Source organism: Homo sapiens, chromosome 5, assembly GCF_000001405.40.
Source record: "Homo sapiens chromosome 5, GRCh38.p14 Primary Assembly".
Taxonomy (NCBI): domain Eukaryota; kingdom Metazoa; phylum Chordata; class Mammalia; order Primates; family Hominidae; genus Homo; species Homo sapiens.
The window spans coordinates 77,879,755-78,355,212 of record NC_000005.10 but is presented as its reverse complement, the minus strand read 5'-3'; the positions used below and the strand labels follow the sequence as shown (position 1 = coordinate 78,355,212).

Genomic DNA, 475,458 nt, shown 5'->3' with positions numbered 1-475,458 from the left:
GAACCAAGGGAAAAATGCAAAGGGTGTTAATGAAAAGAAAGTGAATGTCATTTGACTTGTCCTGAGTGAAGACCCTCAGTTACGGCCAACTTTAACTATGTAAATAGCATGGAAACAGTATTCTTTTTAAAAAGGAATATACAAACCAACTGTATTTGGCTTCGAATTCAAAGTTTACTATTAATAAAGGGAAAAAGCAGATTTTCCACTCTTGCTCTTCCACAAATTCTGCAATACTCTCAGAATGTGTATTACTCTGTCATATAATTGATGTCATCATCATATATATTCCAATTGGCCATAGCACCTTGAAGGCAGGGTTTGTATGTTTTTCAACATTGTCACTCCAGCATCTGACATGGTGCGGCAAATAATTAGTGGATGAATGAATAAATGCCGCAGCTTCCATTTGAGGCTTAACATCATCTTTGCTTCCATTACTAAAATACTATTTGAATGACTCTTCCCTCATTGCAAATGCTGTCTTCTTAAACGTTTTTATTAAGTACTCCTTTGCCTAAAAACCTTTATGATCTCCTTGTCAGCTATAGGAGAAACACTAAATTCAGTATCATATCACTCACGGTCCTTCCTCACATGGCCTCAGTCTATGCTTTCAGCCATACCTTTCCCCCACTGGCTCTCTACATGCATTTATTTATGTATCTGCTTCCCCTTCTCCTTTTTTTTCAAATTTTAGGACTTGTAGTGCAACCCACTAGTCAGTCATAAACTCAATTTAGAAGGCTATGACCAGCACATTTTAAAAGAGAACAGAAAATATCCAAGTACGTGGCACACAATAAACAGAAGCTGCACAAAACCTTTGTTTCAGTTGTGTGTACATGCGTGTCACACTTAAAATTTATTTATTGTGGTCATGGCTCTAAACTGAGAATTCCTCAAGGACAGATTATGTTTTATTTTATTATGATTGTTGGCTTTTATTATTCCCAGTACTTATCACAGTGGCTGGTAAAACAATTATAACTTGTTTATTTGTTGAATGAACCAGACTGAACTAAGGGTATTTTGGAGTTAAAGACTGTAGAGCTACACCAACAGCACAAAGTCAAGTAGTGTGGGTTTCCTCGAGGGATCAAGGCAGTCTGCCTGTCTCCACAGGATGCCCTCAGTTCTCCCACATTATCACAGCATATGTACTTGGGTCCCAACGGCAACTCCACTGCTGCCTCCCAATCAATTCACAAATTGCTATGGAACATCTCTGGGGTAGGGTTCTGACCTAGAAGAAACCTGAAATATAGAGGTTTAGTCCTGGGACCAGGATGAGGGTGAGGCCACAGAGGCTTCTAGGGCACCAATTTTAAGGAGACATTCACCCTCAGGGTCGAGCAAGTAGCAACCCTGCATTCAGTCCTTTCCCTGTCTTCTAACCAAGTTGATGAAATCACACAAGCACAAAGAAGCACCAGGGGCTTTGCAAGAAGGCCAGCCTGGGTTCAGATTCCTGATCTGCTGCGTTCTGGGTTGTGCAACTCTTCAGGCAAATTGCTTATCCTCCCTAATCCTCACGTTCCTCTCACCTCCTTCATTACCACGCTAATTCAAGCCATCAACATCTCTCACCTGGATCACTGCCATAGTCTCTTAACTAGCCTCCCTGCCTCCACCCTTGTCCTCCTACAATTTATTCTCCACACAGTGCCAAACTAATTCTTTTAAAATGTAAGTGAGGCCAGGCATGGTGGCTCACGTCTGTAATCCCAGTACTTTGGGAGGCTGAGGTGGGCAGATCACCTGAGGTCGGGAGTTCGAGACCAGCCTGACCAACATGGAGAAACCCCATCTCTACTAAAAATACAAAATTAGCCAAGTGTGGTGATGCCTGACTGTAATCCCAACTACTTGGGAGGCTGAGGCAGGAGAATCACTTGAACCCGGGAGGCAGAGGTTGTGGTGAGCCGAGATCATGCCATTGCGCTCCAGCCTGGGCAACAAGAGCAAAACTCTGTCCCCTCAAAAAAAAAAAAAAAAAAAAAAGTAAATGAGAACATGGCCCTCATCCACTCAAAGCCCTCTAATAGTTTCCCAGCTGTATCAGGATAAAAGCTTGGGCCTTGCAAGTCCCTATGGATTCCAGCCCCTATTGCCACTCTAACTTTATTTCCTATTCCTCTCCTTCGCATTATCTTGTTTCAGGCCCCCGGCCTCCTCACCACTTCACGTGTCCCCCAGGCGTGCTCCCACCACAGAGCTTTTTTCCTTTTGTTTCCTCTGCCTGGGTGCAGTTCCCGCCTCTTGACTGCATGGCTCACACATTCACTCATCTCCTGCAAGTCTTTGCTCAATTGTTACTTTCTCAGTAAGGCCCTTCCTAACCTCCCGTTAAAAAATGTTAGCCCTCTACTCTCTAGCACTTCCTCCTTCCCTGCTGTATTTTTCTCTAAAATGCCTTGCACCATTTGACATACTCTGCTCCCAGTAGAATATAAGCTCCTTGAGGATAAGAACTTTTGTCAGTTTTGATCACAGAGATCTCAATGGCTAAGACATAAGAATAGGGGCTCAAAACTGTTGAATGAATGAATGAAAGAATAAATGAATCAAATAGGGATAATAATAGCCCCTCCTAGAATTATGAGACTTAGATTAGAGGATGCTCAATAAATGGTAACTATTACGATTAAGGGACAATTAAGAACTCAAGAAATTAGTTAAAGAATAACTTAAAAAAGGTTAAGAAGTACAAAAAAGGCCATTTAAGATGAGCAAAGGCGGTAGGCACAGTAGAGGCATTCAGAGGGGAGTGAGGTGGTTGTGGCTGGAGTGGGCTGTGGAAACTTCAGAGAAAAAGAAGGATTTGACTCGGGCCTTGAAGGCCTGATGATACTGCTATCAGCATGAAGCATGGAAAGGACAAAAGAGCATACCCATTGGGGCAAAAAGCTTGCGCACAAGCACATATATGAGAGAGCACAAGATAGAAGCGCTTTCACCATCTCACATTTACTGTGGGAGAGACGTCAGGAGAAAAGGTAGCAAGAGAAGAGGTGCTCTCCTTTCTCCGCAGGTGCTTTGGTATATTTATCGGTTATCTTCGACTCAATGAGTTGACCACTAGCAAGCCGTAGATTCACACCACCACCCATTATCCAGCTGGCTGCCTTCCAAGCTCATCGCCTAAGCCAAGCCCAGTCCAACCAGCTGTATACAGTAACCCACCCTTTCCCATGTGATTATATGTTGTTCAAGAGACTGAGTGGTCTGAGTATCCCCCAAATAATTAGAACACAGTGGCATTCCTTTATTATTCATTGTATTAAAGTATTCTATATCACAGGAACACAATAGATATAACAAAATAAATATATTTTTGAGTCTCCGTTTACCTATACATGCATATAGTCTCCTCTACCAAGAATGCCCTTCTGTCCCTCAATTTCCACGTCAAAGTCCCATCAATGCCTGGTGGCCAATTTCAAATGATACATCCTATAGAAATTCTTACTAGATATCCATAACCCAAATTTGTCTCTCCTGTCCCTATAGTATGTAAAACAATTTGTTATAGAATTCATAATAGACCCATCTCCTATGAATATAAAGTTATTACTACATGCCAGTGATTATGGTGAGCTCTCCATAAATATTTGTGAATGAATGAATGAATGTATCTGTCTCTCTGTCTCCATTATATGAGCTTCTGAAGGCAGGAAGAAATTTCATTTTTTTAGCATAGCTTCTGTATTCCTTTGTTCTCACATTGCTATAAAGAACTACCTGAGACTGGATAACTTATAAGGAAAAGAGATTTAATTGGCCCATGATTTGGGAGGCCTCATGAAACGTACAATCATGATGAAAGGTGAAAGGGAAGCAGGCATGTCCTACATGGCTGGAGCAGGAGGCAGAGCAAGAAGGGGAGGTGCTACACACTTTTAAACAAGCAGGACTCGTGAGAACTCACTCACTATCACAAGAACAGAAAGAGGGAAGTCAGCCCCCATGATCCAATTACCTATCACCAGGCCTCCTCCAACAGTACGGATTACAATTCAACATGAGATTTGGGCAGGGACACAAATTCAAACCATATCAGCATCCTACTCATATTAGGTGCTGAATAAATAATTGCATCTTCACTTATAAAAGAGATTGCCACTTAAAATCTTCAGCCAGAATAAGCTTAAAGATAAGATTAAGAGCAACTATTTTATTTATTTTTTAGAGACAGGGTCTCAGTCTCTTGCCCAGCCTGGAGTGCAGTGGCACAATCATAGCTCACTGTGGCCTCAAACTCCTGGACTCAATTAATCCTTCTGTCTCAGTCTCCCAAGTAGCTAGGACTACAGGCACCCACCACCATGCTTGGCTAACTTTTTAAAATAATTTTGTAGAGATAGGGTCTTTCTATGTTGCCCTGGCTGGTCTGGAGCTCTCAGCCTCAAGCAATGCTCCCACCTGGGCCTCTCGAAGCATGGGATTACAGGTATGAGACACTGTGCCTGGCCAAGAGCAACCATTGTGGTAATCAACACAAACAGAATTGTGCAGTTATGATAATAACTCTAGGACAGAAATTCTGAATTCTAAATGATGATTTCATAGAAACACCGTGGAAGCATTTCAAATGGTATGGGTCAATGAAATGCAAAAACTAACTCTCTTGGCACATTCAGGCTGCTATTAAAAAATACCTTAGACTGGGTAGTTCATAAGCATAAATGCATTTCTCACAGTTCTGGAGAGTGCGAAGTTCAAGATCAAGGCACTAACCCACTTAGCATCTGGTGAGGGCTTGCTCTCTGCTTCATAGATGGCACTTTCTTGCTGCATTCTTATATGGTGGAAGGGGTGAACAAGCTCCTTTAGGCCTCTTTTCTAAGGCCACTAATTGCATTCATGAGACCTCCGCCCTCATGACCTCATTGCCTCTTAAAGTCCTCTTGAAGTCCACATCTCTTTTATTGATTGATTGATTGATTGAGATGGAGTCTCGCTCTGTCACCCTGGCTGGAGTGCAATGGCACCATCTCAGCTCACTGCAATCTCCGCCTTCCGGGTTCAAGCTATTCTCCTGCCTCAGTCTCCCAAGTAGCTGGAACTATAAGCGCACGCCACCACGCCTGGCTAATTTTTGGTATTTTAGTAGAGACAGGGTTTCACCATGTTGCCCAGGCTGGTCGAGAACTCCTAAACTTAGGCAATCTGCCCACCTTGGCCTCCCAAAGTGCTGGGATTACAGGAATGAGCCACTGTGTCCGGCCAAATCGACGTCTCTTAAAACTATTGCATTGGAAATTGGGTTTCAGCATATGTGTTTGGAAGGGACACAAATATTCACAAAATAGCACTAACTGTAAAGCTCTTTTTACTTCCTAGAATGATCTGCATAACAATTTTATGGTGAAATTATTCTCATTTTACAAGATAGACATTATTACATATATGTGTGTATATATGATTGTATACGTACACGCCTAAATATTAAGGAGGCATTTACCAGTGATCATATTTAAGACACTGTAAATTTAAATAAGTATGACAGTCCTGTGACTACTTTGAATACTCAATTTTATATGTATGTGAAGACTAAGAAAGAGGACTACTTTTATTTTTATCTGGGTACATTTTAAGAAAACTGAACTTTATTTTGTTCATGAACCTTAAATTTTATAATCATACTTGCTATTCCTAAAGTCTATGCAACTTCACAAAAGTCCTCATAAAAGTAAAGACAGTTTACAATTCTTAAATTGCCTATTAGCCATAAATCTTCAAGGGACTCCTGTAAGGCAGAAAGTAATCATGGTAATCTAAACCCACTTTCTGATCTCCCCAAAGAAATACCCCCAAATCTGATTATGAAGCGTTTAAGGAAAGAAATGTTACTTCCTGGTTCTCCCTTTCTACTTTAAAACTGAGAGTTTTCAAAAAAAGAAATTAGGTTTATTTACAATGCTATTATCTTCCCTGCCTTATGTGAACAGAGAGTAGAAACAGCTGAAATTTCTTGAACACCCTGGCGTATGTCAGGCACCGAAATGCTGGAGGTGAAACAGATATTTTCTTGTATAACAACATAATTTTGGGAGGTTAAGTATCTTTATCTTCGTTTTACAAATATGAACAATGGGAATTTGGAAAAGTGAAGTAAATATGAGGGTTATTTTAAGAATTATTATGCAAAATAGAGGCCTCATATTTGGGGTTTTATGTTGTTTGTCTTTGTATTCTATAGTAGGCTTTTATTATTCTGCCCAAGTAGAGAATTCCATGTTTTTGTTGTTTTTAGAGAAGCGACACAATTTTGTTTGCTTATTAAGCACACCACTGTAACTCATGCTTCCCCAATGTGCAACTACAAGATGACTGGGGAGAAACAGTGACAGAGATGTGAATAATTATATTCACAATCTCCAGTTCTCTCGCCCACCTCCACTGCATCACCTCCCTTCATCTGACCAGTCCCTGGGGTTTCACAGTTGGTTTCCCTCCATTTGTGGCCTCAGGAACCTTGATGGTTCTGCCTGCCACTTGGCATGGTTTTAGGATCTGGACCTGAGAGCAGACATGGTTCCCTCCATTAACACCAGTGTGGATCTGTTCACACCTCATATTCTCCAGGGGTTTTAGCCAAGGCATTGGGCTCTGCTAGAAAATTGGTCTTCTACAAGGAGGTCTTTATTATTTTAGTTTTTTACAATGCTTTGATGAATGATAACTTTCCCTTTTGATGTTCCCTTTAAATTTTCAGTCCTTCTCTCATGTAATTTGGCACAAGTTCCCTTGGAAGCTTGGTTAGAAGACAGTAAAAAACCACCATGCTGTGTCACAAGCAAACTGTCCTTTCATCCCTCATCACAACCATTATCACTAAGCCAAGCCGGGGCACCTTGACATTCTCCCGCTTAAAAGCATCCTCCCTGATCAAGAAATGGTTTCAGAAGTGAAAGCATAGACCTGTTCCTATTTTTTGTTTTAAAAATTGCTTAGTCCTAGGACTGGGCATTAACTCCAACTTGTCACTGACTCTTCTAGAAGGCCCAGAAGGCCTCAGGCAGATATAACTAATCCGAATAACATGAGATATGCAAATTAGCCTCCTCTATATTATCCCATGGCTATATATATCTCATCTTGAGCTAAAGTTAAATAAATTGGAGGAGCTTATTTTTCAATGATCAATTTCAAATTTCTCCCTTTCTTTGGCTCCTGCAATTGGCCTATGGTCTTTCCTGGCAACTCTTACCCCAAAAATTAATTATCAGAGAACTCTGCTTATATCTTTATCATCTATAGAGATTATTTTCCAGCCTGGGCAACATGGTGAAACCCCATCGCTATAAAAAAAAATACAAACATTAGCTGTGCGTGATGGCTTGTGCCTATATTCCCAGCTACTTGTGAGGCTGAGGTGGGAGGATTGCTTGCATCCTGGAGGTGGAGGTTGCAGTGAGCTGTGTTTGCTCCACTGTACTCCAGCCTTGGCGATGAGACCCTGTCTCAAAAAAAAAAAAAAAGGCCGGACACAGTGGCTCACTCCTGTAATCCCAGCACTTGGGGAGGCCAAGGCGGGCAGATCACAAGGTCAGGAGATCGAGACCATCCTGGCTAACACAGTGAAACCCCGTCTCTACTAAAAAATAGAAAAAAATTAGCCAGGTGTGGTGGCAGGTGCCTGTAGTCCCAGCTACTCAGGAGGCTGAGGCAGGAGAATGGCGTGAACCTGGGAGGCAGTGAGCCGAGATCGTGCCACTGCACTCCAGCCTGGGTGACAGAGCGAGACTCTGCCTCCAAAAAAAAAAAATTTCTTGTAGTAGTAATCCTGTAAGTGGGTTCTGCCCAAAAGAAGGACCTTAGGTGCAAGGGACAAGAGATTTGGGTACAAATCATTAATTTGGATGATGTTCCCAGGAAGCCAGAGTGAGAGAGAGTGGAGAATGAGACAGGTAACAGGGAAAGACGATAAAAGCAGAATTGTTAAGCGGGTTACAACTGCGGGGTGAGGGAGGCTCAGTCCCAGGGGGATCTGCTGAGGAACCATGTAGAGTGTTTCTTAGAATTGGCCTTTGAAACATGAGGAACCAGGGGCATTTATCCACCAACTCTTGTCCTCATTGGTTCAGATTCCCCCCACCCTGCAATGTAAATTAAACACACACACACACACACACACACACACACACACACACACACACACACGGCAGTCAAGTAGCTTCAGGGAAAGCCATCACTATGCACTATTACTGTCTACTGCAGCTGTGGCCCAAGTCAGAGGTTACCAAAGGAATGTGATGTGGGGCACAAATGGTGTTTCTACAACACCTCTTGACACATCTCTGTCCCCCTTTAGATGATATATATCTCTGGAGCGCACACCACACCTGAATCATTTTCATATCCTTGACACCTAGCACAGCATCTGACAGAAGGTAGAAGCTGAATGACTGCAGGGGTGGATGGATGAAAGGATGGAATTAAAACTAAATAAATTTGGAGGGGCGTGGTGGCTCACTCCTGCAATCCCAACAGTTTGGGAAGCCGAGGTGGGCGGATCTCTTGAGGTCAGGAATTCGAGACCAGCCTGGCCAACATGCTGAAACCCCATCTCTACTAAAAATACAAAAATTAGTTGGGTGTGGTGGCACATGCCTGTAATCCCAGCTACTCAGGAGGCTGAGGTACAAGAATCGCTTGAACTCCAGAGGTGGAGGTTGCAGTGAGCCGAGATTGCGCCACTGCACTCCAGCCTGGGCAACAGAGCGAGATTCCATCTAAAAATAAAAATTAAAAATAATTAAAAAATGAATAAAACTAAATTTTTTCACATCAGATTTGCACTCACTTAACAGCATTTTTTCTAAACTCTTTTTATGATTTGCTCTGTTAACACAGTTTTTATCATATGCTCTAAATTTTTGCCATAATCCTATATTTTATCATAGTACATAAAAGTTTAAGATATTTCTTAAGAAAAATAAAACTTGTGTATACAAAGATACAACTACAAAAGAATTGTTTTCCCTTTGCCTACTTTGTGACGGCCTTTTCACCATAAAGGACACCAGAAGATCAGAGATTACAAAATAAGAGCAGAAAACATTTATTTTGTCTGGCAAGGTTCTGAAGAAATTAATCACATTAAATCACTCAATGGAGATTTAACGATGTGAAATTTTAAAAATTAATATTAACACAAAAATAATCAAGTTCAGTAATTTCCAAATAAATGGAGTGAGAGTCCCAGAACATTAGCTCAAGCTGAGAAGTTGAGAACTGAGACAAGTCTAAACATGTCAAGGTAGCCTGTAGACAGCCTCACCAGAGTGCAACTTTTAGACGGCCAACGACCACCATCTCAGGAGGGACAGTGAGAGATGTTGTCAGCCAGCCTCTAGGAAGGCTGTAGCCCTGAAGCCACTGGGGAACAGAAACTCACCCCTCATCCCCTCACAGGCAGTGTGCCTAATAGAGAAAGAGTTCAGCCCCAGAGGAGAGGATGGAGAGTCAGACTTGGTGTGTGGACAGAGGCTGAGATCTGAGAGGGAGGGCAGTTCTGAATGCAGAGTGATAATGCATCACTCAGATTGCCTTCCTGTCCAGCCCTCAGAAACTCGAGCCAAATTCCTAGGGAGAGAAAAGCCCTAATAGAGAGGAAGCTAAATAAAGAGCTATCATCACTAGAAGCCCGTGAAAAACTGAGAAGAAATAGCTCTGCCCCATGTGGGCGAAGAAATACCTCACTTGAGAATAAATAACTCTCAATGTTGGGAGAACAGAGAGAAGGGGTTAGGCTGAGCAGCAATAAGAGCAACATTAAGCACTTCTAGGTGGAAGAAGAGGGTGGTCAAGAAGGATTCTACAGAGAAAAGTAGTAACATCAAGAGGAGAAGGTGGAGGGGTACAGGCCACCAGCTAGGAAGCAAAGCTGAGATTAAAATAGCACAGTGCGGTAGCTCATGCCTGTAATCCCAGCACTTTGGGAGGCTGAGGCAGGTGGATTACCTGAGGTCAGGAGTTTGAGACCAGTCTGGCCAACTTGGTGAAACCCCGTCTCTACTAAAAATACAAAAATTAGCCAAGTATGGTGGCAGATGCCTGTAATTCCACTACTTGGGACGCTGAGGCAGGAGAATTGCTTGAACCTCGGAGGTGGAGGTTGCCGTGAGCCGAGATTGTACTACTGCACTCCAGCCTGGGTGACAAGAGTGAAACTCCGTCTCAAAAATAAAAATAAAAATAAAATAGCACAGTAGAGTGACTATCGTTAATAATAATTTATTGTATATTTCAAAATAACTTTGTGCTGTTCCCAGCACAAAGAAATGATGCATGTTTAAGGTGATGGGTAGATGGGTACCTTAGTTACCCTGATTTGATCATTATACATTATATGCATGTATCAAAATATCACATGTACCCCATAACTATGTACAATTATTATGTATCAATTTTTTTTTTAAATTTAGAGACAGAGTCTCACTGTGTTGCCCAGGCTGGAGTGCAGTGGCACGATCTTGGCTCACTGCAACCTCCACCTCCCAAGTTCAAGTGATTCTTGTGCCTCAGCCTCCTGAGTAGCTGGGATTACAGGTGTGCACCACCACGCCTGAGTAATTTTTCATATTTTCTGTACAGAGAGGATTTCACCATGTTGTCCAGGCTGGTCTCGCACTCCTGGCTCAGGCAATCTGCCTGCCCCTCGGCCTCCCAAAGTGTGTATCAATTTTTTAAAACATGAAAAAGAAGGAAAAAAACATACTTCATACTTTCTGGGTAGCAGACTCATAGAGGGCACCCTCTAATTCTCTAACCATGTGACTGCCCACCACAAGCCACATCATACTGACTAAGACAAGTTTCACTGACCCTAGACAACACAGATTTTTTGTTTCTTTCACAAGTGCAATGTTTCTGGAAAGTTGGTTCCATTAAACATACACAGGAGACTATTAGTTAAGGTTCTCCAGAGAGACAGAACCAAAAGGAATATAAATAGATAGATAGATAGATGATAGATAGATAGATAGATAGATAGATAGATAGATAGATAGATGATAGATAGTTGAGAGGGTTTATTACAAGAATTGGCTCACACAATTATGGTGGCTTAGACATCTCACAATAGTCCATCTGCAAGCTGGAGAACCAGAGAAACCAGTAGCATGGCTCAGTCCAAATCAGAAGACCTGAGAACTGAGGAACCTGAAGGAATAACTCTCAGTCCAAGGCCAAAGGCCCAAAAGCCCTGGGAAGCCACTGGTGCAAGTCCCAGCATCCAAAGGCTGAGGAACCTAGAGTTCTGATGTCCAAGGGCAGGAGAAGTGTATTGCCACACCACAAGAGAGAAAGAGAGAGAATGAGAGAATTTGCCTTTCACCTTTTTGTTCCATCTGGGCCTCTAGCTCATATTAAGGGTGAATCTTCCCCACTCAGTTCACCAACTCACATGCCAATCTCTTACCAAAAAAAATCCCTATAGACATACCCAGAAAGAATGCTTCATCGGCCATCCAGGCATCCCTCAATCCAGTCAAGTTGACATCTAAAATTAACCATCACAGAGGTGTAGTATTAAATATTTCTTAGTATTTGTCAAGATAAAGAAAACTATAAATAAAAAAGCTTATTTGACTTGATAATTAAATTTCATTTATATGTAAATGCATGTGTTTTGTCATATAAGCAACTGACATCTGTTAGACGATAGGTTCTGGATTACCTTACCAGCTTGCATCAATTTGAGAAAAAGATTTTGGAATGACATTCTGATGTATTACCCCAACAAAAAACAAAAAGCATTATTTCAGAAAAACAGAAAACTAAAGTCAAATGGTTAAATCAATAATGCAATATTCATATATGGACTATCACATAACCATTTAAATGATATTTTAAAAGAATCTGTAATAACATGAAAAAACAAATATGATAATGAATGGAAAAAGGTGCAATAAATAGTGTAAAGAGTAGAGATATGGCTTCATTTTAAAAAGCTAAAATTAAAAGATAAATGAGACAATGGGCTGGGTTCTTGTTTTTTTTGTTGTTTTTGTTTTTTTGTTTTTGCTCTAATTTCCACTATTTGCTAACCATTCATTACTTTCATGGCTAAAAAATAAGTTTAGGAGAAAGAATATGGCTTAGTTTTGACTTAATTGGTATGTAAAGAAAACAATTTTCATGGGGCTTAGAGTTGAAAAACTTGGCTTTATGGATCTAGAATAAACTGTTTTGACTGAAATAATTTTGTGCCTTGGCTTGTAAATCACCTTTTTCCTCCCTTGTGGTCTGAAACAGATATAAGAAAGATTGGAGAACTGTGTGCCTGGCAATTGCCTTGCTGAAAGGAAGCCCTCAGAAAAAGTTGTTTGATGGTATGCTAAGCCCATTACTACTGGCTCTTTTCCCAAAATAAAACAAAACAAACAAAATTAGAGGTTTAAATTCAACCCTACCAAGGACAGTCTCTAAATATCATCCTTGTTCTTACCAGTAGTATTTGCTCTTGAATGTCATAGGGCTAAACATTGGTAGTGGCATTAATTATATTAAATCTGTGATTAATTTATTTTTAATCAATGGATACAAAATGCTTCTGGAAGGTCATCTATGTCATAACTAATAGGATTGTCTTTGTTTAAGGTGAGAGCTGGCCAAGCCAGAAAGACAAACCAAGCGACTTTGAGTGGGGGCTTTGTGTCACAAGGCATCAGTAGACCTGGAGACTGAGTTCAGGCAATCAATCAATCAATCAATCAATCAGGCCTACAGAATGAAACTCCAACTAAAAACTGTGGACACCAAAGCTCAGCTGATTTCCTGGTTGGCAATACTCCATGCATATTGTCACACATCAATGCCAGCTGGTCAGTGGTAGAGGACAATAAAAGTTTTCACACTTGGAACCTTCTCAGACTGTGTCCTTTTTGTCTCTTCCTTTGGCTAATTTTCATTCACATTATTTCCCTGTGATAAACTGTAACCATAAGTATAATAGCTTTCAGCGACTTCTATGAATCCTTCTAGCAAACTATCAAACCTGAAGGTGGTTTTGGAACCTCCCGAACTTTCAGTTAACTTTGGAAGTGGGAGCACTCTTGGGGACTGTGTCCTCAAACTTTGTAGTTTGACTAACTCCAGGCACATAGATAATTTAAATGTGGCCAAATTTGGTCCTCAGGCCATAGTTTGCTAACCCTGTTCTAGCTCATTAAAATAGCCATACAGCATCAATTTACATATAATTTGTTGTGACTCATGTAAAATTCATAATTGCGTGCAAACAAGCAGTAATATTCTACCACTCTGCAATTGTCAAAATGTGCAGATATTGTATGTATACAAAGAGTAATTGAACTGCAACATTTTTGTGACAAAGCTGATGCTGAACAATATATATAATATCATATTTTAATATTATATAATTTATTTTACATATTATATACGTTTTATGTGTATATATAATATATATAGTATCTGCACTCCCCTCTTTGCTGCCCATCTCTAATTAGGTTTCTAAAACATGCCTTTGAAGAACTACAGTACTTTGTAAATCAAATTGTTTCCCACAGTGCTATTGTAGTAAGCAAATAATCCGCTCAGCATGTGTTTAGGAGTATTAAGCAACATAATAGGAATCCTGACATGCCAAAAAAATCACAGAAAGCCCTGGATTATTAACAATCTTGAGTGTTCTAGAATTTTCCTAGGAAACAGGAGGAATTTGTACCTTTGATCCATAAACGGAGACTCCAAACAACATCTGCTTTTGACATTTAAACATTAGTCTACATGTCTTGATGGCCAGCAAGTCCCTCCAATCTTGTCAAAGACATTATAGGAAAAAGTCATATGGGCAGCAGGCTGCATTCATTTTAATTGTGGTTTTCTTTTGGTGTAGCAAAAGTCAATGTTCTGTTCTTGTCATATTCTTTCTCAATATTAGACATTTTCAAAAAGGTAATGATCTTGTAATTTTATTATAGTTATCAACCATGGGTAATTTATTCCTTCAAATGAATTTTCTATGGCATTAATAAGTCTAAAGTACTGCAAGCTACTACCATTTAATTGCCAAGTTATTCTAGCTGGCATGAGTGACTCTTTCTACGTGACTGACTTACTCTAACTAAAATATCTACTGGACAGATAGCCAATCCCTCCTATAATATTAGAATATCTGCCCATCCCTTAACCAATTTCCTCCCCTTGGAATATTATGGAGAGGCTGTTTCACATCGGCAATAACATCCACTTGCACTTTAGCTATTGCCTGGCATATGACAAATACTCTCCACTTAGCCATGATGCCCACTCAATTTTCTGACAACTACTATTAAGTTGACTTCAGGGGAGAGGGAAGAATGGGGGAAACTCACACTCCTACGTGATTCTGTTTTAGCTATGAAAACAGGCCCATTCCTTAGAGCTACACAACTTAGATAACAATCGACAGCAGGACTTAAAATTTTACTTGAAAATATTAAAGGGGAATTAAAAGATACAAAAGAAAAAATATAAAATGGAAATTTAGATATTTGTCCTAGAGTCGATTAGCCATTGCCTTGCACTGAGATCCCCTCAACCATTTCTCTTTTTTGCCTTTAGTATGTCACAAGTGACCAATGCCATCTTATCTTTCACAGTCATGAATCTTTATCATGTTCTTCTTACCCGGTCAGGGCCCACTACCACCAACCAAGAGAGAGGATGAAGTCCTCTCTTCTCCTAGTTCAAGGCCTTCTTTATTTCTTCCTCCAAAAAATTGACAATGGGTCTACCATTTTCTTTGAGATTTCCCCACCTTCATTCCCAGGGATCCTTTGTTCTCCATAACCTATACAAAGTAAACCCAGTAGTTGACAGTACATTTCCCAAACTTGGGCTCATTCAATTATAAATGGCATCATATGTGAGACATTAACCATCCAGCCTGTGGTAAGCAGCCATGGTCCAGGGCAGTTTCATTTCAGTCTTTCTTTCAGTATGCAGTGAGGAGGAAATTAGACCTACGTGTTCCCTCTGGCCTGGTCCTAGTCTCATGATTTCCTGTGAGGAAATAACTGAATAAAAAGGGACTCATCTCTCAGAAACAATTATTTTTGAATTAGTAGAATGATTTTTTTCCCATTAACTCTGTAGTGCCTTCATTCTAGAAAGACATAATGCAATTTATTTGTCAAACAAAATTTAATAACTCAATCACAAACATCTGCTTTCCATTTGGTGTGTCCATAAGAAAAATGGCAAGGTACTTGCTTAAAGCAATATGATTTTAAAAGTTCACCAAAGTACCCAGACTCAGGAAAAAGAGGAAGGTGACTCCAGATTCAAGCACAAATTTCAAATTCTATGCATGCAAAAGCTGCTTACCGCCTTCCCACACGGTTTTCAAGTTTCAACAGTTTCCCTGAGGCACCAGTTGCACTGGTGTGTGATTATGTCCCTGCTGAGCCTCGGTTGGCTGAATTCTCTAGTGGCTTGGTTGTCCAGAAGGTCAGTTAGTGCTACGGAGAATCCAAAGTCCAGAAACCCTGGTTATAGTAAGGAACATGTTTATGTTTTCTATTTCAAATAGTACATACTTCTTTCCTAACAATATTCTATTTAATTTATTCTGCTTAAAAATGCTCATAACACACTTTCACCATAGAGATGGCTGAAAATACAGCCACATTGATATTGTACAGATTAGTAAAACGACATATGTGTAAATGAAGCAGACATATTATTAAGTGGAAACTATTGAAAATTAAGCACTATTATATTTGGAGAGCAATTATAGTAGTGTAGACTATGTAAGGCCCTCAATGTGGTCCAGTTTGTCTATGAAAGAGCTTCTTGGACCATAATATGTCTATTTTTTTAGTCATTATAAAGAAACATTGTCAAGACCAACACCATAAAATATAATTTTTTAAAAAGCACTTTTGGGGGTTTATAGATTAGTTTTCTCTTTTGTAATTCATTTAGGTCTACAACTTTTATTACTTAAAGTTTTTCTTTTTTGAGACAGGGTCTCACTCCTTTGGCCAGGCTGGAGTGCAATGGTATGATCACAGCTCACTGCAGCCTCAACTTTCAAGATTGAGGTGATTCTCCCACCTCAGCCTGCCAGGTAGTTGGGACTACAGGTGTGTGCCACCATGCCTGGCTAATTTTCTGTATTTTTTGTAGAGATGGGGTTTTACCATACTGTCCAGGCTGGGCTTGAACTCCTGGGCTCAAAGTGCTGGGATTACAGGCATAAGCCACCCTGTCTGGCCTAATTTTTTTAATTTTGCAATTTTTTTCACATTCTTAAGACGATGCTTAGATTTTAATTTTTTAAATAATAAAAGCATTTGCATCTATAAATTGGCCTCTAAACATAGGAACAGTTTCATGTGTTTTATTATCATTAATGTTCAGATGATCCGTAATTTCCAGTTTAATCTTCTTTTTTTCTGACCCAATAGTTATTTAAAAGAGTGTTTTTTTATTTTAAAGTGGTAAATTTAGTGCATTTTGAGATCTGAAAATGTAGCTGATATAAATTAGACCTTCTACAATATTTTGTTTTTGGCTTACAATATAATTTTTTTGGAAACCTTCGTGTCAGTGTGAAAAAGATAATTATTCACTGTTTACATGGTACATATATGATTTTTAAATAACATACCATGTATTACTCATGCTCAATGGGCTCAACACAGATTTGAATTGGTAGAGGAATGAAGAATTAATCAGTGAATTGAAGAAATGAATCGATTGAGATTACCCAGTCTAAGGAATGAAAAAGAGAGAGAGAGAAGGAAGTAAAATGAATAGATCCTGAGATACCTATGGACACCATCAAACATACCAACTTACACTTAATGAGAGTCTTTAAAAGATAGAAAAAAAGAAATACAAAAAATAACAAAAACCTAACCAAATTTGTTGAAAAACGTTAATCTACACACCCAAGAAGTGCAATAAAATCCAAGTAGAATAAGCTCAAAGAGATCTAAACCTAGACACATCATAGGCAAATTGTCAAAAGACAAAGAGAGAAACTAGAAAGCAGCAAGGGAAAAAGTGACTCATCAAGTACAAGGAATACTCAATATAATGTACAGTTTACTTCTCATCAGAAACTATGGATGCCAGAAGGCAGTGGGATGACAGATTCAAGATGCTGAAAGACAGACTGTCAAACAAGAATTCCAGTGGCTCACGCCTGTAATCCCAGCACTTAGGGAGGCCAAGGGTGGGTGGATCACTAGAGGTCAGGAGTTCAAGGCCAGCCTGGCCAACATGGTGAAACCCCATCTCTAATTAGCTGGGCATGGTTGCGGGTACCTGTAATCCCAGCTACCCGAGAGGCTGAGGCACAAGAATCACTTGAACCTGGGAGGTAGAGGTTGCAGTGAGCCAAGATCGCACCATTGCACTCCAGCACCACTGCACTCCAACCTGCATGATAGTGCAAGACTCCATTTCAAAAAAAAAAAAAAAAAAAGACTGTTGACTAAGAATTCTATGTCCAGCAAAACTATTCTTTAAAAATGAGGGCCAGGCGTGGTGGCTCATGCCTGTAATCCCAGCACTTTGGGAGGCTGAGGTGGGTGAATCATGAGGTCAAGAGATTGAAACCATCCTGGCCAACATGGTGAAACTCTGTCTCTACTAAAAATACAAAAATTACCTAGGCGTGATGGTGCATGCCTGTAGTCCCAGCTAGTCAGAGACTGAGGCAGGAGAATCGCTTGAACCTGGGAGGTGGAGCTTGCAGTGAGCCAAGATCGTGCCACTGCACTCCAGCCTGGTGACAGAGTGAGACTCCATCTCAAAAAAAGAGGAATATTTCTATATACAAAAAGGGAAAACAGAATGAAAAGGATGAAATTAACCTGCTCAATGGCTATATGGCTGTTTTTCTCCAAGTTACTCCATCACTGGTATTAACTTATGTAAGACACACTTTCAGACTTTTTGTTTTCTTAAGACATTTAGCTCTCTGTGGTAGATACGAAGATTCCCTGCACAGATGCCTCTTCAAGGACTTGATGCCCGGCAATGGGCAGGCAGTCAGCAGATGTCTTTAGTGATGAGCTTTTTCCAGAGAACTGCTTTGCCCAAAACCTTCCTCTTCCTACGGCTGTGTGCATCTGATGACTATGTGAGGGTGTAATAAAGCCTTGGCCACTTGATACTATTCTCTCAACATTCTGTGCCAGATCAGATGAGGCTTTTCGAATCTGCATAGCAGCTCTACTTCTCCTTTCACCCAGTCCCACATCCTTCCCTTCCCTTTCTCTTCTTTCTTTTTCTTTCTTTCTTCCTTTCTTTCTTCTTTCTTTCTCTTTCTTTCTTTCCTTTCTTTCTTTCTCTTTTTCTTTCTTTCTTTCTCTCTCTCTGTCTTCTTTCCTTCTTTCTTTCTTTCTCTTCTTTTTTTTTTTTTTGACACCGTCTTGCTCTGTCACCCAAGATGAAGTGCAGTGGCACAATCTCAGTTCACTGCAACCTCTGCCTCCCAGGTTCAAGTGATCCTCCTACCTCAGGCTGTCAAATAGCTGGGACTACAGGTGCCCACTACCACACATGGCTAATTTTTGTTGTTGTTTTTTTTTGTAGAGACAGGGTTTCATCATGTTGCCCAGGCTGGTCTCGAACTCCTGGACTCAGGCAATCAGCCCACCTTGGCTTCCCAAAGTGCTAGGATTACAGGTGTGAGCCACCACACCTGGTCCCTTCCCTTACTTTTCGTAAGTGTTGATTCCTAATAAAACATCTAGCTTCCAAAGCTCTGCCTTGCTCTTTGCTTCTAGAGAACTAAACCTGTAACACAATCGTTGTCTTTTACCTTCAGGCACAAGGGAAAGACAGAAGGCCAATAATCTTGTTCTGTTCAACAAAGATAATTTATAAGTATTTATGTCTTCTAGAAAACAGGGATGTCAATTTAAGTTTTTATTACCAGGGGAACACATTATTATTATAAACACCAGTTTACAACCTGTTAAGGACTAGGAATTGCTTTCACAGGCCATAGCAACAATCTCTGATCTCCAGATGTCTAACAGGGAGTGTAGCCAACCAGAGTCAGCAACCGACTGCCCAGCCCAGCCTCTTGTTTTATAAATACAGCTTTATTGGAACACAGCTATCCACATTGGTACACATATCGTCTATGTCTGCTTTCACACTACAACACCAGAGCTGAGTAGTCTCAGTAGAGACCATACAGCCTGCAAGCCAAAAATATTTACTATCTGATCTTTTAAGAAAAAAGTTGCATTATGTCTTTCTAGAATGAGGGCACTACGGAGTTAAAGGGAAAAAAAATCTACTAATTCAAAAATAATTTATTCATTAATTTCTTCGACTAATAGTTACTATAGGTAAATCACAGCTTGACATTTGGCACAAGACTTTTGAAATGTTTAAAAATAATACACATAATTGTTTTTAACAGTTTTTCTGTACCTACTAGTAGTGACTGAGCTTTTAGTCTGGGCAAAGCAGGTTGCCATATACCATTCTCAAGAGTGTGTGTGCCTTCCATGAAACAGGGTTAGAAAATATGTGAAGTTGTTGATTTGATGTGTGACCACGCTGCTTCAGTCCTATGTCACATCTCTCTGGCATTGTTATCTTTGGATCTTTGGGAAAGTGCTAATCCACCATGTATAATGATCATACTTTTTCTTTTCCTTTCTTTTCCCTTTTTTTTTTTTTTTTTGAGACAGAGTATCACTCTGTCACCCAGGCTGGAGTGCAGTGATGCAATCCCAGCTCACCACAACCTCCGCCTCCCCAGATCAAGCAATTCTCCTGCCTCGGCCTCCCAAGTAGCTGGAGCCACTGGCGCCCACCACCACACCTGGGTAATTTTTGTATTTTTAGTAGAGACGGGATTTTACCATGTTGGCCAGGCTGATCTTGAACGCCTGACCTCAAGTGATCCACCCACCTCAGCCTCCCACAGTGCTGGGATTACAGGCATAAGTCACCACACCCAGCCAATGATCATACTTTTTCATGTTATACCTTCTTTTCCCAAAACCTATTTATATACCAGTAAATCAAACTGTGCTACGACAGTGCTTTTACATTTGATTCTGATTCCACATAATAATTTCCCATTTGAAACAACAATTATTTTATCAAGAAGAAACAGCTGCAAACACAGCAATTCCTCTGAACTACCATTAACTGAATGTTCCCTGCTGTCAAGCCAGATGCTTAGCAGTGAGTACTGAGCTTTCTCTTTAAACGTGCAGGAAGCAGGGAGATGAGTTGGCTGGCTGCACGGCCCTGTGGTGGGAGTCCTGGGCCCAGCCCCTCTGCTGTGCACTGCAGAACTAGAGACAGAATGCCCTTCTCATCACTCCCTGCCTTTGACCCTATTCTTCCTGGACCTCCTGCCCCAACTTCTTCAGTAAGTTCTCTGAAGCCAGTTGCATCATTTGAGTTCTATTGTCCATATCTAGTATTCCAGAAAATTGTACTGTTATAAAAATTTAACAGGGTCAAAATTATTAATGCCTGTGTGTTCACAGCTTCTTTCCCTCTCCCTTCAAGCTAAGTGAAATTATGGAGTTGCTCATCCTCTAGGTATTTTTCCATTTACCTTTCTCATGGGCCTTATTAGAGAGACAGGGGCGGGGGAAGAAAGTCTTGAGCAGCCAACACTGGGTTGTGGTGGCAGTTTTAGGTTAGTAGTTGACAGTGAGGAGAGGGACTTTTCAGGAGTAACTACATCCATATAAAAAATAATTGAGAATGCAGAGGTAGTAGGCAGAAGATTTTTCAATATGTTAGCTGTGCCTGCAGAAAATAATGAGATTTATGAAGATAAAAATAACAGGTAAATGTTTTGAGCTAGGGGAGGAAGGGGATGGAGAGATGAGTAGGAGTGCGAGGATGTTAATGCTTTTATCTTTCAAAGTAAGGAGTCACTGATGATACATACAATCAAAACGTGGCTTTATAAAAAGTGCAACAATGCAGTCTTTTCATATTTTGGAGTATTTAGAATTCTTCAGGAAATAATGTATCTTGTGGTGATAGAGGAATATTTATTTGAAATTCAGCCATTCCTTCAATTTCTCTTCTATTAAATTCAAGTAAGTTTAATTTTAAGATGTTTATATAAATGGCATGACCCCATGCTTATAAAGGTATTCTTTCTATCTGTATGTATGCTTAGAAGAATGTGTATATATACACAGTATAAAGCTAATGTATATTATTCTAAAGCTAATCATGGTCATTTCTGGGTGGTAGATTTGAGGTGATTTTCAAACTTTTATTTTTGTGCAGTTCTGTTGTTTGAATTCCTGTAAGTCATTCAATAAACTAATTTTTCTTTTAAAAATGTGAAAAATATGCCAATATAATAGTGGTTTGTTTGAGATGGTGTGAATATGGATGATAATGACGATGATATTGATGATTTTTGAGACAGGGTCTCACTATGTTGCCCAGACTGGAGTGCAGTGGCTAATCACAAGCTTTACCATGGCACACTACAGCCTGAAATTCCTTGGCTCAAGTGAGCCTCCTGCCTCTTCTTCCTGAATAGCTGGGACTACAGGCACATGGCAATTATTATTTTTCTTTGTGCTTTTCTGTATTTTCTAACTTTCTAACAATAAAAATTATAAAATAAAATAATACAAATATACAACATCGCTATTATGCTTTCCATGTTAATATTTTTTTATTCCATGGCAGCTTTATGAAGATATTAATAGTAAAGCATGTTTTTTCATAGGATGTTTCAACCAAAACTCTTTTTTACAGACATGCATAAAAAGTACCATGGACCAAGATAAATCATTATTTGTCTAAAGATTAGCATAGGCAGACTTAAATAGCAGCAATAATTCCTGTGTCTAAGAAAAAAACTCCAAGGAGGGCACACTTGGTCCAGTTAGGGCCAAGTTAGGGGATTTCAGAACGCCCATGAAAATTACCAGCAATCAAAGAAAGGATGAATAATAAGTGACTAACAGAATCAAATATCTAACGTGTAATACGTACAAGTAACCATTTTCAAGCCTCAGGACTCTATTCTATAAAATAGACATAATGATTTCTTTCTAGATTAAGTAACATTAGGAGGTTGAGAGCATGCTGCATGGTTAAATTCAGGTTCTCAAGATAGGTGTGTTATTATTCAAGAACAGTACTCTTATGAGCAGTAGACACTTCGAGATCTTTATCAAACATGGTTCAGGATCTACTGTCTTCCATGAATTAACATTCTGTATTGTCAATATATTATTTCCAAAACATAATGTAAATGTATGCAAAAGGAAATATAAATACATAAATAGAAAAAAACCCTCAGTTTTCTTTATATTCTCCTCTACTCTTTTCTTTCTTTACTCATTAAAAAATCTTTCTCAGGCCAGGCATGGCGGCTCACGCCTGTAATCCTAGCACTTTGGGAGGCCAAGGCGGGCAGATCACAAGGTCAGGAGCTCGAGACCAGCCTGGCCAACGTGGTGAAACCCCGTCTCTGCTAAGGATAAAAAAAAATTAGCCGGGCATGGTGGTGCACGCCTATAATCCCAGCTACTCAGGAGGCTGAGGCAAGAGAATCACTTGAACCCAGGAGGCAGAGGTTGCAGTGAGCTGAGATCATGCCATTGCACTCCAGCCTGGGTGACAGGGCAAGACTCCATCTCAAAAAATAAATAAATAAATAAATAAAAATCTTTCTCTTTTCTCATTTTTCCATTATTTTTTCCTTGCAGATTCATTTATTTCTAGCTTTTTTTTTTCTTTTTTTTTTAGATGGAGTCTTGCTCTGTCACCCAGGCTGGAGTGTAATGGCATGATCTCCACTCACCACAACCTCCACTTTCTGGGTTCGAGTGATTCTCCTGCCTCAGCTTCCCGAGTAGCTGGGATTACAGGCATGTGCCACCACATCTGCCTAATTTTTTTAGTAGAGAGGGGTTTCCCCATGTTGGCCAGGCTGGTTTCAAACTCCTGACCTTCGTGATCCACCCTCTTTGGCCTCCCAAAGTGCTGGTATTACAGGCGTGAGCCACCATGCCCGGCCTTATTTCTAGCTATTTTTAACCAGTATCTTTCTCTTAAGTAAATGTGCACTTTTTTCTGATTTTCTTTTAAATATTCATCTCTGTAGAAACCTCACTAAAATTAAACATAATTAGTTTAAATGCAACCTCTGTGTAACATTATTTGCTAGAGTGAGAGATTCCTGGAGAACCATCCACTCCAATACTGTCTAGATGGAAAACTGACTCTCAGATTGGCTTTCTATCCTCCACTCCTCACAGACATTCTACAAGCAGTGCTGTGGCTTCTGTCTCCCTCCCCTCTCTCATAGCCTCCCCCTTACACACCCAGTACCACTGCCCTCCTTCAGTGAACTGCCATTCTTGCAAATGTGCTCTCCTCTTGTCCAGTCTCTGTGCTCTCTCACAGCTGCAAGATGAAGTTTTTCAAAAGCTAATCTGGCCTTTTTGCAGCCTTGTTTTAAAATCCTTGAATAGCTCTCCATTATCTACAGGGTAAAGTCCAAGCAACTGGTACAATAAGTCCTTTATTATGGGACACCTATCTATTTCTCTAATCCCCATTAGTCTTGAAATCACCCTCTCATCCCCTGTATTCAGCAATTTCAGTCCCCCTATAACACACTGGCACTGTGCAATTAACAGATCTAGGTCTTTGCTTGTATTTTTCCCTCTGCCAACCACCAATCAATTCATATTTTAAGTTTAGTTTTAGGCTGGGCGTGGTGGCTTATGCCTGTAATCCCAGCCCTTTGGGAGCTCAAGGCAGGCAGATCACCTAAGGGCCAGGAGTTGGGGACCAGGCTGGCCAACACGGTTAAACCCCGTCTCTACTAAAAATACAAAAATTAGCCAGGTGTGGTGGCACACACCTGTAATCCCAGCTACTTGGGAGACTGAGGCAGGAGAATCACTTGAACCCAGGAGGTGGAGGTTGCAGTGAGCCAAGATCGTGCCACTGCACTCCAGCCTGGGTGACAGAGTAAGACCGTTTCTCAAAAAAAAAAAAAAAAGATAGTTTCAAACGAATGTATGAAGGATGTTTCATCTCACCAGAAGTAAGGGAAGTAGAAACTAAAACAATACATTTTCCACTATCTGACCATCAAAATGTTCAACAATTGACAACATTCTCACCGGGTAAAAGTGTAGAGAAACAGGCACTCTTCTACCAAATTGGTGGAAGTACATATCGCTACATGGGTTTTGGAGGACAGTGTGACAGCATTTATCATAATTTTAATTTAATAATTCCACTCAGGTATATAGTCTACAGACATACACATGTACATAAATATGTCTGTAGGTATTCATTTCAGTATTTATAATAGTGCAAATTTGGGAGAAAATTCTAAATTTTTATCCATAGGGAATTGGCTAAAAAAAAAAAAAGATATTTCCAACTCCTGGATTTTGATATAGAAGAACTGTAATGAAACAATCCCTATGATAAACTGTGAAGTGAAATAAAAAACTGAAAACAGTATTTATTTTATGGTTTGTATATAATTAATATGAATATATATACATAAATACACAAAGGCATATATATATGAACACAGGTAGATATACAGAAAAAGTTCTGCACACATACAAAGTGTTAAAAGTACTACCTCGAAGTAGAAGAATAACGGGAGCAGGGTAAAGAAAGACTTCCACTATTTATATACTTCTGTATTTCAATATTTTACATAATTAAGATGCATTCATACATAACTGGTTAAGAAAATATGTACACCTTTTATTATTATTATTATTATGTTTGAGACGGAGTCTCGCTCTGTCACCCAGGCTGGAGTGCAATGGTGTGATCTCAGCTCACTGCAATCTCCGCCTCCTGGGTTCAAGTGATTCTCCTGCCTCAGCCTCCTGAGTAGCTGGGATTACAGGCACGCACCACCACACCCAGCTAATTTTTGTATTTTTAGTAGAGACAGGGTTTCACCACGTTGGCCAGGCTGGTCTCGAACTCCTGACCTCAAGTGATCTGCCCGCCTCAGCCTCCCAAAGTGCAGGGGTTACAGGCTATACACCACTTTTTAAAGTTTTGAGCAAGGTTTAGCCCAATCAGAAGTGAGAGAAGGGTGTTGTAGGAAGCGGGAACAGAATGAATAAAGGAGACAAAAGAACAAAGCTCCAGCACTTCCTCCTCTGCAGAGCTTCCTCCCCATGCTCGTCCATTCGTCCATTCCTCCATTCACTGCTACTGCCCTGGGCCCCACCAAATCCTGTAGGTACTCCTAACGCAGAAGCTATAACAATTAATGGCACTTATCTATTTACAAATATGACTCCTCCAACCAGACTGTAAGCTACTTGTAACCCTAGCTCCTAGGACACTGCCATGGAAAGAAAAGGCGGGCATCCGGGAAATTGATAAATGAGCAAATAAATTAATGGATGTATAGTAGATGGATGGATATAGAGTCTTCATTAGAAAAGTTTGGTTGTTAAAGTGCAAAATAATTCCAATATACAGCACTTTTCCCCCCTTGTGTTGGGGGTAACGATAAATAGCACAGTTTTCAATGACTTGGTGGTCAAAAATATTCTGGGCTAACACCAGCCTAAACCTCTGTAATATTTAGTCACATGAATTCAAAAGGAGCGACACTCTAATGAAGACTCAAATATGACATTAAACACAAGCACTGATGACATACTAAAACAAAGTATGGACTTGTGAATTCATGTAGCCTTTAATGTGCTTTTTACATCATTTATTGCTGCTTCCACCACTCCATTATACGGAGAACGACTCTCTAAATTGCACTTACATGTTCTCAAAGCTATACTGAAATTGTAGTACAAATGCTTTAATATTAAACATCTGAAATTTTATTTTCCGAAAGTGTTTTTTGCTCACTTAATTAGTTTAACCAATGAGGCTAATTACCACTTGGTTTTCATTATAATTTTGATAATTATTGTCCTGAAGTTTTCCTCCCAGGCACATAGTATGTGCTGGTTTCATTATTCATTTCCTAATACCCCTTGAGATAAATTTACAAATGATTTACATCTGGAAATCCTTTATGTACTTTTTAACAAGTGATAGTTTTTTAACCCCTAAACCTCAAGAAAACCACCTCAGAAAGATCTTTACTGGCTACACGCTGTGCTTCTCTAAGAGCTATTGTCACCACAATAGGGTAAGTATTTCACATGCTATTAAGTGAAAAAACAGACATAGGATTTGTATGTTAAAATAGTCCCACCTCTCTTCTAATTGTGAAAACTTTGTTGTGTGGGAAGATGGTATTTTAAGGAGTTATGTTGTAGTCAAGATGAGTCAGCATGTTTTGGTTGTTACCATTTATGGGGCAACTGTGAGTCCAGGCAGTGGCTTGTCGCCTCGCTTGGTGCTTTCTCTGGGAGTATTCAGGCAACTGGGAAGATTAAATTCAAATACTACTTTGTTCACAAGAGAATTACCTCCATTTGAAAGCTGTTCACTGATTTTGAATGTTAGGTATTTGTGTTAGGAGTGATTTTGGGGAAATTTCCCCCTAGTGTGAGCTCCAGGGTGGACACGGCGGGTGGAATGGGTTAGGAACAGTTTGGTCAGCTCAAGGGCCAGTCTCAAAGGGGCTCAGGACCCAACTATATTGTGTATGTATACAAATTCTTTGTAAAGATTTTAATTTTGTTGGCCCTTTGGAGAAAGGGGAGGCCGGAAAAAGTGTTTTCACTCTAGGCAGTAGGAACTGGCTCTTGGCAACACTGTGCAGTTCAAATCTTTCTTCTTCAGTAAGGTCTATCCCAATTATACTCCATCTTCATTACTTGATGATGCACTCTTGTGACATTTGAGACACGGGTGAAGGTGATAGCTTTGAATAAGAGGGAAGAAAGGAAAGATGAGTAAAAATATAGGTGACTTTGTTGTAGTCAAGATGAGTCAGCATGTTTTGGTTGTTACCATTTATGGGGCAACTGTGAGTCCAGGCAGTGGCTTGTCGCCTCGCTTGGTGCTTTCTCTGGGAGTATTCAGGCAACTGGGAAGACTAAATTCACCTATATTTTTACTCATCTTTCCTTTCTTCCCTCTTATTCAAAGCTATCACCTTCACCCATGTCTCAATTTTAGGAGGAAAGGTAGAAAGAGGGAGACTAGTTACGGGGCGGTGCAGTCATCCAGGTCAGGAGTTGGCAAACTATGGCCTGCTGGCCAAATCTGGCCCAATGCCTGTTTTTGTAAATCAAGATTTACTGGAACACAGCCACACCTATTCATTTAAGTAATGTCTGTGGCTGCTTCAGGCCTGCAAGAACAGAGTTGAGTGGTTGCAACAGAGACTCTATAGTCTGCAAAGCCTAAAATATTTACTATCTGGCCCTTTACAGATAAAACTTGCTCATCCAGATGAGTAACCCAGGTGAGAGAGGATGGCAAATTGTATTTGATTAGTAGTGGCAGTGGGGCGAGGAGTGATCAAATTCCAGACAAATGTTGTAAGTAAGGTCTACTGGATTTGCTAATGGATTGGACATGAAACACAAAGGAAGGAGAAGACACAAGAATGACTGAGGTTTTGGCCTGAGCAACTGGGAAGAATAGATTTTGTCATTTGCTACCATGGGAAAAGGCTGTGGAAAAAAGTTGGTTGAGGTAGTAGATAATAAAGTGTTTAGTTTTGTAAATGTTTGGGCATAAATTTGAGATGCCTATTTAGACACTTACATGGAGATATCAAATAGGTAGCTGGATATATAAGAGAAGATTTCAAGGGAGGTGTCAGGGCTAGAAATATCAATTTGAAAGTTGTCAGTTTATAGATGTTATTTAAAACCATGTGATGGAATGAGATAATTTAGTAATGGACTGCAATGACAGAAGAAGACTGAAGACTGAGCCTGAGGTACTTGGGAATTCAGATGTTGGGGATATAAGGAGGAACTAGGAAAGGAGACCAAGTAAGTAAGTGAGTCAGGTGAAAAACCAAGAGAGAGTGGTGAGCCAGATGCCAAGTGAAGAAAGCGTCAAAGAGGAAAGAGTGGTGAACTCTCTAAGTTGATCAGGGGGCTTATGGGTACAATAAAGATTTCATGGCCACTCTCAGGAGGATGGAGAAGGGGAAAGTCTAACACAGTCCTTGAAGTGGTCTTGGGACAGTGAGTCAGGCAATGCCAATGAAAGGTCGGGTAACCAAAGTGAGGTGAAGGGAGGTGACAGGTTTCAGGTGGGCATATCGCTTTGTCCTGCCAAAAGTGGTACAACCAGAGGAAGACCAGAGTGTGACCTTTTTCTCCAACTAAGGACAATACTCTGTTTTCATATATATTGGGGCTTATTTCCAGGCTTTCTGGTTTACTTTACTCATATTTTTCTTTTCATATTCTAGAACTATATTATTTTGGTTACTGTAACTATAAAATGTTTCAATATTTGGTAGAGCTAGACTCCCCTCACTACTCTTTCTTCTTCAGAGCAATGACCTCTTAATTTTAAAGATACTTTTAACATAATTAACATGTATTCTTAGCAGCTATGTAATTATTTCATTTGACTTTCACAGTAATTCTGGATGATAGGTATTATTACAATTCTTATGATGAAAAAACTGAACCTCAAAAAAGTTAAAAATTGTGTTCAGGCTGGGCATAGTGGCTCACGCTTGTTATCCCAAGCACTTTGGGGTACTGAGGCAGGCAGATTGCTTGAGCCCAGAAGTTCAAGACCAGCCTGGGCAATATGGTGAAACCCCGACTCTACAAAAAATACAAAAATTAGCCAGGAGCGCTGGTGCACGCCTGTAGTCCCAGCTATTAGGGATGCTGAAGTGGGAGGATCACTTGAGCCTCACTCAAGGCTGCAGTAAGCTTTGAGTGTGTCACTGTGCTTCAGCCTGGGTGACAGAGTGAGACCCTGTCTCAAAAACCAACAAAAAAAATTGTTTTCAGTCACCCTTCTAGTAAATGGCACATCTGACATTTCAACTAAAATCTGACTCCAAAGTCTACATGTTATAGTGATCTTCATAACTCAATTAGACGTCCCTTATTCCACTTCAGCATCTGTCATATTAGAAGTCTAGGGTTAGGAAATGTTTATAAAGGATATTATAAAGGACATGGGGTTCATGAACCCAAGAACAGTAAGGTATATTGTTCTGATAGTGTGAGTGAGAAGGAGCTGAGGGACATAATAAGTTCAAGTATATCCAGCAGAATATAAACTCCATGACGGTAAGATGTTGCCTGTCTTATTTACAATACTATCCCTGGTATCTCTACTAGAGCTCCACACATTTTTGGCATTCAGTAAATATTTGGAACAGAGAAAATTATGAGGTCTTATCCCTGTTATCCAGGAATTTATCATCTAGATGGGAGGCAAGATACAGACACCTACAAATTTAATTTATAATACAAGATAAAAATTTTTGTTCAAGGAACAAGAGAAAAATAGAATATGATAATGTTATAAATAAAAACATTAACTTGATAATTTACTGATATAGATTAAAAAAATGGTCCTTTGGGAGTTTTGTGTGTGTGTGTGTGTGTGTGTGTATTTTTTTTTTTTTTTTTGGAGACAAAGTCTCACTTTGTCACCAGGCTGGAGTGCAGTGGTGCAATCTCAGCTCACAGCAACCTCTGCCTCCCGGGTTCAAGTGATTCTCCTGCCTCAGCTTCTGGAGTAACTGGGACTACAGGCACACGCACTATGCCCAGCTAATTTTTGTACTATTAGTAGAGACAGGGTTTCATCATTTTGGCCAGGATGGTCTTGCTCTCTTGACCTCGTGCTCCGCCCGCCTCGGCCTCCCAAAGTGCTGGGATTACAGGCTTGAGCCACTGCGCACGGCCCCTTTGGGAGTTTTATGGAGGTGATGATTACTTCTGTTTGGGAAAATCATGGAAGATTGAATGGGGAAGTTGGGATTTGATCCAGGTATGAGAGGTCAGTAGGTTGGTATAAGTAGAGACATAGATCAATTGTATTTTAGCCAGGGTGAATGGCATACAACAAAGCATGAGGGTTAGGAAGGCCCAATGTATTCTGGAGAAAGTTACTAAATCAAAGTATTTTTTATCTTCAAGGGACTAAAAGGTTTGGAAAAAATGTTTAGTGTAGATAATTAAGAAGGTAGATTGGAGGCAAGATCAGCAATGATTCGCTTTGTGTGTAGTAGCTTATATATCCAATTTATCAAATATTATTAAGCTCCTACACTGTGCCCAGTGGGTAAGTTTCACCTTCATTTCATGTTTCACTTGACTTCTATAGTATTTGTTACTACTGATCTCTCTCCTTCTCTCTTGAACACTACCCTGGTAACTCCGTTGGTCTTGCTCTCCTTATTCTCCTCTTCCCTGCTGACAAGTTGGTTGTAGCTCCTTTCCTCGTCCCTCTGCCGACTCCTTAAGCCTCTTCTCTCTTTATTCTATCCTTCTTTGTGGTTGATCTCATCAGCGTGGATGACCTCACATTTTTTGCCAATGATTTCCAAATTTCTATCCCTATCTCAGACTTCAGTTCTGATCCTCAGATTATTATATCCTGCTGCCTCGGCGACATTTTATCTGAATGTCCCAATGGTGCCTCTAACTTAACATAATTAAAGTTTAACTCTTTCTCTCACCAACCTTTCTCTGCTTTGTGAATAACCTACTCTAGTTAAGGGTCACTCTCTATTCTGTTTCCCAAGTCAGAGGCAGGTGATTTATTCTCTGTGACTTCTTCACTCTCACCTTGGAATTGGTCATTAAATCCTATAACCTCCATATCCTATATATCTCACTAGTCTGACATCTTTTTTTTTAATCCTCATTACCACTGCCTTAATTCAAGATCTTATTTCCTCAGATCTGGATGTCATATTCCTCATTCTGGTTTCTCTGCTTCAAGTCTAACTTTTCCAAGTCACCTATAGTTTCAAATATCTTTTAAAAATAAATTCTGAGGCCCATCTCTGTGGCTCATGCCTGTAATCCCAGCACTTTGGGAGGCCAAGACAAGAGAATCACTTGAGCCCAGGAGTTCAAAACCAGCCTGGGCAACATAACAAGACCTCATCTCTACAAAATTAAGAAAAAAAATTAGCCAGGCATAGTGGCTCATGCCTGTGGTCCCAGCTACTCAGCTACTCAGGAGGCTGAGGTGGGAGGATTGCTTGAGCCCCAGAGGTCAAGACCGCAGTGAGCCATGATTGCACCACTGCATGGTAGCCTGGGTGACAGTGAGACCCTGTCCCACCTAAAAAAAGAGAACCCTAATCATATTATCCTCTTTTTTAAAGTCTTTGCTGACTCTCCATCCTCTGCGGCAGTGGTTTTCAAAATTTATAAACATAATATACTCTTTTTTTAGTTGAAATGTTAAATTTGAATTCTCTTCAATGGGCATCTAACAAAGCGGAGACAAATAATAAATCTATATTCCTTTAAAAGTCATTTAAAGTGTATTGGTTTCTATTATATAACAGTTACTGTACTGAACACAGTGGATATAAACAAAAATAGCAACTGCTACATATTTACTGATTACCCTTTGCCAAGTACCATTCTAAGTTTCTTTGGCATGCATCAACCCATTTAATCTTTACAATCCTGCAAACATGAATAAGGCATGGTTCCTTCTCTTAAGGAAATTTCATTGTGTGTGTGTGCTTGGGTGTGTGTATGTGTGTGTATTTTACCCTGAAGATTAACATTTTATTTCATTGATGGCTCCTCTAAGGAATCATCAAATCTTTGTTGGCCATTGATCTAAGCTGGCTAGCAAGTTCCCAGGAGCCTCACCAAATGGATTAGTCTGTATCCTGGGAGCTTGGAGCCAATGTTAATCATCCCAAGGGCAATTAAGGCAAGAGGCCCAGCAAAGTCATCTTAGTTACAAAATAAGAAGATAGCATTAGTCTCTATACCTCAACCTCTGCCTTGCCAAGAGAGCATTCTCAACTCCTTTTCTGCAAAATACTGCTTGTCAGTCAGACTTGTCTAATATCTTAGCAACACAGACAAAACCCAAGGAAAGCCAAGCATTGCAGTTTTGTTGTTCATGATTTGGTTGGTACCATGATTTAGTAAATTACTTTTTCTGAGGGTTCTTTTTTGGCTTGTTTAAAGCCAAGGACCAAATGTAGCAATAAAAATCTAAATTACCTTGGCTCTTTGCTGAAATGCTCAATATTCCAATCTTTGTGCTTTGCTGTAGTGCCAGGAAGAAGAGAAAAAACAGGTGACAATGATACTGCATTACTGATTCACTCTACTCATTAGATTATATTGAAATGTTATGACTTGCTGGGCTCAGAGAGTTATTCAGTTTTTGCCTCCAGCCATTTCAAAATAATTTTTTGTTCCTACATAGCACACTACAACATTATTTGGAGTAAGACTTTCTAATTGGAAATAATAATTTTTAGATAGCAAATTAAGCCCTTTACCAAATAATGTTAAATTATCATCAAGATTACATTTTCATGAATAATTAATCAATACCACTTCAGCTGTTTAGCTCTTTAGTATTGTTGAACTAATAGCAATTGTTAGGTTTAATTGTATTCTCTTGAGTTCAACAGCAAAAATAAAATCAGGTCATACATTTGCACTATCTTGTCAGACAAAAAAAAATTCACTGAATAAAAATGACCCAGAAGGCATGTTTTTGGTAAGCCTATTCCAAAATGTTATAGTTATGTTAGCACTTGCTACTTCAATTTTGGTAGAAGTCTTTTACTTTAATCAAGGTAAAACATAGGCTTTCTTCAATATAGCTTTTGTGTTGTAATTCCAGAGATTTTTCTATATTAATTTTTAACCGAGTGCAGGATCAGTATAACAGAAACACTTTTTGGTTCAATTATTTATTTGGTCCCTCTATTTAAAGAGGGTAAAAACAATGGACTATTCTTACTGATTTGCCTAGGGTTTCAAACATATGAAGACAGCACGTACTCATATCTACTTCAGTGAAGTAAAAATGTTACAGTTCATCATGGATATGATAAAAACAATCAATGGCCTAGTTTAATAGGATCCTATCACCATCTCGTGCCTCTTCAGCAATGTCTTAAAATGATTTTTACCATAATTAAAGTACTTGAAATCACTTGTTCTCTCATAAAAATCAGATTATACTTTTATAATCTGATTTAAAAGTCAGATTATATTTTTAGTAGAATTTTATTCTAATGAGTGTAGGCCCTTTCTATTAACCTTAACAGTCAAGAAACATGAAACAATGGGAGAATATATCATTTGAGACTTCAAACTAACTGTTCATGCTAATATGACAGGAATGACTGCTTGAGGACAATTTTATCATATCAATTGCAATTTTTACATAGGAGAAAAATGAAATATGTTAAATAGCTATTGTCATTTCTGCCTTTACTCTCAGGGTATCAGCTAAATTATTCCTTTATCAACATTTGTGTGCTTTGCTATGTGATAGCTCCAACTATTTTTTAGCAGCTGAACTTGATGAAAGTAGGGTACTCGATGGGAAATGAACCTTGGGGTGTTAGGATTCTCAGAGTGGCAGTAGGGGTTGAGGAGCAGATCGGGGGAAGGGATATAAGTTAAATAGAAAAACATTATCTCACAGATAAGCTTTGAAGTCAGCAAAGTAGCAGCCACAATGATCATTGGCATCAGCCTAGTACTATCACTTCTGTTTGCTATACCCCCTTGTGAAGTCTGGATATTCCTAGAATGTCTAGATATTTCAGTTAGTAGATGTGCTGCTGGGAGATGCTCAGAAAAAGGAAAAGAACACATACTTATTTATCACCTATAAATGCCAGGCACAGTAGCGATACTTTCATGTTCTAGATCTCATTGGGTCACCACGCTAATCCTCCAAAACTCATATGATTATTTTCATTTTTCTTTACTACTGGAGACATTAAGGGTGAGAGTGGTTAAGCAGTTCACCCCGAGTCCCACTGTTTATGCAATAAACAGCTAATTGGTCTAGCAGCCATGTTAGTTGGGAGAAGAAAGGGACCAAATAGGTCAACATGGATATTTGGTGCTTGTCCTTTTGAACATGAACACTAAAGATTAATCTCAGAACACCATGGCACTAAGATAGTCACATGAAAGGATTTGGAATTAAATAGTTTTAAGAGGTGAATGTTTTGAATTCTTTATCTACAAGCTCTTGGTTTAAACCTCTTATCCTGGGGTAAACATGTGTTCATCTTTATTTTTCCCATACCACCCTCCCACAGTGCTTTCTACATCATGATTATTCAACATTCAATTTGTAATCTTCTTACAGGAGCAAGAAGAAACCGTCATTTTATAAAGTGGTATAATTGTAATAGTGTCCACCCCGGGATATTTATGCTTGTCATAGTAATTGGGGACTCGATTGGAGAGTTAAAAAGTGAGTAAACAAAAAGTAATTAACAGTGTTGACCTGTATAGCAAAACATAATTTGTTAAAGGAAGGGCAAAAGGAGAGAGAGAGAGAAAGGAATTGTAATACAAAAGATCAGTAATATAAAAGACTTTAACATTTGAAATTAAAATTAGGAGAGAAACTCACATGAATAATTAGTATCTCATGTTTTCTGTGAAAACAACTACCTCTGCTGCCTACAGCTGGAATTACCACGTATAGCAGACAAGAGCTTCTTTCACTAATTGGGTCAGATTACATTTTTAGTACAATGTTATTCTAATGAATGTAGGCCCTTTCTATTAACCTTAACAGTCAAGAAACATGAGACAATGGGGGAATATATCATTTGAGACTTCAAACTAACTGTTTATGTTAATGTGACAGGAATGACTGCTTGAGGACAATTTTATCATATCGATTGCAATTATGAAGGGAAAATAAAATCTTCTCAAGTATTCTTCACTCTTTCTGAGTTAATTAAATTTTATAACCTTTGCTAAACTCTTCAAACAATAGACTCTTGAGGAATTTTTTTTTAAACTATAAAAAAAAAAAACTATTGTCTTCCCAAGATTCTGTTGGGTTGCTAGATTTAGCAGTTCTCTTTATTTCCATTGCAGGAAGTGATTATCAACATTATCATTATTTTAAACATCATTAGTAATCTCTTTTATCAAATCTGTAGGGTACTGTGCTGGAAGGAGAGACATCAAGAGGTGTAAGATATAGTCCCTGCCCTTGAGAAATATGTAATCTAAGTGAAGACATTTACTACCTTTGTTAAAATTGGTCCAGAATAATTTGTTTAACCCTATGATTTATTAGAATCATTCAGTGGGAACACATATGGGAATGATATTGGAGTTAGATATTTTAAAATAAAGCCTATCTCCTACCTTTGCTAAGAGATACACATTATGGTTTAAAAGATGATGCAGATGGCATTTGTTTCCTTTCTGCAGGCAGAAGGAAATGCATTGATTCCTAGAGGATAAAACACGTATTCTCTGAGCACTTTTATTTGAGTGACTTGAGAAAACAGTTCAAGTCCCACCTCTGCAACTAATTGGCAGTGTGACTACTGCCTGTTGTAGTATTATACATTTTTGTTCCAGCTGCTATCCTGAAGTAGGAGCTCTCAGTGCCTTAGACTTAAGAGAAATCCTATATAATTGGCTAGGATGGCATATCTGCACCAGTCAAGCATAGTGTCTTGCCTTTCTCCTTCATAACTCAACTGGTTGACAAATAATGATGAAATTGTAATGAACTCTATGCCTCTGATGTACTTACAAATTAGTCTTATATGTGAAAACCTATTTAACATTTCCAAGATGTAGACATCATGTACAAAAATGTTTTATCATACACTATACAATAATGCTCATCACATGTTAAAATATCATGACATCTTTTACACTGATTTTCAGTGCTTGAATTTGGGAGAAGCGAAGGGAGATAATTTTTTCTACTGAAACTGGAGATATGAAAATAAGTCATGGGGATAATTGGGCAAGTGCATTTCCTGAAAATATCCTGTATTTTTCTGGTTTATTTTGTTTGCTTGATAATCAGTGTTTACATGATTACCAAATTTCCTTTATTATCACATTTAATTGAAAGTTAATAATCTATTTCCTTCATCAGTGAATGTTTTGTTTTTACAAAATAATGTGCAGCAGTCGCACAGATCAGTTGATGTGGGTGAATGAGGTCATCTGAGGCTTTCCACTTTCATACTACAGTCTATTCTTCATTAGAAACATTGAAGAAGTTGTTTAGAACTTCAAGAGACTTTACAACCCTGAGATTACAGGTGTGTTTTCTTTTTGGTTGGTTTCAAAAGTAAATTTTCAAACCCATAGAAAAGTTGAAAGAAGAAAACAATGAATACATGTATACTCTTCACCTAGATCCATCAAATATTTATATGCTCCATCAATTTTTCTACTTGATAAACTTTTTTGTATTTTAATTTTTTCATTTATCGTTTATCTATTTTTAACTTTTACTTTAGGTTTGGAGATATATGTGCAGGTTTGTTATAAAGGTAAACTTGTGTCATGGGGGTTTGTTGTACAGATTATTTCACTACCCAGGTATTAAGCTTCGTACCCATTAGTTATTTTTTCTACTCTTCTCCCTCCTCCCACCCTCCACCCTCAAGGAGGCCTCAGTGTCTATTGTTCCCTTCTTTGTATTCATAAGTTCTCATCATTTAGCTAGCGCTTCTAAGTGAGAACATATGGTATTTGGTTTTCTGTTACTGCGTTAGCTTGCTAAGGATAATGGCTTCTAGCTCTATCCATGTTCCCACAAAAGAAATTATATCATTCCTTTTTATGGCTGCGTAGTATTCCATGGTGGATACACATAATTTTAAGGAGAGTTTAAATTCAATATCATCTAATATATAGTCTATATTCACATTTCCCTAATTGTCACAAGTTACTTCTTTTCTTGCTTTTTAAAAACATTTTCTTATTAGAAATTAATATATGTGCATGTTAGAAATGCAAAAAGTAAAAAAGGGTATCTCATGGAGCTTAGACTATATTCTATCTCTGACCCCATTGTGCAAATACTGTGAATCATTTCACAGGTATGGTTTTAGAAATTTTCTACAAATATACACTACATGTTTTTAGATGGATGGAAACATTCTATAAGATAATAGAAGGTATTTTCATATAAACACACATAAATATCTTGTTTTCATATGAGCACATATAAGTCCTACTCACTGATGTTTTCTTAATTTAATAATCTTTATTTTTAGAGCAGTTTTAGGTTCATAGCAAAATTGAGTGGAAAGTATAGAGAGCATATATGCTCCCCATCCCCACAGACACACAACCTCCCCTACTATGGACATCCGGCACCACAGTGGTGCATTTGTTACAACTGATGAATCTACATTGACACATCATTACTACCTGAAGTCCATAGTTTACATTGGGGTGCTCACCCCCAGTGCCTGGGTTATCAGGGGCTGGAGTCTGCTAGGGTCGGCTTGTATCCTGGGTTTGCTGGAGCATGAAGTTACGGGGGCTAGCCTGGAGTCTGGGGCAGCAGGGACTGGCCTGGTTCTGGGTGACTTGGAGCCTATATCTGTGGGGACTGGCCTGGAGCCTGGAGTTGTGGGGTTTAGTGTGCCACTGGGCAGGCCTGGAGGCTTAGTCTGCAGGTACCAGCTTGGAGCCTAGGGCTATGCGAACCAGCCCGGCACTGAGTTTCACTGGAGCAACACTGGTGCCAGGCCTGTGGCAAAGTCTGGGACTCACTTTACTTTCCTTCCCCCACTTGGAGGATATCTCTCTCCATGTCGTGTTGCCTGGCTTGGAGGGGTGATGTGATGCAGAAAATGTGAACCTGTTCTTCCTACTTTCTTCAGTAGGTCCTTTTGTAATTCTCTGCTACACACAAGTGCCATAATCTCTCAACTGAATTCCTTAGCTCTTATGAAGATATTTTCATGCATGGAGAGTTGTTCAAATAGATGTTTCTATGAGGGGATAAGTGCTGGAAAGTTCTATTCCACCATCTTGCTGATGTCACGATCCAAGATCCACACTTCCTCTTTCTTTCTTTCTTCTTTCTTTTTCTTTCTTTTTCTTTCTTTCTTTCTTTCTTTCTTTCTTTCTTTCTTTCTTTCTTTCTTTCTTTCTTTCTTTCTGTCTCCTTCTTTCTCTCTTTCTTTCTTTCTCTCTCCTTTCTTTCTTTCAAAGCTAGTCAAGTGAAGCAATGGAAGTAGAGAGAGAACAAATAAATCTGTAACCAGTTATGATCAATTAATTGTAAATAGCACTGCACTCCAACCAGCCCTTACTATCTTTTGATTAGTGTTAGCATAGTATATCTTTCTCCATCCCTTTACTTTTAATCTATATGTGTCTATGTCTTAAAAGAGTTTCTTGTAGACAATATATAGCTGGGTCTTATTTTTTGATCCACTCTGGCAATCTGTCTTTTAATTGGAGTATTTAGACAGCTGACTCTTAAATATAATTATTAATATAATTGGATTAATATCTGTGATATTTGTGACTATTTTCTATTTGTTGCCCTTGCTATTTGTTCCTATTTTTGTCTTCCATACTTCTTCTGACTTTTGAGGTATTAATGGAGCATTTTATTATGATATAGTTATATAATGATATGTATGATATATATATCATATATTATAGAATGATATTATAATATATGATTCCATTTAGTCTTCTTTCTTAGTATATCAATTATGCCACTTCATTTTTTTTTTAAGGTGGAGTTTCACTCTGTAGCCCAGGCTGGAGTGCCGTGGTGTGATCATGGCTCAATTCAGCCTCAAACTCCTGGGCTCAAGTAATTCTCCTGCTCCAGCCTCCCAAATGGCTGAGATTATAGGTGCATGCCACTGTGCCTGGCTAATTTTTAAATTTTTTGTAGAGACAGGGTTTCGCTATGTTGCCCAGACTGGTCTTGAACTCCTGGGCTCAAGCAGTCCTCCTCCCTCCACTTCTTAAAGTGTCAGGATTACAGGCGTGATTCAGTGCACCTGGTCACTTATGCGTCTTCTTAAAATCTTTAAAGTGGTTGCCCTAAAATTTGCAATATACACTTACAATGAATTCAAGTCCACTTTTGAATACAGGCATACCTTGCTTAATTGCACTCTGTGAATACTGTGCTTTTTACAAATTGGAGGTTTGTGGCAACCCTGCATCAGGTAAATTTATTGGTACCATTTTTCCAAAAGCATTTGCTCACTTTGTGTCTCTGTGTCACATTTTGGTAATTCTCACAATATATGTGTGTATATATATATGTGTGTGTGTATATATATACATACATATGTATATATATACACACACACATATATATATACACACATATATATATGTATATATATATACACACATATATATATGTATATATATATATATATATATATATATATTTTTTTTTTTTTTAGATAGAGTCTTGCTCTGTCACCCAGGCTGGAGTGCAGTGGTGTGATCTCAGCTCACTGCAAGCTCTGCCTCCCAGGTTCCAGAGATTATCCTGCCTCAGCCTCCCAGGTAGCTGGGACTACAGACACGTGTGACCACATCGGCTAATTTTTCTATTTTTAGTAGAGATGGGATTTCGCCATGTTGGCCAGGCTGGTCTCGAATTCCTGACCTCAGGTGATCTGCCCACCTCAGCCTCCCAAAGTACTGGGATTACAGGCATGAACCACCACACCCAGCCTCTCACTTTAAATCAAATGCCAGAAATAATTATGGTTAACGAGGAAGGCGTTTTGAAAAGTCTGTATAGACGGAAAGCTAGTTGTCTTGCGGCAAACCATTAGCCAAGTTGTGAATGCAAAGGAAGAGTTCTTGGAGGAAATTAAAAGTGTACTCCAGTGAATGCACAATGCTAAGAAAGCAACACAACTTTATTGCTGATATGGAGTTAAGTTTTACTGGTCTGGGTAGAAGATCAAACCAGCCGCAACATTCCTTTATCCAAAGCCTAATCCAAGCAAAGGCCCTAACTGTTCAAGTCTATGAAGGCTGAGATAGGTAAGAAAGCTGCAGAAGAAAAGTTAGAAGCTAGCAGAGGCTGATTCATTACGTTTAAGAAAAGAAGCCTTCTCCACAACATAAAAGTGTGAGGGGAAGCAGCAAGTGCTGATGTAGAAGCTGCAGCAAGTTTTCCAGATCTACTTAAGATAATTGATGAAATGTGGCTATCCTTAAAACAGATTTTCAGTGGGGGGAAAGAAATGTTGTATTGGAAGAAGATGTTATCTAGGAACTTTACAGCTAGAGAGAAAAAGACAGTGCCTGGCTTCGAAACTTCAAAGGGTGCTGGCTTTGGCAGCACATATACTAAAAAAACTGGGATGATACAGAGAAGATTAGCATGGCCCCTGCACAAGGATGACGTGCAAATTAGTGAAGCATTCCATAAAACAAATAAACAAGCAAACACTTCAAAGGACAGGTTGATTCTCTTGTTAGGGGCTAAGGCAGCTGGTGATTTTAAGTTGAAGCCAATGTTCATGTACCACTCCAAAATCCTAGGGCCCTTAAGAATTATGTTAAATCTACTTTGCCTGTGCTCTAGAAATGGAACTACAAAGCTTGGACGACAGCACATCCGTTTGCAGCATGGTATACTGAATATTTTAAGCCCATTGTTGAGACCTACAGCTCAAAAAAAAGGATTCCTTTCAAATTATTACTGCTCAATGACAAGGCACCTGGACACCCAAGAGTACTGATGGAGATGTACAAGGAGATTAATATTGTTTTCAGGCATGCTAACACAACATCCATTCCGCAACCCACGGATCAAGGAGTCATTCCAACTTTCAAGTATTAGTATTTAAGAAATATATTTCATAAGGCTATGGCTGTCACAAATAGTGATTCCTCAGATGGATCTGGAAAAATTTATTGAAAATCTGGAAAACATTCACTATTCTAGATGCCATTAAGAACATTCATGATTCATGAGAGGAGGTCAAAATATGAACATTAACGGGAGTTTGAAAGAAGTTGATGCTAACCCTTTCACAGATGACTTGAAGGGGTTCAAGAGTTCTGTGGAAGAAGTAACTGCAGTTGTAGTGGAAATAGCAAGATAACTACAAGTGGAACCTGAAGATGGGATTGAATTGCTGCAATCTCACGATCAAACTTGATGAGATGAGGAGTTGCTTCTTATGGATGAGCAAAGAAAGTGGTTTCTTGATAAGGAAACTTCTCCTGGGGAAGATATTGTGAACATTGTTGAGATGACAACAATTGATATAGAGCATTACAGAAACTTAGTCAATAAAACAGTGATATGTTTTGAGAGGATTGGCTCCAGTTTTGAAAGAAATTCTACTGTAGGTCAAATGCTATCAAATGGTATTGCATGCTACAGATAAATCTTCCATCAAACAAAGAGTCCATTGATGCAGCAAACTTCACTGTTGTCTTATTTTAAGAAATTGCCACAGCCACCCCAACCTTCAGCAACCACTACCCTGATCAGTCAGCAGCCATCAACAATGAGGCAAGAGCCTCCACCAGAAAAAAGATTATAATTTGCTGAAGGATCTGATGATCATTAGCATTTTCTAGCATTAAAGTATTTTTAAATTAAGGTAGGTACTTTTTTTTTTTTTTTGAGACGGAGTTTAGCTCTTGTTGTCCAGGCTGGAGTGCAATGGCGCAATCTTGGCTCACTGCAACCTCCGCCTCCCAGGTTCAAGCTATTCTCCTGCCTCAGCCTCCCGAGTAGCTGGGATTACAGGCATGCGCCACCACGCCCAGCTAATTTTTGTATTTTTAGTAGATACGGGGTTTCTCCATGTTGGTCAGGCTGGTCTCAAACTCCCGACCTCAGGTGATCTGCTTGCCTCGGCCTCCCAAAGTGCTGGGATTACAGGTGTGAGCCAACGCACCCAGACTTTTTTTTTTTTTTTTGTGGTGGAGTTTCGCTCTTGTTGTTCAGGCTGGAGTGCAATGGGTCAATCTCTGCTCTTTGCAACCTCCACCTCCCGGTTTCAAGTGATTCTCCTGCCTCAGCCTCCCAAGTAGCTGGGATTACAGGTGCCCACCACCATACCTGGCTAATTTTTTTTTATTTCTAGTAGAGATAGATTTCACCATGTTGGCCAGGCTGGTCTTGAACTCCTGATCTCAGGTGATCCACTTGCCTCAGCCTCCCAGAGTGCTGGGATTAGAGGCGTGAGCCACTACACCTGGCTGGTACATAATTTATGACATAATGTAACTGCACACTTAATGGACTACAGTATAGGGTAAATATAGCTTTTGTATGCACTGGGAGACAAAAAATTCACATAACTCAATTTATTGCAATATTTGCTTTATTGCAGTGGTCTGGAGCCAACCCACAACATCCCCCTGGTATCCTTGTAATGCTATACTGCTCTGCAAGGAGTGCAAGTGTCTTACAATTACAAAACATTCCTAATTCCTTCCTCCCATCCCTTGTATCATTACTGTCATTTCTTTCATTTACACATGAGCACATTGTTACATTACTATTTTGAACAAACTTCAAATACATCGTTGCTGTTGCTATTACTATTTTGAACAAACTGTCTACTGTCAGACCAATTAAAAATAAGAAAAATAAAAGTTTTTATTTTACCTTTACTTATTCCTTCTCTGATGTTTTTCTTTTTCTTCATGTAGATCCATGTCTCTGACCTAGATTATTTTCCTTCTCTCTGAAAAACTTATTTTTACATTTCTTGCAAGGCAGATCTACTGGCAAAAAATTTGCTCAATTTTTACATGAGAAAGTCTTCATTTTTCCTTACTTTTCAAAGATAATTTCACAGGGTGCAGAGTTCTAGGCTGGTGTTTTTTTTCTGTCATCATTGTAACTATTTTACTCTACTGTCTTCTTGCTTACACAGTTTCTGAGATGTCAAATGTAATTCTTACTTTGCTCCTCTGTATTTCTTCTGGCTTCCTTCAGGATTTTTCCTTTATCTTTAGTTTTCTGGCATTTGAATACGATGTGCCTAGGTGTCATTTTTCCTGCTTTGATCCTGCTCAGTGTTCTCTGAGCTTTCTGGATCTGTTGTTTGGTGTCTGACATTAATTTGGGGAAAATTCTCAGTTATTATTGCTTAAAATACTGCTCCTCTTCCTTCTGTTTCTTTTCCTTCTAGTATTCCCATTATTGTATGTTACACATACAGTGGCTGTCTCCTGGTTCTTACATATTCTCTTCTGTTTTTTTTTCTTCCAGTCTTTTCTGTCTTTGCTTTTCAGTTTGGGAGGTTTCTATTTCATATCCTCAAGCTCAGAGATTCCTTCCTCAGGCACATCCAGTCTGCTAAGAAGTCCATCAAAGGCATTCTTCTTTTCTGTTACAGTATTTTGATCTCTAGCATTGTCCATGATTGTATCTTAGAATTTCCATCATTCTGCTCACATTATCCACCTGCTCTTGCATGTTTTCCCTTTAAAGTCCTTAGCATAGTAATCATAGTTCTTAAAAATTCCTGGTTTAGTAATTCTAACGTTCCTACATATCAGAATCTGGTTTTGATGTTTATTTTAGTCTTTTCAAATTGTAGGGGTTTTTTTTTCTCCTTTCAGTATTTTTTATAAATTGTTGTTGAAAGGTGGACATGCTGTACTAGATACAAGAAACTGCCTTAGTAATGGAGTGGTGAAATGTGGGGGGACAGGAAGTGTCTATCATCCTGCGATTAGGTGTCCATCTTTTGGTAGTCTGCGCCTCTGGTCTGTGAGCTGTCCCGTTGCTGTTTCAGGGTTTTTTTCCCCTTAGGTGGGACAGGATGGATACAGTAGGCTGGAGTTACATATTTTCCTTTCCTCCAGTAGGTTAGGTTTTGATAAAACCCCAGCTGGGCAGACTCTGAAAAATAGTTTCTCCTGAGAGCAGACCTTGTTCAGAACAGAGTGCTCTGGTTTGTTTCAAAACGGTTCCTTTCCTCCTCCCGCTGCAGGAAGCGTGAAGGGATTTTTCTCCAAAATTCACCCTAAGAACCAGGTCAGGCACCTGGAAGTAAAGCTTCCCAAAGAGTGGGGGCCCCAAAGACTGGGTCCCCCTGGAGATTTAAACTCACGTTTGTCTATACCTAGTTTCCAGCAGTTTGTGAAGTACAGTTCCACTTTTCCTACTCCAGCACTAGTTCCTGGGGTGGTTTCTGCTCTGCTAAGTTGCGATTCTCTGCATTTATCTGTCTGTCTCGTCAGTTTTGGGGGCAGCACTTAGCCCTTTGACTTCACCTCTGTAATAGATCTAAAAATATTGTTGATTTTTTATCAGTTTGTTTAGCCTTTTACTCGTTAGGACAGAGTAGCAACTTCTAAGCTCCTTATGTGCTAGACTGGAGAGTCAGTTTTTTTTTATGTCTTTTAATTTGCTTTATTCCAAGCCAGTTTCCCTGCCCATTTATACCCATAACAGATAATTTTTAAGAGAGTTCAGATCTATGTATTCTTTCTTAATTTAAAAAAATTGAAATTTTGACAGAAGAGCACTGAAAAATGGACAATATTACTTTTTTCTGTTGTCAATGCCTCACAAAAAGTCTGACAACTGGGCCTGAATTTTTTAAACTGGCACTGTGACTTATGCCAAAAACGTTGATAAAAACAGAAACCCTATACTGTGTCCATGATAGCACAGAATGCCACGACTTAAAACCAGCCATGAGGGCCGGTTGTGGTGGCTCACGCCTGTAATCCCAGCACTCTGGGAGGCCAAGAAGAGAGGATTGCTTGAGTTGAGGAGTTCAAGACTAGCCTGCACAAAACAGTGAGACCCGGTCTCTATGTTAAAAGAAAGATAGCTATGAGCACATACAGCATTAAAACTTAATTTTTTCCTAAGTCTGTTTGACTATCCAAGATAATGTCATAGAAATTTTGAACTGAAAGAACCTCAGAAGCAGGCTAACTAGCTCCATTCCCTATATTACCAGTGAGGAAACTGACTCCCAAAGAATCTGTGGCTTGTCGAGGTCACACTGGCAGTCAATTGTAGAGATGGGAGTAGAAATAAGGTATCTTTACTTTCAATTATCTTTATGTCTGATTTTTTATCATCTTCTCTCCCATAGCCTTCTATCCCTTTATTTCCTTTCTTTTCCATTTCTTCCTTCCCTTCCTTTCCTCCTTTCCTTCTAATGAGCAGATGAGCAGACTACAGACTTTTTTTTTTAATTTGTAATTTAAGACATGGTCTTGCTCTGTTGCCCAGGCTGAAGTGCAGTGGTGTGATCACAGCTCACTACAGCCTCAAACTCCTGGGCTCAAACAATCCTTATGCCTAGTCCTGAGCAGGTAGGACTACAGGTGTGCACCACCATGCCCAGCCAACATCAGACCTTTTTTAACGAAAACAAATCACCCTGTTACCCTTCTGCCAAGGTTTGTCAATAGTGGCATTATTAACATTAGGGCTAGATAATTCTTTTTTCCTGGGGGCTCTCCTGTGCATTGTAAGGTGTTTAGCAGCATCACTGCATCCTAGCCGTTAGATTCAAGTAGTCAACATGAATTCAACATTTTATGTAGCTCAGGTGAAAGTAGATGGTGGTACCAGAAGAAGTCAAGAATTGGGGTGATAACAAGGCCTCTCAAGGTAGAGGTCTGCTTCATGGTGACTCAGCAGGAGACTCCATGACTTGACTGCTGGGAAACCTTTTGGGAGACCTAACCTGGGGCCAAAGTAAAGTTATCCTGAGTCATGAACCTATGCTATTTAAGGACAAAAAAAAAAAAAACAAACCCAAGAACACAAACAAACAAAAAAGCAACAAAATTTTATGTAGTTGTAGTAATAGCCTACATAAAATTTCTTTTCTTTTCTTTTTTTTCTTTTGAGACAGAGTCTCATTCTGTCACCCAGGCTAGAGTGCAGTGGCACGATCTCGGGTCACTGCAACCTCTGCATCCTGGGTTGAAGCAATTCTCCTGCCTCAGCCTCCCAAGTAGCTGGGACTATAGGCGCGTGCCACCACACATGGCTAATTTTTGTATTTCTAGTGGAGATGGGGTTTCACCATGTTGGCTAGGCTGGTCTCAAACTCTTGACCTCAGGTGATCCACCTACCTTCGCCTCCCAAAGTGCTGGAATTACATAAAAAGGATGCCTCAAACCCTAACTTAACAAAAAATAAATGAAAAAAAAAAGGGTGTGGAGAAGGGATGTATTGACTTTCTTAACTCTAAAGACAAGGGTTGTTGTACCGCTCTGAGATGAATAGGTCTAGGAAGTCAAATGATACCACCAGGATTTTCTCTCTTTCTCTCAGATCTGCTTTCTGCTATGTTGGCTTCATTTTCAAGAACTGCAGACAAACTGAGGATATAGCTGAAGGGAGTTTCAACCTTATAATACCACAGTTTACCAACCCAAATGAAATAGAGGCTTTCTTCTAGCAATTTCCCAGGAAAACGCTCTGATTGGCCCAACTTGAGTCATGTGACTAACACTCAGCCTAATCACTGTGGCTGTGGAGACAGATTATTATGAGTGGTCAGGCCTGGGTCACTTGCCCACACCTTTGACAGAGGAAAGTACCCTAGAAATTAAATGATTAGGGTAAAGGAGACACAGTTCCACAATAGACAAAGGGATGCTGTCACTGGAAAGGAAAGCAGGGATGCTAGGTAGACAAAAATACCAGATGTCCATGTCATCTGTTTACAATATTCAGTGACTTGTTTCCTCAAGTTGTAGTGCTATGATTTCCTTAAGTGTTCTGCTACCATTGAACTTTAAGGTGATTTGAAATATTTTTCCATTTTAAAAGCAGTGTTCTTTTTCAGTGCCTTCTGAATGACGTCTACTAAATTTCCCATTGGTTTTCTCAAACAGGGGCCCTTGGTTTGAATTCCGAACTACAAGATTTAAAATGGAATGATTTACCACCTAATTTAAGGCCATTCAGTTTTGCTTTATCCCCTTTTGCTTTTATACTTCCATTATAATCCTTCCATCTGTGATTATACCAACTGTTGTGGCAGTATCTGCTCCAGCTGCATGGGCACATTTGAATACATTAGTGTGCTATGTCAGTGGTTTAGGAAATTTTTTATGGTCGCATGAAGATTTATTTCTAACTCTTGTAGGACCTGCTTTATTATTTCTTTTAACTATTAACCTCAAAAACAATATTGTTCAATTTTAAGCCTTTAGACCTGTACATGCACTTAAAATACAGGATCACTCTAGTATCCTAATATCTGTGAAATATGCCTCTGGTTGTTTTATTACTATGAAATCTATCTACCTCATTTACCTGTATAAATTTACTTCTCCATATTTTGAGGCCTAGCTCAAGTGTTATTCTCTTTTACATGATTTAGTCAGACAATATTAATCAAGTGAATGTTAAATAGTAAAAGTGAAATTACATGAAAAGCCCCACATTTTGCACATTTAAACTGTTTTTCATTGTCTTGTACGGTGTTGAAGGTGGGACCTACTCTTGAATCTTCTTTTAGTGGTGGAATGAGGTACACATTGTTCATGAGTGTCACTCATATTGAATTTATGATTTGCCCAGGTGAATTTACGATCAGTAGGTAGTTCTGTTGCTGGAGGGTCATCTGTGAATGAAGCCAATTATACCATTCGAGGGGCTCCGTGTCTCCATCCACATCCCATAATGTGGATTTTTGCCACTTATTTCAGCGGTATGTACAAAAACTGCTTGTTGCCTTCAAAATATTTGTTTCCATATTTGTCTTTCCCTCCTGTGAGCCCCCAAAATCTAAGATAGGTCTCAGTCAATTTAGGAAGTTTATCTTGCCAAAGTTAAGGATGTGCACGTGTGACACAGCCTCAGGAGGTCCTAAGGACCTATGCCCAAGGTGGTCCGAGCACAGCTTGGTTTTACACATTTTAGGGAGACATGAGACATCAATCAATACATATAAGATGAACATTGATTCGGTCCGGAAAGGCAGGACATCTTGAAGTGGCGAGGGGGCTTCCAGGTCACAGGTAGATAAGAGACAAACGGTTGCATTCTTTTGAGTTTCTGATTAGCCTCTCCAAAGGAGGCAATCAAATATGCATTTATCTCAATGAGCAGAGGGATGACTTTGAATAGAATGGGAGGCAGGTTTGCCCAAGCAGTTCCCAGCTTGACTTTTCGCTTGGCTTAGTGATTTTGGAGCCCCAGGATTTATTTTCCTTTCATATAACATACCAACTTTCACATTTTCCCTGAAGAAAATCTGTAGAGAGGCCAGGCGGGGTGGTTCACGCCTACAATCCCAGCACTTTGGGAGGCCAAGGCGGGCGGATCATGAGGTCAGGAGTTCGAGACCAGCCTGGCCAAGATAGTGAAACCCCATCTCCACTAAAAATACAAAAATTAGCTGGGCCTGGTGGCAGTCGCCTGTAATCCCAGCTACTCAGGAGGCTGAGGCAGGAGAATAGCTTGAACCCGGGAGGCAGAGGTTGTGGTGAGCCGAGATGGCGCCACTGCACTCCAGCCTGGGCAACAGAGTGAGACTCCATCTCAAAAAATAAATAAATAAATAAATAAAATCTATGGAGAGCCGCAGAGGCTACTGTGGCCATAATCTGTTGTAGTCCATGCTTCAGGACCTGCAAGAACTTCATCTTGCCCCAAAAGATGCGATTTCTTTTTTTTTTTTCTTTTTTCTTTCTTTCTTTTTTTTTTTTAAGACAGAGTTTCACTCTTGTCGCCCAGGCTGTAGTGCAGTGGTGCGCTCTCGGCTCACTGCAACATTTGCCTCCCGGATTCAAGCAATTCTCCTGCCTCAGCCTCCTGAGTAGCTGGGATTACAGGCGCCTGCCACCATGCCCGGCTAATTTTTTGTATTTTTAGTAGAGATGGGGTTTCGCCATGTTGGGCAGGTTGGTCTCAAACTCCTGACCTCAGGTGATCCGCCCACCTCAGCCTCCCAAAGTGCTGGGATTACAGGCATCAGCCAACGCACCCGGCCAAAGATGTGATTTCTTTTGTCGCTTTGTTCAGTTTGTTTTTGCCCTTCTTATTGCACTTAGAAAATCTGCTTTGTATCCATGAGATGTAATGAAACAAGTGGTGTGGTACCACTACTTTAAGGTTCTGCAATGATCATGGACTTGTCTCTCAGAGAATCATAGACAGTGATAGCCTACAAAATATATAGTCATTAAGTTATTTATGGAAGTGTCAGAGGCGTTTGAACCAGAGCAACTCCATCTTAAATAGTCTCATGTGATGGCTGTAAGCATGCACCACCACACCCGGCTAATATTTGTATTTTTTGTAGAGATGAGGTTTCACCATGTAGCCCAGGCTGGTCTTGAACTCCTGGGCTCAAGCAATCCACCCACCTCAGTCTCCCAAAGTGCTGTGACTATAGGCATGAGTCACTGTGCCTGGCCATTTTGTATAACTTCAGCCTTTGCCTCTGAGATTAAGGTCACCTAAAATTCTTAAGTAAAATAATGATACTATAAATGGCCTAAAATGTTTCCTTTGAGATATTTAGTGATACGGTTTCTCTACATTCCTAAATCATTTCAAATAAATGTCAGTCATTATCTCATGTAGGGTTGATCGCATTGCCTTTTCCCAGAGTAATTTTATTATAAAATATAATAATGAAAATGAAGCATTTTCTTTTTCTCTTTTTCTTTTTTTTTTTTTGAGATGGAGTTTTGCACTTTCACCCAGGCTGGAGTGTAATGGCGTGATCTTGGCTCACTGCAACCTCTACCTCCCAGGTTCAAGCGGTTCTCCTGCCTCAGCCTCCTGAGTAGCTGGGATTACAGGAATCTGCCACCATGCCCGATTGATTTTTGTATTTTTAGTAGAGACAGGGTTTCACCATGTTGACCAGGCTGGTCTCAAACTCTTGACCTCAGGTGATCCACCCACCTTGGCCTCCCAAAGCGCTAGGATTATAGGCATGAGCCATCACGCCTTGCCAGTCATAGCATTTTCAAGGCACAAGTTTATAGGTGTGTACTGTTTTGGAAAGCCTTAAGTATGAAAATCCCCAAATGCTTAGTAAATTGGAGGATTGCATATATTCAATTAGAGAAGATTTCTTCATGTTCCAAAATAATAAATCATGGAATTTCTCTAAACAGGAGGGCATGACAACTCACGTGCATTTGGTAAGAGAAACTTTACAGTCTACCTGGGAAAATTGCACTATGTAACCCAGTGCAAAGCTTCCAGAGTGATATGTATCAGAGAGCGATGCATGGCTAGCTAAACAGATCAGCTGTCCAAATCAATTATGTAACCAGGGATTTGGGGATCAGATGGAAGAACCACATTAGACTGGATGGTCAGAGAAGATCTCTCTGAAGAGGTGATATTTGAGCTAAAACCTGAATAGAATAAAGCCTGAACAAAGCTGAAGGAGCCAGCCTTTTGGAGACCCACCAATAGGTCTTCAAAAGGCTGGGTCCTTCAGAAGAGCCCAGCCAGTAAGGTCTCTCAGGTCAGAACAAGCTTGGTGGATCAAAGAACAGAAAAGCCAGACTGCCTGGAGTATAAGGGGTGTGTAAGCTAGGAAGAGTGCTTCTACAATTAAGTTAAGAGATATAAACAAGGACCAGATTGAGTGGAACCATGGTAAGTGCATGTAAATTACCTCACTTGGAGTTTGAAAAATTTTAAAAATGCAATAAGTGGAAACTCTTCTTTATTAGAGGTCATGTTACTCTTTTCTTCATAATCCTAATTTAATTTTTTTTTAAATAGGGGTAACTTTATTCCTTATTACACATTCAAATGAACACCTAGAAATTACTTGTGAAATTTGAACCTCATGTCTTCACTAACCTTGTTAAATTTAAATTCTATTAAAAAACATAAGAAGTCTGGGAGTGGTGGCTCACACCTGTAATCCCAGCACTTTGGGAGGCTGAGGTGGGAGAATCACTTGAGCCCAGGAATTTGAGACCAGCCCAGCCAACAGAGTGAAACATTTTCTCTACCAAAAAATTTTTAAAAAATAGCCAGACATGGTGGTGTGCACCTGTGGTCCCAGCTATTCAGGAGGCTGAGATGGGAGGATTGCTTGAGCCCAGGAGTTAGAGGCTTCAGTGAGCTGTGATCATGCCACTGCACTCCAGCCTGGGTGACAGAATGAGACCCTGTCTCAAATAAATAAATAAATAAAATAAATGAAAAACATAAGATGAATTTCCTAATCTAAAGGCAATAAAACTGCGTATTCATATAATACTTACTGTTTTACAAATTTTAAAAATTGTTTCTTGCCTAGATTTATGCAGAAAGTCTCTCTCACTCCATTTCTCAACCATGAGACCCCTCAGTCAGGAAAATATTTTCCTAAAATTCAATCAGTTTTTTTGAGAACACATGGACACATAAAGGGGAACAACACACACTGGGGCCTTTTGGAGGATGGAGGGTGGGAAGAGGGAGAGGATCAGGAAAAATAGCTAAATAACTAATAGATACTAGGCTTAATACCTGAGTGATGAAATAATCTGTACAACAAACTCCCATGACATAAGTTAACCTGTGTAACAAACCTGCACTTGCACTACTGAACTTAAAATAAAAATTAAAAAAAATTAGTTTTTGTAGTTTATCTTTAATCAATCTGGGGTTTATTTTAGGCATTGTGTGGGTTAGAGATTACAGTAGGCTGAATAACAGCTCCCAAATATGTCCAAATTCTAATCCCTGAAAAATGTGAATGTTACTTTATATGGCAAAAGTGACTTTATAGATACAATTAAGTTAAGGGTGCTGAGATGGGGAGATTATCCTGGATTAACTTGGTGGGCCTTAAATGTCATCACAAGTGTCCTTAAAAGAGGAAGGCAGAAGGAAATTTGACAAAGAAGAGGAAGAGGCCATGTGAAGACGGAGCAGAGAGAGAGACTTGAAGATGTTATGCTGCTGCCCTGGAGATGGAGGAAGGGGCCTGGAGCCAAGGAGTACAAGGAATGCAGCCCTAAAAGCTAGAAAAGGCAAGGAAGAATTTCCCCCTAGAGCTTCTGGAGGGAGGGTCCTGCCCATACCTTAGACTGTGTTCCTTGATTTTGAGCCTCTGGACTCCAGAACTGTAGGAATAAACTTATGTTGTTTCAAACTATCTAGTTTGTGGTAATTTGTAACAGCAGTAATAGGAAATTAACACAGGGATGGAGCCTAATTTTTGCCACATAGTTAACTAATTGTCCCAGTAGCATTTATTGTATACTACATTATTTCCTAACAGGTCAGGAATATTAACTTTTTCATAATGTCAATGCCAGCATATAACTGAGTCTGTTTCTATTCTATGCTGCCAATCAATTTATTTGCTCTTGGGTCATTACCAGACTTTTGCATTACAACAATTTTATAGTACATTTAAATGAGTGGTAGGGTGAGTCCAATATTCTTTTTTTTCTTTCCAAAAAATGTCTTGCTTTCAGCTGCATTTATTCTTCTAGATGAACTTTAGCATCAATTGGCCTAGTAAAACATTTTCAATTTTGATTGAAACTGCATTAAATATCTAAATTCATTCAAATATTTTTATTCAGAAACATAGACTCCTTTTTAGGTCTCTACCCCAACCCCTAACCCTTCGGTAAAATTTTATATTTTCGTCACTTAGGACTTGTACATTTTTTAAGGTTGATTTCTTAAGGCTTACTTCTTTGTTGCTACGTGGAACAGGCTCTTTTTGAAGTTACATTCCTTTTTTTTTTTTTTTTGAGACAGGGTTTCACTCTGTCTCTCAGACTGGAGCACGGTGGGGCGATCTTGGCTCACCGCAGCCTCCGTCTCCCAGGCTCAAGCGATTCTCCTGCCTCAGCCTCTGGAGCTGGGATTACAGGCATGTGCCACAACCGCCCAGCTAATTTTTGTACTTTTAGTAGAGATGGGGTTTTACCACGTTGGCCAGGCTGGTCTTGAACTCCTGACCTCAAGTGATCCACCTGCCTTGGCCTCCCAAAGTGCTGGGATTACAGGCATGAGCCACTGCACCTGGCAGAAGTTATATTTCTAATTAGATGCTATTGGCATGTAGGAATGCTATTGGATTTTGAATTTGGCCACTCTGCTGAATCCACTTAACATCTCTGAGACTTTCTAGTGAGACAATATCATTTATAAATGTTATAATCTTTTCTCCTTTATACTGTTTATTTTTCTTATTTGTTTTTCTTGTTTTATTGCATTAGTTAGAATCTATAGAACAGTGTTAAATGATGATGGTGTTAATAGGCATATTTACCTTTTTTCTGACTTTAGTTGGAATGCCTTTGATGTTTCACTATGAAACATGATGTGTGTTTTACTTTGTATATTTTGTGGAGGTATTTTAACGTAATCTGTCTATTTATCTATATCTGTATTAGTCCATTTTCACACTGCTACAAAGATACTACCTGAGACTGGGTAATTAATAAAGAAAAGAGGTTTAAATGACTCACAGTTTTGTATGGGTGGTGAGGCCTCAGGAAGCTTACAATCATGGCTGAAGGGGAAGCAGGCACCTTATTTCACAAGGTGGCAGGAGAGAGAGAGAGAGAGAGAGAGCGAGAGGTAGTGAAGGAGGAAGAGCCCCTTATAAAACCATCAGATCTTGTGAGAACTCACTCACTATCATGAGAACAGCATGGGGGAAACCACCCCGATGATCCAATCACCTCTAACCAGGTCCCTCTCTCGACACATGGAGATTATGGAGATTGCAATTCAAGATGAGATTTGGGTGGGGACACAGAGCCAAACCATATCATTGCAGCCCTGCTCCTTCCCAAATCTTATGTCTTTTTAACATTTCAACCCAATCATGCCTTCCCAACAGTCCACCAAAGTCTTAACTCATTTCAGCATTAACTCAAAAGTCCAAGTCCAAAGTCTTATCTGACACAAGGCAAGTTCTTTCTGCCTATGAGCCTGTAAAATCAAAAACAAAGGGAGTGGAGGCCCCATGCAAGTTCGACATTCAGTGGGGCAGCCATTAAATCTTAAAGCGCTAAAATAATCTCCTTTGACTCCAAGTCTCACATCCAGGACATGCTGATGCAAGGGGTGGGCTCCCATGGCCTTGGGAAGCTCCTTCATCAGCTGGCATTGAGTGCCTGCAGCTCTTCCAGGTGCATGGTGCAAGCTGTAGGTGGATCTATCATTCTGGGGTCTGGAGGGTGATGGCTTTCTTCTCACAGCTCCACTAGGCAATGCCCCAGTGGGTACTCTGTGTGTAGGCTCCAACCCCACATTTCCTTTCTGTACTGCCCTAGCAGAAATTCTCCATGAGGGCTCTGCCTCTGCAGCAGACTTCTGTATAGACATCCAGGCATTTCCATACATCCTCTGAAATCTAGGCAGAGGTTCCAAGGCCTCAATTCTTGACTTCTATGCACCCACAAGCCCAACACCACACGGAAGCTGCCAAGGCTTGGGGCTTACTTCCTTTGAAGAAACAGCCTGAACTGTTCCTTGGCTCCTTTTAGCCATGGCTAGAGCTAGAGTGGCTGGGAAGCAGGGCACTAAGTCCTGAAGCTGCACAGAGCAGTGGGGCCATTTTTTCCTCCTGGGCCTCAGAGCCTGTGATGGGAGGAGCTGCTGTGAAGACCTCTGACATGCCCTGGAAACATTTTCCCCAGTGTCTTAACAATTAACATTTTGGCCCCTCATTACTTATGCAAATTTCTGCAGCAGCTTGAATTATTCCCCAGAAAATGAGTAAATGGGTTTTTCTTTTTTACCACATGGTGTCGCTGCAAATTTTCCAAACTTTTATGTTCTGTCACTTCTTGAACACTTTGCTGCTTAGAAATTTCTTCTGTCAGACACCCTAATCATCTCTGTCAAGTTCAAAGTTTCACACATCTCTATGGCAGGGGCAAAATGCCACTGGTCTCTTTGCTAAAGCATAGTAAGAGTGATTTTGCTCCAGTTTCCAATAAATTCCTGATATGGTTTGGCTCTGTGTCTCCACCCAAATCTCATCTTGAATTATAATAATCCCCATGTGTTGTGGGAGGGACCCAGTGGGAGGTAATTGAATCATGGGGGCAGGTTTTTCCTGTGCTGTTGTGGTGATAGTGAATAAATCTCAAGAGATCTGATGGTTTTATAAAGGGGAGTTTCCCTGCAGGAGCTTTCTTTTGTCTGCCACCACGTAAGATGTCCTTTTGCTCTTCCTTCGTCTTCTGCCATGAATGACGCCTCCTGAGCTATGAGGAATTGTGAGTTCATTAAACATCTTTACTTTATAAATTGCCCAGTCTCAGGTATGTCTTTATTAGCAGCATGAGAACAGACTAATATAGTTCCTCATCTCCATCTGAGACCACTTCACCCTGGACTTCATTGTCCACATCACTATCGGCATTTTGGTCAAAACCATTCAACAAATCTCTAGGAAGTTCCAAACTTTCCCATATCTTCCTGTCTTCTTCTGAGCCCTCCAAACTGCTCCAACCTCTGCCTGTTACCTAGTTTCAAAGTCACTTCCACATTTTCAGTTTGTCTTTATAGCAGTACCCCACTCTACTGGTACCAATTTACTGTATTATTTTGTTTTCACACTGCTACAAAGATACTACCCTAGATTGGGTAATTTGTAAAGAAAAGAGATTTAATTGACTCACAGTTCTGCATGGCTGGGGAGGCCTCAGGGAACTTACAATCATGGTGGAGGGGAAAGAAGGCACCTGCTTCACAAGGTGGCAGGAGAGAGAGAGAATGAAGGGGTAAGAGCCCCTTATAAAACCATCAGATCTCATGAGAACTCACTCACTGTCATGAGAACAGCATGGGGGAAACCACCTCCATGATCCAGTGACCTCCTACCAGATCCCTCCCAAGACACTTGGAGATTGTGGGGTTTATGGGGTTTAAAATTTCAGATGAGATTTGGGTGGGGACACAGAGCCAAACCATATTGATACCTATTTACATATATATAATAATAATAAGAAAATTTACTTTTATTTCTGGATTATTAATTTTTTCTTTAAATCAGAAGAGCTGATAAAATATTATGAAATGATTTCCAATATCTATCATTATGTTTCTTAATGTTCAAAGATTCTTTTATCATATAACAAAACGTATTGGATTATTTTGTTTTTCATTTAGCATTTGTTTAGTATTGAGATAGTTTATTGTTCTTTTTTGTATTTAATAAAATCAGTCCTACAAAATGAATTTGGAAGTGCTTTGTCTTTTTCTTTGCTAAGTTTAATAATAGTTTAAAATAACAGAAATAGTAAACTCCTTATAGGCCCAATAGAACTATATTAGTGTAGTCCTTTTTTGGTGGTAGACTTTTGGCAACGTTTCCAATTCTCTTCTATAGTTATTTAGTTTATTCAGGTTTCCTGCAACTTTTTGAATCAAAATTTTTTTTTTTTTTTTTGAGACAGAGTCTCGCTTCTTCGCCCAGGCTGGAGTGCAATGCACCATCTCAGCTCACTGCATCCTCTGCCTCCCGGGTTTGAGCAATTCTCCTGCCTCAGCCTCCCCAGTAGCTGGGATTACAGGCATGTACCACTACACCAGGCTAATTTTTGTATTTTTAGTAGAGATGGGGTTTCACCATGTTGACCAGGCTGGTCTCGAACTCCTGACCTCAAGTGATCCGCCTGCCTTGGCCTCCCAAAGTGCTGGGATTACAGGTGTCAGCCACTGTGCCCGGCCTTGAATCAATTTTTATAACATATTCTAGATAATAATGAGAAAATGTTAACATTCAGTATCTATAAAGTATGCCTACAAATCAATAAAAGATCCACTTAAAACTAAGCAAGTGACAAATGTGCATAATTAATAGAAGAAAAATTCAAATAGCCGTTTGATGTGTGCTTTAAATCTGTTATATTTAGGGTAACCATATATGCCTATTTCCCTGGCAGAGTCCTGGTTTACATGTATTTGTCCAGTAAAATTATGACTAGTATCACTTTTTGTCTCGAAAACTTCCTATTTGGGGCTGGGCGCTGTGGCTTACGTCTGTAATCCCAGCACTTTGGGAGGCCGAGGCGAGTGGATCGCTTGAGGTCAGAAGTTCGAGACCAGCCTGACTAACATGGTGAAACTCCATCTCTACTAAAAATATAAAATTAGCTGGGCATAGTAGCGCATGCCTGTAATCCCAGCTACTCGGGAGGCTGAGGCAGGAGAATCACTTGATCCCAGGAGACAGAGGTTTCAGTGAGCTGAGATCGCGCCATTATTCTCCAGCCTGGGCAACAAGAGCAAAACTCATCTCAAAAAACAAACGAACAAACAAACAAAAAAAGAAAACTTCCTATTTGGACAATACATTTTAATGTCTCTTTACTTAGAATAAATGAGATGCAAGTTTAAATGATAGTAGAGATTTTATTATTATTATTACCAATCAGATTAGCAAACATTAAAAAGATTTATGATGTACATTGCTGGAAAGGGTGTGTTGAGATGGAAGAATATTGGTGAAAGTGTTGGTATTCTCTTTTTATGTTAGAAATTTGGCAATATCTATTAAAATTTTAATTGCACATATCATCTGTTCTAGCTATTGGACTTTTGGAATCTTAACTAATGGGAATAGTGGTGGCGTGGTGCAAAGACATGCATTGACAAAGTTGTTATAATAGTCCAAAACTGGAAACAATTTACATGTGTATCAATAGGCTATTGATTAAATAAATAAAGATGCACCTATGAAATGAAATACTATGTAGATCTTTAAAACAGTGAGATGCAGTAAGATGCAGAATGGTATTATGGTTTTAACTGGTATTTGCAGAAACATGCCATATATCATTTATTTTTCTATGCTTAGAGAAAAAAGCTTGAATATATATACACACTTAACACCTATATCATGAGGGTTAGATGAACAGAAATGGAAACAGAAAATTTGATAAAGGTTTTGTTAAGTGTTAGGGGGAAAATAGTTTTTGGAAAAAAAAAAACAGCTTATTTGGCAGTAATACCAGACACTACGTATACTGGCAGGAAACAGAAAAATCTGGTTTGGTTTGGCAACAGGTGTCAAAGAGTAATCTTTTAGTTTTATTAATGTTTCTTCCAGTTGGAAGTGTGACTTTTTTTCCTCTGTCAGAAAACTTCATGGCTATATAAAAGATTTTTCAGTTCTGGAGATATGGGAAAGCTGGATCACAGCCCATGGAGTTATTACTTTTTATCTTTCTGTAAGAATATACAGTGTTAGAATTCTAAGGCAGTAAGGGCCTCAAGTCCCTTCTTGTCAATGCTCTCATTTTTTTATTTTTTTTTTAGTGATAAAAATAAAGTTTTACCTATTTCATCCAGGAATATATGCTTTGTATCTTATACGTAATATTCCAGAGAAAAAGAAAGTTACCTATACCTCTTTTTTGAAGAATAGATATTCTTAATATCCACACCATTCAAAGACAATGTAAAAACAAAACAAACAAAACCCCAAAAAACAAACCCCCAAAACCCAAAACCCCAATATTGTAGGTCAGTCTCCTACCTGAGTCTGTATGAAAAAATAAAAATATTACAAAATAAAATCAAGCAGTTAATTAAAAATAACAGACTCAATGATAAAGAACTCTTCAAGTCCATCAGAAAAACTACTCAGTGTAAAAGTGGATAAATAGGTTCATGTGCAATTCCCAGGAAATAAAATGCAAATGGAGTAACAATCACATAAAATATTCTCAAGTTCATTATGGCCATGAGAATGAAAATTAATTACAATACAAATAATATTCATTTGTATCATATTGATGACAATTAAACATTTTTAGAAAGCTAAACGTTTGTGAGAATGTGAAGAAAGAAGATTATCCACTGCTAAAAGTATGCTGGAAAAAAATTTAGGATATCTGGTAAAAGTGTACATGCTCTAAAACCAAGAAATTCTGTAATCAGGTATGTGTCCGAGATTTTCCAGGCTATGTGTATATCAATGTTCTCATTTTACAAATAAAGTAATCAAAGCCTAGCTCTTTTTACTATTAATATATATAAAACTACTTAGAACTTTTAATATATATTAAAAGTTAACTATTTTAACTTAAAAGTATTTATTTTAACTTAAAATAAATTTTTTTATATTAAAAGTTAACTACTTTAACTATTTATATATATAAAACTACTTAGAAGTTTTAATATATATAAAACTACTTATATCCTGGTATATATTAAGGATTATATAATAATATATAGTTATCTATGATCATCCTCATCCTCATCATCAATAGTCAGTTGTAGGTGAAATTCTATTAATTAATACTGACAAATAACACATTTTAGGTGCTCATCATTGGCTCTCCGGAGGAGTATTCTAACAGCTGAATTAAAAACCTGCCAATATTTGACCAGACGATCAAGTTTGGAGGACGTCCCTTCCTCTCCCACCCAGAGCCACGCTCTTGCGTGCTTCCACAGTGACAGTGTGACCTTTTGAAATTTGGAGATCATACTCTCATCCTTGAAAACGCCCCACCGCCTTCCCTGGGGCGGCCGGCCTCCAGGTTCGCGTTCTACCTGGTAGAATCCCTTGACAGTTTCAGTACCTGGCCGCCAGGGCTTTGGGTGTTAATGCCTTCCTTGGACGGGAGGCACTGGGGAGAAGAGAGGGAAGGCGCTGAAACCCACCTGAGAAGGCGGGCTGGGGGAAGGCACCCCGGGAAAGAGGTTTTCTCGGGTGCCAGCACCCGGAGAGAGCTACTCTGGGGCCAGGCAAGCATCCCGCCTAGGCTCCCTAGTGCATATTAGTGAGTAACACGACTGGCGCGCGAGGTGGTCCATTTTATTTTTGGTAGCTAGACGCCAATAGGACGCACCACTTCAGCTCCAAACGGGAACTGGTGGCCCCAAGATGTTTTCTTTTCTTTTTCATTTTTTTGAGACAGGGTCTCGCTCTGTCGCCCAGGCTGGAATGCAGTGGAGAGATCTCAACTCATCGCTACCCCCTCCTTCTGGGTTCGAGTGATCCTCCCACCTCAGCCTCAGTAGCTGGGACCACAGACACGCGCCACCACGCCGGCTAATTTTTATATTTTTTGCAGAGAAAGGGTCTCGCTATGTTGCCTAGGCTGGTCTCGAACTCCTGGCCTCAAGTGATCCACCCGCCTCGGCCTCCCAAAGTGCTGGAATTACTGGCGTGAGCCACCGCGCCCGGTCTGCCCCCAAGACTTTCATTGAAAAGATGGAATGGTCGCTTCTGTGCGGATCCTCCAAACCATCGTTGGGAGAGGCCTCCTTAAAGTCTAGGAGAAAAGTTGTTTGGGACCGATATGAAAGTAAGGCAAAGCCGGATGGAAGAGAGTAGCCGAAACAAGCAAGAAAAGGAAAAGCGATCGTGATGGGTTTAGGAAAGGTGATCTGGCGTGCTAAATGGCATTTCCGGAGAAATCTGAAAACTATTGCTTTACTGAAGTATAGCAAAGAGCTGTCCGGGCTCTGGAAACTCCTTAACGGATCAAAACGGATGCAATGGGTATCCTTCTCCAAAGACACACCTCAAACGGGCCGGGAGCCGGGCAGTTAGCCACCCGCTGCCTCCCCTTCCGCAGTCCGGCTCGCAGCCGCTCAGCTACCTCTAAAGCCCGGAGCAGGAAAGTCCGCGCAGGCCTGGATGGCCCGGGTGGTAATCTAGCAGGCCTGCACACTGCGCATGCGCAGGGGGTGGACTGCCAGGTCGGCTCAGGGAGCCGTGACGAGTCCGGAAGCGCCTGCGCGCGCTCCTCCGTACGAGAACTAGTTTTGTTCCGTGCCCTCTGGACTGGAACCTTTTGGAGAGAACCCCCGGCAGGACCAACCCCGCACCCGCCAGCACCGCGGCAATGTCCAGCAATAGTTTTCCTTACAATGAGCAGTCCGGAGGAGGGGAGGCGACGGAGCTGGGTCAGGAGGCGACCTCAACCATTTCCCCCTCGGGGGCCTTCGGCCTCTTTAGCAGCGATTTGAAGAAGTGAGGAGAAAGGTTTGGGTTGCGGGGATGGGAGGGAGGAGCTGCGGACTCGGAGGAGTGGGCGCCAGGGTGGGCTTCCTGGAGAGGAGCGGGGTCGCCCTGAGGTCTGAGCAGGGCAGGGCGGTAACGTGTCCCGCGGGTGGGTAGGTGGGGTTGGTTGGCGGTGGTGGGAGTTGTGGGAGTTTGGGGCGAATGTGTGTAGGGGTCTCTAGTAGTTTTCAAACTTTAGTGAAAAGGAAACCACTTGGTGAGCTTAGATCCCACCCCTGAAGACACTGATTGAATTGGACTTGGGCTGGGCTCAGGAGTCTGAATTTTGAGCATCGTCTTCTAGTTTATTTACCGTTCGCCGGATCAGACTTTAATACATTCCCTGATTAGGGTGAAAGGAGTGTTTTGGTGAAGGTGAGAGTGCGAGTGTTGCTTGTGGGAAGTTATTTTGTGACCCCGGAGTGTAGGAGCAGAGAGGTGGATTTAGGCTGTTTGAATGGACAAACTGGTTTACACCAGTATTAATGTTCTTGGATTATGTCCTTTGCACTACAGACAAAAACACCAATCCAAAATAAGCATATGAATAGAAAATATTTTAAAAGAGTGTTACTGTGAACAAATCCAAAACTTTTACAGATTAATAATGTGAATTTTAAAAACGAATGTTAAACAAGGTACACTTAGTTTTGTAAAAAGTATCACCGAGAAATGGAAAGAAATCCCAAGTTGTTTGTTTTGGGGGGTGGGTTGGTGGTAGTGGTTACATTTACCAGAATTATCATTTTTACATTTCTCTTATTTTAAATCTTTCATTACTAAGCAATAGGGTCACATAATAGTCTGTCACTAAATTCATGCTAAATTAAGGTAGAATAGCTGTGCTAGTAGCTTTGCAGATCTGTTAGAGGGTATAATTAAAATTTAAATTAAACGTTACTAACAATATTGGGTAGTCTAGAAAGTGCTACTACTTCAAATTGGGATTACATTTTGGCTGTATTGAGGATCAAAATCATATATATAGCATGTAAGATACAATCTTTTCCTTTTTCCCAAGGTTAGAAAAGTTTAAAAGTAAGGTAACTGATTTCATTTTTCATTATATGCATTTGATGATCCATTGTTCTAGAACAAGTACGGAGCTTGTTGCCTCTACTATTAGCAAAATGTTTAGACTGAATTAACCTGTATATCGGCATCAATCTGTTTCGCAAATTAATTTACTTTTATGGTTTGTGAACATCTACGATGTTTTCTCTTAGATTTTTGTCAGATTTGGGGCCAGGCACTGCGGCTCACGCCTGTAATCCCAGCACTTTGGGAGGGTGAGGTGGGCGGATCGCTTGAGGCCAGGAGTTCGAGACCAGCCTGGCCAACATGGTGAAACCCCGTCTCTACTAAAAATACAAAAATTAGCCGGGCGTGGTGGCTCGTGCCTGTAATCCCAGCTACTCGGGAGGCTGAGGCAGGAGAATCGCTTGAACCCGGGAGGCGGAAGCTGCAGTGAGCCGAGATCGCGCCACAGCACTCAAACGTGGGCGACAGAGTGAGACTCCGTCTCAAAAAAAGAAAAAAAAGAAAAAGATTTTTGTCAAATTTGGACCTGATTTGGAAAAAAAAAACAAAAAAAACTTACGGCTTTGACTCTGTGACCAGTGCTCTTGAGGTGACCTAACAGGTTGGATTTAAAATAAAAGTAGCTAATTGATTAGAGGTGATATGTAATATATGCAAATAACCATGGTTGAATTGTGTTCCCCGAAAGATATTTATTGAGTATTTGTGCACACCACTTTACATTTATTATCTCATTCAGTTTTCCTAAACAACCCTGCAGGTTATTACCAGGTACTTCTCTGCTCCCACTTTACACGTGAGGAAATTGGAGCAAGGTTGTTAACTTGGAAAAGGCCACAAAGGTAGAACATTGCACTGCCTGAATTTGAACTCAGGGGCTCTAATATTAGAGCCCATTCTCTCAAAAGTTTAGATGTGCTACTTACTACTTGATGAAATGTATGGTATTTTTATTAGTGAGTGCATACAACTCACAAAAAGTTTAAAACTTTAAATAGTAGCTCCAAGTAGTACCACCAGAGAAGCTTCCAGGGATTAGAAACATTTGGCTATTGACCTGCAGTCTAATGGAATTGTACAGAAACAAGGAGACCCCTGTTCTGGAAGTGGTCATTAAATCTCTCTTGAGTCCACATTTTCTCATTTATAAAACCGTAATATTACTTGCCTTTTAAAAAATCGAATGACAAAGTTTATATAAAAAACTTAAAGCTTACCCTATTCCTCACCTCTGGTTTTTAATGGTTTACTCTGATGAAATAGTTTCAAGTTTACAAAAAAGTTGCAACAATGACACAGAGAGCTACCCTTTTGCAGATTTACCAATTAAAAAAAAAATGCTACATTGCTTGCTTACTCTCTCTGCCACTCACTCTCCCCATGCATATTCAGGCACATATACGTATTCATGTTATTATGTCTTCTGAACCATTGGAGACTCAGTTGTACACATCATGTTCTTTTACAATGAAAATCTTAATGTGTAATTTTTAAGAACAAAGATATTCTCTTACGCAACTACAGTGTTGATGTATTCAGGAAATTAATCTAATTTTATCCTTTGTTCCAATAAAGTGTTTTTTTTCCCAAGCATTTTTTTCCTCAAGTACAGTTTCCAGTCCAAGATAATATATTTAATTTAGTTGCCATGTCTCTTTAATCTTCTTTAATCTGGGATAGTTCCTTAGCCTTTTTTGTCTTTCATGAATTTGACATATCTAAGGATTGCAAAGCCTATTATTTTATTTTATGTTAATCAGTTTTTGGGTTTGCTGGTGTTTCCTCATGTTTAGATTCAGGTTATGTATCCTTGGCTGGGATACTACCATAGGTGATGCATGCTTCTTGAACTATTACATTTGGAGGCATAGGTTGTCCATCTTCATGATGTTAATTTTCCTAGTCACAGGGTTGTCCAGTTTCTCTGTGGTGTCATTTCTGTTTTTTTTTTTTTTTTTTTCAAATTATCTGTGGGGAGACACTGAGACCATGCAGATGTCTTGCTCTTTTTTAAATGGACCACTTCTACATTTAACAACCATTGATCAATCTCCTGAACCTGTCTTTTCCACAATGGCTGCAAAATGGTAATGTTTCAGCTGCAACTCCCTCTGCTGTTCTGCTCTTTGGCTTCTTGGCCTAGAGCTCTGTGTTCACTGATCCTTCACTAACCATCTCAATGATGCCTAGGTACTTCCTAGTCATAGTATTATCGGCAATTTTTGTTTTCTGAATTTAATCTTATTTATCAATATTATTTATCTTCTCCTCTCTTCAAACAGAAGCAGAATTAGATGGCTTTATGAAAGTAGATCCTATACCTAATTTATTGGCTAAAAAGGCCTGTGTATTAGATTATTGGCTTCAAGATTTTCAATTTCTTTATTTAAAATGTAAAGAACTTATTTTTGTACTCTTATTTTTTATTTTTTGAGACATGTCTTACTCTGTTGCCTAGGCTGGAGTGCAGTGGTGTGATCATGGCTCACTGCAGCCTCAACCATCTGGGCTCAAGTGATCCTTCCCACCTCAGGCTTCCGAGTAGCTGGGACTACAGGTGCATGCTACCATGCCCAGCTAATTTTTGTATTTATTGTAGAGATGGGGTCTTGCCATGTTGCCCAGGCTAGTCTTGAACTCCTAGGCTCAAGCAATCCGCCTGCCTCATCCTCCCAAGGTGCTGGAATTGGAGGCGTGTACCACTGTGCTTGGCCCCTTCCTTCTTTTTAAAATATTCTCAACTTTTATTTTCTGTTTTTTTCTAAGTTGTTTTTCTTCATTTAAAAAAAAACTTCTTTTAACCAATTTGGGTATGTGTGCCTATAATTAAAAATAATTTTAATAATTCTGTTACTGGATTAAACATTTAATTAGGAATTAATTTCTAGAAACAGACAAGACTAATTAATTTTTCTTAATTACAATAGTAAAGCTACTAAATTTGTAAATCTCTTTTCCTTTGAGAGCATCTTGGTGTATTAGAAGGAAGACTGAGGCTGGGAATGGTGGCCCCTGCCTGTAATCTTAGCATTTTGGGAGGCCCAGGCAGGAGGATTGCTTGAACCCAGGAGTTCCAGACCAGCCTGGGCAACATAGTGAGACCTTGTCTCTATAAATGAAAATGGGAAGAAAAAACAAAAAACACTGGGCCCAGAGTTAGAAGACCTGGATTTAAGTTGATGTTTTCCATTTGTAGTAGTGCTTCCTTGTTCAAGTTGCTGATCTCTTCAAACCTCAGTTTCCTCATTTCTAGACGGGATGTGATAATACTTGCCTCTTTTGTGAGGATCTCATGAGATGGTGTACTTCAAAGTGATTTCTAAACTAGGATATTAACTAACGCTATTTGGGAAAGTTGGTGAAGACTTCACTGAGGTAGTGACACTTTAGATCTTAAAGCCTGAGGTTTTTGCCAGGGGGAGGAAAGATGGATTCTTTAGGCAGAGTATGTAGAAACCAGAAGATTTGCAAAAGAAAAAGCATGTTCAAATGAGATGGATATTTAGACATCACAATTATGAATAGTAGGTAGTAAAGTATGGGAATGGATGAAATCACCCAGGGAAGACTTTTCTTGTTAGACGAGAAGGCAGTTTGGACAAAACCCAGGGGACAACAGGATATAAAGTATGAATGGAAGAACTAGAAAAAGAGACTGAGCTCAGAAGGGTGGGAAAACACAGGAAGGTTTAAAAAAGAAGATGCTAACAGGAAAATTAAAAGAAGGAAATGTTCAGCTATGTCAGGAGTTGTAGAGTAAGGGCAAATAGAATGAAGGCTGAAAAGAGGCCCTTGGGTTTAACAACTGAAAGGTGACTTTAGCAGCCAGTAACTTAGCAATGCAGTACCTCCTGCACACGTTGAAAGGTAGCATTTTTACTCTGTTTAAATCGGGGTGGGCTTTTCATTTGTTTAGATTCAAAGAGCTAATTTAGATCCAAGCAAAGTACTGCATGCTTTCCTGTAGTCAGTAATACAACCCAGTGTATTTGGATTGCATCAATAAAGCCTGACTTATTTTTTAACTTAAATCTTATTCATTGTCAACTTTACAATATCAAACATGAAAATTCTATTACATTCATTCTTAACCTTTAATATCAGTGATTCTCAGGAGAGTCCAGTAGGAAGATTACATGTGTCTGTGGTTTGTACGCAATTATAGCAACTCTGACTTTATCTCCACTACTTTTTGTATCTTTCTGAAAGGCATATAGAAATGCAGCTGAGTGAGATTCATTTACTTAGAGGGATGTTATTGAATATACTTTCTTAAAAATACAATTTTATTAATAGTAACGCATTATATTTGACCTACCTCAAAGAGTCATTGTGTCTCACTATGGGTTCTAAACTTGTTTGTGTTTAAGTCCATTTTTTATTAATACTTAATTTTATCTAGTGTCTGTACCATATTTTTGGGTGTTTTTTTTTTTCATTTAACATTTTTTCATGGTCTAGTTGTTTAGAGCTTGCTCTACTTTCTTTTTGCTTATCCTAGTATTTCTCATTTAAACTTTATCTCATTGTGTATTTTCAGTTTATGTAGTTGCTCAGTGAATATTTCTTAAATATTTATATAGATAAATCGTTCACACATTCTGCTCATATTAAAGACTGTGATTTGTGTGAAGGTGCCTAGCAAAGTGTTTGGCTCATAATTTTGCTTAATAAAATATTTTCAGATCCTTTTACTCAATTCAGTGATTTAGATTCCATTAACATTTGCTCTCTCATTAGCCAATGTTGTTAAAAAATGAAGCATGACTGATTCCGTGGACCCTATACAGAAGGAAACCCTCATCTGGTATCTCCATTGTATTGTAGTACAGCATCACCCTGAAGCTAATTTTGTGTAGTTCACTTGGGTCTTTGCTGTGGTTAGGATTAACTGACTCGGAATTGTCATGTAGGTATGGAATGAACTTTACAATCAGGATTTTTAGTCTTTATCCCAGTCTTCAAAGGCATCTTTACCTCCCAGTCTTGGATTATTCCATATGTATGGTTCATTCCTCTGTGTTTTCACCATAAAAATGCATAACAATTATAGTGTCTTTATCTTGTTTTTAAGAAACTCAGACTTTATTTGGAGAGATTAGGCTAATGTGAACTAACCGTCAGTAATTCAAGTATACAATTAGTGTTAAATTGTGTAATTCAACTTTTCAGTGTGGCATACCTATTGAAAATTATTTGTTATAAGCCTTTGTTTGTGTAAACAGTGATTTACTGAAGAAAATGGAAATGCTGGAATTTTGAAATGTTAAGGACATTTTAGTTTGAGACGTTGAAGTGTTGGTGCCCTGAGTCATAAGCATGACATGAAGAGGCACGGGCTCCTTCCTCATTGTGAATTCCTTTCTCTTGTGCTCAGGAGTTCAGGGTTGCTGCTATGAAAATATGCTTCAGTCATGATTTTGTCAGCATACTGTTATACATCTGATCATCTTTAGTTATGAAGATTTAAATCTCTTGTGTTCTAATAATTCCAGGTTTGATAACTGATCTGTCTTGTTTATTATGTTTAGCTAATTGAAATTTATGGTCATTAGATCTGGTACTAGAGCTGTTAACATATTTGCTTGCTACATATGTAAACTGGATCCTACTTTTTTTTTTTTTTTTTTACAAGGGGTACATTAAGTTATTAGGAAATTTTAGTATTTTATTGATTTTTCACTAAATTTCAGCATTTGTTCCAAGGTGACTAAAAATAAAAGAAGAAACTGTATACTAGCATCTGCAGTGCATTCCTAGCAGCTGAACTAGTTGTTTTTGTCTTCATAAAAATAAGATCGTAAGTTTTACAAAGGGCCAACTATTCAAATTAAGGATTGTCATTTCAGTGGTGCAGTAGGGTTCCATTTATGATTTAATTCTTGAAATATATTTCAAATTAAATAAGATTTTACTACATTGAATAGAAATTTGATGAAATACTGCCTGTAAACAGAGTCTTACTTTCCAACAGATTATAAAACCTTTTATCTTATTTTGCTTTGCTTGCATATCTCCTTGAAGGAGAGTTGGTTCTGACTTCTACATTTTGTCTTAATAAATATTCAAGAAAATATTCTTTCTTGACAGTAGGATATGTTATTTTTAAAATCACTGATCTGGTAAAATTTGAGGAGAAAAATCTGAAAATTAAATTTCAAGCCTTACCATTAAATCATAAGATGTGAGATTTTATGTTATTTAAAAAAAATTTAGTATTTGGAGCAACATTACCAGAGCTGAATGATTAAAGCACATGAAAAAGGCAGACAGATGGTTGGTTGAAATGTTCTTTTTTGCTGCATGAAAAGTTATAAATGCTCATAGAATGACAAATGTATTACAGTGAAATAATTTGACAGTATTTCACTTGTGTATATAAATGAACTACTGACAAAAACAAATTGCCTGCAGTCCAAATTCAAAATTTAAAATGAAGAGCTTAAAGTAGAATAATCAAGAAGGAAATGATTTTCCTCTATTTCATATTATTATGAATAACGTTGGTTCGTGTATTTAGAGAAGGCTTATTTAGCCTATCAGCTGGAAAGACTTAATAGATCTACAAAAGTGAACAGTTTATAGCCAATATCTGTTTATTGATGGACTGATTATTTATATTGCTGATAGGAACCAGCCTAATTAGAAGTCCACTGTCTTTAATTCAGCTGAGTGAGTTGGCATGGTAGCTGGACAAATGAGAGAAGAATGAATAAGGCCCTGTCTCAGTTTGTTTTATGCTGCTATAACAAAAAACCTGAGACTGGGTAATTTCTAAAGAATATAATTTTATTTCTCACATTTTTGGAGGCCAGGAAGTCCAAGATTGAGTCACAGGCAGGTTTAGTTTCCTGGTGAGGGCTGCTCTTTGCTTCTAAGATGGTCTGTTGTTGCCGCATCCTCTGGAGGGGAGTAATGCTGTGTCCTTACTGGGCAGAAGGTGGAAGGGCAAGAGAATGGAAGACTGTGAAGCCTCTTTTGCAAGGGCCTTAATCTCATTCATGAAGGGAGGAGCCCTCATGACTAAATCTTAAAGGCCCCACCTCTTAATGCTATCATATTGGCCATTAAGTTTGAACATCTGAATTTTGGAGAGGACACATTGAAACCATAGTAGGGTGGTTCCAAAATCATAGGTTGGCAGAGCTAGGCATCACCCAACTTTATTCTTGGAATGGGTTTTCTGCAAGTTTTTAAAGCCTAGGTTGAGAATGTGGTCAAGAAGGATGTGGGGGAAATTAATTAGTAAAATATGAGGGCAGAGAGATAAGGGGCAGAGTGGAAGGCGGAGACCTGATTGTGTAGGGCCTTGTAAAATCATTGTTAAGGTCTTTGATTTTACTCTGAGTGAGAAGGGATGCCATTTGGAGAGTTTTGAGCAGAGGGGTGAAATGATTGTTTACCCTTTAAAGGGACATTTTGCCTCTTGAACTAGGAGTGGACTGCAGATTTGAGGCAAGGACCAGCAAGGAGACTATTACAGTAATTCAGGCAAGAGAAGGTGATCCGATTGGTGGTAGTGGAGAGAAGTGGGTGAGTTATGGATATATTTGAAAGGTAGAGCCAATGAGATTTGCTGATAGTTTGGATGTGATATGTGTGTGGGAGAAAAGATATCAAGGGTGGATACAAAGTTTTTTGCCTACACAGCTCGAAGTTTGGAATAGCTGTCAACTAAAATGAAGAATATTGTGCAAAGAGGAATTTTTTTTTAAAGGGGGAAAGGGACCAAGAGCTTGTGCATGTTAAGTTTGAGATGCGATTAGGCATCCATGTGGAGATACTAAATAGGCAGTTGGATATCAGAGTGTGGAGCTTAGAGGAGGAGTCAGGCTAGAAGTATAAATTTGGGAGTCATCAGGTATCATGGGATTGGATGAGACACTGAGGAAGTGAGTGTAGAAAAAGGTCAGAGTCAGTCAGTCCTGGGACATTCCTGGAGTAATTGTGTCAAATAATACAAATAGGTCAAGTAAGATGATTACTGAGAAGGGAGTTTTGGATTTGTCACTGGGTGGACTTTGGTGACCGTGACAAGCAGTTTAGGTGCACTGGTGGGGCTGAAAGCCTCATGAGTGGGCTCAAGAGAGAAGGAAGAAGAAGAATTGTGGTTAGTATTTTTTTTTTTTTTTGAGACAGAGTCTTGCTCTGTCGCCCAGGCTGGAGTGCAGTGGCGTGATCTCGACTCACTGCAAGCTCCGCCTCCCGGGTTCACGCCATTCTCCTGCCTCAGCCTCCCGAGTAGCTGGGACTACAGGCGCCCTCCACCACGCCCAGCTAATTTTTTTTGTATTTTTAGTAGAGACGGGGTTTCACCGTGTTAGCCGGGATGGTCTCCATCTCCTGACCTCATGATCTGCCCACCTCGGCCTCCCAAAATGCTGGGATTTACAGGCGTGGGCCACCGCGCCTGGCCATTAGTATATTTTTAAGTATAGAAGAGCAGAGAAATGGAGCAGCACTTGGAGAGGAATGTTATGTCAAGGAATTTTTCCTTAAGGTAGGAGAAACTGTATTATCTTGTTTGCTGATGGAACCAACTGATGTAGAGGAGAGAAAATAGATGATGCATTAGAGAGAAGGAAAATTGCTGGAGAATTGCTGATATCCCCTTTTTCTTCTAGAAAACTTACAGATACAGGTTAGCTGAAAAATAACAACCCTAATTTCAATATCCAGAAGAAATCGGTTAATGTAGTATATATCTTTTAGCCTTTTTTCTTTTGCATATATATTTATATGTATGTATGTGTATATCATGTGTTTTTAGAGCAAAGCTATATGCTTTTATAATATGACATTATAATTTGCTTGTTTCATTTACCAATGCATGGAGCCTGCTCATTTCTTAAAATGATAGTCCTTTTAGGACAAATTGTAGTTAAATTACTATCTATTAGCTATTAGGAAAGTAAACAACTAAGGTATACAAATGAGGTTATGTAGCTAGCTCCACTAGAGGATTTAAATAGTATCTTATGTAGAATGGACCTTATTAATTACTACCTACATAAATAGAATAACCTTGCAAAAGAATGAATACTAATGATGTTAGATAGTAGCACTGATGAGGACTTTCCACACATACCTGTGTATACCAGGCAGACAGAATAGCATATACCTAGGTTTAGAGCTGTAATGTTCAATATAGTAGCAACTAGCCAAATGTAGCTATTTAAATTTAATTTAATTAAATTTAATTTCTCCACCACTCTAGTCACATTTCATGTATGTGATGTAGCTAGCAGTTACTATAATGGATAATGCAGATAAGTGATTATTTCTATTATCACAGAACATTCTATTGGATACTGCTGGTTTAGAGGCAAGGATTTATGGCTTACATAGGGAACAGGAAACAATTCAGTGTGGCGAGAGCACATAGTTAGGAGGAAATGAGGGACTGACTGGTGAAAGATGGTTAGGAGGTAATCAGTCTGTATTATGAAGAGTTTTGCATACCATGCTCAGAAATTAGGATTTTATCATGAAGGTTTGCACAGTAAGGAGTGCTAAAGTATAGGAGCAACATAAAATGATTTATTTTTTAAAAAGATCACCTTGGCTACACCAGTGTTTTTGGATTGGACAAGTATGTGAATGATGCTAGAATTCTGTGATACTGGAAACACAGATGGATAGAGTAAGTTTGGAGTGAGGAGGGTAAGTGTTGAGGTCCGTTTTGGATCTGCTGAATTTGAATTGATAGTTAGGCATTCGTTGAGCAGTTAGATAGATAGATAAGGTATTCAGGACAGCTACCTGGGCTGGTGATGTAGATTTGGGAGTCATTAATTGATGACATTGTAGTTGGAGCCATTGAGTGGAAAGTGTGTGTGCGGCATGTGAAGAGAAGGCCAGTGAGGAATCTTAGTAAAGTCTACATTGAAGAGAGTAGGAGAATTGGAACTTACTTAGAAAACTAAGAAGGGAGAATTCAGTTTGGGGAAACCATGAAAGTTGATTGTACAAGTTTTTGAATTGTGTTTAAGGTATAAGGAAAGGGCGAAACTTAATTCCTACTTCCGTAGGAGGAAGACAGCCGATAAATGGTTTATTGTGTGGTTTGTTGAGACAGTGTGGTATGACGGTTAGACACACCCACTCTGGAACTATTCCTGGGTGTCAAAATGTGGCACAGAGTTAATAAATGGTACTTGGACAGATTATTTTACAACTCTCTGCCCTTGGTTTTCTTATGTGTAAAATGGGGATGAGGATGATAATGTACCTACACTCATTGACTAGTTGTGAGGATTAAAAGATTTAACATATGTAAATAGTGCCTGGTACATAATAAACATAGTAATTATGATTACCATTATAACACCATTAAAGTCATTTAAAGTTTTGTTTTCATTTTTCTTTTTTGGTTTTAAGAGACACAATCTCTTTCTGTGCCCCAGGCTGGGGTGCAGTGGCCCTATCATGGCTTACTCCTGGGCTCTAGTGATCCTTCTGCCTCAGCCTCCTGAGTAGCTGGGACTGCAGACATGTATCACCATGCCTAGCTATTTTTTTTTTTTTTTTTTGGTAGAGACAAGTCTTACTATGTTGTCCACGCTGGTCTTGAACTCCTGGGCTCAAGCCGTCCTCCTGCCTTGGCCTCCCAAAGTGCTAGGAGTACAGGCATGAGCCACCATGCCTGGCCTGTTTTATTTTTAATATGATGTACTTTTTAAGCTATTATAATTTTAGAATTATTGTTAATTTTAACATTAACCATTGCTTTATGTTTTTAATTTTCAAATTTTCATCAAACTTCAGTTTTTCTGAATTATATTTCACAAGTGTTTGAAACAACTAAATATATTTACTTTTAATGGCAAAAACTGCAGTTACTTTTGCACCAGCTTAATACAAAGTACCTTTAATGTGCACCACATAAAAATAAATGAAATTAATAAGCCCTGATTCTTCTGTGTGATTATCAAGGATTTGGGAACAATGATTATAGTACAAAGGAGTAAAAAGTGTATTTGTTTTAAACTTTTTTTTTTTTTCAATTTTCAGTCTTCTTTTGTATCCTATGGCTTTGAAGCTGTTCTTGAAGAAGCAGCCTATTTCTCATTTTTCCTAAAAGAAGGCAGGCTTATGTATGTTTTGCTTTAACAGAAATAAAAAGAGGAGGGGCTAAATGGTCAGCAGTGCCAGCTGCTGGTGTGGAATCAAGCAAAATGGTAAGGCAGTTTGGTGATAAGGCAGTTGTTGGTGACCTTGGTGGTGGTGACAGCAGTGTCAAGGGATGTTGAGTGTGGAAATCGATGGCAGTCCATTGGTGGATGGGTGAGAAGTGAGTAAAAGAAGATCACTTCTCCGAAGAACTTTGGCTTTCAGGTAGAGGACGAAGGATGGTTATTGCAGGGAGACATGGAGTCTAACGAGCTTTTTTTTCTTTTAGAGTAGTTTCTCTTTTATTTTTAATTATGGTAAAATACACCTGAATAACTTTATCATCCTAACCATTTTTTCCCCTATTTGACAAGGTATCAAGCAACCTAACCATTGTTAAGTGTGCAGTTCAGTGGCATTAAATATAGTCATATTGTTAGGCAATCGTTACCACCATCCCTCTCCAGAACTCTTTTTATATGCACCACTGAAACTCTGCACCCATTAAATAAATCCCTATTTTCTCCTCTCTCCTATTCCTACATACACACAGAGTCCCATCTATTTTGATACTTTGTATATTACTTAAATAATTTTGGATGATAGTGACTGCAAATGATTTTTTTCTTAGCATTCTTAGTATTGTAAAACGGTTTTTCATTCATGTAGCAAAACTATAAAAAAAGTTTCAATATAGTTTGGTCAATAGGATATGTTTATGTTTCAAAAATGTAAAACTACACATGGAAATAAGTTAGTCAGTCTTTTAAAAATAAATTATAATGGGATAATTAACTATAGATGAGAACTGTTTTTTTTTTTTTTTTTTTTTTTGAGGCAGAGTTTTGGTCTTGTTGCCCAGGCTGGAGTGCAGTGGCACGATCTTGGCTCACTGCAATCTCTGCTTCCTAGGTTCAAGCGATTCTCCTGCCTCAGCTTCTTGAGTGGCTGGGATTACAGGTATGCACCACCATGCCCGGCTAATTTTGTGCTTTTAGTAGAGATAGGGTTTTGCCATGTTGGTCAGGATGGTCTCGAGCTGCTGACCTCAGGTGATCCACCTGCCTTGGCCTCCCAAAGTGCTGGAATTACAGGCGCGAGCCACTGCGCCCGGCCGAGAATTGTTTTTAAGTGATAGCATACTTTAAAATAATCACATAAAACTTAAGTGATTTGCACTTTTAGATTCTATTCCTGTCAAGTACAAATTTGTAGGACTTTTTTTCTGTTTCTGGTTCTACATAGCCTTCATCAGGAAACTTGGTGGGACCATGTGACTTTAAAAAATTGTGGTAAAAAACACATAACATTAAATTTACTATCTTAACCATTTTTGAGTGTACAATTCAGTAGTGTTAACTATATTCACATTGTTGTGCTACAGATGTCTAGAACTGTTTCATCTGCAATACTGCCCTGTGACTTTTTAAAAACTAATTTTTTTATTGAGATTTCCAAGTGCATCAGGGACAAAGGCAGACATTGCATATTGGTTTCCTGAATTCCCTTTACAGAATGCTGATCCAAACTCATCAGATGGAAAACTTGCCTTCTGTGGCCTTGGAAAGTTGTTGTTGTTGTTGTTTTTTTAAAGAATTTAAAAATTAATCTAGCTTTGAGTTGGCATATCTTATTAACACAGTTGTAGAAAACTTATATTTCCTCTACTATAGTTTATGAATTTCTTGGAGAAAAATCTAATACTAATACTCAAACTTGATGCACAAACGGATTCTTTGGCATGTTTGTGTGTATGCCCATCTGTTACTGTGGCACCATGCCTATTATTACTGTGGCATGCCAATAGCAGTGAGCCATGTGAGCCAACAAAGATGAATTGTTTGGACGGAATACACTATTCTGTAATACTAATTAATTTTGAGCTGATGAATCTACATGAGATAATGTTAACCAAATACAGTCAAAGTAATGTCAGTGAAAATAAAATTTATTTTGACTTATACAGAAGTGTATCACAGATGTTTTAGACTACCATTGAGAATAATTAGAATCAGTGTTTACTATGATTCTAGTGATCAGTTTTCTTTTCATGAAAATTTTGAGTTTAAAAGAAAAGTTCTTCTTGTGATTATAGATTAAGTAGGGAGGGGGATGACACTCCAGGTTATGGATTTTATACCTTTTATAAGGTATTACTTTATAGTTCTTGAAATATATTCTTTTTTTTTTTTTTTTGAGACAGAGTCTCACCCTGTCGCCCAGGCTGGAGTGCAGTGGCACGATCTCGGCTCACTGCAGCCTCAACCTCCTGGTCTGATCCTCCCACTTCAGCCTCCTGAGTAGCTGGGCCCACAGGTGTACACCACCATGCCTGGCTAATATATATATATATATATATATTTAAGTCATATATATATATTTAAGTCATATATATATATATTTAAGTCCTATATATATTTAAGTCCTATATATATATACACACCTATATATACATATATAGGACTTAATATATAATATATATAAATTTTATATAATATGTTAAAAAATATATATTTTTCTTTTGTAGAGATTAGGTCTCCCTATGTTGCCCAGGCTGTTCTTGAACTCCTGGGCTGAAGCGATCTTCCTGCCTCCGCATCCCAAAGTCTTGGGATTGCAGGCATGAGTCACAGTGCCCGGCCATTGAAATATATTCTTAATATAGTCAGCTTTATAGCAGAAATTGACAGCGTAGTATGGTGAATAGGAAGAATGTTGAATTTCAAAACAAGATTGAAATTTAATTCCTTGCTTTGCCATTCCCTGGTTTTATGATGATATACATAAAAGGCATGTGATTTTAGAATTTCTCACATGCTATGTAATCTTATGTTACCTTTATATATTCTGAGACTTGGTTTACTCATCTATTAAATGGGAACAATAATAGCTACACACGCTTCATAGAGACTTTGTGATACTAAAATAAGACAGTGTTATAAGCTTCAGAAAATAAAACCACTACCACGTGGCTAAATAAGTTAATAATATGTTATAAACACGACATGTTAGCGGTGAGTTAGTCAATGATGTGGAAAGGATATAACTTCCAATCCCATATCTCATAACTCCCATTCATGTGTAACTACAAAGAACAAGTTCTTATGTATCCTTTCAGAAATTTTTTAAAAAAATTAAACGATCATATATATACTATTCTCTATGTATCTTGCTTTCCACCTGGTATATTTTAAAAGATCTTTCCATATGTTGATATGTCTTTCCATATCAACATATGATACCATTTTAATCTTTTAAACCAGCAATCGCCAAACCAGCAGTACCCAGGGACCTGTTTCATGGAAGACAGTTTTTCCATGGAAGGGGGTGGGGGTTGGCTTGGGGATGAGACTATTCCACCTCAGATCAGGCATTAGATTCTCATAAGGAGCGTGCAGCCTAGATCCCTCGCATGCACAGTTTACAAGAGGGTTTGCACTCCTCTGATAATCTAATGCCGCTACTGATCTGACAGGAGGCGGAGCTCAGGCAGTAATACTCCTCATCTGCCACTTGCCTGCTGTGTGGCATCCTGGTTTCTAACAAGCCACAGATGGGTAATGTTCTGTGGCCTGGGGGTTGAGGACCCCTGTTTTAAACCACTGTGTAATAGTTCCTCATAATTAATTAGTCCCCCCCCCCCTTTTTTTTTTTTTTTTTTTTTTTTTTTGAGACGGAGTCTCGCTCTGTCGCCCAGGCTGGAGTGCAGTGGCGGGATCTCGGCTCACTGCAAGCTCCGCCTCCCGGGTTCACGCCATTCTCCTGCCTCAGCCTCCCAAGTAGCTGGGACTACAGGCGCCCGCCACTACGCCCGGCTAATTTTTTGTATTTTTAGTAGAGACGGGGTTTCACCGTTTTAGCCGGGATGGTCTCGATCTCCTGACCTCGTGATCCGCCCGCCTCGGCCTCCCAAAGAATTAGTCCCCTTTTGGAGGGGCATTTGATTGATTTCACTTTTCATCACATAAAAACAATATTTCAACATAAGTTTTTGCATACCTGTGTGAATTTATCTATTTGTAGGAAAAAAGTTTTACAGGAAATCTCATAGAGCCACTGACATAGTTTAGTTTATATATGGTGATGCATAAAATTTGTAACAGGCAAAAAGTTCCTTTTCACTGTTTAAAAACACTGTAAACCAAAAATGCCACTTTGTATAGAAGATTAAGATTGGGGGAGTCTCAGAAGCAATAAAAGGAAACATTAACAAATATACTACTGAATAGTCACATTCTAGAAGACATTCCTAATCTCCTGAGCAAAGGTAAAACATACTTCCTGCTGCCTACCAAGAGGCCAAGTAGCTGAGGGCATTGATAAAGATCATGGCAAATATGAAGATGTCCTGTGATGTCTGTATGACATCATGGCTTTTAATACGCATATGAATGATATGAAGACATGGAAGATATATGCTTGGTTTTTAACTTTTATTGGGATCATGGATCCTTTTGAGACTTTACAGTGAAAGGGTTCTTCTGTGTCTTTCTAAGAAACAAGTTTAGTATATAGCCTGCTTTCATTTGTTTTTTCAACTAATGTTTATTGTGTATCTGTTATGGACCGGTAAGGAATGTAACCTGCTTCAGCCTACCTTTAGAGGCCCTTCATAGATCTTCTTTTGGATTCTTTATAGCCAAGCTTGTTCTTGCTCTGTTATCTTGTATGATTTCTTTGGTTGTCTCCTTGTACTTCGAGACCTCAGATCACTTATCCGTGGAGGTCTTTTGTGATCACCCAGTCTTACTTTATTGCATTCCTTATTTTAATTGTTTGTGTACTACTTATCTGATCTTTCTTTATGTTTTTGTTCCTCCCTGCTTTCTTCCTTCTCTGCCTTGCTCTCTCCCTCTTTACTTCCCTCCCTTCTCCTTTTTTTCCTGTCATTCCCCTTAAACTCCCTCCCACCAATTCCTTGTTTGTTAAAATTTAGGTCCTAGAATATTCAGGGACTTCAATACTTAGAGCAGCTTCTGGCATATAATGGATGTTGAATAAATAAATGTGCTAGGCCCAGTGATAAGTGCTTTATGATTTTATTAAGTCTTCATGACAACCTATTTGAAATAGACATCAGCTTTTAGTTCTGTTGATTTTTCTCTATTGTAGTTTTGTTTCATAGAGGCTTTGTGATACTAAAATAAGATACAAGCTTCAGAAAATAATACCAGGTAGCTAAATAAGTTAATAATATACTATAAATGCAAAACATGTTAGTCTGTTTTATTAAATTCTTCTTGTATCTTTATTATTTTATTACTTGTACTTTGAGTTCAATTTGCTGTTTTTTTTTCCTAGCATTCTGAGATGGAAACTTAGATCATTGATTTTTAATCTTTCTGATTTTGTATTGTAATTAGAAATATAAATTTGCTTCTTCTTCTTTTTTTTTTTTTAGGGACAGGGTCTTGCTCTGTCACTCATGTTGAAGTGAAATGGTGCGATCTTGGCTCACTGCCGCCTCAGCTTCCCAGACTCAAGTGGTCCTCCTACCTCAGCCTCCTGAGTAGCTGGGACTAAAGGTGCATGCCACCATGCCTGACTAATTTTTTGTTTTTTTTGTGGTGAAAGGGTCTTGCCGTGTTGCCCAGGCTGGTCTTGAACTCCTGGGCTCAAGCAATCCTCCCACCTCAGCCTCTTGAGTAACTAGGACTGTAGGTGTATGCCACCAAGTCCAACTAATTTTTGGATTTTTTGTGGAGATAGTGTCTTTGTTATGTTGTCTAGGCTGGTCTTGAACTGCTGAGCTCAAGTGATCCTCCTGCCTTGGTCTACCAAAATGCTGGGATTACAGGCATGAGTCACCTCCCCCAGCCTAAATTTGCTTCTAAATATTGCTTTAGCTGCATCCCACAAGTTATGAAATGTTGCACTTTGTCAAATCACAAAGTATGTTGCAGGCTGGCATGGTGGCTCACACTTGCAATCCTAGCATTTTTGGAGACTGAGGTGGGAGGATTGCTTGAGTTCAAAAGTTCAAGATCAGCCTGGACAACATAGGGAGACCCTATCTCTACAAAAAATAAAAAAACATTAGCCAGGCAAGGTAGCACATGCCTGTAGCCCCAGCTACTTGGGAGGCTGAGGTGGGAGGATCTCATGAGCTTAGGAGTTTGAGGCTGCAGTGAGCTGTGATCATACTACTGCACTCCAGCCTGGGCAATAGAGCAAGACCCTATCTCAAAAAAAAAAATTACCATTATGTGAGCACTTTTTAGTTTTTATTTTATTTTTTAAGTATTGGTTTCTATTTAGATTCCACATACTCTGATTCTTATACCTTTCAAATTTGTTGAAACCTTATATAGTCTATTTTGGTAAATGTCCTATGTACAATTGAAAAGAATGTTTATTCTGCAGTTGTTGGATATATTGTTCTATGCTTGTAAGTTTAAGTTGTTTAATTATGTTGTTCGAATTTTTTACACCTTTATTGAATTTTTCGTTTCCTGGTTCTGCCAGTTACTGAGAGGTGTGTTAAAATTGCCAATCATGGCCGGGGGCAGTGGCTCATGCCTGTTATCCAGTACTTTGGGAGGCCGAGGTGGGTGGATCACGAGGTCAGGAGATCGAGACCATCTTAGCCAACATGGTGAAAACTGTCCCTACTAAAATACAAAAAATTAGCTGGGTGTGGTGGCGCGTGCCTATAATCCCAGCTACTTGGGAGGCTGAGGCAGGGAAATTGCTTGAACCCGGGAGGCGGAGGTTGCAGTGAGCTGAGATTGCGCCACTGCACTCCAACCTGGTGACAGAGCAAGACTGTCCCCCAAAAAAAAAAATTGCCTATCATGATTATGGATGTGTGTTTTTCTTCCATGAGTCTGTCAGCATTTGCTTTACACATGGAAACTGTAAATTTAGAATCTGTATAAATTGCATATAAATGTAAAATTATTTTCCTTTTGAAATGATACCCTATGTCCAGGCAGCAGATCTTCAGCTTTTATTTGTTTGAAAACCACTTTATTTCACCTTTAGTGAAATAAAGAATATTTTTAATATCCTGGGTATGGAATTCTATGTTGGCATTCTTTTCTCTTTCAGCCCTTTAAATATGTCATTCCGATATCTTTTGGCCTTTATAATGTCTGTTGAAATGTTATTCCTTTTAAGGTAGGGACCAGCAAACCACCCATCTGTTTATGTACATAAAGTTTTATTAGAACACAACCATGCCCATTTGTTTTTGTATTATCTATAGATGCTTTCATTGTGCAATAGCAGAGTTGACTAGTTACATCAGAGATGGTATGGCTGGTAAAACTTAAAATATTTACTTTCTGGCCCTTTACGTTTGTTGACTCCTGTCTCAAGGTAATTTTCTGGATGCCTTTTTTTTTAAAAAAAAGATAGGGTCTCACCCAGGCTGAGTGCAGTGGTGTAATCATAGCTCACTGCAGCCTTGAACTCCTGGGCTCAAACAATCCTCTTGCCTCAGCCTTCTGAGTAGCTAGGATTATAGGTGCACACTATCATGCCCAGCTAATTTTTTAAAAATATTTTTTGTAGAGACTGGGCCTCACTATGTTGTGCCCAGGCTGGTCTTGAACTCCTGGCCTTAAGCAATCCTCTTGCATTGGCCTCCCAAAGTGCTTGATTATAGGCATGATTCACCATGCTCAGCCTCTGGATGCTTTTAAGATTTTTCTCATTGTTTCTTGTTTTCAGCAGTTTGACTATGCTGTACCTGGTGTAGTTTTATGTTTGTCCTTTTTTTCTAAGATTTTTAAATATGTGGGTTTATGTTTTTCATAGGTTCAGAACAATTCTTAACCATTATCTCTTCAAATACTGCTTTTGTTTCATACTCTCTTTTCTCTTTGGAACTCTAATTAGAGGTATGTTAGAAATTTTACCTTTATCTCATATGCCTCTGATGCTCTGTTCTATTTTTTCCATTCTTTTATTTCTCTGTGCTTCAATTTGTATATTTTCTCTTGACCTGCCTTCAAGTTCGATAATCCTTTTTTTCTCCCATTTCCAGTCTGCCATTAAACCTATCTAATGAGTTCTTAATTTCATATACTATACTTTTCAGTTCTGAATGTCCATTTGGTTGTTTTGTATGGATTCTACTAATTGTTGATTTCTGTGTTGTTTCATCTGTTTTGTCCATCTCTTCTACATTTTCCTGACCATGTTAATTGTAATTATTTTAAAATCCCTGTGTGATAACTCTGGTATCTGAGTCACTCATGGATCTGCTCCTGGTTTTTTTTTTTTTTTTTTTCCTTTTTTTCTTTTTTGGGCGGGGGTAATTTCATCCTGTTTTTAGTATGTCTCGTAAGTTTTGATCAGATGCTAGGTATTTAGGATAAAAATGATTGATGAAGCTTTGGGTGATAGCTTCTTCCATACAGGGCTGGGTTTTTGTTTTTGTTTTTTTTTCCAGCCAAGCAAATAGAATGTAAGCAGATCATTCTGATCTTGTCAAAGCTCAGTTTTAGACTTTTTAAGGTCTTGTTTATGGAACTTTTTCTTATACTCCTCGGGCATCTTCCTTAGCACTCTGTGTGGCTCTTCAGTAATCTTAATGGAAAGTCCAGGGCATTCACCAAAGCCTCTCTTCTGAGGACAGACTTGACAGCTGCTGTTTTTTGTTGTGTTTCCTGGAGTCTTGCCTTAGGAATTGCAGCCAACATTTTGCACACAGATTTTTGTGTACCTTGTCTCTGGTTCCCTCCTCTGTAATTTTGTCCTTCAAGTCTCAGTCACTGTGGCAGCCCTGGAATTCAACATTTGTCTCCTCAAGTTATTAAGACTGTGACTTCTCCTTGGGTTCTGTTCTCCCACATGGCAATTTGGGAAATGTACTGAGGGAAAAAGCTGGTGTGAATGAGGAGCTCTTTTTTTCCCTTGAGAGAGATAGGTTCTTACTCTGTCACCCAGGCCACAGTGCAGTGGCATCATCATGGTTCATTGCAGTCTTACCCTCTTGTGCTCAAGATTCTCCCACCGTGTCTCTGAGCAGCTGGGATTACAGGCGCATGTCACCACACCTGGCTACTTTTTGTATTTTTAGTAAAGATGGAGTCTCACCATGTTGCCCAGGCTGGTCTCAAACTCCTGAGGTCAAGCTATCCACTAGCCTCGGCCTCCCAAACTGCTGGGATTATATTAATAGGTGTGAGCCACTGTCCTGGCCTAGGGGCTCACTTTTTGTGCTTCTCTTCTTTCAAGGATCATGGCCCCTTAAGAGTACTTGTGTGTGTGTATATGTATATGCATACATATATGTGTGTATATGTATGTATTTCAGCTTTTATAGTTATTTTCTATGGCAGGTTTAGTTTTTTGTAAGCTACAGTGTCATGGACAGATATGGAAGTCCCTACAGTATATTCTGAATGTAGCAGCCAGAATGATCCTGTTAAATAGATCATGACTCTCCTGTGTTCAAAACCTGCAGTTCTTTATTTATTCAGAGTTAACACCAAAAACTTTTAGAGTTATTTGACCTGCTTATCCTCCCTGTCCCCCTTTGCTCCCCATGATATCTGCATAACTAACTCTCTTATTTGAAAATCTTTGTTCAGATGTCACTTTTAAAATTTACTCAAACTGTGCTATTAAAATTGCCTCCTTCTTTCCTTTCTGTATCCTTTTCCTCTGTTTTTTTCCCCCATATCACCTTACGACTTAAAAATGTCTTATTTATTATGTTTGTTGTTTCTTTTACTTAATAGAATGAAATCCCTATGAGGGCAAGGGTTTTTCCTATCACTTTTGTTCATTGCTGTGTCACAGATGCGAATGGAGAACCAGATGAGAATAGAGCTTCAGAATCTAAAGGAGGAGGGAATTTCAAGATGGAAGAGTAATGGTCATATGTATCAGATGTCAACAGAAAGAGCCAAACTTTGTAAAATAATTGAAGAGGTTTATTCTGAGCCACATATGAGTGACCATGACCTCAAGAGATCCTGAGAACCTGTGCCCAAGGTGGTTGGGTTACAACTTGATTTTATATTTTTAAGGAGCGTAAGACATCAGTTAGTACATGTGAGGTATACATTGGCTCAGTTGGGAAAGGCATGACAGCTTGAAGCAGGGGGCTTACAGGTTACAGGTGGATTTAAAGATTTTCTGATTGGCAATTACTTGAAAGAGTTAAGTTGTTATTGAAAAACCTGGGATCAAGAGAAAGGTGTGGCTGGGTTAGGATAAAGGGCTGTAGAAACCAAGATTCTTATGAAGTCTCTTAGGTGGCTGCCTTTAGAGACAATAGATGGCAAATGTTTCCTATTCAAATCTTTAAAAGTGCTGGACTCTCAGTTAATCTCTTTAGAATTGTTAGAGCCTGGAAGGGGAAACTCTGTAGAGATCCTTTACAGATGCAGATTTTCTTCCACAAAAGGCTGCTTTGCAGGGCCGGTTCAAAAATATGGCAAAGAAGCATATTTTGGGGTAAAATATTTTGATTGCCTTCTTTATATGTCATGTGACGTTATGCTATAGTCAGGTTGGAAAGTAAGCCACGTTACGTAGGGTTAAATTAAAATCCATCTGATGAGAATTTATGGTTTGTAGGGCAGGACTCCTCAGGCCCCTTAGGAATTTGGGCAAGAGAGAGAAAAGTCAGAGTTTAGTCCTCACAAGTACAGAGGAATAATCTGAAACTATTCATGAGATTTTACCTTGGATTTTTAAATTAAGACGTTGTTTGTTACCCTGTGTGAGAGACATTTTAAATTAAAGGTAAATGAGATTACCAAGAGTTGAGGAAGGGTCTGTAGGCTTTTTTCTTTTTAATCTTGTGAACAGTATAGGAGGAATATTCATATTTATTTGGATAATTTATGATTCTGACTTTTAGAAAGTTTGTTTGTTTTTTGTTTTTTGAGATGGAGTTTCACTCTTGTTGCCCAGGCTGGAGTGCAATGGTGCCATCTCGGCTCACTGCAACCTCCACCTCCCAGATTCAAGCAATTATCCTGCCTCAGCCTCCTGAATAGCTGGGATTACAGGCATGTGCCACCATGCCAGGCTAATTTTGTATTTTTAGTAGAGATGGGGTTTCTTCGTGTTGGTCAGGCTGGTCTCAAACTCCCGACCTCAGGTGATCCTCTCGCCTCAGCCTCCCAAAGTGCTGGGATTACAGGCTTGAGCCACTGTGCCCTGCCTAGAAAGTTAATAGATGGGTGAGCAGGTAAAGACACTAGCAATGGAGTTTTTTGTTTCTATTCACTGTTGCATTTATTAAGTGGAGGCTTTGTGCCAAAAGTTTTTCCCCTATATTACCTCATGACTTAAAAATTTCTTACTTATTATGTTTGTTGTTTCTTTTACTTAATAGAATGAAATCCCTATGAGGGCAAGGGTTTTTCTGTCATTTTTGTTCATTGCTGTGTCACAAATGCGAATGGAGAACCAGATGAGAATAGAGCTACAGAATCAAAAGGAGGAGGGAATTTCAAGATGAAAGAGTAGTGGTCATGGGTATCAGATGTCAACAGAAAGAGCCAAAGTTCTGAGCACTCTGCAAGGGAAGCTTAGATCCTAAGTGAACTGAAAATGTTCCTAAGCCTTAATGTTTTGCACAAAAACATTATTATTATGAGGGCCACTCCCTTTGGCTACATAGCACTGGGAAATGGTAAGTTCTGACTCTGTTTCCAGCGTTTTTTCTGCATATCCATTCATATTTGCAGCGCACCACTTGGATAGTAGCATCTTTTATTGGAGTGGTTCTCTATGCCTAAAGAGGTGCCTGTGTTTTGGAATTTTTTGGTAGGGCTCCATAAAGGTCCAGCCTTCCCTTCGTTGAATATTTTTATACATCCTTTTTTGGGCATGTATCTCTGATTGGAAATTGCTATTCCTTATCACTTTTCCAGTCCATGATTTCCTGGATGTAAGTTTTAGGTGTTGCTTTCTATGGTATATAAATTTTGGTGTACCATAATTTTGAGGAAAAAGAAGGTAACTTTGTAGTGTGGGGCTCTCAAATGGTAAAAGTCCTTTCTTTTTTCTTTTTAAAATTTCCAGTCCAATATTGATGGATACTTCTACAAAATACAATAAAAAATAAATTACTAGAAAAATAAAATGGGCCAGGCGTGGTGGCTCATTTCTGTAATCATAGCACTTTGGGAGGCCGAGGTTGGTGGATCACCTGAGGTCAGGAGTTCGAGACCAGCCTGGCCAACATGATGAAACCCCATCTCTACTTAAAATACAAAATTAGCTGGGTGTGGTGATGCACTCCTGTAATCCCAGCTACTCAGGAGGCTGAGGCAGGAGAATCACTTGAATCCAGGAGGCGGAGGTTGCGTGAGCGGAGATCACACTACTGCATTCCAGCCTGGGTGACAGAGTGAGACTCTGTCTCAAAAGAAAGAACAAACAAACAAAAACATAATAAAATTAAAGAAAAATAAAATGAAAAAGGCACACAAAATAAAATACAAGCCCCACTTTTTAAATTAGACTCAATAAACATAAAATTACATTGTCAAATTGTTCCGTCACGGTTCTCAATGTGCTTATTCTGAATTTTGGTACCTATCTCCTCATGGGTTGGTAACAAAAATTTGTGAATTAGTCATGATTCTTGGACCAGACTTTCTCAGATCATACTTTAAGTAGCACTGATATAGTGTACAGTACTACATAGTCTTAATTTTCCCCTTAATTTATGTTGTCTTTAGAAGGAGTAGAAGGTTTTAATGAGTTATGGATTATAGATTGATTAAAAAGAGAGGTAATTTACACTACATAATAGCCCTAACACATCCCTAGTTCTTATATATAACTGGTAAACTTTATTTTTCAGTTATAGTTACTAGTTCATTCTGGGGCTAAAATAAGAATGACTTTCCTGGTAATAGTAAGATTTGCCTTAAATGTTCAGTTATATATTCTTCTCTGTCCTTTGAAACTTAAAACTGGCCTATTTTGAACATGAAAGGAAAAGTTATACCATTTAACACCACAAGATGTCACTTATGTAAAAATAAAGTTGGTATCCTAATACTCAAAGCTAGAAAGCTACAGGTAACTAGGTAAATGAAGACACAGGTAAATTAAAAATGAATATATTTGAAACAACTATTGTTTTCAGCAAAGAGTTGAGGAAAATATTGCTAATTCAGCATTATTTTGACTCAAATATTGATATTTAACAAAATAGTATCTAAGATTTATGCAGTAATACATGTTAACTGATCATATTTGAATCTACGTAATGAAGAAGGTAGACCTAAAAGAACTTAATAAAAGTTAATGTATTTTGAGGGTAAAGTAGGTGTTATGGTATTAACTTTCCTAAATCTTTACTGTTTTGGTGACAGGCAAAGAAGAATTTGGGAAGAAACATGTAATTTATATCAGAATTTTAAATAGATCCTTATGACATACGTGAGAAGCTGCATATTACATCAGGTTGAAACAGTGCCTAGGATTTTTCTTGTCTCTTCCCTGAACCTCAGAATTATTAGTTTCTCTTCCTATATTAATGCAGTATTTGTTGTTGAAGACTAGCTTTTCTGTTAACCATGAAGAGCAAAACCTTTATCTTTAATATTGAGATTCTGTTTTCTTGTTTTTAGTTTCAGAGAGCAGGTGCTTGTTCTGGGCACTCTGGGAATTTGGGCTTTAGATGAGCAAACCAAGTTTCCATTAGTTTACGAGTAAGACTATGCCTGGAATTAGAGGTTGGGCTGTTCTAAAAATTGACACTTCATTCCTCTTCATTGCTCACTTCTCTCTCCAGATAAAACTGGTAGAGGAGAATAATGGGACACTTTGGGGAACAGAAAAGGGGAACAAGCAGGAGAAAATTGTTTTCTTTTTTGGCATGTGTGTATGTGTGACCACATTTCCTTTCTATTTAGTTCCTATCGAATTCTTTTTTTTTCTTACCTAACTTCAGTAAGATTTTTTTAAGGTTTCTTTTAGGGTTTAGGTTTTTCATTATAAAAGTATACATAGTCATTAAGTAAATAGGAAAATACAGCAAAAAGTAGAAGAACAAAATACAGTTACATATATAGTTCCATTAATTTCTCTCCCTTTTCTGTTACCTGTGAAATCTGAAAGAGCCTGAAAAGTTTTATGCAGGGATCCTAAATTCCTTAAGGTGAACATTTATAGTATGTGTAGTAGTTGTATGTTCTCAGAGACAGTTTTTATTTATTACTACCTCTACTGTTTAAATATTTTCAAGCTGTATTTTTAATTAGGAAGAAGTAGGTGTTTTAATTATTTAATTGTATTTTGTCTTCTCTACTGGTCACCATTGCATTTAATTTTATGAGCTGTTTGGAAAGTAAGGCTCATTTTTTTCATAATAAATTTCATTGCATTTATTCCTTTTGAAAAAAATGTGCTTAGCTTTTACTTATTTTTTTCTTGCAATGACAGTTTGTAACATTTAACCCTTGTATTAGTTTGCTAGAGCTGCCATAACAAAATGCCACAGACTGGGTGGCTTAATCAGCAGAAATTAATTTTTTCACAATTAATGCCTGGGAGTACAAGATCAAGGTGTTGGCGGGTTTGGTTTCTGCTGAGGCCTTTCTCTCTGGCCTGCAGATGGCCACCTTCTTGCTGCAGTTATTTAACATTGCCCATGATATTACTTCTAATTCTTATGAAAATGATATATTTTAAGCTATCTAATATAAAAATCAAAGTATGGATTTTTTTTCTTCTCTTTTGTAATAGGAATGAAGATCTAAAGCAAATGTTAGAGAGCAACAAAGATTCTGCTAAACTGGATGCTATGAAGCGGATTGTTGGGGTAGGTAAAATACTCATTTACTTCAATTTTGGAAAAATGGACAAGCAGTGATCATATTATTATATATATATATAAAAATACGTTAAATACCAAGTCTAATATTCTGTTTGCCCTTAATATTAACTTAGAATTTCCTGTCCAAAAATGTTAAAGAAAAAAGTACATTATTGAAGTGTCAAAAATCAAGAAACTTAGGTTTTAATTTTATCTTTTCTCTGTTTTAATTTCCCTGTATCTAATTTCAAGGTATTTCTACTATGAGAATGAGGTAGTTAGTCATTTTGAAGACAAAATAAGATGATATACAAGCTATTTTGACTTCCTACACAGAGGGATACTAAAGAATGATTTTTTTTGTCCTTTCACAGCCTAAATGTTCTGAGCATACTTTCATCTGTTTTTTAAATTCTCTTACTACCAATAGAAACACTTTATTCAGTTTAGAAGCCTAGAACTTCTAATAAATATTATTAAATATAAGAGCATTCACCAGTGTTCAGCTGTAAAGCAAAACATAAACAATTGATTAATAAGTTATGAGGATTCTATTGCCAGAGAATTAAAGATATAATATAGTTCCTTAATTATTTTTAATGTTTTAATTTTAATTTTTTATTTTTCCAGGGTTCTAGTTGTATATACCATCTTTAGTAAAATAGTTTTGCAATTTATGTTGCACTCTCTGTACGTACTCATTTGATTTTCCACATTCACAGAGAAAAAACTTGCTTAATTCCACTGACTATCTGATGCTCAGGAGTTTTGCTTTTGTTTCACTGGAATCAAATTCATAAAACTGATTTTTCTTATTAACACTATCCTTTTTATCACCACCATTGCTGATTCTATTTTCCACTTAATTTTATATAATAAGGTCAAAATTGAATACATTTGCATAATTGCTTAAATAAACTACTGTAATAAGGCGATGACACAACTAAAACAATACTGTTTTCCAGCAGGCAGTGCCATCGTATGAGAGCTTCAGATCTCTTTTCCTTTCTTGATATATTAAAGTCCAAATAACAGGTATCAGCATGCTCTGTTAAAAAGTGAGGTGGTATGAAAATCAAATATATTAAAGTCAAGTACTAATTGTATCTGTAGGACATCTGTAAGTGACTTGATCCTTGCTTTCATGTTTATGTCATTTGGCAGTATAGGGGCAATTTTGAGGATTCCATTGTAAATTTTTGATTTGTTAATGTTATGCTCTATACATAGGAGTATTTATGGGCAGGCAGTTCTTGCTTTGCATGGCTTTTATACATATGAATTTCAGTTACTACAGTTTAGTTAAGTGACACCAATCCCCTAACAATATGGTTCAAATTTCATTTACCATGGTGTATTAATTGTGTACTTGGATAATGTACAAACTTGACTGCTAGCTCTTCATTCTACAAATAACTTGTAAATTACAAACATGTATCATGATCCATGATCAATCATGTCACTTCTTTCAAAATCTGTCAGTGATTGGTCACTGTGCATCTGTTACTCAGTTTATGCACAGACAACAAAGCATGTAGTTGTGTTGCCTCTTTGTCTCCCAGTAAGAAACACATGTGACATTTTACAGAAATGAATAATTGAAAGAGGCATTTGCCCAACAAAGTGAAAATACAGCAAAGAAATGAAAAGTGATAACATGTAATGAAAATCAGGTAGAATATAAATGAAGTTATACAGAAGTAGCTGGCTGTGGAACTACTGACATTACACGTTTTTAAGAGACTGAATTTATAGCTGGAGGAACTTGGTAAGGTGAGATTTTCAACCAACATAAATGATGAAAGTGATTTTGTTGAAGAGCATGAAGCTGTCTCAGAGGAAGTGATGCTGTCAGAAGACCTCACATTCATTAAAGGAACTCTAGGAGATAGTTGAGAACATTGAAAATGCAAAGGGTAAAATGTTGGAAGCTGATCCAGACTTAGAAAGGAGCATGATAATTTACTGAGGAATACGAAAGATTCTTCCTCAGTATCATGAGTTAAACACTGATAAGAGAACAAGTTCTGTTCAAACCACTCTTGATAAGTTCATTTTCTTTGCCTTTTTTTTTGTTTTTTTAGAGACAGGGTCTTGCTCTGTTGTCCAGGCTGGAGTACAGTTGTGCAGTTGTAACACATTGCAGCTTTGAACTCCTGAGCCCAAGCGATCCTCCCACCTCAGCCTTCTGAGTAGCAGGGACTACAGATGTGTACCACTATGCCCAGCTAATTTTTTTATTTTTATTTTTTGTAGAGACAGGGTCTTGCTATATTGCCCAGGCTGGTGTAGAACTCTTGGTTTTACTTGATCTTCCCACCTCAGCCTTTCAAAGTGCTGGGATTATAGGTGTGAGCCAATGTGCCTGGCCAAGTTAATTTTCAATTTTTCCAACGTTTTAAGTTATAGTATACTAAATATTGATTTTTATTATTTTTTCACTTTCCTATAAATTTATAACTGACAGTAAAAGAGTTATTAATGCTTTGACAGAAATTTTAAATAGTATCCAGGGATTTAGTGAAATAAATTACCTTAATGGGATGTAAGAGCCATAGTTTAAAGAAATAAATAAGGGCAGTCCCTACTTTGCATGGTAGTGCAGGTCTATGCCCTGCAGGAATGCAAGCAGAAACCATGGAAAGAAATTTTAATAAGCCAACTGGAAAAATTACAATTGATCTATGATGCTTAAAATTTTTGTCAAAACAGGAAAATTAGCTGAGTCAGGTGGTATACTGTTTTGAGTTAATGACTGTAATAAATAGTTTTGTATAAATCTTTCCAGACGGACTGTTTATCCCTTGTTCTTTCCCTTTCTTCCTTCAATAACAATGCTTTGGTTCTATGTATGCTTTAAAGGATTCAACTTGGGGCTGTTGCTTGCATCTTTTAAAAAATTATTGGGTTGGAAATTGTTTAAAAGACCAAGATTTTTCTGCAGTATTAGTGTGCATCAGGATGAATTCCTGGTTATCAGGCCTGAGGTTTTACTGGTGATGTGACACCTATAGAACTTTAGTGGGTTTTCTATCAGCTTTGCTCCAATGTAGTCTCTGGAATACAAAATAAGGGTCAGTTAACTTTCTGTATCTCCATTTATTCTTGACTGTTGATTCTTAAGAGTTACTGTTGGGTCTGAAACCCTTTGAAACCTTTTCTCTCTGTTTTTGTTACCTGTGAATTAACTAGCAGTTTTCTGTAAATTCAAAATTCTGAACTTTTATCTCATCTTTATTGCTTTGAAGAATGACCAGTGGAAATTAAAAATTAAACATAATTTCATCCTTTTTCAAAAAACTGGGTTTAAAAATTATGTGAATTTTTGGATCTAGATTATTATTCAATACAGTCATGCATCACTTAGAGTCATGCATCGCTGAATGACAGGGATGCTTTCTGAGAAATGCATCCTTAGGCAGTTTGTTGGTGTGAACCTCATAGAGTACTTACACAACCTAGTATACTTACACAAGCTTACTACACACTTAGGCTATATGGCATAGTCTATTCTTCCTAGGCTATAAATCTGTACAGCATGTTACTGTACTGAATACTGTAGGCAGTTGTAACACAATGGTAAGTATTTGTGTATCTAAACGTATCTAAACATAGAAAGTTACAGTAAAGATACAGTATTATAATCTTACAATAAGATTATATATGTGGTCCCTCCTTGACCAAAACGTGGCACGACTGTAATTTAAAAATAACACAAAATTCAGTCATTGTAATATACCACATTAACAGAAGGAAAGGGAAAAATCCCTCACAATCATCTCAATTTATTCGGAGAAAGATTTGACAAAATTTAATACACTTTGATGATAAAAGTACTCAACAAACTAGGAATAGGAGGAAACTACCTCAACCTATCTGTTAAAGAGCAGGTGTGGAAAACCCAAAACTAGCATCACACTCAGTAGTGAAAGACTGAAATCTTTTACTCCAAGGTCAGAAACAAGGATGCTTGCTTTTACCACTTCTGTGCAACACAGTATTGGAAATTTTAGCCAGAACAATCATGCAAGAAAAAGAAATAAAAGACATCCAAATGGAAAAGGAAGAAGTAAAATTATTTTTATTCACATCATCTTATATGTAGAAAACCCTAAAGATTCCACAAAAAACTGTTAGAACCAATACGCAAGTTTACCAAAGTTGCAGGATAGAAAAGCAACACACCAAAATGACTTGCATTTCTACACATTAACAATGAACAATTTGAAAATAAAATTAAACAAATATTCATTTATAATAGCATCAAAAAGAATAAAATATTCAGGAATAAGCTTAACCAAGGAGATGAAAGACTTGTACACTGAAACATTACTGAGAAAAATTAAAGAAGACACAAATAAATGGAAAGACATCTATGTTTCTGGGTTGGAAGACTAATATTGTTAAGATGTCAAAATGATCTGTATATTCAATGCAATTCCTATCAAAATGCCAATGATGTGCATGGCAAAAATAGAAAAAAATTCATCCTAAAATTTATATAGAATCCCATGAGTCCCTGAATAGCCAAAACAACCTTGAAAAAGAGCAAAATTGGCTGGGCACAGTGGCTCACGCTTGTAATCCCAGCACTTTGGGAAGCTGAGGCAGGAGGATCATTTGAGCCCAGGAGTTTTAGACCAGCCTAGACTACATGGCAAGACCTTGTCTCCACAAAACTAATAATAAGAAAAAAATTACTACCTGTGCCTGTGGTCCCAGCTGCTTGGGAGGCTGAGGTTGTGGTATCGCTTGGAGTGAGCTGTGTTCATGCCACTGCACTCCAGCCTGGGCAACAGAGCGAGACCCCATCTCAAAACCCTGTCTCAAAAAAAAAAAAAAGAACAAAATTGAATGTCTCATACTTCCTGATTTCAAAACCTATGACAAAGCATAGTAGTGAAGACATTGTGGTACTGGAATAAAGACGGACAACGTATAGACCAATGGAACACAATAGGGAGCTCAGAAATCAACCCTGACGTAAATGGTCAAATGATTTTTGGTAATGGTGCCAGATCAATCAATTGGGAAAGGACAGTCTTTTCAACAAATAATGTTGGGGAAACTGGATTATATATATATGCAAGAAAATGGTGTTGGATTTCTTTCTGTATCACACCATAAATAAAAATAAACCAAAATGGATCAAAGACCTAAATGTAAGAGCTAAAACTATAAAACTCTTAGAAGAAAGCATAGAGAAAAAGCTTCATGACATTGGATTTGGCATAGGATTCTTAGATACAACACTAAAACAAGAACAGTAAAAAAAAAGTAGATTATTTGGATTTTATCAAAATTAAAACTTGTGTGCATCATAGGACTCTGTCAACAAAGTGAAAAGGCAACCCATAGAATACAAGAAAATATTTGCAAATCATATATCTGATAAAGGATTGATATCCAGAATATATAAAGAACTCCCACAACTCAACCATTAAAAACCTACCAAATGGCTGGGTGTGGTGGCTCACGCCTGTAATCCCAGCACTTTGGGAGGTCGAGGTGGGCGGATTACTTGAGGTCAGGAGTTTGAGACAAGCCTGGCCAACACGGTGGTCTCTACTAAAAAGACAAATCTCGTCTCTACTAAAAATACAAAAATTAGCCAGGTGTGGTGGTGGGTGCCTGTAATCCCAGCTGCTCGGGAGGCTGAGGCAGGAGAATTGCTTGAACCCAGGAGGCAGAGGTTGCAGCGAGCCAAGATCATGCCACTGCACTCCAGCTTGGGTGGCAGAGTGAGACCGCGTCTCAAAAAACAACAACCGGTGGCTCATGCCTGTAATCCCAGCACTTTGGGAGGCCGAGGTGGGCAGATCACGTGAGGTCAGGAGTTCGAGACCAGCCTGGTCAACACAGTGAAACCTCGTCTCTTCTAAAAATACAAAAATTAGCCAGGCGTGGTGGCGGGCGCCTGTAATCCCAGCTACTTGAGAGACTGAGGAAGGAGAATTGCTTGAACCCGAAAGGCAGAGATTGCAGTGAGCCGAGGTCGTGCCATTGCACTGCAGCCTGGGTGACAAGAGTGAAACTCTGTCTCAAAAACAAAACAAAACAACAACAACAAAAACCGACCAAATGAAAAAATGGGTAGAAGACTGGAATAGACATTTCTCCAGAGAAGATATATAGATGGCAAATAATTACAGAGAAAGATGTGCAGCATCACTAATTATTAGGAAAATGGAAATCAAAACCATAGTAAGATCACTTTACACCATTAGGATGGTTATTATCAAGAAAACAAAATTGTAAGTGTTGGTGAGGGTAGAGAAATAAGAACTCTTATGCATTGCTGGTGGGAATGTAAAATGGTACAGTTACTGTGGAAAACAGTATGGTGGTTCCTTAAAAAACTAAAAATGGAATTATCACATAATCCACCATTCTCCTTTTGGGTATATACAGACAACAGTTGAAAGGAGATACTTGAACAGATATTTCTACATCAGTGTTCGTAGCAGCATTATTTATAGAAGCCAATAGGTGGAAACAACCCATGTGCTCATCAGTGGATGAATAAACGAATGTGGTACATCTGTGCAATGGAATGTTATTCAGCTTTAAGAAGGAATGGAATTCTGATGCATGCTACAACATGGATGAACCTTACTTAAGTCATTATGCTGAGTCAAATAAGCCAGACACACACACACAAAAAATTGTATGATTCCACTTTTATCAGGTACCTAGAATAATCAAACTCATAGAGACAAAAAGTGGAATGGTGGTTGCCAGCAGCTAGGGGGAAAGCGAGAAATTGGGAGCTTGTCTTTCAAAAATCATTTTGGACATTTATTTTAAATATTATGAACCCTATTAAAAATAGTTGTGTAGGCATGAGCGCTGTCCCACTCATTATGCTTTCACTTTTTTTTTTAAACTTACATTCCTCCTCATTCTTTTTTTATTTTCTATTTTTTATTTTTGAGATGGAGTCTCGCTCCGTGGCCCAGGCTGGAGTGCAGTGGTGTGATCTCAGCTCACTGCAACCTCCGCCTTCTGGGTTCAAGCAATTCTTCTGCCTCAGCCTCCCAAGTAGCTGGGATTACAGGCATGTGTCACCATGCCCCGCTAATTTTTGTACTTTTAGTCGAGACGGGGGTTTCATCATGCTAGTCTTGAACTCCTGACCTCTGGTGATCTGACCTCTGGTGATCTGCCCTCCTCGGCCTCCCAAAGTGATGGAAATACAGGCATGAGCCACCACGCCCGGCCCCTCCTCATTCTTTAGAGTTTTGGTTTATTTTCAGGTGATGGGGGCATTTCATTTAGGAAGAGAATGTAGATGGCATTCTTTCAAAGTCCTTGCCTGTCGGAACAGGTTTCTATTTTTTTTTCCATGGGAAAATAGATTACTTAAGAATAGTATTGTTGGGTTGCAATGTTTTCTTTTCCTTAGATTTTTGTAGATTTCATTCTTGATTTTGTCTGGCTTTAGCTGTACAGAGCAGAAATGTGATGTGATGACAATGAGATTGCTTTTTTAAAAAACATTTAATTTTTATTTCTTTTAATTTTATTATTAATTTTTTTTTGTTTTTTGTTTTTTTGAGATGGAGTCTTGCTCTGTTGCCCAGGCTGGAGTGCAATGGCACAATCTCAGTTCACTGCAACCTCTGCCTCCCGGGTCCAAGTGATCCTCCTGCCTCAGCCTCCTGAATAGCTGGGATTACAGGCGCCCACCACCACACCCAGCCAATTTATTTGTATTTTTAGTAGAGTTGGGGTTTCACCATTTTGGCCAGGCTGGTCTCCAACTCCTACCGTCAAGTAATCCGCCCACCTTGGCCTCCCAAAGTGCTGGGATTACAGGCGTGAGCCACTGCACCCGGCCATATATATGTATTTTTAATTTTAGTGGGCACATAGTAGGTGTATGTATTTTGGGGGTACATGAGATGTTTTAATACAGGTGTGCATGTGAAATAAGCACATCATGGGGAATGGGATATCCATCTCCTTATACCTTTTTCCTTCTGAGTTACAAACAATTCAATTACACTCTTTAAGTTATTTTAAAATGTACAATTACATTATTGTTGATTGTGGTCACCCTATTTTCCTGTCAAATAGAAGGTCTTATTCATTCATTCTGTTATGTTTGTACCCATTAACCACTCCACCTCCCCTGTATCCCCCACTTCCCTTCTCAGCCTCTGGTAACCATCCTTCTACTCTCTATGTCCATAAGTTCAGTTGTTTTGATTTTTAGACCCCACAAGTAAGTGAGAACATGAAATGTTTGTCTTTCTTTCTTTCTTTTTTTTTTTTTTGAGATGGAGTCTTGCTCTGTCACCAGTCTGGAGTGCAGTGGCACGATCTCAGCTCACTGCAAGCTCCACCTCCTGGGTTCACACCATTCTCCTGCCTCAGCCTCCCAAGTAGCTGGGACTACAGGCACCTGCCATCATGCCTGGCTAATTTTTTTGTATTTTTTTGTATTTTTAATAGAGATGGGGTTTCACCGTGTTAGCCAGGATGGTCTCGATCTCCTGATCTCATGATCCGTCCGCCTTGGCCTCTCAAAGTGCTGGGATTACAGGCATGAGCCACCGTGCCCGGCCAGATGTTTGTCTTTCTGTGCCTGGTTTATTTCACTTAACAAGATCTTCATTTCCACCCATGTTGTTGCAAATGACTGGATCCCATTGTTTTTTATGACTGAATAGTACTCCATTGTGTATTTGCCCCACATTTTCTTTATCCATTTGTCTGTTGGTGGACACTTAGGTTGCTTCCAAATCTTAGCTTTTGGCAACAGTGCTGCAGCGAGCATTGGAGTGCGGATGTCTCTTTGCACTCCTGATTTTCTTTCTTTTGGGTTGTACCCAGCAGTGGGATTGCTGGGTCATGTGGTAGCTCAATTACTAGTTTCTTTTTGAGGAACCTCTAAACTGTTTTCCATAGTGGTTGTACTAATTTATATTCCCACCAACAGTGTGCAGGGGTTCCCTTTTCTCCACATCCTCACCAGCATTTGTTGTTGCCTGTCTTTCTTTTGGGTATAAGCCATTTTAACTGGGGTGAGATGATAACTCATTATAGTTTAGATTTGCATTTCTTTGATGATCAGTGATGTTCAGCATCTTTTAATATGCCTGTTTGCCAATTGCATGTCTTCTTTTGAGTAACGTCTTTTCAAATCTTTTGCCCCCTTTTTATCATTTGATCAAATCTTGCCCATTTTTAGATTATTAGACTTTTTCCTATAGAATTGTTTGAGTTCCTGATATATTCTGGTTTTAAATCTCTTGTGAGATGGATAGTTTGCAAATATTTTCTCCCATTCTATGAGTTGTCTCTTCACTTTGTTGATCGTGTCCTTTGCTGTGTAGAAGCTTTTTAACTTGATGTGATCCGATTTGTCTGTTTGTGCTTTGGTTGCCTGTGCTTGTGGGGTATTACTCAAGAAATCTTTGCCCAGACCAATGTCCTGGAGATTTTCCCCAATGTTTTGTTGTAGTAGTTTCATGGTTGGAGGTCTTAGATTTAAGTCTTTAATCCATTTTGATTTTATATTTGTATATGCTGAGAGATAGGGATCTAATTTTGTTTTCCTGCATATGGATATCCAGTTTTCCTAGCACCATTTATTAGAGACTGTCTTTTCCTCAGTGTATGCTCTTCGCATCTTTCTCAGTTCTCTGTAGGTGTGTGGATTTGTTTCTGGGTTCTCTATTCTGTTCCATTCCTCTGTGTGTCTGTTTTTATGCCAGTACATGCTGTTTGGTTACTATAGCTTTGTAGTATAATTTGAAGTCAGGTAATGTGATTCCTCCAGTTTTGTTCTTTTTGCTTAATATAACTTTGGCTATTCTGGATCTTTTGTGGTTCCATATAAATTTTAGGATTTCTTTTTCTATTTCTATGAAGAATGTCTTTGGTATTTTGATAGGCATTGCATTGAATCTGTAGATTGTTTTGGGTAGTAGGGACATTTTAACAATATTGAGCCTTCCAGGCCATGAACACAGAATATTTTTCCATTTTTTGGTGTCCTTTTCAATTTCCTTCTTCAGTGTTTTATAGTTTTCACTATAGAGATAGTTCACTTCTTTGGTTAAGTTAATTCCTGGGTATTTAATTTTGTGTGTGGCTAGTGTAAATGGGATTACTTTTAAAATTTCTTTTTCACCTTGTTCACTGTTGGCATATAGAAATGCTCCTGATTTTGGTATGTTGATTTTGTATCCTGCAACTTTACTTAATTTGTTTATCAGTTCTAATAGTTTTGTGGTGGAGTCTTTAGGTTTTCCCCAATATAAGATTGTATCATCTGCAAACAAGGATACTTTAATTTCTTCCTTTCCAGTTGGAGACCCTTTATGTCTTTCTCTTGTCTGATTGCTCTAGCTAGGACTTCCAGTGGTATGTTGAATAACAGAGATGACAGTGGGCAACCTTGTCGTGTTCCAGAGCTTATAGGAAAGACTTTCAGTTTTTTCCCATTCAGAATGATACTAGCTGTGAGGTTTGTCATATATAGTTTTTATTATGTTGATGTATGTTCCTTCTATTCCCAGTTTTTTGAGGGTTTTTATCATGAAAGGATGTTGGATTTTATCAAACGGTTCTTCAGCATCAATTGAAATGATCATATGGTTTTTATTGCCCATTTTGTTGACATGATGTATCACATTGATTGATTTGTGTATGTTGAAGCATCCTTGCATCCCAGGGATAAATCCCACTTGGTCATGATGAGTGATCTTTCTGATGTATTGTTGAACTCAGCTTTCTAGCATTTTGTTGAGGATTTTTGCATCAATATTCATTAGAGATATTGGGGTGTCATTTTCTTTTTCCTTGATGTGTCTTTGTCTGGTTTTGGTATCAGGGTAATACTGGCCTTGTAGAATGAGTTTGGAAGTATTCCCTGCTCTGTTTTTCAGAACAGTTTGAGTAGGATTGATATTAATTCTTCTTTAAATGTTTGGTAGAATTTAGCAGTTAAGCTATCGGGTCCTGGGCTTTTCTTCAGTGGGAGACTTTTTATTACAGCTTTCATCTTGTGATTTGATATTGGGGTCTGTTCAAGTTTTGGATTTCTTCCTGATTCAATCTTGATAGGTTGTATGTATCTAGGAATTTGTCCATTTCTTCTAGATTTTCCAATTTATTGGCATATATGGGTGCTCATAGTAGCCACTAATGATCCTTTGAATTTCTGTAGCATCAGTTGTAATATCTTCTTTTTCATTTCTGATTTTATTTATTTGGATTTTTCTCTTTTTTTTCTTAGTCTGGCTGATGGTTTGTCAATTTTGTTTAACTTTTCAAAAAAAGCTTTTTGTTTCATTGATCTTTTGTATTTTTTCATTTCAATTTCATTTATTTCTTCTCTGGTCTCTATTATTTCTTTTCTTCTACTAATTTTGTGTTTTGTTCACTCCTGCTTTTCTAGTTCCTTAAGATGCATCGTTAGATTGTGCTTTTGAAGTTTTTCTTCTTTTTTGATGTAGACACTTATAGCTATGAAATTCCCTCTTAGATTTTTCAGTTTCTTTCTTAATTACTTCATTGACCCACTGGTCATTCAGGAGCATATTGTTTAATTTCCATGTGTTTGTATAGTTTCCAAAATTCCTTTTGTTATTAATTTCTAGTTTTATTCTATTGTGATTAGAGAAGATGCAATTATTTCAATTTTTTGAACGCTTTTAAGACTTGTTTTGTGACCTAACATATGGTCCATCCTTGAGAAAGATTTATGTGTTGAGGAAAAGAATGTATATTTTGCAGCTCTTGGATAAAAGGTTCTGTAAATATGTATTAGATTCATTTTTGTCTATAGTGCAGATTAAGTGTGGTGTTTCTTGATTTTCTGTTGGAAGATCTGTCTGATGCTGAAAGTGGAATGTTGAAGTCTCCTAGCTGTTATTGCATTTGGGCCTGTCTCTCTCTTTAGCTCTAATAATATTTGCTTTATATATCTGGGTGCTCCAGTGTAGGGTACATATATATTTAAAATTGTTATATCCTCTTGCTGAATTGACTCCTTTATCATATAGTGACCTTCTTTGTCTCTTCTTATAGTTTTTGTCTTGAAGTCTTATTTTGTTTGGTATTGTATAGCAACTCCTGCTCTTTTTTCATTTCCATTGGGATGGAATGTCATTTTCCATACCTTTGTTTTCAGCTGATATATGTTTTTATGGGTACAGTGTGTTTTTTTGTGGGCAACAGATCAATGGGTTTTGTTTTTTCATCCATTCGGCCACTCTGTTTTTCTGATTGGCGAGTTTAGTCCATTTATGTTAAATGTTATTATTGATAAGTAAGGACTTACTCCTGCTATTTTGTTATTTGTTTTCTAGTTATTTTATGGTTTTCTCTTCCTTCTTTCTTTCCTTCCTGTCTTCTAGTGAAGGGATTTTCTCTGGTAATATGATTTAGTTTTTTGTTTTTTACTTTTTCTATATATCTTGTATGTTTTTGGTTTGAGGTTACCATGAGGCTTGCAAATACTATCTTATAATCCATTATTTTAACCTGATAGTAATTTAACACTATTTGCATAAACAAACAAGCAAAAAGAAAACTAATAAAAACTCCGTGCTTTAACTTCGTCTCCTCACTTTTTAACCTTTTGTTGTTTCTGTTTATATCTTATTGTACCATGTCCTGAAAACTTGTAGTTACCATTTTTGATTGGTTCATCATTTAGTTTTTCTACTCAGGATAAGAATAGTTTATACATCACAGCTACAGTTTTATAATATTCTATGTTTTTCTGTGTACTTACTATTACCAGTTAGTTTTGTACCTTCAGGTGATTATTTATTGCTCATTAATGTCATTTTCTTTCTGATTGAAGTACTCCCTTTAGCATTTCTTGTAGGACAGGTCTGGCATTGATGAAATCCCTCAGCTTTTGTTTGGGAAAGTTTATTTCTTCATGTTTGAAGGATATTTTCACTGGATATACTATTCTGAGGTGAAAGTTACTTTTCTTCAGCACTTTTAAATATGTTAGGAAACCTTACCTGTTTCCACTGAAAAGTCTACTGCCACCATATTGGAGCTCCGTTGTATGTTATTTGTTCTTTTTCTCTTGCTGCTTTTAGGATCCTTTCTCTATCCTTGACCTTTGGGAGTCTGATTATTAAATGTCTCGAGGTAGGCTTCTTTAGCTTAAATCTGCTTGATGTTCTATAACCTTCTTGTACTTGAATGTTGATATCTTTCTCTAGGTTTGGGAAGTTCTCTGATATTATCCCTTTGAATAAACTTTCTACCGCCATCGATTTCTCTACCTTCCCTTTAAGGACAATAACTCTTAAATTTGCCCTTTTGAGGCTGTTTTCTAGATCTTTTAGGCATGCTTCATTCTTCTTTATTCTTTTTTCTTTGGTCTCCTCTGACCGTGTATTTCCAAAGAGCCTGTCTTCAAGCTCATGAATTCTTTCTTCTGCTTGATCAATTCTGCTGATAAGAGACTCTGATGCATTCTTCAGTATATCAACTGCATTTTTTAACTCTAGAATTTCTGATTGATTCTTTTTAACTGTTTCAATCTCTTTGTTAAATTTATCTGATAGAATTCTTTTTTTTTTTTTTTTGAGGTGGAGTCTTGCTCTGTCGCCCAGGCTGGAGTGCAGTGGCATGATCTGCAAGCTCCGCCTCCCGGGTTCATGCCATTCTCCTGCCTCACCCTCCCAAGTAGTTGGGACTACAGGTGCCCACCACCATGCCCGGCTAATTTTTTATATTTTTTAGTAGAGATGGGGTTTCACTGTGTTAGCTAGGATGGTCTCGATCTCCTGACTTCATGATCCGTCTACCTCAGCCTCCCAAAGTGCTGGGATTACAGGCGTGAGCCACCGCGCCTGGCCTATCTGATAGAATTCTTAATTCCTTCTCTGATCTTGAATTTCTTTGAGTTTTCTCAAGACAGCTATTTTGAATTCTGTATCTGAAAGGTCACATATTTCTCTTTTTCCAGAATTGGTGCTTGGTGCCTTATTTAGTTTGATTGGTGAGGTCGTATTTTCCTGGATGGTCTTGATGTTTGTAGATGTTCATCAGTTTTTGGGCATTGGAGCGTTAGGTATTTATTGTAGTCATCACTGCCTGGGCTTGTTTATGCTTATCTTTCTTGGGAAGGCTTTCTAGTATTCATAGGAACTTGGGCCCCAAGCCCAATAATGCTGTGGTTTTTGCAGCCTCATAGAGGTTGGTGCAAGTAGATGTTCTTTGGTGTCTGGGCATTGAAGAGTTAGGTATTTATTGTAGTCTTCACTGCCTTGGCATATTTTTGGCCATCCTTCTTGGGAAGTCTTTCCAGATATTTGAAAGAACGTGGGTGTTGTGATCTAAGCTATATTGGCTTTAGGGGGCACCCCAAGCTCAGTAACACTGTGGTTCTTGCAGACTCATAGAGGTACTGCCTAGATGGTCTTAGAACAGATCTAGGAGAATTATCTGGATTACCGGGCAGAGACTCTTGTTCTCTTTCCTTACTTTCTTCCAAACATACAGAGTCTCTCTCTTCTCTGTTTTGAGCCAGATAAAGCTGAGAATGGTGACACAAGCACCCGTGTGGCCACTGGTACTATGTGCTGGGTCAGACCTGAAGCCAGCACAGGACTGGGTCTTGCACAAGGCCTGCTGTAACCGCTTCTTGGCTATTGCCATGTTTGCTCAAGGCCCTGGGGCTCTACAGTCAGCAGGTAGCAAAGCCAACCAGGCCTGTGTCCTTCCCTTAAGGGTGGCGAGCTCCCCCAGGCCCCGGATGGGTCAAGAAGTTCTGTCTAGGAGCCCTGGGAGTCAGGGACTAGAGTCAGAAACCTTAGAAGTCTACCTAGTGTTCTGTTGTATTGCAGCCGAGCTGGCACTCAAACCACAAGGTGCAATGCTTCCCACTCTTCCTCCCCTTTCTGAAGGCAGAGGAGCCTCAACCTGTAGCCACCACCACCCCAGGCCACAAAGAGTACTGCCAGAGTACCCCCATAGTCCCTTAACGCCCAAGGTCTCTTAAGTCAGCATTCATGAAAAGCTATCGGGGGAACTCTGGCAGTACTTTTCATGAATGCTGCTTGGCCTGGGACTCACCCTTCAGGACAGTGGGCTCCCTTCTGGCCCAGGACATGTCCAGAAATGCTGTCCAAGAGCCAAGTCCTAGAATTGAAGACGCTAAGAGCCCACTTGGTGCTCTACCCTGCTGTGGCTGTACTGGTACCTAGGGGGCAAGGCAGAGCCCCTTTTACTTTCCCCCCTGCTGTTCTCAAGCAGGAGTTTTGCCCCATAGCCACCACAGCTGGGAATGTGCTGAGTCTCACCTGAAGCCAACAAGTCTCAGTGGTTCACCAAGGCCCTCAATGTAGTACCTGGATATTGCTGCTGGTTATTCAGGGCCCAAGGGCTCTTCAGTTAGCAGATTATGAATGCTGCCAAGCCTCAGACCTTTCCTTCAAGGCAGCAAGTTCCCTTCTGGACGAGGGTGTGTCTAGGAATGTCGTCTGGGAGTAGTTAGGTCCTGGAATGGGGGCCTCATGACTCTGACCGGTGCCCTATCCTGCTGTGGCTGAGCTGGTATCCAAGATGCAAGACAAAGTCCTCCCCACTCTTCCCTCTCCTCTCCTCAAGTGGAAGGGAGGGGTCTCTTTTGGAGCCACCAGCTGTGCAACCTGGGGTTAGGAGAGATAATGTCAGCACTCCCTTGGCTGCCCCAGGTGGTATCTCAGTATGTTGCGTGCTCCCTCCATTGTCTCTAGGCCTAGTTCAGCCGTAGGACTTGCCAAAGAGTTGCAGTTCTTATGGCCTAGACTGTCTTTCAAGTTTACTTGGAGACACACAGTGCTGTAGCCCTCGGTGGCGAGGTTTTCCAGGGACTCAAGTTTGGACCTCTGGGATTCCTTTCTGGCTAGGGCTGGTTTAAATGCTCCCCCTGTGGGTGGGCATCAGCTGAGTTCGGTCCGGTTTTCCTTTCTGCTCTAACAGGACAGCACAGAGTTCAGTGCCTCACAATTGCAGTGTTCTCCCTTCCCCAGTGCCCAGAGATACCCTCCATACCATGCACTGCTGCTGGAAGAGGAGTCACCACTCTGAGGAAAAGGGTGGCATTGGTGATTCAGGACTGTTACTTTTAATCTCTTCTGTGCTTCTTTCAGTGATATGAAGTTCAAACCAAGTCCTGTGAGTGCTCCCCTGATTTTTGGTTCTTATGAAGGTGTTTTTTTCTGTGTAGATAGTTGTTAACTTTTTTGTCCTCGGGGGGACGATTGGTGGAGCTTTCTATTGCACCATCTTGCTCTGCCTCTGAGATTGCTTTTTCTCTTTCTCTTTTAGAGAATCTGTTTCAACTGTCTGGATATGTAGATGTTTTTAATATTTTGAGGAAAAAGAAAATATTCAAGATACGGTCTGTGTTTTTTCTTTACTGATTTGTTATGTTACTAATGAACCCTTTGATTCTAAAATTTTAAATCTGTTTTACTTAGAGAATGTTTGTCTGCTATTTATTTTCTCCCTTTTCTGTCAGTCTGCCAGTTCTCTCTTAGCCTTCCTATTATGTGTGTATTATATTTTTTGGATCCATCCTCTGTTTGCCTCTGTCTTCTCCCCTGTCAAATTGACCTCTCTAACCTTTCCTGTCATTTTTAGGATTTTTTTTGAGCTGGCATTGAAGTCAGTTTAGAATTTTTGACATTATCCTTTCTTCTCTCATTATATTTTAAAATTTGGTAATTATATCTTTATCTGAAAATTTTCTTTGCTATTCCAAAGTCATTCTTTTTTAAAAAAATGCCACATCCCCTCAAATCTCACTAAGAATATGAGTTAGATATATTTCCCATGGTTTTTCTCTTTTATATCCAACTTTTTCCCCATATAATTTATTCATACTTCTCCAGTGGGTCCATTTCTTTTGAACTGTGGAATGTTTTTATATGCCCTGTTATTTTTTTCCTCCTTAAGTCATCCTCAGAAAGCATTAGAGTTATTTATCTTTATTTTTCCAGAATTTCTGTTTGAAATTGGTTCTGTTGTAGGCTCTAAATTCATAAGATCAATAATTTCAGGCTCCATTGTGGGTTGAAGAGAGTAGTATTCGTATTAATAAATTAAGTATTAGAAGACCAAATGTCTATTTAGAATAGAGTGGGACAAACAGATAGCTGAGGGTAAGGAGCCTGAGAGCACTCTTCCCTCTGTCTTTAATTGGTACGTCTTCATTAAGTTCTTCACTGTTTTTCTGTTTTTTCCTTTATTTTTCTTTTTTGGGTTTAAGTATTCTTTGGGAATAGGTACTAAGATTCTTTGGGAATAGGTACTATATATTCTGCTGTTTGGTATGTTGTCCTCAGGGTACTTCCCTGAAGATTATTAGAAAGACCAATATATTGGAGCCAAGGGCCTGTCTGATAGTTAAGTAGTAGGTAAAATTAGGTCCACTTTTGATTAAGTAGTAAGTTCATCCACTTATTTCTTAGGTTGTAACTAGATTGGTAGATGCTTGTTTCCTAAAATGTTATCTTATGTGAACCATACCCCTGCAGAAATTTGTTGAAATTTCTGTTATGTGGATAGTACTTTATCTAAAATAGAAAATATCCTGGATTGATGCAATAGCAGAATGGTGATAACAGAAGAAAGAGCCAGAAGTTGAAGACAGATCATTAGAAATTATTCAGTTTGTGGCCGGACACGGTGGCTCATGCCTGTAATCCCAGCACTTCAGGAGGCTGAGGATTGCTTGAGCCAAGGAGTTCCGAGACCAGCCTGGGCAACAAAGTGAGACCCTGTCTCTACAGAAATACCAAAAAATCAGCCAGGTATGGTGGAGGGTGCCTGTGGTCCCAGCTACACAGAAGGCTGAGGCAGAAAGCCCACTCGAGCCCAAGAGGTTGAGGCTGCAGTGAGCCAACATGGCACCATTGCCGTCTAGCCTGTGCCACACAGCAAGACTCTGTCTCAAAAAAAAAAAAAAAAAAAAAAGAAAAAGAAAAAAATCATTCTGAAGAATAGAGATTGAAAAGAACAGAGCCTTGGAGTTTTGTTGGTTCATTCTAAAGGTCTAACGTATGCATCATTAGAACAGCAGAAGGAGAGGAGAAAGAGATTGGAGTAGGAAAAAATATTTGAAGAAATAATGGTAGAAAACTTCCCAAATTTGATGAAAGATACAATTTTTATTTTTATTTTTATTTTTTGAGACGGAGTCTCACTCTTGTCGCCCAGGCTGGAGTGCATTGTGCAATCTCGGCTTACTGCAACCTCTGCCCCTGGGGTTCAAGCTTCTCCTGCTTCAGTCTCCTGAGTAGCTGGGATTACAGGTGCCCCCGCTCCCCAGCCCCACCATGCCCAGCTAGTTTTTGTATTTTTAATAGAGATGGGGTTTCACCATGTTGGTCAGGCTGGTCTCGAACTCCTGATCTCAGGTGATCCGCCCTCCTCAGCCTCCCAAAGTGCTGGGATTACAGACATGAGCCACCGTGCCCAGCCAAGATACAAATTTATAGATGAAAGAAGCTCAGCAAATGCCAGTTAGGATAAACTAAAAGAAAACCACGCATAAACACAGTAATCAAATGGTTGAAAACCAAAAATAAAGTCTTGAAAGTAGCGGGAAAAAATGGTACATAGAGGGGAACAATAATTTGAATAAATGCAGATTTCTCATCAGAAATCATGGCAGCCAGAAGAGAGTGGAACAATATGTTTCAAGTACTGAAAGAAGAGAACTGTTAACCCAGAACTCTATATCCATTGAAAATATCCTTCAAGAACGAAGATGAAATAAAGACTAAGAGTATCCATTTCTAACATGTTTACTTTAATGAAATGTTAATAGACGTTGTGTAGGCTGAAGGGAAATGATACCAGATGGATATTTAGGCGGACCAATCAAAATGGTAAATACGTATAAAGGACTAATTTTATTCTTAAGTTATCCCACTATCTGAGAGGTTTTTAATATGGGTGGCTAAACATAAAAGCTAGTGGGGAGGTGGAAATAAAAGAGTCTATATGGTTGCAATGTTTCTGCATTTTTCTTTTCTTTTTTTTTTTTTTTTTTTTTTTTGAGACAGAGTCTCGCTCTGTTGCCCAGGCTGGAGTGTAGTGGTGTGATCTCGGCTCACTGCAACCTCTGCCTCCTGGGTTCAAGTGATTCTTCTGCCTCAGCCTCCTGAGTAGCTGGGACTACTACAGGTGCACGCCACCACACCTGGCTAATTTTTGTATTTTTAGTAGAGATGGGGTTTCACCATATTGGCCAGGCTGGTCTTGAACTCCTGACCTTGTGATCTGCCTGCCTCAGCCTCCCAAAGTGCTGGGATTACAGGCGTGAGCCACTGTGCCCTGCCTGTTTCTGCATTTTTCTTGATCTGGTACAGTGTTAACTGTAAGTAGACTGTGTAAGGTTTGCTGTTTCTGTATTTATATATTTATATGTCTGTTTATCTACCTATGTATCTGATAATCCGATAAGTTAAAGATATGCTGTTTGAGCACAAAGGAGATTCATTTAAACCGCTATTGCTATAGATTATGCCTATGATGCATTTTTACGAGGAACCAGTAAATTATATAAAAAGATATAGGCAGAAAGTTAATATAAAAATATGAAATACTAAAAATTTTCTAAGGAAAAGAGAAAAGAGGAAGTAGGAGAACAGAAAATACAGGGAATAAACAGGAAACGGATACTAAAATGGTAGACCTGAATCTAACCATGTTAATAATTCTATTACATGTAAGTGGTCTGACATTACCAATAAAAAGAGATCTTCATATTGGATGAAAATGTGAAGATACAACTGTGCTCTTTGTAAGAAACCTACTTTTAATATAAAGACATAAGTTATAAGGAAGGAAAAATGCATACCATACAAACACTAACCAAAAAAAGTTCAGATGAATCTATTTATATCAGAGAGAGTAAACTTTTGAACAAATAGTATGGTTAGGATAAAGAACATAACAATAAGAGTCATTTTCCCAAAAAGACATAATAATCTTACATGTGTCTAACAACAGAGCTTCAAAAACGGAGTAAAAAAAAAAACCTGTTAGAACTGACAGGAAAGATTGACAAATTCACAATTATAGAGACGTCAGTGCTTTTTTCTTAAAAATCAATAGAATAGGGAGATAGAAAACCAATAAGGAAATTTAAGACTAGAATAATATCAACTTATATGACCTAACTGACATTTATAGAGCAGTCTACTCAACAGTAGCGAAATATACATTCTTTTTATTATTATTATCTATATTATTATCTATATTATCTATATATTATAATTATTATCTATATTAGCAAGATAGACTACATTCTGGGCCATAAAACACAATCTTAACAAACTTAAAAGAATTAAAATTATGCAAGTGTGTTATCTGACCATATAGAATTAAACTAAACACAGTCATTGGAAGAGATCAAAATTTTTTTAAAATATTTGAAAATTATACATCAAACTTATACATTTAGAAATGATGACATGATCCATGAGTCAAAGTCAAAGTAAAAGTCACAAGGAAATTAGGATGAAATTGAAAAACCACATATCAAAGTTTGGAGGATTTAGGTAAAACAGTACTTACAAGGAAATTTATAGTAATAAAAGCTTATGTTTGAAAAGAAGTATTTCCAATCAGTGCTCTGAGCAGCTACCTTAACATAGCAGAAATAGAAGAGCAAATTAAACTCAAATTAAAACTAAAGAAAGAAATAATAAGGTAGAGTAGAAATCAATGAAATTGAGTAGAGAAAAACAGTAGAGTAAAATCAGTGAAATGAAAAACTAGTCCTTGGAAAAGATAGATAAAATTGATAAACCTGTAGACAGAGTGACCAAGAAAAAACAGGACAAATTATCAATATCAGAAATGCAAGACCCTGTTGACATTTAAGGGATAATTAGGGAATATTTTAGGCATCATTAGCCCCATAAATTTGACTACTTTGTTGAAATGAGCAAAATCCTTCAAAGATAAGCTATGATGTTTACTCAAGAAGAACTAGATTATCTGAATAGTCCTATATCTAATAAAGTAATTGAATTTTTCATTAAAAAAATTTCTACAGGGAACGTTCAGTTCTACATAAGCTCTTCCAGAATATAGAATATGAGAAAATACCTCTGAATTCAATTTCTGAGTTCAGTGCTATCCTGGTCTGAAAACTAGACAAAGACATTATGAAAAAATTAAATTATGTCCATCTCCCTCATGAACATAGAGGATTGGATGGAGAGTAAATCAGTCAAATTTCCCAAAATACAGTGCTGTTAGGCTATACCCATTGTAAGTAAAAACATTGATGTTGGGGCTGAGGCCACCAAAGGTTGAAGGATGAAAAAAAATAAAAGTCAAATGTGTGAAGTTAGAGAACAGGTATCAGAAACTGATGATCACTCTTTTAATCAGATGCCTGCAACCAGTGAATGTTCTTTGGGGCACTCTGGAATTCCATCTCTACCTTGGGTAGAAGCTATCTAAGAGCTTAGCAGAGGGCATGATTAGAACCTAGGAGAGTTTAGAGCTACAAATGACCTTATGTTATCTCCTCAACTTTTGCCCAGCTGCTCCCTAAACATGACTCTCACTTTTTACCTGAAAACTTGTCTTCCTTTCTCACCTTTTATCTAGAGAGTCACCTTCAAAGGGCAGAATCGCTGGTACTGCAGCTTTTTCAAATATCAGGAACTTCAACCAAATAAAATGAAAAAGGACATATTCTCCTATGCTTTCCACCTATGAACCTTACTTTTCCCTCAGGGCCCAAATGTGGCTCCCCTCAATTCCTATGCTCCTTGTTCTGGGTAAAAGAGTACAAGGGGACCAGGAACAGGGTTTTTACCTAAAGCAGAAGGGAGAGAGGGTGGGAGAAGTATGTTATTTGAGTGGATAAGGAGGAATACTGAGAAGGACTGCCCGCTTTCAAACTGAGGTTCAAGGAGTCTAAGAGCTTCTTTGCTGGTTTCTTCCTTTCTTCATGTTGGGAAAAGGGCTTGTGGGGTGTCTGTATAAACTGGCCATAAAAATATGGGACAATAAGTTGTGGAAGCCACAAGAGGCCTCTGAGGAGGAAAGTCTCCTAATTGCCATCATGTTCCCATGCTCAGAGGGAGACCCGCTTTCTTATCTGTAAACACTGTGTTCAAGGAGAAAGACACTCCTTTGAAACACTGGAATGTGAACAGGCGTGCAGGCTCCTAGTTAAGCCCGCTCCTACTAGCTGCTCTCTGATAAGTTAAAGATAGGCTGTTTGAGCACAAAGGAGATTCATTTAAACCACTATCGCTGTAGATTACGCCTATTACGCATTGCCTCCCTTTCACTGTTTCGCCCTGAACGTCTGCTTCTCAGATCTAAGTGATTGTACTCAATAAATAGTGTGGAGACCAGAGCTCTGAGCCTTTTGCAGCCTCCAAAAGTACAACTGGCCCCCTGGCTCCCCACCTTTACTCTTAACTTGTCTCTTCTCAATCCTTTGTTGCCACCGGACTTTGGGTACCCTATGGGTGGTTTTGAGGCTGGTCCCCAACACTCCACAATTTCTACTTTGTTTTTTTTTTGAGACAGAGTCTTGCTCTGTCACCACGCTGGAGTGCAGGGGTGCGATCTTGGCTCACTATAACCTTCGCCTCCTGGGTTCAAGCGATTCTCGTGCCTCAGCCTCCTGAGTAGCTGGGATTACAGGCACGTACCACCACACCCAGCTAATTTTTGTATTTTTAGTAGAGACAGGATTTCAGCATGTTGGCCAGGATGGTCTCGATCTCCAGACCTTGTGATCCACGCTCCTCGGCCTCCCAAAGTGCTGGGATGACAGGCGTGAGCCACCGCACCTGGCCACAATTTCTACTTTTAGGATTGTACTATGTCTTGTCACTCAGTCTACTTCTCTGTCTGTATGCCCTCCTGTAGTGATCTCATCCCTTTCCAAATGCATATTGCTAACCAGTGCTGTCTCCTGTATTCTGTAGCCTTTATTCCCATATATTCAGCTGGCTTCTCAGCATATCTGAAACCAAACTCTGGATTGCTCATCTCCCCAAATACCTGCTTCTTCCCTAGTCTTTCTCATCATAGTAAATGGCAATTCCATTTCTCCAGTTAGTCATTTGTAGTCCTTCTTCTTTTTTTTTTCTTTTGAGTTGGAGTCTCAAACTCTGTCACACAGGCTGGAGTGCAGTGGCGTGATCTCGGCTCACTGCAATCCCCGGCTCCCAGGTTCAAGTGATTCTCCTGCCTCAGCCTCCCAAGTAACTGGGATTACAGGCATCTGCCACCATGCCTGGCTAATTTTGTGTTTGTGTGTGTATGTGTGTGTTTTTAGTAGAGACAGGGTTTCAGCATGTTGGCCGGGCTGGTCACAAACTCCTGGCCTCAAGTAATCTGCCAGCCTTGGCCTCCCAAAGTGCCGGGATTACAGGCAGTAGTTCTTCTTAATTCATGTCCCTTCTTTCTTATATCATATATAATCTATTTTCAGAATAAATCCCAAATCTAGCCCATTCTCACTGTGCTCACTATCTTTCCTCTGCATAATTGCTGTAGCCTTCTGTTTTCCATGGTATCATATCTTCTGGTCTATTTTTCACATTGCAGCCAGAAAGATCCTTTTAAAATATGAGTCATTGCTAAATATTTAATGATGTCTTTCCTCTGCTCACAACTCTCCATTGGTCTCCTGCTTCACTCATAGTAAAAGCCAACTCATTTTACAGTGGTTTATACATTTCTGACCTTATCTCTCACCATTCTTCCCCTCACTTACTCCAGTCTGGCTCTCCTGGCCTCCTATTCCTGGCACATGCCATGCCTAAACCATTGTTTCCCTAGCTAGTCACATGGGTCCCTTCCTCTCTTCCTTTGCATCCCTGCCAAAAGGAAGGCCTTTTCTGACCACCTTATCTAAAAGAGCAACTCCCACCTCCACCTCAGCACTTCTCATCCCCCGATACTACTTTATTTTTCTCCACAGTAGTCTATTGCCACCTCACTATTATTGTTTATTGACCCTTGCCCCATTAGAAGGTAAGCAGCACATGGGCAAGGACTTTGTATTGGTTATGGTTGGATCCCTAAGGCCTAGGATGGTCCCTGCTAGAAAGTATCTTCTCAGCAAATATTTGTTGAGTGAATTTGATTGTGGTGTTTTTTTCCTTCCCCATATTTGAATAACGTTCTGCGGAATAAAGTTAGATAGTCATGGAGTAGGATACCATAGGACAGGATGTCTGACTTTAGGTAATCATTGAATGAATGAATGAATGAATGAATGAATGAATGGCAGGGGTCCTACAGAACATTTAATCCCTCTCTTTTCTTATTTCAAAGATGAGAAAATGGAGAGAGGTGTACAAATCATAGAAAGATGTCTTAGCTTCAGTATTTTGTAAACCCTCCATAGTGCTCAGCAGGTTTCACAAAATACTCAAAAGAATGTCACAGGTAAGGAAATAGAATATAAAAAGACTAGCTTGTATTCAAGAATATTTTAAGGCTATCATATAGAAAGTTCTTATAAGAAATTGGTAACGGGGATTCTAATGCTTCAAGTATCACATATTTATATAACATTTGTTGTAAATTAATAAAGCTAATATCTTTTTAAAGGCAGTTTATTAGATATGGTATGTAATTCATAAGGAATCCCTTTTCCCCAAATTACCCTATAGTTTGAACTTTATTTTGTGGTTACCAAAGTCTGGACTTTTAAAAGATATAAAGTTATAATCTGAGAATGAGAAAGACAAAATGGGAATACAGATAGATATAAAACTAAAATAAATAGAAATGTAAAATAGTGCACAGGAAATTCTAAATGATAAGTGTAGATTAAAATATTCTAGAGGAGGCTGCACATGGTGGCACGTGCCTGTAATCCCAGCAGTTTGGGAGGCCGAGGGGGGTGGATCACTTGAGGTCAGGAGTTCAAGGCCAGCCTGGTCAACATGGCGAAACCTCGTCTCTACTAAAAATACAAAAATTAGCCAGTGGTGGCATCAGGTGCCTGTAATCCCAGCTACTCGGGAGACTGAAGCAGGAGAATCGCTCGAACCCGGGAGGCGGAGGTTGCAGTGAGCCAAGATTGTGCCACTGCGTTCCAGGCTGGGCGACAGAGTGAGATACTGTCTTAAAAAAAAAAATTCTGAAAGAAATTAGGATTGGGTGACACAGTGGCCCAGGTGTTAGGAGATGGCTGTAGCAAGGGAGAAGGAGTAAAATTTGATGATGCTTTAGATAGAAGGGGAGAACTTAGAAAGCTGGGGCCATGATCTGAGCAGAGGCATAGTGGGGCAGCCAGAGAATATTCTAGTAGTGAGTAAGGTCATTTTAATAGAACCTTAGGTCAGAGAGTTTAAGAACAGATGTTAGTGCACATTGTGAGAATATTTGAATGTTACATAAAATCATTTGGACTCCAGACAGTCAGAAGCTTTTGAAATCTTTTACGGGGGCTGACATGTGCAAAGTAGTGTTTTAAGCATATTAAACTGTCAGTGATATACATTATGGATAGGAAGAGGAGACTGAAAAGTTCTCTGTGAGGTGATACTGACCCATGCTAGGATAATAGCAGTGGAAGGGATTAACATGTGTTCTGAGAAGTATTAGCAGGACTTAGTTACTCTTCTGTGAGAAGAGACCAGGGTAATTTTGTGGTTTTTGGTATCTAGGAGAACTGTGGAAATAGGAAATTCTATCATGAATGTCATTTTATCATGAATGCCATTTTGTCATGAAAGATGAGTTTGGCTTTAGACATAGCAAGTTTGGGATGAGAGCAATCTAATGATGTCTAGTTAGAGATGTGGAACTCAGGCTGGATTTGGGCTACAGTTAGTCCTAACGGTGAATGAAATCTTAGGAGTTTCAGAGATTGTAGAACAGTGTAGGCTGAAAAGATGGTGGTGCGCAGAACTTTAGTGGGCAGAGGAAGAATGTTTAGTGAAGGCAACTTTGAAAAGCAATGGTTGCAGAAGTAGGGTAACCTATGAAAAGAAAGCAAAGGTTCACATAATTAGTTGGTTCAAAGTAACATTCATCCCTCTCTCAATTCCCCCATTGCAAATGCAGTACATCTTTAATGTCAGATCCTGGAAAATAGAAAATAGCAAAAATATTTTTAAATATTTTTAAAAAGTTTTTACCCAGCCTGGGCAACATAGTGGTACCCTGTCTCTACAAAAAAATTCGAAAATTAGCCAGGCATGATGACATACGCCTGTAGCCTCAGCTGAAGCTGAGGTGGGGGATCACTTAAACCTGGGAGGTCGAAGCTGCCGTGAGCTATGATTGAGCCACTGGACTCTAGCCTGGGAGACAGAGTAGGATCTGTCTAAAAAAAAAAAAAATTACTTATAACCCAGTTAGCCAGAGAAAACTAGTAAAATATTTAAATATATATCTTAAGTTACTAAATATTTCTTGTTTATTGTGTCTATGTATTTGTGTATTTATATTGCTGTACAAGATAGTGTTTATTATTTGCTGTAAATAGTTGAGGTAAGATGATTCAAAAAGAGTTCAGCGGTTAATTACGTAGCTTATTTGTTGACCTAATCTTCTAAATATTTAATATATATAGAATTTCCCATATTGTCTGTTTTGTTTATTCTTCAGATGATTGCAAAAGGGAAAAATGCATCTGAACTGTTTCCTGCTGTTGTGAAGAATGTGGCCAGTAAAAATATTGAGGTACTGTTTTGATCTATAATTTTTATGATTCCTTTTGTTTTCATGGGACCGTACACTTTTTATGTAGTATAATGCAACATAAGATACTTAAGTATCACTAGATTTTTGTTATGATTAAAATGTCCTTAATTTTAAATGTAGGTAAGATCAAATAAAAAGTAGGCACAATCCTAGCTTTGGATTTTTGGTAGAAAATATGAAAAGCAAAACAGATTGATTCCCCTGAGTGAATGATGGTAAGTTGTCGAGTTTTCACCTGTTCCTAGAGGCCCGTTTAGTTTAAATTTTGTTCCAGGGACTTAATTTTAAGATAGCATATGTCCAGTGAAAAAGACCTATTTGGGTATATCCAGACCTTGATGATTTGGGGCTTTTTGGGATTTCTAGGACTGAGCCCAAGAATATTTCCCAAGTTTCTCAGACTACTCATGACATGTACTAAGCACTCAGTACATATATGTGGATTTATTGAATGAACACGTCCCAGTAAAATACTGTTTTCTGTAAGCTACACTAATATAGTCTAGTATTAAGGTTACATTCTCCTCTCCACCCTGGTTAATTGATAAATTAATTGAAAAAGCCTGGTTAATTGATAAATTTTTCTCAGTTTAAAGCTTTAAAGCCTTTCCCTCACCATAAAATTAAAGATGTGTTACTGCTACTATTTGTTTGCCATTTTATTGGCAGATGATGAAGCTCATTAACAAATAACAGAAACATTCTAATCCAGGGAACATGGTTATGGTGACAGAGAAAGTGCACAAGCATTCTTGCACGGGCAAGTGTGAGAGCGTAAGGAGGATGGGTGTGTGATTTCAGAGGGTTCGCTAATTTTGTAGTTATGATTTTATTTTCCATGCATAGTATGGTCATTTTTTGGTAGTGAAGTTTTTTCTATTTTGCGTGATGATTTTAAATGTTCAAAGTATTCTTGCCAGCAAAACCAACCAGAGAAAAAGAAAACATTTTTGAGCTAATGTTCTTTAAATATTACTTAACTAAATGTGATTGATAGTGTTGGTGAGAGAGGAATTTTTAATCTCCCAATCATGATTTTGATTTTTTTTTTTTTTTTTTTTTGAGACAGAGTCTCACTTCGTCACTCAGGCTGGAGTGCAGTGGTGTGATCTTGGCTCACTACAGCCTCGACCTCCTGGGCTCAAGCGATCCTCCCGCCTCAGCCCCACAAGTAGCTGGGACTACAGGCGCTTACAACCATGCTTGGCTAGTTTTTTATATTTTTTTTTTGTAGAGACAGGGTTTCGCCATGTGGCCCAGGCTGGTCTTGAACTCCTGAGCTCAAGCAATCTACCTGCCTCAGCCTCCCAAAGTGCTAGGATTACAGGCGTGACCAACCGTGCCTGGCTTTTTTTTTTTTTTTTTTTTCTGAGACAGGGTTCCTCTCTATCTCCCAGGCTGGAGTGCAGTGGCATGATCGTGGCTTACTGTAGCCTTGACCTCTTGGGTTTAGGTGATCCTCCTTCCTCAGCCTCCTGAGTGGCTGGGACTACAGGTGCATGCCACCATGTCCAGCTAATTTTCATATTTTGAACAGAGACAGGGCTTCACCATGTTGCCCAGGCTGGTTTCGAACTCCCAGGCTCAAGCAATCTGCCAACCTTGGCCTCCCAAAGTGCTGGGATTATAGGCATGAGCCATCGTGCCTGGGCTGATTCTGGAATGTTTTATTTTTCCCCTTAATTTAGTATTTTTTGCTTATTTTTAAAAGTACTCCTATTAGGCATAACTCTTTGGGTTTTCCTGATGAATTGACCTTTTTATTATAAAAAAATCCTTTATTTTTGTTAATATGTTTTGTCTTAAAGCATATTTGATTTGTTATTAGTATTGCCACTCCAACCTTCTCATTTCTTTTTATTATCATTTTTATTCATTTGCTTTCAGCTTGTCTGTTTATATCTAGTGTGCACCTGTTGTTGACAGCGTATAGTTGCAGCCTTCCCTACATCCCGTGTGTCAATCTCTGCCTTTTAATTGGAGTGTCTATTTTGCTAACACTTAATATAATTATTGATCTGCTTAGATTTGAGTCTACTATTATTCTTTTTCTTTTCTCTTTGTCTCTTTTATTTTTGTCTTCTATTCTTCCTATTCCTTTTTTGGGTTAACTAGAAACATTTTAAAATTTCATTTTAGTTTTTTTCCAACTTGCATTTCTTGGCATATATGACAGTGGTCCCATATGATTATAATACTGTATTTTTACTGTACTTTTTCTATGTTTAGATACACAAATACTTACCATTGTGTGATAGTTATCTACAGTATTGAGTACAGTAACATGCTGTACAGATTTGTAGCCTAGGAGCAATAGGCTATATCAGTAGTCCCCAACGTTTTTGGCACCAGGGACCAGTACTGTGGAAGACAATTTTTCTCTGGACCCAGGGTGGGTAGGATGGCTTCAGGATGATTCAAAAGCATTACATTTATGGTGCACTTTATTTCTATTATTATTACATTGTAATATATGATGAAATAATTATATAACTCACCATAATGTAGAATCAGTGGGAGCCCTGAGCTTGTTTTCTTACAACTAGATGGTCCCATCTGGGGTGTGATGGGAGACAGTGACAGATCATCAGGCGTTAGATTCTCATAAGGAGCACGCAGCCTAGATCCCTCTTGTGTGCAGTTTACAATAGGGTTTGTGCTCCTATGAGAATCTAATGCTGCTGTTGATCTTACAGTAGGCAGAGCTCAGGAGGTAATGCGAGCAATGAAGAGCAGCTGTAAATACAGATGAAGCTTCACTTGCTTGCCCACTGCTCACTGCCTGCTGTGTGGCCTGGTTCCAACCCCTGGGCTATGTCATATATCCTAGGTGTGTAGACCCCTGGTCTGTATCATATATCCTAGGTGTGTAGTAGTCTATACCATGTAGGTTTGTGTAAGTTGCACTCTGTGGTGTTTGCACAACAATGAAATTGTCCAACGACGCATTTCTCAGAACATTGTTAAGCAATGCATCACTGGATTATAGCATTTTAAGGATAGGTACTTTAAACCTACTTTTTTTTTGGAGACAGGGTCTCGCTGTGTTGCCCAGGTTGGAGTGCAGTGGCACGATCTTGGCTCACTACAACCTCTGCCTGCCGGGTTCAGGTGATTCTCCTGCCTCAGCCTCCCGAGCAGCTGGGATTACAGGCTTGTGTCACCATGCCCATCTAATTTATTTTTCGTATTTTTAGTAGAGCCGGGGTTTTGTCATGTTGCCCAGGCTGGTGTGGAACTCCTGAGCTCAAGTAATCTGCCCACCTTGGCCTCCCAAAGTGCTGGGATTATGGGTGTGAGCCACCATGTTCAGCCTAAACCTACTTTTAAAAAAAGATTTAATATTTTAAAGTATGCTTCTTGCTTTTTTTGGGGGGGAACTGTAGTGGCATGAACACAACACACTGTAGCCTTCACTTCCTGGGCTCAAGTGATCCTCCTGACTCAGCCTTCTGAGTAGCTGGGACCACAGGTGCGTGCCACTACTCCTGGCTATTTAAAAAATATTTTGTAGAGACGAGGTCTCCATGTTGCCCAGGCTGGTGTTGAACTCTTGGGCTCAGGTGATCCTCCTGCCTTGGCCTCCCAAAGTGCTGGGATTATAGATGTGAGCCACTGTGCCCAGCTCTTAATTTTTTTCATTAGATAGGAAGTGCATTCTGTATTTCAGATAGATGAATTTTTCTATCAAAATGAAATAGTTCTTATAAACTCAATTAGACTAAGTTGGATAAGCCAAAATCAAAACAGTTGTATTCTTGTGGCCAGTTTATGAATTAGATTAAATTAGTACTGGATTTAAATGACTTGATAAACCATACTTTCTTTGTAGATTTCTTGAGTAAAATCAATTTTACTTATGATTAATTTAGTAGATATTTATTAAACACTATGTGCTTGTTATATATAATTCTGAATTGATAATTTTCAACTACTCTCCCTTTGACACCTTATGGCCATGATATCTGAGCTTCTAATTTGATATGTTTATTAGTTTTATGGCCTGTGGTATAAGAAAGTCCAAATATCTGGAAAAAATAAACATTTAACTTAGAAAAATTATGAGGCATAGGTGAAGCTTGTCTTAGTATTATCAGGAATAGAGTCTCTTAGTAGCAATAGGAATAATTGCTAACATTAAAAAAACCTGTCTGACCAAGGTTATTAGTGCCTTGCATAGATCTACTCCGTTTTATCCTCACAAATAACCCTGTGGGGCTGTTTCTGTCATTACTTGTATTTTATATATGAGGACAAGATGGCAGAAAGGTTAAATTAGCTGATCAAGGTCACACAGCCAGTGTGTAGCAGTCAGAATCCAAAGCTAGGTTGCTTGACTTCAGAACCCATCTTAGCCCATTCAGCGCCATCTTTCCTGTTTGATGATTCCTCCCTCTGTTTTGTCTCTTAATATTTTTGACTCCTTATCAACATCTGGCATTAGCCATCCTTTGGGAGGTACCTAGTATTGGCATATTTTTTTTCTTTTATGTTTTAGTTATGGGTAGAAATGACGAAGTCCTTAGAAATTGGTGGTAAAGTAGCTAGTTCCCTGAGGACTTCTAGTTCTTGTTGTAAACAGAAAATTCCATACCAATTATTGTTCCTTCAGAACTGTTTTACTATTCAAATAGTTATCAGTAGGAGAACTTTTCCATTTGCTCATATTTTCCCTTTACAATTAGATTCTGGTAGCTGCCTAATGTTCTGTTACAAAAATGTCAATATAAACATAATTATTGGTCTATTTGTTTTGGATTTCTTTCGTTCTTTAAATACCTTGTTTATTTTATTTTTTTGAAACATGGTTAAGCCTTTAATGTTTTGGGAAAACTGACATAAGTTTCTTAAAACTTATGTTCAGAAATTGAATGTTTCACTCCTCTCAAGTGCAAAATTTCATTTTTACAAGTACATGCTGCTTTAGACACACAGGTGAGCTGTACGTCATCTACCATTAAATGTCAAATGATACCAAAAGTGACCTAGTAAGCAATCAGTGGTTATAGTACAAAAATAATCAAAGGTTTAGTCAATAACTCATGAAGTTTGATGTACTAGTATTGATAAGCTAATTAAACAGATCTGTCTGTGTTCTTCCAGCCTACTGGGGCTCTGCTATGATTAGCTTTACAGCAAGGAGTGTTATAACATTGAATGAAAGTAACCGATCAGAGAATGATGTAGTCACGGAGCTTTAACTACTCCCATTTCTGGTCACAGAATGGTTTCAGGGAAGGTAGGCTTTCTTTGCACACCTGCAGCCTGTCAGTGCATAGGCCTCTTGTGGTCAATATTGATTGATTCTTATAACAGAAGTAGAACAAATTTAGTGTTTCGCAACCTTCTGTGATTTAATATTGTTATGCTTTTTGCCATAACAGTCACAGAAATCCTTCTCCAATAGTGAGTAATTATTGCAATGCCTGCTAGCTCAGCTGTGGTTCTGAATGTTTCAGTGTTGCCAATATAAACTCTGTGATATATTCTAGAGTTCATAATCCAGTTTTAAAAGCTGGCTGTACTTGGTGAATAAAGGTATTGCTGAGAAATAAATTGTAAGGGGATAAGGGAGAACTGGACCCATTCTTTCTCAAAACTTTCCAGAGAACTGTAGAGTGAGATCTGAATATAATTAGTAAAGAGAAAGAATATTTTAAAAGAATATTTTAAAAAACCAAACCAGCTGTGTTGGTGTGCACCTAGAGTCCTAATTACCAGGGAGGCTGAGGCAGGAGTCTCTCTTGAGCCCAGGAGTTTGAGGCCAGCCTGGGCAACAGAGCGAGACCCTATCTCTCTTTAAACATACACCCACACCTCCACCCCCACTCACTGACACACACACACCCCTCCCCACACACCCACATACACCAAAAAAACAACCAGACTAACAAGTTAAAGACTTTGGAGGCAGTCTTTCCAAAACCTGTTGTTTTCTTCATAGTATGTTGGTGTCTTTCTAGACTTTGCTGTTCAATGAATTATACCCACTGGTGTGAGAAGTTAGATCCTAGATGTAGCACTCTAATGGGAAATGTCTTAATTTTTTTCAGTCTACAGTTGGTCTGGAATGTGATCCAGCTGATAAATATTGAGCTTTTACTATATGCCAAGCAATGTAATAAGTCCTTGCAATATACAGATGAATAAGAAATGGTTGTTGTACTAAATAGCCTCAAGTTCACTTCCAGGCAGATGGGATAAATTACTTAGTTAAATACATATTATGTGTTGATTTGATATATTGAAACTGTTGTTAATCAACTGCTGATATATTGATATATATTTGATATATTGACTGCTGTTAATCAGTCAACCACGTGTTAATTGCTTTCTACCATTGCTGTATTCTTAGGAACTTTAAATCTAGTTGAGGAAAAAGTCATCTATCCTCAAATAGTTAGAGAAGCGCTTCTAAAACTGATCTAAGAATTTGAAAAACTTATATTTACACTTAAATATAATCTGAAACATTAAGTATAGTTTGAATCATTTGGTTTCCATCTTATACCTATATTTGTATTCTTGTGTAACATCACTTGGTTCCAAGTGATCATTTAAAGGAACAGTGTTTCACAAATATGTGTATTTTGGGTTTGAAAAATTCTGAAGGTTGAGAAGCACTAATTTAAACCAAGAAAGTGTAAAGAGTCTAATCGTGAATATAGATGGAAAGTACATTGATAATAGAGATGGGGTTCTATGGAATGAAGTCATTACTACCTTTTACTACAGTTGTAAATTTCTTGTTGGATTTTTAATAATAATACTGCAATGATGTCATTTTCAAATGAGAAGATGTGCAATTGGGGTTAAAAAACAGTGATTTAAAGCATTCTTCTTTTATAAATGTATATATTATAAATAAAATATAATTTTTTTCCTAGGTTTTCAGATGCTCTTAGGGGAAGAGTTGTCTCCTCTTTTGTTAGGGGTACCTTAATAGAAATATCTGCGGACTGCCATCATAGGCCACAACATGTAGTAGTTAGGAACATGCCCCTGTTTGCATCCTGATTCTGCACTTGCTAGCTCTGTGACTTTGGGCAAGTTATATAAACCTCTGAGCCTTACTTTCCTTATCTTTGAGAGGGAGATAATTGTACCTAGGATAGATATGAGAATTAAACGAGTAATATAATGTAGATGTAGGGCCTTACACATTTAAATTCTAGCTGGAAAGTTATAGCAGATTGAGGTGAAGAACAAAAGCTGTCGCAGGCAGTTTTCCTTTCATATTCTGTATTTCCTAATTAATTTTAATACTAGCCAGAATGACAAGGGTACTTTTAGAAAAGAAAGGCTGGGCTGGGCGTGGTGGCTCACGCCTGTAATCCCAGCACTTTGGGAGGCCGGGGTGGGCGGATCACCTGAGGTCAGGAGTTCAAGACCAGCCTGAACAATATGATGAAACCCCGTTCTCTACTAAAAATAGAAAAATTAGCTGGGCGTGGTGGCATGCGCCTGTAATCCCAGCTACTCTGGAGGTTGAGACAGGACAATCGCTTGAACCCAGGAGGCGGAGGTTGCGGTGAGCTGAGATCATGCCATTGCACTCCAGCCTGGGCAACAAGAGCAAAACGCCGTCTCAAAAAAAAAAAAAGAAAAAAGAAAAACAAAGGCTGAGGAACTTCTCCAGATGAAAGAAGACCAAGGAGACATGAAAACTTAAATATGATGCATGATCCCAGATCAGAAAAAATACTATAAATATAGGATGTTATTGAGAATTTCTAAATATGGATTATTTATTAGATAATAAATAATGCACTGATGTTATGTTTCCTGAATTTTATAATTGTAGTGTTAGCAATTGAAAAACATAGATGAAGGCGGCCGGGTGTGGTGGCTCACGCCAGTAATCCTAGCACTTTGGGAGGCCGAGGTGGGTGGATCACTTGACGTCAGGAGTTCATGACTAGTCTGGCCAGCATGGCAAAACCCTGTCTCTACTAAAAATACAAAAATTAGCTGGGCGTGGTGGTGTGCACCTGTGGTCCCAACTTTTCGGGAGGCTGAGGCAGGAAAATCATTTGAACCCAGGAGGCAGAGGCTGCAGTGAGCCGAGATTGTGCCACTGCACTCCAGCCTGGGAGACAGAACAAGACTCTGTCTAAAAAAAAAAGAAAGAAAGAATAAAACATAAATGAAGCCTATATGAGGCTTCAGTGAACTAGTCTTGGAACTTTTCAGTAGGTTGTATTGAAGGATGATATCTGAAATAAGACAATTTATTGCTTACTATAGCAAGGGACAACTGTGCTTTTTAGGCACAGCTTCTCTGGGCATAGAGATTGCTGATATTATTGTGGATTATTGGGAAGGGCAGTCTTCAGGGATTGATGGACTTTCAGGGTCCTAAGTGGGTTGATATCATCTGTAGATGCATGGTCATGTGGGTGAGACTGCTCTTGATTGATTGGCACTCAGAGGTGGGTGTATGGGAGTGCAGTTGTTCCTGACTGGCTAACTTTCACAAGCAAGAGGCTGAGCAAGAAAACTTGTTCATTCAGGTGCCTTTTTATTGTTCTGTAGAACAGGTTTAAAACAGTTCTGGTGGCTACATGTTGCCAAGGCTTTAGAAAAACCTGTCTCTCCGAGGAATGTGGGAACTTAAAAACATTACCAATTTGAAATCTTTTTATAATTAAAGAATTTAAAGTATTAGAAGAATCACAGCACTATTATTTTGTTTTGAGGGCCATCTGGAAAGATGAGATTCACCCCTATCGTGAAATATCTTTATTGTTTTATCTGACCCCAAAGTAATTAATATTCCTTTAAAGATAATATAGAAGGATGTAAAGAGTGAAAGTCACTGGTTAATACCATCACACAGAGATAGTTACTATTAACATTTTATTGTATAGATTTCTCAATTTTGTGCTTACTTGACTTGAATCTTAGTTCTTCTATTTAATAGATACGGTACTTTAGTCAAGTTACTTACCCTGTCTGTGTTTCATTTTCTTATCTGTAAAGTAAGAATAAATACTTGTTTATTGAGTTGTGAGGATAAAATGAGTTAATTTATGTAAGACATTTAGAACAGTGTCTGACATGTAGTTAATGCTACCTATAAGGATTTGCTATTATTACCATATTATGTCCATTCTAAGACATATGTTTGCTATTTTAAAGTTTCTGCAGTTGGGATTTAACTTAACAACTGGTGGTGATTACGATGGGTAGTGTTTTCTGTTTGTTTGTTGTTGTTCTTTCCTTTGTGGTCCATAATATAATGGTATGTTTTACAATTGGTGGTCTATTTAGATTGCATAAAATACAGTATGTGGGCATCTATTTTTTTTTTATACAGAAGTGAGATCATACAATGCATACTCTTTTACACCTTTAAAAAATTTTAGGCCAGGTATGGTGGCTCACACCTATAATCCCAGCACTTTGGGAGGCCGAGGCGGGCAGATCACCTGAGGTCAGGTGTTCAAGACCAGCCTGGCCAACTTGGTGAAACCCCATCTCTACTAAGAATACAAAAGTTAGCTGGGCGTGGTGGTGCGTGCCTGTAATCCCAGCTACTTGGGAAGCTGAGGCAGGAGAATCGCTTGAACCTGGGTGGCGGAGGTTGCAGTAAGTCGCGAGATCGCCCCACTGCACTCCAGCCTTGGTGACAGAGTGAGACTTTGTCTTAAAAACAAAAAACAAACAAACAAAAAACCTTTTTCAAGGACATATTTTCTTTTCTTTCTTTTCTTTTTTTCAGATGGTGTCTTGCTTTGTCACCCAGGCTGGGGTGCAGTGGTGCGATCTTGGCTTGCTGCAACCTCTGCCTCCCGGGTTCCAGCAATTCTCTTGCCTCAGCCTTCCCAGTAGCTGGGATTACAGGCATGGGCCAATACACCTGGCTAATTTTTTTGTATTTTTAGTAGAGATGGAGTTTCACCATGTTGGCCATACTGGTCTCCAACTCCGGACCTCAGGTGATCCGCTCGTCTCAGCCTCCCAAAGTGCTGGGATTACAGGTGTGAGCCACCGTGCCTGGCCACAAGGATATATTTTCAATGTCATACAGATTTATTTAATTTTGTATAGTGGCTGAATAGTATAGTGTTATATGGAGGAACTGTCATTTGTTTACTGTTTATCTACTAGGACTCTTTATTGTTTAATTTTTGCTCTTGTGGAAGATTTTAATAAGTGGAACTTGGGGAAGTGGAACTTGGTGAAGCGGGATAACTTGGGATAACCTGAGTGGAGATTGAGATAAAGAGTGCAAGTTATATTTGGGGACTATTTCTGTTTGACTAGGAAAGGAGGTTTCGAACAGATTATAAACTGTATTGAGTACTAGGTTAAGAGCTTTAGATTTTGTTTTTAAGGTTTTGTGGAGCCATTCAACATTGAAGAGTAATTGGAAAAAGGTTTTTTCATTTCATTTATAACTCTACCCGTATAGTATAGATGGATTGATATCAACTTAAAATGGTTGTGTTTAACATATTTATCAATGATGAAGATGTACAAAGTTTGTTTGCTCATTAAGTTTTCATTTGTACTTATGAATTGAGAAATAGTTTGGATTATAAAATTATCATCTCAAATTATCTTAACAGGGTGCCAAGATGTGTTGAATCTAAATTGTTGACAATTTCTGTAGATAAATGGAAGATTTTGCCTTTCATTTAAAATAATTTTAAAAAAATTCCGTGAGGACAGTTGGATTTTGATTTGGTCAGCAGTACATTTGGAAAAGGTGTATGGTTTTAATCAAGAATTAGTCATATCTGTGGAAGTACCTCATCTGGAGCAAGTTCTTATCTAGTTTGTTCTGTTTAGACTTTATTTGTAGTTTGTAGTGTCACGCTGAAAAAAATTGGAGTGAGTTTAGGAAGGAGCAAACAGGATGGTAGAGGAACTAAAGCTGTTATGTTTCACGAGAAATTAGGGTACAAGGAAGGAAGGTCATGACAGTTGTCTCTAAAGTAGTCCAGATTGGTTAGTATGACTGGAAATATGATCCAGTATAGTACTGTTTTTATATTTCCAGCACCAATTCCAGCTATCTCCAACTTTTTCCCCTCATTTCTTGTGTTCTTTGAGTATATAACTTTTTTTTTAATTTTAAATTTTTTAAATTTTTGAGACAGAGTCTCTTTCCAGTTGCCCAGGCTGGAGTGCAGTGGCACAATCCTGCCTCACTGCAGCTTCGACCTCCCAGGCTCAGGTGACTCTCCCATCTCAGCCTCCCAGGTAGCTGGGACTACAGGTGCATGCCACTGTGCCTGGCTAATTTTTTTTTTTTTTGTTTTACTAGAAATGGGATTTCACCATGTTGCCCAGGCTGGTCCTGAACTCCTGAACTCAGGCAATCTGCCTGCCTCAGCCTCCCAAAGTGCTGGGATTACAGGCGTGAGCCACTGTGCCTGGCTGAGTACATAACTTTTAGGTATATACTGTGTTGGTATCTTAGAAGGGTAATCAGGAATGTGAAGATATTTGAGAAGGTAGATACAGGCTATAAATAGTGCTAGAAGGAAGCAATGGATAAATTTCAACTCAAATTCTAGTTTTTGTTTATTTCTTTTTCTGTTCATAATTTTGTTGTAAACTTAGTGATTAAATTACCTTTAAAACTTGTTTTCAAGGCTGGGCATAATGGCTCATGCCTGTAACCCCTGTGCTTTGGGAGGCTGAGGTGGGAGGACCAGTTAAGCCCAGGAGTTTGAGACCAGCCTGGGTAGGCAACATAGGAAGACCCCGTCTCTATAAAATCCTAAAAAAAAGCCGGGTGTGGTGGTGCATACCTGTAGTTCCAGCCACTGGAGAGGCTGAGGTGGGAGGATGGCATGAGGCCAGGAGGTTGAGGCTGCAGTGAGCCGTGATTGTGCTATTGCACTGCACCCTGTGCGACAAAGCAAGACTGTGTCTCAGAAAAAAAATCGAAAACCAAAAAAAACTGTTTCCAGAACACACATCCAATCTTCTTGAATTTTTATTACGTTAAATTGGTATTCATAGTCACACATTATTCTTACTGGACTGAAAATATCATGTAATGCGTGTTGAAATGTGAGTATTACCATAAAAATCAGAGTTAGGGCTCTGGACTCTTTTAACAGATGAGGAAACAAGTTCCCATAACATATAGTTAGTGGCCTGGGCCCAAATTCTTTCTCTTATTATTTTTTAAAGAGGTAGGGTCTCTCTGTGTTGCCCAGGATAGCCTCTAACTCCTGGGCTCAAGTGATCCTCCTGCCTCAGCCTCCTGTGTAGCTGGGACTACAAGCATGTACGCCATGCCTGGCTTCTTTCTTTTATTTTTATCCCTCATTTTGAAAATATTTTTACAATTTAGTTAATATTCTTATATGAGATCTGCTCAGGGATTTTTTATTCCCTTCAAGAGGAAGGGACACTTTGATAGGCTATTGCTATTGTGAACTGGACTATTAAAATGCTTACTTTAAAAGCTTTTCCTGTTGTACTTATTATCCCACAAAATATTATTTTTATTTTACAATCTAACATGTGACCAGATTCAGTTATTTACTTGAGAAGAATTGAGCATGGATTTTGGTATAGCAAATACTGAGTTTTAAATTTTCACTCTGGTTATGAATAAATGATTTTTTTTTAACAGATCAAGAAGTTGGTATATGTTTACCTGGTTCGATATGCTGAAGAACAGCAGGATCTTGCACTCCTGTCCATAAGCACTTTTCAGCGAGCTCTGAAGGTAAATAATGGAGTGAGTAGGCAAATAGCTACAAGGTTTCTGCAGAGTTGAAAGTGTGTCAGTTAAAGAAGTGGAGCGATAATCCACTAAATAGCACAGTAGTGTCTTGAAAGAGTTAAAAGCCTCCTATAGTGCCTACTCAGTACACTTAGAAAATAATTTATACAACCAACTGAAACCTTGCTGTATATGTTACAGCTTCTGTATGTTTGTTTATATTCAATATAATTATTTTCATGCTTCAAAGAGCTGTTTATCATTATACTAGTTGTTGAAAGTACGCAAAAGGGGTTATAAGACATTTTTAAACATGAAATTGATGACCTGCAGCATTTTATTATTATGAAAGTATAAAAACCCAGCATATTTAGTAATAAATGACCAACTAGAATTATAACTATTACTTTTCTTTAAAACATTATTAAAGAAGTAAACATTTATGTCTGTCTTTTTTTCCCATTCCTATATACTAATTGTTCATTTTAAATTAAGTAGCTTTCTTTTGCTATTGTCATATTACACCCTTTAAGCACCTATTAACTGTGTCTGAAAGATATGTTTAAAATATTGTAAAGTTGAAATTTTGGTGAATATTTTTGCACTATTTTTAGGACCCAAACCAACTAATTCGTGCAAGCGCTTTGAGAGTTCTGTCAAGTATTAGAGTGCCAATTATTGTACCTATCATGATGCTTGCTATTAAGGAAGCTTCTGCTGACTTATCACCATATGTTAGGAAGAATGCAGCCCATGCAATACAAAAATTATACAGGTAGGTGCATTGTTAACAATATACCAAAGATCTCTGATGTTACATGGAATGTTATAGACCACAGAGGCTTGTTTTATTCGCTCTTTTAGGTAGGCTGCTCTTACACTAAGTAAATCCAGTGACTGTATGATGGTATTTCCCCCTGCTGCAAATGTTCCTTACACATCTTTAATTTCGTTTTGGCTATAGAGACCCTATGCAGGTTTTTATTTGTGAGGCTGTTAGAGCCTGTGATAATTTATAGATTTTATAACTTAAGAATAATCAGAATTTGAATTCTCATTTATATAGTCTATCTCATGTACACATATGCTTGTATTATTAGAAAATTGAGATTTTTTTTTCCTGTTTAGGGTAGAATCTTAAGTGTCTGATCCTCTCAACTCACTTATATGTGTTTTCCTTTCTTCCATCTTTGTTCCTGCTGCTCCCTTCGTTGTCTAATTCTTTTCCAGAGCTATTTTATTAAGTAATTTTAAAAAGTGTAGTGATTTGAAATATAGTGTGCTATACCATATCTGTGTGATATTTTAGAAATGTTATGCAATATTATACAATGCCCTGATCTCTGTGGAAAATTTACTGTCCAAATAGAATTGTCTACAACAATTTGGTATTATTTTCAGCTATCATTTATTCCTCAAGCTTTTTGAGACTCTCTTCTGTTTCTGGTGTTGTATTCACAGTATTGTGCTATGTGTATTTAGATGTATGAAAACAGTAGAGGATGTGGCACTTAATTATGAATAGCATATCATGTATTTGAGGAAGAAGATCAAAGACATACCAAATAATTAAAGGCAATCTATAATGAATAAGATATTAGCACTTGATATATATGTATATACAAAGGTACACTAGCAATGTCTTTGATAGGACAGGGACCAGAGATGATCATATTTTGTTACCGGAAAGTAAAGATGTAATGAGATGGGATTGGTAGTGAAATACTGCTTTGAGAAGGAAGACTTAAGCTGAAATTTGAAAGAATTAAAAAGTTTGTCCAGATAATTATAATGTTTAGTAATAAATGTGTATGTTTGTAGAAAGTGAAACCTCATATTCCTATGTTAACTGCCAGACAAGGTTTTATCATGCTTCTCACTCACCTTTTCTCCTTAGAAACTTATGGGATAAGATCCATGCTCACTCTAACGGCTTAAAAGTCCTTCTATCATTGGGCACCAGTATATTCCAGCCTCAATGCTTGCCTCTCCTTGCCTTGAGCTTATAGTCTGTTAGTATTCTATCTCAAATGTTTTAAGCTTATTACTACCTCTTATTTTTCCTAGTTTTAGTTGGCAGATTTTATAATGCATGTCTCTATCAGTGAACTAGTATGATATAAAATTCTTATTTGGAAATTCTCCATATTTGTTTTTGGGAAGTATGTATGCATAGTAAAATAATGACTGCTATCTAGTTATTTTTTTCCTCCCAGTTGAAAAGAGTTTGTGGTTTATCTACTTACAGTCGCTTTCTTGAAGTTTTCCAACTCTTTTAGAAGTGAACTTGTTCTTTCAGTACTATCTTAACTAAACCATTGATATCTGGTTTAGTTAATATGAACAATATTAGAGGGAAAGATGAGGACACATTCATGAGAAAAACCATCCCATTTTATTTGTTTTTCTTTATTTCTAACTTATAATTCTTGCTCTCCTTTCCCTCTTTAAAAATTTCTCAACATCCTTGAATTGGTGAGCATCATGTAAAGCTAGAATTAAAGGGAAAAATTAATATGTTATTTTTGTATTTTTTAGCCTTGATCCAGAGCAGAAGGAAATGTTAATTGAAGTAATTGAAAAACTTCTGAAAGATAAAAGCACAGTAAGTAATGTCTTTTTACGTCTTTGACATAAAAATGTACTTTATTTACATAGTATCATTTACCATTATATATTTTATATAGTTGTATTTATTGATTTCAAAATGGTATAAATATTAATGGCACACAGGACTATTTTTAAAGAACAAAAATTTTCATGTAATGAGAAAGACTGCATTTGGAGTTTTAGATCGTTATGTGTTTCTTCATCAGAATCTGAAAAAAGGCAAGTTGAGAAAAAAATCTTTAACCTGTGGCTAAGTGGTTAACATGGTAAGATCAAGGAATAGAGGTGACCTATGGGGGATGTGAGTTACTAGTGTACTAGTATCTTAGATGGGGCTTTTGTACCCACTTTATATTTCTCAAAACTACTGAGGAAAAGGATTCCAGCTCATCTTAGGATGCTATCATCAGGGAGTATGTACTATCTATGCATGGCAGCTATCTAATACAGTAGGCAGTAGCCCTGTGTAGCTGTAACTATTGGTTTATGGCTTAGCATTTGATCTATCCTGGATAATGTTCAATAAACATTTGATTAGAATGTGTATTCTGCTGTTGTTGAGTGGAGTGTTCTATAGATATCTGTTTTTTAGTGTTGTTCAAATCTTCTACTTTGCTGATCTTATGCCTACTTGTTCTATTCATTATTGAAAACAGGGTATTGAAGTCTCTTTAATTCTGTTAGTGTTTGCTTCATCTATTTAGGAGATTGGATGTTTGGTGCATGTATGTTTATAATTTTTTTAATCTTCCTTTTGTCATTGTAAAATGTTCCTCTTTATCTCTAGTAACATTTTTTTGTTTTAATGTCTGTTTTGCCTGTTATAAATACTACTATTCTAGCTTTTTTATGGTTGCTGTTTCCATTATATATCTTTTTCCATCCTTTTACTTTCAGCCTGTTTATATTTTTGCATCTATTGTATGTCTCCATAGACAGCATATAGTTGGCTCTTGTCTTTTTATCCAGTTTGCCAATGTGTGCCTTTAATTGGAATGTTTAATCCATTCACACTTATTGTTGTTATTAATATAGTTGGATTTTAAGCTGTCATTTTACTTGCTTTTATATGTTTCATGCCTTTTTTGTTCCTTATTTCTCCTTTATTGCTTTTTCTTAGATTAAGTGAATATGTTCTAGTGAACATTTTAATTCTTTTCATGGTTTTTTTACTATATATTTTTGAAAATATTGTCTTATACATGGAGATTATACTTGTAGTTTCATTCCTAGACCATTTAGTAAATTTCTGTTAGTCTGTAGTGTACCAGAAATCATTATTGCATTTCTTCTATGCATAGTTGGTATAACGTAGGAGGTAACTAAATATAGATTGATTATAAATGAAGATAGAGAAAAGAAATTTGATTCCTTTTTGTCTTCTGTATGACAGGCATGCTATCTGCCAGATATGAAGTCAATATTATTAATATTATGGTTAACTTGATTTTAATAATTTAAAAAAATACTTAGTGCTTTTCTATTATAAGTGCAAGAGATTGGCTAAGTACCATGGAGAGTAGTAAGATCTACAAGAAGCAGATCTGTCATTTTAATGAGTTTTACCATCATTTCTGCTACATTATAGACTAAGAGAAATTCTTTGGATGGCCTGGGAATGAACTCTCTCTGTATAATATGTGCATGTCTTCCCAGACAGGATACAGCATATCATAGGTAAAAACAATAGCGTTTGAATCAGATAGAACTGGCTTAATGTCTGAGCGTCTGCCACATAGTATATGTACCAATTCTTTATGAGTTTTAGGCTCCAGATTTGTAGGGTTTATAATATCTAATTTATAAATTTGCTGTTTGTGTCGAGAGAAAGAACTATTGTATATAAAACCCTCAGCACAGTGCCTAACACCACATGGGATGTGATTAAAAATTCCAAATAAGAAATAAGTACTCAAAAAGATGTAAAGATACAATATCTGTGTAAAATTGGAATGTCTGTTTCCAAAATACACCAGAAAGTAAAAAATATTGAATACTTGTTCATCACAGGTATTTAATATTTGTTGAATGACTGTTGAATTAATTTGTTACATTCTTGGTGATAGTAATTAAGTGTGTAGTATCGTTTTTAATGTCTCCCTCACCCCCCTGCAGTGGTTTCATGCTCAGTGTTCATAGGTAGATTCTTTGGGGGCTTTGGTGGCCTACCCTTTGTGAGGCACTCATTTTTCCTAAAGTGTTATATACTATATGTTTATTTTTTTTAATTAAGAATACATATTTCTTTTTCTGTCTATAGTAAAAAACAAAGTTTTTACTGACACCTGTAATTCTGGTGGTATAGCACAGAGTTCCTTCCAGCCTCCTTCCTTTTTATATTTGAAACTGCCTATTCAACATTAAGAAATGTGGCTCTGGCCACGCACCATTGTTCATGCCTGTAATCCTAGCACTTTGGGAGGCCAAGGTGGATGGATTGCTTGAGTCCAGGAGTTCGAGACCATCCTGGGCAACATGGTGAAACCTTGTCTCTACAAAAAAAAAAAAAGAAACAAACAAACAAACAAAAAAACAAGAAACAGGGCTCCTATTTCCACAATCTGTTTACATTTTTGCTGAGTCTCAGAATGCAGAGAAACTATTGCTTCAGAATTGCTAGCACTGTACCTCTGTGGGGTATACAGTAGCATGGGGCCTAATAATTAGAGTTAAATATTTAATTAGAGTTAAATATTAGTTTAGAGTTGTTTTTGTCTTTAATCTTTTTTTTAATGTATGGTAAATCAAAATTGCTTCAACTATTTATATCTTTGAACTCGTTGTGTTGGTATGTAAGAAAGCTATTGATTTTTTTTGAGTGATAAATTTTATATTCTGCTTTTTTACTGAATTCTTCTATTGTTTGAGTTAATTTTCTCATTCATCCTCCTTGGGTTTTTTTTTGCATGACAAAGAGTCTTTACTTTTAAATGATTATCAGTACACCAAGTAGTAACATGTAACAAGTTCTTGAATTCTGTCCTCTTTGATTAAGTAACTAAAACTGGCCCAAACAATTATACTAGTGTTCATTGTTCTAACCACTAGCAGGAATGGACTACCAGATATTGCAGAAAAAGGCCAAGACTTCACCCCTCTTCTGCCTAAACTGCTTCCAGATGGTTCTCTTCTCCTGGGTCTCCTCTACTTTAATGCTGCAGCTGCCTTGGGATCGCAGGGCAGCAGCCTCCTTGGCCTTGAACTCTTTCTCCCTCTGCAGGCAATATTGTTCAATTTCACCTTGAACTGCTGCTTTGGCCTGCTTCTCCCTCCGGTTCTTTCACTGCAGGTCTCAGACACCCTTTTCAGCAACCTGCAGCAGCTACTGGATCCCCTGAGACTGACTGGCCATGACAGCACCAACTCTGAGGCAGAAGCAAGCAGCCTAAATCTCTCTCTCTTTTTTTTTTTAGAGAATGAATCATATCTGCAAATAGAGATGTTTTACTTCCTCTTTTTCAGTTCCTAGAACTCTAATTTCTCTTGCCTAATTATATTGTTTAGTGCCATCACTACAGTTGTGTTCAATAGTAGTGGAGATGGTGGGCATTCTTGCCTTGTTTCAGTCTAAAGGAAATGCTTACATTGTGTTTGCATTAAGAAAGATGCTGGCCCTGAAGATTTTATCTTTGAAATATAGTACTTTTGCAAGGTACTTCAGGATTACTTGATATGGGTCAATTGTTTTGCCTTGGTACTCAGTGAGTCCTTTCAAAATGTAGATTCAGAATTTTTATTATCTCTGGCAAAGTGTTTTTTTTTAAGATTATAATTTTAAATATTAATTCTGTTATTTTTTTTCTTTTTCAGGGATTCCTATTTTATGCACATTGGATCTTCTTTGCCTGTTTTACATTCCAATCATTGTGTCTCTAAACCTCTTCTTTCTTTATCTCATTTTTATTCTTTTGGTTCTTTTTCTACCTTTCTTTAATACCCCTTTTAAAATTTTCATTCAGTAATTTTATTCGAAGGGCACCTTGCAATTTAGTCTTCACATCTGATTATTTTTGCTCTCTTGATTTCTTTCCTGTTGTCAATCAATCCTGATTTCTTTTGTTAATTTATAACTTTAAAAAATTTATAATTTATATTTATATTTCCTATCTTCAAATGCTTCTCTTGAGGGTATTTAATTCATTTTGAAGTGTCGTGTTGTTTCCTTTTGCTTCATCATTTATATTTCTTTGTCGGTAATTTTTGCCAGTTGAATTGTTTTGATTTTCATTTTCTGTTTTTAGTACTTACAGATTACTTGCATCTTCTTATTTCTTTGGACAGGATTGGTGATTTGATTTTGAGGTAGCTTGCAAGATTCCTAGTACAAGAGTACCCTCTCTGTTAGAATTACAAAGTATGTTTTCTTAGTAGATGGCCTTTTGGTGGGAGGGCGTGCATGCATAGGACCAGTATATGTCCCCAAACTATTTCGAGATATGTTTTGTAGCAGCCTAAATTTTTCTCTCTTCTTTTCTTTTCTGCCTAAAAAAGAAGGGTCTTACTCTGTCACCCAGGGCTGGAGTGCAGTGGTGTGATCATGGCTCACTGCAGCCTCGACCTCCCCAGCACAAGCAATCCTCCTGTCCCAGCCTCCTGAGTAAATGGGACTATAGACATGCACCACCATGCCCAGCTAATTAAAAAAAATTTTTTGTAAAGATGGGGTCCCACTGTGTTGCCCAGGCTGGTCATGAACTCCTGGGCTCAAGTGATCTCGCTTTGGTCTTGCAAAGTATTGGGATTACAGGCGTGAGCCACTGCACCCAGCCCCTCTTATTTCTTTTTTTCTGTTATTTCACAGTTTCCAAAGGACTGCTCTCCCCTTACTTTTTTTTTTTTTTAAGCTAATTTTCTCCGTGAAACTTTCCCTTTCTACACTACCTCATTGAATCATCCTCTCTTTCAAGTCTTTCCCTTATAGGCTGCTCTGATCTACCAAGAATCTTTTCCAGTATTTTCACACTTAGGGTGTTCTTTCTCTTTCTGTTGTTGATTTTCGTTTACTTTTAGGCCTGCCATTAACTTCTGCTTGCTTTGTTCCAGGCAGTTTTTTTTCTATACTGTTGGAGGTCTTTGTGAAGTTTTGTGATACAAGCATGAAAATAGTTATCTGGAATTTAGGGTTTATATTTCTACTTATATATAATTTGAGGTTTAGAGATTCTCTGTTTTGAAGTTAGGCTTAAAGCATGGGTTTTGGTCCCTTGTTGTTTTTTTTTTTGGATTTGGGTTGGGAGATTCAGACTTACTTAGGCATCATCAACTTCTCTACCCAGTATTTAAATTGGCTGTATTTTGTGAATGTTTTCTGGTAATTTTTTCTTTTGTGTGATTATAATCCATTGTAGAAAGGTTAAAAATATTCTACACAGATATTTGTGGATCATATCTTAATTATTACCTTTTTTTGGTCACATGTAATTCTTCATTGAAGGAAGACAGGTACATTTCTCCCCTGCCCCCCACCACCAAATTTTTAATGTCAGCATTGGCATTTAAAATCAATAGAGGATCAAAAATCACTTTCATTTAAAAAATCTCCCAGTTAAATGTACCAGGTCTAATTTATTTCCACATTTTGAAAAGGAATTTATTTGTTGCCAGCAGCAGTTTTTTGGGATCATTATTACGATGATGACATTGGTGTTGCTGCTGATACATATACATTTGAAAGATGTTGATCTATTAAACTTTCTTCATTTAACCTCTGTTGATTTTGAGGCATACCATCTGTTGCTTCTTTTAGGCTAGAGGATATTTTCTTTCAATTGAGATCTCAAAGAAAATTAGTTCCATAATTCTCATTTTAAGGAAAGGTGGAATTATAAATATATTAAAATATAATAGAATGGCTTTTCTCTTTTACTAAAGACCAGTATGTGTCATATGAATAGTTTTTTCCTAAAAATAGAACATTTTAGTGTTATTTAGGTAAAAGATATTACAGAAACCTTACAACTGTAGTCAGTGAACTTAAAAGGGGGCATCTAATCTATATTCTGTCATCTCCAATCAACTGTTACCATTTTTCTTTATATGAATTTTTATTGTTTATTCTTAAATTTTATACCATTTTCATCTACCTTCTCAACATGTCCTAAACACTTTCCTACTTTACTACAAGCCTTTTCTAATGTTCACGTATGAATTTATTTTTAAAATTAATAAGTTTCTCTTGTTTTTCTTTAAAATGTAGCAATCCATATTTGTTGACATTCTTTTCTTTAGAACACTTTAGAAGCAGAGTGGTATTTATTTCCTTTTCCTTTCAAGTTAATCCTAAATAAATCTTTTTGATAACATCGAACTTTCTGATAGAAAACAGAGTTTCTTAGGAAAACAAATTAGGTCAGTGCCTGCTGAAAAACTGATTTATGTATATATTTTTGATGACATAAAATTTCCTCTTTTTGATTTTTGCTATAAAATTATGTTTAATGAATAGATTGGTAGTGTATAGCTAAACCGTAGGGATAAGACACAAATTTTAAGTTATTGATTTAATGTTGATAAAAGCCCCACCGTTATGTGCAAAAAACACACCCCTGAGTTTGTACAGATGTTTTATTGTGATAGATCTATTATCCAGCTATTAGAAGATAAATGACTGATCTTTCCCATTTTCCATGCCTCAAGAAAATTGAAATAAGAAGGGGAATATCATTTGGGCTGTATGATTAGGGAAGGTTGGATGGCCATTAATTTAAGGGAAGAAAATCTTGGCAGCATTGGCCAACTTATACCATATTATCAATCAAACCTTGATGCACTTCTTGTGATGACCCAGCACTCTCAGGTTTTTGCAATGTTAATTAGAATTCATGACAAAATAGATGCAAGGAAACGTTTTGTACCCTTCATAATTTTATAGAAAATTTATTGTTATTAGAGGAACCATTTGCTTAGTGTGATTTTTTTCATTACCAGCTTGTCAACTAGCATAGATAATCTAGAGAAAATATGAACTCCATAGATGGGGTGTCACTTTTGTTGATGGTTCATGTAGTTTACCTTGGAGCACAGCTAATGGCTGAAGTTCATAGCAACAGCACAGAAAAACGTGGCAACCAAGGGAAGATAAATGAACCATGTTTATTGCTTTAATATAAAAAATACATAAATGGAAAACTGCATTTGAATTTGATGAGCTCATTGCTGGTTTTGTTGGAGTGATTTATTTTTTCCCTGATATGAAAAGCTACTATTGACACAGTGAGATGGAAGTTAACTGTCTGTTTTTTGGAAACCAGTATTTTTGGTTTTAAAATCTGAGTAGATCATTTAATTTTAATTCTGAATATTTTATAGAATATTGAACATTTAATAAACCAAAATTATTAATTTTCCTTGTAGTGTTTAGCCCAGGGTCAGATTGTTAAAACTATATGATTAAGTATCTAAAATGATCAGTTTTATTTTGTAAAAGTACTCTCTTTATATGCTTTTTAATTATTTTGATGTTTTCTTAAACTTTATTTGGTTCTATTTAATTAATGATATTTGTTAGTACCTTAGAAGGTGTTAGTACTTTAGAATTATTGTGTACATGTAGCTCTTGGTTTAATGAATTTAATATTATATGGTAGCTGATTTTCCATTTAATTGTTTAGTATCAAAACACATTTGGAAGAAAATAATTGCTAAGACAGAATAACTTGATTTTACATAGTATTTTAAAAATTGAAACTGTGAATTACCTGTTCAATTTCATGGATCATTTTATCCTAGATACTATCCTTTATTTTTGCACTTTAACACCCTTTACCAATTGATGTTGATATTAATATAAGGTTGATAATACATATATATAGATGTTTATATCTCACAATGAGTTATTCTAGAGTTTAATGTCATAAACTTAGTTGTAAGATATTTTAAAATGATACTAATTGTCACTTTATAGAAATGTAATTATCACAAAATGTAATTTCTAAAGAAATTATGTCTTTTGCAGAAGACATCAAAATGTGATTGAAAGCATGAGCTTAACTTCCTTGCCATATCTATAACAAATAGAAAATTATATATATAATACATTTTTATATAGTTCACACAAATAATCAATTCTGTGCTTTTTCGATTGAGGTGCATACATGCTGGGACCAGCAGGCACCAGTACATGGTTAGGGCTGGAGTCAATAAATGCAGCTTCACGTTTATACTGATTGGTAATTCATAAAATCCCCACAGGACTTGAAACTTGTTTAGCATAATAGCGAGTCTATATTCTGAGCTGTTTTCTTTCAATTGTATTGTTGGTTGCATATTAATAAACTAAATGTCAGCCAACTAGAGGGACAAACACTCAAAATATGAATATCATTGTATCTAATATTTTTCAAAAAGTACCATTTCAGTAAGTTATATTTCTATTTAATTGCTTATTTTAAGTCATTGGGGAAATTTTAGACACTAAAGTGAAGATCCCTAGTGTTCAGATAGAATATGGTATTAATTTGTTTTTCAAAACTGTATTATATTGTGGGCTAACTGCACATATATCATTTGTACGTATAGAGAAGTATTTGTATAATATATATTCTGCTTAGTTTGTGTCTTTAGAGTAAAGGAATCTCAATGTTACCACTTTGTAAAAGCATCACAGTTCAGAAACTAACATTATGATTCATTAACTGGTGTTGGAAGAGCCCCCTTTTGTTAGTAATATATTATTCCAACTTATACACATTGTTATGAAAGTGATAAGAGCCCAGGTGATGTTCTAAAATTTCAGCCAGTGTGTTTTCTTTGTAAATAAATTATATTGGGTAAAAACCGGTGGATTAAGATGTATATGATTTGAAAGTGTTCTTCTATTAAAATTTATGAATTTCTCATATACTTTTTAACATAAGTTCATTTTAGAATGATTGTCGTTCTCATTTTAAACTGACACAATGTGAGCTTTGTTATTGTCTTGATTCTTTTTCTGAATATTATGAACAAAGTACTGAATTTTTAGATTAGAATTTAGGTTAGCTTTAAACATGAAAAATGTGCGTGATTAATGTTTAATCCACATATGAACAATGTGTTGAAATTTAACCTGGTGAAATAAACACATCAGAATTTACTTCTCTTCAGAATAGTATTTTCTAGACATATTAGAACTATTAAAATTATTCTTTGACGAATAGTCACCATAAAGTTTGTTATTCAAACATGAACATTCATTTTAATTGAATGACTGAATACTTTAATACTGATTGGCATGAAACTGATTACTATAATGCCTGAGTAAGACCTTTGATGTAGGGGAGAAACATTTTTTAATAAGTTACTATTTCTTTCTTTTCTAGTTGGTAGCTGGCAGTGTTGTGATGGCTTTTGAAGAAGTATGCCCGGACAGAATAGATCTGATTCATAAAAATTACCGCAAGCTATGTAACTTACTAGTGGATGTTGAAGAGTGGGGGCAGGTTGTCATAATCCACATGCTAACTCGATATGCTCGGACACAGTTTGTCAGCCCTTGGAAAGAGGTAAGTGTTGAACAGTCTTCCACTTTCAAGTATACTAAGAGAATGGATGAGCTTTTTAAAACTTGGGCAAAAAATTAGGAGTAGTAAACTAGAGAAATCTGCATATTTAAGGAAGACTCATTTGTCTCTTGTTCTTTTACTAAAGCAGGCAACCAATATAAATGCAAGCATAATTATCCATTATTTTGGCACTGATTGATACATATTTATTGGTGTAAGTATATACACTTTTAGTTTGATACTGGCAAGAGGCCCTTGTTAGGAGGAGCAGCATGACACAGTGTTTACAGTGACATTGCCAAACCATGGATTTTTTTGGTTACTAGTTACTTTCACGTCTTTGAGCCCCAGCTATTCCAGGTACTCATTTGTAAAAAAAGTAGGTGATGTGCTCCTATAGCATGTGAATTTATACCTAAAGTAATTAATTTCTTGCCTCTATAGATAAATATTGTTGAACTTTTAAACTACTTTTTCCTAGTTTTGTATTTATAAAATGTTTGTGTTCTTCTCTTCACTTTAGCTGGTAGCATTTAGTAAAATTAATAATTTAAGTGAAGCTATTTGTTTTCTTTGTGCAGATTAACATTAGAAGTACGCCTTATTCTTTTTTTTAAGTATGCCTTATTCTTTTCATCATATTGACAATTTAGAAAATTTTATCATATAACTTGTAATTAAGATCCTTAGGATGTATACATTTAAGATTTAAGGTAATTTTAAACCAGTTTAAATAAATCCTTAAATGTTGTAAGAATAGCACATTCATTCTAGTCTTTTGATGTCTTATCTTTTTAAAATACAGTATTATAGATTTTAAAAACCAATTTGTGTAAAAAAAAAAAAGATTTTTAAAAAGCTCCTGTTATATCAAAGTGGTCTGTATACATACTTATGACAGGCCTTGAGTGCTCAGTACATCTTGCTTTTGTTAATTAGAAAAATGTAAATAACATGGAAAAATGTATGATACATGCTTTAAATGACACATCAAGCTTGCAAATTATTATAAAATGTTGATCACTATTTTCTATATTGATTTAGTATTAGCATTAAAAACTGTTTAGAAATTTTAATACTTCTTTATCCACAAGACAGTAATACTGATTTTCATCTCACTTTTAATATTAACAAAATGATGATTATGTTATCCATCTTAAAAATTGAAGTATGTTTTGAATTATTAATATGTAAGTCTTATGTTACATAATGCTCTTAAATTGATGAAATTTTACTATCCTTGTCAACTTTAATTTTATAAAGTTAATTTTATTTATCATTGAGCAAAGTACAGTTTTGATGGCACTTTTGCTAGATTAAGGAACATCTCTATGATGAAAATGTCCTGGCCCTTTTATGATAACTTTGATGAGAGATTTTTGTTGCCAAACAGCTTATTTGTTTGATTTCAGCCAATTCCTTTCAAAACTTCTGCTCAGATTTTTTTTCTATTGTATAAAGTTATAGGCAATTTTGCCTTAGCTAATCACTGTCACCATTTAAATTTTTAAATTTTACTTTCCTATCATTTTCAGTAACTATATGCAAATGATCCTTTGCTTGTAATTATATAGAAACTGGAGTTAAAATATATAGTGTACTTACCATACCTGCTAAAAATATGTAACCCGTAGTAAAATCTCTGCTTTTGTATATTTGTCTGTTTATTTGTTTTTCTGTTCCTTGAATTTTATCTTATTTTAGATAAAATTTATTTTTAAAGCCATTGCAAAGGAAAGTTAAGTTTTACACCATCATATACATTTGTTTTTTGACAGATAATTTGAAAAATTGGGACTGTATTCATTCTTGGTGTTTTCACATGTTAACTCCATGAACATGAATTAGGACAAACATGAGGTGAAGTCTGGTCATTGTCCCTGGCATACTGGAATGGGCTAAGTCATTTCTTTTCTTTGCCACTTACTTGCAATCCAACCTTGGAATTATTCGAAATGCTGTGCTCATTAGACTAATTTAGTGGTTTTCCAGTGTGCACATCAGCCCTCAGGATGTGCTAGCACTGCCACAGGAACGAGCCAAGCAGGGCAGGGGTGCTCTAGACTGTGCAGCTTTTTGGGCTTTTGCCACTGTTTCAAACACAGAAGCCTTTTTTGCCTTCCTTTCTTATGCAGCGTTGAATTTGATTTCCTTTGAGAAAGATCCATTGGCTTAAAAGACAGATAGAAAGAAAACCACTTTAAATAGAAGATTTATAAGTTTAGCTAATTTGATTCCTATTATTGTTGTTGTTGTTTTTTAATTATAGAAGCAATTCAAGTACATGTTCCCTTCTCGTAACCTCTTGGTTGACGCCTTAGAGGCAATTATTGGTAACTGTTTAATTTCAGTTACTCTGGTGGTTATAAATTTTACTTTGGATAAAACATTTTGCTTTATTTATTAATTTAAGTTGATATCAGTTGACCTCAATTCAAGGAAAAATTATTCATCGATTGTGTAAGTGCTATTTGAGGGTCTCGTTTAGCCCAGAATAATCAGTATAACAGGCTTTTGTCTACATACGTACATATGTTCAGTTCAGAAGCAGTGTGAAAGATTTGAAAGGCTCAGCCCTTATTGCAGTATTAGAATCAAGGATTGTACAATATGTTAGACTCTTGTTATAAATATATTTTATAAAATTAAGATTCAAATGAGTGGTCAACACTAGGACCATGTCTGTGCTCTCACTCTTCCAGTTAACCCATCTCAGGCTTCCTCTGTGCTAATTATGATTTTGTTTTACTGAGAAACTTTGGAGTGAGCAGTGTAGCCATTTATAGTCTTCAGTGCTTTCTGATCTAGGCTTGATGTTGCTTCCAACTTTTTAGCGACTACACATGGTAGTTTTAGCTTTAGAAGTTGGCAGACGAGGCCGGGCGCGGTGGCTCACGCCTGTAATCCCAGCACTTTGGGAGGCTGAGGCGGGCTTATCACGAGGTCAGGAGATCAAGACCATCCTGGCTAACACGGTGAAACCCCATCTCTACTAAAAATACAAAAAAAATTAGCCGGGCACGGTGGCGGGCACCTGTAGTCCCAGCTACTTGGGAGGCTGAGGCAGGAGAATGGCATGAACCCAGGAGGCAGAGCTTGCAGTGAGCCGAGATCGCACCACTGCACTCCAGCCTGGGTGTCTCAAAAAAATAAATAAATAAATAAATAAAAATAAAAGAAGTTGGCAGACTAAATCTCAAAGCAGAGTTTGACCATAGCTAGAAGAAACTGAGAAGTATTTGGCATTTATATTTGCTTGCTCTTTCTTATGTGATGTTGTAAAAGGAACACCATGTAGTAAAGAAAGGTTAAGATGATTATAGAATAAAAAGACAAGGTGAAACAGTACTCTAGCAGAGGCATTCCTGAGAGTTTACCTCTCTTTTTTATCCTTTTACCATCAACACTTGAATGTGTTGTTTCATGGAATCATCCAAGTAGAAATGTCTTCACTCTAGCCCTCCATTCCCTTTTACCTACAGGCAGAAGTCACTTACATAAATGCTATATAAGCACCATTTTATGATGAATTAAGGGCCATTTTACCTTGAAGTAAAGAATTTGCCAGTAGGAAAAAGTGTCACTAAAACAATGTATCGACATAAAAGTTAAATTTATAATTAAAAAAACCTGCCTGTAATACCGAATTCATTTAAATCCAGCAGTTTTCTCTCAGATACTAAGAGAAAATGTGAAAAATAATACTGTGATGCTTTATACTTAATGGCTTATCATTTTTGCTGTACTTTCTTTTCTTCTTTGTTTTCCTTTTTTGGGATAGAGTCTGTCTCTGTCACCCAGGCTGGGGTGCAGTGGTGCGTTCTTGGCTCACTGCAACCTCTTGCCTCCTGGGTTGAAGCGATTCGTCTGCCTCAACCTCCCAAGTAGGTGGAATTACAGACATGTGCCACCACACCCAGCTAACTTTTGTATTTTTAGTAGAGATGGGGTTTCGGCATGTTGGCCAGGCTGGTGTTGAACTCCTGACCTCAAGTGATCTGCCCTCGGCAGCCTCCCAAAGTGCTGGGATTACAGGCGTGAGCCACCATGCCTGGCCTGTACTTTCTTACATAGTATTCCATTTGCCATAGGGCAATCAGAATTATTATACCCATTTTATATATGAAGAAATTGATATATACAGATTTTAGCAAGTCACTTAAGACAATATTAATTATAAAAGGTGGAGCAGAAATATAAACAGAATTATCTGATGCCCAGGCCAGCATTATTGCCTTTATATTTTGTTACCCTGTGACTTGTAAATTAAAATAATTTCTTAGTTACCTTAATAAGTTTTCTGTGTTTGTTTATTGTGTTCCGGTCAAAACCAGCTTTGAGGCTCCCAATCCATAGTGCTCAGACATGCAATTAGCTAACAACCATAATTAAATTTGCTCTCAAAGAGAAAAATCATGTTTCCTATTGAATTTTTGCAAACATTTGTTTACGTTAATATGCTTGAAGTGTGGCAAAATTGTTTTTTGTTGAGGAATCGAAAATTCGTAGATACACTTTTTGAGATGAGCTGATGTACATGCTTTTGTCAATAAGTTCTCAAATGAACACATCATATACAAACAAGCTTCTTCAGGGGCAGAAGAGATTTTTAATTTAGTTTATTTGCATCATTATAGATCAGTATTTAGGCTGTTTATATGTAAATGTATGATTTGAGGAACAATTAAGTGTTGACAAAGTAGATTGCAGTCATATCAATTGCAGTGCATTTTCCATAATTTTTCTAACTGACATCTTTGATGATAAATAGTGGATGTCAAGTCAAAGCTGATTATACAGTGCACTAGGAATTCATGGGGCTGTCAGGGAGAAGACCGATTGACTTTAAATTTACATATTAATGAGAAGATTTGTTAAGAGGGTGCTTGACTATAGAAAATAACGGCGTATTTATAGGGCACGACATTTTATAAATAAAGCTGATGCAGGAAAATGGAAATTAAACCTTTTAGGTTAATAAATTCAAGAGACTGCTAAAATGCACATTTGCATTTTTATTTTCTTAAATTTACCTTACTCTTTGCAGTCCATGTGGGTTGTTTTTTATTCTAGGTCAAGTTTGTATAATTTTCAAGGATATAAAATTGTTTAAGTATTTTATTTGTCATTCAAGCCTATTATGGGAGATTTCTTGAAGCATAAACCTAGATCTCTAAGACTAAAGTTGCTTTTGTAAAATTAATCGATTTAAAAAAATAAATATTATAAAACACAGAGTAAATTTTAAGAGTGATTTAAAATAAAAACCAACATCTGTTAGTGGCATCAATTGTAAACTGAAAGGAAACTCTGACACTGGGGCCTGCTAGGAATGTTTTTAATTGCATGAATCTAGCTTTTTACAACTGAACTTTCTCTGGGAGATGAGAGGTTTTCAAGAATTATCAAAATATTTTACTTCAGTGATTTGGAAGTTAAAACTCTAAATATTTACCATTATTTTTTAGAATATGAATCCGGGTTATGTAATTCTGGTGGCAGTATTTATGCCAGTTTAAAATTTGGAGTAATTAATTTTGTCTCTCTCTGTATATCTGTACATCAATTATAAAACCTTACATAAGTTTAACAAAGTCCAAATTTAGAATTTTGTTTAAAGTATTTTTAAGGTAAGTTCTTAAGTTTTTCAGTGGTAGCCATAAAATAACTTATCAAAATCCAAAATTTATAAATGTAGTTTTTTGATGAGCAATTTTCTGTAGGTACAGAGGTACTTCAGGGAAGTACTTCATGAACTCCACATCCAGATCCTGTCTTAACGGACCAAAATGTTAGAGATTATTGAGTTTTAATTTTCTTTACTGATTAATTTTCTTTGTTAAAACAAATTTTGTCATGTGTCTTACCAATGGACTATAGATCCACGATTCTGTGGAATTTATTAAAAAAACAAAATACTGAGAAGTTGTGGTAGAATACATTCTTTACAATGCAATAAGAGCAGTTTTTTGTGCACTGTTTTAAGTAACTGTTGACAAAGGGTTCAACATATAATTTAAGGTGAAACTAAGGACCATGATCTAATATTGAAATAATGTCTCCTCTCTTCCCATTGGTTATGAAGCATTTATCGTAAAGATTCCGTATTCTTTTTGTTGTTTATAATTTATTCCTATTGATTGGAATTTTTTTTAACTCATGAAGTTTTCTTTTTTAAAAAAGAAAACTTTAAATTTTACCAAGGAACATATGCATGGTTTAAAAGAAAGAAAATGAATAGTACTACAAGGCTTATGAGAAACATTTTTCTGAGTGACCCTTCTCAATGTCTGAATTAGCTTCCTCAGTTCTTTTCCCTTCTGTGTGTGAGCTCAAAAGTATCTGAGCCAGGTCTCAATCAATTTAGAAAGTTTATTTTGCCAGAGTTAGGGATGCACCTGTGACATGTGCAGCCTCAGGTGGTCCTGATGACATGTGCCCATGGTTGCTATAGCTTGCTTTTATACATTTTAGGGAGGCATAATACATTAGTCAATACCTGTAAGATGCACATTGGTTCAATCTGGAAAGGCAGGACAACTTGAAGACGGGGCTTCTAGGTCATAGATGGATTTAAAGATTTCTGATTGGCAATTAATTGAAAGTTAAGTTGTTATCTGAAGACCTGGAATCAATAGAACGGAAATGTCTGGATTATGATAAGGGGTTGTGGTGACTAAAGTTTTATCTTGCAGATAAAGCCTCCAGGTAGTAGGCTTCAGACAGAATAGATTATAAATGTTTATCAGACTTAAGGTCTATGTTGATGTTAATGCTGGTTGGCTTTTCCTGAATTCCAAAAGGGAGGAGGGTGTAATGAGGCATGTCTGACCCACCCTTCCTATCATGGTCTGAACTAGTTTTTCAGGTTAACTTTGGAATGCCCTTGGTCGTGAGAAGGGGTCCCTTCAGGTGGTTGTGGGGTAAGAATTTTATTTTTGGTGTGTGTGTGTGTGTGTATTTACCTTTCTCCATTTCTAGGTAATAGACATATATTGCTATTTCTTGATTTATCAATTTTAGGCATTATGTATTGACTTCCTATTATAGAAATGGAGAATTTGTCATTCTTCTATTACCTTATGCTTCTGCTTACCTCTTTCATCTTTGGAATATATATATTAGAATTTTTTCAATCCATAGGTGTTCATTTTCCTATGATTTATGAATATTATTCAGCTGTATAATAGCATTTCATCTCTTGTGGAACTTTTGGTTCTTTTTGGAATCAAAAATTGCTTCATTTTAAATTTGCTTACTTTATCATGTCACTATATGAAGCATTCCAAGTTCTCCATTGGAATATTAAATATTCTCCAAATATTATTTTATGTGCAGTTGTTGTGATACTTCTTGTCTACCCAATGTCAGTTCTACCCCTCCCACTTATTTAAATAACAGGATCCTGATTTTGTTCAGAGTAGTTATATGCCTAATGAAAAATAATCAACATACTAAATTCCTTTAGAGTCAGAAATGGGTCCACATCTGGAAATTGGGATTCTGGGGAAGCTATTGTTTTTCTGACAGACTTATTTGACATATGTATATTTTACCCTTTGCCCTTTCTCATGATTCCTTCCCAGAATGCATGTGTGATGATTAGAGGTGCAGTAGTCATGTTACAAGCATAAGGATAAAACTATATTCTGGGGGTGGGCAGAGCTGAAAAACAAAGTGTTTGGGGCAACTTTTCATTTTATGGAGCTACCTAACTAGATATTTCTGTTATATATAGCTGAACACAGTTCTGACTAGTACAGTTGTCAAGTATATCAAGTATTTCAACAGCTTCATTTTCTTCCCAGGAGATATGTTCCTGGAGTCTTCACCCTCTGTTCTAATCTGATTGCTTACTAGGCCTGCACAGTTCCAATCTGTTTTTCTAGAACTTAATTTCATGTCTCTTCTGTGTTGAATCCTATTTCTTAGGCTTTCTTCTTCTCTCTCTCTTTCTCTCTCTGTCTCTCTGTCTCTGTCTCTGTCTGTCTCTCTCCTTTCTTTTGGTTTTCCTGGCTTTGGAGCATATCCTCCAATGTTTTCTTAAGAGTGGGTAGATGGGAGATAAAATTTTGAGACTTTCAGTGTCACTCTCACACTTGATTGATATTTTACCTGGGCTCTTGGATTAGTATTCTCTTAGGCCTTGTGCATTTGAAAATGGTTTATTGTTTCTTGTATATTTGACATCTTGCTGGTTATGGTACTGTTGGGACACACCCTTTTCTTCTTTTGAGAACTCTGTAGACATTACTTAATTTTCTTCTGCAATGAATTTTGCTGTGAAGAAATCTGAAGATAGCCAAAGATTTTTCTCCTTTGCAGGTGACTTGATTTTTTTTTTCTGCATGCTAAAAAAACCTGTTTAAAAAGTCTTTGAGAATTAATCAGGTTACATCTCAACGTGAGTTATTCCATATGATCTCCAGGTTCACTTCTTCCTTTTATTTTAGGGAATTTTCTTTTCTTTTTGTAATTTTAAAAATTCGATGTTTACATTTTTTTTCTGCTTCATTTGTAAGTTATATACTTGAGGAATACCCGTTATTCTGTTTTATAATCTTTGTCTACCATGTCCATCATATTTTTAGAAAATTTCTTTAATGTTTGTCCTTTTTTCTTTTTTTTGAGACAGGATCTCACTCTGTCACCCAGGCTTGAGTACACTGGTGTGATTACAGTTCATTGCAGCTTCGCCCTTCCAGGCTCAAGTGATTTTCCTGCCTGAGCCTCCTGAGTAGCTGGGACCACAGGTGTGTGCCATCATACTTGATAATTTTTTTTTTTTTTTTTTTTTGACACTGAGTCTCGTTCTGTCACCCAAGGTGGAGTACAGTGGCACGATCTTGGCTCACTGCAATCTCCGCCTCCCGGATGCAAATGATTCTCCTGCCTCAGCCTCCCAAGTAGCTGGGATTACAGGTGCCTGCCACCACACCTGCCTAATTTTTGTGTTTCTGGTAGAGACGGGGTTTCACCATGTTGGCCAGGTTGGTTTCGAACTCCTGACTTCATGTGATCCACCCGCCTCAGCCTCCCAAAGTGCTGGGATTACACATGTGAGCCACCGTGCCTGGCCTAATTTTTGTATTTTTTATAAACACAGGATTTCGCCATGTTGGCTAGGCTGATCTTGAACTCTGGGGCTCATGTGATCCTCCTGCCTTGACCTCCCAAAGTGCTGGGATTACAGGCGTGAGCCACTATGCTAGGCCACATTTTTGTCTTTTTGATTGCATTTATATTATTTCAAGTTGTTTCATTGTCAGTAATTTGATTTTCAATGGTCTAATCTTTTTTTTCAGTTTTTATTTTTAATTCCGTAAATGTAGTAACACCATTGCTTTGATCTGTTGTTTACTTACTCAGTTTGAATTTCATATTTCCTTTATTCTATAGTTTATCATCTTATCTTTGAACTTCTGTTTGATTGATTTCGTGTTCTTAGTAACGTGTTGAGTGATATGCTTTTGACACTTACATATAGTCCGTTATATATGTGAGGAGTGTGGTCAGGGAGAAAGATCCTTCTTCCTCCTTGCCCTACTGGCTGTTGGAGGTAATCAACAGTCTCTACCACATTCTCCATAATAACCTAAAAAATTTTTGAAGACACTATGATTTGGAAAGAATAATTGTTTCATCTGTTAAGATATATACTATTCATGTATATATATGTGGTATAAATATTAGATTAAAATGAAGTGTTCTGACAAAATTTTTTTATCTCAGGAGTACACCTCCTGTTCCCTCTAGATTTTGAAATGGTCTATTTTAGTTTGATCACAATGTAGTATATTTTAATTCATTAAAATAGATGTCTGGTAGGTGAGGAAGGCCTGATACATTGTAGGTTGGAAGCTCTTAATTAATTTATAAGTGAAATAATGGACCTTTTCTCATTCTCATTTATTAGGAAATACTTCAGGCTGTGTCATCTAAGTTGCTGATTCATTCCAATTTTTAAAATTTGTTGTGGAAATGTTCACATTAAAAAAAATCAGCTCATACTGACCTTTGTGAAACGCTTTAAAGAACTCTGTTAAAAAATGTTAGTTAAAAATAAGTTTTCTTGGGTTGATGTCCTTCAGAAACACCAATTTTTCTTAGATAAGTAACTTCATACATTTTCATATAAAGTACATAGAAAAACCATTCCTAGTATAGTAGAGCTATATTCTGAAAAAAAAAAATTTTTTTAGACAAAATAAATCCCCTTTCCTCTTCACCCTCCATCCCCATGATTCTGTGTATGTCCTGCTGAAAATTCATGTACTTGTCTAGCATGGGGCTTATAGTATGCTGTATGTAAGCACTAGGTAATGGTGCTGGTTAGTTATCCATTTGACATGCTGACCATTTTCTAATTTGAACAGTTCTAGCCATGTTGTTGGAATTAAAAATTTAGGGCCAGACATTGACCTTTGCTTTTTTAACATTTCCTTTAGTGGTTAGCTACTGCCTTCCTCAACCCAGTGGAGACCTTGACAGATTCCCTATTACAAATAATTGCTTCCAGAGCTAGTTGTTATTCCTGTTAATTTATTTAGGGGCCAGTAAAGTTTAGTGCCTATATATATAAAAATATATATTTGTGTGCGTGTGTGTGTGTATATATATATGTATATATATATGATTCCATCTTTAAAATAATGTATTTATTGATTTAATGATTTAGTTTTTATTTTTATACATTCAGCTTACTTAGTAAAAGGCAAAAGATTTATACAGTCTGAAGAGAAACCAGAGCATGAGCTTACTTAGAATATAAAATCTCTTTAGTGAGTTTATATTAGCACTTTCTCTCACTTTCTGTTTCCTAAACATCCTTTTTGTGTGACTAGCCTTATTTTTGCATTTCTTATAATTTTAAAAATTGTATCTTTATGTCGTATATTGTTAGTGAACTTTTATTACTGTTTTATGTCATTTTGGGTTTCCTAAATTTTCAAGTTTTTCACTGTAAGTCACAGTTCCAAGAGAAACAGATAAGTTGTTTCTAATCCATATTTTCCCCAACATTTTATTTTAAGAATTTTGCAAATGGAAAGTGATATCAGTAAAAATGGCAGAGTAGAGAACTCCCAAGAGCTTGTTGCTCCACAGAGATACAAGAAAATCTGTAAAAACAGTCCAATCAGCTTTTTGAATTCAGAAAATAGTCAAAGGTTTACAGCAACCATTCAAACATTTAAGAAAATGGGGCCTGAAACTCAGGAGAAAAGATTTGTGGCATTTAAACTTACCCTCACTCTATCCTCCCTTCTCTGCCTCAGTGACAGGGGCTGGATGGAACAGAGTAGATTCTGTTCGCAAAGAGGTGTGATTATTTGTTTTGACCTGCCTGGAGGATCCCTAATGCAAGGGACATGCCTTTATTTTGCTGAAATCATAACTCCCTCAGAACAAATTATCTACTAATGCCCCTTGGGGCAATAGATATCAATGGGAGTAAACAATGGACATGCCAAGAAGCCTGGAACAAAAGGCTGGAGGATGGAATGCTTTGGGGAATAAGGGAGTTGAGAAGCTCCTGTGGATAATATGGGATCTAGAAAGTCCATTTCATGCGTAGGGTTAGACACCTACTCAGAAAAGATCTGATAAGAACCTAAGCTTTTATGTCAGACTGACCTTCAAGCTCTGCAGAAGAGGAAGTGATGGCTAAGGCAAATTTTTAAATGGCCCAGCTAAGTTTTAGGCAAACTGCAAGCTAACAAAACAGTAAACACTTCCATGACCACATGCAACAAAGAATGTACTCTTTTCAGAAATAGCTTAGAAACGACTGTAAACAAACAAACAAAAACCTGATAGGCAGCAACAATAATCCCTGGGGAGGAGTTAGAATCTGAGTTAGTTACCACATTATAATATTCAAAATGTCTAGTTTTTAGCAGAAAACGATGAGGAATGTAAAGAAACCCATAAATTTGTTCCATCCACAAGAAAAAAAGAAAGTAATGGAAACTGTACTCAAGGAAGTCCAGACATTGGATTTGCTAGCCCAAGGGTTTTAAATCACCATGTTAAATATGCTGAAACAGCTAAATGAAACCAGGAAAACAATGACTCTCCAAGTAGAGAGTATCAGTATGTATAGAGAAATGATGCAAAGAAACCAACTAGAAATACTAGAGGGAAAACGTATAATAACTTAAATGAAGTATTCACAAGTAGCAATCAACAGCAGATTTGAACAGGCAGAAAATGAATGGGTGAACTTAAGTCAATTGAGATTATCTAGTCTAGGGAGTAGAAAGTCAAAAAGCATGAAGATGAACAGAGCTCAAGAGACTTAAGAGGCCTGTGTGATGACATCAAGTGCACCAACACACATAATACATATTCCAGGAGGAAAGGAGAGAGAGAAAGGGGCAAATAGAATGGCTGAAGAAAAAAATGGCTGAAAACTTCCCAATTTGATGACACACTAATCAACACATTCAGGAAGCTCATCAGAATCTAAGTAGGAGAAATTCTGAATGCACACCAAGACACATGATATGGTTTGGGTCTGTGTCCCCCCCATATCTCACCTTGAACTGTAATAATCCCCACATGTCAAGAGTGGGACCAGGTGGAGATAATTGAATCATGGGGGGCAGTTTTCCCCCTACTGTTCTCATGATAGTGAGTGAGTTTCACAAGATCTGATGGTTTTATAAGGGGCTTTCCCCTTCACTCTATTCTCATTCTCTCTCCTGCTACCCTGTTAAGAGGTGCCTTCCTCCATGATTGTAAGTTTCCTGAGGCCTCCCCAGCTATGCTGAACCGTGAGTCAATTAAACCTCTTTTCTTTATAAATTATCCAGTCTTGGGTATTTCTTAATAGTAGTGTGAGAATGGACTAATACAGCACATAAAGATCACATTTTCAAAAGCTAAGGACAAAAAGAGAATCTTGAGAGCAGCAAGAGAAGTGACTCATTATTTACAAGGTTTCCTCAATAAGATCAACAGCTAGTTTCTCATTAGAAACCATGGGGCCAGAAGGTAGTTGAAGAACCATGTTTGAAGTGTTGAAAGAAACAAAAAAGTCAACAAGTAAGTTCTTCTTTGGCAAAACTTTCCTTCAAAAATGGAGAAATCGGTACATGCCTGTATTGGTATAAACAGTCCAATGTTTTAGATGCATTTCAAAGTAAGATGCAGACATCAGTACACATTACACCTAAACACTTCAGTATGTATATCATTAATTAGAATTCAATATTTGTTTATGATTATTTTCCTTTTGTTGACATAAAATTTTCACAGTGAAATGCACAAATTTTAGAGTTTTGATAATTGCATGTATGTTAGTAACACACACAAACCCTTTTCATTATATGAAGTATTACTGTTGTGCTTCCAAGTTAGTTGTTTGCCCTCAGATGCAAGTATTGTTTTAATTTTTTTCATTATAGTGTTGTATTCAAAAAGTAAAGGATTTGAGGTATTACCATACTCCTGCATTTATACACACACACACACACACACACACACACACACACACACACTGAATATATGGCATATGTTTAGTGTATGTACACACACAAAAGCAGAAACACTGATGTGTGGATCAGAGAAGAGACTTTTTATTTACTCATGGTTATCTTAGTGTCACTTTCCTGCACTTCAGTTCCCCATGAGGGTGATGTTATGAGGGTTAGTGCCATCTGTATATCTTGGGGGATGGGGAGTTGTAATACAGGAGAGGAGCTCCTCCTAAATAAATGAATCTCAGAATTTATATAGGATTGTGTATTAGTCCATTTTCATGCTGCCAATAAAGACATCCCTGAGACTGGGCAATTTACAAAAGAAAAAGGTTTATTGGACTTACAGTTCTACGTGGCTGGGGAGGCCTTACAATCATGGTGGAAGGTGAAAGGCACGTCTCACATGGTGGCAGACAAGAGAAGAGAGAGCTTGTGCAGGGAAACTCCCCTTTTTAGAACCATCAGATCTTATAAGACTTATTCACGAACATAGCACGGGAAAGACTTACCCCCATGATTCAATTACCTCCCACTGGGTTCCTCCCACGACACATGGCAATTGTGGGAGTTAACAGTTGAAGATGAGATTTGGGTGGGGGCACAGCCAAACCATATCAGACTGTATACATCTCAGAGCTTATATAGGACTGCTTTTGCATCGCTCCTCCTCCCCTGTGTAGAGAGAGGGATAGTTACCTTATCTTTCTAATGTAAACACATTTTTTCTGGGGAGAGGAGGACAACGTCTCTTTTTCCATTACCCTGTGGAATTTAAATGATGGAAGATAAACCCATACATCTCCTTGGATGTCTCTCTGTCTGTCTTTAACTTCCAAGACTCATTTGCCATTTACTCGTCTGTTAATCCAGGTTGCCAGCACTCTTTGCTCAGGAAGTCCTGATCATGCAAAAACATGAATATAATCATGGAACATTGTTTACTGATAACAAAGATTAATTTAACTTGTTGTAGAGCTTAATATAATTAGAGTCATATTGTATTCTTTTTGGTACATCTTCCTTTACTCAGCATAATATTTTGGAGATTGATCCACATTGTATTAGTAGTTCATTTTTAGCATCTTCAAAATAATATTTTCAGTGTTATTTTGCTGAATAATAGTCTATTGTATGAATATTCCATAGTTTATCCATTCTCATATTAATAAATACTGGGCTATTTCCAGTGTTTTGCCTATTGTAATAAATCTGTTAGGAACATTCTTGCACAAATCTTTTTATGTTTTTGTATATGTTGGGTCAATACCTAGATATAGAATTATTGGATCATAAGGTGGATATATTTTGGTTCCGCAAGAACCTGTCAGTCTTTTTCCCAAAGTAGTTGTATTATTGTTTTAGTTTGCTACAGTTGCCATGACAAAATACCACAGATTGGGTGGCTTAAACAACAGAAATTTATTTTCTCACAGTTCTGATATCTAGAAGTGCAAGATCTCAAGGTGTTGGCAGGTTTGGTTTCTCTTGAGGCCTCTGTCCTTTGCTTACAGGTGGCCATCTTCTCACTGTGTCCGCATATTCCTAGGGTTTTCCTGAGTATCCAGATTTCCTTCTTTTATTAGGACACTAGTCACATTGTATTAGGGCCCACCCTAATGGCCTCATTTTAATGTAAACACCTCTTTAAAGGCCCTGTCTCCAAATATAGTCATATTTGGAGGTTAAGGCTTCAACATAAGAATTTAGGGTTGGGGGGCACAGTTTGGCCCATAACAACCAAGCTGTAAACCTTACAGTGACATATGGAGATTTTGTTTGCTCCACATCCTCACCAACATTTGGTAACGTTAATGTTATTCATTTTGGCCATTCTGTTGGGTTTTCTGATATTTTAAAATGAGTTCTCTTAGTGGTATTCTAATAAAGAATTATTCAATACTTTTTTGTTGTTGTTTTTAATGAGGCAGGGTCTCTGTTGCCCAGGTTGGGGTGCAGTAATGCCATCTCACTGCTGCCTCAACCTCCCAGGACCAAGTGATCCTCCTATCTCAGTCTCCCAAGTAGCTAGGACTACAGGCACACACTGCCATGCCTGGCTAATTTTTTGTCTTTTTAGTAGAGATGGGGTTTCACCATGTTGCTCAGGCTGGTCTTGAACTCCAGAGCTCAAGTGATTCGCCTGCCTCAGCCTCCCAAAGTGCTGGGATTACAGAATAACTATTTAATTCTGAGATGGTTTGAGGTTAGAAAACTTAGTCCTTTTATCCTCAAAAACCATAACTAGATAATTGAAGGGTTAGAAAAAAATCAAAAATCAAGGTTGGAGCCTCCTTGAACCCTTCTGTTACACACCCATTCCCCTTGTCCCCCCTCCCCCTGCTTGGCAGTCACAGATTGCACCCATTTATGTTTGAATGATGACTCCTGTACACCCATGGAGCTGTCATCTTTGCCTCCAGTGCCACAGGTGTTTGTGTAAGCATATGTTTTCATTTCTGTAGGGTTCTATAGTAAGCATGTTCCCTTCCCCGTCTTACCTCCAGTGGTTACTCTCCAAAGGCAAACAGATCTCTTTTGGCTTTGTCTTCTACTGGTTATCTTCATATTTTAAAAAATAACTTGTTTATATGATTTTTTTCCCCAGTGACTCAGTGTATCCTATAATTTAGATACAAGAATATTTTGGAAATAATGAAGAATAAATAGTCCCTTTTTGAAACTTTATATAAAAACCTTTTATATTCCAATTATTTCTGTTTTTTCTTTTTTAAAATGTTAAGTTGGTGTTTTGTGGAGATCTAGTTTTCTACCCTCCCTTTACCTAGAATATAAGTTTTTTTCCTGTTTTATGTATTAAGAGTTCTTCATAGTATTAAACAAAAGGAACTTTTAATTAATCGCCCTCCTTCTTAGGTTGTCCACAAATATTGTAAAACCTCTGCTTTAACCCATTTGTTTTTATGCCCTAGAGGAGAATTAAACATCAGTTTCAATTCAACACACATTTACTTTCCTGTCTCTAATATAAACTTTTTATTTTAGAGATTAAGGTATGGAGAGAATGAATACATGAGGAATCATGATTAGTTCTACTTAGGATCATTGTAATTTTGTTTCATAATTTATGATCAAATGAAAACTACTCTAAAATGAATTTTGCTTAACAAAAAATGTTTCTATTTTCTTCCCCATCACTGGATCTACATTATTTAGTTTTTAAATAAGTAGGACCCTTATTTCTCATGTCTTGAAACCCTTAGACCTAAGTTCAACATGTTTCATGAGCATATTTTATTTCAGAAAATTTGAAAAATGCTTTATTATAGATCCTCTAGATTTCTCAGTACAAAGTTTGGAAACTGCTGCATTCAGAAAGCTTGTTTCTTACATACTAGAGCTGAATCTAGTCATAAGAAATGAGATGTGTTGTGGGCAATTGAACACTGAAGTTTCATAGTGGCTCAACACAAAGTTACTGTGCACAGGTGTTTCTATAATTGTGATGTATTGGGGGAGATTCAGTGTTCAATGGTCCTCAAACCCACACTTCCACCTGTGTAGTATAGTGGTCACTGGGCTGTGATATAAAACATGTAAAGTGTATAGCATAGCAGTTTCTTCACAGAAGGAAAAAAAATCTCAAACCAGTATGCATATCCTTTGTTGTTTTACATAGACACAAATTTTGGGGAAGGAGACTTTTTCTTCTTTGTGAAAAATACTAAATTAAAAGTTTTATTAAACGTGAATTTTTTTCCAGTGAATTATCTCTAATAATGTATTCTCTTCCTGCTTAGTAACTAATTTGACTGAGTGATTATTATATTAGTTACCACCTACCCACCCTGGTCTTGTCAGGTACATCTAACCTAATGTCAGAGAGATGTAACACAATATACTGCTGTGGTATGTGCTATGGACTGAATGTTTGCATCCCCTCTGAGTGCATATTTGAAGACTTAGCCCCAGGGTGATGATATTTAGAGATGGATAAAAGTTGGTATTCTTAAAGGCAATGCCTCAGGTTACTTTAGCTTTTGGGAGGTAATGAAGTTTAGAGGAAGTCATGAGAGTGGGGACCTCATAATGGGATTAGTGCCCTTCTAAGAAGCTTGCTTCCTCTCTTCCACCATATGAGGTAGCTGTCCACACACCAGGAGGAGGGCCTTCACCATGAATTGAATCACCTGCCCCTTGATCTTGGACTTTTCAGCCCCGAGAACTGTGAGAAATAAATGTCTCTTGTTTCAGGCACCTACCCTGTGGTATTTTGTTATAACAGCCTGAGTTGACTAGTGCAGTGTCTTAGATTATGTGGGAATGTCATGATGTGTTAAAGTCACTTTTAAACATTTTGCAAGAGTCTCAGGCCACAGCAGGTTGCAGAGATTGTTTCATCCTGGTGTAAATCTTGAGATGGCACTAGCACCCTTCAGGCTGCCTTGGAATTCAGAAGGCAAGTGGGTATATTCAGTGTCTTTTATGTGACTACTCTAAATGCCAAGGTAATAAAGGTGAGAGGTGACAGGATAAAGAATAATAATTCCCGAGTTCAAATCCTGGCTCTACCATTTTTAATCTCTGTGACTATTGATAATTTATGTAAATTGTGTGCACCTCAGTTCTTTCATCTGTGAAAAAGATAGTAAATACCTGCTTTGTTTACCACATGGGGTGGTTCTCAGGTTTCAAAGAGGTATTTGTGCAAGTGTTTTATTAATACTAGAAGTTTCTTAAGCTGAAGTTGTTTTTTATTTCTACTAAGTCCATTGTTACTGCTCACATGATACAAAAGTAGATATTTTTCAGGAATGTTTGATTCCTTTATCAATTTTTATACATAAAAATATTTTGCTGTAGGCAGTTTTAACTGTCATTAATTTCATTTTTTATTTTTCTATTATTCCTTATGAACTGACAAAAGATCATAGTTTGTGTTTATTTCTTAGGAAATCCATTCAGATAAAATAAGTCTCCCTGTATCTTAAGATCTCTTTGAAAAGTAAATATTACCCTCAGCACCCAAAATTGTGGGTTCAGTTACTGACTTATTACTATTTTTGTGAACATTTATGTTTAGAGCTTCAGATACAAAATATGTAGAAAGTACTACTACTTAAGTATAATTTCACACTTTTCTTTATTCCATGAGCCTGTGGAATAGTACCTTAAGAGTATATAAACCATGCCTTTTCCAAAATATACTTCATGGAGTTATTTTTTGCCTTCATAAAGCTTATATGTAATGTAACAACGTTTGTCTCTTCTGAAAGTGAATGTTTTAGAGCAAAGTGAAAAGCTATATTTTATTCTGATTTTTTTTTTCACTAGCATTAGGGTGGTTGGTAAACATAGCAGAGAGAGACCTATTTTTATATAAGATAGGTTCAGATATATTAAACTCACTGCTTTCTTAAAAATAAAAATAAGCTTTATTTTTTGGAGCAGTTATAAGTTTACGGTAAAACTTAGTTGAAGGTGCAGGGATTTCTTATATATCCTCTACCTCCACACATGCAAAACATCCCCCACCATCAACATTTTACATTACGATCAATGAATTTACATTAATATTGTTGTCACCCAAAGTCCACAGTTTACATTAGGGTTCATCCTTGGTGTTGTACATTCTTCGGATTTTGTCTGATATATGATAACATGAATACACCATTGTGTTTTATCATACACAATAGTTTTGCTGCCCTAAAAATTCTCTATGCTCTACTTGTTCATCCCTCCCTCCCCACCAGCTCCTGGCAGTCACTAGTCTTTTTAATGTCTACATAGTTTGCCTTTTCCAAAATATCATATAGCTGGAATCATACAATATGTAACCTATTCAGATTGGATTCTCTCACTTATATTGTAATATGCATTTAAGTTGTCTCCATGTCTTTTCATAGCTTGTTAGCTCATTTATTTTTAGCACTGAATACTAGTCCTTTGTCTGGATATACCACAGTTTATTTATCCACTCACCTACTGAAAGACATTTTGAGCACTTTCTAGTTTTGGCAATGAGGAATAAAGCTGCTGTATCCATGTGCAGGCTTTTGTGTGGACATCTTTTCAGCTTTTTTGGGTAGATATCAAGGAGTGTGATTGCTGGATTGTTTGGTAAGAGTATGTTTACTTTGGTAAGAAACTGCAAAGTTGCCTTTCAGAGTGGCTGTACCATTTTGCATTCCCATCGGCAATGAATGAGAGTTCCTGTCACTTTATATCCTTGTCTGTATACGGAGTTATCAAGTTTCTGGATTTTGTCCATTCTAATAAATGTGTTATAGTATATCATTGGTTTTAGTTAGCAATTCCCTAATGACATGGTTTTGAACATGTTTTTATATGTTTATTTGCCATTTGTGTATGTTTTTTGGTGAGGTATCTCTTCAGGTCTTCAGCCCATTTTTAAAAAATTGGGCTGTTATTGTTGAATTTTAGGAACTCTTTGTATATTTTGGATAACAGTCCTTTATCAGATATGTCTTTGGCAAATATTTTCTCCCAGTCTGTGGCTTGTCTTCAAATTCTTTTGACCTTGTCTTTTGCATAGCAAAAGTTTTAAATTTTAATGAAGTCCAGCCTATCAATTATTTCTTCCACAGATCCATGTCTTTTGTATTGTATCTAAAAGTTGCCATACCCAAGGTCATCTAGATTCCTATGTTAACCTCTAAAAGTTTTATAGTTTTGTGTTTTACATTTAGGTCTGTGACCCATTTTGAGTTAATTTTTGTGAAGATTGTAAGGTCTGTGTCTAGATTTATTTTTATTTTTATTTTTATTTTTTGAGATGGAGTCTTGCTTTGTCGCCCAGGCTGGAGTGCAGTGGCATGATCTCAGCTCAGTGCAGCCTCCACCTCCCGGGTTCAAGCAATTCTCCTGCCTCAGCCTCCTGAGTAGCTGGGATAACAGGTGTGCATCACCACACCCAGCTAATTTTTTTGTATTTTTATTAGAGACAGGGTTTTACCATGTTGGTCAGGCTGGTCTCTAATTCCTGACCTCGTGATCTGCCCTCCTCAGCTTCCCAAAGTTCTGGGATTACAGGCGTGAGCCGCTGCGCCTGGCCTGTGACTCTTCGTTTGTTCCAGCATCATTTGTTGAACGACTATCTTTTCTCCATCGTATTGTCTTGGCTCTTTTGTGAAAGCAGTTGGCTGTATTTATGAGAGTCTGTTTCTAGGCTTTCTCTTCTGTTCCACTGATGTTTTTCTCTGTTATTTCACAAATACCACACTGTCTTGATATGTGTAGCTTTACAGTAAGTCTTGATTATGGGAAACTTTAAACATACATAAAAGTATGGCTGACAGTTCAACGAATCCCTATGTATACATCACGTAGCTGCACTGTTCATCAGCTCATGGCTGCTCTCGTTTTGCTACCTTACCCCATTCCAAGATTTCATGTAAAATTTTAGATATCATATAATTTCATTTCTATTGAGAGTGTATTTATAAAACATTATCTTTGCTTTAAAGAAACTGCAAAGCCTTCTCCAGTATAAATTGGTCCCCATTTTTTTAAATTTTTTTTTTTTTTGGTTTGGTCCAGCTTAAATGTATATTTTTAAAGAAACTAAAAAAAGTATTCTATGGTAGTATTTCATTTCATACATGTACATATTTTAAACATGGAAAAATAAAACATTCATTTATAAATAGAACATTTTATACTCATTTTATGAAATAGTTTTATCACATATATTTTAGAGACATTTTGAGGACTCCTTTTTGAGTCATTTTCATTTAATAGTTTTCCATTGGAAAGCATCTTTACTTCTGTCTGGATTTTTGGAGATACACATTACCTTGGAATATGGATACAATGCTGTCATAGAAATATGTTTCAGACTTTGAGTACTCATTCACATGATTTAGCATAGTCACTTAGAATTATTTTGTAAGGAAGATCTGTCATTTCTCCCTCATTTATTTATTTATTAGTTGTTTTAACTGCCTTAGCTCTAGAACCAGTCATGTTTCCATGTAAAAGAGCAGGTTTTATGGCCTTAGAAGTAATGTTTTCTGTCTTAGATTTCAGTCAGATGGTTCTGTCTTTTTGTAATAGTAATAGTATTATATTGGAGCAAAGTTGGCATTACTTAATGGTTGTATAGAAAAACTGAAACCACAATATAAAACATTTTAATTAGTACGAATTAGAAATCCCATGTATGATAATGCCTCATTTCTGTAGGCTCAATAGAAACAACATGTATAATAATTGATTTTTTTAAACCTTTTCATGCATTTGTAAAACACATTTTTCTTGTCCCTTGGCAATGGAAAATATAATTTTTACTGTTTTCTTTTAAAATTGTGTCTTTTATTATCTGTATAACAAGAAATCAGAATATCAAGATGGTTGAAATGATATGCATAATATACTAAAAATAAGGGCTTCATACATAAAATAATATTTAAAGGCTTCATAACAGCCATGCTAGCTACATAAGGGGTTTTTCTACTTTGTTTCAAATTCATAGATGTATTAATTGAGACTGCCTAATATCAATGTCTAGTTAAGAAATATATTTGGGCCAGGAGTGGTGGCTCACGCCTGTAATCCAGGCACTTTGGGAGGCTGAGGTGGGCGGATTATGAGGTCAGGAGATTGAGACCATCCTGGCTAACACGGTGAAACCCCGTCTCTACTAAAAATACAAAAAATTAGCTGAAAAAATTAGCCGGGTGTGGTGGCAGGTGCCTGTAGTCCCAGCTACTCGGGAGGCTGAGGCAGGAGAATGGCGTGAACCCGGGAGCTTGCAGTGAGCGAGATCACGCCACTGCACTCCAGCCAGGGTGACAGAGCGAGACTCTGTCTAAAAAAAAAATATATATATATATATATATATATATAAAAAAATATATACAAATATTTAAAAATATGTAAATATATAAATATTTAAAAATATATATGTAAATATATAAATATATATAAATATGTATATATTTGAGGATATAGAATAAGCTCAGAAGATTAAGCAGTTCTACTAAAAACAGAATATTTCTAAAAACTTTCAAATACAAATGGAGGGAATATTAAAATTAGATATTAGAATTCTCTTTTGTGTATATGAAGTATGGTTAGTATACCAAGTGGAATAAGTGGAAACTTACTATAAAGTAGATTTCAAAGTCTTTCAAATTCATTTATTTTTACTCTTAAGCAGACTAAACATTTTCCTTAATATATCTTGTTTGTCTTATTTAACTATTCTGTTTCTGGACAAGGAGAAAGTAAAATTCATTTCATCATATAGTTAACATGTTAAATAAGAATGATTACTTTTAAAACCATTCAGAGTCCTCTCAGATATAAACTTTGATTCCTCTACTTAACTTACTTAAGTATCTAGGCTATTATCTCTAACAGACCACAAATCTTTATCTGATATGTCAAAAGTATCACAAAGGTAAAATCAGTTAAATTGAAATTTTTAAAATATTACTGAATTTAAAGAACTCTGTAAGTGGTCACTGAAAGTCTAGCACTTTATTTAAACACAATATAAAAATATATCTGAGTTTTCTGAAAAATTGTGTTATGTTGCATTATCTGCCGTAAAGCTCGATCCTACCACTTAATTCCTTGAACATATTAATCATAGTTGTTTTATAGTCTGTCTTAGTTTGGGCTACTGTAACAAAAATGTCCTAGATTGGATGAGTTAAACAACAAACATTTATTTCTCACAGTTCTGGAGACTGGGAGTACGGGATCAAGGCTCTGACAGATTTGGTATCTGGTGAGGGTCTACTTCTTGGTTCATAGATAGATGACTGTCTTCTTCACATGATGGAAAAAAGGCCAGAAAGCTCTCTGAGGTTCATTTTGTAATGCCACTAATTCCATTTATGAGAGTTCCGTCTTCATGACCTAATCACCTTTCAAAGGCCCCATCTCCTATCCTAATACCATCACACTGGGGATTAGGATTTCTTTCTTTCTTTCTTTTTTTGGAGATAGTGTCTTGCTCTGCCGCCCAGGCTGGAGTGCAGTGGCGCAATTTTGGCTCACTGCAACCTCCGCCTCCCAGGTTCAAGTGATTCTTCTACCTCAGCCTCTGGAGTAGCTGGGATTACAGGTGTGTGCCACCATGTGTGGCTAATTTTTGTATTTTTAGTAGAGACAGGGTTTCACCATGTTGGCCAGGCTTGTCTCGAACTCCTGACCTCGGGTGATCCACTCGCCTTGGCTCCCAAAGTGCTGGGATTACAGGTGTGAGCCACTGCGCCTGGCCTAGGATTTCATTATATGAATTTGTGGGAGGGCAGAATCATTCAGTTCATAATATAGTTCACTTAAAATTACATCTGCCAAATTCATTTTCTAGATTCCCTATTTTTGCTTTTTTTTCTCTTGGTTTATATTTACATTTTTGTCTTTTTTTCTTGTATGCTTATTTTAAAGACATTTTGTTGAAGTAGAAATATATACTGCAGACTGGGTGCAGTGGCTCACACCTGTAATCCCAGCACTTTGGGAAGCCGAGGCGGGCGGATCACCTGAGGTTGGGAGTTCGAGACCAGCCTGACCAACGTGGAGAAACCCTGTCTCTACTAAAAATACAAAATTAGCCGGGTGTGGTGGTGCATGCCTGTAACCCTAGCTACTCAGGAGGCTGAGGCAGGAGAATTGCTTGAACCCAGGAGGCGGAGGTTGCAGTGAGCCGAGATCGCGCCATTGCACTCCAGCCTGGGCAATAAGAGCGAAACATATACTGCAAATGACTATATATTTTCACAAACTGAATACACCTATGTATCAAATACCTAGATTGAGAAACAGTAATTATCAGTATACTTCATAAGCCCCCTTCTTGATACCCTTCACTTAATAATCTGCTTTTCCTTACAGAAGGAAACAGTATCCTTACCCTTAGTGATACCAGCATTTCCTTTCTGATAAGTTGTTGGACTAGTTTGAAGCTTTGGATGATGGATTTTGTTCTACTTGTGGTTCTAGGGAATGGATTCAACAATCTTGAGTTCACTTATCACCTCAATTATGGATTGAGATGATTTAAGCTGGGCTTTTATCTGACCATCGTTACTCCCCAAGACATAGATTTTATATTTTAAACCAAAGACTAGGAGAGTTAGCAGGATTGTAATTTTTGGCGGATCCTGGCCTCACCTTTTGTTACTGCATTTTTGTTAACCTGCTGAAAGCTCTACTGAGCTTTTAGGCCTCTCAGCTTCCTCTTGTCTAATTAACACATCCTTTTTTTTTTTTTTTTTTTTTTTGGGGAAAAGCAATTCCAAAAGCCAATCAGAATTCTAGGTTTCTAGATTTACTACTTCTTCTGGGTCTTGTCTGCATAATTCATCACTGTTTTTTTAGCCCTCCAGTGCCTTCTAACAGGTTTCTTAACTTTTCCCCAGCTTTTCTAGTTCTCACTGACAGGCGGTTGTTCTAAGTTGTCTGTTTAGCCATTCTTAGAAATAGAACTATATAATCTTATATTATGTGTTTTTAAAAAGTGTTCTCTAAAGGCTTAGTTAAAAATGACATCTTTTATCACTGTGATTTGTGACTCCTTTTAAGCATCCATAACTAGCATTGATTGAAGTTGTTTCAGTGTAATGAGTTCCCCAAACAATACATTATGGTTCAAAATGAAGCAGTTGTGTAAGAGCCTCATAATACATTTATAAATCCTCAAGTATGAGGCAACTTCTTTCTGAGGGATAATTTTAGGGGGGAAACTTTTTTTCATATTTGGCATCTAGGGATATTGAATTTGAGGCATAGTAATAGTTTCAATTACATGGCTTCTAGAAAGAAAGTTTCTTAATAATAGAAGCAGTGGCAATAGCTACTGTTTGTGTACTTTAATTTGTATCAGGCACTAAGTGCTTGTATAATGTTCAATAAACTGATTCAATCTTTATAAACACTATAATGATATAGTTACTGCTTTTATAGATGAGTAAACCAAGACAAGGAAAAAAATCAAGACAAGGAAAGGTTGAGTGATTTGTCATGGTCATAGAGCCAGCACTTATATTGAACTGGTGTGTCCAGATACACCCATATGCTGTGTACGTATCCATTCTGTTTGGACTAATGCCTGTTCTGATTCATTAAAAACCTGAGAAACATAGTCCACAGTAGTACAGATTCAAATATGTTGTTGGAGATTCATTCTTGTCCTCCAAGAAAGCCTCATCTCCTTCATTTCATTAACCTCATAAAAACGTCCACCCTTCACTTGTCAATTTTTTCTCTGCTTGGTTCCAACTTAGAGAATTATGCAGTTGGTACATGCCTATAGCTAGTAACTGGGAGAGCCGGATCTAAGAAGCTGTGTCATGATGTTCTCATGGCAGTAGAACCAAACTGAAATTTCATAAAAAGTATAAGAGAATTTCTTCTGAGGGGAATGTTTTTAAATGATAATTAACATGAACTATTTTAGCTATAAGCAACATGTTCTTCATGTTTGTTAGCTCATAATCCCATTATAAAAACTTTGTTATTTCAAATAATCCCTTTTATTTTAGGAAATTACAATTTCTGTAATATTATATGTTAATTTGTAGAAGTTTTATTAGTAGCAATATAAGATCATTGAATCATGTGGAAAAGATACTAATGAAAGAAAATTACTCTTTTGAAATCTTTTTATTATTAATATTTTATTAGTTTGCATAATTTTTATTTTATTTTATTTTATTTTATTTTATTTTATTTTATTTTATTTTATTTTATTTTATTTTATTTTATTTGAGATGGAGTCTTGCTCTGTCATCCAGTCTGGAGTGCAGTGGCGTGATCTTGGCTCACTGCAACCTCTGTGTCCCAGGTTCAAGCGATTCTCCTGCCTCAGCCTCCCAAGTAGCTTGGACTATAGGCATGTGCCACTATGCCTGGCTAATTTTTGTATTTTCAGTAGAGATGGGGTTTCACCATGTTGGGCAGGTTGGTCTTGAACTCGTGACCTCAGGTGATCCGCCTGCCTTGGCCTCCCAGAGTGCTGGGATTATAGGTGTGAGCCACCATGCCTGGCCGCATAATTTTTTAAAACTGTAAAAAAATTCATCAATAGGAAGCAGTTGCATCAATTGTGAACCATGTATGTTATGAAATATTACTAAATTTTAATAAGATAGTGATTCATCGACCTTTAATTATAGTCATTAAAAATGCCATCCTTTCAATTAAATACATATTGAAGAAATACAGTAGTGCAAGTAATCCTCTGTAAAGTGTTCATATTTTTGTAAATGCATATTAAAATCAAACCATATAAAAATGTTTCTTATGGAAGTGAACTCAAAAACCTATATGATGGTATGTTCATAGAGGACACTATAGAAACATTTACATAAGTTTAAAAATTTTTTTTTAAATAATTTTATTATTATTTTTTAAGTTCCAGGGTACATGTGCAGGATGTGCAGGTTTGTTACATAGGTAAACGTGTGCCATGGTGGTTTGCTGCACCTATCAATCCATCACCCAGGTATTAAGCCCAGCATCCATTAGCTCTTTTCCCTAATGCTCTCCCCACTAACCCTGCCCTGACAGGCCCCAGTAAGTGTTGTTCCCTCGCTGTGTCCATGTGTTCACATTGTTCAGTTCTCACTTATAAGTGAGAACGTGGTGTTTGGTTTTTTGTTCCTGCATTAGTTTGCTGAGAATGATGGCTTCCAGCTTCATCCATGTCCCTGCAAAGGACATTATCTCGTTCCTTTTTATGGCTGCATAGTATTCCATGGTGTATATGCACCACATTTTCTTTATGTAGTCTGTCATTGATGGGCATTTGGGTAGATTCTGTGTCTTTGCTATTGTGAATAGTGCTGCAGTGAACATTTGCGTGCATATATCTTTATAATGGAATGATTTATACTCTTTTGGGTATATACCCAGTAATGGGATTGCTGGGTCACATGGTATTTCTGGTTCTAAATCTTTGAGGAATCAGCACATTGTCTTCAACAATGATTGTACTAATTTATGTACCCACCAACAGTGTAAAAGCATTCCTATTTCTCCGCAGCCTGGCCAGCGTCTGTTTTTTGAGTGTTTAATAATTGCCATTCTGAGTGGTATGAAATGATATCTAATTGTGGTTTTGATTTGCATTTCTCTAATGATCAGAGATGTTGAGCTATTTTTCATATGTTTCTTGGCTGCATGTATATCTTTTTTTGAGAAGTGTCTGTTCATACCATTTGCCCACTTTTTAATGGGGTTGTTAGTTTCTTGTAAATTTGCTTAAGTTTCTTGTAGGTTCTGGATATTAGCCCTTTGTCAGATGGACAGATTACAAAAATGTTCTCCCATTCTGTAGGTTGTCTGTTTGCTCTGATGATAGTTTTGTTTGCGGTGCAGAAGCTCTTTAGTTTAATTAGATCCCATTTGTCAATTTTTGCTTTTGTTGCAGTTGCTTTTGGCAATTTCATCATAAAGTCTTTGTCCATGCTGATGTCCTGAACGGTATTGCCTAGATTTTCTTCTAGGGTTTTTATAGTTTTGGGTTTTACATTTAAGTCTTTAATGCATCTTGAGTTAATTTTTGTATAAGATGTAAGGAAGGGATCCAGTTTCAGTTTTTCACATATGGCTAGCCAGTTCTCCCAGCACCACTTGTTAAATAGGGAATCCTTTCCCCATTGCTTGTTTTTGTCAGATTTGTTGAAGATCAGATGGTTGTAGATGTGTGGTTTTATTTCTGAGTTCTTTATTCTGTTCCATTGGTCTATGTGACTGTTTTTGTACCAGTACCATGCTGTTTTGGTTACTGTGGCCTTGTAGTATAGTCTGAAGTCAGGTAGCATGATGCCTCCAGCTTTGTTCTTTTTGCTTAGCATTGTCTTGGCTACATGAGCTGCTTTTGGTTTCATATGAATTTTAAAATAGTTTTTTCTAGTTCTGTGAAGAATGTCAATGGTAGTTTAATGGGAATAGCATTGAATCTATAAATTGCTTTGGGCAGGATGGCCATTTTCATGATATTGATACTTCCTATCCATGAGCATGGAATATTTTTCCATCTGCTTTTGTCCTCTTTGATTTCCTTGAGCAGTGGTTTGTAGTTTTACTGTTATAATATACTGCCATAATCTTAAACATTTGTACAGCAAAATAAGCAATACATATGTGTCTTTCATTAAAATAATGTAATTGAACTCAGTATGTTAATTAACAATGAGGAAGAAATGGAATGAGTAGATGGTTATAAAAAGCAGTTTTTTATGTACATTTTGATGATTTTGTTAGTAATAGTGCTATGTCTGTTAATACAGCACTTTCATTATGTATCACTTTCAGGTAGAGTTTGAACATTTGTTTAATTAACCATGACTTAAGATTGTAAGTGAGTGCTTATGCTTAGAGCATTTAATTATTTGTGTTTTATTGGTTTATTAATGTACTTAACAGAACTACTTTAGCCTGGAGCTCCATAAAGGAATAGTCACTCAAGTCCAGCTTTGATATAAAAGTATATCTCACTTATAGTCTTTTTATTAAGCACTAAAAGACAAGTAGTGTGTTTGTTTTGAATTCTGTATTCAAAGGAAGGTGATAATGTTATGATTTCTAGTTTAATTTTGAAGATGAGTATTAGTAGAAATACTTTTGTTTTCAAAGAGTATAAATTTTGTGAGTTTTCTCTGAATAATTTTATAAGATTTTTTTGCCTGTGGATTTAAAAAGCACTGAGCTAATATTATTCCTATTCTGAGAGACCTAAAAGTTGTACTTTTGATGAAAGGTGTTTTCCAGTGATATTTATGTCAAGATTTAAGGAAAGATTGTGTAAAATCTGTAGGCACCTAGCAAGGGAAAAATACTTAAGTGATATTAACCTAAAACATTTTAGATAATTTTCTTTATTGTTATGTATAACAATGCATAAATACAACAAATTGCTTTTAAGTGACTTACTGATTTTTATCTCCTTAGTTTTATTCAATTAAATGGTTTTTAAAAGATAATTTAGATTCACATGAAATTTTAAGAAATAATTGAGAGAGATCTGGCATAACCTTTACTCAATTTTCCCCAATGGTAATGTCTTGCAAAACTCTAATACAGTATTACAACCAGGATATTGACATTGATACAGTCAAAACTGAGAACATTTCCATCACAGGGAATCTTCATGTTGCCGTTTCATAGCCAAACCGACTTTATTCCACATGTTTAACCTTACTCCCAACCCTTAACCCCTGGCAACTGCTAATCTTTCTGTTTCCATAGTTTTGTTATTTCAAGAATGTTATATAAATGGAATTATATGGTATATAACCTTCATTGTAGATTATCCATTTTGTCATTCTATAATGTCCTTCTCTGTTGTAATTTTCTTTGCTCTGAAGTGTACTTTATCTCATATTAATATAGTTATTGTGCTTTCCCTTGATTAATATTAGCATGCTATGTATTTTTCCATCTTTTTACTTTTAACCTGCCTTTATCTTTATGTTTATGGTGAATTTCTTATAGGCAGCACATAGTTGAGTCATGGGTTTTAATCTACTTTGCCAGCCTTTGTCTTTTAATCAGCATACTGATTTACATTTAATCTAATTATTTATTTTTAAGGCTTAAGCGTCCCATTTAGTTTTTTGTTTTTTGTTTGTTCTCTCTAGTCTTCATTTCTCTTAACTGTGGGTTATTTCAACATTTTTTAGAATTCCATCTTTGCTTATCTGCAGTTAATTTGAATATATCTCTTTTTTTATTAATTAAAACCTATTTTTTTGAAATTTTTTAGAGATAGGGTCTCACTCTGTCACCCAGGCTGGAGCACAGTGGCTTGATCATAGCTCATTGAAGCCTCAAAGTATTGGGCTCCAGTGATCCTCCCACCTCAGCCTCCTGAGCAGCTAAGACTATGGGTACATACCCCCATGAATGGCTGAGTTTTGTTTTATTTTTTTACTTGTAGTAGAGGCAAGGTTTTGCTCTGTTGCCCAGGCTGGTCTAGAACTCCTGGCCTTAAGTAATCTTTCTACCTTGGCCTTAAGTAATCTTTCTACCAAAGCACGAATATATCTCTTTGTGCAGCTTCTTTAGTGGATGCTGTAGGTATTACATTTTACATGCATAACTTATCATCTTACCATCACAGTCTACTGATGTCCTCATGTTACACTTCAAGGGGCAAACTTTTTAACCACTTAGCTCCCTTTGATCTCTTTTTTCTCTCCACTTTATAAATAGTTTTCTTAGGTATGTCCTTTACATGCATTTAGAACCGTATCAATGTTATAACTTTTCTTCAACCATCTAATATAATTTAAAAGACTCAGAGGAGAAGGAAAAACTATTATATGTACTCATATTTTTCCTTGCCATATTCTTTCTTCCTTCCAGATGTTTGAAGATTCCATCTTTTATCATTTCCTTTCTGTCTAAAGAGCTTCCTTTAGCCATTCTTTCAGGATAGGTCTGCTTATAACAAATACTCTAGTTCCCCTTTATCTGAAAATGTCTTGATTTTCTCCCCCTTCATTCCTGAAATATATTTTTGCTAGATATAAGATTCTCTTTTGATAGTTCCTCTCCATCAGTTGGTCTACTGTGTTCTGTCCTCCATGGTTTTTGATGAGAAATCTGCTGTCATTAGACTTGTTTTTCTGTTATTGGTAAAGTGTCATTTCTCCTTTCCTGCTTTCAAGATTTGTTTTTCTTTGTCTTTAGTTTTCAGAGGTTTTACTATAATGTGTGCTGTTTTGGATTTCTTTGGGTTTAATCCTGTTTAGGGTTTACTCAGCTTCCTCAATTTGTAGTTTTATTTGCCAAATTTAAAAAGTTTGCAGTCATTATTTCTTTGAGTTCTCTTTCAACTCTTGCCTCTGTCTCTTCTCCTTCCAGGATTGATTAATAGATGAAAGGAATGTTAGGTCTTTTGTTGCATTTTCACTGGTCCCTGAGACTCTGTTTTTTTTTTTTTGAGACAGTGTCTCGCTGTGTCACCCAGGCTGGAGTGCAGTGGCCAATCTCGGCTTACTGCAATCTCTGCCTCCCAGGTTCACGCCATTCTCCTGCCTCAGCCTCCCGAGTAGCTGGGACTACAGGCACCCACCACCATGCCTGGCTACTTTTTTGTATTTTTTTAGTAGAGGCGGGGTTTCACCGTGTTAGCCAGGATGGTCTCAATCTCCTGACCTCGTGATCCACCCGCCTCGCCTCCCAAAGTGCTGGGATTACAGGCATGAGCCACCGCACCCGGCCTGTTTTTTAGTTTTGATTTTTTTTGTCCCTAGTCTATTTTATCTTTGTTCAGATTGGGTAAATCTTGTTGTTCTGTGTTCCAGTTTACTGATTATTTCTTTTGTCCCCCTCCTCTGCTTTTGATCCCATTCATTAGGTTTTTAGTTTTGGTTCTTGTATTTGCCAGTCGTTAACAGTTTTTATTTGGTCTTTATATCTTCTATTTCTTTCTTTAAACTTTATAATTTTTTTTTTTTTGAGATGGAGTCTCACTCTGTCACCCAGGCTGGAGTGCAGTGGCGCAATCTCCACTCACTGCAACCTCCGCCTCCCAGGGTTCAAGTGAGTCTCCTGCCTCAGCTTCCTGAGTAGCTGGGATTACAGGCGTCCACCACCATGCCTGGCTAATTTTTGTATTTTTAGTAGAGATGGAGTTTCACCATGTTGGCCAGGCTGGTCTCTAACTCCTGATCTCGTGATCCACCCACCTCGGCTTCCCAAAATGCTGGGATTACAGGCGTGAGCCACTGTGCCTGGCCTTTTTTTTTTTTTTTTTTTTAAGATGGAATTTTGCTCTTGTTGCCCAGGCTGGAGGGCAATGGCGCGATCTTGGCTCACTGCAACCTCCGCCTCATGAGCTCAAGCAATTCTCCTGCCTCAGCCTCTCGAGTAGCTGGGATTACAGGTGTGCCCCACCAGCCAGGCTAATTTTGTATTTTTAGTGAGACAGGGTTTCGCCATGTTGGCCAGGCTGGTCTTGAACTCCTGACCTCAGGTGATCTGCCCACCTCGGCCTCCCAGAGTGCTGGGATGACAGGCATGGGTCACTGCACCCAGTCTAGACTTTATAATTCTTTGCTAAAACCTTCTATTTCTGTATTTTTTACCAGGATGTTCTCAATTGCTCATCGAAGCATTTTTTAATGATTTTTAAAAAATAATCAGATCATTCCAATATCTCTATTATCTTGGTATTGGCATCTGCTAGTTATCTATTTTTATTCAGTTTGAGATCTTCCTTTCTCTTGGAATGATGAGTGATTTTTTAATTGAAACTTGGACATTTTGGATACTTTGAGACTGGATATTTTTAAACCTTCAGGTTAACTGGCTTTGTTTGATACCACTCTAGCAGGGAAGGGTGGTGGAAAGAGAGAGGGGTGCTGTCTCATCACTGCCAGGTCATAGCAGGAGTCCGGATTCCCTGCTTATCCTCCACTGACACTTCAGAGGGATTTTACTCATTGTTACCATAGGTGAATGTGGGATTTCTGGCTCCCCAACCGTCTTTCTCTGATAGCTGTCTGCTAGGAGGGATACAAGGTACTGTTCTATGTGTGTCCTTCCCTGACAACCACCAGGGTGTGGGCGGGGCTGACTTTGGTTACTACTAGGTGTGGTGCTGCAAGTCCTGACTATGCACTAGGCCTCCTCTGACATCATCACAGTGAGGAGGAATAAGGTCACCTTGACACTAATGGATGGGCTTAGAAGTCCAAGCTCCTCACTTGGTCTTCACTGACAATATCAGAATGCCTTGTTACCTCTTGGTAGAGATGAAACTCTCAATCCCATCTTGGCCTTTTCTGAAACCACCTAGTGAGGTGGTTGGGGCATCTCATTACAGCCTAATAAGGGTAGAAGTCTAGGATCACCATCTCAGCCTCTACTGGTGGGGATGGGGGTAGGGCCATAATTTTTTATCTGGTGTTGGGCTGCACTTGAGTAGTTACTTCTAAAAGTTTTATATCTTGCTAGACTGCCCCTTTCCTGGTCCTTTGGCTAGAGAGAGCGGTTCTGGTGGTTTCTTTCATCTGCATTTGTTGCCAGCTTCTGCACCGAGTTGTGGATATATGAAATAAAAAGAAAACCCAGGGAACTCACTGGTCTGTCTTTCTTTGGATCTTGAGGTTCCTATCCAGTGCTCCTCCTTTTTGCCTTTCAAAGTCTTCTTATGTTTGTTTTATATATGTTTTACATGTAGTGTTCTGCTTTTCTAGATCTCTACTTAGTGAGAGAGATGGGGAAAAGTACATCTACTCCATCTTCCTGGAAGCAGAAAGTATGTTTCAGATACTTGGTAACGGAAGTTACCTCTAAACAGAAGTTGAATTGGATGTATGTGGCTATTACTGTGTTTGTTTGGTTTTTTGTTTGTTTGTTTTGAGCACTAAATGCCTGTAGGCATATTTTATTGGCAGAGATAAAGAATTCAAAACAAAAACCTAGAATCAGCTCCTCTGGATATTTATAAATCTCAAACTGAGACGTTTTCTTGACAACTCAGGGACCTACTTAACAACACTAGTTTTTTCGTGTCACACTTTACTGTGATTTCTTTTATGTTACTATTCAAACAATGCTCCTCTTTTTTTGACTCTTTGATCTAGTTACAGAGTGGCTGACAATTTATGGAAATAGTTTTCAGGTTTTAGGTAGTATTATAGGCCTTGTTAAAATCTAACGGTCATGTGTTCCTTTTGAAGGACTATAGGTATTTCTATGGGGATTTAATAGTCAAAAATTTACTTTGTAATACAATAGAAGCACATCATCTATAGCACAGTAACTTGTTATAAAATATGAGAAAAATCAATAGACCTTTATTCGATATAGGTTGTGTAATATTTTTAAATTGCCCAAACAGAAGTATTCTACGGTAAAATGTTGTTATAGATGTTTAAAGGAAAGTTTTCTTTGACTATATAATATGCAGATTGCTCAAGGTCTAAAGTAATCTTGGGTTGGATTTCTTTCATTGTAGGGTGATGAATTAGAAGACAATGGAAAGAATTTCTACGAATCTGATGATGATCAGAAGGAAAAGACTGACAAAAAGAAGAAGCCGTATACTATGGATCCAGATCATAGACTCTTAATTAGAAATACAAAGCCTTTGCTTCAGAGCAGGAATGCTGCGGTATGTTAAAATCCTTATAAGAAATAATTCACTGGTTTTTAAAAAACAGCAATTAAAAATATCTCAATTTAGTAAGTGAGTCTGTGTGTGCTAATGGAGCATTTGTTTGTTTACACACCAAATGACATGTAATGGATAGTTGGAAGTACAGTGTGGAATGTAAGCTATAGATTTAGAGACCTAATGTCTGAGAAGTAATACCTAAATATATTTCAGCCTTCCATGTTTCCAGGTATACAGAGTTAGGTTTTGATGACAATACCTGGTTTGGCCTATTGGACTTCATTTACGTTTTAATGGTTTTGTTAATTGGCTTTTCTTAAGATATTTCTAAGTTGTTTCTCAATTGGTTGGATTATATTAGCTCTTATATAAGAACTATGTATATTTATCAGTTATTCCATTGTGATTGGGGGTACTTGATCTGGTATTAGTCCATACTGTTTGTATCTGTCTGATAGAATTTTTAAGAGACTAACAAAGGTAATGCCTCACATATTATAAATGTAAATTGGCAGTAATAGTAATTAAAAATCATCTTTATTTGGGTCATAAGGTTTTTTTTGTTTGTTCGACACCTTTTTGTTTATATAACCATTTATATTTTAGAAGAATACATGTGCACAATACAAAATTAGAAATTACAGGCTAGCAAAACTAAAAAGAAAATTAAAACATCACATTCTCAACACTCAGAAATCACTTATGTCTTAGTGTATTTTCTTCCAGATCTTTCTAATCTGCATAAGTGTACATATATTCATGGTTACACATACATATATATATATTTTTTAACCAAGATAAAAATCATACTGTACATAGCATTTTCTAACCTTTTTTTCTCTAGTCAGTCCTCTCTACTTTTTATTTTAATAAAATTTCATTTCATTTAATACCAATTGATCTTAAATTATTCTTTTTGGATGATTTATCCAAACCATTATCTAATGCATTGCATCTTTTAAAGCCTGTCAAGTCTTGCAGAATGTCCTTCTGGGTTTGTCTGATTGCTGCTGCTTCTTTTTATTTTGTTATTTTGTTTGCTATACCTACTGGAATGGGATGGTTGCATCTTTTATAGTGTCATTTAATTCTTTTATATTCTGTGTTTCCTGTTAACTGGCAGTTATATCCAAAGGCTTGACGGATTTAGGTTAAACATGTTCTTAAAGATTTTAATTGAGAAAGTATTCTTAATGAATTGTTCTGTTCAGAACAATTCTTAATGAATTGATTCTTGAGAATTTAGAGCTTACAGCTTTGTATATCCAAGTTATCAACAACAATTTTTGTCTAATACCTAATGGTTTAGTTTCCAAATCATTATTCAGTAATCATGCCTAGTCATAATGAAAATATTATTTCATGGCTGTTGTAAAATATGCTTATATTTTAATGTACTCAGCTTAGCCAGATGCTAGTTAGGTAGCTGTAATTTGCCATCTTAAGCTGTACTTTATGAGTGACTCACTGTTCATTTAACTAGGTCTTAGAAATTGATTTTATAGTTCAAATACTTATGGATCAAAAACGTTTTCAAATAGTGAAACAAATAGTGGCAGTTTGTACTTCTGGTCCCATTTTGTTTGGGTTCCCTGCTTACTTGATGCTGTAATAGAGGTGGTTTACTTTTTGTGTCAGTGTATTTTGGTACCTTGTTTTGGGATGCTGCTAAATATGAGTAAAGGCTAACTTTTGAAGAATTGTGGATAGATTTTTTTTTAACCTCGTACTTAAGTTTATGGAGAGACTTTGAGAATTTCTTTCAGGAAACATAATACATCATTGCTATGTAGTTTGTACTGGAGATAGATACTGAAAGCGGAATGTTAGGAGGCTATTCTAACAGTCTAAATAAGGTGACAGCGGCATGAATGGTTAAGAGTAGAAAAGTGTTTATAGGATGCGCTTTATTATGAACAGGCATGATGTAACTGTAGAAGGTCTATAAGGTTGTATATTTTTAGTCTTTTTGGATTTTGAAGTTTTGGGAACTTTTTTCATGGCGTTTACAAATTAGCCTATACATTTCAAATCTGGGTATCAAAGCGACTTTCAACTGTTGGATTTCTAAATACCGAGGAAAAAGAGGCTCATTTAGTCCTTTTGGATTTTGGAGTACCCTAATATATTAGAACAGATGGCATGCCAAATGGCAGCTAGAATTTTAAAGACATTGACATGTATAGGAAGTACAGTTTGCTTTCTTGCCAGTAGGATTGGACTTTTATTTGTAAGGGAAAAGGATTTACTATCTGTAAGATAGATTAAAATTAAGATTCAGCTTTCTTTTCTATCATTTACTAATACTTATTAGCCAGGTATATGCGTTAATATTTTTTTAAATGACTGATCTTGGATTAGGTCAATCATTAATTGAGATTCTTTTATTTTATAAGATTTAAAATTCAGGAGAGTTTATTTTGTAACCAACTTATATTTGCAGTTCACAAGTGAAGAAATGAGATATTCTTGCATTTTTTAAATTCTCAACTAATATCTTAAAGCTATAAATCAAACTTGTAAGAAAGTACAAGAAATGGCAAACAGTAAATTTAGGACCCTGTATACTGTATTTTTAAAAACGGTTCTTTAGTTTCAGAAGAAACTTTTTTTTTTAACCTCAAACATTCTTCTGTGCTGTATACTATTTAGGCATATATATTAATAGAATTTTTGCTATATATTTGTTCAAACTTCATAGACCAGGCAGAATTAAATTAATATTAGTGTGTCCTTTGAGCCAAAGGCAGCATTGGTAACATCTGTAGCTATGTCTCTGCAGTTGTCACTCTGAATCTGAGTGTAGAGGCACTTAGGGGAAACAGTACTCTTCTGTTTTGAGACAAAGAAATTCCAGTCACCCTTTGTTTGTTTTGTTTTGTTGAGACAGAGTCTCACTCCATTGCACAGGCTGGAGTGCAGTGGCATGATCTCGGCTCACTGCAACCTCTACCTCCTGGGTTCAATGATTCTCGTGTCCCAACCTCCCAAGTAGCTGAGATTACAGGTGTGCACCACCACGCTTAACCTAATTTTTGTATTTTTAGTAGAGATGGGGTTTTACCATGTTGGCCAGGATGCTCTCACACCTGACTGCAAGTGACCCACCTGCCTCGGCCTCCCAAAGGGGTGGGAGTACAGGCGTGAGCCACTGTGCCCAGTCTTTGAATCACCCTTATAATGGCTTTGAACCAGAAGCCATTTTTAAGGTTCTGTGTTTTTAAAAACAAGATTATTTTAAATGCTACTGCTGTAGATGTATTTGTTTTAATGGAGTTTCTTTAATTGTAACTTAAATGTGCTGAGTTTTCTTTATTTCAGCCTACTAGTTACTGTTATCCTGGCTTCATTTAGAAAGGCATGCTTATAATTCTTAAAAAGCCCCAGTCTCAGAGCAGCAGCTGAGGAGCATGGAATTTCGAGTGTCTTGAGCTTTGCCACGTACTAGCTGTTACACCTTGAGCAGTTCATTCAGTGTCTCTTTTTTTTTCTGAGGATGTATTCTTTTCATAGCACTGCCATACATATTGCCACAAACTGAGTGGATTAAAACAACAGAAATTTATTCTGTCACATTTCAGGAAGCCAGAAGTCTGAAATCAAGGTATAATCAGTATTGGTTACTTCTGTACGCTCTGAGGGAGAAACCTTCTCTTTCCTGGCTTCTGGTGATTGCCAGCAATCCGTGGCATTGCTTGGCTTATGGGTGTATCACACTAATTATCTCCATCTTCACATGGCCTTCACGGTGTCTCTTTTTGTCCTTTTTTTTTCTCTTATAAGGACACGTTCATTCGATTTAGGGCTCTTAACCAGCATGATGTCATTTCAATTCTTATATTAATAATTTCTGCAGAGATCCCACTTCCAAATAAGATCAGATTCTGAGGATAGTATTGGGCACTGGGAGTGGGGGACACTTCTTCAACTCACTACGAAGAGTAACATTCCATTTTACGTCACAGGAATTTGTAGGACTTAGAGGAAATAATGTGTAGGAATGGATTTTGAGGTTGTAGAGTGCTCTAGTGTTCATAGTTCTGTTATTTTTATGCTTTATCTTGTAGGTGGTTATGGCAGTTGCTCAGCTGTATTGGCACATATCACCAAAATCTGAAGCTGGCATAATTTCTAAATCACTAGTGCGTTTACTTCGTAGCAATAGGTAGGTCATGATTTTATATATATTTTTTCTTTTGTATTCCTTCAAAAGTAATGTTTGAACAAATGTAATCTTTCAGGCATTTAATATATAACTCTGACTATATTTTAATCAATCGATCAGTAAGATTTCATACTTAAGGGGATTATTATAAAAGTCTTTATGCATTTATCTCAAACTTAATGATAAATACTGAAACTTTTTAACCTCAAGCCCAAAGATATTGAAAATATTTTGTGGCATAACACTAGAGTGTCACTAGTAGCCTAGTATTAGTGTTTGAAATTTTTAGGTATGGCAATAATGATGTTTGGGAGTTTTGGTAAATCTGGAATCACTGAAAAACTATACTGAAGTACTATCAGATTGACTTACTCAATGTATTAATACATGGTTTTATATAGAGCAATGTGTATGCTAAGTAATGTAGTTTATGCCAGAATTGTGCTTCCTATAAAGCTGGAATATTTAATTACTATGCTTTGCTCCACTCTAAAAAGAGAGCTGTGTTTTTAATAGCTACTCATTTTAAAGATTGCATACTCTTAGTTTCAGATAGACAGACAGAAAGAGCATGCCACCTTCTTTGATTTTACCTCTTTATAATTTAGTGGTTTAGGTTAACGATTCAAAACAATTTATTGAGTTTCCATGACATATAACATGAGAATCATGATTTCAGGTTTAATTCAGACATTTGTTTCTGTGTTTAAGAATACCTTCATTTCAGCTATTTGACATACCTTAGCTATTTTTCAGTAATTAGTTGTTTTAATTTGAAACAATGTTTTTCATTGAGTGCTTGTTTCCACTAATTGCGTTGGAAGGAAAAAACTATGTATTTATTTTTGCCCTTAACTGGAACTTAGTCCACAATTGTAGCTCTTGACTGGCTTAGTAACAAATGAGATGCCATTTCCTTTGTGTTCCTATTCTCCCTATCTGTATATCCAGCTATTATTTTTCTCTTTTGCTAGTTCAATACTTTTTTTTTTTTTCCTATGGCTAGTTCAAAAGATATCAGAAAGACCTGGAATTGGTCTTTCACATGAAGCCTTATACCAGATTCAGTTCATTTATTAGATATTTGGGTCTAAAAATAACATGACTACTTTTAAAATCTGGCCTTTGCCCTGGGAAGAATGAGTTATTTAATGAGTTTATAATAACAGTGTGGTCCTATCTACCCCTATTAACCCTAAGAATACCTTCCTTGGATGTGTTCAAAGCAGGTACAATGTTAACTTCATATTTTAGGAGCACTTTATTATAAAATTTGTTTTAACTATTCTTCATGATGAATCACGTCTAATTTATTGGTATTTTATAGGAAAAGTGCGTTAAAAAGACACACATCTAAGATTTACTAAAAACTTTTCATTATTACATTTAAGAGTCTCATTCACTTGAAATTATTGCTAATTCTTTGTCATTATTGTAGTGCTTACTCAAAGATGTTTCATTGGAACATATACCCAGTAAAAATTATCTTTTGATTTCTAGGGAGGTGCAGTATATTGTCCTACAAAATATAGCAACTATGTCAATTCAAAGAAAGGTATGTATGTTCTGAACACGTAATTTAAGAGACACATGAACACATTAGTACCATAATGTATTTTTGTATTTATTTTTGTAATCCAGGGGATGTTTGAACCTTATCTGAAGAGTTTCTATGTTAGGTCAACTGATCCAACTATGATCAAGACACTGAAGGTATGTATGCTTTCATTTTTCAGAGGCTTTTAACACATTTGTTTTGAAGAGATATTTCTATAGCTTTTAGCACCTGTGGGATGCAGTCCTGCTTTTCAAAACACATTGATAAAGTTAATGGTTTTTCTTTATACTTTTCAATCTATATTATTATATACTAATTACTGTACTACATTCTGATAATGTAAAGTTAAGCCATGCTACCTACAACTTGAATAACTCACAGATTACTGAAGGAGACAGGCATTTAAATAAATAACTTTGGAGATTTGTTCCAAGATGGCCAAATAGGAACAGCTCCAGTCTGCAGCTCCCACCATGATTGACACAGAAGATGGGTGATTTCTGCATTTCCAACTGAGATACCTGGTTCATCTCACTGGGACTGGTTGGACAGTGGGTGCAGCCCCAGAGGGTGAGCTAAAGCAGAGTGGGGCGTTGCCTCACCCAGGAAGCACAAGAGGTCGGGTGATTTCCCTTTCCTAGCCACGGGAAGCCGGGACAGACTGTACCTGGAAAAACGGGACACTCTCACCCAAAAACTGCGCTTTCCCAAGGTCTTAGCAACCGGCAGACAAGGGGATTCTCTCCCATGCCTGGCTCAGCAGGTCCAACGCCCACAGAGCCTTGCTCACTGCTAGCGCAGCAGCCTTAGATTGAATTGCGAGGCAGCAGCCTGGCTTGGGGAGGGGCATCCACCATTGCTGAGGCTTGAGTAGGTAAACAAAGCGGCTGGGAAGCTTGAATTGGGCGGAGCCCACCACAGCTCAGCAAGGCCTACTGCCTCTATAGACTCCACTCTGGGCAAGGCATAGCTGAACACAAGGCAGCAGACAACTGCAGACATCAGTGTACCTGTCTGACAGCTCTGAAGAGAGCAGTGGTTCTCCCAGCTTGGTGTTTGAGCTCTGAGAACAGACAGATGGCCTCCTCAAGTGAGTCCCTGACCCCCGTGTAGCCTAACTGGGAGACACCTCCCACTAGGGGCCGACAGACACCTCATATAGGTGGTTGCCCCTCTGGGACGAAGCTTCCAGAGGAAGGACCAGGCAGCAATATTTGCTGTTCTACAGTATTTGCTGTGCTGCAGCATTTGCTGTGCTGCAGCCTCCGCTGGTGATAACCAGGCAAACAGGGTCTGGAGTGGACCTCCAGCAAACTCCAACAGACCTGCAGCTGACGAACCTGACTGTTACAAGGAAAACTAACAAACAGAAAGGAATAGCATCAACATCAACTAAAAGGATATCCACACCAAAACCCCATCTCTAGGTCACCAACATCAAAGACCAAAGGTAGTATAAAACCACAAAGATAGGGAGAAACCAGAGCAGAAAAGCTGAAAATTCTAAAGACCAGAGGACCTCTTCTCCTACAAAGGATTGCAGCTCCTCACCAGCAACAGAACAACGCTGGATGGAGAATGACTTTGATGAGTTGACGGAAGTAGGCTTCAGAAGGTCGGTAGTAACAAACTTCTCCGAGCGAAAGGAGCATGTTCAAACCCATCTCAAGGAAGGTAAAAACCTTGAAAAAAGGTTAGACAAATGGCTAACTAGAATAAACAGTGTAGAGAACACCTTAAATGACCTGTTGGAACTGAAAACTGTGGCACGAGAGCTTTGTGACACATGCACAAGCTTCAATAGCCGATTCGATCAAGTGGAAGAAAGTGTATCCATGATTGAAGATCAAATTAATGAAAAAAGTGAGAAGACGAGGTTATAGAAAAAAGACTTAAAAGAAATGAACAAAGCCTCCAAGAAATAACAGACTGTGGGAAAAGACCAAATCTGCATTTGATTGGTGTACCTGAAAGTGACGGGGAGAATGGAACCAAGTTGGAAAACACTCTGCAGGATATCATCCAGGAGAACTTCCCCAACCTACCAAGGCAGGCCAACATTCAAATTCAAGAAATACAGAGAACACCCCAAAGATACTCCTCGAGAAGAGCAACCCCAAGACACATCTCACCTGCAGGGACACACATAGGCTCAAAATAAAGGGATGGAGGAAGATGTACCAAACAAATGCAAAGCAAAAAAAAAGCAGGAGTTGCAATCCTAGTCTCTGATAAAATAGACTTCAAACCAACAAAGATCAGAAGGCCATTACATAATGGTAAAGGGATCAATTCAACAAGAAGAGCTAACTATCCTAAATATATATGCACCCAATCCAGGAGCACCCAGATTCATAAAGCAAGCCCTTAGAGACCTACAAAGAGACTTAGACTCCCACACAAAAATAATGGGAGACTTTAACACCCCACTGTCAATATTAGACAAATCAACGAGACAGAAGGTTAACAAGGATATCCAGGCCTTGAACTCAGCTCTGCACCAAGCAGACCTAATAGACATCTACAGAACCCTCCATCCCAAATCAACAGAATATACATTCTTCTCAGGACCACATCACACTTATTCTAAAATTGACCACATAGTTGGAAGTAAAGCACTCCTCAGCAAATGTAAAAGAACAGAAATCACAACAAACTCTCACAGCACAGTGCAATCAAATTTAGAACTCAGGCTAAGAAACTCACTCAAAACTGCACAACTGCGTGGAAACTGAACAACCTGTTCCTGAATGACTACTGGGTAAATAACGAAATGAAGGCAGAAATAAAGCTGTTCTTTGAAACCAATGAGAACAAAGACACAACATACCAGAATCTCTGGGACACATTTAAAGCAGTGTGTAGAGGGAAATTTATAGCACTAAATGCTCACAAGAGAAAGCAGTAAAGATCTAAAATCGACACCCTAACATCACAGTTAAAAGAACTAGAGAAATGAGAGCAAACACATTCAACAGCTAGCAGAAGGCAAGAAATAATTAAGATAACGAAATACCCTTCAATAATAACGAAATACCCTTCAAAAACGAAATACCCAATAACGAAAAACCCTTCGAAAAATCAATGAATCCAGGAGCTGGTTTTTTGAAAAGATCAACAGAATTGATAGACTGCTAGCAAGACTAATGGAGAAAAGAGAGAAGAATCAAATAGATGCATTAAAAAATGATAAAGGAGATATCACCACCAATCCCACAGAAATATAAACTACCATCAGAGAATACTATAAATACCTCTATGCAAATCAACTAGAAAATCTAGAAGAAATGGATAAATTCCTGGACACGTACACACTCCCAAGACTAAACGAGGAAGAAGTTGAATCTCTGAAGAGACCAATAACAGGCTCTGAAATTGAGATAATAATAGCCTACCAACCAATAAAGTCCAGGACCAGACGGATTCACTGCCGAATTCTACCAGAGGTACAAAGAGGAGCTGGTGCCATTCCTTCTGAAACTATTCCAATCAATAGAAAAAGAGAGAATCCTCCCTAACTCATTTTATGAGGCCAGCATCATCCTGATACTAAAGCCTGGCAGAGACACACACAAAAAAAGAGGATTTTAGACCAGTATCCTTGATGAACATAGATGCGAAAATCCTCAATAAAATAATGGCAAACCGAATTCAGCAGCACATCAAACAGCTTATCCACCACAGTCAAGATGGATTCTTCCCTGGGATGCAAGGCTGGTTCAACATATGCAAATCAATAAATGTAATCTATCACATAAACAGAACCAACGACAAAAACCACATGATTATCTCAATAGATGCAGAAAAGGCCTTTGGCAAAATTCAACAGCCCTTCATGCTAAAAACACGCAATAAACTAGGTATTGATGGAATGTATCTCAAAATAATAAGAGCTATTTATGACAAACCCACTGCCAATATCATACTGAATGGGCAAAAACTGGAAACATTCCCTTTGAAAACTGGCACAAGACAATTATGCCCTCTCTCACCACTCCTACTCAACGTGGTGTTGGCAGTTCTGGCCAGGGCAATCAGGCAAGAGAAAGAAATAACGGGTATTCAATTAGGAAAAGAGGAAGTCAAATTGTCCCTGTTTGCAGATGACATGATTGTACATTTAGAAAACCCCATCGTCTCAGCCCAAAATCTCCTTAAGTTGATAAACAACTTCAGCAAAGTGTCTCAGGATAAAAACTCAATGTGCAAAAATCAGAAGCATTCCTATAGACCAAGAACAGACAAACAGAAAGCCAAATTAATGAGTGAACTCCCATTCACAATTGCTATGAAGAGAATAAAATACCTAGGAATCCAACTTACAAGGGATGTAAAGGACCTCTTCAAGGAGAACTACAAACCACTGCTCAGTGAAATAAAAAAAGGACACAAACAAGTGGAAGAACATTTCACGCTCATGGATAGGAAGAATTAGTATAGTGGTAATGGCCATACTGCCCAAGGTAATTTATATATTCAATGCCCTCCCCATCAAGCTACCAATGACTTCCTTCACAGAATTGGAAAAAACTACTTTAAAGTTCATATGGAACCAAAAAAAAGCTCACATTGCCAAGACAATCCTAAGCAAAAAGAACAAAGCTGGAGGCATCACGCTGCCTGACTTCAAACTATACTACGAGGCTACAGTAACCAAAACAGCATGGTACTGGTACCAAAACAGATATATAGACCAATGGAACAGAACAGAAGTCTCAGAAATAACACCACATATCTACAACTATCTGATCTTTGACAAACCTGATAAAAGCAAGCAATAGGGAAAGGATTCCCTATTTAATAAATGGTGCTGGGAAAACTGGCTAGCCATATATAAAAAGCTGAAACTGGATCCCTTCCTTACACTTTATACAAAAAATTAATTCAAGATGGATTAAAGACTTAAATGTTAGAGCTAAAACCATAAAAACCCTAGAAGAAAATCTAGAGAATACCATTGAGGACATAGGCATGGGCAAGGACTTCATGACTAAAACACCAAAAGCAATGGTAACAAAAGCCAAAATAGACAAATGGGATCTAATTAAACTAAAGAGCTTCTGCATGGCAAAAGAAACTTCCTTCAGAGTGAACAGGCCACCTACAGAATGGGAGAAAAATTTTGCAATCTACCCATCTGACAAAGGGCTAATATCCAGAAAAAACAAGAAAAGAGCAACCCCATCAGAAAATGGGCAAAGTATATGAACAGACACTTCTCAAAAGAAGACATCTGTGCAGTCAACAGACACATGAAAAAATGCTCATCCTCATTGGTCATCAGAGAAATGCAAATCAAAACCACAATGAAATACCATCTCACACCAGTTAGTATGGCGATCATTAAAAAGTCAGGAAACAACAGATGCTGGAGAGGATGTGGAGAAATAGAAACACTTTTACACTGTTGGTGGGACTGTAAACTAGTTCAACCATTGTGGAAGACAGTGTGGTGATTCCTCAAGAATCTAGAACTAAAAATATCATTTGACCCAGTGATCCCATTACTGAGTATATACCCAAAGGATTATAAATCATGCTACTATAAAGACACATGCACACGTATGTTTATTGCGGCACTATTCACAATAGCAAAGACTTGGAAGCAACCCAGATGTCCATCAATGATAGACTGAATTAAGAAAATGTGGCACATATACACCATGGAATACTATGCAGCCATTAGAAAGGATGAGTTCATGTCTTTTGCAGGGACATGGATGAAGCTGGCAACCGTCATTCTCAGCAAACTGTCACAAGGACAGAAAACCAAATATTGCATGTTTTCACTCATAGGTGGGAAGTGAACAATGAGAACACTTGGACACAGGGCCGGGAACATCACACACCGGGGCCTGTCAGGGGTTTGTGGGCTGTGGGAGGGATAACATGAGGAGAAATATCTAAAGTAAATGACGAGTTGTTGGGTGCAGCAAACCAACATGGCACATGTATACCTATGTATCAAACCTGCACGTTGTGCACATATACCCTAAAACTTAATGTATAATAATATAAATAAATAAATAAATAAATAAATAAATAAACTTCAGGGCTTGGCACAGTGGCTCATGCCTGTATTGCTAGCACTTTGGGAGGCTAAGGTGGGAGGATTGCTTGAGGCCAGGAGTTCGACACCAGCTTCGGCAACATAGTGAGACTCTGTCTCTTTAAAAAAATCAAAATTAGCCAGGCGTGGTGGCCGATGTCTGTAATCTTAGCTACTTGGGAGGCTGAGGTGGGCAGATTGCTTGATCCCAGAAAGTTGAGGCTGCAGTGAGCCATTGATCATGCCACTGCACTCCAGCCTGAGACCCTGTCTCTAACTAACTTATTTTAGTACTGTGTGTTTTAAGTAATACAGATATTTGAATTGAGTGTTGTGAAGAACAGAAAGGTGGAGCTAATTCTATGAGAGGTTTAGAAAAGATGATGTTTGGGTGGATCTTAAAAGAATAATATTGTGAATTTTTTTCTTGGTTGGCAGGTTGATTGGGAGGTCGAAGGGTTAGAGTAGGTGAAAAACATAATTCATGCTAACACAAGGGATTATGAAAGAGCATTGTTTTCAGGAAGTAATAAGTATGGCATAGAGTGCAGTTAGGAATATAAATCTATAGTGATTAAAATAGTGTGATATTTAGACAGAAAAGTAAGTGGAAAGAGTAGAAAGCCTAGAAATGTGCCCATACACGCAAAAATGTACCATATAGTAGAGGAGATATTACAAACCAATGAGGAAAGGATGGACTATGGACTATTCAAGACTGTTCAATATTAGAATGATGTATTATTCATATGAAAACTGAGTTTAATAATAAAATCTAAATTATACCCAAATTCAAGGATATTTTATCAAAAAAACCTGGTTTATAATTAGCGAAAATGTCAAGGTCATATAAGTTAAAAGAAAGACTAAGAAACTGTTTCAGACCAAAGGAGACAACTTAATACAGTATGTGATATTGAACTGGATCCTTTTATTATACATCATTGAGACAGTTATTGAAACTTACGTGCATAGTGACAATTGTGTGAAAGTAATGCATCAGTTTAATGACCTGATTTTCTTCGTTGTACTGTAGTCTGTGGAACATGTCCTTGTTTATAGGAAATATACATAGAAGTTTTTGGGGATAATGTAGCATCAGATTGGCATCTATCGTCTCAAATCGTTCAGAAAAACAACAGCAACAGTTCTTTGTACTATACGTGTAGCTTTTTCCTATGTTTGAGATTGTTTTTTAGAAGTTGTCCAGCTGGATGCAGTGGTTCATGCCTATAATCCTAGGACTTTGGGAGGCTGAGGCAGGAGGATCGCTTGAGCCTAGGAGTTTGAGACCAGCCTGAGCAACACAACGAGACTCCGTCCCTACAAAAAAATTTAAAATAAGCTGAGCTTGGTGGTATGCACCTGTAGTCCCAGCTACTTGGGAGGCTGAGGTGGGAGGATTGTTTGAGCCCCAGAGGTTGAGGCTGCAGTGAGCCATGATCATACCACTGCACTCCACCCTCGGTGACAGAGTAAGACCTTGTCTCAAAAAAAAAAAAAAAGAAAAAAGAAAAAAGTTGTCTAAAAGTTAAAATATAGTTATCAAAATAAAATTAAAAATTAAAAGATTATCTGGGAAAAATATTTCTAATACATGTGTCTGAATAAATGATTTGTACTCAGAATATGTAAAGAACTCCTCCTACAGTCTTTGCCTTCTAATTGGAGCGTTTAGATCATTTGCTGTTTTATTTTTTTTGTTTTTTTTTTTTTTTCAGTAGGTTTTTGGTGAACAGGTGGTGTTTGGTTACATGCATAAGTTCTTTAGTGGTGATTTCTGAGATTTCGGTGCACCCGTCACCCAAGCAGTGTACACTGTACCCAATGTGTAGTCTTTTATTCCTCACCACCCCCCACCCTTTCCCCTGAGCCCCCAAAGTCCAGTGTATTATTCTTATGTCTGTGCATCCTCATAGCTTAGCTCCCACTTATGAGTGAGAACATACGATGTTTGGTTTTCCATTCCTGAGTTACTTCACTTAGAATAATAGTCTCCAATTCTATCTAGTTTCTGTGAATGCCATTATTTTGTTCCTTTTTTATAGCTGAGCAGTATTCCATGGTGTGTATGTGTGTGTGTGTGTGTGTGTGTGTGTATATATATAACATGTTCTTTATCCACATGTTGATTGATGGGCATTTGGGCTGGTTCCATATTTTTGCCATTGCAAATTGTGCTGCTATAAACGTGTGTGCAAGTATCTTTTTTGTATAATGTCTTCTTTTCCTCTGGGTAGATACCTACTGGTGGGATTGCTGGATCAAACAGTAGTTCTACTTTTACTTTTTTAAGGAATCTCCACACTGTTTTCTTTAGTGGTTGTACTAGTTTACGTTCCCACCAACAGTGTAAAAGTGTTCCCTTTCACCACATCCATGCTAACATCTATTATTTTTTGATTTTTTGATTATGACCATTCTTGGTGGAGTGAGGTGGTTTCACACTGTGGTTTTGATTTGCATTTCCCTAATAAGTAGTGATGTTGAGCATTTTTCCATGTGCTTCTTGGCCGTTTGTGTATCTTTGAGAATTGTCTATTCATATCCTTTGCCCACTTTTTGGTGGGATTGTTTTTTTCTTGCTGATTTGTTTGTGTTCTTTGTAGATTCTGGATATTAGTCCTTTGTCAGATGTATAGACTGTGAAGATTTTCTCCCACTCTGTGGGTTGTCTGTTAACTCTGCTGATTATTTCTTATGCTGTGCAGAAGCTTTCTAGTTTAATTAAGTCCCATCTATTTATCTTTGTTTTTGTTGCATTTGTTATTGGGTTTGGGTCATGAAGTCTTTGCCTAAGCCAGCGTCTAGAAGGGTTTTTCCGATGTTATCTTCTAGAATCTTTATGGTTTCAGGTCTTAGATTTAAGTCTTTGATCCATCTTGAGTTGAATTTTGTGTAAGATGAGAGATGAGGATCCAGTTTCATTCTACTACATGTGGCTTGCCAATTATCCTGGCACCATTTGTTGAATAGGGTATCCTTTCCCTATTTTGTGTTTCTGTTTGCCTTGTCAAAGATCAGTTGGCTCTAAGTATTTGGCTTTATTTAATGTAGTTTATTGATATGAATGTATTTATGTTCACATCTTGATTTGCTTCTGTTTGTCTCTTCTATTTTTTTGTGATTTTCTTAAGACTAAATATTTTTTATTAGTAAAAATTTTTTTTCACAAGCCCATTGGAGATTACACATTGTTTATATCTATAAATCCAGAAGAGAGAATTAAAATGTCTGAGTATTTGGGATGGTAGACTATAGGAGAACAAATCAAAAGAATTAATTGGTATCTGGAAAGCAGATGTATTAACATGGAGGGCAAATTGTTTTCTAACTTTACTAAAAGACAAAAAGCCAAACTAGCAGAATTGTTTAGGTTAATTAGATATAAATTATAAGTTTGTATTGGGCAGACAATTAGTGAAGATGTAGAATTCTCCTTTTCCGAATTGTTTTCAAAGAACTAGTAATTGTCTAATATCTGTTTGTGGACATAAGAAGGTAGACTAAGTTGACCTGAAGGGTATAATGCCTTACCACATTGGCGACAATATGATTTGTGTGTGTGTGTGTGTGTGTGTGTGTGTGTGTGTGTGTGTGTGTGTGTGTGTGTGACAGAGTTTCAGTCTTGTTTCCCAGGCTGGAGTGCAATGGCGCGATCTCGGCTCACTGCAACCTCTGCCTCCTGGGTTCCAGCAATTCTCCTGCTCACTGCAACCTCTGCCTCCTGGGTTCCAGCAATTCTCCTGCCTCAGCCTCCCAAGTAGCTGGAATTACAGGCATGCACCACCATGCACCACCATGCCCGGCTAATTTTGTATTTTTAGTAGAGACAGGGTTTCTCCATGTTGGTCAGGCTGGTCTTGCACTCCCAGCCTCAGGTGATCCGCCCGCCTCGGCTTCCCAAAGTGCTGGGATTACAGGCATGAGCCACTGTGCCCGGCTGACAATGTGATTTTTAAAAGTAGAAATAAACTTTCAATTAAATGTCTGTACTCTATTAAATTCATCTTGCTACCTTTGTTTTAAAATGTTTACTTTCTCTTTTCTCTACTATAGCTTGAAATTTTGACAAACTTGGCAAATGAAGCCAACATATCAACTCTTCTTCGAGAATTTCAGGTTTGTGTACAGTGCTAATTATAAAAAACTTCTAAAACATATGTTCAGTCTTAAATATGCATCTTTTTCTATCTAGAAATATGTAATTATGTACATAAAATAGTGATTGGGACAAGACTGACAACTAAGAAATTCATAAATTTGCAAGAATAAACTAATTACAATTTATAATTTAAGGAAAACATAGTATTCTCTTTCATATTTTCATAGACTTTGAAGGACTTTGGTTTATAACTCTGTCTTTGTTTGAAATTGTATTTCTGGTAAGAATTTCATCTTTTTGTGCTGCCAGCATCAATAGTCCTTTCTATATTCTGTGGTCATGAAAACGGTTTCATTTCTTACCTGGTTGTTCCCATTTTATTGACCTATGACTATTTTTGACACTGCCCCCTTAGCCTCATATATAGCTCAAAAAAATTTGTTTCATAATTGCCCCACTACGATTTTTTAAATTGCTGTTTTTTATTTTGATTTGTTTAGTTGTATTTTTATGCCTTATGAGACTCTTCCTAGCTGCATTTCCCCCCAAAATATTATTCAAAAATTACTTCATGGACATGATACCCTTTATGATGGAAAGGTCATCTCTGAAGCCTTAGTTGTAGAGCACAGCAATAGAAAACTTTACATCAGTATTATGACTTTTATATTCCACTATCTGTTTTCTTAACAAAAATATACCACATACTATGCACTAATCACAGAGTTTTTCTTTTATCAGCTTCCAACTTTTAGAGATGTATTTTTTGCCATAGTTCTCCTATATGCCAATATTAAATTTCTTCTTGGTTATAAGACACTGTATACACGATTTCTTTTTAGCTATGTGATTTTTAAACTTTTTACAGGAATAGTAGAATAATATGGCATGTCCATAATTTATATTTTCATACCTGGATTACTCCACTTTTATGTTGTGTATCTTTCTAGACAAATTTCTTAAAAAATTAAGATGTTCTAGAAAATATACTATTTTATGTTATTATTCAGTAATCTTATAGCTGCAGATCATTGCTTGAATCTGATTTTCACTTCATTCCTATAATTTTATTTATTTAAAGTATTGGTCTTTGTGTTTTTTCTTGTTCCTTTCCTGTTGTCCTATCTAGTCTCTTTGGGTGTCCTCTCACTGTCCAGTTTTTGCTTATATCAAGTCTCCTGGGATTGTAGGAAAGGAGACTTAGGTAATGTTATGGAATGGGTTGTATAGAGGGCACATACTAGACCTGTTTCAAAATATTGGTCATCTAGTCTTTTCATTTAATATCAGGATGTTTAATAAGGTCCATTTTTCAGTCAAACTTTTAAGTATTTTTTTCATGTATTCATTTTTATCACTGTCTAAATTTGTACCTTCTGTCTATGTTTGTGTTATGCTCATAGTTACGCTTTTAGTAACTTTTTGGGTAAAATAGGGAATGTTTCTAAAGACTCATAAGTTCATATTTTTCTTTAAGGAAATTAAATAATTTATTTGGGAACACTTTTAAATATAATTGGTCTTGCCTTCATGGAACTAGGAGAGTTTAATTAATTTAATTTATTTGTTCAATGTTTAATCACCTGGTTGGTACCATTTTTAGCAAATTTGTATTTTTTTAGACATCTTTAGGTTTTCTCCTCCATTTGTCATTTAGACACCACTTAAATGTATTGCATTTTTCATAGTGTTAAGTCTACATTGTATACTTCTTATTTGAGGTTGGGAATCTTTCTTAAAAATTTCGATTGTAAATGACCTTTCAAATTTCATGTATATGATACAAAGTGTGTATATTTCTGTAAACAATAGAAGCTTTCCTCATTTAAAAATTAGGAAGGTTCTAAGCAAAGTGAAATTCTCTAGGGCCATTATAAAATTTATAAAGATATTTTAACTTCCTGTTGTTAAATCAGTGATTTATTTCTTTATTTTTAAATTTGTGTGTGTGTATATATATATGTGTGTGTGTGTATATATATATATGTATACTATATATATACTATATATACACACACACACATATATATATATACACACACACACATATACCCTTTACAGTATATTTTTAAAGCATACTTTTAAAGAAAATCTATTTCAAAAGTATGGTATTTTATTTTATTATAAACTGAGTATTTGAAGTATTTATTGAAATACTGTTCACCGTAACTATTATTCTTTTACAACCATTGTGATAGATTTTGAAATTAAAATGTTTGTAAATAGCCTACTGGTCCCTTTCTTCCTTTTCTCCCAGTTTTTAGATTTAGTGTCTCTGAAAAAGTGACCCTTTTTTTCATAGATTCACAGATGCTGCTGGTAAATGAACTGAAACCTCCAAAGAGAGAGCTCTCATCATCTCTTTCAACCTTGCACTTAAACTAATTGCTGTCTTTGGGTGACTGCTCCTACTATCTGTTTTGGAGTCTCAAGCCACTATGGCCACAGGTGAATGAGCCTGGCTTGAAAATGTGCTTCGTCCATAGGCACATTCTTTAAGTAAAAAAATCAAAACAAAATGAAATTAATCTACATCATCACTTGGTCCTCATATTGTGCTTATGAGAAGTTTATGTATTCTGGAATTCTTATATATTGACAAAGTTTAATATAATCGGAGTTTTGGTTAACTCAATAATACCAGTGTGTAAACTAATTGAAATAATATCTTTTAGACCTATGTGAAAAGCCAGGATAAACAATTTGCAGCAGCCACTATTCAGACTATAGGCAGATGTGCAACCAACATCTTGGAAGTCACTGACACGTGCCTCAATGGCTTGGTCTGTCTGCTGTCCAACAGGGATGGTAAGTTTACAGTTTCATTTTATTTTCAGGTGATTTAAATTTGAATATTCTTGGTATTATTTCCAAGTTGTAACCTTTTCTAACTTTGCATTTTAGCTTTTCCAGTTATATCAGTAGTATGGTCACAATAAGTAGCATTTTATCCTTGAATGCACATAAATATGCATATTCTGGGTTCTTTTTTTTTTAGTAAAATAGGCCATTAACTAGCAGGTAGTATTTGTTTTACCGCAACAGATCTAAGAAAATTTGTTTTACTTCTTTACAATTTAATCACCTTGATTGTATCTTTTCCACCTTTTTACTGCATTTTAATGGCATGTAAGTCATGCATAATATTGGTTCACCTGCAGAGGGTGCTAAAAGCAGGCAAATGACTATAACATGGAGAAGTGGCTAGATCAAAAAATATGTTAACTGTATACCTTCAACATTCTTTTTCCTCAGAAATTCACCTAATTATATTCAAAATTAACTAGATTTAAAAGCCATAAACTTGGAGCAGCTTTGTGTTTTTAAGCCAAACAATATCTAAGTGTTCGGTAAAACTGGATAGGTAATATCCAGTAAAATATGTAAGCTAGATCCCATATTGTTCTGTGGCAAAGCGTCAGTTATTTCTATGGGTAAGGCTTTGAAATAAATGGAGCCATTTAGAGAAAGAAAGAAAAGCCAACTTTACCTTTAAAATAATTTTGTTTAAAGAACTTTTATTATAATTATGTATTAAAATGAGACTTTTTTAAGAAAAGCATAATTTTCTTTGTAAAATCATTGAAATTATTTTGTGGAATTTAAAATATACTAATGTCTATGTCATGTCTAGATATGGGCATATATGATATAGCAGCCCATGAGGTAAAACAACAAAATTGATTACATTTTATTTGAAAAATAACTTTTTAGTACAAGAATCCTATAATCTCTAATTATTTTTTCCCACATGTAGATATCTTTAGAAAACTGTAACATTGTTGAGAGTATTTCTGATGAAAAAAATTGGAACAAAATTTATTCCCAGATAACATTGATTTTTGTTGTGAGCATAAAATTTTAAACTTGTACCTGTAAACTCAAGATACTATGACTGAAGATTTTTCTACATGTAGTATTAAAACTCCAAATAAATGCCAACCAAAATTATCAAGACGATAGGTTTAAAATTTTTTTTTATCTCTACAAAGTAGCTAGTGGAGATAGGATGATAAACGTCATCCATTCTATCTCTTTCTACTTTTAATAATAACTAATCCTTTTATCTCTGTTTCTATGTCACATTTTAAAATGTGACATTAAAAATGTGTTTTAAAGAAATTTTCCTGTGCCTTTAATAATGACTTTCTATTCAACCAAATAAAATACACACCTTGGGAAAATAACTTTGTACCATTAAAGATTATGAACCAAGGCTTACCAGGGCAATTGTTCTTTTACATTTTAGTTACATACAGAAAGCACCGGAAATTAGTTAGAACACTGATTAGTTCATTCAAATACAAAATATATTCAAATTTTCTCAATTTTATTTTTTGACTTTTTTTTTCTAATGGAAAATTTCAAGCTTTGGATTTTAAAGCAGTTATTTCTGCTTCAGATTTAATTTCTCAAAAAATATTTTTATTGACTTTAAAAGATAAATATTCTACCCCTACATCACTTTTAAGGGAAGACTAGATTGTTTTACAATTAGAAAATGAAAGACTAATACATACTTCCTCTCTAAAAGTAGAAGGATTTAGTTTAACTACTTTAAATTTTGATATTTTAATGGTTAGGCTTTTGTTTTTTGATACAACTCTTAATCATGGTTTTTTTTTTCCTGCAGTGTGAATATTAACAAACTTAAATTGTATTGTCAGATTATATTTGCATAATCATCATTAGCCCATAATACCTGATTAATTATGTCTGTATCACATATGCTACACTATTTTTTGTAGTTTGGAAGTCTGGCTCAGTAAAAGTGAGAGGTAAAACAAATAAGGAGAATATTTATATCAAAATTAGTAACATAAAAGAAAGTCATAGTATTTTTAACTTTAACATAGCCACCCTGACAATAGAGCCCCTTCCTCTTTGTATTAAAAGATCTACTTTTAGGAATAAATACTGTGAATGAAGACTCAGTTTCTTTAAAATCTGTTAAGATCTTTTAAGGCTCTAGGAATCTGTAATTATTTGATTTTATATTGAAATGAATACCTCATCATCTGTTCAAATAATGAATCTTTAAACCTCAGGGACATTTAGGCTCAATTGTTTTTAAATATGTTTAATATATTTCTCTTGGACCTCTAGTTTTGTGTGTGTGTTGTTAAGAGCCTTTCTAAGCAGACTTGAAGCTTGCCCTAAAACAGCCTATTATTACTCTCTAAGATTAATTTGATAAGCCAATTTCTTATAGACCTTTAGTAAGAGAAATCTACATTTCAGTTGACTTAGGTAATTTATTTTAGGTAACATATTAGCGAAATTTACTTTTTTGAATAACCTTATTGCCATCTACTCTAAACTAAAAGGATTGGGGCAGAAGACTTTGTTTTGTTTAGTTTTAAACAATTCAGTAAGCATTTATTGAAGACTTAAATCAGTTGAGATGTTTAATAAATGTTGAATATATTAATAGGATATTTATTTAACTTATAAAAGGTTCCTATCTTTATAGAGCTAATAGTCCATTGGAGGGAGATAGTAATATAAGACAAATATATTATAGTCTTCCCATATAGTGACCACTTACTCTCTTGCCAGCTATTTGCTTACATGTAGGACTATACCACCTATGTAGAATGTTACAGCTATCCTGAGTAAATTACCCAGTCTACCTGTGCACCAGATTCTTCATTTGTAAAATGAGTATGATAGTAGACTGTACTTTTTAAAGTTAGGTCCATTAAGATTTGTTGAGGACAAGGAGGAAGTTAGGAAATATCTAGAACATAGGATCATTTTGTGCTTCTGATAGAGTAGCACCAAAGTGCTGAGGTCTTTGGAAACCAAGAGGTACCATAAAGGAGAAGTAGAGTGGAATTACCTGAGGGGAATGAGAAGGCACTTGTGGTAGGCAGAATTATTGCGTTCCAAAGATGCCCAGAACCTGTGAATATGTTACCTTACGTGGAAAAAGAGACTTCGCAGATTGATTAAGTCAAGTTTCTATAGATGGGGAGATTATGTGGTTAGACCTAATGTTATCATGTGGGTCTTTATAAGGGAAAGAGAGACGCAGGTCAGTCAGAAGATGTCAGAAGGTCAGGGTGATGTGATTGTTGGAAGAGGTCTTTGAACCAAGGAATGTGGGCATGCTTGAGAAGTTGGGAGGGGGAAGGAAAAGATTTCCCCTAGAACTTCCAGAGGGAACGCAGCCCTGTTGAGAGCTTGATGTTAGTCCCATAAGACCTATGTTAGACTTCTGACTTTAGAACTGTACAATGATAAATTTGCATTGTTTTAAGCCACTATGTTTTTAGTAATCTGTGACAGCAACAATAGGAAACTAATGTAGTTCCTAAAGATAAATGATGCCAAACGCATATTTCAACTGTAGCCAATCCTGCGTCTGCTTGTAGATAATTAAATTATGCAACATTTTTTTCTCTTACTTAGGCTAGTTTTGCAATAATGTATTTTAAAAATATAAATTTGTTATACTATGCATTCTTTAAAACCACACTTACCAAATTTTGCTTTGCATAGTAATCACATAACCATTTATTTTTCTGCTAGAGTGTAAGTTTGATGAGGGCAGAATCTCATTCTGATTTACCTTTGCTTTCCTCATAGCACCAAGAGGTAGTCTTTATAGAAGTAATACTTGCCTATGGGTGGGCGCGGTGGCTCACGCCTGTAGTCCCAGCATTTGGGAGGCCAAGGCGGGTGGATCACCTGAGGTCAGGAGTTCAAGACCAGCCTGCCCAACATGGCGAAACCCCATCTCTACTAAAAATACAAAAAATTAGCTGGGCGTGGTGGCGGGCACCTGTAATCCCAGCTGCTTGGGAGGCTGAGGCAGGAGAATCGCTTGAACCCCGGAAGTGGAGGTTGCAGTGAGCCGAGATTGCGCCACTGCACTCCAGCCTCAGCGACAAGAGCAAAACATCTCAAAAAAAAAAAAAGAAGTAATACCTGCCTATCGTAACATAGAACGTATATAGATAGAATGTACATCCTAGTTCTGAGTTTGAATTCTGGGTAAAGTTATACAATTCCAGTGCATCTCCCTTTCTTCATCTTTAAAATAATAATAATAAGGTACCTACTTTACATTATTGTGAGAAGGAAATGAAATGTGATGTTGTTTTGTAAACTGAAGCATTAATATTAGTTAGCTTTTAGTTAAATCATACTAGGTTTTTTTTTGTTTTTTCTTTTCTCACTCTGTCACCCAGGCTGGAGTATAGTGTTGTGATCACGGCTCACTGAAGCCTCAACCTTCCTTGGCCCAGGTGATTCTCCTGCTTCAGCCTCCTGAATAGCTGGTACTATAGGCACGTGCCACAACTCCTGGCTAATTTTTGGATTTTTTGTAGACCTGGGGTTTTCCATGTTGCCCAGGCTGGTCTCAAACTCCTGGGATCAAGCCATCCTCCTGCCTCGGCCTCCGAAAGTGCTGAGCCACTGTGCCCAGTCAATATTAGTTAATTTCTTATTCTTATGGATAAGCAGGTAAACAGTTTGAAATACATATATTTACTAATGATTAGAATGATGAATTTTGTTTATATTCTTAAACGGAGCTTTATAAAAAATACATTTCAGTGAAAAAGAGTAGGCCGGGCATGGTGGCTCACACCGGTAATCCCAGCACTTTGGGAGGCCAAGGCGGGTGGATCATGAGGTTAGGAGTTTGAGACCAGCCTGACCAATATGGTCAAACCCCGTCTCTACTAAAAATACAAAAATTAGCCAGGCGTGGTGGCGCGCGCCTGTAAATCCCAGCTACTCAGGAGGCTGTGGCAGGAGAACTGCTTGAATCTGGGAGGTGGAAGTTGCAGTGAGCTGAGATTGCGCCATGGTACTCCAGCCTGGGCCACAGAACAAGACTCTGTCTCAAAAAAAAAGAGTAATAGGACACAAATTATGGTATTTCTAATATAATATTAAAATAAACCTTTGTAGTGTATGCCAGGGGAATTCCTAATAGCCATGAAGCCCTATTAATAAAAATATCAAAATAATAAGTAAAGGCAATGTTGATTTATTTCTTTGGCATCATTAGCATTAATAACACATTATATAAGATTCATTTCATAAGGTCAGGTTCTCAGGTGAGTTATGTTACGTTTCTTTACCAGTACCACCAAAAAGAGACTGGACCAGTGATTGGCCAGTTTAGTATGATAACTAAATCCCGTAATCCCAGTTTGAGGATCTACTTCCTATCCACCTCCAGTAGTAGTTACTGTATTAGTTAAGGCTCTGGCAAGAAACAGATGGCACACTTAAAAGGGATGATTGAAGTGAATTAAGTGAATGAACTGTTTGTAAACTGTGGTCAGGATTAAGGGAAACCAACAAGATATGATGTAACACCCTGGAGCTAACAGGCTATCAACAGTGGGAGGCCTTTACCATGCCTCAGATTGAAGGGAAGGGGTGTGAGGAGCAGGAGCAGTTACCAGACCCTGCAGGAGTGAGCCACTTGCAGTACCTTCAGTAGGGGATTGCATGTAATACCAGGGAGAGGAGGCTGGCAGAGTAGGGATCCAGGATAACAAATATCCCCGCCCTCCCCCCACCATCTCCTGCTGAAGCTTTCTATTGACTAAACACAGCTATAAGCCAGGACCAAGGGAGTCTGGTTGAGGCAGACTACAGGTGGGCCTCTTAGGGCACAGTGCTGGGGAGAGAAAGGTAGAGTGGACTTTATAGAACAAATAGAGAAAATCCATCTCACTCTCACAATCCCATTCTTTCCGGCTTTGCACTCCATGCTATTTCTACAGTGACTTCTTTACTACTACCACTCATCTTTACTACTCACTTTTCTGGGCATTTCACTTAAGGAAAAATTTTTTTTTTAGTTTGCTGTTTTCTGCAGAATAGGGAAAATGTTGTTTAGATTGTAGATAATTGATTTCCACTATATAATTTATAGGAATCAAAGAGCAATATTTGAGGACTCTGGTTAAAAGCCAAAGACATAGAACACTATGGTGAGCAGCATAATCCAACGTCTTTTGCTTTCTTAATCTAAAGATGCAGAGATAAGAAAGGAACTACAGAAGCTAGGAGACAGCAACAGAGGTTAGAAATTAAAGTTAACTCTCCTAGTTAAGACAGTTGTTCACACCTCAAATTTGGAAGCGCACTCATGGTTATGCTTTCACATAGTCTTTTAAGGCTTGTATTAAATAGAATGTTTTTCTAATTTAAGTTTACATTTTACGAAGCATATTGCATTTGAATTGAATTATACATATTTAGTATGAATAATTTCTATCTTTTTCAGAAATAGTTGTTGCTGAAAGTGTGGTTGTTATAAAGAAATTACTGCAAATGCAACCTGCACAACATGGTGAAATTATTAAACATATGGCCAAACTCCTGGACAGTATCACTGTGAGTATCAATTAAGAGATGTTTGCTGAATTTTATTCAGTAAGTTGTAATTTTGTTAAAATAAATGGTCAGCCTAAAGGGTAATGGTTAGGAGAGCTGAAGTGTCTGGATTCCAATTCTGAGATTCTAAGATTTCTTGCTGTTATAGGAGGGAATTACAAATCTGAATAGGGGAAAGGATAGAATGAGCCTCGTGGTATTAGATTGGAATTGGAGATAGCAGTGTGAGTTTTATATATCAACAGCTAGATGTTGGGTGAGTATATATGCATGTTCATGTGTCATACATGAAATGAATATACAAACATCTGTTTCCCAGAGCTGTCCTTTGAGAGGAGTTAGAAACAATACCATTGAGCACACTTTGTGCACAGATTTTGTTTTTTTAATTGAGATATTATTTTATACTATAAAATTTACTCTTTTGAAGTGTATCATTGGTTTTTGATCACTTATAAGTTGTGCAATCACCAGTATGTAATTGCAGGACATTTTCATCACCCCTTAAAAAAAAATCCATAACTGAGACTGCCCAGTCTCCCTTCACTCTATACCCTGGCCACTACTAATCTACTTTTTTTTATCTTTATGGATTTGCCTTTTCTGGACAATATGTAGCCTTTTGTTTCTGGCATCTTTCACTTAGCATGTTTTCAAGGTTTGTGTATGTTTTCGAATATAGTACTTCATTCCTTTATATGGTAGATCTTAGTTTTTAAACACAAATCTTGAAGAGTGGAGCAAGATGGCCAAATAGAGGGCTGCAATGATTGTCACCCCTGCAAGAACACGAAATTTTAGCAACTAATTACACACAAAAAAGCACCATCATAACCAAAAATCAGGTGGGCACTCACAGTATCTGGTTTTAACTTCATATTGCTGAAAGAGGCACTGAAGAGGGTAGGAAAGACAGTCTTGAATTGCCGGTGTCACCGCTTTCTCATCCCCTGGCAGCAGCAGTGTGGCATGGAGAATCTCTGCACTAGGGGGAGGGAGAGCACAGGGATTGGGAAGAGAACAAGAGAACAAGAGTCTCTGCCTGGTAATCTAGAGAGTTCTCCCAGATTTATCCAAGGCAGTACCTCTACCAGTCTGCAAGAACCACATCATTATTGGGCTTGAGGCCCAAGTCCCTTTGAATAACCTGGAAAGCCTTCCCAAATACAATAAGCACAAACAAGCCCAGACTGTGAAGACTACAATAAATACCTAACTTCAATGCCCAGAGACTGATGAACATCTGTAAGCATCAAGACCATCCAGGAAAATATGGCCTCACCAAACAAACTACATAAGGCGTCAGGGGCCAATACTAGAGAAACAGAGAGATACGTGACCCTTCAGACAGAGAATTCAAAATAGCTGTCTTGAGAAAACTCAAAGAAATTCAAGATAACACAGAGAAGGAATTTAGAATTCTATCTGATAAATTTAACAGATATTGAAATAGTAAAAAAGAATCAAGCAGAAATTCTAGAGTTGAAAAATGCAATTGATATACTGAAGATTGCATCAGAGTCTCTTAGTGGCAGAATTGATCAAGAAGAAGAATTAGTGAGCTTGAAGACAGGCTCTTTGAAAATACACAGTCAGAGGAGACAAAAGAAAAAAGAATATAAAAGAATGAAGCACAGCTATAAGATCTAGAAAATAGTCTCAAAAGGGCAAATCTAAGAGATATTGGTGTTACAGAGGAAGTAGAGAAAGGGGCAGGGATGGAAAGTTTATTCAGAGAAATAATATCAGAGAACTCCCAAACCTAGAGAAAGATGTCAGCATTGAAGTACAAGAAGGTTATAGAACTTCAAGCAGATTTAACCCAAAGAAGCCTACCTCGAGACATTTAATAATCAGACTCCCAAAGGTCAAGGATGGGAAAGGATCCTAAAAGCGGCAAGAGAAAAGAAACAACATGCAATTGAAGTCTGATACCTGTGGCAGCAGACTTTTCAGTGGAAACTTTACAGGCCAGGGGAGAGTGGCATGACATAAAGTGCCAAAAGAAAACAACTTTTACCCTAGAATAGTATATCCAGTGAAAATATCCTTCAAATATGAAGGAGAAATAAAGACTTTCCCAGACAAACAAAAGCTGAGGGAGGGATTTTGTCAGCAACAGACCTGTCTTTTCTTGTAAGAAATGCTAAAAGGAGCTCTTCAATCTGAAAGAAAAGGATGGTAGTAAGCAGGAAGAAATCATTCAAAGGCACAAAATTCACTGGTAATAGTATGTACACAGAAAAGCAGAATATTGTAACACTAGAATTGTGGTGTATGAAGTACTCATGTCTTGAATAGAAAGACTAAAACGTGAACTGATTAAACATAACTATGACAACTTTTCAAGACATGGACAGTACAATATGATATAAGTAGAAACAACAAAAAGTGAAAAAGCAGGGTAGAACTTTTATTAGTTTCCTTTTTGCTTGATTGTGTATGCAATCAGTGTTGTCATCAGTTTAAAATAATGGATTATATTAATAAGATAGTATTTGCAAGCTTCATTGTAACCTCTAATCTAAAAACGTAAAGTGGATACACAAAATATAAAAAACAAGAAATTAAATCCTACCACTAGAGAAAACCACCTGCATTAAAAGGAAAACAGGAAGAAAGGATGGAAGGAAGAGAAGAATGTGAAACAACCAGAAAACAAATAACAAAATGGCAGGAGTGAGTCCTTACTTATCAATAATAACATTGAATGTAAATGGACTAAACTCTCCAATCAAAAGACAGAGTTACTGCATGTATAAAAAATCAAGACCTAATGATCTGGTGCCTACAAGAAGCACACTTCACCTATAATGATAGACATAGACTGAAAAAAAAAAGGGATGGAAAAAGACATTCCATGCTGGTAGAAACCAAAAAAGAGCAGGTGTTGCTATACTTACATCAGACAAAATGTCTGTCTCTTCCTACACTTATAAAAGACAAAAAGTGTAGGAAGAGACAAGGTCATTATTTAATGATAAAGAGTCAATTCAGCAAGAGGATATAATGACTTTAAATATATATGCACTCAACACTGGAGCACCCAGATATATAAAGCAAATGTTACTAGAGCTAAAGACAAAGGTAGACCTCAATACAATAATAGCTGGAGATTTCAACACTCCACTTTCAGCATTGGACAGATCTTCCAGACAGAATACCAACAAAGAAACATTGGACTTAATTTGTGCTATGCACCAAATGGATCTAATAGATATATACAGAAAATGTCATCCAAGAGCTGCAGAATACACATTCTTTTTATCAGCACATGGATCATTCTTAAGGATAGAGCATATGTTAGGTCACAAAACAAGTCTTAAAACATTGAAAAAAATAATACCAAGTATCTTCTCTGACCAGAGTGGAATAAAACTAGAAATCTAAAACAAGAGGAATTTTCAAACAATATAAACATATGGAAATTAAACAATATGCTCCTGAATGACCAATGGGTCAATGAAGAAATTAAGAAGGACATTGAAAAATTTCTTGAAACATGTGATGATGGAAACACAACATACTAAAACCTAAGGGATATAACAAAAGCAGTACTCAAGGGGAGGTTTATAGCTTTAAGAGCCTACATCAAAAAAGAAGAAAAACTTCAAATAAATAATAAATAACTTAATGATGTATCTTAACTAGAAAAGCAAGAACAAACCAAACCCATAATTAGTAGAAGAAATAAAAATCAGAGCAGAAATGAAATCAGAGATGAAAAAGGAGATATTATAACTGATACTGCAGAAATTCAAAGGATCATTAGTGGCTACTATAAGCAACTATATGCCAGTAAGTTGGATAATCTAGAGGAAATGGAAAACTTCCTAGACACACACAACCTCCCAAGATTGAACTGTGAAGAAATCCAGTATCTGAACAGACCAAAAACAAGTAACAAGATTGAAACCATAATAAAAGTTCTCCCAGTGAAGAAAAGCCCAGGATCCGATGGCTTCACTGCTGAATTCTACCAAACATTTAAAGAAGAACTAATACCAAGTCTACTGAAACTATTCCAAAAAACAGAAGAAGGAATACTTCCAAATTCATTCTACAAGGTCATTGTTACCCTGATACCGAAACCAAACAAAGACACATCAAAAAGAAAGGAAGGGAAGGGAGAGGGAGAAGGAGAGGGAAGGGAAAGGAGAGGGAAGGGAAAGGAAGGGAGAGGGAAGGGAAGGAAAAGGGAAGGGAAGGGGAAGGGGGAGGGAAGAGAAGGGGGAGGGGAGGGAAGGGGCAGGAGAAGGGAGGGAAGGGGGAGGGGATGGGAGGGGGAGGGGGAGGGAAGGGATGGGGAGGGGAGGGGGAGGGGAAGGGGGAGAGGAGGGATGGGGACGGGAGGGGGAGGGGAAGGGGGAGAGGAGGGATGGGGAGAGGAGGGGGAGGGGAAGGGGGAGGGGAAGGGGGAGGGGAGGGAAGGAAGGAAGGAAGGAAATAAAACTAGAGTCTAGCATCTGTTGAATATCAATGTAAAAATCCTCAACAAAATACTGCTAAACTGAATTCAACAACATTTAAAAAATCATTCGTCATGACCAATGGGATTTATCCCAGGGTTACCAGGATGGTTCAACATTCATAAATCAATCAGTGTGATTCATCATATCAACAGAATGAGGGACAAAAAACATATGATGATTTCAATTGATGCTGAAATAGCATTTGATAAAATTCAGCGTCCTTTCCTGATAAAAACCCTCAAAACTGGGGATAGAAGGAACATACCTCAATATAATAAAAGCCATATGTGACAGACCCACAGTTAGTATCATACTGAATGGGGAAAATCTTAGCCTTTCATCCAAGCTCTGAAACATAACAAGGATGTCCACTGTTATTCAACACAGTACTGGAAGTCCTACCTCAAGCGTTCAGACAAGAGAAAGTTATAAAGGCATCCACATTGGAAAGGAAGAAGTCAAATTATCCTTGTTTGCAGATGATATTATCTTATATTTGGAGGTATTTTGGGGTATAAGAGCATTCCTACAACTTACCTTTATTGGTTAAGAAAACAAAATGTGACCAGGTGTGGTGGCTCACGCCTGTAATCCTAACTAACACTTTGGGAGGCCAAGGCGGGTGGATCACCTGAGGTCAGGAGTTTGAGACCAGCCTGGCCAACATGGTAAAACCTCGTTTCTTCTAAAAATACAAAAATTAGCTGGGCGTGGTGGTGTGTGCCTGTAATCCCAGCTACCTGGGAGGCTGAAGCAGGAGAATCGGTGGAACATGGGAGGTGGAGGCTACAGTGAACTGAGATTGTGCCACTGCACTCCAGTCTGGGTGACAGAGCGAGACTCTGTCTCAAAAAAATAAATAAATAAAAATAAAAAATAAAATTATATGTTTACCTGGAGAGATAGCTAACACAAATGCAGTAAAATGTTAACATTTGGGGAATCTAAGTGCAGGGTATCCAGAATTTTTTTTACTCTTCTTGTAAGTCTGAAATTATGTAAAAAAAAAATAAATAAATAAAGCAATAAATATTAGTTCCAACTCCATCACTTACCAGCTCCGTCCTTATGTTAAAGTCTTTATGCCTCACTTTTCCCATGTGTCAAATGATGATCGTAAAAGGACCTACAATATAGTATTATTATAGGTATTAGCTTAGTTAATATGGTAATGCCCTTGGAACGCTGGCTGGCACATAGTAGTGCTGCATTATGTGTTTGTCATTCTATCTTCATGCTCTTCTTCCCTTTAAAACCAAAGTTTTTGAAAGAACTATCTGCAACAAGTTTTATTCCTTTACGTCAAACTCCCTCCCCGTCACAGTTGGATTTTGGTTCTCCAGCACTTCATTAACTATGCCTTTTCCAAGGTTACTATCTCCTTTCTAAATCCAGTGGATACTTTTCTGTCCCTATCTTCCTTGATCTTTTCTTAGCATTGGACTACGCTAACTACTTCGTCCTTTTTGAAATAGTCTCCTCATGGCTTCTGTGATTTTTCTCTTCTGGTTTTTCTTCAAACTCTTCAGCTATTTCTTCTCCATTGTGTTTGCTTTTTACTATGCCTTTTTCTTGAGTGCTGGTTAATGTTTTGCCAAGTGATGTTCTATAATAAATGCAGATGTAGTTTAGGGAGGAGTATATTATTTCCTTTTTTGAAGATGGGTTAATCTGTATTCTCATTCTCTTCAGAGGGATCATTTTTGTGTAGTCAAGGGTAATGGATCACAAGATTTAGAACCTGCCAGTCAAGACCAATTTTAAATATCTCTGGTGGCAAAATTGTCTTTCCCTTAGGGTGTTAGTAAAGCTTGCAAGGCAGTTACACATTTATCTTAAAGCTAAAAAAAAAAAAAAGTATGGCTTACAGGAGTCATTTAGCATCTGAACTTCCACCCCATCTCTCAGCGGAGAGTTACTTTGTATTCATATCTGTTCTTACTGTTGATTCTAATGATCAAAGCCAAGACTTCTCATAGAGATTGTGTATGAGAGATGTAGGGGTTAAGAGAGTAATTTGAAAACCGGATGACTTGGATTCACAGTTGGTCTGTACCTTTTACTAGCTTCATGAACTTAAGCAAGTTACTTGACTTCACTATGCTCCAGTTTTCTCATCTGTACAATGGGGATCATAGTACTGACAACCTTAGAGCTCTGTTGGGTGGAATGAATGAGTCAATGCATGTGAAGCACTTAGAACAGTGCTCGGTGTAAGCTGTTATTAAGGGAATATTGAGTGTTTTTTGAAGAAGACAGACTATGGTAAGGTTTTAATTTTGTAAGCTTTCTTATTGCCTCTTTTATATTTTACTTATTTAAAATAACTCCTATAGAGCATATCATTTGCCAGGCACTATTCTAAGTACCTTAAAAATATAAATTATTAATTTTTAATAGCAACACTTCAAGGAAAGTTCTCTTAATATTCCTATTTTATATTTGAGAAAACTGAGGCACAAAGAGGTTATGTAACTTGCCCAAGGTCACATAGCAGCAGGTCTGCTTTCTTAACCAGTGCATTATGTTGTATCTCACTTCCATTTATAATCTATCTGTTTAAAAATTTCACTTTATTTAACAAATATTTAAATTGTCACCGGTCCTTTTTCTGTATTCAGTTCACATACCTACTCAGTGACCTAGCCAAGGTTTTTTTTATTATTTCCTTTTGCTTCCCTCAAGTCATTGACAAATTGGGAATTAGAGTGACATGATCAATGTCTACCGCAGTGTAGAACAGATGTTTGACATTACTTTGATGGGAAATGAGAGGTTAAGCTTTTTTTCTCAAAGCCGCCGAAATGGACATCTAGCATTCCTATCCACCAAGCATCAAAATTCAGTCGTGTCTCTAGTCATTGTAACACTGCTCATATTTAGTTACTTCCTACGAAGTGATACAGCCCCCAGGAAGAACCACTTGTCTAACCAATAGCTAATGAACTAGCACAGAGAACTCTAGATGGAAGAAGACAAAGAAGAGAGATATATAGGTGACTGTATATTTACACATGATTATGAGGTTGGTGCAAAAATAATTGTGGTTTTTACCACAATGGCAAAAACCTCAATTCCTTTGCACCAACCTAATAAATGTATAGCAATAGACTAGGAATGTCTAACCAAAGTGCTAAATTTGAACTCTTGATAAAGAAGGGGGCATAATATAAGGAAAATTCTATTAACCTAGAACTAAAAACATTGAATATTCAGGAAAACTGAGGAATGAGATTAAATGGAGGTCAGAATAAAAGAATGTTAAAGGTTTTGTGGGAGGAAGAGAGTGGAGAGAAGTGAAATTATTATGGTAGTCTCATCTGGTGTTCAAAAAGTAGTAAGGTAAAAATAATTATCTTGAGGTGAAAACCATGGGTTTTAGTGAGGGAAATAGTTAATACCTTGTTTACAGGTAATGGTAGAGAAGTATGTATCTGATTATGAGAAGGAACTAGGAGTTCTGTATCTCCCCAGACTTCTTGTGCAAAATTTAGTTAAAACTTGTGCTAGTAAACTCGTTCTGGTCCTGTTTAGAAAGGAAGAGGCAATTATAAGTACTAGGGCTTCAGGAGAGTGCAGCTGCTATACATAAAACCTGTAACAGTGTATGAGGCCTGTATCTGGCAAACCCTAGGCTTTCTTGGAAGAAAACTTTCTTCTATTTGAGTATATTCATGTCCAGGGATACAGAAGATACTTTTGATGTGTAAACTTTCTTTTTCTCGCTCATTCTCTCTCTTTCCCTTTTTTTTTTTAATGGAGTCTTGCTCTGTCACCCTGGCTGGAGTGCAGTGGCGCAATCTCATCTCACTGCAACCTCCACCTCCCAGGTTCAAGTGATTCTCCTGCCTCAGCCTCTGAGTAGTTGGGATTACAGGCATGCGCCACCGTGCCTGGATAATTTTTGTGTTTTTAGTAGAGATGGGGTTTCCCCATGTTGACCACGCTGGTCTCAAACTCCTGACCTCAGGTGATCTCACCCCAGCCTCCCGAAGTGCTGGGATTACAGGCGTGAGCCATGGCACCTGGCTGATGCATCAACTTTCTCAACAGTTGCTGGACTATAAGCCAAATAAGTACAGTCTTACAGCTCTATATAGCAAAGCTTATTTTTTTCAGCTTTTGTTTTTCTCAGAAGATAACCATTAATAGATACAAAAATATGGTGAGAATTCAGTATTCACAAAGGAAAATAAAGGAACAAATAGCAGTTTTACAAAGCCAGAAAAAAAATAAGAAAGAAAGAAAACAAATGTAAAATAAATAATAAGTATTTAAAAGTAATAAAGATGGAAGAAATAAAATCAAATATTTCTCATCTTGAATATGAATGGACTGAATTTTCTCATCAAAAGACAGACTTACAAATTGGAATAAAAACAAAAACTAGCTACAGGCCATTTATAGTTAAAGCACCTTAATCAAGTGATAAAAGTTGAAAATAAGAAGGTAAGGAAAGAGATATTAAGCAAATATGAACAAGAAAGTGAGATTTACAGTTAATTAAAAGCATTTAACAAGATAAAAAGGAACATTATAAAATGAAAAAAGGGTAATTTGTAAAGAAAGTAATAAGCACAAACCTATTTGCACAAAAAATATGGCAACCAAATAAATATGTAAAGGAAAAATCTATTCAAAATGTGAGGAGAAATTGATAAAATAGTTACAATGTGTGACTGTAATGTATTTCTCTCATATTAGATATTTCTAGTAGACAGATATAAGTAAGAAAATTAAGTAATCAAAAACTTATTTAGTAAATATAGCTAAAACCTTATATCTCTTGAACAGATAATACCCACTTTTAGGAGTATATCCAGTGAATATTTTCAAAAAATCAAGAATGTATTTAGGCATAAAGGAAGCTTAAAGATTTTGCATTCTTTGACCTTAAGCAATGAAATGAGACTTAAATAATTTAAAAGGGTACCAGACCAGTTGTAAAGTAAGAAATGTACTTTCAGATTAAAGAATGCATTTAAAGAAGAAATGCAAACTTTTTTCTAAAACCCAGGAAATAAAATGCTTTATTTCAAAACATGTAGGACATGGCTAAAGTTATAAAGATCACCATTTTTAAAGTATAGGGATATAAAATAAAAGAAAAACGAATCAAAACAGAAGAGGGATCAATGCTGATTTTGTAAAATAGAATACAAAAAATATATATGAGTTGAAAAGTACATGTTAAATCTGGTCTTTTGGAAAGAAAATAAAACAAAATTCCCTTCTAATTATTATGAAGCAGAGAGAGGTAACAAAAGTAGACAAATCTGGAATATGATAATAAAAGAAATTAAAATACAAGAAAGCTGTATGGAATTCTACAGCACACATTTGAACTTAAGGAGAATGAAAAGCTGATAATTAGTTGTTACTGCTCATCTAACGTATCTGAGGAAACTGAAGTGCTTGAAGGTGGGACAAGCAAGGAAGAATCAAAACAATTTGTTGTGCAGAACCCTCAAAATGGTCAACCACAAGTTACCCCAGGAGAAGGTGATGAGGGATGTAGCAGACATAACTTCAAAGTCAGGAAAGAAGAATGATTGAATCCCCAGAATCTCTCTGTTCCAGTCAGGAGAGCTGTTTATACAAGAACAATGGCCATGTGGAAATAAAAGCAGTGTTTTATTAATCCGACCAAGTACCTGATAACTCCTAAACGTAGGCAAGTGATTTTAAAATGTGAGCCTTAAAATAAGAGCCTTAAATGAGACTTCTGTCCTCCTGAATCTCTACCTATTTCACCATCAAACCCAGGAGTGTCATTCTAAAACACTGCAATTTTAGGAAAAGCCAGTCTGTCCAATATCTAAGGACAATGGGTCAATATTGAGCATGTTTTCCTTCAGTGCCTGAGCCACTTTATTAGGGCAGAATCCTGGGTCCATCTTTCTTCTGGAAGGAGAGAGAACAGAAGTGATAGCAAGACCTCTTCCCACCTGGCCACCTTACCTATCCTTAAAAGAAGAGGTGAAAGAAGTGGGAAAATGTCCCACTATACACGGGTGTGGGAACAGGCAAGAGGATGGCCTGGGTCTGCCCTGAAAATCTGGCTCTTGGGGAAATGGCAGGAGGCACTAAGGGAGCCATTGCACAATGTGGCAGACAAACAGAGGATGAAGGAATAATCCTTCATCTGATTAATAAGTAAATATGACCCCAGTGAGGTGAAGTTAATTGCCTCCTTGATGTAACACCATCAGTGTGGGATCAGAACCGGTCTCAACAGCTTGCTGACCAGTATTCTTCCTAGTTTACCACACTCATTTTGTCGCTACCCAGTGATCCAGTATGAATTTTGGATTCAGATTTGGAGTTCTGATCCTAGTTCCACCACTAACCAGCTGTGAGATGTGGGCAAGTTTCTTAACTCATTTGTTACCTAGTTTCCTCATATGTCTAGTGCAGATCATAGTAGAGCATACTTCATAGGGCTTTGGCGATGAATGACTGAGAAAATACGTAAAGCTCTCAAAAACAGTGCATGGCACATGGTAAGAGCTCAATAGATATTAGCTATGTAATTTGTTTTAAAAAGAGAACATAGATTTTATCATATTGAGGGCTTTGTTTTAATTGGTTATTTAGTAATAATTGAAAATATAAAAACTAAAGTTTAAATGTATTTTACATTTTGAATTCGGTCAAATCAAATAGATTTATGTCTGTAATACAGTCAACTTACATGTTCTGATTGTGAGTATTCTGTCCTTTGGCGTATCCTTCATTTATGATAAATACTGGTTTTGGAGTTCTTCTAGAATAAAATGCATACTATCAGCTGGCATGGTGGCTCATGCCTGTAATCCCAGAACTTTGGGAGGCTGAGGCGGGAGGATTGCTTGAGCCCAGGAGTTTGAGGTTGTAGTGAGCAATGATTGCACCACCGCACTCCAGCCTGGATGACAGAGTAAGACCCTGTCTTTAAAAAACAACAACAACAACAAAACAACCCATACTACCTGTGGATTGCTCTGACAGGATTTCACATAATGTTTAATGGGACAGATGGGATTTCATATCTTAACAACTGAAAGATGTTATTCTGTAAAAACTGAGTAATATTGAAATAGCACTTTGTATCCTTGTTGCCCAGATGCCTCACAGGATGCCTGCCATTTCACAAGTTACCCACCCTTTCTCTGGCACCCCATTGTAATTCAGGCTTAGGCTTTAATGCATATTGAGTCCAGATACAGAGTATTAGATCTGATTTGCTGTTGGTATGCAGTTTGCTTAGATGTCTACTGATTTTGCCTTTGACAAATTTAAATAAATGAAATTGATGTTTTTGTAGGGTTTACTTTGGACTGTTGCACTGTGCAGTGGGCTGGTGTTGAAACACAATAGCTTTTAAATTGAACTGCTTACAGAGTGATCTGCAAAATCTTTCTAGATGTCTTTCTATAGCTGCTGTGGTGAGCTAGGAATCATTATTTGTTTTTGCTGGCAAATTAATGGGTTGTGGTGGCCGTGGAAACTGCCTTCTAGTACAAGGTTTGAAAAGTGCATTTAATCACTTTCTCAGGGCATTTAGAATAAAGAATCAGGCAAAGTCATTTACAATCCAATTTGTCTTTGAGAATATTGAAAAGCAGAGCTTCATAATGAAAGTATTATATCATATGTATGACTCTGTGTGTGTGTCTGTACCTGTGTCTGTGTCTGTGTGTGTATTATTAGTTTGGTTTTATTTCAGTGTTCCTATTTATTTTGTGGTTAAAAAGACCATGGGGAACAAAAAGTGACTAATTTACTTTTCTTTTTTTTTTGAGACAGAGTCTCGCTCTGTCACCCAGGCTGGAGTGCAGTGGCACAATCTTAGCTCACTGCAACCTCTGCCTCCTGAGTTCAAGTGATTCTTTTACCTTAGCCTCCCAAGTAGCTGGAATTACAGGAGTGTGCCAGGCTAATTTTGTATATTTAGTAGAGACAGGGTATCACCATGTTGGCCAGGCTGGTCTCAAACTCCTGTCCTCAAGTGATCCACCCGCCTCAGCCTCCCAAAGTGCTGGGATTTTAGGCATGAGCCACTGTGCCTGGCCTCTAAAAAGTGACTAATTTTCTTACTTGCCTTTTTTTCAGGTGCTTCAAATCTTTGAAAGTAGTGGCTGTGAATTCATAGTGTCAATGGTGTATAAATGAGAGTCCTGTTGCTTAATGGGAAGAGAAAGGGAAAGCTGGAATCCAAAAATCTTAGTATTCTGATCCCATCCACCTGCTCAAAAATGTTGTCTTTGTCAGTTTCCTAAGCTTTGTAATACAATGCCATCACCAAAAGTTTGGTATATTTATATTGATATTATTTCTTGTGGTGAAGTTTTCTAAGTTTTAAAAATTCTTGGGGATTTTATTAGCTCAGTTCTAGAAAACTACAAATCTTATTCTCACCACCATCTTGAGATTTTTATTGTGAGCATTGTGATTTATTGATTTTTAATTTTTTCAAAGAGTTGTATTTTAAATATATGTATCGTGAGTGTTTACAGTATTCCAATATTTTAATTTTAATTTTAGTATATTCATGAATATAAACAATCTCTTTAAACATTACTTGTTTTTGGGATCGTCTTTTTAATTGCAAAAGATTGTTACCAGAAGAAAATTACTTAAAATGGGATAATAGATTATGGTATGTCATAGAATTCTGATTTTTATACTAGCAATATATAATAAAATATTTAAGAAAAATAAATCTAGCATAACTGAAATTTGAAGTTGCACATATATTCTTATTTAGAACTACCTTTCATTATGGCAGGCAACTTGAATTCCTCTATACTGGAAAATTTAATGTACCACTCAATTACTATTCTTTAGCCCAATTTAAAATAATAGATTGGGAGTAAGGTCTTAATGCAGTGTAACCTTTGGAACGTTAGAAATAACCTCTTTTCTTTCCAGAAATCAGTATGCAGTAAGGGCATCAGTTTTATCACACTGCATGAATAGATTTTTAATAGCACTTAGACCTTTTTCTAATTGCACAAGTATATGGATTTCTTGTGTCTCACCAAACATGCTAAATAATAATTTAAAGACATGCTGTTACACTGTTTTAAAATATATACCTTTTTATTTAAAAGCTTTTTTGATCATCTCATTCTGATTCTAGTGAAGGACTCAATATTGTAACTTAATATTTTTATATAATTTCATAATGTGGGTGTTTTGAAAGATTTTGCAATGGTAGATATTGTGATAAAATTTTAGCTATGGAAAGGTCCTTATTCTCACTTTTTTCTTTAACAATCCTACTATGTATAGCCATGAAACTACAGAAAATATTAGGACTTTGAGAAATTGTAAAAGGACTTCATAAAAAGAACATTATCTTTCCTCGTGATGCCACCTTTTAATGATAGCTGTCAGCCTTTTCACTTATTATAAAAAACAAATTTTCTGTGCGAGGTGAAAATGTTCACTGAAATGAATTTACACACCCTCTCAAATTCCTTTTGGAATAGGGGAGGATGCAAATAAGCAAATAGTAATAAAACTAATTTGCATACTCTAAATTGTTGGTCTTAATGGTACTGATGGAAGGTTTCCAATTTGTCACAAAGCAGTGACTTTTAAGAACATAAATTATATTGAAATGCAGTTTATTTAAAAATATAGTGCCAAAATGCAATATTGGACAAATTTATCCCTGTTTCTTTTGTTGACCAAATAATAGACTGGGATTCATGATTTTATAAGCAGACCTTGATGATCTTATCAGTTTGATATATTTCCAGTGTTGTAGATGCTAATACATAAAGAGCAAAAACAGTTTTGATTTGGAATCATAGTACCTAATTGATCTGTTTCTTTTTCTGTATTATCTGTGGGTTCTCAAATGGGCTTTGTGGACCACCTGTCTCAGGAGTCATCTGTGATGCTTTTTAAATTAAAACATAGATTTCTGGGCCCCACCACAGAAATACTATTTTGGAGCTGATCCCAGGACCTGTCTTTTTAGTAAGAACCCTGGATGATTTTTGTGGGCATTGAGGTTTGGGAACTGCTGTTCTAGAGCAGGGGTCAGCAAACCATTTCTATAAATTGCTAGACAGTCAATATTTTTGGCTTTGAGGACCATATGGTCTTCACTGTAACTATTTCTGCCATTATAGCACAAAAGCAGCAACAGATAATGGAGAAACAAATAGGTATGGGCAGCTAGACTGGCTTCTAGAATTTGTTCGTCTCTGATAGAATCTAGATTCTAGACCATCGGTTTTTGCTGTATGAATATTTTCTAAGATATTCTCTTCGAAATCAATTTTAATGAGATTTCCTATGTGTTTATTTTTTGATAACTGACGAAAATTCATAAATACAGGATTAATTCCTAGATATACATTAAATTAATTAATAGCTGTAAAACTTTTGTAATAGTTAAAACCTTTTCTATGTTAATATTAGAGTATGATTAACTTACTTCTAACTATGTAATCTGCTTCTCATATTAGGTTCCTGTTGCTAGAGCAAGTATTCTTTGGCTAATTGGAGAAAACTGTGAACGAGTTCCTAAAATTGCCCCTGATGTTTTGAGGAAGATGGCTAAAAGCTTCACTAGTGAAGATGATCTGGTAAAACTGCAGATATTAAATCTGGGAGCAAAATTGTATTTAACCAACTCCAAACAGGTGAGAGGCAAATGTTAGTCAACCTATCTAATACGTACTTTCCTCTTCACTCTGATCAAACAGCGGGGGTCTGTGCCTTCATTAGTCTGACCATTCAACAATTTCTAGGTGCCTGTTTGTTTCAGGTTCTATGTTAGATGATACTAGTGCAAACAGATGACATTCTAGTCTAGTAAGAGAGAAAACAGATTAAAAAATGAAATAGTGTGTGTTAATGCTGTAGCAGAAGTATTGACATACAGTGGAATTCTAGACGAATTATAAAGTCTGAAGTCGATGTGAGGTCAGAGAAAATTTTATAAAGGATGAAACTCTTGACTAAGGGCTTGTAAGAGTGGTTTACTGTACAGAAAGAGGAAAGCACAGGGTCAGAGTCAAGAAACAGCTTGGTGTTTCTGGGAAACTTTTTGAAGGTGAGTCCAGAATGGCAGGTACAATGGTCTGAAAGTTTATATCCCCCAAAGTTCATGTGGTGAAACCTGATCACCCATGTGATGGTATTAGGAGGTAGGACCTTTGGGAGGTGATTAGGTCATAAGGGTGGAGCCTTTATAAATGAACTTTATGCTCTTAGAAAAGAGATCCCTGAGAGCTAGCTTGCTGCTTCTGCCATGTGAGGACACAGTGAGAAGGTGCTATCTGTAAATTAGAAAATGGGTGCTCACTAGACACCAGAACTGTGGGTACCTTGATCTTGGATTTCCCAGCCTCCAGAACTGTGAGAAATAAATTTTTATTATTAATTATATTATTAATAGGCTTCCCAGTTTATGGTATTTTCTAACAGTAGCCCAAATGGACTAAGACATTTTGCAGTTTGAACGCATGGAGTGGCTTGTATGCTCTGCTAAGTAGTATGGACCTTGTCCTGCAGAGGAAAGGGAAACCACTTTTAATAGTAGTATAATTTACCAGATTTGCAGTTTAGAATATTCATTTTTTAAGTCCATTGACTTTTTGAGCAGCTGTTAATAAGAGGAATCATTTTTGCTTCCATGTACGAAATAGGGACTTTTCCTATATCTGAATTGCTATTCTCTGTGAGTGGACTTACCTGTTTAGTAAATTGGAAAAAGATTCTTGCTCATTTGCAGCTAGGCTTCTTGGGAAGCTTTATGCTCTGTGTCCTATCTATTTTTCTCTAATTTTCACTTTTCCTCTGACTCTTACTTTTGCCTTTGTGATTTTTTTTCTCCACCTCCCCTCTCTTTGTTTTTGTCCCCTTCCCCAAAACTCTTTCTGCCTAGATATCTCTCTGACATCCTTCATCCCTTCGTGCCCCGCCCCCGTACTACAGTCCAGTGTGTTTGTCATTGTCTCCTTTCTCTTCCATCCCTGTTTGTTTCTCTCTTTTTGTATTTGCTGTGTATCTCTCTATATGTGTCTCCCTCTCTGTCTGCCTTTCCTGCTTCCCCATAGACCACACTTATTTTCTAGTAAACTAATGTTTGCCTTTCAGAATCCTTAGGTCGATTCCTCAAATTCATTTCTATATGCTTTGGGATTATCTTCATCCCTAATCGTGATATGAGTTATCTTATTATAGCTTTTGCTGATTCATCTACAAGATTTGTAACCAGATAATTGCAAATAATGGAGCATATTTCCATTATTTAGATTTTGTCTTTACATTTTAAGTCATCTTTAAAAGGAATCAGTTAATCCTTTCCAAGTGTCTGTAGATTTCTTCATACATTGAGATGCTTTCTAAAAACTGAGTAAAGAAAGACCTATGTTTGCTGTTGAGTTTCATGTTTCTTGATAAAATAGAGGGAGTTTTAGCCTGAAACTCCATGGTGTTCACTAAATCCCTGTGGTATGGCAAAAGTCAATATGATACCTAGACTCTTAGGATTTTTTTCTGTCTGGTTTGGCCACTCTAAATATATCTAGCTTATGGATTATTGTTAAAGTAATACCAAAATCAAATGTCAATCAAGACTTAATCAAACTAAGTAAAGCTTCTTTCTTTGGCTCTTTTCTTTGTAGCTGTGAATAACCAATAATGAAATGTAGTACTGTTTATTGTAGAGCATGTTTCATGTCTTTTTACCCAGTGAATTTGAAGACAACTAGTTTGCACTCAGGTTTTTTTTTTTTTTTTCTTGATCTCTATTATTAATGGCAGTTTTGGAGCTCAGTTTCTGAAGTGTTTTTTTTTTTTTTTTTTTTTGAGACAGAGTTTCCCTCTGTCACACAGTCTAGAGTTCAGTGGCATGATCTTGGCTCACTGCAACCTCTACCTCCCAGGTTCAAGCAATTCTCATGCCTCAGCCCACTGAGTAGCTGGGATTACAGGCATGTGCCACCATGCCTGGCTAATTCTGTATTTTTAGTAGAGACAGGTTTCACCGTGTTGGCCAGGCTGATCTCGAACTTCTGACCTCAAGTGATCTGCTCACCTCGGCCTCCCAAAGTGCTGGGATTACAGACGTGATATTTTATATTTTAGAATGATACTTCTAGGAAACTACAATAGGCCTCACCACCTAATGGTGAAAACACAGTGATTTTTTTTAATCACAAATTTTTATGTAGCTCATTGTTTTTAAGTGATTAAATATGAAAATAGATTAATAGTGTCTTGAAGAGTTGTTCTCTGTTTTTGAATATTTCTCAAGAAGAGGAGATTGAGAGAATTAGCAACTGAAAATTAGTTGTTTTTTGTTTTGTTTTGGAGCAGAGTCTCCCTCTATCGCCCAGGCTGGAGTACAGTGGCGTGATCTCGACTCACTGCAACCTCTGCCTCCCGTGTTCAAGCAATTCTCCTGCCTCAGCCCCCTGAGTAGCTTATTATGGGTGTCTGCCACCACACCTGGCTAATTTTTTTTTGTATTTTAGTAGAGATGGGGTTTCACCATGTTGGCCAGGCTGGTCTTGAACTCATGACCTCAAGTGATCCGCTTGCCTCAGCCTCCCAAAGTGCTGGGATTACAGGCGTGAGCCACTGCACCCAGCCTGAAAATTAGTTTTAAAGAATGGTTTTAAGCACTATCAACTTGATAGAATTTTTAAAATTTGTGTAATCCATTAGATATAAGACAGACTAAAATAATTGTTTTGACTGAAATACTAAGAATTGTTTTCTCTACTTATTTATTTTAGCCATCTTTAAAACTAAGCTAGGGAGAGTCGATTACAGTGATGAGTAGCTGGTTTGCCGTGAAGTCTTGATATTTATTTGTAGATCTGAATTCCCGGTGGCCTAAATACCTCAGTGAGCATTTCTATAATTTTTATTGAATTATTTAGGGTTATAGAGAATGTCTAAATTGATTTTTATAAGATTTAGCATATTGTATTTATTTGTATGTTTGAAGAATAATCAAATAGTAAATTTCTTTATCTGCCTCAAACTATTTTTGACCTAATATAAAAAATAATTTAAAAATTAGTTAGCAGTCTGTTTTGAGTATATCCTAGACTGACCCTACCATAGAAAACAGCTGTAAACTCCAGAAAAATACAAGAAACAAACGACTTTCTGAAGACACAGAATAGTAAAGAAAAGCAAGAGAATCTGGAGGGAAATTCATACTTAGAAGAAGGAAATGGCACAGAGTTATTTTCCCTGTTTTTATGGCTTTTATCCTGAGGACAGTTTGCAGTTGGCACTGTGCACAGTGGCTAGACCTCCAAAAGGAAATTCAAAGTCCTTCTGGCTTGAGGAAGTAGAGAAGAGAGTTCAGGAAAGCTACAGACATTGGAAAGTTAAGGAAAAATAGTAGAAAGGAGAGAGTCAGTGTGGGAGAATCTCAAAATCTGGGAGTAATTGTACCTAAGTTTTTGGCTGGCATCTGAACCATACTTATGCAGGGTGGATTCAGAGAAACACAGCTAGGAATTAAAGAACCAAGCTGAAATTTGAGGTGTACCCAAGAGACTGAGTTTGTACCTTGAACCCCAACAAAGTTAATTACCTGCTAAAACAAATGAAAATCCTGTACTCATTCAAAGAGTTTAACTATGTCCAGAGTCTCTAAAATACATGGCATTCTTAATGTCCAAATGTATCTTGTATATCCAAAATTACTCAACATAAGAAGAACCAGGATGGGGAGTTATTGTTTAATGAGTACAGAGTTTCTATTTGGGAAGATGAAAAATTCTAGAGATGGATGGTGGTAGTGGTTGCATAATATGGTAAATAGACTGCCTGGCTTCAAATCATGTTGTGCCACTTACATGATTTTGGACAAATCATATAACCTATCCAAGATTTCATTTTCTCATCTGTAAAATGGGAATTATTATAATATAGTCAATTTTGCTATATTGCAACATGTATGCTTCTAAAATCATTGTGCTATACAAAATCACACAATAAAAACCATAGGGATTATTAGAAAAATGCAGTTAGAGTGGCAACACTCAAAAACTATATTGGTGACATATTTTTTAAAAAGGAACCTAAAAAAAAAAACCAGAAGTACAATTTTACACGTGTTAAATGGTTAACAAATAAATACTACAATGATACTGCTCTTTATATTGAAAAAGACTTGAGGTTTGCTTATGGAAGAAAGGCTATACTTGTTCAGCGGTAGAAAGAGGGTTAATCTGAAATTGGATGGAAAGTTGTGCCTCCTAATGAGCATGAATATGGCGCATAACACATGTAGATGTTAACCTCTGAAGTACATGTTTGAGGTATGTATGTTTTGTGTATTCCTACACATCTCTGTTTAGCTGGGTGCATTTTTATGCCTTCACCTAGTATTTCTTGCAGAAGAAATCACCACAAAATTCATGTTATGCCCAAATTGTTCCCTAATATGCCAACTGAGTTGGAACAAATGCACATTTTCAAAACAAGCATTAGAGCAGAACTGACTGTACCTACCTCACAAAGTTATTATGAGGATAACATGAAACAGTTCATGTAAAATGCTTAGATTTCCTTGCACATAATAGTGCCTAGTTCATTTTAGTTATCCTTCTTTTGTAACCCTAGCGAGCAACTGCTGTATTCTTCTTAGGGAATATGATGATTTACAGTAAAGAAACTAGTCTAGTTACTGACAAAAAGTGTATTCTTATTAGGAAAAAAAACTACTGATTTGGGTTTATCCTACTGAGATTTTCTAAGTAGGATGCTGAAATCTCCCCGCCCCTCTTTTTTTTCAGTCTGTGAAGAAAAAAATGGTTAGAAATAAGTATCAAGAGTAGAAAACACTCTTAGAATACTCTCACACAGGAGTAATTTCACTTTTATGTGGGGAAAAAGTTGAAAGACTGAAACCAGTTGAAGTTGCTGAAATCTAGAACTGTTAAGGCAGTATAAAGATTTAGCATGAGTTCGTTGAAATAGTCTACTGAAGTTTGAGGAAGAAAGGATTTAATTAAACAAATTAATAACAATTTAAAAGTTAATGAATAAAAGATGCTTTTGATTTTAAACTCTAATAGTATGTCATCTTTTAAATGTAGTGATAAGTGCTATAAGTTAATGTTTTTCTTAGCTCATTTTGATTTTTAGTTATGAAATATTGCAAACCTATGGAAAAGTACATAATAGCATAAATACATATGTGTATATCTACCACTAGGATTAAGTTGATATTCACATTTGCCTTTATTTATTTATTTATTTATTTATTTAATGTAAGATGTATAGAACTAGAACCTCAAGCTTCTGTTCACACGTTCGTTTCTTCCCCATTGGTAACCACTGCCACCTTGTTGGTGTGTTTCATTCAATCATCCCTGTTTTATATTTTTATTATATGAATATGCATCCATAAGCAATGTATGGTTGTTTTTGTGAGTTTTCAAATTTTACATAAGTAGATATTCTACTTTATGTATATGTTTGCAACTTTTTTTGCTTAATATCATGTTTTTGAAATATGGATATGTGTAGATATAATTTAATTACTATCTCTGTCAGACATTTAAGTTTCTACTTTTCTGCTATTAAAAAAGAAAGTGCTTCCTTGAGTTCTTTTTTACTCTTAGTGAGAGATTTTGTAAATCACACTGATGTTTTAGGGATTCCTCCTAAAGTTAAAAGCAGATTCTCTCTTGCCCGTGATTCAGGTCTTTGGAGAAATCTCCTTCCCCCAAAGCCTCTTTAATGTGATTTAACAAAAGGAGACTTGGACACTCTGAAGTGACATCTCTATCCTTTCTTTGATATGTTTTCCTGGCATTGAAAAACTCAAGTAAATATAATACAGAAAGGAAGACCTTACAGAAAACTTTTCAAGTTGACAAAAAGGTAGATACTATTAAATTCAGAAATTACATCTAAGTCACATAAAGAATCCTGTTTAGTCATGAAATTAAGAAACTAATTAGGGCTGGGCACAGTGGCTCACGCCTGTAATCCCAGCACTTTGGGAGGCCGAGACGGGCAGATCACCTGAGGTCAGGAGTTTGAGACCAGCCTGACCAACGTGGTTAAACCCCGTCTCTACTAAAAATACAAAAAAATTAGCCGGGTGTGGTGGCACATGCCTGTAATCCTAGCTACTTGGGAGGCTGAGGCAGGAGAATCACTTGAACCTGGTTGGCAGAGGTTGCAGTGAGCTGAGATCGCGCCATTGCACTCCAGCCTGGGCAACCAGAGCGAAACTCCATCTCAAAAGAAAGAAAGAAAGAAAGAAACTAATTAGATGGAACAACGGTACTGCTTAGGTTTGCCTCTGGTGTAAGTTAAGAATTCTATGTAGAGTTTACTTCATTTACCAAACATATTTGTTTGTATCATCCTGTTAAAAAATAACAGCAATGTAGAACCAATATAAATCTTTACTATGCCGAATGCAGACTTCTGTGTCCTTTTTATGTAATAGTAAAGATATTATTAGAACTATAGTATTAATAGTAAAATATATATTAGGACTATATTTTAAGAGACCTTTTTAGTTATTTGTACTGACTTATAATCTATTAGAAGAAAGCTATTGTTTGAATAAATATTTCCCAGTTTATTGTCAGAGTATTTTGAGAAGTCTTTTAAATAATGTATTTCTTTTTTTTTTTTTTTTTGAGGCGAGTCTTGCTGTGTCGCCCGGGCTGCAGTGCAGTGGCGCGATCTCGGCTCACTGCAAGCTCCGCCTCCCAGGTTCACGCCATTCTCCTGCCTGAGCCTCCTGAGTAGCTGGGACTACGGGTGCCCGCCACCATGCCCGGCTAATTTTTTGTATTTTTAGTAGAGATGGGGTTTCACTGTGTAATAATGAATTTCTTAATTTTTATGTAACAGTTCTTCAAATTCATTTTTCCTGTGTCACAGTGACTTAGAGTCAATCTGAAGAAAATGTAATTGATATAATTAGTGTCTGGATAGCATTAGCCATTAGTTGGTACCAATAATGGTTCCTTAAATCTAAGCAGGAAAATTAGTCTGAAAACAAAATTTAATAAATAGCTGTATATATGATATTGAATATTTTTGTTAATGATAATACATTATACTGTCATTGCTTATCTTGTGTAATTTGTGAATAAAACAAATTTAAAAGTACTATTTAATTAATATCCCATCTGGTTTTGGATTGAGCCTCTGGTGATATTAAAATGTCATGATTGTACTTAAATGTTGTCTGTTTTCTTCCTAACAGCTTCCCTGGACAGATCTAATTTATGCCTGTTGTCTCCATGCCATCTAGTTTAGGATTTGTCCCAAATTTTTAATGAAGTAATATCACTAATATTTGCCTTAAAATAGCACAGTTAATTTGTAGACCTCCGCTTTGAGGTCTTCTATCTTCTGCCATAATTTTGTCTAGTGGCATGTTAAGACACAAGTGCAGTGAACAGAGATTTCATTTTAATATGTGAGCCATTTAAATCTGAAAGACTGTATCTTTTTCCCACCCTTTCTAGATGTAACATAACTAACTTCTTCCTTTTAGAACAGCAGGCAGGATTTGTGCTGATAAATGAAGTATACTCTGACAAAGCAGGTGGGAAAAGCTGTCTTTTGCTTTGCTGGAGGTGGAGAGATGAGTATTTAACAATGCTTCATTTGCCAGCAACTTGATATACCAGCAAGTGTTGCCATGGCCTATGAGATGCATGAAGCTCCAGGCTGCCAGTGGGTGGAATTAAAGGAAAACATGGGAAGTTAGAGGTTGGTTATAGGTGAAATATGTGCAGGAGTAAAGACTGAATAGTCCTGTCCTAGGTCATTAAAGAGAGTGGTGAAAGCACTCTTGCTACAGTAGTTTTGTCATTTATTGTATAGTGTAAGTCTAAAGTTTGTTTTATTATTTGGCAGTTCTTTTTTTATCTTGTTATAAAATCATCAGCAATATATTTTTTAAAGTGGAAGTGTACATTTAACAAACAATAAAGTGCTAAATTTCCACTTAGTACTTAACATGCATAAAATATTTGTCGACATTTACCAACCATCATGAGAGTGCTGGTGATCTCATTGACCACACAACAACCAGAAGACACAACAATCTGCTACAAAAAGATCAACATCCATTTAAAAAGCTAGTAGTTATTTTAAGATTATGCATTAAGGTAATTTAATACGTACAGGTGCAGAAGATGTTTATATAATTCTGTGTGAAACATGACCTCATTTAGATCAAATAACTTTTTGAAAATTAGTTTTTTACTTTTATTCTATGTTTTCTTATGCACATATGAAAAATGAAACAATAGCTGTTAATGTGGTGGCTCCATTAGTAGAAAAAAGGCCCAACACTGCTGGTTTTCAAACAGAAAATCAGTTAATTCCAAAAATAGACTTTTTTCATTCAATGTATTTGTATATTTGTTTGGTCAGGGCTGCAAATGGGAACAAAGTAAAGCTTTTGGAAGTTTATTCTGTCAAAAATATTGCAAATGCTGTTGTAAATTAAAAAGCTCAACTTTGAAGATAAAACTGTTTTTGATGAAAGGACGTTGTCATGGTAAAAATCAATGTTCTTATTTAATTAAGAAAACTATGGAAGAGAAATGTTTTAGGAATTGGTTGTTGTGCATGCGAACAAACTGCTTATTCAGCCAGTTGAAATAAAACCGTAGTTGTCACATTTACTGATATTAGTATACACAGTTTGACCGAACTATAAAATTCTTGTGATGAAACTGATGTTGAAAAACCATTCTATAGCATAACAGTACACACTGTCTTTAATGCATATTAGCAACAGAATTTTAGATACATGATTTTGTGAAGAACTGCTTTGTAAATTAAGTTTCTTATATTGGCTTAAACATTTTTTATTGATAATTGAGTCTTCTGTATATTGGTTAAGTTTTGGTTCACAAATTGTTTGGATTATTTAAAGTGTCACTAGTAAATGCCAAAAAATTTTACCTTTTGAAAAATTTTAGCAAATAGCAATCATTAGAAACAAGTCTTGCAAACAGAAAGACTTTGAAAGTTTTCCCTGTACAGGCAAGGGAAGAACTGAACAGGTTAAATGGTGAGAGCTCAAGATTTAATCAAGAGGTTGTCATTTGCACTATCTCACCTATCGTGAAGACTCTTTTGATGGAGCACCTGTTTTTAATTAGAAAAATTTATATTGTGTAGAATGAAATGAAATTGAGAAGGCAGTTGGTTTTGTAGTATCTAAATTGATGACATATTTTTAAAAGGATAAATAAAATAATTATTTGAAAATGTTGTCAATATTGTAAAAACTTTTTATTGACTACATGGGGGAAAAGCTAAATATTTGGGTTTGAAATATTGACAGTTTTTAACATAAAAGCAAGGATTGGTACTATTCTTCATTCAGTAGGATTTTCTCTGAGATTACATGATTGTCCAGAAATACTGTAAAGAGGGTATTTTCTCCATTATACCCAAATATGGTCTACAGAGAAGAAAGTTGAAAATGTCAACAATTTTATAATTACTCACTGCAGAATTTAATTTGGAAAAAGATTGCAATTTTATTTTTTTAAAAAAACTTAGGCCATATAAAAATGTATTCTCCAGAGAAATACTAATGCCTTGTTACTAGATACATACACTGAAGAAACTGATTAATGTATGTAAATGTGTGGTGAATAACTATTCTGCTTATGGTTTTAGTGCATCATTGTACACAAATTTGTTTTTATCTTTTAGAAAGAATGTTATTTTTGAAAATACATTTTAATAAAACTTATTTATAAGCTTATAATATAATACATTTTACAGTCAATAAAAATTTTTAAATTATATAATTTTAATTACTTTAAATGCCCTACCTAACTTTCAAAATTGTTAACATATTGAAAATGTTTAATTTCCTAAAAATTAATTTTGGGCTAAGAAATATAAGCCAAATGTATCATTCTGCTAGCTCAAAAAAATCATTGCAATTAAGAGACTCTTTCTTTATTTTAGTTGCAGATTTAAAATCTCAGCACTCAAATGGACTTTAGAGTTAACCAAGTTGTAAATTCTAACTCCACATTTGAGAAAACTAATGATTAAGTGGATTTCCCAGGTTTTTCCAGCAAATTAATTACATGGTTTAGTGTACCACATTTTCTTTTAAGTTGGTTTTGAATTGTATTCCTCATTTGGTGAATACTTTGCAAATTGTCTTAAAAAATGAATCATAGAAATTTTCTTACCTGTACTTGAACCAGCATGGTCTAGCAATTAGTGAATAGCAATTGTTGGTAACCAAATTCAGAATAGCTCTATTAACATTTTCACTTGTATTTTTTATAATTCTACTTTAATAAAACTGGGTTAATCCTTTTTAACTACTCTGCTACTGAAATAAGGTTGCTTTCTATCAAATCAATTATCTTAAGCAATTATTGTAAAAGAGTTTACCACACCATTTCTGTACTTTGACTTATTGTTCTAGAATTGTCTTTAGCTCTGCCTAACTTGATTGATTTTATTTTTTATCTGCTTCTAATGTGCATAAAATCTTCTAATCTAAAGTAAATGATTTAGTGTTTCTCGGTTTATTTTTCCCATATATTATGAATTCTATTTGGCTTATAGTTAAAATTGTACACATGTAGCCTTCTTGTTAAAACTATGCTTTTTCAATAAAATAACTGTAGTTTAAAATACAAACCTGTTTTGTTAACATTTCAATTTTGGTTTAATTATTAAAATTATTTCAATATATGTTAATGTAGTACATTCAAAAATTGACTTAGGAAGTCTTATTATGGTGTAAAAGCTACTATAATAAGTTGTTCCCTTACATAAATAAATAAATGACCAATATTACTAGAGGCTATAAGCAGCTTGGGGGAAAAATGGAAGAAGTCTTTTATCCTAGTTTTCAGAGGGCATCAGCAGCTTGCTTTTATGAAAAAGTAACAGCTAAATGCACTGCAAATAATTTGCAGTAATCCAGTTCAGTGATTCATGTGTCTGCTTTAATGGGTCATAATTCAGGGTAAAGTAACTGAGTGCAGTCAGAGTGCAGACACTGCTTATGCCAGGGACAGTATCTCTTCATAAAACACACCTCAGGAGAAGCAGTTTGCCAGCCCCCTAATACTTTCTGATGTTTTGATGTCCTGCATATTTTTCCGATTAAGTTTTGAGTGCCATGTTTTTAGTTGTATTTCCACATTCATTATTCTCACGTAGACCCCTTCAGCGGGTTTGCCATATATGATTATTTTTTTAATGATGCCTTTCTTTCCACTTCAGCAGTTTAATAATCTAGCACATGGCTGCTTCTCAATACTCAGCATTCACCTACCCAGTACAGAAGAGGACATGTGCTTTGGCTTCAAAATTCCATTTGCAGCATTAGAAATGTGTATTCCCTATGGAACAACATTTGTTTGACATAACCATTCATTTTTATTACCTCTTTAAATATGTTTATCCAGAGTTATCGATAATCATAAATAACTGTATTCTCATCTTGATCTGTTTTTTTCCAACAGACAAAATTGCTTACCCAGTACATATTAAATCTCGGCAAGTATGATCAAAACTACGACATCAGAGACCGTACAAGATTTATTAGGCAGCTTATTGTTCCGAATGTAAAGAGTGGAGCTTTAAGTAAATATGCCAAAAAAATATTCCTAGCACAAAAGCCTGCACCACTGCTTGAGTCTCCTTTTAAAGGTATTATCAGAATATAACTCCAAAATATATGTTATCTAAAAAATTATGACAAGATGTTGCCATTTCTAATGTGCTTAAAATTTATCTCTTAGGAAATATAAATGATTCGCATATATAAATATATAAGAACAGCATGCTTTCTACTCATTCATCTGCTCTCAAAAGCAAGTTTTATATTAAAGTTTATATTTTTGTAGACCTTATTTACTAAATAATTTTAAGCGTTCTGACTTTATTCTAACATTTAAACTGGGCAATAGATGAAAACTGTCTTATTCTTATAAATAATGACTTCATTTCTCTTTTAAATAGTTTTATAAGAAATATAATTCCTTTTAATAGTGAGTTATTAAGTAAATATTCTGTGTACACTAATATCAGTTTTTCTAGGAGGAATTATTTTATAAAAAGTATCCCTCTATATTTAAACTGGTTTTTCAAAGAGGGAAGTTGACTTACGTGTCCCAGCTTTTTAAAAGGAGTAATTAAGTATTTTACCACCTTACAAGTAGCCATTCCAGTTGGAATCAAATAGTTACATACCTTGGTTTTCATATTGTTTCTTATTTAATGTTCTTATTTTAAAGCGATAAAAAGCAATTCAGTTTTGTAGAAAAACTATTAAAATTCTGGATGTGTTTGTGCCAAGACATGTATATGGATTGTTTAACTGTGCTGTCATTCTTAATATTCACAGTAAAGTAATTTTTAGAGAAGCTACATTTCAGAGCAACACCTCTAAACACACTGACTGATTAGCTTTTTTATTGACCATTATGGGGGAGATTATTGTAATCTATGGACTGAAATCAGTTTTTTGACCTATGAAGAGCTTCCTAGTCTATATTTATTCCTTGACATTTGAGGTAATATGCCAATTACCTTGAGCTCTGATTATGATTGTTCTCTGTTATATACAGCTCATATTGTTTATTTTATATTTTTCCCTATTTTTAATAGATAGAGATCATTTCCAGCTTGGCACCTTATCTCATACTCTCAACATTAAAGCTACTGGGTACCTGGAATTATCTAATTGGCCAGAGGTGGCGCCCGACCCATCAGTTCGAAATGTAGAAGTAATAGAGTTGGTAAGTTGACCTTTCTGAAATTAATTTTGCCAAAGCAGTGGAAGACTCTAGGATAGCTATTGTTTTATATAAAAGCTTTTTTGGAGAGTTGAAAATTGAAAATTGTTCTAGTATTTCTAAATGTAATGTGTTAGATATACCTTGCCTTTATAGCAACTAAATATTATAGTATTCCTATGCCATTGTACATGTACTGTTCCTTTTCTTCAAGGAAATAGAGAACTGAATTCTCTGCATCAGTGCCACCCACATTTGTGCTATTGCATTTGTAGCCGCGTAGATTCAATTTCTAAGGTATTTAGTTTCATTGGATGAAGTTTTTTCTACTTTGTTTAGAGATTTGTAAGCTTCCTGACAATATCCTTCTGAATAATTTCTGCTGTTCTCTTTCAGAAAAACCACACAAAGTGTTCTAGATTTTTTGATGAACCATTTTTAAGTGAAGCCTGAACATAAATAGGGAGCATTGTGTACCAAAAATGTCCTTTGACAAGGTCACAAAGTGAATAATATGGTGCTTTCTCATCAAAAACAAATTTGCTATATAAATACTCTTTTTCTCAATCTTTAAAAAAAATGCTGGCCATTGAGATAAAAGAATTAACATTCTTTTCTAATATTATCTGTTTCTTTCTCATATATACAAGAAAAAGTGAGAGAGGCCTTCTAATTGTATTTAGCAATTATGCAAAATATATTTAATACTTTAAAATGTGGAGTTAACAAAAAAAGCAGTTAAGAATTGTATTCTGGATACTTTTCTGGTGGAAAAGATACATTGAATTAGGATTCAGATAACTGGGGTTCTTTACTAATTCCTGTGGGAAAGTGAGTTAACCTCCTTGCTCTCAATTTTTCTGTATACAGTGGAAGAAAACCTTTATTACTTTAATAAATAGAATTTCTATAATGATCATGGCCATGTAATTTGATTCCTCTGAGAAATTATTAAATGTTTCTCTTAACCACTCCAACTTATCCTGGCTTTGAAGCATGGCCGGAATTAATAATAGCACTATTTAGGAACCCCTGACAGTGTACGATGATAATGTTTTATAAAAACTATCTTGTTTAAACCTAATAATGATTGTAAGGGATGGTTATTGTTATTCCCACATTGCAGATGAGGAAGCCAAGTCTTAGATAACTTAAAGTAAATCGCCTAAGTTCACATGGCAAGTAAGTGATAGAACCATATTCCAACCCAGGTCTGAGTTCACTGTCCATGCTGTTACTGTATTTTATTATGTAATATGAGAAGAGGAACCTTGAGCTTGTTCACAAATCTGTATTATCCTTAGTACTTAGCACCATTATCTTTATGTTTTGACAAATGATCTGTACTTAGAGACAGCCAAAAATTTGTAACAGTAGTAATATGTAAAAATATGAGAAGCAATTACATGTCTATCCCTCCTTGCAGCTGAGTTTGTTGATTTTTACTCAAATCTGCATACTCTTAAGTACTCTTCAAAAGAGTTGCCTTATTTGTGCAATTTTTTTTTTTTTTTTTTTTTTTTTTTTTGAGACAGAGTCTTGCTCTGTCACCCAGGCTGCAGTGCAGGGGCATGATCTTGGCTCATTGCAAGCTCTGCCTCCCAGGTTCAAGCGATTCTCCTGCGTTAGCTTCCCAAGTAGCTGGGATTACAGCCACATGCCACCATGCTTGGCTAATTTTTGTATTTTTAGTAGAGATGGGGTTTCGCCATGTTGGCCAGGCTGGTCTCAAACTCGTGACCTCAAGTGATCTGCCCGCCTCAGCCTACCAAAGTGCTGGGATTACAGGTGTGAGTCACCGTGCCCAGCCTATTTGTGCAACTTTTGATCAGATACTAGAATATAAAGAGAGTGTTCTTTGTTATGGTTCCTCCTACGGACATACTTTCTCTCCTAATTTCTTATTATGCTTGTTTGTTGTTTTTATGGTTCGTTTTTTTTTTTCATTATGGGGTACATGATGTTTTAGCCCAAGTAGAACCATCCTTTTAACCTTCCCCTGCTTCCGCCTTATCTCTCCCTCCTTGCTGCCCCCACCCACCAAAAAGCATTATCTTCTCAGAGTTGATAGCAATGCTATGCAATTTAATTTGGTCTCAGCAGTATTCTTTATTGGCTGATAGATTGGTTTGTTGGCTGGCTTCTTCCATTTTCATGTGCTCTTCTAAGCATTAACTACCTTATAGGGACAGTACTTAAATATAACATATTATGTTCGTTTCACCTGTCCAATTCAACAGAGACAAATTAATTTCTTTTTCATTTTGCTGATTATATTTATGAAATTAATAATTGGTAACTTAGAGAGAATCATTATAACTGATTGAACATGGTTTGATAAAACTGTCACTGTCTGTTGATGCCATGCAGAAAACAGCTTCAGTCTATTGGACTCTGAGACAATTGGCTTAAAATTATACTATGAGGGACACAATTAAATATAAAAATAACGTAGATAGTTTTCTTTTTAAATGCAGCTACAATACAAAAAATAATGTCCGTATTATCTTTCTTGTCTCTCACTCTACTTCATCTCCCTTCCAAGTCATGTCACTGTATTTCATGCATATAATATACTATGTTATTCTAGTTTTCCTGTAAAGTGATCTTACATGGTCAAGTCCTGTAACTGTGAAATATAACTTAGTAAGAAAAATGACCTAGGTTTAGATAATCTGATATTTTAATCAAAATGACTGGGAACCTAGTCAGATTGACAGTAGAAGTCACTTTGAATTACACACCACCATTTCTAGGATATAGGATATAATATATATTTATATTATGATCCCAGTAAGTTTTGAAGATCCTTAGTTAATAATTTATTTGCTTAGTTCTAGAAAGTCCTTTCTTCTCTACTGACAGAAAGACCGCCTTCTGCATATGAAGGGTATTTTGCTTCATAAACACATCTGTCAATATTTTATCCTTTACAGAAACTTTCAAATTAGCGTCTATGTTCTCTTCTTTTCTTTTCTTTTCTTTTCCCTATTATTCCTTTTCCTTACAATGATAATGTGGTCTTTTAGTCATAAAGGACCACAATACAAATTAAGATACTTTTATTGTTCGTCTTTGGCCTTTTAAAACCTGAAACTCCATAGAATTCATGGCCATGTCAAGAAAAAATGCACGTTTGAGCATAGAAGTCTGGTTTTCCGAAATTGTTGATTTAGTGTTATTAAATTAATCCAACAAACGTTTTATCAGACCTCAGAGAAATATGTTTGGATTTAAGAAAAATATGGACTTCAGAGTTTACCAAATATAAGAGAGCTTTGTTTATAGAATACTATCTTTGTAGACAGAAGCATTTTAAATAAATATAAAAGAAAGCCATACTGCTGATCTTATATAAGCATCTTATTCAAATATATTCAAGCTTCTCTTTTTAAGCAACATACCTTAAACCCTCTAGATCAGTGGTTTTATTTTTATTTGCTTTTATTTATTTTTTTGAGACATGATTTTGCTCTGTCACCCAGGCTGGAGTGCAGTGGTGCGATCATAGCTCACTGCAGCCTCAAACTCCTGGGCTCAAGCCATCCTCCTGCCTCAGCTCCCAAAGTGCTGAGAGTACAGGTATGAGCTACATCACCCAGCCTTAGACTAGTGGTTTTTAAATGTAGCTGCGCATTATAATCATATGGAGATTTTGTGTGTGTGTGTGTGTTTAATTTTTATTTTATTATTATACTTTTAGGGTACATGTGCACAATGTGCAGGTTTGTTACATATGTATACATGTGCCATGTTGGTGTGCTGCACCCATTAACTCGTCATTTAGCATTAGGTATATCTCCAAATGCTATCCCTCCCCACTCGCCCCACCCCACAACAGTCCCTGGAGTGTGATGTTCCCCTTCCTGTGTCCATGTGTTCTCATTGTTCATTTCCCACCTATGAGTGAGAACATGTGGTGTTTGGTTTTTTGTCCTTGTGATAGTTTGCTGAGAATGATGGTTTCCAGTTTCATCCATGTCCCTACAAAGGACATGAACTCATCATTTTTTATGGCTGCATAGTATTCTATGGTGTATATGTACCACATTTTCTTAATCCAGTCTGTCGTTGTTGGACATTTGTGTTGGTTCCAAGTCTTTGCTATTGTGAATAGTGCCGCAATAAACATACATGTGCCTGTGTCTTTATAGCAGCATGATTTATAATCCTTTGGGTATATACCCAGTAATGGGATGGCTGGGTCAAATGGTATTTCTAGTTCTAGATCCCTGAGGAATCGCCACACTGACTTCCACAATGGTTGAACTAGTTTACAGTCCCACCAACAGTGTAAAAGTGTTCCTATTTCTCCACATCCTCTCCAGCACCTGTTGTTTCCTGACTTTTTAATGATTGCCATTCTAACTGGTGTGAGATGGTATCTCATTGTGGTTTTGATTTGCATTTCTCTGATGGTCAGTGATGACGAGCATTTTTTCATGTGTTTTTTGGCTGCATAAATGTCTTCTTTTGAGAAGTGTCTGTTCACATCCTTCGCCCACTTTTTGATGGGGTTGTTTGTTTTTTTCTTGTAAATTTGTTTGAGTTCATTGTAGATTCTGGATATTAGCCCTTTGTCAGATGAGTAGGTTGCAAAAATTTTCTCCCATTCTGTAGATTGCCTGTTCACTCTGATGGTAGTTTCTTTTGCTGTGCAGAAGCTCTTTAGTTTAATTACGTCCCATTTGTCAATTTTGGCTTTTGTTACCATTGCTTTTGGTGTTTTAGACATGAAGTCCTTGCCCATGCCTCTGTCCTGAATGGTATTGCCTAGGTTTTCTTCTAGGGTTTTTATGGTTTTAGATCTAACATTTAAGTCTTTAATCCATCTTGAATTAATTTTTGTATAAGGTGTAAGGAAGGGATCCAGTTTCAGCTTTCTACATCTGGCTAGCCAGTTTTCCCAGCACCATTTATTAAATAGGGAATCCTTTCCCCGTTGCTTGTTTTTCTCAGGTTTGTCAAAGATCAGATGGTTGTAGATATGCGGCATTATTTCTGAGGGCTCTGTTCTGTTCCATTGATCTATATCTCTGTTTTGGTACCAGTACCATGCTGTTTTGGTTACTGTAGACTTGTAGTATAGTTTGAAGTCAGATGGCATGATGCCTCCAGCTTTGTTCTTTTGGCTTAGGATTGACTTGGCGATGCGGACTCTTTCTTGGTTCCATATGAACTTTAAAGTAGTTTTTTCCAATTCTGTGAAGAAAGTCATTGGTAGCTTGATGGGGATGGCATTGAATCTATAAATTACCTTGGGCAGTATGGCCATTTTCACGGTATTGATTCTTCCTACCCATGAGCATGGAATGTTCCTCCATTTGTTTGTATCCTCTTTTATTTCATTGAGCAGTGGTTTGTAGTTCTCCTTGAAGAGGTCCTTCCCATCCCTTGTAAGTTGGATTCCTAGGTATTTTATTCTCTTTGAAGCAATTGTGAATGGGAGTTCACTCATGATTTGGCTCTCTGTTTGTCCGTTATTGGTGTATAAGAATGCTTGTGATTTTTGCACATTGATTTTGTATCCTGAGACTTTGCTGAAGTTGCTTATCAGCTTAAGGAGATTTTGGGCTGAGACGATGGGTTTTCTAGATAAACAATCATGTCATGTGCAAACAGGGACAATTTGACTTCATCTTTTCCTAATTGAATGCCCTTTATTTCCTTCTCCTGCCTAACTGCCCTGGCCAGAACTTCCAACCCTATGTTGAATAGGAGTGGTGAGAGAGGGCATCCCTGTCTTGTGCCAGTTTTCAAAGGGAATGCTTCCAGTTTTTGCCCATGCTGTATGATATTGGCTGTGGGTTTGTCATAGATAGCTCTTATTATTTTGAGATACATCCCATCAATACCTAATTTATTGAGAGTTTTTAGCATGAAGGGTTGTTGAATTTTGTCAAAGGCCGTTTCTGCATCTATTGAGATAATCATGTGGTTTTTGTCTTTGGTTCTGTTTATATGCTGGATTACATTTATTGATTTGTGTATGTTGAACCAGCCTTGCATCCCAGGGATGAAGCCCACTTGATCATGGTGGATAAGCTTTTTGATGTGCTGCTGGATTCGGTTTGCCAGTATTTTATTGAGTATTTTTGCATCAATGTTCATCAAGGATATTGGTCTAAAATTCTCTTTTTTGGTTTGTGTCTCTGCCAGGCTTTGGTATCAGGATGATGCTGGCCTCCTAAAATGAGTTAGGGAGGCTTCCCTCTTTTTCTATTGATTGGAATAGTTTCAGAAGGAATGGTACCAGCTCCTCCTTGTACCTCTGGTAGAATTCGGCTGTGAATCCATCTGGTCCTGGACTTTTTTTGGTTGGTAAGCTACTGATTATTGTCACAATTTCAGAGCCTGTTATCGGTCTATTCAGAGATTCAACTTCTTCCTGGTTTAGTCTTGGGAGGGTGTATGTATCAAGGAATTTATCCATTTCTTCTAGATTTTCTAGTTTATTTGCGTAGAGATGTTTGTAGTGTTCTCTGATGGTAGTTTGTATTTCTGTGGGATCAGTGGTGATATCCCTTTTATCATTTTTTATTGCATCTATTTGATTCTTCTCTCTTTTCTTCTTTATTAGTCTTGCTAGCAGTCTATCAATTTTGTTGATCTTTTCAAAAAAGCAGCTCCTGGATTCATTGATTTTTTTGAAGGGTTTTTTCTGTCTCTATTTCCTTCAGTTCTGCTCTGATTTTAGTTATTTCTTGCCTTCTGCTAGCTTTTGAATGTGTTTGCTCTTGCTTTTCTAGTTCTTTTAATTGTGATGTTAGGGTGTCAATTTTGGATCTTTCCTGCTTTCTCTTGTGGGCATTCAGTGCTATAAATTTCCCTCTACACACTGCTTTGAATGTGTCCCAGAGATTCTGGTATGTGGTGTCTTTGTTCTCGTTGGTTTCAAAGAACATCTTTATTTCTGCCCTCATTTTGTTATGTACCCAGTAGTCATTCAGGAGCAGGTTGTTCAGTTTCCATGCAGTTGAGCGGTTTTGAGTGAGTTTCTTAATCCTGAGTTCTAGTTTGATTGCACTGTGGTCTGAGAGACAGTTCGTTATAATTTCTGTTCTATTACATTTGCTGAGGAGTGCTTTACTTCCAACTATGTGGTCAATTTTGGAATAGGTGTGGTGTGGTGCTGAGAAGAATGTATATTCTGTTGATTTGGGGTGGAGAGTTCTGTAGATGTCTATTAGGTCTGCTTGGTGCAGAGCTGAGTTCAATTACTGGGTATCCTTGTTAAATTTCTGTCTCGTTGATCTGTTTAATGTTGACAGTAGGGTGTTAAAGTCTCCCATTATTAATGTGTGGGAGTCTAAGTCTCTTTGTAGGTCACTCAGGACTTGCTTTATGAATCTGGGTGCTCCTGTATTGGGTGCATATATATTTAGGATAGTTAGCTCTTCTTGTTGAATTGATCCCTTTACCATTATGTAATGGCCTTCTTTGTCTCTTTTGATCTTTGTTGGTTTAAAGTCTGTTTTATCTGAGACTAGGATTGCAACCCCTGCCTTTTTTTGTTTTCCATTTGCTTGGTAGATCTTCCTCCATCCCTTTATTTTGAGTTTATGTGTGACTCTCCACGTGAGATGGGTTTCCTGAATACAACACACTGATGGGTCTTGACTCTTTATCCAATTTGCCAGTCTGTGTCTTTTAATTGGAGCATTTAGCCCATTTACATTTAAAGTTAATATTGTTATGTGTGAATTTGGTCCTGTCATTATGATGTTAGCTGGTTATTTTGCTCGTTAGTTGATGCAGTTTCTTCCTAGCCTTGATGGTCTTTACATTTTGGCATGTTTTTTGCAGTGGCTGGTACTGGTTGTTCTTTTCCATATTTAGTGCTTCCTTTAGGAGCTCTTTTAGGGCAGGCCGGGTGGTGACAAAACTCTCTCAGCATTTGCTTGTCTGTAAAGTATTTTATTTCTCCTTCACTTAGGAAGCTTAGTTTGGCTGGATATGAAATTCTGGGTTGAAAATTCTTTTCTTTAAGCATGTGGAATATTGGCCCCCACTCTCCTCTGGCTTGTAGAGTTTCTGCCAAGAGATCAGCTGTTAGTCTGATGGGCTTCCCTTTGTAGGTAACCCGACCTTTCTCTCTGGCTGCCCTTAACGTTTTTTCCTTCATTTCAAGTTTGGTGAATCTGACAATTATGTGTCTTGGAGTTGCTCTTCTCAAGGAGTATCTTTGTGGCGTTCTCTGTATTTCCTGAATCCGAATGTTGGCCTTTCTTGCTAGATTGGGGAAGTTCTCCTGGATAATATCCTGCAGAGTGTTTTCCCACTTGGTTCCATTCTACCCGTCACTTTCAGGTACACCAATGAGACGTAGATTTGGTCTTTTCACATAGTCCCACATTTCTTGGAGGCTTTGTTCGTTTCTTTTTGTTCTTTTTTCTCTAAACTTCCCTTCTCACTTCATTTCATTCATTTCGTCTTCCATCACTGATACCCTTTCTTCCAGTTGATCGCGTCGGCTCCTGAGGCTTCTGCGTTCTTCACATAGTTCTCGAGCCTTGGCTTTCAGCTCCATCAGCTCCTTTAAGGACTTCTCTGCATTGGTTATTCTAGGTATCCATTCGTCTAATTTTTTTTTAAAGTTTTTAACTTATTTGCCATTGGTTTGTATTTCCTCCTGTAGCTTGGAGTAGTTTGATCATCTGAAGCCTTCTTCTCTCAGCTCGTCAACGTCATTCTCCGTCCAGCTTTGTTCTGTTGCTGGTGAGGAGCTGCGTTCCTTTGGAGGAGGAGAGGCACTCTGCTTTTTAGAGTTTCCAGTTTCTCTGCTCTGTTTTTTCCCCATCTTTGTGGTTTTATCTACTTTTGATCTTTGATGATGGTGATGTACAGATGGGTTTTTGGTGTGGATGTCCTTTCTGTTTGTTAGTTTTCCTTCTAACAGACAGGACCCTCAGCTGAAGGTCTGTTGGAGTTTGCTAGAGGTCAACTCCAGACCCTGTTGCCTGGGTATCAGCAGCGGTGGGTGCAGAACAGCAGTGGCTATAGAACAGCGGATATTGGTGAACTGCAAATGCTGCTGCCTGATCGTTCCTCTGGAAGTTTTGTCTCAGGGGAGTACCCGGCCGTGTGAGGTGTCAGTCTACCCCTACTGGGGGGTGCCTCCCAGTTAGGCTGCTTGGGGGTCAGGGACCCACTTGAGGAGGCAGTCTGCCCGTTCTCAGATCTCCAGCTGCGTGCTGGGAAAACCACTCCTCTCTTCAAAGCTGTCAGACAGGGACATTTAAGTCTGCAGAGGTTACTGCTGTCTTTTTGTTTGTCTGTGCCCTGGCCCCAGAGGTGGAGCCTACAGAGGCAGGCAGGCCTCCTTGAGCTGTGGTGGGCTCCATCCAGTTCGAGCTTCCTGGCTGCTTTGTTTACCTAATCAAGCCTGGGCAATGGCAGGCGCCCCTCCCCCAGCCTCACTGCCGCCTTGCAGTTTGGTCTCAGACTGCTGTGCTAGCAATCAGCAAGACTCCGTGGGTGTAGGACCCTCTGAGCCAGGTGTGGGATATAATCTCCTGGTGTGCCGTTTTTGAAGCCCGTTGGAAAAGCGCAGTATTAGGGTGGGAGTGACCCGATTTTCCAGGTGCCGTCTGTCACCCCTTTCTTTGACTAGGAAAGGGAACTCCCTGACCCCTTGCGCTTCCTGAGTGAGGCAATGCCTCATCCTGCTCCGGCTTGCGCACAGTGCGCTGCACCCACTGTCTGGCACTCTCTAGTGAGATGAACCTGGTGGTACCTCAGATGGAAATGCAGAAATCACCCGTCTTCTGCGTCGCTCACGCTGGGAGCTGTAGACCGGAGCTGTTCCTATTCGGCCATCTTGGCTCCACCCTCCTGGAGATTTTTTAAATAAAACAAAACTAGGTCAAATGTGCACCAGACTAATTAAATCAGAATTTTAGGAGGTGAATCTAGGTATTTGTTTTTTTAGTATTAATATTTGTATTGTTTATATTAGCGTTTAAAAACTATTCTCAGGTGATTCTATTGTACATTCAGTGCTGAGAAACATTCTTGAATAAGAAATTCTGTCATGCTGTAGACTCCTTTACAATAAAATAGGTACTCTAGCAAAGACTTGCACATAGGAAAAACTCAAAGGTACAATCAATAAATGAGTCTCAACTATTTTATCTTTTCAGAAGTATACATTTCCCTGCTTTTTAAAAAATCATATATGAAGCATGATTTAATTTCTTCTTGACAAATCAAGGCCATGACTATAAAAGCAAACTAATACTCTGTATTAAAGTGGTTAAAGGGGCTCATATTAGTAAATGCTGTTACTAATACAATATTTAGTAAACACTAAAGTCAGTATTTTTCTTAAGCATGTTTCTGAATTTAATATTGAAGTCTTTAAGAGGCTAATAAATATAATTAGTATTTATTGTGTCAGCCACACTTAAAATTGAACAAAATAGGCTGGACGTGGTGGCTCACACCTGTAATCCCAGCACTTTGGGAGGTCGAGGCAGGTGGATCACCTGAGGTCAGGAGTTAGAGACCAGCCTGGGCAACATAGTGAAATCCTGTCTCTACTAAAAATACAAAAATTAGCTGGGCGTGGTGGTGGGTGCCTGTGATCCCAGCTACTTGGGAGGATGAGGCAGGACAATCGCTTGAACCTAGGAGGCAGAGTTTGCAGTGAGCCGAGATCCTGTCACCATACTCCAGCCTGGGCGACGGAGCGAGACTCCGTCTCAAAAAAAAAAAAAAATTGCACAAAATATTTTAAATTCCCTGCTCTCCAGAAACTTACATTCTACCAGGGATAGACCAACAGTTAAAAAAACAAGTAGATTGTATAGTATGTTAACAAGTAATACATGCTGTGATTAAAAAAAAAAAAAAAAAAAAGGTGGTGGGGAATGGTGTTGGAAGTGCCAAGAGCTAGGGTGAAGGCCCTAAACTGGGAGCATGCCTGGGACGTTTGGAGGAACAGTAAGGCATGGCCAGAGCAGATCAGGCAAGAGGGTGAGCAGCAAGAGGTGAGAGAGGCAGGCGACGGGGACAGTTGTGGAGGGGCAGTCATGAAAGGATGGTTGTATTGGGCTGTGCAGACTGTTGTAGGGACTTCGGCTTTTTCTCTGAGTAAAATGGGGAGCCACTGCAGGGTTTCAGGCCAAAAAGGAGCTTGCTCTCATTTAGGTTTTAATATAATCATTCTAGATGCTGTGTTTTGCAAAGTTTGTTTGCTGGGGGCAGGGTGGAGGGGCAGTAGAAGCAAGGTAACGAGTAGTCCAGGAGAGAAGGGTGGGTCAGACCAGGGTAGCTACAGGATTTCTTGATGGCTTAGATGTTTAGGATATGAGAAAAAAAGAGAAGTCAAGGATTACTCCAGGATTTAGGCTGTTGAGATGGTTAGGGCAATTTATTGCCTACACTAAATATTTTCTTTTCTTTCTTTTTTTTTTTCTCTCTTTTCCCTCAGTGTCAAGCTATCAACTTGTGTTTGTTATTGCTGTTATTGTATCTGCTTCTAGTTTCGCTCACCTATTTTAGGATATATTACTTTTGTTTAAATCTTCTGTGGGCCAAAAAACACAAAAGTTTTAAAAATTGTATATTTAAAATAAGATTGTTGGTTTAACATAGGGCCTCTGAGTGAGAGTTTGTGTTGTTGTATTTAGGAGTAAAGTGAATCAGCCTTAATGCCAGGACTTCTAACAGTTGCATTCCCTGTGGAGGCCTTAAGCTTGCTTTTGAATTCAGTTATGTTGTTAATGATTAAGTTTGCCAGAACTCTAAATCTCTGAATGAGAATTCATTTATATTTACTTTATTTGTTTAAACAGGCAAAAGAATGGACCCCAGCAGGAAAAGCAAAGCAAGAGAATTCTGCTAAGAAGTTTTATTCTGAATCTGAGGAAGAGGAGGACTCTTCTGATAGTAGCAGTGACAGTGGTGGGTTTTATAATTTATTGGCATATATTATTTACATAGTAGATTACATTCTATATCTCAGAAACAAGGCCTAATCCATAATATTCAGCAGGTAGTTTTAAGTGAAGTTTGTATTATCAAAATAATCCCTTTCATTTATATATCACTCTTTAGTTTTCAAAGTAATTTTTAATTACTAAATTCTCTTTTTACTTTACAATATCTCTTGGATAGTAGCTGATACATTGGTATAGCTGAAACAGGAACTCATACTTTTCTGAATTCTAAACCACAATGCCTAATATATCTATTGAAAAACATAATTTTACACTTGATGAACTTTTAGTGGGGTCTTTAAAAGTAACTTTCTTTTACAAAAACGTAAAGTTTATTTTATACCTTGAAGAGTCTTTTTCTCTTTCATTTTATACTTATCTCTTTCTGTGAACCTCTATAGAGATAAAGCTAAAATTATTAAGTCTCTATATACTATAAAAAAATCAAACTAAAGGTTGAGGGTAACTATATGCAGTGAAAAGAATGCTTAATAGGAAGGATTTAGAGGCCCTGGCTTTTACCTATGCAAATTGAATAAGGCACCTACTTTTCTCTATATCAGATAAATGAAGGGGTACAGTTAAATATTTCTTAAAGTCCCTTCATTGCTAAAATTCTGTGAGTGATTTGCATAATGAAAAATAGATTGTAGTCACTTTCTGATGCTCTTATTAACACTTAAGCTAATAGGCAAATCTGACCCAAGACCAAACGACACCCAACTTTCTCTAAAATCTTTATTCCTTGGAGAACCAGGGCCTGTCACTCTTACATGGTTATCTGCTACCCTACTGTAAGGTAATTCACTCTTCTTTTCTCTGTCTTCCTTATCAAAAATCTTTGTTTTTAGTATCTGATAAATTAATCTGTGATACATTACCTGTAATTTCTTTCATTGTTTATAGCATAAGCCAGTTATCTGACTTAATATGTATGTGCGTGTAACTTGGATATTACCACAAATCTAAAATGTCCTTATTTAGTAGCTTTATTTTAGTAAAATAAACTTTCCTGTTTGTAAATGATGATAATGATGAGTGCCTTACCCTGTGGCAGACCCTGTTGTGTTCTAATCTCCTTTGTATGTTTCAAATCATTTAATCTTCACAACAGCTCTGAAAAGTAACTAGTGTTATCCCCATTTGCTGAAAAGGAAACCAAAACCCAGAGAAGTTGAATAACTTGTTCAGTTTTACAACTGGCAAGTAGAAGAGCCAGGATCTGAATCCGAACACTAACTTGAGAACCCATGCTTGTACCCCTTGTAAGCCGTCTTAAAACAATACAGGCAGTCCTAGGTTTTCACTGTGATGGACCTTCCTGATGTTGGTATTATTTAACCATTAGAATGTTTAATTAAAGGTTATGTTCCTGCCTAAGAGGGCTTCGTTACATAGATCACAGGCAGGGCAACAGTTTGTCCTTTTGTCTGGGACACAACTCTGTAGTTATAGTCATTTTAAATAGTAAAAATTATGCTTCACTTAAAAAATACACATATATTCTTCATGTATTCTCTTCTGCGAACAGTCCTAGCATACCATAATTTACACATAAAACATTTAAAAGTATAATTCCTCAGTGTAACTTGATCATCTCTTTGACCTATGGAAAACTCGTTTACTAGCTCGAATAAGTAATAACTCTTTAATTAGTCATTTTGCCTATTGTCTTTGAATTTGGAGGTCTTTCCAAGTGATTTGAATGGCTCATTTTCCTCTCAAAATTTGTTCCTAAGAAGATTCAACTGTTGCCTTCTTTTACTCTAAATAGAATTTCCCATTACAAGCAGAAGAATTCAAAATTATTTCTTTAGCCTTACATCAATCCTTACGTAATTCTTTAAAAGAAAGTTTTTGACATAGCTATATACTTTGGGGTTTGAAGTGAGATTCCCTCAAATTTGGTTTACTTGGTTCACCTTTGCTTAGCTTTTCTCTCCTCGTTGTCAGAGCATCCTCTGTCTGCCTCCCTCCAAGCTCACAGTGCTAAAGGAATCCATAGAGCTGAAAGAATGGGGTGTGGGAATAAAATGTTAAACAAGTGGTGTCCACTGAACTAAAATTCAACATCTGGTTTCATTTGTGATGAATATTGACAGTTACAGGTGTCCGTGTGTCTAATTAAATGACTATAAATCTAAGAACATCTGGTTCTGTTTTTCAGAGAGTGAATCTGGAAGTGAAAGTGGAGAACAAGGCGAAAGTGGGGAGGAAGGAGACAGCAATGAGGACAGCAGTGAGGACTCCTCCAGTGAGCAGGACAGTGAGAGTGGACGGGAGTCAGGCCTAGAAAACAAAAGAACAGCCAAGAGGAACTCAAAAGCCAAAGGAAAAAGGTAACTTATTTTGTCAGAATTTCCTTCAAAAAATATTCTGTGAAAGTTTGCCCCAGGCAGAGATGTTTCTTATTAATCAAAAAATGGTGAGAGAAAAAAAGTGTGTATTTTTTTCCAGATATTAAATCTTTTTAAAATTAAAGTGCTAGTTGTTCACATTATTTTCCTACTTGTAATGCTTAGCTTTCATTTTGAACTTGAACATATCTTGGGGTTACATTTTGAAAATTGGTATAACCTTGGAAGGCTGAGTTAAGTGATCAAGCAATAGGTATGAAACACTTAATTACCTTTTGTAGCGATTTTGCTGAGGGCTAAAATTAAATCCTTCAACACTTTGCCATTATGTAACCAAGACAATTGATTTTTCTAAATAATGTTATATTAAAAAGATTATGATCCAAATATTAGAGTCAAGGGCTGTGAAGGAAGACGGTCATAAGATCTTTAAGTGTTAGCACTTTTTAAGATCTCCCATTATCAATAACATTATCATGTATTAAAGTGTCATTAAAATTTTGAGTAATTGGGTCTAATATCTTGGATTGTGCAACTCTGTTTTCCCCGCTGCTGTCAGCGAGTGGCCTCTGCCGACATGATGGTCCTTTCCCCGGGAGCCTGCTGCCCGCTCACTTGATGAGCTTGCAGCCCGGCTCAGTCGTGGCTGACAGCACTGATTGGGGCGCAGTACGCTCTCTGCTCCTTTTATTACAGACAGTAATTAAAGCAGCTCTCCCTGCCACTTCCATAACAAACACAGCATAATGCCCTAATTATGACTTTATTAATTTAAGTCAGGATTTAATGATTTTAAAAGTGATTTATATTGTTTTTCCTGTTCAGAACAAATGAAATCTGTAGGTTAAATTAATACAGGCTTTTCATCATTGCAAAGTTAAAAACCTAGTTACCAGTAAATTCTTTTCATTAGATTAACATCTGAAACTCTAAGCAGTAAGGTAAACAATAATTACCATCAAAATTGAGTGATGCATAATAAAATAACACTTTTACTTTTAAAATCTTATCTTAAAAGCTAGAAGTTGAATATATTTAGAATCATTCACTTGTTGCAGCAAAGGAGCTACTTGGTTTATAATAGCCTTGTCTTTGAGAGAAATCCTGTACTTCTGCTTTAATATCAGCATGTCTATGATGATACGAGTTATAAAACATGTCCTGTTTCTAGAAAGGGAAAGTTTTGTTCAGTGCATGAAATGTCCTTTCAGATGGCAAAAGTCAGTATACTCAAAATTTGTAGTCATGTATTAGGTTTATTATTCTTTTCTTCAGAAATGGATTTTTCTCTTTACCCATGTTTGAATTTAAAAGAATTGTTTATTACAAAGAGAACCACAAATACATTCTAAACCTTATATTTTTAAGTACACATTTTAACCAGTGAATTGGGGATAATAAATTGCCATTTTTTTGCCAGGGAAAAACAACAACATATTTTTCAGTCTTCAAATATAATTACATGTGCTCTGAGATGTTACCATGGCTCCATTTTTAATAAATAGCAATCATATTTCCTCCACAAAAATCAATTCTAGGAAATATTGATTCTTTCCTTGTCTCACTCCTCTCCCTCCCCCTGTATTTTTCTGTCTCAGAATTTTTTTTAACTTTGCCAGTATGATAATTTTTTAAAGCTCCTAATAAGCTTTAAACATCTTCAAAAACCACCCTTTAGTAATCATAAATATTTATGACCAAATTTAAATTTTACACTCCAAGGTATTTTCATTTGAAGGGAGATAGTATGACATAGTGGAAAAAATACGGACTTTGGAATGAGACAGGCTTGAGTTCAGATTCTAGTTCTGCCCCTCTTGTTATGTGCCCTTGAGCAGGTTATTTAACCTTTCTAAATATTAATTTCATTATTGTAAATGGGATAATAATGTACCCAGGAAGAGTGCATTTAAATTAGATAATTAGTATGATTGGTATGAAGTGCCTAGCCCTTTCTGGCCCACAGTAGATTCTTAAAAAAATACACACACATGTGGTAGAGAGAACTAGACCTTTAGTTTCCAGGAAAATATAAAGCACCACAAGGCATTTGTCATCCCCTGAGAGAAGGGTGTTTGGTCATCTCACATGTTATTCCTTCTCCTTGGAGAACTGTTTCCCTGCCCATCTGCCAGCCTTACTCCTATATCTTGGCTTATATGTCTCTTTCTCCAGGAAGCATTCCTAATTGGATCAAGTTTTTTTAGGTGTCTCTCCACATGTTCTCCTGACACGCTATAATTTATTACTTATTACTTATTATACTGTATTATCACTGCAACCTTATCTGTATCCTCCAGTGGACCGTAGACCCTGTAGGGTAGACACACAGAGATCCTCTGTGTCTTACTAACCATCGTTATCCTTAGCACCTAGCATAATGCCAACATGTAGTCAATAATTAATAAATATTTGTTGAGCAGGTGAACAAATGAATGGTGTTAAGCACTTAGGTATGATCATTTGATATTTTAAAAGTTTATATTTGATTAGCTTAAATTTTTAGCAAGATAGTACTTTAGAAGAATTTCCTTTGAACTGGTTAACATTTTCTCATAGAATGTGTTTAAGGTCACATTTGGGAACTTGTGTAAGTAATTTTCTTGGGTAGAAAATGTATAAAATACAAGTCTATTTTAGCAGAAGTAGATATATAAATATTTAAATATATTACTAAACCAGGTGTGGTGGCTCAAGCCTATAATCCCAATATTTTGGGAGGTCAAGTTGGGAGGACTACTCGAGCCCAGAAGTTCCAGACCAGCCTAGGCAACCTAGTGAGACCCTGTCTCTACAAAAAATATAAAATTAGCTGGATGTGGTGGTGCATGCCTGTAGTCCCAACTACTTGGGAGGCTGAAATGGGAGCATCGCTTGAGCCCGGGAGGTCAAGGCTGCAGTGAGCCGTGATTGCACCACTGTACAATGAGACCCTGTCTCATATACGTATATATATACGTATATATACATGAATATATATGTATATACGTATATATATACATGTATGTATACATACATACACACACACACACACACACACACACACACAGGCACAGTATTTTGAGATAGCGTTTTAAAAAATCAGCCTAAATATCTTTAACGTTGTTACTGGTAGTACTTAATTCTTGGTAAATCAAACATTTAATGTTTTCTACATTGCTTTTGATTATATTGTTTAGTGTCATTTTATGACTTTTTGCATTTGAAATTTGTATGACAGGATAGAATTGAATTTGAATGGGTTCTAATTTATTTGGTTATGGGTAATACCTTTTTTATTACCTCATTAATGTATTCTGGAATTTAAAAACAATTTTTTTATAAACTGCTTATATAAAGGAGTTAAAGTTCATATTTCAAAATTTACTATTATGTGTAGTGATTCTGAAGATGGGGAGAAGGAAAATGAAAAATCTAAAACTTCAGATTCTTCAAATGACGAATCTAGTTCAATAGAAGACAGTTCTTCCGATTCTGAATCAGAGTCAGAACCTGAAAGTGAATCTGAATCCAGAAGAGTCACTAAGGTAAGAGATTATACATTTGTTGTAATTGAAGGTAAATATTCTTATAGCAACTAAAATAGACAACACCATCCTCATCTACTCCTGTGATTTTATTTTTTCTAGATAAGCCTTTCCCTTATAACCCAACTCTGCAGAAATGCTAGAAACTTTAAAAAATCTCATCCCTTGCCACTGAAATCAAGGAACTCTTACGCATATGACCTTTTTTGTTCTTGGCTAGGTTGTGACAAGGGGGGGGTTTTGCTGAAGGGGAAGTGAAAGGAAGTCACAAAAATAGTATTGAGCAAAGAATTATAAGTGTACATACATCATAAGAAATTGAGACTATTCACTTTTTAAAAATATTGGGCATTTTGCATAATAGAGTGTGTTTTAAGGCTTCAATTAAAGAGTATACATTCTTTAGTTAGTAAGAATTTGCGTAGCCATTTATTTAAAAACAAATGGAACCACTTATATAATAAAATAATAATGCTTTTTGGTAATAACATTTTTAACACTGAATTTTGCCTGCTTAGCAGGAAAAAAATAAAGTATAAATTGCAAAAATATAGTTATTAATATAAAATGTATTCTATCTGATTTCAAGTCTAGTTAAAAGAATAAAAATATAGAATTCAGACCTAACGATAATTATCTTTTTGGTCTTTAATAATCACCCCCTTCCTATAACTGGACCATGTTCATGCTAGACTTCAAGTATAGTATTTTTATATACAACTGTGTTATTCTGTTTGTTGAAAATATGGCCAAACTCTGCCTTTGATTCAGTTCAATTTCTTCTTAATCCAATATTGTTTTCGTTTATTTGTTCTGTTAACTGGAATCTCTTCAATATGTTATCTGAGTAGGCAAGGATGAAAATTAATTTATTGAAGTAGACAATTGCCCTCCCCCATCCAGAGATTTATTGTTAAAGAATGTTTTAAAAATTGGCTAGTATTTGTCTTGCCTTATTTCACATTTTCTTGCATATATTAAAACCTATCTTAAACTTGAATTTATATTTAAAACTTGTGTCTGTATATAAAATAACCTGAGATTTTTATTTTTAAAAAATTCACATAAAATCTTAAGAGATTTTATGGTTTATTAATCTGGCCTCATATAAAAACTTATCACTTAGTGAGTCTGATGTACTCTCATTTCATACTTACATCAAATTACCAGAAAGTTTAAAATGTTATTGAAAATAAAGAGAGTTACAAATCGACAGTAAATACAACCCAGAGTAAGAAGTATTTTTTAAAAATGACAGAACAAGAAATCAGTGAGTGTCAAGTGGTAGAAGTTATTCTTAGGAAATTTTGTAACAGTTGAAAAATTATAGACTTCAGTGCCTCTGTAGTATTAGAAGCAGAGCTTTAGGATCCCATTAAAAAGCCACAGTGGTTGAACATCATGTTGTGTTGTACCCCTTCCTCCCCCTGAAAAAAACAAAAGAAGATAAAAACCACAGGGGCACTCCAGGTCAGTGATTCTGTTTGTTTCTTCTTTGTCAAAGACTTTCAGTGATCAGATTAAATCTCTTGATAGTTAAAAATATTTTCCTATAGAACGTCAGTATAAAAAACCTCAAACTATTGCAGTGAACCAAGGCCTTTGAGAAATTCGGGTTTCGCTCACATTGTTGATAGTTTTGTGTTCATGTGTTTCCCTTAGGTGGCTTATTTTCTTTATATTAGAATGCCTTTTCCCATCTATAATAGGCATACAGGACTGTGGAGTTTTTTGCTTTAGTTTAGCAACTGGAATAAGTACTCTCCACCTTGGAGCTACCATAACTACTTATTTATTTCTGTTTCTTTCTGAATGATTTGGTGTATACCATGCAATTACAGAATATACCTATTTTCTAATAATAGGTGACTATAATTGTGGAAAAGTCCTCCTTGCACCAAGTGTTGTGGCTTCTGCCCTAAATTATGAGTAATGAAGGCAGATGGTGGGTACTTTACTTTAATTTAGCATGACAATATGTTAGTGCTGAAAATTCATATGCCTTATATCTGCAGCCTAACTAAATCTATATTTTTACTCTTTCTTTTCTTTTTTTTCATCCAGACAATGTGTTTTGAGGGCACTGAGCATGAAAATGCGACCTAGGAGTTACCTTGAATATATGGCTTTCAAAACAGTTAATTTTTATGGTAGTCCTATGAGATAAGCATAGTGTTCTACTTGTTGGGAGAGAATATCTTTGTTTCAGTTTCCTCATCTGTAAAGCAGACATGCTAGTACCTACCTTACTTCTTTCAAGTGTTATGTTAAAAATAAAATATGAAAGATCAATGTAACACACTATGTAACTATAAAACAACAGTTTTAACATTTTTAAAAATTCCATAAAAGATCAACAGTATTGGAGAACATCAAATGCTAAAAGTAACCTAAATTTTTTGGTAACTCTTAAGTATCCTGCTCTTTTTTTTTCACTCTTTTTACACTATTCAAGTTGTAAGGCAACATTTAATTCTGTTCCCTTACCTACAGCCTCTGAGCTTAGCCACTTTCCTTAGAAGACAGCTGCCATCCACGGTCAGTGTTTCTGCTCTCTAACTCACAATCTCCATTTACCCTACTTTTCCTTTGAACGCAGCTCTGTGTAAGACTCGCATCCACTTCCCCAAGGGTAACTCCTACTTCCTTTTGGTCTTGTTTTGTTAATAATCATCTGTCTCCTTTGCACCTTTAATCTCTTTCTCCATTCATTCCTTTTCTGCCAACTGTGGCATTCAGGTTTTTTCAGCATTTAAAGAGAGAGAGAGGGAGCATGGAGTGAAAAAAACAGAGTGTGTGTACATGAGTGAGAGTGAGTTTAGAAAAATATTCTACATATCCTCCATCTTGTACTTCTTAACCCAGTTATTTCCAACTCTATCCTACACATACTGCTCTCTGAAAAGGCAGCTATGATCCTTCCCCAAACCCAGTAGCCTTCTCTTAATCTTGATCTTTTTTTATGACTATTCCCCTACTACTTAAAAGTCTCTGCATCCCTTTTGTTCTTACTTTTTTGACCTTTCATTCTTTTGGTTGCTTCACTTTTTACACGCCTCTGACACCCAAGTGTGAATGTTGACCCCAAATTAGTACTTAGTACACATTAGTCTTTTGAGATATTAATTGATGTGAATGAATTTTTCTTTAATCTTCTTTTTTCCCTCTAAATTTTTCCTGTTGTGAGACCTCATTCACTCCTATAGCTTCAGCTAAAACATTTATATTAATTACTTCCATGGTAACATCTTTCAGTCTTTACATTAAGTTTCAGCTTTTCTTCCCAAATTCATACCAAATTTTTAGACCTCTCTGAGGCTACTGGTTTTCCAAACCTAATACAATCAAAAGACATGCTCTACCATTTGTCACCAGCATTCTTTTCATTCTCCCAGATCTGAAGCCCCAGAATTATCTCTGACTACTCTGTCATTCTGTATGTTTAGATAGTTACCAACTCCTATATGTTCTGTGCGTTATTTCTCATGTCTGTTTCTTCTTTCCCTACTGCCACTATTCTAGATTAGCTCTTCATTACCTGCATAGACCATTGCCATTGGTCATCCTCTGACCAATGCTTTCCCAACCCCAAGTCCTTCTATACAACTGCCAGATGGATATTAAATTCACCTGTCCTGATGGCCCACTGCCATTTGAGTTCAGTAAACTCAGGCTAGCTTGCCCAAACCTACCTTGTCTTAACCCTACCCACCTTGTGTTCTTTCTTTCTTTCTTTCTTTCTTTTTTTTGAGACAGAGTCTTGCTCTGTCACCCAAGCTGGAATGCAGTGGCATGATCCCAGCTCTCTGCAGCTTCGACCTCCAAGTCTCAGGTGATCCTCCCACCTCAGCCTCCTGGGTAGCTGGGACTATAGGCATGCACTACCATGCTTGGCTAATTTTTTGTATTTTTAATAGAGAGGGGTTTCTCCATGTTGCCCAGGCTGGTCTCGACCTCCTGGGCTCAAGCGATCCACCCACCTCAGCCTCCCAAAGTGCTGGGATTACAGGCATGGGCAACCGTGCCCAGCCACACACACTAAATTCTAATCCCAGTGGAATATTTGTGGTTCTATTAACACTCTGTATTCTTTCCTATTTCTATGCCTTTGTTCTTTCTTTTTGCATCATTTACTACACAAAATAAAAGCTAGGGAGAAAGTGGCCTCATATCACTGTGACCCTCCACTTCTCCTAGTTGGGAATGGCTGCAGGGAATGAAAAATGTTACTGATGATGGGGTATCACTCATGTGAATGGGATAGTCAAAAGGGTGAGAACCACAGGTGGATTATTTATGTTCTTAAAATGCCCCAGCATATTCACGAGGCACAAAACTATAGTCACACATTCAGGTGCCATGTTTGTTTGTTTGTGTTATTGATTGGAATATGTCCTCATTTGAGGTCAGATGTTGTTAGTAATGACCATAGAAAATTTCCTTGTTTTAGTTATAATTATGTTGATTGATAAGCGTATTTTATGTGTAGGTGTTATTTTCTGAGATATATTTAATTGAGAAATATTTTTAGTATAGTCCTTTCAATGAAGTAATTCTTTTGTTCCAAATAACACCTATAACAAAATTACTTTTAGTAATTCCTTATTTTAAGTGATTTCACATACTTTACACAATGTAAAGGGGAAATTTTTTTTTATATGAAACAGTGGAGAGAAAATTCAGTGATGTAGACCACATTGTGTCAGGAAGAGATTCACATTTATATCACTTTATCCTGTTTTTGACCAATATAATTAAGTTATATTCTGCTTGTAGTTAAAATTATGTGAACAGATGGTGAAAAAATTTATTTAAAATAATGCTTTTAAAGTTTCCAGGATTTTTATCCTTCATGAAACCTAGGCTTCAGTGTTCTTACAACTACCCAGTATATTAGAGTGCTCCTCCACACCATAGTTATTTCAGCTACGTTGTTAGTCCACTATTCGCACCTTATTCATGATGCAATATTCTAGTTATATCTGTAGTGTCTGTGTACTAATGGCTGAAGATTTAGATACTCTATGATTAAAATGATAAAAACTTTAAATTATGATTGTAATTTATTGTGAGTAAATTTTATGTATTTTCCTTATATGAACATTTTAATTACATAAACTATATAAAGCATAATAATCTACCAATGTGAAATAAATATTAAGTATTTAATGTACTTGCACTTAATAATACTTAATATTAAAAGCATTTCAGTATTTGAATTAAAACTAAGATTAAGGTACATACTAGCTATGAAGAAAATAGTACCAACTGTATATACGTAGCAGTGTTTGAGTTGCTCTTGTCAGTTGTTTTTATCTCAGGTTATATTTGTGTCTCAAAACTTTGCTAATTCCTTTTGGGAGGTGCAAAGAAACTGAGTGAATCTCTTAGGTGCTCTAACGATCAGTCACTAGGATTTGACTGGTGTCTGAATGTCAGTAAATGTTAAGATTTGCCTTAATAAAAGATTTTGGCAATAAAGATCTTTTATTTGAAAGATTCTTGGGGATAAAGTAAATTTGGCATGTGGTGTGAAATAAATCATGGATAAGAGTGAAAGGAACAATTTTTTGATTGGTTTTATGTTCTATTTGAAAAGTAAGCAAGTTTTAGTTATGTTTTTACAACTATTTTTGTATGTTGCAATTATATAACTTTTATAAATATTGAAGAATATTGGGTTTTACTGTTATAATGCAAAGCCTTGCCTCTCAGTTTATGTCTTTCCTGATTTCATTTATATTTTAAGTTCTCTAAAATAAAAATATTATTCAATTGCAGTTGAGACCTTTGAAAGGAAGTGAATGCCATTAAGCAGGCTTTCTTATTGAAGTAGGCGTACTCTAATAGGAAAAGATCTGTTTTAGTGGGTTAGACTTCTTTTTAACTTATAAAGAAGTCTCAATTTACTAGCAGTGTACTTTTGTTTTAAAGCACAAGTTTAAGTGTTAGCCTCAGATTTTTAAAATCATATTTGTCAGTTAACTTGAAGGAAAAAAGTCATTAAATTATCTTTGGTTGATAATTCTAATTGAAAATATTTCATGCAAATATCTTGTCCTGTGAGGCTAGAAATTAGCTTTGACTTCTTGTTGATTTCAAAGCACAGTATGGCTTTGACAGACTTTACATACTGCTTATCCTATTTTATAGTTTCAAATTTCAAACCTCTTTACAATGGTTTCCTCTTAGAATGCATATTTGATGCTTGTCATGTCAGATCTTTTTTGCTATTTGCCTTTTTTTTAATCAGCATGAAAATGAACATGCATAATACATTAACAAATCTTTTCAGGTGTATTGTAACATATTTTTGTTTGTATTATTTGGAGGTTAATAAGTATTTCCAGGATCTTTTATTTATTATTTGAAGTGAAATACATTAAATAGAAATCAGTTTTTTTGACCCTGTGACTTTGTATTGCATTTTGAAAATGTTGATGTGTTGAGGTGTATAATTGAATACCATAGAAACAAAATGGAGATTTGAGGATGATGAATTGATAACTAGGTATTTTTTGTGGTGAGATTCTAAGATCAGTTACTGTTGTCCTTATAAAAGTCTAATACAGTCACTCAGCTGTTAAAAGCCTAATCCTCTATTTAAAAAAATATACAAAAACAAATTGTCTATCTTTCTGCCTGATCTCTTCTCAAGTACTAACACAATGGAAACAGTGGGTGATCTGTCAATGTGTTTGGTTTGTCGATGATGGTTTTGTATAAATATTGGGAGGGTAAGAAATAAAATCGCACAGTAAAATATGATTTCATCTGCCTTTTCTCTGCAGCTCCATGGCTCATGCTGCGGTGTGAAATTCTCATTTTACACACTTTGCAGGCGGAGCACATGAATTATGCATTGAGCAAGAAAAATCTCCTGCCTCAAGTCCTATATGCATTTACCCAGGTTCTGTCTCTATTACCAAGATGAATTGCAAATGGAGAAATGTTTGATGGAATAGAGCTCTTAACTTCTTCGTTTAGAATTCAGAATTTTATTTTTATAGTAGATCCTTTAAGTATGAAAATGTTTTGAACTTACTATGGATTTTTTAAAATGAAAAATGAAATATAAGAGGAATACCAAACACATCATGAAGCATTTTATAGCGTTGATTCAGAATGCAAGGGTTTTCCAATTCAGTAGAAATGACCATTATCTATTGCTAATGTTATATTTCAGTCACTGGTTATTTGCTGTTCTCAGAAAGTCAATGAAATTCTGTCCTTTTGAAAGCCTTTTTTCTCTCTGTTCTAGGCTTCTAATAAGAGATTATGCCAATTTCACATGCAGCTCTGTTCTGTGTTATATGTGACCTGATATGTATTTAATAGATATTGTTACACACTCTTGGCTGTGAAGTAGAAATTAAGGTATAGACTTGCCTTCAGCTTTAACTTTATCTTGATTTGATAGGTTTCTAATTTTTCAGGTGGGGAGGTTACAGTTCCATAAAGACAGTCATGCACCATTGTAGCTTATAGGAAGCTACACCCATTGTGCTCAGCATAGCATTTTGATAAGTCACATGATGGTATGCTCTTTTTGTTATATGTTCTTTCTTCACAGGAATGATATTCTAGTTGAGACAGCATTTTCATTCTGCACTTGTTTTCATTTACTTGCAACTTTTAAATTTTAGCTTCAAAACTAATGTTTCTTCTATTTTTTTCACCATCTTAGACATTGTTTACTCATTTGAGAAATGGAGAGAGGGACAAATACTGTTTCGTTCATTTTTAAATAAGGAATGAAAATTAAAACAACTAGATGATGTGGAGTGTTCAGTGATAAAAATAATTACTTTGAAGAATAAAATTAGTGCCTTTTTAAGTGTATTAATAATGTATATTATTATGTGGTCCTTGAAGTTTCTGAGTATCAGGACAAGGGAAAAAACAAGTGAAATTTAAATTATTTTAAAATGTTACCTATGTATAATTTTACGTAATGCTTTTGTTCATGTATGTGCACTGTTGTAGGAGCTCTAACACTGTGTAAACTTTAAATAGTGATAAAATATATTTTGCTTTAGTGGTACCGTCTCGTGGCTAGAGGAATACTTCAAAAATATTTATTAGCACATTAGCAATAAGCTATAGACTTTTGGTAAATTATAAGTTATTTGAAGGCAGGACTATATCTATCTTGGCTGTTATTTCCATTGCTTGGCACAGAATCTAATATATATTTAAAATTCTATACATACCTATTGAATGAATGAATGATTAAATAAACAAAAACATTTTAGTAGAAACTTTAGTTTTGGTCTGTGATTGAGAAAATTTAATGTAAAAAATAGTATAGATTAGAAAGATAAACTTTGACTCAATTATATTTAACGCCCTACTCTTTGTTGGCCTTTAGTTGTTTGTAATGCACTTAATACTGTTTTCTTTTTAAAAGATTTACAAATTTTTTCTGAATATCTAACCAAACTGTGAACAGTTCAGGCTTAGGGGCACTGTATTCTAGTTCATGGATATATACATTTTGTAAGTACAGTAGACCGAATAAGCAAATCTCTGCTGGGGGAAGCCCTAGTTATATGCAGATATGTTTTTGAAATATTTATTTTCTCAACAAAACAGTAGATCAAGTGAGTGAGTCCTTTCAACTCTAAAAAGAAAGAGCCTGGGAATGTCATTTATAGATTTTAATGAATATCTTTGGCAAAGAAGTTTGATACAACCCAGTATAGAAACATAAAATATCTAGTACAATGCCTGTCACAAACTATATCAGAAAAGGCTGACCTATCACAAGCCCATCAAAAATATCTGAGCTATGCATATGTTATTTCTTTTTCTTAAGTAAACCTGTTTAAAAGTTATTTTCAAGAATATTTGTGGACTTTCTACCAAAGAGCCACTTTACGTTTTTATGTTAGCAAGAAGTTGTCCGATTGTAGAATAATTACATACCTTTAAATTTTGTTCTGACATTTATAATTTTTAAACACAAAATAGTTTAAGAGTTTGCATAGTGGGTAAGAAATACTATATGCTAATTGAGACAAATGTTGATTCAGGAAAACATTTTATATAACCATACAGAAGTTTAATTTGTTGGTACCACTAAGCAGAGGAAAAAAAAGTTTGTTTTGGAATATTAAGGACTACTCCACAGATTTTTAAAACAGAACGTGTGATAAATGAAATATTTGTTATTTTATAGGAGAAAGAAAAGAAAACAAAGCAAGATAGAACTCCTCTTACCAAAGATGTTTCACTTCTAGATCTGGATGATTGTAAGTATTGTAATTTAAAATATTTCTTCTGTGTTTAGTAAGAGTATTTTTTATTTTTATAGTACCTTTCATTTACATGTCCCAAAATATATCAATATTTATTGTGAAAGACTTATAGATGAATAAGGCAAGAAAGTTTTGGAAATCAGTGGTATTTGTTTCTTTCATCTATTCAGCATATCACTTCATTATCACATGAACAAATATAGATGGCCAAATACAAGTACACAAAATTCATTTTAAAATCTTTTGCTTTAGTAATTTATACTTGTTTGCTAAATAGTCATCCATACCTTATAACTTCTACATTGTGAAATGTGGATTATGGGGATTGACACATGTAACTTAAGGAGGTAGAGGATTAAGGAATGTAAATAAAAATGGAAAGGACATCACCATCTTCCACTTGGCACAATTTCAGTAGGAATGGAAATGGGTTACAAAGCCTTTGGAGGCCAGTTTGGCTATACCTCTCAGTCTTTTAACTGCAAAAAATCTTTGTCCCAGCAAATCTAAGAATTCAGAATCCTACAAATATATTCACCCAAGTGTACAAAGATATATGTATTTACCACCTCCCCTTAAATCCTCCTGCATAGTGAGAGAGAGATAGTGGTACTTTGTTGCACTAGGAGAAGAGTAACAAGAAGTGAGATTTCATGAATATTAAACTACTATCATTTTTGATAGAGTTTTTCTATGCTGAGAGTGAGTTATGTTTTAGGTTATCTCATTCTGTCATAGATCTGTTCTGTTTATACTGTTACCTGCCCTGTCCCCAGTAGCCATGGCATATACTTAATATAGAGAAATTAAAATATATAATAGAGAGAAATAACAGAGAAACTAAAAATAAAATTGGAGTTAAATTTGAATCATGTTTTACACATTGGCTAAGATTTTGAGGTTTGGTATCATCCAGTGTTGCTAAGATTTGGAGAAACAGAAGTACATGTTTTTGATAGGAATATAAATAGGTACAGCTCTTTGGAGTCATTTTAGCAATATCTATCAAAACTTAAATTGCACATACCCTTTCACCTAGCAGTTCTTCCCCGCCCCCCGAGACGGAATCTCACTTTGTTGCCCAGGCTGGAGTGTAGTGGCACTACCTCGGCTCACTGCAACCTCCACCTTCTGGGTTCGAGCAGTTCTCCTGCCTCAGCCTCCTGAGTAGCTGGGACTACCATCACGCCCAGCTAATTTTTTGTATTTTTTTTTAGTAGAGGCGGGTTTCACTGTGTTAGCCAGGATGATCTTGATTTCCTGACCTCGTGATCCACCCACCTCGGCTTCCCAACGTGCTGGGATTACAGGTGTGAGCCACCACGCCCCACTGACCTAGCAGTTCTTTTCCAGAAATTTATCCTACTGATAAACTACTGATAAAATCAGATCTTATTTCTTTCTTGTTTTAAACCCTTGAATTTAATGGCTTAATTTTGCATTTAGATGAAAGCCCATACTCCTTTCCCAGGTTTCTCAGACTGTAGATGATCTGACCCCTGTCTTCTTGTTATCCACATTTCATCCTACTCTGTTTTTATGCATTTGTCACACATACCAGGCTCATTTCTGCCAAGGGCCTTTCTACTGCTGTTCCCCTGCTGAGAACAATTGACTGATCCTTACTTCCCCAACTCAGAAGTCACCTACTCTTACACACTGTCCTAGTCCCTTTGAGCTGGCATAACAGAATACGTTAGACTGGGTAATTTATAAACAGCAGAAATTAGTTGTTCGTAGTTCTGGAGGCTGGGAAGTCCAAGATCAAGGTGCCAGCGTATTTGATGATAGGTGAGGGCTAGCTCTGCTTCAGAGATAGTGACTTCTGTTTCCTCATGTGACAGAAGGAGGAAACACCATCCCTCATACCACTTTTATAAGGGCAATAATCCCATTCATGAGGGTAGAACCCCTATAACCTAATTACCTACTAAAGGCCCCACCATAGTCTGGATTAGGTTTCAACACGAATTTTGGAGGGACATAAATGTTCAGACCATAGCACAAACCTTCTTGTTATTCTTGTTATTCTTGTCATTCTTGTCTTCATGGCATTTTTCACTATCTGAAATTACCTTAAAATTTTGGTACTTGATTATTGTCTCTTTCTCCCAACTAAGATGTAAGTTCCATGAGGACAGGGTCTCTGTGTTGCTCACTGCTATTCCTAGTGTACAGAGTGGCTCCTGGCAGTTAGTGGGCACCCAGTAAATATTGCTTGAATTAATAAAACATATAAGGGCATATACAAAAATTTCATTGCAGCATTGTTCAGTGGTTAGCTCTGGCCTCCTTGTGATGTAGGACTAACCTGGGAACAGACAAGAATAAGACTTTCATTTTATATTTTGTATCTTTCTGTGACATTTGAATATCTTACATATGTATGTTTGTAACCTTCATAATTTACAAAGTTTAAAATTGTAAAAGAATAACAGTAAAGTACATTTAAAAGGGAACTAAGAGTAAATGTTACAAGGTACTAGAGTGTACTAATTACAACTTTTTCTTCTTATATTCAACTCTGGATTTCCTGGCAACTACGGTAAAAAAAGAAAAACCTATAAAATGACATAATTGTTATAGTTCCATTCTATAAAAAAGTATATTTTTATATGTTGAGATACAAGCTTTTTTTTTTTATTTTTTATTTATTTATTTTTATTTTTATTGATCATTCTTGGGTGTTTCTCACAGAGGGGGATTTGGCAGGGTCATAGGACAATAGTGGAGGGAAGGTCAGCAGATAAACAAGTGAACAAAGGTCTCTGGTTTTCCTAGGCAGAGGACCCTGCGGCCTTCCGCAGTGTTTGTGTCCCCGGGTACTTGAGATTAGGGAGTGGTGATGACTCTTAACGAGCATGCTGCCTTCAAGCATCTGTTTAACAAAGCACATCTTGCACCGCCCTTAATCCATTTAACCCTGAGTGGACACAGCACATGTTTCAGAGAGCACAGGGTTGGGGGGTAAGGTCACAGGATCAACAGGATCCCAAGGCAGAAGAATTTTTCTTAGTACAGAACAAAATGAAAAGTCTCCCATGTCTACCTCTTTCTACACAGACACCGCAACCATCCGATTTCTCAATCTTTTCCCCACCTTTCCCCGCTTTCTATTCCACAAAACCACCATTGTCATCATGGCCCGTTCTCAATGAGCTGTTGGGCACACCTCCCAGACGGGGTGGTGGCCGGGCAGAGGGGCTCCTCACTTCCCAGTAGGGGCGGCCTGGCAGAGGCGCCCCTCACCTCCTGGACGAGGCGGCTGGCCGGGCGGGGGGCTGACCCCCCCACCTCCCTCCCGGACGGGGCGGCTGGCCGGGCAGGGGGCTGACCCCCCCACCTCCCTCCCGGACGGGGCGGCTGGCCGGGCGGGGGGCTGACCCCCTACCTCCCTCCCGGACGGGGCGGCTGGCCGGGCGGGGGGCTGACCCCCCCACCTCCCTCCCGGACGGGGCGGCTGGCCGGGCAGAGGGGCTCCTCACTTCCCAGTAGGGGCGGCCGGGCAGAGGCACCCCTCACCTCCCGGACGAGGCGGCTGGCCGGGCGGGGGGCTGACCCCCTACCTCCCTCCCGGACAGGGCGGCTGGCCGGGCAGGGGGCTGACCCCCCCACCTCCCTCCCGGACGGGGCTGCTGGCCGGGCGGGGGGCTGACCCCCCCACCTCCCTCCCGGACGGGGTGGCTGGCCGGGCGGGGGGCTGACCCCCCCACCTCCCTCCCGGACGGGGTGGCTGGCCGGGCAGAGGGGCTCCTCACTTCCCAGTAGGGGCAGCTGGGCAGAGGCGCCCCTCACCTCCCGGACGGGGCGGCTGGCCGGGTGGGGGGCTGACCCCCTACCTCCCTCCCGGACGGGGCGGCTGGCCGGGCGGGGGGCTGACCCCCCAACCTCCCTCCCGGACGGGGCGGCTGGCCGGGCGGGGGGCTGACCCCCCCACCTCCCTCCCGGACAGGGCGGCTGGCCGGGCAGAGGGACTCCTCACTTCCCAGTAGGGGCGGCTGGGCAGAGGCGCCCCTCACCTCCCGGACAGGGCGGCTGGCCGGGCGGGGGGCTGACCCCCTACCTCCCTCCCGGACGGGGCGGCTGGCCTGGCGGGGGCTGAGCCCCCCCTCCCTCCCGGACGGGGCGGCTGCCGGGCGGAGACGCTCCTCACTTCCCAGACGGGGCGGCTGCCGGGCGGAGGGGCTCCTCACTTCTCAGACGGGGCAGTTGCCGGGTGGAGGGTCTCCTCCCTTCTCAGATGGGGCGGCTGGGCAGAGACGCTCCTCACCTCCCAGACGGAGTCGCGGCCGGGCAGAGGCGCTCCTCACATCCCAGATGGGGCGGCGGGGCAAAGGCGCTCCCCACATCTCAGACGATGGGCGGCCGGGCAGAGACGCTCCTCACTTCCTAGATGGGATGGTGGCCGGGCAGAGACGCTCCTCACTTTCCAGACTGGGCAGCCAGGCAGAGGGGCTCCTCACATCCCAGACGATGGGCGGCCAGGCAGAGACGCTCCTCACTTCCTAGACGGGGTGGCGGCCGGGCAGAGGCTGCACTCTGGACGCTTTGGGAGGCCAAGGCAGGTGGCTGGGAGGTGGAGGTTGTAGCGAGCCAAGATCATGCCACTGCACTCCAGCCTGGGCACCATTGAGCACTAAGTGAACCAGACACTGTCTGCAATCCCGGCACCTCTGGAGGCCAAGGCTGGCGGATCACTCGCGGTTAGGAGCTGGAGATCAGCCCGGCCAACACAGCGAAACCCCGTCTCCACCAAAAAAATACGAAAACCAGCCAGGCATGGCGGCGCGCGCCTGCCATCGCAGGCACTCGGCAGGCTGAGGCAGGAGAATCAGGCAGGGAGGTTGCAGTGAGCCGAGATGGCAGCAGTACAGTCCAGCTTCAGCTCGGCATCAGAGGGAGACCGTGGGGAGAGGGAGAGGGAAAGGGAGAGGGACAGGGACACAAGCTTTTTAAAAAAATCAAGTTTTTAAGAATTGAAATGAAAGTTTTTTTGAATTTTAAGGGAACTTTGATCCCAACCTACATTTTTTAACTCAATATAGGATATAGTGTTTCTCTTTGTTTTTAATACCCAAGTGCTATTTCTTTAAAAATCTTTCATAGTCCTGCTTTTGTCAGAAACGACACTTGAAACTCTCTTGTTAACAAGTCAGTTCAGCCTGTGTTTTCTGGATTGTCTGCTAAGTGCAAGGTACTTTAGTAGGTGCTGTAATAGATAAATAGAATTTAGTCATTCCCTTCCAAAAACTAAAATCTAGTCAGAGACACAGATAACAGGACAAATAACTATTGCATACGAGAGAAAATAGAGATGCAAAGTATAGTGAAGAAACAGAGAGGGAGATGAAAACCCCTCTTCAGGGTTTTCATTAACCCCAAATTAAAAAACTACAAAAACCTTGTGAAGGAACCATGATCTGAGCTTAGAGATAAAGACAAGCAGAGTGCCAACTTCACTGTATGCCTCCTATTAGCCTGCAATGGTTCTCCATTGCCCATGGCATGCAGTTTGTTGCTCAGATACTAAAATGTTACTCTCCAGTGGCTTTAGTTCTCAACTGTGAGAATTAGATTAATCTTGAAAGAAGGCCAGACACATTCCCTGTGGTTTATCTAAGAGGCACATCATAATCCACACAGGTTGTTTGCTAGGTACACAGTGCATACCAGGAAGACTGCAAGTACTGAATTTCTTCATTTCTTCATTCAGGAAATGTTAATTTAATACTTGCTGTGATCTTTGTAATCTGCTACATACTGGAGATTCTAAATGAATAAAATATTGTCCCTACCCAAGGAACTCTCAAAGTGTAATGGGAAAAACAGATAAACTGGCAATTAGATTGCCGCATTATAGATGAAATGAGGAGAAATGCACAAAATACTGTTCAGTATCAAGGTTCCTAATCCACCTAGCGGTATCAAAATTTAACTTTTGAGTTGAGTTTAAGAAAGCATCAGTTGGCCAGGCCTGGTGGCTCACACTTGTAATACCAGCACTTTGGGAGGCCGAGGCGGGCAGATCACCTGAGGCCAAGAGATTGATACCAGCCTGGCCAACATGGTGAAACCCTGTCTCTACTAAAAATAGAAAAATTAGCCAGGCGTGGTGGTGCACACCTGTAATCCCAGTTACTCGGGAGGCTGCAGCAGGAGAATTGCTTAAACCTGGGAGGCGGAGGTTCCAGTGAGCCAAGATCACACCACTGCACTCCAGCCTGGGTGACAGAGTGATATTCCACTACAAAAAAAGAAAAAAGAAAGAAAAAAAGAGTCAGTCAAGCTGTTAGAGGCATGAGGGGAGGGTATACTAGGCAGAATAAAGTTATGGAGGAGGGAAAGAGCTTGCTACTACCAGAAATAATGATTGTCTGTCTCTAAGGCAGCAACCCTAGCAATAGACTGACTCTACTACAAAACAATTTGGTTATTTCTCTTACTATTTCTCTATTATATCTGTTGAGGGAATGTTATCATGAGCACAGGTATTAGTCCTATGCTTTTAATCGGTTTAGTGGTTTCTTTGTGTCTCATTTTATTCATTTGTAATTTTTTTAAAGACTATAAAACTTCCACAGTTTCTTTAGATCATTAAGTTATATGACTCTTTTTCATGGGGGTCAGTTAACAATACATAAGAAAACATTTGTTCTAGGATAATATATGACCTAACAGTCTTTTGTTAGACTTAGAGATATCAATATGCTTTCTATGTTTCAGGCATATTTTATATTCCTGGAAATTAAACAATATATTTTAGGACCCCATACCATGTGCTCTCAGTAGGACGATCACAAATCAGTGATCATATTCTAGTGTTCTTTTATAGGAAATGTAAACCTATGTCATTACATTGTTAGTACAACTGACAGTGAAATATTTAAAAAATCTCTGTCAGCCAACAATAATCATACTTCAAATAAGCCTTATGATATGTGATATCACATTGTTGAGTGAATTTTGGTCAAGGCAGTAGAGTGGAGTCACTAAGAGGACAGTGGAGCAAGCTGTCTGAGTTTCAATCCCAGCTCTGTTACTCACTAGTTGTGACATCTTGGGCAATTTACTTAATCTCTCCATGCTTTAGCTGCTTTGTCTATAAAATTGGGATGGTACAAATACTTTTGGGAGTCATTTAATTCTCAAAGGATGAAATGACTTGATATACGTAAAAGCATTTAGAACTGTGCCTAACACATGATAGGCATTACTGGGTTTAGTGATGATGCTGGTGCTGATGATGCCAATGATGCAGATGATGCAGCAAATTACAAATTAAATAACAACATATTAAGCCATTATGTATTCAGTTTTTCTTATTCTTAAATCTTAAGGCAAAGCTTTGATCAGAAGAATAATTGAATAATTACTGTATTAGATCTACTTTTAGAAAAGAAAAAAGTTTTATAGAAAGTTTTTAAAATAAAAAGAAGAAAATAAAATTAACCTGTAATCCAAACACCCCAGGTTAACATTCTGACATATCAGTTTAGATTCTCTTCATATGCAAATCCCCCCTTCCAAATTGGATTCTACTGAGAAACTGTTTTATCACTTGCTTTCTCCTCTGTTTAAAGTACATGTTCTTAGTTGGTGTGGTGGCTCATGTCTATAATCTAGCACTTTGGAGGCCAAGGCGGGAGGATTGCTTAAGCCCCAGGAGGTCAAGGCTGTAGTGAGCTGCAATTGTGCCATTGCACTCCAGCCTGAGTGACAGAGCAAGACCCTATTTCCAAAAACAAAACAAAACCTACGTTCTTTATAACTGTATGGTTGTCCTTTATCCTGTTAGAACAAATTCTGTTTAACAGATTTACTGTTGTTGGGAATTTAGCTGTTTTCCATTTTTTGCTATCATAATTAGTGAAGTAACATTCATCATTGTAAATATATTTTTCAATATCTCTGTAACTGTTTCCTTAAGATAAATTTCCAGAAGTAGTATTGCTGGAACAAAGACTTTGAAGAATTTGTTTGTCCAAAATTGCCTTTTAGGCTTGGCATGGTGGCTCATGCCTGTAATCCCAGCTACTTGGGAGGCTGAGACAGGAGGACTGCTTGAAGTTGGGAGTTCGAGACCAGCCTGGACAACAAAGTGAGACTCCTGTCTCTACAAAAAGATAGAAAAATTAGCGGGGCATGGTGGCATACACCTGTAATACTAGCTACTCAGGAGGCTGAGGCGGGAGGATTGCTTGAGTCCAGAAATTCAAGGCTGCACTGAGCTGTGATTATGCCACTCCACTCCAGCCTGAGTGACAGAGAAACTCCTCAAAAATAAGTAAATAAAATTGCCTTTCAGAAAGCTTGTACCAGCTTACACAGTATTAATATGAGGGTGCTATATTCCTTGTACCTTCACCAATGCTAGATTTTGTATTTTAAAATTACCTTTTCTAATTTGCCAGGTGGGCATGATATTTCATTTTAACTTGTATACTATGACATTTTTTTTAAAAACCCCATAGAGTCACTTTGTTTTTACACATTACTAATTAAATACTTCAGCACAGTCACCTAGCCTCAGAATTCACTTTAGGGTAAGCTTTCAATGCCAACTTTCATCTTGCCATACCTGCAAACAGATGCATAATCATCTCTTTAATACCAGAGCACACATCTTCTGAAATTATATTAAAACCCATCCTTTTTTAAAAAACAGCAGAACTTGCTTGTGGTGTGAAGTTTCTTCTCTTGTCTCTTGATGGTATTTAGCCAAGCCACAGTTGAAATCAGAGGCTGTTTCTTATTCAGTTTTTTATTCGTTACATGGGCATTCTAATATTTTGAAAGGACAGATGGTGGACGGGTGGGTAGATAGATGTACAAAGGAATGAATAAACATGCATTTAGAACTTACCTGAAAAGTTACGTGTTGCATGGGAAGGCAACATATTATGATCCAAGTTAGAAGAAGCAGTTTCTAATTCTATAGTGGTTCTACCATTCACTTTTTATGACCTTGTCAATATTAATCTCCCTGTGGCTCAGTTTCCAGTGTCTTCAATATTAAATGCTCTTTTTAAGCCTTCTCATTGCCATTGGCTTACTTTAGTCTTTTTCACTTCATTCCTAAACTATTGTAAATTCTTCCCTACTCCCAACCCTGCCTTCAGTCTGTGCATTGTACTGCCATCTGATTAACCATCCTGCAGGACCATATTCATTGTCATTCCTCTGTTTGATCGATTTTTGACTGTTCCCCTTGGTCTATAGGATAAATCCAGTCCCCTTAGTTTTTCAATTTCCTACCTCTCAGCCTTTGTTTATAGCATTCTGTTATCCAACAATTAACTGGCTTCTTTCTTTCCTCTTATTCAAATCTCACTCTTACTTAAAAATTGGACTTCATTCCCTCCTGTTCATGAAGCCTCCTCTTCCACTCCTTCTCCAGTGATCCTTGTTTTGCCCCTGACTCTGTGACACTTGCTAAACTGTACCGGGGTTTTCAGTGTGGGTCTAAGGAAGCCTGGGGGTTTGAAGCTGTGCTTCAGCCGTACTAAGTGAGCGTAGGGAAGACCAAGAGCTCCACTCCCTCCCCATCCAACCTCCAGGCTGCTTTCTCTATTATATATGTTGAGATTTTGTTTAGTGTTTCCTTTGAAATTTTTCTTCTTTGGCCGTATCATTTATGGACTGTATTGTTACTTTTTTTTTTTTTTTTTTGTCAAATACATGTATCTCTTTTTCTTAATTAGGTTTTGTTACTTGAGGATCTTGAACTTTTTTGTCTCTCACTTGCTACCTTTCAGAATAAATATTTGTTGTTAACTTTACGGATTAATATTTGTTCTGCCTTGTTCACTGGATATTGTGAGACTGAAATGAGAAAAAGATGCTTTGAAAAGTAATGTCACAGCTGGGTGTTGTGGCACACGCCTGTAATCCCAGCAGTTTGGGAGGCCAAGGTAGGAAGATTGCCTGAGCCTAGGAGTTAGCGACCAGCCTGGACAACATGGGGAGATCCCATCTCTAAAAAAAAATAAAATAAAAAATAAAAAAAAAAGGCTGGGTATGGTGGCATGCACTTACTCAGGAGGCTGAGATTGCTTGGGCCCAGGAAGGGATTGCACCGCTTTACTCCAGCCTGGGCAACAGAGCAAGACCCTATCTCCAAAAATAAAAATAAAAAAAGAAATGTCAAATTAACTAAATGTTATTCCCTTTAGGGTATTATCTTGGAATGAGAATTTGTTGGAAGCTAAAACTTGACCACATTGTAATGTATTTTATTCAAATGGTTTAGAAACACCAAAAATTAATGTTATTGTCTGTTCACACAGACTAGCAGAAATGCAAACATGTAAAGACACAAATTTGTATTACATGAGAAGTACAGTTATAGAAGTTTGTTCAAGTATATCTGTGGAACAAAGAAGGCACATATAAGCTGTTTGCAGGTGAGCCAGAGAGTGTTTTCCTTTTAAAGGGTAGCTTGCCAGATCGAAGTTGCAAGATGAGCAAGGCAGAGAAGTAGGCAAACAGAGTAGAATATAAAAGGCTCCAAGACGTAGAACAAGATCTTGGGAACTATTATCCCATAGAGCTAGTGCATAACAATGCTGAAATTGGAGATAAGCTGGACCTGAATAGTCCAGTATGGCGGCCACAAGCCACATGTAATTACTTAAATTATGCAAAGTTTAAAATGCATTTATTTAGTCATACTAGCCACATATCAAGAGTATGTTAGGCATATGTGGCTAGTGTCCACTTTATCAAATGTAGAACATTTCCATTAGCATAGGAAGGGCTGTTTGGGCTGGGGCAGACCATAGAGGACTTTGTGAACTTAATTGAGGAGTTGGGCTTTTATCTTGTAGGCAGTTATGAGCCTTTGAAGAGTCTTAAGCAGGGGAGTAACATGACCAGACTTGCATTTTTAGAAGATTTCCAAACTTACAGGTATCAGTTCTCAAGTATATAGCAGTTTTAGAATCAGTCAAACATTTCTATCTAGCACATAGCTTTTGCTGAAAAAGTATAATTACAAGGGAATTAGGTAGCCTGATTAGAGTGGAGAATAAAATAGATATAGGATTTGAACATCTTTCAAGACTTCTAATTCCACTGCAGCATTCTCTTGGAAGCGGTTGTTATTCTTATGATAGTCTGGAAAAAAAATGTTTCTTTACTTTTTTAGGGAGATTACTGGGTGATAAATGTTAGTGATAATGTTATGTGATAAAAATTTTCACAAACTATTACTCAAGATATTTATATCCTTATTTTGTTATAGGATTTGCCATTATGTTTTGAAAGCTAAGACTAATAACTGCCATGACTTGATAATAAGTTGACTAAATCAAGATGTTAAATAGAATTGTCATACATTTATTAATCAAAGTAATTTAATTAGATTTACTAACAAAATAAAAATGTTGCTTTTAATAATTTGAATTAAACGTTCATGCACATTTACTAATTTGGGCCTTTTCTTACAGTTAACCCAGTATCCACTCCAGTTGCACTTCCCACACCAGCTCTTTCTCCAAGTTTGATGGCTGATCTTGAAGGTTTACACTTGTCAACTTCCTCTTCAGTCATCAGTGTAAGTTATTTTTAAAATCCACCAGCTCGGTTTTCTTATGTTGCCATTGTATCTTTTTTATTAAAATGTAAATACTTGAAGTGGATTCTTAGTTTTGAACAGATTCTTCTCTAAGAACAAGCCCAATTTAGCTAAGACCTTTTAATTTTTTAAATAATTTACTCAAACCATTATCTTCTCAATTTTTTTCCCTTGTTGTCCACACTTAATTATCATCTGTATGTTTTTCTCTGGTATTGTTATATATCTGTAACATACAAAGGTTCTTCACCACATTGACGCAGTACATATACCTGAACTGTGCCACAAAAAGTTGTCTACATTAACAGACTTTCATTTCCGTAATCGTTTTATTCCTACCACACTATTTTTTCATAGACTATTAAAAATTCATGACTGTTTTTATTTAAAAGTTCAAGATTTTTTTTTCTGTCTTATTTTTGTACATTTATTTACATGTGTTGGTGTCTTTAAAATTATTCTTTAATGTTATTTATAGAATGTGATGTGAAGTGAGGCTAGAACCTACCTGTCACAAAATAATGCAAAAACCGTCAACATATCATGGTATTTGAAGCTGCAACAACTGTTTATTGTGTTAGCATATTATATCCACTAACTTTTCACTGTAAATCAAGCACGCTGCGCCTAAGATGTATAATCTGTTGATATGCTTGACCTCCTGTTAATTTGTTGTCAGAAATCTGACAGACTAAGAGACAGAATAGTAAGCTTTGATGGGCATAGGTAGCTTCAATAGATCTGGTTCTCAGGGCTGGCAGGGTACTACATGGCATATAACTGATCATCTGAGCTGCCTGGGAGCATAGAGCTGCTTCTGCCAAAAGTGGGAGAAAAGAAGTGTTTAATTCTTGTGTGTTATTATGGAAAAAATTCCTCCTTTAAAGCAAATATGCTATCAGGGCTATGCAATGAAATACTAAAAAAAGCTATCTGCATTTCTGTTCAACATTGGTCACCTCGCTCAGAAAGTACAGGTGAAAAGTTTTAAGCTACAATGTTCTCCTTAAGCATAGAATGAGATTATCTCTTAACCACCCAGAAATGAGTAAGAATGGTATTTGTGATTTTAATTTGCCCTTGTTTCTAAAAGGAAAAGACACATTAAAAGATATGAGGGAGAAGCATTGAAAATAAGCAGTTAAGTCTTTTATTTATTCAGGTAATAAATATTTATTGAGCATTTGTGGTAGTCTCTAAAGAAAAAGTGTTAATCAAAAAATCAATAGTGAAGCAGTTAGTTCCTTGAATGGAACAGGAGGTCCCTAAAACCTTGGTTGGCAGTAAGGTAGTGAATAAATAATAACTTGGGCCCTGATATCAGATGTCCAGGGTGCAAACCCCTGCTTTGCCACTTAATAGCTATGTGACTGTGGGCAAATTGGTACTTTTACACCTCATTTTCCTAAGAGAATACTATCTACCGCATAGGATTGTTATGAGATTAATGAAATAATATATGCAAAGCTCTTAGAACAGTGACTGACACATTGTCATTACTCAGTAAATATTAACGAATATTCTCCAAAGTGATACGATATGTGATAATGGACTCTGAGTGTAGACTCTTCTACTTTATTAATAATAAGAAGAAAGCAGTTGAGATTAGAAAAGCTTGTAGTAAATTTTCATTCATCACAAAGTAATTGACAGACTCACCCTTTTATACTAAGGAAAGTATTTATTGAGATGGTCTCTTCAAAGGAAAGAAAAGCACTCCATCTAAAGTTGGGCAAAAAATGACCGCCAGTTGACACGGCTGAGTGAAGCAGGACCACAACACTCACTCCCCAAAAGCTAACAAAATGATCAAACAAGTAGCGCTAAAAAGAATGACAACCAGAAGTTCACCAGCAACAATAAAATATGGACAGGAATAGAACTTTAAACAAAGAAAATGCTAGAACTCTGAAAAATGGAACGTGTAGAAATAAACTGAATATTCTACTGCAGAATGTCATGGCTCCTAATAGCACATCCAGCCCTCAGAACAGTACTGAGAAAAGAAGATGAATCAACCAGAGTTTAAGCTTCCTCATTATGTGTCTGAATTTGGAAAGAAGTGGACAGAAGACATCAGAGGAAAATAAAGAAAACCCCTCAAGAATTACAACTCCCATATAATGCTGTGAGATCTCAACAAGTCTAGGAGCTTTTTTGGATCCTGAAATGAAGTTCATAGATGATAGAGTACATCTATAATTTTAAAGTCAACATGTTGTCCTAGTTGAATAGAAAAAATAAAAGTAATATATAATAAACTAATATTTTCAATGATATGTAACTGTTTGACCATGACTACACTAGAAGTAGTTAAATGATGCTGGCACTCGTATATAGAACTCATGAATGTGAGAACTATATGTGCAGATTGATATAGGTGTGTTATTCGGCAACGCAAATGCTACGGGTTGTGGTATTTCCATCAGTGACATAATTTTCCAAACACTGAACAGTTTTTCTGCACCAAAGTACTTGCATCCCTGGAAAATTGAGCCTGTTAAAATCTTGCCAAAGAAAAAAAAAACTTCGTATTTTATATGAAATGTTCTAGGATTGAGTAATTTTAAGCACGTTGTCCAACGTGTTTAACGTGTCTAATGAGACAGTTGAATGTTAATAGTTTCATTTTCTCATAGTAGGAAACAGAGCTTTTGTGAGGGACATGGTACAGTCTGTATCGTCAGGATCTGCCCTATTCATTACTACGAACATCTAGCATTCCTGGCCTTCACTCCTTAAAGCTAGTGGCATCTTTTACTGTCCCTCCCTCCGGTTGTGTTCTAGTTGTAAACGTCAAAGCATTATGTAGCAGTGAAAACCACAGGCTCTTGATTCAGACCACCTGTGTTCAAGTCAGAGTTCTGCGCTTTACAAATTAGAGACTTCGGGCAAGCCAGTTTACCTCCCAGTGCCTCCATTATTTTCATCTGTAAAATGATCATGCTACCTACCTCATAGGATTGTTGTTGGTATTAAATGATTAACAAACATGAAATGTTTATGACAGTACCTGATATGTACTAATAACTAAATATTTCCTGTTATCATTTTCATTACACGTACATCATTAGTGCAGCTTTATAAAGGAAATGAAGTGTGACCCAAGAAAACTGTGTTTTCTTCTTACTATTAAGGCTGTACATAGATATGCTGAAACATGAAAATTACTATGGATTCTACTTTAAAGAAAAAAGAGTGGGGATACTGCTGATTGTTGAAACCAAGGAAAGGGTGATTCAAAGTAATAGAATCAGTAGCTATAAAAATTGTGATCATGTGATTGAGTATAAATGATAAAAATAAGAAACCAAAACTAGAAGGTGGGGAAAGATGACAGGATGCATGGTAATTATTTTTTCGATGTAGGTAGGAAAACACTCCGTAATATGCAAAATTGAAACCGCTTTTGTTTTTGTTTTTAATGAAATGCAAACCTCTTAATGATTTGTATATACTCAAAGAACATCTATCTGATGTTTTGGAGGGTTTTTTATTTTTTGGTTTTAATTCCATTTCTTTTTCTTCAAAGTAAGATTATAGTCCCATTCTAAGGGATAATTTGTCTGTTTCTCTGTGTATCTGTCAGTGGTTACAGAAATGTCACGTTCACCATGGTTAACAGTTACTTTAGATGGAATGGTTTCAGAATGACTTGTTGATTGTTTTGGTTCTTTTCTGTAATGTTTAAATGTTTTATAATAATATAATGATAACTTTTTAAAACAAATTATTACTATAAAAATGAGCAAAAGGACTAGAACTGGAAAAATTAATTTATGGTATAACAAATCAGAATAGTGCTTACTCGTAGGAGAATTAGTGCTTATAAGGAAATACAAGAGTAGCTTCTGGGGTGCTGATAATGTTCTGTCTTTTGATCTGGGGGCTGTTACATGGGTGTATTCAGTTTATGAAAAATATCATTGAGCTTTGCACTTAAGATATGTGTACTTTATGTATATTCTACTTCAATAAAATATTTTTAAAAGTGGACAAATGATATAAACACATTATTCATAGAGGAGGAAATATAGATGATAATATGCGAAAAAGGTTCAGTGGTAGTAATGAAAAAATGTAGAATTAAAGAACCATCTTGCCTGTAACATTAGCAAAAATTACAAAAACCAACATCTGTTGTTGCTGAGGTATGCAATGAAGCAGGCATTATACACTGCTCCACTGGTAAAAGTATAAATTATGACATCATTCTGGATGGCAGTTGGGCCATCTGTATAAAAAGCCATCAAAATATGTATACCTTTTGACCAGGTAATCTCATGTCTAGATTCTTCTTCTAAGGAAATAATTAGAATTACACAGATTTATGTGCATGGTTGTTCAAACCTAAATGTCTAGTGATAGTAGTGATGGTTACAAAAAGTATGCAAAAACAATTTAAGGAATTTTGTACAATTATTAAGATGTTTTTATTACATATTTTAATAAGATAAAATATGGTATAATGTCAGATGGAAAAAAGGATACAAAATGTTATATATATAATCTAAATTTTGTAAAATTGTACAATTGTACTGTTTTCAAATACAAGGAAATTGAAAGAGTAGAAGAAACTGCATCATAATTTTAACAGCTTTTCTGAATGATGAGATTATGGATGTTTTATATTTAATTTTCTTCTGCATATTTTTAAATATTTTCCAGATTTTCTCTAATCAAGATGTAATACATCTATTACCCAAAAAGCAATACTTGTAAAATAGAAATGGAAAGCACATATATGAATGACGAGGATTCCTTTTTATTTGTTTGGGTCTTTTTCCTTTCCTTTTCCTTTTCCTCTTCCTTTTCTCTTCTTTTCTTTTTTTTTTTTTTTTTTTTTTTTTGACAGGGTCTGGCTCTGTCGCCCAGGTTGGAGTACATTGGTGTGATCTTGGCTCACTGCAACCTCTGCTTCCTGGGTTCAAGCCATCCTTCTACCTCAGCCTCCTGAGTAGCTGGGACTACAGCCACCTGCCACCACACCCTAATTTTTATATTTTTGTTGGTAGATATGGCTAATTTATTGGCTAATTTTTTAATTTTTGTTGGTAGAGCTAGGGTTTCACCATGTTGCCCAGGCTGGTCTCAAACTCCTGGGCTCAAGTGAGCCACCACACTCAACCAGATTCCTTTTTATTGACCCATCTGATATCTGTCTTTCTAGATCACCACTACTAATTAATTGGGTGATATTGAGCAAATCACTTGGTTTTTTTTCAACTATGAAATGATAGCAAGGCAGATTTCCATGTTTCCTTTTAACTCTGATATTCTATGTGTGTATGAACCTAAGATGGAATTTCAAATTAATGAAAATAATTTCACTGGGATAATTTGAATAAGTTTGTTAAAATAAAGAGATGAAACTTTTTTAGTTTAAATGATGACTTTCTAGTCCATCTATAATTTTTATTTATTCTAGTAAATGTTATTTGTTTTCCTTATGTATATTAGATTTTTTCAATTAACAAAATATTTACAGTGAAACCCAAAGAACAATTGCTTTTTCACAGCAAATATTTTTCTAATTAAAAAAGTCACTATTTGTTCCTATCCTTTTAATTATATATTCAGAACACAGAGATTTTAAAAAATAATGCCTGACAAACATTATTATCATTATAAGGAAAGGCTTTAGTTTTTTTAATAACTCTATAATAAATATTATTTATAAACACAGCATGTTTTAGTCTTGCCAGAGACTGGCCATTGGCCAACAGATAGCTCTATTGAGGGAACATTTTATTTCCTGCTGTAGTATCTGAGTGAACAAACCGGTTAACTTAGTAAATTTTTTTTAATGGATTATTATTTGGTCCTGAGTTTAAATCAAGACCTGCAAACACATAAACATCAATCCTTAAAATGTATGCTTCTTGCAGGGATGAAAAAAGAATAGGGGGAAAAAAGACAATTTTGTGTGTAAGAATAAATGTGAAATAAGAATAACTTGTTCACCTCTGGTATTAGAAATGTTGAGTGAAACTTTGATCTGTTGTGCTTTAAATTACTTTGTATATTTGGGTCACAAAAATTTTAAGTGAATAAAACAGTTAAAGTTAACTATTTTAGTGTATGTTCTGCTTTAACTGGTAAACATCAACATGAAACCTTGACTCATCCTTTGCGTTTTTTGTTTCTTATCAAACTAGTTGTGTAAGAAAATATATTTATTTACTCACTATTTAAGATTATGTTTTTATGGAAAAATCAGAGTCTGACCTTCCTAGGTTAATAGGTTCTCAACGTGGCCGGGCGCGGTGGCTCACACCTGTAATCCCAACACTTTGGGAGGCCGAGGCAGGTGGGTCAGCTGAGGTCAGGAGTTCGAGACCAGCCTGGCTAACATGGTGAAACCCCGTTTCTACTAAAAATATAAAAAATTAGCCTGGGGTGGTGGCGTGTGCCTGTAATCCCAGCTACTTGGGAGGCTGAGACAGGAGAATTGCTTAAACCCGGAAGGCGGAGGTTGCAGTGAGCCAAGATCGCGCCACTGCACTCCAGCTTGAGCAACAAGAGCGAAACTCCGTCTAAAAAAAAAAAAGGGTTCCCAAGGCAATCCCCAAATGTCATAATACCATAATGGAGATATACTATCTGTGATTCTTTAACACCTAATAACAAGTCAGAGGTTTTCTGTGGAAATACACTTTTAGAGTTCCACCTTAAAATGCTAAGAACTCATTTAGAAAGACAGAGTGACATTTGTGAAATGCATTGAATCTGGAGCCCAAAGACCTGGTTTTCACCCTTGCCTGAGCTGTGTTTATTATCATTGTGACTTTGAGCAGTTCTTTGACTTGCGTAAACTTCCGTTTTTTAATTTACAAAATGGAGATAATACTTTTCCCAAACACTTTTTTTGTTATGAAAATCAAATGAAATAATGATCCCGAAAATGTTTGAATTCTATTCTGTAGCTGTAAACCCTGAAATCTAGTCCAATGGCAAAATGAAATAATGATCCTGAAAATGTTTGAATTCTATTCTGTAGCTGTAAACCCTGAAATCTAGTCCAATGGCCGTGGAACAAGTGGAATAGTGATTTGGCAACAGATAATAGATTCAGATTTGAGGATCTTGGCCTGGATGTAGACTATAGGAGGAAGGATTCAGTCAAAATTGGGATTGACAGGGTAGAGAGGCTCCAAGGCCTTTATGTTCAGTAATAACATAGGGTTGATGTCACCTATTCCATTTCTTTCCCTTCCTCCCGCCCTCAAATTGGATACTAGAACTATGCAGGAAAAGCGACTCAGTGAAACAAAAAACATAAGGTCCTCAGGAAGCACCAGGATCTGCAGAATCAGGGACTGAAAAACCCTTATTGTACAGAAAGGATTATTGCTTAGTCTGCCCAGCAAAGTTGGCCATTTTTGTACTGGGCATATCTAAATCAGGCAGAAGTCACTGCACGCCAAACCTGAAAGCTTGTGATGGGATTATAACTGTTTTTTTTTTTTATTGCAAAGAATTCATACTAAAAGTAAATATCAGTTTGCTCTAAAATGTTTGGGATTGATTTCATAATTTTTCTGTTCCTCAGAACTTAAAAGGGAAAAGAAAGTTAAATTTCTTGAGTACCTTCAGTGTCTTACCGAGTTAAGGAAAAAACTACAGATAGTTATATTCCTAAAGTAATGTAAAAGGAGCAGTGAGTGGTACATGCTATTCCTTAATAACAAACTTTTTTTGTTTCCTATATACCTCTTTAATACAACCAAGGATAGTGTTACAGTAATTCACACGTTCTATAAAATAATGAAGTATGCCGGGTGCGGTGGCTCACGCCTGTAATCCTGGCACTTTGGAAGGCCGAGGCGGGCGGATCACGAGGTCAGGAGATCGAGACCATGGTGAAACCCCGTCTCTACTAAAAATACAAAAAAAATTAGCCGGGCGCAGTGGCGGGCGCCTGTAGTCCCAGCTACTCGGGAGGCTGAGGCAGGAGAATGGCGTGAACCCGGGAGGCGGAGCTAGCAGTGAGCCGAGATCGCGCCACTGCACTCCAGCCTGGGCGACAGAGCAAGACTCCGTCTCAAAAAAAAAAAAAAAAAAAAAAAAATGAAGTAATGCTGTGAAAAATAGGCTCGGCAGGAATTTGCACGTCTTGCATCCAAGTATGTCTCTTCCTTGTGTCGTATTCTGTGCTGAAGAAAACATTAGCATGCCATGAACTGAAGCCAAATATCAGTGGGTTAAGCCATCTCTCATCTTGTTCTTTGCCTTCTCTTCTTTAAGACTAGGGAATTGGTTATTGGATAATGCTCCCAAGTCTGGCCAATAATAACTCAAGAGTACCCTGAATCAACATCTATGGCTTTTCCCTAAACCCTGATCTTAGGGCCATCCATTTGTATTTTGAAATGATCAAGCTATCCTTTACTCCAGCTGAAAACTTACTTACCTGATACTTCATCAGGTCTGCTCACAGGTGTATCAAAGAGAGACGGTACCTTTGGTGAAACCATTGTTTAGCTGGTTTTCACTTCATCCAGTTACCAGCCAATCAAAAGTTTTTCCACCGATCATATTTTCATACCATTGATTGTATTAACCTAGTTTAAATCAAATCTAAAATATGTGTGCTTATTACAATTATTGAATGGTTGCATGTGAGGGTTGTTGGGTTTTGTAAAACAGGAAGCTTATTTTTAAAATTTTTAAAGTGGTGAAAAGTAGGCTTCTCTAAAAATTAGTTTTAACAGTGTGTTTGCAAAAAAAAAAAAAAAAAAAAAAAAATTGGAGGCATACCCAGTGGGTATTTCAGAGAGTAATTTGGAAATATTCACTCTAGTTGAATAATGTATTCTCCATGACTCACTAATCGATGTGGCTACACATGAAAACATGCAAGAATGTTCACCGACACATTGTAAGAGCAAAAAAAAAAGAAAAAGAAAAAAAAAAAAGAAAATTGGAAACTACATCTATCACTAGAATAGATACATAAATTGTGGCATGCATATACAATGGAATACTGTGCCAGTTGTTAAAATGAATGAACTGGAAATACCTGTTAGACAAATCTCAAAAACAATAGTAAGAAACATCACAGGCTGGGCACAGTGGCTCACACCTGTAATCCCAGCACTTTGGGAGGCTGAGGCAGGCGGATTGCTTGAGCCCAGGAGTTCCAGACCAGCCTGGTCAACATGACAAAACCCCATCTCTATAAAAAATACAAAAATTAGCAGGGCATGGTGGCACACACCTGTGGTTCCAGCTACTCGGGAGGCTGAGGTGGGAGGATCACTTGAGCCTAGGAGGCTGAGATTGTCAAGAGCCAGGATCGCACCACTGCACTCCAGCCTGGGTGACAGAGTGAGACCTGTCAAATAAATAAATAAATAGGAAAATTACAAAAGAATACATAGGAAGCCATTTGTAGAAAGTATAAAAGTATTTAGAATTATTTAATTGATGGATGCATACATATGTGGAAAATGTTTAAAACCATACTTGCAACTGGCGAACACCAAATCCAAATTCTGGTTACCTCTGATGCCAGAAGCAAAAAGGAAAGCAATCTGGGATGGGTATACTTGTGATTGTCATTCAGATTTTTAAAGTTTTACTCATGATGCTCGATGGGGGAGGGATGTTGGATTTTGTTTTTGTTTTAATCTATTCTTTATACTTCTTTGCCTGAATTATTTTATATACAGGTTTTTATAAATGTGAGCTACATTAAATATATACTAAAATCCAAAGTATAACTAAAATAAAACTATCAATAGTACACTTAATACTTGAGTCCGGGTTTTGTGCTTCCAAATTCTATTCCTTTTCTTCCATATCTTTCTGCTTTCCTTTAGAATTATATACTAAATCAATCTTTGTATATACCGTATGTGGTAAACTCCTTAGAATTATTTAATTAATGAACTGCATTTATATGTCCTGTAAAATCTTATTTGCTCCATGGTAGGTCTTTTGCTTCTTAGATGGTGCAAACTTAGTCCATCCTTCATTCCATGCTTAATTTTCTTAAATTCTCAATTAGAGTTCAGATTAATGAGGGTTTTATTTCTGTAAAATTCTTTTGTAAAAAAGAAAATGTCTTAAGATTCCTGTTCCAAGGAATTATATAAGAAAATTGTAATGAAATAGAAATATTTCAACCCTTTAGATTTTATTTCAAAAAAAAATGTTAACTTATGTTAGCCATGTAGTTGATTGTGGATGGTACCTTTTTAAAAAACATTCAGTAAGAAGAATTGACAGTATTCTAACATGAGTTTAAAGCAGGATTTGCCTTTGGCAAAGCCAGACACAGATGGTCTGACTTTCAGATGGTGGAATACTAGCTGTATTACTTAAGGCTTGCATTTTGCAATGTATTCATGAATATAGTCAATAAAAATTTGCAATACCTAAGAGCTTTCATATCTGAAATCTGTAAGGCAGGTAACAACACATGTTCCCCTAATGTTTATGTTGTTCATAGATACCAGTGAGATTCTCTAGATATTTGCATTCTAACATACATGCAGACTGAAAGGCTTTATTATAGCTTAATTTCATTTACTTAAAAGCTTTATTGAACACAGTATGACTAAATCACTATGCTAGGAATTACAGATAACAGGTTAATAAAACATAGTCCCTTCCTAAGGGAGCTCACAGTTTAGTGAATGAAAAAGACTAGAAAACTTCATTATAGGAGTACAGACAAGGGAGCAAGTAATTCTGCAAAGAGTGCCTATCAATATGGACTTGGATAGCGATATTTGTGTTGGGTCTTGGAGAATGATTGAGTTTACCAACAGGGAAGAAGAGGAGATGCGTATTTCAGCCCAGGGAATGGCCAGATGAAAGAGAGAAGATAAAATGTATATTATGTTTTTGCCAAATTCTGTAGCTAGATATAGCTAGTGTACAAAATGTATGTTTTGGGGGAGAGAGAAGTAGCTACTGGTTGAAAGCCATATTGTGAAACAGTTGAAAGGAGTTCTGAAGATTTTAGAGCAGGTTATTGATAGTGATCAGATCTTTGTTTTATAAAGTTGTGTGAAAGATTAATTGGATAGGAAGAGAACAAAGGAAGAATTTGGTAACTTTTAGGTAGATAACTGAGATTTGCACCGGAATGATTATCTGGATAGTGGTACCCAGTTAACCAAGATAGAAAATAAGGAAGAGGAAAGGACAATGACATTGAAATTTTCTTTGGAACATGTTACTCTGAGGTGCTTTTGGAACATCAAGTTAGAGATGTCCAGTAAGAAGGTAAAATCCATTCTGGATTTTAGTGAAAAATTAGGGCCAACTAATTAGAATACAAGCATGTGCACATGTGTGTGCATACACACACATCCTAAAGCCATCAGGTTATGGGTAATGGTTTAAGGTAGGGGAACAGAAGGGAAACCTTGTGGGTGAGAAGAGACAACTGAAGATGGAATCCTAGGGAACATCATGCTTTAGAAGACAACAAAGAAAAAAGCCAAATAAAAGCAGTGAAAGAAGGAGGTGAGTCATAGAGCAGCGTGTTATGAGGAAACTCACAGGTTACTGAGGGAAATAGTCAAATCATTAATGTAGTAAGTGCTGAACTAGAGACAAATCCACCAAGTTCTCCTGGGTGACAAAGATCTCTTAGAGAAGATATACATATGTAACCTTGGAACTGAGTCTGGAAGATGAGTTTGCCTAGGTGGCTGGAGTAGAAGAATGACGCTCCTAGAAGAGGAACTAGTATACCTGAAGGCTTGGGGTGTGGAAGAACTGGAGTATTGCTGAAACAGTATTTCAATGTAGGGTTTAAGTATAACATGTGTAACCAGATCTGATACTTGAGAAGTATGTTGGTGACGCACTGTCATGGGAAAATTGTAGTAATGATTCCTTAACTTGTTTTCCAATCTTTTTGTGTGCCGGTACATGTAGAAAAGTGGCAATACCTGTAATGCATTCTAGGGTAAACAATGCTGAAGGAGGTTGGAGGCACCCAGTCTAGGAGCTCCAGCTACCACAGACCCCAGTTGGCCTTGGGGATTCATGGGGGGCAGTATCGCAGCACACCTCTGACCCATTTGTGGCAAATTAGTGAGGGAGCTCTGACTTAGCTACCATAAAGATAACAGATTTGATCCTTGTGGATCACAAACCCTAAGTGGAATTTAATTTTGGACAGTACAGGAAGGCTCATTAAGAAAAGTGATCATTTCAAAATGCAAAAGTGGTACACTGAGGAATAGTAAGGAATTTCAAGAACAATCCATGAAACAAACAAAAAGGCCTAATTTGTTGTTGTATGCCTCTTGGAGGTAGCCAAACTCAAGGTTAAAGGCACAGTCCTCCAGACTAAGTTGGCCCAAGATTTCTGACACCAGCTGTAACTTTACGGATTTCCCAAAACCACTCTCTAGTTCAGTAATTTTCTAGAACAACTCAGAGAACTCAGAAAAGCACTGTGCTTAGGATTACAATTTTAGCAAAATGATTCAAATTAGAACCAGCCAAACGAAGACACACCTAGGGCAGATTCTAGGAGGGTTCCAAATGTGAAACTTTTGGGTTACCCTACTGGCATGAAAATCTGGCAATATGCATGGACTATTGCCAGCCAGGGAAGCTCACTGAACCTTGACATCCAGAGTCTTTATTGAGGCTTCATCATATAGCCTTGATTGTTTGAAATATTGCCACATGGTTGAACTCTAGCCACATAGTTGAACTCAGTCTCCAGCCCTCCCCTGTCTCTAGAGGTCAGGCTGATATTAAGTAGCTCAACGCCCCAACCCTCTAATCACATGGTTGGTCTTTCTATCTTGGCCAGCCTTATCCTGAGTTATCTCCTTAGCATAAGCTATCTGAGGGACCTGTCATGAGTCACCTCAGTGGCATAAATTATCAGGTGTGGTCCCAAAGGGCCCACCATGAATAACAAAGACACTTTTATCACTGGGGAAATTCCAAGGGTTTAGAGGTCGCCCCTCAAGAGCTAAGAGAAAGTCCTAAGCCTCTTTAGGTTAGGTCAAATTCCTTACTACACATATGCCAATTAAGTGTTTTATTCATCCAACATGTATTTATTCAGACCAGAATATGAAGCCATGGATATAGTGGTAAACAAGATGGGAAAGCTTCTTGCCCTGAGAAAGTTTATAGTTGACTGGGAAAATAAAGAAAAATTGCCTCAAAGTATGTAATTACAGTATACCAAGTGCTCTCCTTTTTGTAACAGTTTTGCCCATTTGGAAGTATCCGTAGATACAAGTTGTCTTTATTTGTCATTATTTCTCTGGTTATGAACATAAACACTATTATTTGATATTTGCTAAATTCCACATTTCCACCTTTTTTCCTCTGTACCATTATAACTTAAAACCTAAAAGAGTTACTTTCAATATTTGACACAGCTTAAGATTTAGATACCTGAACTACTCTTCTCCTTTAGCAAGAAGTAGAAGGATGATTTTCATAGTCCGTACTCTTCGCCGTTTGCTTTCCTTGAATTACCATTGAGGACCATCACTTTGTCACTTGATGACCATGCCAGGGTGAAGCTAGCATGGAATATCAGTAGCTAGCATGGAATTTCCTATGACCAGCAAAAAGATGACGTTAAGTTTGGCAGCATGACCAAGAAGCCCTGTACTCATGCCCCTCAGCTCCCCATGGATTTATAGGCCGAAGGATAGGAAGAAGCAACCCCATTTGTAATCCACTTGAATTTGGGCACCCAGAGTGGTACAAAGAAAAGCCACAAAGCAAATGTAGCTTCTGCAGTTTTTATCATTTGTCCTATCAGGTTCCTTATCAAAGGAATATGGGAAATTGGCTAGCAAGTAGTCTTACGGATTTTTGCTATTGTCGAAAATTGGCAGCCAGTGGAGTTACAACTCTTCCGTGAGTTAGGGATAAGTCCCTGACCCAGTTTGTGTTGTAGGAACTCAACTGGGAAACAGAAGACTCTTATCAGGCCTTTCCTTTGTTTTGGTATGGAAGTCACTCTGTTGGTTTTAAAACAATAATAAGAAAAAAACAAACCATAATTCATGAAGAAGTATCTGATTCACTCCATCTGAAATCTACTAAAACAGTATTTGGAATTATTAGGATAATTGTGCATTATAATAGTAACTATTGTGATTGAAGTTAGTTGCATTGTATTTAGGATTTCAGTTTCTCTTGAGTAGTCTTATCTTAGATATATCCTCCCCAACCACCCCCCTACCAGTTCTCCTCACTCTCTTTTAATTGCTACTAGGGTATTTTAGTTTTGTTTTCCAATCTCTTATATTGGCAGAGTGCTAGACTTTTTTCAAGTTGGTCTGCAAGGAGAGATTGCTTTGAGGGACGTCTTTGTTGAATATGTACGTTTACTAAGTTATATGCCAGACATTTCATGAATATGTGATCTCATTCAAAAAATTATATGATAAAGTTTTTCTAATATAGTAGAAGAATCATCTTTTTTTTTTGAGACAGGGTTTTGCTTTTGTTGCCCAGGCTGCAGTGCAGTGGCGCAATCTCAGCTCACCGCAACCTCCGCCTCCCAGGTTCAAGCAGTTCTCCTGCCTCAGCCTCCTGAGGCATGTGCCACCACGCCCGGCTAGTTTTGTATTTTTAGTAGAGATGGGGTTTCTCCATGTTGGTCAGGCTGGTCTCGAACTCCTAACCTCAGGTGATCCACCTGTCTCAGCCTCCCAAAGTGGTGGGATTACAGGCATGAGCCACCGTGCCCGGTGAAGAACTATCTTTAAAAAAATTTTTTTTTTCCATTTTATAAAGTTAAGGTATATTCAGGCCCCAGGCTAAGAGACAAGTCCAGCTAAGATCAAATTCCTTTGAGTTTGGAAGAGGGAGAAATTGTAAGTCAAAATTAAAAATAATTTTGTCATTTTAAATTTAGGAAAAATCCTTTATTTGTTCTGATGAAAATGTCAGTAGTCATGGAACTGTGGTAAAAATAATGAAAAATCACTGGCCTGGGTCTGCTTCAATTGAAAACATTTTTAAATTAAAGTGTGACAGTATTTTGTGCTTCCATTGCCTAGCCATGCCCCATCTTATTCTTTTATTCAATTCTCTGGGTATGAGGTTGCTTTAATTCTTAAATTAAACCTTAAGGTATGTCATCCTGCTGCTTGATCTTTCTATTTCTATGCTACTTCTGAGGTACTCATAACAGACCATTTTCATCTCTCCTTTTCCTAGATTACTAAAAGGAGCTACTTTTTAAAAAGAGATTGTTATTAATTTTTAGTTGGAATTTTTTTATTGCAAAATATTTTTAATTGGCTTAAGCAAATATGTGCCAGTTTGTCCTAACTGGCGGATAGTACTCATAATGTTAGTTGTTAGTATTTTAGTAAAATTCCCCACAGTGACAAATCCGCTGAATCAGATGCTAATTATAGTTATTAATGAACTAGCAATTATTTGTGGCAAAAAACCCAGGTCACCCAAAAAAACAAAGGAAACATGCACACAGATCTGCAAGAAATTGAAGGATTAAAGAGGTTGTGATAAAGAAAGCCTTAGGCCTTTCGACTTCCCTTCCTCCTCCTTTGTGGTAAGTAGTTCTGCTGGCTGTGAGTTCACTTGTTTCAGAGCTGAGAGTTCACTGAACATCTATCCACTTTTCCCTAAGATTATGATTTTTAGCTTTTAATTATTATTATTAAATATACCACAGTAGGAAATAAGATGATTTTTAAAATATAATTTATTTAAAAATGTAATATGTTTTTAAAAGATTCATCTTTTATGGCAGTTTTGTCATCTTCGGTGAAAATATGTAAATAAATGAGTTTCTGAAATTCTATCTTTTAAAAAACAGTTCATAGTCTGAAATTATGCATTTAAAAAAGGCAGTTCATAGTCACACAAATTTGATGGAATTTTGTGTGACTATGAATTGCTATATTTCAAATTTTGTTGCTACTGTTGAATTGTGGTATTGAAATGAAAAATATAGTTTTTAAGCATTATGGTATCTTAGATTATGCATTGGTCAATCATATAGCAAATATTATTTAATTACATGTCAGCCAAGTTAACTTCTGTTACCACTGTTCCCCTTAAAAACAGTGCCAAATTTTTTTCTGAACACAGGGCAGGGCATGGTATGGAAATTAATAATTCTTATTCTAATAGTATTAAATCTCTTAACATGAGAAACCTGACCTAAACATGGAAGATGTTATGATATTTACAAAACCTTTATTTCTCTTCGAAGGAAGAGAAACGAATTTAGCTGTAGAATACATGTCCAATGAACACTAAGAATTGATTACCACTGACAAGAGAGTATGGAGTAAAAACAAGTACAGTATATAACCCTAATATCAAAGAAAAGTAAAAACCACTTAACTTAGAATATATCAGACGTGGGCTGGGCGTGGTGGCTCACGCCTGTAATCCCAGCACTTTGGGAGGCCGAGGCAGGCAGATCACGAGGTCAGGAGTTCAAGACCAGCCTGAACAACATGGTGAAACCCTGTCTCTACTAAAAATACAAAAATTTGCCGGGCATGGTGGCTTGTGCCTTTAATCCCAGCTACTCAGGAGGCTGAGGCAGGAGAATTGCCTGAACCTGGGAGGTGGAGGTTGCAATGAGCGGAGATTGCACCATTGCACTCCAGCCTGGGTGACACAGTGGGACTCCATCTCAAAAAAAAAAAAAAAAAAAAAAAAAAAGAATATATCAGACACATTGTTACTCAAATCATTCAGGGAATATAATTATATACAGCTTTTATAAGCCTATCAGTAAGTGTTTTTCCTTAAATTTGCAGCTGTTTTTCATTACTGAATTTATGACTTTTCCCCTCCAAATGTTAATATGGAAAATCTGCTTTACACCTCTGTACAAATAATACTCCCCCCAAAAAACAAAACAGAAAATTTCAGCAAATTCCAATTCAGAAGGCATATACCTTTAGATTAAGAGAGATTTAAAAGCGATACCAGCCAAATGTGTTCATCTTGCTTGAATTGTGATTATCTCTAAAATGATATGCGTGAAATGGCCAAGGAAATGTGAATACTGTATTTTAGGTGAAATTAGAGGAATTTTTGTTTTATATCATTTTTAGATGTGATAATATTGTATGTTTTCTTTCAAAATCTTTATCTGTTACATATACAAACCAAAGTATTTACTGATGAAATAATACATGGAATTTGCTTTTCAATAATTCAGAAGTTGAGTAAAAGATTAGATTAAACAAGATTGGCTAATGTTGGTAATTTTGAAATTTAGTGCTCAGTATCTAGTTGTTCATCATATCAGTGTCCCTGCTCCTGTATACATTTGAAAATTTTTCATAATGCGTTTTTAAGTGCGTAATTTCAGAAACTCATTCATTTACATATTTTCACTGAAGATTTGACATTCATGCTTCATAGAATATGTGACCTGACAAAATATCTTGTAAATATAAACTAGTACATCAAAGTTTACATTCAGTTCAGGCTGTTAGCTATGAAATTAGGGAACAGGATTCTAGAGTCCCTTCCAGCTCTAAAATTTCTAGAAATCTAAAGAAAGTAAGTGGAGAGACTTCAAATGGCTTCAGTAAACATCATCAGCATAGGGGAAGGGTTGCCTTGTCTTTTACATTAGAAATATAGATGTAATAATATTGGAGTCTGGGTTTCTGGAAGATAGAACAGGACCTTTTTTTATTCCCAGTGCTTAATACATAATAGGTGCTCATCAAATGTGTTTGGAATGAATTAACCCTTCCTATTTTCCAGAGTCATCAGTATAGAACCCATTAACACTGCTGTCAGTTTAAAGAACTCCATTGGTGTTTGAGTGTTTATTTATTTTTATTTTATTTATTTTAAGTTCCAGGATACATGTGCAAGATGTGCAGGTTTGTTACATAGGTAAACATGTGCTGTGGTGGTTTGCTGCAGTATCAACCCATCACCTAGGTATTAAGCCCAGCATGCATTAGCTATTTATCCTGATACTCCCCCTCCTCCCGTGCCCCCTGACAGGCCCCAGTGGGTGTTGTTCCATTCCCTGTGTCCATGTGTTCTCATTGTTCAGCTCCCACTTATAAGTGAGAACATGCGGTGTTTGGTTTTCTGTTCCTGTGTTAGTTTGCTGAGGATAATAACTTCCAGCTCCAGCCATGTCCCTGTGAAGGACATGATCTTGTTCCTTTTTATGGCTGCATAGTATTTCATGGAATATATGTACCATATTTTCTTTATCCAGTCTATCATAGATGGGCATTTGGGTTGATTCCATGTCTTTGTTGTTGTGAATAGTGCTGCAATGAACATATGTGTGCATGGATCTTTATAATAGAATTATTTGTATTCCTTTGGGTATATACCCAGTAATGGGATTGGTGGGTCAAATGGTATTTCTGCCTCTAGATCTTTGAGGAATAACCTCATTGTCTTCCACAATAGTTGAACTAGTTTACATTTCCACCAACAGTGTAAAAGCATTCCTATTTCTTCATAGCTTCGCCAGCATCTGTCGTTTCTTGACTTTTTAATCGCCATTCTGACTGGCATGAGATGGTATCTCATTGTGGTTTTGCTTTGCATTTCTCTAACGATCAGTGATATGGAGCTTTCTTTCATGTTTGTTGGCCACATAAATATCTTCTTTTGAGAAGTGTCTGTTCATGTCCTTTGCCCACTTTTTAATGTTTTTTTTTTTGTTTTTTTCTTGTTAATTTGTTTAATTTCCTTTTAGATTCTGGATATCAGACCTTTGTCAAATGGATAGATTGCAAAAATCTTCTCCCACTCTGTAGGTTGCTTGTTCACCCTGATGATAGTTTCTTTTGCTGTGCAGAAGCTCTTTAGTTTAATTAAATCCCATTTGTCAATTTTTGCTTTTGTTGTAGTTGCTTTTGACGTTTTCATCATAAAATCTTTGCCTGTGCCTATGTCCTAAATGATATTGCCTAGATTTTCTTCTAGGGTGTTTACAGTTTTGGGTTTTACATTTTAGTTTTTTTTTTTTTTTTCTTGAGATGGAGTCTTACTCTGTTGCCCAGGCTGGAGTGCAGTAGCGTGATCTCTGCTCACTGCATCCTCTGCCTCCTGGGTTCAAGCAATTCTCCTGCCTCAGCCTCCCAAGTATCTGGGATTACAGGTGTGCACCACGATACCTGGCTAATTTTTGTATTTTTAGTAGATACGGGGTTTCACCATGTTGGCCAGGCTGTTCTTGAACTCCTGACCTCAGGTGATCCGCCTGCCTCAGCCTCCCAAAGTGCTGGGATTGCAGGTGTGAGCCACGGTGCCCAATCACATTTAAGTTTTTATTCCATCTTGAGTTAATTTTTGTATAAGGTGTAAGGAAGGGGTCTAGTATCAATTTTCTGGATATGGCTAGCCAGTTTTCCCAGCACCTTTTATTAAATAGGGAATCTTTCCCTATTGCTTGTTTTTGTCCGTTTTGTCAAAGATCAGATGGTTGTAGATTTATGGTCTTATTTCTGAGTTCTCCATTTTGTTCCATTGGTCTATGTGTCTGTTTTTGTACCAGTACCAGTCTATTTGGGTTACTGTAGCCTTGTAGTATAGTTTGAAGTCAGGTAGAGTGATACCGCCAGCTTTGTTCTTTTTGCTTAGGATTGTCTTGGCTATACGGGCTCTTTTTGGTTCCATATGAATTTTAAAGTAGTTTTTACTAATTTTGTGAAGAATGTCAATGGTAGTTTAATGGGAATAGCATTGAATCCATGAATTACTTTAGGCAGTATGGCCATTTTCATGATATTGATTCTTCCTATCCATGAGCATGGAATGTTTTTCCATTTGTTTGTGTCCTCTCTGATTTCCTTGAGCAGTGGTTTGTAGTTCTCCTTGAAGAGATCCTTCACTTCCCTTGTTAGCTATATTCATAGGTATTTTACTCTCTTTGTAGCAATTGTGAATGGGAGTTCATTCATTATTTGGCCCTCTGCTTTTCTGTTGTTGGTGTATAGGAATGCTTGTGATTCTTGCACATTGATTTTGTATACTGAGACTTTGCTAAAGTTGGTTATCAGCTTAAGAAGCTTTTGGGCTGAGATGATGGGTTTTCTAGATATAAGATCATGTCATCTGCAAACAGAGGCAGTTTGACTTCCTCTCTTCCTATTTGAATACTCTATTTCTTTCTCTTGCCTGATTGACCAGAACTTCCAATACTATGTTGAATAGGAGTGGTGAGAGAGAGCATCCTTGTCTTGTGCTGGTTTTCAATGGGAATGCTTCCAGCTTTTGCCCATTCAGTATGATAATTGGCAGTGGGTTTGCCATAAATGGCTCTTAATTATTTTGAGGTATGTTCCATCAATACCTAGTTTATTGAGAGTTTTTAACAGGAAGGAATATTGAATTTTGTCAAAGGCCTTTTCTGCATCTATTGAGATAATCCTGTGGTTTTTGTCTTTAGTTCTATTTATGTGATGAATTATGTTTATTGATTTGCATAGGTTGAACAAGCCTTGCATGCTGGGGATGAAGCTGACTTAATCATGGTGGGTAAGCTTTCTGACGTGCTGCTGGATTTGATTTGCCAGTATTTAATTGAGGATTTTTGCATTGATGTTCATCAGGGATATTGGCCTGAAGTTTGCTTTTTTTTTTGTTGTTATCTCTGACAGGTTTTGGTATCAGGATGATGCTGTCTTCATAAAATGAATTAGTGAGGAATCCCTCCTTTTCAATTGTTTGGAATAGTTTCAGAAGAAAGGTTATCATCTCCTCTTTATATTTCTGGTAGAATTCAGCTGTAAATCCATCTGGTCCTGGGCTTTTTGGGGTTGGTAGGCTATTTATTACTGCCTCAATTTCAGAACTTGTTGATCTGTTCAGGGATTCAACTTCTTCCTGGTTCAGTCTTGGTATTTACCCATTTCTTCTAGATTTTCTAGTTTATTTGCATAGAGGTGCTTATAGTAGTCTCTGATGGTTGTATTTCTGTGGGGTCAGTGGTAATATCCCCTTCATTATTTTTTATTATATCTATTTGATTCTTCCTCCTGCTCCTCCTCCTCTTCCTTCTTCTCCTTCTCCTTCTCCTTCTTTCTTCTTCTTTCTGCTTTCTTCTTCTTCTTCTTTTAGATGGAATTTTGCCCTTGTTGCCCAGGCTGGAGTGCAATGGCATGATCTTGACCCACTGCAACCTCCACCTCCGGGGTTCAAGCGATTCTCTTGCCTTAGCGTCCCGATAGCTGGGATTGCAGGCATGTGCCACCATGCCCAGCTAATTTTGTATTTTTAGTAGAGATGGGGTTTCTCCATGTTGGTCAGGCTGGTCTCCAACTCCTGACGTCAGGTAATCTGCCCACTTTGGCCTCCCAAAGTGCTGGGATTACAGGTGTGAGCCACCACACCAGGCCTCTTTTCTTCTTTATTAGTCTAGCTAGTGGTCTCTTTTATTAATTTTTTTCAAACAACCAGCTCCTGGATTCATTGATTTTTTTTTTTTCGAAGGGTTTTTCATGTGTCTGTCTCCTTCAATTCTGCTCTGATCTTGGTTATTTCTTGTCTTCTGCTAGGTTTGGGGTTTGTTTGCTCTTGGTTCTCTAGTTCTTTTAGTTATGATGTTAGGATGTCAATTTGAGAGCTTTCTAGCTTTTTGATGTGGGCATTTAGTGCTATAAATTTCCCTCTTAACACTGCTTTGGCTGCATCCCAGAGATTCTGTTACATTTTCTCTTTGTTCTCATTGGTTTCAAAGAACTTCTTGATTTCTGCCTTAATTTTTTACCCAGGAGTCAATCAGTAGCAGGTTGTTCAATTTCCATGTAGTTGTGTGGTTTCGAGTGAATTTCTTAACCTTGAATTCCAATTTGATTGCGCTATAGTCTGAGAGACTGTTAAGATTTCACTTATTTTGCATTTGCTGAGGAGTGTTTTACTTCCGATGATGTGATCGATTTTAGAGTAAGTGCCATGTGGCACTGAGAAGAATGTATATTCTGTTGTTTTGGGGTGGAGAGTTCTGTAGATATCCATCAGATCCACTTGATCCGGAGCTGAGTTCAAGTTCTGAATTATCTTCTTAAATTTTGTGTCTCGATGATCTGTCTAATATTGACAGTGGGATATTAAAGTCACCCACTATTATCATATGGGAGTCTTAAGTCTCTTTGTAGGTTCTGAGAGCTTGTTTTATGAATCTGGGTGCTCCTATATTAGGTACGTGTATATTTAGGTTAATTAGCTCTTCTTGTTGAATTGAGCCTTTTACCATTATGTAATGCCCTTCTTTGTCTTTTTTGATCTTTGTTGGTTTAAAATCTGTTTTGTCAGAAAGTAGGATTTCAACCCCTGCTTTTTTCTGCTTTTCATTTGTTTGGTAGATTTTTGAAGCTTAGTTTGGCCAGATATGAAATTCTGGGTTGGAAATTCTTTTCTTTAAGAATGTTGAATATTGGCCTCCATTCTCTTCTGGCTTGTAGGGTTTCTGTGAGAGGTCTGCTGTCAGTCTGATGGGCTTCCCTTTGTAGGTGATCTGGCCTTTCTCTCTGGCTGCGCTTACACTTTTTCTTTCATTTCGACATTGGTAAATCTGACGATTAGTGTCTTGGGGTCGATCTTCTCACGGAGTATCTTACTGGGGTTCTCTGGATTTTCTGAATTTGCATGTTGGCCTGTCTTGCTAGGCTGGGGAAGTTTTCCTGGATGATATCCTGAAGTATGTTTTCCAACTTCTTCCATTCTCCCCATCTCTTTTAGGTACCCCAATCATTCATAGGTTAGGTCTTTTTACATAATCCCATAATTCTTGGAGGTTTTGTTTGTTCCTTTTCATTCATTTTTCTCTAATTTTGTCTGCCTGTCTTATTTCAGCAAGATAGTCTTCAAGCTCAGAAATTCTTTCCTCCGGTTGGTCTGTTTGGCTATTGATACTTGTGGGTTGCATTGTGAAGTTCTCATGTTGTGTTTTTCAGTTCCTTCAGGTCATTTATATTCCTGCCTAAACTGGTTATTCTGGTTAACAGCTCCTGTAGTGTTTTATCACGGTTCTTAGCTTCTTTGCATTGGGTTAGAACATGCTCCTTTAGCTCAGCAAAGTTCGTTATTACCCACCGTCTAAAGCCTACTTCTGTCAGTTCATCCATCTCAGCCTCAGCCCAGTTCTGTACCCTTGCTGGAGAGGTGTTGTGGTAATTGGGAGGAGAAGAGGCACTCTGGCTTTTTGAGTTTCCAGCAGTTTTTCATTGATTCTTTCTCATCTTTGTGACTTTACCTCCAATCTTTGAGGCTGCTGACCTTTGGATGGAGTTTTTGTGGGGACTTTTTTGTTGATGCTGTTGTTGCTTGATGTTTGTTTTTCTTTTAACAGTCGGGCCCCTCTTCTGTAGAGCTGCTGCAGTTTGCTGGGGCCCACTCCAGACCCTATTGTCCTTGCTCCCTCCTATACCTGGAGGTGTCACCAGTGGAGGCTACAGAACAGCAAAGATGGCTGCCTTCTCTTTCCTCTGGGAGCTTCATCCCAAAGGGGCACCAATCTGATGCCAGCAGGAATGCTCCTGTGTAAGGTGTCTAGCGACCCCTGTTGGAAGATCTCACCCAGTCAGGGAGCACAGGATCAGGGACCTGCTTAAGGAAGCACTCTGGCTAACCCTTGGTGGAGGGGTTGCTCTGTGCGGGGGCGGGAATCCCACTCATCCAGACTGCCCGGATTCCTCAGAGCTAGCGAGGGGAAGGACTAAGTGCACTGATCCACCAAGACCATGGCTGCCCTTCCCCAGAGTGGCTTTGTTCCAGGGAGATCAGAGTTCTGTCCCTAAACCCCTGGCTGGAGTTGCTGAAATTCCTGCAGGGAGGCCCAGCTCAGTGAGGAGGAATGGGTCCATGTTCACTCTAAAGAAGCAGTCTGGCCATGATCTGCCACAGCCACTGTGCTGCGCTGTGGAAAATTCCTCCGGGGTCCAAACCGCCCAGTCTCCCCGGCACTGGCAGGGGAAAACGGCAGCCTGGAGCTGCAGTGATGGCTGCTGCCCCTTGCCCGGGAGCTCGGTGGTCTTAGGCAGCAGGCAGCCACAGTGATGGCAGCTGCCCCCCTTCCCCTGCCAAAGCTCAGTCATCTTAGGCAGCAGGCAGCTGTATGATGATGGCTGCCCCTCTTGAACTCACGAGTCTCAGGGAGTCTCCAGCCGAGGGGCCACTGAGAGTCTGCACAGCTGTGCTTGGGACCCAAGGCCCTGGTGGCATGGGCTCACGAGGGGATCTTCTGATCTGCGTCTTGCACAGATCCATGGAAAAGGCGTGGTTTCCTGGGCGGGATAGTACAATCACTCACCACCTCCCTTGGCTGGGGGTGGAAGCTCCTCTTGCCCCATGTGGCTCCTGTGTGGGCTGTTGCTCCACCCTGCTACTCCTCACTCTCCGTGGGTCGTGCCAACCACCTAGTCAGTCCCAGTGAGAGATACCTCAGTTGCCGGTGCAGGATTCACTCACCATTTTCATTCTTCTTGGTGAAAGCCTCTGACCACAGCTGTTTCTAGTCAGTCATCTTGGCCCCTCCCCACTGGTTAATATGTTAGTTTATTACATTACTGAGAGAATTATTCCCATCAAGCCCATATCTAGAAAGTGGTTGTGCTACTTACACATTCCTTTTATTACTTAGCATGTAATATTTAAGACAGTAAAATGGGGATTAAGTTATTGCTTTAAATTATTTGACTAAACGTAGCTTAATATTCCATTCTTTATATTTCTTAAATGCTCTCTCTAAAAATACAGCATGGTAAGCTGAAAAATGAAAAATAACATTTTGATTTTATTTTTCTGTCAATAGAGCAGATCTAAAAATTTAAAGCACATCTTTCTAAGGTAACATTTACCTCCTCACATCTTTAGCAGCTATCAGACATGACATGGGACATATTCATTGACCCTAAAAATTTTCATCAGAATCATGCACTGAAAGGGGGCAGCCCCAGCCAGACAAGAGGCTCATTTCAATTTTAACGGCTGTAATTAAAGGTTAATTCACTGAGTCAGGATTAACAAGGAAAGTACAAATGATAGGCAAGCAGCTGCCTTTATAATACAAGATTAGAACAATGCAATTACAATAAGAATTAGAAAAAATCAACTTCCAGAAAGGGTCTTTTAATGAATGAATTAAATTGTGATCTCTAAACATGCGTATATAAGGTAATGCTTCTTAAGGAATCATATAAATTGATACTGTATATCTAAGCATATTATGTTAAATGTGGAAACAACAGTTAACACTAAAAACTTTCATTATTAGTAAGTTGCCCAAAAATGTACTTGTATATATCTGTACATGATCTTTTTAAATGGCAAAATTTTTTCCCTACTTCATGCTCCTTTTTTTTTTAATGTCCACTGTGTTTACCTGAATTGTAATTGATCTTTCCCTCTTCCTGCCCGACCCCCCCTGCAAGTACTTCTTATGTTTATACCTTAAATCCATTTTTCTTATAGAACGTATTCCTAAAACTCCTTTTCCACCTAGTGTTAATTAGAAAGTTGACAAGTGTCATTTTCAACTTTATTATGTTTACATATTTTATCATTTTTAAAAAAAATTAAGCTCAGTACTATATTTTATGCAGATCCTGTTTATTTTTTATTTGATGTACACTTTAACCTCATTGATCCAAGCTTTTATAGGTGTCGTAGATTGCTAGAAAACTACTAGACTACGTATTATATTAAACATTCCTATGTGAAAGTCTTTTCATAGTGAATGGCACATAGTAGGGCTTCAGCAAATGTTATCACTTCAATCTGTTTTTGTGTTACTGTGATTGAGGCCATATACTATTTAAGAATTTGTTGGATCCTGCATTCAATCAAATATTTACCATGTGTCATAGGATTCAAAAAAGAAGATGTAGGCACTTAGGCTTATAGATGTAAAGAAAATAATTGTCCATCATGAATGCAGGCTGTGGAAATTGTTCCTCAAAAACTGAGGTTCCATAAAAGGAGTTTACATTTTGTCAATTGCTGTTGAGCTGATTTAGTATAATAAATCTGTATGCTGGGGTAAATCTGAGTATTGATGCCTAGAAGCTAATAATCCAGTAGCATCGTTCCTGAAAAAATATATAGTGCTATTTGAAGATTATGTAGCCTGTGATATGCAAAACTATAAGCACCGAACTGCTATTACTGTGGAAATGAGCTGTAGGTATAATATAGATTTACTTGATGAAATGATCTTTATTTTGTTGTTAAGCTGACAAGTGCTGGAGAATTTGCTTTATGTATACATTGTGGGAAACCTGAGGAAAATTGATAGTGTTTCACTGGTATTTACATTAACCCAAGCATTGTATTTGGAGTGGGACAGCATGCTGTTTTGAACAATATTTTGACATTAAGAACTCTACAAAATAGTATTTAAGCCCCCTTTGGTGTGGGCAGTTGATAACTTTTCATTCATAATTAGCTCATAGAGAACCGAGAGACATTTCAGGGAAATTGAACTGTCAGTGGGTAGAAACAAGCATTTGACCTCATCACATTGAGTGGGGCCCATCATAATTTGTTCATTTGGTGCCCATCAGCCCAGCCTCATCTCTCATACGGCACCTCGCTGACCTTCCCTCTCCAATTCCGCTCAGTTCAGCTTTAATTATGACTCTGCAGACCTGAAGAAATATTGCAGCTTGCTCTCAAAAACCCTGAACTGCCACTCACCAAAAGATTGGTTTTTAACAGGTAATAAATGCCCAGAGGAAATGGTGCTATGTCCACAAAGAGAACTGTGGCTTCTTTTGAGATTTTGCTGGCTCTCAAGTGTGTCCCTGTTGCCTAGTGAAATTTTTATTTCTAACACAGTAAGCTTATGACTAAATTCACTGCTATACGGAAATGTCATGAGTTTTTTAAGTAAACTTTTATCTATTCACAGAAGAAATTCTTAGTTGCTTGGTTACCTAGTGAATTCACCTATTGAAAGTTGAGAGACAACTTTAGGTCTTTTAGATAAAGTGTTAGTAATTTTAGAATACTTCATTTTTACTTTTTAATTTTAATTACTTTTTGAGCTACTGGCCACCCCAAAGAGATAAAATGAGAAATTATAAGTACCTCTTCTAGCAATATAATTAATTTGGATTCATCAAATCACTTGGCAGAAGGAATCCTGCTGAGTTAACAATGTTGTCTCCACTAACAAAAACAAAAACATGAAGTTTAAAATAAACATTCAGGTTACCTACCATACCACATCTAACTACCCTGTCCACACCATGACGGTATTTTTGCAGAGAAAGTTGATAGCAATCAGAGACTGTGTAGGAGGAAAATACAAAGCTTCAAAAATTATAAAGCTAAACTTTTGTTCTCAAATTATATCCCTAAAGATTTCACTGCAAATAAAAATATTGAAAACTGTAGTCTCATACTGTGTATCCTTGTAGTGAGTGTTAAACTGTCAGCAGGATTTTCAGGTCATTTGACAAAAAGGATACAGGTGCAGTAGCTAGCAGTGAAGGTGACTGCTGGTTTCATCAATCACTTTGCCTTTCTTTAAGTTGATACATAATGGACCCCTTCAATCAGCTTCCTTGTTCTTTGTCACTTGTTTGGAAAGAAGAAAAAGAAGGGTGGAAAGGCTGGATGGACTCTAAAATCAAGGTTAGGAAATGAATTGTAAGTTATTTACTCAGGGTACAGAGGATGTCAGTGTGAAAGAGGGGCTCTTCATAAAATGTCGAGTTTGTCAATGGGTGATAATATGCAGTTGGAAGCTTCATGCCAGCCTTGCGCGCTGACAGTGCTGCTGAAAGCAGTGATCCTAAATATGAGTTTGAAATTAAGAAATTGTGTTGTGGCAGAGACATGTTTTATACCAGAAAATGTTCACAGGTTCATTTTACTTCTAGGCATTACATCAAGTGCTTGATCATACCAGCATCATATAGATGGTGAAAACATGTCAGCCACTGACAACTTAGTCTTGTACCTTCTGCCATACTTAATGTGTGTCGTGTGTCAGAATTTTCTCAAATTCCTTGATAAGAATTTGAAATTTTTACATAGCTTTATTTACTAGAACCTGTAGACATACCACTCACCAAGTTTGAATGCCTTGCTAGTTTTAAATGCTCAGGGAATAGGTAAAACAGTTGAAAGGAAACTATCAGAAATTAATGTCTGTCTTTTTTTTATCTGGTTTTCTCTTAGAAAACAATACCTTTTCACTGATTTTTAAAAAGGATACATACCTAGAGAAGGTTATCAATTCATCAGTCTTTTGATCAATGAGGGATGTGGGAAATCATAAGAGAAGTGTTTTTTTTTTTTTCTATGTTTGACCAGATTATTTGTATTCTGAGACCCAGCGGTGTGCTTTCTGGAAGTATGTTTATGGATATGTGGTTCAGTACTTCTTTTTTCAAAGGTATCAACCAAAGGGTGCCACTATATGTCAAGAGGTAGTGTGATGATCTGAGCAGGTGTCAGATTAAACATAAAAATTACATAACATGATTGTTTGAAATTTCTCTCTTCTTAGTCCTCCAAGAAAAATTTGGGTAGAATCGTGGATATAGGTTAATGCCCTTTATTTTCTTTGCAGACTTTTATCCATGGATAGAGCAAATTCTCTTTTGCTTTCTAGTAAAACTTTAGGGATTATGGTACTTGTGATGAAAGATTTTTTTTTTTCAAAAACCTGAATATTTCTGTTAATAAGCATGGATGGAATGTCTACTACATTCTGATCTTTGGTATGAGCTGTGGCAAATAAAAAAATAAGTCATGATGTCAGTTTTGAGTCCTATCTTATAGTCTTATGGAAACAGAAATCATGTAAACACAAGAGTTCAGTAGCGTATGAGTCGGGCTGCAGTGGACGTTTACATAAGGTGTCTTGGGATCATGACAGAAGGAATTACTAATGCTGCCAAATACACAGAGAAAACATTCTTTTATATTTGTAATATATTCTTGAATTATAATGTGCATGCCTTCTATAATATGATTTACCCATATGGAATATCCACAAAGAAACATTTTGTCCTTCTACATGTGTGTTTCTATCAGACCGATACAGACTGAATTAAATTTTTTCTGAGCAGCATTTGCTTATATGTTTTGTGGTTCCACTTTTCTCACATAGACCTGATTGCATAAGCGTTCACTGGTGCACCTGTATTTATTCCAGCGGTTATAATGGGTTATAGACACCTTAACTTGACACAAATGGTTGCAGAATGCTTAAGAGTCCTCATTCAGAGACTCGGTATAACTTTTATAAACATCTGACTTTTTGTATTGTGCTTATTTTAGAGAGAGGTAACTCTAGACAAAAATAGCACATTTTAGAGTTTTCAGGATTTCCATTCTTTTTTGATACCTACTTACTATTGATATTTTTCTAACCTAGGTATTTTATTATCCTGAACTTGTTCTGCCCCACCCAGACCCCCTCATGTTTTTGTTTTCCTTCCTTTTCCCCATTGAAACATGTCTGTTTGTATTTCTTCAACCAAGTGTCTATATCTATCACTACTACTTCTAATAATAATCCCCTTTGCTTATATGCAAAATGCTTCTTTATGTGTATTTTACCAGAAAGATTCATACTAAATAAAGGGGGTAAAGAGGGAGTCTTAGATAATAAGCAGTGCATTAAATTGAAGCCTCAATTTAATGATGGCAGTTCATTTTTATTTTTTTCATTTGTTGCCAGCACCTGTCTGGCAACTACAGATAGATCAAAACCAACCCATGGCGCTTATTGAAAGCATAGAAGGAGTGTTAGGGGAGGGGAGTTTTTTTAAACCAGCTGTCTAAACTGATTCTGACAATTTGAGAGCCACTCAAATTTATTAGTGTCTATAATAGTTGGAGTTTAAGTTCAATGAGAAAATACTGCGGAGTTTTGTTGCTTCTCAGATCACAGATCAGCCATTGAAAAAGTTGCATGCATACAAACTATACTATAAACTCTGAAGATAGGTTTCACAACATAAGAATTCAGAACAGGGGTTTTCAACTAGGCACCGCAGTTACCTTTATTAGTTTCCAGTCACTGATGTAACACATTACCACAAACTTAGTGGCTTAAAACAGTGCAAATTTATTATTATTTTTCAAGGCGTCAGCATGACCATGTTCCTTCTGGAGCTCTAGGGGAAAATCCAATTTGGTTTTTGTTTTTTGACTTTTCCAGTTTGTAAAGGCAGCCCACATTCCTTGGTTCATGGCTCTTTTCCACCTTCAAAGCCAGCAATGGCCAATTGAGTTGTTTTCATGCTGTATCACTCTGACACTGAATCTCCTGCCTCTCTCATTCACTTACAGGATCTGTGTGATTACTTGGGCCCTCCCAGAAAATCCAGAATGACCTCCAATCTCAAAGTCAACTTATTGGCAACATTAATTCCCTTTTGCCACATAATGTTACATATTCATTGGTTCTGTGGATTAGGACCTAGACATCTTTGAAGGGGCTGTTTTTCTGTATACCACCTCACTTATAGAACCTGTGGGAAGAAGGAGGTGACTCAGATACTCATGTCTCACCCCAACCCTATCAAATTGCAGAGGAACAGGAGGGCAGGGTGATGGCACTCATAGAGGCCATTTCCATGAAGAGCAGAACCCGGCACCACACCCAGGCTTGTATTCTCTGGTCATGATGTTGATTGTACCATGGGGATAACTCACTAGTCATAGAGTTCAGATGCAGCCCTGCTGTAGAGATTATGGCCATCTGCCTAATGAAGCAATTCGTATTTGAGGCAGTTCTGCTTAACTACAGTTAAGGAAATTAAGAGAAATTTGAAATTTTCAGATCAGTCATATTAAATAAAGTGTCATATCTTCCTAGTACTGTCTCTTTGATGCTTCAGGTCAGGAAATTTAACACTTATATTTAAAAATTTTTACTTACTTTACTTTAGAATCAGAATTATAATAACATTTTTTTTTTTGAGATGGAGTCTCACTCTGTCGTCCAGGCTGCAGTGCAATGGCGCGGTCTCGGCTCACTGCAACCTCCGCCTCCCGGGTTCAAGCGATTCTCCTGCCTCAGCCTCCGGAGTAGCTGGGGTTACAGGTGCCTGCCACCACGCCTGGCTAATTTTTGTATTTTTAGTAGAGATGGGGTTTCACCATGTTGGCCAGGCTGGTCTCAAACTGCTGACCTCGCGATCTGCCCACCTCGGCCTCCCAAAGTGCTGGGATTACAGGCGTGAGCCACTGCGTCCGGCCTATAATAGCACTTCTCAGTGAAACATTTATCTCAAGATAATGGAGATATAAATCTCAAATGAAATGAATTTTTATCGAGATGTTTTAAAATATTTTAAAATATTTATTTACCATCAAATATAATTACAGGCACAGATAACTAACCGGTGCTATTAAGGTAGTAGAGAACTAAAAAGTAATTTACATTTTTCAAAAATCATGCAAAAACATGATTCGCATACTGTGATTATTTACCTGGCTAATTCTTTTTTGTTTGGTATGAAATTATTATGTAATAAAGAAATTATTCTTATCTAGGCTTAGCACTTTGTTAGTTACATGGGATACAAGATTACACATAAAGTTAGTGTGAAAATTAAATTATAACATGTCAAATGGAATATGGTTAAGATCATAATGGGCTGGAGTAGGGCCAGGAAGAGTTGAATAGATAAATTGGGACTTGAACTGAGCATTGCATTGTGGGTAGTAATATTTAACTAAATATGATTTATGATAGTAGATCACAAGTAAATAATGATTTACTGTGATTTAAGTAAATCATAGAATAAACAAGTGAGTTCTGTGTGCAAGATTGGCAAAAAGTAAGGGGAGCACTAAAATTTAGGATTAAAATACAGTGTGTTTAGAGGGCTGTACATTTAGATGTTTTAAAGGCTTATTTTTTCATCAAAGTGTTATGGATCTATGAAATCCTGTTCTTAAAATGAAGGGACACTTTTCTGAAAATACCCAGCTCAAGAAGAGACGGGAAATTGTTTCATATCATATGATTATCTCCCTGGCTAGTTCTTTTTTTCAAAGATTACTGTCTATCAGACTTTGTGTCTTAAACCAAACGGGCGACTTCATTTTTCCCCTCCCTGGGAACTAAGTGTGGAAAGGAACCCTAAGGGTCCACTGCTGTCTCCTAGTGGACTAAACTAAAATGAGAGGAACAGTGGGAAGAAATAGATTAATAAAGACTACAGAAGAGGAGCTAAAAGTTAGAATTTGCCATAAATTGGATGGAGAGTTCACTGAAGCAAACCTCAGTCGATTGTGGAACTAGATTCATGCCGTGGGAAATCTCGGAATGACTTAGCCGTGACTTCTTTCCTGTTGGCATGGTGTCTTTTTCAGTAAACTCCTAAGGAAAACAAACAAAAAGTACTACAAGTTGATGATAAGGTGGGTGGGCAATATCCTGTATAAAAATGAAACTATGTTCTAGAAGAGTTGGATTTATTTCTGGACACCGACCTTTTTAAAAGCAATGCATCATTCTCCATCCAACAAATGCTGCCATAGCCAATAATATGTTGGCTTGTCCATTTTCGGCTTGTAGTACAAAATAAATGAAAGCCAAGGACATTACAATTGGGAGGGAAAGAGGACTATTATTTAAAAGGCTTTTAAATGATGTCACTATATATTCTTTTAACAACATCCTCTAAAAGCCTTTGAAAAAATAGTCCCTTCCTCCCTCAGTTGTTAACAAAGACCATACTGGGGACTGCTCTTTAAAAGGCTGTTAAATGGTGATACTATATTTTTTAACATCAACATCATTTAGAAACCTTTTAGAGAACAGTTCTCTTCACCCACAACTAACAGAGGAGGGAAAAACAGATGCGGGGGAAGGGATTACTTTTGTAAAGGCCTTTGGATGGTACTATCAATAAATACAGCAATGTTGTTATAAAAGCATTTTTCCAATGGTGATTCAGCTTTTTGACATGTACTTTTAATCTCAGGACCCTGCGTTATCTGACAGATTGGTGTTTTAACGTGGGCTGAAAACTCAATTTACTAATAATCCAAATAATGCCTTTTATTGAACTTTCTGCAGTTTAAAAATCAGTTTCACATATATGGTCTCATTTGATCCTCAAGACAACTCAGTGAAACAGACAGGATATGTATGATTAGCCCCATTTTACAGAAGAGGAAAACAGAAGCTCTGAGGTTGTGGTTTAGCTAAGGTCTCACCATTTAATATGTGGCTGAGTTCAAACTATAACCCAGATCATTTGACATCTGGTCTCATACCCCATGCAGTTTCCTGAGGGTACCTTCATTGCTTTTTTTAAAAAAGTGGTATTCATCATTAGTCTTTTCAGCATGTCCAAATACTGAGTTAATTCCTTACAATTAGTATAAAAGTGGGATTCTGTCATTTTGGTACTGAAGGTAGGTATCTAGTAGAAATTTTATTAACAAATAATCCTGAGGAAGTAAAGAAGTGTAAAATATTGTCTCAAGGTGTGGTTGTCCCCTGTGATGTAGCATTCAGACTTCCCCTTAGATTCCTTTGCCTTATGATGTATGCTTATGAAATTATCACTTGAAATCCACTTTCAGACATGCAGTTTATTAAATAACTGATATTTTAAAGACAATTCTAATCTCAGTTTATGGATTTGTTTTTAAAAGTTATTTGTTAAGGATACTGATTATAATTAAGATCACATTCAAAAAAGTTTCCATGCTAGTTCTTTCCACCTCTCTCCTTGAAGGAGAGAAAAAAATCTCCCCATGAGCTTGCATGACTGACCTTTACTTTCCTTTATCATAAGGACCATTTTGTGTTTATTGAAAAAGGAATTATAGCTTATTGCTTGACAGAAATGACACTGAAGAATATTACATTTCAATCTTAGCTCTGCCACTATTTTTTCTCTTATGCTAATAAACATTGTCTTTAATAATAATTAAAGAAGGAGACTTTCACCAGCAACACACTGTCACATGCAGTGTCACACTGACTCCTCAAAAGAATCCTATCAATTAGATACAAATACAAGCACAGAGAAGTTAAATGATTTTCTTCTCATCAAATAGCTTGAAGGTCTTCTAACTTAAAATCCAGTGTTTTCCTTCGTACCACTGCCAGCTGTAATTCTGCCTCATGAGAAGGAAACTAACCATTCTTACTTCTGAGGAAAAATGTTTAATATGTTAAAAATACGTATAGCCTGAGAAGACCTGGCCAGTGCCACAGTGCAGGAGTGAGGCTCAATCCCAGGACTTGACCCGGAACAGCCATGCAGCCAGGTGCCTTTGCCATGAAGAAAACCAGGCCTTATGTAGTAAATCACGTTCTCTCCATCCCCACCTCCTTACTGAAAATTTTAAAATATTTACACACAGATCAAGGGGAATAATGTTTATATAAGTAAGTGTGTGTGTGTGTGTGTGTGTGTGTGTGTGTGTGTGTGTGTCTGTAGGTCTGTCTGTCTGTCTTATGGTCTCAGGGAACCCATTTCCCCATCCTTTCCCTGCATCAGGAAATTTTCAGCAACTTGTGGTACCTGGAACTGGCATCTAGGATGTATGAGGATCCTTTTCCCTTCTGTCAGATTCAAAGAAAGCATCTGTAGTTTAAAATCACTATACCCATAATAAAATTCCCTTTCCAATTTGTACATCTCCTAAGACATACTTCTTTCCTTATCGCCAGGACCTCTTCTAGGTGACATCCGCATCCTTCATCAAGGGGAATCCATGTCCCTAAGTCACAATTCACTTAAATGCAAGGCAACACAGCCAGCTTTTAGAGGCCACAGTCCCATCTCTGAAATATGTAGAACAGCTTACGGTTTCCCTCATACAATTTTGTAAGGTTCATGGCCTAGCTTTTCTCTGGGAATCTCCATTTGGATCTTGAAGTCCTGTTGTAAATCTGTTCAGCATGGCCCCATTCATAATGGCTGATAATTCTGTCTTGACGAAATCATTGTTACTACCAAGATTGTTTGTGTGAAGCTCACCTGTTCCTTTTAGGCCATTCTGTTTTCATCCTCATTTTCCTTCCTCTTATGGGGCCCATTCCATCTTCCTATTCCTTCTTCCCCTCCTTGTCATTCTTATCTTTGGATCTCTTAATCACTTATCCATATTCAGTGAAGATCTTAGTATTTCATACATAATCTCTCTGGCCCACCATCATCTTGGGGAACTGCAGTGTTCATATTCATAACCTGTGCAACATGTAACCTCACAGTCTCTTGATCTGTTCAATTCTAATAACTTCACCTCCACTGAACTTCAGTTTTTCGTCCTTTCAATTCTGAAATCTTAACTCACTCCCTTACTTGTGCCTATCCTGCTCCTCAGGCCCTTCATGCCTCCAGCTGTTTATGTTTAGCCTAGATTAAAACAACCCTGAAAGATAGGTGCTAGTGTCCCCATTTCACAGACTTGAAAATTGAGATCCCTTCAGCTTCAGTAACTTTTCTGGTGTTACAAGGCTAGTAAAACATGTGCTATGTATAAAACCAATTTCAGCTCAAATCTGTATAGTTTCAAAGCCCTGTGTTTCCCACCACACCTCACTGCTGAGTGTATGAAGGAGTTACAACTCCAAGAGAATTATTTTGTGTAGCAGCTTGTGGTACAGCTCAGAGTAAAACGAACCTAATGACGGGGGCAAATTAGAGAGACCTCGTATAGTATAAGCAAGAGAAGTCATAAGGGAGCAAAAGATCGGAAGGGACACCAAATTGTTATGGTTACCTGAGGGGGACTTTTCTTTTCTTTCTTTTTTTTTTTTTTTTTTTGAGATGGAGTCTTGCTCTATCACCAGGCTGGAGTACAATGGTGCAATCTCGGCTCACTGTAACCTCCGCCTCCCAGGTTCAAGTGATTCTCCTGTCTCAGCCTCCTGAGTAGCTGGGATTACAGGCATGCGCCACCATGCCCAGCTAATTTTTGTATTTTTAGTAGAGATGGGGTTTCACCATATTGGTCAGGCTGGTCTCGAACTCCTGACCTCGTGATCCACCGGCCTCGGTCTCCCAAAGTGCTGAGATTACAGGCGTGAGCCGCTGCACCCGACTGGGACTTGACTTTTCTTATATTTTCATACTATTTAAATTATTTTCAATAAATATATAATGCTGTTGTAATTTGAAAAAAAAGATTTAAAAGTATTTTCAGTGTTAATGAAGACTTGAATTAAGCTGGTGGTAGAGGGACAGAAAAGAGGAAATGAATGCAGGAGACAGTGAATTTGTTTCTAATTAATGTGAGGGTGTCAAAGATAATGCCAAGGTTCTGAGCTTGGTTATAATGGGAGAAGACACTAGCATTTTCTTTTTTATATTATGTTTTTAATCTTGTGAATGAAAAAGCAGTAGAACTGCTAAGATCACGTAATTATCACATCTTTCAAATCACAGCTTAACAATGCATAATTGTTTTGGGCTTCTGTAAAATGCTCTGGGTTCTAAAGAAATTTGTTATAACCAGTTACTGAGAACTTCATGCTGAACACTTTACAAGTCAAATTCAGTCTGTTTTTATTAGTACTCTTAAGCCAAAAGTCAGAAAAGAAATATAAAAAGAATAGGAGAACATATGTATGAATAGTATAACATATCAGTATTCATGGTTCTGGTGCTATTTACCACGTACGTGATATATAAAACAATATAGACATTATTCTGGCTTTCAGATATATAGAAAAGCAGTAAGTGTATTGATAGTGAAGTTTATTGATCTGTCTTTGGGGAGGAGAAAGAATGGGATATTAATTTCCTTATATCAAAACCATTGTAAATTGAATATATCCTATACCAGGGATCGGCAAACATTTTTTGTAAAGGGCCAGGTAGTAAAGATGTTCAGCTTTGCAGGCCACAACCACTCAACCCTGCCATTTTAATGCAACAGCAGCCACAGATAATACATAAATAAATGAGTGCATCTGTGTTCCAGTAAAGCTGTATTTATAGACACTAAAATGAATTTCATATCATTTTAATGTTACAATCATATTACTTTTGATTTTTCAACCATTTAGAAATGTGAAAGTCATTATTAGTGAACAGGCATTGCAAAAATAGACAGTGGACCAGATTTGGCCTCTAAGCATGGTTTGCTGGTGCCTGCTTAATACCGAGCATGAAATAAGATGCTCATTAAATATTTGTTCATTATGTGTTCACGTATTTCCACAAATATATTTTTAATATATATTATTACCAAAATAAGAGGTGAGAAAGTCTTGTGTGCTTTATAATGTATAGTGATTACTAAAATAAAATATGAGAAATTATCATAAATTTGTATATCAAAATTTATATACATAAGGAAGAAGTTATCTTTAGTATTAAAAACCATTTATTTGAAGTAATATTTGCTGGAAGATTCAAATATATTTCTTCGAGTCTGTGCTTATATGTAAGAGTTAACCAAATTTGCCGTTTACTTTTTTAAATCCTATTCTAGGTCAATACTAGGTTAATGCTAGCCTCAATGAAATGGATTGAAGGTAAAATCAAGACCCACTTTCTACAGTTTATAGGATAAATGAGACAATACTGTGACTTTCTGCATTACAAATCTTATCAATTGAGACATACATTGGTTTTAAAAGTACTAATTTTAAAGATGAAGCTGTGCCTCTGTTTATAGCTATTTTCTTACCTCGTCATTTTTATAAATTATATATCAAAATAGATACTGATGTAAAGTAAGCCAAACAAAACTAGATACAAAGAGCATTTTATATACTGCAGATTTTCATATCTTTGAAATTCAAAAACAGAATGGATTGATAATACTTAATGACTGGGTAACTAAATGTGGATTAAAGCATAAAAGGCTGGGAAACATTGTTTTCATAAAGCTTTACGTGGAAATGTCATCTTTGAATAGTAATGTGGATGCTGAACAAGGCTTATTCCAAGGCACTTACTTGCTATTCCATGTTTTATTTTTCGAATCTCATTTTAAATTTTATAATTCAATCATTTTGAACAGCTATGTTCAAAAGAAGTTTTACAACTTTAATCTTAATAATCTCAAAAAAAAGCAGACATGCTATGTCATAAAATAACTATTAGTGACTAGTTTGTATCCTATAAATCTAACTTGAGTTGATAATATGGTCCATTACCAGCTAACTGCACAGAGTATTTTTCATTTTACACTCTTCAGTTACTTTTTAGTGAAGTGTTAAAAAATATGAAGCTTTTCTCCTCTCTAAAATTGCACGCTGTCTGTCTGTTATTAGGGAGATAACAGCTCTTATAAATGTTTCAGTAAGCGCTAAGTAGACAGTTATGTGCACTCTCATTCCACGCTTATTTGCTTACTGTAATAAACTGATAAAATATGTGTGGTTTGTCTCTGTGTATCTACAGGCATCATGAGTCACATAGATTTCCTTTAGAAATAATGTTGTGTCTGCAGAATTGATTGCTTATTTTCATAAACCATCTAAAGGTACACAAACGACTTTTATTATTTAAACATATGCTGTGTAAAGATTTGTAGAGGATTATCTCATTGTTACTGGATGCTTTTTGTTCTGTTAACTCTTGGGGGAGGCTTGTTATTTTACAGTTACTGCAGTTACTGAACTAATTACTTCCTCACGAGCCATAGTAAAGATGACCTATATCATTTGCTTATAATGCATCTAAGTTTTTAATTCTTTGAATGTTAGTCGTTAAACAATTAAATCAAAACTAATGTTTTCAAACTTTGTCTTTCATACTCTTGTTTATATAAGTTTTAATAAAATAATACACTTATAAGTAGACATTTCAAGAATTAGTGTTTGAATTATAGAAGTCCCTCAATAAGCTGTTCTTTGTGCATTTAAGAAATGTACTTCTTTATTTGTTCACAATTTTATGTAATAGAAAATTCAAGTTATATCATAAAACCAACAAATATTAATATAGAAGATCTCCACATATCACCACAGTGTGTTCCTATAAGGCTGTAGTATTTTTAAGGACACTGTTATAATTGAGCACTCAGCATTAAATAATGTATAGTTATGACCAACACTAGAGGTATATTATTTGCAAATTTCCATAATCATTTAAAATAGTAAAATTATGCTTTGAGTTCTGAGAAAGGGTAAAATTAAGTTTAATACATTGAGCATAAAAGTGGGAAGTAGATGGGAAGACAGGTAATAAACATAACAAAAAAGTAAATTATATATTGTGTTAGAGAAGGTATTAAGTGTCTATAAAAAAGGAAAAAGGAAATCAGAAGGGAGGGATGCCAATGGGTTAAGCCTTACTAAGATGGTAATATTTGAGCAGACATACTAGAGCTGAGCCATGTGGGTCTCTGGAGAAAGTGCCTTCCAGGTAGAGGGTCCCAGGGAATAACCTATAGTGGGACTGTTACTAATATGCAAAAGGAATAGCAAGGAAGTCATGGCGATGAGTAGAATAAACAACGAGTTCAAGAGTAATAGGAAACAAGATCAAGGAAATGGAACAAGGATCCTGGCCATTGGCGGGTTTTGAGCAGAGGGGTAACATGATACAACTTTTCTTTTTCTTTTAACTTTTATTTTAGGTTCAGGGGTACATGTGCAGGTTTGTTATACAGGTAAACTCATATCACGGAGTTTGGTGTACAAATTATTTCATCACCCCAGTGCATGATGTAACTTTAACTGATACATTCTAGCTGCTGTGTTCAGGATAGACTAACATAGCAATTCAGTCTATGTTCAATAAGATGCAGGGGTAGGAACAAGGAAACCAATTAGGAGGCTGTTGGAATAATCCAGATGATAGGTGGTGGTGGCTCAGACCGGGCTGGCCACAGTGGCAGTAGTGAGAAATAGCCAGATTATTTCATTAAAATAACTGGGTTTTCATCCATGATGACTCCCTCAGGTGTCAGCTATGACTTTTGTGTTCTTCTAGCCTACTGAGCCTGCTTCTGTCATGACATTTATCACACTAGTTGATTTACTCTGTTTTCCCAGGCTAAACAATAAACTTCTTGAGGACTAGGATACTTTGGCTTTGTCTCTGTATCATACTCCTTAGCACAGGGCTGGTACAACTCATTGAATAAATGTTATTTACATGAAAGAATGAATTAATAAATTAATGGTGAGTAATGATTAATGATTTGTAGTTACTTTGTGTTTGAAATAACGGTGTTCTTATTGGACAGAGAGCTGTGAAATACCTAATTCTTGCACGTTACCACCTTTCTCCCCAAGATGCCCAAGGGAGACATAGGGTCAGAGGACAAAGAAAGGCAAAGCCGTACTTTGTTGTTATTGTGGGCCTTGCTCTCTAACCGCAATACAGAACTCCAGTGAGTTAGGTTGGCCCACATCAAGGACTCAAAGTTCTTTTCTATTAAAGGTAGAATTAAGTAGCCTTGATGCAAAACAAATTATTAGTTGAGTCACATGAAATTGATAGTTTGACTGTTTTTGACCTACAGATATGGCAGATACATATGGTTCAGTCTAATCAAAAGCCTTACCTGAGTCTGTGATCTCCTGGCTCCATATCTACCAGGACTTTAGAGAAAGTGGGGGAAGGGGGCATTCTCCCATTACAAGCTTATTTCCCCTTCTAATTAGTGTCCTGAAATCTGACTAATCCCAACCAGTAGTAGAGTGGGGGAGATAGATGATAGAATCCCAATTTGAACTAGGTTAAGTAGTAAATAAATAAATAGGAAATTACAGCTACAGTTCAGAGAAAACAACTTCAGCAAGGACAGTAATGTGTCTGGGCATCAAGAACCATCCAGCTCAAAGTTACCAGCTAGTTTCTCTGTCTCTCATCTATGCTTTTCTTTGAAATTTGCTTTATTATTTTTTTTTCTCACTGAACAATGTGGCAGGAAATGTGGCCACAGACAAAATTAGAGTTTTAAATCTCAGAATTTTAGCTGCTTGAGAGAGTCTGGCTCAAATTACTAGGTACCAAATCCAAAAATCCTAGGAAAGGAACTCATTGGGCCAAATGTCCATCCCTGAACCAGTTAACTGCAGCCAGTCATGGGGAGGCATAAGAACTTGCCAGCTCCATCATGGGCTGAATGTGTTTCTAGAAAATAGTAGGGCATGTTGGGCTGACAGTCTCATACATAACCACTATAGGGTAAAGAAGCATTGGGGGCAAAGCTTCCTCAAAAGGCCAGCACTTAGTCTTGAACCAAATAAAAGCAATTCTGAAACAATGAATTCTTATTCTGCATTGTCATTGGACTTACTCAACACTTTGTTGTCGGCTATCAGAACATTTCTGATACTTCAGAAACCCACAGGAATAATTAAAGTCATAACATGGATTTTCATAAAGGAAATCCAAAAGAAAAAAGTAACCTCTACTTTGTAAAGTTGTATTCTGATTAGTAAAGCCACTAGCCTGTATGGCACCATTGCGCAGATTCCAAAAAGTTTCCCTTGAATGTAAGCTGGATTTTAGCTCCTATTCACCCTTTCAGTCAGTTGCCACTGCACAGATGTATATGGTGGTCTAAGTGTTAGCTGTTTGAAATAAGCGGCTCTGGGAATTGTTAAATTATTTTTTTTAAATCAAGCATCAAGAACTGTGAAGAGTCTGAGATGTTACCCTACTTACAAGCTAACTAGTTAATTTGCAACAATTTCATGAATGCTGGTAGAAGACACAAGACTCCTGGTCAGAGACAAAGGACAGTTTGTTAAAGCAATAGAAGTAGCCAGAGTAGCATCATTTGCATCACTTCTCTGAGCCCCACATGCTGAAGGCTAGGTGAAGCCTGCACATGCATTGTGTTGCTTTACAGGAGAGGAACCTGATCAGAGTAAACAGACAACCTACAGAATGGGAGAAAAATTTTGCAATCAATCCATCTGACAAAGGTCTAATACCCAGAATCTACAAGGAACTTAAGCAAATTTGCAAGAAAAAAAATCAAACAACCCCATCAAAAAGTGGGCAAAGGATATGAACAGATACTTCTCAAAAGAAGACATTTATGTGGCCAATAAACATGAAAAAAAGCTCATCATCACTGGTCATTAGAGAAATGCAAATCAAAACCACAATGAGATACCATCTCACACCAGTTAGAATGGGGATCATTAAAAAGTCAGGAAACAACAGATGCTGGAGAGGATGTGGAGAAATAGGAACACTTTTACACTGTTGGTGGGAGTGTAAATTAGTTCAACCATTGTGGAAGACAGTGCGGCAATTCCTCAAGGATCCAGAACCAGAAATACCATTTGACCCAGCAATCCCATTACTGGGTATATACCCAAAGGATTATAAATCATTCTACTATAAAGACATATGTGCACGTATGTTTATTGCAGCACTATTTACAATAACAAAGACTTGGAAGTAACCCAAATGTCCATCAATGATAGACTGGATAAAGAAAATGTGGCACACATACACCATGGAATACTATGCAGCCATAAAAAAGGATGAGTTCATGTACTTTGCATGGACATGGATAAAGCTGGAAACCATCATTCTCAGTAAACTAACAGGAATAGAAAACCAAACACCGCATGTTCTCACTCATAAATGGGAGCTGAAGAATGAGAACACATGGACACAGGGAGGGGAACATCACACACCAGGGCCTGTTGGGGGTTGGGGGAGTAGGGGAGGGCTAGCATTAGGAGAAATACCTAATATAGATGACAGGGTGATTGGTGTAGCAAAACCACCTTGGCACGTGTATACCTATGTAACAAACCTGCACATTCTGCACATGTATCCCAGAACTTAAAGTATTTTAAAAAAAAAAAGATTCTAGGCTTTTATAAGGGGACTGTTAGCAAATCTATTCAGCCTTTGCCCCAGAGGGAGATTTTGTCTTTCTAATCCTGGACAATGAACAAACAAATCTATCACCTGCCCCAGAGGGAGGCATTACCTCTGTCTTCCAAAGGCTGTTTGCTGTGGAAACATCTTTGAAAAGAGCTTCAGAAGCAAAGTTGCTAATGTTTCTGCTCAGAAGACGTGAGACCTGTAGAGCCCTTTTTGGCACCAGGGACCCGTTTTGTGGAAGACAGTTTTTCCATGGACCGTTGGGAATAGGGGGATGGTTCTGGGATGAAACTGTTCCACCTCAGATTATCAGGCAGGCGTTAGATGCTCATAAGGGGCGTGCTGCCTAGATCCCTCGCATGCGCAGTTCACAATAGGGTTTGCACTCCTATGAGGATCTAATGCCACTGCTGATCTGACGGGAGGCAGAGCTCAGGCGGTAATGCTTGCTCTCATCAGCCACTCACCTCCTGCTGTGCGGCCGGATTCCTGACAACCCATGGCCTGGTACAGGTCCATAGCCCAGGGACTGGGGACCCTCTGCTGTAGAGAATTGTTTCCAACAACAAGGGAAGGGAAGTGGAATGGCAAGGATCTAACATTTGTGCCCTTAGATCGGGGGTCAGCAAACTTTTTTTGTAAAGGTACCAGATAGTAAATGTTTTAGGTATTACAACTACTCACCTCTGCCATTGTAGAGTAAAAAAGCAGTCAAGGACAGTATGTAAATGAAAGAATATGGTTGTGTTCCAGTGATACTTTTTAAAAATAGGCAGCAGGCCATATTTGGCTTGTGGGTTATAGTTTGCAACCTCTGCCCTACATGTATTGTGTTTAGACTTATTAAATCTTCCCTTTTTCTTAAACCCTCATTTTCACAGCCCAAATCTAGATCACTTTATAATTATGTTTTATCTTTTTTTGCATCTAATAAAATCATTGTTGTCTATAAAATATGAAGTCAAGAACGCCATTTGCAATGTTGAGCATCTTAGAATATAAGCAGCCACAGATCTCATATGTATTTCTGGAATATAGGTATCTGGTCTGATGTACAAAATATTGAACTAAAGTCTAAATATATGTTAATATTAATATAACACTGGATTAAATGTATTATATGTGGAAGTAGTCGAAGTATTTATGGAACCCACTCGGTTTATTGAACAAAATATCACCTATGTATTTTATCTAGATGCTGGAGAAGTTTGGCGTAATATGACTTGTATAAACTTAGGAAACAAGGTTAAAAAAGTAATCAAACATTTTCTTTTTCTTTGTGTTTTTTTTTTTTTTTTTTTTGAGACAGAGCCTTGCTTCATCACCCAGACTTGAGGACAGTGGCACTATCTCAGGTCACTGCAACCTCCACTTCCTGGGTTCAAGTAGTCCTCCCACCTCAGCCTCCCAAGTATCTGGAATTACAGGTGCATGCCACCACGCCCAGCTAATTTTTCCATTTTTAGTAGAGATGGGGTTTCACCATGTTGGCCAGGCTGGCCTCAGACTCCTGACCTCAAGTGATCCACCCATCTTGGCCTCCCAAAGTGCTGGGATTACAGGCATGAGCCACCACACCTGGCTATGTTTTCATTTACTACCTTTCTGTAGTTAAACAAGTATATATTATTACCACGAAGTGTCATTTATGATCCTGTTTATTGTGAAAGAGTGCATAGACCTCTGGGAATTATCACAGATAACCTTTGGAGGTTGTAAGGGAGGGCCTTTTTAGACGGTGAATTCATTAGAGAATGCTTTTTACCTTGAACTTGGTTGAATGTGGAAAGAATGAGTGGAGAGAATTATACTGTTTTTCTTTCTTTATTCATCCCTTAACATATTTTTTGATAATTATAATAAAGCTGTAGAATTTTGAGACAAAGTTGAAAACACAAAATAAATGTTTGGACCATGCATCCTAGGATTAGACTGAGAGAAGGAATCAGTGAGTCTGCCAAGGCTTGATGGCTCTTAAATGACTAAAGGCATACTTCTAACCACCTTGTATGATATCTACAGTACTGATTCCTGGCCGCTGTGAACCAGACCTTTGTTCTGTTCTGCTCTAGTCCCACTCCTCTACCCTTGCCTTTCTCCAACTTTCAAATAGTCTTCCCTTTTACATTACAGTTTCAGCTTTCTTTCCCCGATATTATATGTAGGCCAACTTTTTATGAATTTCCACAGAGATAAAGCTGGCTACATCAACATTTATTTAATGATTTGATAACAAATATGTTTGTGGAACAATGTAGAATAAAAGTAAGACCTGTCACTGTCTCTAATATGCTTATCATTAAGGAAATAAACATGTAACACTGAAAAATATAATTAGCCAGATAAGAGCTTATATTTAAGGTTGATTATCATAGCCTTAGTAGCATGGGAATTTATGGCAAAAAAGAAAACTTTTGCTGAGTATAAATCTATAAATATAAAATATATAGCTCTGGAGTCATCCCAGTACAGCCTTGGTGCCATGTGCATGTCGGAGAGTCCCAGCCCACCTTGCTCTCTAGTACTTGTAGCCTTTTTCTTTCGAGATGCCTGAGAAAGTGCACGTGGAGCGGAGGAGCTGGAAACTTGCCTTTCAGGCAGATATTGCCCAACTCATGTCTCTCGTCATCAATACCTTCTATTCTAACAAGGAGATTTTCCTTCAGGGGTTGATCTAATGTTTCTGATGCATTGGACAAGATTTCCTGTAAGAGCCTGACAAACCCTTCCAAGTTGGACAATGGTAAAGAGCTGGAAGTTAACATCATCCCCAACCCATGGTAATGGTTCCCAAATTAGGAGATCAGCCTTGGTCATGTCAATGCCTGTGTCTACCAAAGTCAGGGTGTATTCCCTGGTACTAAAGGATTTATGGAGGCTCTTCAGGCTAGTGTAGATATCTCCATGATTGGGCAGTTTGGTGCTGCCTTTTTTTCTGCCTACCTTGTGGCAGAGAAAGTAGTTGTGATCACAAAGCACAACAATGATGAAGAGTATGCCTGGGAGTCTCTGCTGGGGGTTCCTTCACTGTATGTGCTGACCATGGAGAGCCCATTGGCAGGGGTACCAAAGTGACCCTCCACCTTAAAGAAGACCAGACAGAGTACTTAGAAGAGAGGAAGGTCAAAGAAGTAGTGAAGAGCACTTACAGTTCATAGCCTATCCCATTACCCTTTCTTTGGAGAAGGAAAGAGAGGAGAAAATCAGTGATGATAGGCAGAGGAAGAGAAAGGTGAGAAAGAAGAGGAAGATAGGCCAGGCACAATGGCTCATGCCTGTAATCCCAGGACTTTGGGAGGCTGAGGTGGCAGATCGATTGAACTCAGGAGTTTGAGACCAGCCTAGCCAACATGGTGAAACCCCAACTCTTTAAAAGATACAAAAAATTAGGCGGTCATGGTGGTGCGCACCTTAGGTCCCAGCTACTTGTGGGGCTGAAGTGGGAGGATCCACCAGGAGGTGGAGGTTGCAGTGAGCTCATATCACACCACCGCACTCCAGCCTGGACGACAGAGTGTTACACCATCTCAAAACAAACAAAAAAAGGCAGATAGAGATGATGAGAAAAAGTCCAAGATTGAAGAAGATGTGGGTGGGTTCAGATGAAGAGGAGGACAATGGTAAGGATAAGAAAAAGAAAACCAACAAGATCAAGGAGAAATCATTGATTGGGAAGAACTAAACAAGATCAAGAACATTTGGATCAGAAACTCTGATGACATTCACCCAGGAGGAGTATAGAGAATTCTACAAGAGCTTCACCAGTGACTAGGAAGACCATTTGGCAGTCAAGCACTTCTCTGTAGAAGGTTGGTTGGAATTCAGAGCATTGCTGTTCATCCCTTGTTTGGCTCCCTTTGACTTCTTTGAGAATGAGAAGAAAAAAAGAACAACAAACTCTGTGTCCATCATGTGTTCATCATGGACAGCCATGATGATATAAGAGTATCTCAACTTTAATCCTTGGTGTGGTTGACTTGGGATCTGCCCCTGAACATCTCTCGAGAAATGCTCCAACAGAGCAGAATCTTAACAGTCATTCACAGAAACATTGTTAAGAAGTGCCTTGAGCTGTTCTCTGAGGTGGCAGAAGACAAGGAGAATTGCAAGAAATTCAATGAGGCCTTATCTAAAAATCTAAAGCTTGGGCCAGTTGTGGTATCTCACCTCTGTAATCTCAGCACTTTGGGAGGCCAAGGCAGGAGGATTGCTGGAAGCCAGGAGTTTGATACCAGCCTGGGCTGCAAAGCAAGACACCATCACAACAAAAAATAAAAAAAATTAACCCAGCATGGTGGTACACACCTGTAGTCCAAGCTACCTGAGGCAAGAGGATCACTTGAGCCCACGAGTTCCAGGCTGCAGTGAGCTATGATTGCACCACTGCACTCCAGCCTGGATGACAGAGTGAAACCCCTATCTATAAAAAAAAAATAAATAAAATTTTAGAATTTCAAAAATTAAAATCTAAAGCTTGGAATCCACAAAGACTCCACTAGCCAGTGACGCATGTCCTAGCTGCTGCAGTATCACACTTCCCAGTCTGGAGATGAGATGACATCTGTGTCAAAATATGTCTCCTGCATGAAAGAGGCACAGAAATCCATCTATAGCATCACTGGTGAGAGCAAAGAGCAGGTGGCCAGCTCTGTGTTTGTGGAGCAAGTGCAGAAGTGGGGCTTTGAATTAGTATATACAGCCAAGCCCACTGATGAGTACTGCGTGCAGCAGCTCAAGGAGTTTGATGGGAAAAGCCTGGTCTCAGTTACCAAGGAGAGTCTGCAGCTGCCTGAGTGAGCTGAGATCGCACCACTGCACTCCAGCCTGGCGACAGAGCGAGACTCTGTCTCAAAAAAAAAGAAAAGAAAGAAAGGAAACAGAAGAGTTTTGAAAATAGTTTTTATTCAAGGAAAAGAACCTAACCTTAGAAGTGAAAGTGCTTTGAAAACTTAAAATACTAGATTGTTATCATCATCAGAAGGCTTAAATAGAATGAATAGGCCAGTAGCCCTATTATTTTATATAACCAAAATTTTAAATTTAGCTAATTGTTTATTATATTTTACAAATAAACTATCCCATAAATTTTTATGATTATTATTTTATTATTATTATTTTTTTTTTGAGACAGGGTCTTGCTCTGTCACCCAGGCGGGAGTGCAGTGACCTAATCATGGCTCACTGCAGCCTCAACTTCCTGAGCTCAGGCAATCCTCCCACCTCAGCCTCCTGAGTAGCTGGGACTACAGGCGCAATGCACCACACCCAGCTAATTTTTTACATTTTCTCTAGAGACAGGATCTCACCATGTTGCCCAGGCTGGTTCTCAAACTCCTGGGCTCAAGTGATCCTCCTACCTCGGCCTCTCGAAGTGCTGAGATTAGAGGTGATGATTTTTTTTTTTTTTTGAGACGGAGTTTTGCTCTTGTTGCCCAGGCTGGAGTGCAATGGCGCGATCTCAGCCCACAGCAACCTCCGCCTCCCAGGTTCAAGCCATTCTCCTGCCTCAGCCTCCAGAGTAGCTGGAATTACAGGCATGCGCCACCATACCCGGTTAATTTTGTATTTTTAGTAGAGACAGGGTTTCTCCATGTTGATCAGGCTGGTCTCAGACTCCGGACCTCAGGTGATCCACCCACCTCGGCCTCCCAAAGTGTTGGAATTACAGGCGTGAGCCACCGCGCCTGGCCAGAGGTGATGATTATTTTAAATTGCCCACATTTTTTGTTGCACTTTTAGAGAAAGAATACTATGTTTTGATGATGCTTAGAAGGCATGATGTAGCATTTTGTATATATGATATTTAACTCTTGGATTTTTGTGGAACTTTAAATCATTACTATAATTGCTACGTTTGTAATGTCATCAGGTGTACACGGCATAGTGAAAATGTTTAATAGGTTGATATATACTCTCAGAACTATAATAGAGAATCTAGTTGGGAGACAACACTTGTCAGGAAAAAATCTTAATCAAGCCTGTTTAATTACAAATTGATTTTTTTTTTAATGCTTGCCCATGTCAGGTCAAGCCTAGTATGCAATACTGATATTTTGAATGGAAAGAAAGCTATCACATGGTTTTAGAATGGACAGTGTTTCATTATTTAATATGCTGCCTATGATTTCAATGAAAATGAGATTGAGGGAAGAATTTAATTAAGAGTCTAATGTTCAATAGAAGGGTAAAAGGTGATTTACCAAGAAAATATTCGGAGGGGGAAATAAGGAAATATTTGTTTTACCAAATAATTGAATTATATTGTAGGTCTACAAAAAATAAAACAATATGGGACTGGTTTAACAGGACAATCAAGGCCCAGAAATATCTCCTAGTACATAAATAATTAGAATTTTTGCATTTAAAATCATTGAGAAAAGACTATTCATTAGCTCATGTAGGGACAATTAGTTCAGTATCTGGAGAAAATTAAATATGGAGTCAATATATCAAAATCAATTCCATATGAATTAAAATTTGAAACCATCAAAGGTCTGGAAGAAAATATAAGTGAATAGTTAACTTGATCTCAAAGTAGAGATCATTAAGGCAAAGGAAGAAGCCACCTTATCCTGGGGGCCATGGTCTTCAGTTTACAGTAAAAGAAAATAAAAACAAAAAAACAGTTCAAAGAGTCAGGATTGGAAATGAAGGTCCAGACGTTCATTTTGGTAGTTGGCTAAAACACCCAAGAAAATCAATTGACAAACTGTTAAAACCAATAAGAAAGTTAGCAAGATGGCCAAATATAGAGGATCTAGGGAAAAAAACTAACAAAAAAGTTTATAAATCCCTGCCCCCCAGCAAAAAAAAAAAAAATGAGTATGTTTGTAATATTAATATATGCTTGGAGGTTACAGAAAAATTTCTTTTTTTTTTCTTTTCTTTTCTTTTTTTTTTTTTTTGAGACGGAGTCTCGCTCTGTCGCCCAGGCTGGAGTGCAGTGGCGCGATCTCGGCTCACTGCAAGCTCCGCCTCCTGGGTTCACGCCATTCTCCTGCCTCAGCCTCCCAAGTAGCTGGGACTACAGGCGCCCGCCACCATGCCTGGCTAATTTTTTCTATTTTGTTTAGTAGAGACGGAGTTTCACCGTGTTAGCGAGGATGGTCTGGATCTCCTGACCTCGTGATCTCCCCGTCTCGGCCTCCCAAAGTGCTGGGATTACAGGCGTGAGCCACCGCGCCCAGCCGCTTACAGAAAAATTTTCATACAGTTTTGAGGGCATTTACTTCTTTGTATCATTTCTGACTAATATCTATGTGTGTGATATCCTACTAATGTTTGTTATTGTAGTTCATATAATACTGTAGGGGAACCAAGAATTAAATGTCATAAATGTTTGCATATTTTCTAAAAGAATAATTATATTCACTAACTCATCTTTTTTTCTTTTTGCCGTGTGTAATAGGTCAGTACTCCTGCATTTGTACCAACGAAAACTCACGTGCTGCTTCATCGAATGAGTGGAAAAGGACTAGCTGCCCATTATTTCTTTCCAAGACAGCCTTGCATTTTTGGTGATAAGATGGTCTCTATACAAATAACACTGAATAACACTACTGATCGAAAGATAGAAAATATCCACATAGGGGAAAAAAAACTTCCTATAGGCATGAAAATGCATGTTTTTAATCCAATAGGTAAATATTAATTCTCATTTAAAACCTTAACTATATTTGATCACTAAATATGTTCATTTTAAAAGTAAAGTAGAATACTTTTTAGTAAAATAGTAAAGTAGAATATGATTGTATTGACAATTAGCATATTCAGTTTATATTTGCTTTTTCTTGTTAAACTGAATTTATCATATAAGATAAATACATTTCTTTGCTCTTAGTGAATCAGGTCCCAGTAATAGTAATACCAGTAGTGATGGAAGGCTAGGTCTGCAGAGTCAAGATTGCCATCATGTTTTACTTACCTGTGTCACCTTTCCCCATCTCTCCTCCTGGTCAGCTTCATTCCCTGCATAATTTTAAGTGGTTTATTGTGTATTAAAAGCAAGAAAATCGCTCTGCATTTCTGAATACAATACTTCTCGTATCTCGAGATCCTTTCCTGTTTCCCTTCACTTTTCAATTTATGGGAAAGTGAAGGGAGTGAAGACTGAGAGGATATAGACCAAGCTTGACCAACCTGGCTCAGGCCAGCTTTGAATGCAGCCTAACACAAATTCATAAAGTTTCTTAAAACATTATGAGATTTTTTTGCGATTATTTTTTCTTTAGCTCATCAGCTATCATTAGGGTTAGTGTATTTTATGTGTGGCCCAAGACAATTCTTCTTCCAATGTGGCCCAGGGAAGCCAAAAGATTGCACACCCCCGATGTAGACTAGTCTGCTTATCTTCCTCTCCATGTATAGAATATACAGTAGCCTAGAGGATATCACTGGTATTTATCCACATCCAATTTTTACATGTTTTCAATCTGTTGCCACCATTTAAAAATGAAGATGCTTTTACATTTTAAAAAATGAGAAATCTCACTTTTCTTGGAGCAGAGCGTAAAATATGGCAGTACTGGCCCTTTATCCCCACATGCAGCAACCAATGAGTGGGTTGCTGAGCAGCGGCTGCCCCCAGCTTTGGCTCGCACTTTCCAGGTTGCTTCTGTGCCCACCGCATCCTGTTGTCTCTCCAACAAAGTGTCAGTGGCCATTTTTCATCCCCTTTGCATTTTTTAAGTATTTTGCTAAAAATATACCCTTTAAACATTAAATGTAACAATTGTGTGTCTTACTTTGAAATTTGAAATAGTGTAATATTTAGAATGTCTATCTCTTTCTTTTTGGTTTTTGTAAGTGGAGATAACCCTAAGGTTTAGTTGAGAGAAGCTTCAGGCAAAACCTCAATTAAAAGTAATAAAAGGTTTATGTCATTGTATCTTCCAAATGTTATAACCAGAATGCTCCAGAGAGCTCCTTTTTATAATACTTAAGATAAACAATGCCTTTTGACCAGGATCAAGTAAAATTAGGTAATTGTACCTTCTTTACTCATTGTTTCACATAACTCTTCCATTTTTCTTTATCTGAGCTCTTTGGCATTGCTGAATTTTCTCCTCTGGTTTTCATGAATCTTTCGGTAAAGAAAGTCATTTTGTGTGTGTGTTATATTTTTACACAAAGGAATAAAATAATTTTTGATAAAGCCTGGTAAAGTTTTATAAGCAACTAGAGCAAAGAAAGTGGAGTTAAAGTAAGCTGATTTCAAAATCCACTTAATTTTTAAAAATATTTTGATAATTAAGACACTATTTAAAGAACACAAAGTATCCTAATTTTTATTATATAATGTGTGACATTAATATATTGCCAAGGAATTATTGTGTTATTTTTGTTGCTTGTAATTCAACCTTTTTTACCTAGTTAAAAAAAATTAGTTTAGGAAGTGTCAAGCAGCTGATACATGAATTGTCTGAAGGTTGAGAATGTTATCCAAAGGTTAAAGCAGTAGAACAGTATTAATTTTTCTTTGAGCTGGCATAATGAGTTGATGAGTTGACCTTTAGTTGGCCTATGTAGAATAGAAGAAATAAATATAATAAATTTCATAGTATGACTTTAACAGAGAAATAAAATATGAATGTTTACCATTGCCTCAGTATTGGTTGTAGGCTTTTCTTTGTCATTCTTAGACAAATTTTTGTGACTGTATGTTTCATTCATTTGGTTGGCATTTATTGAATGCCTTCAAGATACAGAGTTCTTTTGTCTGCAGTATGTACTTGTATGTAACACCACCTGGATGACACTATTATCAATAGATTGTAGGGTTAAGGAATATAATATGTCTAAATTAGTCCTCCAAAAACATTTTAAGAATGCAACAGAAAACAAATACTGTATTTTAGTGTTTTAGTAAAATAAGGGAGGTAAGCTATTTGTTTTATTTATTTTTAAGAACGTATACACATTAAGGAGTCCGCAGTTTTCTTATTTGCCACCAATCTGGTTTTGTCTGTAATGTGCAATGACTTTTTTTTCTGGATTTCACTCTGTGTTTGGCATGAAACTGTATTCCTTACAAGAATATTAGGAATAATATTCCATTTTCCCCAAAGAGACCCAGTATATAAGAGGGTTTTTTTTAAGACACAAAGAATAGGTTAAGCTCTCTTTACTATATTCAGTGGCTTTATGTTAGTGGTTGACAAATTTGAGTTCAGCTAAGATTTTACCAGTTACTGTACAACTGTTACATCAAAGTAAATGGCATCCTATATGATTTCATGTGTTGATATTAATGTTGTGGCGTAACAGAGCCAGTGTTTTTCAGCCACTTCTACATAGCCATCTCAAATATATAGGAGCAAATCTAGAAATGGTGTCCAAACAGAGACACCTAATTGGGTAAGCTTTCCCAGTTTAGTCGGCTCCAAGTATTATAAAAATCCATTATTTGAATGAGTTTATGCTGATCATTTTGCTCCTGAAGCATCCATATAATAAAACATGCCATTGATCATGGACTGTCCCCCAGAATTAGTATGGCACTAAGCTCACAGTTAATTATCTTAAGACTGAAGACAGTATCAAACAGTGTCAAAGAGTGCTATCAACAAGGCATCTTGAGAGCTGTCACTTTGTCAAATGACATGCAAAGATACATGATGAAGGGAGATCTAAATCATGAAAGCCATCAAGTTTTGGAGATGACGGAATTTGCTACTAATGTGTCAGATAAAAACAAGACCAAACCCCAAAATAGTTATGGCACAGAAGGCATTAAGAATTCACTCAAGAATAGCCTGGAGCAGCGTGTGACTGACAAAGCTCTAAACTGTTGACAGCACATAGCTTTATGAGAAATGAAAAAAACATATGTATCATTATAGTTATTTACCCTACAGTAAAGCCTGTTTGCTAGAGATTTAGGGAGCAAGTCTTCTAGTATTTGAGTGGCATCCTGGAAAATGTTAGGTTTGTAAACAAATGAAATTCAAACTAGAATCAGCAAACTAACATACATACCACTGAGCAAATAGCATTTTAATTATTACTTTTTTTATTTTTAACATACTTCCTTTGCCTAACAAATAGCATTTTAAAATCAGCATTGAACAAATACTCTCTTGTAATGCTTACTCCTCATTGAGCCTATGAGATATAAACATAATACTTAATAAATGAAGCTTATTGAATTATTATTTTATCCCGACTGTACCATCATCTCTGTCGTGGTTAGCATTCAATGGCAAATCATACTTACCAAGAAGCCCTAGAATAGTCACAGTCTATTGAATTAGAAGTGTGCTTGCTAAAATATAACTACGTGTGATAGGATGTATAGAGAATAGATAAAGCTAAATATAAAGTGATTGTATGGTATAGCTGCAATTATACAGAATACTTTGAGCAAAGTAGAAATCAAAAATGGACAGTTTCTATATATAAACAAATATATACATATTTATTTAAGATCCCCTCAATTATTCTAAGATATAGCTAAACTTTCAAATCATAAGCAGAATAAAATTTTGTTCTTGTTTGCCTTAAGTTTTGTCATTGTTAACTGAAAAAAAATACTGTATTGTATATTGGTATAGTTATTTCCTATACTTGGTTAGTTGATAGATGAAGCTTCTGAAATTCCAAATCTATCAAATGTCATTTTATTTTTTGTTTTATAAAGATAATCTAATCTGCCACAAATTTTTTTGAGTATTTAATGCAATTAGACTTAACATTTTGGTTTCAATGTGAGATCTCTTAATTAATTTCTGAGTGCATCTTAATTTCTTCTTCCAACTTGATTTACATTTTTTAATTTAGGATTTTTTTCATTGAAAATTTTGGACATTGTTTAAAATTTACTTTTTATATCTAGAATAAACATGCCATAGTTTTAAGTACATAACCTCTTATGAACTCCCAAAGTCCATTACAGGTATGCGAAACAAGAACACATTTATTTCCTTCTCATTTTCAGTACCTATAGAGATAATATTAGAAAACATGACATTTCTCAGGAAGATATGTATTTCTGAAACAAATGGGTATAATGTGTTCATTGGTGTATGCGCAGAATTAATTTGTGAAAAAGAAAACCTTGAAACAGAATAGTTAGGTTACTTTGTAATTTGCTTTAATATTCTTAGTTTGAAATTTTTAAGCCATCATTACATTTCACAGTTTCAACCAAGCTACAAACATTACCTAAATTTTCAGTGTTTAGTTTGCCTCTTTTTCACATCCTCTGTGTTTTCATGTCTAAATTATCTTATTTCCTAGACTCTCTTGAGCCTGAGGGATCCATTACAGTTTCAATGGGTATTGACTTTTGTGATTCTACTCAGACTGCCAGTTTCCAGTTGTGGTAAGTTCAATTGTTCTTCTATTTTTTATATAACCTGTAAAGGATAGCAGATCAAAAACTAAGCTTTCAACAGCTTTTGTGTGTGTGTGAAAGACAAAACATTTAAACAAATATGTTTTGCTTTGATAATGTTTAGACTGCCTTGGAATAGTTGTACAAATTGTGTGTAGTATATGTATTTTTAGCATTCGTTACACACCTAGCCATTACAACCTGCCATATGTGATTGAAATCCATGGTTTGTTGGTTAAAGAAAGAAGCTACTACTAAGTAATTTTTAACTTATCACTCCAGTTTTAGAAAATTTATGAGAAAATTCATGAGGAAAATCCAGGAGAAATTAAAAGCATTAATAATATTATTAAATAGCTCAGAGAAGATATCTTTTGAGATATACATACATGTTATCTTGAGATTCTTAAGTGGAATATTATTGATGCCATCAGTACCTAAAACTCACACATTTTTTTTTTCCTTTTTACATCCATTTACAAACTGCTTTGATAAAAGTCAAAAGAGAACATTTATGCAGTTGGCAAAGGTTTCATAGCTGAATGCTGTTCAGAAGAGCTTTTTTAGGATTGGATTTTGTTGTTAATGTTTTTCTATAATGCTTTATACATTTCTTGTGAAATTCAGAGGCTATTAGCAAATTAGAACAAAGCCGTATTCATGCATCATTGAGAATTATCTTTGAACTCTTTTCTTTTTCTGATATAAGGCCCAATTGGCTATTTTGAGTTGAAGTTTCTTTGTTTTTATTCTAAAAAGAATTGAGACATTTTACCTACATTTTAGCTAGCTTAGAACAGAATTTGTTATGATTTAAAAGTCTTGAAGTTTTAGAAATAGACATTTTAAAATAAATGTATAGATTAAACATAGTGAACTTTTCATTTTCATATACCTTTTCAGTTTACCAGTAATTCTGGCCTAATGTTATACCTTTTATTGCCGAGAACCTGCAATGATAAATATAAGCAATGTAGCATAACACATTGATTTTATGCAGATCATCACCTTTATGTTTTGGGAGGTCTGCTGTATTAGTGATATATAAAAACTGATTACTTTTCCCAACATTGCCTAGTAATTGTTTATTATTTTTCTATTAGACAAACAACACAGATCAATATTACTGAACAACAGGCTATGAGTAACATCACTCTAAATAGATTTGCCTCTGACACCAGAGGTATATTCATTTTAATGATTTGGACAATGTGAACCCAATGACAAAGCTCACGTACCAAGTTAGACCAAAATTAAGAACTAAAAAAGATTCCTTTTTCTTATCAATTTGTATAAAGAACCTTTTGATTCCTATGTAATTGGATTTTTTTCCCCAATTTTATTTACAAAGACTTCCTTTATAGTCTCTTGAACAGGATTTGCATTTTGTCTTTCATAATTAACTAAGTCTCTTTAAGGATGGATATATATGCAGGTAGTATTTGATTTTTATCTTATGCCAAGGAGTGTATGTGAATAATATTTTTTCTAAATTTCTTTCAAACTAACATTAGGAAAATAATTCATGTATTTCACATAGAAAATGTTCTTGACTATTAAAAGCATTTACATTAGTATGTTTTGTTATTATAAAGATACAAATTATTTATTTTAGATTTTGTTAAGCACAACAGCATGCTAGATCAAAAATTTTGTGTGTGTGTTCCAAAAAGAGCACTTTGTCTTGCATCAAATGTAATTGATCCTGAAGCAGTGTAATCACAATTACTCACTTTCTTGATTGGCCTGCCCAAAATCAGAAAATGGAAACCGATCGACAGTGTTTAAATCAATAGCTTCATAGTAATGCTTGTGGGGGTAGGGAGATAGTGGTAATGGGTAGATCAATTGGTCTTAGATGCCAATCACTGACTGTGCCTTTTGCATAGTAAATAGCACTTTTTGCTTAGTGATGTGCTGTATTAGTCTTGGTAGTTCAATAAAAAGAAAAAAAGAAACAAGAATGGCTGATATTGAATTTTTTCCTTGAAATACATTATACAAATCGATACATAAAATTATGGGTAATAACAGCATATTTGATAAGAAGCCTTCAGAAATGCTGGGAACATGGACCAAAAGCCTGTCAGATACTCTTTTATTAGTTAGAATAAAAAGAATAGAGTAAAATGATCCTACTTTAGCTTCTGGATTAATTCTATATCATTATAATTGTATCTATGGATAAATAGATATAGACAGAACTGTTAAATTAAGCCATGTAGTTATATGTATATCTGATAAGCATTTTTGCCTCTTTTTTGCTTGGATTTTAAATGGTCATCAAATTAAGTTCTTGATTAAATTTATTGAGATCAAATATGTGCGCAATATACATAAATATATCTGTCTAAAAGTTAGTGCAGTACATAAACAGATCCTCATCCCCCACAGGCATGCATGCATTAACCAGTGTGGGAAGTCACACAGCTTAGTGCTAGTTAGAGAACTGAGCACATGTTTTTGTCCAAAGATCCATTAAAAAGAAAATACATTCTTTAATAGTGAATGAACACTGAAAATATAAGAACAGATGCCATTAGCTGACCAGAAATTATGAGGCATTATTGACAGAAAACAAATAGGAGCAGATAAACAATAACAGAGAAAATAAAAATCACAGGGTAAAACACTCGTGGGGGAAAACTACCATAATGGTAAGAACCAATCTGGCAGAACATCAAGCACAGCATGAGTAGGGGTCTTAAGACAGTCATCAGGGAATTAACTGCTTCCAGCCCCTTAGTTCCCCAATCTTACCCCTGACAGCAGGCAACATACACATTTAATTTGAGACTTAAGAATAAAACTGTAAAGAGAATGAGCCACTTGCCTGGGAAAGACGTTTTGGTGTGGATGTGGGGACCTACAAGAACAGAGCAGGGTTTGAGTTTGTGTGAAGGAAGCAAGGATGGTCAGAGATGAGATGAAATATAGTTTTATCCAAGAGAGTATCCAAAATATTCTCAGATCCTCACCACCAGGGTAAAGCCAGTGTCACGTTTGCTGGTGGGGAGGAAAGGCCATTTCCTACCTGCCTGCCTCCAACTTCATGTCCACATAACCAGTTAGTATCTCGTCCACTTATAAAAAATAAAACTTTAGTCAGCCCACCCAGGGGAGAGGAGACCCATAGTAATGATAGTTGCTAACTCAGTAGGTGAATAATGGAATGGACACAGCTGAATACTGATCGAGTGTTCTGGAAGAAAGGGTCAAGGAAATCAACTAGAATACAAAGCAAAAAGGCAGAGACAGAAAATAAGGAAAGTTAGAAGGATCAGTTCATCTCATAGGAGCTCTGGCAGGAAAGAAAAGACAATGAAGGGAAGAAATAATTTAGAAAATAAATTATAGAGGAACATTTTCTGCTGGATGTGGTGGCTTACATCCATAACCCTAGCACGTTGGGAGGCCAAAGCGGGAGAATTGTTTGAGCCCAGGAGTTTCAAGACCAGCCTGGGTAACATAGCAAGACCTTGTCTCTACCAAAAATCAAAAAGGGTTAGCCAGGTATGGTGGCACACACTTGTCATCCTAGCCACTTGGGAGACTGAAGTGGGAGGATCACTGGAACCCAGGAGTTCAAGGCTCCAGTGAGCTATGATTGCACCACTACACTCCAGCCTAGGCGACAGAGTGTATCCCTGCCCGTAATGAGTGAATGAATGAACATGTGCCCCAACAAAAGAAACACGCAAGCCTTCAGATTAAGAGGGCCAAACAGGGTGAATATGAAAAACTATGAAAAAGATCACGTCCTGGTGAATTTTTGATAAGGAGAAGAATATCCTATTATCTTCCAAAGCAGAGAAAAAAGCAGTTTACCTAAAAATGGACAAGAATGAGAATGGAATCAAATTTCACATCAGTACTCTTATCAGTTCTGGAAGCCAGAAGGTAAAGGAAATGACCTTTAAAATTTTGAAGATACCAAATAGTCATTTTTCAGCGAAGGATTCAATCAGTTTACCACCTGCACATCTTTTCTGAAAGGATTACTCAAAGATATGCTGTAATAGAATATTTTCTTAAATCTGAGACAGAACCAGGCATGGTGATGCATGCCTGTAGTCCCAGCTACTCAGGAGGCTGAGGCGGGAGGATAGCTTGAGCCCAGGAATTAGAGGCTGCAGTGCGCGATGATTGCACCTGTGAATAGCCGCTGCTTTCCAGCCTGGGTAACATAGTGAGACCTTACCTCAAAAAAAAATCAGAGACAGAGAAAAACATAGAATTAATAAAACAGTAGTGAGCAAAGCATTCTACGAAATTTATCAACGTATAAAAATAATTGTTGACATAATGTGAAAAATAAATATTAACAATAAATTGGAACCAAAATCCCCACAGAGACAAGTGCAAGGAGGAGTGATGGTATACTAGGGTTCTTGTTATGTCTGAGAAGAGAATTGATCGATGGCAAAAATTAGTTTAAATATTGTTTAAATTATTAAAGATAACCACTAAAATAATAGAAATGTGATGTATTATAACTTCTAAACAGCTAAAGGTAGGAAGAAAGGGAGTAATTAAAACCTGATCAGAGCTGCGTGTGGTGGCTTATACCTGTTATCCCAGCTCTTTGGAAGGCCAAGGTGGGAGGATCCCTCGAGGCCAGGAGTTCAAGACCAGCCTGGCCAGCATAGCGAGAACTTGTCTCTATTCAAAAAAATAATAATAATTTAAAATAAATGTTTAAAACTTGGTCAGTTTAACCAAGAGGAAGAGGAAAAAGCATGGCAAATATAAAACAAAAAAAGGTGGCTGGAGAGGCCATGCACACCACACATACTAGTTTTCACAATTCACGTCAGAGATTAAATCCTACTTTTACTAAACAGGTAAAAAACAAAATTTAACATATGCTATTTATGAGAAACCTCCCTAAGAGAGAATGGCACAGAAAAGTTGAGATTAGATAGATGAAGTGTGTGTGTGTGAGCGTGTGTGTGTGTGTGTATGCATTTATCAGATAGATGTGCTAAAACTAGAAAAATTAAGAAGTATTTTAGGTAAAAAGTAATAATAAAATATTTTGTGTTCATTGTAATCCTCCAAGAAAATACAATTGTTACAAACCATTAAACCATGCACTTTTGTAATTTATAAAGCAGAAAACAATACAAATACTAGGAGAAATTGTCAAAGCCATAATCATAGTATATTTTAACATGCACATCAGAAATGGACAAATCAGAGAGTAAGGTTAAATAGGTATAGATACATACAGGTTTAATGATTTAATTAACAAGCTTGATCTAAGATATATATGTTTACATAGAATTCCTTGTTTCCTGTGTACAGAAAATACTCATTTTTTAAAAGAACATATAGGATGTACAAAAAAAAGGAAAACTATGGGATAATATGATTAAAGAAAAAAGACAACGAAGAAAGATTAGAGAGGAGAAAGATGACAAAGCACAGAGATCTTTTAAGTTACAAAATAATACCATACAGTTCTACACCAGTAAATTGGAGTAGTTAGATGAAATTATTTCCTAGAAAAATATAAATTAGGAATAAAAACGATTAAATTGTATCAGAACCTTAAAAAAGAGAATTTTTCTAGAACAAAAGAAACGGAAATCATGCCATGTCATTCTGTAAGTCTAACATCACCCTGATTTTAAAGCCCAAAAGGATAACCTATGAAGATGGACATCAGTTGTAGTTATAAATTCAAATGACTTCTGGCCCGTACAGGTTACCCATAGCCACATGAAATATCAGAAACAATCTCTTTTAAGTCAGAAAAGCAAAACAAGGATGTCTGCTCACCACACTATATTCCACATTATAATGGAAGTTCCAGCCAATACAGAAAGGCAAGTAAACGCCATTTGCAGTATAAATCCTGGAAAAGAAGAGACAAAATTATAATTTTTTTTTTTTTTTGAGATGGAGTCTCGCTCTGTTGCCCAGGCGCTCTCAGCTCACTGCAACCTCCGCCTCCTTGGTTCAAGCGATTCTCTTGCCTGCCTCAGCCTCCCGAGTAGCTGGGACTACAGGCACGCACCACCATGCCCGACTAATTGTAGTATTTTCAGTAGAGACAGGGTTTCACCATATTGGCCAGGCTAGTCTCAAACTCCTGACCTTGCGATCCGCCCACCTCAGCCTCCAAAGTGCTATAATCCCATTACAGGCGTGAGCCACAGCACCCAGCCAAAATTATAATTTTTATTCAATTTAATTATTTTCTTTTTTTTTGTTGTTTTGAGACAGAGTCTTACTCTGTCGCCAGGCTGGAGTGCAGTGGTGCGATCTTGGCTCACTGCAACCTCTGCCTCCCAGGTTCAAGCGACTGTCCTTCCTTAGCTTCCCAAGTAGCTTGGATTACAGGCACGCGCCACCAGGCCCAGCTAATTTTTGTATATTTAGTGGAGATGGGGTTTCACCATGTTGGCCAGGCTGGTCTTGAACTCCTGACCTCAGGTGATCTGCCCGCCTCGGCCTCCCAAAGTGCTGGGATTACAGGCCTGAGCCACTGTTCCTGGCCTATTCAACATAATTATTAACCCATAAAGTTGGAATCAACAGAAAATCTATTATTTAAACTAATGAGTTTAGAAAGGTGGTACAAATACTTATGTAGAGAGAAAAAAACCTGGAACTTTCCTAAAGGGCATAAAGGAAGATATAATTAAATATAAAGAAATATAAGCAAAATAAAAAATAAATATACTGTGTTTTTAAATGGGAGACAGTATTGCACCTCAAATTAATCTTCAAATTCAATGTGATTCTAGGCTAAATGCCAGTCGACTTTTTCAAGAAACTTGACAAACTTCTAACATTCAGCTGGAAAAAAAAATGCACAAGAAAAGTCAACATTTTTAGTGAAAAAAGTCTTTCTCTATAATAATTTAAAAATATTCCTTAAAGCCACAAGAATATTTTTATTCTGTGTAATTGATATTGACACAAGAACCAATGAAACCAGAGAATTTAGAAATGTAGAAATTTTGTATGTCATAAAGGTGACATTTCAAATCCGTGGGGAAAGAACAGACCATGCAGTAAATGGTGTGAGGACCATTATTTGGAAAAAATCAAGGTAGCTTCCTCCCACAAATTATACCAAAACAAGTTCCATGTGGATTTATTATTTAATTATAAAAAACTATAAAAGTATTTAAATATAGTATAGATAAATATTTTCATACTCTGAGGACAAAAGTCTTAAGCAAGACACAGTACTCAGAAAGATATAAAGGAAAATAACTAACAGGTTCTTCTATTAAAAATTTAAAACTTCTCTACAAGTAAAGAAAAAGTAGACACCATAAACAAGATAATGAGAAAGCAGTGCAGCTTATTTGGCAGAAAAAAGTTTAAAAACCAGAACGTGTAGCTCTCACAATCAATGAAAAGGGAATCCAGTAGAAAGGTAAGGAAAAGGCTAAGAATAGGCAATTTACAAGAAAATAAATGCAAGTGGCCAACTTGCATTTGAAAAAGATGTTCAACATCACTAATATTTAGGGAAATAAAAATTAAAACATTTTACCCATCAGATAGGCAAAGTTTTAGAATAACTTTTGTGTCTGGTATTGACCAGGAAGGTAGAGAAAAACATGTACTCTTGTATGCTGTTTGTGGGATCTTAAATTGGCAATATCTGTAAAATATTCATACTTTTCAATTCAGCAATTTCACTTATAGTGTATCAAGCCTAGAGAAGTATTTGTGCTTGTACGGAAATAGATCTAGCCAAGTATAAGCATTGTTTATAATGGAGAAAAATTGGAAATGATAATCTGTGGGGGAATAATGAAATAATGATATATCCCTATTACATATGTAGGTTTTGAGTACTTCCTGTGCATTATTTCATTTTATTTCCTTTAATAGTTAAAACTAGCCTGCAAGGTAAATGTCACTCATTCATAGATGAGAAACTTGAGTCTCAGAATAGGCTGCTTGCCCGTTTCTCTTACCTACAAACTTTACCAGTTTGGATCCTATAAAGGAATCCGTGAACTGAGGTTACATGTACTACAAGAATATATGCTACAGTTAAATGTGTACCAAGTAGAATCTTGCCTTACATTAAACTTTTATGCCATCTGGTCCTATGTAGCTCGGCTATTTAAAGCTACCCTAATAATAGTGCTTCATTGATCTGGTAACTGTTAATTCTGATAAATTTACATCTATCATCAGTCATTTTCACATTCCCTATCCAAGTTGAGGCAGTTATGTGTAGAAATGGAGATAATCTGTCTCTCCCCTGTTTAATCAAAGGGGTTGTGAAGAAAAAAGGAAAAGAAAAGCTACATGGAGAGAGAAATAAATCAAAAAGAAGGCAAAATGGTAGAAAAGGAGATGCTTATAAACTGGAGGACATCCTAGAACACTCATGTAAATGAAAGTAAATTTTCCCCCAAATAAAGAGGAAATGTTCCATCTTAGTTCTATTATAAGCCACGCCTTGCTTACAAGATGAAACTGGCTTACAAAGTGAGTTATGTACTGGTTATATTGGATTTTGTATTTGGTTGTGTGTAACAGAAACCCAACTGCAGTGGCATGACCAAATAAGGATTTATTATCCTCCTAGAACAAGAACTGCAGGGGTTGGCAGTTCAGAGCTGGTGCAGTAGCTTCCCACTGTCTTCAGGACAGTAAGGTCTTCCACCTTTTTGTTTCATGTGCTAATTTTGTTAGCAAATGCTGGTCAACTTCGTGATCACAAGATGGCTGCTCCACCTCCAGGCTTCCATCTGCATTCCAGACAGAAAAAAGGAAAGAAATGACATGGAGAAAGGGGCCAGGTTTATGTCAGAAAAGCAAAACTTTCTCAGAAATATCTACTGAAGTTCTGTTTATAATTCATTGGTCATAACTGGGTCACTTGATCACTCTTAGCTACAAGAGAGGCCGAAAAATATGTTTCAGTTGGGCTCTCTAACGCCTTGCTTGTTGCGAGGAGGGACATTTCAGGATCGCTTTCCCTACCCCCTGCAAGCAGCTAGACATTCATAGATGCCTTAGAAGGCAGATCTCCTGCCTCTTCTCTCTCTGAACACCCCACCCTTCTCCCTTGGCATCATTGCTGTCAAGCCACTTTTAATCGAGGAGTATGTGGTGTCCTTCAGGAGTGTTGGGAAGAAGAGTTTCTATTAAAAAGAATAAACAAGTAATTCAAAAGTGTTGTAAATAATGATGTAACTCAGTGGTTCCCTAACTTTTGAAATTGTTTACCTCTATTAGTAAAAATATTTTGAGTATGTACTCTGTAGAAGTTTATTTGTAATTATATATGTGTGTGTATATATATGTATGTGTCTGTATTTCTTACTGTGCTAACATGTATTTTTACTAAAACATACAAAAATAGAGGCCAGGCACAGTGGCTCATGCCTATAATCCCACAACTTTGGGAGGCCAAGGCAGGAGGATCACTTGAGGCCAGGAGTTCAAGATCAGCCTGGGCAACATAGTAAGACTCTGTCTTTACAAAAAAAAAAAAAAAAAGGCCAGGCGCAGTGACTCACACCTGTAATCCCAGCACTTTAGGAGGCCAAGGCGGGTAGATAACTTGAGGTCAGGAGTTCGAGACTAGCCTGGCCAACATGGTGAAACCTCGTCTCTACTAAAATACAAAAATTAGCCCGGCATGTGGCATGCACCTGTAATCCCGGCTACTAGGGAGGCTGAGGCAGGAGAATTGCTTGAACCCAAGAGGTGGAGGTTGCAGTGAGCCGAGATTGCACCACTGCACTCCAGCCTGGGCGACAGAGTGAGACTCTGTCTCAAAAAAAAAAAAAAAAAAAAATTAAATTAGCTAGGCATGGTGGCATGTGCCTGTAGTCCCAGCTATTTGGGAGGCTGAGATAGGAGCATCACTTGAGCCCAGGAGGTCGAGGCTGCAATGAGCTGTCATCACACCACTGCACTCCAGCCTGGGTGACAGAGCTGAGACCCTGTCTCCCAGAAAAACAGAACCTTAAAAGGAATGAGAAAAAATAAATATAATTAATAGGGTTTTTGCCTATACCTCAGTTGATTGTCTTGTGCCTCTGACTTTGGAGAACTTTGTATACAGTGACTTGAAGCTGAAATTTTAAATTTCATACTGAGTTCATTTGTAATTTATATATATGTATTCCATGTATGTATACATACATCTTCTTCTAGTCCTTCACCAGTGTTTACATGTTTCTCTTAATGTGACTGTGTCTTCCCCTCCATCAGGTTTGGTCTCATTCTTCGAGTAGCCTACCCTCAATCCTTTCTCTCTTAAGCACTCCTTTTCGGCTGTTTCCAAAGAAGTATCCTACTCCTTTCTAGAGCTAACCCGCTCACCTCATTCTTGTGCTCTTCATCCCAACCTCTTTTACCTCTCCTAAGACCTTGCTCTACCAGTTATTTCTTTGTTTCTTCTTCTTTACTGGCTCTTTCCCCTCAGCCTCTAAGCATGCTCAGGTTTCTTTAGGTGTTATTCCTTTGCTTCTTCATTCTCAGGAAGCTTCTGCTTTCTGTTCCTTCTTCCATTGCCAATCTTCCCTTCACCCTTCAACTCACTGCATTGTGTAGTCTTCCTGCAATCTGAACAGCCTTGCTAAGATTAACAGTTATACTTCTTTTTATCCCTTATCTTATTCTGCCTCCCTGCAGTATTTGGCACACGCCTTTTTTCCTGACCACTCTTCCTCCAGTCTCTTCTGCAAGTTGCTTTTCTTCTGTTTTTACTTAAATACAGGTCTTCACCAGATTTGCGCTTTATCCTTTTTGTGGTATCCTCTTTTCCTATATGATTTTTATCTACTCATAAGGCTTCAGCTCTTCCCTACACCATTTACACCATTCTTACTGCTTCCAGACTCCTACATACTGCCCTGTCCTCTCTCCTGATTCCCTTTCTTTTTTCTTTTCTTTTCTTTTCTTTTCTTTTCTTGATGGGGTCTCACTCTATCACCTAGGCTGGAGTGCAGTAGCGTGATCATAGTTCACTATAGTCTCAAACTCCTGGGCTTAAGCAATCCTCCCAGCTCACGCTCCCAAGTAGCTAGGACTATAAGCACCTGTCACTATGCCCAGCTAGTCTCTCTCCAGATTCTTGATTTGTATTTCCAATTATCTGCTGAATATCTCTTCCTGGGTAACTCAGTACTCAAAATATAATGTGGCTAAAGCCAAATCTTTTTCTTTAAGTCCCTAAACTCCTTCAGCACACTGTCATTCACCCAGTTGTTCACATTAGAAGGTGTGAAGTTTCTTCCCTCCATTCATCACCAGGTGTGTCCCTTCTGTTCTAGAATATCCATAAAATATTCCATCTTCCCCTTGCCCAGTGCTACCCACCCTGGGGAAGCTGTATATTATAGTGGAATAAATGTGGACTTTGAAGTTAGATACACCTGGGTTCAAATCCCAGTGCTGTCAGTTACTAGCTGTGTGACCTTGGGCATATTGTTCAACTTCTTTTCAGTTTTCTCATCAGTAAATTTGAAATAACAGAAGCTGTCTCTTAAGATCCTTTTTAGGCTTTATTTAAGTAAAAAACACACAGTAAATCCTTAAAAAAAATCAAAATCCTGCCTAGACTATTAATTTAGACTCCTAACTGATGTATCTGCCTTTGATTTCTCCCTTACTCCACCTTACATACTGCCACTGGAGTTTCTAAAACATAAATGGGACCATTTACCTTCCTATGCCAAAAATCTCTAGTAGTTTCCCATTGCTTCAAGAAACACTGAAACACCTTTGTCTTAGTTATATAAGTAAAGTAACCATATGCTTTATCACACATATCAGGACACTTTAGAGAGTGAAAGGAGGCACCAGCTGGACAGGATTCCACAACAACAGCCATAAACTGGGACTATTCCTGGGAGGACTGGGATGAATGGTCATACTATATATGATACTCTGCAATGTTCCCCCAACCTCTTCTGTTGACATATTAGGCTGCTCATCATTCCCAAAGTACAGGCCTAGAATGCCCTCTTTCTCCTCTTGGAAGTAAACTTAGCCTTCATTCCTGCAGAATGCTTTCCACATACCTAAGGTAGTGCCTGCCATTCCATTATAAGTGTAATTTCTTTCCCTCCCGCTAGACTTGTGAGCTTCAAGGGCCAATCTCACTTGGCTTTAAATCCCCAGATATTCACACACTACATAGGATCAAGGTTGTATTCAGTGTTTATTGAATTGATAAATAAATTGGATTTATTGGTTTGCCTTCAACAATCCACATATGGAAAAAATATAAGGCCACTTACAAGAATACAATACATAATAGCATAAAATAAAAGTCGATTTTATGTTCTTTTTTTATATTATGTCATTTGTCTGTACCCACACATGAATAAATTCAAGTGTTTCTTAACCTAATGTTTAGTATTTCTTATCCACAATCCCTGTTTCTCTAGCTACCATCTCACAGGCTGTGGGATCCAGTTCTAACATGAAGGTAGAAGTCCCTCTATGGGACTTCCTGAAAGCTTTTGCTTTTGTAATAAAAAGGAACAGATTTGGTTGACATAGTTACTCAACACTCTCTCATCACCACCCTTCCTTCAATGGAATGTAAACTAGGTACCTGGAGATACAGCAGCCATGTGGCAACCATGAGGATGAAAGCCAACATAGTAAGGATGGCAGAGGGAAAGCTAGAGGAATCTGGGCCTCTAAAGGGTTTTTTAAGCCACTGAATGAGCCTGTGACTGGTAACTCTAAGACTTCTTGTATTATAAACGATCAATGCCTTTTTCTCAAAAAACTGTTAGTCGGATTTTCTGCTTATTTGCCATCAAACACACTACTATCATTTAGGATACACTCATCAACCTACCCCTAAACATCTAACTTTAAAAAATTTTTTAGACAATTTTAGTATTTTTTATTGATCATAATATCATGAGACTTAGGTAAATGCACTTATTGTTTTTCTATCTGATATTAGAACAAACAAGGTTGGCTTTCTTAAATTCTTCATATCCTGTCATTTGAAATAATAACTTTTACCATGTTGGTCAATAATGTCAATGAATAGCACTGCTAGCAAATAAGGGCTTTTTTTTTATTTTAGGAAAGCAAGTTTGCAGATGAGATATTACTTTATTAGCACCTATCTAAACACAATATGGTCACTCTATTTTCTTCTTCATTTAAAACTAATATTTTTAAAAAGATATCTTAACTGTTTCAGACTAAAGCATTTCATCTTCTATACTTTAAGATGTATGCAAACTAGAGATAAAATATTACTTCTCTATAAGCTGCATGAAGTGTTTCTCTTGGTGGTAGTGGTTATATACAATTACTGCAATTTTTTAAAGTTCTTTTTCAAATGGGATAATTTACTATACCTGTGTAGTTTTGTTTTTTAAAAAATCTTGATTGAGATAACAGATGTATTTTTCTGCAAGTAATGTTGTTTGTTTGGGAAAATGTTTAAACCTTTTTAGCTGTGATGTTTAAACCAAAAAGGTCTTATACTGTATATGCTAGCATAGGCTTTCATTGCATTGATTTAACTACTTAGTATTAAGAATGTTTATTTATGAAGCATTTAGTCAGCTTTGATTGTTTTTCTTCAGTACCAAGGATGATTGCTTCAATGTTAATATTCAGCCACCTGTTGGAGAACTGCTTTTACCTGTGGCCATGTCAGAGAAAGATTTTAAGAAAGAGCAAGGTGAGAGATGTCTACAACTTACTAGAAATTTACATACCAAATAATATGTGCTTATTCCTGTACAGTCTCTAAAATAAATTTTCATAGGTACATAGCCATTAACAGATATTAGTGCACAATCTTCCAATTTTTGTTAATGCTTTGCACTTACAACCTTAAAAACAGATGTTTGTCTATATTCCTGGCATACTTGAAAATTGATTAATATGTCTTTAAATGATACATTAATTCTTAATCACCTTTTCAATGCTGAGAGTTGTTGCTTGTCAACCTGATGATATACTAATGGGTTTTGTATTATTCAAAGTGCCAGGAATTGGGGACTTTACCGATGTCCTACCACTATAATTGTTATGTTTCTGTATTTTTTCACTATAGAACTGTTTTTTTATGTCTTACTAATGTATTTGTCCCTGCACACATTAAACTACCTTATCCTTCAAAATAAACTCCTAATTATGGCATTAAAATACTTCTAGTTTCTTTTGACCTAATTCTATATTAAAGAAATGCTGTGTTGTCAGAACCTATTAGAACTGAAACATTTTTAAAATAAGTACTTAAAAAGAAAATATTTTCAGCAAAATGCAAGTATTAATATCTGTAGTTGGCCCAGAGTCAAACATACCTTCTAATAAAAACGAGGTGGTTTTTTTTCGTATGTGAATAAGGGGAGATAACTGTCTGATTTTATGTGTTTAATTAACGATAACATTTATAAAATTAAGGCATATTTAAATGCTATAGTCAGCAGTTTTTACAACTTTATGTGAATCTAAGCCATTTTTTCCTGTGGAGGGTGTTATCAAAGATCCCTTCATTTTGAGGTAGTAAATCATACCCATCAAACTTCCAGAACGTACTAGGCACACACAAATACCTACACCTAAGAAGAGGGGCACGCTTCCTGGCACTCTGCTATTGTGCTGAAGATACTGTTTTTACTCTAAGCCTTTGCAATTCACAATGTCAAAAAGAAAATCTCATACAAGTCCATAAATTAATAGTAATATTTTTGCTGGGCATTATTTAAGCAATAAAAAAGAACGATGAAATCTTTCTTTGGATTTGCATTTCTTGGAAAGTTGATTATTGCTATAGAGGAAAATTATCTTTGTGATTTTATTTTTCTATTGACAAATTGAATTGATTCTTATATTTGCTATTCTTACCCTTTGCTGGCTAAAGCCTGCCTCTCTGCTTTACATCTGCTCAGCAAACCAAGGTGAGTGGCACACGGTGACTGAATAAGGCTTTGGCACATTTATTGTTAAGGGGATATTCTTTTTTTGAAAAGTGCAGCTAAAGTATATCTGAAGCAGCAGATTATTATATACCCTTTCACTCCCTCAGCTTTTGGTTAGAATACTTAATATTTCGATCAAATTTTTTGTGCTCTGCTGTGACTGAGGGATTTTTCGCTGACTAGCCATACAGAACCTTAAGTGCATGAGAGAGGTGCACTTGGAGAATAGCTGTGGTCCTCTGTGGAGTTGTTGCCAAAATTCCTTTTTCTTCTGCCATTTTACTTCTATGGTTGTTGATTATTTGTCTGAATAAATCTGGCAGCTGTTTGCTATGTTTAATAGAGCAGAAAGGCTACTCTGAATAAAGCTATTTGAAAATTTGTTTATATGAAGTATTTGTAAATCCTTGCAAGTCTCTTGGCATTTCTGTATCATTCTTTCTGTCTTCCTGAATTCATTCTTTGATGTGGAACTTGATGCTGGCAAATTTAGCACAGGTTTAAAGAGTCTTTTCAATAGCATCTTTTTAGTTATAGATTTCAGCAGGTTTGGTAATAGAGGTCTCAATCCTCAACTTTACACATGTATTTGTTATACTACTCTAGTAAGAGCTTAGCTTATTTCCACAAAAGATACCTAGAAATCTCTCACTAACGGAAAAGCCTAAATCAGAATAAAAATCCGTTTCCTCAGATTTTATCAATGCAAAATTCTGGAAGGTAAAATGCAAGTAAATTTAAGGGGTGTGTGTGTGTGTGTGTGTGTGTGTGTGTTACACCAGCTTTAACCGATTTTTCTACCTTGAATAAAGTGGATTTACATAATTAATATCTTATTTCATATGACACATTTTAAAACTCAAGAAGTATGTTAAATGTGTTAATTAAATTTAACTGAAAAAATTATAAATAAGGAACATGGGGAATATGGTTCTATTTTCATTCTAAAGATATACGTAACTGAAAAGTGTACAGTATTAAATAAAAGTGGTTCTAACAGAGTATTACATTTTAGATTAATATTTTTTAAAACAAAAGTTTTATTTCTAATATGCAACATGATCTATCACTTTTTCTCAGTTGTGTTTAGGGTTTCATGGCTAAACTTTTTTATATATATATAATAAGATTGGTAGTCAAAGTGGTAAATGAAAGATTAGATTATTCTACGTATTGACGGTTATGTATATAAGCCTCCATCAGAAGCATGATTTATTCATTGCTATGAGTTTCAAGCATTGCAGAATTAGTTAATGATCTAGCTGTGAGATGCTTTCAATAAGAAAATAACATGGGATCTATTTTTTACTTAAAAATATTTAATTTGGTTTCTTCACGCAGTTTTAATTTCAAGAGTACGTGTTCCGAGATAACTCCTCTTATTCATTTTCTTCTTGTGAATTAAATTGCAAATGTAAAACTTAGAATTTTTTTTGAATTTTTATTCATTTTCTTCTTGTGAATTAAATTACAAATCTAAAACTTAGAAATTTTTCTGAATTTTTTTATGTTATTTGGTTTGCCTTTTAGTAGTTAATTACAGCTGATTAGCCTAAAGTAAGTGCTATCTACTGCCTTCACCAAAATTTAGATAGATTCTAATAAAGCCACAAATTATTTAGCCTACAGTTTTTAAATATTTTCCCAGTGATTTTACCTTTATTATATATGAACAGGCTCTACAGTGTTTTAAAGTATTATTTTTTAGGAGGAACTTTTAATGAAACCTTTGCCTATTTTTCTTTCCTGTTAATTTGAGAATACCTGATATAGTTTCATTTAGAAAAATCTCTGGTTTAAGAAACCTAAAATGTTTACTTAATTTTATTATGATTTATGCATCTATCTTATGAGTTCCTAGCTAGCAAGATGCTAATTCTTTAAATGGTCAGACATTTACTATTTTCTGGCCCTTAACTACCATAAGCAATCATATTTGATGCCCCTTAATTAGAGCACCTTTTTTTCTTTCCAGGTTCTTTTTCCACCTCAGCAATCGAGACAATACATTTGCTTACCATGCTGCTCTCCTAAGTGTTCTTTTGCATGTAAATTAATCTTGATTCAGTTTACACTGTCATGCTGAGTGGTACAAATTGCCTATAACAATAAAACAGCATGAGTTAAAAATAAAGGGGGGTGGGAAGGCAGATTGAATGTGTGCCTTGATAGGATGTTACTTTGCTTTATGCCAATACATTAGCTGACGATAATGAATCTTCTGTTCTGAAAAGCATGGTTTAGTTGATTTTTTTAATTTTACTTCAATGGAGCAGTACCTTGTCTTTTATAGAACAAGTTAGACAAACCATTAATGACAAGAGTGTTAAGGTTAAATATGAAGCAATGCATTCACTTCTCTGAGTGCTATCCATCTTTCCATTTACAGGAGCTTGACAAAAGTACTGGCTTTGTACAACATTTCCTTTAATTACATGCTGCGGGAAACAGGCTTTTAACATAAACATAGTTGCATTCATTTATTCAGCAGTTGCTCTTCAATAGAGCTTAATGGAGAAGGTTTAAATCCTAAATGAGTACACACATCTCTCAGCAGTGTTATGTCAGCCACTGTGCTTTACTTAAAAGCAGTGTTTGACTGTTTGTATAGTTTTTAAAGCTTTTGCCTAATATTGAAGTTAAACGGTCTAAGACAGAACATAGTGTTCCCAGAGTTTGAAAGTGGTTAGTGAAAAATGCTTGTTGTTAGAAGCTAGATAGTTCTATTTTCTAACTGACGGCAAAAGTCTTTTCACAATGTTAGGCTTTAGTGTTTTCATACTGTTAATCGTAGGGATTCTTTTAAATTTTAGTTTTCATTTGCAATAAATAACTAAATTAAATATATATGCCAGACGGTGCAGAGTCTTTTGAAAACATGAAATCAGATTTTTACTATTTTCATCAATTTTGTAAACTACTGTGCACATATCAAATATCTCAAAGAGTTATTGGTTCTAATAGATAACCATTAGATGTCTATGACTTATATCACCGATCCAAATAGATGGCATTTGTTGTAATTAATTTGTTTTTTAACCCGGGCACTAAATTTCAGTATTTGTTCCAAGTGTTTGGTATGTTGTTGAATTTGTTCACTGAACATTTTTACAGGAGGTCTGGATATTAATGGCATGTCTTGCATTAACTCTGTATGGTTTTTTTCATGCTTTTGCTTAACTTAATTTCTCTCCTAAATATTATTTGAAATGTCCCTGGGATTTAAGAGTTTTCATTCTCATTTTTTCTTTCATTTTCAAAGTTTTTGCTTCAGGAGTTTCAATTAGTGTTTTTGTCAGCAAAACACTTTCCATTCACTAGACAAGTACTTTTAGCTCTAAGTATAGCCTAAATACTTGTGCATTTTCAGTGACTTCCAGTCACTGTTGAGATAACTTCGATCTGTCATACTGAGGCCATTTACCAGGTATTGCTGCTAGTTATCCTGGAATTACTTTGATGTGTTCTCAAGCAGCATTTGGCAATGAGAGATCTTTGAATGAATAGAAAAAAATAGCAATAGTAACAAATACATTTATATATTATTAAGAAGTAAAAGCTTACTAGTTTACATAAACCCCAGATTGAGTATACTTTAAAGAGACTGAAATTGATATTTCATATGTGTGATTCTAAGTTTTTATCCTATCATACTTAAAATTAGATTTAAGTGATTTTTTACTGAATTTTTACACATTTTCCTATACAATGAGGATTTTAAAAAACTTCGAAACAATTGCATTTTGTTTTAGTTTTATAATTATCTTGTAAATTACATCCTAAAGTAGTGTTTCTTTTGTTGAAAAAAAGTTAAAATTTTGGCCATGAGCTTAAAATTCTGTAAATGTAATTTTCAAAAAGAAATTAATAAAAGGGAGCCTTCTTTTGCTTTTACAGGAGTGCTAACAGGAATGAATGAAACTTCTGCTGTAATCATTGCTGCACCACAGAATTTCACTCCCTCTGTGATCTTTCAGAAGGTTGTAAATGTAGCCAATGTAGGTGCAGTCCCTTCTGGCCAGGATAATATACACAGGTAGGTTCACTAACACACGATGTGGAGGTGAAGATGACTTGAATATGTATAAATATATAATTTTAAATTCATTGTTTTCTTTGGAAATAATAACCCCTAAACATATATATATATACACACACTCCCTTTTTTTTCTGATGGTATAGTTGTTGATTGCTTTGCATTAAGGCTGTCTTTCCCATCTCAGAGCATCCTTATCATACTGGCATGGTCTTTCCTGAAAGATATACAGAGCATATTCACATTTTATAATAGCTTGGTAATTTATAAAGTTACCCTTTTTGAGGTGGTTGAGAGTTTATCTTATTTCACCAGATTCAGTAGATGTCCAGGAAGAACTATTCTATAAAGCAGTATAGTTGGACTTTTTTAATTGAAAGGGAGGACGTTTGGGTACTACATACAGATTTCCTTTTGATAGCCATCCCCTGAGACTGCTTCCAGTAAATAAAGAGCTGCTAGATGACCAACATGGGGGTAAATACAGCTTCTGTTTCTTAGACCAGTAATATTTTCTATCACCAAGCATCTGAAATATGAGATCCAAGTTATTTGTCCTGAAAGGCAGCAGAAAATGTGATTAATGTTTGCCCTCTTGTATTTTTATGAATTCCAGTGGCTTTAAATGAATGTAAAGATAAAAATAATTATCTCTTATCCATTTGGTGATTGCACAGTCCTCTGTGAGCTTAAGGGAATTCGTTGCAAACCATCTCATGGCAGGCATACTTCTGCCATTAAAAATATCTACACACTGTATATTTAGTGTGCCCTTTCTTATATAATTATCAATCATAGAAAACAAATTTAGCATCAAAGGGAAGGCCTGCAGACCTTAAAAAACATTTTTTTAAGTTAACACAGGAGCAAGAGAGGCCCCATATGAAAAATGCTACAGGTGATTTGGGTTTTAGATCTAACTCTGCCACTAATGGGCTTGGTAATCTTGGGGAAGTTATAACTTCTTATGTGCTTTACATTCCTTATGTGTTTGGAAATGGGTGGCAGGAAGAAAAAGTGAGGTAGGATTGAAATGAAATTCTGTGATAGCTATGAAAGAACATTAGATTTGACTTCAGAAGAGCTGACCTGCCATTACTGTATCCGTAGTTGCCTAACTTCACTGTACTAATCACGGCGGAATAAAAACTGCATGTACTAGTTGAAAAATAGATTTACCTTGTACTGTTTTTTTTTTTTTTAAGTTGCTCAAGAGGTCTCATGCTTTCATTTCTTTTTTGTTGTTGTTGAGACAGTCTTACTCTGTCACCCAGGCTGGAGCGCAGTGGCGCGATCTCGGCTCACTGCAAGCTCCGCCTCCCGGGTTCACGCCATTCTCCTGCCTCAGCCTCCCGAGTGGCTGGGACTACAGGCACCCGGCACCACGCCCGGCTAATTTTTTGTATTTTTAGTAGAGACGGGGTTTCACTGTGTTAGCCAGGATGGTCTCGATCTCCTGACCTCATGATCCACCCGTCTCGGCCTCCCAAAGTGCTGGGATTACAGGCATGAGCCACCGCGCCCGGTGTCTTTCATTTCTTAGTTTTTGACAAGCTCTATCTATCTCACATAGGATGGTGATAAAATAAGAAAATGGATGTAAGGTCATGATACAGACCACCACAAAAATACAACTTATTTATCAGTTAATGTTGTTCAATAGGGAAAAGAGTAACAAAAGCCTTTTCAGTGAAAATAAATATTTTGAGTTTTCCTGTTTTAATTTTATTCTGCTTTAAATACTTCTTTTCACTTTCCTAGGTAATTTTCTCTAACAGAAACTGTTTTGTTTTATTTATGGGTCCTTGGAATTATTGAATTTACTAAAACACCAAAATGCTGTATTATCAAGTATAACTTCTTCAGTATGAAATTTTACCTGAAACACCTAGTATCCAGCAATACTGCAGTCTTGTTTTAATATAGAGTAGCCACTGTTTATGCTGGAACATCTAGTTTAGTTTTGTTTTGTGTATAGGTTGTTTTGGGTTTCTTTTTTTTGTTAACTTTTCTGAAAGCAATGGCAGCTGTCTAGATTTTTGTTTCTTAGAAGAAAAAATGTCAAGGCTGGGCAAGGTGGCTTACATCTGTCATCCCAGTACTTTGGGAGGCTAAAGTGGGTAGATCTCTTGAGCCCAGGAGTTCAAGACCAGACTGGGCAACATAGGGAGACCCTGTCTCTACAAAAAATATAAAATTAAATCCGGCATGGTGGCACATGCCTGTAGTCCCAGTTACTTGGGAAGCTGAGGTAGGAGGATCGCCTGAGCCCATGGAGGTCAAGGCTGTAGTGAGCTGTGATCACACCATTGCACTCCAGCCTGGGTGACAGAGTGAGACCCTGTCTCAAAAAAAGAGAAAAGAAAGAAGAAAAGTGAAGTTACAAAGCCACATAAAATGAAAGCTATCTTCCTATTGGGAGATAGACTTAGAGGGACCCTTAGCACAGTTGTATAATTCTTATTAAAGATAGTTTGCCAGTAACTTGTCTTGCTGGTTTGGAATGTAATACCTGTAATACCTGCTCAAATGATTTAAATTAAAATTACAATCAATTCTCAATTGTCCATGCTAATACAGAGGAGACACACAACTAAGAACCATTTATATTTGACTTTGGAGTGCAGAGATTGAACCCAAAACTTAATGTTCGTGGTCCTCATACTCATCCACAGTGTCTTGAGGCTTTTCTGTTCTAGCCGTATCATCAGTGGCCTGGTGTTTGGCTCTGTAACCTGGGGGAGGGCCCAAGTTACTACAGGGTCAAAAGTCAATAAAATACCTGTAGATACTTAAGAATAGCCTGTGCTGTCTTAACTTGCTTCTCAAGTCCCATCATACTGAATTGAAAAATATTTCATATTTGCTTTTATAGCTAAAGTATGACTGTAATAATGTTCTAAATTTTAGAAAGCTTCCAGGTAACAAACACCTAAAGTTATTTTTATTTTTTATACAGATATTGACATAAATTATTATCCTGTGTATGTAACACTTTTTCTCATTCTTTTTGCTAATAGCAATTAAAACAAAAATAAACAATTGTTAATAAAACGTACTTTTGTACTTTTTTTTTGCTTTTCTTAATTTCATTTAAAATGAAATAGGAATTAGTGTTTACATTATAATAATATAAATTAACTGTTTACCACTTTATTGAAATAAATGTTTTTAACTATAGTGTTCCATATTATATTACCCTACTCCATGGAATTAATACATTTCTATATCTAAGTTTATATATTATTTAATTGCTAATGATAAAATTGAAATCCCTATGAGATTTTGAATGATTCCCTTATTCTTTTGTGATAGTTACGTTTTTGAGTTTATAAAGAGTAGGACCAAAGCCACTCTAATATTTATTAATGGTAATCAGTTTGGGATTATTTTTAAAAACACCAAGTATGAAAAGCATTTTTACTACTAGTATTTTAAGAGATTAAAATTTTCAATATGATAAGTTACTCTTGGCTGGCTTATGTTCTATTTAATTTTTCAGGATCTTTTCTTTCTGAGAGGACTTTTAATAAGAATTAGTGTATTCGTTCTAACCCTTTAATGAATAGAGTTTCCATTGCCTAATTTTGGAATACTTTATTTCTACTACTCTTCAAATTTTATACATTTTTACATTAAATGCCAGGTAAAGAAATACTTAGTGTAAGAATTATCTAAGGAAAAGTGAACCTTTATTAATGTGGAGTAGTATGTAATGGTATAAAGTACAGATTTTAATTGAACACTTAATAGAAAATGATTCCTAACACAGCAACAGAAAATGGCCCTCATTAAGAAAAGCCAATTAAAGGCGCACAGGTTTTATGAAATACACTTCAAAAACCAGAGACATTTTTTATTTCGTTAACACTTTTAAAGATCAATTGAGAAAGCAGCTCTACTGTTAGATTATATGATTTTTAGTTGTAATTTTCTAAATGAGTGATAGGATCAGAGCCAAACAGTATACTATTGAGAGACTCAACTTTATCTTCATTTCTGTCGTACTTACTTGAAAAACCTGCTCTTGGAGAACAAAATCATCTTATTGAGATATACAGAGTGGCCGGGCATGGTGGCTCATGCCCGTAATCCCAGCACTTTGGGAGGCCAAGGCAGGCAGATCACTTGAGGTCAGGAGTTCAAGACCAGCCTGGCCAACATGGTGAAACCCCGTCTCTACTAAATATACAAAAAAAAGTAGCCAGGCTTGGTGGCAGGCGCCTGTAATCCCAGCTACTTGGGAGGCTGAGACAGGAGAATTGCTTGAACCCAGGAGGGAGAGGTTGCAGTGAGCCAAGATGGTCCACTGCACTCCATCCTGGGCAACAGAGGGAGACTCCATCTCAAAAAAAAAAAAAAAAAAAAGAGAGATACAGAATTATGGTCATTGCGTCAATCTGCTGTTTTCCAAATTACAGTTAACGCATGATAAGGAGTATTACAAAAATGAGAAGTTCCATCATCATCAAAAAGCATTTATTAAATATGTAGCTGAATATCTTCACTTCCTGTGTAAGATATTCAAATTTATTTTAATGAGATATACATTGTGAAGGTCTTAATGCATATTACTTAAGACAATACTAGTAAACTAATACATAAATAAAGTGTATCCCAAGGGCAAAATGGACAGCATTAAACCAGTATATGAATGGACTGCAAAGGTGAAAGGGCAAGACCTCATGTGTTCGAAGGTAGGAGATTAGAGGCGTTAGCTGTGGGGATCCCAGTTTCATTCAGGGCCAGGAAAACTTTCATGTGATTCTCTGTGAAATATCCAGGAAGGGTTTAGGAAGGAGGTTTGTGTTCAATGTCGTGGAAACTGAGGTGCCTTGCTTTTGTTACATTGCATGTCCTCTGATAACAGCACTTATGAGTAAGTGCAGTGGCCAAAAAGCAGAAAACAAAAAACATGTAGCTCCGAAATCGCTAAGGTTTTTCTGTACAAAAAAATCATGTGTGAGTTTGTGTAAAACTCAGATTTCTGGAACCCACCCCAAAAACTCAGCTTCAGTAAATCTGAGAAAGAGCCCAGGAATCTCTATTTTAGGCAGCACTCCAAGTGGTTGGAAGGCAAATGTTCCGAAGTCCACAGTTTGAGGCTGCCTGGAATTATCAAGCTGTAATGCCACATGACACATTTCAAAATATTTTTTCCTATGTTTATATGTTTTATTTTTTACTGATTAGTCAGTAAGGGATGCCAGTAGATGAGATGTTTGGTTTAATTTTTCTTACACATATCCCAGAGTGCTCCAGCAAGACAGTGTATTGTCCATTACGGGAGTACATTAGAGCAGTGTCTATAAAACAGTCTTAGACCATAACTGTGTATGTCTTTCAGCAGTCTCAGCCATCTCACATTTTCACCCATAGTCAGAAATCCTGACATTTGTATACAATAATATTGTTGAAAAAGTTGTCACACTTACCTACTCATTTTGCCTTTTCATGAACCGCAAATTAACCCTCTGAGGAGAAAAGGTGATATTTGATTGAAGACAGAACATCCTGTCTCTGCCATGATTCTATTTTAGTTCTTAGCTTATTCAGTAAGATTCTGGAGCAACTTTCATTATTAACTTGTATTCACTACTGATATTCCTTCCCCTCTCCCCCTCCCCCACCCCCCCGTATATCTTAATTAGTAATTTGGATTTTGTTTATCCTGTCACTTTTTAAATTTGCAAGCTTTTACCATATGCAACTTGTGGATAATTACAATCCTAGTCGAATAAATGTTGGTTTACTGTTGTCACTAGGTCCTTAACTATTAGGAAAGTCTGGTGCTGTGAGTGAAACAGTGTATCCATTGGCAACCAAGTAGTCAACTTTTTAATTTATCAACACACATAAAGACAGTTTATTTCAGGTTTAAAATAAAAGTCTTATTATTTAATTCAAGTACAGGTAAAGAACAACTTGTTTCATTTCTTTTTTTTTTTCTTTTAAGACAGGGTCTCACTCTGTTGCCCAGGCTAGAGTGCAGTGGCACAGTTGTAGCTCACTGCAACCTTGAACTGGGCCCAGGCAATCGTCTTGTCTCAGCCTCCTGAGTAGCTAGGACTACAAGTGCATGCCACCATGCCCAGCTAATTTTTTTTTTTTTTTTTTTGTAGAGACAGGGTGTCCCTATGTTGCCCAGGCTGGTCTTGAACTCCTGGGCTCAAGCAGTCCTCCCACTTTGGTTTCCCAAAGTGTTGGGATTACAAGCATGCGCCACTGTGCCTGGCCAACTTGTTCCATATCTAGGCCTTAAACTCACCCAGTTAATCACTGTTATTGCATACCTGTTTGAAGGTTGTTAATAGGGGAAATACTGGTACACATTATTTTTGGTATCCTAAAAAGATCTATAATGTGTAGCTCCTTCACTTAGTATTTTTTTGGAGACCTTTGTGACAGATTTTGCTGGTGCTAGGGTTGCAAACACAAATGGCAAAGACACTTCTTGATGGGGTCTCTAATATTTCCCTTTCTCTATTCTTAGTTTGATTAACTTTTGAGTTACTGTTTTTGTTTGTTAGTTGTTTTCTTCTCTGTTGGTAACTATATGGGATTTGAATTCTGGGTAATTTTGGAGAATTTGTAATTCTCCAAAGAATTTTTGCTTTTCAAATAACATTGGACATCTTGTTGCCCTAATTGTATAAGCCCTGATACTACTGTCAACCTTCTTCATTGTATAAACAGAAACAAAATTTTGTATAAATAGTTTTAAGTATAAAACTATCAGGCTCAGGTCTTTTCTACAATATGACAAATTTTGAGTCTCAAACAGGACTGAAGATTTGTAGAACCTCTTTAGTAATCAAAACAGTTCTTTCTCAGGTTGGTGGCTGTCCACTAGAGGACAGCACTGCATTTTTATCTGACTGCTTTGAACTCTGCAGGCCCTGAGCATCAGTTCATTGACAAACAAATGCGGACCTCAGTTAATTTTCACACAGAAAGCATATTTGGATATTTCAGAAGTAACCAAACTGCACAGCTGATTTTTACTTTAAAACATTCTCTATTTAAGTTTTATTTAAGTTCACCATTTAATGTCCTCTAATGCAACAATTTTACTAATGGGAATCTGTAACTGTTTCACGTAAAAATGAAAGAAAGGTATTCTTGATGCTTTTCCTTCTGGTTTGACAATTTTGTAAGGAATCAAAGAGAATGGGGTAAGAATGTATTTGTTTTACTATTAGTTTTCCCTTGTTAACCCCATCTCACCCCACCCCCACCAGACAAACCAGAAATGCTCTGAAATAACTGGGATGTTTTATGTCTTCTTTAAGCAAGGGCACTTAGATTTTTTAGCTTTCCTATATAAAGAAAGAGAATGCATCATTGGCCTGATAGTGTGGGGAATAATTTTTTTATACCATCTCTGAAGATTAGAGTAGGAACTAGAGAGTCCTAAATTATGGTGGTTGTTTATTTTTTATTTTAACTTTTCTCATTTGAACGTTAGAGGAAAATACTACAATATTGTTAGGTGATTTTTTAAATAACTGGGAAAAATACATTGCTTTGTGTAAATTCTCTAAAACTAAATCACGTGTAAATGCTTTTTTTGTCCTTCACTATTAATTCAATAGTGTAATGGTTTAACTTTAAAATGCAATTTTATAGTCAACAAAATAGAATTTTTTACAACTTACAAATTCTCTGCCTGTTTAAAATGTTCTACTATAATAACTCAAGGTAATAAAGATTTATAATTTTAAATCCTTTGGCAGATAGCGCTCCAAATCACTATACTTTGGTATTGATGTTTAGGAGGCTTATTCCAACCAGTATTTCTTACATATAATGATCGTGCGACTTCATTACACATTTGTCAACTTTGGACTAATTATTTTTATACAGCTAGGGCAGGGCACTGCATCTTGTGATCGTCTTTCTTACTAATAGGATTCTGTCTGCTTCAGCAGGCAGTAATTGAAGGCTTCATGTACAGAGTACAAAAAAAAAAAAGTTTTAGCCTGAGTGGGTCATTGTCACAGCTTCTGGTAACCAGTAGAACAGAAAGCACAAGAAAATTGAACTCAGAATAGAAAAATCAGAAACCAGGAAGACTATCCAAGAGAAGAAAAAGCATGTCTTAGAGCTGTTGCATTAAGTATAGCAAATCTGATTCTGTGTAAAAAATGTTATGTTTGTGACTACCCTGGAGACTGACGCAGCCTCTCAGATAAATACTTTTAAATTCATGCTGTACCGTTAATGTTAATTGTTAGAACAATTGAATTATAGGATTTCTTTTCCTTCTAACAAAGAACATGTATGATTTATAGCCAGTTTGTTACAAATCTTAAAAAGTATAGTTTAAGTGCATGGAGAATAAATCTGTGTATTATAGATATTAGATTTTTTTCAAATTTGTTGTTGCTATTTGGTCTGTTTTTATAATTATGACTATAGTTAAGACAAAATAACTTTTTAAGAAGAATGAAACTTTTTTTTATTTAGCTTTGACAACCAGCTTATTCTGTCTTTTTCGTAAATCTTAAGAATTCCTATAGGCTTCAAAGATTAAATGTCAATTGCTGGAGATAATAGACAAAGACATTTAATAAGATGAAATACAGATATAGCCAAACAGTTTTACCTTCTCAGTTGGTGATTACAAACAGCAAGTGGTTGGTGATAGAATGAAATGAAAAATATCTAGATGGTGTCCTTTTAATAACATGGAGCCCGTCATACACAGGCAATACATCTTTAACTGTCATCGCACTTATTTGTTCTCATTTGTGGTGTTACTGCTTTTCGAGGTTGATTGGTCTCCCCGTAGTCCCTCCCTGTGTTACAGCTCCATTCAAAAAGGCTTTGTATTTTTCATTGCTGGTGTCTCTTTAGGGAGAGGAGAGTAGGGGATATTTAAAATGTTTTAAATCTTTAAAGGCAGAAATGTAAAATATATGAGGAATCAAGTCCGCACGCTTTGAATTACGCATTACTACAAAATCAAGTAAACAATTTTTGAAGAGAGGACTCTTCCTTCTTAATGTTTTTGGAACAATAATAGATTATGTGTATATTAGGTAAATGGGAAAAACTTTATCTGTTGACTGATAAAAACAAATTATTATGGGTGCATTTTTGTATATATGAAGATAATTTGTGTGACCTGGAATCAGAATGCTTGGGTTCAGATTTCTGCTCAACCAGAAATTTGGTGTGTGGCCCTGAGGAAGTTCTTCAACTTCTCTGGGCCTCGCTTGCCTCATCTATAAAGTGACCTGCCTCATAGGATTAAATGAAATAATTCCAGTGAAGCACTTAGAACCCACTGCCAGAACACAGTAAGTGCTTAACAAATGATAGCTGCTATCATCATTATAGTGATCAAAAATTTCTCATGCCTTTTGAAAAAATTTTGTCACAGTGTGATCTTAGTTCAAGGCCAAGCACAGAGGTTCTGATGTCAGCCATTAAGTTTAGTATGTAAATATCTGACCCACGCTGACTTTATAATCAATGTTTCTGACATCCCAAAGCTAGCTATTTATTACTTATGAATTAGTACTCTTTCCATAACTATTTTTTGCATGTATGTTGAAGCATAGCCTGTGCAGGAGTTAAATGATGAATAAATCTGGGGTAGTGGTTTTTGCCTTCCGAGGGCCAAAACAAACCAATTTTGATCATGCTGTGTTCCAATTAAATATATCCTTTCTGAACTGTGAAATGAGAATGTCAGAACATCTGATCTTCTAGTCTTCCGCTTTAAAACATTGCTTCCACCATTTGTGTCCACTAGAACATAGAGACCTAGTTAATAAAGGCAGTAGCTTTTACACCAGCTAGCAGATTATGTTGCTAGGATGATTTGCTTAGTGTGTTTCCATTGCAGCGTAAGCAGATGCCTCTTTTCTTTCATACCCCTATTCTTTATAGTACTGAGACTTTTGTGGCAATAGGATTTCAAAAATATGTCCAAGATACTAATTCTAATTTCTGTCAACATACTGACACCAAAATTGACATTTGTCTCTGCCAACTTTATATTAATTGTAACATTAACTCTAAGTTTTTTAATAGAAAAGAGACAAAATGTGCCTTGGGGCTGTGCCACCCTGAAATTCAAACAACAGTGCTTTTGTGTTCCTATTCAGGCATAATCTCCTTCTCTATGGTCCCAAGGCACAAGTGTTAAGTAAATAAAGGGACTAATAAGACTATTGTTTACATAATTATAACCCTGTCAGAAATAGGGACCTCTGTTGAAATATTTGTTGAGTGAATTACACACGTGATGACCGAATCTGTGGGAAAAGTTGCATAAATGAATGGGAAAATAGAGCCACCTCATATCCTTTGGTGACGTGGTTTTACAGGAATATAGAAACAGCATTCTCCTATGAAGCAGAAGAGCCTGAAAAATTTAGACAAAAGAAATGCATAAACCTGTGAGGAGCCTTAGAAAAGAGAGATCATTTTAGGGCTGGTGATCTTTATGTTTCTCAAAGATGAAATTGAGGTACCTAGTTCATAATCTCTCATGTGTACGTCTGAAAAGCAGATGGATGTGTGTGTTAAGAGGTTTATAAAAACCTCTTTAAAAACATTGGTATGATTTATATTCCTAAACTGGTTACTTACAATTGCTTCTCTCAGTAGGAATACTGCTCTGTCAGATTCCTTGCAAGTTTTCAGCATGCTTGTAGAGTGCACAAGCAAATGCCTAGGAAGATTTTCTAACATATTTTGTTGATAGCCCATTAGCTAACATTTTAAAACACAACTTCAAAGTGTTTATAATATTTGAAATTTAGTAAAATTAGCATATCTGTTTTGGTTTGGATACATTATTCTAATTATTGTTGGACAACCTAGTTCATGATTTTATTTGTCCAAAAATGGCTTGTTTGGTTTTAAAAAAATTAATGTGTTATGAGATCTTGATGTTATTTTTTAAAAAACCCAAAAAAGAAATTACTTTTCATTTAAAGAGAATCTGCTTCCTGCTTAAGTGGCTAATATTTTAATTAAGTCGGGAGTGAAGTTTTTCTGAGTGTCTCCTGATAAACTCCCTCTTTTATGTTGATGGTAATTAAACAGATCCCTGTGGACACCGTGGGCTCTGTGCGAGGCCCATGCTAATTGTCAGACATGAGACACTGACCAGTTGGTTTGCTCTTGAATAGTCCGCAGCGTGCTGTTAGCGCGGCAGTTTTATTTTTATGTATTGTGAGCTGTTGTCAGGGCTAACTGGGTGCCATTGTGGCTGAAGATGTTGCGCAAATTGAGGCAGATGGCTCAGATTCAGACACGTGTCATATAGAAAGGGGCAAGGGGATTGGCCCTGCAAAGTGGGGTCACAGCAGGTCACAGACCTGCTCTACACTTGTTAGTGTTTTCAAAAGCTCATGTGCAGCAACTTTGTTTTTCTCCAGTCATCCCTGCAATCAAACCCCCTCCCCCAAAAAGTGTGTGGAACATGCTTCATGTGGAAAAGGGAGGCTTGGGAGGTTCCTGTCCTCTTCCTTCATGACCCTGAGGCTCAACTGTGCATGCAGAATGAATTAGCAGGATTGACAGAAGTTCGTTATGCCTGCAACGGCTTTTCAGTCAATTGCAGTGCTTAAAAGGCTAGTTTTGCTTTTAGTTCCGTGTAATCAGTAGGTTCTTCATGTCTTGGAATTTAGAGTTAGAGCTTTAGACCTCCAGTTTCCTCTGGAAATGTTTTTGTTTACACTCTACAGAAAGAAAGATCTAATGTCCTAAACATTTCAAAACAAAGAAAAAGGGAAGCGTGAGGTTGCACTTAGCTGTCACGTGATTTTGCTTCATGTCATCATTAACATTAGAGATTTAATTTGAATATTGTTACATGAGTGAATTCATTGAAACTTAGTAAGAATTTTATAATGTACGTAAAATTATCTAACTTATTACATAATCATTTTCAGATATGAGGAGTTAAATTTTGAAGCTCTTTGAGAAAGGTACCTTTTCTTAACATGTTTTAAAAATAAAAATACAATGGCTTATTTAAAATGTCCCTATGCATGGTGAAATGTTAAATACCAAGTGGATGAATGGTTCTCAAATATATTGTAATGGAGAATTATTCACATGCATCTATTGTTTAAACTAATAAGTAAAATAGACTTCCTTTTTCTGTTCTGTTTTAAATGTGCACTAAAATTACCTGCTTGTGGTTAGCATGGGCTGGACAGTTTATTGATTTTTCAGAAGAATGCTTGGCTTTGGGTTTTTGGCAATAGGGAGCCTGCAGCAAATTATTTCATTTGACAAAAAAGAGTTATTTTAATCCTATTTGAATGTATGCTATCTCCTTTACCCTCCCCATCTTATGATAAAAGGTCTCTCTTTTTTCTCTTCCAGGTTTGCAGCTAAAACTGTGCACAGTGGGTCATTGATGCTAGTCACAGTGGAACTGAAGGAAGGCTCTACAGCCCAGCTTATCATAAACACTGAGAAAACTGTGATTGGCTCTGTTCTGCTGCGGGAACTGAAGCCTGTCCTGTCTCAGGGGTAACCTGCTTACATCTGGACTTTAGAATCTGGCACACAACAAAAGTGCCTGGCATCCACTACTGCTGCCTTTCATTTATAATAATAGCCCTTCCATCTGGCAGTGGGGGTAGAATACACTCTTGACATTCTTGTCTCCTGCTTTAGAATGCTAGTGTGTATCTATCATGTATGCAATACTTTCCCCCTTTTTGCTTTGCTAACCAAAGAGCATATATTTTACTGTCAGTTGTCTCAACTCTTGAATCCATGTGGCGTTTTCTCTGTCCTGCTGCTTCTTTTGGCCTCCTCGTTTTCCTTCTCTTTTTCGACAATGGTAGACATGAATGAGATATTTAAAGTTCATTGGAAATCTTCTTCCCTACAGCAGTAAGCAAAAATTAGCAAAGAGATAGTCTAAATGGCCTCTCAGCTTGGTATGTGAAAATGAGATCACATACTTTTTAAATCCAAATACAAAAGCATAGTCTCTGCAAGATTTTGTTCTTTGAATTTCTTGATATTGTAATTGATTATTGATAACTGTCATCATGAAATTATCTCTCAATAATAAGATAAATAAACTAGCATATGAATCATATTTGTCTTTGCATTTTTAATGAGAAACTATTAATAATCCTGAAGTTCATATGCTAAAGTTTTCTTATTTTAAAGCAAGTATTTTGAGTGTTACATTATGCAGAGAAGCAATGTGGTTTAGTTAGCGAAAGAAAAACCACTTCCAAACCAAGTAAATTTTCTACTTATAGTTTACTCCAAGGAAAAAAAATTGGTGTATTTAATAACAAAAACAAAAATCTTCATATTGCAAAATAAACATCTTCTAGGTAGTTTTGATCTATTAGTAGATATCTGATTATGTGGCCTGCTGAATAAATTCTTTGAATCTCATTTTTCCTTATGCCCAACTTTGGAAACTAACTAGCATAAACTTATAGAAATGTTTAAAACTAGTTATATGATCAACCTATTAGCATCTTTTCCTAGAGTATTTGTTTTATTTGCTACCTTAAGTTACTGTTTTCAAGGTTGTTCTATAATCAGAGAACTTTTCTAATACTTTCGTACCTTTTTAAAACCAGCTGAAATTTTACTTCCTTTTTGAAGCAAGGTAATGGACTTTCAGGTAGTATAAGCTACTCAGTTCTTTTTGTATAGAGCCACATACATAATGATTTTTAAAAAGTAAAAAGGAAGTGACTGTACATTGCTTGAAGCATTATAGGAAGGCTGAAAAGAAAAGAATGGAATTTTCTTGGAACATACATATTGAAAAGAACAAAACAGAGTCGAAAAATTATTTAAATTTTCAAGCTGGTGGGATGACAAGAGTAAACAAAATTGTTAAATTTTCCTGCTCCAGAAAGAAATATAGCCCTGAATCTCCGGGAAGAGAATGTACAGAAGTGCAATGTACAGAAGCCACGTGTACATTTTGTGCCAATTCCGTACCATGTGTACATTCTGTACCATTCTGTACCAATGTATGGAAGCCACGAGTTCCACTTCCCTCTGGAGCCTGGGCGCTGTGGTAACACACCCAAAAGCCCCTTTGTAATCGCAGGTCGTTGGCATTTCCATATTAGCCTTATTGCTCAGAGCTTCATAACTTTGAATTTTAAGTCAATAACTTTTTGAAATGTCAGACAGAATTTGACAGGTTTAATACCTGTTTTCTGAGGAAGAAAAAAAAATTATATCCATGCTGTCTTCAGGCAGAGGGAAAGTGCATGTTGTGATTGAGAAAGGTCTTATTTTTCCTTAAATTAGGACACTCATCTTTAAAAGATAGTTCACACATTTGTATTTTTTTAAACTAAGGAAATTTAATTAGGGCTTTACTTTTGACTAAGTTATTTTTGGCTGCTAACTTTTAAAATTATGGTAAATCAATAATATAATGTAGTATGAATCAGTGAACAGTATGTATCGATTGTAATGTGCGCTACCAGTTGAAACCATTTTAACACTAGTAGCTTAATATCATTAAAATGTTTTTCACGTAAAACAGAAAAACGACCAAAGCCCCAAGTTAAAGGTTTGGTTTTTTTTCTTTTGTGGTGTGGTGATTCAGAGTTCCTTGCCTCATATTTCCTTTAACTTTGTCATAATCCATGATTATCTTTAAATTGTTCCATTGAGTCGAGTTAGTCAATGTTGAATTCTTAATTCTAGCTATATTTTTTCATTTTAATGTTCACTTAATGGGACATTTTATGTACACCAATCTTGAAGAATGGCTCTCATAGTATATTTCAGACTAAGCCTCATTTTTGATATCACAATACATTTGCTTTATTTATTATGAGAGTTTTTTTATTCTAAAGAGACTGTAACAATGCATTTCTCAAATTAAAATACTGTATACTTGTCCTTCTCGATAACTATTTGCAAACGTATGAATAACTTTATAGCTTACAAAACGTTTGCCCTTATAACCTGTGTTCCCGTTGTTAAGAATTTAGATGTTAGACAAGATAAGAATCCAGACTGATGGAAGATTTCAAAAAAAGAAAAGTTGGACCAGCTAAAAGAGAACCTAAGATCTTTCCCCTGACTTGTTCCCTCTCTGTTGTCTCTCTGACCTTCTAGGGAACTTTGTTTAAAGGGAGAAAGGAATCCTGTTTTCACAAAATGAGAGAGAAAAAAAGAGCACTATGTTTGCCAGCTGTGGTGGCTCATTCCTGTAATCCCAGCGCTTTGGGAGGCCGAAGTGGGAAGATTACTTGAGGACAGGAGTTCAAGACCAGCCTGGGCAACAGAGCAAGACCCTGTCTCTAAAGTAATTTAAAATCTAGCCAGGTGTGGTGGTGCATGCTTTTAATCCCAGCTGCTGGGGAGTCTGAGGCAGGAGGATAGCTTGAGCCCAGGAGTTGGAGGCTACAGTGAGCCGTGATCATGCCCCTGCACTCCAGCCTGGGTGACAAAGTGAGACCCTGTCTCAAAAAAAAAAAAAACCAAAAAAAAACAGAGCCTTTCTATTCCCTTTTTGCTGAAAGACTATATCTACTGTGAATGTGGAGAACTACAGTAAACCTCATCAGGGGTGTAGTAAAATATAAGTTATGCTCTGTACTTACTCAAAAAACGTACAATCTAATTGGCAATAAACAAAGGAATGACCATGTGGACCTCCCTAAGTTAGTGAGCCCTGGTTTGCAAATAAGTGTTGCTTACATCCTAACACAGGTTTGCCTCCGCCCCACCCACACTTCCTTCAGGTGCCAAGTCCTGCAGCTTGGCAGCCCCAGAGGCCTGCTGGCCCCAGCTTTTCACCTCCATGGCCTCCTTACACAGGTGACCGCACTGGACTGGCCGGCCATGGGGGACACACTTTTGTTCTTCCATCAGTTGGGGTTGATTAATTGAAAGACAATGACTTCTCGACTGTGCTTGTTTATCTTCTTAAGTCCTCTTCCCCGCCGGCTCCCGTCCCCCTGCTTTCTAACCTCAGGAAACATTTTCATGATCAATTCATTCTCTTGTATCCTACTTTGGTAACATGACTTTTTTTTTTCTACCGCTTTTCAGCTGAGTTGTGGAGTAGGCAGAACTTTATTATCTGACCTGGGAAGCTAACCACTATGTGATACTGTTTTCTGAGGAAAATATGTTAGATTCCACATGGTAACTTGACAAACAAACTTGAAACATGGCTGTTTGAAAGCTGAGATGGTTTGTGAGAAACATTGTGAGGCAGTGTGGCGTGATTAATTGTCAGATAACACCAGTAAGTACCTTTGAGTTTAGGGGAAGAAGTGATTAGTGGCTAGAGAGGTCTGAGAAGGTTCCACTGAGGCAATGAAACTAGCTAGTTCTTAAAAGTAGGGTGGCATATAGAAGAGAAAACAGAGTTTCTAGGCATGGGAGAAGGGCAAATATGTGATTCTCAGCTGAGGCTGTATCTTTTAAAATGTTTTGAAAATACCTTTGTACAGAAAGCAACACTGGCCACACCTAAGAAAGCGATGCTTCCACTCCCCCTCCTTGCCCTCACTTCTCTTTCCCCTCTCACACAGTCCCTTTCTCTCAAAGCCATTCCCCATGTCTCCACCTCAATGGCCTGTGGTAGTTTAGAGCAGGGGTCCCCAACCCCTGGGCCATGGACCACTACCGTGGCCTGTTAGGAACCTGGCCCACAGCCAGAGGTAAGTGACAGGCGAGCTCTGCCTCCTTTGATGTAAGCAGTGGCATTAGATTCTCATAGGAGCACAAACCCTACTGTGAACTGCACATGTGAGGGATCTAGGTTGCATGCTCCTTATGAGAATCTAAATATAAATGTGATGCACTTGATTCATCCAGAAACCATCCCCTCCATCCCCATCCATGGAAAAATTGTCTTTCATGAAACCAGTCCCTGGTGCCAGAAAGGTTAGGGACCACTGGCTTACAGGAGAAATGAATGGTTGAGATATCATGGATGGGAGTAGCCTGCACTTGTAAATAGTGTAGAGGCAGAAAAAAAGGTTGGGAAAACCTTGAACTAGATAGAGATCAGGAGAAGCCAGCATTGTTTATGTTACTCTTCTGCTTAAAGGCCAATTTTAGATATTTCCTTGGGGATTTTAGTTATTTCCTGTGCCTTTGCAGGTTCTAAAATGATTCTTTTCAGACTTAGAGTCAAAGTAGCTAAAGAATATTAAATTCTGGCTGGTTGCAGTGGCTCACGCCTGTAATCCCAGCACTACGGGAGGCCGAGGTGGGCAGATCACGAGGTCAAGAGATCGAGACCATCTGGCAAACATGGTGAAACCCTGTCTCTACTAAAAATACAAAAAATTAGCTGGATGTGCTGGTACGTGCCTGTAGTCCCAGCTACTTGGGAGGCTGAGGCAGGAGGATTGCTTGAATCCGAGAGGCAGAGGTTGTAGTGAGCTGAGATTCCATGCCACTGCACTCCAGCCTGGCGACAGAGTGAGATTCTGTCTCAAAAAAAAAAAGAAAAAGAAAAACATATATATATATTAAATTCTAGCCAGGAGTGGTGGCTCACGCCTGTAATCCCAGCACTTTGGGAGGCCGAGTGGGTGGATCACTTGAGGTCAGGAGTTTGAGACCAGCCTGGCCAACATGGTGAAACCCCGTCTCTACTAAAAATACAAAAATTAGCCAGGCGTGGTGGCGGGCACCTGTAATCCCAGCTACTCGGGAGGCTGAGGCAGGAGAATCGCTTGAACCCAGGAGACAGAGGTTGCAATAAGTCGAGACTGTGCCACTGTACTCCAGCCTGGGTGACAGAGCAAGACTCTGTCTCAGAAAAAAAAAAAAAAAAGAATATTAAATTCCATTACTATCTATTTACTGGTTCAGTGATTGTGAGCTGAGGTGATATTAAAATTTCTAATCTTCCCTTGTGTTTGTCTTTCTCTGGGGCCAGTTTTATGTACATAGTCACTTGTGCATATAATTCCTAGCTGATTCAGTAAATATGTACAACTGAAGACTGAACCCTCAGAAACTGACATGAACCTGCCTTTAATAACAGTCTAAGACACTGATAACAGTCTAAGACATCTGCAATCTTGAGGGCCAGAGACACCAAAGATCCAGGTGTAACTCAAGAAACATCTTTATCCTGAGATCTAGAGATGTTTAGAAAACCTAACTGGTAGATAATTCTGCCAGTAGACTCAACCATGTCAGGCCTTGGATCCTGCAGATGATGCGTGGGCACTTGAAGAGAGCAGGGAAACCTCACCTCCACCTTCCTCATTCACTGCCCTGGATAGGAAGGGAGGGAGAGTGGTTGCCAAGGAGAAAGTATCAGAACATAGTGGGGGAAGAGATAAAGGAGATTAGCTTTCTCAAACAGTGCCCCACCAAGATTCCCGTTTCCCCCCGCCACTCCAGAAGAGCATTTTCTCACCCCATGTAAGAACCACATATTTTTTTTCTTTAGTGATGTGATGAATGAGAAGTTTTATGTCATGATAGGGTCAACCAACTCCATGGATGGTAAGGAATTGTTAAGACCATGACCTATGAAAAGAAAACTTAAATTCTGCTTTTGCAAAGTAGTTAAGAAAGGTCGTATGAAGGTAGGCCCTTCAAGCTACATTTAAACGTCGTTTCTAATGAGTTCATCTTTCGAATGCTTATTTCATTTTGTCAATAAACCATATATAAAATTAGGAATGGCAACCAAGGGTAAGATACGAACTCAAGCATGCTGATAAGGGGGGCCTAATGTAGAAATTTGGCGGACACAAAAAGCCCTTCCAACTTAAGGTTTGATTTTTGAGTCTTAAAAAATGAAGCCAGTGTGAAAGGGCCTCTTACTGGCATCACACAGAAATCCTCATCATCCAAGAGCCCTCTTCCTTGACCCCAAAGTCTTTGTTTTATTCAGGACTCATCAAAACCATAGGGCCTAAATAAAAATATTTTGTAAACAAAGTTATGGACAGCCCAGTTTTCTAATTGAAAGTCATTATGATTTCTGTGCTGTGGTGTAATTACCTAAAAAAATGTTATTTGATGATTAAGATTCTGGAGTGAATTGTGTTCTTTGGGCTCCTGCACCGTTCCTCCATCAGGGACTTGGTTTCAGCGGTGTGCAGCTGCTGGAGTTGATTTACAGTGCTGCGGCTGTGGCTGGTCATAAATAAATCCTCTTATATAGTTGTTATGAACACCTGTTAGATCATCTGTCAGCAAAGCGCTGTTCACATTTATCATGGTGCGGGAGTTATTTTACCTCAATCCATTTCCAACCGACTCGGCCTCCATCGCTGGATTACTATTACCACACCATAATCGCTTGCTCCCACTCCATGTTACAACTTGCAGATAAAAGATTTCACTACTTGGCCAAATTTCATAAATAAAGGAGCAGTTCAGTGCAGTAAAAGTTTATTTTTGTCATCATTTGTCACCCCATTATTCTATAAATCAAATGGAATAGCACTATTGCCAGCTCAGGCGTTGCTGTCAGCCCTAGGCATGGAAATGGTCCGTTTCTTCCTTTTAGATGAGATGACATGTCTTTCAGACTTAACTGGCTTATGGCTTTGTTTCACCCATTTTATTTTATTGCCCCTTCGGAAAAATCCCTGGGGAGCAGAAAGACTTAAGGAGTGAAATGGAAACAGAAAACAGAGTCTAGCATGCTGCTTAGCAGAGTGATCTATGCTTCCCCCACATCTAGTCATTAGAAACTTGACCACCGCCCTCACTCAAACACTGCACCCTTGGCTGAAGATGCTTTTCATAAACTTCCAAGGGGGTTATAGTTTCTATTTTGGAAAGGCCGTTACAATGTAGAGTTACAGATAATGAAATACCTGATATGTATCCCCAGAGATCCTCTCGATTTGACAGGCTTTATGCAAAGAAAAGACTAACTGGTTTCTTTTCTAAAATGCATTTTAATGGAGCTGAGGTTTTGAATGGGAATGGTCACCCCCAGAGAGTGTCTTACCCTGGGAGGGAGGTTTGTCGGCTGTAGAGCTTTGGAGGAAGAGTCAAGATGTATTAGCAAGTTGTAAACTCTGTCTCAGGTGTAAGTCTGAGGAAGGCAATGTCCCTTGGTTAAAAGAAAGAGGACAGAAAAAGCTAAAGGGATGGGGTAATAGAAAAGCGTTTATAGTTGATATTATACTTCCGAGTTGGTTCTAATTCAAGTTAACATTCCTCATAGTCATTATGTAGCTCATAAATTCAATAAAGTGTTTTACTGTTACTATAAAAATGACAGGAGGGGGGTTTTATGTTGTAAGTTTCGTTAGTTGCTCTTCCTGTTTTATATTGAAGTTCTCAGGCCATTATGTCATTAAACTCCTTGGAGTCTGAAGGGCTCAAGCCTTCCATTTCTTCTCTTTTGCAGACTTGGCCAAGGCAAATGTTAGCCCAGGCCAGGTCAGGTCACTAGACACTTGGAGCCAACTGGCTATGATGCCAGGGGACAGGGCTGTTTAAATCTATTATTTCATGAGAAGTGCCTTCAACCCATGCAGATGTAATCGTGAGGAGTGGAAAGGTCTGGGGTGGGAGGGAAGCTTTAGGCAGACTAAGAGTTCTAACAATTCACCCTAGAAAGAAACAGTCCGTTTGGTCAGGAGGCAGAGGAGGGCTTGCTGGATGGGGTCAGGAGGCAGAGGAGGGCTTGCTGGATGGGGTCAGGAGGCAGAGGAGGGCTTGCTGGATGGGGTCAGGAGGCAGAGGAGGGCTTGCTGGATGGGGTCAGGAGGCAGAGGAGGGCTTGCTGGATGGGGCGCAAGTAGCTTGAGGCCCTGTGGACCCAGGAACTCTTCTCTGCATCCCCAAGATTTGTCTTGGTCCTGGACTTTTTGCCAACTTCTTAAACTTCACATAGCTCTAGGTCCTTGATAAAGTTCATAGCAAATTTAGAGTTGGAATCTTATGAGAAAGGAAATACCACTCTCCTTTGGCTGTTTTCTTTGATTCTAGAAGAAGCAAAGGACATTTCTGTCCCAGGAAACTTGCCTCTCTCCAGATGTTTGTTTTGAACAGGATATGCACACGGAAACAGCAACTACTAATTCTCTGGCCAGAGTGCATCAAGGCCTTAATCCAAAGCCTCCCATCCATCCAGCTGTCTGGCATTTGCTATTATAGGGCACCAACAGAGAAATGAGGCTGTGGCTTTATCACTGCACCCTGGGTGACAACTTGATTTTCTGCTTTCACCGCAGGCAGCAGCAGCCCAACATGATGGGGCTGTTAATTTGTGCATTTCATGGTGTCTGTCAGGGGGGCTGAGAGAGGAGGGTTTCAGGGGGAAGGGAATGGAGCATGTCCCAGCCGCGGAAGCACCTGTCTGCATTGACGGCACAGAGCACTTCTTATTAGCGTGCAGGTCTCTAAATGCAGCCCGGGGATGACAGCCTGGCATCCCAGCACCCACACACTGTGACAGGCGCCGGCAGCCGGTCCCATTGTTTGCCCTTGATGAGCATGTCATTAATGGAAATAGAAGAAAGTGAGGGCCACATCAGTATTCAAATAGCCTCTATTCTTTCTGCCATTCACCCGGCTGGCTCAGCCTGCTGCAGATTTCCTTCTGCAGGCTCCTCTTAGACTTTTTTAAAAAGCAGATTTATTCCCATTGCATATAAATCCTTTCCATGTTGTTCGTGGTTTCTTCCAGTCCTGTGTTTACATCCACCGCTTTAGACTGGATTTAGCTACATCAAAGCAGATTTGGATTCTCGCGTATTGCAAAGGTCTAATTAGCAAGTGTGTGCTGTTTGCAGCCAAGAAAATGCAAGTTGCCGCTCGAGGAACCTATCTCCTATGCCTGCTGAATCCTGCATCTCCTCTCGGAAGATGTTGGCTGCTCTGCTTATCACTCTCAGAAATATCTGATAGGGCTGGGGAGCACTGAGTGTAGAAAATCTGACTTCTCCAAAACTGGCTTGTTTGGAAAACAACACTTCCCTTTCTCAAGCTTAGGAAATTTTTTAAAAGTTACGGAAAGGGCCCCATAGTGCACTTCGGTTGGAAAGAACTGTGTACTGCACGTGATTATTTACAGCCAAGTGGAGAGTGACTGGATCCTAAATACATGTTTCCGTCCCTCAGCCCCTGTGTTGGTCTGTTTGCTTAATAATGTAATTAGTGCTCAGAGGGAGAATATTGACGCTGCTGCCAGCAGGCTTTGCTCTTCCGTGCGTTTCCGAACCGTTCCTTTTGCCCACTTGGCTTTTGCATCACCTAGTTTGGTAGCTTCAGCTGTGCACCTAGCCATGCCTACTCCGCCCCACACACTCCTCAGAGGCCCCTCTCCTAATAGAAGCCCAACTCCACACTCCCCACCTGCGGGCTGTCTAGTTCTACATTTGCGAGGTTCACATCTTAAACGTTCAGATGGAATGTTCCTTGAGAGAAGCAGCTATGAAGACCACCTCTAATTTCTTTCTGACCTTTTAGTAAGGAAAGGTTGGACGTACTGCTTGCTGTGCATTTCCCTAGCAATGTCCCTTATCTGGTATTAATCTGTCAGTGACTTGGGGCCCGACTCACTAAGACACTACCCATCTTTTAATGCAGTCTTGCTGGAGGCTGAAAATGGTGCAAACTCCACTATCTGGAAATGGAACTCTGGGCTAATACCTCAGCTCGGCAATGTTTTTCCTTCTTACCCCAGCTGGAGGTGAAGACAGTAACTCTTACTAAGCTATTTTCTCCTGGAAACACAGACGCTCCCTGAGAGAGAATGAGAGAATGACCAGTGATGCCATCTCCCGTTGGCAGCGCCATGCTGTGGTGCGGCCCAGATGGGCCTCCATGGGACTGCTGCTACCCGTGGGATCACGGCCCCTCCGTGGATTTGGGGGATCTGAGAACACGTTTTCTCAGGTGTTTATCTGGCAACCTACAAAATCCCCCAGCCCTTCTCCAGTAGAAGCCCAGAAGGGTGATTATGGTTTAAAAAGCCAAGTCATAAATCGGGCTTTCTCTACTCAACTTGCTTTGTAGCTGAGGAAATCCGCAGAGAGCAATTTAAAAGGAAAAGAAAAAGGCTGAGAAAAAAAAAAAAAACCACCCAATGCTTTAGCTTTAGTGTCAGAGTGATGGAAAATAATTTTCACATTTGATTAATTATTAAGAGATCTGTTTAATAAAATATAGAGAGAGCATTTTGTCTCTCCACAATCGTTAGCATGACCCAGGACCCCTATATTGGAAGTGAACAAAAAGCTATTGAGGAATAACAATAAATTTTGTCCCCAGGGGTTTTTGCAGAAGTGGCCACAGGGCCATCCTGACAGATTTAAGACAGAGATCCCACAGCTGACACTGAAATGTGTCAAATCCAGTGGCTTCCCTTGGCAGGTCACAGTCACCAGCCTCACCCAGACAACTGGATAAAGCAAAATCATTGACCTAGAAAGAAACTGTATTGGTAGGAGTTTTTCCTTCTTGTTTTTTTTTTTGTTAATTATTTCTCTAAAATGTAGGTTTAATGTTTCATCTTCTTGGTAGCTTACTTATTTCAAACGCAGAAAGTTATCAAGGAATTCCGTTCCTTTTTTTAAAAAAATATTTTCAGAAAAAACCACAATATTTCTGCCTTTGACTCTCCTTATTTTCTTTGAATCTAAATAAGAATATCTAAAAATACCCCATTTGAAGGAACTGGATTTCTTCCCCCACCCCAGAAAAAAGAAATATAGTTTTATCTGTAAGATTAGTGTGTTGAGTCTATTTCATTCAACCTTGTGAGTTGAACATAATTTAAAGGTAGTCTTATTTAATTATATGAATGTGCATATTAATTAAAAAGCAGTTGACTAAGCATTTCAAAGTCTGGATTTGTTATGCAGTCTGATTTGTCTGTTATTTCTCACTATTTCTTGTGCTGTCCAGGCATGGCAGCAAGAAGTGATCAAAGTCAGATGTAAGGTTCAGCCTCACGTTGCTCCACAAGCTCTACCTACTTTTACATTTGCAAGGTTCATGTCTTTTATGTTCAGATGGGATGTTCCTCTGGTGAAGGCAGCAATGAAGGACCACCTCTAATTTCTTTCTGACCTTTCAGTGAGAAAGGACAAGTTCTACCCTGTGTGAGGCCCCCTCCAACCGTGTGGAGTCACTGGCTGCACCCGCCCGCCTGGTGGGGCAGAGTTGAGTCACGCCTCTGCCTCCCACCCAGGCCTGTGCCAGTGCTGCCTCGGCCTGCAGCTGTGCTTCTGACCCTTCCACCACTGCCCACCTATTTTGAAGACAGATTTTTCAACCACTTTGAAAGGAATTCCAAAGCTATTGGTCTGCAAATCTTTTCACTCTCCCAGCAGTGGCCACTCTCAGGGATGGAAAGCACAAAGGGGTGGGGTGAGGTGGGTGGGGGAGCAACCCAATCTTTCAGACAGTTACTAGTCCCCCCTTCCCCCGCCACACTACCCCTGCACCTCAGACATCTGTGGGGAGCGTGGTGTGATACGGGAGGCTACGTCCCCCAACCCCCCGCACTGTTACCTATGGCCTTAGAGAAACCTACTTTGGAACAAAACAAGCGCATATTATTCTTCTCTCTGGACCTCCAGAAAGCAGAAAGATTTACAAGAAGATCCAGAAGCAACAGGGAGAAAATATTTAAAATCTTCATCTTTATTGTTCATCTCATGCTTTTCAAACTTCTACATTTATATGTGTTTTATAATGCACTTAATATTTTGGTCCAGAGCAGTGATACATGTATGTGTACAGTAATACATATGTATAACTAGAGACCCCGTATATAATTAGTAATACATGTATATAATGTACAATCAATAGTACATGTATATAATTTACAAATAACATGCATGTTAGAATCTCAGTCAAAACCACCTGGAAACCCCAGGACTGCAGTGTGGCTCCCAGCATGCACTGCTCTGTGCCGCTAAAATACTGACCCCAAAATGCCATTCTGAGCCCCTGGTGATTTTCTCCATAACTGTGCTTTGGGAAGAGTAGGCAGAGAGGCTTCTGTTGAAGTGTGAGGAAGTATTCCCACTTCCCAGACAATAATAAGACTTACCTTGGCCTCTACCATCCCTCACCCCTTTTTCTTCAGGGCCACTTAGAAAAGAACATTGAATGTTCAGTCACCTTAACGAAGGAGCCAAAGGAGCACAGGAGGAGGGAGATCCACTCCCTGGCAGGTTCCCTGTGCAAGGACTAATTACAGCCCACTTTGGAGAAGTCGGAGGCAGGGCACAGGAGCCGCACAGCCTCTGTTGGATGGAGGAAGGAGGGGCCAGGCAGAGGGTGGGATGGCATCTGGATCCCTCTCATCAGGAGTGAGGAATGACTCATGATTCACAAAAGGTCATTGCCTACTGAGGTAGATAAATTACCTATAAGCCTTCAGCAGAGTTAGAGGACCTATTTGGTAGGAAGTTTTCATTAAATCAAAGATTTTATGGCTTCTATTTTGTTGCATAGCAAAAGGGAAATAATTAGTAATTGACAAAGTAAGTGCAGGGAATAAAAAAGTGTAATGTTATTCTAATAGGCCCTGTCTTGGTCTTTAACTTTTCACTTGCAAGCAGCATTATTTTTTAACTCAGATGTATAAAAATCATCCACACTGAGAAAGTGGAACCAATTGCAGTTAAACAATTGAGGGGAGCACTAACCAATAATGGATAGGCTTTAAAATGCCATAAATATTGTTTCTTTTTATTGTGTTTGATTTTTGATGATTCCCATAACCCACTGGTTAAAATTAAATAGACATGGTCTTAGGTATTACTCAAATACATTTTAATGCTAAACTATATAAAGCAGAATATATCTGTGCATGTGTGTACATATATACGTACGTATGTATTATTTTATAGTTTAAAAAATCCAAGGAGTGGGTATTCTACACTTAAATACTGAGGAAAGGAAGGAAGTTGGAAAGTACATATGAAAAATGCAAATATATATATATGTGTATATATATATATAGCCCTGAGTTTCTCAGATGAGTCACTGTTTTTCTACTGATATGTCTATCTTGGAAGACCCCCAGATTATAACAATAGTGACACTGAAATTAAAATTTCTCAAGGGTGAATTCAACTTAACCTATTGGGAGTATCACTGTTGCTTATAAATTAAGCAGATTTTCACAGAATAACAAACATTGGCGCCTATCAGTGAAATGTTTACTCCTTCACATGGCCACAGAGATTTCTTTTTCATAGGATTCCTGCCTTTTTAGCCCCAATTAAATCTGCTTTGGAGGGGATTTGTGCTCCTGTGAGATTCACAGGCAATAAGAAGTAAATGATAAACAAAGTTATATGGAAAATACCAAAATGGGAGAATAGATTCACACTAATTAAAATTATTTTTTAATGCTATCTTCCATAATGAAGGGCATCCTATACTTGGCCTTAGGCTAATCCTTTTTAAAGTACATTTTCTTCTTCTATCCTCACCACAGCCAGATTTGAGAGAGGCTGTCTTCATCTGCATTTTACAGATGAGGGAACTGCTACTTGGAGAAGCTACCACCTTGCTCAGAGTCAGACAGCCGGAGAGGGCGGCTGGGCATGGCCCAAGATCTGCCTGGCTCCTGAGAACTTACAAGAAATTCCTCTGCTCTCTCTCCCAGCCCTGCAGGGACAGTATGAAATGAAGAGGGCACCTAAAATTCAGACAGATAAAGTGCCCAGTACCATGCCTGGAGCTCATTAAACATTAAATTATGGACATTATTTTATATTTAAAAAAATCCAAGGAGTGGGTATTCTCCACTTAGAAACTGAGGAAAGGATGAATGTTAGATAAGAAAAACGGAAATGTTCTCATGAAAGGTCTGTACGGGGGAACGCATGTGAGGCTGCCCCGTTTATCGGCCTTTTCAAGCGTCTCCCCGGTTTCCCAAGTTCTTTATTTAATAGCATTTTAATCATGTCAGATGATGCCATTCTTAACCATTTCCCCACAAAGACTTTCCCACTCATTAATAGATTTTGCTGTCGGGGAATGTTTCTGGATAATTATTTAGCAGCTTCTCTTCTAGATTTCTTCTCACTGGAATGCCATGAATCCTGAAATGGAGCAAACAGGAGGGCGCTCGCATTTGTGACCCTCAAGACATCAGGTGGGTTCTGGCAACGTTGCCGGAAGGTGGGTGATTTACTGGCTTTACTGCCCAGTGAGTGACAGCCACTGAGTCTCCTGACCGCCCGGGGCCTCGGGTTCTTCTTGTGGTCAGGTGGGACAGCAGAGAGATGTGTGGAAATCAGGGCGAAGCAGGTCCTCCCACGGCATCCCTCTCCCACGGGACGCCAGCATCCTTCGGTGGGGCTCTGCGTGCACCCAGGGAGCGGGGCTGGGTCTCTGGGCTTTGGGCGTCTGAGGCAGGGAAACACCCTTGGTAGCCTTCGTCCTCTTCCTATATGTTTAAATCCGGGACAATCGTACGTGAGACTTCTCCAGTCACATACATAAACACCCTGATTTCTTTTCCCCTTCACTTCAAGAGTTTGGGCCTGCCCTCTGTGACTTCTACCACACAAAAAAGGTGGGCCCTGGGGGACCTAGGCCAAATTTACCAAGGTAGCAGGGGGTTTCCTGAAGCGCTGAGGACACAGGAATTCTAAAAGGCCTTTTACAGAATGTTAATGACTCTTGGGAAATCTCCTAGTTTAACTATATTGCCTCACGAAAATTAACATTGCATTAACCTCTCTATCCTCTTCTACTTTGTTTTGAAAAAGTAGCAGACAGTTTATTCTAAAATGTAACAAACATCCTATTTGTGTTTACTTTTTATGCCACCAACAATGCACTGGGTATTGAGTTGAACCAGGCTCCAAGAGAAAATACAATTAATGAATAGTCACAAGGTTGCTAATCTGATCAATGCCGGGTGATAGGACATTTAATCTGATTGTCTGTGACTGCAATTGCACAGAGCTTTGGCAGCCAAGAGGACCGCCCTGGCTGGCAAGAGCGTTTGTAGTCTGGTCACTCCTTGGGGTGGAGGTGGGGCTGGGGAGCTGTGATGTAAACAGATGTGGGGAGGAGAGAAGGCGCCCAGAGCATGAGAGGAACTGGCTGAAAGGATCGAACACAGGGAGGTGAGCCCACAGAAAGTAGGTACCTTTCATGCCAGGAATGGGAGAGACAGCCCCATTTTTTTTTCTGAGACAGAGTCTCGAAGTGTGGCCCTGGCTGGAGCGCAATGGCCTGATCTCAGCTTACTGCAACCTCTGCCCCTCCAAGTTCAAGCGATTCTCCTGCCTCAGCCTCCCGAGTAGCTGGGATTATAGGCACCTGCCACCACACCCAGTTAATTTTGTTTGTTTGTTTGTTTTAGTAGAGACAGGGTTTCACTATGTTGGCCAGGCTGGTCTCAAACTCCTGACCTTGTGATCCACCCGCCTCGGCCTCCCAGAGTGCTGGCATTATAGGCATGAGCCACCGTGCCTGGCCCACAGCCACATATTTAAGAAGATAATAAAAAAATAATCTTCATGCCCCACATCTCCTTCAGGCAGGTGTCTGGACCCCAGCACAGGAAGCCATGGGCCATGGCAGAGACTCGCACCACTGGATACCCAGGGCTGTGGCAGCAGAGGAGGGTTTCTTCCTCCTGTCCACGGTGCTGTCTTTCCTGAAGTTTCCTGAAGAATCTTCTGACTGAGAGGGTGGTCCGCCTTGTTGGCAATATCCATGGTAATCATCAGTATATATTTCCACCTGAAAACGTAGTGACCCTGCTGATAGCCATAGATTAAAACGTACCAAATGCCTAAACCCCAAGGCAGGACCTGCAGTGGTTGGGGCCAAATAACAGAGGGAGAGGGCCGAGAAATCATCCTCAGCATCTTCCATGATGCCCCCGGAGGCCGTCTGGAGGGCCGGAAATAGACCTGAAGGCAAGTCAGCCAGACTCAGCTGACTCCCACACCCTGACCTGCTGGCCCCTTGCCCTCTCAGACCTGGAGGAGCCTCTCTTGTCCTTTGTTCTTTGAGGGGTCAGTGGGAGCAGAGCTTTGTGTGGACACCAGCAGGTGGCTCAGTGTTCTCTTAAAACCATGTTTCCACCTGCAGCTGCACCATGAGGGTCTCCTCCTCCTGTTCCACTGCCAGCTTATCTTCCTTGCGGCAGGCACTGAACACCTTCCCAAGACAGGTGTGTTCTAGCCTAGATATGCAGCGACAGTGATGCAAGGCCCCTGACCTCAAGGGGCTCACATCTCAGTGGGGGAACAAGACACACCAATAAGTGTCAATCCGGGCCCGGCACCCTGGCTCACATCTGTAATTCCAACAGTTTGGGAGGCTGAGGTGGACGGATGGCTTGAGGCTGGGAGTTCCAGACCAGCCTGGGCAACACATACCTGGGCAACATGTGCAATGCCATCTCTAAAAAACACACAAAAAAACAAAAAACAAAAAAAGCCTGGCATAGTGGCAGATGCCTGTGGTCCCAGCTAATCTGGAGTCTGGGGCAGAAGGATCACTTGAGACCGGGAGGTCAAGGCTGCAGTGAGCCATGATTGCATCACTGCACTCCAGCTTGGGTGACAGAGTGGGACCCTGTCTCAAAAAAAAAAAAAAAAAAAAAAAAGTGCCAATCCGGGAACAGCCCAGAAGGTAGTTCTGTGTATGGTGACTTTTTTGAAGTCACAAGCACTAAAGGCCCCCATGATGGGGTCCCCCGTGGCCTTTTCAAAAGGTGTTTCTGGACCTCTCTTGAGGCCATGTGATATGAGTGGTTCTGGGTCCTTGTACCTGGGCACACCATAGCTTTGAACTGGTCATAGCTCCTCAGCCACATTTTGATCGATGTTTGTGCTAAGTGCACAAACCATCATGCCAATATCTGACAGATCAATGGAGCCCCCTGAATGCCAGGCTATGAGGTCAGTGGGAAGCTACAAGAGGGTGTTTGCTCAGAGCCTGCATGGGGTTCCAGTTCTCTCCCTCCATCTCCATCCTCCTGCCCCCACCACCACCCGCATGCCCCCTGCTGCCCCTAGCTGCTAAGGACTCTGTTTAAACTGTTGCGGGACCCCAGGGGAACTGGCCAGGGCTCCTAGGAAAGCCCAGGGCAACAACCCAGGAGAAAGAGCTGTTCTCCCAGCTCCCCGGGCTGCTTTGTTTGTTTCTCCCTTTCCCAGGATGTCCCATTCTCAGCTAATGAACAGTTTAAGTGTGCAGATGAGGAGGGAAACAGAGAATGCAAGCCCTGATCATGAAACAATATCAGCAATACGAGAAGCTGCCTGAGTGAAAAAACAGCTCAACCTAAAGGATCTTTTCAAATGCCTGGTTTTGTCCCGAATTTGCCTGTTTGCTTGTCCCCCTCTTTTTCCTTTTCTTTTTAAAACCATTGCAATCAAGCATGCATTAAAATATTGAGGCTGAGGGAAGTACTTCTATGAGCTATTCAAGCCCAAAAGCCTCAAAGAAGGAGGATGGGACTTTGATGGTCTAAATGATTTCCTACTAGAATAAAATTAAAAGCAAGGCAGGGAGTAGCAAACAGCACTTGCCTCTCCCGCACGCCTTGGAGCTTCGCAAATAGAGGGCAACTCTTCAGTGTTTGGTTTAGGGTGAGGGAGGAGGGTTATTATGAGAAAATGAAAAACAATTAGGTTGAGAACCGGGGGTGGGTGATTCATGGGAGTGGCTCAAGGTTGCGCTTAAGGGGGCCCTGCCTTTCCCGCTGGCGCGATGGCTGGGGGCACCGTCTCCTCTCTGAAAAGTGTGCTCCCACTCTGGCTTGTGCTGGCCTCTGCCTCCAGGCCTGCAGAGCTGAGGCTCTACTCCTCCGCAGAGTGTAAACAAACCAGAGTCCTCTCCCTGCGATAACTGTGACATGAGAAGCCATTTCTTCCTTGTTAAGTAGAAGAAGCCCACCCCTGAGAAACCTTGTTCCCAAGGCCTGTGCACTGCTAATGGAATTTTTAACTCAACCTAACCGCACCTGAAGGTAATCAGCTCTGGGCCAGTTGTGCATTCGAAGTCCCTGTCAGGCTGACAGGAGGGCAGAATTAGATGGTTTGATAACATTTCTCTCTGTGCACCCTTGCAACAATGTTGGGGCAAGTGTCCGAGGGAAGGGTCTTCTCTGGTTGTCCCTGCTCTTGCACCAAAATAGGACAACAGGAATCTACCCCTCCTCCTGATTGGAGCGCCCTCACCCAAGAGATGAGGGGTCTGGCTTTCAGAACATTACTTCCACGTTTCTCCCCCCAACCCCCCAGAAGACAGGCTGTTGAGGTTCAGGGTGTTAAAATAAGGCTGTAAAAGCTTTTTCAGACAAAGATGTATTTCTAGTAGGAAGTAAATTGTACATTCCAATTTTCAGTATTTTCACCCCAACTCTCAAGTCACAGAATGTTTTAAAAACAGTGCCCAGTCATTGAAAATGCCAGCCAGCTATTTTGAAGTTGCATTCTATTCTTAGCATGGGACAGAATCTTCTGGTAGGGAACTTTCAAGAAACAAGATTTTCAAGGAGAAGCCTGAGGCAATTTTAAGAGGGATACTCTAGCCATATGTATAACATTTTCCCCCACTCTCCTGTTTCTAATTCCATTTTAGAGGCTTGAAAATGCGTTTTTTTTCCCTTTATCAATTTTGTGTTTTTCGACTTGGCAAACATTGACTCTTTTCTGTGTCCTAAATGGAGGTGAAATTAACTTGTCTGTTTCTTAAATAAAAATAAATAAACAACTTCAGTATGTATAGATCCAGATCCTGCCAAATGCTTTTTTGTGGTATGCCAATGTCACCGAGGAATGTCAGCTCAGCACCGTGATTAGCATTTTACAACTGCTGTAGAGCCAAATGTTGAGAGAATAACAAATGCTGTTTTGGGCCCCATGAAAATTACAGCTTAAGAAATGGAATTTTTCAGTCATATAGCTGGAAAATAAAAAGCGGGAGTCTGGGATCCAGATGACTTCATTTTCAGGCAACTAACTTTAAGATCAAGATTAGAGTCTAAAAATGTATGCATGTTAATTTAGTTTTAGTTTTTTTTTTAACTTTTATTTTACATTCAGGGGTACATGTGCAGGTTTGTTATAGAGGTAAACTTGTGTCATGGGGGTTTGTTGTACAGATTATTTTGTCACCCAGGTATTAAGCCTAGTACCCAGTAGTTATTTTTCCTGACCCTCTTCCTCCTCCCACCCTTCACCCTCCCATAGGCCCCACACTGTATATTGTTCCCTTCTGTGTATCCATGTGTGCTCATCATTTAGTTCCCACTTATAAGTGAGAACATGCGGTATTTGTTTTTCTGTCCCTGCGTTAGTTTGCTAAGAATAATGGCCTCCAACTTCATCCATGTTCCTGTAAAGGACATGATTTCATTCTTTTCTATGGCTACATAGCATTCTATGATGTATGTATAGTTTTACTTTTAAAACACTTTCATCTCTAAAGGTTTGTATTATGAGTCCACTTCAGGTTTTGTGAACCCTAATTGCCAACTTAAAAAATGATATTAAGTTGAAAGCTACAAGTGAGGGGAAATATTTGCATAGCATATATCTGATAAAGAACTTGAATCTAGAATGTATAAAAAAACTTTGACAATTTATAAGACCAACAAGCCAATTAAAAACAGGTAAAAAAAAAAATTGAAACGACACTTCACCAAAGAAGATAAACAAATAGCTAATTAGCACATGAAAGGATGTTCGAAACCATTGGGTATCAGGGAAACACAAATTAAAACTACCATGAGATCTCAGTACACACCCATAAGGGTTGCTGAAATTAAAAAGAAAGTCTCTGCTAGTAAGAATGCAAAATCATACAGCTACTTTGGAAAACAGCTTAGCAGGTTCTTAAAATTGTTCCCAACAGGAAACAACCCAAATATTGTTAACTGGTGAATAAATACACAATTCCATTCAATGGAATATCATTCAGCAACAAAAAGGAATGAATGACACATGGCTACATGGATAAATCTCAAAAACATCATGCTAAGTGAAAAAAGCCAGACACACAAAACTGGATACATAGGATTATATTTATATGACATTCTGGAAAAGGCAAAATTACTGGGGCAAGAGACAGATCACTACACAGAGACAGAAGGAAACTTTTTCGGGTAATGGAAATGTTCTGTTTCTTGATCGTGATAACTGTTACACAACTGTGTACTTTTGTCAAAACTCATCAAACTGTACACTGTATACTTTAAGGGAGTGAATTTTATTGTGTTAGTTACACCTGACTTTATAAATGTGACTTTAAGAAAGACACCACCACTTGGTGTGATAGGCTGAATAAGGCTCCCAAAGGTATCAATGTCCTAATCCCTGGAACCTATGACAGACTATTACCTTGGATGGTAGAAGACACTTTGCAGATGTGATTAAATTAAGGGTTTTGAGATGAGGGGATGATCTTGGGTTAGACCAGTGGGCCCTCAATGCAATCACAAGCAAGGCAGAGGGAGCTCTGACACAGAAGAGGAGAAGGCTGTGTGGCAGGAGCAGAGGGAAGCACCGTTGGAGAGAGGAGATGCTGCGCTGGTGCCCTGAAGGTGAAGGAAGGGGCCATGAGCCAAGCAATGCAAGGAACGCAGCTCTAAAAGCTGGGAAAGGCAGGGAACAGATTCTCCCTTAGAGGATGACCCTGCCAACACCTCAACTTCAGCCCAGTGATACTGATTTCAGACTTCTGACCTCTAAAACTGTCCAGTAATAACTGTGTCTTGTTTTAAGCTACTAAATTTGTGGTAATTTGTTACAGTGGCCATAGGAAACGGATGCACTAGGGCAAAGGTCCCCAGCCCCCATGCCACAGACTGGTACTGGTCTGCAGGACCATTAGGAACCGGGCGGCACAGCAGGAGGTGAGCGGCAGGGTAGCAAGAATTACCGCCTGAGCTCCACCTCCTGTCAGATCGGTGGTGGCATTAGATTCTCATAGGAGCTCAAACCCTATTATGAACTGCATATGTGCGGGCTCTAGGTTGTGTGCTCCTTGTGAGAATCTGATACCTGATGATCTAAGGTGAAACAGTTTCATCCTGAAACCATCCCCTCCAACAACATCCATGGAAAAACTGTCTTCCACAAAACTGGTTGCTTATGCCAAAAAAGTTGGGGACCACTGCACTAGAGAACAAAATAAAATTGGAACACAGATCTCAAGGGACAGTCTTGCTCTCATTTAACATGAGGACTGATGGCATAGACCAGCATCCTTAGACTCAGTATCTGAGATGCCTTTTTAAAACTGCGTGATTCTGACCTCGCCCCTCCTTTCCCACCTTCCTTTCTGTCTCACCGTTACCTCCCTCCCTACTCCTGCCAACCTAACTCAGTCTGAATGATGGGCCCTAGGTAGCTGCTGTGGGCATAAAGCTGCTGTTCGAGTGCCCCAAACTTTGAGACACCTTGGTCTAGACAGAGCATTTTCTATTCTCATAATCATAATTCAGCACAATTGCTGCTGCTTATTTGTAGGGTTTGTTCCATGCATGGCATCTAGCAGGTACTCAGAGAGTATATTTATCTATTTGACAACTCCCTAAACACAAACCTCTCCAACAGTCTCTATGTTTGCTGAGTGAATTCCACATTCCATGATCCTTGCTATAATCCTACTCTTTTTTTTTTTTTTTTTTTTTTTTTTTTTGAGATAGGATCTTGCTCTGTCACCTAGGCTGGAGTGCAGTGGTGTGATCACAGCTCACTGCAACCTAGACCTCCCAGGTTCCAGCAATCCTCCCACCTAAACCTCCCCATCAGCTGGGACTACAGGCACATGCCACCAAGTCAGGCTAATTTTTTCTTTTATTTTTCGTAGAGACAGGGTTTTGCCATGTTGCCCAGGCTTGTCTCAAACTCCTGGGCTCAAGTGATCCACCCACCTTGGCCTTTCAAAGTGCTAGGATTATAGGCATGAGCCACCATGCCCAGCCCTAATAATCCTACTCTTCATCAAATTTTACTAAAAGCCATTGATCATTGGCCAAGCATGTCACTCATTTTCCTTTATAAATCCCATGGCTTCATTTGTGGCTTATGGATTTTAGAAGCAAACAGGCTTACAGTATCATGAAGGGGAGGCCATGCTCAACAATTGTTAAAAATTACACACACACACACACACACACACACTCAGAGAGGGAGAGAGAGAGAGAGAAATTGTACCTTTTTTTGGGTTTTTCTATATTCTATCCTTGAGATCCAGAAACCAACAAGATAAAATGCTGGCATTTGGCAATCCTCATGGTCAGCCATGCACCTCCCTCTTTGGCATCCCTCTGTCCACCAGATGCCACTTCTATCTGCCCAGCTGAAACACCATGTTGATAAAAGGGACTCCCATAACCTACTGCCAGGGCCAGCCTCCCCGCTGGGGCATGGCAGAGTCAGTTTTTACTGCAGAAGATGGGTATAGACCAACCTGAAGAGTCTTCCATATTTGGTGATAAGTTTACTGTGCTTGACTTTCAGATTGATGTAAGAAGTGTGTCAATGATGTAAAATCAATAGAGCTTGAGAACCCTCTCTGGTTGCTTCTGCTGGATGATAGCGAAGAGAAGCCTGCAAATGTCTAGGCACTAGTGCGAGGTCCATTTAATGTGGTTAGCAAAGCTGACAGTTTGCACAGTTTAAATCCTATCCAGTGAAAGCCCAAGCCCTATCAAATAACAGTTGAAAAGAAAAATGTGAGAGAGAGGAGAGAGAGGGGTAATTTTAAAGGCAGAATTACCAAACAGTTCCATTTGTATGCAGGCAAATTTATGTTTCCATGAGAATCTGCCAGGCTACTCTAGCAGTTTTAGCAATGCATTGCTCTACCCATGTTTATCAAATATTTAAACACCCCATTTTTATTGAGCCATAATGTCTGCTGAATATGTAAGCAAAAGAAGAAGGATGAATTTTCTTTTTCACAGCAAGACTACAATGGCAACTCTTTGCTCATCATCTGTTCCCATTTATAGAATAAAGTCACATTTGGATTCTCTTATTTGCTAGAAAAAAATAAATAAATCATTCTCTGTCTTCCATAAATACATATTATCTAGGTCCAAATCAATTGATTGATCTATCACAACATTAATTGATCAACGTAGCATCTGTCTGTCCATTTATTAATCTGAGAGAGAAGCAGATGACATTTAATTAGTTCCATAATGGAATAACACTTTTCCTTCAATTAGCACAGCCATGAATGTGGTAAGAAGGTTCTATTTCTTGAAAGCAAGTAATATTTATTATTTCATTGCATCAGCTCTAACAAATCAGTTTAGAGATTGAATAGCTCCTATTTAAAATGAGTATCATTGGTCAGAAATATCCATTTTGAGTATGGTGCCTATATTATAGGCTGTAAATCTCCATAGCAAATGATTGCAGCTCCTGTAAACTAAACCAATGTCCAAACCACCTTGCTCATTATGATGGAACATAATCAGTGAACTCATAAAACGATTGGAGCTGAAATCATATTTTGCACTCACAGCAGCAATGGAATAACAAATAAGCCATAGAGATGAATATACATATTCATTTTTCCTCCCCACAAAAACACACAAACCTCACTTTCTCACTTTCTAGCTGTATAAGAGTCAACACAGTGATGCTCTGAAATACAGTGACAAATCATGTTTGATGAAGGAGATGGCTTCTGCTATAGTGCTTTCCATTCACTGGGGATCAGTGGATGGTTTGTGAAGGTCTCTCTCTAAAAAGTCAGAATCATAATTCCAAGTCCAGAGGTCAGGAATTTGTTTTCATAGTGTCAAAACCATATTTTAAAGATGTAATGCATATTCTGGTATCTGTGCTGGGTGGTGTACTGCTTGTTACAGAGATTACTGAGGTTTTACAACACAGAGTTTAGGTCAAGAATGAAAAGTTTTGAAGATTTACATTTTTCTCCAGCATTGACCTTTTGGCTTTATTCCTTAATTAAGCAAAGACACGGCAGCAAAAGGGAGTATTATGGGCCTGCTGTATCCCCGGGGCGTTATGAGACACCAGACAGAGTTAAGCTATCTCAAGACAACCATGTTCTCTGGAGTTACTTTATTGCTATTATAAAAAATCTTTATTATGGGAAAATATGTATTTTTATGCCAGAAGAAGATGAAGATGACAGTTAAGCTGTTGAAAGGTAGTTTCAGTTGAGCTTCGTGCCCACTGAGATTGTAAAACACCCAAGACTAGGGGAGGCGTCCTGATGGAATCTTAAGAAACCTAAAGGGGTATATTAATCTTTGGGAAATTCATAGTTGGAACAGGGTACCATTAACTGGCACTTTCCAGTTATCAAGATATTTTATGAAACTGAAAAAAGTCCTATTACACTTGCTAACAGGGCCAACTTTGGGGGTGTGGTTAATAAAATAATCTCTTTCCAGATTGTCTTGACTGGAAGAACCTTGAGATTCTGAATCCCCAGTGATGCCTGCTGCTTTTCTTACAGGCTGTTAGCAGGGCACTTCTGTAGAAGCTTCTGTGTGAGTTTGCTTTTCTTTTACTAAGGGGGGAAAACATTATTGAAGGCTTTTTAATTGCTGCATTTTTCTTTTCCATTGAGAATCTGGCACTTTCCAATTCTATTTGCATTGTTTTTTTTTGTGTGTGTGTGTTTTTGTGTTTTGTTTGTTTGTTTGTTTGTTTGTTTTTTCAGATGGAGTCTCGCTCTGTCGCCCAGGCTGGAGTGCAGTGGTGCGATCTAGGCTCACTGCAAGCTCCGCCTCCCGGGTTCACGCCATTCTCCTGCCTCAGCCTCCCAAGTAGCTGGGACTACAGGCGCCCGCCACCACACCCAGCTAATTTTTTGTATTTTTAGTAGAGACGGGGTTTCACCTTGTTTGCCAGGATGGTCTCCATCTCCTGACCTCGTGATCCACCCGCCTCGGCCTCCCAAGGTACTGGGATTACAGGCGTGAGCCACCGCGACCGGCAGATTTGCATTGTTTTTAAAGCAAATAAACTGCCCTCTCCGTTCCGAAAAAGAGTCACCTTGACTTAAAAATCACTCACACATCTTTCCATTGATGTTTACCAAAGTAAGACTTCTTTTTAAAAGAATGTTATTATCGAAAACTTTCATCATGAGGCTCCTTTGCTACCAAGAAAATTTATATACTTGCTCATCTATTAATCTTTGTGTTTATTACTTACATTTCTGTCCCACTAAATTCTGGAGAAAATTTGAAGTGGCTCTTGGATTTATCTTCTTCTGGCTTTTACTAATGAATCTTCCAGGAACTGCCTCCTGAACTCTGTCTGTTATGTGTATGTAGCCTAGGAACAAATAATAGAATTATGTCCCTTCTACCCAAGGTAGGAAGAGATGAATTGGGAACTTTAATCCACACTTTAGCTTCTGAACTGGGGAAATCCAGCCAAGCAGAGTGGCTGACAACCTGTCATCCCGACACTTTGGGAGGCTGAAGCGGACGAATCACTTGAGGCCAGTTCAAGACCAGCCTGGCCAACATGGTGAAACCCCATCTCTACTAAAAAATACAAAAATTAGCCAGGTGTGGTGTCGTGTGCCTGTAGTCCCAGCTCCTTGAGAAGCTGAGGCATGAGAATCACTTGAACATGGGAGGTGGAGGTTGAAGTGAGCCGAGATTGTGCTGCTTTACTCCAGCGACAGAATGAGACTCTTGTCTCAAAAAAAAAAAAAAATGTAGCAGGGAATCATTTAATTATTAGCATCTTTTGCTTGGCAAAAGAGTTGTAGTCTTACCTGGTATATTCGAAGTCAAGAGGAAGCTAAGGACCCACGTTCAAAAGGGGCAGTTCACAAAACAGAATTGCCAGAAGGCAAGACCTTTGTTTCTCCATTTGTGAGGCACCACCTTTAGAGCCAGCTCTACGATAGGTGAGTTATGGAGTGACACTCCTCACTATCCAAGCCAACCATTTAGCCTCCTTCATGAGAATCAAATCCTACCAAGAAGCAAAAGCCAAAACAAAAATTGCATGGACAAAAAACCCATGTTCCTATGTAAAGAGAGACCGAGGTGAATTTTTAAATAAATTGTTATTTTCCTGTCACATTGCTAAGCAGATTTCACATGAGAAAGTCTATAGCACTGGTCTCACTGCAGCTGGCCACCTCAGAATCAGGAGCTCCAAGCTGCCTCCCATCCATCCTCTCTTCTTGCTGCCCCTCAGGAGCTCCGCAGGGCAAAGCTCACCACACACATTAGTGTGCACTGAAAATCTGTCAACCCAAGGTTATGGCCCACTTTTTAGGTTTGTTTTTTTTTTCAGTATAATAAAACTGCCTTCCAGGCATTTGGAACAGTTCCTTGAGTCATAATGGGACTTCACTTGTTGATCCCACAAGTGATTCGTGCAGAGCCTATTTTGCGAATTGCACAGTGAAGGAGCAGCAAGATAGACAAGATGAAACACTGTCTCTGCTTCTGTCTGGAACAACATGGTATTAGGAAAGAGGAACATGTTCCTTTTTCCCTCTCACTCTACAAAGGGAACCACTGAGGGTGTGAACCAGCAAGAGAAATTCCAGCTGGACCTAGAGAGAAATGGAGCTGGAAGGGATTTGGGTGTGGGGCGGCAAGGAGTGGGCCTGTAACTTAGAGGAATTCTGTGGCTAATTTACTCTCTGCAGACTTAGATATTCAGAGTCCTTTCCTTATGGTGGAAAAGGTTTCCTGGGTACCAGTTTCCTAGAGAGAATGCCATTTTAGTTTTCTGTTTTATTATATTCTTATTTTGGATAGAATTTGTTGCATAATATAAGTTTGTTGGGCCCACCCTAAAGAAAGGTGCTCAAATTATACGTATTGTAATCCAAACCATTCAATACTCAGCTCCATGTTCCTTTCCAAATACCAGGTGGCATCCAGTTGGCCCTATAAGCCGCTCCAAATAACAGACCTCTCTTTCTGTTGTGAAAGTAGAGTAATCTTAGGAGACTGATGTCATTGAATGTCTCCAAGCATAGCTGTCAAGTATGTAGATTCAAAACTTCACCATTTCATTTTATCAATCTTCAGAGCTTATTGAGTCACTTGTGCGTTTCTTCTCTTCAGAAATGCTGTGCACTCTTCCTGTGGTGCTCTTTTATTTTGAAGACCCCAATGCAGACCACCTAGGAGACGGGGGAAAAGCCTTCCCATAATGAACCAGTGTGAGCAATGCAGGGAAAATGTGTTGCAGAGCTGACTGAAAAGCAAGTTCTAGTTTTCTTACTTCTAAAGGATTATATCAAGCAGTTTTAAAATAATGGAAAGTATCTGGTCTCTCTGTGTGTGGTAGCAGAAAGGTGACTGCCACCAATGAGACAAAGTTATACAGACTAGGTGTATTATGAAACACTTGAAACGCTATGTACATAACAAAGTTAGAGTACTTGGCCCTTAGAAACAAAATGCAACTCATATATTGGCACTGGGATTCCAGGTTTGAATGGAAACAGCTAAACCATAAGTCAAACACACAGCCCATCTATTATTTCTTGTTATTATCACCAGCTTTGTCTGATTCCTCTTTTTTTGTAATGCTACCAAGAAGTAGAAGAGTAAAATTTGAGCAAGGTAGGTGATGATTAGCCAGGGAGACTTCTGGGTAATTACCAGTAAGATTATTCAGCAAGAACTACCTAAAGACAGAATTGGACCATTATGAGAAAGTAGTACAGAACTGATGTCATGTACACACACATACACACACATAAACCCCATCAAATCCAGTTCCCCATCTTCTGCCCAACTCATGAAAATTCCAAAGAGCTTTATTCAATCAAATTATTGACTTGGGGGTCCCAACCAAATCCCACTGTAGGTGATGCTGTTTCACCTAATTAAGACCCATGGTTCAGTAGATTCAGTAGAGAAGAAATTCCAAGTCCTTGCACTTGGCAAAGTGTTTGTTATTGAAGGATTCCTAAGTTTTCCAAATTCCACTAGGTATGAAGGGACTCAAAAAAGGAAACATTTTCCTTTCCACTTGCAATTTGTTCATTTTGTAGTGAGCAAGCACCAAAGGCTTTTCTTTCTTTTCCTTTCCTTCTCTTCTCTTTTCTTTTCTTTCTTTCGTTCATTTTGGCCTGAGAATCCAGAATATAATCATGTAGTCATTTTACATAAAAACTATGTCTACATCAGACATTACAACAGGATTACACCACAGGCAGGCGCCCTGGTGGCTCACACCTATAATCCCAGCACTTTGAGAGACCCAGGTGGGCCGATCACTTGAGGCTAGGAGTTCGAGACCAGTTTGGCCAACAAAGCAAAACCGTGTCTCTATTAAAACTACAGAAAACTTAGCCGGGCAAGGTGGCTCATGCCTATAATCCCAGCACTTTGAGAGGCCGAGGCAGGCGAATCACTTGAGGCAGGAGTTCAAGACCAGCTTGGCCAACGTGGCGAAATGCCTTCTCTACTAAAACTGCAGAAAACTTAGCCGGGCGTGGTGGCCAAGGCCTGTAGTCCCAGCTACTACTAGGGAGGCTGAGACAGGAAAATCGCTTGAACCCGGGAGGCAGAGGTTGCAGTGAGCCGAGATCGCGCCACTGCACTCCAGCCTGGGCCACACAGCGATACTCTGTCTCAAAAAATAAAATAAAATAAAAAATAATAAAAAAACACGACGTGGTTAGGTCACATAATTCTAACTGGTTTCTGATCCAGAATGTGAGCTTGTGAGCCACTATTTTTTGTTGCTGTTCTTTGTATTCGTTAGCGTATTAGCACTTGAGTCCAATACTTAAAATAATAAAGATAATCACTAACAGCAATGTTGTACCTGATTTTGTTGCAGTGTCATTAGAATTCTGTTGTGATGTTTATCTCTCATTTTTCCTTAAGAAACTGGGTTACTTCCTCCGAGCCCCGCGGGGAAGTCAGAAAGCCAACGTTAGAGATAACGTGGCAATGCATTTTAAGAAGAATCAGCTCCTAAGAAGTGGGGACAAAATATATTATCGGACTTTGCGGACGTAAACACGCCCCAGCAGGTTGAAGCCTGCGAGGAGTAAGGTTTCCCTGATCGCCGGTCCCCCTCCAGCCCGCCCCTGGTGCTGGCGTCCATTGCACGACGCCCTGTCGCCGCCACTCCCAGAGGAGCCGGGCCCTCGCGCTCCCTCCAGGATGGGACAGGATATGACAGCCCGGTTTGTGCACCAGCATCCTTAATATTTCCTTCCTTTCAGAAGCAAATAGAGCGTTCCCTTATCTGAATGCTAATTTCCTAGTTAAAAACCCTCCCTTGCTGACAAGGGACTGAAAGAGTTTTAAATCACAGATGTAGAGTATCAAATGCAATAATGCTCTTGCAATAGTGCATTGAAGCCTCAATTAATTAACCCTTGGGCTAAGTAGGCAGGTACATGGCGGTGGCCGCAGGCGGTGGATGGATGAGATTTAAATGTGCATCTCATTTCCCCAGCACGGAGCATGCCGTTTGGTTCAGAAAGGAGTCATTTTGCACACTCGCCTCATTTACTTGCTGCTTTAATCCTCCTAATTCCACCTGAGATCAGGGGAGAATTGAAAAGGAAGGCGAGGAGCAGGGGCTGCGGGCCGGGCTTTTGTTGCTCGCGGTCCCCGGGGGCCGCGCCGCGCCGGGCCACGTGGGGGCTCTCGCCTTCCGAGCGGGCGTCGGTGGGAAACCTGCGCGGCGAGAGACAGGGGGATGGGGCGCTTTTGACGCGACTGTGGGGTGCGGGTAGTCCTGGAGGAGGATGTCCGGCCAAGCTCACCCTGCCCAGGTGCCGGATCCCCAGCCCAGGCTGCGGCCTGCTCTGGGCTCGTGAGGCGAGGCCGCAGCGCCCCGACGCCGGGTGGGCGTGTGGGTGGAGTGGAGACTTGGGTCCCTCGGCGCATGGGAGTCCCGCCGCCTGCGGTAGGGAACCGCCTCCCACCCCTGGCCCGGCCCGGGCCGGGAGCCGTGTCCCGCGTTGACTCGGTGTAACTCTCCAGCTCATTTCTCTCCACGCGATTTACCATCTGTGAACTCGTCTTTAACCTAATAAAAATCATCTGGCTTTTGACTAACAAGAAAAGGAAACAGTGCTCATTGTGGGGTTTGGGGAAAATGGCTTCACTAATGTGCAGGATGAGAACGGAGTGATTTATAGGCGGTTTTAACTGTAGGCTATGATTAGGGGGCTGGTAGTAAGTGCATTAGATGTCTAAGTGTGGCAATAGAGTAAATAGGCGTTTTATTTATCGCAGTGCCAGGGGCCTCTTAGCGGAAGAGCGCTTCTCCAAATTGAAATATAGCAGAGTTTACACTCCTGATTAGGGCTTCAAGCGCAGAGCCCAAGGCTATCAGCTAAGCAGAAACAACGCTCGCTGACACCTAATTGTTACTGGATTAATGTGCAAACAGGGACAGCGAACAGCAACAACAAATAACCTAGTGTCAGAGACGTTGGTGGCAGTGTCCACTCGCAGTGACTTGGGGCCAAATTGGAGTTTATATGTCAAAACAGGCTCAGATCAATGTGTTGGGCTCCTCCTGCAAAAGGCTGGATGGAGTCATGGCAGTTGTTGATGTATGTGTGTGTGTGGGCATATTATGTGCCGGGGAGTGGAGGAGAGCAGGCAAACGGAGGAGGTGAAATGCCTTTCCATTAATTTTTTTTCTGCTTTATGCTCCCGAATTCACAGCTATTAAGATAAATTTATGTGAATCAGGTCTTTCTCTCCAGGATCTTGTGACTTTCGCCTGTGTCTCCATATAAAATTTAATAACCTTGTTTGTGAATCAAATCATTCCCACAACAACAGATTCAATCTGGGTTGCCACCTGTCTGGCTTTGGACAGGAGCAACCGAATTGGGCAGCTGGGTTCCAGCCTTTCACGGGGGCTGGTGGTTGGTTGGCTGCCTGGCAGGTCCGTTTGCCCTGGGGTTTTCCAAAAGCAGGAGTAGATGCGGCTGACATCTGAAGGGGAAAGGGAGGACAGCCATCCATATTCCTGAGACCCGCCTTTTCTTCGAATGACCAAATTGGTGGCAGCCCTATTTAAAAAACACAAGAATTCATGAGAGTCTAAAGCAAATGGGGGAATAGGTCACCATCCAAGAAGTTCTTATGCTCACTCATTTTTCTTCTACAATTAGCCATTTAGGGAGGGAAAAAGTCACAAATACATGAATTATGTTCTTAAATGTATTTCTAAAGTTCTTAAGTTTTATCAAGCATGAAAGTTGGTCTTTCCCTGTGTTAAGGACTGAAGAAGCTATAGAACTAGCTAGTAGCTCAATGGTGCAAAGTCTTATGATTTAAACTTGACACTTGCAATTTTTTGCCGTAAAATATTACTTTCTTTATTTCAAGACTTTAGTTGAAAACCTCCTAATTCCCTTTAAGCTCCATTTGATTGTCAATTGCACAACTCTCTCTAAAGCTTAGGGCTTATGATTTTCATACACACACGATTTATGCTTTTTGTGTCACAATATAATGTACTTTGGTACAGCTCCCACTTATTTCTCTTGCATCACGAGAGATTTTCCTTTTAGAGGCTGGGAGTTTTATAGTGAAGCTGTGAAAGAGTTGTGATCTGGCTGTACGTCTCGTTGAATTGTCCAAAATTGCCATTTTTGTTGCCCTGTACAACCTTCTGTGCCACTCCATTTAATATGTTTCCAGAAAATGTTGACCTGGATATCTGCATATCTGGGTAAAAGAATGAAATTAATTTCACGATTGAAAATTTCAATAGCTGGCTGCAGAAAGATCATTCATTGCCTCAAGTATGGATAGAGAGATAGCAGAGCCAGTGTTGGATGTTGCAGACACAGATTTCCTTTAGTCCATTTGTTGTCAGTAAATCGTAAAGCTGGATTTGCAATGGCAAAATCCCAAATATGTTTTACTGGATCGATTCAATGCGTTTCAGTTGTAAAACTCTAAGGTCATCCAAGCTGCTGATTAGAGCATAACATTTAAGTTAATGCTGTATATTAACACAATACTTAAAAACAAAAATACCACAAAGAGATATTAAGCTTTCTGAAAAACCATATATTGTTATGGCAAATGTTGGAATTCATGCAGGAATTTTGTTGATCCTAATTGTTATACTTTGCAGATTTTACTTTGTTGTCTCCTAGAACTAGAAAGAAATTTAGAGATTATCATACTCTCTTTACAGCCCTACGTGCACATGAAGAAACTGAGGCCCAGAACGGTTAAATATTTTGCTTAAACCTACACACACGCAGTGAAATTTTCCAAGTATTCCTCCTATTTGTCATTATTCCAGTCAAGCCATAAGCATTATAAGTATGTGAGAAAAACATCAAATGTTTTTGTTATACCTTGTCAATGTTAATTATTCAGGCATTTATAAACATTAACATTTTTCTGGCACAAAAAACTTTTCAAATTCTTGATTTAAGAAATAATTTAAAATGGGTGTTATTCCTTGATTACATATCTAGAAATTGTGAAACAATTACAAATGTAAAGGAGTTTTCAGTATTTGAAAGTGTTGCCATGTCTTGGTTATTTGAGGTTAGGATTATATTGTTTGTTTTCGAGTTTTCTGCTTCTTTTGTCTCCCACTCTTTCTGCTCTTTTGGCTTTTTGCCTTCTCCTCCCAGCTCTACAAGGAGCATACTAATACTCAAGAAGCTGATTTTATCATTGCTGATAAAAATTTCATGAAGAAAATAGGACAGAGCTAGCAGATAGAATGGAGTTTGATTATCATACTTCTCCCTGGCTCTCCCTGGCTATCAGTACAATGGGTAAGCAAGAAATAATCTAGCCTGTAGAAGAAAAGGTAATATTTGGTAGGTTTTAAAAATAATTCTGCTGGAAAGTTACAGATTTATTTGTGTATGAATCACTCTTGGAATTCCTATGATTGCCTTTGAGGCATAAACTTCAGAATGTGTCTGAACTATTAAGCATCTACCTTGTTGGTGTAGCTAGGTGTTTAAGAGAAATACACTGAAATTAAGTTATGTTAACCAAGAAAAAAGTTAGCCCCTTACCCCCAAGTTTAGGTGTATCTGTTTAAATCTAGATCTAATCTGAAATTTCTGGTAATGTGGTCAGACTCTGGGTAGCATTTGGTAGCTCTGGAAATTATAGTCACTCTAGTGAAACTGCTGAAATCTAAGCTGAGGACATCATGGGCACTATAAACCTGGAGTCTCAGCTACAATATATACTAACCAGATCCACTCACCTCCTCTCGGCTTCACCCTGAGTGTTTGGGAATTTCTTTGTTTCTTTTTTTTTCTTCTTTTTTTTTTCTGAGTTGGAGTCTTGCTCTGTCGCCCAGGCTGGAGTGCAGTGGCACAATCTCGGCTCACTGTAACCTCTGCCTCCCAGGTTCAAGCGATTCTCCTGCCTCAGCCTCTTGAGTAGCTGGGACTACAGGCGTCCGCCGCCACGCCCGGCTAATTTTTGTATTTTTAGTAGATATGGGGTTTCACCATATTGGCCAGGCTGATCTTGAACTCCTGACCTCATGATCCACCCCCCCCCCCCCCCCGCCCCAACCCCTGGTCTCCCAAAGTGCTGGAATTACAGGCATGAGCCACCATGCTCGGCCTTCTTGAGAATTTCTTAACCAGACATTATAAAAAACAAAAATAGTACTAGGTCTGTAACTGGGCATTTTTGTATAATAAATGGTTTAAACACAATTCTGATTTTATAGACTAAAATGATTGTAAAGAACTCTTAAAGGAAGAAAGAGAAGCTATTTAGGAATTATTTCCATGAAGGGAATATCATTTGTCCTGGGTGAACAATTCGAGAAGCATTTGAGAGTAACCAAAGCCATTTCAGAGAGAAGAACCAGGTGTTGAAGGGAAAAGAATGCTGATGTGGGACAGGTGGGAGGCATGGTTAAGGTTGGTGCCCTAGAATCATATAGTGGGGTGGCCTTGAGCAAGTCATTGTCAGACAGCCATGAAGTAGTTTCCTAACCTACAACCAAGGGACTAGGCACAGAATTTCTTAAGGTAAGGTCCACAAGCCATTAGGTCAGCATCTAATAAGCCCCTCCAAGGGATTATAATGCACTCCAGAGTTTACAACGCTTGGATCAAAGAACCTATGCATTTTCTTGTAAATGCGGGATTTTTAATCATTTACACTTTAGCAAGTTAAACTCTATTACGGTTTGTGGAAAAGACTTAAAGAGACACTGATGACTGATTTAAAATACTCTTTCAGGCCACAGGAAGACTTCATTAGACAAACTCTTCAAGAACTCTCTTCTTAGATTACACCTACTTCATGGAGAACTGCAATGGTTGTCCCTATTTGCTGTTTTTGTTTTGTTTTGTTTTTTGCGGTGAAGTCTCGCTCTGTCACCCAGGCTGGAGTGCAGTGGCGTGATCTTGGCTCACTGCAACCTCCACCACCCAGGTTCAAGCGATTCTCCTGCCTCAGCCTCCCGAGTAGCTGGGACTACAGGCACTCGCCACCACGCCCAGCTAATTTTTGTATTTTTAATAGAGACGGGGTTTCATCATGTTGGCTAGGCTGGTCATGGACTCCTAACCTCAGATGATCCACCCGCTTTGGCCTCCCAAAGTGCCGGGATTACAGGCATGAACCACCATGCCCAGCCCCTATTTGCTTTTTAAAGTTCTCTTTAACTTAAAAAACCACAATACTTTTCTGTAGTTAACAAAAAATTGTTTGTGGATTAAAAATACTGTGAGATATCCTCTTCCTAATTTTCTCAACTAGTTAAATTACCATGTTGTACCTTTGAGAAGTAGCATGATTTCATCTACATAGTAATGCAATTTTATGTACTTTTTGTATTTTAACTTTTGAAATGAAATGAAAACCAAAATATTCCAAATTAATATTCTTTAGGATTGTGCAAGAAGCCCAGTTCTTTTTTTTTTTTTTTTTTTTTGAGACGGAGTCTCGTTCTGTCACCCAGGCTAGAGTGCAGTGGCGCGATCTCAGTTTACTGCAAGCTCCGCCTCCCTGGTTCACGCCATTCTCCCATCTCAGCCTCCCGAATATCTGGGACTACAGGCGCCAGCCACCACGCCCGGCTAATTTTTTGTATTTTTAGTAGAGATGGGGTTTCTCCATGTTGGTCAGGCTGGTCTTAAACTCCTGACCTCAAGTGATGCGCCTGCCTCAGCCTCCCAAGTGCTGGGATTACAGGCGCCCACCACCACGCCCGGCTGATTTTTTTTTTTTTTTTTTTGTATTTTTAGTAGAGATGGGGTTTCACCGTGTTAGCCAGGATGGTCTCGATCTCCTGACCTCGTGATCCGCCGAGGCCCGCCTTGGCCTCGAAAAGTGCTGGGATTACAAGCGCGAGTCACCGCGCCCGGCTAAGAAGCCCAGTTCTTTAACACCATAAAATGATATGCATCTACGTATATTCCGTATATTTAAACATAATTAAAGGCAAACAAGTTATACTATATCCCAAACATGCTGACATGGTTTGGCTTTGTGTCCTCACTCAAATCTCATCTCAAATTGTGATCCCCAGGGTGTCAAGGGAGGGACCTGGTGGGAGGTGATTGGATCATGGAGGTGGTTTCCCCCATGTTGTTCTCATAATAGTGAAGGAGTTCTCATGAGATCTGATGGTTTTAAAAATGACAGTTCCCCCTGCATGCTTTCTCTCTCCTGCCACTTTGTGAAGAAGGTGCCTTGCTTCCCCTTTGCCTTCCGCCATGATTGTAAGTTTCCTGAGGCTTCCCCAGCCATGCTTCCTGTACAGCGTGTGGAACTGTGAGCCAATTAAACATCTTCTCTTCGTAAATTACCCACACTCAGGTAGTATCTTTATAGTAGTGTGAAAATGTACTAATACACTTGCATATTATTCTTTGGCAAGCCAATTGTAGAAATCACTTTTTTTCTACCCCAGTGCCATAGAGCTAATTCCATTTTCATTTTATAAATGAATCCAATAAGCATTTCCTGCACGGGGCCTACAAGGTTTTTCAGGCTCAACGTGTATCAGTTTGTGTTCTTGCGTGGTTAAAAGAAAAGCAAAAGTATGTAGTAAGCAGTAAGTTCCTTCTCCCATCATGTGTAATATTGGTCACGGAGGAACAATATATTGTGTGCTTTCTGTATATATACACTCTTTGTAAGGTAGGATTTCCCCCCCTTACTTAAGGGAAGTTTTTCTAAGAGCACACCTTTTTAATGGTATTCTTTCCCCTTCTCGGTGAGGGACTATTGATTGAGTGGACACTGCTTACTGTAGCTGTTCTGAGCTGCCAGCAGCAGGGTTTCCTGTGATTGATTTTATATAGCACCTTTTCTACTTGAGAAATCCCAAAGCACTTAACAAAGCAGGGAGTGAGTTTGATGCTGATAGTGATGGCGCAGGCAAACACTGGCAGTGGCATGAACCGGCGGCAGCTCACATTGCTTCAGATTCTCGACTCCAGAGAGCTGGCAGCCAGGTCGCCACCATTCCCTCTGGTCTGCCTAGAATCTCCAGACTGGAAAGGACATCTAGCTATCCTTGAGGATATTCCTTGACCTCCACCCCGACCAGCCCCTAAGTCACTCAAGATAAATAAGATTGGCCACTGTGGGTGGCTTCAGAGGAGTCATTTACTCTTGAATCCTTTATTTCCTCATGGGTTCCATATGGTAGATAGATTTGGTGTCCTGTCCAGTCAGCAGTTCTAAGACTCTATTTCTTGATTTTTTTTATTTTTTGTTTTTCAGAGACAGGGTCTTGCTCTGTCACCCAGTCTGGAGTGCAGTGGCATGATCATAGCTCACTGTAGCCTCGAACTCCTGGACTCAATCCATCCTCCTGCCTCAGCCTCCTGAGTAGCTAGGACTATAGGCATGTGCCCCCACACCCAGCTAATTTTTTATTTTTTGTAAAGACAGGATCTTCCTCTGTTGACCAGGCTGGTCTCAAACTCCAGGCCTCAAGCAATCCTTCTGCCTTGGCCTCCCAAAGTGCTGGGATTACAGGTGTGAGTCACCACACCCAGCCAATTTCCAGAGTATTTTTTGAGTCTCGAGGAGGTGCAGGCTCAAAAGTAGATTGTGCCAGGCATCTGCTCTGGAGAGAGAATACTCTTTGGCTGATTTTAGTACTAGATAAGTGCAAAAACAAGCAAGAGGGCATCTGCAGAAATGCGTGATGTGTTTGCCCTCAGAAGGAACATACATTGCTTACTTCTTTGACACCTAGCACAGTGCTTAGCACATAATAACCCCTCAATAAATGTTTGTTGAATAGATGTGTAAAAATGAAAAGCGTCTTTTCAGTGTCAGGGAAGGACAAATTTCAGTCCAGAATTAGGGGTGCTCAGGGCCTAGCATTGTCTACTTTAGCAATAAGCGTGCAAAATAAGCCAGCCCTGTCCCTATAGAGGCACCAAAAATGGCACAAAAACAATGGTCTTTTTTCCCCTGTCTTTTTCTACCTCGTTTTGATGCAAAAGTGAAGCTGCTTGTTTCATTTGCAGGTTGGGGTGAGGAAAGAAGGAGAAATTTGATAAGGTAAAAAGAACTAACATTAAGCTCAGAAGTGTGATCTATTCACTTCCAGTAAAAATGAATTGGAGAGAGGAGAGATGTGGCAAGACTCCCGGAAGGGGAGGAGAGACCTCACCAATTTGTGTAGGTCTTGAAGCAACAAGGAACCTGTCACTGAAGGAACAGAAAGAAGGCCATATGATTCTTCTTAGGATCTGGACTATACTTGCCCTCATCTTCATAGACGTGAACTTCCTTAGTGTCTCTAGCAAGGAGCAGGAGGATAACTGGGGAGGGAGAGAAGGAGAAAGTCACACTGAGACCTCTGGGTCCATACATGCCCCTGTACCCCATGGGAGGAGAGCAGTGGCAGTTGTGAGGTGACTTTGGAGGAAGAGTTGGCAGGTCACATCCTGTGGCTCCAGCTGAATTGATACCCAGACGTCTGGTGTGTCATACATGCGATCACCCAGTTAGCTTGCTCAAAAGAGGTGAGGAACACCCTAATTAAAATGTCTGTGCGCATTCGTCTTCACCTGTGGTTTCTTTTCTTTATATGTATGGCCATAGCTTTAATTTTTTTATTTATTTTTATTTTTTGAGACGGAGTCTTGCTCTGTCGCCCAGGCTGGAGTGCAGTGGTGTGATCTCGGCTCACTGCAAGCTCCGCCTCCCAGGTTCATGCCATTCTTCTGCCTCAGCCTCCTGAGTAGCTGGGACTACAGGCGCCCACCACCACGCCCAGCTAATTTTTTGTATTTTTAGTAGAGGCAGGGTTTCACCATGTTAGCCAGGATGGTTTCGATCTCCTAACCTCGTTATCCGCCCGCCTCGGCCTCCCAAAGTGCTGGGATTACAGGCATGAGCCACTGCGCCCAGCCTATGTATGGCCATAGCTTTTAAATTCATTTTCATTTTCAAGTAAATAACTCACTTTTGTCTTGCACAGTGCATTGAACTATCAAGTGTCCTTTGCTCTTCAAATAGCCCACAGAGGCCCACAGTATTTTTGTCCTCATTTTACAGATGAAAAAGCTGAGGCCCAGAGAGGATAAGCGACTTGCCCAAGGTCACACAGCAAGCAAACGGTGGAGCTGGAATTCAAACCTAGGTTACCACGTGCTACTTCTCACTCACTGTCCACTGTGCCTTGCTTTCTCCATCTCAAACAGAAAAAAAATTATAAATCTGATTCAAAAGAGAAACTGTATTGTTATGACACTCAGCATTTGAAGAACTATGTTTATAGTTTTCTTTTGAGCTCAGACCACACAGCCACAGCCAGCTGGCTTACTACCCTAGGCTATCAGCTAAAATACACCACTTTTTATTTCGTGGTCTTCTTCTTTTTAGGAACAGGAATAAACACCTGGGATTTTTGCCCATAAGGTTCATGGCCACATATATTGTCTCTACTTGGGGCATCCTTGACACTTTGGTAACCCCATCTCTAGGACGAGAGTGCTGGGCTGGGCTGAACCAATGTGCTCCAAGGCCCCTTTCAGCATGGACAGCCTATGACGGCAGGCAGGTGAGAGTCCACTGACCTGCAGCTAAAGAAAGAGGTAAACTGGGGTGGGCACAGCTGGCAACTCAGTTCTTATCCATGCTGGCTTACTGGGAGCAGATGATGGCAGGCATTGGCTTTGAAGCTGGGCACATGAACACACACAGGACATAGTTCTTGCCCTCCAGGGGTACGGAGTCTAGTGAAGCCTTCCCAAAGGAACTTGCATGATTGGCAGTTACTGCTCACATGTTTACTTTGTATTGGTGAATTTTAAGATGTGTCCCTTGCACAATATGAGTAATTTAAAATATATCTACACGTGATCAATTCTTCCTTCTATCCACTGGGGGAAGAAGCCCTATTTAAATAGATAGACAGACATTGAGTGGGTGTCTCTGTGTCCCAATAAGATGAGCACGTTCTGCCCTTAAACAGATGCACATTGCATCCTTGGGAAGCTGCAATGGACAACTCTGGAGGCTTCACTGTTAGGAAGCACACCTTGGAAATACCACACAAGGAGAGTAGGGCCTCTGGTGTTTCTGACTGACATGAATGAGCTCAAGAAGAACCTGATTAAGGGAACCAGGGCCCTCCTTGAGAGGTTCGGGGGAGCATGGATCATACGGCAGTTTTGTTTGGAAGAAAAGCTAGTCAAAGCCACAGGGAGTCCTTGTAAGGCCAAAGGAGAGAAAGTTGTTCCCTTGGAGAGAGTGGCATTTTGGAAAACTGAAGATCACTTCAGTAATATTGTATATGAGAATCTTTGTAACCAAAAAGAAATGCAATAAATCTCTCAGTTTGAAGGCTTCTTCAATATTTTACAGATCACACAATCATCTCCTGCTTTTGGCACAAAGAAAAATCCACATGACAAACCTTACGGAACATTAGCAATATCAAGATAAGCTACATCTGCAGAATACCAGTGAAATTATCCCTACCTACTGCTGGTGTTTTCAAAAATGTGAGGCGGAGGGTCCATTTTTTTTTTCCTGTTAAAAATGGAAATCGGTGTTTGAGTATTCCATGAAGTTCTTCAGGTTCATTAACAAGGTCAAAATCAATGTTATTTTACTGTTTGGAATCATTTTTGGCGGAACAATGGAAAGAAACCATAGTAGAAGTAGTCTTAATATAATCATTTTCTTTTCATTGTTCTTTATGGGAAAATAATTTGGCCCGAAATTTAGTGGTCCCATCAGGGAGGTGATATCTTTAAAAAGGTGGTCTGAAGGACAGGTTTTACTGTACTTTAATAGGCTTATAGATTAATATAAATCTTAATATTCATAATCTTTACCATTTCTTTTCTCAATATCTGCTCCATCTATACATCTATTTATAATGTATGTTTCAAACACAAGATATACTTGATTTTTATTAAATATACTGATGGTGCTACAGGGACAGCAACTTGACCTAGTTAAAAAAAGAAAAAAGAGCCAGGGGGTCAAATTTGTGGATAGTCTGCTGCTGAAAACAGATTTTTGCAGATAATACAATGGCCTGAGAGCAGGGCTGTCTTTGCAAATTTGCCATGTGCTATTATTTGTGTATGGCCAGGTCAGTAAAATAAATATGTGTATATTGGGTGCCAAGTGTGAGCTGCAGATGATCATGATGAAATGTGGATTTCTCACCTGACAGCTTGATTATTCTAATCAAAACATGGAACATTTTCAACCTACATATGCTCACAAAAGAAAATCACAGTGATCACTACGTAGGAAATTTACTTATTGGACAGAAAAGAAAATATGTAGGTATGCAATGCTTGGCAAGAATAAAAAAAACGCTAATTTATTTTAATGTGGTTATTTAAAGGAAACATTATATAAGCGATTTTGGTTTTATTTTGATTCTGAGATTCCTTGTTTGCCTGTCAGCTTATTATGTTATAAACATCAAAGAAATTAATGAATTGTAGATGTGTACAACATTGATATATTATGTAAAAATATGTACATATGTATATATATCTTTTACTGATTATTAAATACATCCTTATTATAGAAAATTTACAAAATATGAGGCAAAAACCAAAATGCTCACCACCCAGAGATAATCATGTTAACATTTTCTCTCCTCTGTTTTGTTTTACACAGTTTAGAGGATCCTGTATGTATAAAATTGAATATAGGTTTATTAAATTCCATTGTAGGATCCTATAACTTACTTCACTATTTCCTATAATTGGATGTTTGTATGGTTTCTTGTTTTTTCCTATTATAAATATAAAAGATAAACATCTTTTATATAAACCTTTGGTGGCATTTCACATAACTGCCCCAGGAGCTAGTCCCAGAGATGGAATTAATGAATTAAGTAGAATAACATTTTTAAGGCCTTTGATATGTATTGCCAACCACTTTCCACACAGCTTAGGCCAATTTGTAGTGTAAGCTTATTTTAATCAGATTTGATGTACTTTGCCCACATGAAGAAAACGCTGTGGTTTCAGGTTTCCAAAGCACAGATCGCCTGTGATTGGCAATGATGTTCCTTTGTGGTTGCCCTGAGGAAGATGTGAGAAAGTGTTGTAGAGGCCTATTTGTCTGCTGTTAGGGAGTGCTAGTTCTTCTGGTTAATTCACATAAAGGCTTTTTTTTTCTTTCTTCTTTTTTTAGATTATGTGATCCTCAGAAATAGTATTTAATGTTTTAAAGGTTAATATTAATTGAAAAAGGAGAGAACTTAAATAATTGCCTATATAGTTTCTTTACCTTTGTATGTGTATATTTGTGGTAATGAGAAAAAACCGTGGAATTTATTACTAGAAAAATGGGTCTATGAAAGTATGTATGCTTTTTTGCCCACTCAACTTCCAGCTTTACTGGCTTTAAATATTTTGTCCTCAGTACCTCAGTCCTCTAAGGTGTTTGGCTGTGTGCAGAATGTCATATTCCTGTCCCCTCTGTTGATAAGGATGTGGCTTTGTGTCTGTGGATGCCTGTGTGTGCAGAGGCTGGGCTCTCTGAAGGCAGAAAGCAGTCACTGCCTCTGTGGCTGCTCCCTCGTGATCCCTGCATCCTACACACACTGGTTTCCCACCACTGGCTGTCTGGTGACAATGTGTCTACTGTGCTTGAAACTGTTTAAATCCAGGGTATCATTTGGACACTGTCAGTTACTCCAAGATTCAACAGTATGGGTATGCCTGCTTTAGACATGGCAGGAATCATGTAAAGGAAGGAAAGCAAGAAGGCAGGGTAGACACACAGCCCCATTCACATTTAAATGCAAGGCCAAGGATTGGGGGTTGTTTTCCGATGAATCTTTCAGTTTCTGCTAGTGTGTGGCTATAACCATTCTAAGTGGCAGTGCAGGGATCTTCTTTGCTTTCTGGCTTTCTAATTGGCAACTAAATCCTATTTCTGAAAAGCAAAAATAGATGTTGCAAACAGGTATCTTTCTTTGGGTTGCCTTGGTCACCTTTAGAGTGCCATTTCACAGGAAGAAGGAGAGAATGAAAGTTCTTTTGCTGAAGAGGAGTTTCCTTCTCAAAACTTCTCAGAACATTGACCATGACTGCTCATGGCTAATCCTGGCTCCTTTTCACTAAAGGGAAACACTGAGAAAAGTCTGAGAACTCAGGACTGGGGACAGGCTCTAGAGGGAACTAACCCACCTTCAGTGAGGCTTGCTTTTGTCCAGACGCTGCCTATTTAGTACATCAGTAACCTGATTTTATTCAAAATAGAGCATCTCACTATATTTCAAAGTGGTTTACAACTCTGTATAAAATAGAACATCTTTACTAGGGGATGGTGGAATATAAACGTAGAAACACAAATATTAATACTACCCTCACAATGCATGCCTTACAAAAGACATTCGCTAAGTTTTGTTATGTATAAAAACATATTTAGCTACCAACTTTACTGTCACTGTGGAAAATTGCACAAACCAATATATGTAAGTGAATAATTTTACATGTAGTTAGCATCTTTTCTGATTAAGAGAGTCTTTTAAAGAACATATTGATTATGCATCTTATGTATCCTATGTGGCTAAAGCAGCTCTGTGAATAGAGACCTGCCAGTTGTTTTGTTAAAATAACAGAGTGCAGCTGCGATTAAAAAAAAAAAAAAAATGAAAACAGCCTATCTGGAAGAGCTATTTTTAGTTTTAAAAGGTGGAAGAGGAGGGAATCAAGAGCTAATGTTTTAGTTTGCAAATATAAGAGTTTTGGGGAAGAATGTCAGGTCAGGCAAATGTGTGGGCCACAATGGAACGATGGTTACGTATTTGCTAAAATGTTTCCAGACTAGGACTTCCCAAGTGAGTGGCAGATATGCGTGGGAAAGTCACCCTCGAAACCAAAGAGGGGAGGATGCACACCAAAAGAGAATCTGTTTTTTTACATTGTAGTTGTAATGGGAACAATCACTGTTGCCAAATGTAAACTTCTTAGGTTTGTAAAACCCCAAATAACACCACTCTCCATAGATAAAAATGTATATTTGAAGGAAATAGTTTTACAATCGAACTAGAGATTGTCATTGCCTCTCAGAAACAAAACGGAATATTATCTGTCCAAGATAAAACACTCTTTGAAAGTGCTTTCCTGAATCGTGTTGACTCTTCAGTGTGTCAGTGGGCAGGTCCCGGCTGTGTTCGCAGCTTTGTGGTCTCCTCCGGGCCTCTGGGGGTGGCTTTGAATGGGACAGCTTCACAAAATCTGCATGAAAATTGGGAATTGTCAAAGTAATTTGCCATTTACTGACTTGCTCTCTATGCCTTTTGTGTTTTGATCAATAAAAACTTAAATCCTTTACCCAGTTTAGTAACAACCTATTCTAAAGCATTATACTCCCCCTAATGTTTTTCGAGCTCTGGTTGTACAGTTATCCATTTTCAATGATATTCATTTTAAAAGGTTAACAAACGAGAAACTAAACCAACCATACAAATAACAGCCTAAAGAACACTTTCCAAAATGTGTTGCTGTAGTGCCATTTCACATTTAATATTCATGCAGAGGAAAGCTAAAGGCCACCAAACCAGGTGGATAAAATAGTACTGCATTTTATGACTCATTCTTAAATGAAATCTCTTAAATATTGCTAATGAAGCCGGCTCCCCCGCCACAGCCTTGCCGGGCGCCCTTTCGAGCTGCTTCAGTTCCATTTCCCTGTCTAGCAATTTGCCCCAGGCCCCTATTAAATGAATTATCACGGCCCCTAAATCATCTCTGCGGGGGTTTCCTCTAATCCCATCAAGACACTTACACTCCCTTTCTTCCCTCCTGGTGACATAATGAATGATTATTTCATGGGGAGCCGTTAAAGAGGCCCCTCTGGAAGAGGGGAATGCGCGCTGCCCGGGGCGGAGGCGCGGGGCTGGGCCACGGGGAGGCCGGGTGGGCACCAGCGCCGCCTCGGGCTGACGGGGACAAAGAGGCCACGCCGCCACCAACTGCCCTCCCGGCCGCCCGAGGTGGGGGTTCCCGCGAGCGGCGGGCCGAGAGCCTCCCGCTCCAGGCCTCCCCGTGCGCCCGGCCTGGGTAGCGACTCCGGGAGCCCAGGAACGCTGGGCAAGGAGAGAGAATATAAATGTTTTCCTTAACCAGAGGAAACACAGCACTCACAAACCACTTGCGGAATAGATTAAGCTAATTTATTAAACACAGTTTGCCTGGTGACTGAGCTGAGCTGAGTAATGATTTACAATTAAAAAAAAACATTAATAAGAGAAAGTCAGGGGCCACCGTGGCCCTAATCATGGGGCCATGGCAGCTCCGATGGGGCTGGGGCGCGCGTCCCGGCGCTGGGTTTGGGACCAAGGGTGGCCTTAGGCCTGCGGCATCGGTGAAACTTCGCAGCCGTTGCGGAGCCGAGGCCCCCAGCTCCGGGGAGATGGCGTCCAGGAGAAGAGAGTTGGGCCCTGGGCGGGGAGCCATCTCCAGGGAATCAGGCAGAGGGACCCTCTTCCCCAGAGGACGGGGTGGTTTGGTTGGGGGGGTGTGTGCGTGTGTGTGTTTTACGTGTTGTTTCTGAGGCTCTCAGACCTCCCTTCGCATACCCGTGCTGGGTCTTCTGACAGTGAAGTAACATAAAACAGTTTCCAGGAAATTTTGGAAATTGAACTTGAGGACACGCGTCTTGATAGCGATTCTCAACAGCGTTGGGTGGCAGCAACCGTCTTTTCATAACAAATACTTCCTAATGCCCAGCGCGGTGGCTCACGCCTGTAATCCCAGCTCTTTGGGAAGCTAAGGTGGGAGGATCTCTTGAGCTCAGGGGTTCGAGACCAGCCTGGGCAACACAGTGAGACCCCCCTCTCTACCCCAAAAATACAAAAATTAGCTGGGCATAGTGGCACACGCCTGCAGTCCCCGCTACTCAGGAGGCTGAGGCAGGAGGATCACTTGAGCCTGGGAGGTCCAGGCTGCAGTGAGACGTGATTGTGCCATTGCACTCCAGCCTGAACAACAGAGTGAGATCGTGTCTCAGAAAAAAAAAAAAAAAAGAAAGAAAGAAAAAGAAAGAAAGAAAAAAGTTGTAATATCTTTTACTATTCCAAATAAAAATATTGAATAATATATCCTACATGTGATTTAGAAGAAGAGAAGATAGAAGGAACGAAGAAAAGAAAGAGAGGCAAAAACATGAGGGCCTAACTATAAACAACAACACAAAAGGTATAATATAACAAAAATATGGTAAAATACATGTTTCAATGGGTACATTCTCCGTCACGACAACTAAGAAATGAAGTAATCAAATAATCTCACTGCCATTTTTTTTTTTTTGACAGGCTCTCACTCTATTGCCCAGGCTGGAGTGCAGTGGTGCCATCTTGGCTCACTGCAGCCTCAATCTTTGTGGGCTCAAGTGATCCTCCCACCTGAGCCTCCTGAGTAGCTACGACTACAGCCACATGCCACCACGCCCAGTTAATTTTTGTATTTTTTTGTAAAGATGGGGTTTTGCCATGTTGCCCAGGCTGATCTTGAACTCCTGAGCTCAAGTGATCCTCCTGCTTCAGCCTCCCAAAGTGCTGGGATCACATCGCTTTATAACAAATGTTGATTTAAGAGAAAGCTTTCAGTTGATTGTTGTTGACTCTTTTTCTTTATAATCAACGTTATGAAATAAGGGCTGAATAAGGATATTTCCTCATACAAGTAGAATCATCATCCAAATGTGACAGCTGTGGTTGGAAGAACTCAAAGCCCAAGGGCTACATTGCATTGTTGTCCATAACATGATTTTCTAAAATGGTGAGCAACTCTTGGTCAGGTTCCAGACAAAACTGTGTACATGGTAGTTGTATTCCTGGAAAATTTAATGTACATTAAAACTAGGTAAAAACACTTTGTGCTCATATGAAAAATGGAGCTAGAGATAGTTATCAAAGGCTTTTTCACCTACATGAATATCCGATGGAACATTGGGATGTGTTCTGAAGGACCTGGAACAATTGTTTGAGTGCCAATGTACTGCCTTTTTGGGATGGACACTGCCCCCTTTGAAACTCCCTGGTCTAGAACATTGGTTTCTAAATTCTTTGCCTTAGAATTTCATGGAAAGCAGAACATTTTACATATGACATTAGAGGGTTTGCAGGCCTCTTGAAACCCATTCATAGACCCTCTATCAAGTCTATGTATTCTGAATTCTAAACCCTTGGTGCACAGCAGAAATTGAGAGGCTAGAATCATAGAATAGGATAGAACCTTACCTGGATCCTCTGAGGAAAATCAGCTCATCCAAGGTCTAAAGGCCATATTCAGATTTTGAGTTTATTTGTTTATTGCGGGAAATTAGTCATCATCCTGGTTCTGGAAGTGTAAACTAAATTACTTTAGTCCTTAAGGTGGCTCTAACACACTGTTTACTTCTACTCAACTTGTGATCAATAAAAACCCTAAACCTATTCTACTTTTTCTGGCTAAAAATGTTTGACCTTTGTACTTAGGCAGATAATTTTTTGTATTGAAGTGTAGGGCTTTACATTTAGTACCTATTAAATGCCTTCCTTTGAAGATGACCCTTTATCCCGGCCTTGTCTAAATGTTTTTAGATACCAATTTTGTCTTTGAATTCATAAGCTTTCCTTTCTAGTTCTCTGTCACCTGCATGTCAAAATGTTAGAATTAATTATTATAAAAAGGAAAACTGAGATAGAGGCCTCTTTTGCCAATGCTATATCACTGGTAATAATAGGAATATGTTAGCTTTTTCTAGTGTATACAGAAAAAGCCCCATTAGTTTAGTGTGTATATCACTGCATATTTAGAGTTGAAAAAATAAGGCTCTGTGCATTATAATGGTGCTTCCTTTTATGTTGCCAGAAACATTTGATTTTTATTTAATTAACTTTTATTTAATTAACTTATTTATTTTGAGATGGAATCTCACTCCGTTGCTCAGTGCAGTGGTGTGATCTCAGCTCACTGCAACCTTCGCTACCTGAGTTCAAGCAATTCTCCTGCCTCAGCCTCCCAAGTAGGTGGGATTACAGGCATGCACCTCCACACCCAGCTAATTTTTGTATTTTTTTGGTACAGATGGGATTTTATCATGTTGGCCAGGCTGGTCTTGAACTCCTGACCTCAAGTGATCCACCTGCGTGGGCCTCCCAAAGTGCTGGGATTATAGGTGCGAGACACCATGCCCAGCCTGATTTTTATTTTAAACGTCTTTTAGAAGATTGCTGTTCCCCACTCTCAACGCTGGGATTTTGTCAGTTCTAAAAATAATATTGTACCAAATTCAAATATGTTTTATAAGAAGTTTTCCACAACCCTGCCATTCTAACATAACTGTTTTTATTTTTTCACATTTCTTTCCACAGCTTCTACTTTTTGTTTAGGCTTTTACATATTGCATGCCCAATTTTCTACATCTCTTTCTAGTTCCCTGTTACAAATGGGTGTTAGCCTGGATTTATTCTTAAGCATGTGCAATTGAACTAAAACAAGCAACAGAGCGTCTTCCATACATACAGCTTTGCCTAAGTGGGCTAACAAGTGGGCTGAAATCTTTGTAGGCCTTACAGAAAGTGATCACCATAGAAAGGAGGTAGAACTGTCATGTGAACTTAGCAGCTCACTTTTTAAAGAATCATCAAACATCTACATAAGTCAGAAGTGTATGGGGGGCAACGGGGTCTTGAGCTGCCAATTTAGAAAGCCCTGAAGTTGTGATTTGGAACATTTTGGTTTAGGGAGCCCAGACTAAAGTCTGTGTCTTCAGTTCTGCTCAAGAACAGGGTGAGGGGGTAGGAAAGGGTGGTAGAGAGGGCGCTTGGATTCATTTTTGGTTTTGGAGGGCGCTGGGACAGTTGGGGAAATCACCTCCTCATTAGAAGCCCTTTATAGGCCGGGCACAGTGGCTCATGCCTGTAATCCCAGTACTTCGGGAGGCTGAGGCAGGCTGATCACCTGGGTTCAGGAGTTCGAGACCAGACTAGGCAACATGGCAAAAACCCGTCTCTATTAAAAAAAAAAAAAAAAAAAAATTAGCCAGGCATGGTGGCTTGTGCCTGTAATCCCAGCTACTCAGGAGGCTGAGGCAGGAGAATCACTTGAATCCGGGAAGCAGAGGTTGCAGTGAGCCGAGATCACGTCATTGCACTGCAGCCTGGGCGACAGAGTGAAACTCCGTCTCAAAAAAAAAAAAGAAGCCCTTTACTTTACTTCTGTTCGTCTCCCCCTGGAACTTTCTTCAGGACCCAGGTGAGTGGCTACAGCCTAGAGATGCTTGTCCACAGCCCAAGGAAGTCTAAGCTAAAGTTTCATTTACAATTCATACATGCTTTTCTACCCTCTTATGCTGAGTATTTTATAGAACATCTTCTCTGCAAATATCCTTTATCTTTTAGAAAATTGATAATAATGGTGGCTATCATTTATTGGGCATCTAGTATATGCCAGGCAGTGTATACTTACATTATTATGCTTCACAACAATACCATGAGATAGGAGTCATTATGTCATTTTCACAGTCCAAGGTCATGTCACTATATAACATTCTGTGTCTGTTTAAGACTATATAAATTTGAGCAATATAAAATGACACCACATGCTGGGCGCAGTCATGCCTGTAATCCTAGCACTTTGGAAGGCTGAGGCAGATGGATCACCTGAGGTCAGGAATTCAAGACCAGCCTGGCCAACATGATGAAACCCCGTTTCTACTAAAAATACAAAGAAATTAGCTGGGCATGGTGGTGGGAGCCTGTAATCCCAGCTACTCGGGAGGCTGAGGCAGGAGAATCGCTGGAACCCAGGAGGCGGAGGCTGCAGTGAGCTGAGATCGCACCACTGTACGCCAGCCTGGGTGACAGATGAGACTCTGTCTCAAAAAAAAAAAAAAAAATTAAAATAAAATGACATCACAATATCCCAAGGCTTTTCTCTCATTCAGGAAGACAAGAGAAGGTAAACAGAGAGACCTGGGGCTTTTCCAAAGCAGGAAGGATAGTGTGACTGCTCTTACTGACTTCTTTCTGCATAAAGCACAGGATGTTTCTGGAGTAAGCGAAGGGCAGACTCTTGGAAACTTAGCAACAGGAAATGATCTTGAGACAATGAAGCTTAAGAGACAGAGCTGGCATATTTTCAGGATGTAAAATATTGGACTCGGAATATATAAGTTGTAGCACAGAATGTCTCACCAAACCACTGGGTGACTACAGATCAGTTACCGAAGTAAATTCCTTCAGCCTTAGGTTGCATCAATGTTTGATGAATAAATACATGATGATTTTTCAGAGTTGCTAAGAATTCCTTATAAGAGAGGAATAGGAAAAGCTGACCTTGTTTAGCATATGCAGTGCTTCTCAGCCTTTGAATGGAAACACTCAAACCATAAAATGTAATTCTGTTTTCTCTCACCACTGAAGTTTTTGACAAAGAGTTACCCTTGTCAAGCTCAGAAATCATTCTGGGTGATGTAAAGCAGGTTATAGGGCAACCCGGTTCCATAATTGAATAAATTATAAGTTTTCAAATGTTCCTTGCTCCAGAAATAAAAATAATTGGCCAGGGTCTTTTTGAGGTTGGCCTCATCCATAATCTGAGTCCCTGCCTGAGGCAGCTCTAATCCCACGAATGCATGACTAACACAGTCATATTTTTGCTGTGGCCCCTGGAAACACCAAGAGTCTTCCTAAAAATCAATCCCGGACTTTATAGTATTATCAGGTTTTCTCTGTAGGTGGCTGGGATTGCTGTCATTGTTCCAGCTTACGATGACTTCAGAGCTCCGGGAGAAATTAGGCCCTGATTCAGCCGATCCCCAGAAACCTCATTCAAGGGAACCTGGGCATCCAAAATGTTTTCTTTAGCAAGTTAAGCCAGTGTGCTTAGTTCTGCCATCTGCAGCAGAAAAGACTGTGGGTCTGGTCACAAAACCTAGGACATTTCCATGTCCTGATGATTTATTACCAGGGCAAACAGAAATATTGCAGACCACAATATCATTTATCATTTAATTACATATCTTTCTGGAAGACAACATACACAACCAAAGAGGCAATTTAGAGATGACTTGTCTTTTGCTTTGGGCCTCCGTTTCCTTGCCTGCAGTAAGAGAGGCTTGGGCAGAATGGTCTCTGGATCTTGAAGGGCTCTTTAGCCCTAACCTGCGAGAGTCTATAGATACATAGGGAGATGAAGCTCTTACACGGAAGTGGCCTTCTTGAGCTATAGTTTCATTGGTACCACCTCCTATCTGTGCTACACAACTGCTTAGCCTCATCAAGCCTCAGGTTCCTCATCAGCAAAAATGGAGATAAGGACAGTACCAACTTCATAGAGTTAATTGCTTGAATTATTAAGGTAATGCATGTGCACATCAGAGAAGGAAATCTCAGAGGGCACTCAACTTATATGCGCTGTTATAATGATTATGGGGCCATCTGATTGTAATCACTTTTCTTTGCCTATTTTCCTCCTTGCTCCCTATCTCTCCTTCTTTGCCTCCACATACTTTTCATCACTTATCTTTTCAAATTTACTTTTACCACACAAACCATCTTCAAGAGATAAACTTTAAAGAAACCAAAAATGAGGGGTTCCAATATCAAGTTCAAGGATGATTGATTTCAGGACCCAATCCTAGATCTTTCAAGGTGTATTAGTTCATTCTATGCTGCTATAACCAAATACCTAAGGCTGGGTGATTTATAATAAACAGGAATTTATCCACTCACAGTTGTGGAGGCTGGGAAATCCAATATCAAGGTGCCAGTATCTGGCATGGGCCTTCTTGCTGTGCTATAACATGGTGGAAGACATCACATGACAGAAGCAAGGGGGGTAGAGAGAGAGAGAGAGTGCAAGAGGGGCCAAACCCACTCCCATGATAACAAGCTGCCTCTCATGATAATAGTTTCAGTTCATTCATGAAGGTGGAGTCCTTGTGACCTAAACACCTCTTTAAGGTTCCACATCCCAATACCATCACAATGACAATTACATTTCAGCATGAGTTTTAGAGGGGACAAACATTAAAATCATAGCACAAGAATTGTAAACAATTCCCTGCACTTTTTTTTGCCTTACAGTATTTGCATATCTACTGCCCCTGTCAAATCATTTATATGGGTACAAACATGTAGGTTGGGGTGTTAATGTTGTGGAGATGTTTAGGAACAGATATTTCTTTTGTGTACCTTCGTTTTTCTATGTGTTAGAACAGGAAGGGTTGGATTCTCCTTAAAAGACTCTGTCTGGACGAGGACTACTGTTAGTTAGTTAGTTAGTTTGTTTGTTTGAGATGGAGTCTTGCTCTGTTGCCCAGGCTGGAGTGCAGTGGTGTGATCTCCGCTCACTGCAAGCTCTGCCTCCCAGGTTCACGCCATTCTCCTGCCTCAGCCTCCCAAGTAGCTGGGACTACAGGTGCCCGCCACCATGCCTGGCTAATTTTTTGCATTTTTAGTAGAGACCTTGTTAGCCAGGATGGTCTCGATCTCCTGACCTAGTGATCCGTCCACTTCAGCCTCGCAAAGTGCTGAGATGACAGGTGTGAGCCACTGTGCCCAGCCGAGGAGGACTACTATTTTGGCAATGTTTGTGGAATCTTATTTTCTTTGTGATGGATTAGGAATACATAACGTATGAAGCATTTTCCTTTTAAGATTTAAGTGTTTTCTACTTAGTCTACCACAGGTTAAATAAACATTCCTGTGAAGAAGCTCTTTAAAACATTTATATTTTCTCCTTCCCACATACCTCAGCAAATCTTAATTAGTGTCATTTGCTTCAAAATATGCCCAGTTCATTTCCAGGCTGCCAAGGCAGAGTCAGAGTTCAAGTTGCCATATGTTGATGGGAACAGGTCGACAACACTCTTCCCTGTCCAGAAGACATCTTCCTTGGTCCCTGAGCATTTGATAAAACCCACTTTCCCCATTTGCTCTGTAAATTCATTTCATCTGTACTATCTCCTCTTGGAACCAGGTATCTTTGGAACAGAAAACTGGGAAAACAATCATGAGTGGCTGATGTCCTCTAGTCTTGCTTACTGACCAAAATATCAGCTACTTCATGGGATTCATCTATTAGCCTTACTATGTCATGCACCATAGAAAATTACACTTAATAGTCTCTAGGCCCCTTCTTAGGATGTTGTTAATTATTTCTACGATACAAATGCAAGAAATAACCAGAACACTAGCAATGCAGTATGACAGAATGAAGCAAATTTGGAACAAAATATTAGATTTTTAGCGTAAGCCAACCAGTAAGTCATTCTCTTTCTTGCTTCCTTGACAACAACGGAATGGGTTTTTCCTCTTCTACTTTTAGCTTCCTTTATGAAAAATGCCTTGGAATTATGGTCCTTTCATGGTTTTCCACAATGAATGTTGCTCCCTTCTGCCCTTTCTTTGGGAGTGATATTCTAGCCACAGCTGAATGAATATTGTTCTTTGTGGCTGGAAATGCAGAAAGTGAGATCTGGAAACTTGGTGTGGTGGGTACGGGGTGCCCCACTCTGAGCCCCGCTTTACGACCAAGGCATTTATTCCTAGAATTGCTGGAAGTGTTGTTTGCTGAAAGCTCTTAACAAAATATCTCTCCAGGAATTGTCCTATGCCAAAGAGAGCTGCCTTGCCAGAAGTGACACTCCCTTCCAGGAGTCAGCCTGCATCCAGTGGCTGTCAAAGGGGGAACAATTCTGCAGGATCATCCGGGCCCCCGAGCTCTCTGTAGAACAGCTGAAGCGACCGCATGGCCTCAACTTCTCCTTCCACCCATTCCTGTTTCCTGCCCTCCCTGCTCAGGGGTAACTCCAAGAGCACCCTCCAGTAAACCTCTTGCAAGAAATCTTTATCTCAGAGTCTATTTCCTGGGGAGCCTGACCTATAACACTCAGACTAAAAATGTTAGAAATCATATGAACCAGCTTAAAGTGAGTCTTAAGTCCCCATATTTACTTTTTTTCTCCTAGTAATATTATACTCATTGGGCTAAAATACAATGAAGAACTTTGAAGTGTTAAAGAACTTTGGGATATCAGTTGCAAAATAGAAAAAAGATATTGAAGTGTATGAAATGATGTCACCAAATGAGAAATTCATTATAGAACATTCTTTTTTTTAACAAAAGCACCCAACTATCACTTTAAAAATCAGAGTTGTGAAAAACATAAATTTTATCAATTAGAATATTATTATAAGAAATTCTGAAACAAAGAGCTGTCTTAGTACCTTGATATTTTTAGTGTTGTTTTAAAGGAGCGAATTGCCTATCATAATAAATGCTTAGTGATTAAAGCAGCTACCTGCCATGGTCAGCAAGGGTGGGGGATGAGGGAAGAAGAAATCAGCTTCCAATGAGAAAACTAAGGCACCAAGAGACTTTTGTTTTAACAGTTTGCTCCACATGCACACCTTATCAGGACTGTAATTTTAAAACTTTTTTTCAAGTAGTTTATTATAACAACATTCAATGATGACTATCTCATTCAACACATAGTTATAGCAAAAGTAATCATGACTGATTTCTTTTCAGGCACAATGTATGTATCAAAATAGGGAAAAGGCCTCTTTTTTCCTTTAAAAACAAACCTTTACTGGAACTCTTTTTTTTTTTTTTTTTTTTGAGATGGAGTCCCGCTCTGTTGCCAGGCTGGAGTGCAGTGGTGTGATCTCAGCTCACTGAAACCTCTGCCTCCCAGGTTCAAGTGATTCTCCTGTCTCAGCCCCCTGAGTAGCTGGGATTACAGGCACATGCCACTATGCCTGGCTAATTTTTGTATTTTTAGTAGAGACAGGGTTTCACCATGTTGGCCAGGATGGTCTCAATCTCCTGACCTCGTGGTCGGCCTGCCTTGGCCTCCCAAAGTGCTGGGATTACGGGGGTGAGCCACTGTGCCCGGCTACTGGAACTCTTTGAAAATTCATTTATATAAGTCATATCTCAAAACATTATAATAATGTTATATTATTATTATAAATAAAATCATACAACACCAGAGTATACAGAGTAAACAGTTAAAATTCCCTCCTCGGAGGTAATCACTGTTCTGCTCACTTTCAGATCCTTTGTATGGGGGTCATAGTTATTCTGGGATCTATATACATACACAGCATGTCTTTCATTGTGTTTTCTCTTGTATTCTTACATTAGTAGGATCATTCTATTGTATTGTAACTTGTACTTGTTAACTTAAGGTTTTATTAAAATTCTTTTTAACCTATTAAATTCAAAGTCACACTGTGGTATTCCCAACTACTATATTAAAATTAAATTTGATGCTACATTGACCCTAGGGATGTTAACTATTTTGAGGAATCAAACTGCTTATCTAAGTGAAACAAATGAACTATTTCAGTTTTCTAATATAAATTCTAATTTTTCTCAAAAGTGCAGAGAATTACATTTTCCCTTTTCTTTTCAGACTGATTCATTTGAGCCTGACACCAAAAATAATTATTTTTTTAAATATCCAAGCAAAATTAAATCCAGTTCTAATCCTATTCTCAAAATGACCTTAATATTTTCTTTTTGCCTTGGTATTACCCTGCCTCCTCCATAGATGTGTGTTAAAGGAAAGGCTGGAAGGGAAAAACTAGTTTCAGCCACCCAATTTTTGCTTATATTTGTTTTCAAATCCAAGTGGCCTTTGCTTTTCAGTAGCAAAGGTCCTCTCTCCTGCTCCATCACTGGTCTGTAAAGTAAATTGCAAAAAGCTACCAAAGTCTGGCTACACCCTCATAGCGACTGTTTAAACCCATTACTTTCTCTTTTAATCAAATCACTGTTGTGTCAAAATATACGATTCTCGCCATGAATCTCCCCAGCTTGTTACAGGTCACCGGTTGCACCTTGAAAATGTTTGCTCTCCTAAGCGTCTTCTCTCCAGCCTCCAGCTAAATTGCTCCACACCAAGCCTGATCATTTTTCTATACACATGGACCTCTAATTGATATAAACATAATGGCAACGAGAACCTGTACTTTACAAAGAGAGGAAAGGAAAATACCTGGTCAGTAAGTATGTGAAGCATCATTTGGATGATGGCGAATGGGCATTTAGGCAGATATAAGCATTCATATCATATTAAGAAAAAAAAAGCAACCTCTGAAAATTCCTTATCCCTGAATTACTGAGAGATTTCAGCCTTTATTCTTTTCTGCTTTAAGAAATGTTTTATATAAAGCCGCCAGAGGGCCAGTAAGGAAAATAGTAATTATGTTTAAACAGCCAACACTTCACTAACATAAAATATTTGTACAGGCTCTTAAACATGAAGTTAAGTGCCAGAGGCTATTTTCATTGTTTAATGTATTAAGTAAATAAAAATGTATCTAAGATGTGGACACACAATTAGTTTTGAGTTATTTATCCTGGAGTTTGTATGGTTTAGAAAAACTCCATCTTCTTGGCTGCTGCTGTCCTAATGCATTTAACTTCAGCCATCAGCTATGATTAAACACCTGCTGTTGTGGGGAAACAAAGCACACTAATCCAATATGTATTTCTGACATCTTAAATATCACCCAGTCCCCTGACATCAGGCACAGCTTTTCAGCGGGATGGAATTCCAGAGCATATTTTTCTAATTTATGGATGGACAATAAATCAAAATTAAGCCTTGGGCAATGAAATATACATCAGTGCAGAATGAACTGACTGCAAACGAGGACCCTGCACAACCGAGGGGAAAAGGATATATTAATGGAATCCTAAGCTGCAAACACTGAAGTGAAAATTAAGGAAGTTTATTTCACATTTTATCCTTATGAAAACAAAAGACGGAAAATGAAAAGTTTTCTGTTTTTTCATGCACAGCACCAGAGGAGCACATTTACATTTTTAAAAAAGTGATTGTTTCCAAATGCTGTTATGTGAGTGATTAAAAAATCTCCTCTGCTCTTTTTCTTATTTTCAATATTTAAGAGAGTTTGAAGGGCTTAGCATGGTTTCAGTGTTCCTTTTCTGGAAGAATGAACAAAGGCCATTGTTGACAGTCGTCAGCTTCTCCTGCGAGGGCAGCCTTCCATTCAGCTGGACTGGCTGGGCTGGGAGCTGTCCAGTGATGAATGAATCTTCCTTGGACTGACCTCCAGCTATCCTGGAACCTGGAGACAAGAGGTGACCTGAGAGCTTTGCCCTCATCAACGGCCCTCAGGAACCTCATGTGTAGGGCCACTACCCTGCTCTGGCCACCTGGCTCTGTCCACCCCAGACCCTGGGCTGAGGTCACATTGGAGCTGCAGAGGTGGCTTATCCTTCTTGCCCTTGATGTTACCAATCACCATATGTCTTCAACAGAGCATGCCAAGGCAAGAACCATCATCTTTATCAGGCATAATGTTTTATGTTTATGAGCATGTCATGGCTCTTAACAAATATTATCTCTTGAATCCTCACAGCATCTCTGTTATTGGAATAAGTGGCAAATATTTATTTAATTGCTAGAGACAGGAATACACAGCCATAGCAAAATTGAGAGCTTTGTCTTGGGCTGCATGAAAAATGGTGGAATTGATGAAAGGCTCCCTGCTGACTGGCTTACAGTTCTAGGTCTCACCTAGACAGCAACCCCGCCCCCAGCTGACAGAAGTATCTTTAGCTTATTCTTCCTAAGGCATTTGCATCTATAGAACAATTATTTCTGTAGATTCATATGTTACTGGCTTACTGACATCTGGTATCTATTTATGAATAATTATTTACATAGACTTATGTTATTGAGAACATTTAAAATTATTAAAATTAATATTAAAGGAAACAATGTCATTTGGGAAATTTTTCATGTATCTCAGAAAGAATATAAGGTTCCTGATCTTATATTAAAAAATTCTAAGTGGAAGAATGACTGATTTTTAAAATTGATATCCTTTGGCGTCAGTAATTATTGGGGCTGATATCCATGGCTGCTATGAAGCATAAACATGAAGAATATATTCCCTCCACCATTCCACCATTGTGGTTTTCATTTTTGAATTAAAACATCTTTCTTTCTTTATTTTTCTTTCTTGCTTTCTTTTTCTCTGTCTCTTCTTTCTTTTTTCTCTTTCTTTCTTCCTTCTTTTTTTCTTTCTCTTCTTTCTTTTCTTCTTTCTTCTCTTTTTCTTTCTCTTTCTTCTTTCTTCTCTTTCATTTTTTTCTTTTTCTCTTTCTCTTTTCTTCTTCTCTTTCTTTCTCTCTCTCTCTCTCTTCCTTCTTTCCTTCCTCTCTCTCTTTCTTCTTTCTTTTTCTCCCTTTTCTTTCTTTCTTTTCTTTCTTTTTTTCTTTTTCTTTCAAGACAGGGTCTTGCTATGTTGCTCAGGCTGGAGTGCAGAATCTATTCACACGCATGATCATAGTGCACTATAGCGTCAAACTCCTGGGCTCAAGCAATCCTTCTTCCTCAACTTCCCAAATAACTGGGACTGACTTTTCTTTCTAGTTCAAATCCTTGAAATGATTCCTTATGGGAAATATTCATAAACCTGGCAGGAAATTCTTTGTATAAAAATATAGCTTAGTGTTAATCAACTTATCAGTTTTTGAGGAAAACTTTGTGCTTTAAAGAAACAGGTTTTTTGTTTTTTTGTTTTGACAGAGTTTTGCTCTTTCACCCAGACTGAAGTGAAGTGGCACAATCTTTGCTCTTGGCAACCTACGCCCCTTGGGTTCAAGCAATTCTCCTGCCTTAGCCTCCCAAGTAGCTGGGATAATAGGCGCCTTCCACTACGCCCAGCTAATTTTTGTATTTTTAGTTGAGACGGGGTTTTGCCATGTTGGCCAGGCTGGCCTCGAACTCCTGATCTCAGGTGATCCACCTGCCTCGGCCTCCCACAGTGCTAGGATTACAGGCGTGAGCCACGGCGCCCAGCCAAAAAACAGTTTTTAAAATACCTCTTTTCCATTTAATTATCACAAAGCTACAAAGTAATCTTGGTAGTAGTAATAGAAATGGTTGATGTTAGTTGACAGCCCTGTTTTGGAAACCTTAGGTGAATTACTTCTAGTAGTCCTCATGAACAGCCTGTGGGTTCAGTACTGTTGTCACCCTTCTCGAAGGCTGAGGACATGAGTCTAGAGGATCAGACACTTTCCAGAGGTCATACGGTGACAAGTGGAGAAGAGAAGCAAACTCTGGCAGTCTGTTTGCAGAGTCTGCCTTTCAAGTACATTGTTATTCTAAAAATATTTAAAAGCCACAACTTAATGCTATATTTAGTCTCTCTCTGAAAATATGCATAGACATAAAGGAAAGTTTGATTTTTATATGTTTTAACTTTTAAACTCTCCAGGCTAGCTTAACTTACCTCCTCTAAATGCAGTGTTTTTCTATAAATCACTAAAAGGGGATCACTGGCTACTGTTTATAGTCACTGCCACATAATGGCAAGTAGAATTATAATAGTAAAAATTGCATCCTCAAGGTTCAGGTAGTACTCTATCCACATTGTAAGCTAAACATTTTTTTTGTTTAAAAATTCTAACTAGTATATCAGTAAATATGGACAAAAACCTATGGATGCTAATAAGGGATATGGAATTTCAACAGTATGAGTAAATGAGTTTGAAAACTAATGATTTTTCCCATGCTGAAATTAAATAAAATCATATAGTTTGGTTTACAAAAGTTTTTTAAACATTTATCAAAAGCTTGCCATAGCATTAGAAGAGTTCATTGTGATTTTAAAATGTGTATATTGATGAACAAAAGCACATTAATTATTGCAGCTGCAACGTTTATTTTAAAAGCTACTAAATTAAAATAGAATATTTTCTTAGTATATTCCATGTTTTTCAAAATTAATATATTTAACCAACTTTTATTGGTGGTCCACCATGTACCATGCATTATGGTAGGCCCTAAGGGATCAGTACAAAAAAAGATAGATGGGGTTTCCCTTATGGAGTTTATCTTCTAGGTGTATATAATTCTGTTCTTCATAATTGCAAAAATATGTTATGAGAAAAGTTGGAGAGCATGAAGAATGAAGAAATGTTCCTGACTTAAATAAGAACTTTATTTTGGCATTGTAATCCACATAAAATTTCCTAGAAAAATTGTCTTACATTCTTTTATATCTGCTTTTCTAAATGTCAGCATTTTTATTTCCTAGGTCTACAGACTCCGAGCTCCTGCTCATTATAGTTTCTTGTTAAGGATGTGCCTGGAGGATAGTTAGCCAGTCGGTTACTCTAGATCTGTTTCTTCCTTCTCTGTTTCTTGGCTGAGACTCTTGTCAAACCTAACATTTAGAACATTTAGGTAACATTCCTTTTTTTTTTTTTTTTCCAGACAGGGTCTTGCTCTATTGCCCAGGCTGGAGTGCAGTGGCACAATCTCAGCTCATTGCAGCCTCGACCTCCCAGGCTGAGATGATCCTCCCGCCTCAGCCTCCTGAGTAGCTGGGACTACAGGCGCGCACCACCATGCCTGCTGATTTTTTGTAGAGACGGAGTCTCGCCGTGCTGCACAGACTAGTCTCGAACTCCTGAAGCTCAAGTCATCTGCCCACCTCAGCCTCCCAAAGTGCTGGGATTTCAGGTGTGAGCCACCATGCCCAGCCATATTCTTTTTTTTTTTTCAATTGAAGTGAAATTCACATAACATAAAATTAACTATTTAAACTGAACAATTCAGTGGCGTTTAATACATTTACAATGTTGTACTACTACAACCTCTGTCTAGTTCCAAAACATTTTTATTACCCCCTCAAAAAGCCCATACATTGTAAGCAGTAACTTCCCCTTTTTCCCCTCCTCCCAGCCCTTGACAACCACCAATCTGCTTTCTGTATGGATTGATCTATTCTGGATATTTCATATAAATGGAGTTATATAATATGTGACTTTGTGTATCTGACTCCTTTCATTTAGCATGATGTTTTCTAGATTCATTCACATCGTAGCATGTATCAATACTTCTTTCCTTTTTATGACTGAATAATATTCTATTGTATAGAAAAACCACATTTTGTTTATCCATTTATCCATTGATGGACATTTGGGTTGTTGTAACCTTTGATTATCATGAATACTGCTGTTACCAACATTCATATGTAAGCATTTATTTGAATACCTGTTTTCAATTCTTTGGATAGTGTTTTTTTAAATACTCTTTTTATTTTGGAATAGTGTTAGATTTTAAGAAAAGCTGCAAAGATAACACAGAGAATTCCCATACACCCATCATCCAGTTTCCCCTATTCTTATTTTACATACCCATGGAACATTTGCCAAAACTAAGAAACCAACATTAGAACAACATTATTTACTAAACACCAGACTTCATTTGGATTTCAATAGCTTTTCCAGTAATATCCTTTTTTTTTTTCTTTTTTCATTCCAAGATCCCATCCAGGAGTCCACATTTTGCATTTAGTCTCCTTAGTCTCCTCTGGTCTATGACAGTTTGTTGATCTTTCCTTGTTTTTCATGATCTTGAGAGTTTTAAGAACTACTGATCAGGTATTTTGTAGGATGTCCCTCAATTTGGGTTCATCCAGTGTTTTTCTCATGACTAAACTGGAGTCTGGGGAAGAATACCATGGAGGAGATGTGCCCTTTTCATTACATTACATCAAGGGGTAGCTGCTACCACCATGATTCATCACTGGAGATGTTAACCTTGATCACCTGGCTGAGGTGGTGACCGTCAGATTTCTCTACTGCAAAGGTCCTTCCCACTGCCCTTTGTCTATTCTGTTCTTTGGAAGCAAGTCACTAAGTTCAGCCACAGCCAAGATGGGGGTGGGTGGGGAGTGCTAGAATTGATCTCCGCCTCCTGGAGGGAGGAATATCTACAAAAGTTATTTGGGATTCTTCTATAAGGAAGTGCATCTCTTTCCCCCATTTATTAATTTATTTTTACTTTAATAGATTCAGAGGGTACAAGTGTAGTTTTGTTACACGGAAATATTGTGTAGAGGTGAAATCTTGCTCTTTTAGTGTATTCACCACCCGAATAGTGAACATTGTAGCCAATAGGTAATTTTTCAACCCTCACCACCCTCCTATCCTCCTGTTTATTCAATTATGTATTTACATCAGTGTGAACTCATGGATATTTATTTTATAGCTCATATCCTTTTAAAGTCTTGTCACCAATATCGGTCAGAAAAGTGATAGATGCAGAGTGAGTGCAGTTTAGAGTGCTTTGAAGGCAGGGAGACCTTGAGTTTACTAAAAGATGTAGCAGCCACAGAACAAAATGAGGTGACTCTTGTACAATTCCTATAGGATGGGAGCGTTGAAGATATTTACTGAGTGCACCTATAACACATTTTCGTGCAAGCCTTTTAATGGAGGCTGTTTATTTTTACCGGGCTTGTTTAGTTAGGACCTAGGTTTTCTGATTCTTTGTTCTGTGCCACTTTCATAAACAGGTCAACCCATAGAGACAGAAAGAAGTCTATTACTGTTTTCAAGAATTGAGATGCCTAGTATAAAATTAGCCTCTCAAACAGGAGGCGTTTAAGACCTTTAGACATTTAAGACTTTTAGATTCATTGTAATGAAACTGTGAAACACCAAAGTCAAAAAGAAAATATTTAATGAGTTCAGAGAAAAGAAGATAGGTAACTTATAAAGGAACTACATTTAGACTTGCTGACTTCTTTATAGCAACAATAAAAATCATAAGAAAATTAATAATATAGTCAAAGTGCTCAGAAAAATAACTGTCAACCAAGAACTCTGCATTCAGCTAAGTTATCATACAATAGTGAGAGAAAAATGAAAATGTTTTTAGACAAACCCTGAGAGCATATTTTACCAATAGATCCTCAGTGAATAAGAAAATTGAATCCAGAAGGAAGAATTGAGATGAAAGAATAGGAAGCAGGGCTGGGCACAGTGGCTCACACCTGTAATCTCAGCACTTTGGGAGGCTGAGATGAGCCTGAGGTCAGGAGTTCGAGACCAGCCTGCCTAACATGGTGAAATATCGTTTCTACTAAAAATACAAAAAATTAGCCAGGCGTGGTGGTGCTCGCCTGTAATCCCAGCTATTCTGGAGGCTGAGGCAGGAGAATTGCTTGAACCTGGGAGGCGGAGGTTGCAGTGAGCTGAGATTGCACCATCGCACTCCAGCCTGGGCAACAAGAGCGAAACTCCATCTCAAAAAGAAAAAAAAAAAAAAGGAAGCAAATAAATATGTGAATGAGTCCAAAGAATAACTGACATAAAGCAACAGCAACAATAGTAATTTACTGGGGATTAAAAAAAAAAACTAAATTTAAAATATTGAACAGCAGGTATATGGAAAGCAGGAGGGGATTACTTGAAGTTAAAGTGTCCCTTTTTTTTTTTTTTTCTTGAGATGGAGCCTGGAGTGCAATGGCGCCATCTCATCTCACTGCAACCTCCACCTTTCGGGTATTTTGGGTTCAAGTGATTCTCCTACCTCAGCCTCCCGAGTAGCTGGGACTACAGGTCCCAGCTCACCCAGCTAATTTTTGTATTTTTAGTAGAGACAGGGTTCACCATGTTGGCCAGGCTGGTCTCAAACTCCTGACCTCCGGTGATACGCTCATCTCAGCCTCCCAAAGTGCTGGCATTCCAGGCGTGAGCCACGGCGCCTGGCCTGTAGGTAAAGGGTTCTAAGCTCCATGACTTGTTGAGGAGGCAGAATAGATAGTGATTAACTTTAGATTTTGGTAAGCACATGGGCCAAATTTTTAAGAATAATAACTATTCTTAAAGCTTGTTGAGATTTTGTTACATATTCATGTTATTCAAAATTTTTAAAAAATAACCTCTATAAATGCCTACTGATGCTGATACAACTTCCAAAACCAGGGCACTTGGGGAAGAGAAGGAGGGAGAGGGAAGGAAGGCAAAGAAACTTCAACCCATCTGCCAGAATGCAGGAAAGAAAAGAAGAGAGAGAGAAAAATAGGATAAAAGAGAGTGTAGAATAAGATGGTAGAAATAATTTCAAACATATTAGTAATATGTGTATGTAATTTGCCTAAACTTGCCAATTCAAAGAAATTATTAGACTGAATTTTAAAAATCTAGCTGTATTTTGCTTATAACAGACAAATCAAAATTATTAGGAAACAGTAAGACTAAAAGTAAAAGACTAGGGGAAAAAAGTTGGTAGCTTCATTATTACCAAACAAAATAGACTTCAAGGCAAAAAGTATTATTAGAGAAGACATATGGACACAGTGTGTGGAACCAGACATTTGAAAAGCTGTCGTATCATGTGAAAGAGAGATTCTACATCAAAAACACACTCACATGATTTTGTATGGCTCAAAAGGACAGAACAAAAGGTAGAAATTATAGAGGCAGGTATTGACGCAATGTGTTGGAAAGAGCTTTCTGACAATTAGCTCTCTGCAATGAAAGTTCTGTTTCTGAAGGTATTTGGGCTGTGGCTGTGGATGCATGAGCAGAGCTAGACAGATTGTGTCCAAATTTGTGCATTAGAATCACCTGGAGAGCTTTTTAAAAACATATTTCATGGCTTCTTTCCAGACTTAATGAGAAGATTCTACACCCTAGGGATCTGCTTTTGAAATGCACCCCAGGTGATTTTGATGTAGCTAGCTCAGAACTGATCCGTGGAATAGCATTTGGGAACGCTGGCCAGATGACTCCTAAAGATTCCAGTAGCTGTGATGTTTAGTAATTTAATAATGCCTTGCTGGACATTTACCTGTGAACTAGAGAGATTACTAGAAACTGGAGAGGTGACATCATGGTTTTCAGGGTACAGAATAATGGAGGCTAAGAATATCTGCAGTTTGTTGTAACTGGGTGAACAGCCCATGTGCTTTCTCCACCGTTCACAAGCTTTTCAGAGATGTTGGTAAAGATGATGGAAATTAACATTCTACTCAGAACAAATGGCCTAAGAGGTCCAACATGACTTACTGTTTACATCTCCGACACCCTCATTTTCATTATGGAGAGACTCTGTTACATGTCTAGTGGCCCGGAGCACTGTGTCTCAAACTTTTCCTGAGCACACGGATTACCTGAGAATCTTGGTAAAATGCAGATTCTGCTTCGGTTGAACTGGGGAGGGATATGCATCTCTAACAAAGCTTTCATTTCTTTTTTTTTTTTTTTTTAATTTCATTCCCTTCTATTCTAACAAAGCTTTCTATCTTCTCAATTTATCACTCAGTATTCAGGAACCTTCTTTTTCTTTAGACAAGATAAAGAGAGAAGTTCTCTGGTCTCCCAATGACCCTTTACCTCCTTATTCTAAATGATCATTTTGTCTTCCTTTTGCTGTGAACTGATAAGTAGAAGAGGCTGGAAACAGTGCTATGGGGATTGGGTTTTGCAAGAGATACGGGAGTCAGAACAAAATTTCAGAGCTGAGAATGGTGACATCTTAAGAGCTTAGACTTCTATTCCTACCCAGAGCAGGATAGAAGCCCTTCCTGGCCTGTCAAAAGACCGGCATTCTCCCCTCAGAATGAACTTCTTTGTTTCGTTTTGAAAGTTTCTGTTCTTTCATAAGTCACTTAATCTTCCTGAGGCTGTTTTTCCCCTGAGAAATGCTAATTAGATTTTCATGTGCTTTATAATTTATTATTATTTTTCATTAAGGTAAAATTCATATAACAAAATTTACCACTTTGAAGTGTACAATTCAGTGGCATTTAGTACACTTACAATGTTGGGCAAGAGCCACCTCTATCTAGTTCCAAAACATTTTTATCACCCCAAAAGAAAACCCTGTACTAAGCAGTCACCCCCTCTTCCTGCTTCTTCCTAGCCTCTGGCTACCACCAATCTGCTTTCTGCCTCTATGGATTGACCTACTTTGAGTATTTCATATAAATGGGATCATATAATATGTGATCTTGTGTGTCTTGCTTCTTTCACTTAGCATAATGTTTTCTGGGTTCAGCCACACTGTAGCATGTTTCAATACTTTGTTCCTCTTTTTTCTGAGACGGAGTCTCACTTTGTTGCCCAGGCTGGAGTGCAGTGGCACAATCTCGGCTCACTGCAACCTCCACCTTTCAGGTTCAAGCAACTCTCCTGCCTCAGCCTCCAAGTAGCTGGGATTGCAGGTGCACGCCACCACCTCACCCAGCTAATGTTTATATTTTTTAGCAGAGACAGGGTTTCACCATGTTGGCCAAGCTAGTCTTGAACTCCTAACCGCAAATCATCTGCCAGTCTCAGCCTCCCAAAATGCTGAAATTACAGGCATGAGCCACTGCGCCTGGCCCATTCCTCTTTATGGTTGACAAATATCCTATTGTCTGGATATACCACATTTTGTTTATCCATTCGTCTGTTGCTAGAGATTTTGGTGTTTTCACCTTTTGGCTATTGTGAATAGTGCTGATAGAAACATTCATGTACAAGTATTAGTTTGAGTAACTATCTTCATAATTTATTATTTTTAAATGTACCACCTCATTTGTTTTTCAAGTTAGGTTGAGAACAAGAAGTATTTTACTGACAAAAAACAAGCTCAGAGTGATTTGCTCAAGATTTCAAAGGTAGTAAGCAACCAAGAAAGTCAAAACTCCTGACAGAAACTCCAGTGCCCTTTCAACTTATACCACAGCTGTCTCAGCTGGCTTGAGAGTCAAAAAGGAGAATGTCTGCAAAAATGATTAGCAGGCTGTAAAGCACTGTGTATATAAGGTGGTGTTCGTAGTTAGTCTTTGATATGCCAACTGACGCTATGGGAGCAGTTTCCCTAGCGGGAGGTCAGCATGTGCTGTCTCTATTATGGCCAGAAGAGAGATTTTAGAATTGCAAAAGGTATAACAGAGTGGTTGGACACCAGCAAAGGAGTTTGACAAGGCTGTCACATCTGTTCAATATTTCTACTGAAATAATCATGGGTATTGCTGTTGATGGTTACCATAGTGGTATTAAGGTTGGCAGAAGGAGATGATGTAATCTCGAGTATGCTGATGACATCCTGGCTGCTGAGTCTGTGGTTTCTGCACCAGAAGAGCTGGCGCCTTGGACTGGGGATGATTTAGACGCCGATACTGGCAGCTGAGAAGCAGAATATTTTAGCAGCAGCACAAACTGGAAGTGAATAAGAAAAGCAAGTGAAGGGTTACGCTGCCATAGTTTATGATAGGTAGTGAGAGCCACAACCCTCTCGCCTGTAAAAGAGGAGAGCAAATGGCCTAGTAAGCATTCATGAGGGGTGATCCAGAGCATAAAATGTCGCTGTGGCCTCACCCTATCTTGCCATAGACCTTTTCTTGGTTCTAATTTAGACCCAGTGTCTGATTAGTATGAAATAGCTGTTAGCTGAGCCTCAATTTGCAGACTTTTACCAAAGGAAGAGATGAAGAGCAACATGGAAGTGTGGCTACTGTCAAGCTGAGTTAAACCCAGAGTGATGACGACAATATCTTGGTGAAGGAGAAGAATGACAACAGGCTGAAAGAAAGCATCATCTGTTTCCAGAATCCTGGAACACTTCCTGCTGAAATAACTCATTCTGTGTGTCTTCATTTTCTGACAAGCAAATCTTGAAGAACAGAACTGGCATTCGTCAGGGCAAACACTAGAAGTATGCGGGTCTCCAGAAGGATCTGTGACAGGGCTTGTGAAAACTGTGTTTTTGAAGAATTCATCGTCATGTGAAAGTTCTTAGAATCTTCTTTGAAATAAAAATAGATCTTTATACCAAAATGTTCTTATGATTTTGAAAATAACACCCACTCATTGCTGAAACGTACTGAAATATGTGAAAGATAAGAGGAACAAATCATGCTATTTTCACAATTAAGAAATAATTAATGTTATGCCTTATTTTTTTCCAATATTTTATCTGTCTACATTTATTTTCTATGTATTTGGGAACCTACTTTATGTTCAATTGGTTTTCTGCTTTTAAAAATTTCACGTTTGTACATGGTATATTTCTGGCTGCTTCTCTGGATCCAAGGGTCATTCTGGGCTTTGGATTTCCTGTAGAATGGCTGTAATATTCCAGTTAGAGCCGAGGAAACTCGAAGCCTGGACTTGTCCATTCTATTAAGATAGGACATGAGGCCCGGCGCAGCGGCTCACGCCTGTAATTCCAGCACTTTGGGAGGCCGAGGTGGGTGGATCACTTGAGATCGGGAGTTCAAGACCAGCCTGGCCCCGTCTCTACTAAAAATACACAAATCAGCTAGGCATAGTGGTGGTCACTTGTAATCCCAGCTACTCAGGAGGCTGAGACAGGGGAATCACTGGAACCTGAGAGGTGGACTTCGCAGTGAGCCGAGATCTCCCCACTGCACTCCAGCCTGGGCAGCAGAGCGAGACTCCATCTCAAAAACAAAACAAAACAAAAAAGATAGGACATGACAGATTCAAGAAAACCACTCTCTCTGGTATAGTTCAAAGTTGTTGATTTTCCTTGAATACGTAATATGGTGGTGAGCCTGTGGGAAACTTCTTCGGAAACTTCCATCGGAAAGGCAGATTCTGCTTTGCAAATGTACCCTCGAGATTACCATGGGAAGATTAAAATGTGGGTATCCTCATAGTGTGGTGGAAACCTAATGTCCAGGGTGGAGAGGGATAGAGAAATAGGACAAAAAACCAGACTGCGGTTAGGCCTAGAAATTGCTCTGGAATGCCTTTCCATTTCTTTCTGCTTATCCAGCCCCTATTCAGGCTTCCAGGTTCAATTTGAGTCCCATCTCCTATAAAGCCTTTTCCAGTTAATCTCCCTTTTCTCACCTCAGATATTATTATTATTTCCTTTTTCAGTTCAAGTGTATTAATCCTGCCACGATGATACCTGATCATATTTTCTGGAGTCCATATATTGAAACATTAAAATTAAATTAATCAACATTTAATTAACAAATCAAAATTAACAAATATTTATTGAGTACCTACTGTGTATAAAGAACTGTTTTAAACACAAGTGAGGTAGAGCAGAGTAGGAGGAGGCGTAAAGATAGAGTAGGAGGAGGCGTAACAGCAGGCTCCTAACTTCAAGTATCTTACAGATTGAGCCATTTGTAGTTAATTCAGTCCCATTCTGGGAGAAAAATATATGTGGTGTATGAGTGGTGGTGGCGGCGGTGGTGGTGTGTGTACAAGTGGTGTGTTCGTGTATGTGTGTGTGTGTGGTGGTGGTAGTGGTGGTATGTGTTTGTATGGTGTGTTTGTGTGTGTGGTGGTGGTGGTGGTGTGTGTGTGTGGTGTGTTTGTGTGTGTGTGTGGTGGTGGTAGTGGTGGTGTGTGTATGTGTGGTGTGTTTGTGTGTGTGTGTGTGTGTGGTGGTGGTGTGTGTATGTATGGTGTGTTTGTGTGTGTGTGCGTGTATGTGTGTGTGTGGTGGTAGTGGTGGGGTGTGTGTGTGTGTAATTGTGGTGGTGGGGTGTGTGTGTGTGTAATTGTGGTTGTGGGGGGTGTGCGTGTATTTACAGTTGGCGGTGGTGGTGTGTCTCACCTCAGATATTATTTATGATGAAGCCCTCAGAGTTTGGCTCTCTGACCATGGACTGGCTTGAAGTGCTTCAGAAACCTACCCATTTGCCATGCACAGTTAATAAGCTCTGTGGCTAATTAGAGATGGCCACAAATTCCTCCTCCGTTGAAAATTGGGGTCCGTGTTCCCTCCCCATGAATTTGGGCAGGCTCCATGATTCCATGAACAATGATCTATGGAGGAAGTGATGTTGTGCCACTTTCTGAGACCAGGTTTTAAGAGATTGGCAGCCTCCACTTCCTGTCTCTTGAACCCCTCAATGGGGGGAAAGTCAGCCACCATGTACCACTTTGCATGGAAATGGACCAGTCTCCAGCTGTTCCACTCATCCCAGCTCAGATGCCAGTCACGTGAATGGAGGCACCATATTGGACATTTCAGTTCCAGGACATGCCATGTTGAGAAGAACCAGGGGCCCGGACATATGGATCTAGTTGAGCTGACCCATTCATCTCCAGATGTTTCAGCTGGGGAGCTGACATCACGGGACAGAAGAAATCACTCAGGTGAGTACTACCTAATTCTTAATCCATCAAATCATGAGATAGAACAATGTCATTGTTTTTATATAGCACAAGCTTTTGTGGTAGTTTATAATAAAGCAATAGATAACAAGAACAAGTTGGGGCGAGAGGTGGACCTTTTATCAGAGCTTCTCAAATTTTGCTGTGCATTCAGATCACCTAAGGGTCTTGTTAAAATACAGGCTTTGATTTAGTAGGTGTGGGGAGAGGCTTGAGATCCTATCCTGTATTTAGACAGAGTTTCGCTCTGTTGCTCAGGCTGGAGTGCAGTGGCACGATCTCGGCTCACTGCAACCTCCGCCTCCCAGGTTCAAGCAATTCTCCTGCCTCAGCCTCCAGAGGAGCTGGGTCTACAGGCGCGTGCCACCACACCTGGCTAATTTTTTGTATTTGTAGTAGAGACAGGGTTTCACCATGTTAGCCAGGATGGTCTTGATCTCCTGACCTCATGATCAGCCCGCCTCAGCCTCCCAAAGTGCTAGGATAACAGGTGTGAGCCACTGCGCCCAGCCAAGATCTTGTATTTCTAACAAGCTCCCAGGTGATAATGATGCTGCTTCTCCATGGATCATACTGTGAATGGAGAAGTACACTGAGGAGTGAGGCGTACCAGTTAGGACACACTGGAGGTACATTTATACAACTTTTCAAAGCGCTTTCACGTCTGGATCAATTACTTGAATAGCTTAATTAACTGAAAATCAGAAGCCAGAAGACACTTGAATAAAGCACGATTTCTCGAAGTGTGCTCTCTGGATCTAATTGAGTCACATTGCCTGAATTTGTTAAAAATGTACTACATCCCAGTCCTATCAGATCAGAATGGAAGGGGTTAGGAATCACCACATTGAACGAGGTCCCTAGGTAATTCTTAAGTATTTTAAAGTTTAAGAACAGCTGGTAAAGAAGAAAGAGCATTGAATTAAAAGAACTGAGTTCTAGTCTTTATGTTCGCCCCTAACTAAAGACAAACAAATCACTTCACCTTTCTGAGTCTCAGTTTCCTCATCTATCACATGGGAGGGAGATTGCTGGGCTATATGCCTTCTGTCTCTGATGTAGGGTGTATCCTACAATTCCTACACCAGGCCAACTTGACCTCTCTTCCTCTTGTCCTCTCTGTACATTGAAGGCTGGGGAGCACCATGCACTCTGCCTTAAGGCTGTCCACAGTATCATTGTGTTTCCTATTGTCTTCGTTGGCTCACAAAGAAGTGGATACAATCAGAGACACAGAACACAAAAAGTGCCATTTCATTTTTTTAAAACAAATATTAGTGTCAAGGCCAATGTGTCCTCAGAATAACATATACCTGTATCTGATATTGTAATTAAACTAAATCATTTTTGAAATTATATGTTTTTAATGGTAATTGTGCAGCCTTTAAGATTTCCTCTTACCTTGAGCACCATTGGGTAAATGTGTTCATGATTGAATTAGCAGAACTCTGATTTCAAAAGGACTTTTTAGTGATCTTTTATGGTAGATTAAAAAGCAATTTACTAATTTACAGTTCATAGGAATTCTGTGCCCTCCTTGAGTTTTGTAAATCAATTCTGTGCTAATAAATGCAACTATTGCTCCAAATGTTTCATATTGGGACAGCTGGTGTCATATACAACTCTAAACTCACAATTACATAATCAATAAAACTGTATTTTGTGCACTCCTTTCGCCCAGCATAAGCCCCTCTTAGGAATTCCTAAATTTGCAGCTGTCAACTTCTAGTTTTTGGGTAGGAAAACTTAACCAACAGGGCTGGAAAGTACCACTTTAATTATTTAATTATTTGCTCACCTTTTTTTCTAATCTGTCCTCTTTACTGTAGTGAGTAATCACAGTTGAAATACAACTGGAAAAAAAGTGACTTACCCAGGGCCCTTCCTCCTGGACACAGTTCTCTTAGCAACTAGGAAGACTAGTTTCATACTGGACACTCTTGTTTCAAAGAATGTATAATAATAATAATCATAGTAATAGTAGTGATGGTTAATTCAAGTGGAGTCTACTATGTACCAGCTAATTATCCACTTACTTCATCCTCCCAACTCAGTGAAATTCATACCTTCGCTCACACTTGCATTTTGAGAGGTTGAAGAAACTGAGGCATAGATTAAATAACTTTCCCAGGGTCCCAGAAGTAGTAAATGGTGGACCTGAGATTTGAACTCAACGACCCTGGCTCCAAAGCTTGTGCTCATACTAATATACCATACTGCCTTTATCCTTCATGTCAGATGGGCTCTTTCCACACAAATCTGCTCAGTTTCAACTGGATGACTGGTTTTCCTAAAGGAGATATCTATTATTTCTACTTGGGGCCGGTGTAAAAAATCGGCAGAGAAAGCTTTTAAAACTCAGTGCACATGGAGAGAATATCTGACAACTTGTTTTATTATTTTTCTTTTTTCCTTTCAAATTCAACTTTAACTATAAACTGTAACTCAGCCTTTGACAAGTCAACTCAGATCTGTCGAAAATGGAACTGAAAGGCTCAAGATGAAGAGTTGAGCATTTTTCTTTGGTTGGTTCCTGGGAATGAGTCTGGCTAGTTTGGAGATGGGGAAAGGCACTTTGCCCTCTGACAGCCCTTCTGCAGGAGGAAGGTGGCCAATGAAAGCTGGCACTGAGTTTGCCTTTTTTGTGGTAGCAAAGCTGGGGTGTGGGCTGAAGACAAGGTTTTCTCCTGGCTTTCTTAGGGTTTTACTAAGATGGAGGGAGTTTGGATCACAATAGGAAAGTAGAAGAGGGGTCTGGAAAATAGGCATTTGGCCTGTGGTAGTTTAAAGAATAGGTATTGGAAGGGTGGAGGAGTGAAGCCACACAGCCCAAGTGTGAACACCAGGGCTCCGTGGTGAACCCAGACATTACCCAAAGCTATTCATCCAGAGCCTTTCACAAAAGTTATAATTCTGTTAAATTGGAAAAAAGAGCTCAATGTGCTTACTTCAGTGTTAATACTTCCCTGTTCTAGGTCTTGTTGGACCTAAAAGATTTGTTGAAAAATAAATTGTTTATTCCAAAAGCAGTTACGTTATACTTGCTGAGACAGAATTGTTTGGAGAAATAGCTAGAAATTAGAGTTCAGATTTCACAGCCTGTTGTCATCCATTATTTATCTAGTCAATTTTCTTTCCCAAATTTTGCATTCCTTTTTTACCCTTCTCCTAGTCAGCTCCTGCGTTTTCTATGGATGTTGAGCAGCCGCCTGGTGCGGGGAGGCTGGCAGGCTATTGTGTATAGAGGCAGAGACCTCAGGTAAGGGAGGAAGCCAACAGGCAGGAAGCCCTACTGTTCAATATGTCAGGAACAGCATGAGGGCCCCACCTGCAGTACCTCTTCTGGAGGGTCAGCACGCCACCTAGACCCCCAGTACCTCCCTTACTTAAACTCATCTTTAGGTTCCGACCATTCCAGTGTGGCACACCCTGTGGGGGATGGGTTGGAATTTAAGGTTCAAGAGTTGGAATCCAGCCTTTCTGGAGTTACCCATAGATGCAGATGTTGGCGATAACTTATCACCAGAAGCAGGAATGAGGGCATAAGGGGAGATGTGTGCCTTAATATTGATACAAATAGCACTCTTTCCAATGTTCAAGTTGCTAAAAAGAGTCTAGACTGAGATTTGACTCCTTCGTTAGTTTGGAAATTATCACTATATTTCTTCTCCCATCATGCTTATCTCATTGCCAGAGAGATAGAATGGAAATGACTCCTCTTCTTCGTGTGTCTGAGGACTTCCCACCCTCCCCCACGGCTTTCTTTGAACAGTCTCCTTCTCCCCAAACTGCATTGCCCTTCCCTCTGCCCCTGCCCTTCTCTCTCATCTTCTCCCCCTTCTCTCTGGCATCTCTTCCTCCTTTGCCAGCCTGGCCCTACCCTGCCTCCCCGGCTCTCCCCAAGCACTCCTCTCCTTGTCCTTCCTTGTATTCTCTATTTTCACAAATTAACATATTATAAGCATTAACTGGCAGCCACCCTGAAAAGAGATGAGGCAGCGAGGGAAAAGGAAACATTCCTGCCAGGTTTTACTAATTCATGCTGCCAGCCCCGAGTTCTGTGGCATTTGCCACAGCTGTGAAATTGCAATAAACAAGGGGCTGCGCTTATATTTCTAACCTTTCCTCTGTTGGTGCTGAAGACATGAATTGAATGTTGAACAGTCTTACCACGCTATCGCTTGCTAAATATATTACATACCCTTTCGAAAGAGAATTGAGAAACGCTCAGACTTGGGGGTGTGTGGAGGATAGGGAGGGAAGTCGCTAGTAATATAGCAGGAAAATAACAATTTCTTTTATTGAAAGGAATTTGTCATCCTAGGAACCCAGTAATGAGCCAGTCTCAAAATGAGGTATTCATAATTTTCTAAGAATTAACCTGATATATATACACACATGCATATACATACATGCACAAACATATACACACATACACACATATGTGTGTATATCCTCCCAACAACAAAAGAAAGTTTGTGTCTTTTTTTTTTTTTTTAAAAAAAGAAATCCTTTATTCTTTTTCTTTTTAACTTTTATTTCAGGTTTAGGGGTATATGTGCAGGATTGTCACATAGGTAAACTGCGTCTTGCGGGATTTAGTGTACAAATTATTTAGTCACCCAGGTAATAAGCATAGTACACAATAGTAATTTTTTTTGTCCTCTCCCCCCTCTCTACCTCCCTCTCCCCCCTCTCTACCTCCACCCTCAAGTAGGCCCTGGTGTCTGTTTTTCCCCTCTTTGTGTCCATGTGTTCTTGTTGTTTACCTTCACTCTTTTAAGACAGGTAAGTTGAGAATGCTGAGAAAGAAGGGTTGTCAAGTGAAGATTAAAACACAGCCTACGCCATCATTACCTTCTGTCCTAGAAGCAATAGGTTCTCCGTCTCCACTCAGAGGTCGATGGCATTCATGAAGCAGATACTGTCTTCACAATGTGAGGGCACTTAGTACTTAAAGGGAAAGACTTTGTCTGTATTCAAATATTCCATAGCGTCTAGCCCAGTGACACAATAATGCAATGTGTATTGGGCTCTTGCTTTCTGCCAACCAAGTGCAATGCTAATGTTTATACACAACATCTTACTCCATTCTCAGGCAAGCCCTATGAAGAAGTAAAGGATCAGCCATCTTACAGATGGAAAAGCAGAAGCATAGAGAAATTAAGTGGAATCCCAAAGTCACAGAGGGATAGATGGTCATACATACAGGTGTACAATACATGTCTTTAGCCTTCCTTCTCTCCTTCCCTCCTTTCCTCCCTCCCTCCCCCCGCTTTCTTTCTTTCTTCTTTCTTTCTCGCTTGCTTTCTTTCCCTTCCCTTCCCTTCTCTTCCCTTCCCTTCTCTTCTCTTCCCTTCCCTTCCTTCTTTCTTTCTTTCCCCAGTTGTTATAAGAGTATTCTATGCCCAGAGCTGAAGTGAGCCATCCAGGGCTGGCAAGGTGGCTGTGCTCTTTGGGGACTGGTAGACAAGTGGGCTCTGCTGCCTTTTAACATGTGGCTCCCATCTCCAGGTCCAAAGCAGAGGCTCATATTTCCATTTTCCAGCCCTCAGGAAAGGGAAGATAGAGAGTCTAAGGCAAGTGTGTTTTTCTTTATGAATTTGACCAGAAGTTGAACCTGGTCATACCCATGTCTACTCATAGTTTGGATTTGCCCAAACTTGGTCATGTTGCCATACCTAGCTTCAAGGGAGGCTGGGAAATACAGTCTCTAGTTGAGCAGCTATGAGCCCAGCTAAAGCAGCAGTCAATATTGTGTTTGGGGGCTGTTGAGGGTGCTCCTTATTGCTAAAGGAAAGAGGGTGTAGGGTGTGGGAGAGGGCGGGCAGTGAACAGCAATTAACGGATGCTACCAGGGTGCTAAACTGAAAGTTTGCCTTTACAATGAAAAGTGACTTAGCTACTCAAATAGTGTAGCTAAGTCTTTACATTATAGGTTCTCTGTCTCCAATCATAGGTAATGGCATTCATAAAGCACATACTAAGATCTCACACTAAGTGTAGTGTAAGATCTTAGAAGAGGTCCGTAAGGTCTTAGTCCATTTTCAAGCTATATGTAAGCGTCCGTATAATATTATTCAAACAGATCAAGAACCACTACTTGGACCTGATTCTAGCACTTCTAGCTGTACGACTCTGGACAGATGATTGGTAATTAGTTTCTCTCGGTTTATTTTCTGTAACTTTTTTCCTGATAATACCATCCCCAATTATTGATAAGAAATAGCCATGAAAGCATTCTGGAAGAGTACTTGCTCAAAATAACAGTTTTTTATTACTGTTCCATCAGTCAACTTTCAATATTCTTTGGTACATAGGAGGAGAAGAGAGGCAGAAGTGGGGTTAGGCAAGTGGCAAAATTGTGCACAGATTAAAGCAGCTGAAGTGAAATGAAGTAGCAGAAAAGTTGGGAATATTAAAAGAGCAAAGTAAGTTTATATCTTAAATAAACACTGTTAATCAGTTCAGTTGCAATTAACAAGATATTATATTTTATAAGGTATTGCATTTCTTAGTGTTCCATTGTGTTTATTTGAAAACCCCTTTATTTTGTCTTCATTCTTGAAGGGTATTTTTGCTGGATATAAAATTCTGCAGTAACAGTGGTGTTTTTCTTTAACCACCTTTATTTATTTATTTATTTATTTATTTATTTATTTATTTTTGAGACAGAGTCTCACTTCATTGCCCAGGCTGGAGTGCAGTGGTACAGTGTTGGCTCAATGCAACCTCTGCCACCACATCCAGCTAATTTTTGGACTTTTTTTGTGGAGACGAGGTTTTGCCATGTTGCCCAGGCTGGTCTTGAACTCCTATGCTCAGGCAATCTGGCTGCCTTGGCCTCCCAAATTGCTGATACTACAGAGGTGAGCCACTGTGGCTTCACCACTTTAAAGATTTCTTTTGGTCTCTGTTGTTTCTTTTCTTTTTTCTTTTTTTGAGATGGAGTCTCACCCTGTTGCCCAGGCTGGAGTGCAGTGTATGCAGTCTCAGCTCACTGCAACCTCCATCTCCTGGGTTCGAGCAATTTTCCTGCCTCAGGCTCCTGAATAGCTGGAACTACAAGTGTTTGCCACAATACCAAGCTAATTTTTATATTTTTGGTAGAGACAGGGTTTCACTATGTTGGCCAGGCTGGTCTTGAACTCCTGGCCTCAAGTAATCCACCTGCCTTGGCCTCCAAGAGTGCTAGGATTACAGGCATGAGACACCACACCTGACTGGTCTCTGTTGTTTCTGACAAGAAGGCAGCTTTAATTCTTACTGGGTTTTTTGTTTTTTTGGTTTTGATTTTTGTAGGTAATCTGTTGTTTTTCTCTAGCTGCTTTCAAGATTTTCCCCTTTTCTTTGTTCTCAGCAGTTTGAGTATGATGTATGTACATAGATGTGATTTTCTTTGCATGTACTCTTCTTGTGGTTTGCTTAGCTTCTTGAATCTTTAGATTTGTTTCTTTAACCAGATTTTGGAAAATTTTGTCGTTATTTCTTCAAAGACTCCCCCCACCCATACTTCCGCTCTCTTTAATTCTTGAGACTCAAATTTTACATGCGTTACACTTTCTGATATCATTCCACAGATCTCTGAAGTTTTGTTCAAATTTTTCAGTTTTTTTCTCTCTGTTCTTCAGAATGAATAATTTCTTTTGATGAATCTTCAAGCTTACTGGCACTTTCCTTTGTCACTTCTATTCTTTTTATATTAAGCCCACTCAAATTTTTGTTTTAGATATTTTGTTTTTCATTAAGTTTCCATTTTATTTTTATAGTTTTCATTTTTCTGCTGAGATTTCCTATTTTTTCATTCATTAAAAGCATATTTTCTTTTATGCCCTTAAGCATAGTTAAAACAGCTGTTTTAAACTCCTTCTATGCTAATTTCAATATGTGGGTCACGACTGCAATTGATTTCACTTTCTCTTGAGTCTAGGTCACATTTTCTAACACGTTTATATATCTGGATCGTATCCGGAACATTGAATGATACATTGCTAATACTCTGGATTCTGTTTTGTCCTTCTGAAAGTTGTTGCTTTAAAAAAATAAAAGCAGTCAGCTAATTTCACTAAAAAGAAGGTGAAATCTCACTTAACACTTTTGTCTTACCTGGGCTGCTTGGAGTCTGTCCTATATTTGAATAGTTCAGTGGTCAGCTAGAGATTTGGGCAGAGTTCATATGCAGAATTTGAGACTGTCTCTTTCTCTTGCTTGCTCTCTTTTGGGGCATCCCACCTTCACTTTTAGGCTACTGTGGCTGCTCTGAACTATTTTTTCTTATTCTTCAAGCCAGTAAGACTTAAGACTTTCTATCCTAGTGTTAGCTAGCCTGCTTGGGATAGATTAGGGCCTGCCTTGAGGTAAAAAGCCATAAAAGTGAAAATTTTAAACTAGTGCCATTCCCCTGTCCAAGTATTGACTCTCCTCTAGTATCTGCTTTTGGCTGATCTTCAGTACTTTCAGGTATTTATTTATGTTTTGTCCAGTATTTATATCGTTACCTTTGGGAGAGTTGGTCCAATAAGTGCTTGTCTTAGTCCATTTTATGTTGCTATAAAGGAAAATCTGAAACTGGGTAATTCATAAGGAAAAAAAGGTTGGTTTGGTTCACGATTCTTCAGACTGGAAGACTGGGCATCTGGTGAGGGCAGAAGGTGAAGCGGAGTTGGCATATGCGCAGAGACCACACGGTGGGAGAGGAATCAAGGGCAGGTGTGGGACTCTTTTAAACAACCAGCTTTTGTGGGAACTAAATGAGGAAGAACTCGCTCACTATCACCAGGAGGGCACCAAGCCATTCATGAGGGATCCACCCCCATGACCCAAACACCTTTCATTAGGCCCCACCTCCAGCATCAGGATCAAATTTCAACATGAGGTTTGTGGGGGTGGGGGGGGACAAATATTCAAACAATAGCAGGGCTTCTCTTCCATCATCAGAAACCAGAGTGTCTGCTACATCGTAGAGGCATGCCAGGATATAATTAACTGTGGTGAGTTAAAGATGCCTCAGGGTCTTCAAAACTCCTCCTATTGAGTCATGGTATCTATATTCCTTCTCTTGAATCTAAGTAGACTCTTTTTTGACCAGTAGAATACAGTAGAAGTAATACTGTGCCTCTTGGGCCCAACGTCTTAAAAGTCTTACACCTTCTTGTTTCTGTTTATGGGAACAAGTTCTTGGTGTCCTCAGTTGCCATGTAAGAAATATATCTACCTGGAGGCTTCCATGCTGTGAGCAAACCCAAACCAGTCATGTGGAGAGGCTATGGGCAGAAATAGATTCGGGCTTTTATCTTGAAGGAGGGAGGGAAGAAGAGAGAGACAGAGACACAGAGAGCTACAGCTTTTCAGCTCCAAGTTATTCCAGCTGTGGTCCGAGGCATCATAAGGCAGAGATGAGCTACCCATACTGGTCCGGTTTGCATTATTGATCCACAGAATAATGGTGTATATAATACTACTAATAAAGTACTGTTTTGAGCCACTAAATTTTGGAGTGGTTTGTTACACAGTAATAGGTAACCAGAATATTAACAAAGTCATATCATTTTAAATAACAAATAGAGTTTTAAAAATGGAAATGACACAACTGCCTATATTATACCTGAGACATCAAGTGTTCACACTCAGTAAATCTACATGTTGTAACTACACTACCTTTCTCTCTCTTAGCTGCTTCTGGAATTATAGGCACAGAGTCTCTGGAGAAAATAATTAGACATTAGGGGTTACACTTTGTTAATCAACTTATTTTTGTGATGGCAAAATCAGTAGTGCCATTTTGATAGATGAAAAATCTGAGAAGTGGTTTAACTAAGGATAAGTGGCTGGAGTGGGGTCACTATGCTGGTGCTATGATTTCAATTGAATGTTCCCAAATTCACTGCTTAGTTCAGAGAACAAATTGATTGATTATTGATTGATTTCTGACAAGTTAGATCAATGAGCACAGATGAGTTCAAAAATAGCTACTATTATCCAATTGTGGGCCTTAAAAGGAAAATCAGATAGAAGACTTTGGGTCTCCTTTTTTTCACTGATCCCTGTTAACATCAATTAGCCTGTGCCCTGCTGTGATATTCTAATTTTTAGCACACGGAGAAAAATGAATTGATTTCAGGGTTGATATATCTTAACATTTAAAAGGAAATACTTCCATTGAAAATATGGGCACCTCAACAATAGAATAAATGGCTTGACATTTGTGAGGGCAAAATAGTCAATATAAAGAGAATTTTCCTATTGGAAAATAAATCATTAACCTCGCTATTTCTAAGTTCGATTTAAAAAGCTTGAATATGTCATTAATATATTTTTTCTTGTTCTTTCTAGATTAAGGCCGCGTCTATAGGGGGAAGGAGTTGGCTGCTTTCCCTGGTACCCCTGACTCTTGGATGTTCTAACAGTCCCAGTTTTTTTCTTCCTCCTTACTGCTTTAGTACCAAGGTAGGAATCTCCCCCACAGTGAGCAGGAGTGATTTGGGGAGACAGATTCAGTCAGGTAGCTTGACGTGGTGGGTAAAGGTAAGACCCTCACAGAAGCATTCTGCAAAAAGCTATGTTCTCTCTTTCCAGTGTCTTGACAATGGAAATGAAATCAGGCTAGGAATTCATTTCCAGAGTCCTCCAAAAGCATGTTACCATGTCAAATTCTTCAACACTTCTATCAACAGATAGAGTCTCATTTTCCTCCTCTTAAATATGGGTTGGCCTTAGTGACTGTGTTAGTCCATTTTGTGTTGCTATAAAGAAGTACCCGAGGCTGGGTAATTTATAAAGAAAAGAGTTTATTTGGCTCACAATTCTGCAGGCTATACAAGCATGGCACCAGTATCTGCTCAGCTTCTCAAGAATCTCTTACTCGTGGTATAAGGTGAAGGGGGATCAGGCAGGTCATATGACAAGACAGGGAGCACGGTGAGGGGGAAGGTCTCAGAATCTTTTTAAAAACCAGATCTTGTGATAACTCATTACCATGGGGAGGGAACCAAGCCATTCATGAGGGATCTGTTCCCATGACCCAAACACCTCCCACCAGGCCCCACCTCCTACATTGGGGACCATATTTCAACATGAGATTTGGAGGAGACACACACATCCAAACTATATTAGTGTCTCATTTTATTTATTTATTTATTGAGATGGAGTCTTGCTCTCTCACCCTGGCTGGAGTGCAGTGGCACAATCTTGGCTCAGTGCAACCTCTGCCTCCCAGTTTCAAGCAATTCCCTGCCTCAGCCTCTCAAGTATCTGGGACTACAGGTGTGTGCCACCACACCCAGCTAATTTTTGTATTTTTTTAGTAGAGACAGGGTTTCACCATATTGGCCAGGCTGGTTTTGACCCAAAGTGCTGGGATTACAGGCATGAGCCACCATGATTGGCCCAGTGACTCACTTAAATGAACAGATGCAACATAAATGGTGCTGTGTGACTTCCGCGGCTAGGTTAGAAAAGACAGCACACCTTCTTCTTGGTACTCTCTTTTGGGATGCTTGCTCTAGGAACCCAGTCATCATCCTGTGAGAAGGCCCAGGCCACATGGAGAAGCCATGTATAGATATCTTAGCTGACAGCCTAGGCAGAAGTCTCAGCTGTCAGCCAACATCAAATTCCAGACGTGTAAGTCAGGAAGCCTTAGACATGATCTGTCCTATGGCTACTTGTATCTGCAATCAGGTGAGTGAGTCCCAGCACAAACTGCCTAGCTGAGCCCAGTCAGCCACTAGATCTGTGAGAGAACATAATAGCAAAATAATTGTTGTTTAAAACCACTTTGTTTTGGGGTGATTTATTACACAGCAGTAGATTACTGGAACATCATGTAAAGTGATGTAAATTTTGTTTGGGTCTTCATTTTATGAATAGATTCACAGCTGGCTCTTTAAAATCGCAGTTCCACCCAGTTAGCACTCTCTGTCTTAGTCTAGATTTCCCCAAAAGCAGACCTAAGATAAGGGCTTGGATGCAGTTGATTTAGGAGGTGATCACATGAAGCAAAAGTAAAGTAGAAGAGAAAGTGAGACAGTGCAGGAAGAAAGCCAACAAATGTTTGCAGATATGTTGCTTACTACAGTGGGCAGCTGGGGCCCAGTCCCACTGGGGATCCTCAGAATTGTCACACTGGAGGGTAGGGAGATTGGAGCACCTATCACTCACTCATCCTCATCCTCATTGATTGAGATTGGTGGTAGGGGCATTAACTCCTCTGCATTGCTGGGCTATGCTTTCTTACAGATGGGAATCCTTCTGCAGCTCAGGAGAAGACAGAGCATAGGCACCCTGCTGCACATGCTCAATGTGGGACTCCAGCCAAGGTGCATGTAACTGTCCACAGTAGCTGTGCCGAAGTCAGGTGGGTTCAGTAAATGTGTTGCTTTAAATCCCAGGTTTCTGCCACATCTTCTGATCCATTCTCCATACACCAGTTAGGAAGAACTTTTCAAAACACAAATATGCTTTCAGAACACTCCCCTGATTTTGATCCTTCAGTGATTTCTCATTGTTCATAGGGAAACAATGAAAATCCTTACTGTGAGCCTGCATAGTCTAGCCCTGCTTACCCCCAACTATTTTCATATCAATCTCCTTCACTCTGCACTCCAACCATGTCGGCATTGTTTCATTTCCCCCTAAAAGCCACAGGGCCTTCGGACATGTGGTTCACTCTGCCCAGTCCTCACTCATCTCCAAGCTAGCTAGATAACTTCTACTCCTTCCTTTCATTTCAGTTCAAGCAACGCTTCCTTCCATTAGAAAACAGCTTTCCTGACACCCTCTCCCCCTGGCACCAGATCGAATAAGCCTTCTCTAAAAGCTAATTTCAGTTTGTAATTATATACTCCTTTAGATGTTCATTTTATTAAAGTTTGTCTCCCCCACTACACTGAAGCCCCAAGAAGGCTGGGATTATGTTTTACATCGAATAGCTGGGATATAAAAGGTGTGTGTGTGTGTGCACGCGCGCGCATGTGAGCATGTGTGCACACATGTGCCCAGGTGTGCATGTTTCAGATTAGATGCAAAGCTATTTGAAACATCTGCATTCTTTGGGTCCTAGAGATTTTTCCAAAGACCCAATTCACCAAACTTTCTTTTCAAGAATGCATCTTTGAGTAGCTTCTGCTGTTTCTCCTCCTCAGCTGAAAACTCCCCTTCTGCTCTGAAGGAAGTTCTAGGGAAGAGTAAGTGATAGGGTCCCTGTAAAACAAATCCATTGTTAATCTCCCGAAGGATAGATCTCCTTTTAGTTATTGGGCTTCTGAAGAAACAGCCAGAATTGCCTGCACCTGCTCTTTAAAGTGAACCTGACTAAATACACTTTACACTCCAGAATCCTTGAAAAAAAAAATGTATGTTTAGCTGCCAAAATGGTCCAGGATTTCTCAGTGTGTTTGGAAACTAGAAATTTGGATGAATAAAAGGGAAGGAGAGGAAAACCTAACATTTTAAACTTTCAGAGTTTGAAAGCAATAAAGACAGTATAAACACTCCCATTTAGAAATGCTTAAGAAGGATTGAATATAAATCCAGAGAATTATCCCTGTTATCTGTAAGGGTTGGTGAGGCCACATTTGGAATACTATGCACAGTTCCAGTCACCTTACTGTAAAAGGATATTCTAGAAATGGAGAAGGCACAGCAGAGGGCAACAAGAACCACACGGGGATTTAAGGATCTTAGTTATTCAGCGTGTTATTCTTTGGCAAAGGAGAGATTAAGTGGGAACTCATCAAAGTATAGACAATTCTGAAGGGAGTCGAGAGGATAATTGTTTCAAGACTATTTGAGTTAGCGTCAAATACAAGAACAAGGGTTTAGTAACTTAAGCTAAGAAAGTGAATTTAGACCGGCATTTTCTGAATCAAAAGTAAATGATATAAAACAAGAACCAAGGATGATAAAAATAAGAGATGTAGATTTTCTGAGGAGGAAATAGGTAATTTTTCCAATTTGTTCATTTGCGTTAAATAACAGAGAGTGATTTTTTTTCTTTTCCACTTTGAACAATTATGTCTTATCAGTGGGGTTAAATTAAAAAGGGTTAGTCCATTTTCACACTGCTATAAATAACTGCCCGAGACTGGGTAATTTATGAAGAAAAGGGGGTCTAATTGACTCATAGTTCTGCCTGGCTGGGGAGGCCTCAGGAAACTTACAATCATGGTAGAAGGGGAAACAGGCATCTTCTTCACAAGGCAGCAAGAAAGAGAAGAGTGAAGGAAGAACTTCCAAACACTTATAAAACCATTGGATCTCCTGAGAACTCACTATCATGAGAACAGCATGGGGGAAACCACCCCCATGATCTAATCATCTTCCTTCCTTGACACATGGGGATTATATGTTCCTCCATTGATATGTGGAGATTACAATATGAGATGAGATTTGGGTGGGGGCACAGAGCCAAACCATATCAAAGTGCTAGAGTGGCTATGTATGATTTTAAAGAATCTAGAGGGGAAGTTACCAGATTCAAATAAAGAACACATGGTTAAGAACTTATTGTTTTTTCTATGCCTCAAAATGTTATAGGTTTCTGAGCTGAACTTGCCAAAATGCCACATTATCATTCACGGTTTTGCACCAACAGCCAGTCCTAATGAAACTATACTTGTCTTCAGGCTGTAACATATCCAAACAATGATTTCCAATGTGCTAGATACTATTTTACTTGGATAAAAATGAAGGGGGGATAATTATATAGTGTATTAAAAATATTGATGGTAAGCAGTGGTTTGTTTCATCTTGATCTTAATAAATGTGATGCAGTTCAGGCCACATTTATTTATGAAGCACCAGCTGTGTGCTGGGCACTGTGGAAGATTCAGTGGATATTGTTAACAGATGCTCAGATAATGCTGGCGGATGTCTACATGCGGCCCACTATGGCCCCCAATACTTCTCCCTTCCAACCATGGCTTCGTCTGGCCTCAAATTTCTACTCTTAAAGTCACATAGACCAATGGTTCTCAACGATGATCTTTGGCAAAATTTCGACCAATCTGCAGCACAATGGAACAAAAAAATAAGAAAAATTATGTATTTACCAACTGGGCTCTCATGGAAAGCATCCTTCCAACTTCATTCTGAAAACCTGTGCTTCGTATTTTGGGGGGATTTTGTTGTTGTTGTTAAATGTTCTTTCTCATATCAAAGTATGAGATGACAATTTTTGGTGTTTTTATTAAGCTGCCAAATCATTGCTTCACAAATCTGTCTTTTGAAATTTAAATGGTCTGGGAAATCCAAAATGGTGGATGGAAATCCAAAACTATCTGAAATGCTCCTGCCACCTGGGAAAGAAGGGAGTGCACTGGTTGGAGAGGATAAAGGTGAGATTCTCCTCAGGTTTGGGAAGACAAAATATACAATGGCATGTGGAGGATGAAGGTAAGAAGAAGATGGGAAGGGGTTAAGCCTAGGCTGAACTGGAGCTGGCAAAGGGCCCTAAACCAAAACACAGGCCCAGGAGACGGCCAGGAGGAAGCTAGCCGGGGAGGGAAACCTGGGAACAACCAGACTACCTCAGGCTGCCCCCAGTCAGCTCAATCCAGCTGAAAAGCATTTACCTGGAACCTAACAGGCTGGGGCTGTAGAATGAGTGTGATACAGTTCTGTTCTCCAGGAAGTCACATAGAGAGCTGCTATGAGAGCCTACATGATAGGCATGGCATGGGTACACCACAGTACTTAGAACAGGGCAGACCCTTCCATTCCCTCACCCGCCATTTCTGTGCCCATTCTCCACTCTGCTCCCTTATTCCACCCTCCCCTGCCTCACCCCAGAGAGAATGGTGCTATAGTAATTTGGGCATAAAATAGATAAACCGACAAATGATTTAAAACAGCTTTACAGTCCTCCTTGTTGTCTTAGAAGCTACATTGGTGCAAAAGTAATTGCGGTTTTTGCCATTACTTTTCCTTTTTTTTGAGATGTAGTCTCGCCCTGTCACCCAGGCTGGAGTGCAGTGTATGATCTCGGCTCACTGCAACCTCTGCCTCCCAGGTTCAAGCGATTCTCCTGGCCTCTGCCTCCTGAGTAGCTGGGATTACAGGTATGTGCCATGATGCCAGGCTAATTTTTGTATTTTTAGTAGAGATGGGGTTTCACCATGTTGGCCAGGCTGGTCTTGAATTCCTGACCTCAAGTGATCCGCCTGCCGTGGCCTCCCAAGGTGCTGGCATTACAGGTGTGAGCCATTGTGCCCGGCCTGCCATTACTTTTAATGGCAAACCTGCAATTACTTTTGCACCAACCTAATATATTCTTAGATGGATGTATTAGGCCATTCCTGGCTTGCTATAAAGAAATACCTGAAACTGGGTAATTTATAAGAAAACAGGCTTAATTGACTCATGGTTCTTCAGGCTGTACAGGAAGCATAACGTGACCTCAGGAAGCTTCCATCATGGTGGAAGGTGAAGGGGGAACAAGCATATCACAAGATTAAAATAAGAGCAAAAGAGAGAGAGTTGTGGGGGAGGTGCCACATACTTTTTTTTTTTTTTGGACGGAGTCTCGCTGTGTCACCCAGGCTGGAGTGCAGTGGCGTGATCTCGGCTCACTGCAACCTCCGCTTCCCAGGTTCAAGCAATTCTCCTGCCTCAGCCTCCTAAGTAGCTGGGACTACAGGCATGTGCCACCATGTCTGACTGATTTTTTGTAATTTTAGTAGAAACAGGGTTTCACCATGTTAGCCAGGATGGTCTCGATCCCCTGACCTCATGATCCATCTGCCTTGGCCTTCCAAAGTACTGGGATTACAGGCAGGAGCCACCGCGCCCTAAAGACAGCACTAAGCCATAATCGGTCTGCCCCTGTGACCCAAACACCTCCCTGCAGACCCCACCTCAGCACTGGGGATTAAAATTCAATATGAGATTTGGGCAGGGACAAATATCCAAACTATATCAATGAGAGTGTTTCCTGAGAGCAGGCTGACACTGGGATTATGGAGCTGTGGCAGGCACCTTTCTGGGGCCCACAGATTGCTGGTGGATGGATACATGAAAGGGAAACAAAAGGGCTCAAATGGAGGTGAGCAGAGATATAATGGGATCACGGCAGGCTGCAGGAGGTGGGGAATGTTCTCTGAGTCAGTTTGGAACCTGAACAATTTGTCCCAGAGCAGGCCAGGCTCCAGTTGAGTGAGGCCCACTTCACTTCCCTCAAGCCTCTGACCTTGCCACCTCCCCAACTCTCAGCAGGCAGAAGACACCCCAGCTTCATGTCAGCAGCTGTCTCCCTCTTTTCTCAAGCCCACCCACTCCCCTGCATCCTCCCCCAACCTCTGGCCTCTCCTCCCTGGTGAGACCGGAGGACAGTAGTCTTCTGGCCCTTGCATCTGTGCTCTGCATTGCTTACCAGCCTTGACCAATCTTCCTCCTCAAACAACAAGCCAACCCTCCTGGTACAACACATGCACGCCTCTCTGCATCTCTTGGAATTTTAGCGCTTTCTGGTGACTTCCAGCCGGCTGCACCTGCTCCCTGGCCCACAGAAGGCCATTCCGCCCCAGCAGTGGAAGTGCTGAAGAGAGAGTTCACACTGTGGGGACAGGCCTTGACCAGTGACTCCAGAGTTGGTGTATAAATACGCCAGCTTTCTTGCCTGGGCAGGACAATTTTGAGGCAAGCACTCACACCACATTCCAGAGTCCCTTGAGGGATTCAGCTCTGGTTGACAGCTGGCCTAGTGGTAAACAAATGCACTCTTTACCTCAGAATCTGTTTCTGGAGAACTCAAACTAAGATGGCTCCCTGCAGTCCATGTTAGTCTTGCAAAGTCACTGAGCACCTTCCTGCTTGTAGCTCTGCTGGGCACTTTTTGGTTCTGTCTTACTTGCTCTCTGACCAAATTGGCCACTGATGACCACCTCCTCCTTCATGAAACATTCTGTGACATGCTGTGCTCTTTATATCTCTGGCCATTCCTTTCCAATCACCTTTACGGGGTTTTTCTTTTTTTCCAAGATCAGTTTATTGACATGTAATTCACATACCATACAGTTCACCCATTTAAAGCAGACTATTCAATGTTCTTTAGTATATTCACATGGTTGTACAACCATCACCACAGTCAATTTTATGACACTCTCATCACCCCAGAGAGAAACCTGAGACCCTTCCTTATTTCCTTCTCCTCCAAGTCCTAAGCAAGTACTGGTCTATTCTCTGTTTCTTTATATTGGCCTATTCTGGACATTTTATATGAGTGAAGTCTAACAATGTGGTTTTTTTGTGTGTGTGTGTGACTGGCTTCTTTCACTTAGGATAATGTTTTTAAGGTTTATTCATGAACCTTACATCAGTACTTCATTCCTTTTCATAGCCAAATAATAATCCATTTTCTGGATATACCACATTCATTTTATGTATCCATTTATCAGTTTATAGACTTTTGGGCTGTTTCTACTCTTTGGCTATTGTGAATGAAAACTCCATGAACATTCATGTACAAGTTTTTGTGTGGGCATATGTTTTCATTTCTCTTGGGGATGTAGCTTGGGGTAGAATTACTGGGTCATGTGGTAACTCTGTTAAACATTTTGAGGAACTATCAGAGCATTTTCCATGGAGGATACACCATTTTCCATTCCCATTAGCCATATATGGAGATTCCAATTTCTTGACATCCTCTGCAACACTTATGATGATCTGCTTTTCTAATTCTAGCCATCCTAGTGGGTGTGAACTGGTATCTCACTGTGGTTTTGGTTTGCTTTCTCTAGTGGCTAATGGTGAGCATCTCTTTACGTGCTTATTGGTCGTTTGTACATCTGCTTTGTAGAAATGTCTCTTCAAATCATTTACCTATCGGCTTATTTTGTGAATTTGGTATAATTCTGGGTTCAGTCTTGACCCCCTTTCTCTTCTCCCTCACTCATACACACGAATGTCCATTTCCTTCTCATTCCCCACTCATTTATCCAATCATATTTTCATTCAACAAATATTCATTAAGCTTCTAAATGTCCCAGGTGCTGTGCTCAGTGTTGAAGTCAAACACCACAAGTAAACAGATGAGGTCCTTGCTATTGGGAAGCTTGCATTCTTACAGGGTATGAAGACAGTAAATAAAGAGGCAAACGGGTAAGATAATACAACCATTTGCTTCTTTATTTAATGTCTTCATCCCCCACAAGAATCATGACATCCATATGATAGGATGAAGGAAAGTACTGATGGTTGGGCAAGCAGGTCGGCATTACTTCAGAGTGGGTGGTCAAGGAAGACTTCTCTTGCGAGGTGACATTTGAGCGGAGACCGACATGATAAGAAAAAGCAAGCCATAGGATGGCTAGGAATGAGCCTCCCATGGAGAAGGAAGCAAGTGAGAGGAATGAACTCCGTGTTCCAGGAGGAATGAGAAAGGCCAGCATGGCTGGAGCGATGGGGTCAAAGGGGAGCTTGCAGGAGCTGAGGTCAGAGAGGAAGGCAGGGCCTTTCTTTCCAAGAACCATCAGGAGAGACTAGTCTAGACCTGCGGTTCCTGGGGTTATCCCTGATATGAGTTTGGAGAGAACAGCCAATAAAACACAAGCATTCGGGCATCCTCAAAACTGGAAATTAAAGCTTCTCCGTGCTTCCTCCATACCTAATTATAACTCTTCCCGCATAGAAACCAAAAGATATGGTATCTGAGAACAGCTGATAAATTAAAAAACTGGCACGAACCATTATTTAGTTTAAAATAGAAAAATAAAACTCAAACCAGCACTGCAAGGCGGCAATTTATGGTGTTGGAAATGCCTTCGGAAGTCTTTTTAGCGTTCTGTGTTGAATGTTTATAGAAGGTGTAAAATTCTTATAATGCCAGTGTTTTATGAACAGTGCAGGTGGCAATTCCTTTTAGCTTGATCTCTGCTTTCGAGAAATGTGGATTTTCCTTCATTTATTCATATTGTTTCCAGTCCATCAAAAAGAGACAAGATGTAACAGGACAGTCCATTTGTACCATTCTTTTTGGAAATAATTGCCAGAAGCGCTTTACGGTTGTCAAAGCCCCACCGATGCGACTCCCTAGCGGTCCTCTGTGTTAAAAAGCACACGCTTCCCACTCATCTTTGTATTCCTCTCCCATTTCCACCACCGGGAGGATAATCAGGCTGGGAGAAGCAGCCCTTTAAAATTCAGTGCTATGCAAAGGGCAAGAAAAGGGGTGAAAATGATCTGTACAGAAGCCTCCAAAGAAAAGGGAGGCATGGACTCCCTCTGTTTAAGAAAGGGCTTTTTGAAAGTGTTAGGAAAACTCGGGTTCACCAGATATGCAGAACCATATGCATGCATTAATTAAAGGAATGTGAAGGAGGAGGAGGGGATCTGAGAAAATAACAAAGCTGCAGTGTATGCGTGCAATGATTTTTCATTCTGTTTCGCTTCAGCTCTGCCCCTGCAACAGAGGATCTAATCAATCTGCCGGCTATTAAGTTTGTTAATTGATAATGCATACTAATTAGGCTGTGCGCAGTTACTTAAGAGACTTTGCTAAGGTGATTGTAGGCACAAGTCCAAATGGAGTTTAAAGTATTCTGTGTGAGGTTAAAACCCATCAACCAGAATAGATGGATTTTATATTATAACAGAAGGCACAACATACCCATAAGTATTTAATGTATTGCACAGTTATCCATTATTACATATTTTAACACTACAAAATAATTAAAAATGTAAAAACAGCTACTAAAAACTATAACTAAATCACATTGGTGAGGTGTGAGGAAGTGTCAATGAGAGAGCGCTATTTTCTCATTGAGGTAAATGTTTAATTTTCTCATTTATATTTGGGAACAGTCAGGGTTAGCAGGGGAGGCGGCTTTGTGAGAAGCAGGACTTATGGAGCTATGTGGACGCCAGAGGCACTAAACCATCTCACGTATCAGATTGTGATGCCCACATTTCAAAGGTCAGCACTCCCGAGGCTGCCCAGTTGACCCATAGAAACACATTATCTAGGAGCTCAAGGTTGAAACATGTTTATCAACCATAAAATTAGCTGCGGGTGGTATGGTTGGTAACCTTCCTTGGGAGCAGTTACTTTGGGAATGAACTGAAGAGGACATCTGGGCATCCTGGAAATGTCTCTTGGGTAAATGTTCTCAAGGAGGATGGCTTATTCTTCTCTATATCTTAGGGAGTTAATTGATTCCAGTTTAGCCCCAAAGGATACGTGTAGGTTGGAGTAAACAGATCAGGTCAGGTTTCTCCAGGTCAGGGTGACGTCTCCTTCTGCTCTGATGAATTTCTTGGAAGTTCAGATGGGTCAAGGACATGCTAGTAGCTCATAAATCAAATCACAAGGCAAAACTTGAGGAGCTCACAATTCTCCATGAGGTCCTGGAATATTTTCTATTCTTCTGGAAGGTTTAGCGATTAGCTTCATGGACTCTTTATTTATTCATTCAGTGGATATATCTTGAGTAGTTTCGATGTCCCAGGGACTGTGTTCAGTACTGGGGATCCCACAATGAAGAAGACAGGCAGTGTCCCCTCCCCTACATAGTTTAGGGTCCAGTGCATCTAGCAGATGCTTCCAGAAGGAGCTCTCTAGGGATAAACATTTGTTTGTGTACCTCCCTTACTTAAAATTACTAATTTCTCCAGGATGAAGTCCAAGTATTTTACATGACCTATAAAGTTTTCCAGCCTTATCTCTTGATACTTCCCTCTTTCAACAAAACATTTTTTGAGAAATTTTTGTGTTCTAGGGACTGTACCAGGTGCTGGTATACATCAAAAAACTAAATAGATACAGTCCCTGGCTTCGAAGAGCTCACTATTGCACAGACTTGAGCCATATCCAGTACAAAATCTGTCTACAAGTTTGTGTTCAAAGTAGGTTGATCTCTGCAGGTTCTGGGTAGAACCATAAAGTGGTAGTTGGTGGTTATTATCACTAGACTGGTGTTACTATCAAATGAAATTATTGATTTAATGTTTTTAAATTTTTTGGGAAACAAATGGAGGAGTTGACATTCAGAAAAATTCCACTAGATTAATCTACAAACAAACATTTAAAAAGTAGGCATGGGAGAAAAGATCCAAGGAAGACTATTTAGCAACAGCAGAGGGAGGTGTGTTTTATTTCCATTCCTTAGACAAACTGAGAGTGCCCACAAACAGAAATTTGAAGCTAGCAGGAGGCAGTGGTGTAGCTAGTGTGGATTTAATTAACAAATGAATTGTGTTCCTATAGTGTGACCATTGAACCTGGAGCTGATCCATACTGCTTTGTTTTACCTATTTTGAGATGACTGAATTCAATGACTCTGTGTGGGGAAAACTAATCTCTGAATAGTATATTGAAAGCATCTAAGAGAAAAATAACTGGAGGCTATGCTTACAAGCCAAACATTCTTAATTTGGTCAGATAGAATAATGCAGGATTGGGGTGACTAAAGACACTTTGAGATGGAATAAGCCATTTCCAAGAGGAAATTATGCAAGTGAGAGTTTATCTGAATATACTGAACATATATTTTAAAAATAGCATATTCATGGTAGTATTGCATACATGCAATAATTAGTGTTTAACAATCAGAAAAGCATTTCTTGTGGGCATGTGCCAATGGCACAAGCATTTATTCTTATTGTAACAAAAGGTAAGATTAGATTTAAAAAATTAAAATAATGAGAAACTCCATATGCATTTTTTTTCCCTCCTTAAGGAGGAGTGACAGGGCACCCCTCCTTTTATTCTGACATATTGATGTGATCATTTGGTCAGTGAATAACTTTCTGAAAACTGAAAGGTTTTCAAAAATGGATTCAAGGTGAAGGAAACAAACGAAATAAATACTTAGCCCTAAGTTTTTATGACATTTATCCACCAAAAATGAAGTCTGCTATTTATAAGACTATAGAACTAAATGCTAACATCTGTTAAAGTCATTAAGGAACAGGCATTTTCTAGACTTTTCCTGTAATGATCAGCACATCTCTTGTGCCTTTATTTTCATTTGTATGTATAAACTGAGAAGATAATTATAATAGCATTTTTTTCATATAAAGATCATAAGATGTATTAATCAAGGTGAGTTAATTGCTGTAACAAATAGTCCTAAAATCTTAGTGGTGTAACACATCTATGGGTTTTGTTGTTTGTTTGTCTTTCTAGTTTACATCAGAGCTCAATAAGGGTAGACAGGGAGACTCTGCTCCACAGGGTTTTTCAGAGACCCAGGCTCCTTGCAGCTAGTGGCTCCATTTCAGAGTCCTCTGTTTGATCTTCATGTTGGGCTGACATACAAAGAAAACAGAGGGAAGGGAGGCCTAACGTATACATGGCTTCTGCCCACATTACATTGGGCAAAATTTATCACATGGCTGCACCTAACTCCAAGGGAAGCTGGGAATAATAGTCTAGCTGGGCACAGAGGAAGAAAAATAAATAGTCTGATGAACAGCTAGTCAGTCTTTCCTGTATAACCTTGGCCCAAACAATATCTCTAAGAGAAAGATTGGTGATAGGGTTTGGCTGTTACCCCAGCCAAAATCTCATCTTGAATTGTTATTCCCATTATCCCCATATTCCCTGTGTGATAAGAGAGAGACCAGATGGAGGTAATTGAATCATGGGGGTGGTTTCCCCCATGCAATTCTCATGATAGTGAGTTCTCATGAGATCTGATGGTTTTATAAGTGTTTGATAGTTCCTCCTGCATTCATTCGCCCTCCAACCACCTTGTAAAGAAGGTGCCTGGCTTCCCTTTTGCCATCCGACATGATTGTAAGTTTCCTGAGGCCTCCCCAGACATGTGGAACTATGTGTCAATTAAGCCTGTTTCCTTTCTAAATTACCCAGTCTCAGGCAGTTCTTTATAGCAGTGTGAGAATAGACTAATACAATTGGTGACCAAAGATAGTATCTTTTCCACACTTGGCTACATTGAGAGGGCAACCAAAGCTACATTGTTTGCCAGATATCCCTTAAGAGACATTTTATGAAGTGAAATCTGATCTGCCTAACAAGGTTTGCACAAAATAATACAATAAGAATTCCAGGGGAAATTTCATGTTGTTAAAGTGTAGTGTTAGGTCAACCCAGTTTCATCAGTTTCTGAGCCCAAGGGCCATGGGCATGGGGAGTCTTTCTGTCTGCACCTCCCTTGAATGCCCCTGACACACGCAGATCCTGCCCCTGCCCCACCACTTGAAGTGCTGTCACCCCATCCATACCTCATTTTTCTGAGCGTAGACAGCCACAGTTTAGAGTTTAAAGATGCAATTAAATAGGCCCCTGGTGACTACGAGACTGACAGATGCTAACTGGCCTATAAAGAGGTATGCAGTCTTTCACAGTCCTCTAACTAAGGGCTCTGATTGGTCACAAACCACAGGTTTATCCCTGTCAGTTGCTCCATAAGAAGTTCATAAAAAGAAGTCAATTTTATAAAGCAATTACATTCAAAGTTAATTATTTTTGTTGCCCAAAATTTCACCAGTAGAATTCCTTTAAGTGGTAAACTTCTCTAGTATAGTCAAAATATTAATATCTAAACATTTTAGATGGTACCAAAAAGTTGTATGGCTTTTCAGTAATATCTAATGTGTCATACTAATAGAAAAATAAATAGATACCAATTTAACCTATGATATGCTATCTTTTCTTGTTTTTGCAGCTATGATAAAGCTGTTTCCTTTTGTCTTTGAGACAGACTTGACTTAATCACAAGAGTAATTGTGGTGTCATTCTATTTCTTGCCATATTTTTGTAATTATTTTTCAGGTATCAAGTCTTTTTACAAGTTGGTACATTAGAAATCAAATTTTTTTATTTGAAAAGTGTATCTTTTAAGTGATAGTCCTTTACAAATTTGACCTTATTTATTCCCAAACTGAGCTATTGTAAATGGGCCAGAAAAATGAAGAAAAACTTTGGGTTGTCTGTCAAGTAATATGAAGATAAAAGAAAAATGATTGACTTTTAGACTGGGCATGGTGGCTCATGCCTGTAATTCTAGCACTTTGGGGAGCCAAGATGGGAGGATCACTTTTGCCCAGAAATTTGAGACCAGCCTAGGCAACATAGCGAGATCCCCTCTCTACAAAAAAAAAAAAAAAAGAAAAAGAAAGAAAAGAAAAGAAAAAAACAAGCTGGGTATGGTGGCATGCACCTGTGGTCTCAGCTAGTCAGGAGGCTGAGGTGGAAGGATCGCTTGAGCTCAGGAAGTCAAGGCTACAGTGAGCTGTGATCATGCCATTGTACTCCAGTCTGGGCAACACAGCAAGACCCCATCTGAAAAAAAAAAAAGGAAGGAAAGAAAAATATTGACTTTCAGCTTGTTTCTACTGTGTCAATTAAATTATGGTAATTTTAAATTTTAAAAATGAATCTGAATGAATCTCTTTTATGATGTATCTAACATTAATTCAAATTATTCCAAAATGATGCATATTGTTTAGTACATTGAAAGGAGCAGAAAATTACTTAATAATTCAGTATATCTGATTGGAGACTGGCAGTGTGTCTGAATTTCACTTGGCTGCAGGTCACAGAAGCCTGACATTAAACAAGTAAAGGTTTGTTTGATTTTCGAAGAAGAGAAAAGATGGTGAAAAGCCAGTCTCCCTTTCTTTCTTTTTTGAGATGGAGTCTCATCCTGTGGCCCAAGCTGGAGTGGGAGTGCAGTGGTGCAATCTCGGCTCACTGCAACTTCCACCTCCCAGATTCAAGTGATTCTCCTGCTTCAGCCTCCCGAGCAGCTGGGATTACAGGCGCATGCCACCATGCCCAGCTAATTTTTGTAGTTTTGAGTAGAGATGGGGTTTCACCATGTTGGCCAGGCTGGTCTTGAACTCCTGACCTCAAGTGATCTGCCTGCCTTGGCCTCCCAAAGTGCTGGGATTACAGGCATGAGCCACCGCCTCCAGCCCAGTCTCCCTCTCAAAAGTGTCCTCAGAAGTCTCGCTCAGAAGCCTCGTTCCTATCTCCTTGTTGGAGATGTTTTGCTTGTCTCTCCAGGCCGACTCCTACTCTCCCGCATCCTGCTCTGTGCCGGTGGAGGCTGACCTGTGTGGCTGCTCCAGTGGATTCCTTTGCCATCCCACTTCCACAGGAAGCTGCAGCATCATTTGCTTTGTGAGATCAATGAGAGGATGGGAAGACGTGAAGGTGGAAGGAGAGTGAAGTTGAGCAATTTACCTCCGTAGCTCTTCCCTGCTGACTCATTAAAGTCTGATTACATCCCTCTCGTAAGGCCTCAGACCTCATCAGTGAGCCAACAGTTGCTCATGATAGGGACTGGACTGGGGCTGGGGAGGCCTGGGAAAGAGTTCGCCCTACAGATGACAGCCTCACAGCCAGCTTGCTCTTGAACCTGAAAGGAGCGAAGGTATCTGCTGCTCTGTGAAAGTAAGCATTGGACCTGCTTACCATCAACCCAGCCCCAGGCTTCCACTTTGGGATATAGTCTGCCAACAGTTCTGAGGGAATCAGAAGTCTGCAATTCTGGTCAAAAATGTACTTCACAATACAATCAGACAGCAAGAGCTTGGGATTTTCTACACCAACCAATTATCCAACTCTCCAGATACTAACTGGGTGTCTGACAATTCACTTCTGACACTACCTGGAGTTAGTGGGGACTCCACAGGTAGAGGGCTCTGTCTCACAAGACTGCCACCACTTCAGGGGTCAATCACAAGCAGTGGGTCCCCCGGTTGCTCATACTTCTGTCCAACTTGGCTACAAATTAGAGGTTCCCATGATCCCCTCCTCAGGTTTGATAATTTCCTATAACAGCTCAGGGAACTCAGAGAAACACTTATATTTACTGGTTTATTATTCTAAGAGATATAAGAAAGGATACAAACAAACAGCCAGATGAAGAGGAACATAGGATGAGGTCTGGAAGGATCCCAACCACAGGAGTGTCTGTTCCTGTGGAGTTGAGTTATGCTACCCTCCTGGCATGTGAATGCCTTCACCAACCTGGAAGCTCCCCAAATGCCACCTTTTAGGGATTTTAATGGCGGCTTCATCACATAGGCATGATCGATTATCAACTCAGTCTCTAGCCTCTCTCCCCTTCCCTGAGGATGGGGAATGCAGCTGTAAGTTTCAAGCTTCTAATCATGGTTTGGATTTTCTAGTGACCAGTCTCCATCCCGAAGCTTTCCAGGAGCCCACCAAGAGTTACTTCATTCGACAAAAGGCACTCCTATCACCCAGGAAATTCCAAGGGATGTAGGAGCTCAAAGACCAAAATGTCAAAGACCAAATATTAGAATAAAAAATGCTCCTAATATCCATGTTACTTAGGAAAAAACATGGCTTTGGGAGCTCTCTGCCGGGAACCAGGGGCTGAGATCAAACATATATTGTTTATAATGTCACACTGCCCCAGTGGAGTCTCCCCTTGACTCTCAAAACCATCATCTCCCATAAACCTAGAAAGAGGAAGATTGTAATGATAGTATTTCTTTTTAAGACCAAGTAGAAATCAACCTTCAGAAACAACATCTCACCTAAAATTTCTGAGGGAGGCTGTGATAATGTCAGTCCCCACCCGCAGCTTCTGCTTTGCCTGCTGCAATAAGGGAGGGAAGGAATTCACTGTACAATAACCTGCCTGTTCCCCATCCTTTACCATCCTAAAATATACAGGGGTTTTCACCGCAGCGTTGATTTGAAAGAGCTTTTCAGATATGAGTCCCAGCTATCCCCATTTTAAGTTTGAAGAAAGCGGCCCAAATTCTACCCTTTTTTCGTATGGCCACACAGCTTACATTTTATCAAGACTTTATGCAGGAGTGGCCCATTAGTCAGATCTCTTTTAAATGACAGAAAATCCATTTTCTCCTGCTACATAAACCTAGATTTTTGCCCAGCTTGCATTTCCTTTAAGGTAGGCAGCAGCAGCGAAAAACAACCTACAAGAAGAAGAACAGAAGATGATAGCTCCACGGTCACTGGTGTCTACTACACAGGGAAAAGCCATCTAGACAGAGGTGGGCTTACCATGAGGCTACCAAGGCTTACTCTGCACTAAGCTGCAGCTGTTGGAGCCCCAACAATTTTAAATTTATAATTTCGTACTCTTTTTCTAAAGGAGAGACTTCCAAATTGTATGAGCTTAAGGACCCACCAAACTTGGATCTTCCTTTGAACATAGACATTGTCAAAATACATAAAGCCTGAATCCATTTCATAATAACTGAACTATGGACACTGGGCCAAGCTCTAGAAGAAATCCTAGGCTGCCCTCAACCTGGGGTTAGGAGCAGTCAGACTGACTTGGGGTTTGGAAATCAGAACAAGTGATTTCAGCTATATTTAATAACCAATTATTTTGTTGCAGGCTTTTTAAAAGGTGCCAAAATAAAATTTACGAAGATTAAATTCTAGGTTTTTCTGCAAAATGGGTTAGTGCTGAGCACATTTAGGCACTCAGTGTTACCTTAGAACCAGAATATGTTACAGACTGTCTCAGTTTCCACTCCCATTTGGTTATGAACTCTGAGCCAAAAAGCCCAAGAAGAACCTTAATCAGATCACACATCAGCTTAGAATAGTGATTTAGACATCTGGGTATTTGCAACTGGATAAAGGCCACCAACTCACTTGTCAAAAGCCACTGAACATCTGTTGGTATGGAAATAGCTCTCCTAGCTGACCTGGAATCAGATTTCAACAGCCGACCTTACAATGAAAGGGCATCTCTTCTCCTATTATCCAGATACGTTGGTGCATCCAGAAATATACTATCAAGTAATCATGCTTTCTAAAATATATTTATTTGATACAAGTGCGCACAGTGTTAATGCATTTTCTCTTTCACCTGTACTTGTCTGCCTTGCTATAAGACATGTACAAGGATGATATAAAAAATATTGAACTCAGGCACTGAAGCAGAGTGCTGGAGAGAGTCTGTGTGGAGTTCTTGGGAAGGGGCTTTAGGGAAGGAAGGAGGGGATACGTGGAGGTGGGAGACACTCTTGGAGTTTAGGACAACTACTGTTTAACAAATATGGAGGTATTTCAATACTTTAACAGTATGGCAGCATCTATGTGAGCCTGCTGAACCAGACTTGGACATAGATAGAGGGCAGCTTGAGCTATAGCCTGGCTCAAACAGGAAAGTACGTAGCGGACAGTTTCAGAGTCTATGAGGCAGTGTCATTAGTTGGTGTGAAAGCAACATTTATTAAACTCCTTCTGTGTGTGAACATCACATGCTGTGCTGCACACAGAGCCAGGCAAGAGGTGGCCTTGTTCTGGGGCCTGTACTTTAGAGGGCCCTACAGTCACACACACATGCGTGTGAACAAACACACTAATTTAAGGAACACTTGGGATCTGGTGCTCAGTGCTGACATAGGGCACCCGAACCCCTAAATATCAGCTCATGTGACTTACACCTTTTTGGCCCCAGGACATACTTTACTTTTCTTATCTTTTCTTTTTTTTTTTGGCAGGGTCTTGCTCTTTCACTCAGGCTGGAGTGCAGTGGAGCCATCTTGGCTGGCTGCAGCCTCAACTTCCTGGGCTCAAGTGATCCTCCCATCATAGCCTCCCAAAGTGCTGGGATTACAGGCATGCAACACCATGCCTGGCAATTTTTTTTTTTTTGGTAAATTTGTAGAGATGGAGTTTGACCATGTTACCCAGACTGGTCTTGAACTCCAGGTCTCAAGCGATCCACCCACCTCGGGCTCCCAAATTGCTAGGATTATAGGCATGAGCCACCATGCCCAGCCCAAGACACATTTTTCTATATGGTTTGCCCTATGTCCTCAAAACAAAAGGTGACTGCACCCCAGTGCTGAGAAAACTTGTGGGTTGTGCCGCTACTAGATTCAGAGATGGACTCTGCTTTTGAGTGCAGAGGAATTTAAGTGGCTGAAGCGCTTAGGTAAGAGAAAAGACAAATTAATTAACTTGTCAAATCCTTCCTGTCAGCATGAATGCAATAGACTCTTGTATTATGAAGTCTTGTTTCCAGCAGTGCTAAGCATCCACTTTCTTACTTCTCTTCATGTTCCAGTTGAGTTCCGAGCCCTGGTTCACAAGGTACTGCACATGGTAGCTTAGAACGTTTTGCAATATTAAATAGTTTATATTACTCTTTAATTTATACATATAGATACAAGCACATACATACATACAGATATTTGTCTAGACATATATGTAGAAGCGTGACATCTGTTCTTTAAATTGGCAACCAAATGGAGGTTGAATTCTATAACTGGAAATAGTTTTATCTTTATAAAATACTCAGTAACATTTAATTAAAATTTCAAAATATTAAAGTTTTCTGACTGGGAATGGTGGCTCATGTCTGTAATCTTAGCACTTTGGGAGGCCAAGGTGGGAGGAACACTTGAAGCTAGGAGTTTGAGGCCAGACATATAGTGGAATCCCATCTCTACAAAAAAAACTAAAAATTAGCTAGGCATGGTGGCACACACCTGTAGTCTCAGCTACTCAAGAGGCTGAGGTGGGAGATCGCTTGAGCCTGGGCAGTCAAGGCTTCAGTAACCCATGATTTTGCTGCTGCACTCCGGCTTGGGTGACAGAGTGAGATCCTGTCTCAAACAAAAAGAAAAAGAACAACCACCAAATTTTCAGCATTGCTTAAGTAAAGAGGCTAACATTTTTTATATTTACTAATTATAATTTTCAGTCTGCCTTTTAAGTTTAACAAATAATTCTGAGTATTTTCGAAGAAAAATAATTTTTAGAAAAAATATATAAAAATAATATTTTAATATTTAATTTGTTATAAAAATATATTAGACTTTCCATACTATATACTTTCTACTTTTTATTCATTTAGGTCACTGCCATTAATAGAATATAAATTATGTTAAAATGTTTATTACAACATCTTTAATAATTTTGTTGTAATAAAAAAGAAATTTTATTGGCTAAGTTTTACATTTTAATGAATTACGTATGTTTTTATTTTGTTACCCATTCAAATTTTACCAACCCAACAATGGAACACTCCCACATGCACAAAAATCAAAGACAATCATTCGGTTGTCTTTTGTATTTGATATAACTTTAAGTCATATATATAAAAAACAAGGCTTTTTACATATTTTTCCATTTTGTCATTACGGAATATTTGTCAAGGTAGAAAAGATCCTATTTTATTTACTAGTTTGTTAGTTTCACTTATAACTTTCAAATATGTAAACCTATGGTGTATGGGCCTCCAATTGCACTCTTCCCGCAGGCCTTGCAAATGATAATCACGGCTCCAGTCATAAGGTTTTAAGAACTGTACAAAGATGCAAAAAACCAGTCCCTGAAGTGTGATGAAATTTTGAGGAGTTGTCAATAGCAAGCATTTGGCTTCTGTTTCCCTATATTTTCTTCATGCTTGATCATGAACAAATCTGACTTTTCTCTGTCTGGCTTCCCTCTCTGCCATATCAGATGCCCCCTCAGCCATGGAAGAACAGGATGGCAAACATCAAATGGCACGAGAGCTTCCAGCAGCAGTTGAAATGCAAGTCCACAAGTGCAAGCAAAGTTTTGCCCTTTTTGTCAAAAATGGACTATAATTTGGAGAACGAATTTGAAATACATCATAACCAAGCTGTTCTAAAGACTGATTTTAATATTTTATGTAATATCACATATGTTTTTGAAATCAGTAAAGACACCTGGAATCATAACGCTTTTTCAGTGGTAAATGTCATATTACGTTTTTAGGGCATTACGTCAATTTCGTATTTCACGTATTATTAATAATGCCTCATTACATAAAATTATTACTAAACTGGCAATTAAGTGGATGTGAAGGATCCATATGCTAAACTGCTCATAACATTTCAATTATGAACTTCACATCAGATGTCTTCTAGTGTACATTAACAACATTCATGAACAACCTCTCTGCCAGAACCACCCAAATGAACTCTGCTTTGTAGCATGTGATAGAGGCATAAAGTCATTTTGCACATTTTCCTGAATTTAAGAAAATTAGAAATGGAGGCAGCAGAGGAAGCCGCTAGTCCTCTCTCTCGGTAGTAGTAAAGCATTTGCTAATGCTGGAATTTGCTCTCACTTGAATATATAAAGCCTTGGAGGTGACATTTATGCTTCTTGGTTGACCAAAGAGTTATTTTCTTGTTCTTTGATTTGCATTTTCTCCTCCAAATAAACAAGCAGACAAACAACAGTGCTTCCATTGTTTCTAGATGTATGTTCTATGCTCACTTTTGTCCCTAACGGACTCAATCTCCTGGTTGTTTATGAATCTGAGTGGTGTAACAATAGAGTGTCTCTGCCTGGGGGCTGTCCTTGAACACAAAACCCAACGATGCCTTAAAGAAGGGTTTGGTGCACATCACCCCACAGTGTGACTATCCTGGATTCAGTCCCTCCCTTTGTTCTCCTGCAACAGTGGATAATAAAGGCCTCAATCAGAGTCTGATTCCAGGGCCTCTTCCGAGAATTGGAGGTGGGTGACTCTAGCTATTAGCACAGTGGTCAGGGATTTGCCCTCTGATTTCCTTAGCACGCCCTGCTGATGTGAAGTTTCATAAGGCAAATACACCTTAGTCTCCGCTGTCCTCACAGAACACTGCCCAGTAGTATAATGAGTAAGATCAGCCAGCTCCTAAACCACACCTTCCAAGGATATGCGGCATCTTTTTTTTTTTCTTTTTTTTTCTTTTTTGAAATGAAGTTTCTCTCTTTCGCCCAGGCTGGAGTGAAGTGGCACAATCTTGGCTCACTGCAAACTCTGCCCCCCAAGTTCAAGCGAGTCTCATGCCTCAGCCTCCCGAGTAGCTGGGATTATAGGTGCCTTGCCACCATGCCTGGCTAACTTTTGTATTTTTAGTAGAGACAGGGTTTCACCATGTTGGCCAGGCTGGTCTAGAACTCCTGATCTCAGGTGATTCGCCTGCCTCAAACTCAGCCTCCCAAAGTGCTAGGATGACAGGCGTGAGCCACTGCACCCAGCCGATATGCAGCATCTTATTGGTGGCTCCATGATTCAATGTTTGGACCCCCACCCTAGCTCAAATGAAAATGATCAGATTCTAAGCTAGATAAATATTTTAGCAGAATATTGATGTATTAACTCACAACTAGAGGGCTGGGTGTGGTGGCTCATGCCTGTAATCCCAGCAATTTGGGAGGCTGAGGTGGGCGGATCACTTGAGGTCAGGAGTTTGAGGCCAGCCTGGCCAACATAGAGAAACCCTGTCTCTACTAAAAGTACAAAAATCAGCCAGGCGTGGTGGCACACGCCTGTAGTCTCAGCTGCTTGGGAGGCTGAGGAAGAAGAATTGCTTGAACCTAGGAGGCAGAGGTTGCAGTGAGCCAAGATTGCACCACTGCACTCCAGCCTGGGTGACAGAGCGAGACTCTGTCTCAAAACAAACAAACAAAAATTTACAGCTAGCATTTCACTTGTCTTGGAAACTAGACTATTTAGTCTCTTCTGTTCACAGCATACCTTTCTTAGTTTCTGAGAACTAGGGAAGTTTAATCAATAGTCAAAAGGTTGCATTTAATTTGACAAACATTTATTGAGACTCAATAAAGTACTAAGCACCAAAGATGCAAATATGATAAAATACATTTTCCGCCCTGGAAGGATTCATAGTCTAGAAAGAGTGGTGCTGAGTTTCCATATTGTGTATTCAAGAAAAAATAAAGGCAAAGACCGTTGAGGTGTGGTCGTTTCTGATGGGATGAAGATGGAAGCTGAAAATTGATTGGGAAAGGGTTGATCAAGAAGATCTGAGTTGAGGCCGTGAAGAATAAGTGGCTGTTTGCCTGGTGAAGACAGAGGGAATAACATGCAAAGGCAAGAGGGACAAGAAACAGCAGAACACATGCAGACAGTTCAGAATGGCGGGAGCATAGGGAATAAAGGATACAGCAACAGAAATGAGGCTGGACAGCTGGCTCGGGGTGCCTGCACAGAGTACCGTGTGAGCCTTGCTAAGGAAAGGACATTTGTCCTTAAATGTTAAGGTCTATGCAAGATTGTGTTATCGGCCCCAATTTTTCACTCCTCTGTGCAGCCATACCCTTTGCTATGTGACTTTGTAGTTTTTACCACTAAATAAATGGAATATGTTGCCCTATTTCTTGACTTTGGGGTTTGGGTTTTTTGTTTGTTTGTTTGTTTTTTTGAGACAGGGTCTCGCTCTGTCACCCAGGCTGGAGTGCAGTGGTGTGATCATGGTTCACTGCAACCTCCGCCTCCTGGGTTCAAGCAATCCTCCCACATCAGCCTCCGGAGTAGCTGGGACTACAGGTGCACACCACCTTCCCTGGCTGATTATTGTATTTTTTGTAGAGATGGGGTTTTGCCATGCTGTCCAGGCTGGTCTCGAACTCTTGGCCTCAAGTGATCCACCTGTCTCGGCATCCCAAAGTGCTGGGATTACAGGTGTGAGCGACTGTGGCCAACAGGCCTGTGACTAGCTTTGGCCAATACAATGAGGTGTAGGTGTTGGTGTACCTGCTCCAAGCCTAGGTCTTAAGAGGCCTTGTATATTTCCATTTCCCTAGTTACATGTGTGCCATCACCACTAGAGGAGCATGCCCAGGCTAGCAGGATAACAGCACTGTGGACAAGAACCAACTCACCCCCGCCAAGACCAGTCTAGGTCAGCTCAGCTGACCACTCAGATTCATAGGCCAAATCAATGCTTATTGTTGCACGCACTTGAGATTTGTGTGGTCTTTTGTTCTGCAGCATTTTTATGGATTTGGCTAATGAATATAGGCCATTAAAGGGCCACAAATGGGTATAACATGCTCCAATTTTTGTTTTACAATGTGTATTTTATCTGAATGTGATGGGTAGGCTAAAAAGAAGCGAAAATGGAGGCTGGGAAAACAGTGTCACTATTGTAATAATCCAAGGAGAAATATCAGGAACTTAAACTAGGCCCTTTGGCCATGGATAGAGAGGTGAGGGGAGGAATTAAGATTTTTTCCCCTTAAAATAGTTATAATTCTGAAATATTTCAAACATACAGGAAAATTCACATAATAGCATAACTAACACCCATGTGACTATAACCAAGAATTAACGTGTCAAAATGTTTCCACTTTTTAAAAAGAGATGTAGCCTTATCCCCAACTCTTACTCCTCTCCTTCCTCCTTAAAGGCCATCACTGTCCTGAGGTTGAGTGTATTATTTCCATGCATGATTTCTATTTTTATTTTTTATTTTATTATTATTTTCTTTGAGATGGAGTCTCACTCTGTCACTCAGGCTGGGGTGCAGTAGTGCAATCTCGGCTCACTGCAACCTCCGCTTCCTGGGTTCAAGTGATTCTCCTGCCTCAGCCTCCCGTGTAGCTGGGATTATAGGCTCACGCCACCACGCCCAGCTAATTTTTGTATTTTTAGTAGAGACAGGATTTCACCATGTTGGCCAGGCTGGTCTTGAACTCCTGACCTCAAGTGATACTCCCGTCTCAGCCTCCCAAAGTGATTACAGGCATGAACCACTGCACCTGGCCTCCATACATGATTTTTAGTTTTTACACACACGTATGTATCCATAAACAAAATACAATACTCTTCCATATATTTAGAATTTTACATATCATCCCATGTATCCTTTTGTAACTTGCTTTCTTTGTATTATGTTTTTGAGATTTATCCATGTTGATATACGTAGGTCTAATGCATAGAGGAATTTAGAGATAATAAAAAAGTAAAACTCAACAATGTAAAATGCAAGAGAGAAGAAAAAATCTCAGATAACCACCATATTTCTGGCTAGGATGAACACGTAAATTACAGACAAAGATGAGGCATATAATAGAAGGAGTAGGTTTGAAATGAGGAGGCCTGCAAGATATTGAGCTCAATCTGAGTGTGAAGGTGTGCTTGCTTCTTGGGGCCATACTGATGGAACATGCTTTGTGGGCAATTGCATTTGAGGAGTGCTCAGGAGCATGATCTCTCTGGAGACAGAGCCTTACCCTTTTACCATAGTGAAGCAGTTACAACTATAAAAGTTGATGAGAGTAACCTAGGAAATGCAAGCTGGGTGAGAAGAAAAGAAGACCAAAGGCAGGACTCCCTGCCACATATACCAACAGTTGAGGGCAAACAGAGGGCCAACAGATAGGGCTTTCCTTACATCTTCGCAGGGAATATTCTCTCCTTTAGATTTAAAACAACAGCCATAGCAATTGGCCATAAGATATTCAAAGGCAATCTCACCTTGCTCTAAATAATAATAATAACACAGATATTTAAAGGAAAAAATCTTGAATTTTCTTTTCTTTTTTCTTTTTCTTTTTTTTTTTTTTTTTTGAGATGGAGTTTCACTCTTGTTGCCCAGGCTGGAGTGCAATGGGGCGAGCTTGGCTCACTGCACCTCTGCCTCCCAGGTTCAAGCCATTCTCCTGCCTCAGCCTCCGAAGTAGCTGGGATTACAGGCACCTACCACCATGCCCAGCTAACTTTGTATTTTTAGTAGAGATGGGGTTTCACCATGTTGGCCAGGCTGGTCTCAAACTTCTGATCTCTGGTGATCCACCCACCTTGGCCTCCCAAAGTGGGATTACAGGCGTGAGTCACTGTGCCTGGCCAAATCTTGAATTTTCTAATGAAAGAAGTGATGCTTGCTTATCGGTAAATAAATTAGTGAGAGACAGTTGACTATTTAGATGTCAGAAACAGCATCTGTTTCTCTTCCACTTGGAGGGCCTCAGGGGCAAGTTGGAGATATGGAATATAGACCCAATTGTCTTACATTTTCCAAACACGTTGCTGCCCATTTTAACTTACATGTACAGTTTCCCCCCAGATAAAAAAGAACAATCTACATTCTACCAGAGAATATTTGAAAAGGCTTCAGCTGTCAAATGCTGACCATACACATAAAAAAATCAGATGGTTGAGCCAGATCCTATGGGCTGATGGCTGACGTTAGGCACACTACTCCTTGGATCACACATTCCCATCAGGAAAACATTTTTGAGCTTGTATCCCCATATTCACATGTATCAGTGATATCTTGGTACTATGAAGCTAATAAATCATATACGTTATAAAACATACTCTGAGATGTGTGTGTGTGTGTGTGTGTGTGTGTGTGTGTGTGTATAATTTATTTATTTTATTTATTTATTTTTTTGAGACAGAGTTTCACTCTGCCACACCCTGGCCGGAGTGCAGTGGCATGATCTCGGCTCACTGCAACCTCTGCCTCCCGGATTCAAGCGATTCTCCTGCCTTAGCCTTCAAGTAGCTGGGACTACAAGCCCCCACCACCATGCCCGACTTTGTTCTTAATAGAGATGGGGTTTCACCATGTTGACCACGCTGGTCTCGAACTTCTGACCTCAGGTGATCTACCTGCCTTGGCCTCCCAAGGTGCTGGGATTATGGGCCTGAGCAACTGCACCCGGCCTAAAATATCTGAGATATTTTAAATACAAAGGATATGCAATAAATAGAAACAGGCATTCTACTATTTCTCTCCCACTCTCCAACAGATTGTCTTATTTATCCTTGGGAGTGTCTGCCTCACTTTTGAATTCCCCAAATAAAAGAGATTATTTGACTACTCCTTCACATGGGAAAAGATGTTTTACATTGCTATGATTCTGAAAATGATGTTGGTTACCCTTTTTTTTATTTTTTTGAGACAGAGTCTCACTCTGTTGCCCAGGCTGGAGTGCAGTGGTGCAATCTCGGCTCACTGCAACCTCCACCTCCTGGGCTGAAGTGGTCCTTCTACCTCAGCCTCCTGAGTAGCTGGGACCACAGGCATGGGCCACTATGCCCAGGTAATTTTTGTATTTTTTGTAGAGGCGAGGTTTCATCCAGGCTGGTCTCAAACTCCTGAGCTCAAGCGATCCACCCACCTCGGCCTCTCAAAGTGCTGGGATTATAGGCGTGAACCACTGTGCCCAGCTGGTTACTCTTTTTCAAAGATATTTATCACACATGAAAATGCAGAGTTAGAAATAATTAAGGTTTAATTTAAAAATTACCTGTGCCACGTGAAGTGGAAATTAGAAACTCATTTTTTTCTGCAAGTTTACCCCAACATCCCTAACCCATAGAATGACTAGTTTATTCTTAATCTGTATAATTTTGTCATTTTGAGAATGTTATATGCAGGGAATCATACATACGGTATTCGTACAGCAAATTCATACAATAACAGTGACTTTCAAGATTGACTTTTTTCACTCAGTATAATGTCCTTGAGATTCATCTGAGTTGTGTCATGTATAAATAGTTGGTTCTTTTTTTTATTACGGAGTAGTATTCCATGGTAGGGGTGTACCACAGTCTGTTTAATCATTCACCTATTATAGGACATTTCAGTTGTTTCCTGCTTTTGGCTATTACAAGTAAAGCTGCTGTGAACAATTGTATACAGGTTGTTGTGTGGACATCAGTTTTTATTTATTTGGGATAAATGCTCAATGTACAATTATTGAGTAATATGGTAAGTACATAATTTTTTTAGAAACTGCCAAACTTACATTTCCACCAGCAATGTTACAAGATACCCAGAAGAAACTCAGTTTTAACTGGATTACGTATCTAGAGGGAGCTGACTTTTCTGTAGGAGCAGACTGCCTCTCTCCTTGCTTTGTAACTTCTAATCAACAACTGTGGAGTTTGGAAAAACTCTAAAATGAGCAACAATGAGTTTGAGTAAGACACTTTCTTCTTAAATAATGATTTTTATCGTACCTGTATCCTCTCCACATTGCCTGTTAATGAGTCTGATTCTTTCAAATCATAGTGTATATTTTTTCTGTCAAAGAAAACAGCCCTATCTACTTGAAATACAGGTGGTTTTTCTTTGAACTTAACATTGATCGAAGTGCACAATGTCCTATTTGTCCTATTCTTAATGCTAATTAGATTCCCTAAATCTAATCTCATGATGCCAGTATATTGGTCATGAGACTGTGAATGTTATCTATTCCTCTCTCCAGGCTGGAGTGCAGTCGTGCGATCTTGGCTCACTGCAACCTCCGCCTCCCGGGCTCAAGTGATTCCTCTGCCTCAGCCTCCTGAGTAGCTGGGACTACAGGCCTGTGCCACCATGCCTGGCTAATTTTTGTATTTTTAGTAGAGACAGGGTTTCACCATGTTGGGCAGGCTGGTCTTGAACTCCTGACCTCAGGTGATCTGCCTGCCTTGGTCTCCCAAAGTGCTGGGATTACAGGCATGAGCCACCATGCCCAGCCCATTTTTATTCCTTTGAATCAAATTTATTTAAACAACTGAAGTCTGGAAATTAAATTTGACACTCCTCAGGAAACAAACTTCAAGTGACAAGGACTCACTGCAGTGAAAGCAAGAGCCCACAGACGCTCATTCTCCTAAATTTGATTGGAGTGAAAAGTTGCAGTGCTTTTCCATCTTCCCAGAAGTGAGTAGGATGCATGCAGATTTCTTCTCAGCCCCAATTCCTGCAAAAAGTCATTACTGCTCTCCAACAGTCTTAGTGGGCTTATTCATAAGCCTGAGTCACGTATGACTCAGCAGAGCCTACTGCCAAAAGGCCTGTCCTCTGAATGGAGAAGAACCCTCAGGGCCAGCCCACCAAGAACCAAAGCACTCATATCCAGGAAGGGTCACTGTGGACAGAGACTTACTAGAATAGAGGCCCCTTGTCATCAGGGAGATTCTAAAGCCCAGAGTGGAAAATTTCAGTTGGGCTCAGAAGCCCTGGCCACCTTGGCCTCTCTTCCTTTTCTCCTGACCTGTGGCCAGGGATTGGTGGTCTGGGGGTAGAGCCTACAGAGGGTCAGGAGGCTGACATGTTTTGAGCCTGTATGGTTAGGTAGGTCAGCCTGAAGCAATAAATAGACCCAAACATATAGTTGCTCAGCACAATGGAAGTTTATTTCTTGCTCACCTCACATTATAGCAGAATTGAAAAATCATGTAGACAAACAGAAACGTGGCTGGGAGGCAGGGCTCTGCTCCAGACAGTCACCCTGGCACTCAGGCTGACGGTGACCTTTAAAATCTGTCTTCCAGGAGAACACTTGGAGGAGGGCAGAATAGGGGAGGCATTTCCATCTCAGTTAGACAGAAAGGGGGAAAGAGTGTGGACGAGTATGTCCAGGAGGACTTTATGAGCCCAAGCAAGATGTGGTACACATCACTCGTGCTCACATTCTACCGGGAAAATCTAGTTTCATGTCATCTTATTTCCCTCCAACTACAAGGAAATCTGGGAGACAGGGCCTACTAGTGTGGCCAAAGAAGGGAAGATTTCTGGTGGCCAGAAGTGACCAGTCATGCAGCAGTCTCCACCACAGAGCCCTTAGCACTCAGCTGGTGTCTGTAAGGGCTTCTGATAAAGTGGGAAGGGGATGCGAGGGCCTGAGCACAGTGAATCCGCAGCCAAGGGGAGGGTGTGTTTTCAGAGCTCAGACTCTGCCATGTCCTTCACATAAGGTGTGAGAGAGGTAAGCAGCGGCCTCACTAGGCTGACTCTGTCTGCAGACAGAATCGCTGCTCTCTGGAAAGAAATTTCCTATCCCTGGGAAGCTAGGTAATTTTTCTATGAGAACAGAGGATCAATGGCAAAAACGAGTTCCAGGGAGATTGTAGAGCATTTGTTCATTCTGTGTGACTGCAGGAGTGGGTGATGGGAAGTCAGTTTAGTTGTACAAACAAAGGAAAATGAAACAGAGTCATGTCTGTCTTCAAAGGAGCCCAAGCACCTAACTTTCCAAAAGTGTAGGATGCCCTTGAAGTAAGTTCTTGCTGACAGATCACAGAAGCCGGGCAGGGGAAGGCTCTGATTGCTCCAACATCAGGATAGGAACAATTGCATAGGTGCTCTCCTTTATTACAGCCCCACCCCCTGTAAAGATAAAGAGCTGATGCAGAACCAGCGTGTGCAGATTCCCTTCCCCTCTGCCCTTGGCCCAAGGGCAACCGCACAAAATGGGATTAATTGGGATTATGGGGGCTTTGGCTGCTTGGCTGCTACTCAAGGATGAATGCTTAATTTATGTCTCAGTGGTCTTGACTCCTGTCTGATTAAACTGGCTCACTCAGGCCATTGTTTGCCAAGGACTTTCCTTTCAAAGGAGTGGCTACAGGTGGTGCTTTTATGTGACAGCTTTTTAGCTTTGACGCGGTACGTGGCTTTAGTGGATTGCGGCAATGCCACCTTTCTCTCAGAAATAACTAAAAGCACCAACAAATTCAACGGCTTCTCCTTCCATCTTTCAGGGCTTTTCTTGTGACTATCGAAGGGTCAACAGGTGTGATTCTTCACAAATATATAGAAGGGTTGTGGAATTATTACTGGACAAGAGAATAGAGCATTTATTTGGAAAACATTCATCAAGCACAGAAGTTAAGATTCAGAAATGCCTCCCCTCCTCTTAGCAACCCACTCCTCTGAATCAAAAGGTGCCCCTTGGCAGGCCTGAGGCTGATAGTGCCCTGGAACTGATAGAGACAGGGACCCTCCTCCAGCTCCCCTGTGCTGTTCCTGCCAGGGCGCTTAGGATCCTCTCCTGTGTTAGACCAGAAGCTTCGTCTCTAAAGTTTGCTACAGCCTGGGCTAAGCTCTGTTGTTATTTGCAGTGATGGGGAATGATGAGCAGCTTCTCTTCTATTGGGATTTAAACAGAGACTGTCCACAAACCTAAACTGGCTTGATGGTTTTAGCCCATTTGATTGTTAACTTGATTTACAAATACTGCTGGGCGTGGTGGCTCACGCCTGTAATCCCAGCACTTTGGGAGGCCGAGGCAGGCGGATCACGAGGTCAGGAGATCGAGACCATCCTGGCTAACATGGTGAAACCCTGTCTCTACTAAAAGTACAAAAAATTAGCCGGGCATGGTGGCGGGCACCCGTAATCCCAGCTACTTGGGAGGCTGAGGCAGGAGAATGGCGTGAACCTGGGAGGCGGAGCTTGCAGTGAGCAGAGATCGTGCCACTGCACTCCAGCCTGGGCCACTGAGCGAGACTCCGTCTCAAAAAAAAAAAACAAAACAAAAAAACAAAACAAAAAAAACCAAACAAATATATTAAGCAGTTTTTTGGCTGACTTGATATTTCCTTATTGACTTGACCTTTGAGGTCAGTCAAAAGAGCCAAATTGATTTGGGTACATCTTCCCTGCAGTGTAAAGATTCTCATCTTTTTTCCAGCAGCCATATACACATCTTCATCGGCAAATAAGCTCTTAGACTGCATAAACGGAGTAAAGTTTTCTGTCTAAAAGGGACGTGTTTTGAGAAATTGTTGCCTATGACTTTCATGCTAGTTAAAACTAAAGGTTATGGTTTTGAACTAAACTAACATGACAGAGATCTGTACCTTAACTATATGATATTTCATTAATTTAATTAGTGTAATCCTAGAAACTTATTTTCCAATATCAAATATTGCATACAAATTACTACAGAGATTATGAGTCCCCTTGTTCTATATTTGTGTAGTGTTATTTGGAATATACTTGGGAAATGCTAAAATGTATCAATATTATTTCTCCTAGCTTCATAGAAGAAAGCAGCTACAGAACATACCTCATTCATGGGAGAGGTCTATCATATTAGTATCTGGAAAAAGTACGATGAAAAGTGCCCAAATTCTGCTTTTGATTAGGATTCCATAAGTTTAAAGAACTTTATGGAAAATACAATTATAAGCATAGTATGGTGTTAATTAAAAATGACTTTAACTTGGCCAGGCACGGTGGCTCACACCTGTAATCCCAGCACTTTAGGAGGCCAAGGCGGGTAGATTATGACGTCATGAGTTCGAGACCAGGCTGGCCAACATGGTGAAACCTGGTCTTTACTAAAAATACAAAAATTAGCCGGGAGTGGTGGTGGGTGCCTATAATTCCAGCTATTCTTAAGGCTGAGGCAGGAGAATCGATTGAACCCAGGAGGCAGATGTTGCAGTAAGCCGAGATCATGCCACTGCACTCCAGCCTGGGTGACAGAGCAAGACTCTGTCTGGAAAAAAACAAATGACTTTAACTTTTATAACATATTATTAATATCTCCCAGAAATACTTTGATTATAAAATCTAGGTTTTAGTTGAATGGAGAGTGGTGGATAATAAAACTGATTGTGTAACTCAATCTGAATATGAGAGAGAGACAGAGATCCTAGGGAAATAGATAAATGAGAGCATATGAGTTTAGAAAGAAAATTAGGCAACTCCATCAAACAACTTAAAAGTTAGAGAGAACATAAAGATGTTGCTAGATTCAAATTAGCAAAAGTGAGGGATACCATCTGTCCTGAAGTTTGATGAAGCCCCTCAGGGAAGATGTACCAAGGTAAGGAAAGGCTGCTGTAAGCATTATATGAAAATACCACCAGGAAGTTTGGCTGGAAAATGTCCTCATCACTTGCCTGTCAAGGCAGAGTCAGCATACACCCTCTCCTGCTGAGTAGATTCTTCCAAACACTGGACCAGTTTGCAGACCTGGCCTACTGCTGTGCATGGAAACACAGCCAGAGTCCCTGCCCTCAGGATGGCAGAGTTGGCAGAAATCCACAAAATTTTCCAGTTGAAACCCATCTTTTACAGATGAGGAAACTGAGGCCCAGAGGGGAAATGAGCTTGCCTCGAGTACACGGTAAATCATTCCCAGCGCCCTTAGCTGATTTACAAAGAGCCCATTCACCCTGTCCACACTCTCCCCAAATGTAGGAGGTAAAATTCTGCAGCTTTCTTGCTAAAGATAGATATTTAGTGTAATCATCACCCAAAAATTATACCCCTGTCTTTAAGCAGCTTCCCTGACTAAAGTACTCCTCTAACCCTGAATCCACTGAAAGCCAGAACCAAACACTCCAAATAATATATGTTGTTTTGGAATTGTTCTCTAGTTAGGCCACAAAAGCCTGCCTTGTTTTCCCATCTACTGCCGGTAGGCAGGAGCCAGGTGCTTGTCTTTCTTTGGATCTCTCCTAGTAGAACCAATGTTACTAAATGAATAGTGCATGGATGGTTCTAGGTACCCCAATGCATAGCCATTCACTGCCCAATTAGCCCTTGCTTGTCTAGTTGTTGGCAGCCAGGGGATGTAGAAGAAGACCCTATGAAGTATTTTTAAAAGAGGGATTGATAGATAGCTATTAAGAGCCCTTTCTACAAAATTTCATTCTGAACTTGCAGCAAAGCTATGAATTTGCCTTACAGTAAAAAGAGGCATATTCAGAGAAAGTAATAAAACTTCTGTTCTAGTTAATTGGCTGGGTGCAGTGGCTCACACCTATAATCCCAGCAGTTTGAGAGGCCAAGGCGGGTGGATCACCTGAGGTTAGAGTTCGAGACCAGCCTGGCCAAAGTGGCGAAACCCCGTCTCTACTAAAAATTAGCCAGGGATGGTGGTGTGAGCCTGTAGTCCTAGCTATTCAGGAAGCTGAGACAGGAGAATTGATTGAACCCGGGAGGTGGAGGTTGCAATGAGCTGAGGAGGTGCCAATGCACTCCAGCCTGGGCAACAGAGTGAGACTCTCTCAAAACAAACAAACGAACAAACAAACAACCCAAAAAACTTCTGTTCTAGTTAATAAATATTCTACTTCAAGACACTTTTCATATAAGAACATTTCTTATATATTCTTAAATGAGATTTTTTTGCTTTTGTTTTGTTTTGCTTTATGAAATCATACTAGAAAATTGAATATAAATTTCGAGTTTTGCGTTCATGCCTAGCCCTGGGTTAAAGATGTGAAATTAGCAAAACTGAATCACAGGCCCTTTAGGGCCTCGAAACCCCAGCCAAGCCCCCTCAGCAGCACCTCTTGCCGCTCCTTTGGCTGTCCCTCACACCAACAGCTAAATCTTTGCTAAATGAAATAGTGAAGGTGCTCACCCCTGGCTCCAAATCCTGTAGCCAGGGCAGGAGGTGAGGTGTTGGGTCCTATGAGTATGTTGAGGCCCTCAATAACCACATTAGGGATGTGTGGAGAGGGGAATGCAATTTGTCTCCAGAAGAAGGAGAACCTGCTAGGAACACAGACATTCAGTAGGCAGAACTGGGAAATTTGTCTACAAATCTGGCTTTGCAATTATTTGTAACTATCCACCTCTTTAGCCATGCAATTTCAATTTTCTCCATGTGTCACCAATAATTTCTCAGGTTATTCCTCCATTCTAGCACAGATCTGTCATGGAGGCAGTGCTGGGGATCAGTCAAGATGAGCCTGGGCTCCGAAGGCAATATCACGCTACGACCTTGGACAACTTGCTTACCGTCTCTGGGCTCGGTTTCCTCATCTAACCATGAGGGGCTACTAATATTTACTACTTCATAAAGTTATCATGAGGCTAAAACTAGTGCATCAAAGCATTTAGGGCAGTGCCTGGTATAGTAAGCCCTCAATAAACGTTAGGAGAACAAACGCCATTATTTTGACATTTGAGAAGTGTTGTGTGAATGGCTGGATATGTTGATTCCAGTCACTGGAAGTGAGGGATCCTCCAATGTAAGGTTTGCTTTGCCTTATGCTGGCACTTAGACATTAATTTTATAAGCTGAAACACAGAATGGACCTTAAACATTAACCTAATGTACCAAGAAATAAAAATACGAATCAAAGTGGCAGAAATAGCATAAATCATAGATATTATCTTTGTGTAATTTTTAAAAATGGTTACAACAAAATTGCTTCTTTTCATTATACATTTATGAAACTGAGCTGATTTCATGTGACCATACTGATTTTAATGTCTTTTTAGTATTTAGAAAATGTGAAACAACCTTCAACATGAGCTATAGCTTCTAAGTTTATATCTTCACTCAGCATGGAGAAAAAGCAATTTTCTTTTTTTTTCTTTTTTTCTTTTTCTTTTTTCTTTCTTTCTTTTTTTTTTTTTGCCAGGCTCTGATGTGGCACTTGGCTCTAGACAAGTGGAGAAGGTTCTGGCTGGTGATACAACTCGAAAATCTGAGTTGATAGCGACAGGGGTTAAGTCTTCGCATTGTGAGGTTCTATTGACTTTTCCTGCAGGCTTGCCCTTTATCCTTGTCTGTATTTTAGTTTTTAAGAAGCCTTCAAAAGGTAGGGCACTCATTAGTGGTTCCATAGTGGATGGTTATGTTCAGTTGTTATTTCTTTGTATGCCACTATTGTCTAGGTTATATTATGCAGTGTGACAAGTGCTGTGGAGAGCAAATGAAAGGCAAGGTTTCAGCACGAGCAAAGCTTACGTTACAAAGAGGGAGTGTTTTGAAATGGCCTTATGACAGAGCAAAGCACTATGCCAGGTGTAGTTGAACAACGAGGAACAAAGCCGTCCTAACAAACAGCACTGGTCCATCTGGGAGGGGGCGGGAAGGGAGCAGAGGGAGGCCACTCTTCTAAAGTGACTCTTTGCCAACAATTTAAAAGATATTATGCTGGATAATAGTTTTTACGACTCTGATGAATATTACAAGAAGCAGTGAGAGGTGGGATGTTAAAGCTCTGCAGAAGGAGATCTGGGGTGTCTCCTGCTTTTGAACTTCAAGATTGCCCCTCCTCTAGCTGACAGTTTTAGATACTGCCCCCAAGCTCCCCTCCTCCTAAACATTAGAAAATGGTCATACCTGGCCAGGCGCAGTGGCTCACATCTGTAATCCCAGCACCTTGGGAGGGCGAGGTGGGCAGATCATGAGGTCAGGAGTTTGAGACCAGCCTGGGCAACATGGTGAAACCCCGTCTCTACTAAACATACAAAAATTAGCAGGGTGTGGTGGCAGGCGCCTGGAATCCCAGCTACTTGGGAGGCTGAGGCAGGAGAATCACTTGAAACTGGAAGGCAGAGGTTGCAGTGAGCCGAGATTGCACCACTGCACTCTAGCCTGGGCAACAAGAGCAAAACTTCTTCTCAAAAGAAAAAAAAGAAAAGAAAAGAAAAAGGGAGAAAGAAAGAAAATGGTTACTACTTTTAGACAATGGAACTCAAGCCTAAAAGAAGTTAGATTTCTTTCTGGTCTACCAGTAAGTTTGGAAAAAGTTGAGAAAGATGTGTAAAGTAATAAGCATATTAACCAGGGATGGTTGTTATTTTTATTTGTAATATCCCTTTTCAAACAATGAGCCAAGAATGGCAATCACAATAGAAAAGACATCTCATGCACAGAAGACTAACTGGAGTTTTAGGCGGGAGACTGGAGAGTCATTGCTAGCTTGTATGAAGTAAGCAGGTGGTTTAATGAACTGTAGTATTTACTCCCAGAAATCTGGAATTTTCTTTGTTCTTATGCCTTATATTTCAAGAAAAGCTTTATTGCTATAGAGGAGGCAACAACGTTCAGTAGCATGAAGGCAGCCTGTGGCATTCCCTACCTCTAGGGGTCAAAGAGCCTAACACTGTAGATGGATTTAAAAGGTGGCTAGAAAATTCTGTGGCAAATATTAGCATTTGCTGTCATGCATGTTAAAAGACTGGTAATCAAATCTCATGCCTCAGAGAGTGAATGAATACTGCCAGGGTAAGCCTTCTTTCTCCCGCTCCTCCCTCCCCATGCTCCCGTCTCCACTACAGGAAACGTGACTGAGTTGATGGGAAGGGAAAATGCTCTTGCCATAGCTCATTGAAATCACACAATTCCCTGTGGCTCAGGACCTAGGAGGGGAATTGGGAGGTACAAAGAGAGGAAAGTCAGGTTTCTCAGCCCTGGGATTCTGGCTGCTGCCCTTGAAGTTTTTCTGGACTGACAAGACGTTGAGGTCTGCAGGAAAGACAAGGCTTGATGACAACCTCCTAAGTCTAGGTAAGTCCTAGGCTTTTTCTGGGGGAGACAGCCCTCCTGAGAGGTTGCAGCCCTCCCCCATATCATCTGGGATTTGGCCTCGCTGTTATCCCAACCACCTGGGGAGAAGAGAAGACTGGCCATCTTTGTTTTCTCCTTTCTCCCTTCCTTCCTCCTTTCTTCCCTTTTTCATCTTTGTCTTCCCTCTTCCTCCCTCTACAGGGAAGAAAGAACATCTGTTTCTCTTGCTCCTTCCCCTTAGAGGTTCCATAGGACCCCAGTGCCCATGAAGTCACTGGAAAAATCAGCTCTTTATTCCCCAGGCAAGAGGCTTGCTTAGGAAGCGTCTGGGCTGCAGGTCCTGTGTAGTGCCAAGGTCAGGTGTCCTCAGGACCTTGGCTCTCCTCATTCCAGCATCTTCTCCCTTGCCCTCTCTACTTGACCCTTCCCTAACACACAGAGGAGCTCTAATATTTTCCAACAGAAAACACAACCAGTCAGACATCCCCCGTGTGCCCATGAGCTCCTCCAACTGTTCTCTCTCTGCTTTCTGAGAGCCACATTTCTCACCAGGCTGACCACAGAATGCTGTTTCTTTCCTGTCTCCCATTCTCAGCTCAGTGGCTCCCTTCCTTTTCCACCCTCCGCCCTCTTCTCTCATCAGCATCAACAATTACCTCTATGTGGTCCCAGCTGCTTTTATCTCTCTTCGTGAGACAGACCTCTCTCCTTCCGGAGCATCCAATTTTTCTTTGCCTGTGACACCTCATTCTTCTGGGTTTCTCCATGACTCCTTCTTCTGTTCAGAGGTCTGGGCTCAGCCCTGGGACTCCTCTCCGTGTTTTCTCTCCCTAGGCAATCTCACCAGCCCACCACTTTCATACCACCTGTGCCGAGTTCTCCCAAGTGTGTATCTAAGCTCCTAACTCCTGTATCCAATGACATCCTCCTATTGGATGTCTCAGAGGCATCTCAATTGCAACCTGGCTGGACCTGAACTCTTCTGATCCCCCCAGATATCAGTAAACCAATTCAGACACCCTGAAACACGAGAGTACCCTTTCCCTTTCTCACTCTGTATATACAGTTGATCCGCATGTCCTAACAATTCTACTCCTAAAACATCTCACAGTTTCACTCATGTCTGTCAATTCACTGCCATTACCCAAGTCCAAGCCACCCACATCCTACACCAGGACCACTGCAATAGCCTCACAGCTGGTCTCCTCACTTCTACTTTTGCCCTCGTTACATTGAACCCATTCTTAAGTGGCACCCATTCTTCTATTTAGCAGTAGACAGATGTGTTAGGACCTAAGTTCGACCATATGATTTATCTGCTGAAAACTTATAAATGGCAATTGCAATTGGAATGCCTACAGGAAGTTGGTCCTGGCCAAGCTCCCATCACTTATGTGTCTCCAGTTTCCCTGTGGTGGCCCCTAACCTCATTTCAATTCTAAGCTCTCTCCCACCACAGGGCTTCCACAAGGTTGATCCCTCTGTCTGAAATGCTCCTTCTCCCACTTTTGGCCTGAATTCTACCAACTTTTCTCAGGTTTCAGTGTAGATAACACTTCTTCATGGAGACTTTCCCCAGCCTCCCAATCTAAATGAGATCCTCCAATTAGGCTGTCTCTTAGTTCCTCGTCTTTTCCTTCGTTTAATTCATTGTAACTTATAAATATTGTGTGTATTTAACTGTTGACTGCCTTGTGCCCATAGGTTCCATGATCAGGGATTATGCCTGTCTCACCATTACAGCCTGGGGCACAGGTCTGTGTCTGCCGCCTAGCAGTGCTCTGTCTTTAGTTAAAGAATGTGTACTAGTCAGGTCAGAACCACCTGCTGGACATCACATGAGAGAAAAATGGGAGGCTGTCCCTACAAATAAGAACCCTTAATAAATCATCTGAGCATTTTAGGTAGTGTTATTCTTTTCCTACCATACCATAAAATGAATTCTTATACCCTTCATAATTATCAAACTCAGATGACAAAGTTCCTGAAAACCAAGCTTTTCTCTTAATTATTAAATGTGCTACTATGTCCTCTCTGGGTGGACAGATTTGCAAGCACTTGAAAATGGTCAGCAGAGCAAGGTGGCTCATGCCTGTAATCCCAGCACTTTGGGAGGCCGAGGTGGGTAGATCATGAGGTCAGGAGTTCGAGACCAACTTGGCCAACATGATGAAACCTCGCCTCTACTGAAAATACAAAAATTAGCCAAGCATGGTGGCGCACACCTGTAATCTCAGCTACTTGGGAGGGTGAGGCAGGAGAATCGCTTGAACCCGGGAGACAGAGTTTGCAATGAGGTGAGATCTCACCGTTGCACTCCAGCCTGGGTGACGGAGCGAGACTCTGTCAAAAAAAAAAAAAGAAGAAAGAAAGAAAGAGAAAGAAAGGAAGGAAGGAAGGAAAGAAGGAAGGAAGGAAGGAAGGAAATGGGCTAGTGGATCAGCACTTGCTGAGCAACTATCACTGAGCTGCAGAGGCAGATTCTGCAAGGGCACAAGGCCTGGCCCAGCTCTTGGGGCATGATCAGCACAGGCAGAAAGGCAGAGTAAAGTCACATAAAACAATATGTACAAGACAAGTTGCGTCAGCCCCAAATCATGTAATATACACATCCTGCACAAATATCTGCAGTGCACAGTCATTGCCTTCCTGTGTGGGCTGGTGAGGTGGTATGTTAAAGAGCTAGGCACAAGTTGGGGCTCCAATCCTGTATTTGTGAAACTCTGGGCAAGCCACTTTATCTCTCTGGGCCTCAGCTTTCTCTTCTGTACAATGAAGATAATAATAGCTCCCCTTCCTGCTTCATAGAAAAGGGAAGGACAATCACCTTTTATTAAGTCTCTTCTTCATGTCAGGTCCTGTAATAGACATGTTAACATAAGGCTCCGGGCAGGGCGCAGTGGCTCATGCCTGGAACCCTAGCACTTTGGGAGGCTGAGACAGGAGGATCCTCTGAAGTCAGGAGTTTGAGACCAGCCTGGGCAACAAAGCGGAATGCCATTTCTAAAAAGAAAAAAAAAAGAAAAAGAAAAAACCCATAAGGCTCTCATCACACTCTTTCAACAATCCTGAGAAGCTGGCATCACTCATATTTTACAAATAAGATGATGGATGCTCCAGGAGGTGAAGTACTGTGTCTAAGCTCACAGCTGCTAAGAAAGAGACCCGCAATAAGAACGCCAGTCTGACACCAAAGTTTATGCTCTTTCTACTCCTGTCCCAGGTAAACGTAAGGCTTGCTAACTAGAAAGTGTGATACAGATATAAGTATCATTATTTTATGAAAATGCCAGGTCAACCACAGTTAGAAAACTGAGTTTTATCCATTCGTTCACAAATATCATTGAATGTCTTTACTGTGCTTTGTGTACTGTGCCAGATAACTCTCAGTATTATCAGAAGCAATGACTTAAGAGAAAAAGTAAAACGACCAATGATCTTTTCACCGTTTCTCAAAAACTTGTGTCATTGGATTCCTGTAACTAATGTGATTTTCCATAAACTCAAACGGTGATTTTCTGGTTTTGAAATTTCCACCCTCTTTTTTTTTTTTAAAGGAACATATCTATTATATGAAGTGGGCAACACCTGTATGTGAGGCACATTGACGAGTAAACTCTGAGCTGCTGTCACAAGCAGTTAAAAGTAAAAGGCCTTTGTCAAAGCGAGTTAACAAAGTCTATTGTGTGACATGGAATCTTTGACACATTCATCATGCTGGTGTGGACTATCTCAAAACTCAGAGCTGGTGGACTCTAGCCAGCTTCCTTATCATGCGTACAAATGAGTCTGTTTCCACGAGGACCCGCATCATCCTCTCTGCGCTGTTGGCTTTCACTGGAGATGACCCCACAGACCTGTTCCCAAGCATGTGGGACCTGAAATCTAGCAAAGGTAATAAATTTGTTCTGGTGCAGTATCGGAGAGGTGACCATCTATCTCAAGCCCTCATTTGCAGAGGAGGATGTGGGAGCCATGAGGTTAAGAGAGAGGACAAGGACATGGAGCTTATACAGGGGCAAAGCCAGTATTAGGATGAAGGCCCTGTGACTCTCAGCTCAGTGCTCCTTCCTCCTTGTGACCAAGAGTACTGTTGTAGACATGACTGCAGCTCTCTAAGATTTCTGGTTCTCTTCTTCCTCCAGGCATATAGGAGGACTGGCTTTAAGTCAGGTGTGGCCATATGACTCACCTTGGCCCGTGAAAGGTGAGGGGGGCCTGTAATCCAGCACTTTGGGAGGCCCAGGCGGGCAGATCACTTGAGGCCAGGAGTTCAAGACCAGCCTGGCCAACATGGCAAAACTCCACCTCTACTAAAAATACAAAAATTAGCCGAGGGTGGTGGTGCGTGCTTATAGTCCCAGCTACTTGGGAGGCTGAGGCATGAGAATCGCTTGAATCCAGGAAGTGGAGGTTGCAGTGAGTCAAGATCGTGCCACTGCACTCCAGCCTGGGTGACAGAGCAAGACAAGACTCTGTCTCCTAAAAAAAAAAAAAAAAAAAAAAAAAGTAAGGGGATTTATGTCACTTCTGGGCAAGCACATTTAGGAGTCATGTTGTAACTTTTCATGCCCTCTTTCTGTGCGATGGTGAATCCTGAAGCATTGTATTGTGATGTTGACTTAAGATCTAATGAGATGGTGGAGTCTCTGTCTGCCTGAGTCCCTGAGTGACTAGGATACTTAGAGCCTCCTAACCAATCTGCTTTGGGTGTGTCGTATGAATAAGACTTGTTTCATAGTGTAACTAGTTAACTAGTTCATCCTGACTATTGCAAGTGCCCACCATGACAGGATGGACCAAGGTGCAGAGTAGTGTTTGTGACTATGACAAAGAGGAGAACTAAACAACTCACTAAGAATAAGCTGGCCCAGTGCAGTGGCTCACGCCTGTAATCCCAGCACTTTGGGAGGCCAAGGTGGACGGATCACTTGAGGTCAGGAGTTTGACTCCAGGCTGGCCAACATGGTGAAACCCCGTGTTTACTACAAATACAAAAATTAACCAGGCATGGTGGTGCATTCTTGTAATCCCAGCTACTTGGGAGGCTGAGGCAGGAGGATTGCTTGAACCCGGGAGGTGGAGGTTGCAGTGAGCTGAGATCATGCCACTTTACTCCAGCTTGGGCAACAGAGCAAGACTGTCTCAAAGAAAAAAAAAAGAAAGAAAAAGAAAAAAAAAAAAGGCAGGACCTCTTTCCTGTCCCCCAGGGCAGCCCCTGGCAGAGTGAACTTCAAGTCAGAGTGAACTTTGAGTCAGAGAGAGTGGGGTTTCCCTCACTGACCTCTCTGAGCTGGCGGTGCAATCCTGGCTGCATCAGTGAATCCTCCTGTGAGTCAGCCCCTTTATCTGTGAAGCAGGGATAACAAGTTCGTACTTGCAGGTCTGTTGTCAGCGTCAGTTTTCTGACACAGGTCACAGTATAGCTCAAAAATGTCTGTTGGGGGAAGAAAGTTGGTTGGTTAATCCCACACGCAGAGTCCTGCCCAAAGACATAAAAAAAAAAGAAAAAGAAAAAGAAAAAGAAAACCCTAAAATTCCTGTCTAGCCTTTACTCAGCCCCTCAGGCCACCTTTGAAGGAATTATGTTAAAATCTCATGGGGGCCAAGGCCAGACACAGTGACTCACGCCTGTAATCCCAGCACTTTGGGAGGCCAAGGCGGGCAGATTACGACGTCAGGAGTTTGAGACCAATCTGGCCAACATGGTGTAAACCTGTCTCTACT

General features: G+C 38.4%; 1 protein-coding gene, 2 long non-coding RNA genes and 4 pseudogenes across 6 annotated transcripts, besides 21 other annotated features; 5 read left to right on the top strand and 2 right to left on the bottom strand.

The window, feature by feature from the left end:
- The first annotated feature begins 12,138 nt into the window (after positions 1-12,138).
- Positions 12,139-12,883, top strand: LOC124901010 (uncharacterized). The gene is made up of 2 exons (XR_007058829.1): positions 12,139-12,344; positions 12,613-12,883. It is a non-coding gene; the product is annotated as an uncharacterized LOC124901010 (long non-coding RNA).
- Positions 13,267-13,934: an enhancer, noted in NCBI's record as "OCT4-NANOG hESC enhancer chr5:77637103-77637770 (GRCh37/hg19 assembly coordinates)". NCBI's record gives its function as "activates a minimal SCP1, AML or CMV promoter by ChIP-STARR-seq in naive H9 embryonic stem cells {active_cell/tissue: H9 hESC(naive)}" and the evidence as "EXISTENCE:reporter gene assay evidence [ECO:0000049][PMID:30033119]".
- Positions 26,212-26,356: an enhancer, noted in NCBI's record as "145 bp enhancer 287 fragment used in the MPRA reporter construct; PK_construct_3735". NCBI's record gives its function as "activates an SV40 promoter by MPRA in K562 cells {active_cell/tissue: K562}" and the evidence as "EXISTENCE:reporter gene assay evidence [ECO:0000049][PMID:23512712]".
- Positions 26,279-26,289: a transcriptional cis regulatory region, noted in NCBI's record as "NFE2L2 motif; enhancer activity is reduced when this motif is scrambled". NCBI's record gives its function as "necessary for full MPRA enhancer 287 activity {active_cell/tissue: K562}" and the evidence as "EXISTENCE:site-directed mutagenesis evidence [ECO:0005528][PMID:23512712]".
- RNU6-183P (RNA, U6 small nuclear 183, pseudogene) lies at positions 40,188-40,292 on the top strand (annotated as a pseudogene).
- Positions 59,255-59,304: an enhancer, noted in NCBI's record as "active region_22705". NCBI's record gives its function as "activates an Ori minimal core promoter by ATAC-STARR-seq in GM12878 lymphoblastoid cells {active_cell/tissue: GM12878}" and the evidence as "EXISTENCE:reporter gene assay evidence [ECO:0000049][PMID:35858748]".
- Positions 59,679-60,252: an enhancer, noted in NCBI's record as "OCT4-NANOG-H3K27ac-H3K4me1 hESC enhancer chr5:77590785-77591358 (GRCh37/hg19 assembly coordinates)". NCBI's record gives its function as "activates a minimal SCP1, AML or CMV promoter by ChIP-STARR-seq in naive H9 embryonic stem cells {active_cell/tissue: H9 hESC(naive)}" and the evidence as "EXISTENCE:reporter gene assay evidence [ECO:0000049][PMID:30033119]".
- On the top strand, positions 60,515-354,691 carry AP3B1 (adaptor related protein complex 3 subunit beta 1). 3 transcript variants are annotated; one of them, NM_001271769.2, is made up of 27 exons: positions 60,515-60,773; positions 87,618-87,693; positions 114,277-114,351; positions 126,974-127,069; positions 127,681-127,841; positions 129,605-129,671; positions 138,976-139,158; positions 173,551-173,706; positions 177,777-177,874; positions 179,375-179,429; positions 179,516-179,587; positions 189,541-189,603; positions 192,262-192,394; positions 198,846-198,955; positions 213,894-214,070; positions 225,906-226,092; positions 227,053-227,183; positions 238,979-239,087; positions 241,290-241,461; positions 244,859-245,006; positions 254,188-254,260; positions 265,714-265,820; positions 315,939-316,170; positions 320,768-320,852; positions 334,424-334,521; positions 339,665-339,803; positions 352,158-354,691. In NM_001271769.2, the coding sequence occupies exons 2-27, from the start codon at positions 87,637-87,639 to the stop codon at positions 352,309-352,311; spliced, it is 3,138 nt and encodes a 1,045-aa protein (NP_001258698.1). In that variant the 5' UTR covers positions 60,515-60,773; positions 87,618-87,636; the 3' UTR covers positions 352,312-354,691. The 3 variants fall into 3 exon arrangements, with proteins under 3 accessions (NP_001258698.1, NP_003655.3, NP_001397681.1); NM_003664.5 differs by having other exon boundaries at positions 60,515-60,761; positions 352,158-352,887; NM_001410752.1 differs by lacking the exons at positions 315,939-316,170; positions 320,768-320,852; positions 334,424-334,521; positions 339,665-339,803; positions 352,158-354,691 and adding an exon at positions 267,546-271,910 and having other exon boundaries at positions 60,515-60,761.
- Positions 82,962-83,692: an enhancer, noted in NCBI's record as "OCT4-NANOG-H3K27ac hESC enhancer chr5:77567345-77568075 (GRCh37/hg19 assembly coordinates)". NCBI's record gives its function as "activates a minimal SCP1, AML or CMV promoter by ChIP-STARR-seq in naive H9 embryonic stem cells {active_cell/tissue: H9 hESC(naive)}" and the evidence as "EXISTENCE:reporter gene assay evidence [ECO:0000049][PMID:30033119]".
- On the bottom strand, positions 132,590-132,958 carry ATP6V1G1P6 (ATPase H+ transporting V1 subunit G1 pseudogene 6; annotated as a pseudogene).
- Positions 133,061-133,170: an enhancer, noted in NCBI's record as "active region_22704". NCBI's record gives its function as "activates an Ori minimal core promoter by ATAC-STARR-seq in GM12878 lymphoblastoid cells {active_cell/tissue: GM12878}" and the evidence as "EXISTENCE:reporter gene assay evidence [ECO:0000049][PMID:35858748]".
- Positions 289,297-289,850: an enhancer, noted in NCBI's record as "H3K27ac-H3K4me1 hESC enhancer chr5:77361187-77361740 (GRCh37/hg19 assembly coordinates)". NCBI's record gives its function as "activates a minimal SCP1, AML or CMV promoter by ChIP-STARR-seq in primed H9 embryonic stem cells {active_cell/tissue: H9 hESC(primed)}" and the evidence as "EXISTENCE:reporter gene assay evidence [ECO:0000049][PMID:30033119]".
- Positions 308,695-309,271: an enhancer, noted in NCBI's record as "OCT4-NANOG hESC enhancer chr5:77341766-77342342 (GRCh37/hg19 assembly coordinates)". NCBI's record gives its function as "activates a minimal SCP1, AML or CMV promoter by ChIP-STARR-seq in primed H9 embryonic stem cells {active_cell/tissue: H9 hESC(primed)}" and the evidence as "EXISTENCE:reporter gene assay evidence [ECO:0000049][PMID:30033119]".
- LOC100422441 (heat shock protein 90 alpha family class B member 1 pseudogene) lies at positions 310,981-313,333 on the top strand (annotated as a pseudogene).
- On the top strand, positions 332,189-332,261 carry TRQ-TTG7-1 (tRNA-Gln (anticodon TTG) 7-1; annotated as a pseudogene).
- Positions 336,698-337,637: an enhancer, noted in NCBI's record as "OCT4-NANOG hESC enhancer chr5:77313400-77314339 (GRCh37/hg19 assembly coordinates)". NCBI's record gives its function as "activates a minimal SCP1, AML or CMV promoter by ChIP-STARR-seq in naive H9 embryonic stem cells {active_cell/tissue: H9 hESC(naive)}" and the evidence as "EXISTENCE:reporter gene assay evidence [ECO:0000049][PMID:30033119]".
- Positions 337,638-338,578: an enhancer, noted in NCBI's record as "OCT4-NANOG hESC enhancer chr5:77312459-77313399 (GRCh37/hg19 assembly coordinates)". NCBI's record gives its function as "activates a minimal SCP1, AML or CMV promoter by ChIP-STARR-seq in naive H9 embryonic stem cells {active_cell/tissue: H9 hESC(naive)}" and the evidence as "EXISTENCE:reporter gene assay evidence [ECO:0000049][PMID:30033119]".
- Positions 366,479-366,998: an enhancer, noted in NCBI's record as "H3K4me1 hESC enhancer chr5:77284039-77284558 (GRCh37/hg19 assembly coordinates)". NCBI's record gives its function as "activates a minimal SCP1, AML or CMV promoter by ChIP-STARR-seq in naive H9 embryonic stem cells {active_cell/tissue: H9 hESC(naive)}" and the evidence as "EXISTENCE:reporter gene assay evidence [ECO:0000049][PMID:30033119]".
- Positions 366,999-367,518: an enhancer, noted in NCBI's record as "H3K4me1 hESC enhancer chr5:77283519-77284038 (GRCh37/hg19 assembly coordinates)". NCBI's record gives its function as "activates a minimal SCP1, AML or CMV promoter by ChIP-STARR-seq in naive H9 embryonic stem cells {active_cell/tissue: H9 hESC(naive)}" and the evidence as "EXISTENCE:reporter gene assay evidence [ECO:0000049][PMID:30033119]".
- Positions 382,244-382,343: a silencer, noted in NCBI's record as "silent region_16118". NCBI's record gives its function as "represses an Ori minimal core promoter by ATAC-STARR-seq in GM12878 lymphoblastoid cells {active_cell/tissue: GM12878}" and the evidence as "EXISTENCE:reporter gene assay evidence [ECO:0000049][PMID:35858748]".
- Positions 382,424-382,543: a silencer, noted in NCBI's record as "silent region_16117". NCBI's record gives its function as "represses an Ori minimal core promoter by ATAC-STARR-seq in GM12878 lymphoblastoid cells {active_cell/tissue: GM12878}" and the evidence as "EXISTENCE:reporter gene assay evidence [ECO:0000049][PMID:35858748]".
- Positions 395,952-396,462: an enhancer, noted in NCBI's record as "OCT4-NANOG hESC enhancer chr5:77254575-77255085 (GRCh37/hg19 assembly coordinates)". NCBI's record gives its function as "activates a minimal SCP1, AML or CMV promoter by ChIP-STARR-seq in naive H9 embryonic stem cells {active_cell/tissue: H9 hESC(naive)}" and the evidence as "EXISTENCE:reporter gene assay evidence [ECO:0000049][PMID:30033119]".
- Positions 396,117-470,557, bottom strand: LOC101929154 (uncharacterized). Of its 2 annotated transcripts, none has more exons than NR_105012.1 (2): positions 470,388-470,557; positions 396,117-396,353 (listed from the first exon to the last, which is right to left on the bottom strand). It is a non-coding gene; the product is annotated as an uncharacterized LOC101929154 (long non-coding RNA). The 2 variants fall into 2 exon arrangements; NR_105013.1 differs by lacking the exon at positions 470,388-470,557 and adding an exon at positions 396,904-396,966.
- Positions 396,463-396,973: an enhancer, noted in NCBI's record as "OCT4-NANOG-H3K4me1 hESC enhancer chr5:77254064-77254574 (GRCh37/hg19 assembly coordinates)". NCBI's record gives its function as "activates a minimal SCP1, AML or CMV promoter by ChIP-STARR-seq in primed H9 embryonic stem cells {active_cell/tissue: H9 hESC(primed)}" and the evidence as "EXISTENCE:reporter gene assay evidence [ECO:0000049][PMID:30033119]".
- Positions 397,485-397,996: an enhancer, noted in NCBI's record as "H3K4me1 hESC enhancer chr5:77253041-77253552 (GRCh37/hg19 assembly coordinates)". NCBI's record gives its function as "activates a minimal SCP1, AML or CMV promoter by ChIP-STARR-seq in primed H9 embryonic stem cells {active_cell/tissue: H9 hESC(primed)}" and the evidence as "EXISTENCE:reporter gene assay evidence [ECO:0000049][PMID:30033119]".
- Positions 417,916-418,085: a silencer, noted in NCBI's record as "silent region_16116". NCBI's record gives its function as "represses an Ori minimal core promoter by ATAC-STARR-seq in GM12878 lymphoblastoid cells {active_cell/tissue: GM12878}" and the evidence as "EXISTENCE:reporter gene assay evidence [ECO:0000049][PMID:35858748]".
- Positions 420,006-420,180: a silencer, noted in NCBI's record as "fragment chr5:77230857-77231031 (GRCh37/hg19 assembly coordinates)". NCBI's record gives its function as "represses an EF-1alpha promoter that drives an FKBP-Casp9 reporter gene in an ReSE screen in both phorbol 12-myristate 13-acetate-treated (for megakaryocytic differentiation) and untreated K562 erythroleukemia cells {active_cell/tissue: K562 | K562(+PMA)}" and the evidence as "EXISTENCE:reporter gene assay evidence [ECO:0000049][PMID:32094911]".
- Positions 475,127-475,196: an enhancer, noted in NCBI's record as "active region_22703". NCBI's record gives its function as "activates an Ori minimal core promoter by ATAC-STARR-seq in GM12878 lymphoblastoid cells {active_cell/tissue: GM12878}" and the evidence as "EXISTENCE:reporter gene assay evidence [ECO:0000049][PMID:35858748]".

Bases quoted from the DNA above. Each gene is read 5' to 3' on its own strand.
- AP3B1 (NM_003664.5), top strand. From the start codon at position 60,634: ATGTCCAGCAATAGTTTTCCTTACAATGAGCAGTCCGGAGGAGGGGAG. The intron at 114,352-126,973 runs GTACTGTTTTGA...TTTTTTTAACAG, and splicing joins TGGCCAGTAAAAATATTGAG to ATCAAGAAGTTGGTATATGT. The intron at 129,672-138,975 runs GTAAGTAATGTC...TTTCTTTTCTAG, and splicing joins TTCTGAAAGATAAAAGCACA to TTGGTAGCTGGCAGTGTTGT.